This window comes from Tachyglossus aculeatus, chromosome 1 (assembly GCF_015852505.1).
Source record: "Tachyglossus aculeatus isolate mTacAcu1 chromosome 1, mTacAcu1.pri, whole genome shotgun sequence".
Lineage (NCBI taxonomy): Eukaryota > Metazoa > Chordata > Mammalia > Monotremata > Tachyglossidae > Tachyglossus > Tachyglossus aculeatus.
Window position 1 is genome coordinate 134,866,653 of NC_052066.1, and position 540,512 is coordinate 135,407,164.

The following is a 540,512-nucleotide window of genomic DNA, read 5'->3' on the forward strand; positions in this document are numbered from 1 at the left end:
ATATTCACCTTATCCTCCACCCCACAACACTTATTTGCATCTGTAATTTATTTATATTAATGTACTCTCCCAAGGGCTTAATTCAGTAGTCTTCACATAGTAAGCTTTCAAAAAGTCCATTAATTGTTCAATGTCTATCCACCCCTCTAAACTGTAAGCTCTTTGTGGGCAGAGGGCATGTCTACCACCTCTGTTGTACTGTACTTTCTCAAATCTTAGTTCAATGCTCTGCACACAGTGGGAGCTCAATAAATATCATTGACCAATTGTTCTCCCAATCCCCTGTGCTGTGGCTCCATTATTCTGAATCTCTCATTAGAGCTGACGTATATTTTCCATTGCTCCAACTTGGCTGGGTCACACTGGGAATCTTGTGACTGTTGCCACCACCACATCCCTACCCCAACCATTTCTGCACTATCTGGTGGGATAGAAGGGAAGCAAGTTTTTATTTTTTTATGGTATTTGTTAAGTGCTGACTCTGTCAGGTGCTATACTAAGTGCTGGCATAGATAAAAGTTGATAAGTTGGACACAGTCCCTGCCCCATATAGGGCTCACAGTCTTAATCCCCATTTTACAGATGAGGTAACTGAGGCACAGGGAAGTTAAGTGACTTGCCAAAGGTCTCAGAGCAGTGGACAAGTGGTGGAGCCAGGATTAGAACTCAGGTTCTTCTGACTCCCTGGCCTGTTCTTTATCTACTAGGCCATGCCACAGGTGTTAAAAATATAGAGGTGGGATCAAGTGGGATGAGCACACAGGGAGGTGAATATGGCATGTAGTAAGGAACAGCAAGAAAGTCAAAGCCATTGAAACTCCCCAAGGAAGGATGCTAGTAGGAGAACTTGGGGGACTAGGTGTCTGTATCTTGAGAGAGGTAAGTGGGACTTGCTCAATTGGACAGAGGTCATCATTTGGGATACATTTAAGATTCCCAGAACAGTGAAAATTGGGGAACAACAGATAACTGATGGCTTAGTGGAAAGAGCACGGGCTTGGGAGTCAGTGGTCATGGGTTCTAATCCTGCCTCTGCCACTTGTCTGCTGTATGACTTTGGACAAGTCACTTAACTTCTCTGTGCCTTAGGTACCTCATCTGTAAAATGGGGATTAAGACTGTGAGCCCCACGTGGGACAATCTGATAACCTTGTATCTTCCCCAGTGCTTACAACAGTGCTTGGCCCATAGAAAGCAATTAATAAATACCATCATTAATATCATTATTATTAAAGGGGAAGAAAAATAGAAGATGCAGGTCAGAGTCATCCTCCAAATGAATATGTACTAGGGCAGTTCTTATCTCATTGTCAAATACGATGTTCCTAAAGCCATCACATTAAATCCATTTATCTAAGAGGAAAATGAAATGTGCTTTATGAGTCTTCAGGATTTTAATAAGGACCTTCAATGAACTGTAAGGATCATGAACTATTAAACTCTGATTACCAAAAAAACAAATCCTCTGTGCTCAGCTCCCAAAGTGAATGTGTGAAAGTGCTATTTGTGGAATTTGCATCCAAAATGACAATCTTCATGTTAGAAGGATGGTTTTCCATCCATCCAAAATCAGAATTTTGCAGCCAGCTAGTTGCTCATACTCTTTTCTGCATCCATGCAACTCTGAGGCATTCCGCTTTCAGCTTCAATCCATTTATGGAAATCACGGACAACTTCCCAACAGATCAAGGAAAGGTCATGTAGCCGGAAATGTTGAGGATGATTCAATTGATAGGGCTTTGAAGAGCCTGTTATTCACTCTTTGTGAGCTCTGTTCTTTCAAATTTCAACCATGTCTGCTCTGCAGGCTACTGAATTATGTTAATTTTGAGCCCAATAATTACCCATTTCTTGTAAATTAGGCAATAGAGTGTTTTGGTTTGGTTTATGGGAGTCCAGGCATCAGGATGGTTGAACTCTCAAGTACTACAGCCATCCTTCACACAAAAAGGGGCAGTTGGGGGTAAAGCATGAATGGTATTGAAGTTTGAATTTGAAATGAAGGATCTAATGTTTGCTAAGTGAAGGAGGGAGAAAGCATTTCTCAGTGCTTCAGAAATGGAATAAATATCCTGAGTCTGGAGATGGAAGCTGGTTGCGCTCTTGAGATGACTTTCAGGTTAACCTTTTTGTTGTTCCTTCTCAATCTGCTTTAATCAATCAGTGGTATATACTGAGGTCCTACTGAGTACTAAGCACTGAACTAAGGACTTGGGAAAGTACAACAGTACACCACTTGCCTGCTATGTGACCTTGTGTGAGTCATTTAACTTCTCTGGACCTCAGTTACCTCATCTATAAAATGGGGATTTAGATCGTGAGCCCCATGTGGGATATAGACTTTGTCCAATATGATTGCCTTTTATCTACCCCAGTGCTTAGTACAGTGCCTGGTACATAAAAATCAAAAATCAGGAGGAAGAACAGGGATAAAGCAGGAAGCAATGTAAAAAAGCTATTAATATCACTAGACACCCAATTTTGGGTTTTTTAGCTCTTCTCCCTCCATGCTCACTCTTCTTGGAAGTCAGGGCTAGTTTAGGTGCAAGGACCTTGGGAACAGTGATTAAGTTGGCCAGTACTCATTCCACTTATTGTTTTTATGGTACTTAAGCATTTAAGTGGTGGCTAGGCACTGGACTAAGTGCCGGGGTAGATACAAAATAATCAGATTGGACCCAATCCCTATCCCACATGGAGCTCACAGAATAAATTCGAGGGAGGGAATATAAATTCATTATGGGTAGGGAATGTGTCTGTTATATTGTTACATTGTTATCTCCCAAGCGCTAAGTATAGTGCTCTGCACACAGTAAGTGCTCAATAAATGTGATTGACAATGACATGATTTAATTCCATTTTACAGAGGAAGTTAACAGGCACAGAGAAGGTCATGCATCAGACAAGCAACAGAACCAGGATTAGAATCCAGGTTCTCTGACTCCCAGGTCTGTGCTCTTTCCTCCAGGCTACAGTACTTCCCCAGTTTGGTTTGCAGCTGGCCTGTCCCCTATATGAGATTGATACAATACCAATTGTTACCTGTTCAGAATTTTCAGGCCAAACCACCCTTTGTCTAGTCTCCTACAGAGAATTTACATAGTAAAGATGATGAGAGTTCTGTGTTTTAAAATATTTACTAGTGGGGAGAATAAAAGGACAAGAAGGAGGAGATGATGTCACACACTAAGCATTTAACACCGCAATAATATTATTAATTTTATTGTTATTATTATTATTGTTATGGCATTGTTCCATGGGCACAGGCTGCACCACTAATCCCAAGTAGTAGCTCCTCCATAAATGCCCCTGAGTGATTAAGCACTTTGTACAGTGCTGTGCACACAGTAAGTGCTCAATAAATACAATTGAATGAATCAAAGTGAGAGCCCTGGAATGACTCATCATAAACCATCATCACCACTAAAAAAATAACCATCCAGTTGGTGGAGGGAAACCCTCACCCTTATACTATACATCTTCAGGATTAATAGTGCCATTAATGTCAGACTACGTGGCTTCCGGATATCTAGCCAATCCAGAACCTTTCCACAAGATTTTGAAACAACGCACACAAAAACTCAGGTTATAGATCAGACATTGTGGAAGGGAATGGCAAATTAAATTCGACTTGAATTCAATGCCAGATAAATTGAGCTCTGGAAGGGCCCTTTCTTGATTCACGATTGCAAAATAAACGTGTTTAAACTCTATCAACAGAAATAGATTAAAAGTTCCCAATAACTACAGCTTTCAAATACTTCATGTCCTCTGCTTCCTGCCAAGATTTGCACACTAAAGTGAATAAAATTTAAAGAGGAGCATCAGTTTCCCCATCTCTGTATACCACTGTATATCAAAGCTATTCACCACGGCCAGGTTGTCCAATTCAACAAGAGGACTAGATTTATTAAAAAATGATATGAGTGAAAGATGGGTTTTAAGAAACAAAAGCTGTCCAAAGAGAAACTGAAGACTTCTTTGCCATTGGCACAGAATACAGTGTATTTTAACGCTGTAAAATTAGTATACTAACTACAAAGAACACATTGTTTCTACATAAGAAAAGACAGACTGCGTACTTGTTTCCAAGAATTTTAAGTCCTAAATTTTTCCTGCTTGACTTCCTGGAAATTTTGACAGCCATCGGAGCAAATGTGTTTAGTTTATCTTATTAAGTCAGGTTAGGCCATAAGCATATGGCCAGGATCCTTTCCTGGTTACCTTCAAAACTGAAGCCTTCCACTGGAAATTGGAATGATAAGACTCTCATAGACCTCAAGATTTGATCTGAGGTGGGTGGTTAGAATTCCCTGAGTCCATCTGAACAAAAGCTACAGTTAGTTGATAATGATGCCAAGCCTACTTTATGGTCTACTAAGAAGAGCATAGTGTGGGGAGTCAGAAGACCTGGGTTCTAGTCCATTACTGAACTCCTTGTCTTCCCTCCCAAACCTTGCCCTCTCCCTGACTTTCCCATCTCTGTTGACAGCACTACCATCCTTCCCGTCTGACAAGCCCGCAACCTTGGTGTCATCCTCGACTACGCTCTCTCATTCACCCCTCACATCCAAGCCGTGACCAAAACCTGCCGGTCTCACCTCCACAACATTGCCAAGATCCGCCCTTTCCTCTCCATCCACACCGCTACCCTGCTCATTCAAGCTCTCATCCTATCCCGTCTGGACTACTGCATCAGCCTTCTCTCTGATCTCCCAACCTCGTGTCTCTCTCCACTCCAATCCATACTTCATGCTGCTGCCCGGATTATCTTCGTCCAGAAACGCTCTGGGCATATCACTCCCCTCCTCGAAAATCTCCAGTGGCTACCAATCAATCTGCACATCAGGCAGAAACTCCTCACCCTCGGCTTCAAGGCTCTCCATCACCTCGCCCCCTCCTACCTCACCTCTCTTCTCTCCTTCTACAGCCCAGTCCTCACCCTCCGCTCCTCCACCGCTGATCTCCTCACCGTACCTCGCTCTCGCCTGTCCCGCCATCGACCCCCGGCCCACGTCATCCCCCGGGCCTGGAATGCCCTCCCTCTGCCCATCCGCCAAGCTAGCTCTCTTCCTCCCTTCAAGGCCCTGCTGAGAGCTCACCTCCTCCAGGAGGCCTTCCCAGACTGAGCCCCTTCCTTCCTTTTCCCTCGTCCCCCTCTCCATCCCCCCATCTTACCTCCTTCCCTTCCCCACAGCACCTGTATATATGTATATATGTTTGTACATATTTTTTTTACTCTATTTATTTATTTATTTATTTTATTTGTACATATCTATTCTATTTATTTTATTTTGTTAGTATGTTTGGTTTTGTTCTCTGTCTCCCCCTTTTAGACTGTGAGCCCACTGTTGGGTAGGGACTGTCTCTATATGTTGCCAATTTGTACTTCCCAAGCGCTTAGTACAGTGCTCTGCACATAGTAAGCGCTCAATAAATATGATTGATGATGATGATGATTACTTAGCACATAGTAAGTGCTTAAGAAATACCATTATTATTATTCTAGTCTCAGTTCAGCCACTGGTTTCAGGTATGACCTTGGTCAAATCACTTTACCTCTATTGACCTTGGTGTCTCCATCTAGAAAATGGGGTTAATCCTGTGTCTTCACACTTTACAGAAATGTGGCAGGGATAAAATGTGGCGGGGAGAAGCAGCGTGGCTCAGTGAGAAGCAGCGTGGCTCAATGGAAAGAGCACGGGCTTTAGAGTCAGAGGTCAAGGGTTCAAATCCCAGCTCCGCCAACTGTCAGCTGTGTGATTTTGGGCAAGTCACTTAACTTCTCTGTGCCTCAGTTCTTCGTCTGTAAAATGGGGATGAAGTCTGTGAGCCCCCCGTGGGACAACCTGATCACCTTACAACCTCCCCAGCGTTTAGAACAGTGCTTTGCACATAGTAAGGGCTAAATAAATGCCATTATTATTATTATTATTATTGTTATTATAAAATGAGGGAATTGTTGTGAAAGGAGTTTGGAAAAATGCTTACATAAGATGTTATTGTAGTAGGGAGGTGAAGGAGGATGGATGAGTCAAGACATCGGAGTCTGGATAAGGTAGCCAGAGGGTGAAACTTGATCATTTTGTCTTCTGATTATTAATTATAGAATTCCCCCAGAGCACTTAATGCTCTTTGGAGAAATGTATTTTATAAAGTGCAGATGAAATAAAGGACTTCAAATTTAATCCATTGTAAACAATGTTGACGTAAATACTGATTTCCTTGGAATTGTTTTCTAGTATTTCTTAGCCACATTTCACATGGAATTTCCTTTTTTTCCTACTATGACATTCCAAAATGAACTCCTAGAGTGCTGTAAAGGTTGTAGTTGCCCTTCAAGTTCAGGGACTAATTTCAAAAATGTAGTAGAAGACTGGGTCTGCCCAAGACACTTTCATTTTCTCTTCTCCATATTTCTTTCTTCTGTTTTCTGCAGAGACCTAGGATCATTCATTCATTCAACCATATTTATTGAGTGTTTTAAAGCCAATGGTGAGGAGTTTTTGTTCAATGCGGAGGTGGGTGGGCAACCACTGGAGCTTTTTGAGGAGTGGGGAGACATGACCTGAATGTTTTCATAGAAAAATGATCCAGGCAGCAGAGTGAAGTATGGACTGGAGTGGAGAGAGACAGGAACCTGGGGGGTCAGCAAGGAGGCTGATACAGTAACCCAGGTGGAATAGGATGAGTGATTGTATTAACGTGGTAGCAGTTTGAATGGAGAGGTAAGGGCAGATTTTAGCTATGTTGTGAAAGTGGGACTGACAGGATTTCGTGATGGATTGAATGTGTGGGTTGAGTGAGAGAGAGGAGTCAAGGATAATGCCAAGTTTAGGGGCTTGTGAGACAGGAAGGATGGTGGTGCTGTCTACAGGACCAGTGCTCAAAGTTACCTGGAACAGGACTGAATTTGTCTCTGGTATAAGAAAATTGTAGAAACAGGTGATCCAGAGTAGGAGAGTAGCAGGGGAAGGAGGGAAAGAGGAAGAAGGGCTGGCAGAATGGGCAGCCCTGATGCCTATATGGGGATGAGGGGAGAAAGAGGAGGCGGGGAAGAGCTGCACTGCTTGCTCCTGTCCCCTGCCTCTTCTTTTTGCTATCTCGTTGGTGCTCAGAAACAGTCAGTAAACCAATAAGAAGTATATCAATGAGAAGCATCGTGGCCTAGTGGATAGAGCTGGGAGTCAGAAGGACCTGGACTCTGGTTCCGGCTCTGCCACTTGTCTGCTAGGTGACCTTGGGCAAGTCACTTCACTTCTCTGGGCCTCAGTTACCTCATCTGTAAAATGGAGATTAGGGTTGTGAGCCCCATGGGAGACATGAACTGTGTCCAACCTGATTAGCTTGTACCTACCCCAGTGTTTAGAACAGTGCTTGATATATGGAAAGTGCTTAACAAATACCATAAAAAAGACCAATGGTAGTCAACATGGTATAAAACACATAGTTAAAGGGGATTTTTATATTGCCTGCTACTGTTGAGCCTGAAGGTGATTTTTATGCAGGACTCCCTCACAATGTTTTTAAGGCCTTGGTAATGATTAAATACATCTTTGATTGGTGGAAGTGGGTTGATTTTTAAAGGCTTGTCATATAATTAATCTCATACCCCCTGCCTCTACCCCACCACACACAGACACAATTTAGTAGCTCTATAAACATGCATCTCCTAAGAATGGTTTCCTAAATTGCTTAGCTGAAGAGAAAGGCTTTAATACTGCATGAGTCATTCTCACCAAAATGAGTCACAACCTTCTCTCACGGACTCCTTCAAAAATCAGGATATACTAGGGGACTATAGAAGGGGAAAACCATGTCCGTGTGTTTACCTTCGATAAACAAAGGGCGAGAAGACAAATAGACTGGTGGAAGATCTGAGACCTGAAACTGGCCACCTGAATAAGACTAAGGGATCAAGAATTCATTAATTCATTCAGTTGTATTTATTGAGCGCTTACTGTGTGCAGAGCACTGTACTAAACAGTTGGAAAGTACAATTCAGCAACAAATAGAATAAAAACCTCCCTTTGTGTCCCAAGGAGCAGACCTGTCACCTGGGAATTTGTCACCATTAAAATGCGGGAGCAGTGAGATGACCACTGAGTGAGGGTCAGTTTGGGTCAACGAACACCACACACAGGCCTTCTTAGGACAGTACTGCCCTACTAGCCTCCCACCAAGGACTGGACAGGTTATTTTTTATTTAAAGGCTACTTCTAGATAATCTCTTTGACTAGCAGAAACCCAAATTCTTCACCCATTTTTCTATTTAATGTGTGTGTGTTGTGGGGGGGGGGGGGCGGGGGGGGCTCCTACCTCATCTTTGTACTTTCCCAAGCTCTCAGTACAGCGCTCTGCACACAGTAAGTGCTCAATAAATACAGTTGATGGAATGATCAAAGTATTTGCAGAAGGGGCTAGCAGAGGAAGGGAGAGTAGATGACCTGTGGGCCAGAGGGATTCTCCTTCACAGCTCTTTCTTCCTGCCTGCTGGCCTCTGCTTACCCCTTATGAATTTCATGTATTTACGCTGCTTTGATCTGAGAGGGAGCAGTTCTTTGAGGGTCTTGGGCTGATATAGGATGATGCTGAGAGCCAAGCTGGAGCCAGAGGTGGAGTTGGGATGAGGATAGGAGCACTTTAGAGTTCTGGTGCATTGTTTGCCACACTGCCCGCATGATGGCCCCTTGACAGATAAGGATCACAGAAGACACCAACCACATATGCATGGTTTCATTTAGTCCCATAGGAAACATGTTCAGGCATCCTTCTTTAGGAGAAGAATTACATATCACACGTTATATTAATGTCTCTCCTCCTCTAGAACCATTAGCCCAGGCCACGTACTCCACTCCTCTTCCACTAACTTGTTCTCGCCTGTCCCGCCATTGACCCCAACTTTGCCTCGTTCTAGCCTGTCCCACCATCAACCCCTGGCCCACGTCCTATCTCTGGCCTGGAATGCCCTCCCTCCTCACATCTGCTAAACTAGCTCTCTTCCCCCTTCAAAGCCCTACTGAGAGCTCACCTCCTTCAAGAGGCCTTCCCAGACTGAACGCCCCTTTTCCTCTGTTCCTCCTCCCCTCCCCATTGCCCCTACCCCCCCGCCCTACCCCCTTCCCTGCCCCACAGCACTTGTGTATATTTGTACATATTTATTATTCTATTTATTTTATTAATGATGTGTACATATCTATAATTTATTTATCTATTTTGATGCTATTGATGCCTATCTACTTGTTTTGTTTTGTTGTCTGTCTCCCCCTTCCAAACTGTGAGCCTGTTGTTGGGTAGGGATTGTCTCTATCTGTTGCTGAATTGTACTTTCCAAGTGCTTAGTACAGTGGTATGCATACAGTAAGCACTCAATAAATACAATTGAATGAATGAATGAAAAATCTCATTATGAGCAAGGAATGTGTCTGTTGTATTGTTATATTGTACTCTTCCAAGCTCTTAGTACAGTGCTCTGCACACAGTAAGCGCTCAATAAATATGATTAACTACTTCTCTGGCCTCTCATTCTCAGTATCTTTCTTGGGATCCTCCTCCCCCTACCATCTCCTAACTGTAAGGGTCCCTCAAGATTCAGTTCTTGGTCCCCTTGTATTCTCCATCTACACTCACTCCCTTGGAGAACTCATTTACTCCCATGGCTTCAACTACCATCTCTGTGAAGATGGCAGCCAAATCTACATCTCCTCCCCTGTTCTCTCTCTCTCTCTCTCCAGGCTCACATCTTCTTCTGTATTGAAGACATCTCTACTTGGATGTCCTTCCGCCACTTCAACATATCCAACATGTCCAAGACAGAGCTCTTTATCTGCCCTCCCAAACCCCGTCCTCTCCCAAACTTTACCATCACTGTAGATGGCACAGCCACCTTTCCCATCTCACAAGCCTGTAAATTTGGTGGCAACCTTGACTCTGCTCCCTCATTCAACCCACATGTTTAATCCTTCACTAAATCCTGTTGGTCTCACCTTCACAACATCACCAAGATCCGCCCTTTCCTCTCCATCCAAACTGCTTCCACATTAGTATAATCACTTATCCTCTCCCATCTGGATTACTGCATCAGCCTCTTTTCTGACCTCCCAACTTCCTGCCTCTCCCCACTTCAGTCCATACTTCACTCCACTGCCTGGATTATCTTTCTACAGAAACATTCAGGGCATGTCACCACACCCCCTCAAAAAATCTCCAGTGGTTGCCTATCTACCTTCATGTCAAATAAAAGCTCCTCATTATTGGCTTTAGAGCTCTCCATTACCTTGTCCTCTCCTACCTCACCTCCCTTCTCTCATATATCCATTGCTGGGAAGGGATTGTCTCTATCTGTTTCCGAATTGTACTTTCCAAGCGTTTGGTACAGTGCTCTGCACACAGAAAGCCCTCAATAAATACGATTGATTGAATGAATGAATGAATATATCCCAGCCAGCACACTTCGCTCCTCTAGTGCTAACTTTCTCACTGTGCCTTGATCTCGCCTGTCTCGCCATTATCTGTGGGCCCATGTCCTACCTCTGGCCTGGAATGCCCTCCCTCCTCAAATCCATGAGCCATTCATTCAGTCAGTCATTCAATCATATTTACTTGTGCTTACTATGTACATAATACTGTATTAAGCACCTGGAAAGTACAATTCAGAAATAAAGAGTGACAATCCCTGCCCACACCAGGTTTGCAGTCTAGAAATAATAATATTGGTATTTGTTAAGCACTTACTACTTGCCAAGCACTGGCTTAAGTGCTGGGGTAGATACAATGTAATCAGGTTGTCCCTTGTGTGACTCACAGTCTTAATCTCCATTAGCAGATGAGGTTACTGAGGCACAGAGAAGTTAAGTGGCTTGCCCAAGGTCATACAGCAGAGAAGTGGTGGACCGGGGATTAGAATCCATGTCCTCTGACTCTCAAGCCTGTCCTCTTATCATTAAGCCATGCTACTTCTCAATCATTCTTCCCCCTTCAAAACCTTACTGAAGGCACACCTCCTCCAAGAGGCCTTCCCAGTCTAAGCTTCACTTTTCCTTAGCTCCCACTTGCTTCCACAACACCACAATTTGCTCCCTTTGCTCATTCCCACCTCCCTATAGCACTTATGTATATATATATATATATATATATATATATATATATATATATATATGTAATTCTATTTATTTATACCGATGCCTGTTTACTAGTATTGATGTCTGCCTCTTCCCACTGCCCCCTGGCCAGACTGCAGTATTGTACTTTCCAAGTGCTTAGTACAGTGCTCTGCATATAGTAAATGCTCAGGAAATATGATTGAATGAATAAATGAATGAATGTCCCTTCCTCCACCCCCACCCCTCCTTTTCAGCGGCTGTGGTGGCTGGTCTACGGGAGCTGCCACCACCAGGACTAGAGTGGCCACTCCCAGTCTCATCACTATAGTCACTTCACTTTTCAGTGCCTCAGTTACCTCATCTGTAAAATGGGGATTGAGACTGTGAACCCCATGTGGGACAGGGACTTTGTCCAATCTGATTGCCTTGTATCTACCCCAGCACTTGACTTAGGATATAGTCAAGGTTTAAAAAATAGCATTATTATTAGTAGTAGTATTATTATAGTTTGGCAATGCTACAGTAAGAGCTGAGGGGACCACTTGGGCCAGGCCGGTCAGAGCCCCAGTGCAATGGACCAGAGCTGCTGGGCTGCCCATTTGCGCAGTGGAATTAGAGACGGAGCTCTTGGATAGCAGTAGTGACAAGTCCCCTGCCCCTCATTCCTCTTTCTCTCTCTTCTCTTCTGTCCCTTTCTTCATTTTCCCCTCTTCAATTTAGCTGGGTTGCAGTAGGAGAAGAAAGTGAGCCCACTGTTGGGTAGGGACTGTCTCTATATGTTGCCAACTTGTACTTCCCAAGCGCTTAGTACAGTGCTCTGCACACAGTAAGCGCTCAATAAATACGATTGATTGATTGAATGAAAGTGCATGAATTCACGGGAAAGCATCAGTTGAGTGCCTTAAAGTGTCAGGATTCCTGCAGACCTGGGAGGGAATGCAAGAGCTGAGGGGCAAGCTGGGGAGATAAGGAGAAATGCTCTATGCCCCGCCAAACATGCGGGTACTTCTGTAAAACAGCACAACAGCATCATGTTACCCGTGAGCCAGATGGAATGTGTCTGACATATTCTTCTCCATATTTTGAGAGGTCCATCAGCGGCCTCCCTACCAGGGGCCACTGTGAAATGATGGAAGGTGACTCCTGAAAGTACCAAAAAAGTCAGCCCAGGCACCAAACCAAGGAGCAGACCCAGCCTGCCACTCCTACCTCTACAAATTGGGTCGATATAACATGGCACTTCTCCAAGCTCTAGCTATTTTTAAATCACGCCCCTCAAGACATGGCTCTTTTTGCAACCTTGGCTCCTTTGTGGCTCTGACCTCTGCTGGGATTCTGTGGGGGCTATAAACATTGTGGCGAAGGGGAATTGAAATCTGAGGCAGGATCTGAGTACTCCAGGTAGAGAAGTTAGGAGAGAATTCTGGCTTCAGGGTTGCCCCTGGACATTGTCTTTCATGGACCCAGCAGATTATTAACTTAAACCCACTTCTACTTTAGCCCCTAGGAGTCAAGGGACCTGATTTCTAATTCTGGCTCCCCCAGTTGCCTTCTTTGTAACTTTGGACAAGTAGCAAAACTTCCCTGTACTTCAAATTATCATTTGTAAATGGGAATTAAATACCTGTTCTCTCTCTCCCTTAAACTATAAGCCCAATGAGAAACAGGGACTGTAACTGAATTAATTGTTTTGTATCTACCCCAGGGCTTAGTACAGAGTTTGGTTCATAGTACAAGTTCAGGGTTAAAGATACAGTGGATTAAATTCATTCATTCATTCAATCATATTTATTGAGTGCTTACTGTGTGCAGAGCACTGTACTAAGCGCTTAGCACTGGACTAAGCACTTAATGGATTAAGAAGTTCACCTACTGGGTTGTAGTGATAAGTTACAGTAGTAGTACAAGTAATAGTATATATTAAATTCTTAGTATGAGCCAAACACTGTTCAACAATGTTAGGAAAAAGTCCACAAATTAAAAATAGATATGTTTCCCTGTATTCCAAAGGCCTCACAATCTGGATGAGGGGAGGCTAGCAACAGACAGACACAGAAGAAACAAAATACCAAAAACAGAAGAAGTCAAAGACAAGAATACACCTTCTTGCGTGCTTTATACATAATTTATTTTAATGTCTCTCACCCCTGTAGAGTGTAAGCTCCTTGTGGGCAGGGGTCATGTCTACCAACTCAATTGGACTGAACTCTCCCAAGTGTTCAGTGCAGTGCTATGCACACCGTAAGTGCTCAATAAATGCCATTTATTGAAGAATAAATACAATTAAACTTGCCATTTCATGTTCCACTTGTCAACTGGAAGAGTCTTAGACTCTGGTCTCATAGATTCTTCATGCCTGTGCATGCATGTGTGTGTGTGCATGCGTGTGTGTGTGTGTGTGTGTGTGTGTGTGTGTGTGTGTGTGTGTACACAGACTGGGATCCATCTCTCTACAGATTACCTGCAATCATCCAATAACCCTTGCCTGGATAACCTTCATTCCTTGGCTTGCACTTTAAACTATACAGTCTGATTGGCCCTTGTTTCCTGAAGAAGTTTAGATTCCATCTAGCCGAACTAGGGGAAAGAGCTAGGGGAAAGAGCTAATGGATATATTTGGAAAAGTTGTTTGGCTTATCTTGTCCTGACTGGCAGAGGGAAGATTATTTTCTTGTCCACAGTGATTCTGTGTTCACCACCTGGATTTTGTGTCAATCTAATGCATAAAAAGATGAATTAATCCAGTAAACCCCTCAAAATTTGCTTTAGATTCACCTCTTCCTGACAGATTAGGACAGTTGCTAAGGCTGTTTAATTATGTAAATTGATAAAAGTCTTTATGATCTGAAAAGAATCTGTTTAGTTTCCACAAGACCTTTTGCTATTCCTTCAAAAAATATTACCAATCCTATTTCCAGCTTGCTTTTTTCTTCCCTATTCAATATTCAATACTCACCTATTCAATATTCGATCACTGGGCAACTTTCCCATCAGGTCCAGAATGAGCCCAGGCTTGGGAGTCAGAGCTCATAGGTTCTAATCTCAGCTCCACCACTTGTTTGCTTTGTGACTTTGGAAAAATGACTTCACTTCTCTCTGTGCCTCGGTTGCCTCATCTGTAAATTGGGAATTGAGACTGTGAGCCCCATGTGGGACAGTAACTGTGTCCAACCTGTTTACCTTGTATCTGCCCCAGGGCTTAGAACAGTGTTTGGCACATATTAAGCACTTAACAAATACCATAATTTTATTACACATTATTATTATTATTGTTAATAACTCAATATTGTAAAGCATCACTGCAGGATCTTACCTCTTAGAGCTCCACCCCTCTCACCCTCCCATTTGGTCTGGCAGAAAACTATTCCAGAATCAATCAATCAATCAATCAATCATTTAATCAATATTATTTATTGCAGAGCACTGAGCTAGGTGTTCGGGTGGCTATAATGAAGTAGAAATTATCCTCGCCATCAACGGACTTACAAACTAGCGAGGGAGGCAGCTATTAAAGTCAATTTCAGGTAGCGGAAGCAGGATATAAGGAGATATATTTATATATATCTCCTTATGTATAATAATAATAATAATGGCATTTATTAAGCACTTACTATGTGCAAAGCACTATTCTAAGCTCTGGGGAGGATACAAGGTGATCAGGTTGTCCCACAGGGGGCTCACAGTCCTCATCCCCATTTTACAGATGAGGTAACTGAGGCCCAGAGAAGTTAAGTGACTTGCCGAAAGTCACACAGCTGACAATTAGCGGAGCCAGAATTTTAACCCCTGACTTCTGACTCCAAAGCCCATGCTCTTTCCACTGAGCCATGCTGCTTCTCTCTCTCTGTATATATATATAAGGACACTCCTTCTCAGGATTGCACCTGGAGAGTACTCTATCAGTCTCGGCTATGGGAAGGAAAGTCAAGCAGAGACATACCCATTCCATCTGGAATGCCCTCCCTCCACACATCCGCCAAGCTAGCTCTCTTCCCTCCTTTCAAAGCCCTATCCCGGTTCTGCCAACTGTAAGCTGTGTGACTTTGGGCAAGTCACTTGACTTTTCTGTGCCTCAGTTACCTCATCTGTAAAATGGGGGTTAAAACTGTGAGCCCCCCCGGGACAACCCGACCACCTTGTGACCTCCCCAGCACTTAGAACAGTGCTTTGCACATAGTAAGCGCTTAACAAATACCATCATTATTATTATTATTATTACTGAGAGCTCACCTCCTCCAAGAGGCCTTCCCAGACTGAGCCCCCTTTCTCCTCTCCTCCTCCCGATCCCCCCCGCCCTACCTCATTCCCCTCCCCACAGCACCTTTATATACGTTTGTACAAATTTATTACTCTATTCATTTTACTTGTACATATTTACTATTCTATTTATTTTGTTAATGGTGTGCATTTAGCTTTAATTCTATTTGCTCTGACGACTTGACACCTGTCTACGTATTTTGTTTTGTTGTCTGTCTCCCCCTTCTAGACTGTGAGCCCATTGTTAGGTAGGGACCGTCTCTATATGTTGCCAACTTGTACTTCCCAAGCACTTAGTACAGTGCTATGCACACAGTAAGTGCTCAATAAATACAATTGAATGAATGAATGAATGAATGAATGAATCTGTAGTTTGGGCAGTGGCTAGCAAGTGGAAAGCAATGTGCTACAAGTCAAAACTCATCTGTGCTGGGCAGCAGTGGCATGGGAGAGAGTTGAGGGCAGAGACTCAAGTTTATTGTGCAGAAGGAGACAGTGATAAACCACTTTCATATTTTTACCAAGAAAACTTTATGGATGCACTACCAGAATGATTGCAGATAGAGGTGGGGTGTTCTGGGAGAGATGTGTCCATGGAGTCGCAATGGGCCAGAGATGACTCGACAGCATAAGACAAGACAACGTAAGGAAATGTATATAAGGCTATAAGGACATAAAGATATTCATTCAATCGTGTTTATTGATATGTACATATGTGCTCTGGAGTTTGGGGTGGGTGAGTATCAAAGTCCTTAGGTCATATGTCTCAAATGCATAGGTGATGCAGAAGAGAAAGAATGGGTGGGGAAGATGAAAGGTTAGATAATGTAGGCTTCCTGGAGGAGATGTTACCATAAAAAAATAGGAATGGGAGATTTGGGGAATAGGGGAACTCTAAAATATTTACATAAGTACTGTGGGACTGGGGTGAGTATCATAGTGCTTAAGAGGATGGGAAGGTCTCTTGAAAGAGATATGATTATAGGAGGGATTTGAAAGTGGGAGAGTAGAAGACTGTTGAATATGAGGGAGTTACAGGACTGAGAGAGAACATGGTCAAGGGGTTGATGTGGCAGAATAGATGAGACTGAGGTACAGAGAGTAGGTTGGTGTTAAAGGAACAAAGTGTGTGGGTTGGGTTATAGACTGTACACTCCTCTAGACCATAAGCTCATTGTAGACAGGGAATGTGTCCGCTATATTGTTGTGTTGTAACTCTCCCAAGTGCTTAGTACTGTGCTCTGCACAAAGTAAGTGCTCAATAAATGTGATAAATAGGAGATCAGAGAGTTAAATTAGGAGGGACAGAGCTGATTGAGTGCTTTAAAGCTGATGGTTAGGAGTTTCTGTTTAATGTGGAGGGATGGTAAGGAGTTTCTGTTTAATGTGGAGGTGAAGGGAACATAGACTGAATGAATACAAACAGACAGACTGAATACTACTTAAACCATCAATATTACCTGAGTTTTATTAGTCAGTCAGTCAATCATACTTATTGAGTGCTTATTGTGTGTAGAGCGCTGTACTAAGCACTTGAGAGAGTACAGTATAACAACAGACATATTCCTTGACCACAACTAGCTTATATTCTGGAGGGGGGAGACAGACATTAATATCATCATCATCATCAATCATATTTATTGAGCTCTTACTGTGTGCAGAGCACTGTACTTGGTTTTCTGAACCAAGAAAACTCATTCTGATGAGTCTCCCTACAGTTATTCAATAGTCATCTCTGGAAATGGAATCAAATGTTGCTACAATCAGTCAATCAATCGTATTTATTGAGCACTTACTGTGTGCAGAGCACTGTACTAAGCGCTTGGGAAGTACAAGTTGGCAACATATAGAGACAGTCCCTACCCAACAGTGGGCTTACAGTCTAGAAGGGGGAGACAGAGAACAAAACCAAACATACTAACAAAATAAAATAAATAGAATAGATATGTACAAGTAAAATAAATAAATAAATAAATAGAGTAATAAATATGTACAAACATATATACATATATACAGGTGCTGTGGGGAAGGGAAGGAGGTAAGATGGGGGGATGGAGAGGGGGACGAGGGGAAGAGGAAGGAAGGGGCTCAGTCTGGGAAGGCCTCCTGGAGGAGGTGAGCTCTCAGTAGGGCCTTGAAGGGAGGAAGAGAGCTAGCTTGGCGGGTGGGCAGAGGGAGGGCATTCCAGGCCCGGGGGATGGCGTGGGCTGGGGGTCGATGGCGGGACAGGCGAGAACGAGGTACGAATATGAATAAATAATGACCATTTTTATCCATTCATTTGTTCAGTCATATTTATTGAGCACTTACTGTTTGCAGAGCATGATACTAAGTGCTTGGGAGAGTATAATACAGCAAAAAACAGAGATAATCCCTGCCCACAGCAAGCTTACAGTCAACAGTGGGGGAGAAAGACATCAATACAAATAAATATAATTAAAGACATGTACGTAATCTTCTAGGGCAGGGAGATGGGGAATGGCAAAGGGAGCAAGTTAGGGCAATGCAGAAGGGAGTGGGAGATGAGGAAAAGTGGGGCTTAGTCTGGGAAGGCTTCTTGGAGGAGATGTCCCTTCAATAAGACTTTGAAGGTGGAGAGAATAATTGTTGGATTTGAGGAAGGAGGGTGTTACAAGCCAGAGGCAGGATGTGCGCTGGGGTCAGTGGTGAGACAGGCGAGATCAGTGCACAGTGAGGAGGTTAGCAGTAGAGGACCGAAGTGTGCAGGCTGGGTTTTAGAAGGAGAGAAGTGAGGCGAGGTAGGCAGGGGCAAGGTGGAGGAGTGCTTTAAAGCCATGTCCTCCCTGGCCCACTCCCATGAATACCTTGATGGCCGGAGCTTGAAAATTACCAAACATTTATTTTCCTATTGGCAATACCAAATTCTCAAACAAAGACCAAAAGGCAGCTCCTCCACATAAAGGTGACTATCTGTCTCCTAGGAAACCTCTATGAGTCATTATTTGACTTTTTGTGGGAAATATAGCCAGAGCTGAAAAATTCTATCATTCTTCCTGGATTTTTTTTAATAGCTTCTTGAAAATTCACTGCCCTGCCAACCCATCAACTATCTTCACGTTCCTAGGGATATGTATTAATGTGATTGCTTGGTTGTACTTATTAATGTAGTTATGCTCTTACTCTGAACTACTGTCTAGCAATTTAGGTCTTTGAGGACATGGACTGAGCCTGTTAATACTTGTACATTCCCAAGTGTTAGTACAATGTCTAAGCCCTTCTTGTGGTAGATTAAAAAAAAAAAACAGAGTGTCTACTGGGACTATGACATCAGTGGGAAACATTTCTGACTAAAGAACTAGTTAGACCCTCAGGAAATATATGTATATTTAAAAGTGATTTTGAATGTCCTTTTGTTAGTTATGGAATGGGGAGTGAGGTCCTTTGAGATGCAGCTAAATACAGGTGACAGTCCCCTTCCCCCAGCACTTACACACATATCTGCAAATTATCAATCAATCATATTTATTGAGTGCTTATTATGTGCCGAACACTGTACTAAGCACTTGGGAAGATACAGTATGAAACAAATAGCAGATACATTCACTATGTTAATGTCTATCTCCCCCTCTAGACTGTGAGCTTGTCATGAGATGCAGCGTGGCCTAGTGGATAGAGCACAGGTCTGGCAATTAGACAGAGCTGGGTTCTAATCCCAGCTCTGCCACTAGTCTGCTGTGTGACCTTGGGCAAGTCACTCAACTTCTCTGTGCTTTAGTTACCTCATCTGTAAAATGGGGATTAAGACTATGAGCCTCACATAGGACAGGGACTATATCCAACCTGATTAGCTTGTAGGTACCCCAATGCTTAGAACTGTGCCTGGCACATTGTAAATGCTTAACAAATAGCATAAAAAAGTGTCTACCAACACTGTTTTAGTTTCCTCTCCCAAGCATTTAGTACAGTGCCCATAGAATAGTTTGACTGATTGATTGATCTTCTGGGGATTTTTGGCATTTGTTAAGCACTTACTATGTGCAAAGCACTGTTCTAAGCGCTGGGGGGGATACAAGGTGATCAGGTTGTCCCATGTGGGACTCACAGTCTTAATCCCCATTTTACAGATTCATTCATTGATTCAATCATATTTATTGAGCACTTGCAGTGTGCAGAGCACTGTACTAAGCGCTTGGGAAGTACAAGTTGGCAACATACAGAGACGGTCCCTACCCAACACTGGGCTCACAGTCTAGAAGTCCTCCGAGATGCCTCCTCAGACTAACCACTCACTCATCTCCCCCTCCCTATTCACCCTCAATCCCATGTCCGCTCTGTGATCGGATCTGTCCCCTCTAATAATAATAATGATGATGGCATTTGTTAAGCGCTTACTATGTGCAAATCACTGTTCTAAGTGCTGGAGAGGTTACAAGGTGATCAGGTTGTCCCTGGGGGGCTCACAATTTTAATCCCCATTTTACAGATGAGGTAACTGAGGCTCAGAGAAGTCAAGTGACTTGCCCAAGGTCACATGTGGTGGAGCCAGGATTCAGACCCATGACATCTGACTCCAAAGCCCGTGCTCTTTCCACTGAACCACGCTTGGACGTGAATGCTCCTATGTATATGTGCTTGGGGGAGCAGACTGGCTTTTGTCCCAGGAGACATGCATTCATTCATTCATGCAATCATATTTATTGAGCGCTTACTGTGTGCAGAGCACTGTACTAAGCTCTTGGGAAGTACAAGTCAGCAACATATAGAGACAGCCCCTGCCCAACAATGGGCTCACAGTCTAGAAGGGGGAGACAGACAACAAAACAAAACATGTAGACAGGTGTCAAAACCATCAGAATAAATAGAATTATGCATGTTAAGATGTTTCATCTCAGCACAATGCCAACATCAGAGAAGCAAAGTTTCCGGAGCCAGGAAGGCGAAGAGAACCCAGTGAGTGTAAGGAGGCATCTGGTAGCTGATGGTCTGGGCTTTCTCTGAAGAGTCTACCAGAGGTGAAGATGACTTTGCAACAAGACCCAGCCCCAAAGAGAAAGGCCCAGAATGTCGACACTATATGGAGACAATGGGGGCAGAATACAGGGTGCTAGAGGGTGCTCTGAGACCCTTCAACCTGCAAGGAGCCTACCTGGGTTCAAGGAGTCATGTTGGATGCATGCAAGTGAGAAAGGGCTAGTATGTGGGTGTCCTCAAAAAACTCTAGTGGCAGCCCACCCACCTCCACATCAAACAAAAACTCCTTACCATTGAGTTTAAAGCACTCCATCACCTTGACCCCTCCTACCTCACCTCACTTCACTCCTTCTCCAACCCAGTCCTCACATTTTGCTTCTCTAGTGCTAACCTTCTAACTGTGCCTTGATCTCACCTGTCTCACCGCCAACCCCTAGTCCATTTCCTGCCTCTGGCCTGGATCACTCTCCCTCCTCAAATCTGACAAATAATTACTCTCCCCCTCATCAAAACCTTATTGAAGGCGCATCTCCTCCAAGAGGCCTGCTGAGACTAAGCCCCACTTTCCCTCATTTCCCACTCCCTTCTGTATTGCCCTGACTTGCTCCCTTTGATTGATTCATTCATGCATTCAGTCGTATTTATTGAGCGCTTGCTGTGTGCTGAGTGCTTTGATCTTCCCTGCTCCCAGCCCCACAGCACTTATGTACATATATGTAATTTTATTCATTTGTATTGAGGTCTACCCCCCCCCTCCACCACTCCTAAACTGTGAGCTCGTTGTGGGCAGAGAATGTCACTGTTTATTGTTTCATTGTACTTTCCCAAGCACCTAGTACAGTGCTTTGCACACAATAAGTGCTCAATAAATACGATTGGATGTGCAAATGAGAGGGCTGTTTGGAGAGATGCCCCACCTGGAAAGCATGCTTTTTCCTAACCATGAGGTTCACTAGATGGCAAATAAGCTTAATTGAGGAAACTGGAGCACAGAAGTTAAATGACTTACCAAATACCACACAGCAGGCAAGGGGCAGGACAGGGATTATAACCCAAGACACTTCCTTCTGAGACTCCTGTTCTTTACACTCAGATTGAGGCTATCTATCCCCTACCTGATATCCCATCAACCTCAGGTTTCATTCTTTAGATGTAGTAGTGACTTGTGAGCAAAAATTGCACAGAAACCAAAAAAAGTGTGTCTTGCAATTAAATATTTACAGCTACATGCTGTCCAACTACATATGGATCAACATCATGGGGGATATGTTACAATGACGAGAAGTAGCATGCCTGGGAGTCAGAAGGAACTGAGTTGTAATCCTGGCTCCACCACTTGTCTGCTGTGTGACCTTGGGCAGTCACTTCATTTCTCTGTGCCTCAGGTATCTCATCTGTAAAACAGGGATTAAGACTGTGAGCCCCATGTGGGACAACCTGATTGGAGATGGTTGAGAGTGGGGGCCGGGGGTTGGGGGGGAGAGGATGGAGAAGGGGGAGGGGTGACTTCGGGGAGCTCAGACCTGATGGTGTTAATTTTACTAATGAAGTAATTCAACATACCAATCAATCAATGGTACTCATCAAATACTTACTGTGAGCAAAGCATTGTACTTAGTGCTGACTTTAAAAAACAATGTACAGTGTAGTCCTAACTGACAACAATCTTGAAAAAATGATCCAAATCTTAATTGGCATCAAAGTACCTCAGCAGTTGAATTTTGTCTACTTCTAGATGTTAGAGCTGGAGGTGCCCTGAATATTTAACAAAGCTTTTGATAAAGCTCTGGATATTAACATTTGTAATAGAAAGTGATTGCACTGCATTTTGGAATTCCTGGAACAATGTAAAATATTCCATTTGCAACCATGCAAAGCAAAGCTATTCAGCAATCAGCAGACCCTCAAATCCCCAAGGCAACATGACTCTGAAAGCAAAAATAACTTCATATAGAAAACTCTCCCTATTAATGATTGACTATGCAAAGCAATCAAAATACAGGCTGGAAGTGGCATTCCTTTCTTTTACTCCCTCACACATAAAATTGTTTCTAGCTTTGAGCACTTCATCACATACCATAAAAACATTAGATGACCTAGCATTCACATCAAGGAAACTCACTGGTGAGAGAAGGAGAATTAAATCAGATATACTACAGTTGGAAGACCTTACAGCTACAGAACATGGAAGATGGATAGATCACCATCAGCGAATAACATAATAGAGTATAGAGGAATAAAAGATAAAGCAAGTTGAAACAGATATAGTACCTATCATCATAAGTCTTTCGATTGTCATTGTATCATAAAATTGATCTCATCTACAGTATTTCAGTTTCACAGCAGTGGTCATTTCATTCCTTATATATGTTACCTCTTCATTACTATGCTTCCTGCATATTTCCCTCAGTCTTTCACATCTACAACTACAACAGAATGCACTCATGCACAAAATAGTCTGTATACATTCAGTTCAAAATAGTTTGCCATTGTTATATCAAATGTTCTCCAGCTAACAGAAATATTGATTGACAAAAACAATAGGAGGTGCGTAATGTCTTATTAAAAGAAGAACAGTTGTTCAGGGAAGGATCTGGGGAAGTTGCAGAAAGCAGTTACTATCTGAATGTCATTTGTTGATTCCATAAAAAAAAGATGCTGCAATTAGCCAACCACAAAACCACTGGAAAGTGGGAGGTATATATCTGCTTAAGCAGTGTAAATGTAAAAATTGATTTTTTTTTCAATTGTAAGAGGAAATATGCCTGTATACCCTATCTGCAATAGTCCTCCCTGTCTGCCTCTCCTTCTAGACTGTGAGCTCTTTTAAGGCAAGGATTATTTCTATTTTAGTCTCCCTAGTTGTTAGTGCAGTGCTCCCAATAGTATAAGTGCGCAATAAATACTATTGATTGATTGCGTGTATTTAGGAAATAGACTAAGTTCTGAATTTCTTGTGTCTCTCACTGTGTGCCTCTTTTTACAGGTGAAAAAGCACTAAATCCATAGGAGTGAGAAGTACCATCACCCCCATGGGACTGGCACTGAAGAAGCTTGGCCTAGTGGAAAAAGTATTGGCCTGGGAGTCAGAAGACCTGAGTTCTAATCACGGCTCCACTATTGGTCTGCTGTATGACCTAGGACAAGTTACTTATCTGTTCTGTGCAACAAGTACAGGTTTGGGAGTCAGAAGACCTGAGTTCTAATTCCGTCTCCACTATTTGTCTGCTATATGACCTTGGACAAGTTACTTAACTGTTTTGTGCCGCAGTTATCTCATCTGTAAAATAGGGATTAGGACTGAGAGCCGAACATGGGACTTGAATTTCGTCCAAGCCGATTATCTTGTATCTACCTCAGAGCTTAGTACAGTGCCCGGAACATAGTAAGCTCTTCAATAACATTAAGGAAAAAAAAGGGGGATGAAGTCATTTGCTGTTTGGCTCCCTTCAAGTTTTTTTGTCATTCATTTTCCTTTCACATCTCTCCCTGCAATGTGTGTTACCATGAACATTGTCTTGATGTTGATTGACTAAATGCTAATTGCTAACTAGGACCTCTGTGCTGCTGATTTTATTTTGCCAACTGATTTTGAATAGAGCTCAAGGGTGTGCTGATGAAATAGCTCAGAATAGGGCAAATAGGCCTTCTCAGCTAAATTCAGGTCTCACAGACGATGATCCGATTACCCAACAACTCATCTGACTACAGTAATCCATACAGCTTTGAAGTCCTGTGTTAAATAGTGATCTCATCATTACTTGACATTGCTTAGATCTTATCCATGGTATCTTTCATATAATTAGAAGCCAGAAGAGAATATGAAAATTATGGTTTGTTATTGGCATCTAATCCTAGTGGTCTGATTATGCTTTTTCGGAATTTCATCATTGCCATCTGCCCCTGCCACCCATATGAAAATCAACTTGTTGCAATTTGGTTCTTCTATCATGAGTCTGTGGAAAGACCATGGGCTTGGGAGTCAGACATCGTGGGTTCTAATCCTGCCTCCATCACTTGTCAGCTGTGTGACTTTGGGCAAGTCACTTAACTTCTCTGTGACTCAGTTACCTCATCTATAAAATGCGGATCAAGACTGTGAGCCCCAAGTGGGACAACCTGATTATCTTGTATTCCCTGCAGCCCCCCGCCACCCACGCGAGTGCTTAGAACAGTGTTTGGCACATAGTAAGTGCTTAACAAATACTATTATTATTATTATTATTATTATTATTATTATTATTATTATTATTATTATTATTATTACGCTTCCAGAATGTTTCTTTCAGTTCATCCACATTCATCAGATTAGGGCATATATATTACATGAATAGAACATTGATGGCAAATCTCTGATTCTCGCTATTTATACTCACCTGCTCCTAAAAAAGAAAAAGGTGATTATGGAATTTTAACCAGAAGTTTCACATTCAAAGAGTGAGAAATCCATCTGAGTAAACTGAGAACTAGCCAAGGTCAAAAAACATTTTTTTAAATGGTACTTAATAACTGCTTACTTTGTGCCAAGTATTGAGTGTTGGGGTAAATACAAGATAATCAAATTGGACGTAGTACCTGTCCCACATCAATCAATCAATCAAATGTATTTATAGAGATCTTACTGTGTGCAAAACACTGTAGTAAACGCTTGGGTGAGTACAAACAACAGTATAACAGACACATTCCCTGCCCACAACAGTTTAGTCTAGAGGGAGTTCACAGTCTAAGTAGGAGGAGTAGGATTTAATCTCCATTTTACAGATGAGGTAACCAAGGCACAGAGAAGTTAAGAAATTTGCCCAAGGACACACAGCAGACAAATGGCAGAGCCAGAATAAGAACCCAGGTTTTCTAACTCTCTCTCTCTCTCACCACTAGGCCATGCTGCTTCTCTTTAGGTTTTATGTAGCCAGTTTATTCCTAAAGCAGCATTTTAGAATATGGTATCCATGTGTCCTTCAAGAATTAATGGACTTCTACAAGCACCCAATATGCCTGAACAGTATTTCTTGTTTAATAATAATAACAATAATATTAATAATTTACGGTATTTGTTAAGTGCTTATTCTGTGCCAAACACTATTCTAAGCACTGGGGTAGATACAAGGCTGTTGGGTTGGACATGGTCCTTGTCCCTCATGGGGCTCACAATCTTGGTCCCCATTTTATAGATGATGTAACTGAGGCACAGAGAAGTTAAGTGAGTTGCCCAAGGTCACACAGCAGTCATATGGCAGAGTCAGAATTAGAACTCACAACCTCTGACTCTCCAGCATGTGCTCTTTCCTTTAGGTCATGCTGGTAGTAAAACAAGAGTTATCCCTTGCATTTATACATAAGGTAAAATCCTATATTCATTCATTCAGTCGTATTCATTGAGCACTTACTGTGTGCAAAGCACTGTCCTAAGCACTTGGGAGAGTATAATATAACAATAAATAGGCAAATTCCTTGCCCACAATGAGTTCACGGTCTAGAGTCTGTATAAGGAACATAATTACCTCTCTATAAAGTAATGAGGAAACAAATATACTAATTAATTTGCATCTCTAAGCATATATTTAAGCACCTTCAATGGTAGTATGCAATCTGTCCATTTTTAAACCCTATAAACTTTTACTTGGATGCAATCAGTGTTTTCATCAGTAGCTAGAAATGAACAAGAGTATTCATGTGACATACTCTAGAATAACCCTGAATTTAAAGAAAAACTCTGCCTCTGGAAGGTATAACAAACATTTGTGTAATGTAATCCTGAAAGTTCATTAAAAAAAGCAGGGTTTATTGCAAGTGTTCGTACTGATTGGATATGACTGAAGGCTCTACTGCGTAAGTTATTACAGGAAGTTACAGTTCGAGCCCTGGATGATGATGGGAAGGAGATAAAAGGCAAAAGTAATATTGGAAATGACATATCTACATCCTTACCCAGGATGACCCATATTTCCAGGCCAAATCGCTTCTACATAGGAAAATAGGATTTGTCAAGCCAGATTAGAGCATTACTCCATTAAGTGTATAATGCTGATTCCAGCAGCAGCCAAACAACTGGTGCTTTGATGGAAAGCAAAGCTTCTTTAAACAGGCTTGCTAGAATGCTGGGCTCTGAATGTACAGACACTTTATCAGTAAGTCCCCATTTTAGATGGAGTTCTTGAATCAAATACATTCACCAAAATCCCATATTATTTTTTGAAAGAGGCTTTGGACAAAGGTCACCCTTAGTACTTCTTGGAATCTCACAGTGCCTAAATTAATCCTTGGGCTCAAAGCCTAGCAACCCAATTAGACTTGAATATTGTAGACTTCAACTTCCCAAATCATCACACACTCCCACAAAAATCTTGGTGACATAAATTTCATTTGGCTACTGGATTCACTTTTCAAATTTCATTATTGGGGAGGCCAGGAATTTTGTCTCGTCCAGTGGCATATTCAGTTTGGTTTACATCATGTGCTGGAAGGTCAGATTCTTTCAGCCAATCCAAAGATGTAGTTGTCATCTGCTCTCTCCTTTCTAAAACTCAATGTTCTCATTTCCTCTCTGAAAAAGTCTCTGCCTTATACTGACATCCCTTCTCTCAGAGCCAGGTTCAGGATGGTGCACCGTAGTAGAAGGGGACTAGACTGTAAAGTCCTTGATAGTAGGGATTATAGCTACTAAATCTATTGCAGTGTACTCTCCCAAATGCTTAGTAGAATGCTCTGCAAAACCAAGTGCTCAACATTTTTGAATGGTGTGTATTAAGCACTTACTCTGTAACAGGTACTGTACTAAGCACTGGGAGAGATACCAGCTAATCAGGTTGGACACAGTCACTGTCTCTCATGGGACTCCCAGTCTTAATCCCCATTTTACAGATGAGGTATATGAGAAGGTAACTGATTTTCCCAGAGTCACACAGCAGAAGACAAGTGGTGGAGCCAAAACCCAATTCTTCTGACTCCCTGCCCTGTGCTCTATCCATTAAACCACACTACTTTTCAATATCTTGATAGAAAGGTGAGGTCATTTATACAGAGATGGCCCTTGGCCAGCTCTCTGTCTTCTCCCAAGATTATCTCTGGATCAAACGACTATCTCCTTGGCATTTCTCATTCAATTGCCCCTCTCTATTCTCCCCAGTTACATTACATAATTGCTGATTAGCTAGCAACTCTAAGGTTGAAACTAAGTTTCCAATTTCCTATACTGCTTCCAAAGAGAGAAAATGACGAATTAAAGACAAGAAAACTAAAATCCATTGCACCAACCTTGCAAGATTTCTATGTTATCAACAGCAACAACATTTATTGAGCATATCCTGATGCAGGGCACAATATTAGGCCTGAGCACATGCAATATACATAAAAGAGAACATCCTTGCTTCAAGGAGTTTGCATTCTAATTTCATATCTTTAATGCCAAATCATTTTCATTAGTATCAGCAGTATTTAAACAAGCTCCCACTACGGGCAGAGTACTGTAATAGATGCTTGGGGAACATATAGAAGTAGTAGAAGTCCTGATCTCTATCCCTGTTTCACCTAAACAAAAATCGCAACCATCCAGTAAAGGCAAAGATGTGTGAATCATGTCCTAGCCAAGGTGGAGAGAGAAAACACTGACCCTGAGTTATACAGGGTGTTACATTGTGAACACAGAAAATATTCATCCATTACGTGGCATTTCTCCCAAGAGCATTAACCAACAAAAAGCCAGGAAGTCCGCAGCATTGAATCTACTGAACTATCATTTGGTAGTATTCATTGAGCAGCTAATGCTAGCAGATCTAGGTACTAAGAACTTGGGAAAGGAAAATGGAGTAAACACACAATCCCATTCCTCAAGTAGCTTACAGTGTAGGAAATAAAGTTGTCCATTGAAATAGGCACCTAAAGCAACTCAACAAAGAGTAACTTCCATTTGATACACTCCAAAAATACCATATAAACTCTCTGCCTCTTTCATGAAGCAAGAAGATTGACGAAACTGTTTGGGTTTGAAAAAATCACTCCTGGCATTCAAATGTGTGACATGACTGAAAAGACCCATGAAACATACTTCACTGTCCTTTTCACAGTGTGAGCAAATACTCTCTTCCTGAATTAGCTATTTGTAGCATCTGGCTCTGTTTTCAATTTTGACTCACACCAAACCATCCTTCTGAAGCCTCTGCCCTTATAGAGTCAACCAAGAAGTCTTCAAAATCAGATAAAGATGAAATTCTTGAGAGGTTAATTTACAGGGAGAGAAGGAGTTCATATCAACTTTCCCACATAATAATAATAATAATAATAATGGTATTTGTTAAGCACTTACTGTGTGAAAAGCACTGTTCTAAGAGCTGGTGAGGTTACAAGGTGATCAAGTTGTCCCATGGGGGGCTCACAATTTTAATCCCCATTTTACAGACGAGGTAACTGAGGCACAGAGAAGTTAAGTGACTTGCCCAAAGTCACACAGCTGACAGTTGGTGGAGCCAGAATTTGAACCCATGACCTCTGACTCCAAAGCCCGTGCTCTTTCCACTGAGCCACCATGCTTCTCATGTCCCTACAAGGTTCACAGAAACCAAATTGGGTAGAGTGACTTTATTTGGTAAACTTACTGGAATTGGCTGGTACCTAGTTCCTTTCTACCAGACTGAATTTCACAAGAGCTAGGGTTTTATTAGAGAAGGGAGTTGTGTTGCCATTTTATCTCAAGGATTTTCTTTTGTTCATTCTGCCTTAACCCCTCTCCCCTTTGAACAAATTGACCCTACTCTAGCAGTGGAGATATCTTTCCTTCAGGTGGCTTGTGAGGAAAACTAATTTCCATATATTATTTCCCTACTAGTTGTAATGTAAATACAATTATGACTTTGACTAGAGCTTTTTTTCCACTTAATAAACTCAATATGATAAGAAGGGGGGGGTGAGAAACTTTAGTTGGCCTAAAATTTTAATTGGATGGGAAAATTCTTGGCTTATTATCCAGAGTAGGAAGACTAGGACATTCATAAAATTCATATAAAATACCAACATAAGAAAACTGATCTCTATAATGAGGGGGTAATAAATAATAAAAGGAATAAAAATGAAAATGATAAAAAATAAAATTAACCTAATTAAGCATCCAGTTCACTTAACAATTGAGCCATCCATGGGGACATTTATAAACCCCACATGAAATATCAACGTAAGAAAATTGTTAACTATCATGAGGGGAGAAAAAATTCATATAAATAATAAGACAGATCTATAATTTCCAGTAAAAAATACAGGTGCCTATGTCATTAGTTTCTTAGGTAATCTAGAAAATGTCTGCCTGCAATACTCTCAAAGTTTCAAAATATGATTATAGACATAGCTTATTATCCATACCTATGCAAAGTAAACACTAATTATGCTAAATATTAAAATATTCAAGTTATTCCACATATCCATGCATAGACAATGTATCTAATTACCAAATCCATTTGAAATCATCTAAAATACATCTGAAATCTGCTAAAATATGTCTATCATCCACTGTTAAAGTTGACCGGATTTTAACAACGAGAAGCAGGTCTGCCTTGCAGATACAGCACAGGCCTGGGAGTCAGAAAGGCCTGGATTCCAATCCTGACCCTGCCACTTGTCTGCTGTGTGACCTTGAGTAAGTCACTTAACTTCTCTGTGCTTCAGTTATCTCAACTGTAAAATGGAAATTAAGACTATGAGCCCTGTGTGGGACATAAACAGTATCTAAATTGATTAGCTTATATCTACCCCATTGCTTAAAAAGTGCCTGGCACTTAGTAAGCACTTAAAAAATTTAATAAAATGTGGGGAAAACCTGTTAATCTCCTACTCATTTGTATTGAGATAAAGACAAAATTAAATCCAGTTCAGCCAGGAATAAAATGCATTAGGATTTTCACAACAAACCTGTATCCCTTCTGACCAGCGCTGTCTTCAGAAACTGAGTAAAGGGCTCACTAACAGGGAAATATCTCGGTGGGAGGTTGGGCTGAGACTGGGGCAGTTTAAAATGTTATTGCACATTTAGCATAATTTAAGGATGATGGTAGGAAATAGGAGGGAAGGGCAAATATTTTTCTGCCTCAGGGAAGCAAATAATTAATTATAATAAATATTATTAATAATACTAACCACAGTACTTAATACCCCCTATCTTTTGTATTATCCCCCACCCCCCAAAAAAAACCCCATTAATGCCCCCAATTCCCTTCTACTATTCTTTTCCAAACTTCTTGAGCAAGTTCTTGACACTGCTGCCTTTACTTCCCCTCCTCCATTTCTGTCCTTTACCCCCTCTAGTATGGCTCCCTTCTTTCCACAGAAAATGCCTTCTCAAAGGTTACCAGTGTTTTCGTTCTTGTCAAATCCAATAGCCTCTACACCACCTTAATCTTCCTTGACCTCTCAGCTGCTTTCGACAGTGGACTATCCCCTTCTCCTGGAAACATTGTCTAATATTGACTTCATGGACACTGCCCTCTCCTGGTTCTCATCATCGACATTGATGACATCTATTGCTACTTTGTGCAGAGCAATCAATCAATCAATCAATCAATCGTATTTATTGAGCACTTACTATGTGCAGAGCACTGTACTAAGCGCTTGGGAAGTACAAATTGGCATCACATAGAGACAGTCCCTACCCAACAGTGGGCTCACAGTCTAAAAGGGGGAGACAGAGAACAGAACCAAACATACCAACAAAATAAAATAAGTAGGATAGAAATGTACAAGTAAAATAAATAAATAAATAGAGTAATAAATATGTACAACCATATATACATATATACAGGTGCTGTGGGGAAGGGAAGGAGGTCAGACAGGGGGATGGAGGGGGGACGAGGGGGAGAGGAAAGAAGGGGCTCAGTCTGGGAAGGCCTCCTGGAGGAGGTGAGCTCTCAGCAGGGCCTTGAAGGGAGGAAGAGAGCTAGCTTGGCGGATGGGCAGAGGGAGGGCATTCCAGGCCCGGGGGATGACGTGGGCCGGGGGTCGATGGTGGGACAGGCAAGAGCGAGGTACAGTGAGGAGATTAGTGGTGGAGGAGCGGAGGGTGCGGGCTGGGCAGTAGAAGGAGAGAAGGGAGGTGAGGTAGGAGAGGGCGAGGTGATGGAGAGCCTTGAAGCCCAGGGTGAGGAGTTTCTGCCTGATGCGCAGATTGATCGGTAGCCATTGGAGGTTTTTGAGGAGGGGAGTAATATGTCCAGAGTGTTTCTGGACAAAGATAATCCGGGCAGCAGCATGAAGTATGGATTGAAGTGGAGAGAGACACGAGGATGGGAGATCAGAGAGAAGGCTAGTGCAGTAGTCCAGACGGGATAGGATGAGAGCTTGAATTAGCAGGGTAGCCGTTTGGATGGAGAGGAAAGGGCGGATCTTGGCAATGTTGCGGAGCTGAGACCGGCAGGTTTTGGTGACGGCTTGGATGTGAGGGGTGAATGAGAGAGCGGAGTCGAGGATGACACCAAGGTTGCGGGCTTGTGAGACGGGAAGGATGGTAGTGCCGTCAACAGAGATGGGAAAGTCAGGGAGAGGACAAGGTTTGGGAGGGAAGACAAGGAGCTCAGTCTTCGACATGTTGAGCTTTAGGTGGCGGGCGGACATCCAGATGGAGATGTCCTGAAGGCAGGAGGAGATGCGAGCCTGGAGGGAGGGGGAGAGAGCAGGGGCAGAGATGTAGATCTGGGTGTCATCAGCGTAGAGATGATAGTTGAAGCCGTGGGAGCGAATGAGGTCACCAAGGGAGTGAGTGTATATTGAGCACCATACTATGGTCTTGATTTTCCTATCTCTCTTGTCAAGCATTCCAAGTCTTGTTCAGGCTCCTCTTCTGCCTCCCAATCCCTAAATGTGGGAGTCCCTCAAGGTTCAGTTCTGGGTCCACTACTTTGGAAAACTCATTCACTCCCATGGCTTCAACTACCACCTCTGGGAGAATGATACCCAAATCTACATTTCCAGCCTCGATTTTTCTCTTTCTTTGTAGTCTCACATTTCCTTCTGCCTTCAGGATATCTCTACTTGGATGTCCAGCTGACACCTCAAACTTAACATGTCCAAAACAGTACTCCTCTTTTTCCCACCCAAACCCTGGCCCTTCTCATGGCATACCCATCACTGTAAACAGCAACATCATTCATTCACTCCCATGGCTTCAACTACCACCTCTGGGAGAATGATACCCAAATCTACATTTCCAGCCTCGATTTTTCTCTTTCTTTGTAGTCTCACATTTCCTTCTGCCTTCAGGATATCTCTACTTGGATGTCCAGCTGACACCTCAAACTTAACATGTCCAAAACAGTACTCCTCTTTTTCCCACCCAAACCCTGGCCCTTCTCATGGCATACCCATCACTGTAAACAGCAACATCATCCATCCAGTTTCACAAACCTGTAACCTTGGCATTTCTTTTAATTTGTTATTTGTTAAACACTAATTATATGCTAGATACTGTACTAAGTGTTGGGGTAGGTACAAGAGAAGCAGCGTGGCTCAGTGGAAATAGCATGGGCTAGGTAGTCAGAAGTCATGGGTTCTAATCCTGACACAGCCACTTGTTGCTGTGTGACTTTGGGCAAAGCACTTAACTTTCCTGTGCATCAGTTCCCTCATCTGTAAAATGGGGATTAAGACTGTGAGCTCCACGTGGGACAACCTTGATTACCTTATATTCCCCCAGAGCTTAGAACAGTGTTTGCCACTTAATAAGTACCACCATTATTATTATTATTATTACAAGATAATCAAGTTGGACGCAGTCTGTGTTTCACTTGGGTTTCGCAGTCTTAATCCCCATTTAATAGATGAAGTAACTGAGGCACAGAGAAATTAAATGAGTTGCCTAAGGTCACAAAAAAGAAGAGTGGAGCCAGAATTAGAACCCAGATCCTCTGACTCCCAAGTCTGTGCTCTTTTCACTGGGCCACAATGTTTCTTGCTCATTATCCTCACCTCATGGCTCTGATTTAACCCACATATTCAATCTGTCACCAAATCCTACCAGTTCTATCTTCACAAGATCGCTAAAATCTGCCCATTCTTCCCCATCCAAACTATTACCATGTTGATCTAAGCACTTACTCTATCCTGCTTTGATTATTGCATCAGCCTCCTTGCTGAACTCCCTGCATATGTTTCCCTACCCTAGTCCATACTTCATTCCACTACCTGGATTATTTTTATAAAAAAAGTTCTTTCCAAATTTCTCCAGTCCTCAAGAACCTCCAGTAGTTCCCCCTCCACCTCTGCATCAAACAGAAACTCAGCATCAGCTCTAAAACACTCAACTACTTTGCCCCCTCCTACCTTACCCCTCCGATTTCAGCATGATCACTTTGCTTCTCTAATTCCAACCTACTCACTGTATCTAGATTTTATGTGTCTCAGATGCTGACCTGAAACACATCCTGCTTCTGACCTGGAATTCCCTCGCACTTTGTATCTGACAGGTCACCACTATCCCCACCTTCAAAGCCTTACTAAAATCATATGTTCTCCAAGAGGCCTTCGCTGAGTAAGCCCTCATTTCCCTACTCCCTTTTCCTTTTGTGTTTTATTCTGCATGTGGATTTGTATCCTTTATTCACCCCACCCTCAGGCTCATAGGACTTACATATATATGGACAGTTTATTTTAACCTTAGTCTTTCTCTCTAGATGGCTCATTGTGGGCAGGGAATGCATCCTCACAATCTGTTCTATTGTACTCTCCTTAGCTCTTAGTAAAGTGTTCTGTACACAGTAAGTGATCAATAAATAATATTGACTGATTAATAATAATAATTATGTTTGTTCAGTGCTTACTCTCTGCCAATCACTGTACTAAGCAAGGGGTAGGTACACTATATGTGAATGGGGCACAGTTCCTGTTCCACCTGGAGCTCATAGTCTAAGTAGGAGGCAGAACAGGTACTGAATGCCCATTGTACAGATGAGAAAACTGAGTCACAGTGACTTGACTAAAGTCATCCAGTAGGTATGTGGCAGAGCCAGTACTAGAATCCAGGTCCTCTGCACCAGCCCTTTCTTTTTCCAATGAGGACATGCTGCCCTGCTTAGAGGGGAGAGTCAGACTAAATATGACTACCCATTTTTAATGAACTTTTCCTGATTGTCATTCCTTAAATATTATTTGAAAGAAAATTTGATGAAACTAAAGGGTGAACATTTGGGAATCAAAGGGATTGAAATTAATGAACAATTTTCTTATTTTAGATTTACCAGAAAAAATAGATCATCAGGTACTAAATATAAACTGTTTTTAGAGAATAGGGTTACATAAAAGACCCAATAATTTTGAGAGAAAAAAATGCTGGGATTTTCAGTCATATAATTTTTGGACAGTTTCAAGGAAGAATAAATTCTATCAAAAAATGCTGTTTTTTTCTAGCATTAGAGTGCCAAGCACTGTACTAGTGCTTGAAAGAGTACAATAGAACTGAAACATGATCTCTGACCTCAAGGAATTTGCAATCTAAAGAAAAAGAAATCGCTGAACCTTAACATATGTGTTCACATCCAAATACCACATTAAACATTGTTGTCAATTTTCTCAGTGTAAAAATATTATTCTACTTTACATACGCTTATATAGTTGGGTTAGGAGGACTTTTTTAAAGTGACCACTTTCACCAAGTTACTCAGAAAATAAATAAAAGATGCATTTTCACAAAGATAATTTCATTTTTTCCAATTTCTATTGAATTATTGGTATGACAATAAATGCAGTGTTGATACAATCTCTATTATGGCGTCCCTACCTCTGATGTCTGTATCAAGGTCTTGGCTTGACATTGGGATTTTACAGTATGCCTTTTCATTGATACTGTTTTGCTTGGGTGATTGTAAATCTGTTTCCATCTTGCTTTTCCCAAAGTTAAAGTTTTTCCTTCCTTGCACTCATAAAAGTCTTGACAAATTCCAAATACCTCTCACATTTTCTTTGACCTTTTCAAAATGAAGTAGAAAACCTCTTTCTCTTCTCTCTCTCTCTCTCTCTCTCTCTCTCTCTCTCTCTCTCACACACACACACACACACACACACACACACACACACACACACACACACACACACACACACACACACACACACACACACACACACACACACACACACCCACCACCACCACCCCCCCAGCATGGCCTAGTAGAAAGAGACTGGAAGTCAGAGGACCTGGATTCTAATTTTGGCTCCACGGTTTACCTGCTGAGTGACCTTGCTCAAATCACTTAATTTCTCTGTGTGTCATTTCCTTTATATCAATCAATCAATCAATCAATCGTATTTATTGAGCGCTTACTATGTGCAGAGCACTGTACTAAGCGCTTGGGAAGTACAAATTGGCATCACATAGAGACAGTCCCTACCCAACAGTGGGCTCACAGTCTAAAAGGGGGAGACAGAGAACAGAACCAAACATACCAACAAAATAAAATAAGTAGGATAGAAATGTACAAGTAAAATAAATAAATAAATAAATAAATAGAGTAATAAATATGTACAACCATATATACATATATACAGGTGCTGTGGGGAAGGGAAGGAGGTAAGACGGGGGGATGGAGAGGGGGACGAGGGGGAGAGGAAAGAAGGGGCTCAGTCTGGGAAGGCCTCCTGGAGGAGGTGAGCTCTCAGCAGGGCCTTGAAGGGAGGAAGAGAGCTAGCTTGGCGGATGGGCAGAGGGAGGGCATTCCAGGCCCGGGGGATGACGTGGGCCGGGGGTCGACGGCGGGACAGGCGAGAACGAGGTACAGTGAGGAGATTAGCGGTGGAGGAGCGGAGGGTGCGGGCTGGGCAGTAGAAGGAGAGAAGGGAGGTGAGGTAGGAGGGGGCGAGGTGATGGACAGCCTTGAAGCCCAGGGTGAGGAGTTTCTGCCTGATGCGCAGATTGATTGGTAGCCACTGGAGGTTTTTGAGGAGGGGAGTAATATGTCCAGAGCGTTTCTGGACAAAGATAATCCGGGCAGCAGCATGAAGTATGGATTGAAGTGGAGAGAGACACGAGGATGGGAGATCAGAGAGAAGGCTAGTGCAGTAGTCCAGACGGGATAGGATGAGAGCTTGAATTAGCAGGGTAGCGGTTTGGATGGAGAGGAAAGGGCGGATCTTGGCAATGTTGCGGAGCTGAGACCGGCAGGTTTTGGTGACGGCTTGGATGTGAGGGGTGAATGAGAGAGCAGAGTCGAGGATGACACCAAGGTTGCGGGCTTGTGAGACGGGAAGGATGGTAGTGCCGTCAACAGAGATGGGAAAGTCAGGGAGAGGACAAGGTTTGGGAGGGAAGACAAGGAGCTCAGTCTTCGACATGTTGAGCTTTAGGTGGCGGGCGGACATCCAGATGGAGATGTCCTGAAGGCAGGAGGAGATGTGAGCCTGGAGGGAGGGGGAGAGAGCAGGGGCAGATATGCAAAATGCAAAATGGGGATTCAAAACTTGTTCTCTCTTCAATTTATACTCTGAGCTCCATGTTAGATCTGATTATTTTGTATCTACCCTAGCATTTAGTACAGTGTTTAGTATATAATAAGTGCTTAACAAATACCACAATTAAATTTGGGAGCCCAGGTGGGGAATGGTGTGCCAACTACCTCACTTGAAACATATCATTGAAAGTGTAAATATCAAACACTCACTGAAGAATGCCTAGTTGGAGTTCAGTCTTTCAGCAAGTGGCCAGAACCTGTCAATTCATTTTTCTACAAAAATGTTCAGGATATGTCACCCTAGTCCTTAAAAAACTCCAGTGGTTTTCCATCCACCTCTGAATCAAACAAAAGCTCCTCACCATTGTCTTTAAAACACTCCATCACCTTGCCCCAGCTTGGGCTTTGGAGTCAGAGGTCAGGGGTTCCAATCCCAGCTCTGGCAACTCTCAGCCATGTGACTTTGGACAAGTCACTTAACTTCTCTGTGCCTCAGTTACCTCATCTGTAAAATGGGGATTAAGACTGTGAGCCCCGTGTGGGACAACCTGATCACCTTGTAACCTCCACAGCATTTAGAACAGTGTTTTGCACACAGTAAGCACTTTATAACTCCCCCCTTCTAGACTGTGAGCCCACTGTTGGGTAGGGACAGTCTCTATGTGTTGCCAACTTGTACTTCCCAAGCGCTTAATACAGTGCTCTGCACACAGTAAGCACTCAATAAATATGATCGATTGATTGATAAATGCCATTATTATTATTACTTTCCTACTACAATCCAGCCAGCTGACATTTTTCCCCCAATGCTAACCTTCTCGCCATGCCTCAATCTCACCTATCTCAACACCAACCCCTTACCCACATCCTGCCTCTAGCATGGAACACCCTCCCTCCTCTGAAGGCACATCTTCTTCAGGAGGCCTTTCCTGACTAAGCCCTTCCACCCTTTTCTCTTCTACTACTTTCTTCTGCACCCCCCGACCTGCTCCCTTTGTTCTTTCCCACCTCCCAACCCCACAGGATTTATGTGCATATCTGTAATTTATTTATATTAATGTCTGTCATCCCTTCTAGACTGTATGCTTACTGTGGGCAGGGAATGTATGTGTTTATTGTTGTATAGTACTCTGCCAAGCACTTAGTAGAGTATAGTATAGCTCTGCACACAATAAGCACTCAATACAATTGAATGATTGAATGAAACTTGTCACCAGAGTCTCTCTTTCTCCAACTACACATACTTGTGCAGACATACTTATAAATCCAGTGGCTACCAATCAACCTACACATCAGGCAAAAACTCCTCACCCTAGGCTTCAAGGCTGTCCATCACCTCGCCCCGTCCTACCTCACCTCCCTTCTCTTTTTCTACGCCCAGCCCGCACACTCGCTCCTCTGCCACTAATCTCCTCACTGTGACTCGTTCTAGCCTGTCCCGCCGTCTACCCCCGGCCCACGTCATGCCCCTGGCCTGGAATGCCCTCCCTCTGCACATCCGCCAAGCTAGCTCTCTTCTTCCCTTCAAGGCCCTACTGTGGGCTCACCTCCTCCAGGAGGCCTTCCCAGACTGAGCCCCCTTCCTTCCTCTCCCCTTCCTCCCCATCCCCCTCACTTTACCTCCTTCCCCTCCCCACAGCACCTGTATATATGTATATATGTTTGTATGTATTTATTACTCTATTTATTTGTTTATTTTACTTGTACATATTTATTTTATTTTGTTAATATGTTTTGTTGTCTGTCTCCCCCTTCTAGACTGTGAGCCCGCTGTTGGGTAGGGACTGTCTCTCTATGTTGCCAGTTTGTATTTCCCAAGTGCTTAGTACAGTGCTCTGCACACAGTAAGCGCTCAATAAATACAATTAAATGAATAAATGTGTAAATGATACGAAGCAAGATTTCTGTCTTGGACTCAGGAATTTCAAGTCTATTCTGAGACTGTGGAAGGAATGTTCAAGGAGGACTAAGGCAAGCAAGCACTTCTATGTTGCTACTTGATGACCCATGGCGGGACAGAGGAGATAAAAGCATTACTAGACAAATATTCCTGCTCTCTTTGGGCAATGGAGATACTACTTAAGAATTTAATTGAATGGAAGCATTCTTCTAACATTTTATTATAGGTTTTATTTCTAAATTAATTTTATCCCATTGTTATCTTTGGGAAAACATAAAAAGCCTCCTATTGCTTCTTTATTACAGCTGCTGCACAGAGTTTTTTTAAAGCCAATTTTCTTGTGTTTTATGGTTATGAAGCTGGCAGTACATGTTGTTTTGTTGCCCTTTTTAATGAATTAAGAAATGTTCTTCCAATTAAATGAAGGTGGCCTTCCTAAAATGGAATACTGATACAAGCACATCTAGAATGTGCAGTGTTTATGAAAGGCTACCAGTTAATAGCTGGCATGATAAAATCTCCTTTATTTTTAGAAAAAAGAATTTTCTTTGAAATGCATTCTGCAAAACTGATATTGTTCCAGTTCTGAGGGGTTCTTCAGCAGTTATCGATTAAGCATACTCTAAAAGTCATTAATATTTAATGATTCTGTTGTAAATTTACACTAATCAAAAGTAAGAATCTGACCCCCTCCTACTTAGACTGTGAGCTCCATGTGGGTCACAGACTGCTTCCAACCTGATTACCTTGTATCTACCACAGAACTTAGAACAATGTTTGACACATAGTAAGTGCTTAACAAATATCTGAAATAACAACCCATCTCTCCAGCTCCTGTGAATTTTAACACTGGGTCAGTTATGATTACAATTGCAAAGTTATAACACAATATCAAGATTCTCTTTGCATCTTTTTCCACACCTATAAAATGAGGATTAAATATGTGTTCTCTTTCCCTTTTAGAGAGTTAGCCCTGTTTAGGACAGGGATTTATTCAATCTGATCATTTTGTATTTATCCCAGCACTTAGAACAGTACTTGCCGCATAATAAGCATTTCATAAATACCATCATTATTATGGTTTGATCATTAGTGAGGCTTTTGGAATGAGCAATCTAGATCATTTCCAGTCACTGCATTTCTACTTGAATAACATTCATGACACACACATGAAAACTTTCAAACTGTGAAATCCCCCAAATTCATTTTAAAAATACTCAAACTAAAGATTGTTCTTATAGAGGCCACAATTTCATTTATACAAAATAACTACAAAGTCTCATCACATTTCATCAAGCCAAAGTTTGCATGTCAGTGAGATGGAAATTATCTTCAAAACTAGCAAGAATTCCCTATAAGATAAACAAAAAGTTATTGAGTCATTGTAACTGATACTTTTAATTGCATTCAGGTGCTCATCTAGGCAAATAAATGAATAGTGCACACTGCAGAGCACAATCAATCAATCAATCATATTTATTGAGCGCTTACTATATGCAGAGCACTGTACTAAGCCACAGCACAAGGAGTGATATAATCCACACAGCCAGGCTTTTAAATAATTAGGTTGCTACATTCTGCTCCAATGACGATATTCATGTCGGTGGTCTTCAGAGGTGAAGTACCATGATGCCAAGACACTTGATAATGTAAATATAAAATGTTGCAGAAACCAAATGTGTGGGTCTATGAAACCAAATGTGGATATATCCAGGACATAAGTTAGAGGTGGGACACCCCAAATCCAGTTTCAGCATTGTGTTGTCAAAGACTAAGATAATAAAAAGGTTGGATTCTGGAGCTAATTATTTCATTTTCCCTATTGTTTAGGCCCAGTCTTGCCAAGTTGGGAACTACAACTCAGGACATACAGCCTTCATTGAAGCCCAGAACTCTACTCTCCTGAAACCCCATTCTCAGCAGCGACAGAGACTAAGATCCACCTGGCCTGGAGCCCTTTTAAAGCTGGGAACTTAGGGGTCACAGACCTCCAAATGCCAGACGACTTAGAACAATGAAGAAAATAGGGTGGTGTCTGCAATAAGTAACTGTTTGCCTGGGGAAGTGAGGATGTCTCCTTTCTCCTTCCAAAATGAGTCATCTTAAAATTATCTTTGTTGACGGTTATTTATTGTTGTTCATAATCATTGTTCTTTGCTTTTATTCTTGGCTTTAGCTATTCTAACTTAGATTGTGAAGGTCAGGATCATGTCATCTAATTAAGCTCCTTTTGGGCAGAGAATGTGTCTGTTTATTGTCATATTGTACTCTCCCAAATGCTTAGTACCGTGCTCCGCACGTACTAAGTTCTCAATAAATACAATTGAATGAATCAATTACTGGATACCTGCACCAGCCCTACCTCAGCACTTCCTCCATAAGTGGTTCCAAGGGGTTTTCCCTGACTAAGCCCTACTTTCCTCTGCTCCATCTCCCTTCTGCATTGCCCTGATTTGCTCCCTTCAGTCACTCCCCCCATTAAAGTCTGTATCTCCTCTCTAGATGGTAAGCTCATTGTGGACAGGGAATGTGTCTGTTCATTGTTCTAGTGTACTCTCCCAAGTGCTTAGTACATTGCTCTTCACACGATACATGCTCAATAAATACAATTGAAATATGAATGAATGGTTGGTCCAGTCTCAGAGACACTTTTCTTCCTTTCTAACTTCCTTTCCCCATTTCCCACCCCATCAACTTATTTCCCCCCACCCCCAGTGGTTCTCTGTAATAATAATAATTATTATAATAATGGCATTTATTAAGTGCTTACTACGTGCAAACATTGTTCTAAGTGCTGGGGGGATAAAAGGTGATCAGGCTGTCCCACAGGGGGCTCACAGTCAATCCACTGACACCAAAGCCCGTCCTCTTTCCATTGAGCCATGCTGCTTCTCTAATAATAATGATATTTATTAAGCGCTTACTATGTGCAAAGCACTGTTCTAAGCTCTGGGGAGGTCACAAGGTGATCAGGTTGTCCCACGAGCAGGCTCACAGTCTTAATCCCCATTTTACAGATGAGGTAATGGGCACAGAGAAGTTAAGTGACTTGCCCAAAGTCACACATCTGACAATTTGTAGAACTGGGATTTGAACTCATGACCTCTGACTCCCAAGCCCGTGCTCTTTCCACAGAGCCATGCTGCTTATCCTTCATTCCACTTTAGTTCTTTTCCAGTGCCTAGGTTTGAAAGAAAATCACTTCTGCTCCTCTGTAACTGTTACCATCTTTATAATAATAATGATGGCATTTGTTAAGTGCTTACTATATGCAAAACACTGTTCTAGGCATTGGGGAGGATACAAGGTAATCAGGTTGTGACACGTGGGGCTCACTTTCTTAATCCCCATTTTACAGATGAGGTAATGGAGGCACAGAGAAGTTAAGTGACTTTCCTAAAGTCACACAGCTGACAGTTGGTGGAGCTGGGATTTGAACCCACTACCTCTGACTCCCAAGCCAGTGCTCTTTCCATTGAGCCATGCTGCTTCTTACCTCTATCTCTTGTGCTATCGTCTTCTTCAAAAAAATGGATAGGGCCACTGCCCTAAGGATTTCTCTTGACACTTAATGTCACAAGAGGTAACCAATCAATGGCATTTATTGACTGCTTACTGCATGCAGAGCATTGTACTAAGCACTTGGGAGAGTACAATACAACAAAATCAATGGTCAATCAATGATATTTAGTGAATGTTCACTGTGTGCGGCACAATGTACTAAGCACCTGGGAGAGTACAATATAACAGAGTTGGTAGACAGGTTCCCTGCCAACAGTGAGCTTTCAGAAAATTACTTACTCCTACTTGGTGCTCTTATTACCAAACCATCTTTCATTACTTAGTTCCATTTGGACCTCCTAACAGCCTTGCAAAGTAGGGTCCATGTATTATTACAGTGATGAGCCATACCTCTCACAAACATAAAATTGCTTATAGCCTCTCAAAAGGATCACCAACTTGTCTAACACACATCTCTACCCAGAAAACATAATTGTTGTTACCTTTTAAGTCAGGTAAGGTCGGTTAGGACAGCAGAATCTTCAAAAGGCAATGCTAGCTTGGATCTGGTACCTCCTCACCATGTGATGGGCACTGCAAGTTTAAAGACATGTCACTGGAGAATAGTCCAAGGTAAATTTTTAGCTGACCCCTTTTACAGAAATTATGCCCAAGAGGGCTGCTTGTCCTTGGCCCTTACTCCTAGCCAATACTAGTTTACTAATGGTGACCTCCTTTTTTTTTGTCCATTACTGAGATCCCGTTAGTCCTTTTTTTTCCTAGGATCGTGCCTTGGAGCAGGGGTTTCACCTTTTTTGGTCCCCCAAGAGGTTCAAGAGGGCAACAAGGATGAGTTTCGTTACCCAGAAATCTCAGCTAGAAGGTAGTAGCAGTAATTCAGTGGAGATATATTTAAATTTACCCCAAAGCTCATCCCACACTTTGCCACGTTTGGGTGAAGGAGCCTTAGGGAAACTGAGAGAAGGGGATCATCTACAGAGATGGTGCCCTTGATAGTAAAGGTTTCGGCTGAAAAACCACACAGAGCATCCCACATGATCAACAGGAATCCTAGCAATAGCTGGCTAATGTGTGTGGCAAAGATTGCAGTGGCTACTGAGGAGGTTACCCTGGCAATTGACATGCTGACCTCTGGTTCTATGACCAGAAAAAGTACTATGATGCTGTCACTTTGTCCCTAAGTATGTTTTGTACATACAATTCTTGCACATGCTTTGCCCTGTGGTACACTCCTGCATGTTCACTTGATGCATCCACTGGCCTAGGAGGAACTTGATTGGCTGGTATGAGAGAGTGCAAAAGGAACTGAGCCAGCTACTAGAATTACAATCCAATCCTTTGCAGAGTTCTTGATCCTGAGGTAATCTTGACTGCTGGTGGGCTTTTCACCTTTTATAGCAAAAGATGTAATCATCACACAAATGAAGTCAAGGAATGCCAGTCTAGGGCTATCCTAGGCAACCCCAGGTGGCAGTAAACCCCTAGGCAAGAAAGCCTATCACACTCTATTGGGTATTTGAGTAAGTCATAATTCAGGACTGCTTTTAGTTGGGCGAGGGCAAGTTCTTCCCCACTGCTGTCACTGAGTCACAGAGAAGCCCTGCCCCCCGAGGCTGTCTTAGTGTCTTGCCATGGAAAGAATCCCTCTGACAACAGAGTCTGTTTCAGCCCCATGATAACACTTAAATGGAAATTCAAAGGACTTCTGGGAAGACGTGGAAGTATAAGGAGAAGGAGGAGAAAAAGGAGAAGAAGGGAGAGAATAAGGGGGAGGAGAAGGAGGAGAAGGAGGAGGAGAAGAAGAAGGGAAGGAGGTATTAAGTTTGATAGATATAAGATAATCAGGTCCCACATGGACTCACAGCATACGTAGGAGGGAGAAAAGGTACTGAATCTCAACTTCGCAGAGAAGTGAGGCACAGAGAATTGAAATGACTTGAACAAGGTCATACAGAAGGTAAAGACTGGAGCTGGGATTAAAACCCAAGCACTCTGACTCTCAAGCCCATGCTCTTTATAGTAGGCCACACTGCTTTTCACATGCCCCAAATAGGAAGTAGCCTAATGACATCTTGCAATGTGTGGTACAATATCAGCCAAACATATGTTTTTCTATATTTGTACGCTCTGTGACATCCTATTATGCCATTTCCCCTTAAGACAAAATGGCAATTTTCAGACTTAGTCAGGCCCCTAACTAATGATACTCCCAATCTGGGCTAGAGAACCATACTCAGCCCTGCCTCAGGTGGGAAGTAAGTGGCTATCATGGTTTGTCTGCCAGGTCCTTCATGAAGGAACAGCTCCCGCCCCTAATATGTCATTCCCAGTTATGTCCTTTCCTCATTTCCCACTCTACTCTCCTCTACGCATCTGTCACAGCAGCCCACAGCCCACTCCTCCAGGCCTCTTCCCACTCCACTCACCTCTGAGCATTTCCCACTGCAGCTCACAGTCTGCTTCTCCCCACTCTCCCCTTCATGCTCAGCCCCCAAAGGGCAGGATCTCAGGATTTAAAATGGCCAGCCTCCCTCTGGCTCTTGATAAATCAATTGGTGGTATTTATTGAACACAATAATATTAATAATAATAATGGTATTTTTCAAGTGCTTACTATGTGCCATGCACTGTTCTAAGCACTGGGGGAGATAAAAGGTAATCAGGTTGTCCCACATGGGACTCACAGTCTTAATCCCCATTTTACAGATGAGGGAACTGAGGCACAGAGAAGTGAAGTGACTTGTCCAAAATCACACAGCTGATAAGTGGCAGAGCCAGGATTAGAACCTATGACCTCTGACTCCCAAGCCCATGCTCTTTCCACTAAGCCATGCTGTTTCTCTACTCTCTTACTATGTGATGTATTGTACTAAACACTTGGGAGAGAAAAATAGAGTTGGTGGACATGATTCCTGCCCACAAGGAGCTTAGAGTCCAAAACTTACAGTCTCCTTGGCTGCCCCTGTGCTGGCAGGTAGCAGGCTGGGTTGGTTGATCTCTGGTTCCATTGCCCAGTGTGCCCCAGTGACTACCGGGAGCTACAGCTGAGCCCAGGAGGGGACAGAGACTCCAAGCGGCCTCACCATCTTCCCCAAGAGTGGAGAGCCATCCCTCCCCGCACAGACAGCCACACTGTCTCCCAAGCCTCAGTATCCCCAGCCCAAGTTGGGAAAAACACCCTCACAGCCAGCTGTCCTTGCCTCTCCAACCTTACCCTCTCCCGGCCCCTGTCTCCAGCTTGGAAAAGCTTATCTGTCCTCTGGTTTGTCCAGGGGGAATCTGTGACAGGGAAAGCAAAGCCCAAGTATCCCCTCCTCCCCAGACCTTCCTATACTCTCTAGCTTCCTGAAGGCCCAGCCCCAGATCAAGAAAAGATATAGATCCCAAAATCAAGTATCTTAGAGAAGTAGTGTGACCTAGTGGATAGGCACAGTTGTAGGAGTCAGAAGGACTTGAGTTCTTGTCTGAGCTTCCACCACTTGCCTGCTGTGTAATCTTGGGCAAATCACTTAACTTTTCTGTGCCTCAGTAACCTCATCTGTAAAATGGGGATTTAGACTGTGAGCCCCATATGGGACATGAGCTATGTTCAAACTGACTACCTTGTATCTACTCCAGTTCTTAGTATGGTGCCTGGCATATTGCAAGCACTTAAGAAATGTCATTTAAAAAAAAATCTTCAAGCCATGCCTGAGTGTACAAAGAAGGGTATCAAACCTTTAAAAAGACTCCTTTACATACTTTGCTCCTTTAAGTGTGGAGAATTGAAAGATCCATGCAAAAATGAAACAAGATGGATACATAAAGGGAGGGTGGGATAGTGGTGCCCAGGAGCTTGGTGACCATCTTGATAAGTAGGCCTGAATGTCCCAATCAGTAGCCATCTTGGGAAGGATGGAAGAATTATGCCACCTTCTCTGCATGGTGTCCTGAGGTGACCATGTATCTTCCTTACTGTCTGAAGCCAGCCCTGCCTATCAAATTCCTCTAGCCACTATCTCCAGGTCTTCACACTCTCACTGCTTCCTTAGGTCTCAACCTGGCAGAACTCATACTCAAGAGTGGGAGGAGAGAGTAGTTTTTGGGAGAACCCATCTGACTACCAGTTTATGTCAGGATCAAATCTTGATTCCCCACAAAGAAGTCTCCAAAATTCAGGTGACTGGAGAAGATAGGAACATTGCTAGTGTAGAATGGATAGTGTTTAGGTTAAGTGATTTCACATTCCTCCCCAGGAAGGATATGGAATGCTAATAAGGAGAGGAATGGAAAGGTCATAGAACCCCTTCCCTCACCAATGCTTTCTTTTTCTATCTCATTCTAATTCTCCTAGACCTCTCAACTGTTTTTGACTCTGTGGACTAGTTCCTTCTCCTGGAAACACTTTCTAGCCTTGTTTTTTTTCTGACACCATTTTCTCCTGGTTCTCCTCCCACCTACCACTCCACTTCTTAGCCTCTTTCATGGACATCTTCTTCAACCACTGACCCCTTAACTGTGTGTCTCTTCTATTCTTACCTGATGCTCACTCCTTGGGGAGCTCATCTCCTCCGATAGCTTTAACTATTTTTTAATAATAATGATGGCATTGTTAAACACTTACTATGTGGCAAGACACTGTTCTAAGCACTGTGGAGGACATAAAATGATTAAGTTGTCCCACGTGGGGCTCATAGTCTTAATCCCCATTTTACAGATAAGGTAACTGAGGCACAGAGAAGTGAAGTGAGTTGCCCAAAGTCACCCAGCTGACGAGAAGTGGAGCCGATCTTTTCTAGGAGGATGACTCTTCAATCTATCTTGCTAGCCCTGACCTCTCATCTCCTCTGCAATCTCTATTTCCTCTTTGGTTCTGGAAATATCCAGATGGATGCCGTGCCAAACATTCAGTTGGTTATGTCAAAGGACTCCTTATCTTCCCACCTATATTCTTTTCTCCACCTAACATTTCTCATTCAGTAGATGACAGAACCGTCCTCCCCATCTCAGAAGCCTGATGAAGAAATATGAAAACAATCCCCAAGTTTTAACAATTCAGTTTGAATTTGAACAGACCCAAACCTTCTGGTCTATTTGGAGGGTAATGGTTGTCAGAGCTGCAAAGATTTATCAGCTATGGACCTGCTTTTTGCCTTCATGGTCTGTAGGGTGCTTTCTGCCTCTGTTCTCCACTGCTTTGTGCTGAATGCATTATCAACTGATGTTCTGTAAATCCTGAGCCTTGAGGAAAAATATAACTTCATCAAAGGGCAAACCCAGATATCATGCTGCTATCACTTCTCAAATTTATGGGTAATCAATATCCATTTACTTGTACTCTCCTGTGCATGCTGCCTGAGCAGTTATTTAAAATGAAGAATATTTGATATGTTAATGGCTTTTATTGAACAGTTTCTTGTTTTCTTACTAAAAGGGAAACCAAATTTAACCACAGAGAAATGTTCTAAACATAACCATGAAATATTTTCCTTATAAGTGACCGAGGTGGAAGACCTGGGATTTTCTAGATGAATCCAAGTGTGAGGGGGTCAAATACTCTGTGATGCCTTTACTTTTGAGGTTAAGTTATTGGGAATGTGAAAGAGGGGAAATTGCATTTGAAAGGCACATAAAATTCATAACAGTAATAGTGGTGGACTGCCAATGCCAAGAGAGGCATTCTGTGCAATGGGAAATTGTAAGCTGTAGATGGGACTTTTAAACTGTCCTCTTTCCCAGTCCCTGTACTGAGCCTGTGGCCCTGACAATGGTGGTTGAATGGCATAGGGAGAGTGGGAGAGAGGGAAAAACTGAAGCTAAGAATAAGAAAAAAAGACAGAGGTATGTTAAAATGTAACAAGCCCAGTGTTCTCCCTTTCCCAGCTGTGTAAGTTGCAGAAGAGCCAAGAGCACCAAACTCAGTGGTTTCATTCATTTTGTTTTCCCACTTCCTGGCTAATATCTACATTTTGGGTCACTTAAACCTCATTTCTTTAAGGGATGTGAATCAAGAGTCCAAAGACTCAAGGAAGAAACCACAAAAGGGGGAAAGTGAAAGAGAGTTGAATGATGGAAAGAATGGAAATTTCTGCTCTTCAATTTCAAGTCTGTCCAGGATCGAGAGGAAAGAAATGAGTTCCTCCAGCCTGCAATTCGTGTTTTCCAAGAAACCTTTTCAGATTTGGCTTGAGGCATGTCAGCTGGACTTTTAGCCTTTCATTTTGCATTACAATTTTTCTTCTTCAGTACTTAACCTTGCATTCATTTTTAGTCATGTGTTAAGGAGGCAATAGTTTCAGGAAATGGTCTGTATGTGGAAGAGGTCCCATTTTGAGAACTACAGACTGCAATGTAGGGAGATAGTGTGGCAATGAGGTGGAATGCTAGGAAAAACCATGTGAGATGGGCAAACCTTAGGTAGCAGAGATAGGGTGGCTCTTTTCTAGCAAATCCAGAGATGATGACTCTAAAGACAGAATCTAAAACCATGCCAAATGCAGCAAATAATCAGTGCACTAGAACTACAAGATTATCTTCCCCTGATTCAGGATATAAGGGACTGTTGATCACATTGGGATCTTCAGCCTCATCCTGGCTGGCACCAGGCAAACACTTTCAAACATGAAGTTAAAGCTGTATATAGCTGTATCTCTACCAGGGCAAATAACCCCTATTTATTCACCCTTGGAAATGCCACATGTCGGCTGTGTAACCTTGAGCAAATCATTTAAGCTCTCTGTGCCTCAAATGCCTCATCTGTGAAATTGGGATTGAGACTGAGCCCCACATGGGACAAGGGACTGTGTCCAATACGATTTGTTTGTATCCACCCCAAGCACTTAGTACAGTGCCTCGCACATAGTAAGTGCTTAACAAATACCATATTTATTAATTTTATTATTTTGATGACATTTTCCGGGCATTCACATTAACGTGACCTTCTGGTGTGTGCTTTATGTTAATCATCCTCTAGACCGTGGACTACAGTCCCCTAGACTGTAAGCTCATTGTGGACAGAGAAAGTATCTGTTAACTATACTCTCCCAAGTGCTCAGTACAGTGCTCCGCACATTGATTGAACTACAGCCTTCTGCACACTGAACATTTGACAGGGGCTCCAGAAAGAGCCCCCAACCAAACGAGGAAAGCTGAGACTTAAAACAGACCTGAGCATGAGGGATCTGATCCATTCTTTCCACCAGTCAACTCTGCTTCATTTCCCTCTCTATGTGTTCTCCTCCCCGAGTCTACACAACTGGTATCACTGACTGATTGTTAACCAGTTTTAAAATGAGACACCTTTTTACAATCCTATCCTGACTGGATTACTGCATCAGCCTCCTTTCTGACCTCCCATCCTCCTGTCTCTCCCCGCTTCAGTCTATATTTCACTCTGCTGCCTGGATTATCTTTCTACAGAAACGCTCTGGGCATGTCACTCCGCTCCTCAAAAATCTCCAGTGCTTGCCTATCAACCTTCAAATCAAGCAAAAGCTCCTCACTACTGGCTTCAAAGCTCTCCATCACCTTGCCCCTTCCTACCACACTTCCCTTCTCTCCTTCTACAGCCCAGCCCGCACACTCTGCTCGTCTGCCACTAACCTCCTCACTGTGCCTTGTTCTTGTCTGTCTCTCCATCAGCCCCTGGCCCACATCCTATCTCTGACCTGTAATGCCCTCCCTCCACACATCTGCTAAACTAGCTCTCTTCCTCCCTTCAAAGCCCTACTGAGAGCTCACCTCCCCCAAGAGGCCTTCCCAGATTTATCCCCCTTATCCTCTGCTCCTCCTCCCCTCCCTATCACTCCCACTCCCGCCCCTGCCCAACCTCCTTCCCCTCCCCACAGCACTTGTGTATATTTGTACATATTTATTACTCTATTTTATTAATGATGTGTATATATCTATAATTCTATTTATTTTGATGGTACTGACACCTGTCTACTTGTTTTGTTTTCCTGTCTGTCTCCCCCTTCTAGACTGTGGGCCCATTGTTGGGTAGGGACTGTCTCTATATATTGCTGAATTGTACTTTCCAAGTGCTTAGTACAGTACTCTGCATATAGTAAACACTTAAAAAATATGATTGAATGAATGAATGAATGAACTGTAGCAATAGTAAGAATAATATTACCACCAAATTCACTTTTCCTCCACTGATCTCAAAGGCTTTGCTATCCATCTCATTTATTGTCACCTTACCTTGGAAGGGGAGGGAGAGAGAGAGAGGGAGAGAAGGAAGAAAGGAGGGTGGAGGAAGAGAGGAAGGCCTCTTACAGCTTAGCTTGCATATGTTTTCCTTGAAGAATGTCCAGTGCTTTTACTCACTTATTCGCTCATCATATCTCAACAGCCTTTTCACATCAGCATCTTTTCTGACCTCCCAACCTCCTGTCTCTCCCTGCTTCAGTCTTTACTTCACTCTGCTGCCTAGATTATCTTTCTACAGAAACACTCTGGGCATCACTCCCCTCCTCAAAAATCTCCAGTGGTTGCCTATCAACCTTCACATGAAGCAAAAACTGCTCACTATTGGCTTCAAAGCTCTCCAACCCCTTGCACCCTCCTTCTACACCTCCCTTCTATCCTTCTCCATCCCAGTATGCACACTACGCTCCTCTGGTGCTGCTAACCTTCTCACTGTGCCTCATTCTCGCCTGTCTTGCCGTCAGCCCCTGGCCCACGCCCCACCCACCTTTGACCTGGAATGCTCTCCCTCCTCAAATGTGCCAAACTAGAGCACATCCCCCCTTCAAAGCTCTACTGAAAACTCACCTCCACCAGGAGGCCTTCCTGGACTAAGCTCCACTTTTCCTCTGCTCGCCCTCCCCCTCCCCATCATCCCCACTTGCTCCCTCTGCTCTACCCCCCTCTGCTCTATGCCCCACGGCACTTCTGTGTTTATATGTACATATTTATATTTCCATTTATTGTATTAATAATACATCTATATCTATAATTATATTTATTTATATTGATGCTATTGATGCTTGTTTACTTGTTTTGATGTCTGTCTCCCATTTCTAGACTGTGAGTCCATTGTGGGCAGGTATTGTCTTTGTTGCTGAATTGTACTTTCCAAGCACTTAGTACAGTGCTCTGCACACAGTAAGCACTCAATAAATACAGTTGAATGAATTAATTCTGTTATTGCCTACATTAGGTCACTTAGAGTTAGTTCTTAGATCTTTCCAGGGCTCTGATAGGTGTCAGTAGATCTACAGGAACCTAGAGAAAACCAGCTTGACTTGGGACTGTGATTTGAGGGGCTTCAGAAGTTTCAAGTCTTTCTTACCACATGGTGTATCCTGTTGTAGGATACACACCCTTATCAGGTCAGATCCTTCTGGAGCAGCTGAGACTTAGAGCACATCCCCTTCAGGTTGTCACAAACCCCATAGTGTTCCAGATATCCCACCACATACTGTTAATTCCAGCTGGGTACTGGTGATTCATTGATTCTGCATAATAGCTGCCTGACCCTGTCCTTTCCCCTTTCTCTCTCCCACCCCAAAATGGGGCTCTGAGTCTTTGGGGACACACTGTGTATAGGGAGAATCCTTAGTCTCTCAATGCACAGATCAGAGCTAAAAACCATCTCCCCCTTTCCCTCAGTTTCCTCAAAGGACATCTCCATGGACAAGTACCCGTTGTTTCCCATCTTCAGGAGTGGAAGTGGAGAATCCACTGACTGTGTCATTCTACATATCTATTCTATTTATTTTATTTTGTTAATATGTTTGGTTTTGTTCTCTATCTTCCCCTTCTAGACTGTGAGCCCTCTGTTGGGTAGGGACTGTCTCTATATGTTGCAAACTTGTACTTCCCAAGCGCTTAGTACAGTGCTCTGCACACAGTAAGCACTCAATAAATACGATTGATTGATTGATTGATTGATTGATTCTAGAGCACTCACACTGCTCAGAGACCCATGAAATGGAGAATAGAAAGCCCCAAATTAAACTGAAGCCATGAATCCTCAAAGCCAATAATGAGGAGTTGTGATATGGAGAGACACAGAGAGTGAGAGGAGGGTTTTGAGAAGTGGAGGGCTGTGTGCCAAGCATCGCTTTAGGAAGATGGTTCCAGCTGCAGTGTGTAATGTAAATTGGAGAGTAGGAGGTAGCCTGGAGGTAGGAAGATCTACAAGGATTCTATTATATACCAGAGGTGGTATCACAGGGGGAGCTGTTTGAGTTGAGAGGAAGGGACGGATCTGGAAAATATAGTGTAGAATAACTGAAAGGATTTGGCCTAACATTGAATATGAGTGCTGAAGGAGAAATAGTACAGTGCTCTGCACATAGTAATCGCTCAATAAATACAATTGAATGAATGAATGAATGAATGGCTCAAGGATGACAGAGAGCTCTTGGCGGAGTTATGTGAGGGCAAGTTCAACCCTATGGATCAAATCCACATCATCTCTGAATCTTGAGTTGTTCCAGACAAGTTTCCAGGGAACAATGGGGCAGAGAGGGTAACAGAGAGGTACAGAGAAATATATGAGTTCTGATAATCCCACCAAGTAATTAATGTGGTTAGTAATCCTGTGTTTCTTGAGCTGCAAATTTCCTCATCATCTAAATCTTTTTATCGCTTATTGCACCCCCATTTCTAAGCATCTTTTTTGTTAACACTTCATTGAAAAGTCTTTCATTTCTCATTAATGCTTAAAGTCTGAAGCTGGTTCTGGTGCTGATTGAATTTTTCTCAAATTTAAATGAGACACTATAAAATCATAAAGCAAAACTTGTACTATCCCACTGTGCTACCCAGTGTTTAGTCTATCAAAGAAGTTTGGAAGTTTCTACACAATTTATGCAGTTGAATCAATGTTTTCCTACCTATAAAGCTGTTAATGTTAAGGACATAAGATATTACCAAACGAAGTCATGTCAATGGTCCAGTCACCCGAGAATTTGGTCCCTGTGGTGGTACAAAAGGATACTTGGAAGTGCAATTGTTCCTCTTCCTGGCTTCCATCTTCACGATTATGGATGCATGTATCAGTTCCCACCTTGACTACTGTATCAACCTCCTCACTGAGCTCCTGTCTTCTGTCTCTCCCCTTTCCAGTCCATATTTCCCTCTGCTGCCCTGATCTTTTTTCTTAGAAACAAATCAGTCCATATCTCCCATCTCCTAAAGAACCTCTAGTGTTTCCCTATCCACCTCCGCATCAAACGGAAATTCCTTCCCTTAGATTTTAAGTCATTCAATCAGCTTACTTCCTCCTTCCTTACCTTGCTGATGTCCTACTACAGACGAGCTGGCACATTTCACTCCTCTAATGCCAAACTATTCTCTGTACCTCAATTTCACCTGCCACTGACCCCTTGTCCACATCTTCCTCCAGTTCTGAATCTCCCTCCTCCTTCATATCTGTGTGTGGATAGAGCATAGGCTTGAGAGTCTGAAGGATCTGGGTTCTAATCCTAGCTCCACCACTTGTCTGTTATGTGATCTTGAACAAGTCACTTAACTTCTCTGTGCCTCAGTTGCCTCATCCATAAAATAGGGACTAAGATTGTGAGACCTATGCAGAACATGGACTGTGTCCAACCTGATTACCTTGTATCTACCTCAGATGCTAGAATGGTGCCTGACACATAGTAAGCACTTAAAAAATGCATATAAAAAAAATCTGACCCAACTTCAAGTCCCTCCTAAAATCACATCTCCTCCAAGAGGCCTTCCTTGACCAAGTCCTCATTTCTCCTTCAGCCCTGCCCTTGATGTTGCCTATAAACATGACTGTATGCCCCTTAAACACTTCAGCACTTTGATACTTAACCCAGGCACACAGCATATATGTATATATCTTTATACTCCACTATTTCCTCTCCCTTTATTTTATTTTAATGTCTGTCTCCTCCTCTAGACTGTAAGCTTCTTGTGGACAGGGGGACTGTCTACCAACTTTGTTACATTGTACTCTCTCAAGGCTTAAAAAGTACAGTACTCCACTTACTGTAAGAGCTTAATAAATGCCGTTGATGGTTGGTTGATTTTTAACATACATCAATCAGTCAATGAATCAATTAAGCTGCGGCATTTATTGAGCATTTACTCTGAGCAGAACACTATACAGAGGGTTTGGTGAATACAATTTGAAAGAGTTGGTAGGCACACTCCCTGCTCCCCAGGAGCTCACAGCCCAAAGGGGAACCAGACTTTCAAATTAATTACTGTTACATAAATAAGTCCTGTGGGACTGAAGGTAGGATAAATATAAAGTGCTTAAAGGTTGCAGGTTTAAGTGCATAGGTGATGCAGAAAGGAGAGGGAGTCAGGGAAATGAGGGCTTAGTTGGGGTAGAACTTCTTAAATTCTTAATCTCCTCCTTTTGGAGGACATATGCTTTCAAAGAAGTAGCGTGGCTTAGTGCATAGAGTGTGGGCCCGGGAGTCAGAAGGACTTGAGTTCTAATTCCAGTTCTGCTATTTGTCTGCTATGAGACCCTGGGCAGGTCATATAGACTGTGAGCCCATTTCTAGACTGTGAGCCCATTGTTGGGTAGGGACCGTTTCTATATGTTGCCAACTTGTACTTCCCAAGTGCTTAGTACAGTGCTCTGCACACAGTAAGCGCTCAATAAATATGATTGAATGAATATAACTCCTCTATGCCTCAGTTACCGCAACTGTAAAATGGGGATTAAGACTGTGCCCCATTTGGGGCAGTCACTGTGCCCTACCCGATTTGCTTGTGTCTACTCCAGCACTTAGAACTGTGTTTGGTTCATAGCAAGTACTTAGCAAATACTTTGATTATTAGCAAGGTTTTGAAGATGGGGAGAGTAGGGGTCTGCCATATAAGAAAGGAGAGGGAGTTTGAGGTCTGAGGGAGAATGTTGTCAGTGAGATGGATGAGATTGAGGTACAATGAGTAGATTGGTGTTAGAGGAGCAAAGTGTGCAGGCTGGGTTGTAGTAGGACATCAGCGAGGTAAGGAAGAAAGGAGAGATTGAGAGCCTTAAAGAAATAGTAAGAGTTTCTGTTTGAAACCAAGGTGGGTGGGCAGCCATTGGAGGTTCTTGAGGAGTGGGGAGACATGGACTGAATGTCTTGAAGCAGAGTCAAGTAAATGCTTGTTGGAGAGAGACAGGAAGTCAGACGAGGCTGATGAAGCCATCAGGTGGGATGTGAGAAGTGCTTGGATCAGCATAGTAGCAGTTTGGATGTAGTAGAGAGGGTAGATTTTAGAGATGTTGAGAAGGTAAAACTGTCAGGATTTGGTGACAGATTGGCTATGTGTGTTTGCTTTGAAAGGAGAGTCAAGGATAATGCCAAGGTTATGCCAGGAAACATAGTGATGTTGTCTAAAGTGATGATAAAGACTGGGAAGACCGAGTTTGTGTGGAAAGATGAGGAGTTCTGTTTTGGACATGTTAAGCTTGAGGTGTCATTGGGACATCCAAGTAGAGATGTCCTGAAGGCAAAGCATCAGAGAAGGAGAAAGGTCAAGGCTGGAGAAATAGATTAGTGAATTATCAGCATAGAGATGGCAGTTGTTATTCAAGCTCTATGAATTCTCTTCTTAATACCAAAGTGTAATTGCAGATGTTTAAAGAAGAAAGTATGCTTGAAGTCCAAATTATTATTTTATTTTTATTAAGATGTCAACTAGACTCTAGCAATCTCGTATTAATGATGCATTGCATTTAGTCAAAATTTGATTATCTAGACCTCAATTATATGGCATTCAATTATCTGAGAGAAATTTCAATTATCTAAAATTGGCTTATGTGTCCTCTGCTAAAATCACTGATAATTAAATCTCCACTTATTCAGATCTGAGTTAGCTAAAATAATTCAAGGGCTTGCTTCCATATCATTTGTACCATCAGGATTTGAAAGGGTCAGGCTAAGGGTAGCATTAGTGGGAGCAGTAGTAGGAGTTCTAGAGGAGGTAGTAATTTGTAGTAGTAGTAGTAGTAGTAGTAGTAGTAGTAGTAGTAGTAGTAAGTAGTAAAGACAGCATTCAATGAGTGCTCACTCAGTGCAGTGCACTGTATTAAGCTCTTGGGAAGTAAAATACAAGTGAAGGATACAATCCCTTCCCACAAGGAATTTCACCTAAATGGGGGAGTCTGACAAAGTATGCAAAACAGAGAAATCCAAATAAATAATTGAATTGCAATTGAACAAATGTATACACATAAAAGTTGAGGGTGGGTTTAAGTTAGTGTGCTAAGGCTAGAGTTGACTGATAGCTTTATATGACTTGGGATTAATCATGGAAGGCTTCTTGGAGGAGGTGGTTTTTCAGGAGTGTTCTGAGTATGGTGGGGACAGCCTTCTGTACCATTTAAGGAGAAAGGGAGTTCCAATCTGGGGAGCAGCATAAGCAAGGGAATTGGGGTGGGAGCGGTGTGGGGAGTGGCAGGTAAAGGAACCATATATATATAAGGTGAAGTGAGTTGGTAGAGAGCCTTGAAGCCTATTCTGAGGTATCGTTGCTCAATGTGAAGGGATATGGAGACCAAGTAGAGGGTTTTGAACAGTATATATGTATGTGCTGAGCTACGCTCACCCAAATGCTTAGTACAGTGCTCTGCACACAGTAAGCTCTCAGTAAATACAATTGAATGGATGAATAACTGAATGAGTAAATACAGGAAAGAATAAATAATAATAATAATAATAAATGAATAAATAAATACAGGAAGATAATCCATGCAACAAGAGGTGGCATAGATTGGAGAGGGAAAATGGGAAAAACTGGAGGTAGGGAAATCAGCCAGTAGGTTGATAACAATGATCTAGCCATAACATCATCATCATAATAACAATTGAGGTGTTTGTTAAATGCTTACAATGCACCTCAAAACTGAGTCTCCCTTCTCCTAATTCATATGGGATTGTTTAGGTATACACCCTTCTCTCCACAGAAGGCTGTTAGTAGTATTAATGCAGTATAAAGGAGTTAAAAGGAGTATTAATGTAGTATAAAGGAATTTCCCCATTTTAGACTGTTAGCTTGTTGAGGGTAGGCAATGTGTTTGTTTCTTGTTGTATTACACTCTTCCAAGCACTTAGTGCAGTCCTCCGTACACAACAAGTGCTCAATAAATACAACTGATTGATTGAATGAATGAGTTCCCCAACTCCACAGTTTTCTGAGCCTAGATACTCAAGTTCCCTCTTACTCATCACTGCCACCACTTCAGACCTTGTATAACGGTAATAAGGAATGTATCTTGAGCTTTAGCTGTATTTCATAAGATTAAATATAATGTACTGCACTTAATAATAATAATAATTCATAATAATTATCATAGTTTCTAAGCATTTACTATGTACCAAGCTTTGTTCTAAGTGCTGAGGTAGGTACTAGTTAATCAGGTTGGACATAGTCCCTATCCTATATGGGGCACACAGTATAAGTAGGAGGGGGTAGGATTTAATCTCCATTTTATAGATGGGGTAATTGAGACACAGAGAAGTTAAATGACTAGCCAAGATCACACAGTCAACATGTGGCAGAGCTGGGATTCGAAACCTACCTTGTATGTAAAATGAGGATTTAGACTGTGAGTCCATGTGGGACAACCTGGTTACCTTGCATCTACCCCACTGCTTAGAAGAGTGCTTCGCATATAGTAAGCACTTAGCAAATACCATCATTATTATTAATATTATCATTATTCTCTGACTCACAGACCCATGCTCTTTCTGCTCTTTCTGCTTGTTTACCACTCTGGCAGTCATGGTAGTAATGGTAATTTTTTCAAGGGTCTGTTGAGTGTGATAACGGGTACTAAGTGCTAGGGAAAGAACAATTGAAGCACATGACAAGTTTCCTGCCCACAAAATACTTTGACTCTAATGGAAAAGCTTACACTCAAATGTGCCACTAAGAATAAAATTACTATATCTCAGGCACCTGTGAGGTTTTTTTTTTGTTTTGCTTTTATGGTATTTGTTAAGCACTTACTAAATGCCAGCCATGCTCTAACCATTGGGGTAGATACAAGCTGATCAGGTTGGACACAGTCCCTATCCCCCAGAAGGCTCACAATCTTAATCCCCATTTTATAGATGAGGTAACTGAGGCCCAGAGAGGTTAAGTGATTCACCCAAGGTCTCATGATCAACAAGTGGCAGAGTTGCAATTAGAACCCAGGTCCTTCTAACTCCCAGGCCTGTGCTCTATCCACTAGGCTATGCTGTGTCCCATGTTTTCCTTCTCACCCTTCTCCCATCTTTCATTGAACTTCAGGTTTTCCCTTGTCTAATTCTCTCTAAAATGATGCCTTGGGTCATTTTCATTGAATGATCTAACTTGATTCCTAGATTTGTCTTTGTGACATTGATCCACTTATACTCAGCTTACTTTTCCACCTGCAAGAATAGAATAACATTTACTTCCTCGCAGGCATTCTCCAAAGTGTATTAAACCTGAAAATGACACCATCCCCATTTCCTTCCCCTACTCTTCATAGGGGTCTCTACATCAAGAATCACAATCAAGAAGATTCTGTTTCTGCTCTAGGGGGCTTTCTGAATCTCAAACCAGGTTAAATTCATTCATCAGCATTAGCAAAGTGTTTCAAGATAGGAAGTGGAAATTAATTTAATTAATTCAATATTAGCTTCCTCAATCAAATCTACGCCCCCCCCCCCCCCCCCGCCCCCCACGGCCAATGGAAACTTGGTGGAAGATTTGACCTAACAGTCTACGTAATGTGCTACACAGTCTAATAATCTAAAACATTTTTTTAATACAAAGATTTTTACAATTAAGTCTCAACTGGCTTTGGAGCTTCATTATCATTTGTCTCTGAGGGAATTATGGAGAGAACACAGGAGTGATCGGCCACTTGCAACACTTCAAAGGGTAAAGGCTGTCACCTGAAAGATAATGAACTACCACTTAGTACCTTGAGCACAAATTCTGGCAAATGAATTATGTGTCGCCTGACTACACTTGCCCAAGGCACAGCCAACACTGATCTCGCCTATTCAAAACACACTGAAGAGAGATGAGAATCTAAACAGGCAACTGAGCCAAGACTGGTATCTTAGCTCTGCTAAATGTTGGATCACACTACTTACATAATCCTTAATCAAACTAGTTTCCAGTCTTGTATGAGGCTTCTGTGACCCAGTAAGATGGATGATGATAGACAAACCAAGATCAATGGGAAGATTTTTTAAAAATGGTACTTATTAAACACTTACTATATGCCAGGCCTGTATTAAGTGCTGGGGTACACGCAAGCTCGTCAGGTTGACCATACTTCACGTACCACATGAGTCTCACAGTCTTAATCACCATTTTACAGATGAGGTAAATGAGGCAAAGAGAATTTACGACTTACCCAGGATCACAGAGCAGACAAATGACAGAGCTGGGTTCAGGACCCAGGTCCAGCTGCTCTTTGGATTGGCCTGAAAATACAATCTTTCCCTAGGAAAGCCAACATGTTGCTTCCTAGTTCTTAGAAATATTTCTCACTATAACTAAATGCAGTTAGACAGGTGTATCTAACTGATATCCATGGTAGGTCTCAGTCTTTCCATAATTTCAAGACACTGGTAACCTCAGAGATGGAAGATTCTATATCAGTCAATCAGTGATATTTATTGAACCCTTACTGTGTGTAGAGCACTGTACTAAGCAAATGGAAGAATAGAGTGAAACAAAGTTGGTAAGCATAGTTCCTGCTCTCTCCTAGACCCCCTCCAATCTGGTTTCTGTCCCCTCCACTCCACCAAAACTGCCCTCTCAAAGGTCACCAATGACCTCCTTCTTTCCAAATCCAATGGTTCCTACTCTATCCTAATCCTCCTCGACGTCTCAGCTGCCTTTGACACTGTGGACCATTCCCTTCTCCTCAACACATTATCCAAACTTGGCTTCACGGACTCCATTCTCTCCTGGTTCTCCTCTTATCTCTCTGCCCATGCATTCTCAGTCTCCTTCGTGGGGTCTTCCTCTTCCACCCATCCCCTTACTATAGGGGTTCCTCAAGGGTCAGTTCTTGGCCCCCTTCTGTTATCCATCTATACTCACTCGGTGAACTCATTCGCTACCAAGGCTTCAGCTACCATCTCTATGAAGATGACACCCAAATCTACACCTTCTCCCCTGTTCTCTCTCCCTCCCTCCAGGCTCGTATTCATTCATTCATTCATTCATTCAATTGTATTTATCGAGCGCTTACTGTGTGCAGAAAACTGTACTAAGCGCTTGGGAAGTACAAGTTGGCAACATATAGAGATGGTCCTACCCAACAGCGGGCTCACAGTCTAGAAGGGGGAGACAGACAACAAAACAAAACATATTAACAAAATAGAATAAATATAATAGTAAATCTATACAAGTAAAATAGAGTAATAAATATGTACAAATATATGTACAGGTGCTGTGGGGAGGGGAAGGAGGTAAAGTGGGGGAATGGGGAGGGGGAGGAAGGGGAGGAGGGGGAGACGAAGGAGGGGGCTCAGTCTGGGAAGGCCTTCTGGAGGAGGTGAGCTCTCAGTAGGGCTTTGAAGGGAGGAAGAGAGCTACCTTGGTGGATGTGCGGAGGGAGGGCATTCCAGGCCAGGGGGAGGACTTGGACCAGGGGTCGACGGCGGGACAGGTGAGAAAGAGGCACAGTGAGGAGGTTAGCGACAAAGGAGCGGAGGGTGCAGGCTGGACTGTAGAAGGAAAGAAGGGAGGTGAGGTAGGAGGGTGTGAGGTGATGGAGAGCCTTGAAGCCCAGAGTGAGGAGTTTTTGCCTGATGTGTAGGTTGATTGGTAGCCACTGGAGATTTTTGAGGAGGGGAGTAGCATGTCCAGAGTGTTTCTGCACAAAGATGATCCGGGCAGCAGCGTGAAGTATAGATTGAAGTGGGGAGAGACAGGAGGATGGGAGATCAGAGAGGAGGCTGATGCAGTAATCCAATCGGGATAGGATGAGCCTTCAGGACATCTAAACCTGGATGTCCACCTGCCACCTAAAACTCAACATGTTCAAAACTGAGCTCCTTACCTTCCCTCCCAAACCCTGTCCTCCCCCTGACTTTCCCGTCACTGTGTACAGCACTACCATCCTTCCCGTCTCACAAGCCCTCAACCTTGGTGTCATTCTTGACTCCACTCTCTCATTCACCCCACACATCCAAACCGTCACCAAAACCTGACATTCTCACTGCAACAACATCGCCAAGATCTGCCTTTTCCTCTCCATCCAAACCACCACTTGTTGGTTCAGTCTCTCATCCTATCCCAACTGGATTACTGCATCAGCCTCCTTTCTTACCTCCCATTGTCCTGTCTCTCCCCCATCAGTCTATACTTCACTCTGCTGCCCGGACTATCTTTCTACAGGAACGCTCTGGACATGTCACTCCCGTCCTCAAAAATCTCCAGTGGTTGCTTATCAACCTTCACATGAAGCAAAAACTCCTCACTATTGACTTCAAAGATCTCCATCACCTTGTCCCTTCCTATCTCACCTCCCTACTCTCCTTCTACAGCCCAGCCCACACACTCCACTCCTCTGCTGCCAACTTCCTCACTGTGTATCGTTCTCGCCTGTCCCGCCCCTCGACCCCCGGCCCACGTCCTACCTCTGGCCTGGAATGCCCTCACTCCACACATCTGCCAAACTATCTCTCTTCCTCCCTTCAAAGTCCTACTGACAGCTCACCTCTTTCCCAGACTGGGAGGCCTTCCCAGACTGAACCCCCACTTTTCCCTCTGCTCCTCCTCCCCTCCTCACCACCCCACTCCCTCCTTCTGCCCTTTTCCCTTCCCCTCCCCACAGCACATGTGCATATTTGTACATATTTATTACTCTATTCATTTTATTAATGATGTGTATATATCTATAATTCTATTTATCTATTTAATGGTATTGACACCTGTCTACTTGTTTTGTTTTGTTTTCTGTCTCCCCCTTCTAGACTGTGAGCCCGTTGTTGGGTAGGGACTGTCTCTATCTGTTTCTAAATTGTACTTTCAAACTGCTTAGTACAGTGCTCTGCACACAGTAAGTGCTCAATAAATATGACAATGAATTAGTGAACAAGCTTTCAGTGTATACAGTGATATTGCACTGGATTTTCCATACACTGAATTGCAACCTTTCATAGAAGTGGAAGAATAGCAATTGGGGGCTTTAGAAATACAGGCACTTGATTAAGGCAAGCACAAGCTCTTTTCTTTCTCTTTTGCTAACGCAGTAAGTCTGAACTTGTCTGATCTGGCCTGTGTATAATTGTCTTAATTTAATTTTGGTGAGTTTTTGAAATGTGCTATTTAGATTTTGTGAAAGGTACTTCTCCCAAAACTGGTATGTGTGAGGACTCACCCGTTAAGTAGAACATAGGCTTCAAGAGAAAATCTTAAATGGAATCCCATTTCTGTCCTCTGGGTGTCCTCTGCCATGTAGACTAATATTATCTATGCCAAACTTTTTAAAATATAGTAAGTATACTCATTATTGTATTTGTTAAGTGCTTACTACATCCCAGGCACTGTACTAAGCATTGGAATAGATACAAGTTAATCAGGTTGGATACAGTCCATGTTCCACATGAGGCTCACAATTTTAATCGCCATTTTTCAGATGAAATAACTGAGCCCCAGAGAAGTTAAGTGACTTGCCCATGGTCACCAAACAGACATGTGGCAGAACAGGATAAGAACCCACATCCTCTGACTCCCAGGCCTGTGCTCTTTCCACTAAGTCATATTGTTTCCCATCCATATATGTTCAAACTCCATTCCCACTTTTCCATTCAGTTTTTTTTAAACCTCAGGGTGGGTGGGCAATTTGAAAGTTAAGTTTCCAACTCCGCATGACCCATTTCCCCTCTGGAGTTTGGGATGGCAGAGTATACCTGCATACTGTCTCTGATCCTTTAGGAAACTTAAAGAGACCCACTCAGATATTAATTTAATTTTTAAAAATATGAATTACAATTGTGATTTTTCTACATTAAATGCCAAAAAAGGGTATATTTCATGCATGAAGATCTTGGATGTATACAGTATTTGGTAGTCTTCTTGGTTTCTGAGGTAATTGTAGTGATTTACTTGGTACCTAGTTACTCTCTAGAATTATTTCTTCTTCCATAGAAAAAAAGAAGTATTCAAAAGTGAGAAACCAAATAAATCCAGAGACCAAATCCATGTGTATTTCACTCTTTCATTTTCTGCAATAATCTAACCCATATGGGGAGAACCTTTTCATTTGCATATTGTTCAGGACTCTGAATCGTTTCAATTTTGGGAAACACCATTTTTTTAAGGGAGAGAGAGGAGGGAAATGTTATTTCTGGTCTGCGTAAGGCTTACTGGGTCTGACCTGAGATTCCTCTTATACAGAATCCCATAGAAATAATTTTATCTAGCAAAGAGAAACTAATGAGATCGTAAACATTTCAATCAGAACTAGGATCAAAATGAAATATGGGGCCACTTTTTTTCCTTTTTCATTCAATCCTCCTATGCAATCAGTAGTGGATAAATTGTTCTTCAATTGACTTCTCTGGATAAAGTATCAGAGCTCCTCTTTCCAATTCTATACATATTGACATTTATGGCTTCTTTCATCTTGGACCATTTTGTAGAGAGGAATTTTCCACCTATCTTTCTTTTTCCTTTAATCTTTTCTTTGAACCATCCCCTTCCTAGAGAAAGATACATGTCCTGAGCTCTGATCAAAGCCTCATCTCAACACAGGAAATAGCACTTGTTTTCGGCAATATCCTGTTAATGAGGTCTGGACTTTCAAGAAAATTTTCCTTCCCCTACACACTTGCAGTCTGTCTTCTCAAGCAGTTTAGAGCTCAAACAATAAGTATTTAGTGGCAGTGTTGTTTAATGGATCCATCTTTTGCCAACTAATCTTGAGTTCTAGGTTCAAATTCAGAAGCAGCGTGGCTTAATGAATAGAGCACAGGCTTGGGAGTCAGAAGGTTCTAATTCCAGCTCTGCCACACATGTCTGCTGTGTGACCTTGGGCAAGTCACTGAACTTCCCTGGGCCCCAGTTACTTCATCTGTAAAGTGGGGATTAAGAGTGTGAGCCTACTGACTGATGGAATGATTGGTCTGTGGAAGAGCTACATCCCATAGTCCATTCACTTGTCCTTTAAAGGACAAATTGTACTTTCTGATTTAGAAGTCTACTTCAATCAATCAATCAATATTATTTATTGAGGGCTTATTCTGCATGCATATCTGTAATTTATAAATGTTAATGTCTGTCTCCTTCTCTAGACTGTAAAATCATTATGGGCAGGGATTATCTCTCCCAACTCTGTTGTACTGTATTCTCCCAAGAATTTAGTACGGTACTCTGCACACAGTAAGCGCTCAATAAAACCATTGATTGATTGGTTGATTGATCACAGAGCACTGTCTTAAAAGCTAATGATGATGGCATTTGCTAAATTCTTACTCTGCAGCAAGCCCTGAACTAAATCTTGGGAAACATACAGGATAATCAGTTCAGACCCAATCTCTGTCCCTTACCATGCTTAAAGTCTGAAGGGGGGAAGAGAACAAGTATTGGATTACCATTGTACACATGAACAAACTGAGATGGAGAGAAGCAAAATGATTTGTCCAAGGTCACACAGCCAGCAACTGGCAGAGAGGGGATTAGAACTCAGGTCTATTCTCAGGCCAGGAATTTTTCCACTAAGCCATGTTGCTTCCCAAAGTATCACTGATCTTTGCCTCTCAGAGCACTACTGATCCATACGCTGCATGGAACTGGAGGTCAGCAACAGCTTACAGCTCTGTGTGTGAGAAGAAAATCTTTGTATGCAAGGATTTCTGGCTTCAGGATGCCAGGTCATCTCTATGTTCTTCAATGTTCATTGTTGTTGCATGTGCTCTTGTGAATGCAGGGATTTAGTGAATGTAGTCGTCAAAGTTTAGTAGCTTCTGTATTGCCCTTGATGATCTTTCAATCCTGTTAGCTTGGAAGAGTTTCCTAGAGACTACAGATGTATTCCTTTCTGATCTCCCATCCTCCTGTCTCTCTCTGCTTCAGCCTATACTTCACTCTGCTGCCAGATTATCTTTGTGCAGAAACATTCTGGGCATGTGACTCCCCTCCTCAAAAATCTCCAGTGGTTGCCTATCAACCTTCAAGTCAAACAAAAACATCTCACTCTCTGCTTCAAGGCTCACCATCACCTCACCTCCTCCTACCTCTCCTCCCTTCTCTCCTTCTACAGCCCAGCCCACACACTCCACTCCTCTGCCAGTAACCTCCTCACTGTGCCTTGTTTTCACCTGCCCCCCCCCCGTCGACCCCTGGCACACATCCTACCTCTGGTCTGGAATGCCCTCCCTCCACACATCCGTCAAACTAGCTCTCTTCCTCCCTTCAAAGACCTACTGAGAGCTCACCTCCTCCAGGAGGCCTTCCCAGACTGAGCCCCCCTTTTTCTTCTTCTCCTCCTTCTTCCCTCCCCACCATCCCCCTTCCCCTCCCCACAGCACTTGTCGATATTTGTACATATTTATTACTCTATTTTATTAATGATGTGCATATAGCTATAATTCTATTTATTCTAACGGTTTTGACACCTGTCTACATGTTTTGTTTTGTTGTCTGTCTCCCCCTTCTAGACTGTGAGCCCACTGTTGGGTAGGGACCATCTCTATATGTTGCCAACTTGTACTTCCCAAGCGCTTAGTACAGTGCTCTGCACGCAGTAAGTGCTCAATAAATACGATTGAATGAATGAATGAAATAAATGAATGAATGAATGAATATTCTAACACCAACTTTCAGATCCACTTTTGAATCCTCAAGCTATTCAATTTATCCAGCCAGGACAGAAGGGAAATTGTCAAAAGATGTAGTAATAGTACTTGTTAAGCATCTCTTGTGTGCAAAGCATTGTATTAAACACTGGAACAATACACGGGAATTAATTATGTCTCAAGAAAGCGTCAGACAAGGCATCTTCAAATGATAACCTGCCTAGACTTATGATGCTTCCTCTTTGGGATCTTTTTTATGGTATTTTTTTATTGCTATGTGCCAAGCACTGTACTAAGTGCTGGGGTAGATACAAGATAATCAGATCGGACATAGTCCCTGTCTCATATGGGGCTCACAGGAGAGAACAGGTATTGAATCCCCATTTTACAATAGCGGAAATTGAGGCACAAAGAAACTAAGTAGGTTGCCCAAGGTGACACAGCTGACAAGTGGTGAAGCTAGGATTAGAACCCAAGTCCTCTAACTCCCATGTCCATACTCTTTGACTAGGCCTCACTACTTCCTTAGTGACTTCCTAGGATATTAGGACTTTCTCAAGGCAAAAAAATGTGTTTCGTAGTCGCCAGATCCCAGATCTGCTACTACTCTATTTTATTAATGATGCGCTTATAGCTATAACTCTATTTATTCTAAAGGTTTTGACACCTGTCTACATGTTTTGTTTTGTTATCTCTCTCCCCCTTCTAGACCGTGAGCCAGTTGTTGGGTAGAGACTGTCTCTATAGGGTGCTGACTTGTACTTCCCAAGCACTTATTGCAGTGCTCTGCACTCAGTAAGCACTCAATAAATGTGATTGAATGAATGAACTAATTAATTAACCCAGTACCATAAGCTTGATGTCCCCTGAACTCCTCCTTTATCCTACATGTCATGAAGTTCATCCTTTCCTGCCACTAGAAGCAGTGTGGCCTAGTCATCATCAATCATATTTATTGAGCGCTTACTATGTGCAGAGCACTGTACTAAGCGCTTGGGAAGTACAAATTGGCAACATATAGAGACAGTCCCTACCCAACAACGGCTCACAGTCTCCCCGGGCCTGGGAGTCAGAGCATCTGGGTTCTAGTCCCAACTCTGCCACTTGTCTGCTGTGTGACCTTGGGAAAATAACTTAACTTCTCTGTGTATTGGCTTCCTCATCTGCAACATGGGGATTAAGATTGTGAGCCCCTTGTGGGACAGAGATTGTGTCCAACCCAATCCTCCTCTAGAGTGTGATCTCACTGTGGGCAGGGAATGTGTCTGTTTGTTGTGTTACACTCTCCCAGGTGCTTAATACAGTGATTTGCACACAGTAAGAGCTCAATAAATATGATTGAATGAATGAATCTTGTATCTACCCCAATGCTTATACAGTGCCTGGCACATAGTAAGTGCTTAACAAATACCAATTGAAAAAAACAGTGAATTCCATGTGGGACATGGGCTGTGTCCAACCTGATTATCTTATATCTATCCCAGCACTTAATACAGAGCCTGGCACACAGTAAGTGCCTAACAAATTCCACAATTATTACATAAGATCTAAGCCACATTGTGAGTCAGGAAGTGGTATCAAGAAATCATCGTATTTTTCATGAGCTGATCCAGCCAGTGTTTTGTTTGGATATTACTGACAATGGAAAGCAGAGCAACAACATGCAGAGATAGTGAAGCCCGTCAGTGTCTTCACCTTTTTCTTAAAAATGGCAATCGTGGTGGCATTTGTCACCCTTTTTTCCCTTAAGCTTCTTCAATTGTCTTTTAGTTCCTGGACATACATATGAATTCCCAACTTAATTCCCAATGATACTAGCATGGCCTAGTGGAAAGAGCACAGGCCCGGGAGTCAGCGGCCCTGAATTCTAATCCTAGCTCTGCCATGTGCCTGCTGCGTGAACTTGGGCAAGTTATTTAACCTCTCTTGGCCTCAGTTTCCTCATTTGTAAAATAGGGATTCAATGCCTGTTCTCCTACTTAGGTTGTGTGTCTCATGTGGGACAGGGTATGTCCAACCTGGTAATCTTTTATTTAACCCAGTACTTAGTACAGTGATGGGCATGTAGTAAGCACTTAACAAACATCATTATATTTATTATTATTACTATAATAATAATAATTATTATTTCACCAAGAATTGTAGGAAGGCATCAAAAGGCACTTTCTCTAAGGAACCTAGAAACTTCATGTTTCAGCAGATTGTAATTCTAAGATTTTATGTAATATGGAAGGCCCCATAATGGAAAGTCAGGATATAACCCAAAGATCTAAGCTTGGAAACTTAAAGCAAGAAGGTTTATTGCATTCTTGTCCAGGGAGCTGTTTTATTTGGGTGGTCAAGGACTGCATAGAGGATGATTTAGATTGGAATTTACTTGAAGCTGGGCTAAAGGTTGGAGGATATTATTGCTTCAAAGGCCTTTGATTCCCAGAGGAAAGGATAGGAATTGGAGGTGGCATATTTCTTCCAATTATTCCCAAGGTGAATGGATGCCAGAGAGGACAGCCAACCATCTTCTCGGCAATGTCAGAGACAGGGTAGATGGACCATAACTATGAATTATATTCACCTACTTTAGACCCAAAAAAGTGATATTTTATTGAATTATTCTTGTAACAAATGCTCAGATAGGGCTAATCCCCGACCAAGAACAACTGTTTGTATCTTGTCATGAAAATGTAAATCCATGAGGAAAAATATTTGGGATTGTCTTGAGAGGAATTATTGTCTAGGGAACATAGAATTGGATTGTGAGAAATTAATTTCCTAGCTGGGAGTTGGCCATGATGCTTACCTATCTGTGTGTTTGTTTCCTCAGCTTTCAATTAAAAATAACATGGTTGATCTACTTCATCAGGGGCCAACCAGATTATATTAATAGAATGATTGACAAACGTAAAATGTTATGTAATAAAGCCAAGTGTCCTGCATCACAACCAAGGAAACACTATTCTCCCTTAACTTGTTCACAACCATATACTGTGATGGTGCTATTCAACAATGAGCACTGTTCCTTCATATATTAGTTTTACCATGGACGATGTTAGCAAATTATTTAAAAATTAACTTAGTCCAGTCATTGTGAGGGTGCTATTTTTGGAATCTATGGTGGTTACAAACTGAAATGTAAATTAGAACCAACTGAGCTTACTTTTAAAACTTCAAGCAGTGAGTTTAAAATGATTGGGATGAAGGGATAAGTGTTCTGACTCATGGCCTCATGGTATTGTGTTCAGAGGAAGAAAATGTCATCTTTACAAATGCAATTTATGTAGCTGATTTAGACCCATTTTCTTGTACTTTAAGAAAAAGGTTCAGAGCTGGCTTGATTTATTCTCTTCTCCGTAGTTTTACATTATATGGAACCCTCTGCCCACAAGAAGCTATGTGGTATTAAAAAAAAAAATTGGGTTGTTTTTATTTCCTAAGCAGGTTTTTACTCACAGTAACCAACTCGTGATCATGTGGGATAAACTGAAGAAGGAAGATTCCTGTTCTGCTCAAGAAACGGGAAATAAACTCTAAGGCATTGAACAACTCTTTGTAGTCTAATCCTGTTGTTTTCAGAGATTTGCTATCAGGAACAACACTATGAGATAAGTGATATTTTGGTGAAGATGAAAAGACATGGAGTGTGAGGAACCTCCCTTGGTTGGACTGTTGAACGATGCAAATGTGGAAAAAATAAACAACAATTTCTTCAAAAGAGGGCTTTGATCATTTGCAGCAAATGATGCTTTGAGAAATAGTTTTAGCACAAATGGGCAACTATTAAGGACATGGATGTCATTAAAATCAAAGCAAAGGAAAGACAAGAGATGGGGAATTTGAAAACACATGTTTGGGTGCAATGATTCGGCCAGTTTTCATGTTCATAGTGAAATAAAGCCAGCAGAAATTGAGTTAGGTAGAACAGAAACACAGGTTTAAGGTAATGATATGTAAGATTCATTCCACTATTATAGAAAGCCATAAATTATGAAAACTCCCATTGTTGTTCAAAGCATGGCCTCACACAAGCTTAATGGTAGGTTATGGTTTATCAAAATTTGTCAATTGGCCCCAGACAGCAATAATCAACTTTTCAATGTCAGACTCATTTTCTCCACGTAGAATCCTGAAATAGCCATTCTCTCCCCATGAATTTCCCCAGGAATTGGCAGCAACCTGATGAAAAACAAGAAGACAAAAAAAATCAGCTAAAGCCTATTTCTGCCATTCTAATTCCATATTGAAAAATAGTGTAAATTAATTGGAAAATGCTCCTACCCTACTATATCTTTTTTCCCCTCCCACCTGATGAGATAGCAGCACTTTTAAGAACCAGAAACTACAAGTCAATCCAGATAGAATGCATGTTAAACCATTGCCTCTTCAAGTAGAAGGTATAGAGGGAGGATGAAAAAAAAATAAAAAAAACCTTCCCCGCTAAAAGAAGAGGTATTACTAGTGGAATAAGTTTGAATCCCATAGGGATTCTAAATGGTAGTCCAAAGATGGAATGAATAGACCCCGTTCTTGGGAAAGATAAATCAATCAATAATATGCATTTATTGAGCACCTACTGGTTTGAGCACTATATTAAGCTCTTAGAAAAGAACAACAGAATCAATGGACATGATCCATGCCTTTAAGGAGTTAACAGTGAAACAGGGGAGACAGACTAAATCGAATTACAGATTGGAAGAAATAATAAAAGTATGTATGATATGTTCATATATGTGGATCAGAATGTGTGGGTGCTTAGAGCTTAGGTAGCACAAGTGTGCTGAAGTGATTATTAGGAAAATATAATGGCATAGCGGATAGAGCATGCCCCTGGGAGTTAAAAGGTCATGGGTTCTAATCCCAGCACTGCCACTGGTCTGCTGTGTGACCTTGGGCAAGTCACTGAAGTTCTCTGTGCCTCAGTTACCTCTTCTGTAAAATGGGGATTAAGATGTGAGCCCCACATGGCACAACCTGATTACCTTGTGTCTACCCTAGCACATAGAACAGTGTTTGACACATAGTAAGTACTTAGCAAATGTTATTATTATTATTATTATTATTATTATTATTATTATCATTATTATTATTATGTGAGGAGGTTGAAATTAATTGGGGCCAACCTCCTGGAGGAGATGTGATTTACCTAGTGGATAGAGTACCTGCCTGGGAGTCAGAAGGACCTGGGTTCTAATCCCAGATCTGCCACTTATCTACCTTGTGACCTTGCACAAGTCACTTAGCTTCTCTGGGCCTCAGTTCCCTCATCATCTGTAAAATGGGGATTAAAACTGTGAGCCCATGTGGGACAGAGACTGTGTCCAACCTGATTATATAGCATCTATGCCAGTGCTTAGAACAGTGTCTGGCACATAGTAAGCACTTGATGAATATTATAAAAAAGAAAGGTTTTGAAGATGGTGAGGGCTGCGGCCTATAGGAGGGCAACCTCTAAGGGGGAGGGCAACCCAGGCAGAGTGGTAGTGTGAACAGAGAAAGTCAGCAGCAGAAGAGATGAGAACCAGGTAAACTAAGTAGGTTAGTTTGAGAGGATTGAAAAGTATAAACTGGGGTGTCATAAGAGAAGAGAGTGGATTAATAGAAGGGAGATAACTGATTGAGTGCTTTAAAGCCAATGGTCAGGAGTTGGTGCTTGATGCAGAGAGGAATGGGCAGTGATTTGAGATTTTTAGGAGTCAGGAGACCTGTGCAGAATGAAATTTTAGAAAATGAATGTGCAGCAGAGTGAAATATCAACTTTAAAAAGGAGAGACTGGAGTAAGGAAGATGAGTGAAGGGTCTGATGCAGTAGCCACGCTGGTGTATTTACAGCTGCCTGGACAGGATAGTGGCACTTGGATGGAGCAGAAAAGGAGAATCCTGGAAATGTTATGGAGAAAGAAACAAAAGGATTTGATGACAGGCTGAATGTGGCAGATGACACAGAAGGAAGAGTTGGGAAATGACAAAGTTATGAGCTAGAGAGATGAGAAGGATGGCTGTGTTGTCATGTTCAAAACAGAGCTCATGTCCAAAATCGAGCTCCTTATCTTCCCACACAAACCCTGTTCTCCGCTTGACTTTTCCATCACTGCAGACGTCAACACCATCCTTCCTGTCTCACAAGCTTTCAACTTTTGTGTTATCCTAGACTCCACTCTATCATTAAATCACGTAGTCAATCTGTTACCAAATCCTGTCTGTCCTACCTTCACAGCATTGTTAAGATCAGTCCTTTCCTCTCCATACAAACTGCTACCATGTTAATAGAATCACTCATCTTATCCCACCTGGATAATTGCATCGGCCTCCTTTTTGACCTCCCAAATTCCTGTCTCTCCCCACTTCAGTCCATACTTCACTCCGCTGCCCAGATCATCTTTCTACAAAAACGTAAAGGACATGTCACCCTCTTCCTCAAAAATCTCCAGTGGTTGCCCATCCATTTCCATATCAGAAAAAAACTCCTCAACATTGGCTTTAAAGCACTCCATAACCTTGCCCCCTCCTATCTCACCTCTCTTCTCTCCTTCTACAACCCATCCCACATACTTCACTCCTCTAATGCTTACCTTCTAAATGTGCCTCGACCTCACCAGTCAGTCTGCTGACTCCTGGCCCACGTCCTGCCTGTGATCTGGAATGCCCTCCCTCCTCAAATCTGACAGACAATTACTCTCCCTTTCTTCAGATCCTTAATGAAGGCATATCTTTTTCAAGAAGCCTTCCCAGACTAAGCCCCACTTTTCCTCATCTCCCACTTCCTTCTGTGTCACTTTGACTTTCTCCCAGGATCCAGCAAAAGGGACTGAGGGGTTCAGTATAGGTTAGGGCAGAGTAGACTAGAGAAGCAGCGTGGCTCAGTGGAAAGAGCATGGGCTTTGGAGTCAGAGGTCATGGGTTCAAATCCAGGCTCCACCAATTGTCAGCTGTGTGACTTTGGGCAAGTCACTTGACTTCTCTGGGCCTCAGTAACTTCATCTGTAAAATGGGGATTAAGACTGTGAGCCCCTGTGGGACAACCTGATCACCTTGTAACCTCCCCAGCACTTAGAACAGTGCTTTGCACATAGGAAGCACTTAATAAGTGTTATTATTATTATTATTATTATTATTATTATCATTACCAGGGAAGGTCCATTGGGTTGATTTTTGGTTGGCTTTTTGATGTATTATGGGCAAACACTACTTTGTGTGGCCCAGTGAATCAGAGAATACTTGGCTTAACCAAGGATCACCCTTGCCTGAGGAAACAGTAGGGCTGATTCCCCAAAAACCAGTTTGGGCACTTAAGGTCCACATTACCTGATGATGAATTCTAATAGCATTGCCCTAGTACTACATCCAAGAGTTCTTGAAGTATTGATCTAGTGTCATTTGGAGGAGCTCCTATGTTGGCGAGCCATGGGCTAGTACCACTCCAAGGAAAATTTCTCTAGCTGCAAGACTGATGGAGCAGACATTCAGTTAGGGATATCCAAGGATAATTTAGATGGTTATCACATTGAAATTTTTCCAAAGGTATCAAAGGGGATAGGTGTTCCTGAGAAATCTGGTTAAGACTCAGTACATATCCTGATCTCATACTGGTGACTTTTTGGGTCTACTGATGACACTCAGCACCAATACCCCTGGATTCTGGATGGAGCTCAAGGAAACCCTTCCAGGGAAGTGAATCAGGTCCACCTACTGAATGGATGATGGAATAAGGGATCTGCAAATCAGAAGCTTACTTCTGAAGAAAACTATTTCAGATATTCATCTGATATTACCCTCTAGACTATCAGCTCATTTAGGGCAGGGAACATGTCTACCAACTCTGTTATGTTGTACTATCTCAAGTAGAGCTCAATAAATATGATTGTTTGATCGATTCATCTAGCCCAATAAACTCAGGTCTAGAGAACATGCTCAAAATATGATTTCATTTTAAATATAAGAATTGATCCATTTCAACATCTTATAGATTCAAGTACCCAGGGTGACTTGGAACTTAATCTTCATTCAATTAGCAATGTTTACATACCCAAAATTTTTCTTTTTTTCCATATGCATTCCGTAGGGTACCCCATCTATAAGAAACAATAAAAAACTAAAGTGAACATCATGAAACTAAATTCATGGCTTGAACAAAAATAAAAAAAATTACATTAGTTGTCTTTTCTTATTGAGAGCCTTATTTAATTTTGTATTGGTTGTGCATGTATATTTAACACAATCCTTCCCTTCCCAGAAAAGACTCTACATGGAGGATTTTTTTAGGGATGGGTAAAGATATTGCAGGGGATCTAATGTACCTTTATGAGGAGAGGGTCTTTATCAACACTTTCCTCCAATCCTCAAAAGTCTCCGTGACCTTACTTGGAAAAATACCCTACAGCCACAAGCCCCCAGGACAGATTGGTATCACACATGCCACAGATGGTGGAGGACCCAGTACCTATCAGGATGGGAGTAAAACCTTCTTGACCAGTTGTTAAACTTCCATGCCCTGTGAAATTGGAAGGAAAATATCTGCCTAGATCCAATTGGATCTAATTGCTACTTCTGCACACCAAGTGTTCAATAAATATGATTGACTAATGATATTAATCAATCTGTCAATCAATCATTTGTATTTATTTATTTCTTTATTTTGTTTGTTAACTGCTAACTTTGTGACAGACACTGTATTAAGTACCCAGGAGGCACAAGCTAATCGAGAAGCAGCATGGTGTAGTGGATAGAGCACGGGCTTGGGAGTCAGAAGGTTCTAATCCTGGCTCCACCAAGGTCTGCTGTGTGACCTTGGGCAAGTCACTTCACTTCTCTGTACCTCAGTTACCTCACTTGGAAAATGGGGATTGAGACTGTGAGCCACACATGGGACAAGGACTATGTCCAACACAATTTGCTTGTATCCATTCCAGCACTCAGAACAAAGCCTGGCACATAGTAAGCACTTAACAGATACCATAATTATTATTATTAGTATGAGGTTGAATACACTCCTGTTCCACAGAGGGCTCATGGTCTCAATCCTAATTTTACAGATGAGGTAACTGAGGTAGAGAGAGAAGTTAAGTGACTTGCCCAAGGTCACTCAGCAAGTAAGTGGAGGAGCTAGGAATAGAATCCAGGTTCTTCTGATTCTCAGGCCCATGCTCTATCCACAAGGCACTGTCCTAAGCTCATGGGAGAATATAGTATAATAGAGTTGGTAGACATGTTCCCTGCCCATAATTTGAGAAGCACCGTGGCTCAGTGGAAAGAGCATGGGCTTTGGAGTCAGAGGTTATGGGTTCAAATCCCAGCTCTGCCAACTATCAGCTGTGTGACTTTGGGCAAGTCACTTAACTTGTCCGTGCCTCAGTTACCTCATCTGCAAAATGGGGATTAAAACTGTGAGCCCCCTGTGGGACAACCTGATCACCTTGTAATCTCCCCAGCACTTAGAATAGTGCTCTGCATATAGTAAGCATTTAAAAAATACCATCATTATTATTATTACAGCCTAGAGAGGAAACAGACATTAATATCCATCAATCAATAATTCAATATGTAAATGATAAAATATATATGGCTAGTGTTCAATATTAAAGATGACACTTCAGAGAACAAGATCCTGTCCATGTTTACATGACACTGCAAATGATTCTTGCCTGATCAACCCTCGTCTGTTAAGTTCACAGTTTTCTACAAACAAGTCCTTTTTCAAGTCTGTCTCTTGGACTCCTGATCTTTCCCCAGTCTTTGTTGAAGGAGAGTAGCTCCTCTCTTAATTCCTGCACACCACCCCCGAAGAGACATGCTATCTCCCTCTCTTCCTTTCCATTCAGAAATCTCCACCCCCAGCATTTGTGCATCTGGGGGAGATTGTTCAATGGGGCTAAAGAGAGGTTGTCCTCTCCCCTGTCTTTCATCTCTCCAGCATTCAGAAGGGACTTGGGTTTCAGACAGAAGCCTAGGCACACTATGTGGCCATCTCCATTTACTCTACCAGAGCTGAGGCAGACAGTTTTAATTTTTATGGTATTTGTTAAGTGTTTACTATATGCCAAGCACTGAACCAAGTGCTGGGGTAGGTAGCACATAGGTTGTACACAGTTCCTATCCCACATTAGGCTCAATCTTTATCCCCATTTTACAGATGAGGTAATTGAAGCCCAGAGAAGTGAGGCAAGTTGCCCAAGGTCACACAGCAAACATGTGGTGAAGCCAGAATTAGAACCCAGGTCTTCAGATTCCCAGAGCTGTGCTCTATCTGCAAGGCCATGCTGCTTCTTCCAGACATTCTCTGGAAGAAAGAAAATCCCAGAAACCATTACAAATCCCAGGAAGAAAGTGGGGACAGGCTATTGAGCTGTTGATGTCACTGTTGTGATGTCAAGGAATCCTCCTCATACTTATTCCTGTTCCTCTTTCCTGCCTGGCCACCCCAACACCACTGCCCTGCTCAGCACAGTGCCTGCCATTTAACAAATATTAAAATTCACTCAACATAGTTCTTGGAGGGAGGAGGCTTCTTGGAGGGAGGAGGCCTGGACAATATTTGACTGCAGCCTACACCAGCCTTAAATCACACCTGAAACTTAATGCAGGGCAAATGGGACTCCAAGCCTGTGTTAGTCTTATGGGGAGGCAGCAATAATAAAACATTATGAATTTAAATAATTATATGTGAGCACATATACACATAAAAATTGTCCTCACCAAAACCTTTGAGTCCATTGATTTGCCACTCACCTGTGTTCAGCACTTCCACACATGTTAGGTAGGGACCATCTCTATATGTTGCCAATTTTTACTTCTCAAGTGCTTCGCACAGTGCTCTGCACACAGTAAGCACTCAATAAATATGACTGAATGAATGAAAGGAGAACAGGTACTGAATCTCCATTTCAGAGATGAATTAACCGATGCACAGAGAAGTTATCTGTCTTGCCATAGGTCACACAGAAGGAAAGTGGCAGTCCCAGGATCAGAACCCAGGTCATCTTTATACTAGGCCACACTGCCCCAGAACTCCTAGCTATGACAGACCTCTCTCATCATCAACAGCAACATCCTCAGAAGAAACAGCAAGAAACTCCAATGGTTGCCCATCCAATTCCACTTCAGACAAAAACTCCTCACCATTGACTTTAAAGCACTAAATCACCTTGCCCACTTCTAAATCACCTTGCTACTCTCCTCCTACAATGCAGCTCACATGTTTTGTTCCTTTAATGCTAACTTTTTCACTGTACCTCAATCTCATCTATCTCGCTGCCGACCTCTCGCCCACATCCTACCTCTCACCTGGAACGCCCTCCCTCCTGAAATCCAACAGATAATTACTCTCTCCCTTTTCAAAACCTTATTGAAGGCACACCTACTCTAAGAGGCTTTCCCTGAACAAACCCTCCTTTCCTAGTCTCCCTCTCCCTTCTGCATCACCCTGACTTAATAATTAAGAATAATAATTATGGTATTTATTAAGCACATACTCTGTGCCAGGCACTGTAATAAGATCTAGGGTGGATATAAGGAAATTGGGTTGGACACAGTCCCTATCCTGTGTGGGGCTCATAGTCTCAATTCCCATTTTACAGATGAGGTAGCTGAGGCCCAGAGAAGTGAAGTGACCTGACCAAGGTCACACAGCAGACAAGCGGTGGAGTTGGGATTACAATTCATGACCTCCTGACTCTCAGACTCATGTTCTATTCACTACACCTTGCTGCTATCTCAACCCCAGAGCACTTATGTACACATTTGTAATTTTTTTTATATTAATGTTGGTCTCCCCCTTCAGACTGTAAGCTCTTTGTGGGCAGGGAATGTGTTCCGTTTATTGCTATATTGTAGTCTCCCAAGCATTTAATACAGTGCTCTGCACTCAGTAAGCACTCAATAAATAGAGAAGCAGCATGGCTAGAGAAGCAGTGTGGCTCAGTGGAAACAGCATGGGCTTTGGAGTCAGAGGTCATGGGTTCAAATACCGGCTCTGTCAGTTGTCAGCTGTGTGACTTTGGGCAAGTGACTTAACTTCTCTGTGCCTCAGTTACCTCATCTGTAAAATGGGGATTAAGACTGTGAGCCCCTGTGGGACAATCCGATCACCTTGTAACCTTCCAAACACTTAGAACAGTGCTTTGCACATAGTAAGTGCTTAATATATGCCATTATTATTATTAATAAATTTGACTGAATGAGTGAATGAAAGAATGAACATCATCAACAGCGTTTATCGAACGTCTACCACGTGCAGAGCCCTGTACAAAAGTTATGGTAGAAATAGTATTTAATCAGCATTTAGTATGTGCAGAGTACTGTACGAAGCATTGGAATAGAATTTTCAGGAGAGAATTAATCCAGGTCATTGTCCTCCAGACATTTAATGAGTGCTGAGTTTTGCATTGAATGCCTATAGGGTGCAAAAACGTACAGTAAAACACAGTGCCAATAAAAGACCTGCTTCCTGCCCTTGAAGAATTTGCAGTCTCTACTAGTTCCTGGACTCTTCTTAGGACAACACAGATGATCAGAAGAAATCCATCTTTTTCTTGATTTATTTGCAGGATTTCAGTGCATTGACAACATGGAAATTTAAAAAGGGTCAAAGATCAAATATATAAATTGAGAAAGAACTTGGTTGTAACACGTTTTTATTGTTCTCTGTGTCAGCTCTACCCTAATAAGGTTGGAAGCCCCTTGTGAGACAGAGCCTAGATCTGAACCATTTATTTTATAGATATATACACTGGTGCTTAGTACAGTTATCTGCTCAGAGTAAATGCTTAATGATTTTTGTTATATTACCACATAGTATTTCTTTTTCCCTTAATTAAGTAGGCATTGATTCCTCAATTGGCAAGAACTGATAATGCAATTATGTTCTGAACACTAAACTAACCATTGGAAAATTCACATTATGAAAATTGATCCTGGGGGTACATTAAAAAGTGCACTTTTCATTTATGGATAATAATAATGGCATTTATTAAGTGCTCATTGTTTGCCATACAATGGACTCCACACTGGGGCAGGTGTAGGGAGAATGATAATAATAATAATAATAATAATGGCATTTATTAAGCACTTACTCTGTGCAAAGCTCTGTTCTAAGTGCTGAGATGGTTACAAGATGATCAGATTGTCCCGCTGGGGGCTCACAGTCTTAATCTCCATTTTACAGATGAGGTAACTGAGGCACAGAGAAGTTAAGTGACTTGCCCTAAGTCATACAGCTGACAATTGGCAGAGCTGAGATTTGAACTCATGACTTCTGACTCCAAAACCTGTGCTCTTTCCACTGAGACATGCTGATACTGGATCTCCTCAAAATATGGCAAGTGCCTGGATCACTTGACTGACTGATTGGGGTCGTGACTGTTCAGATGGAGAGGAAGAGCAGATTCAGGAAATGTTGTAAAACAAAAATCAGCAGGAATAAGTGACAGACTGAATGTAAGAGTTGAATAACAACAAGGAAGTGAGGACAATTGAGGATGTTTCTCCGATTCCTCAAACTTAATATGTCCAAAACAGAATTCCTAACCTTCCCACCTAAACCCTGTCAGTCCTCTTACTTTTACTTTTCCATCACTCTAAACAGCACCACCATTCTCCCTGTCTCATAAGCCTGTAAACCTGGCGATATCCTTAACTTATCTGTCATTCAACACACATATTCAATCTGTCACCAAATCCTGCTGATTTCACGTTCAGAACATCACTAAAATTTGCCTTTTCCTCTCCATTCAAACTGCTACCATGTTAATCCACAAATTTATCTTATCCCACCTTGATTACTGCATCAGTCTCCTTGCTGACCACCCTGCCACCTGTCGCTTCCCATTTCAGTCCATACTTCTCTCTGCTACTCCAATCATTTTTCTAGAAAGCCATTCAGTCCATGTTGCTCCACTCCTCAAGAATTTCCAGTGGCTGCCCAAACATCTCCACATTAAAGAGAAACTCCTTACCATCATCTTTAAAAGACTCAATCACCTTGCCCCCTCCTATCTTTCCTTACTTATTTCCTACTACCACCCAGCCCACACACTTCACTTTCTAATGACAATCTACTCATTGTAACTTGATCTCATCTATCTCACCAATGACAGCTCATCCACGTCCTGCCTCTTGCCTGGAATGACCTCCCTCTTCATTTCAGATGGATGATCATTCTTCCTAAGTTCAAAAACTTAATAAAATCACATCTTCTCCAGGAGACCTTCCCCTACTAAGCCCTCATTTTCTCTTCTCCCACACCCTTCTGCATTGCCCTTGCACTTGGATTTGCACTCTTTATTCAACTGTCCCTCAGCTACACAGCACTTATGTATATAGAGCTGATGAGTACCCATTGAGCTGGTGGATGGGATTAGAGAAGAACAATTCCATGTTCTCCCTGTCCACACCTTTCATGATTCTGAAAACTCCAGTCCTGCCCCCACCCAGCCTACATCTCTCCAGACTACAGGGTCCTCACTCTTTCCGTCTGTCCTCAAATGGAGTTGCTTTGTCCCCAATTCATCCCAGCTGCCTTAGTCTAGATCTCTTCCACCTCTATGTGTTTTCTCTGTGATGCAGCAGCTATGCATCATCCCACAATGTCCCAAGCCTGGCCAAATCTGAAAGCTCCTTTCTCCATGTCTGAGGTGGGGCTGGTTGGCTCAGTGATTTCCTTCTTTACATCCCTTGAGTCCCCAGCCACAGCCCTTCTGGACCACCCTGGCTCTCCAGCCTCCTCTAAAATTGCTCATAGGTTTGCTCCAGGTGATTTTTCCTGAGGTGCCGGAGCTTCCATTTCCAAATTGGATCCTATTCGAGATCTCTTGTTTGACATGATTCTACCCAACACCCACCCCAGGCCCCTTGTAAGGTGTCACTGCCCTTGCAGTGAAACCCCGACCACCTAAAGAGGAGCAGAGGAGCAGCTTGGCTTAGTGGAAAGAGTCCAGGCTTTGGAGTCAGAGGTCATGGGTTCAAATCCCAACTCCGCCACTTGTCAGCTGTGTGACTTTGGGCAAGTCACTTCACTTCTCTGTGCTTCAGTTACCTCATCTGTAAAACGGGGATTGACTGTGAGCCCCACGTGGGACAACCTGATCACCTTGTAACCTCCCCAGTGCTTAGAACAGTGCTTTGCACATAGTAAGCGCTTAATAAATGCCATTATTGTTATTATTATTATTATCAAAAGAGAGGTTCACCCCCTCTTTAGATCTCATTTGAAGATGTGACATAAAACCCACTTTTTAATCAGTTGCTACATCTGCTTGAAACTGGGGGAGGTGCGTGTGGTACCATGATTGGATGCTGCGACCTTTTGTACTTCCCCTCCCTACCTCAGCAGTGCTGCTGCTACTACTACCACTACTACTACTACTAATAGTGATGGCATTTGTTAAGCGCTTACTATGTGCAAAGCACAGTTCTAACTACTACTACTACAACTGTTACAATAGTGAATGAGCAAGTGATTGTTTCCAAGGCCCAGTGGACTCTTTTCTTGTCAAACCCAGGGCTTTATCCTTGGAGAAGAGTTCTTGCCCTCCGTAGGGTCTGGGAAGAGGGTGCAGGGAAGAGGACTGAGTTAGCCCCATTCCTTCATATCCCCAAGCCTCACCAGACTTCGGGCTCTGGCTGTGCGGCCCTGGGCATGAGGCTCTGATCTGGCTTCCAGGCTACGAGTCCATTCCCAAGAGTTACTCAGGAGAGCCGGGCACCACTTCTCCCAGCTGAGGGAATCCAGCTGGCCCAGGCTCTCTATCAGCTGTGGCCAAGGCTGGGGCAGGTTTGGCCTGGGAGCCATCAGAACTTCGACCCTGCCAACCTCTCCCTCCACTGGCAGATTCCCACTCTCGAGCAACGGGCCACACTGGGCATAGGAGAAGCAGCATAGCCTAGTGGATAGAACACGGGCCTGGGAGCCACTTTTCTGCTGTGTGACCATGGGCAAGTCTTGTAACTTTTTTGTGCCTTAGTTCCCTCATTTGTAAAATGGAAATTAAGACTGTGAAACCCATGTGGGACAGGATCACATTAACCTGACTTTGTTGTAATAATAATAATAATGATAATAGTTATGGTATTTGTTAAGCACTTACTACGTGCCAGGCACTGTACTAAGCATTGGGGTGGACACAAGTAAATCGGGTTGGACACAGTCCCTGTCCCACATGGGCTCACATTCTCGATCCCCATTTTACAGATGAGGTATTTGAAGCCTAGAGAAGTGAAATGACTTGCCCAGGCTCACATGGCAGACAAACGGTGGAGCTGGGATTAGTATCTATGATCTTCTGATTCCCAGGTCCCTGCTCTACCCACTATGCCATAGTGCCCTCTGTTGTATCTACACCAGTGCTTAGTACAGTGCCTGGCACATAGTACATACTTAATAAATACCACAATTATTATTATATCCATAATTTATTCATATTAATGTCTTTCTCTATGCTTTAAGCTCACTGAAGGCAGAGAATGCACTTATCAACTTTGTTATATTGTACTCTCCCAGAGTACGGTGCTCTGCACACAGTAAGTGCTTAATAAATACAATTCACTGATTGACAATTCCAGGTTCCAAGCTTCTGGGATAGGAAGGGTGGTGATGAAGAACTTAGAATGTGAGCCCAATGTGGGACACAGACGGTGTCCAACCTGAGTATCTTGTGCCTACCCCCATCCTTAGTACGGTATCTAGCACTCAGTAAGCACTTAACATGTTACACACACACACACACACACACACACACACACACACACACACACACACACACACACAAAACCCCCCCGGCCCCCCAACCCCTCACCCTCCCCAGTAGGGAGAGGAGATTTTATAAGTCTCCAGCCACCACCGAAGAATGGTTCAAATCCCTCAGTCCTAGGCTCTGGAACCAATTCCATTATGGAATATTACTGCTTCCTTTACCAACTCCCTGTCTTCATAGTGAGGCCTAGGCTTGGAAGTTTTCCAATCCTTGATCACTCTTTCTCTGAATCACTAGAAGAGCTTTAGTTGCTGTGGTCTAAGGAGTTTTCAGGTCTTATGCCTATCAATCAATCAATCAATGGTATTTATTAAATGCTTACTGTGTGCAGAGCACTGTACTAAGCATTTTGGCGAGTCCAGTTTAACAAAGTTGGTAGACATTATCCCTGCTCATAAGAAACTTACGAACTGTAGGGGCAGGCAGACACTGCACATAAGTGTTATGGGGCTGAAAGTGCAGTGAAGAGTCAGCTCTTCAATTCATGGCCAGGCCAAACCTCCAGACACTTTCAGATCTGATTTGGCTTGGGTTCACTTGAACCTCAGGAAAAATCAAAGAAAGGAAGAGATCCTTGAGCCCTGTAACTTGGTTTTTATCTCTCTGACATTTATCAGGCCTAGAGACTCTCAACATGGCCCAAAAAATAAGCACCATTTCTCCACATATATAGAAAGAAATATGCTATGGAACTTGATAGACATTATTTCTGACATTGTGAAATCCTTACCCTTGGCCAAGCCCTGTATTAAGACACAGCATATTGTTTTATTGCTTCAGGAAATGAAAACGAGGTAAGAAGTGAGTCTAAAGAAATGACTGTAATGAGTAGATGCTCATCCTGTGGCAATAACAACAAAATAACTACTGGATAAATATTTTTGCAACCACAAGTGCACTCAAATATCAGTGCTTTCATCATCCCTTTTGTGATTGAAACTTTTTCAGTCATATTTTTTTTCCAGTAAGGAGCTGTTCATGAATCAGGATATTGCAGTGCTCAGGAGATTGCAAGATGAAGTGTATTCTATACTACCCTGATGGAAAATTCTTCTCAGAGAAGTTTCAGGTCTTCAGTCTCTTTATAAAGCCCAACTTGAAATTCATGCTACTGCAGTCAAACATCAGTCCTTCGCCATGTCCCCTCAGCCAAAGCTTTCCAAAGACCCATTTGTGCCCCATTGAAATGACTTTCTGCATGTGGGTACACTCTTTTGATTGCTAGACCCTTTAAGGATGGGGACTGAATTTTCAGATTGATTTTCTGCAGCAATTAGCATGGTCATGCTCATGCAGGTCTGTAATGAATAGTATTCAATTATGATGTTGTCCATTTTATTTTGAAAATCAATTTGAAAACTGTGACTGTTCCAATGGATGTGGAAAGCAGAAATCTGCTGCAAAATTGTTTCTCACAGCTCCTGTGGCAATGTTAAACTTATCTCACCCCCACCTCAATTCTTACTTATGTGGCTGGTCATTTTCTACCTGCTATTGACTAATCAGAACCAACAGTATCCTTAGAATTCAAATTGCTGCTGGGATATGATTTGTTCAATGAATACGACTGAATGAATGAAACTCTCCATCACTGCACAATCATAACTGTAGTATTTGTTAGGTGCTTAACATGATCTAAATACTATTCTAAGTCCTGGGGTATGTGCAAAATAATCCAGATAGACACAGCTCTTGTCTCACATGGGGATTCCAATCTAAATTGGAAAGAGAACATGATAACCCCATTTTACAGATGAGGAAACTGAGGTACAGAGAAGCTAAGTGACTAGCCCAAGGTCAAAGAGCAGGTAACCCCTAACATTAAGGTCAGTGCTTTTTTCCACTAGGCAACCACTGTTTCTCAACACTCACATTATGGAATTTAATAAATGACACAGGTGGCAGAGCAGCAAGGTTAAGAGTTTTTTCCCTTCCTTTCTCTTCCCTCTTTTACCTATTTGCATTTCCCCCTCCATCTTCTCATTCTACCCCTCACTCCCCTCCCCCTAAATCTCCTTGCTTTGCCCTCTCTTTCCTCTTGTCCCCGAAAATGCCACTGTCACAGCCACACAGGTGTCTCTCCCACAAACTGACTTTTTTATTCATCTTGACTTTGTAAATACTTTTGTGTGTCTTCCCCATTAGAGCGTAAACTTCTTATTGGTATTGAATCTATCATTTCTTTGATACCTCTCAAGCGCTCAGTTTAGGGCCAGGGCTCTATCTCAAAGCTCACTGTGGGTAGGGAATGTATCTGTTATATTGTTATATTTCACTCTCCCAAGTGCTTAGTACAGTGCTCTGTACACAGTGAATGGTCTATAAATATGATTGACTGACTCACTGACTGATCCCCAGCTTCAGAGCCCTATAGAACAAGCTGCAGCCCAGCTAGCTCCTGGCCCACTCAGACAAGCTGATGATCTTATGGAGATGAGGCAAGGTGGGGGTTTTAGAGCACCATATTAAATCCCATGCCCCTGGGTCATTTATTAAATTCCCCAAAGTGACTGTTATGATGGAAATCAAATGCTACAACAGATCCTTCATCTCCCCTTGTTATAAAGAGGCACTGATTGTACATGAAACTTGCTACTTGATGGATTTATCTTTGTGATCTTTGCCTCCCTAAAGGTCACCTGGAACTTCCCAGTTTTTCCCTGACTTTCCACCAATTAATAATGAGTGTGCCAAACCCTGCCTCTTTCACCCAATCCAAGAAAGCTGCAACTCTGGTGACTGGTGAAATTCAACCAGAATTCTGATATTGATTGCTGTGGGATGTTCATTATCAATATGTGACTGCGTGGGTCATGTTCATTTCTCCACTTTTTTCATCATTGTTATCATCGTTATTATCATCATCATTAACATTATTTACTCAACACCTTCTTGGTCAGAACACTGCACTAAGCATCCAGAGAATTTAAACAAATAATCAACATGGACCCTGTCCTCAAAGAGAAGATCTTCTTTCTCATTCCCTTATGGTTCTAGCCTTATTCTTCTTTTCAAATAAACTAAAGAAATAGGTGTCTTAAGCTCCCCTTGATTTCTTAATAAATGATGGTGATGATGAGAGTATTTCCCCAGCTGCCTATGATGAGTCAGTCAATCAATTAATTGATAATACTAATTGAGTGCTGAACTTGCAAGAGTACAATAGAGGTAGAAGACATGATCCCTAGCAGGAGAGAGAGACAATAAAACAGAGAGGAGGAAGAGTGAAAATGGTTTATGTACCATATAGCATTTGAGTGCTAAAGTGGTGCAGCATGTTGAAGTGACAGTTGGGGTCGGGTGATATTTGCAGGAGAGAAATAGATATTATTTGGCAAAGGCCTCCTCAAAGAGATGCAATTGAAAAAGGGATTTAAAAATGGGGAGAGCAGTGGCCTCATGAATTTGAATAGTGAGGGAATCCCAGGCAGGGCAGAGGACATCGGCATGGAAAGAGCAGGCTGAGGAAACAGAGGACCTGGTTTCTAATCCTGGTTCCACTACTGATCTTCTGTGTGACCTTGGGGAAATTCCTTAACTTCTCAGTGTTCAGTTTCACCACTGTAAAATGGAGAATAAATCCTGCTCTCTCCTACTTGAACTATGAACCCCATGTGGTTTAGAGACCGTGTCCAACCTGATTATTTTATATTTGCCCCAGTTGCTTAGAACAGTGCTGGACATGTAGTAAGTACTTAACAAGTATCAACATTATTATTTTAGTTGGTAGGAGGGATAATAATGCAGTGTGACAATTAGGTTAGTTCAAAAGGAATGTGTGAGCTGAGGTGTTCTGGGAGAAGAGAGCTGATAAATAGGAAGGAGAGAGTTAATTGAATGTTTTAAAGCCAGAAAGTTTCTACTTGATGTAGAGAGAAAAGGGGTACCATTTAAGGATTTTTTGAGGAGTGGGAAGATGTGTACACCATGATATTTTAGTAAATACACCAGGCAGCAAAGTGAGAGGTAAGAATGGAGGCAAGTGGCTAATGAGGCAGCTGAAGCAGTATTCAAGCCAGGACGTGACAAGTACAGTAGGTCACCCTGGTTTGGAAAGAAGACTCCAGATGTCCTGGCATTTTGGGTGGCTGGAGGAGTGGCATTTTGGGGTTAATAACAATGGCATTTCTTAAGCACTTACTATGTGCCAAGCACTGTTCTAAGTGCTGGGGAGGTTACAGTGTGACCAGGTAGTCCCACGGGGGCTCACAGTCTTCATCCCCATTTTACAGATGAGGTAACAGGCACAGGGAAGTTAAGTGACTTGCCCAAAGTCACACAGCTGACAAGAGGCGGAGTCGGAACTTGAACCCACGATCTCTGACTCCAAAGCCCATGCTCTTTCCACTGAGCCACACTGGGTTATTTGCAGATTTGGTTTTGTTACTTTTGTGAACATAACCTGTCTACCAGTGTTATATTACACTCTCACAAGAGTTTACAGCAGCGCTCTGCACACAGCAAGTGCTCGATAAATAAGTGCTCTAGAAGTAATGTGTTGCAGTAGATAGAGCATGGGCCTGGGAGTCAGAAGGTCATGGATTCTAATCCCGACTCTGCCACTTGTCTGCTCTGTGACCTTGGGCAAGTCACTTCATTTCTCTGGGCTTCAGTTACCTCATCTGTAAAATGGGGATTGGGACTATGTCCAACCCAATTTGCTTGTATTCACCCCAGTGCTTAGAACAGTGCCTGGCACATAGTAAGCACTTAACAAATTCCATTATTATTATTATTATTATTATTATTATATCCCATTGATTAATTGATTGATTAGTGTGTAGATTTAAGTTCACTGTGTACAGTTATATTGTACTCTCCCAAGCTCTTAGTACAGCATTCTGCACAATAAGTGCTCAATTCATTCATTCATTCAATCGTATTTATTGAGCGCTTACTGTGTGCAGAGCACTTTACTAAGCACTTGGGAAGTACAAGTTGGCAACATATTCATTCATTCAGTCGTATTTATTGAGCGCTTACTGTGTGCAGAGCACCGTACTAAGTGCCTGGGAAGTACAAGTTTGCAACATATAGAGATGGTCCCTACCCAACAGCGGGATCACAGTCTAGAAGGGGGAGACAGACAACAAAACAAAACATATTAATAAAATAAAATAAATAGAATAGTAAATATGTACAAGTAAAATAAATGGAGTAATAAATCTGTACAAACATATACACAGGTGCTGTGGGGAGGGGAAGGAGGTAGGGCGGGGGAAATAGGGAGGGGGAGAGGAAGGAGGAGGCTCAGTCTGGGAATAAATCAATCAATCAATCAATAAATGCTCAATAAACACCATTGATTGATTAATTAGCATGTGGCTTTCTGGATGTGAGCTTGTTCATTCATTCATTCATTCAATCGTATTTATTGAGCACTTACTGTGTGCAGAGCACTGTACTAAGTGCTTGGGAAGTACGTTAGCAACATATAGAGACAGTCCCTACCCAACAGTGGGCTCACAGTCTAGAAGGGGGAGACAGAGAACAAAACAAAACATATTAACAAAACAAAATAAATAGAATAAACATGTACAAATAAATAAATAAATGAATGAATAAATAGAGTAATAAATACGTACAAACATATATACATATATACAGGTGCTGTGGGGAGGGGAAGGAGGTAAGGTCGGGGGGATGGGGAGGGGGAGGAGGGGGAGAGGGAGGAGGGGGCTTAGTCTGGGAAGGCCTCCTGGAGGAGGTGAACTCTCAGTAGGGCCTTGAAGGGAGGAAGAGAGCTAGCTTGGCGGATGTGCGGAGGGAGGGCATTCCAGGCCAGGGGGATGATGTGGGCTGGGGGTCAATGGCAGGACAGGCGAGAATAAGGCACGGTGAGGAGATTAGCGGCAGAGGAGCAGAGGGTGCGGGCTGGGCGAAGAAGAGCGTTGTGCACAGGGAAAGTGTCTACCAACCCTGTTATATTGTACTCTCCCAAACTCTTAGTACAGTTCTCTGCTCACAGTAAGTGCTCAATAAATACTGTTGATGGACTGATTGGATGGAGAGGAAGGTGCGGATCCTGGTTGGGTCAACCACCATAAAGCAAAAATCTTTTCAGACCACTGGGGAGCTATAAAATTCATTCTTGCTCCATTGGGTGAAAACATTGATGGATTAATCAATCAATCAGCGATATTTATTGAGCACTTATATGTGCAGAGTACTTTACCAAGCTCCTGAGAGAGTACAATACAACAGAATTAGCAGACATGTTCCCTACCCATAACGAGTTCACAGTCTAGAGGGAGAGGTAGACATTAATATGAATAAATAATTTATAATATATGATTTAGAGATACGTACATAAATACTGTGGGGTTGGGTGAATATTAAATGTACAAAGGTCCAGATCCAAGTGCATAAATGATGCAGAAGGGACAGTGAGCAGGGAAAAAGAGAGAATAATCAGGAAAGGCTGCTGGGAGAAGATATGACTTTGATAATGCTTTGAAGGTGGAAAGAGTGACTATAGATGGATAGAGAAGGGGAGGGAGTTCCAGGTTAGGGGGAAGACATGGGAAAGAGGTCAGCAGTGAGATAGACGAGATCTGAGCACAGTGAGTAAGCTGGCGCTAGAAGAGCGGAGTGTGCAGGCCCGGCAATAGTAGGAGAATAGTGAGGTGAGTAGGATGGGACAAACTGATTGAGTGGTTTAAAACCTAAGGTAAGGAGTTTCTCTTTGATGTGGAGGTGGATGGGCAGCCTTTGGAGATTCTAGAGGAGTGGGAAGACATGGACTGAATATATTTGTTGATAAATGATCTATGCAGCAGAGTGAAGTATGGATAGGAGTGGGGAGAGACAGGAGGCCAGGAGGTCAGAGGGGAGGCAGATGCAGTTGTCAAGGCAGGATAGGATAGGTGCTTGAATCAGCGTGGTAGCAGTTTGGATGGAGAAGAAAGGCCAAATTTTGGCAATGTTGTGAAGGTAGGATTTAGTGACAGACTGAATATGTGAGTGGAATGTGAGAGATGAGACAAGGACAAGGCTAAAGTTATGGACTTGTGAGATAGGGAGAATAGTGGCATTATCTATAGCAATGGGAAAGAAATGGAACGGCAGGGTTTGGGTAGGAAGATAAGGGGTTCAGTTTTTGGACGTGTTTAATTTGAGGTGATGACAGAACATGCAAGTAGATATGTCTTGAAGACAAGAAGGAAATGTAAGATTGCAGGGAAGGAGAGAAGTCAGGGCTGGAGATGTAGATTTGGGAATCATTTGCACAGACATGGTAACTGAAGCCATGGGAGTTCTTCCAGGGAGTGGGTTTAGAGAGAGACTAGAAGGGAACATAGAACTGAGCTTTGAGTAACCTCTACCATCACAGGATGGGAGGCAGAGGAGGAGCTAGCAAAAGAGACTGAGAAGGAGTGATCAGAGAGATAGGAGGTGACCAAGAGAGGACACTGATACCAGGCACTCACAGTCCCCACTGGTCTGGAAGCATTTACACTTCCTCTCAAACCTAAATCACTACTAGGAGTAGCTTTAGGCACTGGGAGATTTGGACTTTTTATTGTTGTCTTCCATTCCAATGATTTAGTACCCTCCACAAAACTAATTTTGTGGCAGGTGCAAAGTCTGGCAGCTGGAAAGGAGATAAAGAAATTATAATGAAGATCAATTTGGTACTGTTCAGAACCAAGACTTTTTCCTTGGATATTTGTCAAAAAACCCCATAGATCTGGGTGTACCCTCTCCCCATGACATTATCTTTCATGAAGACAAAAAGAGAAAAATTTTTGAGCACAAAAGAGAAGGTCGAAATCACCAGTTCGTATAAATAAAAATAAAGGCCATTCTGAAATAAGGCCGACAAACATGTTGGTGAGCAGAAAGGAACTAGCTGTAGTTCGAGATAGCTAAGAGATGAGTATATGGACTGAAAACAAATAAGGAGAAAACGATATTATCAACTCAGGCCAATGCTGACAGACAAGGAGACCAGAATTCAAATAGTGTCAAAAACAATGATAAAACCCAAAGCAATCAGTCAAGTGTTTTATCATCCTTCCTCTTCCATACAAATTTAGAACCAGGATGAGAGAGGAGTGAGCAATTTAGTTTTGCAGGCAGTCCAGGGAGACATACACTTTCCTGAAACACCTTTGGAATCTCTGACAGAATCTATTTGATTTTACATGCTTTAATAAGTATTATTATGGTATTTACTAAGCACTTACTAAGCACTGGGCTAGATATAAGATAATTAGAGAAGCAGCACAGTTTAGTGGAAAGAGCACGGGCTTGGGAGTCAGAGGTCATGGGTTCTAATCCCTGCTCCTCCACTTGTCAGATGTGTGGCTTTGGGCAAGTCACTTCACTTCTCTGTGCCTGTTTCCTCATCTGTAAAATGGGGATCAATCAATCAATCAATCGTATTTATTGAGCGCTTACTATGTGCAGAGCACTGTACTAAGCACTTGGGAAGTACAAATTGGCATCACATAGAGACAGTCCCTACCCAACAGTGGGCTCACAGTCTAAAAGGGGGAGACAGGGAACAGAACCAAACATACCAACAAAATAAAATAAGTAGGATAGAAATGTACAAGTAAAATAAATAAATAAATAAATAAATAAATAGAGTAATAAATATGTACAACCATATATACATATATACAGGTGCTGTGGGGAAAGGAAGGAGGTAAGACGGGGGGATGGAGAGGGGGACGAGGGGGAGAGGAAAGAAGGGGCTCAGTCTGGGAAGGCCTCCTGGAGGAGGTGAGCTCTCAGCAGGGCCTTGAAGGGAGGAAGAGAGCTAGCTTGGCGGATGGGCAGAGGGAGGGCATTCCAGGCCCGGGGGATGACGTGGGCCGGGGGTCGACGGCGGGACAGGCGAGAGCGAGGTACAGTGAGGAGATTAGTGGTGGAGGAGCGGAGGGTGCGGGCTGGGCAGTAGAAGGAGAGAAGGGAGGTGAGGTAGGAGGGGGCGAGGTGATGGAGAGCCTTGAAGCCCAGGGTGAGGAGTTTCTGCCTGATGCGCAGATTGATCGGTAGCCATTGGAGGTTTTTGAGGAGGGGAGTAATATGTCCAGAGCGTTTCTGGACAAACATAATCCGGGCAGCAGCATGAAGTATGGATTGAAGTGGAGAGAGACACGAGGATGGGAGATCAGAGAGAAGGCTAGTGCAGTAGTCCAGACGGGATAGGATGAGAGCTTGAATTAGCAGGGTAGCGGTTTGGATGGAGAGGAAAGGGCGGATCTTGGCAATGTTGCGGAGCTGAGACCGGCAGGTTTTGGTGACGGCTTGGATGTGAGGGGTGAATGAGAGAGCGGAGTCGAGGATGACACCAAGGTTGCGGGCTTGTGAGATGGGAAGGATGGTAGTGCCGTCAACAGAGATGGGAAAGTCAGGGAGAGGACAAGGTTTGGGAGGGAAGACAAGGAGCTCAGTCTTCGACATGTTGAGCTTTAGGTGGCGGGCGGACATCCAGATGGAGATGTCCTGAAGGCAGGAGGAGATGCGAGCCTGGAGGGAGGGGGAGAGAGCAGGGGCAGAGATGTAGATCTGGGTGTCATCAGCGTACAGATGATAGTTGAAGCCGTGGGAGCGAATGAGGTCACCAAGGGAGTGAGTGTATATTGAGAACAGAAGGGGACCAAGCACTGAACCTTGGGGAACCCCCACAGTAAGAGGATGGGAGGGGGAGGAGGAGCCTGCAAAAGAGACTGAGAAAGAACGACCGGAGAGATAAGAGGAGAACCAGGAGAGGACGGAGTCTGTGAAGCCAAGGTCAGATAACGTGTTGAGGAGAAGGGGGTGGTCCACAGTGTCAAAGGCAGCTGAGAGGTCGAGGAGGATTAGGACAGAGTATGAGCTGTTGGATTTGGCAAGCATGAGCCGTTGGATTTGGCAAGCAGCCATTGGATTTGGCAAGCAAGCCGTAATATGGGGATTAAAACTATGAAATACGATTGAATAAATGAGCCCCCCATGAGACAATCTGATCACCTTGTAACCTCCCCAGTGCTTAGAACAGTGCTTTGCACAAAGTAAGTGCTTAATAAATGCCATCATTATTATTATTGTTATACAGCCAGTGGTCTTGGAACCTGAAGTAGGCAGGTCTGACTAGAAAGATAGTCATCAGTAAACTGTGGAAATAATCTTTATCATCCTAGATCACTTAGATAAAACCGCTTATGGGGAAGGCATGAAGCCTTGGATACCTATGTCTGAGTGATTTTCTAGTTATCAGTTAGGCTCCATATACATCTTTTACAGAATCAGGAAATAGAAAATCACTTTGCTTGAGATTGTTACCTGAGGTGAGGAAAACTCCCTCACATTTCAGTTGCTTCAGTTTTTCAATCTGCTACTTTCTCCCTCAAAATATTGTGGGAATTGGATTCATAGATCTTAAAAAGAGTTTGACACCATCAATGCATTAAGGCATGGTCAATGCCTAAGCAAAGCTGGCTGGCCTAAGAATTTCAAAAAAATTCAGTAGGCTGCTGCACAATGGCATGGTCAGTCAACTCAGACTTAAATATACCACTGCCTGACTTTTCAAGTGTCAGCTTAAATGAGAGCTGTTAGGTCCAGTTCTATTCAAACTACTCTATGCTTGAAAATGCAGCAGAGGTGGGAAATGGTGTCAGAATATGCTTCCAATCCATCAGGAAATTATTTTAACTTGACAGGCTGTGAGCATCGTCAAAGGTCTGAGCGAGTCTTCCAGGACCTGCTTAATACTGATGATTCTGCTCTTGAGGCATATTCACAAGAAGATGGGCAACGATTATGAATCACTGGGCAGAGTCAATAAGGATTCACAATAAGTTTGAAGAAAATTGAGGTTATATTTTAACAACTATGCTAGAAAACCAAGGGTGTTCATCACCAATGGAGACAAAATTACGTTACTAAATTTTGCTACTTAATAATAATGGAGATCTTTCTTAAACACTTACATGTACCAAATTCTATGCTAAGTACTAGGGCAAATACACTATAATCAGATTGGAAACAGTCTCTGTCCTACTTGGGCCTCATAGTTGACGGAAGAGGGAGAACATGTATTTAATCCCCATTTTTACAGATGAGAAAATTGAGGCATGAGGCAAGATCAATTAATCCAACAGTGATATTTATTGAGTGCTTCCTGTGTGCAGAATACTGAACTAAATGCTCGGGCGAGTACAATACAATAGAGTTAGTAGATGTGATCCCTTCCCACAAGGAGCTTACAATCTAGAAGAAGAGACAGATAGACAAATTACAGATAGGGGAAATAGGAGAGAATAAGGGTATGTATATAAGTACCATGGGGGTGGGAGTTGGGTGAATATAAAATGTCAAAAGGATACTGATCCAAGTACAGAGGCATCACTGAAGGGAGAGCAAAAAGTGGAAATGAGGAGTTACACAGACCTTTTGGAGGAGATGTGAATTTAGATGGCTATGATAGCTTAACTTCCAAATAAGGTATATGTAGGTCCTTGCGCAGTGGATGCTGTCAATAAATCAATGGTATTTTTGAGTGATTATTATGTGCAGAGCACTGTACTAAGCCCTTGGGAGAGTACAATACAATGTTGAGTCAGCAGCATTTAGTCAACTGCTGTGTGGGTCATAGAGGAGGATGGACTAGAGCAGGATTCCCACGCAGCTGCTTTAGGGTGAACTGAAAGGGGATAACTGCACCAAGGGAAAGCAAGGCATGCTATATGAAGACTTAACAAAACCTAGTTTTGAACCAAGTGATATAGGAGTAGGTTGTTTGGAGGCAACATTCCTTGAAAAGGAGCTGGAAGATAGGGAGAACAAAGAACAAGCTCCCAAACAGCCATTCGTCCTGAATGTGGCAAATGCTGAAACACAAATGAGCAGGGAGTATGTTTCCATGCCAACAGTCAGGGATGGACAGAGATGAAAATGAGGGGGGACATTTAAGAATGTTCCACCTGTAAAATAACAAGTGTCAGTGTGCCTGTTTGTATTTCTCGAGCATTTACTGTGTCCAGATCACTGTACTAACCACTTGAGAAAGTTGGTAAGTTTTCTAGACTGTGAGCCCATTGTTGGGAAGGGATTGTCTCTAGCCGTTGCCGAATTGTACTTTCCAAGAGCTTTGTGCAGTGCTCTGCATACAGTAAGCACTCAATAAATACGACAATGTGTGAATGAATGGTAGACATGTTCCCTGCCCACAGTAAGCTTACAGTCTAGAGGGAGAGACAGACATTAATATAAATAAATAAATTACAAATATGTACATAAGTGCTGTGGGGCTGAGGGAGGGGTGAATAAAGGGAACCAATCCAAGTTACAAGCAAGATTCCAAAAGACTTGGGAGAAGAGAAAATGAGGGCTTAGTCAGTAATGGCTCTTGGAGGAGTTGTGCCTTCAATAAGGTTTTGAAGGTGGAAAAAGTAACTGTCAGTCATACATGAAGAAGGATTGCCTACCAGAGGCAGGACTTTGGTGAGAGGTCAGTGGTGAGAGATGAGATCGAGGTACAGTGAGTAGGTTGGCATTAGAGGAGCGAAGTGTGTGGGCTGGGTTGTAGTAGAGAAGCAGCATTGCGTAGTGGATAGAGCAAGGGCCTGGGAGTCGGAAGGTCAAGGTTTCTAATCGTGACTCTGTGACTTGTCTGCTGTGTGACCTTGGGCAAGTCACTTCACTTCTCTGCCTCATTTACCTCATTTGTAAAATGGGGATTGAAACTGTGAGCCCTACCTGGGACAGGCACTGTGTCCAATCCAATTTGCTTGTATCCACCTCCAAGCATAGTACAATACCTGGCACATAGTAAGCATTTAATAAATACCACAATTATTAATTCTTATTATTAGGAGAGCAGCGAGGTAAAGTAAGAAGGGGCAAGGTAATTGAGTACTTTAAAGGAATTTCTGCTTGGTTCAGTGGTAGATGGGTGACCACTAGAGGTTCTGGGAGAGTGGGGAAATATGTAGAAAAAGGATCTGGGCAGCAGAGTGAAGTATGGATTGAACTGGGTAAAGACAGGAGGGAAGGAGGTCAGTAAGGAGGCTGATACAGTAATTAAATAATTTAGCCATGATAGGATAAATGCTTGGATTAACATGGTAGTAGTTTGAATGGAGAGAAAAGGGTGGATTCTAGTGATGTTGTGAATGATCATCATCATCATCAATCGTATTTATTGAGCGCTTACTGTGTGCAGAGCACTGTACTAAGCGCTTGGGAAGTAGAAGTTGGCAACATATAGAGGTAGTCCCTACCCAACAGTGGGCTCACAGTCTAAAAGGGGGAGACAGAGAACAAAACCAAACATACTAACAAAATAAAATAAATAGAATAGATATGTACAAGTAACCTACAGGATTTAGTGATGGATTGAATATGTGGGTTGAATAAGAGAGAGGAGTCAAGAATAACACCTAGGTTGAAGGCTAGCAAGACAGGATGGTTATGATACTATCTACAGTGTCATGAAAATCAGGTGGAAGATAAGGAGTTCTGCTTTGGATATGTTAAGTTTGTGGTGTTGGTTGGACATCCAGGTAGAGGTGTCTTGAAGGCAGGAGAAAATAGACTACAGAGATGGAGAGGGATCAGGACTGGAGGTGTAGATTTGGGAATCATCATCATCATCAATCATATTTATTGAGCGCTTACTGTGTGCAGAGCATTGTACTAAGCGCTTGGGAAGTACAAGTTTGCAACATATAGAGACAGTACCTACCCAACAGTGGGCTCACAGTCTAAAAGGGATAATCATCTGCATAGACTTGGTGGTTCAAGAGGTAGTCATAAATATTGTTACTGTTACTACTGCTAAATGACAATGATATCCATTTATAGCCCTTTTTTTTTCAAAAGCCACTGAAATTTGTTTGTGAATTTTAGGAAGTATTGAGAAATATACTAACTTTAAGGAAAAGAAATCGAAGTTTTATTACCACATAAAAGGACATTACTCCTGATCGTAGTACAATGTCGGTTAACCTTGTCATTTTCTTCATTCATTCATTCAATTGTATTCATTGAGTGTTTACTGTGTGCAGAGTACTGTACTAAGTGCTTGGGAGAGTACAATATAACAATACACAGACACATTCCTGCCCACAATGAGCTTACAGTCAAGAGAGGGAGACAGATACTAAGATGAATAAATTTACAGATATGTATGTAAGTGCTGTAGAACTTGATTTCTTGATTTTAAAAGCCAACTGGTGGCTTCATTAAGAAAGGTCATTTCACAAAGAAAGCAGATCACTTGAGGCTGGGGGAAAGGGGCCTCATGGAAAGGAAGTATGAAAACTAGATAAAAAGAGTGGCAGTAGGTAATTTAGCTTAGGCAGATTAAACAGGTAGTCTGATGGAACTCTTTTCAGTCATGTGCTGATAGAGCTTGGGTGGTGGCTATGTTCAGAATCCTATTAAAGTTGGAATTAAAATCCAGGGATTGAAATCCAGGAAAGTTATTCTTGTAGCACCTTATTCCTGGGAACTGTCCTAGAAGCCAGGGGACTGTTTTTCCCAGTGGTCATCTGAAAATGAGAGTCAATTACCATGCTGTTGGGGCCTTTTAAATTCAGAAGAGGGACACCTGACTCTTGATCTCACTCTCTTCCTCCATGCTGAGATGCTTAGGAGGTTTTCCTGAAGGACCTGCCCAGGTGTTTATCTTGTCAGTAAACACATGCAGAACTTTATCTGGACATCTAAAGAAATTTGAAGTTTGTGGAGCTAGGGTTGGGTAGGCAATTATATATGGGTTAGCTTTCTTCTCTCCATTTTCCATCCCTTTCTCTCTTTCACTCTCTCTACCTCTTTCTTCCTTACTCTGTCCAGCCCACCCTTCCTATGCATGAACCTCTTTGTATAAGTTCTGAATGTTTGTAAAATGTCTAAAAGTACTTCAAATTTTCTCAGATTTCTCCCTGAAAATCCCTGACTAATCAGCTGTCACTAAATGCCCCATGGATGCTTACTGCAGTCTTGGGACATGGATTAATGATTAATGGCCTTCAAAGAATTCTTGAAAGAATCTTAAAATAATTCAAGGTCCATTCCTAAACAATTTTGCTTCCAAGCACTATGGTGTAGTAGGAGAAGCAGCATGGCTAGTGAGAAGACCACAGGCCTAGGATTCAGAGGATCTTAGTTCTAAATACAGCTCTGCCAGTTGCTTGATTTGTGAACTAGAGCTAATCACTTAACTTCCCTGTGCTTTAGTTCACCGGTTCTTGCTCCTACTTAGATGTGAGCTCCATGCAGGACAGGGACTGTGTCAAACTCAATTGACTTGTATCTCCCTGTGCTTAGAACTGTGTTTGACGCAGTAAGCATTTAACAAGTACTATTAAAAATCATAATTCCATAAGAAGTTGCCATACAGTAATTACAATTTGATAGAAAGGTCCAATGCCTATATATAAATATAAATATGATTCTACCTAGACTCCTCACCAACTATCCTGTGAAAGTTGACATGCATAACAAAACTCCTGCAGAAATCATGAGTCTTCTGGGACTTTTTCTGCCAATGAGAAAAATTCCATGAAGAGAGAATCTTTTTCTGCATTTGATACTCAAATGGCGTGTTATTTCATTATCTAGTCTAGGGATTAAAGATCCTCTCTACATGCATTTCTTTTTCCATCACATATACAATAGAGATACCCATGTCAGTTGTTTAGGGTTTTTCCATGCGTATAAAAACTATAATTAAACTATCTGTTTGGGATTTTTTCAATTTACCTTGGGTTAAACATAATATCAGTAAACTGTCTACTTAGCATTCATTTACTATTCATTAAATTTAAACAGGGAAAAAGATCATAGAAAAACCATATGGTGATCACAATGTGACTATATAGGAGAAATTCATAATTCCAGGTGGAACTCTGTAAATGCTCCATTGAATAGAGTATTTTATTATCATATTTTTTTAGTGCTACTTGTTAGGTACTTACTAAGTGCCTTGGCACATAGGACTAAACACTGGGTAAGATACAAGAAAATCAGGTTGGACACGGTCCCTGTCCCACCTGAGGCCCACAGTCTAAGGAGGAAGGAAACTGGTTTCTTTTAATCATAACAGAAACCAAGTAAGCTCCTTGTGGCTAGGGAACATGTCCATCAAGTCCATTGCATTTTACTCTCACAAGTGCTTAGTATAGTACTCTGCACACATAAGCACTATATAAATACCACTGATTGATTATAACCCAAGTCTCCCAACTGCCAGCCTTCTGCTCTGTCTTCTGGAAAATATGGGTGAGAGTAGATATAAATAGCACTGGTTAGTAGATATAAATAGCAATGTTAAAGAATTATCTGTCTTAATCTGCCTGGCTAAGTCCAATTTGTGGAGAAGTGAAAATCTGAGGACTGACTTACCTTAAAATATTACTACTAAAGAAAGCCTAGTGAACTTTCATATACCTTGAATCCATCTTGGTGTAATATTTTGAGATATTTTGAGTGTAAGCAAGTTGTAAAGTCAACAAAATTAGCTGTTAGTAAACATTTCAGAACCCCTACAGGACCAAATTCCTGCTCTTTAAGCCATTCCGCATGCAGAACCACCTTACTACTGGGTACTGCCAATGGTCCCACTCTCCAATCCAATCCACGCAATTGATTGGTTGATTGAGCTAATCCCATTAGACTGTAAAGTCCTCATTGTCAGGGATCATATACCAACTACCACCTAACTCTACTGTACTGTACACACAGTAAGCACTCAATAAATACCATTGATTGATTGATGATACAGGAATAATGTACTGTGAAGTACTGTTTTCTTCTCACAGAGGAGAAGCTAGAGTACCCACAATGTGTAATAAGAATCATCAATTTATAACCTGGACTACTGAGTTTCATTTTCTAAGACTTACACTACAGTATCATGACAGGGAAAAATACTGTAGCTACAGCAAAAAAGGAAATTGTAATCATTTAACTTACCCAGTGAGTTTGACAGAATGAGTTCGCAACTGTTTATAGTTTTCTGATTCATCGCTTATGTTGGTAATGTGCCTGTAGATCCCAGTTTTGTAGTGGAAAAAATCATCATGCACCTGCATTATTGCTAAAGAAATAAACAGGTATATTAGCCTGGAAAAAAACAATTTGAGCTTCAGAAATCTTTTATCTTCCCAGAGGTGAATATCCTGGTCATTTTGGATTCAATTCAGAAAGGACTGAGAAATGAAGATTATGTGATTTCCGTTTGCTAATATAATTTGCTTTCATATTGTAAATTTTCCTACTGGTGTTTCTACTACTTTTTCATATAAGTCTATATTTTACTTTTCAAAGTGTATCTACTCTAAATAAAGGAAAGAAATAAATGGTTCTTCAGTTACACTTCCCAAGAACTTACCACTGGTGCTACTTCACAAACACCATTACTACTATGGCTTAACATTCTCACATATGGCAAAAGATTGCCCTTTCTCCCTCAGCCTTGTTCCTCACCACAAACCTATTAACAGCTCCACTTGAGGTAGCAGGGAAGGAATGAGTCTAGCAAAAGGGATTTACAGTAATTGCCTTTAATCCTGTAATTAATGTAAACCTTTTCCTGGCACGTATAAATGAATGTTTAGGCTTTGGAGTGAATACACTTATTGTGCCAAGATTTCATTCTTAGAAATACATGTTGGCTGAGCTGATGGCAAATTCTTGCAAGAACAGTTTCAGATTTAGATTGAGAAAGGATCCATCATTTCTGCTTTCTTGGTATAGTAGAAGAGTCCGCTGAATTGTGTGGATGATTCCAGGTGAGCCACAGATAATTAATTTTAAAATTGCCCAACAGAGGGTAAGAGCTCTTTACATTTCAGCTACACCGGGCAATACTGAGTGTAGCCTGGATTCCTTTAAAAAATGCTTATTTGGCATAAGAGAGGAAGGAGAATAGAATGATCCCTATTCTTCCTGCATTGTAGCAGAATAACTGGGATTAAATTGAGAAGTAACATGGCTTAGGGAAAGAACATGCTCCAGAAGACCTGGAATCTAGTCCTAGATCTGCCACTTGCCTTCTGAATGACCTTGGGCAAGTCACAAAACTCTGGGCCTCACTTTCCTCATCAATATAAAGGGATGCAATCCTTGTTCTCCCTCCTACTTACACCGTGAGCCTAAAATGAAGATGTGTCTAATCTAATTATCTTGTATCTACCCCTGTGTTTAGTAAAGTTCACGGTATATAGTAAGTACTTCCTAAATACCAGAACTATCATTAGAGTTATTGGTCTACGCATACTAGGCATAAGGACCTGGGTTCTAATCCCAGATTCTCCATTTGTCTGCTGTGGATGTTGGGCAAGTCATTGAGACACCCAAAGTCTCCTGGGGCAGCGTAGGGTAGGGAACTTGTCATGCATTGCTGACAGAGCCTCAATCGCTAACCTTCCCTCCAAAGCCTTCTCTGGTGGCTCAAAAAGAGAGCAGCTGTTGGAAGCCAACCACCTCAAAGGAACTATCCTTGAGAGCCTGTCATGTAAGGTTGGTTAAGATCGAAGTCAAGCTGATTCAGCCTCATCTGTCCAAAATCATATCAATCAATTGAACAACAGTATTTCTCTTCTTCAAATGCTGTTGAATCATTTCCAATCCATAGTGACTTCAAGGACACACCCTCTCCAGGATGCCCTGTCTTCTGCCATAAAGTCATTCTGGTATCCATAGGGTTTTTTTAGTAAAGATACATAAGTGGTTTACCGTTGCCTTCTTATACACAGTAAAATACTGGAGTCTCTGTCGTTGCCTTTGATCAAAGTTTTGATCACTTGATTTTGATTTTGATTTTTTATTTTGATTTGCCTTTGATTTTTTCCTATGCCGCTGCTGCCCAGCATAAGTGAATCAACTTTTTCTGATGCTTCATCTTAGTCCTTTACATTATGGGTAACTCTAAGCTTCATCAGCATATGCAAACTCTCCTGCCAACATAAGGCATTGATTCATAGGACAGTACAATAACTGATCAGTAGAGAAGCAGCTCGGTGTTGTGGATAGAGCACAGGCCTGGGAGTCAGAAGGTCATGGGTTCTAATCCCGGCTCTACCATCTGTTTGCTGTGTGACCTTGGTCAACTCTAGGCTTCTGTTGCCTCACCTGAAAATGAGCCCCATGTGGGACAGGGACTGTGTCCAACCCAATTTGATTGTATCCACTCTAATGCTTAGTACAGTGCCTGGTACATAGTATGTGCTTAATAAATACCATAATTATCTTTATTAGTAGTAGTAGTAGTAGTAGTATTTACTGAGTGTTTACTATGTGTAGAGCACATAAAATGGTGTGTGGAGAACCATATTAAGCACTTGGGAGAGTATGATAGAATGGAATTATTTGTTTTGTTGTCTGTCTCCCCCTTCTAGACTTTGAGCCCGTTGTTGGGTAGGGACTGGCTCTTTATGTTGCTGATTTGTACTTTTCAAGCGCCTAGTACAGAGCTTTGCACACAGTAAACACTTAATAAATATGATTGAATGACTGAATGAATGAATTAGCGGACACATTCCTTGCCCATATGAATTTGACATAAACCCTAATCCCAGACTGCAAACTGTGTTCTTCTGGTTGGCCAGAAAGGCAGGGTCCCACCAGATAGATATCTGAATGGCCTGAGAAGGGCAAATTTTCTGCAGGGTCAGAGAGCAGTACCAAATGGTAACGTGGCTCAGTGGAAAGAACCCGGGCTTTGGAGTCAGAGGTCAGGGGTTCGAATCCTGGCTCCGCCACATGTCTGCTATGTGACCTTGGGCAAGTCACTTAACTTCTCTGGGCCTCAGTTACCTCATCTGTAAAATGGGGATTAAGACTGGGAGCCCCCCCGTGGGACAACTTGATCCCCTTGTAACCTCCCCAGCGCATAGAACAGTGCTTTGCACATAGTAAGTGCTTAATAAATGCCATCATTATTATTATAAACCACCAATTTCTCCCTAGACTGCCTCCTCTAGACTGTAAGCTCTGTGTAAGCTGAGATCACATCCTGTGGCTTGGAATCATCATCTGAAACATTTTATATAACTGTGAGCCTGACACTGATGTCCCATACTAATAATAATATTGAATTGTATTCTCTTAAGTGCATAGTGCTGTGCTCTGCACAAAGTAAGTACTCAGTAAATATCATCAATTGATTAATCGATTGATTCTCACTGTATGTAGGCCAAAGTCTCTGGCAGCTTTCCTCTAATCACACAAACAGTCCCTGACTCTGCCCAGAACTCCTGGGTAGGTCAGCCAGATTTTAAATGACTTAACTACTCCACAGACATGGAAGACTCTAACCCTTGGTGAGAGTGGTCTGTCTCCCTCTAGGTCTCTCATGTGACCAGTCCCTCCGCCATCCTCCTCTTCCGGCTTTCATCTCTCTCCCCACTCTATTCCATCCTCTTTCTTTTCCCCTCTCCTTTTCTCTCTTTCTTCCTTGAACATTCTCTGATAATATTGGTGATTTTCTAATACACATGTACAGAACTTCTGATGTAAGAAATGTTGTTTGCTTATTGTAATATTTGGTGTGGGGCTGAAATGCACAAACATACATGAATACAAAGAGAGAGAGAGAGACAGAGAGAGAGAGAGAGACAGAGAGAGAGAGAGAGAGAGAGAGAGAGAGAGAGGCAAACAGAAGAACTTTAATTCTACACCAAATTGGCCATGTATATAAATGTATATGAATGTGTGGGGTCGGGTGAGTGGGGCGGGTGAGTGGGGCGGGGGGGATTGGGATACCGCTGAGTTTTCCTTAACCTCTCCCTGAGCTAAACTTGGATTTCTACATTCTGGATAGTGGTGATAATGGTAATAGTAGTAGTAGTAGTAGTAGTAGTAGTAGTAGTAGTAGTAGTAGTAGTAGTAGTAGTAGTAGCAGCAGCAGCAGCAGTAGTAGTAGTAGTAGTAGTAGTAGTAGTAGTAGTAGTAGTAGTAGTAAGAGTGGCAGTAGGTGTAACAACATTTATTGAGCACTTGGTGTCATGCACCACACTAGGCACTTGGGAAATACAGAATAATAAAGTTTTGCATTCTCTGTCTACAAGAAGCTCATACTCTAATGAGGAAGACAAACATAAAAGTATTGTGAACTTGTCTCATTTCCTCCTCCAATAGCCCTGACAGACCAGTTGTCTGCCAGTAAATGCCACATGGATAGGAACTGCAGACTCATGGCCTGGAATCGTATCTGAAACATTTTATATAACTCTGAACCTGACACTGAGATCCCATAGTAATAATCCCTAATCAAATGCAATGCTTTTCACAACAGCAGTAATCCCCCTTATGGAGAATATACAAGAGGGTGGAGGAAGATTACTATCCTTTTTGGAACTTTAGAAGAGAGAGTTGGGTTCAAATTACTGAACCCAATTCCTTTCATTTGAGGCCAGATGCTTCGCTTTTTTTCATATGTTTGTTTTTCTACTATGGAAAAGCACCACATGGCCTCGTGGAAAGAACACAGGCCTGGGAATCAGAGGAACTGGGCTCTAACCCTGCTCCACCAAGTGCCTGTGGTGTGACTTTGGGCAAGCCATTTAACTTCCTTGTGCCTCAGTTTCCTCTTCAGTTTACTGAGGATTCAATACCTGTTATTCCTCCTATTTAGACCTTGAGCCCTATATGAGACACAGATTGTGTTCGACCTGATATACTTGTATCTACCCCAATACTTAGAATAGTGGTTGACAAATAGTAAATTAGCTTAGCAAATAGTATATTATTATAATAATTATTATAAAAGCTAAAAAGCAGTTAGCTGCGAGAGCAAGACTGATTCTTATATCCCTTTATCCCTTCAAAATAGCCCCTGCTATAAGTCCCCTTGATTCCTAAAGTTTATAGTATTTTGTAGCAGATTTTGTTTTCTCTCACCAATGCATATTTTGAACTGTATAAAGAAGGTAGGCTGTTGTTTATACAGAAGTCTCTAAATTCCTATCCTTTTGTTCCTCTGAAGAGGAAGAGAGAGCTGTATATTAGCCCAAGCGATAATAAAAAGACAATCAGTGTGCTTTTCCACCAAAATGACTCAACCAGCCTCTTATCATTTATAAAAATATGCACTTATTGCCAGAGGCTTTTCAGTTCTATGGAACTAGTTGCTCCCTGAGCTCTTATGATTCACTTTTATTCCTGAATCCCCAGCATGCAACATGTTCTTCTATTTCCATAAAGTACAGCATTTAACTCCAGAAATCCAAGGGACAAGGTAGAGGACTCATCCCTCACCACTGCAGTTTGTTCTCTAATATAGTGAGGGCCATCAGGGAAATACTTGGAGTAATGAGATGAGCCCATTGTTGGATAGGGACCATCTATATGTTGCCGACTTGAACTTCCCAAGCACTTATCACAGTGCTCTGCACACAGTAAGCGCTCAATAAATACGATGGAATGAATGAATGGATTTTGTTTATAGCACTAATGTAGGATGTGCACCTAAAGCACTCTCACATTTTACCAAAGTGGAAGTCGTTCATTAGAACATAAATAAAATCATATGTTTTCAGTTGTGTCTGAAATGCCTAAGGTTTTATAGAGATTAAATAATCCTTTAGAGGAGGTTAATTCCTAAATTCTAAGCCATTAGAACTTTCATGAGGTTCACACGACTAAAGTGTACTAGAAATAATTATCTGAATCTCTACATCTTGGAGGGCCTGTGGTAACCACTGCACAAATCAGATTTAAGATTTGATGTACCCAGAATAAAGTGCCAAGTTCACCTCAGCTGTGTCTTCTGGTAAAGCAGAGAAATGCCTATTCTACAGTTAGTGTGACCCTGATCACTAGGAAGGAGAAACCTAATTTACTTCTATGCCATTTTTCTAAAAGGTGCCAAAGATTTCAACATCTGTTGACAAGTAAAGAGGTTTCCTGAGGTGAGATCACCTCCCAGCTCCACGAATAATGAAAGCACTAACGTTTCTTCATCATTCCCTGTGTTGAGGCAACCGGCTTATCTACCTGCTTTCTGTCAATTCCATCAACTCATCTACAGTCATCATGAAACCTTCCCTGGTAAAGCAGGAGCAAAACTGAAACGTGGATTCCCTGCTTTATTTTACGAAACAGATGCAACTCCATCAAAATGAAAGGCATCATTTCTTCATGTTAGCTATGGTAGAAGTGAAGAAACAGTGTGGTCGAGTGGATGGAGTACAGGAATAAGAGCTAGAGGATTTCCTTATCAAATCACTAACCCACAGTCCTGTATCACCTCCACAGTTCACTTTCTTCACTCCTATGGACAAGCACAGAGTACTGTTAGGAGAAATCTAAACGTCAGGCCAACCTCGTCCTTATGTGCTTCAACTCTGCCTCTCCTCTGCCTGGAAATATTATTTCTCCATCCTTATTGACACCCATGCCCATTGCCCTCCTGAATTGACCTCACCATTGCTCTTGCCAATTGTATTTCTCCAATTACCCTCACCAGAGAATCAGGGTGGCCTAAGGGATAGAGAACTGGTCCTGGAGTCAGAAAGACCTGGCTTGTAATCTCAGCTTTTTCACTTGACCGCTGTGTGATTTTGGGCAAGTCACTGAATCTCCTTGTGCCTCAGTTACCACATCTGTAGAATAGAGACTAAGACCGAGCCCCATGTGGGACACAGATTGTGTCCAACCTGATTACCTTGCATCTACCTCAGAATTTAGAAGAGTGCCTATCATATAGTAAGTGCTTAACAAATGCCTTAAAAAGTTCCAGATGCATAACTCTCTCTTCAAACCCCCTGTACCCTCATCTTCTCAATTCCTTGCCCCTAGTGACCTGGCCAGTTTTATTGAGAAAATTGAAAGTATCAGGCCTGATCTCCCTAAAATTTGCCCTTCTCTTCTCCAGCTCCTCCCGCCTTCTGCTCCTTCTTCAACGCTCCCATCTTTCCCAGCAGTATCTCAAGAGGAGCTCTCCTGCCTTCTCTCAAAATCCACCCCCTCCACCTGCACATCTAACCTCACCCCTTCATACTTTATCAAAGTACTTGCCCCCTTCCTTCTCTCTCTGACCACCATTTTCAACTGTTTGCTCTCCAGTGGATTCTTCCCCACTGCTTCCAAACATACCCATGGCTCCCTCCAGTTATCACCCCATCTCCCTCCTACCATTCCTCTCCAAACTCCTGGAGCAAGGTGTCTACACCCACTATCTCAAGTTCCTCTCTTCCAATTCCCTCCTTGGCCCCCTCCAATCTGCCTTAAGTCCCATTCACTCCACAGAAACTGTCCTCTTAGAGGTCACAAATGACCTCCTTCTTGCCAAATTCAATGGCCTCTACTCCATCCTAATCTTCCTATACCTCTCAGCTGCCTCCAACACTGTCGACCACCTCCTTCTCCTAGAAACATTATCCAACTTTGGCTTCACTGACACTGTCCTCTCCAGGTTCTCCTTCTCAATCTCTTTAGCAGGCTCCTTCTCTGCCTCCCATCCTCTAACTGTGGGAGTCTCTCAGGGCTTAGGTCTGGGTCTCTTTCTATTATTCTCCACCTACACCCACTTCCTTGGAGAACTCATTTGTGCCCATGGCTTCAACTACCATCTTTTTGCAAATGATTCCCAAAGCAACATCACTGGTTTTTCCATCTCTGCAGTCTTGCATTTCCTCCCGCCTTCAAGACATTTCTACTTGGATGTCTAACTGACACCCTAAACTTAACATGTCCATACAGAAGTCTTTATTTTCCCAGAACTCTTTATTTTCCCACCAAAACCCTGTCCTCCCAATGATTTTCCCATCACTGTAGATGGCGCCACCAGCCTTCCTGCCTCACAAGTCCTTCATTCATTCAATTGTATTTATTGAGCACTTACTGTGTGCAGGGTGCTGTATTAAGCACTTAGGGAAGTACAATACAAAAATAAACAGACACATTCCCTGCCCACAATGAGCTTACAGTCTTGTCTTGTCAAAATAATAATAATGATAATAATAATGATGACATTTATTAAGCGCTTACTATGTGCAAAGCACTGTTTTAAGTGCTGGGGAGGTTACAAGGTGATCAGGTTGTCCCACGGGGGACTCACAGTCTTAATCCCTATTTTACAGATGAGGAAACTGAGGCAATGAGGAAACTGAGGCACAGAGAAGTAAAGTGACTTGCCTTCTTGTGTCACACAGCTGACAATTGGCAGAGCAGGGATTTGAACCCATGACCTCTGACTCCAAAGCCCATGCTCTTTCCATTGAGCCATGCTGCTCCTCGAGCCATGCTGTCGAGTCATCTCTGAACCATAGTGACACCATGGACACGTCTCTCCCAGAAAGCACACCTCCACCTGCAATTGTTCTGGTAGAATACCTACAGAGGTTTCTTGGTAAAAATACAGAAGTGGTTTATTATTGCCTCCTTCTGAGCAGTAAACCTGAGTCTCTGCCCTAAACTCTCATTCATGCCACTGCTGCCCAGCACAGGGGAATCTTGACTTGTAGCAGGTTGCTGTCTGCTCACTAGCCATTGGTCAAGCTAGGAATCAAATGGGAATGACTCTGCTGGACTCTCCTTCCCAAGGTCAAGACTGGTAGAGTACTGGAAACTCTCCAGGTGCCATCCTGGTACCCTCCAGATAGCTTACAGTCTAGATGGGAAAAACTGACATGAATATAAATAAATAAATAAATAACAGATACGTACATAAGTGCTATGGGTCTGGGAAGGGGTCGAACAAAGGGAACATGTCAGGGGGACACGGAGGGAGTGGGAGATTAGGAAAGGGGGACTTAGTCAGGGAGGAGATGTGCCCTCAATAAGGCTTTGAAGTCTGTAACCTTGGGGCTATTCCTGACATATCTCTCTCATTCAACCCATGTATTTAATCTATCACTAAATCCTGTTGGTTCAACCTTCACAACATTGCTAAAAATCCACCCTTTTCCCTCCACCCAAACTGCAACCATGTTAATCCAAGCATTTATTCCATCCCACCTTGCTTACTGCACCAGCCTCCTTGTTGACATTGCTGCCTTCTGTCTCTCCCCACTCCAGTCCATAATTCACTCTGCTGCCTGGATCATTTTTTAACACAAACGTTCAGTCCATGTTTCAACACTCCTCAAGAACTTCCAGTGGTCACCTATCCACTTCCAAGTAAAACAAAAACTCTTTACCATCAGCTTTAAAGCACTTGATCATCTTGACCCTTCCCACCTCATCTCGCTGCTCTCCTTTTGCAGCTCAGACTGCACAATTTGCTCCTCTAATGCTAACCTACTCACTATACCTTGATCCTGTCTATCTCACCGCCATCCTCTCATCGTCTCCTGCCTCTGTCCTGGAATGCCCTCCCTTCTCATTTCTGACAGACAATTACTCTCTCCACCTTCAAAGCATTAATGAAGGCATATCTCCCCTAAAAGGCTTACCCTGACTACGTCCTCATTTCCTCTTTCCCCACTCCCTTCTGCATCCCTCTGACTTGCTCTCTTTATTCACTCCTCTTCAGCCCCTCACCACTTAGGCACCTATCTGTAATTTATTTATATTAATGTCCATCTACCACACCAGACTGTGAACTCACTGTGGGTAGGGAATGTGTCTACCAACTCCTTTGCATTGTACTCTCCCAAGCACTTATTATGGCCATCTGCACATCATAAGCACTCAATAAATATGATTGATAGAATAATTAAGTACTGGTTCTGTTATTATATACATATATATGTATACTGCACATCATACGCACTCAATAAATATGATCAATAGAATGATTAAATACTGGTTTTGTTTATATATGTGTGTATATGTATACTGCACATCATAAGCACTCAATAAATATGATTGGTGGAATGACTAAATACTGGTTATTTATATATATGTGTATATGTATACTATATATGTATACATATGTGTGTAGTACAGGAAATTCCAAGTATCCTAAGGTTATATATATATGTATGATTGTAACTGGCTTCCAACAGGCTCCTGCCCAAAGTTGAAATTCACTCCAATAGCAATCAGGTCAGCATTTAGAAAAAGGACCATGTAGACTCCTGAAGGATATAGCAGATTTTTTTTTTAATTTGTAGGTTATTTTCTGTTCCACTGCATAGATAGTAGCTGAGTGCCTTGTTGAGTCCATGACATGCATTTCCATTTAATGCATGAATGCTTGTACCACGCTGTTTTGCTGAAGGCAATGTATAATACTCAACATTTGTGTAAGTCAGAAAAAGTATCAGGTGCTTGAGGAAGGTTATCTTAGAATGGCATGGCAAAGGTGAAAAATAAAATGTATTTTCCATATGAAGTAGGGACCTGGGATTGTAGCACACAATCTGCAGTTTCATTTCAGGAAACCAACAATGTACTCCTTATTTCTTCATGTTTAGTCCCCAACACCATATTCATTAAAATTGACTTGGCTATTTGAGTACTATGGCAACAACAACAGTAGACTAAAGACAAGAGGTAATCACAAACAGACAATGTTGCTTCTATTCTACATTAACCCCATAATAATAATAATATTAATGGTATTTGTTAAGAATTTACTATGAGCCAGGCACTCTACTAAGCCTTCAGGTGGATACAAGCAAATCTGGTTGGACATAGTCCCTGCCCTGTATTGGGCTCACAGTCTCGTTCCCCATTTTAAAGATGAGTTAACTGAGGCACAGAGAAGTGAAGTGACTTGCCTAAGGTCACACATGAGACAAGTGGCAGAGCCAGGATTAGAATCCATGACCTTGTGACTCTCAGGCCCGTGCTCTATCCACCATGCCATGTTGCTTCCCTACACTTTTAACCCTCTCCATTCCATTCTCACTGGAAAGAGCACGGGCTTTGGAGTCAGAGTTCATGGGTTCAAATCCCGGCTCTGCCAATTGTCAGCTGTGTGACTTTGGGCAAATCACTTCACTTCTCTGGGCCTCAGTTCCCTCATCTGTAAATTGGGGATTAAGACTGTGAGCCCCCCATGGGACAACCTGATCACCTTGTAACTTCCCCAGCGCTTAGAACAGTGCTTTGCACATAGTAACCGCTTAACAAATGTCATCATCATCATCATCATCATCATCATCATTTCCAGCATGCAAAGCTAACTGATGGATGGAAGATTCAGATAGCTAAAATGTTTTGATTTATAGATATGTTTTAAAGAGAATTGAGACCATTAGTCTTAAAAAGTCCCAAAGGGGAACTAGGAATGTGACTTGACAATGCTGGCTCATCTAAAAAGATTGCTCTGTTATGTAGAATGTGTTACATAATGGCAGAGTATGTCTGTCAGAGCCCACTCAGGGTCACACCTGGAGAGTTTTCAGTACTCTACCAGTCTTGGCTACATGAGGGAGAGTCAAGCAGAGGCCTACCCATTCCATTCCTAGCTTGGCCAGTGGCTAGCGAGTGGAAAGCAAACTGCTACAAGTCAAAACTCACTCGTGCTGGGCAGCAGCGGCATGGGAGAGAGTCGAGGGCGAAGACTCGAGTTTACTGCATGAAAGGAGGCAATGTAAACCACTTCTGTATTTTTACCACTAAAACTCTATGGATTCACCACCAGAATGATTGCAGATAGTAATGATAATAATAGTAATAATAATAATAATAATAATAATAATAATAATAATGGCATTTTTAAGCGCTTACTATGTTCCAAGCACTGTTCTAAGCACTGGGGTAAATACAAGATAATCAGGTTGTCCCACGTGGAGCTCACAGTCTCAATCCTCATTTTACAGGTGAGGTAACTGAGGCACAGAAAAGTTAGGTGACTTGCCTAAGGCCACACAGCAGACAAGTAGCAGAGCTGGGATTAGAACACATAACCTCTGACTCCTAAACCTGTGCTCTTGCCACAAAGCTATGCAGTTGGAGAGCATGTTCTGGGAGAGATGTGTCCATGGCGTCGCTATGGGTGGAAACGACTTGACGGCATAAGACAAGATAAATGTCTGTCAGGGAGCCCTTTAAAATAAAGGTGTGTTCCTCCAGAAGTTGTCATCGTGAATAAAAATGTTTACTAGTAAAAGAGAGTGAATCATAATGGTGATTTTCATTTCTTCTAACCATACCTTGCACTGGTCCGTTTTGCATGATTTCTTTCATGATTTCAGTTTCCTAGGAAAAAACATCAAACAACAAAGATACTGGTTAGGGGTCTAATACGTGTCTTAATTCTGAGTCTAAAAGCCAATACAGTAAAAGCTTGGACATTTGCATTTTTTCTTAGTAATAGGAATGACAAATAGGTTAGTAAATGTTGGAATGAGGGCAGGGGCAACCCCCCATCTTCCCTCCCTATCTGTTTGTGGTCACAGAAGATATCCTGTCAGCACTCTGAGGATGCCAAAGAATGTCAATCTTCAGTGCTAGAAGGAGGTTTGAAAACACTGAGCAGTGAAGGAACTAGTTACCCAGAAGGTCACTGAATCTCACTGATACTCCCCTCAGAAGTATGCAGCCCCTGCTGAGACTGAGAGTACTGAATTCATGTTTTACAGAATGGAGAAACTAGATTCCTAGGCCACAGCCCTTTCCCATCTGGACAAGGACTCATCACTTGGGAGAATAGAATAGAACACCCTGCCCTTGTCCTCAAATAACTATCTAACGACATAGCTCCCTTCCACTTATAGAATTCTATAACTAGCAAATTGTTCGGGGGACAGTGAGCTCTCTAAATGTTATTGGTTGAGTCTTACAATAAAATGTTTCAAATATTGCTTCATTTCTTGTGGCAACTTACATTGGAAGAGATTCTGTATGGAGGAGTGCATTGGTAGATGTGATTGGATTTCTCTATATTGTTCGGACATGGTTTTGTGGCATGTCTTTTCCCACGGCCATCAGTCCGGCTTGATATTTCACAGCCACTGTGGTTGGACTTTTGATCCTTGGAGAGTGGATAGCACATATGAGAGACTAACCTATGGAGATGAAAAAAGATAAGTTGTAGTATTTTGCAGTGTATCTCTGATTCTCTAAAGCTTTCAGAAAAGAGGGGTAAGGCTTGGGCACGGCAAATCCAAGGTTAACCAAGTTATTTTGACATGTACCTTCCATGATTTTTCAAATTAACTTCACACAGTACAGTTCACAGTGATCAATGGCCCCAAGCCATTTTGATTAATGAGCCTATCACTAGCAAAGAGTTTTTTATCCCTATGTATGAAAAGAGAGAGTCAATGAAGTCTGCATTGATTTGAATCTGGTATGGATTCCTTTATAGCAGATCTGTGTGTCGAATATAGAAGAGGGTAATTTAAAGTGACACAGGCTACAGATTAGATAACTCTCAGAAAGGAATATTAAAATAAGTTAGTTCTGAAAATTCCCCAATTAATTGTAACACATCATGGTACTCTCTAAGAGGAATTCAAGTACATGTGGTTCTCTCAAAAATCTCCAGTAGCTACCAATCAATCTGCGCATCAGGCAGAAACTCCTCACCCTCAGCTTCAAGGCTCTCCAGCACCTCGCCCCCTCCTACCTCACCTCCCTTCTCTCCTTCTACAGCCCAGCCAGCACCCTCCACTCCTCTGCCACTAATCTCCTCACTGTGTTTCATTCTCGCCTGTCCCGCCGTCGACCCCCGGCCCACGTCATCCCCTTGGCCTGGAATGCCCTCCCTCCCAACATCCGCCAAGCTAGCTCTCTTCCTCCCTTCAAGGCCCTACTGAGATCTCACCTCCTCCAGGAGGCCTTCCCAGATTGAGCTCCCTCCTTCCTCTCCCCCTCATCCCCCCTCCACCCCCCCTTCTTACCTCCTTCCCTTCCCCACAGCACCTGTATATATGTATATATGTTTGTACATATTTATTACTCTATTTATTTATTTTACTTGTACATATCTATTCTATTTATTTTATTTTGTTAATTTGTTTGGTTTTGTTCTCTGTCTCCCCCTTCTAGACTGTGAGCCCACTGTTGGGTAGGGACTGTCTCTATATGTTGCCAACTTGTACTTCCCAAGCATTTAGAACAGTGCTCTGCACACAGTAAGTGCTCAATAAATACAATTGATTGATTGATTGATTTATACTGTGCTTATAGTATCACATTTCTAATATCAATCTGAAAGTTCATAAGTAAAAATGAAACTATTGTTTACTGAATTTCAAAATCAAAATGACAAACTCAATTTGATCTATGATGGGAATGGCTTTGGTATGACTACTGAGTCTAAACATGGGATAACTGAAGATATAGTTGGAAAACAAAGGCATTGATTTGGGTAGACATTCAACACTGCAGTTGAACAAAGCTAACATTTCAGAAACTTTTGATCAATAAAAGATGAGCTTGTCCATTTAACTGAAAGCACTGCTACTTAAAATAGATGAAGTGATACTATTAAACTCCTCAAAAAAGCTTGGAACAAGAATACTATATATAGTCGCTTTCCAGAACCATCTTAACAAAGACATCACTTCCAACATGGGCAAAGAATAGGAGGGTGACTGCATTTGAGGGAAACTCCATGTTGATTAATATTTTCAAACTTTACATAGTTTCATCTCTTCAGTGACTGGTGGTGTACTCGATATGGATCAGCTCATATTTCAAGGCATGGGCTTAGCATCAACTTGGTGGACATGACAGATTCCTACTAAACTACTCTAGTAGTTAGAAGCCTAGGATTGAGTAGCAGAACAGCAGCAAGGAGGGTAAGTCCCCTCTCTGCTTCCTTTATTTTCATTTGACCCCTGTGATCCTTTACTGTCTTAGCCCAGAGAAGGGAAGGGGATTTTTTTTAATGGTACTTGTTAAGAACTTACTATGAGTCAATCAGTCGATCATTCATTCATATTTTTTGAGCATTTACTATGTGCAGAACACTGTAGTAAGCCCTCGGGAGAGACAATACAACATAATTATTAGAAATGTTCCCTATCCACAATGAGTTTACAGTTTAGAGGTGGAGGCAGACATTAATATGATTAAGCAATTTATAATATATAACTTTAGGATATTTACATAAGTACTGTGGGGTAGGGAGTGGAGAGAATATCAATTGTCCAAAGGTCACAGATCAAAGTGAATAGAACATACAGAAGGGAAAGCAAGCCAGGGAAAAGAGAGCTTAATCAGGGAAGGCCTCTTGAAGGAGATGTGATTTTAGTGACCTTTGAAGGTTAGGAGAGTGGTGGTCTGGTATATAAGGAGGGGGAGGAAGTTCCAGGTTAGGGGTAGGATGTGGGAAAAGGGTTAGTGGTCAGATAGATAAGAACAGCAGCATGGCTTAGTGGAAAGAGCACGGGCTTGAGAGTCAGAGGTTGTGGATTCTAATCCCAGCTCTGACACTTGTCATTCATTCATTTAATTGTATTTATTGAGTGCTTACTGTGTTCAGAGCAGCTATGTGATTTTGGGCAAGTCATTTAACTTCTCTGTGCCTCAGTTACCTCATCTGTAAAGTGGGGATTAAGACTGTGAACTCCATGTGGGACAACCTAATTACCTTGTATCTATTCCAGTGCTTAGAACAGTGTTGGGGACATAGTAAGCGCTTAACAAATACCATCATCATCATTATCATCATCACTAACAGGGAACAGTGACTAAGCCAGCATTGAAATAGATACAAGATAATCAGATTAGACCCAGACCCTGTCCCATATGGGGTTTCCAGTCTAATTAGGAGGGGGGAGTATTTAATCCCTATTTTACAGATGAGGTTAACTTAGGCTCAGAGAAATTAATTTGCCAAGGACATACAACAGACAAGTGGTAGGGCTGGGATTCAAACCCAGGTCTTTTGACTCCCAGGACTGTGCTCCTTCCACTGGGCCATGCTACTTCCCTACCTGACTGAAGCACATATGGGCTCCACTCCACAAATCTGAAATTACTGTTTTTCCTTTCTCCCATGCTTTAGCAATCTGTTACTGGCACCTCTATTATGAGCCCCTTGTGGCTGCTGATCTTTTATATGCTATAGTCCCCTTTAGATGTAAACTCCTTGTGGGCAGGGAATGTGTCTACTTATTCTGTTGCATTGTACTCTCCCAATAACTTAGTACAGTGTTCTTCTCACAGTAAACACTCAAAAATTACCATCATCATCATCATCATCATCAATCGTATTTATTGAGCGCTTACTATGTGCAGAGCACTGTACTAAGCGCTTGGGAAGTACAAATTGTCAACATATAGAGACAGTCCCTACCCAACGGTGGGCTCACAGTCTAAAAGGGGGAGACAGGGAACAAAACCAAACATACTAACAAAATAAAATAAATAGAATAGATATGTACAAATAAAATAAATAAATAAATAAATAGAGTAATAAATATGTACAAACATATATACATATATACAGGTGCTGTGGTGAAGGGAAGGAGGTAAGATGGGGGGATGGAGAGGGGGACGAGGGGGAGAGGAAGGAAGGGGCCCAGTCTGGGAAGGCCTCCTGGAGGAGGTGAGCTCTCAGCAGGGCCTTGAAGGGAGGAAGAGAGCTAGCTTGGCGGATGGGCAGAGGGAGGGCATTCCAGGCCCGGGGGATGACGTGGGCCGGGGGTCGATGGCGGGACAGGGGAGAGCGAGGTACAGTGAGGAGATTAGCGGCGGAGGAGCGGAGGGTGCGGGCTGGGCTGTAGAAGGAGAGAAGGGAGGTGAGGTAGGAGGGGGCGAGGTGCTGGAAAGCCTTGAAGCCCAGGGTGAGGAGTTTCTGCCTGATGTGCAGATTGATTGGTAGCCACTGGAGATTTTTGAGGAGGGGAGTAATATGCCCAGAGCGTTTCTGGACAAAGATAATCCAGGCAGCAGCATGAAGTATGGATTGAAGTGGAGAGAGACACGAGGATGGGAGATCAGAGAGAAGGCTGATGCAGTAGTCCAGACAGGATAGGATGAGAGCTTGAATGAGCAGGGTAGCGATTGGGATGGAGAGGAAAGGGCGGATCTTGGCAATGTTGTGGAGCTGAGACCGGCACGTTTTGGTCACGGAAACTGATTGATTGGAAGAGAGTATCTCAGTAATAGTGTACCAACTGGATTCATGTAGCAGAAAATCAGTAAACCACCTCTCTTTTTATGTTTTCTTCCCTGGCCTGACCCCAGAAAATGGAAGCAGCATAGTCTAGTGAAAATAGCCTGGGCCTGAGAGTCAGAGGACCTGGGTTCTAATCCCAGGCCACTGCTTATCTACTGTGTGACCATGGGCAAGTCAATTTTATTCATTCATTCATTCATTAGTATATATTGAGCACCTACTGTGTGTGAAGCACTGTACTAAGCTCTTGGTAGAGTACAATGCAACAGTAAGCAGACATATTCCCTGCCCACAACAAGCTTATAGTCTAGAAGGAGAGACAGACATGTATATAAATAAATTAATTACATATAAAATAATAATTATGGTATTTCTTAAGCACTTACTATGTGCCAGGCACTGTGTCTACTCTGGGGTAGACACAGCAAATGGGGTTGGATACAGTCCCTGTCCCACATGGGGCTCAGTCTCAATCCCCACTTTACAGATGAGGTACCTGAGGGACAGAGAAGTAGAGTGACCTTCTCAAGGTCACACAGACAACAAGTGGTGGAGCTGGCATTAGAACCCATGATCTTCTGACTCCCAGGCCCATTCTCTTTCCCCTAGGCCATGGTGCTTCTGTACAGATATGTACATAAGTGCTCTGGGCTGTGAGGAGGGATGAATAAAAGGAGCAAGTCAGAGAGATGCAGAAGGGAGTGGGAGAAGAGGAAAGTATGGATTAGTCAGGAGAAAATGTTCCTTCAATAAGGCATTGAAGATAGAGAGAGTAATTGTAAAATATGAGGAGGGAGGGTGTTCCAAGCCAGAGGCAGAGGCCAGAGTTAGGATGTGGGCAAGAGGTTGGCGGTGAGATAGATGAGACTGAGGTACAGTTAGCAGGTTACCATTAGAGAAGCGAAGTGCGTGGACTGGGATGTAGTAGGACAGTAGTGAGGTGAGGAAGGAGAGGGTAAGATGATTGAGTACTTTAAAGTCAATACTGAGAAGTGTTTGATGTAGAGGTGATTGGCCAATCACTGGAGGTTCTTGAGCAGTGGGGAAATGTGGCCAGAACATTTCTGTAGAGAAATGATCCAGGCAGCAGGGTGAAGTATGGACTGAAGTGGGGAGAGACTGGAGGCAGGGAGGTCAGCAAGGAGGCTGGTACAATAATTGAGTTGGGGTAAAATAAGTGATTGGAGTAACATGGTAAAATTTTGGATGGAGAGGAAAGGGTGGATTTTGGCAGTATTGTGAAGGTGGAACCGACAGGATTTAGTAATGGCTTGAATATTTGGGTTGAATGAGAGAGTAGCATCAAGGTTAATACCTAGATTGCAGGCTGGTGAGATATGAAGAAAGGGGTGCCATCTACAGCATGATGGGAAAGTCAGGGGGAGGACAGGGTTTGGGTAGGAAGAAAAGAAGTTCTGTTTTAGCTTCTCTGTGCCTCAGTTACCTCATCTGTAATATGAAGATTAAATCCTATTCCCTACAACTTGTACTGTGATCCCCATGTCATACAGGTATTGTGTCTAACCTTGCATTAACCCAGGGCTTAATACAGTGCCTAACATAGAGTAAGCATTTAACAAATATCATCATTTGCTAAGGACATCTACACCCACGTCCTCCCCCAGTCCTGGAATGCCCTCCCTCTGCCCATCTGCCAAGCTAGCTCTCTTCCTCCCTTCAAGGCCCTATTGAGAGCTCACCTCCTCCAGGAGGCCTTCCCAGACTGAGCCCCTTCCTTCCTCTCCCCCTCATCCCCCCTCCACCCTCCCATCTTACCTCCTTCCCTTCCCCACAGCACCTGTATATATGTATATATGTTTGTACATACTTATTACTCTATGTATTTATTTTACTTGTACATATCTATTCTATTTATTTTATTTTGTTAGTATGTTTGGTTTTGTTCTCTGTCTCCCCCTTTTAGACTGTGAGCCCACTGTTGGGTAGGGACTGTCTCTATATGTTGCCAATTTGTACTTCCCAAGCACTTAGTACAGTGCTCTGCACACAGTAAGCGCTCAATAAATATGATTGATGATGATAATGATTAGAAAAAGGGAGAACATCTGAGGAGTCAGGGTTCCCCAACTCCTAGATTCCTGGTTGGTGTGAGGAAGAGTGTGGAATCTTCACTTTTTCCAGCCTACTCCTTCACTGTTGCATATTATCATTTTATTTATGGTATTATTTATGGTAATGTGTTAATTTTTGGTATTTGGTATTATTTTTGGTATTTGTTTACTATGTGTCAAACACAGAGTAAAAAGTGTTTGACACTTTTCCAAGCACAGAATAGCTACAAGTTAATTTTATCAGATGGAGTTCCTGTCCCACAAAAAGCCCACAGTCTAAGAAGGAGGGAGAACGATTCTTTAATCTCCATTTTACAGTTGAGGAAACTGAGGTACAGAGAAATTAAGTGACTTGTCCAAGGCCACACAGCAGACAAGTGGAAGAGCTGGGATTAGAACCCAGGTCCTCTGAATAACAGAGGTGTCTAAGTGATGTTCACCCAAATAGCAAGGGACGGGAAAACTTGCCCAACTGTATTGCAACAAAGTGTGAAACACTCAAAACCACTTATACTTTTGGATGCACCCTTGCTTTCATTTAGTCATTTTCCAGATGAAGGGTAACTCCCAATCCAGCAAACTTCCCATCTGTGCCCTCCCTGTCGCCACTCCCTCTTTCACATCATCTTAATAGTAAATATCTAAGCCACACAAATTAGTAAAAGGGAAAAAGAAGACTGTTCCCTTTCTATTCAGACAGCAATCCACCAGATAGTCAACCATTCTGCAGATTCACTACTGATTTGGAGAGAGCCAATATTCTCCTACACCTAACTCATTTATCACATCTGATAACATTACCAACTCTCCCTCCCCCTGTTTCAATCCCCATATTCATGAAGTCCAACACCATAACCTAGTCGTTTTTCTTCCATTATATTTCCAGGAATCATCACCTTCCTCTCCTTCCAAAAATCACTTAACTTCTCTGTGCCTCTGTTACCTCATCTGTAAAATGGGGATTAAGACTGTGAGCCGATTTGCTTGTATCTACCCCAGGGCTTAGAACAGTACTTGCCATATAATAAGTGCTTAACAAATGCCACCATCATCATCATCATCATCATCATCACCAAAGCTCTCCCTTCCTTCTTCATATCCATCAGATTATAGCTCTCCCCATCTCTAAACCCCTTCTGAAGCCACATCTCCAGGATGCCTTGCTTGATTAATTTCTATTCCCACTACCATCTAAGTTATGCTGTATCAATTGAGTATTCATATACTTGCAAATCTCCTGTAGCACTTATAAACACATACTATATATACACCTGTACTTATGCATTAACGCATGCATACATCTCCTTTTCCCTCTTCCTTTTATCTGTAAACTATTTTTAAGTGACTGTCTCCTTGCTATTTTGTGAGATCCTTGAGACCTATCATGTCTACTACCTCTATTGTTGCTTCCCAAACACTTAGAACCATGTTTTGCACACAGACGGCACTCAAAACAGAAGCAGCATGGCTCATTGGAAAGAGCCCGGACTTTGGAGTCAGAGGTCATGGGTTCAAATCCCGCTCTGCCAATTGTCAGCTGTATGACTTTGGACAAGTCACTTAACTTCTCTGTGTCTCAGTTCCCTCATCTGTAAAATGGGGATTAAGACTGTGAGCCCCACATGGGACAACCTGATCACCTTGTAACCTCCCCAATGCTTAGAACAGTGCTTTGCATGTAGTAAGCACTTAATAAATACCATTATTATTATTATTTCTCCATTTCTTCTCACTCCCATTTGTTGGCATTTTATCTGTCCCTTACTCTAAAACTGTGAGTGCCTCACAAGGCTTTTGTGAATCCTCTACTCTTGTCACCCTACACTCATTTTTCTCATGGAGCTCATCTCTTCAAAATTTTTCAGAGAGCATTTCTATGCAAACAGCTCCCAAGTCTCTATCTCTAGCACCAGACTCTCTCCTCTTTAACAATCACCTATCTCCTATCTTCAGAACATCTTCATATGGATGGCCTGCTATATTTAAATGCAGTATGACAAAACTAAGATTCCCTCCTAAACCTCTTCTTTCTCTTAACCTCCCCATACTATTGACAACACCACTATTATTCTTTTCCAAGAATCTTCCAATCTATTATCTATGGCTCCTTTCTACTTTAAACATTTCATATTCACATTTACTCTGGACAGTTCTTCCTTTACAATACTGTTGAGGTCTGCCTCCACTCATATGGCTACCAGCTTAGTTCAAGTCCTCATCACTTTAGGACTAAATTATGCAACAGCCTCATAAATAGTTTCCCTCTTCTAGGCTCTCGTCTCTGTATAATGTCCTATATATAACTTTTCAGGTCATTGTCTTAAGACATCATTCAGATCACAACACCCCCATCTTCAGCAACCTCTGACTGCTATATGTTTTTCTTTGTATTACATAAACCCCTCCCCACTGACTTTAAGACTCTGCCCAAGTTGTCTCTTTCTTCCTAATGCAGATACTTCTCCTACTACACCTTAGTTTGCACTATTTCCTCTTTCCAACTAACTTTCTAACTGTACCTTGCTGCTGTGACTCTCACGCTTCAAATCCATGGCTCATGTCCTTTTCCTTCCTTCTCACACTTGCCTAACCACATCCCTCTCTACATCAAAGCCCTCCCTGAAGGAAAAAGCCACTTCCTCCACGTATTCCCCAACTACCTTCCCACCCCCCAGCACACACTTGTGCATGTGCGCGCGCACACACACACACACACACACACACACACACACACACACACATCCTGATCATGTTGCTTCATTTGATGAAGTAGTGTGATCTAGTGGATTGACCATGGGCCTGTAAGTCAGAAGGACAAGGGTTTTAATCCTGGCTCCGTCACTTGTCTGTTGTGCTACCTCAGGCAAGTCATCCCCTTCTCCTCAACACGCTATCCAACCTTGGCTTCACAGACTCCGTCCTCTCCTGGTTCTCCTCATGTCTCTCTGGCCATTCATTCTCAGTCTCTTTTGCGGGCTCCTCCTCCCCCTCCCATCCCCTTACTGTAGGGGTTCCTCAAAAGTCAGTTATTGGTCCCCTTCTGTTCTCCATCTATACTCACTCCCTTGGTGAACTCATTCGCTCCCATGGCTTCAACTATATCTGCGCTGATGACACCAAAATCTACATCTCTACCCCTGTTCTCTCTCCCTCCCTCCGGGCTTGCATCTCCTCTTGCCTTCAGGACATCTCCATCTGGATGTCTGACCGCCATCTACAGTACAACATGTCCAAGACTGAGCTCCTTCTCTTCCCTCCCAAACCTTGTCCTCTCCCTGACTTTCCCGTCACTATTGACAGCACTACCTGCACACTCCACTCCTCTGTTGCTAACATGCTCACTGTGTCTCGTTCTCACCTGTCCCGTTGTCGACCCCTGGCCCACATCCTACCTCTGGCCTGGAATGCCCTCCCTCCACACATCCGCCAAACTAGCTCTCTTCCTCCCTTCAAAGTCCCACTGAGAACTCACCTCCTCCAGGAGGCCTTCCCAGACTGAGCCACCCCTTCTTCCTCTCCTCCTCCTCCTCCCCATCGCCCCCCGCCCTACCCTCTTCCTCTCCCACAGCACGTGTGCATATTTGTACATATTTATTACTCTATTTTATTAATGATGTGTATATAGCTGTAATTCGATTTATTCTGATGGTATTGACACCTGTCTACTTTTTTTGAGCTGTTGTCTGTCTCCCCCTTCTAGACTTTGAGCCCTTTGCTGGGTAGGGACCGTCTCTACATGTTGCTGATTTGTACTTCCCATGCACTTAGTACACTGCTCTGCACACAGTAAGTGCTAAATAAATACGATTGAATAAGTGAACGAATGAATGAAAGTCACTTCATTCTCTGTGCCTCAGTTACTTTATCTGTAAAAATGAGGATTAAGACTGTGAGCCCCATGTGGGACAGGGACTGTATCCAACCCAATTTTCATGCACATCCTTGCTCTCATTATTTGCCTAGTGTGTGCATGGAAATTTATGTCTTTCCCAAAAGAAGGGTAATATGTCTGTCATTTCTCTTTTCCAGGCACCTCAACAATCTTCTGTGGACTACCAAAAAATGATAGTTTTGTTCTATCTTTGACTGAGAATGTGTGTAGCCTTGAAGTAATATTCATGGTACTGATGTCAAAATGCAGTAAGAAATATCATGCTGTATTTACCAAAGTATACAACCTTCTATTCTCTGGATTTCAATTTCTACTTCCTCGTCATTTCACTCCATTGAACATATTTCTCCATCAGTCAGTCAGTCAATCATATTTATTCAGTGCTTGCTGTGTGCAGAGCATTGTAATAAGCATTTGGGAGAGTACAATACAACAATAAATAAATATATTCCCTGCCCATGACAAGCTTAAAGTCTAGAGGGGGAGACAAACATTAATATAAATAAATAAATTAAAGGTTTGTACAGAAGTCCTGTGGGGCTGGAAAAGGGGGGGATGAATAAAGGAAGCCAGTCAGGATGATGCAGAAGGGAGTGGGAGAAGAGAAAAGGGGGCCTTAGTTGGGGAAGGCTTCTTGGAGGAGGTGTGCCTTCAATAAGGCTTTAAAGGTGGGGAGAGTTATTGTCTGTTGGATATGAGGAGGGAGGGACTGGGTAGTAATAGGAGAGTAGCGAGGTGAGTTAGGAAAGGGCAAGGCAATTGAGTGCTTCCAAGCCAATGGTGAGGAGTTTCTGTTTAATGCAGAAGTGGATGGGCAACACTTGGAGTTTCTTGAGGAGAGAGGAAACTTGGCCGGTATGTTTTTGTAGAAAGATGATCTGGGCAGCAGAGTGAAGTATGGACTGGAGTGGGGAGAGACAGGATACAGGGAGATAAGCAAGGAAGCTGATAGAGTAGTCAAGGCAGGATAGAATAAGTGATTGGATTAACATGGTAGCAGTTTGGATGGAGAGGAAAGGGCAGATTGTAGTGATGTTGTCAAAGTCAAGCTGACAGGATTTAGTGATGGGACTAAGAAGCCTGGAAAAACATCTCAGGAAGCTATTTACCCACGTTTTCTCAGGTACCACCAAGCCTTGTCAATGTTTCCTCCATTGCATCCATGATGATGCTTGAAACAACAGGAGATCAAATTCTGAGGTGATAGATTAGCCGTGTAGTAACCATTGGACTGAATTGCTATTCGATCAGCTGCCACACCTGTTTTCAAAAACAATTAATGAATATTTTCAGAGTTCAAGTCACAGAAAATATCCACAAACTTTTGTTTTCATAATGTAGAGCCCCTTATTATTAATCCATTCTAACCAATTTTGCTAGACGTGCACATGCCTTCTCTCAGCCTTTATGTTAATCTCTTCCATCTATCCTTTTAATTGAAGCCACTTCTTCTCCTTGATGGTCTTAGGAGACATTTCTGATTGCCCTTCCCTTCCCTTATCCTTTTCTTTTCTTACAGATCTCCCACCAACTGAATATATTTTGTGCTTTTTCAAAAGGTTTTCTTGGTCTTGTTTTTGCCAGAAGGATAAGATGACAATAAAATAATAACTTTACAAAATGTGCTATTTTAACAATGTTAATAGCTAAACTTCTCTCTCATCTCCCATCAATCCATTCTAATCTTTTCTAATTATGAGGGAGCTATTGACTTATTTTCTAAAAACTATGTTGAATAAATTAAATTAATCCTTCCATATTTAATTGTCCTGACAATTATGAGGCCCCAATATCATGTTTGCAAAGCAAAAAACACAATTTCACCCAATATTACTTTCCCTTTTTGGATAATCTACAAACATTGTTTTGCCTTTTGGTGAAACTTTGAATCGGTTTATAGAATTTCAACTCCCAACCCTGTTCACACAGGAGTTGATATAGACATACCCTATGTAAATAAGCATGCAGGAACAAAGTGTTATTTCATTTCTGCAAATTCTGGGAGAAGACAGTCATGTTCTTATCTATAATTCTGACTCATCGCCTGTCTTTAATCTTTCACTTTCTCGCAAACTACCCAATCATAGGAGGAAATGAGATAAATCTCTTAAGGCCTTATAAAGCTATAGTGATAGTTATCCAAAGCCCTGTTCTCTTCTGGATATTAACTGATTTATTTGGGGATTAATTAATTTCTCATTCTCATCTGTAGACATTTCACTCATTGCCTAGAAACACTTCAATTTGGCCCTGGAATTTTGTTTTTTAGGCCATATTCCTCAATACACATCAGTATATTTTTGTCTCTGATGATTATACTAAAATTCTGTTACTTTTCCTTTTCTAATAATAATAATAATAATGGCATTTTTTAAGCACTTACTATGTGCCAAGCACTGTTCTATGTGCTGGGGGAGGGAGGAATAAAAGGTAATCATGTTGTCCCACACGGGGCTCACAGACTTGATCCCCATTTTACAGATGAGGGAACTGAGGCACAGAGAAGTTAAGTGACTTGCCCAAAGTCACACAGTTGACAAGTGGCAGAGTAGGGATTAGAACCCATCACCTCTGATTCCCAAGCTCGTGCCCTTTCCACTGAGCCAAGCTGTTCCTCACTGAGAGAAGCATGCTAGTTCTGTGATGTTTCATGAAATTCAGCCCTTAAGTAAACATCTATGTTATACTTTATAAATTATTTATTCATATTAATGTCTGTCTCCCCCTCTAGACCATAACCTCATTGTGGGCAGGAAACATGTCCACCAACTCTACTGTACTGCGCTCTCACAAGTGCTTAGTAGCATGCTGTGCACACCGTAAGCTCTTAATAAATACCACTGATAATGCTGAAATCCAGTAGGGGGTATCAAGTGTAAAACTGGCAACATATTTGGAACATGAAAACACTGTAATATGAAAGAAAGGTGGGGATAACAGGGGTAGGAAAAGGGATTCTTGAGCACTGAAATTTTGGGGGAGGGGGTCATAAATCCCTTTAGGGCAGGTTTTGTTGGGATGTTCCTGCAATAAACTAGTGGTTTGCATCTTAATTAATTAATCATATTTATTGATTGCTTGCAATGTTCAGAGCACTGTGTTAAGCACTTGGGAGAGTACAATAAGGCAGAGTTGGTAGACACATTCCCTTCCCACAATGTGCTCATAGTCTAGAGGGGGAGACAAACATTATTATGAATAAATAAATTACAGATATGTATATAAGTGCTGTGAGGCTGAGGGAGGGGTGACTAAAGGGAGCAAATCAGGGCAAAACAGAAGGAAATGGGAAAAGAGGAACTGAGGGCTTAGTCAGGGAAGGCTTCTTGGAGGAGATGTGCCTCCATTAAGGCTTTGAACAGGGGGAGAGTAACTGTCTGTCAGATATGAAGAGGGAGGGCATTCTAGGCCAGAAGTGAGATACATGAGATTGAGGTACAGTGAGTAGGTTGACATCTATACCTTCTAAGGTAGTGATTGCCAGAGACAATCTGCTGTGGCCACATAAGAGTCCAGGCACTTCTTACAAATCAGGATAATGAAAAACAAGTGGTAACATATGAAACATTCCATCTCAATTCCTTTTGATGTTGATACTGATGTTCCTATGTCTTCCTTCCTCGGTGGCTATCAGTAGCTAAAAATAAATCTTTAGGGAAGCTATAGCCTACTCAGTTCTGCCCTCTGTTTGGATTCATCTGTGTTATTTGCCTCAGTTATATTTTCTCACTATTGCTTAAGACCATAATTTACTCAGTAATATTAATGTCTCTCTCTCATTCTAAACTATAAGTTCTTTGTCAGCAGAGAATGTGACTACCAACTCTGTTCCACTGTACTCTTCCAAGTACTCAGTACAGAGTTCTGCACACAATAACTGGTCTCTAAGTGCTCCACTTTCTCCATATACTCCAGACCATCACTCTCTTCACCTTCAAAGTATTGTTAGGGTCACATCTCCTCCAAGAGGCCTTCCCTGAGTAAACCCTTTTTCCCCTGGCATGCTTTCCCTTCTGAATCATTGATGCCCTTGGATCTGGGACCTTTGGACATTTGATATTTGCCCCACCCCCAACCCAACAACACTTTTGTACATATCTTTAAATTATATATTACACATTCTTTTTATTAATGTCTTTCTCCCCCTCTAGACTTGTAAGCTTATTATAGTCAGGGAAGATGTCCACAGATTTTGTTATAGTGTACTCTCCCAGGTGCTTAGTTCAGTGCTCTGCACTTAGTAAGCACTCAATAAATACCATTGATTGATGGATAAAATATCACTGATTGACTCAAACCCCTTGTTCAACCAACATTCACTTCAACTCCTTACTCCCACTTCATAATCTTCCTTTTTTCCCAACTTCTCCCAGTGGTTCTAAACTTTTATCCAAGTGCATTGTCTGTAGACAATACCTCTCAGAAATGCTGAGATTGAAAAATTCATTTTATTTCTACTTGGTCATGGTTTTTGTTCTTCCTTTCCCTGTAACTTCTTAAAGTTGTAGAATGACAAGATGACATGAACTTACGCCAGTCATACCCTTTCCCATTTAAAAGCTAACTTAAAATCTCAGAAATATTAAAAACAAACAAACAAAAAAGATATGGGAACCCACAGAGTCCTGGAACAAGAGTTTGGATCAGTTAAGCTGCTTCTCTCAATACCCTCTTCTTTTTACTCAGCCATTTTGCCCTAGGCCAAAAGCGGATCAGAGTAATTACCGTATTTCTACACAACACAAAGCAGCATTTGACAAAACACCTCAGGATCTTGGAGCAGGTTTAATTCCAATTCAATTCAATTTGTACTTCCCAAGTGCTTAGTACAGTGCTCTGCACACAGTAAGCGCTCAATAAATATGATTGAATGAATGAACTATCAAAAAGGGCTAAATATATAATAAGTCATTACATGTTGTTTTCCTCTCTTTTTAAAAATATTTGTTGGCAGATAATTTATAACAATTGGGGCAGTCTCCTTTTTTTTTCTCTGATTGCACTGTGTTTGATTCACTTCTCTGTGAATTCTCTGCATTTGCTTTAAAAGATCATCATTGTACTTTCCCAAGCTTTCAGTACACTGCTCTGCTTAAGGTAAGTGCTCAACAAATACTATTGACTGATTTACTGGTTGATTAATCATCTTTGTGGTTCCTGCTATCTCTTGCAAATTCCATTTTACTTCTGTTGCTGCCTTTTTAAAAAATTATGTTAAAAAAGCTTATTGTTTGTGGCCTCTCCCACTCTCACTTTCAATTTTTAATTTGTTCATCATTATTATAATTCTGTCTATATTAATCACTCTGCATGAAAAAAGATTCTTGAAAAATAAAATTGAATAATTTGACAAACAAAAAATTCTCATGCTATTTTGAGGGACTGCAAAACAAATTGATTTTAAGATGTATTTCCTTGATAAAGATATTTTCTTGTTCAAACATTTTCAAAATCTCACATCAAACCAATACTCCAGAGAAAACAATACATTTAAAATGTCTCTATTCATATTTAAGGCTGATTTGGAAACAACTTAATTTAGCAATTGAGCAGAGCAAAATCTGAAAAAAAAAAAATGACCACCCTCCAGGAATAGCAGGTGGGGTTTCTTTTTAACATTTGTACTTTAGACACAAAATTTTGGTAAGGTTTTTAGTTCGATGTTCACTTATTTTGCTTTCTAGAAAAATTAGCCTTAGCAAGCAAGGAGAAATTTTCAAAAAATAAATGGTTTTATTAAAAATTCTGGGACTTTCCTTGTTAATACATAAGCTTTGAAAAAAATGACTGTTCTTCAACTAAACAAAAAAAAAACTAACAACATCTTTCCAACTTTAAACTTGGTCAGCTTCTACCATAGATAGGACATTTCAGGTATAAGGAATAAAATTAAAGTATTTGTTATTACTTGCAGTAGAAAAAGCCCAGGATGCTGCACAGTCTTTTTGATTCAAGGGTTGATGGATCCATCCAGGCCATTTGTAGGCAGCTTGGAAAAATTCTGGCAAATGAATGTCTGAAGGTAAGTTGACCTAAAGCAAAACAGAAATATATATCTTATTGTTTTGCAAAAGGATTAATTATGCTGAGTCTTCTTTATCACTCTTTCTGGATCCAAGATTTCTGTGTTGTCTCTATGAGAAATATCAGCAGCTTAATTTCACTTAGGTTTCACAATGCTAAGAACAATATTTATTTAGCATGTAATAAGTGTCAAACACTCTGCTTAGAGCTGGAGTAGATGCAAGATAATCAGGTTGGACAGAGTACCTGTCCCACATGGGGCTTACAGTCTCAGAGAAATGGAGAACAGGTTGATTATACAGATTATAATCATTATAATCATTATCTCATTATACAGGTAAGGAAACCAAGGTCTAGAGAAATTAAATTACTTGCCCAAGGTCACATAAGTGGTAAGTGGGACCTCTGAATTCCAGCCCTGACATCCTCCTGAGACAGAGCTGGGGCTAGGAAAGTCCTGTAGAAGACTTGGTTTGCATCAAGAACCGAGAATAGTTGGAAAATCATTGAGGGCAGGGATTTTGTCCACCATTTCCATTTTAGTGTATGTTCCCAAGGGCTCAAAAACTGATTGATTGATTGGCACACTGAATTCAGGCTGATGAGAAAGCTATGTCCTTTCTCTTGCATCTCCTTCTAGAAATTTCCAGGGGGGAAACCACTTTTCATTGGAAGGCCTAGAGTGCAGCCCTACATCCACTGAGCTGGGACAACAGCTCCCAGCTGCAGTGTGGAAATAAGCTCAGGTGGATGCATCATGTGGACATGACCCCACACCCTCTTAAAAGTTAGTTCACTGTCTAGGGATGTCAACTCCACCCTTCTTAGACTCAGGACCTGAGGGCTGACTCCAGATTAATATCCATAGGTAAGATGATGATGGCATTTATTAAGTGGTTACTATGTACCAAGCACTGTTATAAGTGCTGCGGTAGGTACAAGGTAAGCAGCTTGTCCCAGGTGGGGCTCACAGTCTTAATCCCCATTTTACAGATGAGGTAACTGAGTTACAGAGAAGTTCAGTGACTTGCTCCAAGTTACACAGCTGACAAGTGGTGGAGTCAGGATTAGAACCCACACCCTCTGATTCCCAAGCCCGTGCTCTTTCCGCTAAGCCATGCTGCTTCTCTGCTTCATGCAGCATATCCCGCTGCTGTGCAGTATCCTTCTGCCTCCAGTGTCTTTCCCTTCCAGGTTGGGCTAGCCACAGAACTTATAAACATATGTGCAATTTATTCATTCACATTAAAGTCTGTCTCTCCTTCTAGACTGTAAGCTCATTGTAGGTAGGAAATGTGCCTGTTATACTATCCCAAGTGCTTAGTTAAATGCTCAGCACACGGTAAGTGCTCATAAATTTGATTGACTGACTGACTGTCCCTGTTGTGGCCTAAGTTGGAGCTGATATCCTTAGAGCATAAGATGACCCAATATGGTTTCATTCATCTGTGAGGACAGGTGATTTCTTTGGGCTCCAGCATTTATTTTACTGCTTCCAGGATGAAATAAGAATTGTTCTTCTTTCCTAATAATAATAATAATGATGATGGTATTTGTTAAGCGCTTACTATGTGCAAAGCACTGTTCTAAGCACTGGGGAGATACAGGGTGATCAGGTTGTCCCACGTGGGGATCACAGCCTTATTCCCCATTTTACAGATGAGGGAACTGAGGCACAGAGAAGTTAAGTGACTTGCCCAAAGTCACACAGCTGACAATTGGAGGAGTAGGAATTCAAACCAATGACCTCTGACTCCAAAGCCTGTGCTCCTTCTACTGAGCCATGCTGCTTCTCTTCTTCCTACACCCCTCAACTGACAGAATGATAGCCCTAGGCAAGATATCAATTTGACACACCTAGAGACTGACAATATGAGTATTTTGATGATCCAACTCCCTCTTCTGGAACTCTACAAACCCCTCACCCGTCCTACAGGCCTCATAAAAGCAGAGTAAGGATGCATTAGTTAATACTTGTTAAAGCCTTGTAGATGAAAAGAATTCCATGAGGTGAGCAGCATTGTGTCTGTAATATCCAGATTCCTTAGTATGTTCAAATTCTGACTGTCAATTTGCACTGTCACCTCACTAAGGAAGGGAAATTAAGTTCAGTGAACTTAGCTTTAGGGATAAATCCCTTGGGAAAAATGCAAAGTTATGAATTCTCAAAATTTATCTGAAAATGAAAGGCCTACACTCTCCTTTTCTCTACATTTGCAAAAGTGATTAGAAAATTCATGGCAAAGGAGAACTTATCTACAGAGATCGAAGTTGTGCAAAATATAAGTAAAAGCTAACTTGCTGTAGGTAAAAGCTATCTTATTCATTCATTCATGCATTCAATCATATTTATTGAGCACTTACTGTGTGCAGAGCACTGTACTAAGCACTTGGGAAGTACAAGTTGGCAACATATAGAGATGGTCCCTACCCAACAGTGGACTCACAGTCCAGAAGGGAGAGACTTACCTTAGACTTGCATGCATTGTAATATATTTATTTGCTATGTATTTAATCATTTAGCTGCTTACTTTTTTCTTATTGTATCTATTCTCTTACTCTTTTAAATATTACATGCTTGCCAATTTATGTCAGTTAATCTCATACACTAGATTGTGAAATCACTGGGAGCAGGGACCACGTCTTTCACTTCAGTTGCATATTCCCAAGTGTCAAATACTTCCATCCTCTGCTTTATGATCTTCTTTGACCATTCATTTTTTAAGTAGTACTATTGAGTTTTATTGCTGACTTTTTCCTAGGTGTCCTATCACTTTGTGATAATTCTGAAAACTTTTCTTGGGCTTAAATCCTACCCTTAATCTCAAGCTTTGAAGTGTTTCAACCAGGTGAACAAGATTAAAGACCACTTTTAATTTAGCCATAGATAATGACAGAGCTGTTCATCTTGGGTTTGGAATGTTGGTATCTAATGCTAAGGAAAAGGTACCTTTCTACTGAGTAGGATGTGAAAGATGACACTTTGAAATGTAAATATTTTTAATGGCGTTTGTTAAACAGTATGTGTAAAACACTGTTCTAAATGCTGTACTACTTACATGTGTACACTTATAAAAATCTAATTCAAAAGATTTTGTTATTGGTTTACTTGCATGCTATTTGATTGTAGAACTATGTTATAGTTTTGTTTTGTTTTTTTAATGAGTTGCTTCTGGCTTTTTGTTTTGGATCTTGAGAGTGCATTAATGCACTTTGAATTATTTCCAAGGGGAAACTATACTTGTTCTAGAGCTCTTTAACCTAACACTTTTCTGTGAAGTGGTACAGTATGCTATATTCAATAAATGCTCCAGAAATGTTGCTGATGACTGTCTTTCTAGTAGCCAACATGTTTTTTTGTTTCAAAAAAGATCTCTGACAGATATCCAGTGCTTAGAACAGTGCCTAGCACATAGAACAGTGCTTGGCACATAGTAAGCACTTAACAAATACCATAATTATTATTATTATTATGTTGGGCCTCTAAGGACTAACATGGAGAAGACATAGAATTTATCCTGCCAACCTGGAAATGTGGAGCTATAAGCTATTCAAGTGATGGAACTGGAGCAAGAGACATTCAGCGTAGATTTAAAAAAGAATTTCCTGACTGACTTCATAACTTCATTGTTATGAAGGTTATTAATAACCATCTCATTGAAGAAAACCATTAGGATCTTCTTGCCAGAAAATCTCTAACTGTGTAGCTACCTCTCTGCTTGGGATGCTTAGTTGGAGGATTCCTAAATTGTAGAATGTCTTTGAGAATCTCTAAAAATGAATTCCAATATCATGTTATTCTATGATTGTATCATAACAATCCTGCTCATTTTGTTCTTTCTAAATAGACATAAGATCATCCTGCATTTACCCCAGCACTTGGTACAGTGTTGAGTTCATTACAGGAGCTGAATAAACCATTACTGGGGAGTGTGTGTGTAAATATGTTTATAGATGTATCTCAATTATTGGTATGCATATATCAATAATGTATGCACATGCAATATGCTGTCACCTGCATTTTACACACATTTTTGAAAAACAAATATTTATTTTCATAATCATCCGGTTTATTGCCCTTATTATGCACATCAAGTCCCCTAGACTGTGAGCTCCTTCTCTAGTCTATGAGCTCCTTGCAAGCAGGGAACATGTTTGCCAACTCTGTAGTATTGTACTCTCTCAAGTGCTTACTAGAGTGCTGTGCACACAGTAGGCACTCAATAAATATGATTGATTGATTAGAAGCAGAAAGATAGGGGAAAGCAGGGTGTGTCCTGAAAGCAAAAACCTGGGTTAGTTGAACGTGAAACCGAAGAGGTCAATAAACACTATTGTGTTCAAAGACAATGCTCTACATTTGCATAGATAAGACAGAAGAGACTGTCAACAAATCTCTGCAAGTAGTACCTATATTTATTTTGAACTTGCTCTCTACTTATCTTCACTCTTCTTAATATGGTCCAGTTTGCACACTTGGTTCTTCCCAAGACAAACTAGGCATTGTGCCTCAATTTCCTCTCTCTAACTCCCGTCTTCCCTTCTTCCCGGAAATCCTTCCAAATTCACATCGGGCAGACAATTGCTCTCTGTGTCTGTAAAGCCTTTCTGAAATCACATCTTCTCCAGCCTGGTTTAATCTCTCATTTCCCCACCCTATATAATCCAAAACTGTTACCTCAGCAGTTCATTCATTCAATCGTATTTATTGAGTGCTTACTGTGTGCAGAACACTGTACTAAGCAGTTCTTTTTCACTTTAACTTTTGGGAACTCAAAATTTCTTCCCCACATCCTTTTTCACACATATCTATCTTTATATTATATTGCTTCCTACTACATTATAATTGATTTTAGTGACTGTCTGTACTAATAGATGGTAACCTCTTTGAGATCAGGGATCAATCAATCAATCAATCAATTGTATTTATTAAGCACTTCCTGTGTGCAGAGCACTGTACTAAGTGCTTGGGAAGTACAAGTTGGCAACGTATAGAGACAGTCCCTACCCAACAGTGGGCTCACAGTCTAGAAGGGGGAGACAGAGAAGAAAACCAAACATACTAACAAAATAAAATAAATAGAATAGATATGTACAAGTAAAATAAATAAATAAATAGAGTAATAAATATGTACAAACATATACATATGTACAGGTCCTGTGGGGAAGGGAAGGAGGTAAGATGCGGGGATGGAGAGGGGGATGAGGGGGAGAGGAAGGAAGGGGCTCAATCTGGGAAGGCCTCCTGGAGGAGGTGAGCTTTCAGTAAGGCCTTGAAGGGAGGAAGAGAGCTAGATTGGCGGATGGGCAGAAGGAGGGCATTCCAGGCCCGGGGGATGACGTGGGCCGGGGGTCGATGGCGGGACAGGTGAGAACGAGGCACGGTGAGGAGATTAGCAGCAGAGGAGCGGAGGGTGTGGGGTGTGCTGTAGAAGGAGAGAAGGGAGGTGAGGTAGAAGGGGCGAGGTGATGGAGAACCTTGAAGCCGAGGGTGAGGAGTTTCTGCCTGATGCGCAGATTGGTTGATTGATTGGATTGGATTGGATTGGATTGATCCAATTGATTGATTGGATCATTGTCTACTAATGTAATGTCACCAGTGCTCAGTGTAGTGCTCTGCATAAAATAAGCTTTCAATACTACTATTGATTAATCTATTGATCTAGAATCTATCTAAAGTTTTACCTAATAAAGGGCTAGAATATGAACATGGTGATGCGTTCAGCCCTTAGTGAGAAGGTGTGAATTCCTACAGTGCAAATCATTAATAAAGCATTCAGACTTTCATAGTTACAGAAGTCTTTCTTGAGGTTAGAAAATTGACTTTTTTTAGAACATAGGCTCTTTAAGGAAAGAGACACTGCTATTACTAAACCTATTGTCTTGCTGTTTTACAGTGCCCAAATGGTAAAGGTACTTACCTCTATTTCTGCTTTCCTAATCAAACTTGATGGTAATGCCAATTCCTTTTTGTTCTTAACACTAATCCGAATTGAGTTGGGAATATTTCAGGGTTTCAATGTACCCATTAATAAAGGGGAGATTAAAGTGGAGAATGATCAAGGGGAGAAATAAATTAAAAATGAAGATTTCATCTGGCAAAACAGGAAATTGCACAAGCACTCAAATGCACAGTGACACCCTGTCTTGGGAAGAGGAAAAGAACGTAATTAACCTGACTTGTTGGAATGTCCCAAGTGCTTAGTAAATTGCTCTGCAAACAGAGAGCACTCAATAAGTGGGACTGAATGAATGTTCTGTACCATAGATCTGAGAAATTTTGATGAGAGAAATCCTGAACTTTCCTGGGGTATTTTCTGAGCTCAACATTTTCATGCATATTGTTCTTTCCTCATCATCAAGAAAGCTAGGCAAAATTCTTTCCCTCTTGAAATATCACTGTCAATCTTTGACATCTGCCTAGCTTTCACTTATGAATTCATTTATTCTAAAAATAGACTAATTAATTCAATTAGCTGCTCTTATTAAATACTAATGACTTTAAGACAAGTTAATAGCACACACTAGCTTAGCTATTAGAGAAGCAGCATGGCTCAGTGGAAAGAGAGCGGGCTTGGGAGTCAGAGGTCATGGGTCCTAATCCCAGCTCTGCCACTTATCAGCTGTATGACTTTAGATAAGTCACTTAACTTCTCTGTGCCCCAATTACCTCATTGGAAAATGAGGATTAAGACTCTGAGCTCCATGTGGGTAGGGACCGTCTCTATATGTTGCCAACTTGTACTTCCCAAGCGCTTAGTACAGTGCTCTGCACTCAGTAAGTGCTCAATTAATATGATTGAATGAATGAATGAATGAATGTGGGACAACCTGATTACCTTGTATCTACCCCAGTGCTTAGAACAGTGCTTGGCACATGGTAAGCACTTAATAAATACCAAAATTATTATTATTATTATTACAACTCCAGTATATGAGGACACTACTGGATTCTATAGAGGGAAATGGTGTGGGAGCAATCAATCAATTAGTGGCATTTATTGTGTGCTTACTGTGTGTGGAGCATTTTACTAAGGGCTTGGGAGGCAGATACTACCTCTGCTGTGTGACCTTGGACAAATCTCTTAACTGCTCTGTGCCTAAATTACTTCATCTGCAAAAATGGGGATGAAAACTGTGAGTTGGAGTGTATCCAACCAGATTAGCTTGTATCAGCCCCATGCTTAGTACAGTGCCTGGAACACTGTAAGCACTTAATACCATAAAAGGGGTTCTCTGTGTCAGCTTTCAATACCCACACAATACTGTCAGAATGGCTGATTCTTCAGACTCTCAAGGTGGTCTCATCATACACACACAAGACAGACACATAGTCACAGCAGCAAATAATGTGATATAGTACCAACCTGAAAGCTAAGCCCCTGGCAATGATCTTCCACAATAAAATGTTTATTTAGATCATTTTAAGTATGCTCATTATGCTTACTTTCTCTAAGAAAGTGCAAATTAAGCCAGCTGGACCCTTGTAATAGTACAGGAGCACAGCATAACTTTCCATTTCTTTTAACACTATCTTGTTTTCCTGGAGAATGTTAAAGCCACACCTTAGAAATATAGCTCAACTCCTGCTGAGTTATAAAGCGCAGAAATTGTAGTGCTTAGGTGAGGCACCCAAATCAAGGGCCAGAGTGGATGCTTAGGAGCGGGCAGGGCATGCCACCCTAAAACACTATGGTTGCTATGGAGATGCTAGGTGGCAGGGGTAATGGGGAGGAGAGCAAAAAAACTGTCAGTAAAAAGTTTAGTGAAAAAGATGGTGGGTGGCTATTGCTGCTGCTGTCCATCAATCAATCATACTTATTGAGCACTTACTGTGTGCAGAGCACTGTACTAAGTGTTTAGGAAAGTACAATTGACAGAGTGGGTAGACACGTTCCCTGCTATCAAAAAGCCCATATTAGGATAATCAATCAAATAATGGAATCTACTGAGTGTTTACTGTGTGTAGAGAACTGTGCTAAGTGCTTGGAAAAGTGTTGTGCTTTTTTATGGTATTTGTTAAGCTCTTAACTATGTACCAGGCACATCACCTCAGAGAAGTGACTTGCCCAAGGTCACACAACAGACAAGTGGTGGAGTCAGGATTGGAATTCAGGTCCTTCTGACTCTCAGGGCCATTCCCTATCCAGTAGATTAGGCTTCATCTGAAGTACATTTCCATGCATTAATTCAATCATAGCTATAGAGAGCTTACTGTGTGTGGAGTGCTGTACTAAGTGCTTGGGAGAGTACAGTTCAACAATAAACAGACATATTCCCTGTCCACAGTCTACAGGGGGATACAGACATTAATATAAATAAATAAATTACAGATATGGACATAAATACATCAGAATTGGTAGATATGATCCCTGTCCAGAAGGTGTTTTTGAGGAGACAGACTAGTCTATGTCCTTGGATATTTACATAAGTACTGTAGGGCTGAGGTACATATTCTGCATTTTATGGGTTTTGTACTGCACAATTTATCTTTAAAATCCCCTGTATATCACTGACAACAGGAACTTTTGGAGATGGTAAATTCCTCACTAGATCATAAGGTTTTTGAGGGCAGGGAACATGTCTACTTAACTCCATTGTACTCTTACTGTTTAATGTGGTGCTCTGTACATAGTGGCATGGCTTAGTAGGCTGGTCAAGTCACTTCACTTCTCTGTGCTTCATTTACCTCATCTGTAAAATGGGGATTAAGGCTGCGAGCCCTATATAGACAGGGACTGTGTCCAACCTGGTAACCTTGGATCTACCCCAGTGCTTAATGTAAGGCCTGACACATAGTAAGCACTTAACAAATACCATAAAAAATAGTAAGTGCTCAATAAATACCATTTATTGATACATAGGAATTGATGAAATGTAACTACCTATCTAAGAGGGAAGCTGGAGAAGGCTTTGGAAGATCAAAGAATTGCCTCCAGAATAATTTGAACTGCATATTGTGCCCTAGAGACCAAACTTCATTTTATATCTATATTGCATGTTCTCAACTTTTCGCTCACCATCCCACCCCCTCAGAATAGTAATGAAATCAACGGTTAATTCTTGGGTATGATACCAAGCACCAAAATGTTTAATCAGTAGCAGAGATGACATTTTGTAACTAAAAGCAATTTTCTGAAATACCTGTTTCCCACTTGTCTTAGCCTGATGCAAAACACTGAGATGTAATTTAACATGACATAACCAACACAGCAGGACTGAATTTATCACCTTAGGCCATGTTGGCCAAAGAAAATATGAAAAGATTTCTTCAAGTTTAAGTCTTTGGACTTCTTTAACCCCCAAAATTGACATTTCCATGGTTAAAAGTTCTGAATCCTATGGCACTGATGGTGCCCAAATGTTTCTGGGCTTGGAAACTTAAAAGCATCTGAACCTTCTGACCCCTGGCTTTATTTATCTTTCCTGTTTAATTTACTTGTCTTTTGTTTTTATGGCATTTGACAAGTGTCTATCACATACCAGGCACTGTACTAACCACTGATGGGGATAAAAGTTAATCAGGTCAGACACAGTCCATGTCCCACATGGGGCTCACAGTCTCTATCCCCATTTTACAGATGAGTTAACTGAGGCACAGAGAAGTTAACTAACTTGCCAAGATCACCCAGCAGACAAGTGGTTGAGCTGGGATCAGAACTCAGGTCATTCTTGCTCCCAGTCCTGTGCTCTACCCACTAGGTAATGCTGCTTCTTCATGTTTGAGGAGGTTCCTATAACAGGAAGCAACAGCATTGCCTATGTTAGTGGACTGACTTTGGACAGTCATTCTCCAGTGCTTTTATCCCTCTACCCCATCATCACAGCAAAGGGAAAAGAATGATAATAATAATTAATCATTGTGGTATTTGGTAAGCACTTACTCTGTGCCAAAGTGCTAAGTACTGGAGTGAATATAGCATAATCAGATTGGACACAGTCCCTGTCCCAGATGGGCCTCAGGAAGGGATGGGGTATTTTTCCTCATTTTACAGTTGAGGTAACTGAGGTACCTAAACCTTAAATGACTTTCCCCCAGGCTACCCAGGAGGAAAGTGGGGGAGGTAAGATTTGAACCCAGGTCTCCTGATGATGAAGAGTGAGCATTTCTTGATTCTCCAGGAGAGAAACTATCAGAGAGAGAGGTGTCATGAGAGAAAGGTTGATCTGCAAGTACATAGGAAAGCCAGGAAAAGCTGTAATAGCTGGAAGAGAAGCATTTTCTAAGGAGATGATCCACTGCCACGAGTAAAAATTGGTTCTGTTCAGAATTCATTCATTCATTCAATGGTATTTATTGAGTGCTTACTGTGCGCAGAGCACTGTACTAAGCACTTAGGAAGTACAAGTTGGCAACATAGAGTTGGTCCCTATCCAACAATGGGCTTACAGTCTAGAACGTGGTGACAGACAACAAAACAAAACATGTGGTCAGGTGTCAAGTCCTCAGAACAAATAGAAGTAAAGCTAGATGCACATCATTGACAAAATAAATAGAATAATAAATATGTACAAGTAAAATAGAGTAATTAATCTGTACAAACATATATACAGGTGCTGTGCGGGGAAGGAGGTAGGGCAGGGGTGATGAGGAGGGGGAGAGGAAAAAGGGGGCTCAGTCTGGGAAGGCCTCCTGGAGGAGCTGAGCTCTCAGTAGGGCTTTGAAGGGAGGAAGAGAGCTAGCTTGGCGGATGTGCAGAGGGAGGGCATTCCAGGCCAGGGGGAGGACGTGGGCAGGGGGTCAACGGTGGGACAGGCGAGAACGAGGCATAGTGAGGAGGTTAGCAGCAGAGGAGCGGAGGGTGCGGATTGGGCTGTAGAAGGAGAGAAGGGAGGTGAGGTAGGAGGGGGCGATGTGATGGAGAGCCTTGAAGCTGAGAGTGAGTTGTTTTTGCTTGATGCGTAGGTTTACTGGTAGCCACTGGAGATTTTTGAGGAGGGGAGTAACATGCCCAGAGCATTTCTGCACGAAGATGATCCGGGTAACAGCGTGAAATATAGACTGAAGTGGGGAGAGACAGGAGGATGAGAGATCAGAGAGGAGACTGATGCAGTAATCCAGTCAGGATAGGATGAGAGATTGAACCAGCAAGGTAGCGGTTTGGATGGAGAGGAAAGGGCGGATCTTGGCAATATTGCAGAGGTGAGACAGGCAGGTTTTGGTTCAAAATGCCTCAGTTCACATGCCCCAGTGACTGTCTTTCATGAAATTACTACCGCTACCTTGCTGGTTCAATCTCCCATCCTATCCCAACTGGATTACTGCATCAACCTCCTCTCTGATCTCCCATCCTCCTGTCTCTCCTCGCTTCAGTCTATACTTCACTCTGCTGCCCAGATTATCTTTCTACAGAAATGCTCTGGGCATATTACTCCCCTCCTCAAAAATCTCTAGTGGCTACCTGTCAACCTACAAATCAAGCAAAAACTCTTCACTCTCAGCTTCAAGGCTCTCCATATCCTTGCCCCCTCTTACCTCACGTCCCTTCTCTCCTTGTACAGCCCAGCCCGCACCCTCCGCTCCTTTGCCTCATTCTCGCCCATCCCATTGTTGACCCTTGGCCCACATCCTCCCCCTGGCCTGGAATGCCCTCCCTCTGCACATCCGCCAAGCTAGCTCTCAGCTCTCTTCCTCCCTTCAAAGCCCTACTGAGAGCTCACCTCCTCCAGGAGGCCTTCCCAGACTGAGCCCCCTTTTTCTTCTCCTCCTCCCCATCGCCCCCAGCCCTACCTCCTTCCCCTCCCCCAGCACTTGTATATGTTTGTACAGATTTATTATTCTATTTATTTAACTTTTATATATTTACTATTCTATTCATTTTGTTAATGATTTGCAAATAGCTATAATTCTATTTGTTCTGATGATTTTAACACCTGTCTACATGTTTTGTTTTGTTGTCTGCCTCCCCCTTCAAGACTGTGAGCCCGTTGTTGGGTAGGGACCGTCTCTTTACATTGCCAACTTGTACTTCCCTAGTGCTTAGTACAGTGCTCTGCACACAGTAAGCACTCAATAAATATGACTGACTGAATGAATGAATACTACAGTAGTACATGCTATTCTATTCCATTCCCAATCCTGGTAGAATTGGAAAATAGATACAGGGAGTGAAAGAAGACTCTATGGTCTTAAAGCCCTGGTTTGGAAGTGGAATGGAGCTCATTTGTCTGAAAAGGGCTGATCACTCCCGAAATACAAGAAGAAAGGAAATGACTTCCCAAATTTTTTGTCCTGGTTTATAGAGAGCATGTTCAGCATCTCTTTCTTGATTATTTTTCTCAGATTATCTGTTGCTTTGTGATACATAATTGTTCATTACATTCTGAGAAGTGGCCCCATTTATTTAAAACATGTCAATTTGGTACCATATCAGCTGAAAGTCTTTAAATATAATAATAATAATTATGGTATTTGATAAGTGCTTACTATGCACCAGGCACTGTACAGAGCACTGGGGTGGATACAAGCAAATCAGGATGGACACAATCCCTGCCCCATATGGGGCTCATAGTCTTAATCTGCATTTTACAAATGAGACAACTGAGGCACAGAGAAGTGAAGTGACTTGCCCAAGGTCACACAACAGGCAAGTGGCAGAACTGGGATTAGAACCCATGACTTTCAAACTCCCAGGCCTGAGCTTTATCTGCTATGCCATGCTGAATCAATGTTATACTTAACTGGATTCACACAGCTCTGATCTTTGGGACACTTTATTATACTCCTCAAACATAAAAAAGCCCATTTCACTTTTGAAAGAAATCTTGACCAGAGTTAGTACAGAAATGAGAAACAGTGTGGCTTAGTGCTAAGAGCATAGGCCTGGGAGTTGGAGGAATTGGGTTCTAATCCCAGTTCTGCTACTTGCCTGCTGTGTGACCATGAGCAAGTCATTTAGCTTCTCTAAATTGGGAATTACAGCCTACTCCTTCCTACTTAGACTGTGAGCCCCATGTGGATCAGGTATTGTGTCCTACCTGATTATTTTGTATCTACTCCAGTGCTTACTACAATGTTTTGCATATAGTAAGCACTTCACAAATGCTATAAAATATGATTTCCTAATTTCCTCTTTTCCATTCAAAAAGGTAATTATCCCCATACATTTTCTTAATAAGAAGGGTTATGCATTTTAGTCAGGTGAAACTTGGTTAAAATTTCTTTAAATGGTAAAGACTAAAGCCAATATTTGTTTCTGCAAATATGGAGATTTTTTGTCTTTCACCCACTGAACCAAAGGAAAGCAATGGTCTACTTGGAAGGTTCAAATAGCGGTCAGGGAATCAGGTGTTCAAGTGTAAAAATCAGCAGCAAAAATTGTAACCATCAAGACACAATCTTGACAGAATTTTTGGAGATTTTTTTTTGTCCGCAAGCACTTATTCCACACCATGGAAACACAAGCCTCGGAACACCCAAACACTGGATAGGGTGATATTTTCTCCTTTCTCCAGGCAGCTTTGATGATTGATCATGTCAAGCATGAGCCAATTTTAATCTAACCATGAATTTACATTATCAGAGAGGATATTACCATCTTGCAAACTTTAAAGTGGTAAAGTTGACATTTAAACCAAGAATTCAAATCAGGAAGCTCAGCAGCCTACTGGCTCTAATTTCTCCCAATTTTCTATTTCTGCACACTGCACACTGCCTTTACTGATGAAGACCATTCTGACCACTCTGGTGTGTTAAAGTCAGTTACTTGGCTTCTAGACTGTGAGCCCACTGTTGGGTAGGGACCGTCTCTATATGTTGCCAACTTGTACTTCCCAAGCACTTAGTACAGTGCTCTGCACACAGTAAGCACTCAATAAATATGATTGAATGAATGAATGAATGTTCTGACTCCCAATTCCTCAGTCTTCCTGAGCAAGGAGGATGTGTATAGGAGCCTTACCTCTGGAGAAAGTAAAAGTCTGGAAGGATGAATCAAACATTCAATGATGTTTCCCTCCTTTTGCACTTCACTCCTTCCTCTCTCCTCTGATTTTTCTCTTCTTCAGGCTTGATTTCCTTTTTTCTGAACTTTATATGCTCTGACTTGAAGCTCTTAGTATGGTGCATATCGTCACCTGACCTATATTCATTTCAAGGTCAATTTTGTTTCAGTCTTTAATCTGCTTTCTGACTACGATTCTATAACCAGTCCATCACTAATATTTATTGCAGGTGCATTGTGTGCAGAGTGTTGTATTGTGTGCTTGGAAGAATTTAGTAGGATTAAAAAACATAATCCCTGAAAGGATTTTATAATCTAAAAGAGAGAAAGACACAAAATTATTGACATTTAAGATGAAAAAGAGATTGGAAAGGTGGATAACTGAATAAATCCTTATATAGTAGAGTGCACAAATTGCTATGCACTTTAGTGCTATGAATGTCTGGGAGTGCATAAGTGCTGAGGTGGTAGTTGGTATGATATGACCTGTGAAGAAAATTAATTTGATGGATTTGCAGGGAGGAGCAGGAGGAAGGAAGGAGAGGTGAGAGCAAGGGTTGCTGAGTAGATTCACCTGGGAGGAGAAGAAAAAGCAAGTTGGGGAGTAGTGGATGAAGAGGGCAGATAAATAAGAAGAAAACTGGAGAGGAGCCATTCTTCACTGCAGAGCACTCATCTGGTTTCCTCCTACAGTTGCTAATGAATTGCAAACCCACATTCATATTCACAGTCTCACTGCTTGGCTATTAGCTCAGTGATTGAATTTGCTAAGCCTAGTGGAAAGAGCACAGGAACCAGAGGTCAGGAGGCCTGAGTTGGAGTCCCAGCTCCTTCCATTAACTGCTATGTGACATTGAAGAAGTCCCTTAACCTCTCAGAGCCTCAGTTTCCCCATTTGTAAAATGTTGATTCCCATGCGAGACAAGGACTGGGTATGATCTCATAAACTTGTATCCACTCCAGTGCTTAGTAGAAAACAAGTATTTAATAAATACCATTTAAGCAAAACCTTTAAAATGAGACAGAGCCAGAAGATAGGTAAATAATCTTTCATTTCTAGCTCTTCTCTCGCAAGACCTTCATACAGCACTCTGCACAGAGTAGATGCTTGGTAAAATATCACCACTCAATCCACAAGTTCCTTAATGTCATGAATGATTAAAGCATTGTTTTCAACTGAACCAAAGGAAGATTTTCTGGGGAAAGTGAGCAATAAATGTTGTGGGGCATCAGGTGGAGAATTTTGGTCATAAGACTATACACTGCTTGTGCCTTCTGGGTGGAGGGATTGAAATGGGGTGATCCTGGCCTGCCTATAGCACGGCATTCTGCCTGACCTATTCAGAGAGATGCTGCAGCATAATAACAATAATAATTGTGGTATTTATCAAGCACTTACTATGTGCCAGGCATTCTACTGAGCCTGGGGAGGTTACAAGCAAATAGGGTCGATCACAGTCCCTGCCCCATATGGGGCTCACAGTCCCAATTTAGAGGTGAGGTAACTGAGGCCCAGAGGAGAAGCAGTGTGGCCTAGTGGAAAGAATCAGAGGACCTGGGCTATAATCTTGACTCCTCCACATGTCTGCTTTGTGACCTTGGGCAAGTCAATGTACTTCACTGTGCCTCATACTTCTTCCCCCCTCTAGAGTATTAGTTCGTTGTGGGCAGGAAATCTATCAGCCAACTCTTTTGTGTTGAACTCTCCTAAGCACTTAGTACAGTGCTTTGCACATAGTAAGTGCTCAATAAATATGATTGAATGAAAGTTTTTAGCACAGTGCTCTGCACTTAGTAAATATTCAATAAATATTATTGGTGATGATGAGAGTGATGTAGTGGATAACTGCAGAAGCACCAGACCATGTGGCCACCCCCTGTCAGCATCTCACTCTGCTTCAAAGCCAGACTCTTCACAGGGCAGACAGCTACCAGCTGGCCAGGGTTTCCTAAACAGTTAGGGTGGCATTCTTGGCTTCAGTACCCCAGACTGCCCTTATCTCACCATCCTCAGGGCTGACTCTGAGAATGGTCATAAGAGGATCCCATGGTAGCTGCCATGGCAAACTGAAGCACCATGGCTCATGGGAGAGAAATAAAACATGATCCCCACACTACTGTCAAGTTATCTCAGAGTGGGAGTATTGAAACTGTATTGACACTGACAAAGCCCAAGATGCTATTTACAAATCACTCAATTTGGGTGGGGGGTGGCTGGGGAGCAGGGTCTACAAACACAGAATCAATAATAGTTATTGAGCACCTGATACATGCAGGACACTGTTCTAAATGCCTGGTAGAGTACAATAGGTTTAGTAGCCATGATTCCTTCCTTCAAAAACCTATACTCTAGCAGGGGATACAGGCAATAAAATAAATCACCGATAGAAGGAAGAAGGAAGATAGGATAAATGTATTAGTTAGTGCTTAGGTAATAGGAGATAGAGAATGTGTATGTAAATATTCAGAACCTTTTGGAGCTTGAAAATGCTAAGATGAAACAGAATTGCCAAACGGGCAGTAGAGGGAGAAATTGAAATTAGTTGAGGAAAGACTCCTAGAGGAGATGTCATTTCAGATGGGCACTGGAGATGGGAAGAGCTAAGGTCTGTCAGATTTGAAGGGTAGGCAGTTCTCAGCCAGGAGGGAGAGTGAAAGCAAAAGATCTGGCTGGGAGAAACAAGAAAGAAGCTGAGAATAGGTTGGCTTGAGAAGAATGAAGGGTGTTAGTTGGGCTATAGTGGGGATAGAGAATGGATAGATAGGAAGAAAATAACTGAATAAATGCCTTAACACAGTGGTGAGGCGTTTCTCCTCGAGGCAGAGCATAATAGGCTTTTTGAGAGTTGAGGAGACTGGATTCCAAATGTCTAAGGTGGGACATCCCCCTCCAGAGAAGGGTGGAATCCCAGAACACAGTGTGGAGGTGGTGAAAGTCAGCTTTTTCTCAGAGCCATTTTTCCTCTGGAAAAACCTTTTCCCAAAATAGCTACCTCTTGCCAACCTGGGCATATTACTCACTCAGAAAGGCTTGGCATGTTTATGTGCATCCCTGAGTTGAATGAATCAGCTTTCTCTCTTCCAGGGAAAGCTGGCAAACAAACTGCTGTCAAAAAGCACAGTGGGCCAGGTAAACATCTATATATGAACAGAGTATTCCTTTAGGATCATCATCATCAGTGGTCCCCAAAACAGCAGGATGGTCTCCCTAAGATAATTCTATTTCTTCATCTCTCTTGCCATCAATGTAATTACTGTGAAAGAATTTGGGTATGCTGCTCATTAGATGCAATTAAGCCAGCAGACAGCAAAGAATGGATGATGTCTTTGTCCTATGAGGATGGGAATTCACCTATTCTACAGCTCTTCATTCAGTGACAGGTTCAACTCAGTTCATATTGATCTCATGCTCTTCCTAGAAGTGCTGGTACAGCTCTGATTCATTACCACATTATTGACTATTTTAGCCAACCCAGAACTTTAAAACTTTTTCAAAAGCTCTTGACCCTCAAGGCATTGTGCACTGCAGAAAAAAAGCAGTTTGGATGATTATATTAGAAAAAGGATAATTACTAGTTTATTTCTACTTGGTGCTTTAGGACTATATAACTGCATTACTGTAACACATAGCACTTGATCATTTACATTCTCAGAAATAATTGACAGCAAGTTTTGGCATTTAAATATCACTATAGTGGCTTAAACAGAGATAAATCATCATCAATCGTATTTATTGAGTGCTGCTACATATTATATAATATTAAGGCAGCCTGGTACACTATATATAGCATTCATTCATTCATCAGTCAGTCATATTTATTGAGCGTTTAGAGAAGCGGTAGAGCAGTAGAGAAGACGGAGGGGAGGGGAAGAGGGTGATGGGGAGGGGAAGAGAATTAGAGGAAAAGGTGGCCTAGTCTGGGAAGGCCTCCTGGAGGAGGTGAGGTCTCGGAAGGGCTCTTCGAGGGGGGAAGAGAGCTCATTTGGAAGATGTGAGGAGGGAGGGCATTACAGGCCAGAGGTAGGATGTGGGCCAGGGGTCAGCGGCAGAACAGGTGAGAATGAGGCACAGTGAGGAGATTAGCAGCAGAGAGTGGAGTGTGCGGGCTGGGCTGTAGAAGGAGACAGGGGAGGGGAGGTAGGAGGGGTCAAGGGATTGGAGAGCTTTGAAGCCAATAGTGAGGGGTTTTTGCTTGATTTGAAGGATGATAGGCAACCACTGGAGATTTTTGATGAGGGGGGTGACATGCCCAGAGTGTTTCTGTAGAAAACTAATCCGGGCAGCAGAGTGAAGTATAGTCTGAAGTGGGGAGAGACAGGAGGATGGGAGATCAGAAAGAATGCTGATGCACTAATCCAGTTGGGATATGATGAGAAATTGTACCAACAAGGTGGAGGTTTGATGGAGAGGAAAGGGCGGGTCTTGGCGATGTTGTTGAGATGAGAGCGGCAGATTTTGGTGATGGATTAGATGTGTGGGGTGAATGAGAGAGCGGAGTCAAGGATGACACCAAGGTTGCGGGTTTGTGAGACAGGAAGGATGATAGTGCCGTCCATAGTGACAGGAAAGTTGAGGAGAGGACAGGGTTTGGGAGGGAAGATAAGGAGCTCGGCCTTAGACATGTTGAGGTTTAGGTGGCAGGCAGACATCCAGGTGAGGATGTCCTGAAGGCAGGAGGAGATACGAGATTAGAGAAGCAGCATGGCTCAGTGGAAAGAGCCCGGGCTTTGGAGCCGGAGGTCATGGGTTCAAATCCCAGCTCGGCCACTTGTCAGCTGAGTGACTTTGGGCAAGTCACTTCACTTCTCTGGGCCTCAGTTCCCTCATCTGTAAAATGGGGATTAAGACTGTGAGCCCCCTGTGGGACAACCTCATCACCATGTAACCTCCCCAGCACTTAGAACAGTGCTTTGCACATAGTAAGCGCTTAATAAATGCCATCATTATTATTATTATTATACAAGCCTGTAGGGAGGGAGAGAGAACAGAGGAGGAGATATAGATTTGGGTGTCATCTGCATAGAGACAATAGTTGAATCCATGGGAGCAAATGAGTTCACCAAGGGAGTGAGTATAGATGGAAAACATAAGAGGACCAAGAACTGATCCTTGAGGAACCTCTACTGTTAGGGGATGGGAGGAGGAGCTCGCGAAAGAGACTGAGAATGAACGGCCAGAGAGATTTGAGAAGAACCAGTATAGGACGGAGTCTGTGAAACCAAGGTTGGAGAATGTGTTGAGGAGAAGCTTTTTTCAATACAGCCTCCAGACCGTAAACTCATTATGGGCAGGGAATTTGTCTGCTAATCCCTTTGCACTGTACTCTCCCAAACACATAGTACAGGGCTCTGCACAGAGTAAACACTCAATAAACACCATTGATTGATTATTTAGCACAATATCCTGGAAAGAGCTTGGGTTCTGGAGTCTGAGGATATGAGTTACAGACTCAGTTCTGCTACTACATGCTGGGTAATATCAGACAAGTCACTTAGCCTCCATGTGCCTCAGTTTCCTCATCCTTATATAAGGTAAGGCTAAAACCTGCCTCATTTTACCCTCACAAGGATATTTTGAGGACAAAAATGAGATAATTGATATGAAAATGCTTTGAAAAAATAAAAAGCATTCTACATAGTGGATGTTATTATCTTATTTTCTCCCATAGAATAAAGTGATCTAAGTATATCAATAAATGTCTTAGACTTGTGGATATGCTTTACCTTAAAAGGCACTTTATTTACTGGGGAAAATGAAACATTTTTGCACCATAATTGCAGCCTTAAATTGAACACACACACACACATCTACATACAATATATGCATGTATATATACATATATAATAATAATGATAATAATAATGATATTTGTTAATATTTGTTAACATGTCTAAGACTGAACTCCTTGTCTTCCCTCCCAAACCCTTCCTTCTCCCTGACTTTCCCATCTCTGTTGATGGCACTACCATCCTTCCCATCTCACAAGCCTGCAACCTTGGTGTCATCCCCAACTCCGCTCTCTCATTCACCCCCCACATCCAAGCCGTCACCAAAACCTGCCGGTCTCAGCTCCACAACATTGCCAAGATCCGCCCTTTCCTCTCCATCCATATGGCTATCCTGCTCGTTCAAGCTCTCATCCTATCCCGTCTGGACTACTGCATCAACCTTCTCTCTGATCTCCCATCCTCGTGTCTCTCCCCACTTCAATCCATACTTCATGCTGCTGCCCGTATTGTCTTTGTCCAGAAACACTCTGGGCATGTTACTCCCCTCCTCAAAAATCTCCAGTGGCTACCAATCAATCTGCACATCAGGCAGAAACTCCTCACCCTGGGCTTCAAGGCTCTCCATCACCTCGCCCCCTCCTACCTCACCTCCCTTCTCTCCTTCTACAGCCCACCCCGTACCCTCCGCTCCTCTGCCACTAATCTCCTCACCGTGCCTCGTTCTCACCTGTCCCGCCATCGACCCCCGGCCCACGTCATCCCCCAGGCCTGGAATGCCCTCCCTCTGCCCATCCGCCAAGCTAGCTCTTTTCCTTCCTTCAAGGCCCTACTGAGAGCTCACCTCCTCCAGGAGGCCTTCCCAGACTGAGCCCCTTCCTTCCTCTCCCCCTCGTCCCCCTCTCCATCCCCCCATCTTACCTCCTTCCCTTCCCCACAGCACCTGTATATATGTATATATGTTTGTACATATTTATTATTCTATTTATTTATTTTACTTGTACATACCTATTCTATTTATTTTATTTTGTTTTATTTTGTTAGCGTGTTTGGTTTTGTTCTCTGTCTCCCCCTTTTAGACTGTGAGCCCACTCTTGGGTAGGGACTGTCTCTATATGTTGCCAACTTGTAATTCCCAAGCGCTTAGTACAGTGCTCTGCACACAGTAAGCGCTCAATAAATACAGTTGATTGATTGATTGATTGATTGATTAAGCGCTTACTATGTGCCAAGCACTGTTCTAAGATACAAGGTTATCAGGTTGTCCCAAGTGGGGCTCACAGTCTTAATTCCCATTTTACCGATGAGGTAACTGAGGACCAGAGAAGTTAAGTGACTTGCCTAAAGTCTTACAGCTGACAAATGGCAGAGGGAGGATTAGAACTCACAACCTCTGACTCCCAAGCCCATGCTCTTACCACTAAGCCACAATGCAATCCTAGTGAAGAGACAGAGTTCTCGTCATTTCTGGACTGGAAAATGTAATTCTTGTATTTACCCCTCGAAGTAGAAGTAATGTAACTGTTTTAAATATCATAAAGAGAGCTAATTCAACTGACACAGTAAGGAGAATTGACTAGCCTCCAAAGTAAAAATCCTCAAGTTTAGTCACATCTCAATTCAAACTGGTAGGAACCATTCATCTCGATGAACATAACAAATCTGATATAAGAAACTCTATTTTGAAGGTTTGGATCAATAATCTGAGTTCCATTTCAGTCTGGATGGGCACAATAGTCTCAGTTATTGTCCATCCTCTCCTTTCCTAAGAGTTAGTTAATTTTAATAGTGCAAATTTATAAGCTCGTTGAGATCAGGGAATGTGTCTGTCATGTTGCTATACTGTACCCTCGCAAGAGCTTAGTACACTGCTCTGTACACAGTAAAAGCTCAATAAATGAGCATAATAATAATAATATTAATCTGATTATTTCATGTCTTGTGGTCATACTGTTCCAATAACTCAGAACCTGATTTCTGTGGCTCTTCCAAAAATTAGCAGCTCTGGGAAAACTCCAACACCTGGAGGCATGCTGAGACATGACGCATTCATTGTAATGGACTGACGCAGAGCAAGGAGTGTCACCTGCTTGTAACAAGCACAGTTTCCTGCCGTAGGTGTTAGGTAGTGACCAGATCTGAACCTACTTAGCTAGTGACAACTACTGAGCTCTCTGCTGGGGTTGGACTGGTTGCAAGACACTACTGATTGACTAGCAAAATTCCAACTGTGTTGAGTTCAGTATCTGCTATAGTCACATCAGTAGGAATCTTGTGATGCAATTTATCTATTGTCAAATCATAACACCTTCAGAAATGAAACCATCACAGACAGTGAAGTTCTGGAGAATGTTAGACAACTTTGGATGAGAGTTTGGGGGCCTTTGATCAAAAGTTACAGCTCAAATTTAATCCATGTCTATTTTTAGAGTGTTCAATTTTGAGACTCACGCTTTACCATCTCTTTTTAAATCAGCGGGTAGTGTAGACTAAATCAGGATATCTAGGCTTGAAGAAATGATGATACATTGCAAGAAATGGCAAATATCATTAATGACTCCATTGAATAATTGAGTTACATATATCTCTTTAAAAAATGAATTGGAATAATAGTATGTCTGATATATAACCCTCATGCCCTTAAAGCATAAGTGTTTCCTTTGAATCAACACTAGCTTGTCCCAAGTGTGCAACATTTCACCAAAGAACATATAATATTTTCAAAATGAAAGCTTTATTTGATTACTTGGATCAATCCCAGGCCTCAGGGAGTCACTTGGGAAGCATAATGCTCATTGGTCAAAGCTCTTTATAACACTGACTTATAACTCTGAAAACTCAAACTCAACATTTTCATTCTTTGATGCTATTCTAAAAAGCCACAACAGATATCAAACTTACGGTCAGTTCATTCATCCTCAGGAGGGAGGGAGATGGAGGAAATGTGCCAAGGTGATGTTTGAGTCCGTCTTCTAAGGTCTTACCCCAGAACTGGCTATAATTGTGAGCTCTCCACCTACCCCACAAAAAGGTGAGACAAATAAATATGAGAGAATTATTTTTATCAGTTTATAACATTTCCCAAAGAGATGAAATAGTGAATCACAGGGAAAGGGGAAGATATTGTAAGCAAGATGCTCTTTACAAAATTTCACATTTTTGTTTTCCCAAAAGCAATTGTAAAATGCCAAACTCCTTGTGTGCAGGGAACATGTTTCCCAACTCTGTAGAATTGTACTCTCCCAAGTGCTTAGAACAGTGCTCTATACACAGTACATGCTCAATAAACATGATATATTGATTGTTATATGCTGTGTGATGTGTATGGAAGAACAAATTAATGATGTCATTTTTATAAATATGAAAGCATTTTGTGGGAAGGAAACTTTACCTTTTTTGTTGTATCTTCCTAAGTGCTTAGTACAGTGTGCTGCAGAGGAAATGCTCAATAAATACCACTGATTAAATACCATTGATTGATTATAAGAATTAATAGGATATTGTAATTTCAGAAGGGAGGAGTGAACAGAAAATTCCCACCAATAGATAGAAATACATATTCTTTTCTTTAAAGTGCAAATTAGTGCTCAAAACATTTCCTCTCAGGAATTTGTATGAAAATAGTAATACCAATAGACACAAGAAGCAAGCCTGTATTAATTATGGAATACGATATACATTCTTCAATCTCTAGCAAGCCATGGTGCCCATAGAACAGTGTGGTTAGTTTGCATTTGGCAGAGTAACAGTACTGCTCAGTGTTTAAAACTTGAGTGTTTTCAGATTTCTAGCCAAGTGCCACTTTTCCTGCTGTAATATGACCCTTTAGTACCAGATTTGGATCTACCTGATGGTCGACAAGGAGAACATAGTGCTGGGCTGTAGGAACTGGTGCTAATGCAGCATGACTCTGCAAACAAATGCCTTCAAGTAAGATTGCATTTCATTATCACTAGGTAAGGAACAAATTTTACAGTTCTCAAAGTTCATAGTTACCATATATTTACTGGTAATAGTGAATCATAAGCACTTATAAATCAATGTCTTGTAAAGTGTCAATAAACTTGATAACTGAAGCACAGACTGGAACCGGGACCCTGGTGGTTAACCACTGGCACTATTTTAATTGTTTTCTAATCATCTTTCCACCAGACCCTTGTTTTCTATTGGAACAATGGCTCATACAACCTCTGATTTAAGTGACTTAGTGGGATTTCAAGAACACAAGAACACAGTTATAGTGTTGGAGCAGGGATGACTATCCCTTAAGGAAAATAACACTTCTGAGAAGATATTCACTGAGTAAATCAAATCCTAAAGCATGAATACATAAAAGCAAAGAGACGGATACAAGTTCAAATTTGATGTGACTTCATGGTGAGTCTTCCACATCTTATTCACTACTTTTTCCCCCAGTAGTTAATAATCAATTTGCCTTCTGCCAAAAATATGAATTTCAGTAATATCAGTGATAAGCATATGATTTTCTAAAGATCTGAGAGTTCATTTTTTAATGGTGTTTGTTACGTGCTTACTATGTGCCAGGCACTGTGTTAAGAACTGGGTTAGATACAAGACAATCAGGTTGGACACAGTCTATGTCCCATGTGGGGCTCACAGTCTTAATCCCCATTTTACTGATGAAGTAACTGAAGTACAGAGAATTTAAATGACTGGATCAAGGTCACACGCAGATTGGAACCTAGATTCTTCTGACTTCCAGGCCCATGTTCTACTGTCTAGGGCATTCTGCTTCTTGTTCAGATTCAGTTTTGAAAGGATTTCAACCAATAAAGGAAGCACATTAAAACTTTGTAAATCTTTGACAAAACTGAACCATGGGAAAGCTTGAGATGGATAAACAAATTTAGTTAAGGCAGCAGACTGCATTATATTGCCATGCAAATTGCATGAATTCTGCTATCTCCCTTGCTGACAGCATCTTCTTTTCCTCTGTCCATAGTTCTATAAGATCTTTCTATTAACAGTTCATACCTAAAACCTTCCAACTATAAAGATTCTCCTAAACATTATGTGTCAAGCACTCTACTAAGCACTGAGTTAGATACAAGATAATTAAGTTGTACACAGTCCCTGTCTCCTACGGGGCTTACTAAGTGGGAGGGGGAACAGGTATTGAATCCCCATTTTGCAGATGAGGAAATGAAGGTAGGGAGAAGGTAAGTGACTTGCCCAAGGTCACACAGCAGGCAAGTAGCAGAGGCAGGATTAAAACCCAGATCTTCTGACTCCCAGGAACAGGCTCTTTCTGCTAGGCTGTGCTGTTTCCCAGTAGAGCTTAAAGAAAATGTCTTCAAATCAGACCCAAGGAAACAGTTCAAAAGGGGTTGAAAAGGTAGCTGGCTAAATTTGTGGCTGAGAAGTTCATAACAAGGTAATAGAAAGAAAACTAGAGATTTGGAGAAACATGGAGATATTAGGAGAACTACCCCTCTCCTTTAGGATGGATAAACCATTTTATCTATAGTATTTATGAAGTGCTTACTGTGAAGAGCACTATAACAAGAGCTCGGGAATGTACAGTTGAGATGGTAGACAATCCCTGTCTACAGTGAGCTTACAGTTTAGCAGGGGAGACAGATATTAAAATAAATTACAGGTAGGGCGAATAATAGAGGATAAGGAGATGAATATAAGTTTTGTTGGGGTGGAAATGAGGTGAATATAAAAGTGCTTAGGAGTAACAGTTCGTGTATATGTGGCATAGAAGGGAATAAGAAGAGGGTAATTAGAGGAGAGCTTATTCAGGGTAACCTGGAAGAGATATGATTTAGTAGGACTTTGGAAATGCAGAGAATGATGGTCTGTTGGGTATGAATGGGAGGGAGTTCCAAGCAAGAGGGAAGCATGAACAAGGGGTTGGTGTGAAAGAGATGAGATCAAGGCAAAGTAAGTCTTTTGGGATGCAGGAGCAAAGTGACAGGCTGAATTGTAGTAGGAGAAGAGCAACGATATGTAGAAGGATGTTCAAGTGTCTTAAGGCTGATGGTGAGGCGTTTCTGTTTGATGCAAGGATGGATGGGCAACCAGTGAAGGTTTTTGATGTTTGAGGAGAACTGTACAGATTGATTTTCTAGAAAATGATCCAGAAAGGAGAGTGAGGTATGGACTGGAGAAGGAAGAGGCTGGAGGCTGATGGAATAGGTGTCAGCTCCTGGATATCCAGGTGGCAGCCATCACACTGCTGCTTTAAGAATCCTGTAGCCTTTGTCTGAGGCAGAACGCTAGTATGGAGAATATTCCCTGCATTCTGTTATTCTTAACACTAAAATGGAAATTTCTTTCCTGTATTCCATCTTTCAAGTTCTGGGATTTTGCTGCATGTCTGCTACTTCAATGTAGTTGGGTCAAACTATTTCCTCTCTAACTTCCAATCCTGTTTTTATCCTCCCACTTCTCTCATTAAGGTATCCTGTGACTTTTCCCTGACAAAACCTGTATATTGGTTTCCTTGAACCCTCCTTGCCCATTGTTTGGGCCTTGAAGCAGTATGGGCTAATGAAAAGAGCATGGGCCTGGGAGCTGGGGGACCAGGATTCATTCATTCATTCAATCGTATTTATTGAGCGCTTACTGTGTGCAGAGCACTGTACTAAGCACTTGGGAAGTGCAAGTTGGCTCTAATGCAGCTCCACCACTTACCTGCTGTGTGACTTTGGACAAGCCACTTACCATCTCAGGGACTCAGGTCCCTCATCCACAAAATGGGTATTCAGTATCTATTCTCCCTGCTACTTAGACTCTGAGCCCCAGTGCTTAGTATAGTGCTTGACACATTGTAAATGCTTAACAACTACCATGATAATTATTATTGGTAGTAGTGGTAGTAGTAGTAAATGAACATTTCCCCTTCCTAGATTTTTGAGATTTCATTCTCTACTTAAATAAATGTTAAATAAAAATAAGCATAATGTTCTTTGTTACACCAAATTTTCTATTTTAATTATTTCCCTAGAAAATGATGAGTGTGTGTGAGAGGATCAATAGATGATACTAGGGAAGCAGCATGGCCTGGCAGATAGAATACGGACCTGGGAATCAGAAGGACCTGGGTAAGCTTGACCAAGTCACTTGGGCAAGTCATTTAACTTTTCTGTGCCTCAGTTACCTCATCTGTAAAATAGGGATTAAGACTGTGATTCCCACTGGGACACAGACTGTGTACAACTTGAGTACCTTTATCTACTTCAGCGCATAGAACAGTGCCATAAAAAATTAATATAGTAAAGCATGAGTGATAGAGTAAGATATTTCATGATTTTATTTCTCATGTGATACTTTCCTACTGCTGCTGTTGCCTCTGTCACCTTCATTATTTACTTTCTCCTATTTTCTGCCAAAATAATCTCCATTTCTGTTTAAATTGTTATAGATTCAATTACTGTTTTCACTGAGATCTTGCCAAATTTTTACTCTTCTATAAACCTCTTCTCTTTAAGACTTCCAATGTCTCTCCAATATTTTTTCATGATGCCTAAAGTCTAGCATCCATTCTTTTCAAAGACTGGAAAGCTAGTCATAAAATTGTTCTTATGTGTAACCAAAACTCTCATTAACAATAAAAGCAATTGGATATCAAACTAACCAGGCAGGTAAATCAATTAATCAATCGTATTTGTTGGGTGCTTACCGTGTGCAGAACTCTGTAATAATAATGATGATGGTATTTGTTAAGTGCTTACTATGTGTCAAGCATTGTTTTAAGTGCCGGGGTAGATACAAGGTTATCAGGTTGTCCCACGTGGAGCTCAAAGTCTGAATCCCCATTTAACAGAGGAGGTAACTGAGGCACAGAGAAGTTATGTGACTTGCCCAAAGTCACACCATCACACAGCTGACAAGTGGTTGAGCTGTGATTAGAACCCATGACCTTTGTCTCCCAAGCCCTTGCTCTTTCCACTAACCCATGTTACTCCTCTGTACTAAGCATTTGGGAGAATGCAGTACAACGGAGTTGGTAAGCACATTCCCTCCCCACAGAGAGCTTACAAGCTAGCGGAAACTGAATATCCAACACAGCTTAGTGGAAAAGCACAGGACTGGGTGTCAGGGAACCTGAGTTCTAATCCAGTTTCTGTCACTTGCCTCCTGAGTGACCTCGGACAAGTCATTTAACTTCTCTGTGCCTCAATTTCTTCTTCATAAAATGGGTCTTCCATACCTATTCTCCCTCCCCCTAAGACTATACGCCCAGGCAGCACAGAAACTGGATCTGACCTGAGTAACTTGTATTTACCCCACTGCCCAGTTTGGTGTTTGGCAGCTAGAAAGCATTTAACTAATACCACAATCATTATTATTAGCAAATCAATCAGTGGTAATTATTGAGAGCTTACTGTGTGCAGAGCACTGTACTAAGTGCTTAGGAGAGTACAGAACAACACAGTAGACACATTCCCTGCCCACAACAAGCTTACGGTCTAGAGGGGGGAGACAGACATTAATATGAATAAATAATTTACAGAATATATAAGTGTTGAGGGTAGGGTGAATACCAAATGCCCAAAGGATATAGATCCAAATACATAAATAACATAAAAGCTAGAAAGAGTCAGGGAAAAGAGTGTTTAATCATGGAAGGTCTTTTAGAGATGTGGCCTTAGCAAGGCTTATCTAAGCAATTCTGTGATGCTGAGACTGCCTTTTTAGGAGAAGTAACATCTGCCCTCCATGTGAAAGAGATTAGCTGTCTCCAGGGATACTCTCTGCCAAGCAGTTTCAGATCATGGTTGCCTTCAGTAGAAAACACCAGGACTGACTTAAAGATAATAATAGCTCAGAGAAGCAGCGTGGCTCAGTGGAAAGAGCCCGGGCTTTGGAGTCAGAGGTCATGGGTTCAAATCCAGGCTCTGCCAATTGTCAGCTGTGTGACTTTGGGCAAGTCACTTAACTTTTCTGGGCCTCAGTGACCTCATCTGTAAAATGGGGCTGAAGACTGTGAGCCCCACGTGGGACAACCTGATCACCTTGTATCCTCCCCAGTGCTTAGAACAGTGCTTTGCACATAGTAAGTGCTTAACAAATGCCAGCATTATTATTATTATATTATTATTACTGGCAGCCAAACAACAATACACCATCATCAACACACTGCAGATCTTCTGACAAAAGCATGCTAATTAGAGCTAGTCATGAAACACAAAACAAACTCAGATTCATGCAGAGCTTCTATACACAGGTAACAACAGTACCTAGAACTACACAGAAGAAGACATGTTTAAGATTATGAATCACCTTTTAGAAACAATCAAGTGTTATCGACAGTGTGGACCATTGCCTTCTCCCAGAAACAGTACCCAACGTTGGCTTCACTGACACGGTCCTCCTCTGGTTCTCCTCCTATCTCTCTTGCCAATCATTTTTAATCTCTTCTGTGAGCCATTCCTCTGCCTCTCACCTTTCAACATTGTGAGTCCCTCAAAGCTCAGTTCAGAGTCCCTTTCTTCTCTCCATCTATCTATGCCAACTTTTGAGAATTCATTTGCTCTCACAGCTTCAAATATCATCTCCACACAGATGATTTCCCATGATACATCTCCAACTCTGAACTCTCTCTTTCTCTGAAGCATCGAATTACCTGTTTTATTTGTTTTAAATGGCCTTTCTTAAACGCATACTATGTGCCAGGCACTGTACTAAACACTGGGGTAGATACAAGCTAATCAGGTTGGATATAGTCAATAACCCACATGGGGTTCACAATCTTAATCCTCATTTTACAGAGGAGGTAAGTGAGACACAGAGAAGGCTGTACTAAGCGCTTAGTACAGTGCTCTGCACATAGTAAGCGCTCAATAAATACGATTGATTGATTGAAGGCGAGTGACTTCAGAACATCTCTACCTGAATGTACCAATAACACCTCTAACTTAACATGTCCAAAACATAACCCCTCATCTCCCCACTCCAACTCTGTCCCCCCTTGACTTTCCCATCACTGTAGACAATACCAACAACCTCCCTATCTCAAAAGCCCCTAACTTAGGCATTATCCTGGACTCATCTCTTTCATTCAACCCACATATTTACTCAGTCACCAAATCCTGTCTATTCTCCACAACATCCTAATATCCACTATTTCCCCTCCATCTAAACCGCAATCATGCTGATCCAAGCCCTTATCAGAATCAACATAGCCAAGTGGCAAGAGCACAGGCTTGGGAGTCAGAGGTCATGGGTTCTAATCCTGGCTTTGCCACTTATCTGCTGTGTGACCTTGGGCAAGCCACTTAACTTCTCTGTGCCTCAGTTACCTCATCTGTAAAAATGGGGATTAAGACTGTGAGCCCCACGTGGGACAACCTGATTACCTTGTATCTACCCTAGCACTTAGTATAGTGCTTGGCACATAATAAGTGCTTAACAAATACCGTAATTTTCATATACTGCCTTGGCTACTGCATCAGTCTTCTTGTTGACTTTCCTGCCTTCTATCTCTCGCCAATCCAGTCCATACTTCTTTCAGCTGCCTGGGACACTTAGAAAAAGAAATCCTTCAGTCTATGTTTCTCCACAATTGAAGATCCTCCAATGATTGCCCATCCACCTTCTCATCAAACAGAAATTCCTTACCACTGACTTAAAAATACTCAATCAGCTTGGCCCCTGCTATCTTTACCTTGCTGATTTTCTTCTTCAAGCCAGCCTGCATACTATGTTCCTCTAACACCAACCAATCTACTCACTGTACCTCATTCTTGTCTATCTTGTCACCAACCACCTGCCTACATCCTCCCTCTTGCCTGAAAAGCCTTTCCCCTTCATTTAGGTCACAGCACCACTCTCCCCACATTCAAAGCCTTATTAAAATTACATCTCCTCCAAGAGACCTTCCCTAAGCCATTATTTCCCCTACTCTCTCCCCCTTCTGCATCACCCTTGCAATTTGATCTGTACATTTTAAGAACTTGATATTCATCATCTTCCTCAACCCCACGCAGCCCCACAGTACTTATGTACACAGCTGTAATTTTAATGTCTGTCTCCACCCCTGGACTGTAAACTTCCTTTAGGACAGGAAACAAGTCACTACCTCTTATACTCTCCCAAGGATTTGTTACAGTATTTTGCCCATAGTAAGTGCTTCATAAATAACAATGATTGATTGAGTGATTGACTATAGATGATAACTAGCATTCCTACCTGCATCTAGCAAACCATACACACAGAACTAAATATTTTCATGAGCAACACAGACTTAAATACTGTCCCTGAATCCTATTACTGAGGTAACACAAAGGTAAATGATACAAGGTTTGTCAGAGAGATAGAACACTAAATCAAGGAGGCTACTTTGTCCACACAGAGAGTGTGGCTCCAAACTGATATCAAGATTCAGAACAGGGCAAAGGTATAACAGGGTAATTGTAATGTTCAAGTTCCCTTAAGGTTTTGAGACTTAGGCACATATAACTACAATACTTCCACCCATGCTATCTCTGTACAGTTCTTAACATCAAGGGGCAGACAGGATCTCAAACAATGAGGTATTAAAATTAAAGGCAATGCAAAACTAATGGAACAAAGAATACGATGAAGCCAAACTTCAAATGATATGGCATAACAGTGGACAATGTAGAGACAGGCATATCAGCCTTGCATTCGTACTCTGAAATGGTATTATTGTTTTAATAATAATGATGATAATAATTATGTTACTCATTAAGTGTTAAGTATGTGCCAAGCACTGTTCTAAGCACTGGGGTAGTACAAGTTAATCAGCCCTATCCCACATTGGGTTCATACTCTTAATCCCCATTTTTTGCAAATGAAGTAACTGAGGCACAAAGAAGTTAAGTGACTTGCCCAAGGTCATACAGCAGACATGTGGCAGAGTCGGGATTAGAACCCATGACATTCTGACTCCGAGGCCAGTGCTCTATCCACTACGCCATGGTGTTTCCCTTCTTGTAGTGGAGACGTTAAGAAGATTGGGACATCAAGATACAGAAATGAAAATAGAGGCAAGTGTTTCAGGTACCAGATCCAACAATGCAGCAAGAGGCAACTTCCAGACAAGGGCTGGTCTTACCCACCAGAGCAACACATATTCATAAAATTTCTCTATCAGTAGGGCATCTCTAAACCCAAAGGGTAAATACACACACACTCATATTCAGATTCAGTACAAGAATAGAGGGGGTAATCTTGCTCCTTTCCTCAAGCCTTCCTAAATCTTTATTAGAATTTTGTTGACCACATTTCAGTAAGGTTTCAGAGAATCTGGAGAGCATCCAGCATGGCTTAGGGGAAAGAGCATGGGCTTGGGAGTCAGAGGTCATGAGTTCTAATACCTGCTCCACCACTTATCAGCTCTGTGACTTTGGGCAAATCACTTAACTTCTCTGTGCCTCAGTTATCTCATCTGTAAAATGGGGATTAAGACTGCGAGACCCACGTGGGACAACCTGATAACCTTGTATCTACCCAAGTGCTTAAAACACTGCCTAACATATAGTAAGCGCTTAACAAATACCATTATTATTATCATTATTATCATTATCCAGAGGAGAGTAGTAGAATTTCATAGTCTGGAGAAAAGAAGATCAAGGGGAGACTTAATTACTATCTTCTTTGGAACATATAGAAATTCAATAGTTCTAATATTTGCCTGCTATTTGACCTTGGTCAAACAGTTGCCCCCCAGTTTCCTCAGTTGTCCCTGAGTTTCCTCATCTGTAAAATGGGGATTCAAATAGCCTATTCTCCCTCCTACCTAGACTGTGAGCCCCATGTGAGATGGGGATTGTGTCCACCATGATTACCCCAAATCGATCCCAGTGCTTAGAATAGTGCTTGAAACATAGTAGTACTTAACAAATACCATAATAATAATAATACAGAACAAATAAAAAGATGAGCAAAAAAGACAGAGGTTGATATGCATAATCTAAAGGTGAAAACAAGTGTAAAGTCTAGTTGGAGTCACCAAATTAGAGTGTTCAAAGTCAGTGTGCTCAATCTGGGAAAAGGTCTTGTTGGTACTGGATGCTTAGCATGGTTTATTTTCATTTTCTTAATGGTATTTGTTAAGCACTTAATATGCACCAGCATGGTACTACACTCTGGGGTAGATACAGGATAATCAGTTTGGATACAGTTTCTGTCCAAAATAAGACTCACAGTCTTAATCTCCATTTTACAGATTAGGTAACTGAGGAACTGAGAAATTAGGTGACTTGCCCAAGATTACATAGCAGACAAGTGGAAGAGCTAGAATTAGAACCCAGGTCCTCCGACTCCCCAGGACCATGATCTTTCTTCTAGGCTATGCTGCCTCTCTGGAAGTTGGGTTGGATTGGAGAAGTGTCATTCAGTGGAACATTATTTTTTACTGAGATAAATTATCTAAGGAGGTTGTGGATTCTTTATTCCTTATCTGTAATTGGGGATTCAATTGATCAATCAGTGGTATTTGTTGGGTGATTTATGTGTGCAGTGCAATGTACTAAGCACCTGGGAGAGTGCAGTACAACAGAGCTGCTAGACATGTTCCCTGCCCACAAAGAGCTTACAGTCCAGATTCATTCAATACCCATTCTTCTATTTACCTTGATTGTGAGCCCTTGTGGGACAGGAACTGCATCAGACCTGATTACCTTATTGTTATTAAACTTAGAATAATAATACTAATAGACAGTTATCTTCCCTAGATTAACCTTCCTGGAATCATAGGACCATTTATCGTCTTAAGTGTTGTTCCAGCAAAAGGATTCAACGATTCTTCTAGATTGCTGCTTGGATATCCTTGAGCAATTTCTTATATCTCTTTCCTACTCTTTTATATGCTATATTATTTTTATTTCAGTATTTTTATATCTGCCAGCCATGAATTCCATTTGTTAAATATTCTTCTCAAAGATTGCCTAGCCACCTTTTTCCCCATTCCTGTTTAATGTTTCAATAATAAAATGTTTTAAAGATAAAGCTAGAAGAATACATCATTTGGAACTTTAAAAATTAACATTACATAAATAAAATTATATTACAGGAAGATATTTCTCTCACCCATAATTTCTTTTATTGACCTGTTGAATTAATTCAGGACGAACAAGGCAAATATGCACTGAACATTCCCATTGTTCTTCAGAGCAGGTGCTGAAATGATAAATACAAAAGGGGATCGATTCAGAGAGAAAACATTCCAATCTAGGCAAAAGTCAACATAGTACTAGAACCAAAGTACATATTCTTGATTTATGTTACCCTAATCTCTTGCTGGCTCCTTGACTAAGCTAAACTTTAATATCTGTAGCAGGACCCAACTCAAAACTCTAGGTAGGAATTTTAATGGAAATAAATCACCATGCTAATATCCTTTGAAAAATGTATTTTTACTTCATCTCAACATGATAAGACAATTGATTTCCTACAGGATTCCTACTGAAAAAGAACGATATGTTGTTCAGAAAACTGGAAAAACAGACCCATGTTTTGAAGGTGTTGAACAGGCACTGCACATGATACACCCAGTACCCAAAGTGACTTTCTGCTAAAAAAGGGGGCACTTTGAAAGGGGCTGTGACTCTTAGAAGCATATAGAAGTAGTTTAATGCATTACTATAGAACGGCTACTATATCCTAATCCTCCTCGACCTCCCAGCTGCCTTCGACACTGTGGACCACCCCCTTCTCCTCAACACACTTTCCAACCTTGGCTTCACAGACTCTGTCCTTTCCTGGTTCTCCTCTTACCTCTCTGGCCATTCATTCTCAGTCTCTTTTGCGGGCTCCTCCTCCCCCTCACATCCCCTTACTGTAGGGGTTCCTCAAGGGTCAGTTCTTGGTCCCCTTCTGTTCTCTATCTACACTCACTCCCTTGGTGAACTCATTCATTCCCATGGCTTCAACTATCATCTCTACACTGATGACATCTGAATCTACATCTCTGCCCCTGCTCTCTCTCCCTCCCTTCAGGCTCGGGTCTCCTCCTGCCTTCAAGACATCTCCATCTGGATGTCTGCCCACCATCTAAAACTCAATATGTCCAAGACTGAACTTCTTATCTTCTCTCCCAAACCCTGTCCTCTCCCTGACTTTCCCATCACTGTTGACAGCACCACCATCCTTCCTGTCTCACAGGTCCGCAACATTGGTGTCGTCCTCGACTGCTCTCTCATTCACCCCTCACATCCAATCCGTCACCAAAAACTGCCGCTCTCACCTCTGCAACATCACCAAGATCCGCCTTTTCCACTACATCCAAACTGCTACCCTACTGGTTCAGTCTCTCATCCTATCCCGACTAGATTACTGCATCAGCCTCTTCTCTGATCTCCCATCCTCCTGTCTCTCCCCACTTCAATCTATACTTCATGCTGCTGCCAGGATGATCTTTGTGCAGAAACACTCTGGGAATGTTACTCCCCTCCTCAAAAATCTCCAATGACTACCAATCAACCTACGCATCAGGTAAAAACTCCTCACTCTCAGCTTCAAGGTTCTCCATCACCTCGCCCCCTCCTACCTCTCCTCCCTTCTTTCCTTCTGCAGCCCAGCCTGCACCCTCCACTCCTCTGCTGCTAACCTCCTCACTGTGCCTCGTTCTCGCCTGTCCCGCCATCAACCCCGGGCCCACTTCCTCCCCCTGGCCTGGAATGCCCTCCCTCCGCACATCCACCAAGCTAGCTCTCTTCTTCCCTTCAAAGCCCTACTGAGAGCTCACCTCCTCCAGGAGGCCTTCCAAGACTGAGCCTCCCATTCCTCTCCCCCTCCCCATCCCCTTGCCCTACCTCTTTCCCCTCCCCACAGCACCTGTATATATGTTTGAACAGATTTATTACGCTATTTATTTTACTTGTACATATTAACTATTCTATTTATTTTATTTTGTTAATATGTTTTGTTTCATTGTCTGTCTCCCCCTTCTAGACTGTGAGCCAGCTGTTGGGTAGGGACCGTCTCTATATGTTGCCAACTTGTACTTCCCAGGCACTTAGTACAGTGTTCTGCAAACAGTAAGCACTCAATAAATACGATTGAATGAATGTTCAATTGTATTTATTGAGTGCTTACTGTGTGCAGAGCACTGTACTAAGCGCTTGGGAAGTACAAATTGGGAACAGATAGAGACAGTCCTGACCGAAAAATGGGCTCAAAGTCTAGAGGGGGAGACAGAAAACCAAACAAAACAAGTAAACAGATGTCAATACCATCAGAATGAATGGAATTACAGCTACTTACACATCATTAATAAAGTGAATAGAGTAATAACTATGTACAAATATACACAAGTGTTGTGGGGAGAGGAAGGGGGCAGGGCAGACGGAGGAGAGATGGGGAGGGGAGGAGGAGGAGAAGTAAAAGGGGGGCTCAGTCTGGGAAGGCCTCCCGGAGGAGGTGAGTTCTCAGTAGGGCTTTGAAGGGAGGAAGAGAGCTAGTTTGGCGGTTGTGTGGAGGGAGGGTATTCCAAGCCAGAAGTAAGATGTGGGCCAGGGGTCAACACTGGGACAGGTGAGAACAAGGCACAGTGAGGAGGTTAGCGGCAGAGGAGTGGAGTATGTCAGCTGGGCTGCAGAAGGAGAGAAGGGAGGTGAGGTAGGAGGGGGCGAGGTGATGGAGAGCTTTGTAGCCCATAGTGAAGAGTTTTTGCTTGATTCGAAGGTTTATAGGCCACCACTGGAGATTTTTAAGGAGGGAAGTGACATGCCCAGAGCGTTTCTGTAGAAAGATAATCCGGGCAACAGAGTGCAGTATAAACTGAAGCAGGGAGAGACAGGAGGATGGGAGATCAGAAAGGAGGCAGATGCAGTTATCCAGTTGGGCTAGGATGAGAGATTGAACCAGCAAGGTAGCGGTTTGGATGGAGAGGAAAGGGCGGATCTTGGTGATGTTGTGGAGGTGAGACCGGCAGGTTTCGGTGAAGGATTGGATGTGCGGGGCGAATGAGAGAGCAGAGTCAAGGATGACACCAAGGTTGCAGGCTTGGGAGGCGGGAAGGATGGTAGTGCCGTCTAAAGTGACGGGAAAGTCAGGGAGAGGACAGGGTTTGGGAGGGAAGATAAGGCGCTCAGTCTTGGACATGTTCAGTTTTAGATGGTGGGCAGATATCCAGATGGAGAGGTCCTGAAGGCAGGAGGAGATACAAGCCTGGAGGGAGGGAGAGAGAGCAGTGGCAGAGATGTAGATTTGGGTGTCATCAGCATAGAGATGATAGTTGAAGCTATGGGAGTGAATCAATCAATCAATCGTATTTATTGAACACTTACTGTGTGCAGAGCACTGTACTAAGCGCTTGGGAAGTACAAGTTGGCAACATATAGAGATGGTCCCTACCCAACAGTGGGCTCACAGTCTAGAAAGGGGAGACAGAGAACAAAACAAAACATATTAACAAAATAAAATAAATAGAATAGATATGTACAAGTAAAATAAATAGAGTAATAAATACATACAAACATATATACATACATACAGGTGCTGTAGGGAAGGGAAGGAGGTAAGGGGGGTTGGTGGAGAGGGGGAAGAGGGCGAGAGGAAGGAGGGGGCTCAGTCTGGGAAGGCCTCCTGGAGGAGGTGAGCTCTCAGTAGGGCCTTGAAGGGAGGAAGAGAGCTAGCTTGGCGGATGTGGGGAGGGAGGGCATTCCAGGCCCGGGGGATGACGTGGGCCAGGGGTCGATGGTGGGACAGGCGAGAATGAGGCACGGTGAGGAGATTAGTGGCAGAGGAGTGGAGGGTGCAGGCTGGGCTGTAGAAGGAGAGAAGGGAGGTGATGTAGGAGGGGGCGAGGTGATGGAGAGCCTTGAAGCTGAGGGTGAGGAGTTTCTGCCTGATGCTCAGGTTGATTGGTAGCCACTGGAGATTTTTGAGGAGGGGAGTAACATGCCCAGAGCATTTCTGGACAAAGACAATCCAGGCAGCGGCGTGAAGTATGGATTGAAGTGGGGAGAGACAAGAGGATGGGAGATCAGAGAGGAGGCTGATACAGTAGTCCAGACGGGATAGGATGAGAGCTTGAACGAGCAGGGTAGCTGTTTGGATGGAGAGGAAAGGGCGGTTCTTGGCAATGTTGCGAAGCTGAGACCGGCAGGTTTTGGTGACGGTTTGGATGTGAGGGGTGAACGAGAGAGCGGAGTCAAGGATGACACCAAGGTTGCGGGCCTGTGAGACGGGATGGACCAAGAACTGACATTTGAGGAAACCCTACAGTAAGGGGATGGGAGGGGGAGGAGGAGCCTGCAAAAGAGACTGAGAATGAACAGTCGGAGAGATAAGAGGAGAACCAGGAGAGGATGGAGTCTGTGAAGCCAAGGTTGGATAGAGTGTTGAGGAGAAGGGGGCAGTCTCAAAGGCAGCTGAGAGGTCGAGGAGGATTAGGATAGAGTAGGACCCATTGGATTAGGCAACAGGGAGGTCGTTGGTGACCTTTGAGAGGGCAGTTTCAGTGGAGTGTAGGGGACGGAAGCCAGATTGGAGGGGGTCTAGGAGAGAGTTGGAGTTGAGTAGTTCGAGGCAGCGAGTGTAGATGACTGGTTCTAGGAGTTTGGAAAGGAATAGCCTCCTTGCTGACCTCCCAACCTCCTGCTTCTTCCAACTCCAGTCCACACTTCATTCTGCTGTCCAGGTCATTTTTTTACAAAAATGTTCATGTCATATCACCCCAGTCCTCAAAAAACTCCAGTGGTTGCCCAGTCACCTCTGCATCAGACAAATTCCTCACCATTGGCTTTAAAGCACTCAATCACCTTGCCCCTCCTACCTCACCTCACTACTCTACTAATACAACCAGCCTACACACACTTTGCTCACCTGGTGCTAACCTTCTCACGGTGTCTCAATCTCGCCTATCTCACCTCCAACTCTTTGCTCTCATCCTGCCTCTGGCCTGGAATGTTCTCCCTCCTCAAATTAGACAATTATTCTCCACCCCTTCAAAGCCTTATTGAAGTAACAGCTCCTCCAAGAGGCCTTCCCTGACTAAGCTCCTCCTTTCCTCTTCTCCCATGCCCTCTGCGTTGCCCTGATTTGCTCCCTTTCTTCTTCCTCCCCTCAGACTCACAGTACTTATGTACATGTCTGTGGTTTATTTATTTATATTTATATAAAAGCAATTTATATTTTTTATTAATTTATATTGAAAGCTTATTGTGTGCAGGGAATGTGTCTATCATTGTATTTTACTCTCCCAATGCTTAGTACAGTGCTCTGCACATAGTAAGCATTCAATAAATGATTGAATGAATGAATGAATGAATGAATGAATGAATGAATGAATGATGCATTAATGGGGCCCCTAGTGGCTAACATACTGCCATGAAATCATTTTAGGCTCTAAAATTAATCAATCAATGGTGTTAACTGAGCACTTTTTGTGTGCAGAACACTGCACTAGGTGCTTGGGAGAGTACAGTACAAGAGATTTAGTAGACACATTCTCTATTGACAAGGAAAAGTAATTAAACTCTTCATATTTAACAATTTTGTCTCCTAGATTCAAGAGTGGCAAGTAATCTAGGGAAGGAAGCCTAATAAGAGTTTTTTTTTAAGATTTTAGAGATTGTACTGTTTTTCCCTGGGTTCAAATAGGTAAACATTTTCAAGTGAAAGGCAAATAAATTCAGTTCACTGTTCATAAAGCCATTACCAATAATTACAGTTTTCTTTAATTACCGCTCCTCCTTCATAGTGTTGACCATCTCTTAGGCAACCTGTCAATGAAAAATACAAGTAGATGAAGAAATGTTGAGTTCTTTTCAAGTGTGGTACCAGCATTTTAAACACCTCAAACGATTTAACTGGTTTTATGCAAAATGCATATATTACTTAGTGGCAACTTGATAAAAAATCTATTCCTAGCTTGGGTCAAGACCCAAATACTGAACTCCAATGTGTCTTTTTAATGAACTGTTATCTTTAGAAATGCATATTATGCACCTTCAGAGAAAATTTCATAATGCTGAAAGAAAAGATTATCCCACAAGTTAATCATAAACCACTCTTCTTCAAAGGGAATTAAATGAGTTTAAATTGAAAAGCAATAAAATAGAATGACTCAGGTTCTGGCAATTTTTGGTTTTTAAGGAGGCTAATAAATGTTCCTAACCAGATATAATGAATTTTTGTATGTATAGGGCAAACCAGTTTATAAACATACAAAATTATGTCCTCTAACTCATTTAAAAAGTAAAAATTTCATGTTTGCTCCAAGATTCTGATCAATAAAAAGGAAGCAAATGCAGAAGTTTGAAAACATAGGCAATCCTTCCCTAATTTCCTTTTTGCAGGATTTAATTAGTAAAACCCAACTTTCCCCAGCCAATGATTATCTTACATTAGTTGCCAAGCCCACCTGAAAGTATAAGGTATCCTCCTGAGACCAATAGTGACCTATTAATAGTCCCAAAGTATCTATACAAATGTTAGTGCATCATGTGTGATCAAACAGTAGTGTTCCATTTAGTTAGATCTATGGTTTTAAGGAGGCTTATACAAATGAGAGTGAAATACCATGCTAATACAGGCTCCACTTTGAAGAGACTAGATGCTCACTTTTAAATATAGCAATGAACCTCCCTAGGAGAGAGGTGCTTGTGTCTGACTGAAGAAAGTTTTTTTTCTCTAGAGAAGGTAAATCAGCTTCTTATTCAACTACAACCATCCTAGCCATCTTAGAAATAAGAACATAAAAAATTCCATAGTTATTATAAATTGCCCAAGGAAAAAAGATGTCAGGAAAGGTTTTCAAAGACATCCAACCCCCCTGCCCCTTATTAAAGGGGCATTGAAATGATTTTACTTCATACTCGGGGGATTGATTAATTTATGATTAAAAATGGAATGAGGAAGAGTTCCAAACTTCTCTTGCTCAAATATTAAGACATTAGGTTCTTCAAACTTTGGCACAAAATCCTATAAGTATCTGAGGCCATTTGCCCTCACAGTAACTTTGCAGATAACCATAAGTTTTTATTCATAAATTTCCTTCAAATTGTCAGTTTCTGGCTTTGGACAAGGCTGAATGGTGGCCAATCCTCATATTTATACCCATAAATCCTCCTTTTTATGACTATAGCTGTATCCTAACTTTTAATTCCACAGATGAACCCATTTCTTAGCTCCAAGATTTAATTCCCCCCCAATTTTCCCCATGGTTTGAGCATCTGAGGATACCAGTTCAGGCCCTAGTCAAAAGGCTCCTGACAGCAAATCCTGGAGGACTTTTTCTCCATTCCTACAATACTTCAGGAATGAGAGCAATCAATCAATCAATCAATTAATCAATCATATTTATTGAACATTTACTGTGTGCAGAGCACTGTACTAAATGCTCGGGAGAGTACAAAATAAGAGCTGGTAGACACATTTCCTGTCCACAGTGAGCTTACAGTTTAGAGGGGGCAGGAGACCAATCAATCTATCAATGGCATTTATTAAAAACTTATTTTGTGGATAACACTGTACCAAGTATTTGGGAGAGTACAATACATCAGAGTTGGTAGACACGCTCTCTGTCCACAGGGAGCCTACAGAACTATGGCTCTTGGAAGAAGATCTTCTTCTCTTAAAGCTAGGGGAAGTTTTTTTTTATGGTATTTATTAAACGCTTACTATGTGCAAAGCACTGTTCTAAGCACTGGCGAGGTTACAAGGTAATCAGGTTGTCCCACAGGGGGCTCACAGTCTTCATCCCCATTTTACAGATGAGGTAACTGAGGAACAGAGAAGTGAAGTGACTTGCCCAAAGTCACACAGATGACAATTGGCAGAGCCAGGATTTGAACACATGACCTCTGACTCCAAAGCCCGTGCTCTTCCCACTGAGCCACGCTGCTCAGTGGAAAACATCCCCCATAACCAAGCATCTACAAGCCTTCAAGATAGTCACAGCTGCCAAATTTTGCTATGTTCATTCTGCTTTGTTTGATTTGATGCCTGCACAGAGCTAACACCAGTATGGCATCAAACAGAAACTCCTCACCATTCGCTTTAAAACACTTAATCACCTGGCACCCTTCTATCTCGCCTCATTACTCTCCTACTGCAACCCAACCAACACACTTTGCTCCTCTAATGCTAACTTTCTCACCGTACCACAATCTTGCCTATCTCGCTGCCAACCTCTTGCTGACTGCCTGCCTCTGGCCTGGAACGCCCTCCCTCCTCCTATCCAAAAATGATTCCCCCCTCCTTCAAAGCTTTATTGCTTTTCCTAAGCCCTCCTCTCCTCTTCTCCCTCTGCCTTCTGAATCACCCTGACTAGCTCCCCTTAATCATCCCCCATCCGAGCTTCACAACACAGAAGTACATATCTGTAATTTATTTATATTAATGTCTGCCTCCCTCTCTAGACTATAAGGTCATTGTGGACAGGGAATATGTCTATTTACTGTCATATTGCACTCTCCTAAGTACTTAGTACAATGCTCTACACACTGTAAGCACTCAATAAACAAGATTGACTGGCTGACTATAGCATATTAGAAAGACCAAAGGCCTGGGAGTTAGGAGTCCTGGGTTCTAAACCCAGCTCTTCCACTAACCTGCTGGGTAACCTTGGACAAGTCCCTTCCTTCTTTGTGCCCCAGTTTCCTTATCTATTATATACCAGTGGAAAAACTGAGGGTAGTCAGTCAATCATCTTTATTGAGCACTTACTGTGTGCAGAGCACTGTACTAATCACGGGGAGTACAATGCAACAATAAATGGACATATTCCCCGCCCACAACAAGTTTACAGTCTAGAGGGGGAAACAGACATGAATACAAATAAAATACAGACATGTACATAAGAGCTACGGAGCTGGGAGGGAGGATAAATAAAGGGAGCATGTCAGGGCAATGCAGAAGCTGGTGGAAGAAGAGGAAAGAAGGGCTTAGTCAGGGAAGGTCTTTTGAAGGAGAGGTGCCTCCAATTAGGCTTTGAAGGTTGGGGAGGAGAGTATTTATTGTCTGTTGGATTTGAGGTGGGAGAGCATTCCAGACCAGAGGCAGAATGTGGACTAGGGGTCGGTGGCAAGATAGACAAGATTGAGTTACAGTGAGAGTAGCATTAGAGGAGCATAGTGCGCTGGCTGGGTTGTAGTAGAAGAGGAAATACTGACCGTCAGAGAGATCCTGCCCCAATCACCCCGGCCATTGACACTCCAGTCCTCCCCACCTCACTCAGGTGAACACAGGTCTCCCAACTCCCAATCTCATACTCTTTCCACTAGGTCATGCTGCCTCCCTATTTAAGAATGAGGAGAATAAACAAAATCACCGATAAGTAACTAGGAAATGAAGGCTAAACAAATGCTAATGTACTTCTTTGGAGTGCATTTTTATTAGGAATGCAGGAAGTGCCATGGCTTGACTTTTCCCATGAGCATGACTGGATAGGGCAAATCTCCAGTGGTTGCCTATCAACCTCCGTATCAAGCAAAAACTACTCACTATTACTTCAAAGCTCTCCATCACCTTGCCTCTTCTTACCTTACCTTCCTTCTCTCCCTCTGCAGCCCAGCCCATACACTCTGCTCCTCTGGTGCTAACCTTCTCACTGTGCCTCGTTCTCTCCTCTTCCACTGTCGACCCCTGGTCCACGTCCTACCTCTGGCCTGGAATGCCCTTCCTCCTCAAATCTGCCAAACTAGCACACTTCCCCCTTTCAAAGCCCTACTGAAAGCTTACCACTCCAGGAGGCCTTCCCAGACTAAACCCTCCTTTTTCTCTACTCCTCCTCTCCTCCCCATCTCCTCAACTTGCTCCCTTTGCTATACCCCACTCCTCATCCCACAGCATTTGTGTATATATGTACATATTTATCATTAAAATTCTATTTATTTTAGTTAATGATGTGTATATATCTATAATTATATTTATTTATAATAATGCTACTGAAGCCTGTTTACTTGTTTTAATATATGTCTGCTGCCTTCTAGACTGTGAGCCCATTGTGGGCAGGGATTGTCTCTGTTTGTTAATGTGTTGTATTTTCCAAGGGCTTAGTACAGTGCTCTGCACACTGTAAGCACTCAATAAATATGATCAAATGAATGAATGAATGGATAGGGTGAGTGTCAATATTCCTTGGCTCATACATGGGTATGAGGAAGGTTAAGCACAGTTGGGTGGGAGAGCTACAACCTTTGGGGAAGGGTCAAGATTCAGGCTGCTCTACCGGGTTTCCAGCTTACAGCATCCAGACCCACACAGGCCTCCAGCCTGAGGTAGGTGAATAATAATAACAATAGTTGTGGTATTTGTTAACAAGGAAATTGGGTTGGACACCATCCCTGTCCCATGTGGGGCTCACAGTCTCAATGCCCATTTTACAGATGAAATAACTGAGGCACAGAGAAGTGAAGTGACTTGCCCAAGGTCACACAGCAGACAAATGGCAGAATTAGAACCCATGACCTTTTGACTCCCTAGCCTGCTCTATACACTACACCATGCTGTTTCCAGTGGAGGAGGAGGTGAAGTAAGCTCAGAGGCTCTGACACTTCTCTGTAGCTTCACAACTTGCCTACACTCCTCCAAAGTCATTGCAGTTCTACCCAGGAAATTTGCTTAGGAGTGGTGTCTTCCAGGCAGCTAAATGATCAGTGAATAAATTGTATTTATTTAGTGCTTACTGTGTGCAGAGCACTGTACTAACCAACTGGAGAGTACAATATAACAGAATTGGTAAACAAGTTCCTTGCCCAGAATGAGCTTAAAGTCTAGAGAGGAATGCAGACATTAATATAAATAAATAAAATACAGAATGGTCATAAATATAAGTGATGTTTGGCTGAGGGAAGGGTGAAAAAAGGGAGTAAATCCAAACAGTTCCTGTCTGGGAGACTGGGCTCCTTCTTTAACCTGAAGAAGATGTAAAAAATTGTACATGAAAAAGGTATGGTTATTGTCTGAAGTTCCAAGCACTGGGGAGGGGCTGCATAAGGCATTCCATACAATTGTTGCTGTGGAAATTCCAGAATAATAATAATAGTAATTTTTGTTAAATGTTTACTATATGCCAACCATTATACTAAATGCAGGGGTAGATACAGGATAATCAGGCCCCACCTGGGACTCACAAAGTAAGAAGGAGAGCAGGGATTGAATTCCCATTTTGCATATGAGAGAATTGAGGCACAGAATCTGGGCACAGAGTCTTTGCCCAAGGTCACCCAGCACACAACTGGTGGAGCTGGGGTTAGAACCCAGGTCCTCTGACTCCATGGTGCTTTCCAGAAGGAAGCAGATAAAGACTTGGCTGCTGATGTAATGGGAATAGTTAACCAATCAATCAATCAATTGCATTGACCTGTGCTTCTGACCCCATTCCCTCTTATCTTATGAAATCTCTCGCTCCATCCCTTCTCCCCTCCTTAACTCCATCTTCAACCGCTCACTCTCCACTGGTTCCTTCCCCTCTGCCTTCAAACATGCCCATGTCTCTCCCATCCTAAAAAAACCCTCTCTTGACCCCACCTCACCTTCTAGTTATCATCCCATATCCCTCCTACCATTCCTTTCCAAACTCCTTGAACGAGTTGTCTACTCTCGCTGCCTAGAATTCCTCAACAACAACTCTCTCCTCGACCCCCTCCAGTCTGGCTTCCGTCCCCTTCATTCCACGGAAACTGCCCTCTCAAAGGTCACCAATGACCTCCTGCTTGCCAAATCCAACAGCTCATATTCTGTCCTAATCCTCCTCGACCTCTCAGCTGCCTTTGACACTGTGGACCACCCCCTTCTCCTCAACACGCTATCTGACCTTGGCTTCACAGACTCCGTCCTCTCCTGGTTCTCCTCTTATCTCTCCGGTCGTTCTTTCTCAGTCTCTTTTGCAGGCTCCTCCTCCCCCTCCCATCCTCTTACTGTGGGGGTTCCCCAAGGTTCAGTGCTTGGTCCCCTTCTGTTCTCAATCTACACCCACTCCCTTGGTGACCTCATTCGCTCCCACGGCTTCAACTATCATCTCTACGCTGATGACACCCAGATCTACATCTCTGCCCCTGCTCTCTCCCCCTCCCTCCGGGCTCGCATCTCCTCCTGCCTTCAGGACATCTCCATCTGGATGTCCGCCCGCCACCTAAAGCTCAACATGTCGAAGACTGAGCTCCTTGTCTTCCCTCCCAAACCTTGTCCTCTCCCTGACTTTCCCATCTCTGTTGACGGCACTACCATCCTTCCCGTCTCACAAGCCCACAACCTTGGTGTCATCCTCGACTCCGCTCTCTCATTCACCCCTCACATCCAAGCCGTCACCAAAACCTGCCGGTCTCAGCTCCGCAACATTGCCAAGATCCGCCCTTTCCTCTCCATCCAAACTGCTACCCTGCTCATTCAAGCTCTCATCCTATCCCGTCTGGACTACTGCACCAGCCTTCTCTCTGATCTCCCATCCTCGTGTCTCTCTCCACTTCAATCCATACTTCATGCTGCTGCCCGGATTATCTTTGTCCAGAAACGCTCTGGGCATATTACTCCCCTCCTCAAAAATCTCCAGTGGTTACCAATCAATCTGTGCATCAGGCAGAAACTCCTCACCCTGGGCTTCAAGGCTCTCCATCACCTCGCCCCCTCCTACCTCACCTCCCTTCTCTCCTTCTACTGCCCAGCCCGCAACCTCCGCTCCTCCACCGCTAATCTCCTCACTGTACCTCGTTCTCGCCTGTCCCGCCGTCGACCCCCGGCCCACGTCATCCCCCGGGCCTGGAATGCCCTCCCTCTGCCCCTCCGCCAAGCTAGCTCTCTTCCTCCCTTCAAGGCCCTGCTGAGAACTCACCTTCTCCAGGAGGCCTTCCCAGACTGAGCCCCTTCCTTCTTCTCCCTCTCGTCCCCCTCTCCATCCCCCCATCTTACCTCCTTCCCTTCCCCACAGCACCTGTATATATGTATATATGGTTGTACATATTTATTACTCTATTTATTTATTTATTTATTTATTTTACTTGTACATTTCTATCCTATTTATTTTATTTTGTTGGTATGTTTGGTTCTGTTCTCTGTCTCCCCCTTTTAGACTGTGAGCCCACTGTTGGGTAGGGACTGTCTCTATGTGTTGCCAATTTGTACTTCCCAAGTGCTTAGTACAGTGCTCTGCACATAGCAAGCACTCAATAAATACGATTGATTGATTGATTGATTGATTGAGTGCTTACTGTGGGCAGAGCACTGTACTAAGCACTTGGTAGTGTGCAGTACAACAGAGTTGGTAGACACAATACCTGCTCAAATTGAGTTTACAGTCTAGCAGGGGGAGAATAGTCTAGAAGGGGAGAATAGCTGAGCTCATTTGTGCATAGCACATCCTCTCCTCTCTCAGCTTCTACTGGCAACCAACTTAAAATGTATATTATTCTCTAAAGTGGCACTACTTTCCTTTTAATCAATTATCTTCTCTATCTCTGTAGAAGTGAGTCCCATATGGATCAAGAATTGTGTCTCATCTGTTACATTTGTATCAACCCCTGGCACTTACCGCAGTGCTTGCCACTAATGAGTGTTTAATAAATACCAAAACCATAACTAAATGGAAAAACAGATTAGTCTCACTGATGGGAATTAATCCAACAAGATTTTTTGGTGATAATCAAATGATTAATTGCATGCCCTTCATCAATAAACACAGTGTACTATTTTGGGGAAAAGTTAGGAACTCTAAGTGGAATTTTTTTAAGTAGCAACTACTTCACCACTAAATTGCTGGATTGCCGGAATGTCTTATAGAAAAGAATTTGTATTCCAGCCTAACTATAATCCTTCAGTTTACAGTGATTTGGAGGATAAATATAAAATCAAATGGAAAATAAAACTCTAATCAAAACACTGACAGCAAGCGATCAATAACTTTCTCTATGGCAGTTCTGCATTCTTGGTTTGGAGAAGAATAGCTGTTCAATTTGCTTTAGGCCCACTTCAGTTTCTTATCTGGGATTGTCCAATGGCATTACAGTAGCTTATAAGGGTCTTTTTTCAATAGTATTTATATGATATTATTATAGACTATGAGCCCATTGTTGGGTAGGGACTGTCTCTATATGTTGTCGACTTGTACTTCCCAAGTGCTTAGTACAGTGCCCTGCACACAGTAAGTGCTCAATAAATACAATTGAATTAATGAATTATTATTACTATTATTATGTTCCAGGCACCATCTAAGTGCGTGCTGTAGTAGTTGCAAGCTATTCAGCCTGGACACTGTCCATGTCCCACATGGGCTCCCAGTATTAATCTCATTTTACAGATGAGGGAACTGAAGCAGAGAGAAGTTAAATGATTTGATCAAGGTCACACAGAGGTCATGTAGAGATGCTGGTACTAGAACCCAGATCCTTCTGATTCCCAGGCCCCTGCTCTATCCACTAGGTCATGCTCCTTCTTAAAACAAGCAAAACATCTAAAACAAGCAAAAGCATAACCAAATATAGCTGTGATTAAACTATAATGTTTTCTTCCCACCACGTAAATGATATGATGATGGTATTTGTTAAGCGCTTACTTTGTGCAAAGCACTGTTCTAACCGCTGGGGGGATACAAGCTGATCAGGTTGTCCCACGTGGGGCTCACAGTCTCAATCCCCATTTTACAGATGAGGGAACTGAGGCACAGAGAAATTAAGTGACTTGCCCAAAGTCACACAACTGACAGTTGGCGGAGCCGGGATTTGAACCCATGACCTCTGACTCCAAAGCCCGTGCTCTTTCCACTGAGCCATGCTGCTTCTCATAAATCTAACCAAGGCCAGAGATTTTCAGTGCTTATGTGCTTGATAACACATGTGCTTATGTGCTTGATTTAGCTGGTGCATTTCATCTAAAGATCTCTAACCTTTTATAAATACCCTATGACAAGGATTACCATTCCAGCTTTTAAATGGGAAAGTAAATAGAACAATGAAGCAGCGTGGCTTGGTGGACAAAGCATGGGCCTGCTGGCCAGAGATTGTGAGTTCTAATCCCAGCTCTGCTACATCATAATCATCATCATCATCATCATAATAATGGCATTTGTTAAGCACTTACTATGTGCAAAGCACTGTTCTAAGTGCTGGGGAGAATACAAGGTGATCAGGTTGTCCCACGTGGGGCTCACAGTATTAATCCCCATTTTACAGATGAGGGAACTGAGGCACAGAGAAGTTAAGTGACTTGCCCAAAGTCACACAGCTGACAAATGGCGGATCTGGGATTTGAACCCGTGACCTCTGACTCCAAAGCCCGTGCGCTTTCCACTGAGCCAAGCCGCTTCAAGCTGCTACATGTCTGCTGGGTGACCTTGGGCAAGGCACTTCACATTTCTGTTCCTCAATTACATCATCTGGAAAATGGGGATTAAGACTGTGATTCCCATGTGGGAAAGGGACTGTGTCCAACGTGATTACTTTGTATTTACCCCAGTGCTTAGAACAGTGCATAACACATAGTAAGCGCTTAAAAAAATCCTTTTTTAAAAAAATTCCTTGTCCACAGAATACAATTTCAAAGGGTATCCTTCACCATTAGGCCACTTGGGAATCTGTGACTACTTCAAAATAGACAGTTAAGATAAACAGCTCCACTCCTGTGTGCCTTCATGCACCTTTTCTACCATGACGTTCACTAGCCCTTTACCAAACCCATCTTTTAGTGAGATAAGTGAACCCCGGAGCTGATCAGTAGATTCAAGAGCAAACAATTTTTCCATAATGTGAATACATTCTTCCAATGGTGCCTTCACTGTAGCCCAAACCCACTCACAATACCTCAATCTTTATCACATCACTGACCCTTACCCACATCCTGCCTCTGGTCTGTAACTTGCTCCCCGTTCATATCCAACAAATGATCACTCTCCCCACCATCAAACGCTTATTAAAAATATATGTCCTCCAAGAGGTCTTCCCCAATTTAAGCCCTTATTTCTTCATGAGAAGAAATTCACAAGAAGCAGCATGGTTTAGTGGATAGAGCATGGGCCTGGGAGTCAGAAGATCATGGGTTCTAATTCTGGCTTCACCACATGTCTGCTGTGCGACCTTGGGCAAGTCACTTCACTTCTCTGGGCTTCAGTTGCCGCAACTGTAAAATGGGAACAAGAGTTTGAGCCCTGGGTGGGTCCCTAGACTGTGTCTGACCTGATTAACTTGCATCTAATCAATGATTACCATTATTATTCTACATCACCTTTAAACTTGGATTTGTACCCTTTATTCACCCCAACCTCTGTCCCACTGCACTTATATACATATTCATTATTTATTTTAATGTCTGCCTCCCCTCTAGACTGCAAGATCTGTCCCACTGCACTTATATACATATCCGTTATTTATTTTAACGTCTGCCTCCCCTCTAGACTGCAAGATCCTTGAGGGCAGGGAATGCGTCCATTAACTCAGTTATATGGTGCTCTACTAAGTGCTTAGCACAGTGCTCTACACACAGTTAGTGCTCAATAAATATAACTAGTTGCTTGATTTATCTAGCAGGATGGAATATGAAGCCATGTTAGAAGAACAAGACTCATATACTCTATTGATTTTACCTGTAATTTCCTTTATTTCCTAGAATTTCCTGTAGTGAGAATATTATCCCCTTGTTACAGGAGACATGAATGTAGTCCATCTCTGTAGCACAAGGGGCTAAATTTGGCAGCAGATTCAATAGCCACAAATTGAAAGTTTCTAAAAAGCTTTGGAGATTTCTTCTAAGGGGAGACGTCCATTGATTGGATAACAGAAACCACCCAGTGAGGAAAGATATCCTGGAAACTTCATTAATGAGGCATTAAAAGAAAGTTCTTTCAACTTTGTGACTCCAAAAATGTTTGTAATGAAGCTTAAGCCCATGGATCCATTAGCTCTATGTGTAAGGCATTTTGTTTCATAATGATTTTCTTCAAGGATACCTTCTAGGAACAAAGCACATAGGCTAGTTGTATTGATTATTTTGCTCATTTCTCATCCTACCACGAAGAAGATGGTTTAAAATGTTCACAAACACTCTGAAATTGGGCTTCTTCATTAGTTTCTCACTGTGGGCAGGGATTGTCACTCTATATTACTGTACTGTACTTTCCCAAGAGCTTAGTACAGTGTTCTGCATACAGTAGGTGTTTGATAATACTATTGACTGAATGAATAGTTTCTGGACCAATAAATGAGAGCTCTTTTGGCAGGAATTGGAATGATCGGGCTCTAGTCTGAGAACCTACAAATCTACCAGGAAAATACCAAACAAATTCTTGGAAATTTAAGCTAGAGGCCAAATTTTCTCCTGCCCATGTTCATGTATTTGTACTCATAAATTCCTGGCTGATTACATAAGAAGAAAAAAAATGCTAATTATCTTGGAAAGTGGAAGGTAATCCAAACAAATACTCCCTCACCTCAACCAGTGCTTTCAGAACATTTTGAAGGAATATAGAGGAGGTTAGGATCTTGAATCTGTATGAAACATGATTTAGAAAAGATCAAGGGGTTCTCAGCAAAAATGTAACACCTATGTGTACCTTTTTAAGGTGTCAGTGAGGTCCCTTTACTTCTAAAAACTCTTATCTAGTTGCCAATATTTTTATATTTTTCTCCCTAACTAGAGTCACTTCTTTATTCTATATATTCCCAAGAATAACCTTCACAGCAAATAGGCACTCAGGAAATACTAACACTAATACTATTACCACTACTACTCTATGTAATAATAATTCAGTTTAAATACTTTCACAATACCTACCTTTTAGAGGCCATGGAGTAACGTGAATGGGATCCCGTGGGTTCAAGCCAGGCTTCCCACTGCAAAAGGAATGGTAATCGGGACAGCAGTCGGAATGCTCCCTCTCACAGAACTGATCACAGTAACATATTGTATTCATCTCAGAGAAGTGGGTTGAACAAGCATCATCTCTTTCTGCACAACAGCCATGATCCCGACAGAAATGTTCTTGAAAAGGATTTCTTCTAAACCGGGTTCTCTCTGATTCACTGCCATTCGTAGCCCAGAACATTTTGAGGGACCGGTCCCTATCTGTGACCTGTTGTTCCTCAGTCCAAATTTTTGCTGTAAAACAAGAAAAGACTAATATCTGGTACCTGATCCACATCCTGTAGACTCTGGCGCACCTTCCTAGTTTTCCCGTGAGATAGCAGAAGTCAGCGATTCAAAGAGGTACAAAGTGGCCCTTTTGCAGCCTACAAAGAAACTGAAACTCACCTGCTGCTATTCAGCAGAAATCTCTTAGCAGGGAACCTGCCAATTGCTTTTTACTTGAACTGAATAAACCTCAGCTAGTTAACCATTAAACAGAGATAGCCAAGGTTTCAATGCTTAGCCAAGGTAAACCTAAGTTCTTGAACCAAGCCATTGCCATTCTTTTAAAGTGAAATTTCATAATTCTAAATATTGAACTGTCTAATGTTTCTCTCTCTTCACTGTCAAGGAAATAAGAAACCTGTTTCTGGAGAGCTGTCTGAGTTATTAGTTGGTCCAAATTCTTGAGATGGGGTTGCTGGAAAAATTTAGGAAATTAAAAAAAATTAATAAAACTCAATCATGTATTTCCCCTACAGGACTTGTAGCTAAAATCCAGGCTCTGATGAATGTGTCCATTATGTTTTGTGAAGTTAATAAATCCAGGAGTGCTCTATACTTTGAATTCATTTCTCATCTGCATCCAGGTGTCAGCATCATTTGCTTGTAGCTAAGTGTCTGTCAGCCAGAAACCCAGTTGGGTCCTTCTACCTAAAGGCTGTGAGAGCTCCTCTTCCCTCTTTGTTCCTGTGTGAAGAAATCAGGAAGCCACAATATCATCCCTACCATCTCCAGTACTTTACCGTCCTTTATAGTAATAATAATAATGATAGCATTTGTCAAGTGCTTACTATGTGACGATCACTGTACACAGTGCTGAGGTGGATAAAATACAGTCAGGTCTGACACAGTCCTTGTCCCACATGGGGCTCATCATCTAATCAATCAGTCAATCAATCAGTCAGTCACATTTATCGAGTACTTACTCTGTGTATTACGGGCTTGGGAGAGTAGAATATAACAAGAGTTAGTAAACAAGTTCCCTGCACACAAGGAGCTTACAGTCTAGCATGGGAGACAGGCATTAGTATACATAGATAAATTATGAATATGTACATAAGTGCTGTGGGGCTGAGAAAGGGATGAATAAAGGGTGTAAATGCAAGGGCTATGAAGAAGGAAGAGGGAGAAGAGGAAATGAGGGCTTAGTTCAGAAGGCTTATATTGAGGAGATAAGCTTTTAATAAGGCTTTGAAGGTGGGGAGACTGATTGTCAGACAAGGAGATGAAGGGTGTTCCAGGCCAAAGTCAGGATGTGGAGAAGATGTTGATGGTGAGATACATGAGATGGAGGTGTACTGAGTAGGTTGACATTAGAGGGGAGACATTTGCAGCCTGGCTTATAGTGGGAAATCAGGAAGATAAGGTAATGATTTAAAGCCAATGGCAAGGAATTTCCGTTTGATATGGGTGTGGATGGGCAACCACGGGAGGTTTTTGAAGAGTGGGGAAACATGAACTGAATGGTTTGGTAGAAAAATGATCCAGGCAGCACATTGTGTGAGAATGGGAATATGAGGTGCTCTGTTTTGTACATATTAAGTTTTGAAGAGTAGAACAACCATGTAGAATGTCCTGAAATCAGGAGGAAATATGAGCCTGCACAGGAGAGAAATCATAGCTGAAGATGTAGATCTGGAAATCACCCGCATATAGATGGTATTTGAAGCTATGGGAGTGTATGAGTTTTTCAAAGGAGTGGATGACCCAGAACTGAGCATTGAGGGACTCCTACAGTTAGGGGGTGGGTGGCAGTGGAGGAGCCCACAAAAGAGACAGAGAATGAACAGCCAGAGAGATAAGAAAAGAGCCTAAAATGGACAGTGTCTGTAAAGCCAAGGTTGGATAACGTTTCCAAGAGAAGGGAATGGTCGACATTGTTGAAAATGTTGAATTTCCATTTTGCAGATGAGAAAACTGAGGCACAGGGAAGTTAAGTGACTTGCCTAAGGTCACAGAGCAGGCAAGGTTAGAACCCAAGTCCTCTGACTCTCCAATCTGTGATGTGTACTTCCCAAGTGCTTATTGCAGTGCTCTGCACCCAGTAAGAGCTCTGCACCCAGTAAGAGCTCAATAAATATGATTGAATGAATGAATTAATGCATGCTCTTCCTATTAGGCCACGCTGTGTTATGAAATTAGTTATGTAAGCACAAGGACATTCTTGTTAAGCTGGATATGTTTTCACATTCTTTACTACAGAGATCATCAACTAGCACATCATCCAACAGGGCAGCGGCTCTACTGAGCGGAAAGAATTCCTGATGTCCAGCTCTGCACATAGCCCATCAGGTGAGCCAGTGCACTAATCTAACCAGAAATATTTGTGGTGGTCTCTCTCTCTAATATTAAATGCCAGCTCAGTTTGGGATTCCCACCCTAATCAACTGCCTGCATTGCCAAATACAGGGATAAAATTCCACACACGCGCAGTGGGTTAACCAGTAATATTCATTTGGTCTGTCATTATGCAATATTTTTAACATCAGATATATGAAGTGGAAAGTCTGCTCCTGCAGCAGCTCTCTAATCAACAGAAATTTCATCCCCTTGGCTCATAGCTTGTTTTCCAGCAATTAGACCCAGCTGAAGCCTAGAATATGATAAAAAGGAAGATTTCTGTTCTGACTTGGCTGCATTGCGCTCACCTTTTTTTGTTGATGTTCAACACTATTCTATATTCTGAATAACAGTGTGGTGTTACCGTGGTGTATGTAGCACATACATCTAGGGTACTTTTTCTGGGGCCACAGAAATCAGGGAGTGAAGCTTAACTGGAGTTAGAAGTAGTGGAATAGTTGAGTATTACATCATGGGCTGTATTTGGAGTGAATGATTGAGCAAACTGGACAATGAACCAACGGAAATAAAAATTATTGAATGAGGAATCTAGCACTGTAGTACGAAGGTTAGGAACTGCTGCAGAGAGTGGGCAAACATATGTAGAGACAAAAATGGGCAATTGATAGATGCCTTAAAGGAATTTTTTTAATTCTTGCTTATGTGACATCGTTAAGCCAAATTCCGTGATTCAGTGTCTATGAAATCTTTCTTACTTCTAGAGTTCCTGAAAGGATAAACTGGGTGTAGAATTAATACAATGTCTAGTCAATGCAGAAAAAAATCTGGCTCTCAAGCAATGCTTTGTACATATCTATAGATTTTAAAAATCCTACGATTGTTAACTTATGAGTTCAGCAGGACAATGTTAAAGGATAGAGATAAAAATACAATTTTCTGAACAAGGAGGTTCAGATGACATCCTTAAACCCTCCCATTTCCACCATCATTTCCTTTTCTGTGTGGCTAATCTTCTGGATGGACTGTATGCTAACAAAATGTGTGCCTTTCAACTCTCCCATGAACGAAATACAGTTCCAGTGTATATCTACAGTCATAAGTCCCTGTAAAGAAGACCAAAAAAAAAAAAATCCACGGAAAACAGAAGTGTTGAAAATTGACAAAGGACACAACTGTGAATCACATTATCCCACAAAATTATACCTCACTCTTTCAACTTACAAATTAACATACTTATATTCAAGTTACATGAGAGAAGAAAGAGCTCATCCAGACATATTTGATGACCATTGACCAAGGAAACAAGATCACATAATGAAGCCTTAGTTAACCTGGTTGATTAATTAATTTGACCTTTGAAACTATGAACCCAATTTCCTGGAAGGCCGAGTCTTGTAGGCCATGGTTAATAGCTTCTTTGATGATGGAAAATCTTGGCTTTGTAGTCACAGAGAAAATCATATCCTAATCTCAAGCCTCACAAGGTTCTAATGTAGGAGTGAGGATGCTAATTATGTCTTCAGTCTTGCCTTTGACTTGAGTGACCTTTGGCATTCATTGATTCATTCATTCATTCATATATATTAAGTGCTTACTGTGTGCAGAACACTGTACTAAGCGCTTAAATTTTGAAGCCAGTCTTTTCACCAAAGATGGTGATACAGTGTAATTTCTGCCACGAGCATCTCTAAACTGTTCTGGGATTCAGGAAAGGCACTATTGTGTTGGCTGTGAGCACACATGTTTAGTTTAATTGTCTTCCTGTTAAGAAGGGGAGTATGCTTTGGTAGGATGTGACCAAGAATGCTTGAGGCAGTTGGTATTGCCCTCATGTTGGGGAAATGAGTACTGTGTCCCCTGCATATAATAATAATAATAATAATGATGGCATTTATTAAGTGCTTACTATGTGCAAAGCACTGTTCTAATTGCTGAGCACTGCTCTAAGACACAGGGGCTATTTGGTCCCTATACATCTGGGCCAGATAATCCATATACTTGTTGTATTGTACTCTCCCAAGTACTTAGTACAGTGCTCTGAACATATTAAGTGATCAATAAAGAATAATCATCATCATCATCATCATCGGGGGAGTGACTGCAGTGGTTGGAGCCAGAAAAGGTTGGGGATGCCTAGAGGCAGCAAAAGTGATTCAGCTGCACCATTAAACAATCCTCAGAAGAGGAAATGTGTGCTCTCCTTCCCACTCCTTTTATTTCTCTTGATTCACTCTCTTAATTATGGTTTTTTAAATTTTTTTACTATGTGCTAAGCACTGGGTTAAGCATTTGAATAGACTTTAGAGAATCAGATAGGACACAGGGGCTCACAATCTAAGAGAGAAGGTGTGTGGGGAACTTTTTCTCCATTTTGCAGATGTTTTAACTGAGGCCCAAAGAGTCTAAGTGACTTTCCCAAGGTCATATCACAGGCCACTGACAGAACCAACCTGTACTTCCCAAGCGCTTCGTACAGTGCTCTGCACACAGTAAGCGCTCAATAAATGCGATTGAATAAATGAATGAATGAACGGGGATTAGAACTCATCTCCTACCTCCCAGTCCTGAACTCTCTCCACGAAGCCACACTGCCCTCTTGCGGTGGCAATTATAATCATAATTTTGCCATTTGTCAAACCTGTGCTATGCGCCAAGAACTATACTAATCATCAATCGATCAACCTCATCTATTAAGCACTTACTCTATGCAAAGCACTGTGCTAAGAGCTTGGGAGAGTACAATACAACAGAGTTGGTAGACATGTTCCCTGCCCACGACAAGCTTAAAGACTGTCTAGTGGGTGAAATAGGCCTTAATATGATAAAAAATAACAGCAGTAATTCCTAAGTGCTGGAGTAGATACAAGGCAATTACCCTATCCCACTTCAAAGTCTTATTGAAGGCACATCTCCTCCGGGAGGCCTTCCCTGACTAAGCCCTTCCTTTTCCTCCTCTCCCACTCCCTTCTGCATCACCCTGACTTGCTTCCTTTGTTCTTCCCTGCTCCAGCCCCACAGCACTTATGTACAAATCTGTAATTTACTTATTTATTTTAATGTCTGTCTCCCCCACTCTAGACTGCAAACTCATTATGGGCAGGGAATAAGTGTGTTGATTGTTGTAGTGTACTCTGCTAAGTGTTTAGTACAGTGCTAGGCACACAGTAATTGCTCAATAAATACAACTGAATGAATGAATGAATTCAAGTTTAATCAAGTCAAATACAAAGTAGGAGAGCGAATGGGCACTGAATTCCCATTTTACAGATGAGGAAACTGAGGCACAGATATATCAAGTAACTCACCTAAGATGATGCAGCGGATAAGTAACAGAGCTGGGATTACAACGAGGTCCTCTGATTCCTGGGCCTGTGTACTTTCCACAAGGCTACAGTGCTGACAAGCAAGATATTTGCTCTGAAATAAAGAGCCTCACAATTCACAATCCAGCAGCTCCCAAAGTGACCATAAAATCTACCCTGAGGCTTTCTGCAGTCTGTGCCCTGGTAATAGCAATGGGGAAATTTCTCAACAGGAAAATCCCAGGAAATTCCCCACCTGGGAAAGGCTGAAGGTGTGACACAGAAACCCTCAATGGACTGGTGAGTACAGACATCATTTCTTCAAGACAGGCTTTCGCTTGGAAACTTGAGGGAAGTGTGATGAGTTGAAAACCTAGATTTCTGTGAAATTCATGTTGTGTTTATTCATTTTCATTCCAAATTGTGTGAAGTCTGCACCTACGAGGTGACGTCTTGCTCATTTTTATAAATCTTGAAGGCAGTCTTTGGATTCAAGAATGGTCCATTACCATTGAGAAAGACGTGCCACTGTCAGTGATTTGGGACATTACCTCTAAATATTCTGCAGCATTTAAGCCATTGAGAATAAATATCCAAACTACTCACACCCATCAATCAAGGCAAAGAAGGTCCTTAAATCATATTTTTCAAGTTCTTCCCCAGAAAGCCAGATAGCTTTTATTTCACCAAGGACCTTCCCTTCAATGTTTGTTACGGCATGGACATCTGATTCCATCTTCCCATTTTTCCCCAGGAGGCAGATCTCTGAAAACTGGGGCTAGGTTTTTGCTTTAACAATCATTTTATACAATTTAATTGGTATATTCGAGCCACAGCAAACAGGGTGAGGTGGCACTGAGTCAGTGAATAATCCACTTTAGATCCTTCCTACTTCATGGCATTCATTAGGAAACCTTGCAACAAAAAGAAGTTTTGGGCAGTGTCAAATTGGAGCAGGCTTAGTCACTATTTCTGAGAAACTCACCCAAATGTCCTTCCCCTGTGAACTGCTGTGGATTGGGAAAATGGCTGATGGGTACTTTGGGAGATCACTCTATGAGGTGGTGTGGCCCCACTAGGCTCCCATACATAGCTATCAAAGCTCCATTATTCCTCATCCATCATGCCTAAGGCCACAGCTACACACCAATAATGTTGTGCTCATCAGCTGTCACTGTGTATTCTAATTCATTCATTCATTCATTCAGTCGTATTTATTGAGCACTTACTGTGTGCACAGCACTGTGCTAACTAAGCACTTGGAAAGTACAATTCAGAAACAAATAGAGACAATCCCTGTGCAACAACGGGTTTACAGTCTAGTCCCGGCTGTGCCACTTGTCTGCTGTGTGATAACGGGTAAGTCACTTACCTTCCCTGTACCTCAGTTTCCTCCTCTGCAAAATGGAGATTCAAATCCTGCCCTCCTTCCTACTTAGACTGTGTGCCCCATGTGGCTCAGAGGCTGAGTCTGTACATATTTATTACTCCATTAATTTTATTAATGATATGTATATAGCTATAATTCTATTTATTCTGTTGGTACTGACATCTACTTATTTAGTTTTGTTGTCTGTCTACCTCTTTTAGACTGTGAGCCTGTTTTTGGGTAGGGGCCGTCTCTATATGTTGCCAATTTGTACTTCCCAAGCACTTAGTACAGTTCTCTGCACACAGTAAGCACTCAATAAATACGACTGAATGAATGAATTAATCTTGTATCTGCCCCAGCCCTTAATATTGTGCTTGGCACATGATAAGCACTTAGTAAATACCACAAGTACTATTATCATATAGTCATAATAATGTATGTAGCCTGCAATTGCAGAAAAGTAGAAGCTTACCTGATTAGGAGATAGAAAATTAACAAGTTAATGAGAAGAGGACAAGTTCATACTTGCACACCTGGATATAAAACTGAGAAATCCCAGAGCACCATTGAACTTCTCCGTGGACCACGAGACTGCCTCCGGTGCCCAGAAACTTGGTCACTTCTTGTCCTCCATGGACTGGAGTCTCATCAGCCAAAAGGATGCAGTGATGGCAGTATCCCCAAGAATGGCTCAATTATGGACAGTTGTTGCTTGTTGGATATGATTATGGGCACTGGACCCAATCCAGTAGAGAAGAGCTGTTAATCCCTGAAATAAACTCTGCCAATCCACACCGAGTTTCTTGCTTCCTTCTTTTTAGGTGACCAGTAAATTCCCTGAAATAGTTCAGAACATGCCCATATCCTCTAGACTGAAAGCTCTCTGTGGGCAGGGAATGTGTCTACTAGCTCAAGAGCTTACTCTCCCAAGAGCTTAGTACAATGCAATGCACACAGTAAGTGCTCAATTCATTCATTCATTCATTCAATCATCAATCAATCAATCAATCAATCAATCATATTTATTGAGCACTTACTATGTGCAGAGCACTGTACTAAGCGCTTGGGAAGTACAAATTGGTAACATATAGAGACAGTCCCTACCCAACATTGGGCTCACAGTCTAAAAGGGGGAGACAGAGAAAAAAAAAACCAAACATACTAACAAAATAAAATAAATAGAATAGATATGTACAAGTAAAATAAATAAATAAATAGAGTAATAAATATGTACAAACATATATACATATATACAGGTGCTGTGGGGAAAGGAAGGAGGTAAGATGAGGGGGATGGAGAGGGGGACGAGGGGGAGAGGAAGGAAGGGGCTCAGTCTGGGAAGGCCTCCTGGAAGAGGTGAGCTCTCAGCAGGGCCTTGAAGGGAGGAAGAGAGCTAGCTTGGCGGATGGGCAGAGGGAGGGCATTCCAGGCCCGGGGGATGACGTGGGCCGGGGTTCGATGGCGGGACAGGCGAGAACGAGGTACGGTGAGGAGATTAGCGGTGGAGGAGTGGAGGGTGCGGGCTGGGCTGTAGAAGGAGAGAAGGGAGGTGAGGTAGGAGGGGGCGAGGTGATGGAGAGCCTTGAAGCCCAGGGTGAGGAGTTTCTGCCTGATGCGCAGATTGATTGGTAGCCACTGGAGATTTTTGAGGAGGGGAGTAATATGCCCAGAGCGTTTCTGGACAAAGATAATCCGGGCAGCAGCATGAAGTATGGATTGAAGTGGGGAGAGACACGAGGATGGGAGATCAGAGAGAAGGCTGATGCAGTAGTCCAGACGGGATAGGATGAGAGCTTGAACGAGCAGGGTAGCGGTATGGATGGAGAGGAAAGGGCGGATCTTGGCAATGTTGTGGAGCTGAGACCGGCAGGTTTTGGTCACGGCTTGGATGTGAGGGGTGAATGAGAGAGCGGAGTCGAGGATGACACCAATGTTGCGGGCTTGTGAGATGGTAAGGATGGTAGTGCCGTCAATAGAGATGGGAAAGTCAGGGAGAGGGCAAGGTTTGGGAGGGAAGACAAGGAGTTCAGTCTTCGACAAGTTGAGCTTTAGGTGGCGGGCAGACATCCAGATGGAGATGTCCTGAAGGCAGGAGGAGATGTGAGCCTGGAGGGAGGGGGAGAGAGCAGGGGCAGAGATGTAGATCTGGGTGTCATCAGCGTAGAGATGATAGTGGAAGCCATGGGAGTGAATGAGGTCACCAAGGGAGTGCCATCACCATCACCATCATATTTATTTAGTGCTTACTGTGTGCAAAACACTGTACTAGAGTATAATCTAACAATGAATGGACACATTCCTTGCCTACAACGAGCTCACAGTCTAGAGGGGGAATATATACTCAGTGTATGTGACGGATTGATACACAGTTAGAAATTCCCTAATCCTATCTTCACTTTGTCCAGTTCGAAGAGGACTCAGTTGTAAACACTAAACTGATGCCCATGTTTCCTTTCCTGTGGGATTTAGATCCTCTGCACCATATAACTTTATCAATCAATATATCTATGGCATGTATTGAGGATTTGCTGTGTGCAGAATGCTATAAAAACTTGAAGGAGAACAGTAGAGTTGGTAAACTAAGAGAAGAGAAGCAGCATGGCTCAGTGGAAAGAGCACGGGCTTTGGAGTCAGAGGTCATGGGTTCAAATCCAGGCTCCGCCAATTGTCAGCTGTGTGACCGTGGGCAAGTCACGTAACTTCTCTGGGCCTCAGTTACCTCATCTGTAAAATGGGGATGAAGACTGTGAGCCCCCCGTGGGACAACCTGATCACCTTGTATCCTCCCCAGCATTTAGAACAGTGCTTTGCACATAGTAAGCACTTAACAAATGCCATCAGTTTTATTATTATTATTGAACATGATCCCTGCCCTCAAAGAGCTTACAGAGTTAGTTCCTTTTAGACAGAAATATGTTGAGCATAAAAGCATGCTTTCTAGGAGCTGGCTGGGGGAGTGTGATCATTGATAAAGGAGAATTTGGGGGCTTGAATGACTCTTCAAAAAGATTTGTCCAAAATTGCATAGTTGGATCATGCAGAATACTCCAAATAAAAGTTATTTCCTATGTCTGGATAAGAAGGACAAAGAAACAATTGCAAATCATAGTAGCTTCCCTCCCATCATTCAACCCTTTCATTTTCTTTAGAGAGTAAATATGCATAGAGTGTACTTACTCCATATTTAAACAAACAGCTGTGGTATTCTTAGTAATTAAATACTCATGTTTGAATTTCTGACTAAATATGCATACCAAATGCATATCATGGAGGGCTAAATAAATCTTTCAGGATTCAGAATCGTATAGTATGCAGGATAAAAGGATCCAATATTTGATTGTCTAACTCATAAATGTGAATGGGACATGATCCCAATTTTTCCCTCCTCTGTATTTCAGTTTGTGCTCTCTTCTTCTTTCTTTGATTTAAGAGGTCAGGATGACGGTGTAAAACATCTTTTCCCCTTCACCTGCTCTTTAAGTTCTGTTGCCCGGAGACACAAAACTGATCCCAAATCAATTTGTCTAGCCAGTAGTATGTGGAATTTTTTCTCAAATTTCAAATATATCCCTACTAGGGTAATATCATCCTTCTTGCCAATGATCTCATCTTTTCCCCCTAATTTCTCTTGGAAAAAATCAGGGAGAGTCACTGATTTTCACTGAGCAGGAGGGAGTTGAAAAATGGGTTCCAAAATCTAGTCATCTACATTACAGCATTGCCAGCTTCTGCAGTTGGATTGAAAGATGCCATCAAGTTCAATTACAAGCATTATTATTTGCCCAAATACATAGTGATACTGTAAAAATATATTCTGATCTTAATCCTGGCAAAAACAAAATGTTTGGCATGTATGATAATGGATATTTCCTGTGAGAACAAAATCAGTTATTTTTTTTTTAGAAACATGAAATATCTTTTAGCTCCTAGCTCTTAAACTTTCAGATTTTGGTCAGTGAACACAATCAGTAGGGTTTGTGGATTCTGATGCTTTAATAATCAGAAAGTTCAAGTAACTGGAACAGCACTCTACATCCATATGACCTCACCTATGAACTTTCCCTGGGGAGAGCAGGCAGACCAGAGACAGAGGGAGTCTTGGGCAGGGGAAAATTATCCAGCAAGGAGCTATTTTGCTAATCTGATCAGCAACAGAGTTTCAGACCTGAGGGATTTTCAGGGGCTGCAATTCCACCTAACACCTGACTTCTTAAACATGGCCAAGGTTCAGTTAGCAGGCTCCTGTATCAACTTTATTACCAATTTTCCAGCTCTCCCTGGCTCTCTTTTTGACCAATACAAAGTCAAAGTCTGACTCTTTGACACTGACTCTTAGTAAACCAGATTTTGAGAACATCCATCCTCTCAACTATCCCCAACAGGCAGGATAACAATTTGGTTTTTTTTTAATACATATTTCTCTTTAAAGATTTTCTTCTTACCTGTGAGTACATTCTATCATGAACATTAAGGCTTGAAGCATATATACCAAAAAGGGATTTATAGTAACTCAGGTTTGGCCCTAAGATGGCTTCACTGACTTCATGCAAAGCATACAAATGGATTTTTTACTATAATAGCAAAGTTGAGAACTAGAAAACACACAAAGTGCTTGCTTTCAAAGCAGGTTGCTTTTCTAAATTGCCATGGATCAACCTGTTCATGCATTATGGAAAATAGATGTAAAACTAGGCCGCCTTGACTGTCTCAAGTTTATTCTTCAGCTTATCTTCAGTGTCTGTTCATGTCTTTAATCTTAACTAAGTCACATGGTATTCCTCAGAAGACTACAAATATCAGATACAAATATTGTTAAACATTTGTCACTCTCCCTAGCTTTATGGTTTTGTTGTCCTATCTGTTAGTTTTCATCAGAAATGTGCCTTGATGAAAGAGACAAGTGGGATCACAATCAAAAACAAAGGCCTATCCATAAAAAAGACCCTGCAAAGTCATTGAAAATTCTAGCAGATATATAATTTTTTGGCTCTAAACTGAAAATCCTTCTTATCAGAGGGAGGGATTTTTCAGGTTCTGTTTCAGTTCAGAAATAGGGCTTTACCTCTCCACTAATATGCCATGAGGTATGATTTTTCTTCCGTCCTCGGTACCCACACCTACTGTCTTCGCCCATGCTGCGGATCTTCCATTGTTTACGAAGCATCTTCTCTCCACGGCATTGAGCCAGATTTTGATCTAGTGAGTTTGTCTTCAAAGTTTTCCTGAATGGGAGTCTGGACCCAGGTGACTGAGTGCCCCAGAATAATGCAAAATAAATCCAACATAAAATCCTTAATATAGAAAATGGACACTCTCGTTTTTAAGTAGAAAAACACAAAGAAACAGAAAATTGAGTTTTGGTAGAAAGCTTGAGAGAAATAAAGACATTCAGACCACAGGAGGAAAGTGCTTTAAAAGTACTGTAAAATCACATCAAAAACCATATAAAGTAACCAAATGGTGAAGTGAATACTTAAGGAGCATTTCCTGTACAGCCTTCAGTTATTCCAAAGTCTATTTTGTGTGCTAGTGCTATGAAGAGCTTCTGTTAATAAGCCTTCCCTGCCTCCTTTTAGAACACAGTTCTTCATCATAATCATAATTATGTTATTTGTTAAGCACTTACTATGTACCATGCACTGTACTGAATGCTGGGATAGATACAAGATAATCATGTTGGACTTAGTTCTTGTCCTACTTGGGGCTCATGATATAGGGAGAACAGATACCAAATCCACATTTTAATACTGTACCATTTTAATAGCTGAAAGTAATTTCAAAAGCAGCCTGGGAAGTAGCATGGCTTAATAGAAAGTTCACAGTCCTGGAAGTAAGTGAATCTGGGTTGTAATCCCGGCTCTGCCACTTACCTACTGTTTGACCTTGTGCAGGTCACTTGACTTCTCTATACATCAGTTCCTTCATCTGCAAAATGGGGATTCATATCCGTTCTCCCTACTACTCAGATTGTGAGCCCCATGTGGGACCTGATCATTTTGTATCCATCCCACAACTTAGTACAGAGCACAACGCATATTAAGCATTAATACCACAATCATCACTATCATTCAAAAGACAGGAATCTACTAAATCTAGCAAGCAATTCATTTTATTCAGTGGAGTTTTTCCTGCCTACAGTCATTTCTTTTCATCCAGGAAAAAAATAAAATGAAGATACGAGTTTCAGCCCTTAACCATCATTTTATCATCAATCTTCTCCATTCCACAGGCTGAAAGACGACTGAAGCTTAGTCCAGTGCTCTGCACAAAGCACTCAATAAATATCATTAATTGATTGATTGAAGTTACGTACCCCCTCCATTCCAAAGAAACTAATAATGATAATAATAATAATATTTGTTAAGCACTTACTATGTGTCAAGCACTGTACTAAGCACTGGGATAGATACAAGACAGTCAGGTCCCACATGGGGCTCACAGTCTAAATAGGAGGGAGAAAAGTTATTGAATCCCTATTTTGCAAATGAGGGAACTGATTCATAGAGAAGTTAAGTGACTTGCCCAAGGTCACACAGCAGACAAGTGATGGAGCTGTTATTAGAATCCAGGTTCCTTGACTCCTAGGCCCATGTTCTTTCCACTAGGCCACACCAATTGTAACAACCCAAGGTTCTTAGAGGAGTAGAAGGGGAATGGAAGAATCTAACATGCTGTTAAGACCAGTCTGGCATTACAGAACCATTGGCTATGATTACAGAGGTGAGTAGGGGAGAAATTTTGAGGTACAGATGGCAGACAGAGGAAATTTAAAATTCCTTGAATGGTAGAAGAGATACATATGAATTTTTATTGCCTATTAGATTGTAAAATTAAAATCATTTTTTTTATTTCCCTTTCACTCACTAAGCAAAGTCATGGGGCTTTGATCATAGTATTTTGTTCAAACAAACTAAAGAGTTAAATGAATCTGTGAGTCTTCCATTCGGTAATGTGCAGTTTCAGAGTGGGAAAGTGACTGACTAGAATAATTTCTCCAAGTGGACAGGACCTGATACTATCAGAAATCTGATTTCATTCTAAAAAACCACAAGAAATGGGACAAAACAAGATATTATTCTATTATTCTGTCATCATGCCAAGAGTTACAATCTTGGGAATTCATAATGTATGAATTAAATAAGATTGGTGTAAAAGGAAGTTATTAAATCCATCTTTCAAGTTACATGTGAAGCTATTTTATTTCATTCATAATATGGTTTTGTCATTATTTATGTCAGTTGTCAGTAGGCATAAAAGCTGTAACAACACTGCAGGAAGCAGTAGGTAAATCTATTCTATGTTTGGCCCAAGTATGGTACTTTGGAGGCTATATGAGTGTTGCTGCATTGCAGTTAATAAAGGGAGAAGTCAATCCAAATAGCAAAATGTAAATCCGGCGTGGCTAGCCTCCGTCTTCCAAAGGACACTGTGTTTTTAGCTTCTGCTCCCAGTTCATTGCTGCAAAACACAAGAAAATAACTTCCATGTGAAAGAAAAGTGCACACAAAGTGATTCATATAAAAAGGTTTGTTTTCATATCTTTGTGGTTTCCCCAACATTCCTGCAAAGTGTCACCATTACCCTTTTCACGCTGCATCTCCTCAGAATGATAATTTAGACTCAACAGCTTAACCAATTTTGCTGGGAAGGCACCGTTATGCATTTATATAGTCAATATTGACAACTGAGTGTTCAAGTGGTGGTACGGGCACCTGAATTGTCACGCAGGAACCTCTCTGTGATGAAGCCCAGAAGGACAGCTGTGAGACAGCCCCAGTGCAAGGGAGGGGGATCACTGTTCCCTCCCCACACTCCACCCCCATGTCCCACTTCTGCTCTGCTCCTGCACCTCACTTCTTCTACCCAGATTCTACTCTGTTGCCCAGGCAGATGGAGGGATGTGGAGATGCTACAAACAGTGATCGTACACAACACAAGGACAAGGGATATATAATGACCAAACATACAGTTTCTCAAATTTTGGTTTGGATTGACTGAGTACCATGGAATGTGTTGTTGACAGGAGATGGTTTGGTCTTAAGGAAAGAGCAAAGGCAACGTGGCCTAGTGGATAAGAGCATGGGCCTGGAAGTCAGAAGGACCTGAGTTCTAATCCCAGCTCTGCCAGATGTCTATCTGACCTTGGGCAAGTCATTAGAAGAAGCACGGCTCAACGGAAAGAGCCTGAGCTTGGGAGTCAGAGGTCATGGGTTCAAATCCCAGCTCTGCCAATTGTCAGCTGTGTGACTTTGGGCAAGTTACTTAACTTTTCTGTGCCTCAGTTACTCCATCTGTAAAATGGGGTTGAAGACTGTGAGCCCCACGTGGGACAATCTGATCACCTTGTATTCTCCCCAGCGCTTAGAACAGTGCTTTGCACATAGTAAGCACTTAACAAATGCCATCAGTATTATTATTATTATTCCCTGAGCCTCAGGTACCTCACCTGTAAAATGGGAATAAGTGTTTGAGCCCGATGGGGTCAGGGATTGTGTCCCACCTGATTAACTTGCACCTACTCCAGCGCTTAGAACAGTGCTGGGCACATAGTAAGTGCTTAACAAGTACCGTCATTAATTAATTAATTAAGGTTCTGGTCCCCAGTTCTGTCACTTGCCTGTGAAGTAATTCAGGCAAGTCACTTAACTTCTTGGACCTCAGTTTCCTCATCTATAAAATGATGATTCATTCATTCATTCAATTGTATTTATTGAGTGCCTACTGTGTGCAGAGCACTGTACTAAGTGCTTGGGAAGTACAAGTTGGCAACATCTAGAGACAGTCCCTACCCAATAATGGGCTCACAGTCTAGAAGGGTGATAATAATGTCTGCCTCTCCCTACCTCATAAAAATGCTGAAAGACTAAGGTGAGATCATTATATGAAGTGCCTTGTAAAGTTGAAAGAACTATATAAATGTGGGTAATATTTTACATTGTACTTGCACTATGGCTAGGTTTCAGAGAATGCAGTTGGGCAATATAAGGTCATTTGAGGTAAGTAGACTATCAGAGAAGGCAGTAAGGATTGTGGTTTAGCTTATGAATAAAAATAATAATTGTGGTATTTGTTAAACTCTCACTAAGTGCCGGGCTCTGTACTAAAAGCTGGGGTAGATATATGATAATAGATACATGAAGGCCTCCTCTAGGAGGCATTCCCAGACTGACCCTCATTTTTCCTCTCCTCCTCCCCATCCCCCCCGCCCTACCTCCTTCCCCTCCCCACAGCACTTGTATATATTTCTACAGATTTATTACTCTATTTATTTTACTTGCACATATTTGCTATTCTATTTATTTTGTTAATGATATGCATAGAGCTTTAATTCTATTTGTTCTGATGATTTTGACAACTGTCTACATGTTTTGTTTTGTTGTCTGTCTCCCCCTTCTAGACTGTAAGCCCGTTTTTGGGTAGGGACCATCTCTATATGTTGCTGACTTGTACTTCCCAAGTACTCAGTACAGTGCTCTGCACACAGTAAGCACTCAATAAATATGATTGAATGAATGAATGAATGAATGATAATCTGGTTGGATACAGTCCCCTTCCCTCATGGGGCTCACAGTCTTAATCCCCATTTTACAGATGAGGTAACTGAGGCACAGAGCAGTTGAGTGAGTTTCCCAAAATCACACGGCATTATTATTTAGTCATTATTCCAGAGCCAGCAGAGAGGCTGATTGGACTTGGAAAGTGTGTGGGACTGGGAATCAGGACACCTGGGTTCTAGTCCCAGTTCTGATACTAGCATGCTGTGTGATCTTGGGCAACACTCTTAACCTCTAAGCTTCAGTCACCTCAATCAATCAATCATATTTTTGAGTACTTACTGTGTGTGCAGAGCACTGTACTAAGCACTTGGAAGAGCATAATATAACAGAGTCGGTAGACACGTTCCCTGTCTGCAATGATCTTATAATCTAGACCTACAGTCTACACCTATTAAAATAAGAATGACACTCGCTTTCACTACCTCTTTGATTGTAAAGCTTATTGGGGTAGGGACTTTTTATGATCTGATTATCTAATATCTAGTCAACAGATCAATCCATGGTATTTACTGAGTGCTTACTGTGTGCAGAGCATCGTACAGTGCAAAAGAGTTGGTAGACACATTCACTGTCCACAGCGTGGCTTAGTGGAAAGAGCACGGGCTTGGGAGTCAGAGGACATGGGTTCTAATCCTGGCTCCACCACTTGTCTGCTGTGTGACCTTGGTCAAGCCACTTAACTTCTCTGTGCTTCAGTTACCTCATCTGTAAAATGGGGATTAAGACTGTGAGCCCCACGTGGGGCAACCTTATAACCTTGTATCTACCCCAGCACTTAGAACTGTGCTTGGCACAAAGTATGTGCATAACAAATATCATCGTTATTAAAGAGTTTACAGTCTAGAGGTGGAGACAGAGATTAGTATAAATAAGTTAGGGATATGTACACAAGTGCTGTGGGGCTGAAAGTAGGGTGAATATCAAGTGCCCAAAGGGTACAAATCCAAGTACATATATAATGTAGAATTGGGGAAATGGGAAGTGGGGAAAAGAGAGCTTAATTGGGGCAGACCTCTTGGAGGAGCTGTGACCTTATTAAAGCTTTGAAGGTGGGGAGAGTGGTGGTCTGGTACATATAGATGGGGAGGGAGTTCCAGACCAGACGGAAGATGTGGGAAAGGGGTGAGTGGTGAGACAGAGGAGATCAGAGCACAGTGAGCAAGCACAGACTGAGTACTTGATAAATGCTAGGCGCGTTCCATGTCTTCACTGTGTCAACTACAAAGTGGACATTGTTTCTCCCTTAGGGATGTGGGAAAGTTTGCTGAGATTATTCATACAATCTACTTTGTGACACTGGAATAAGAAGCACACCTAGATGTAAAATGCCATTACTTAAACTAATAATAATAACCACCTCTAATCTGCAATCTCACTGTGGGCAGGGACTGAGTCTGTTTATTGTTTTCTTGTATTCTCCAAAGCACTTAAAACAGTGCTCTGCACACAGTAAGTGCTCTAAAAACACAGTTGTCTAACAACCAAAATGGTCAAACTGCTTCTTTTTAAGTGGCCAAATTTTTGAAAACAAAATGATATAATTCAGTTTTCAGAATGCAAAAATGTTCAGGACGATTAACATTAACATTTCAGAGACTAAGGAGAAAGGGACTTTTTAGTATGTTAATTTATTGTAAATGAATTCTTTATATAGAGCAGAGTCCCTTTAACAGCGATGAATTTTTACTAGTTCAAGAAGGATCAATTTTAACTCCATAATATCGTTTTTTGTATTTGAGTAGCATCGATTATATGCCCAACGCAAGGCTCCTCTGGAAGGGAACTCAGTACATTTATCGATTTAAAAATTTTGTGGAGTTAAGGTTAGGAAACACCCCTGTTAGCACCAAGTTAAGAGAAAATGTTTGGGAGGTTCCCACACACTTAGCTATAACAGAAACAGGACAAGATGCAAGACACATCATCCATACGTTCTCAGCCCCTGGTCCTGCTTGGCACCGTAATCAGAGTCTGACAGACACTGTCAGCTTCTCAACAGCAGGCACTGCCTTTCTTAAGAAATAGGGCCACCTGGTTCTTCTTGCCTCAGGACTCCAGTGACAAATTTGTGACAAGACCTAATTTTCTTTACCTCTCTGCTACCTGCAAGATCACTGCAACAGACATCAGTCTAGCTTAATCCTCTAGTGATCAATCGGCTCTCCTCATCCTACTTAACTTTGCTGATCTAGAACCACCCAGCCCTCACAATTTGCCCCTCATACACAAACCTACTCACTGAACCTAAATCTCGTGTCTTGCCACCAACCCCAAGCTGACATCCTACCTCTGCCTCAGAACTCCCTCCACCTTCATATCTGACAGACCACCACTCTCCCGATCTTCAAAGCTGTTCTAAAATTGTATCTGTTCCAAGAAACCTTACCTAACTAACCTTCCTTTTCCCCACCCTATTAGCTGTCCCTTCTGTGTCACCTATGCACTTTGGCATGTACCCCCTAAGCACTTTGATATTCATCCCACCCTCAGACCCACATCACTTATGTATGTATCATTATACTCAGCCGCTTCCCCTATCTGCAATTTATTTTAATGTCTGTCTCCCCCACAAGATTGTAAGGTCCTTGTGGACAGGGATCATGTCTACCAGCTCTCTTGTTTTGTGCTCTCCCAAGCACTTAGTACAGTGCTCAGCACAACGTAAGTGCTCCGTAAATACCATTGAGTGGCTGATTGGTAATCTTTCCTCTGATTGATTCTAGCAAAAGTGGTCATCTTGAGGGACTTAGAATCAATCGCTTCATAACATGGTGGATCACATCTGGATCCAGTCCTTCACCTTCTTCAGTTGGTCCTTGGGTTACAGGGTCTAGCCTCAGACTTCTGGGAATGGTTATTCAGGCAAATCATACTTCCTGGTATAATTATGTCACCCTAAACTCTACTCAGGGCTTGATGTGATCCTCAGAGTGCTTCTGACCCTGTACTCACTGCCCTGGACCCCAAAAACAGAAGTGACCATGGTAACCACCCTGATCTATTTTCACTCTGGAGTAATTGCCTCCCAAGGCAGAGGATATCCAAGCTGCTATTGTATGAATCCAGGCACTTATCCTATCTCACCTTCATTACTTCATCAGCCTCCTCACTGATTTTTGTTTCTTATCTCTCCCCACTTCATTCCATACTTCACTCTGATGCCTGGATCATTTTCTAAATAAAACATTGTCAATATTTCCCCACTTCTCAAGAATCTTCAGTGGTTGCCCATCCACTTTTGTATCAAACAGAAATTCCTTAACATTGGCTTTAAAGCACTCAATCACCTTGCCCCCTCCTCCTACCTTACCTCCCTGACTTCCCGCTACAACCCAGTCAGCATACTTTGCTTCTCTAATGCCAACCTACCCACTGTATCTTGACTCATCTATCTCACCGCTGACCCCTAGACCACATCCTGCCTCTGGCCTGGAGTGACCTCACTTTTCATATCTGACAATTACTCTCCCTACCTTCAAAGCCTTTTAAAAGCACATCTCCTCCAAGAGGCCTTCCCTGACTAAGCCGTCATTTCTTCTTCTCCCACTCTCTTCTGGGTTGCCTTTGCACTAGGATTTACACCCTTTATTCACCCCTCCCACAGGACTTCTGCACTTATGTATGTATCCATAATGTATTTATTTATACTAATGCACGTCTCCCCATCTAGACTGTAAGGTCGTTGTCGGCAGGAAATGGGTCTACCAACTCTGTTAAACTGTACATGCTCAAGTGCTTATTACAGTGCTCCACACATGGTAAGCACTTAATAAAAACACTCCTTTTCCCCTGGGTCACAAGGAGCACTGCTCCACCCCATAATGCTCCGAGCACACCTAAAGAAAAACCTGCTGTGTACAGGTTTCCAGTTCTCCTTGCCTAGTGAGACAAGGGCCTCTCTCTGCCACTGCTCTTACCCTGTTTGTCAGAGGGTATATGGAGCTAAGGAACACTCTGTTAATAATTTGTATCAATGCACAAAGAGCCAGAAGTACGCCCTTGGTTGAGGTGCTCAATTTATCAATGGATTAGTTTGAGTTCTGTAGATCCTAGCAAGTATAAGGTCATTCCATCATTTCAATCGTTATATCCATAGACTGTTAGATATCAAATGTTTAGTCTTAACAGTTTTCTGTTTCTGGTTCCCCTCCCACATCCTCCTACTATAAATATTGGATGTGGCGATTTCGACCAAGAATTTTGCAAGCATGTCTTGTCCGCCACTGCTATCCATACTGGGTAAAGAGTTTGGGTTCCAGTGTTCTGACTGGAATGGACCCATCCCAACCACTGAGTTCTGCTATATGGTATGTTTTCACCCCATGATTTGGCTAGAATTTTCAGGAAATTAGGAAATGTTCAACTTGCAATGCAATACTTTTTGGATTTGGTGTGCTCCAGTCTCAGAAGATATGTACAGCTTGGAAATGGGTAATTACTACAGCAGAGATTTTCCTTAATAAACACAATTGAATAAATGAATGAATGACTGAATGTGGCTCCTGCTCTCAAAGAGCTTGCATTCTAGAAGCGGAGATCAACTCCAAAATAATTTACAGATAGGAGGGGGAGGAAAGAGACTACCCGTAAATGAGCTAGTGTTTAAAGTAATAGGGTACATAAAAAATGTACATAGGTGCTACAGGAAGTTCTGAGGTCACAAGTACTTGCTGGCATACCTGTGTTTAGTTCGTAGTTGTGGGGAATTTAATTTTTAGGGAAAATACATTATAATTAGTGAAAGCCTTCTGGAGAAGAAGTGATTTCAAAAGGACTTTGAAGAAAATATAAGTGCAGCCTGTTGAATACAAAAGTAGGCGGGGGTTCCAGGCTGTGGGAAAGGCATGAGAAGGACATCTGTGGTAGGAGAGATGAGAACAAGGCTCAGTGAATAGATTATTTTGAGAAGTTGAAGACTGTGAGCTGGGGAAGAGTGGGAGAAGAGAGTGGATAATAATAATAATAATAATAATAATAATAATAATAATAATTGTGGCATTTGTTAAGCACTTACTATGTGCCAGACACTGTCTAAGTGCTGGGGTAGATGCAAGATAATCGATGACAGTCCCTTTCCCACATAAGGCTCACAGATTTAATCCCCATTTTACAGATGAGGTAACTGAGGCACAGAGAAATGAAGTGACCTGCCCAAGGTCACACAGCAGACAAGTGGTGGAGCTGGGATTAGAATCCAGGTCCTCTGACTCCCTAGCCTGTGCTCTTTCTACTAGTTCACACTGCTTCTGGATAAAAAGGGAGGAGATAGCTAATTGAGTGTCTTGGAGCCAGTGACGAGGAAGTTTTGCTTGGTGCATAGAGGAATGGTTAAGGCTGGTGCTCATGCTTGGCTCATTGGAAAAAGCCTGTGCTTTGGAGTCAGAGGTCATGGGTTCAAATCCTGGCTCCACCAATTGTCAGCTGTGTGACTTTGGGCAAGTGCCTCAGTTACCTCATCTGTAAAATGGGGATTAAGACTGTAAGCCCCACATGGGACAACCTGATCACCTTGTATCCCCCCAGTGCTTAGAACAGTGCTTTGCACATAGTAAGCATTTAACAAATACCATCATTATTATTATGCTTACTTCACCACAGTGTACTCCTTAAGGAATATAGTAAGTCATTTTCCACATTGGCAAAAGTAGGATGGATTATCCTACCCTCCTGGAAATTGCTTCTAATGAAACGTGGTAGTTGAAGGCAGGCCCTCACCAGTAAGCTCAGACATGCCCCCAGGCCAGACTTTTGTCCACAGTTTCTATGCCAGCATAAAGAAGAGTAAAACTATGTGTGAGATGTAGGACCAGATGTCAAAGTTCTTCTTTCTCAGGCCAATGATTAAGGGTTACAGACCCCTAGCCCTGCCACAAAGCAAGTTAACCCATCACCTAAAAAACATAATTTATGTGCAAAATAACACAAAACACTTAGTGAGCCATAGTTAACTTTTGCTAATGAGTAACATCATAAGGTCAAACATTATACTGCTCTTGGTAAAGCTGAAAGAATGTCACAACGAAACTCACCATCCAGCACTCTCTCCTGGAAGGGGCTAAGGCAATTTCACAACTGCTGAGTAGAGGTTTGAAACCCAACTTGGTGTTCATTAAAAAAACAACTTATTCAAGAAATAGCAGAACTTGTATTAAAATGATCTTAATGCCTATGAGGGGTATTGAAGATTTCGGACTGAAAGTATGAACATGAGTATGTATGACTATGAATGGCATTTTTATGGCAAATAAACAACAGAGCTGAGTCTCAATGGCAAGGAAGTGGGGATTTAAGGCAGGAGATCAATCAATTGTATTTATTGAGAACTTACTGTGGGCAAAGCACTGTACTAATTCATTCATTAATTCAACAAATTTATTGAGTGTTTACTGTGTGTAAAACACTGTACTAAGTGCTTGGGAGAGTACAATATAACAATAAACAGATACATCCCTGCCCATGAGTTTACAGTCCAAAGGGGGAGACAGGCATTAACATTAATAAATACATAAATAAATGGATAAATGAATAAATTTATTACTAATCACTTGGCAGAGTTGATGGACATGATCTCTACCCACAATAAGGGAAAAGCCTAGCGAATGTGACAGAGACCATATATAATGTATTATATATATAAAATAAAATGTAATTATAAAAATACATCTACTGCTCCTTTCACTGTTCCAGTTACTGACATACTGGCAGGTTCTAGTCTCCTGTGTCATGCTGTGATCTGAATCCACTCTCCTATCCTAAAAAAACCCTCCCTTGACCCCACGGCTCCTGCCAGTTATCGCCTCATCTCCCTTCTACCAATCCTCTCCAAACTCCTTGAGCAAGTTGTCTGCACCCACTGTCTTAAATTCCTCTCCTCTAATTCTCTCCTGACCCCCTCCAATTTCTTTCACTTCACATAAACTGCCCTCTCAAAGGTCACCAATGATCTTCTCCTTGCCTAATCCAGTAGCCTCTACTCCATCCTAATTCTCCTCAACCCCTCAGCTGCCTTCAACACTGTGAACCACCCCCTTCTCTTGGGAACAATAACCAATCTTGGTTTCACTGACACTGTCCTCTCTTGGTTCTCCTCTTATCTCTCTAGTCGTTCATTCTCAGTCTCTGCGGGATCCTCCTCTGCCTCCCACCCCCTAACTTTGGGGTTCCTCAAGGTTCATTTCTGCATCCCATTTATTATCCATCTACATCTGCTCCCCTGGAGAATTCATTTGCTCCCACGGCTTCAACTACCACCTCCATGATAATACCCAAATCTACATCTCCAGCCCTGTTCTCTCACCCTCTCTGCAGCTCTCATTTCCTCTTCCCTTCAAGACATCTCTGCTTGAATATTCTCCCGTCACCTCAAGTTTAACATGTCCAAAACAGAACTCCTTATCTTCCCCCTCAAACCCTGTTCTCCCCTTGACTTTCCCATCACTGTAGATGGCACCACCATCCTTCCTTTCTCAAAAGCCCATAACCTTGGCATTATCCTTGATTGCTCTCTCTCATTCAACCCACATATTCAAAACATCACTAAATCCTGTCGGTCCCACATTCCCATCACTAAAACCTACCCCTCTATCTCCGCCCAAATTGCTACCACATTAATACAATCACTCACCCTATACAAACCTGGATTACTGCATCAGCCTCCTTGCTGACCTCCCAGCCTCCTGTCTCTCCCCATTCCAGTCATTCATTCAATTGTATTTATTGAGCACCTACGGTGCACAGAGAACTGTACTAAGTGCTTGGGAGAGTACAATGTAACAATAATCAGACACATTCCCTGCACCCACCAAGCTTACAGTCTAGAGGAAGGGATACAGACACCCATACAAATAACTTACAGATATGTGCAAAAGTGTTGTGAGGCTGGGACGGGGGAAGAACAAAGGGAGAAAGTCAGAGCAACAAAGAAGGGAGTGCGAGAAGAGGGAAAGGGGGCTTAGTCTGGAAAGTTCTCTTGAAGGAGATGTGCCTTCAATAAGGCTTTGAAGATGGGGAGAGTAATTGTCTGCCAGATTTGAGGAGGGAGGGTGTTGCAGGCCAGAGGCAGGACGTGGGCTAGATGTCTATGGTGAGATTGGCAAGATTGAAGCACAATGAGAAGGTTAGCATTAGTGGAGTGAAGTGTGCGGGCTGGATTGTAGAAGGAGAGTAGCTAGGTGAGGTAGGAGGGGGCAAGGTGGTGGAGTGCTTTAAAGCCAATGGTGAGGAGTTTTTGTTTGATGTGGAGGTGAATGGGAAACCACAGGGTTTTTTTGAGGAGTGGGGTGACATGTCCTGAACAGTTTTGTAGAAAAATGTCCTGGGCAATCAATCAATCAATCAATCAATCGTATTTATTGAGCGCTTACTATGTGCAGAGCACTGTACTAAGCGCTTGGGAAGTACAAATTGGCAACACATAGAGACAGTCCCTACCCAACAGTGGGCTCACAGTCTAAAAGGGGGAGACAGAGAACAGAACCAAACATACTAACAAAATAAAATAAATAGGATAGAAATGTACAAGTAAAATAAATAAATAAATAAACAAATAGAGTAATAAATATGTACAACCATATATACATATATACAGGTGCTGTGGGGAAGGGAAGGAGGTAAGATGGGGGGATGGAGAGGGGGACGAGGGGAGAGGAAGGAAGGGGCTCAGTCTGGGAAGGCCTCCTGGAGGAGGTGAGCTCTCAGCAGGGCCTTGAAGGGAGGAAGAGAGCTAGCTTGGCGGAGGGGCAGAGGGAGGGCATTCCAGGCCCGGGGGATGACGTGGGCCGGGGGTCGACAGCGGGACAGGCGAGAACGAGGTACAGTGAGGAGATTAGCGGTGGAGGAGCGGAGGTTGCGGGCTGGGCAGTAGAAGGAGAGAAGGGAGGTGAGGTAGGAGGGGGCGAGGTGATGGAGAGCCTTGAAGCCCCCTGGGCAGCATAGTGAACTATGGACTGGAGTGGGGAGAGATAGGAGGCTGGGAGGTCAGCAAGGAGGCAGATGCAGTAATCCAGGTGGGATAGGATGAGTGATTGTATTTATGTGGTAGCAGTTTGGATGAAGAGGACGGGGTGGATTTGTGATGTTGTGAAGAAAAGGGAGGATTCCATACTTCACTCTGCTGCTTGGATCATTTTTCTTCAAAATCATTCAGGGTTTGTCATGAGTTCTAAACCTGGCTACTCTACTTGTCTGTTGGTTTACCTTGGGCAAGTCACTTTACTTCCCTGTGCCTCAGTTATTTCATTTGTAAAATGGGGATTGAGACTGTGAGCCCTACGTGGCACAGGGACTGGGTCTTACCTAATTTGTTTATAACCACCCCAACACTTAGTACAGGGCCTAGCACATAGTAGGTGCTTAACAAATACCATAATTATTATTATTACTAATAACAATATTAAATAGCATCAACACAATTATTAAATAGCATCAACGCAAATAAAAGAAGTGGAGGCGGCTATACATCTGCCCAGATAGTGCCTGGTTCAAAGCCTGTTACAGATACTGTCATCATCCCTGATCTGCCAAGGGCCTCAGAATTGTTGTTTAGGGTGGGTCCCCAGAGGAAATCAATTGGCGGGAACAATTACTCTTGTGGTCCCCCCTGATGTAAAGGAATAGAACTTTAAATCAAGTGCCAGAACCCTATAAAATCTGAGATCAGAGGTTTGCCACATCACTTTTGCATTTCTTTATCACCCATTTCCCTTCTGGAGCAGTTTCAAGGGTCATGCCTTATAATCTCGAGACCTCCATGAACTACACTCTGCTTTCGTGACATTATACATACCAAGGCCAAATTTAATTTGGTGAAACAGGGAAGAAATTTTCCACCTGAAGGATCCTGAACTAAAAATTCAGAGCTAAAAAATAAGAGGTACAGGATCTGTTTTTTTTTTTTTCCCCCGGTTTATAGTCTGCCTTAGTCAATCACCTGGATCTCTGTTGGAATGAATTTTTAAGCCCTTCGTGGGAGCTGGCATGCCTGGTAGAGACAATCATTTCCCCACCTTCAAAGTCCAATGTGTTCTCTTTCTACCTTTTGGAAAGTAGTGGTGGAGCTTGTGACCCCCTTTTGTGACCCCTCTTTTCCTTTTTTTCAACTCCCATCTACATGCCCTGACTTGCTCCCTTTTTTCATCTCCCCTCCCAGTTCCACAGCACTTAGATACATATCTGTAATTTATTTATATTAATGTCTGTCTCCCCCTCTAGACTATAAGCTCATTGTGGGCAGGGAATGTCTGTTATATTGTTCTCTCCCAAGAGCTTAGTATAATGCCCTGCACACCATAAGCTCTCAATAGATATGACTGACTGACTGAATGACTGGTTCTGTTTTCATCGGTCACTCAATAAATGGTATTTATTGAGCTTACTATGAGTAGAGCACTGCCCTAAGTGCTCTAAGAGGGAGAGTACAATATAACAGAATTAGCTGATATGTACCCTGCCTATAATGAGTTTACAATCTAGAAGAAAGTAGTTTGAAGAACCAGCAGTGTGGCTCAGTGGAAAGAGCCTGGGCTTTGGAGCAGAGTTCATGGGTTCAAATCCTGGCTTCGCCAATTGTCAGCTGTGTGACTTTGGGCAAGTCACTTAACTTCTCTGTGCCTCAGTTACCTTATCTGTAAAATGGGGGTTAAGACTGTGAGCACCACGTAGGACAACCTGATCACCTTGTAACCTCTCCAGAGCTTAGAACAGTGCTTTGCACATAGTAAGCACTTAATAAATGTCATTATTATTATTGTTATTATGATTATTATTACTATTATTTGGAGATCTAGTTTGGGGTTCCCTGCAGGATTTTGTCTACGTGAGTAAACAGTCCCATGTGAGATGCTAGAAGAAGAGTCAAAACCCCATCAGCTCCCGCTGAGCTGGCCTACGGCCCGGGACCTGAGGTCAGTGACTTTATTCCCTGTATGAAAGAACTGTAATGCCATTGTGAATTCCTGCACTCTTTATCCAGCTCTTTCACCTGCTAATGCACTTTGGAAACATTCATGGTCACCAAATGTAGTTTCAAAAGGCATCACACCTATAGGAAACAAAATTGGTTTGCAGAAGATTTGATCGTTCAGAAAGTCTGTTCTCAGACAGATGACTTCCAAAGCAGGTTTCCCTGCTTAGAGAATTGAAATAAAATAAATCCTCAGCCTCTCTGGTCATTACCCTAGTCTGCCAGAGTCACTCTGCAGAGGAAGTTGCTGTCTGCTAGTCTTTGAATGTTTATCTAGAGCTTGTGCAGGAAAGGAATCTGAGAACAAAGCACATTTGAGGAATGTGCTTACTTCAGGATTCGTCTAGTGCTGACTCCCAAGTGCATTATTAGAATGCCAGTTCTGTTAAATAATAATGGTGATGTGGGAATGAGATAGGGAATCAGAAGTATCTAGCAATATAGCCTGGGAGATCAGTGATGAGTAACCCGTCAGCTACGTGGGCTGAACGAAATCTTCCATACCCAGATCACGTCTACCCGTGGCACTTAGCAGGGCCAACTCCCATCTGCATGTGGCTGAGAAACAGTTGACAGTACCCCAACTAGCACTTGGAGGAGTGGCTGAGAAGGGGTCAGTCCTGAGACCATAGGAGATAGGCTATCTGTTCACCACTGAGGTGATAAGCCCTTACAAAAGAATCCTTGGGAATTGGAGAAATGGACATTGAAATCATTTTCTTGCCTTTTTCTAGAGGAAAAATCAGTCTATATCTAGGCACTAGAGCTGGTTCTAGACATTGGGTGGCACTGGGCTGGTCTGACACACACATTATACAAGCTCGTGGAGCTCTGGAACAGGTGTAGGTTGTGGGAGGCAATGGGAAGTACGGGAGAGAGAGAAAGGGGGAATGGTTTAAGGGGTGAAACTACTTAGCAGAACAGTAGTTTTTAGATCTCTTAGACATAAATGTGGCTTTCTAATATGGCCTGGCTGCTCCCTAAAACAGAAGTGGTTGCCCTGCCCTGACCTAATGTCCTGCCCTGCTTAAATATTTTCTGGCTCCGTTCTGGCTAGCTGTGAAAACAGCAATTGGATATTGTTGCTGTTATTACTGTTGTTTCTGGGATTTTTTTGTTTCATTTTCATTTCTTATACTTTTCCCCTTTATTTTTTTTTAATGTAGAAAAATCCCCCCAACTCTAATATGTGTTGAGTGCCAAACTCTACAATGGCTTTCATCTATGGCATTTGTCTGCAAATTACAATAATGGCAGTGCTATCACTGCTAATGAGGTCTCAGGGATATCCTGTTCAACAGCCATTAACCCTGCTAATCATCTCACAGTTGGTGCTGCTGAGCTCAGTGTATTGAAGCAGCATGGCATAGTGGATAGAGCACTGGTCTGGGAATCAGAAGGGCATGGGTTTTAATCCCAGCTCCACCACTTGTCCCAGACTGAGCCCCCTCCTTCCTCTCCCCCTCCTCCCCCTCCCCATCCCTCCCACTTTACCTCTTCCCCCCCCACAGCACCTGTATATATGTATATATGTTTGTACGTATTTATTACTCTATTTATTTTATTTGTACATAGTTATTCTATTTATTTTATTTTGTTAATATGTTTTGTTTTGTTGTCTGTCTCCCCATTCTAGACTGTGAGCCTGCTGTTGGGTAGGGACCGTCTCTATATGTTGCCAACTTGTACTTCCCAAGCACTTAGTACAGTGCTCTGCACACAGTAAGCACTCAATAAATACGATTGAGTGAATGAATGAATGAATGAATGAATGCTGTACGACCTTGGGTAAATCACTCCACTTCTCTGTGTGTCAGTTTCTTCATCTGTAAAATAGGGATTGAGACTGTGAGCCCCACGTGGCACAGGGACTGTGTCCAACCTGATTTGTTTGTAACTACCCAGACATTCAGTACAGTGCTTGGCATATAGTGGACACTTAACTAATACCACAGTTGTTATTATTATTATTAGTTGAGGGAGCTTGTGGAGGGCATCACTGCAAAAAACAACTCAAGGCATACATCTCATGGCAGTAGGGCAGACTGTTCCCCTATTAACCACTGGGGTCCGAGCAATGCTTAGCCTGAAAGGCAAAATATTTTCTCTCCACGGCACTTGCACTCATTGACACAGTGATGTCTTATGAACTAAAGGAAAGCTCTACAATAGTTTTGTTCCTTAAACCACTTAGGTCTAAAAGCATTGCCTTTGGGAGGATTGCATCATCTGAGTAGTTCTCAAACAATCAGTCATATTTATTGAGCGCTTAGAGCTTGGGAATGTGCAATACAACAGAGTTGGTAGGTGTGTTCCCTGTCTAAAGGGGGATCAGTTAATCCATCAATCAATGGTATTTATTGAGCACTTATTATGAGCAGAGCACCATACTAGTACAGTGCTCTGCACACAGTAAGTGCTCAATAAATATTATTGAATGAATAATGTTCAACATGGGAGAGAACATGTGATCACTAGACTCTAATACCAGCTCTGTCTGGAGCTGGCCAAGAAGTGTGTGTAAATAGCAAGTATCTTTTGTTGCTTGGTAACTGAATGCCATCCATTAAGGACACTAAACTCTGGGAAGCTATCCACAGATTTAAATTGAAAAATTGTTTAACTTAATTGCCCAGGGACCAATAGACTTGCCAATTGTTTCTGTCCACCCCACTAACATGTGCAGGAGAAGTAAAAAATATATACTCTGTCATCATTACCCATCAAGGTTATTGGCTTGCCTACGGATTTTAAATGTGAGTGGAAATAATATGGAAGACTGTTTACTCAACAGATTGTTTTATAATTATATTGTTTTGGCTTTCCCATTGCTCCTGTCAACAAACACTTCCACACCTTATTTTTAGATTGTGAACACTTGGAGGGCTAAGCCCCATGTCTATCTCTTACTTCTGTATTTTCCCACAGCCCTGGTGCACTATACATAAATAAACACTTAATAAACATTGTTACCAGGACATAGCATTTTTAATTATAAGTATTGTGTACACCAAACATTTTATGTGTTTGGTCTTCAGTAGCCTACTAAAACTCATTCAGTGGCCCTTCAGTCCAAATAACTGCCAACCCTCTAATAGTCACTCACATCCAAGCCGTCACCAAAACCTGCCGGTCTCAGCTCCACAACATTGCCAAGATCCTCCCTTTCCTCTCCATCCAAACCACTACCGTGCTCGTTCAAGCTCTCATCCTATCCCATCTGGACTACTGTATCATCCTCCTCTCCGATCTCCCATCCTCGTGTCTCTCCCCACTTCAATCCATACTTCACGCCGCTGCCTGGATTGTCTTTGTCCAGAAATGCTCTGGGCATGTTACTCCCCTCCTCAAAAATCTCCAGTGGCTACCAATCAATCTGCGCATCAGGCAGAAACTTCTCAACCTCGGCTTCAAGGCTCTCCATCACCTCGCCCCCTCCTACCTCATCTCTCTTCTCTCCTTCTACAGCCCAGCCCGCACCCTCCACTCCTCTGCCACTAATCTCCTCACTGTGCCTCGTTCTCACCTGGCCCGCCATCAACCCCCGGCCCACATCATCCCCCTGGCCTGGAGTGCCCTCCCTCCCAACATCCGCCAAGCTAGCTCTCTTCCTCCCTTCAAGGCCCTACTGAGAGCTCACCTCCTCCAGGAGGCCTTCCCAGACTGAGCCCCCTCCTTCCTCTCCCCCTGGTCCCCCTCTCCAATCCCCCGTCTTACCTCCTTCCCTTCCCCACAGCACCTGTATATATGTATATATGTTTGTACATATTTATTACTCTATTTATTTATTTTACTTGTACATATCTATTCTACTTATTTTATTTTGTTAATATGTCTGGGTTTGTTCTCTGTCTCCCCCTTCTAGACTGTGAGCCCACTGTTGGGTAGGGACCGTCTCTATATGATGCCAACTTGTACTTCCCAAGTGCTTAGTACAGTGCTCTGCACACAGTAAGCACTCAATAAATATGATTGATTGATTGATTGACCAACAATCCATTTCCCTTCTGACTTGTATAAGGCTTCACCAATAATGTAGCATTTTGTTAAGTGCTCAAGGAATCTATAAATAAGAAAATCCATTACAGTGAGCATCACGACCCAGGTCCCTGAACACTTTTGCCCAAAATGTTTTAGAATTTACAGGGCAAATATAACACCCCACAATACCAACCATTAAAGAAATGATTATGCTGTGAATACCTTTGATTTAACTACCTCGTCTACATCATTCATTTGCTAACTGAAAGTATTTTCAAATGTTACTAGGTTTGACAGAAGCACATCATAATACTTCATTAAACAAAAGACCTTCTCTGCACCTGGAAGCACTTCCAATTATATAGAGGTTTTCTTTGGCAATTTTTCAATTTCTGGTGAATGATAACTCTAGAGCCACATGCAAAAATTACAAGCATTATACTGAGCTGGATATCGTGACCCTTAAGGAAGACTTGAACAATTAGCCAATCAATCAGTGGTGTTATTTTACTGCTTACTGTAGGTACAACACCATACTGAGTGCTTTGACTAGTGCATTAGAAAGTAGTAAACATGCTCCTTGCCCTCAAAGAGTTTCCAATATAATGCAGGATTCAGATAAATAAATAGATAGGAAGCAGTAATGATCCTCTAGGCTGTAAGCTCATTGTAGGCAGGGAGTGTGTCTATAATGTATTCTCCCAAGTGTTTAGTACAGTGTTCTGCACATAGTAAGCACTCAATAAATACAATTGATTAATAGATTTTATATGAATTGTGCATGGGTGCTACAGGAGACTATGAATACAAATGTGATTTGGAGGCACAGAAGGGCTGAAGTGGCAGCTGACAGAAATAAAGTAGGAGAATAAAAATTAACTGGGGAATGTATTTCAAAAGGGCACAAAGCAGGGACGAGGGCCAGGAGGTGGCAAGGCTGTGAGCTAGAGGTTGGCAGTGGAAGAAACAAGAATGAAACAGCACTAAGTAGGTTAGCTTGAGAGGAAAGATTGTGACCTGGGATGGAGTGGAGGAAAAGGAGAAGAATAAGGGAAATGATCAAGTTTCTTAAATCAAATGGTCTGGACTTTCTTCAGGAGATTTTGAGAAGTAAGGTGACATACAGAAAAGAGTTTTAGAATAATGACCCAGGCAGTAGAATAAAGTACAGACTGCAGAGAGGAGAGGCTAAAGGCAGGGAGATCAGAGAGGAAACAGTAAGCAGAAGAATGTCTTGACTAGCACAAAATAAAACACTGGAAAAGGCTTGCAAGGGCAGGTATCCAACTGTCTCACATAGATTACTCATTCACATGCTCAGAGGTTGGGCCAGGAGACTTTTTGAGATACTGTCCAGTTTTACAAATAATGTTTTGCTGACTACTAGGGACAGAAATCAGGTGAGTTAAGCCAATTTTGAAGGGAATTATTGTTATTATGACATTTGTTAAACACTTTCTATCTGTCAAGCAAGTTAATTAGGTCAGATACAGTCCATGTCTCACATGGGGCTCAAAGTCTAAGTAGGAAGGAGAACAGGAACTAAATTCCCATTTCACAGATCAGGGAACTGAGGCATAGAGAAGTTAAGTAACTTTTTAAAAAATAGTATTTTTTAAGCCCTTACTATGTTTCAGGCACTGCATTAAGCACTAAGGTAGATACGCTGAGAAGCAGCGTGGCTTAGTGAAAAGAGTATGGGCTTGGAAGTCAGAGGTCGTGGGTTCTAATCCCAACTCTGCCACTTGTCTGATATGTGACCTTGGGCAAGTCACTTAACTTCTCTGTGCCTCAGTTACCTCCTCTGTAAAATGGGGATTGACTGTGAGCCCCACGTGGGACACATGATTACCTTGTATCAACCCAGTGCTTAGAACAGTGCTTGGCACATAGAAAGTGCTTAACAAATACCATCATCATTATTATTATTATTACAAGGTTGGACACTGTCGCTGTCTTACATGAGGCTCGTAGTCTTAATCCTCATTACACAGATGAGGCAGCTGAGGCACAGAGAAGTTAAGTAACTTGTCCAAGTTCACACTGCAAGTAAGTGACAGACCAGGGAGCAGAACTCAGGTCCTTTGACTCCCAAGGCCCGTGCTCTTTCCTCTAGGATATGCTGTTAGCATAGATATGGCACCTAACCATCCTAAATAGACATACACATTTCAATATAACATTTATGTTTATTTCCATCTTTTTGAAGCATGACTCCTGTTGGGGGAAGACAAACTGACTAAGCAGTTGAACCCTCTGGTATCTTTTAATAGTAGGAATAAAGGTTGGTCCAAATCCTCACGTCAAATTAGGGCCAGATTAAAAGCATTCATTTTTCAAAGACTGGTTTCATGAATAACTGAATTCTGGATCCATCCAGTCATTAGAGTATACTTTCATTATAGAACAGATGTTTCACCTCAGTTGAGTTTTGCTTGGTAAATAAATAACAAGGATTAGGTTTAAGGAGAATTAAATGTCAATATTACAATCTGGTTCAATACAATGAATAGTTGTGCAAGGCTGTTATAATGCTCCAGAATGGACACAGATACTTGAGAAATACCACAAAGAAAAAAATGAAACCCTGTTTGAGCATATTCCTCAATAATCTTTATGTAATTATTAGGTCCTGAATTTCACTGAATCTCAAATATTTCAAAGTCCAGAATACAAAAAGGCTGATGATAGTCTTCATTTGTCCTAAACTAAGACTTAAATTAAAATAAGCTAAAATATGAATCTATATAAATAATAATAATATTTGTTAAGCACTTACTCTGTGCCGGCCACAGTTTTAAGCACTGGGGTAGATACAAGGCAATCAGGTTGGACACAGTCCCTATCCCACATGGGACTCATAGTCTAAGGAGAATGGTGAACAGGTACTGAATTCCCATTTTACAGATCAGGAATCTGAAGCCCAGAGAAGTTAAGAAACTTGCCAGAGATCACACGGCAGGCAAGTGGCAGAATGGGGATTAGAATCCAGGTCTCCTAATTCACAGGCCTGGGCACTTTGCACTAGATCATACTGCTTCCCAAGTTACAAAACCAAATTAAGAACTGCATAATTTAAGATGAATACAACTGAAGCTATTTATCTTTTCTATAGGAAAAAATACAACAGGAACAAATACAATATATATGAACAAATACAATTTGTTCCCATAAAAACAAATTTTATGAGATTCTCACTTATTGTCATGGAATATAATGGATTTATACATTCAGTCAATCATATTTATTGAGTGCTTTATACATATATATATGTGTATATATATGCACATCCATGGAGTAATTTATTTAGTAATATATCAACACAGTTTAATATTAATGGTATTTACTGAGTTCTTCCTAGGTGCCAAGCACTGTACTAAGTACAATGAGAAGCAGCGTGGCTCAATGGAAAGAGCACAGGCTTGGCAGTCAGAGGTCATGGGTTCTAATCCTGACTCTGCCACTTACAAGCTGTGTGACTTTGGGCAAGTCACTTCACTTCTCTTGGCCTCAGCTACCTCATCTGGAAAATGGGGATTAAGGACTGTGAGCCCCACGTGGGACAACCTGATCACCTTGTATCTCCCCCTGCACTTAGGACAGTGCTTGCTTAACACATAGTAAGCGCTTAACAAATAACAAAATTATTATTATTATTACAAGATAATCAGACTGGATGAAGTCAGATCAGATTAGGCTACATACAGTTATTATTAAGTTAAGCATTTTCCATGGGCAAATCATTGAATTAAAATGTAAAGATATTGATCCAAATTAGGTCTCTGGCCCACAAGGGCCTTTTGACCTAAAAGGTGTGGGGAGGACAGGGACATATAGGAAAAGAAATAAAGGGGTAAAATCTCTACAAACTCTGGAGTCCTAGGAAGGCTGATTTACATAAACATATGATCAGAATCAATTAATCAGCCAATCAGTGGCCATTTATTGAGCACTTACTGTACGCAGAGTACCGTATTAAGCTATTGGGAGTGTTCAGTGCAATACAGTAGTTGGTAGACATGATCCCTGACCATAAGAAGCTTATACTCTAGGAGAAGAAGAAGATTCCACAGAGAGTGAAATTCACCTTTGGGCACACATGACAGTGAAAAAGTCAATGGGGAACCCATGTTCTTAACCACACCGCATAAACAAAGACTATCCCTTCCTGTACTGTCATGTTTGTTTACAACATCTAGCACTCTTTTTGCTTTTTCCCCCTTTTCCTATGACTCATACAGAGCTACATAATATAAATAACTTATTTATATTAACGTCTGTCTCTCCCTCTAGACTGCAAGCTCTTTGTGGGCAGGGAATGTGCCTATCAACTCTCCCAAGCACTTAATACAGTACTCTACACACAACAGGTGCTCAATAAATGCCATTGATAATTAATGGAAGAGACCCTCCTCTCTTGATTGCAGTGTGTCATGCTGGTCTATTCATGGCAACTAACTCCCAATCTGTTGTCATCTGAGATGTGGTACTGTACCGGGCTTTGGCTAATTAACGTATCCTTAAAATGTTACCTCTATCCCTTTATTTTCATTTTTTTTTAATCCTACCTCACCTTCAGCAGCTAGTTCTGTATCCTACTGTCATTCGTTCTCCTCATATGATCTGCCCTGTGCAATTGTGTTGCACTTAGAAAAGCTTTGATACTAGGAGACCACCTATTTTCCAAAACTTGGGTTTATATGATCTTATCTTGCCATTTGATGTTGCGTGTAGCTGATAAGTGATACTTGATTAAACTCTCAAGGGTATAGATTTGAGAAGCAGTGTGGCTCAATGGAAAGAGCCTGGGCTTGGGAGCCAGAGGTCATGGGTTCTAATCCCAGCTCTGCCATTTGTTAGCTGTGTGACTTTGGGCAAGTCACTTAACTTCTCTGGGCCTCAGTTACCTCATGGGGATTAAGACTGTGAGCCCCACGTGGGACAACCTGATCACCTTGTATCCCCCCCAGCACTTACAACAGTGCTTCGCACATAGTAAACACTTAACAAATGCCATCATTATTATCATTATTATTATTATTATAGATGTGGTTCTGTGAAGAGTCCAGGTCTCTGGGAAGGTTGAACAGCACTAGAGTTCTGTTGTCCTTTAGTTTGGTCTGTAATTGGATAATCTACCACCTCATCTGTAAAATGGGGATTAAGAGTGTGAGTTCCATGTAGGACAGGGACTGTGTCCGACCTGAGTGACCAGTATCTACCCAAACACCTAGAACAGTGCTTGGCATATAGTAAGTGCTTAACAAGTACCATACTTATTATTATCATTATTATTCACATTTTAACAGTTCCCCAAAGCACATGCTGGCCTTCTTGATTGGATTTTCTACTACCTTGTCTATTGCTGCATCACTGTTCAGTGTGCTGCCTGTGAAACAGAATTTTGTGTTGGTCTTAAATTCTATGTGGTCAATACAGATATTTCTTCATGTGTAATAATACTAATTGTGGTATATGTTAAGTGCTGACTATAGTCCAAGCACTGTACTAAGCCCTGGGGCAAATATAAGACTAATTATGTTGGACAACTAATTAGGTTGAGAAGCAGTATGGTGTAGTGGATAGAGCACGGCCTGGGAGTCAGAAGATCACGGGTTCTAATCCCAGCTCCACCGCTTGTCTGCTGTGCGACCTCGGACAAGTCACTTCACTTCTCTGGACCTCAGTGACCTCATCTGTAAAATGGGGAATGAGACTGTGAGCCCCACATGGGATAGGGACTGTGTCCAACCCAATTGCTTGTTTCCATCCTAGGGCTTAGTACAGTGCCTGGCACATAGTAAGTGCCAATAAATACCATTGACTGATTGACACAGTCCCTGTCCCACATGTGGCTCATAGTCTAAGGAGGAGGGAGAACAGGTATAGAATCTCCATTTTACAGATGAAGTCACTGAGGCCAGAGAGGATAACTGAATTGTCCTAGATCACACACCAGGTCACAGACAGAACCGGGATTAGAACCCAGATTTTGACTCCCAGGCCCATGCTCTTTCCATTAGATCACACTGCCCCTCATCCAGCTCCCATGTTGTTGTTTTTCTAGTACTTATCATCAATCTATAACACCTGACTGATCAATCTATAACACCTGACTGATTTCTGCATCCAGGTCAGAGTCATCTGTGTACAGCAATTCTTGAATTACTATCTCTAGGACTTTGGATGATGCACGAGGGATGACAACAGTTATCTGAACTGAACAACAAACAGTCTTTGTTGAACTCAGCCCTTCCATAAATTCCTAGAACTCCCAGCTAGGACTTTGCTGAATAAGTTAACTAAATGTTAGCAGTCACTTCACTTCTCAGTTACTTCGTCTGTAAAAAGGGGAATTAAGACTGTGAGTCCCATGTGCGACAGACACTGCATCCAACCTGAATACATTGTATCTACGCCAGCACTTAGAACAATGCTTGGTCTAGCACAAGTAAAGGCTTAACAAATACAATAATCATCATCAGTGGGTTCTATATTCAGGGGGCTCCTTATTGTGAGTTCACAAGCCCACGGTTGGCACTTCCCTAAACTGACCAGCAAATTTTCTTCAGAAGTCTCAAGCAAGTGTGCAAAAGACTATGCTTAGCTGGAGCCCAGTCAACTAAGAGCAAATGGTTTGAGGAAACAGTCTGCTGACTGTAAGAAAAACTCCTTGCGTATCTTCCTTCTAGACCGTGAGCCCACTGTTGGGTAGGGACTGTCTCTAGATGTTGCCAACTTGTACTTCCCAAGCACTTAGTACAGTGCTCTGCACACAGTAAGCGCTCAATAAATACGATTGATTGACTGATTGATTCCCAAACTTTCCAATCTGCATGTTTGTATAGCATAAAAACTCACTAATATTTTCAAGGGCCACAAACACAAGCATACATACACTCACACATACCACCTGGACATGGACTATAGGCAATGTCATATCACATCACATCTTCACTGGGTGGACCAAGTGAGAAGGATGGATGTCAGCAGAACACCCAAGTGGGTGGCAAGCTGAAGAGGAGAGCAAAAAGAGGGAAGAAGAAATGTTTTAAGTGAGGAATCACAATCTCAGGCAATTTGGCATAGCTACAAACTAAAGGGAGAGGTAACCTTGAGGTAGCATTCTGAAATGGGGAGATTCTTTTGGAGTAAAGACCTTTGGAAAATGGTGATGTCAAGGCAGAATCAAAACCTGCATTATTCACAGCAGGAAAACATGAGGTAGCCCAGCAGGGGAAAATCTTTATATATGAAAAGGCTTGTCAATCATGTGTCAATCTCCCCCTTCCCCTCCCACCCCATTCGCACACACTCACACACAGATAGCCCACCTTATCGCTGAAAATGCCACTTTTAAACTGGAGAGTGGCTATATACACACATAAATGTAGGAAACCACATTAGGATGCTTTGGTCCATTTGAAATAAGTTCCTTGTTCAGGTGTAGTAAAATAGAAGCACTGATAATTTCTCCTCACTAGACTGCAAGTGCTTTGCACATAGTAAGTGCTTAATAAATGCTATTATTATTATTATTATTATTATGAAAGCTTACATAGCTCATCATAACTGCCTCTAGATGAATGGATGTCCTCTGTTAGATATTGTAGGTCAAATCAACTAAGCAAAGGTTGCTTTATTAGTCTTTCTGCTTTTCTCTCCCTGCAAAATACAGTGCATATACAGAGTGTACAGTACTTTCTATAGGCATCTCTTATTCACAAAGAACTGCTTTCCAATCAGAGCTTCATAAGTTGTGGTTCATTAGTGATGGTCCATTTCCATAACATTATGATAAAAGAAAATATTTCACTGGCTATAACGCAAATATGCCGCACAATTACCTCTTTAGAGCTGAGAGCTTCATTTTCTGGAATAGTCACTATTGGATGACTCAGCTTCAGAAGAGAGATGTCCAGGAATGAGAGACAGAGAGAGACAGAGAGAGACAGAGAGAGACAGAGAGAGAAAGAGAGAGTGCTCAAGTTGGGGAAACATATTAGAACAAAATTTAGGAGCCAGTTCATTTAGAAAAATACTTATTTTCAACATTAGTAGCAGAACAAACTCACTGTAGCAAGGGAGTTTCAATTTCCACTGTAGACCCCAGCCTATGGAAAGATATGTCTCCAGTTAAAGTTGTTTGTCAAAATAGACTGCCATATTTCACAAAAATTGAGGGTAATTTCATGTTTCCACCCCCTCACACTGTCATCCAATTGAAAAGCCCTTATCAAGTGAAAGAAGGCAGTTAACAATCAGGATCCCAGCAAGTACAGACATGTCTTCAAAGAAATTAATTGTTTACTGTACGAGAATGAACAAAAATATTATCACTCAAAATAGTGCCACCATGAAATCTGCTTGTGGAGAATCTTTAAACATTAAAATTTAGTGGGCATTATGGCATGGTGTCCCAACTGTCTTTAGGCTAGTGTGGAGATTTCTATGCTCCAGGATTTTGGACTAGGAAAGGAGAAAAATCTATGAATAAACAAGAAAGGCAGGATCACTGAAATCCAGTCTGGGTAACTGGGTTACATTTGATTGTAAAATGTCTTGATTAAGGCTGTGTTTCAAATTTCTAGGAGAAAAAAACTTTAAAAAGCTTTAGAAAAACCATAGAAATCATTATCATTCCTTGTGTGTCCTCAGTTTCCCCACAGTTTGATTGAAGCCATGGAGTGCAGCCCTTCTTCCTCCATAACTTGTGTCCTGCTGTGAAAGGAAGTTTCTTTACATGCTGCATCAGCCTCCTCACTGGGCTCCTGCTTTTAGCCTTTATCTTCTCCATCCTATATTTCACTTTACCATACACTCTGCTCTTAAGTTCCCTCCCTCCTCAAAATCTTTCAGTTGTTACCTACTCTGAATCAAGTAGAGACAACTGAAGCTTGGTTTTAAGGCACTGAATCTGGTCTCTCTCCATCGCCTTTCCACATTCTTCCCACTACTCCCCAGCTCACACTCTTATTTCTTGTAAAACTTAATTCATTCATTCATTCAGTTGTATTTATTGAGTGCTTACTGTGTGCAGAGCACTGTACTAAGTGCTTGGGAAGTACAAGTTGGCAACACATAGAGATGGTCCCTACCCAACAACAGGCTCACAGTCTAGAAGGGGGAAACAGACAACAAAACAAAACATGTGGACAGGTGTCAAGTCGTCAGAACAAATAGAATTAAAGTTAAATGCACATCATTAACAAAATAAATAGTAAATATGTACAAGATATGTAACAAATATGTAACAAGTAAATATGTTAATCTACTCACTATGGTTCACTCTCATCTCTTCAGCTGCCAACCCCTTGCCCATGCCCTTTCTCCTGCCTGGAACTCCCTCACCATTCTTTCACACTTCAAAGGACTTCAGAAATCACATTTCCTCCAGGTAGCTTTCTCCCATTTATTTCTCTTTCAATCAATCAATCAATCATATTTATTGAGTGCTTACTGTGTGCAGAGCACTGTACTAAGCGCTTGGGAAGTACAAGTTGGCAACATATAGAGACAGTCCCTACCCAACAGTGGGCTCACAGTCTAGAAGGGGGAGACAGAGAACAAAATCAAACATATTAACAAAATAAAATAAATAGAATAGATATGTACAAGTAATATAAATAAATAAATAGAGTAATAAATATGTACAGACATATATACATATATACAGGTGTTGTGGGGAAGGGAAGGAGGCAAGACGGGGGGATGGAGAGGGGGCAAGGGGGAGAGGAAGGAGGGGGTTCAGTGTGGGAAGGCCTCCTGGAGGAGGTGAGCTCTCAGTAGGGCCTTGAAGGGAGGAAGAGAGCTAGCTTGGTGGATGGGCAGAGGGAGGACATTCCAGGCCCGTTGGATGACGTGGGCCAGGGGTCGACAGCGGGACAGGCAAGAATGAGGCATGGTGAGGAGATTAGCAGCTGAGGAGTGGAGTGTGCAGGCTCGGCTGTAGAAGGAGAGAAGGGAGGTGAGGTAGGAGGGGGCGAGGTGATGGAGAGCCTTGAAGCCCAGGGTGAGGAGTTTCTGCCTGATGCACAGATTGATTGGTAGCCACTGGAGATTTTTGAGGAGGGGAGTAACATGCCCAGAGTGTTTCTGGACAAAGACAATCCAGGCCGCAGCATGAAGTATGGATTGAAGTGGGGAGAGACACGAGGATGGGAGATCAGAGAGAAGGCTGATGCAGTAGTCCATACGAGATAGGATGAGAGCTTGAACGAGCAGGGTAGTGGTTTGGATGGAGAGGAAAGGGCGGATCTTGGCAATGTTGCGGAGCTGAGACCGGCAGGTTTTGGTGACGGCTTGGATGTGAGGGGTGAATGAGAGAGTGGAGGGAAGGATGACACCAAGTTTGCGGGCTTGTGAGACGGGAAGGATGGTAGTGCCGTCAACTGTGATGGGAAAGTCAAGGAGAGGGCAGGGTTTGGGAGGGAAGACAAGGAGTTTAGTCTTGGACATGTTGAGTTTTAGGTGGTGGGCAGACATCCAGATGGAGATGTCCTGAAGGCAGGAGGAGATGCGAGCCTGGAGGGAGGGGGAGAGAGCAGGGGCAGAGATATAGATTTGGGTGTCATCAGCGTAGAGATGATAGTTGAAGCCGTGCAAGCGAATGAGGTCACCAAGGGAGTGAGTGTAGATCGAGAACAGAAGGGGACCAAGAACTGAACCTTGGGGAACCCCCACAGTAAGGGGATGGAAGGGGGAGGAGGAGCCTGCAATAGAGAGTGAGAATGAGAGACCGGAGAGATAAGAGGAGAACCAGGAGAGGACGGAGTCTGTGAAGCCAAGGTCGGATAGCGTGTTGAGGAGAAGGGGGTGATCCATAGTGTCGAAGGCAGCTGAGAGGTCGAGGAGGATTAGGATAGAGTATGAGCCATTGGATTTGGCAAGCAGGAGGTCATTGGTGACCTTTGAGAGGGCAGTTTCCATGGAATATAGGGGACGGAAGCCAGACTGGAGGGGGTCGAGGAGAGAGTTGGTGTTGAGTAATTCGAGGCAGCATGTGTAGACAACTCGTTCAAGGAGTTTGGAAAGGAATGGTAGGAGGGAGATGGGGCGATAACTAGAAGATGAGGTGGGGTCAAGAGAGGGTTTTTTTTAGGATGGGAGAGACATGGGCATGTTTGAAGGCAGAGGGGAAGGAACCAGTGGAGAGTGAGTGGTTGAAGATGGAAGTTAAGGAGGGGAGAAGGGATGGAGCGAGAGATTTCATGAGATGAGAGGGAATGGGGTCAGAAGCACAGGTGGCCAGAGTAGCACTTGAGAGGAGGGAGGAGAGCTCCTCTGAGGATACTGCTGGGAAGGATGGGAGAGTAGCAGAGAGTGTTGAGAGCGGGGTGTTGGAGAAGCGGGGGGGGGAGTGACTTTGGGGAGTTCGGACCTGATGGATTTAATTTTGTTAATGGAGTAGGAGGCCAGATTGTTGGGGGTGAGGGAAGGAGGAGGGGGAGGAACCGGGGGCCTTTCCTCTAGCTTATATCCCCACAACTATCACCTCAGCACAACTGTACTGACTATGTACTACTATACTCACAGGCAACTATAGCACTTCAGTACATATTGATTTACATACCCAATTACCTAAACACCAGCTCATCTTCATATTCACTTTTCCCTCTTCCCCTTATCTGTATATTATTGTAATGTCTGTCTTCCCCAGTAGATTGTAAGCTCAGGAAGGTAGCATCTTTTCTATTAACCTTATAGTGACAATAATAATAATAATTCATATTAAGTGCTTACTTATGTGTCAAGCACTGTTCTAAGAACTGGAGTAGATATAAGTTAAGCAGGTTGGACACAGTCCATGTCCCACATGGGGATCACACTGTTAATCCCCATTTTACAGATGAGGTGACTGAAGCCCAGAGAAGTTATGGGACTTGCATAAGGTCACACTGCAGACATGTGGCAGAGTTGGGATTAGAACCCAGATCCTTGTGACTCCCAGACCCATGCTCTATCCACTAAGCCATGCTGCTTCTCAAATACCTTCCAAGTGCTTAGGGCATACTCTACAGCAGTAAGGCATTCAATAAATGCTACAAATTCACTAAATAGAAGTGTGTGCTAAATTTCATTTTGGGGAATAGGTCAGTGGCCTATGGCATCTCCCTGGTGTATCTCTCCAGGGTTATAGGAAAGTCACTTAGCAGACTTTCCCTCAGCAGACTTTCTTTGGACATCTAGACTGTGAGCCCGTTGTTGGGTAGGGACTGTCTCTGTATGTTGCCAACGTGTACTTCCCAAGCTCTTAGTACAGTGCTCTGCACACAGTAAGTGCTCAATAAATATGATTGAATGAATGAATCAAACTCCTCACAAAGTCATAGTGTATGCAAATATTAAGGGAGTCAGTGGGTTCTGCTATAGTTCACTTCCTAACTACCACCTTCTCCACCAGTCTGCCAGAATGGATTAAAGGAAAGTTTCTCTGAATTTTGTGAATACCAGTGATTTTTAAAGTGGAAACAAACCAATCAATCAATCAAAAGTATTTACTGAGAAGACTGTTAACTATATTAACAATGTAGTCAATACGTATGATCCCAGTTTTAAGAAGCTTACAATCTAGTGGAGGAGTAGACACTAAAATAAATTCCAGGTATGGGGAAGCAACAGAGTTTTATTTTTAAGGTATTTGTTAAGGACTTACTATGTACCTGGTACTTTATGATACAGGTTCCTCTGGTTAAACTTAGTTCATGCCCCACATGGGGCTCCCAATCTTAATACCCATTTTACAGATGAGGTAACTGAGGCACAGAGAAGTGAAGTGACTGGCCCAAGGTCACACAGAAGACAAGTGGTGGAGTCAGAACTAGAACCCAAGTCCTTCCGACTCCCAAGCTCATGCTTTATCCACTAGGCCATGCTGTACATATGTGATACCTGGGAATATGGTGAGTACCTAAGTACTTAGGTGACAAGGAACTGCTGGAAGCAGTAGAGAGTAAGGGTGGGGGAAATAGGATGGGAAGATGAGAGATTAATCAGAGAAAGCCTCCTGGAGGACTTATGATCTCAGAAGGGCTTTGAAGATGTGAGAGCAGTGGTGTGCCAGATCTGAAGGGGGAGGGATATCCGGAAAGGATGAAGGATGTGAACAAGAGTTCCAAAGCGAGAGAGATGAGGATGAGGCATAAGAATAGAGAAAGCATACAGTATGAGGTAAATGGCACTTAGTACTTCATTACATGATTCTATATGAATTATTTTACTTATTTGTAAATTTCCATTTCCTGTAATACATCTATTAAGATATAACTCATTACCTGCCTTATTTCAAATTAAAGAAGGGCTTAGAAAACCCTGGTTTTCTGAGTTATCAATCAATCATATTTATTGAGCACTTAATGTGTGCAGGGGACTGTACTAAGCTCTTGGGAGAGTAGTTCTGACATCCTTTGAGAGTAAGTCTAAAAATAAAGGAGACTTTCAATCTCTACTCCTGGGCATCTAGGATTGGAATACAATAATTAATATTGGACTGATTTTATGCAAGCTAGTTTTTCTCTAGTTCATTCATTCATTCATTCAATCGTATTTATTGAGCACTTACTGTGTGCAGAGCACTACTAAGCGCTTGGGAAGTACAAGTTGGCAACATATAGAGACGGTCCCTACCCAACAACAGGCTCACAGTCTAGCGGGTTATGTCCAGACAGAGATTACTGCCTTTGGACAAAAGCAAACATTTCAATCTTCATGAGAATATTGCTAATGAGAAGATTGCTGCTTTATTAGAAGCAGCATGGTACAGTGGATAGAGCATTCACAGGCCTGAGTGTCAAAAGGTCGTTGATTCTAATCCTGGCTCCACCGCTTGTCTGCTGTGTGATCTTGAGCAAGTCACTTCACTTCTCTGTGCCTCAATTACCACATCAGTAAAATGGGGATTGAGTTTGTGAGCCCCTTGTGGGACAGAGACTGTGTCCAACTTGATTTGCTTGTATCCATCCCAGTGCTTAGTTCAGTGTCTGGCACATAGTAAGTGTTAAAACAAGTACTATTTTATTAATATAGAACTGTTGGACATGAAATATTTCTAGCCTACAGAGGTAGTTATGAAGGGAAGTGGGATGTATAATGAACGTGGTAATTGTATCAATCTTTCAGGGTGCCCAAACAATATAAAAAGGCTCTTTCAAAAATGATCAAAAAAACCCAAAGAAGAATATCTGCAGATTTTCTAATGCTTTTTTCCCTTGTGAAGACTCGGTATGCATTGGCCCAATTGACCCAGACTGCACAGACCTTGAGCTTCTAGGAGTCCATGCTTTCTTTTTTAAGCTCAAACAGAATTCTGTCTAGAATTTTGCCTCTTCCACTATGCTACTTACAAAAAGGGCCTCTCTATCCTCTCCCTGGAGTTCAGAACCACACCAGTAATGTGTATGGAAGACAAGGGAAAGTAAGGAGTGAGAAATAATTTTAGTTCAAAGACAGCAGTGGGAAGCACACATAGGTTTAGTCAAAAAGCCCATAGAAGAGATGATCAGAATGATCACTTGTTTTCTTCAATCAAGCAAACCATGAGTGGTATTTACTGAGCACTTACCGTGGGCAGAGCACTGTATTAAGCTCTAGGAAGAATGCCATAGACTTGATAGACATGATACCTGCCTATAAGGAGTTGACATTCTGTTGAGGGGTACTAACAACAAAGTAAATTACAAATAGAGGGACAAGAGGAGACAGGTGCTCTTCAGTGGAAGAACAAAAGGTATAGGTGGAAAGAGTGAAACAGGATTGGAGTGAGGACAGAAAGGAAGGAAATGAGTAAAAACCATGAAAGGACAATAGGAAAGCAGACCACAGAAGAACTTGGTAAAAGAATGTCTCCAATTGAAAGCCCCATTGGTGGAGTGTGTGAAGTTCAAGGGAAAGACGCAGGATAACACAATAGCTTGGAGGTCATAAAACTGTTGCATAGGACAACTGAAAATTGGAGAGAAAATATATAAAATGAAACAATAGAGGTAAATCTTATGTAGATGAATGGCTTATTTACTATCCAGGCAGTAAGGGAATTTTTAAAGGGAGAGTGAGTCATCAAGTGCACTATTTATTTAAAAAGAAAAAAAAACTGGCATAGGGGTGCAGCAGAGAGCATAAAACCACTGATGGCTCAGGAAATAATAGGCAAGATACCGCTTTTATAATCAGAACCATATTTTAACATTAAAGGGTCAATTAAAGGCAAAGCTTGCAGAGAAGGGCATTAAAACTCCCTTTATCCTTGACGGAAATCCAGCTCAGTATCTTGAATAACCAATTAATTAGACCTTTGTTCACTTAGCTTTGGAGGGCAATCAACAATTGGTGTTTCTATAAACACCAAAATACTATAAGCCTCTGTGAGGTGACTGTTGCCAGTAAGAAGCTTTTCATAAATGTTATTGATTCTCCAGAGGAGATATAGATTTCAATAACCAAGGTCATTATATACAGTTCACGGAAACCGATGGGAAAATGAATCTGTTACAGCTCTTGAAAAGGAACAATGCAAAACTTGGTTAAATGATTTCATTGAGGCATTAATCTATATATCTATATTTCAACTGAAATTTGACATAGAGTTATCTTTTCTGAGTGTAAAACTAAAGGTGCACTGATAGGTCTATCAGTGATTCAAAATCTTTAAGTTTATAAGGATTTTGGAAGGAAGAACTGATAAATGCAAAACCAAAATGACAAAAAACAAGTTCCCTAATTGTTGAATCCCTCAAGGCTTTGTTCTGGGTACCCTTTTTCTCTCTATTTTCAGTCACTCCCTTGAGGAGCTCATCTGCTTCCACAGCTGAAACTACTATCTCTTTGTGAATGCATTTCCAAATTGACCTCATCTTCCCGGAGTTCTTTTCTTCTCAGTGATCTCACATGTCTTGCTGGCCCCTCAATACTTGGCTTAATGAGCTTTTCCCAATGGCTATTTCAGTCTTTCTGCACCACAAAAGTACTTCATTTTTGTAGTTTTCTAGACTGTAAACTCCTCGTGGGCAGGAAACATGTCAACCAATTCTGTATTATCGTACTCTTCCAAGCATCTAGTACAGTATTCTGCACACAGTAAGTCTTCAATAGATACCATTGATTGATGCTTTTTTTTAAGGTATTCACTAAGCACTATGATCCAGGCATTGTATTAAGTACTGAGGTAGATGTTGGACATAGTCTTAATCCCCACTGTACTGTTGAAGAAACTGAGGCACAGAGATATCAAGTGACTTGCCCGAGGCCACACAGCAGGCAAGTGACAGAGGTAGCATAAGACCATAGATCCTCTGATTCCCAGGCCCATGTTCTTTCCACTAAGCCATACTGTCTCCCCAAATACTAAAGTACCTGTAAATCCCACAGCACTTAAGTGCATATCTTTACATTCTATTGCTTTCCCCTTCCTCTAATTTGTTCTAATGCTTTGTCTTCCCCACTCCCTGAGAACAAAAATAGAAGAAGCTGATTTAGTCGTACTTTCCCAAGTAAGGAAAGCACACAGTAGGCACCCAATAAGTGCTACTGACTGATTGATTGATAAAACCCTAACGTGCTATTTTGTTTTAATTTATTTGGCTCAAGTTATTTCTCTTGGAAAATGGACTTCACCATTTAATCCCATGTTCTCTTTCATATTCAACTCCTCAAATTAGCTTTCCTCTCTTCCAGTTTCACTCTCTAGCCCTCCTCAGCACTTCACTATGTTCTTTTGTCCATTTCTCTGAAAGCTGGAGTACTTGTGGAGAAAGAAAATCACCATTTTAATTTTTCCCGGGCCAGGTCTCACTCATCTCTCCTATTTAGGAATAAAACTACTCCTAGAGAATGACTACTGAGCAGTATCCATTAATTGGGAGATTGGCAAGTAAGGATAGACATAGTCTTTGGGGCACTTCAGATCATCATAGGGATGGTGTATATGGTGACCCATTTCCTGATGGGGCAGGACGGAACCGCCAGAGGAGAGAGAAGGTAGCACACAAAGAGGAGACAAGATCAGAAAGGAAAAATATGGAAAAGGGGAGTAGAGATGGGAATGGAGATGGGGGAGAGACAATGGGGGAAAGAAGATGGAGCAAAGGAAACAAGATATAGGGTAAAGGAGTAGAAGAAAGGGAAAGAGGGGAAGGACATTGGTAGAAAGGAAGGTGAGGGAAGGATGGGGTAGTCTTCCTTTCTTTGGCCTCCAACTTCTACCATTGCCACTCTCCAGACAGACGTAATGGTGGCAGCCAGGCCCAGGATGGACCAGTTCTGCTGAGGAGGCTACTGGGCTCACTGATATGCCCCCCACTAAGTGGGAAGCAGGGGCTTCCTGGATAAATCTGTCCTCTTCTGGGCTAAGCTACCCCAGCTTAGGTTGTGTAGTGTTCCCAGAAGCCAACCTAGGTAAATTGCTCTTCACAGGAGCCATGGATAAATGGGAGTGTAGGCACAGGTTGCAGAAGAGTTGAAGTGATGAGGCTTAGAATGTATGTGGTGCTCCCACTGAGCCCCTTTAATGACAGGTCATAAAAGGTCCCAGTTCCTGTGAGGAAGTGGGGAGGAGAGAGGGGCATCCTGTCCCAGGGTATATATCTGTCCTGCAAGGGTTTAAGAGAATAAAGGGTGCATTTGTAGTGCACCAGAACCCTCTCCCTATAACAATATCCAGTATCACCCCCTTATCAATATTTGTATAAGGACCTACTATCTCCTAGTACATTGACTGATCCCTGTCTTTGTATTCCAACTTCACCCCGTCATACTGTGGTGGATCATACTGTTGTATCAATTTCTATTTAACTGGGCCCCATACTTGGTCTGTTGATACATTTCGATGACTGATAACTGATGTGGGCCTGTTGTGCCCGCTGTGGTCCTCCTGTGTAGTTGTGTCAGCATCTCTGCACCAACTGGGGTGTGAGTATGCTTCCCTATTAAATCTACTTATTAAACATTGTCTTTGCATGCCTTGCATCATTGGTATCTTTACAAACCGTATTATGTGCACTTCAGTGTGAACTGTGTCTTGTGTGCTTTCAGGGAGTTAACTACATCAGGGGTCAGAAAATTGAGGAAATCCTATAAAAATCGGTTTTTAAAGCCAATGCAGTGCTCTGCACACAACAAGCACTTATTAAGTACTATTACTGCTACTACTACTTAGGATCTTAGATTCATTTCATAAAATCATTGGCACTGAGGTGGTGGTCTGGAAATGGAATTCTGGTTTAAACTTTTTTTGTAGATCTAGTGCTAGGATTCCATAATGCTTTGGCTTCAGGAATACATAGATCAGAAAATTTATCAGTATTCTTAAGCTTCAAAGCATTCCAATTAAACAAGTGTTATTATAGTCGTGGCTGGAATCTGGTCTCCCTTAATTGTTTTATAGACATTTAAAATACAGAGATTTCTAAGTCTAAATTCCAAACACACTGGTAATAAAACTCAAAATGAAATGTATAATTCATTTCTTCTCATCCCCATAAAAATAGAGTATATTTTCAACATGGTGGTTGAGATACCTACATTACATCTTTTTTCTTCCTCTTTTCTTTGCCTCTACCCAGAGAAACCACAATGTGGCTCAGTGGAAAAAAGCCTGGGCTTGGGAGTCAGAGGTCATGGGTTCTAATCCTGCTCTGCCACTTGTCAGCTGTGTGACTTTGGGCAAGTCACTTAACTTCTCTGTGCCTCAGTTCCCTCATCTGTAAAATGGTGATTAAGACTGTGAGCCCCATGTGGGATAACTTGATTACCTTCTATCCCCCCAGCACTTAGAACAGTGCTCAGCATATAGTAAGCTCTTAACAAATGCCATTATTATCATTATTATTAATATTTAACATATTATGCCATTGCTAAAGACCATTGTCATTGTTATTGTTTTCATCTTTTCTTCCCCTAATAATCTATTCAAAATATTTGGGCCAACAAGTACATAGTGCCTTATTCAGTATGAAACTCTCCAAATATAGTTCATCCCTTCTCAACTAGACTTCCATTTTTCCTTTGATTAACTCCATATTCATATTTTTCAGGGCACAGCTTCCAGTTTTAAAGGAAGTGGAACTAGATTGTATCTTTATCTCTCAGAATGAATGCAGGAAATACACACTGGGATTTGCAAGGGATGACAGCTGTTATCATTCCTTCATTTTTTCCTTCTCGAGTACAAATCACTTTGGCTTGGAGGCAAAGCATTTAATAATGATGATGATGGTGATATCTGTTAGCCTCTTACTATGTGCTAAGCATTTTTCTAAGCACTGGAGAATATACAAGATAATCAGGTCAGACATAGTCCCTGTCCCACTCAGGGCTCACAGTCTAAGTAGGAGGGAGAACAGGAATTGAATTCCCATTTTACAGATGAAGTACTTGAGACACAGAGAAGTTAAGTAAGTTGCCCAAGGTCACACATCAGACACAAGGCAGAGCTGGGATTAGAACCCAGGTCCTCTGACTCCCAGGTCTGTGGTCCTTCCACTAGACCATGCTGCTTCTCAAAAGGACTTCGCTGAAGTCCTTTTTTCAAGACCATATTTCTTTCAGGAGTATCATTAATTAAACAAATTCATTCAATCATATTTATTGAGCGCTTACTGTGTGCAGGGCACTGCACCAAATGCTTGACAAATAAGAAAATAGTTTTGGTAGTTTTGTGATTTTGTTTGGGAAGGGAGAGGAAAAAACATTTCTTTGAATGTTAATTAATTTTTTAGGCTATTTGTTATGATTTTACTATGTGCCAGGCACTGTGCTAAGCACTGGAGTAGATACAAATTCATGTCCCACGTGGGGCTCACAGTCTTAATTCCCATTTTACAGTTGAGTAAACTAAGCCACAGAGAAGTTAACTAACTTATTCAAAGTCATACAGCAGACAAGTGGCAGAGCCAGGATTAAAATTCAGATTCTTCCAACTCCCAGGCCCGTGATCTACCCACTTGGCCACTCTACTTTTACTGTTAATGGAATCTTTGAGGTTTTCAGCAATATCAAGCTGACATACTCTAGAGCTAAAATATAGGCAGCGCTACTATAATGTCAGGGTTGTGACCTTAAAGAACCTTGCATTACAGGAAATTATGTTACAGCATCCTTGTTTCATTGGAAATCAAGGGGTTGGGAAGTAAGATACCACCTCAGCTGCCATTTTTCTAAACAAATTCCTATTTCATTGTTATGAACAATGGTGGCTTTGGGGGGGACAAATGGGAAAATGTGTTTATTTATACTTACATGGAATGTACCTAGGAAAGAGAACAGAGATGTCCACCAAACTAAAAGAGACTAAAAAATAAGAGAAAGGAAAACAAAGAAGTAAAAATATTTGGGGGAAAACTATTTGGAATTTTTTTAAGTACAGGAGAGTAAATGTACTCAGAATCAATCAATCAATGATATTTACTGAGCATTTAAATACCTAAGCAGCATGGATGAGTGGAAAGAACATTGTCTCTGGCATCAGAGGACCTGGAGTCTAATCTTGGCTCTCCCAATTGCTTGCTGTGTAAACTTGGGCAAGCCTTAACTTCTCTCTGCTTCAGTTTCCTCAACTGTAAAATGGGGATTCCATGCCTATTCCCACTCGTACTTAGTCTGGAAGCCCATGTGGGGCAGGGATTATGTCAGATCTGATTAACTAGTATCTATCCCAATGATTAGAACAGTGAATAAAGGGCTTAACAATTGTCATAATAATAATAAATACCAGAATAATTTGTAGGCACAGTCTTTGTCCTCAAGTAGCTTTCATTGTACTGGGAAAAACAGGCACTAAAATACTTTACAGATTGGAAGAAAAAGGAAAAGATGATATGTACATGAGTTAGAGCTTAAGGAATGAGGTGAGATATGTCTGTGACTTCTACAGGAGGTTGAGAACATTTGAATGCTTACATTGCAAAGAAGTGTTGAAGTGGCATTTTGGGGTGCTATAAGGTGAGGAGATTAGTCATTAATTGGGGAAGGCATCCTGAAGAAGATATCACTTCCGAAGAGCTAAGAAGATGATTTGAGCTTTGGACTGTCAGATATGAAGGGATAAGGAGTTCCAGGATGGGGATGTGAACAAAAGGTCACTGGGGTAAAAAAACAAGCATAAAGGAATAGCAGGAGTTGAGCTTGAAGAGAATAAAGAATGTGAACTGGGGTGTGGTGGGAGCAGAGAGTAGATATTTATTCATTCATTCATTCAATCATTTATTGAGCACTTACTGTATGCGGAGCACTGTACAAGCACTCAGGTGAGTACAATATGATAATAAATAGACACTCCCATAAGCACAACGAGTTTAAAGTTCAGAGGGGGAGAGAGGAATAAGAGGGACAGAGCTAATGGAGTGCCTTAAAACCTACGGTTACAACTTTCTGTTTGATGGTGGAGAGGAATAGGAAACTATTTGGGGTTTCTGAAGAGTGGGAAGACATTTGGAGAAGGATGGTGTAGAATAATTACCAGACAACACAGAATGCTATATGGACAGCATAAAAGAGAGACTGGAGGCAGGGACATCAGTGAGGCGGTTCATGCAGCAGTCAATCCAGTATATGACATGTGTCTGGGACAAATGTTTCTACCAAATTATTGTGGATTTTCCCACCACAAACACAGATAAGCATATAGGTATGTTTTCTGTCACAAACATTAAACTGAAAAAAAAATAAAGAACTGACTGTTTTGAATTTCCTGGCAGAAATTTAAAAAGCAATATTTTTTAAGACACATTTTTGAATTTTGTCTGACAAATTCAATTTCCTAAAATATTCTATACATTTTCTGTTGTATTCTCCATATGCAGCACATAAAAACATTGATTTTAATATAAGATTAAGAAAAGGAATTTTATATTATTGAAATGTTCTTCTTGCCCTCTAGTGGACAGTTTAATAAAGTGTAAAAAACATTTCTATCCACGTAATAGCTTCTCAATTCATCCACCTTCTCCCTGGCATTCATATAGATGCATTATTTGTTTTATACAGAATTACCTTGATGATGAGCTTTTATAAATGATTTTATATTGATATCAAAATGGAATTAGGCAATGGAGCCTGAGGTGAATTTCATACACCTCAAAATACTTCAAATAATTTACCTTCGACAAGCTAAAACCTCTATTTCCAATCATTGTTCTTGTAAACCCATTTTAAAGGAATTTTCTAGACTGTGAGCCCATTGTTGGGTAGGGACCATCTTTATATGTTGTCGATTTGTACTTCCCAAGTGCTTAGTACAATGCTCTGCACACTGTAAGTGCTCAATAAATACGACTGAATGAATGAATATGTATTTTTGAAGATATTAATCCCACAGCACTGGACACCGAAAGTAGTTAGGGTGTTTCCAAACCAAGAAGGCTACCACTTAAAAGCTCTTTTGTAATGCTGGATCTATTGCCTCAGAATATTTATATGTAAATTGAAGCCTCCATTAAAAATAACCTAAAAACACCAGAAAATATGAGCAGAGAGGTCTCCCAAATCCCAAACTATCTTCCTTTAGGATTATTTCTATCAACCTAGTTCTGTCTTTGTAAAATCATTGGAATTATTCTTTCTATGTGACTTGTCCTGGAAAAATCACAGCCATGAACACAAAGTTGAAAAGACGGGGAAGTAAACATTATTCAACTTCTTCTGGGGAAAGTGATGTAAGTCACTGGTTCAAGCAAGAGTGTTTTTACCAAAGACTCTTCTAAGTTTTCAATCCAATCTTCACAAACCTATTCAACTTATTTCCTTAGAATGCCACGTGTTTCTAGAAGTGCCTCTCTGGTACTACCCAGGCCCTAGTTCAGGAAAAACTCCAAACTCAGGCTGACCTTGATTCTGGGATCAATTATCATCCACCTCTCCTAGTCTACTGGGGGAACCTCCCTGGGCCCCCACTGCCATGATGGAAAAGCTGATCAATTACAAACGAATGCTGCTCTTTTGCCTTATGAGCAAACAACCTCAGTCTAATGGTTATACCAGGTACTGCCGAGTTCCTGTGTGACCTAAGACAAATCACTTTACTTTTTAGAACTCAGCTTCCCTCTCTGAAAGGGAGATGCCTATATTTGTTCTCCCAAATTCCTTTTGTGACCTGACAAATCACTTTACTTTTTAGAACTCAGTTTCTCTCTCTGGAAAAGATGTCTACATTTGTCATTACCTCACAGAGGAGTAGCTTTGTTTTTGAGATGTTGTTGAAGATCCTTAGGACTCTTAGATCTATCCTTGTGCACCTTTTAAGTAGCTGAATGATTTATTACTTCAAAACACCTTATTATTTGAAGAAGTTGATGAAATGCAGATATATTTTAGATTTTCCATTGACACCTAGATTAGGTGGTTTTAGCGTCTGTTAATTGATCTTTCCGAATTTTCACAGTTCCATAGAGATAAACCTCATTTTAAACGGCTGTCCTGAATTTTTTAACTCTTGTTTGGATGATCTCTCCCTATAATGAAATGCACTTTAGAATATATTAATCTTTCTTTTAAATTTCTCTAATCATATTCCAAAGAATGCAAAATATTGTAAAAAATCATTCAAATCATGTTTACTAGGGACATACACAAAATACCTTTTTGAAATTAGGAGGCGGGAACAAGACAAAACAAGAGCTTCTCCTTTCAATCTCCCATTAGACTGTAAACTCCTCCAGAGGAGGGATGATCTCTTCTTTTTTTTTTGTATGCTTCTAGGTATCCTGTACAGTATTCTATATACAGGAGGATGCTGACAATGATGATAACCATGATATATTACCATTAGAGTATAATCATGCAAGGCAGAGGCTGGATTCTTTCACCAGTGAAACTGGGCTCTACTCTTCCAAGTGCTTAAAAATAGGTGCTCAATAAATACTATTGTCTGAGTGAATCAAAAGACAAAATTATGCCAAAGGCCCAGTAATCCTAAAATATCAGACCAGGTGGCCACAATAGCATATCTGGATTACACTACCGCTGGCCCTGACCCAGATATCTTCTCCAGTTTCTCCCCACCACTTTCTTGCCTATCTGGATAACTGCCACTGCAGGGAGTATTGACAGTGGGTTGGGGTTGCCTTAATTCACCAAATATTGAAGCAGTCTTATTTAAAGTGCATGGGCAAGAAGTAGAAAGCTCTCAAAAATAGTGTTTGGATCTATGAAATTTCCATTAGGTCTTAATCAATCCTGCTGGGTGCAATGCACCACTTAGGAGAGTACAAACGAAAGAAAACACATGTTACTTGTCCTTAAGGAGTATACCATCTAAGGGACAGACAGGCAAAAGTTATTCATAAATCATGGAAGCAGACCAAGATGAGAATCAAATAGGGAGAAGACCAAATAGATTAGTAACCTTCTGAGCCTTATTAAGCTCCCGTCGCCTCCAAAAGGCCTTCCCAGATTATGCCCTCTTTACCCCTACTCCTTCTGCATCATCTTTGCCTTTGGATCTATGCCCTGTGAGCAGTTGTTATTCTCCCCACCTTAGTCCCACAGCACCTATGTATGGTGCTACATAAGGTCTGTCTCCCTTTCCAGACTGTAAGCTCATGTTTCCCAACTCTGCTGTTTTGTGTGCTCCCAAGCACTTAGTAAGCACTCAATAAAATACCCGTGAATGATTGATTCTGGAGAAGTCTGCAGGATAGGAAGAGTAGATTGTGAGAAATTTAGGAGGAGGGATAATGAGAAGAAAGAGAATTCAGAGGTAACAAAGAAGCCAGAGAGATCATGGAAAAGATGTTTCTCACACCCAACGAAGCCGCTGGTCAGTGCACATGAGGAGATGACCACATAACACCCCAGATAATAATAATAATAATAACAATTGTGGTATTTATTAAGTGCTTACTATGTCCAGATACTAAGCCCTGGGGTGGATACAAGCAAATTAGGTTGGACTCAGTCCTTGTCCCATGTGGGGCTCACAGTCTCAATCACATTTTACAAATGAGATAACTGAGGCAGAGAAGTGCAGTGACCAAGGTCACATGGCAGACATGTGCTCGTGGCCGGATTAGAACCCATGATATTCTTCCTACTATGTCATGCTGCTTCTCCAGTTTCTCCATGCTGCTTCTCCAAATTGTGAGATTGAGGAAGATGTAAAATCAGCCCTGGCCACTGCCAATAGGAGCTGTGGCTATGGAGCAGAGACTTTTCTGGACATATACTCTCAACTGCAAAACTGATCTCTTTGTCCTGCCCACCCATGGAAGGAAATTTCAGACAACAGTGTCATTCTCTAACACAAAGGACAGCTATGTTTCCAGCAAGAAGAAATGTAAGGCTGTACCAGGTTGGCTGGATCTGACAACCTTGTCACAAGCTGCCTACATTTGCTTCCCGTTTAGTAAACATTGTCCTTCCTTTTGGAAAGCCATTAAATCTAAAATAACCTTACCCAGTAAAGGGAGTACCCCCCTTTCCCCTTTTGGAATTTTTCTAAAGGTACTCAATGGCAGAAGTCACCCTCTGCTCCTTACCCTCTCCCAAGGAAGTAGTTCCAAAACAGACTATTTTAAAATCTGTTACAAAGCTGGGAAGTAGAGGGAAAGGATAAAAGAAAGGAGATAGAAAATGAGAGTCTAAATAAGCGTATATATGTGTGTTGAGGGGATGGGGAGAGAGATATTGGTGCAGGTTTGAAGAATGGAGAAGCCTGGTGGATATAAAGGAAATTCAGCAAGCAGCTCAGTCCAATGAGGCCCACAATATTACCTTTCTGGGCCATTCAAGATTGAAAGGGTTGAGGCGGTGAGAGAGAAAGAGTGTATGCATATGTGTGCAGGAGTGTGTGAGTGAGTTTGGGTATAGAAACAGGTAAGACAGAACATTAAAATAAAGGAATAGCAGCCTGTGATACAAGAAGGTAGACTTGGTGGCCATAAGGGATCGATCAATCAATCAATCAATCGTATTTATTGAGTGCTTACTGTGGGCAGAGCACTGTACTAAGCGCTTGGGAAGTACAAGATGGCAACATATAGAGATGGTCCCTACCCAACAGTGGGCTCACAGTCTAGAAGGGGGAGACAGAGAACAAAAAAAAACATATTAACAAAATAAAATAGAATAGATATGTACAAGTAAAATAAATAAATAGAGTAATAAATAGACCTCCTAGATTGTTATGAAGAGGGTTGGAAATGAAGGAAAAGAGGTAGGATGGAAGATGAAGGAAGGAAAACGGATTAAAAGAATAAAAGAGTGGTTTCCTTTCTGTTTCATTTTCTGTTTTCCACCCCCTTGTTCCCCTGCCAAGAGGTGGAAAGTAGAGTGGGGCACCTGCATGAGACCCTTCCTCTCGCTTAACAAATGACTAGAATTCCCATGAAACTTTAAAAGAAAAGCCCCTTTGAGCATTCTCCTTTCACTTTACAAAAGTCCCACTCCAACTAACACAGTTACTTTCTTATTTTGATTCTTGTCTTATGCTGTTGAGTCGTCTCCGACCCATTACGACACCATGGACGCATCTCTCCCAGAACATCCCACCTCCATCCGCAATCATTTTTGATTCTACCAGCAGACAAAAGGAATCCCCCAAAAGGGGAAACCACCCATACTGATTTCCCCCATCCAAGCCCACCAATGCAAAGTGGCTCTTGAAGGTCTGGTTAGGATCTGAAAGCCTCTCAGAATAGTTGAATTGGATCATTTTAGGTTCCTCTTAACATAATAATTTCCCCTAAATGGGCTACCCTCCAGCAGGTTCTGTTAATAAGCAAATAATCCAAAATCTATAAGAAACACCTTTTAAAATCATGAAGATTGAGTATCATTCTGTCAAGGGCAGGTTTAGAAGTGAATTTTTTTTACTTTTGGAGTTTAAAACTTCTTCATTTCATTAGCAGAAAGCATTATGGGGGAAAAATAAAAGCAATAGGTCTTTGGTTGGAACTTTTGTCTCATTCACTGATGAGGCAGCGCTTCGAGAAGCAGCATGCATAGTGGGTAGAGCACGAGCCTGGGAGGCAGAAGGTCATTGGTTCTAATCCTTACTCTGCCACTTATCTGCTGCGTGACCTTGGGCAAGTCACTTCACTTCTCTGGGCCTCAGTTATCTCATCTGTAAAATGGGGATTGAGAGTGTGAGCCCCTGGTGGTACAGAGACTATGTCCACCCTGATTTACTTGTATCCACCCCAGCGCTTAATACAGTGCCTGGCACATAGTAAGCACTTAACAAATACCACAGTTATTATTAAAACAGTGCCTGGCACATAGTAAGTCCTTCAAAAATACCAACACTGCATAACTTAGCTCATGTTCTGTGGAGGCAAAGAGCCACATTTGCAAATAGTAGCACTCTCTATTCCATCTCATTCCGATACAAGGAGTTGGGAAATAATGAAGAATGTGTTGACTGAGGACAGTCTTTTGATGGCATTTTTATTAAGCACTTAGTATGTGCAAAGCACTGTTCTAAGCACTGGGGAGGTTACAAGGTGATCAGGTTGTCCTTCGGGGGGCTCACAGTCTTAATCCCCATTTTACAGATGATGTAACTGAGGCACAGAGAAGTTAAGTAACGTGCCCAAGTCACACAGCTGACAATTGGCAGAGCCGGGGGATTTGAACCCATGACCTCTGACTCCAAAGCCCGTGCTCTTTCCACTGAGCCATGCTGCTTCTACAGTCTTTTGATACCCAAATAACTCCCACCTAATTGTTCGGACAAACTAGCAGAGCAATGCAGAAAAAAAAAAAATGAATAGGAAGCAGCCAGCTTCTTTTCTGAACAGTCCCTACTTAAATTTCAACACAATGCACTATGGCAGCACAAAGTGAAAGCAATCAAGGCTTAGGAAACATTTGTAACTAGTGAGCCAAAATGGCATTTATGGGAACTTTTCTTTCTACCATTGTACTCTCCCAAGCAATTCAATTGCAATGCTTTGCACCAAGTGCTCAGTAAATACAGATTGATTGTTTGAATAATCTGATGATTATTGGAAAATGGTCCATCAGGAAGGGTTAAAAGTAGGCTTTATTTAATACACTGAAATGTAGCCCTTTTTTGGAGAATGTTTGGAGCCAGAAAGCCCTGTGGAGATTGTCCAGGGTTTCTTTGTGGGCAGAAAAGGGACATTTACTGAGTTATATTTAATTCTAGAAAGACAACTGATACAATCAATACAGTGATCACAGTTTAGAGGAAAGATCCTTTGTTCCTCTACCACTTTCCGGCTGTTGTAACCTTGGGCAAACATATGCTTCCTTTTTCTCATCTGTAAAGTGGGGTTTAATACCTGTTCTCTCACCCACTTAGACAATGAGCCTTAAGTAGAACAGGAACTGTATATTAACCTGATGATTTTATATCTATCCCAGAGCTTAAGTGTTTGGCACATAGAAGTGCTGAATAATTCTACAATTGTGTCCAAGTCTCCTCTTGGACACTGATTTCCTGGAAGTTTGGTTTACTCTCCAGATAAAGATGTGAGCCAATGGAGAAAAACAAACATTCTCTACGTTTCTTCTGGGTAGTTTTAAAAATAAAAATGCACTGATTAGTGTTGAAGTAAGATAGACTAATCTCCAAGAAATCAATCAATCAATCAATCAGTGGTATTTATTGAGCACTTTCTGTGTGCACAGCACTGAACTAAGCACTTAGGTGAGTAAAATAGTGCAAAGAGTTTGATAATTTTAATGGTCAGGGATTGTGTCAATTATATTTATTTTGTGTTCCCAATTTCCACAAACAAGTGCTCTGCTTAGAATAGGTACTCATTAAGCACAAATGAATGAATCCATTCAAATATTCTGGACCTATCCCTCTGTTCAGCCACCTGGAAATTCCTAGAATTAGTAGGGCCCAGAATATTCTTCCCACCCCTTAGAGCAGGTCATGCTCACCTTATTGTACAGAGCTTTGAGACTGAAAGAAGAATGCGAATTTTCATGCTTGTCACTCAGGGAGACGGCTGTCAGGTGGCTGAAGGGTCCAGGGCTAACACAGTGAGGACCAATGATGGTCTGAGAAGGCAACAGCAATTTAGTAGGTGGAAACAGTTTAGTCTGATATAAAGGATGAAGAGAAACAGCCTCCTAAAGAGAAGAAAGGCATAGAAGTTTCTGTTAGTCAATAAAAGAAGAACAGAATCAGAATTTGAACTTGATATTTCAAAAGAAGCAGCATGGCCTAGTGGAAAGGGCACAAAGCCTGGGAGTCAGACTATCTGAGATCCAATCTCAGCTCTGTCACTTTTTTGCTGTGTGTCCTTGGGCAAATCACTTAACTTCTCTGTGCCACAGTTACCACATCTGTAAAATGGGGATTAAAGCTGTGAGCCCCATGTGGGGACATGGACTGTGACCAACCTGATTATCTTGTGTCTACCCCAGAGCTTAGAACAGTCGTTCTTAATAAATACCATAAAAAAGAGAAGTACTTTAGATGATATTATTCTTTAAAGAACTGCAAATAGAAATGGTCCAGTAAACACCTGGAGAAATAAAGATGTTTTAGAGAGAAAATGGCACTTTTCTTCCACTGTTTGATTTTGGCCAAATGTCTTCTCTTCTTTTTATTTTCAAGTAAAACTGGAGTAGTAGATTGGTAGGTTGCACTGCTACTGGTCATTTGGAATGGCAAGAAAAGTGACTTCAAAATCTCACCTGTCATATTTTTTAAAATATCAAGTTAAGTAAGTTTTCACTGAAATTTATAGGTGAAAATTTTCCTCTCCATCCAAAATGTTACTATGCTGATCCAAGCACCTTATTAGAAACTCCAGCATGTAATTCAGAACAAGTTATACTTGACATGTATCGGAGATGCTACCTCTGAAGTGTCACACTGACCTTCCCCAGGACACCAGGGCTCGCATCAACTCCTGCTTCATCTTAGGGAAGGACTCTATCTTCAGCAGTCTGAGACCTTCTCAACTTTTATAATGTGGAAAGGGTCACCATCGTGTCCACAGCTGTGACTTCTGGGGCTGTTGGTCTGAACTCTGAGGAGCCTGCATCTTCATGTTCATAGTCATCTTTATCTTTTGTATAACATGTTGTTCACTTTTCTTCATGTGTCTGTCCCTAACCCCTGCCCTTTCCTTCTTCATTCTGAGACTGTGATCCCCTTGGATGTCAGGGGCCATGTCTGTATTGCATATATGCCTTTCTTTTAATGATCTTCAAGCCATCTTCACTCCTCCTTGATGTCTCAGCTGCCTTCCCAACTGTGATCCACACCCTTCTCCTTGAAACATTATCTAAACTTGGCTTCACCAACACTATCCTCTCCTGGTTCTCCTCCCATCTACCTGGCCTCTCCTATTCAGTCTGTTTCGTGGGCTCCTCCTCTGTTTCACACACTCTAACTGTGGGAGTTCCTCAAGACTCAGGTCTGAGTTTTTCTAGTCTCCATCTAAACCCACTCCCTTGGAGAACTCATACATTCCCAGCTTCAACTTTCTTCTCTATGTGAATGATTTCTGAATTTACCTTGCCATACCTGAACTCTCTCCTCTGCAGCCTCACATTTCTTCCTGCCTTTAAGACATCTCTACTCGAATGTCTCAAAAACAAATCATAGTTAGCATGTCCAAAACAGAACTCCTCATTTTCCCACCCAAACACTGTCCTCTCCATCTTTCCCATAACTATAGACCACACCACCACCCTTCCTGTCTCACAAGCCTGCAACCTTGGCATTATCCTCAACTCATCACTCTCATTTACCCCACATGTTCAGTTTGTCACCAAATCCTGTTGGTTCTACCTTCACAACATCACTAAAATCCACTTATTCCACTCCATCCAAACTGCTACCATGTTCATTCATTCATTCAATCGTATTTATTGAGCACTTACTGTGTGCAGAGCACTGTACTAAGCGCTTGGGAAATACAAGTTGGCAACATATAGAGATGGTCCCTACCCAACAGTGGGCTCACATGATAATTGTTATGATGTTGATTCAATCATTGATGTTGATTCAATCATTTATCTTATCCCACCTTGACTACTACAACAGCCTCCTTGCTGACCTCCCTGACTCCTGTCTCTCCCCACTCCAAGATTTACATCATTCTACTGCCTGGATCATTTTTCTATATATGACATTCAGTCAACATCTCCTGACTTCTCAAGAACCTCAAGTGGTTGTCCAACCACTTCCATGTCAAACAGAAACTCCTTACTATCAGTTCAAAGCACTCAATCAGCTTGCCCCTTCCTAGCTTACCTCCCTGATTTTCTACTACAACCCACCCATATGTTTGTACATACTTATTACTCCATTTATTTATCTTCCTTGTACATATCTATTCTATTTATTTTATTTTGTTAATATGTTTGGTTTTGTTCTCTGTCTCCCCCTTCTAGGCTGTGAGCCCACTGTTGGGTAGGGACCGTCTGTATATGTTGCCAACTTGCACTTCCCAAGTGCTTAGTACAGTGCTCTGCACACAGTAAGCACTCAATAAATACTATCGATTGATTGATTGATTGATTCACTCCTCTAATGCCAACTTACTCACTGTACCTCAATCTCATCTATCTCACTGCCAACGACATACCCTCATTCTCCCTGTGGTCTGAAACTCCCTCCCCCTGCATATACAACTGATCACCACTCTCTCCACCTACAAAGGCCCATTAAAATCACAACTGCTCCCAGAGGCCTCCCCTGACCAAACCCTCATTTCCCCAACTCCCTCTCCCTTCTATATCACCCATTTACTTAGACATGTACCCTTTAAGCTCTTACTATTCACCCTGCCCTCAGTCAAACAACACTTATGTACCTACACACCATTTTTTTAATGTCCCTCTAGACTGTAAACTCCCTGTGAGAAGGGAACATGCCTATCAGCCCTGTTGTATTGTACTCTAGACTGTAAACTCATGATGGGCAGGGAACGCGCCTGCTAATTCTGTTGTACTCTCCCGAGCTCTAACTATAGTGCTTCACACACACTACATGTTTTGTTTTGTTGTCTGTCTCCCCCTTCTAGACTATGAGCCCGTTGTTGGGTAGGGACCATCGCTATATGTTTCCAACTTGTACTTCCCAAGTGCTTAGTACAGTGCTCTGCACACAGTAAGCACTCAATAAATACGATTAAATGAATGTGCTGAAAAAATGCCACTGATAGAGTCTTTCCCGGATAAATAAATATTATTACTACAACTAAATAAGGTTTCACAGAGACTCCTAATTTCTACACAACCCAAAAAAGTATCTGTGGACAAACACAGCACCAGTGATGGTTGGAGACAAAGATTGAATCTTAAAGAGAAGACAATAACATTAAAGATATCTTTAGCACATCTTTCACTGTTGAGGATGATGTTCTCTGAGGAATATTTGCCTGCCAAGACAGCCTTTGCTCCAACAGTGGATGAAGTCACTACTAGAATAGATACCTTGAAGAATAGTGCAACTTCAGATCTAATGCTATACCTGCCAGGATCTACAAACTAGGAAAAAAGGTACATCTCAATCATCTACTCAGCTCTCCCTTTATTCATCTAATATGTTTCGGGTTTCAAAGAGCCACCATTATCATCGTCTTAAAGAAGGAAGGAAGAGCTCTGACTGTGGAAACTCTCTTGGAATTTTACTGCTTTCCAATGCTCGGAAACCCTCCTGAACTGGTAACTGAAGAACATTATTAACCATATATTTTAAGAATGGCAGTGTGCCATTAGACCAGAGCAAGCTGACCAACAATTACAGAAGTGAGGAACAATATCAAGCCCTCTACATGGTATTCATGAATCTTTTTTTAACATGACCAGCGACCTGGGCTCTAGTAATTACTTAAAATGTTTGGCTGCTGGGAGAAATTTGCCAAAATTCTAAGGTTACTACTATAAGGTGGTCTGTGTCAATCAATCAGAGAAGCAATGTGGCTCAGTGGAAAGAGCATAGCTTTGGAGTCAGGGGTCATGGATTCAAACCTTGGCTCTGCCAATTGTCAGCTGTGTGACTTTGGGGAAGGCACTTAACTTCTCCGTGCCTCAGTTCCCTCATCTGTAAAATGGGGATTAAGACTGTGAGCGCCCCATGGGACAACCTGATCACCTTGTAACCTCCCCAGCACTTAGAACAGTGCTTTGCACATAGTAAGTGCTTAACAAATGCCATTATTATTATTATTATTAACTAATAGTATTTATTGAATGCTTATTTTGTGCACTGACCTGTCAGAAACGGAGGAATCTAATCAGACCTTCAGCATGGCCTAGTGGAAAGAACTTGAAAAATGAGAAAAGGGACCTAGGTTCTACTCCCTTTTTTACCACTTACCTGCTGTCTGACCTTGGGCAAATGATTTAACTTCTCTGTGCCTCGGTTTCCTCACCTGTAAAAGGGTGATTCAACACCTATTCTCCCTCCATCTTAGACTGTGAGCCAATGAGAGACAGGGATTGAGTCCAATAGTTGATCTTGTATCTGCCCCAGGTCTTTGTACAGTGCTTGTAACGTAGTAAGCACTTAACCAATACTATTAGTACATAACGTATAATATGCATGCTTTGCTTATCTTCATCTAGGTGACATTTTGTTTCAAAATAGCTGAACATATTACCTGTCATTGAAGATGACATTTCTGGCCACAAGTTTTTCTGGTGTGTGTAAGTGTGGAAACACTTGCATGTGACTGATATTTCCTTTTGTCTTGTGATTTCTTTAGATTAATTATCAATGCATAGAGCTTTGCCAATTCTGCGGAGTGTTTTTTATCATTCATGTGTCCTCTAGGCTGTGTACTTCCAGAATACAGTCATCAACATACATTATATATATATATATATATATATATATATATATATATATATATATATATCTCTATAATAATAATAATAATAATAATAATAATAATAATGATCAAGGTATTTGTTAAGCGCTTACTATATGCCAGGCACTGTACTAAGTGCTGGGGTGGAAAAAAGCAAATCAGATTGGATACAGTCCCTGTCCACATGGGGCTCATAATTTCAATCCTTATTTTACAGACGAGGTAACTGATACACAGAGAAGAGCAGTAACTTGCCCAAGGTCAGACAAGTGGTATTGCCGGGATTAGAACCCATGACCTTCTGTCTCCCAGGCCCGTGCTCTATCCACTACGCCATGCTGCTTCTCATATCTGTTATTTATTTATGCATTCATTTATATTAATGTCTATCGACTCCTCCAGACTTAAGCTAGGACTGTAACCTTGTAGTGGACAAAGAACATGTCTTCCAATACTGTTTTACTGTATTCCCCCGAGAGCTTGTACAGTGCTCTGTTCACAGTAAGTGCTCAATAAATACCATTGATTGATTTTGTAATATTATTATTATTCTTAATTTCCAAAGGAGTAAAGCAGAGCCAGATACTAATATAGTCATCTTTAACTTACTCTAAAGTGCCATGCTTGAAGACACAATATTAAATTGGAGTCAAATATAATTCTGATTAGTCAGGGAAACTCAATTTAACAGGTTTAGAGAATCATCAAAAATCACTGAATCATCCATACAGAAGCACCTATACGCTGACGACTGTATTGTGGAAGTACACAACCAAGACGACACATGAATGATTAAAAAACACTTCTCAGAATTGGTAAAGCTCTATGCATTGAAAATTAATCTCAAGAAATCACAAGACAAAAGGAATCATCAGTGACACGTAAGCGTTCTCACACACAATCCAGAAAAACTTGTGGTCAGAAACATCATCTTCAATGACAGGTAATATGTGGCAGATATTTTGAAACTAAATGTCACCTAGATGAAGATATGCAAAGTTGAAGATATGCAAAGCATGGAAGCATTAAAACTCCCTACTCTGAGCATGCACACACAAAATATCTTAAGGAGTCATACCCTGAGAAAACCTTACATAATTAAATCATCGCATTAGTCTTTTAATTGTAACTTTTGAAATGAAGCTGAAAGGCCTTTGGGCCTCACTTAAATAAATAACTGACTTCTTTGTAACTAAGGCATCAAGGCTTTGGGAAATGCCTCTCACCAGGCCCTAATACGTTTTCTGGACCTTGAAAGCTGAAAATAAAACTGAACTGCTTATTGAGAAGCAGCCTGGCATGGTGGATAGAGCATGGGCCTGGGAGTCAGAAGGTCACAAGTTCTAATCCAGGCTCTGCCACTTGTCTGCTGTGACCTTGGGCAAGTCACTTCATTTCTCTGTGCCTCAGTACCTCATCTGTAAAATGAGGATGAGATTGTGAGCCCCACCAGGGACAAGGACTGTGCCCAACTCGACTTGCTAGTATCCGCCCCAGCGCTTATTACATGCCTAGCACACAGTAAGCATTTAACAAATACCATTATTATTATTATTATTATTTATGGAAAGAGAGGGACCATGGAGTGTTTGATTTAGGGGAAGAGTTAAGGCCAGAGTTGGGAGAGTTTGAGGCAGTAGAGTGATTAACCACTGACCTCAGTTTACACTAAATATAGTTCAATTTTAAAATCCTACTGACTACTGTTATTGGGTAGATGTGGTCTAAAATAACACTGCTCCTTCTGAGGTTGCTGTATATTTACTTCGACTGTGAACCTCTTAAGAGAAAGAGATCCGTCCTATCCAATTGTAGTGTATTTTAGCACAGCACTTCATTCATTCATTCAATCGTATTTATCGAGCGCTTACTGTGTGTAGAACATTGCACTAAGCACATGCAAAGTACAATTCAGCAACAAAAAGAGACATTCCCTACCCACAACGGGCTCACAGTCTAGAAGGGAGGTGATGGACATCAAAACAAGCAAACAGGCATCAATAACATCAATATAAATAGATTGAATTATAGATATATACACATCAAAACAAGTAAACAGGTATTAATATAAATAAATAGAATTATAGATATGTATATATATACACACAAATGATGTGGGGAGGGGAGGGGGTAGAACAAAAGGAGCAAGTCAGGGTGATGTGCAAGAGACGGGGAGCCGAGGAAAAGTGGGGCTTAGTCTGGGAGGACCTCCTGGAGGAGGTGAGTCTTCAGTAGGACTTTGAAGGGGGGAAGTGTGATTGTTTGGTGATTGACACATAATAAGTGCTCAATAAATACAATTATTATTATCATTATTATTATCTGTACCATACAAATAAATGACTAAAGAATAACATAAAATTATTGCCCATTCTTGTATTCATTATTGTTTCCTTTCTATGCATACACCTTAACTTCTACTCAAGAGAAAATTCTGGTAAAGGATATACCACTAAAACTACTAAAACCACTGAAACTAAAATATGCAATAAGGTATTCACTCTTCCCCTAAGTTGCACTTATAATTCCTCTAAATATCCATTTGGTGACCATACTTCCAACACATTATGGAAAAAATCAAAGCCATAAAGCTTGCACCTCTATGGTTCCATTAGAGGTGGTTGAGGAACTTCTGGTAAACTGCAGTTTATTTGAGGCTCAGAAAATTGAGTTTGCTACCTACACTATCTGAGTCCAGAAATTTTCTTCCTTAATTAAAAAAAATGCACGAGGGAAATACTTTCAGTGAAAACTTTCAAGTTTTTTTTAAAAAAACTTTAAAACTAGGAAAAAAGGAATGAATTATTTTGGTTAACATAGTATTACATCCCGTAAGAGTTCAAGAAGCTTTGAACTTCCCAAAGCTGATAATTTCCTTTTTCATTAGAGAAAAGTTAGCAGACAGAAACATGAGCTGAATAAATTATCCTAGCTCTGTTTATTAGCGTAAGTATCAATGCCTCAGAGCTTAATTTTGACAAAGACATTGGAAACTGACAGCACTCTTCAGATTTTAGAAGTCAGATTACTTCAAAATTGTACCTGCAATGACTAAAACCAGTTTAGACCCTTGAGCCCCTTGTGAACATCTGAACCTCTTTGTTTCCATCCTACCCTACTGAAGTGGTTTGAATGCCAAAGCAGAAAAAAAATCATTTCCATATGTACCAACTAAACCTTTATGAAGCCATTGCATTAAAATAATTCTTACTTTTTATTTCCTCTGTAATGTGATGGAATTCCTCAAGCAGCGAAAAAGCTGAAATCAGTCTCTTCCTCTCTTCTCACAGTGTCCTATTCCCAGCCACTCTGCCATCCCAAGTCAATCAATCAACTAATGGTATTTATTGAGCATGTGCAGAGCACTGTACAGAGAGCTTGGGATAGTCCAATACAATAGAGCTGGTAGACCCAATCCCTAACCACAAGGAGTTTAAAGACTAACATGGTGAGAAAAAAGTTGTCATTTGAAATGTCTCTTTTCAATCTTTCCTTTTTAATTTGCATTAAGATGATCATACCAGAATTGATTTAATCAATCAATCAATCAATCAATCGTATTTATTGAGCGCTTACTATGTGCAGAGCACTGTACTAAGCGCTTGGGAAGTACAAATTGGCATCACATAGAGACAGTCCCTACCCGATAGTGGGCTCACAGTCTAAAAGGGGGAGACAGAGAACAGAACCAAACATACCAACAAAATAAAATAAGTAGGATAGAAATGTACAAGTAAAATAAATAAATAAATAAATAAACAGAGTAATAAATATGTACAACCATATATACATATATACAGGTGCTGTGGGGAGGGGAAGGCGGTAAGGCGGGGGGATGGAGAGGGGGACGAGGGGGAGAGGAAAGAAGGGGCTCAATCTGGGAAGGCCTCCTGGAGGAGGTGAGCTCTCAGGAGGGCCTTGAAGGGAGGAAGAGAGCTAGCTTGGCGGATGGGCAGAGGGAGGGCATTCCAGGCCCGGGGGATGACGTGGGCCGGGGGTCGATGGCGGGACAGGCGAGAGCGAGGTACAGTGAGGAGATTAGTGGTGGAGGAGCGGAGGGTGCGGGCTGGGCAGTAGAAGGAGAGAAGGGAGGTGAGGTAGGAGGGGGCGAGGTGATGGAGAGCCTTGAAGCCCAGGGTGAGGAGTTTCTGCCTGATGCGCAGATTGATCGGTAGCCATTGGAGGTTTTTGAGGAGGGGAGTGATATGTCCAGAGCGTTTCTGGACAAAGATAATCCGGGCAGCAGCATGAAGTATGGATTGAAGTGGAGAGAGACACGAGGATGGGAGATCAGAGAGAAGGCTAGTGCAGTAGTCCAGACGGGATAGGATGAGAGCTTGAATTAGCAGGGTAGCGGTTTGGATGGAGAGGAAAGGGCGGATCTTGGCAATGTTGCGGAGCTGAGACCGGCAGGTTTTGGTGACGGCTTGGATGTGAGGGGTGAATGAGAGAGCGGAGTCGAGGATGACACCAAGGTTGCGGGCTTGTGAGACGGGAAGGATGGTAGTGCCGTCAACAGAGATGGGAAAGTCAGGGAGAGGACAAGGTTTGGGAGGGAAGACAAGGAGCTCAGTCTTCGACATGTTGAGCTTTAGGTGGCGGGCGGACATCCAGATGGAGATGTCCTGAAGGCAGGAGGAGATGCGAGCCTGGAGGGAGGGGGAGAGAGCAGGGGCAGAGATGTAGATCTGGGTGTCATCAGCGTAGAGGTGATAGTTGAAGCCGTGGGAGCGAATGAGGTCACCAAGGGAGTGAGTGTAGATTGAGAACAGAAGGGGACCAAGCACTGAACCTTGGGGAACTCCCACAGTAAGAGGATGGGAGGGGGAGGAGGAGCCTGCAAAAGAGACTGAGAAAGAACGACCGGAGAGATAAGAGGAGAACCAGGAGAGGACGGAGTCTGTGAAGCCAAGGTCAGATAACGTGTTGAGGAGAAGGGGGTGGTCCACAGTGTCAAAGGCAGCTGAGAGGTCGAGGAGGATTAGGACAGAGTATGAGCCGTTGGATTTGGCAAGCAGGAGGTCATTGGTGACCTTTGAGAGCGCAGTTTCCGTGGAATGAAGGGGACGGAAGCCAGACTGGAGGGGGTCGAGGAGAGAGTTGTTGTTGAGGAATTCTAGGCAGCGCGTGTAGACAACTCGTTCAAGGAGTTTGGAAAGGAATGGTAGGAGGGATATGGGACGATAACTAGAAGGTGAGGTGGGGTCAAGAGAGGGTTTTTTTAGGATGGGAGAGACATGGGCATGTTTGAAGGCAGAGGGGAAGGAACCAGTGGAGAGTGAGCGGTTGAAGATGGAAGTTAAGGAGGGGAGAAGGGATGGAGCGAGAGATTTCATAAGAAATCATAAGAGAGATTTAAGGCATTGTTCCTTCTCATTACATTAATTTAAAAAAATTCCTTTCTCAGAGACAGAGAATGGGTACTATTTCACTTCTAGAAAAATAAACAAAACATTTTTTCTGATGACATCTCTTCAGTCATTATCAATATGTGAATTTAGACTCATGTGCTATTTTAAAGTCCTGTGTTACTATATGGATTCCTTCAACAACAAAGTTATTATCAGAGCAAACATTTTATACAGGACCACTACATCCTTCTTATCTGTCCACTTTACTCTCATAACTATGCTTGCCTTCACCTAACATCTTCTGGGAATTATGAGACATGACAATAAGTAATAATAAAAGTAATGAAATGCAATAGCAAGAACAAAAATTTCTCCTTCCCAGCTTAACTTTAATATTCTTATTCCATCTTGGAATGAATTGCAACCCAAATCTAAAGGAATTCAACATCTGCTTAGCTATTTCAAGTTTTCCCAAAAAAGAATTATATGTATTTTAAGTAATTCAAACACATTTTTCCAGGAGGCCTTAGATACACTGGATGATTTTGATTTAAAAGCTATTATGTAGCAATGTTCGCAGAGCAAGATGATACCTTACAAAAGGGAAAATAATGTGATTGGTGTAGCAAATAAAGGAACTTAATATAATGCACATTTGTGTCATTTGTATCACACAAGGTATGCAATTTTAGTCTCATGCTAACCCAACCTTGTGTTGACATCAGAGACACCACCCTAGATGTGTAGCTGACAGCACTAAGTCTCAGTCTTAACTTCCTGGGAAACTCCCACTGCCCCACATGTGTGGCTGTGGTTTCCCTCTTAACATGAGAAATTATTCTCATGTTAAGAGGTAAAATTCTCTACAGTGCAGCCAGGGTCAGATTGAAGCAGGCTAGGCAAATTTTCATTAAGCCTGGCTTGAACTGGGGGCTGCGGGGTTGGGGGGAGGAACATTGGAATAATACCAAAACCAAAATATAATAAAGATTGAGAAGCAGCGTGACCTAGTGGATACACCACAGGCATGAGAGTCAGAGGACCTGGGTTCTAATCCCCACCCCACCACTTGTCTGCTGTGTGAATTTGGGCAAGTAGATTAATTTCTCCATGTCTCAGTTACCTCACCTGTAAAATGGAGATTAAGACCATGACTCCATATGTGACTATGGACCGGGTCCAACCTGATTAACTTGTATCTACTCCAGTGCTTATTATAGTGCTTGGCACATAGTAATTGCTTAACAAGTAATTGCTGAATGATGCTAAAATTTTGAAACACCAGCTCATTTCTTTTTCTCCCAAACCAACCCTCACTTTCTCCTCCCCATTCCCAAATTCCCACATTTATGCTCTTATGCCAACCTACTCATTTCCTCGATCTCATCCATCTTAGTGTTTGTGAGGTATTTCTTAAGCTCTTACTATTTGCCAGACACCATTCTAAGCACTGAGGTAGATCCAAGCTAATCAGTTTCAACACACTCCATGCCCCACATGGGGCTCACAGTCTTAATTCCCATTATACAGATGAGGTAACTGAGGCATAGAGAAGTTAAATGTCTTGCCCAGGGTCACACAGTGGACAAGTGGAGAAGCTGTGATTAGAACTCAGGTCCTTCTGACTTCCAGGCCCATGCTCTACTTACTGGGCCCTTCTGCTTCTCATCATTGACCACCTGCCCACATCCTCCCTCTGGCCTGGAATTCCCTCCACCACCCTATACAACAGACCAACACCCTCCCTACCTTCATAGCCTTTTAAAATCACAACTCCACCAAGAGACCTTTCCTGATTAAGCCCTTTTTTCCCCTACTCCCTCCTACAGCATGGCTCAATGGAAAGACCCCGGGCTTTGGAGTCAGAGGTCATGGGTTCAAACCCCTGCTCTGCCAATTGTCAGCTGTGTGACTTCGGGCAAGTCACTTAACTTCTCTGTGCCTCAGTTACCTCATCTGTAAAATGGGGATTAAGACTGTGAGCCCCCCATGGGACAACCTTATCACCTTGTAACCTCCCCAGTGCTTTGAACAGTGCTTTGCACATAGTAAGTGCTTAATAAATTCCATCATTATTATTGTTATTATTATTATAAGCATGTGATAGTCCCCCCACCCTCAGCCCACAGCACTTATGTACATATTCATAATTTACTTATTTATATTAATGCCTGTCTCCCCCTCTAGACTCTAAGCTCCTTGTGGGCAGGGAATGTCTAAAACTATCCCAAGTGCTAAGTACAGTGCTTTGCATGCAGTAAGTGCTCAAAAAATACCATTGATTGATACATTAATTCACTGATTAATACAATGGTGGGTGCTGAGGTCTTTAGCCACCTTCTCACATTTTCTACTTTCCACCTCCCTCAGATAGCTTCCTGGTCCTAGGGGAGAGATACTTAGCCTAAAAACCACATGGGATCAATAAACCCAATATATGTATTGAGCACATAATGTGTGCAGAACACTGTACTAAGTTCTTGGAAGAGTACAATAGATACAGAAGGCTCAATCCTGACACTCAAGCCGCTTGCAATCTACTGGGAAAGGCAGACATAAAATATTTACAAATAGCTGTGGCTGCCCACACAAACCCTCTCCCCTCCCCCTGTCAACCTCCCCCCCACAAAAAGCTAGGCCAAATGGGTAATTAAGGCAACAAGTCCTAAAACAGAAGACAGACCAAGTGAACGGAAGTCTCTGAGTTGGACAATTCAGACCCAGGGCCCGCCTTTCCTAGGTAAAAACTCCCCGCATGAGAGATTGTGTGTGAGCACTTCTCTCATATGGCCCAAGGACTTGTGATACCCTCATGGACAATCACCTGGAGAAAACATGTCCTAACAGAAGCTGCCACCCTGGGCACACTTGGAGCCCAATCGAAAGCAACCAACCAATTTCAAGTGGGCTGAGGCACACATATCTAAATGACATGTAACACTTCTGCAGTCAGTGATGGGATAAGAGGGGTAGCCCGCTGGAGACTTGGGGCAGTTGTTTTGGTGACTTTCCAGCCAGCCAGGACCCATATGTCTTCCCATTGTGAAGACACGAGGGTGCCTGTATCAAGAACTCAAGGTGAGCCACCAGGATTGACACCCACAAGTATAAGATGCACAACCCCTCGTTACGAGAGTAACTAACTGCTAGCTAGCAATGGGGAGCTAAATCAAAGCCTTGGTTTAGAAATTTACTGGCTTGAGTTTCTGTCTGTCTCCCTCTGACTGCTTTTGGCCCCTCGGATTTCAAAGTAACCCACTAGTCTCGGCTCCATCCCACATGGACGGTGACAATAAGAAAAAAACACTGAAATAGTAAAGTACATAAATCAGTATATACAAAAGTACAAAAGAAGTTGAGACCAAAAATGGTAAGGGTGATGATAAAGTGCTGAGATGATAGTAGAGAGGATGTGACGGGGAAGAAGAAAATTACTCAGGGAAAACCTGGAGAAGATGAAAATTCAGAAGGCCTCTGGAGATGAGGAGTGTTGTGGGCTGGCTGACATTCATTCATTCTTTCAGTCAATTGTATTTATTGAGTGCTTACTGGGTGCAGAGCCCTATAAGAAGTGCATGGAAAATACAATTCAGCAATAAAGAGAGAGGCAATCCCTTCCACAGTTGGCTTACAGTCTAGAAGGGGTAGGGAGAAAAGACATCAAAATAAGTAAAGAGGCATCAATATAAATAAATAGAATTATAGCTATATACATTTATACATAAGTGCTATGAGGTGGGGGGGTGAAGAATAAAGGGAGTGAGTCGAGGTGACATGGAAGGGAGGGGGAGCTGAGAAAAAGGACTTAGTCTGGGAAGGCATCTTGGAAGAGGTGTGCCTTCAGTAGGGTTTTGAAGGGGGGAAGAGTGATCGTTTGGCAGATGTGAGGAGGGAGGGCATTCCAGGCCAGAGGTAGGACATGGGCCATGGGTCAGCAGTGAGACAGACGATATCGAGGCACAATGAGGAGGTTAGTGCAAGAGGAGTGGAACGTGAGGGCTGGGACATAGAAGGAGAGAAGGGAGGTGAGGTAAGAATGTGCAACGTGATGAAGAGGTTGAAAGCCAATAGTGAGGAGTAGTTTTGTTTGATATGCAGTTTGATAGGTAGCCACTGGAGATTTTTGAGGATGGGTGTGGCATGCCCTGAACGTTTCTGTAAAACGATAATCCTGGCAGCCAAGTAAAGTACGGACTGAAGTGGGGAGAGGCAAGAGGTTGGGAGGTCAGAAAGGAGGCTGGTGCAGTAATCCAGATGGAATAGGATGAATAATTGTACTAATGTATGGATGGAGAGGAACAGGCAGATGAAGGTGAAGGACTTCCAATCAGGAAGTAGGGAGTGACAAGGCATCAAAGTGGGACAGGTGAAAGGGGGTGAATGGGGGAGTGGATAGAAGGAATAGGGATGCCTTGTGTGTAAGGCCCACCCTGGTGCTATCCCTGCTATCCCACACCTAATCCCATCGCACAGCAACCATGGGTGATTGTGGGCTTTGGCCCAACTGATATTTTCAGAAGTACATGGAATATGGCAATAGCCAATGTCTACTGGGATCTAATGTAATAATCATAATTATCATTATAATAAAAATGGCATATATTAAGCACTTACCATATGCTAAGCACTGGGGTAGATACAAGAGATCAGACACAGTCCTTATTCCTCATAGCCTCCCGTTCTTTCTTATCCCCACTTCTAGATGGGGAAACAGACTCAGAAATGTTAAATGACTTGCCCACGGTCACACAATAAGCCAAAGGCGGAACTGAGGCTCAAAGCCAAGTCCCTTGACTATTAATCTCATGTTCTTTCCATTAGGTCTCATTGTCTCAAGTGGTATCTGGGAGTCAGGAGCCCCTCCCACAGCAAAAATACAGTGATCGTCCCACTCTCAGACTCCAGCCACCCAGGAGATTCAGAGGATACTCTCCTCTCCTCCTGAACATATGGCAAGGCCACCTCACCTCACCTCACATCCTGGAGATTGCTACACTTTCTGGGAAATGATCCTGTAGGTCAGGGCTCTGATTGCAGGGGCCAGGGTTAGTGGAGCACTAGGAACAAATTGGATGTACGTCTATTGTGCCCTCCCAACACACCTTCAGAAAGTCCCTATTTCCACTTTGATCTGGGAGTGGACACCTGCAACAGAGGATGCAGGGCATCTCCTGCCTACCTCAGTTGACAAAGGGCAGATTGCCCTTGGTCCAGCTGACATTAGCCTGAACCTCTCCAGTGCCTCCAAAAGGGCAGAACATGGAAATTAAATTGCTTTGAAGACCAAGGCAGTTTGGTCTCTGTGGGCAGGTAACACGTCTACCAACTGTGTTGTATTAAACTCTCCCAAGCACTTAGTACAGTGCTCTAAGCACAGTAAACAATCAATAAATACGATTGATTGATTAACTGATTGATGAACTGATTTGTCCATTAGTAATATTGTTCCAGCAGAAACATCAAGTTGCTTGGAAATTATGCATAATGCCACCAGAAGTTCTGTATTCTGGAATGAGGGAAGGACAATGAGGTGAGAAGAAAAGAAGAAAGGAAAGGATATATGGGCTGATTCACCCCAGGGACTGAATCAGAAGGGGCAGAGTGCATAGCAGGGATTTTTTTTCCTAATCCTTTCCCCTGGCTCCTTACCCTTTTATCTGCCCTGGGTTTTTTCAGGCTCAATCCATCTTCTGGTGCCCATTCCCCCCAGTTCCCTCTTCTAGCCCAAAGAAAGTGTCCATCAAACGTTTTGGTTTTAAGGAGAAACTGTCACAGTTCCCGAATTGCAGTGATTATAGGATAGCTAAGGAAAGTTTTTGCCCGTAGACCACAACTCCCCGTGACTGAAGAGGATGATCCCTACTAGCTAATGCACAAATCCAGTCACCCTCACCTCTGCCCACTCCCCACAGAAATGGAACCCTGATGCCACAAAACCCACAGCTTTGATTTTTTGGCAAGCTACAGTCCCAGATACATCTGTTGTTTTAAAACCTGCTCAGCAGGTATATCTTTTCCTTTAAATAATGAGGCAACTATTTCAAAGTACTCATCTAACAGAAGCTCCTTTTACAGTCCTCAAAAGTTATTCCCTCTGGGGTCATGTATCTGTGACCATTCCAACCTGTGACTTTTAGCAGGATTTCAAGTAGTCTTCAAATGCCATTAAACCTAGACTAGTTGCCTCTGACTTTGTATCCCCACTTAATGGCTAGACACCATTAGTGCAAGTGATTTCTGCTCAGCTCTTCAACTGGGAGCAAAATCAAGGGAATGGGAAAGAGCAGTAAAAGTGAGTGAAAAAAAGGAGCAAATTTGTGGCATGATAAAATTATGGGGTAGCCCGTACTGACCTCAACATCCAAAGAAACAGGAGGCCTGAACGATTATTTTTTCCAAGTGCACAGCATAAAGCAAGCATTCAATAAATGCTATTATCAGTGATAAATCCTGTGTTGAAATTAATGGTCGGTGACATTATTCAGCCAGACACTAGATAGAAACCAGCTCTTATTAGATTGTAAAATACTAAAAGGCAGGGGCCTTGTCTCTTACTTTTATTGTACTTTGACCTCCCTGCCCCAGTCAATACTTCACTCTGCTGCTGGGACAATTTTCCTCAAGAACTATTCAGTCCATGCCTCCCCACTGTTCACAAACCTCCAGTGGTTTCCCATCCATCTCCACATCAAACAGAAACTTCTTACCATCGGCTTTAAGGAACTCAGTCAGCTCTCTCCCTCCTACTTCACCTCAGTGACCTCCTACTACAACTCAACCTGCACATTTTGCTCCTCTAACCCCAACTGTTTTTTTTATTCTATTTATTTATTATCTATTCATTCTTATGGTTTTGATACCTGTCTACATGTTTTTTTTTGTTGTCTGTCTCCCCCTTCTAGATTGTGAGCCCGTTGTTGGGTAGGGACCGTCTCTATACATTGCAGACTTGTACTTCCCAAGTGCTTAGTACAGTGCTTTGCAAACAGTAAGTGCTCATAAATATGATTGAATGAATGAATGAACTTACTCATTGTACTTCAATCTCATCTGACTCATATAATGACCCCTCAACCAAAGTCCCTCCTCTTGCCTGAAACTCTCTCTCCCTTCTAATCCAAACACTCTCCCCATCTTCAAAACCCTGGTAAAATCTCATCTCCTCCAAGAGGCCTTCCCTGACTAAACCCTTGTTTCCCTATTTGCCCTCCCCTTCTCTATCAACTATGCATTTGGGTCTGTAACCCTTAAGCACTTTGTTACTGTCCCACGCTCAGCCTCACAGAGAAGCAGCATGACTTAGTGGCTAGAGCACGGGTCTGTGAGTCAGAAGGACCTGGGTTTGAATCCCGGCTCTGCCACTTGTCTGTTGTGTGACCTTGGGCAAGTCACTTAACTTTTCTGTCCTTCAGATACTTCATCTGGAAAATCTCATCTGTGAGCCGCAAGTGGGATATGGACTGAGTCCAACCCAATTACCTTGCATCTCCCCAGCGCTTAGTATAGTGCCTTGCACATAGTAAGTGCTTAACAAATACCACAATTATTACATTCTTATACTCCACTATTTCCTCAACTGTAATTTATTTTAATGTCTGTCTCCCTATCTCTACTGTAAGCTTCTTGTGGACTAGGATCATATCTACCAATTCTATTGTATTGGATTCTCTCAAGTACTCTGCAAAGTGCTCAATAAATCTTACTGATTGACTGACTGATTGATTTCAGCCCACAGTGGGCATTCAGCATATACCACATTTGATGATGTGTACTAGACTGAAACTCATGGCCTTGAACATACATCAGTCAGACATTGGGTTCAAAAACAGCCTTCCTTAGATTATCAACTTCTTGATAAAAATAAGCTATTTGTTTATGACCACTCCAGTGATTGGGGATGCTTTGAACACAGTACGTGCTTAACAAATACTACAAAAAACCTAAACAAACAAACAAGCAATAAAACTAAGATTTTCTTGGCATGAATCCATAGATCTGGGATGTTTTGGTGAAGTCATCCACAACCATCTGCAAGCCTCCTTACATTACTGTGAGCAGGGAATGTGTCTTTTTTTTACTGTATTGTACTCTCCCTAGTGCTTAGTATAGTGCTCTGCACCCAGTAAGCACTCAATAAATATGACTGAATGAATTTGTGCCTCTAGATTTCAGTGCTACTCACAGTCAGTTGTGTTGGAAACATCTCCCAGGAATCAGATTGACTTGTTGGTATCATCCCAGTGAGCTTCCTTCCTTGTATATGATGATTAGACAAATATCAAGAAGACACTAAAAAGTTGCAAGACCATTACCACTGACATTTACTGAGCACTTGATGTGTGCAGAGCATGTATTGTGTGCAGAGCACTATACTAATTGCCTGACATAATGCTGAGTCTGACTCTTTCAACTGAGGGCCCAGAAGTTCAGTAGTACCTGCTCAAGGGTCCTATAAGAAGAACAACTACCTCCATTTGCCTTCATTCCTTACTGTTTTAAATGAGCATGTGTTTTGGAATCTCAACAAAGAACACCACCTGGTTTTGCTGCTATCTACTTCCACCCAAAACAATTTAATAGTCCATAGTGAGAAGCAGCATGAACTAGTTAATGGAAAGATCTTGGGCCTGGGAGTCAAAGGGCCTGGGTTTTAATCCCACCTCTGCCATTTACCTGCTGCATGACCTTGGGTAATTCACTCAACTCCCCTGCGCCTCAGTTTCCTCATCTGTAAAACCGTGATTAAGACTTGGAGCCCTATATAATAATAATAATTATAATAATAATGTTGGTACTTGTTAAGCACTTACTATAAGAATAATAATTGCATTTATTAAGCACTTATTATGTGCAAAGCACTGTTCTAAGCGCTATGGAGGTTACAAGGTGATCAGGTTGTCCCATGTGGGGCTCACAGTCTTAATCCCCATTTTATAGATGAGGGAACTGAGGCCCAGAGAAGTTAAGTGACTTGCCCAAAGTCACAGAGCTGAGACTGTGAGCCCATTTCTAGACTGTGAGCCCATTGTTGGGTAGGGACTGTCTCTATATGTTGCCAATTTGTACTTCCCAAGTGCTTAGTACAGTGCTCTGCACACAGTAAGCACTCAATAGATACGATTGAATGAATGAATGAATGACAAGTGGCAGAAGCAGCATTTGAACCCATGACCTCTGACTCCAAAGCCCATGCTTTTTCCCCTGAGCCATGCTGCTTCTCACTGTTCTAAGCTCTGGGGAGAATACAAAGTAATCAAGGTTGCCCCAAGTGGGGCTCACAGTCTTATTCCCCATTTTACAGATGAGGAAACTGAGGCACAGAGAAGTGAAGTGACTTGCCCAAAATCACACAGCTGACAAATGGCAGAGCCGGGACTAGAATCCATGACCTCTGACTCACAAGCCCGGGCTCTTTCCACTGGCCACGCTGCTTCAGATAGGGTCCGTATCCATCCCAATTATTTTGTATCTACCCCAGCTCTTAATAGAATGACTGGAACATAGCAAGTGCTTAACAAATACCATACAAAAATTTGTTTAAAAAGGAGAATGAAACAGCAACCACTATGCTCTTCTGTCACTTCCCCAGCTCAGCCTACCCAGGCATGTGTCTGGAGGTTACCATATACTCTCAAGGGCTCATCCACTTCAAGGATGTGACAAAGTCCCTACCCAATCCCTTCCCCCACTGTTGTCAATTCATAGCCGTTTACAATTGGTTTAAGTGATTCAAAGAACGAAGCACTGACCCACTCCTGGCTTTCCTGAAAGCAGGGGAATAATCAAACAATGTTGACTGAAGATGTGAAAGATGACCTTACTACGATTTGTACTTTGCCTCTGCTCTTTGGCTTATCTGCCTTAAAACAACAAAGAGTGTTTAACAACAGACAGACATTTATATGTGCTGGAGGGGTTTTTTTTTTTTGTTTCATTTTGCTTTTCTTTCCAGGCTCCTTTCCCTGATTCTGCAAAATGAGTGAACTTCCTCAGAAATGAAATAAATCTTTTTATTGCCTTGAATATTTGAGAAAAATGAGCAAACATTTGATTTGTATTGCATTACACCATCAAAAAGTGCATCAAGTAGCAAAATCCACATCTTGCAAGCAATTGAACTGAATACTTTATGATGAATAATTATTTTAGCCAACATGCATCATTTTGGAAAAATATTTTGCAGTAGTGAATATAACAAGGAAAGCAGTCTTATGAAGGAATGAATCAGTTAAACTGTTGTCCAGTTCACAACTCCATAGTGTGTGATTTTTCTTTTTTTTTCCCTGTGGCTAGTCAACCATATATCAACTCCCACAGAAATATGAGAGTGAAGGTTATTAAAAAAATCCAGGGCTGGAATTATGCCAGCATCATGTAGTCAAGAAGCAAAGTCATGTTATTTTCTGCAACTTTACCAATTACAAGGAGGAAGCACCTGATGGAAAAAGCTTGAAACTGGGAGTCTGAAAACCCAAGGACTAATCTCAGCTGTTTTCTGGGTGACCTTGGAAAAATTATTTATCCTCTTTGTGCTGGTTTCATCATTTGTAAAATGAAAATGAGATACTTAGTCCCCTATCTCTTTGACTTAGAGCCCATGTTGGACAGAGACTTTGTCTGATCTAATTATCTCATTTCTACTTTAGTGTTTATTACAGTGCTTGGCACACAATAAGTATTTAATAAAAGCCATTATTATTATCATTTTTATTATTGTCACCATTTACTAGAGATCTTGAGAGAATTATCAGAAGGAAACAACCAAAAGAAATGCAAGAGCATTTAAAAATAAAATTTGTATCTGATTTTCCCCTTCCCTTATGAAATTTTATGTTTAGAACAAAAAAATTTATAATCAGCCAAATCTCAAAACCTGCAGAAAACCTTTGAGGATTTCATGGATTCTCAAGATAATAATTCTGTTTGCACCCCAAAGCTTGATCTTTCTTAATAGCAAACCCAACTTTCATGCCATTTGTTGTAGCTTAAAATGATTAAAATTACAATTTCTAAAGGGAGCAGTGATAGAATATCTTTAAAAAGAGTGATGCTTAACTGAGCACAATGTTTTACCCAAGAAAAAAGAAATAACAAAAGAAAAGAAGAGTAACTTCCCTGTTCCAATGAGCTAACAATCTAAAGATAAAAATATCCAAACAATGAAGCATTTTGATGACTGAATTTAAATGGATTAAATTTCTTCTGGGATACCCGTCTTTAAAAATCAAAGAGAAGAGATTTGCAAAATCTTGAAGTGGTTAGGTGAACCCAAGACAGTTAAAAGAACAGTTTGAAAATGGAGCACTTAGCTCCAAACTTAGTTTTTTTTTAACATGCTGGAGTAGAAATTAACACTTCTGAAAGACAAGGATTGGCGGGGGGGGGGACGGGACGGGACGGGACGGGACTCTTTCATCTTGCCTCAAGGATTGCTTTCCCTATCTCCCCATATTCTTCTTCCAACGATGAGGGCCCCTTAGGATGTATCCCATTTTTTCACAGTTTATTCTATGGAGTCCATGAACAAAAAATTATGAGCCTCTTGAGACCGAAGACCATGATTTTCATCTCCATTGTACTCTCCCAAGCACTCAGGACACTGCTCAGAACACAGTAAGCACTCAGCAAATGCTATTTATTGATTGCTTGAAGAACAGCAAGCACATTCTCAAGGGATCCATCCAACTAAGTGTTATTCCTCCAAGTGTGATGATTGGGTGCTTAGAGTTACCACAGTATTCTCCCTCTTAGACCTCCATTCTTATGGATACAAATGACTGATCTAAAACCTAATTTTCACTCTAGTATCTCTTTATGGACATTTCATTCTTGAATGAAACCAAATTTTCTTGGTCATATTGATATTTTTGAATGTGCAACTTCATGTACTAACAAATTCCATATGCTTTCCAACGTTATGTAGTTCCTTTTCTGAAAGCATCTCTCATTCTTTCTCTCTCTCTTCCCTTGTTATCAATCTAAGCTAAGCCCTCTGATGAATTTTTTCATATAACTTTCTTTTTCTTTTCCCCTCAGCATTCATTGCTTACTCAGTCTCATAGTGGATAGAACATGGGCCTGGGAGTCAGAAGGTCATGAGCTCTAATCCCGCTCTGCCACACATCTGCTGTGTGACCTTGGGCAAGTCAGCTTACTTTTCTGTGACTCAGTTATCTAATCTGTAAAATGTAAGCCCCAAATGGGATAGGGACTGTGTCCAACCCAATTTGTTTGTATCCACCCCAGCACTTAGTACATTGCTCAGCACATAGTAAGTGCCTAACAAATACAGAAAAACAAATTCCTCCCTCTAGGCTTTTTGGAACGTCTCACAACGTTCTTTATTTAGTGACCCAATTTTTCTTGCTGAAATTCCCATGATAAGCATTGAATTTCTCCTCTCTCTCTCTCCAATATTGGTCCAATATCCCAACACATTTAAACGTGCAGCATCCTCGTGGCCATCCAGAATGTATGGAAAGCCAATTATGGTTCTTGATCTATGATGATGGAGTCACAACTTCATGTCCTCGCCATAAGTCCATTTTCATATGCTTAGACATGCAAAACCAAATCTCTAGACAATAATTTTTTTATATAAATGAATAGATTTTAGAATCAGAGTAACCATTCCCAAAACTCAATTCATGAAATTTGTCTTGAAGGTGTTTGGAGGGTTGTTCTACCCATGCTTTAGGGCACTGGCTCAAAGATCACCTTAGGATCAGTTCTGGTTGACTTCAAGAAAACTTTTCATCCTGGAAAAGGCAATTAATTCTTCTTCCTATCAGTGGGCCCTTTTTAATTTCCATGTTCTGAAGAAAGAAAACTGGTTTTATCTTCCATCCGTTCAACTTTACTCAAGTGTTCACTTCAATAGCGAACTTTCACTTTAGGCTAGGTCTCTTGGAATAAGAAGTGACAGGAGGAGGGATTTTTACATTTATAGTAATAACAAGAATACTTGTTAAGTGCTTACTGTGTGCCAAGCACTGTGTTAAGCACAGAGGCAGATAAAGACAATCAGATCAGGCACAGTTCCAGTCCCTCATGGGGATCACAGTAGTTTCATGATTGGGAATTGGATTATTCATTCACTACAAATCTGCACAATATTATAAAACTTGGGTGGCCTTCAAGCCATCTTGGTGTGAGAAAAATAAAGAGAGATGCAGATTGGTCATAATCTACCACAAGATCACCTGCCTAGAACAGTGCTTTGCACACAGTTAAGTGCTTAATAAATGCCATTATTATTATTATTACTACAAATGGGAAATGGCCCAGGTTGAGTGCTGAGAAGCATTCCTAACTGCCATGCTCCATCTCTTGGCCATTCACTGCCAATAGGAATCAGTTTACATCAGCTACCCAAGTGGACAGAGACTGCTGACCCAAATCCATCATGGTAGTAAATTCAGTGGATTCTGTGAGATGAAAGGGAAATCTCATGATGTTTTACACCTACAGAAAGTTCCTAACAGAGCCTCTCCCTCAGCCCCACACCATGTGTTGCTGACTTGTACTTCCCAAGCGCTTAGTACAGTGCTCTGCACACAGTAAGTGCTCAATAAATACAACTGAATGAATGAATGAATAAAAAAACACAAAAAAGGTTCGGTTAGGTTAGGTTAGGTTAGGAATATTGCAGCACCAGACAACTCCATGTTTGAAGACCCCCAACCTGTATGACCAGGTGGACACTAACCTCCAAAGGGAAGACATAAGACCCAAGATTGTTTTAAGTAAACCTAATTACATAGTAGAGTGAGTGTCTCCATCCAGTGAGTGTCTCCATCCATCTTGAGGTCAAGGTAAGGTGAAAGTAAGGCAGAGGTTCTGAGATATATTTCTGAGATATATGTTGGAAATTGTAACAGTAACACTAGTATCCAAGGATGAGGAAATTTGATATCTATTAAAAACCTTGAAATAGCCCTGTTCATTAATCATAAAACACTGCAACACAGAGAAATATTGACAATACCAAATCACTAGGTGTATTCTAGCCAAAAGAGGTATGACACATTAAGGAACTCAGCTTCCATCAGCTTTAAAAAATAAACCATCAACCAGCTTCATCATAATCAGATTCAAAAGAGAAATGTAAACCTACAAAAATTTTTCACTCTTAAGCTAGCCCATACAAAGTTAGTGAGGAGAAACACACATTTGGAGCAAGAGTAAATGAAACATCGAAATGCAAACGGAGAGACAAAGGTGTGCTGGACAAAAGGAACCATTTTGCATGGAAAACAGTTTGGGCTATTTCATCGTAAGAGAAAAAATGGTTGTTTGCCCTATTAAAAAGTCATGTGGGTGACACAGGGAAGAGGCTCTGAAGGTCACAGTTGAAATACAGCTTGGAACAGCATTGGGTCACAATCTTAGTGGCACCCACATTATCATCAGTGTGGAGTGTCAAACAGGGAGAACTTGGCAGGGAAAGGAGGTAGTTCAGGTCTAAAAAAATCAGAAGACACGTATAAATGAAGAGGACATGAAGAACAAAATCACTACAGAATTATGTCAATATCCTTGTAGAAAAAAAGGGGTGATATTAGAGAGTCCCTACATGGGAATTTTCACCCAAAGGATCGGGAGAAAAAGTTGAACTTGAAAGGAAGGATCAATACACAAAAGTTATCTAGAAAGGAAAACAAACTAGACAGGATATTCATTAGTGTTACATTGTGCCAAGCACTATACGAAGCACCAGGATCCATACAAGTATCAAATTGGATACAATTACTGTGACACATGGGTCTCACAGTCCAAGTAAAAGGATAGGTATTTTATCCCCAGTATCTGAGTCTCAGAGAAGATAACTGACTTGCTTGAGGTCACAAAACAGTCAAATGGTTGAGCCAGGGCTAGAAGTTAGGTTTCCTAACTCTCAGATTCTTTCCTCGAGACCTCACTGCCTCCTTTGAATTCCATCAACTACTATTTTTGCACAGTTTATCTTTTGCCAGGGTCCTGAGGGCTGAGTGAATAGGGGTACCAGAGACAATGGTTGAGTATTTATTCATTTTTTAAATTATAAAACCTGCCCAAAAAGGAAGCAACCATGACTGCCTCACTGCCTTTTCATTCAAGGAATCTTCCCTGATTATCTGGGAAGTAAACAAGACCTTTTCCAGGGGAAATTAGGAGATGGTCAGAAGATGAAAGCCTGGAGCAAGTAAGGAGGGAGATGGCTGAGGGAATAAGGGCGGTTTCTAGAATCTAAGCATTTCTGGGATGTTTAGATGGCAAGTTGCAGAAGTGCATGGGACATTTCTGAAGCTACCACTATGGAACTCCATGCCAATAACCCAAACCTACCATGGAAGGTAAGTTTGCAAACACTTCCAGCAAACTCAAAGCTAAGTTTTAATCCTCTGGACTTCCTTTTGAAGGCACTGGGTGGAAATGACTGATAAGGGTAGAGTCAGTATGGTAGACAGATGATAGTCATTCATCAGAGGATGCAAGAAGAAAAGAGTTCTTATGTTTTCATGTGACTTAATTTTCTAAAAAATTGATTCCAGTTCTGTGAATCACCTCTACCATTAAAAAAAATCAAAAAAAAATTTGGAGGGGGGTATATGAACAGTTGACTTTTTATCTTCGTGTTTTGTATTTCAAGGTAACAGATTCTTTGAACTAGAAAAGATCCTTAAATTCAACATTGCTAGTCTAAATATATAAAAGAAAATAATGATATATTTTGAGAAGATGAAAGGAAACACAAATAAAAAAGTGCAGTTACAATTCTTTCAAAGGGAGTTCTCAGATGAGCATAATCTCACTGAATTATTTTGATTGAAAACTCTGTCATGTGTAAAATCGTCCCAAATGATTTGGATATTCGATGTAAAGTTAGTGGTTATTTAATTGTTGCTTGATTATAGACTTCATTTTTAATTTTTCTCTGTGACACACATCCTGTTTCCAGGTTGGTATTAAGTTCATCATGAGTTCAAAATGCTAAGCAATTGTATCTTAAATCTCCTTTTCAACCATGAGCAAAATACTTTCTGTCCGAATTCAATAGCTTTAAAATCTACCATTTTGTACCTGTGAGAGTAGTGAAATTCAGTCAATCAATCAATCAATTCATTGAGCATTTTCTGTGTGCCAAGCACTATTTTAAGTGCCTGAGTGTGTATGGAGTATAGAGTTGCAGTGTGGCTCAGTGGAAAAAGTACGGGCTTTGGAGTCAGAGGTCATGGGTTCCAATGCCGACTCTGCCAGTTGTCAGCTGTGTGACTTTGGGCAAGTCACTTGACTTCTCTGTGCCTTAGTTACCACATCTGTGAAATGGGGATGAAGACTGTGAGCCCCACGTGGGACAACCAGATCACCTTATAACCTCCCCAGCGCTAAGAACAGTGCTTTGAACATTCATTCATTCATTCAATCGCATTTATTGAGCGCTTACTGTGTGCAGAGCACTGTACTAAGCGCTTGGGAAGTACAAGTTGGCAACATATAGAGATGGTCCCTACCCAACAGTGGGCTCACAGTCTAGAAAACATTTAGAGAAGATCCCTACCCAATAACGGGCTCACAGTCTAGGAAGGGGAGGAAGACAACAAAAAACAAGTAGAGAGGTGACAATACCACCAGAATAAATAGAATTATAGCAATATACACTTAATTAATAAAAGATACAGAGTAATAAATATGTAAAAACATATACAAGTGGTGTGGGGAGCAGATGGGGATTGGGCAGGGCTGGGGGGCGATGGGGAAATGGGGAGGGGAGGAGGAGGAGAGAAAATGGGAGAAGATCTATTTCCAAGGGCTGGAACCGACCAAGGGCTGGTTGGTGAAGAGGGAAGAGAAACACGGAGGAGAACACCGGTTAAAAGCCTTGAAGCTAGTGGTAAGGAGTTGATTGGAGTCAACCAGACTTCAGTCTGTTTCATTTTCCTCTGAGAACCACAATCAGATTTGTTGTGTCGGTGGCTGTGTGTGTATCCAAGGTGGGGCAGGGGAGACACTGAACAAACATTGGCTGGAAGAGGGCTGGAGGGGAGGAGGAGGAAGGAATCTTTTCCCATCATAGTAAGTGCTTAATAAAAATGCCATCATTATTATTATTATAGAGTATAGAGTTGGTAGACAGGATCCAGGATCTGTGCCCACAAGAGTTTATGGCTGTGGGAAGATAGAGAAAACAGTTCCTTCCTAATATCTCCCATCAAACTGGGCTCCTTGGCTGTGGTCAAGAAGACTTTTTCTTACCAAAGAACTAATAGTAATAATAGTACTTTATCAATCAATCAATCAATCAATCGTATTTATTGAGCACTTACTATGTGCAGAGCACTGTACTAAGCGCTTGGGAAGTACAAATTGGCAACACATAGAGACAGTCCCTACCCAACAGTGGGCTCACAGTCTAAAAGGGGGAGACAGAGAACAGAACCAAACATACCAACAAAATAAAATAGGATAGAAATGTACAAGTAAAGTAAATAAATAAATAAACAAATAGAGTAATAAATATGTACAACCATATATACATATATACAGGTGCTATGGGGAAGGGAAGGAGGTAAGATGGGGGGATGGAGAGGGGGACGAGGGGGAGAGGAAGGAAGGGGCTCAGTCTGGGAAGGCCTCCTGGAGGAGGTGAGCTCTCAGCAGGGCCTTGAAGGGAGGAAGAGAGCTAGCTTGGCGGAGGGGCAGAGGGAGGGCATTCCAGGCCCGGGGGATGATGTGGGCCGGGGGTTGACGGCGGGACAGGCGAGAACGAGGTACAGTGAGGAGATTAGCGGTGGAGGAGCGGAGGTTGCGGGCTGGGCAGTAGAAGGAGAGAAGGGAGGTGAGGTAGGAGGGGGCGAGGTGATGGAGAGCCTTGAAGCCCAGGGTGAGGAGTTTCTGCCTGATGCGCAGATTGATTGGTAGCCACTGGAGATTTTTGAGGAGGGGAGTAATATGCCCAGAGCGTTTCTGGACAAAGATAATCTGGGCAGCAGCATGAAGTATAGATTGAAGTGGAGAGAGACACGAGGATGGGAGATCAGAGAGAAGGCTGGTGCAGTAGTCCAGACGGGATAGGATGAGAGCTTGAACGAGCAGGGTAGCAGTTTGGATGGAGAGGAAAGGGCGGATCTTGGCAATGTTGCGGAGCTGAGACCGGCAGGTTTTGGTGACGGCTTGGATGTGAGGGGTGAATGAGAGAGCGGAGTCGAGGATGACACCACATTACTTTCTAATGTGCTTAGTGTGTAACAAGCACTGTTCTAAGCACTGGGGTAGAGAAAAGTTAATTGGGTTAGACACAGTCCCTGTCCCCCTTGGGGCTCACACTCTTTATCCCCATTTTATAGATAAGGGAACTGAAGCCCAGAAAAGTTAAGTGACTTGCCCAAGGTCATCCAGCAGATATCTTCTAGACTGTGAGCCCGCTGTTGGGTAGGGACCGTCTCTATATGTTGCCAACTTGTACTTCCCAAGCGCTTAGTACAGTGCTCTGCACTGAATGAATGAATGAATATGGCAGAGCTAGGATTAGAATCCATGTCCTTTTGATTCCCAGGCCCATGTTCTATCCACAAAGCCACATTTCCTGTCACACTGATGGTTAAGACCAATAACTACACAGCTGCTCAACCTGCTATGACAGAATCATCACTAAGGGAACATGGTAAAAATGCTACTAAGCTATTGTTAAACTCACCAAGGGCAAGTACCATGTCTTCTGTTATACTTTCCTAAGCACTTAATACAGTGCTCTGTATGCAATAGTCACTCAATAAATACTACTGATTAAAAGAATTACTCAAAGTGATGTCTTTAAAACCCATAAAAAATTTACACCAAAGGTTAAAAAGAAGCCTTGTTTTGACTTAAATGTACAATATATTATTATACTTCTTAAATGTATACTCTGTGTCAACCACTTGTCAAGCACTATGGCAGATACAAGTTCATAAGATTGGACACAGTCCCTGTTCCGCATGGGATTCACAGCCTAAGTAGAAGGAAGAATAGGTACTTAATCCCCATTTTGCAATTGAGGAAACAGAAGCACAGAGAATAAAGTGACTTGCCCAAGGTCACATGGCAAACATTTGGCAAACTAGAACCCAGATACTCTGATTTCCCAGCCTGAGCCTATTAATTTTTCAGTAATTAAAATTTCTCTGCAAAGGAAATCCAGTTCATACAGAGAACAGTATCCCACCAGATGTGTTTTAATTAACATCCCATTCAGCTACTTACTTGCCCAGCATAAGGACCACTGCTATCTTCCAAGTATTTACTGAAGGGGTTCGGTTCATAGGGCTCCTCCTCTTCCTCTTTTCGCAGAATAATTTTGGATTTTACTGGCGCTGGACGAATAACCCCAGGTTTTGTCTTGATTGAACCCATAAAACAAAAAGAGATAAAAATGACTAACACAAACATTACAATGCAGAACAGATATTAGACATTTTGTAGATTCACATTATACCCACAAGAGTTTTCTATTTTCCCACATTTTAAAAACTTTACCAAGAAAAAAAGCATTCAATTAATTTGACTGTTTAGAAGTACAATGTAAGTGATTTCAGAAGTTCTAATGTTCATCATCCTTGAAACTAAGTGATCAAGATCTATCTGCCCCAATGTAAAACATGACTGCCCTCATCAAAACAATTCCTATTTCTTTCCACATACTGCGACCCAAAGTGACTCTGATCGTTCTGACTGAGAAAACCAGCTTTTCCAAGGGAATTGGAACTATTTCCCCAAAGTAGATGTAGGGTGAAATAGCCCAAGAATGACTGACACATTTGCAAAACCATTTAAAATTCCTCAAAATTCACTAGACATCAGGGTGACATTTTTGGTGTTTAAACATTTTAGCTGTAATGATTCTACTCTGCTCCAGCACCTTAGGAAAATAATAAATGTGCTTAATGCAGCAGCCACCATTTGTACCCAATTTAAGCCTCTGGGGAATACATCCATCTCCCTGTTCTAGAAAATACACTGTACATTTTGGATGGCTGAGACTATTGTCTATTCTCAGCCATAGACAGGGATAAGGAGCCTTCTCATCTTCCATCTTCCATCTGGACAAATTTGGATCAAGGAGGTGCTCAGTTTAGGGTAGAGCACCTTCTGTAGGCAAAGGAAGATTTCCTCAGGGGAACAGCTATTTTATGGGTAGACTAGATGATTTTATATATATGTATATATATATATTATATTTAACTGCTTACTATGTGCCAAAGACTTTTCTAAGTTCTATCCTAGATATGGCGTAGTGGATAGAGCATGGGTCTGAGAGTCAGAAGGTCTTGGAGTCTAATCCCGGCTCTGCCACTTTGCTGTGTGGCCTTGGGCAAGTCACTTCACTTCTCTGGGCCTTAGTTACGTCTCATTTGTAAAATGGAGATTAAGACTGTGAACCCCATGCTGGACAAGGACTGTATCCAACCCAATTTGCTTGTATCCACCCCAGCGCTTAGTACAATGCCTGGGACATAATAAGTGCTTAACAAATACCACAATTACTATCATCATCATCATTATTGTTATCATTAAGTTAGTCAACTTGGACACAGTCCCTATCCCACAAGGCACTCAAAATCAAGGTAGAAGGGAGAACAGGCATTTGATCCCTATTTTACAGTTGAGGAAACAGACATAGAGAAGTCAAGTGACTTGCCTAAGATCTCAAAGCAAGCAATTGGCAGAGCCAAGAATAGAACCCTGATACTATGACTTCCAGGCCTGTGCTCTTTCCACTAGGCCATGCTGCTTGGATGCAAAACAAGCCAAGTTCTTAAGGAAAGCACCCCTATTTTGGAGGGAACCAAACCCTCCTAGCCTACAGACAGACTCGGAAAATAGTGCTGCCAATCTCTCACCCAAATCCAGTCTCTTGCCTGGAATGCCCTCCCCCTTGATATCTGACAGACAATCACTCTCCCCACCTTAAAAGCCTTATTAAAATCACATCTCCTCCAAAGGGCCTTCCCCAACAAGGCCCCATTTCCTCTTCCCCCCCCGCTTCTGCATCATCTTTGGATTTAAATTTCCATCTTTTATCCACCCCACCCTCATCTCCACAGTGCTTACGTACATATCCACAGTTTATTTATGTTTATTAATGTCTGTCTCCCCCTCTAGACTGTAAATTCCTTGTGGGAAGGGTATATGTCTACCAACTCTGTTATACTGTATTCTCCCAAGTGCTTAGTACAATGCTATGCACACAGTAAATGCTCAATAAATACAATTGATTGATTGATTGATGCACCTCTGGGAGGGGGCTGGCAAAACTAGCAAGTCAATAGGTTAGGCAGGTGCTGTACTCTGCTCTCAGGTACTGAAGCTTTTCCTCTACTCTGGCTTCTGCCCTCTTCACTTCCCTGAGACTGCCTACTCCATAAGCTCCCTTTTCCTCATCTCCCCCTCCCTTCCACATCACCTGACTTGCTCCCTTTGCTCTTCATACCCTCCCGACCCCACAGCACTTATGTTTATACGTGTACACCTATAATTCTATTTATTTATATTGATGACTGTTTACCTGTTTTGATGTCTCTCTCCTTCCCTCTAGACTGTAAACCCATTGTAGGCAGGGATTGTCTCTCTTTATTGCTTAATTTTATTTTCCAAGCACTTAGAACAGTGCTCTGCACAAAGTAAGTACTCAATAAATATGATTGAATGAATGAATTAATCATTTCCTCCTAGCCAAATCCATTGGACTTCACTGTATCTCAATCCCCTTCAACTTCTCATCAACTTTGGACATTGTGAATCACTCCCTTCTCCTGGAAACTCTAGCTAACCTTAGTTTTACCGACACAGTTCTCTCCTGGTTCTAATTTTATCTCTCTAGCTCTCCCCACAGAACTGTCCTGTCCCCAAATAGAGACCTCTTATCTCTTGACCCCACCCCATTATCCCAAACCATCATATCCTATCTGGTCTCCTTTCCCACATACCTACTCTTGATGAACAAATTCCCACCCTCAACTCCACCCTCTTCACTGAACTCAACTTCCTTACACCACTATCCCTCCATCAATCATTTACCTCCAACCTACAACACTGGATCATCCCAACATTACACTCCATGTTGATGTGCTTTTGCTTCAGATTACTGCTGGCAGAATTTCAGACAACAGACTGGCCTCATCTATCTCAAACTCATCCTCACCTGCTATAACCCTGACCATTCATCCACTCAGCAACAGTGTTTTTCTATCCTTATTGGCCCCCATGCCCATTGACCTTGCCAGCTGTTTCAGACTTTTAACTCTCTCTTCAAACCTCCTGTTTTCCCATCTCCCTCATCTCTTGCGCCTAATGACCTCCCCATGTACTTCATCAATAAAATTAAAATAATCAGGTGAGGTCACCTTAAAATCTCCCCTGTACTGCTCCAGTCTTACCCTCTTCCAGTTCTCTCTTCCAGTCTCTCATCCTCCCCAAGAGTATCTCAAGAGGAGATCCTTGACCTCCTGTTAAATCTACCCCCTCCATCTGTGACTCTGGCCTCACCCTTTACATCTTATTAAAATGCTTAAAAAGCAAAGTAGGAGGAAGAACGGGTATGAAATCCTCATTTTGCAGAAGAGGAAACTGAGGCAAAGAGATGTTAAGTAACTTGCCTATGGACACAGAGCTGTATTTAATTCTTCCATGCAGGTTATCAGATCTGAAGTATCAAACAGTCAATCAATAGAATTTATTGCTATCTCAGGACAAACTCATTTGTTATACCCAGAGGGAGGCACCCTCCACTTAGCACACATATATCTCTACCAGAATGGGAGTTGCAGGAGGAAAGAGGCAAAAAAAAAGGCTTCAATAAGGAGGTCATGGGAGCTCCAGAACTGCTCCAGGATACAAGCTGGTTAGGGAAGAAGATTTCACAGTCAATCTTTCTAGCCCACAAAGCAGGTCAGTCAGATCAAGGGATTCCCTTGGCTCAGGCCAATTCTAGGTCCCAGGAGTGGACTCAGGGCAAGGTAAAGGAAGTGAGGAATGTAGTGCTGACTAGCCAATTCTAATCACCTGAAAATGAGTGGCCAAAGGAAAGGCTTCAAGAGCCCACTGCAAGTCATCCTAAAGCTGGGCAATCCAGCAGCCTATCAGCTCACCTGCACTTTTATTGTGGACATGACTCTTGGGGTGTTCTTGAAGCTTAGCCCCAATCACTCAGTCCATCACTGGTGCTTACTGTGTGCAGAGCAGCATACAAAGCACGTGGGAGAGTAAAATACAGCAGAGTTGGTAGATGTAATCCCTGTCCACAAGGAGCTTACACTATAGTGATTCTTGGGAGGAGGAGAGGGATGTGACTGAGGAAGGGGTATTATGATTTGAAGAGGACCAAAAGCAGAGGTCCAAGCAGAGTCTGGCTATGGCTCTAAAGCCTCCTTCAACTTGCCCTTGCTCTCATGATTCCCTTGTATGGACTGCCTCCCCCAAAAAATCCACTAAAACCCAACCTTCCCCACCTTCAAAGCCTCCTGAAAAGCCACCTTCTACAGCAAGCACTGATCAACTAATCCCCATGTCCCCATTCATGTCTTCCTAACAGTTACCTTAGTACTCATGTGTATATTGATTTGTTTTTATCCATTCAGTTATCCATTTGTCCATTTATTCAGGTTTTACTTTTGTTTATATCAATTGCAACTATGAATTTACTTATTTCTAATTTACACTCCTAAGCACTCAGTATAGTGCTCTGAACAGAATAAGCACAAAATAAATGCTTTTGAATGACTGATTATTACTATAAAATGGTGATTAAGAATGTAGCCCAAATGGGTCACAAGAAAACTAAAATATACACATAGATGATAAATCCTTTGTGGATAATTAGAGAAAAAGTTTACTGACAGCAGCTCCAAATCATGAAAATGAATTTTAAGTAGTGTAACATGTTTCCCAAAGCTTTTTTTTTCATTACTATTGAAGGCAGAGTACTAGTCTGGGTGGACTTTTGGTTTGAACCTACATGGCATTTCTTAATGTTGCCATAATGAAGCACAGCCCCAAACAGGGACTGCAGAGTGTTATATGATAGGTTTAGCAGGAAGAAATCCAGAGGTGTCTTAATCTTATTAAACAGTTGTTTCAGGAAGATTGAACTGCCAAAAGGCAGACTCACAGTGACAGATGAAGCAAGTAGCAGACACAGCAAAATGGCAAAGTAGCACTGGTACTTATTAATAAGGTATTCATTCATTCATTCATTCAATCGTATTCATGGCTCCGTGGAAAGAGCACGGGCTTTGGAGTCAGAGGTCATGGGTTCAAATCTTGATCTGTCAATTGTCAGCTGTGTGACTCTGGGCAAGTCACTTAACTTCTCTGTCCCTCAGTTATCTCACCTGTAAAATGGGGATTAAGACTGTGAGCCGCCCGTGGGACAACCTGATCATCTTGTAACCTCCCCAGCGCTTAGAACGGTACTTTGCACATAGTAAGTGTTTAATAAATGCCATTATTATTAATATTATTATTATTTATTGAGCGCTTATTGTGTGCAGAGCACTGTACTAAACACTTGGGAAGTACATCGGCAACATATAGAGACGGTCCCTATCCAACAACGGGCTCACAGTCTAGAAGGGGGAGACAGACAACAAAACAAAACATGTTCTTTCCATGCACACATTCTGGAATGGTTCGGTAAAGTGATATATTGATATAGCATCTTTAGAGTCATGCCAACATTCATGGAGAGGATCTTTCCATTCATTCATTCACTTGTATTTATTAAGCACTTACTGTGTGCACAGCACTGTACTAAGCACTTGGAAGAGTACAATAAAATATCATCAATAGCATCATTTTTGAATACAAAGAATATTATGTATGAGAATAAACACTGTGGTTTTTCCTTTCCTTAAGAGAAGTAGGTTTCCCCCATCTAGACCCTAAGCTCACTGTGGGCAGGGAATGTGTCAGTTATATTGTTGTGTTACACAGATATATTATATACCCTTTCTGTCCTCAGAAAATGTTTAAAGAAACAAAGCTATAACTGCACAAATTGCATTGTCCAGAATACTTATACTTTAAAATCTTCTAGACTGTGAGCCCATTGTTGGGCAGGGATTGTCTCTATTTGTTGCCAAATTGTACTTTCCAAGTGCTTAGTACAGTGCTCTGCACACAGTAAGTGCTCAATAAATATGACTGACTGAATGAATGAAAATCTGTCCTGTTTACAATATTTCATGAGTCAAGAAGAGGAATGGTGCAAAAAACGTAAGAAGGAAAATACAAAAAATGCTTTTAATACAGAGTGTTCTGTGCTATATAAAATTGTCAAGGATAAACACCTTTCAACCATGATCTTAGTGGTACATTTTTCTAAACAACAGTGACATCAAGTACTCTCAGTCAGATGAGTCATATGACACGAAGTGTGACACATTTGATGGCAATCAGCATTGGAAACAAAATGATACGCTAAATTAAGAACTTCTAAGTTCACTCATTTTTAACTGAACAGAGCAGTCAGAGAGAAATGGACATTGTTCTTTAACGTCAACCCTGAATATTGAGTCAGTGGACAACAAAAGGTTTGCAGTGACATGCTCTTTAATGATTGCAAAATGACAAACTGGAAAAGATATCAAGGGGTCATCTAGATCAGCCTCTGCATCCAAACACATCTAACCACCCAAGAAAGAAAATTAATTTTATTGCATTCCTTAATATCTCCAAATTCCCTATCCACCATCATCAGTAGTTCCAGGATGCATAATCCTCACTGTCACAAATTTATTTCCTTTTGCTTCACATGCAATATAAAACAATACCCAGAGTAATCACAATCATATTGACCATACTGTACCATTTTATAAGCCATTCATTCATTCAATCATATTTATTGAGTGCTTACTGTGTGCAGAGCCCTGTACTAAGTGCTTCCCTTCTCAAAGGACTGTTCTTCAGGGCACATAAACACTAGCACTCTGGCCTTTTCTGACAATGCTAGTTTCCCAACTCTTTAAATATTTTTGTTTCTCCCTTCTGTACTTCAACAAGTCACTCCAAATGCTTCATATGTATGTGATATCTTTCTGGGAAGCGCTTGGCACAAACTCCACAGAGCACTTAAACTCAACAAATGATATTACCTTGAGGAAGGCGGCAGAGACACTATTTCTATCCTATAAATGAACAGTGGCAGGATTGGGTTATCATCATCATCATCAATCGTATTTATTGAGCGCTTACTGTGTGCAGAGCACTGTACTAAGCGCTTGGGAAGTACAAGTTTGCAACACATAGAGACAGTCCCTACCCAACAGTGGGCTCACAGTCTAAAAGGGGGAGACAGAGAACAAAACCAAACATACTAACAAAATAAAATAAATAGAATAGATATGTACAAGTAAAATAAATAAATAAATAAATAAATAAATAACCCAGTGGGATATTAAACTGTTGGCCCAGAAATGTCCAGGGCACAAAGTATGATGAGCAGCAATGACCAGCAAGTAGAGTAGCCATAAGTCCAGTTTCATACCAGATTTCCATTAGTTTGTCCCCTGTCCAATGCAGACATGGCAGAGGATGCTTTTATGCATTTTTATTTTAAGCACCCAGTCTTTCTCTGCTTCAGTTCCTGCCACAGAGTCCTGCAGCTTAGAAGCATCACCTGTGTTCCCAGAGAACTGGCAGTGAAATGTAAAATCTCTGAAGTAAATTGGAGATGATGTGGGAAAAGAGGGTGTCCCCTGAAAAATGCTCTAGGTTCAGTATAGAGTTCCACAAAATGTGCATTAGCTGTCATTGCATTTCCCTGAGGACCTGATGCAATGCATGTGGCATCATGCATGTCCATGTCCAGTAACTGTGAGGTCCATTAGTGGCCACTGCTCCAGTGAAGGCAAAAACCAAACACCAGCCACATTTAGGACTTACCTCCCTACTTAGTGGTGCCGGAGATTAGAAGAAATGTTTATTTGTTCAGCTTATTTTCTTGGTTTTTTTATACTAAAACTGTAAAATGTTATTTTGCCCACAGCAGCTGATGTGGTGCATTGAAATGAAACTGGGACTATGCTTCACATAAAGTTCATGATTGTAGATGGTGTAGTGGAAAAACCATGGGCCCGGGAATCAGAAGGTCATGGGTTCTAGTCCCAGCTCTGCTGCTTATCTGCTGTGTGACCTTGGGCAAGTCACTTCACTTCTCTGAGCTTCAGTTACCTCATATGTAAAATGGGGATTGGACTGTGAGCCCCACGAGGGAGAGGGACTGTGTCCAACCCGATTTGCTTGCATCCACCCCAGCACTTAGTACAGTGCCTGGCACCTAGTAAATGCTTAACAAATGCCATAATTATTAGTAGTAGTTGTAGTAGCTTGATTGAATTAAATTGGTAAAAGCTATCATGAGGTCTGGACTACATAATCTGTGAAGCAAACAAATAATTTTCTCAAATAATGAACTAGAAAAGACAATTATCACTTCATTTATCACACTTATGACAGCTTCCAGTTAGGTTAGCCTCCCTTTCCTCCAATGTAAACCTGTAAAAGATTTAATTCTGTGAAAAGGAAATTAAAATGACCATAAAGGGAATAACTGCACTGAAGATGAAATCAAAAGATATCTTCGTATCTGGAATAAATTTTCTTGGTGATAATTCTTTCATAAACTAACATACCCTTCTAGGGGTTTGTGTGCCTTAGAACTTAATTTTGAGCTTCGTAAAGGTGGGTCTTGAACGCCTTAAAAGAAAGATCCAATATGAGTGCAAAGTAAGAAATCCAGAGTGCAAAGAAATTATTCATTCAAGACTGCCCCTGAAAACACACAAGCCTTACTGAAAAAATGGAGTAAATATAGCCCCCTTGATACTTCATATTATTCTCTTTCACTTTATCTAGTGATTATGTTGTTGCTTCTGGAAAACCAAATCCAATGGAGCTAAACATAATTCATATTTGACAACTATTAAAAACTTGATTATACCGGTATCTAGATTCCAAAATAATATTTTTCCCTTTTAATATTCACAGAAAAGTGCTCTCCAGACTTTTCAATTCATTCTTGAATATAACCCATTTATTTCCTAAATAATCTCACCATTTCAAATATATTAATATTTCCTTATCAAAGGGAGTCAATTTTTATTTAAAAGTTTTCCCTCATTTTTCCATAAAACCATTCAACTTCATTAAGATATTTCAGGGCTTGCTTGTTTCCATAGTAACCCCCTTGATAACTGGCTACGTGCCCACTGTTACAAACAATTTACTTTAACTACCTTATACTCATAATAAAAACACACAAGAGTTCTGAGAGACTTGCAAGTTTTTCCACTAGTGATAGTAATACATTACATAAATATCTACCTGTTTGGGATGCACTAACCACCTCAAAAATATCATCAATAATAAATGGAAAATGGATGTATTCATATTCAATAATAATGGTGATAACTCTTGAGAAAAACATTCCAAAGAATTTATAACTTACTCACTGTTTTCACCAAGATCCCTCTCCCTCTGTGAAAGCTATCTATACCAATTACTATTTTTATTTGAAGAATTGCTGATTTAGAAATTTGATACTCACCAGTTGACTCTCACCCACAGTAGACATTGGTAGAGAAAGATTAGCCTGCAAAATGTCAACATGTATATGCAATATTAGATAAACACTCATTATAAAATGATCCTATAATGGCCACAAAAAGCAAGATGTGAAAATTTTAAATGGTTGTGGAGCCATTTCCCTGATAAAAAAAAAACAACCCAAATTCCCCACACAATTCTTACTAAATTAAAAAAATTAAAATTTTGAGAATTTTAAGTTATTTAAAAAACAATCTAAATTTTAAATGTTGTGGTTCTTTCTATTGTTCAGTAATTCCTGGAAACTAAAATGACAAAATCCATTTATAAGGATCTGAAACTCCTGACTGGACCTATGTGAAGGTTGTAAGCTCGTTGAGGGCAGGAAATGTGTCTGCTAATTCTGTTGTATTTTATTCTCCCAAGCATTTAGTACAGTGCTAGGCACACAGTAAATGATCAGTAAATACCATTGATTTATCGATTGATTGATTAGTGGGACAAAATTTTCCATTGGTAAGTATTGTTTTGCTCATGATAGTAGTAGTCAGAGAAGTAATTTCAGCCCAGTGAAAGTCTTCTACCCATTTTGACATTATTATCTAAAGTCTTTTTCACACTACAGCAGGAAACTTGGGTGTAGACTTGAACAAACCTCCTCTTCTGACCCAAGATAAAGATTTTCTCCAATGAGAAGAAAGGAAGAATGAAAGAGTGATGAAAAGCAATATAAAATCAAAGGGAAAGGAATCAATGAAAAGGTGAATGAAAACAACAAAAGGTTTCATGGCTGGTATGGAAAACTGAGGGAGAACTAGGCCCCGATAGTGCAGGGCAACTAGCAAATAACGTCAATTCAATTCAATTCAATCATATTTATTGAGCACTTACTCTGTGTAAAGCACCATACTAAATGCTTAAAATAATGGAGGACACGTTTGTTCCTGAGACTTCAGGACTGAGAACTTGTATAGATGAATTCATTCATTCATTTATTCAATTGTATTTATTGAGTACATACTGTGTGCAGAGCACTGTACTAAGCACTTGGACAGTACAATTCAGCAATAGAGACAATCCCTGCCCACACCGGGCTTACAGTCTAGAAGGGGGAGACAGACATCAAAACAAGTAAACAGGAATCAATATCAATAGAATTATAGATATATACACATCAAAACAAGTAGTGGTTTGTGCAACACCACTGCCTCATCCATCATCCATGTAGTTTTTTCCAGGTTTCTTTTTTTTTTTTTGATGGTATTTGTTAAGTGCTTATCATGTACCAGGTACTGTACTAAGTGCTGACACAGATAAAAGATAATCAGGTTGGACGCAGTCCCTGCCCCATATAGGGCTCACAATCTTAATCCTCATTTTAGAGAAGCAGCGTGGCTCAATGGAAAGAGCCCGGGCTTTGGAGTCAGAGGTTTTGGGTTCAAACCCTGGCTCTGCCAGTTGTCAGCTGTGTGACTGTGGGCAAGCCACTAAACTTCTCTGGTCCTCAGTTTCCTCATCTGTAAAATGGGAATTAAGACTGTGAGCCCCCCGTGGGACAACCTGAGCACCTTGGAACCTCCCCAGTGCTTAGAACAGTGCTTTACACATAGTAAGTGCTTAACAAATGCAATTCTTATTATTATTATTTTACAGTTGAGATAACTGAGGCACAAAGAAGTGAAATGACTTGCCCAAAGTCACACAGCATAAGGAAGTCCTTCTGACTCCTAGGCCTGTGCTCTCTCCGCTAGGCCTTGCTGTTTCTCAGGGATTAGTATTGTGCAGGTGCTTAGTAAATACTATTACTACTAGTATTACTAATATAATACTGGTGCTGTTCCAAAGTGCCCTGACCTGGCTGGTGGTAGCTTGGTAACATTTGTAGTCTTTGCCACCCACACTGTCCAGCTATTTTAAAGCATCCTTGCTGGAGCTGTGTATCTCATAGGATGCTCTTGTTCATTCTTTAGGTAAAACCCTCCAGCACAATAGCCTAAGCAGGAAGAACAGGGACTAGAACCCAGGTCTTGTGATTCCCAGAGAAGCACCCTTTTAACTGGACCAATAGAAGAGCACATCAAAGCTAGTTAAGTGTAAAGGGTAGACAAAGTAGCAGCTGCTTGAAAAAAAACAAAAATGGCAACAGAGTCTAGATAATTAGAATAAATAGATGAGGATATATCTCAGGGAATGTGTCTGTTTACAGTTGCATGGTACTCTCTTAAAGTGCTTTGTACAGTGCTCTGCAAATGGTAAGCATTCAAAAAATATGACTGAATAAACGTGATTGAATGAAAGGAGAGGGTGATAATAGAAGATGAAAAGAGAAGAATTTTTGTGAGAAACTAAATCTCACAAAGTACTTCTACAGCCACTGACATTCATCCACCCACCACTGTAAATTCTGTGTGGGCAGAGATCTTGTCAACTTACTCTACTGAAGTCTCCCAGGCACACAATACAATATTCTGCACCCAATCAGTGTTCAATAAATAGTATTTACTGATTGTAGAAAACATAAGTAGAGAGGAAAATTTGGAAGGAGGAAAAGAGAGCATTTAACTCCATTTTTATCAAGCTTCTTTGAGTGCATGAATCATGTCCATTGTACTCTCCCAGTTGCTTAGGACAATGCTTTGCACACAATAAATACTTAATAAATATTATTGATTGATTGACCAAAGAAGAATGAAGATAAGGAGAATGAGAAAGTCTAAAAATGTTTTTGTAAGTGGGATATATAAAAAGATGAAGACTTATAAGTTACAGAATTGGGAAGCAGTGAGGCTTAATGGAAAGACTACACGCCTGGGATCAGAGATCTTTGTTCGAATACCAGCTCCTCTGGTTGCCTGCTGTTTGACCTTGGGAAAGTCTTAACTTCTCAGTGTCTCAAGTTTCCTCATCTGTAAAATGGGGACTCAATACCTGTCCTTCCTCCTATGTAGGCAGTAATACAAGAACTGTTTCTGACCAGATTAATTTGTATCTACCCCAGTACTTAGAACAGTGCTTGACATACAGTAAGTGTCTAACAAATACCATATTTTTTGTTATTATTATTATTGATAACAGTAATTTATAAGGGGTTAGGTGACATTTCAGGACCCATTGAAAAATAAAAAGCTCTGCAGAAGTAGTCAGTTTGGGAAGAACATCTTTTTACTGTCTACAATGTTAGCATTAACTAAGAAGATTGCTGAGCTTTCTTAGAGGGGCTACATAGCTGCTTCTTTCTGGCATCCAGAGCCCGACCTCTATTGCAGAAGGGACTCTCTGAAGAACCTAATTCAATGCATAATCTGTCACACATGCAGGGGCCATATCTTAAAATATCAATTTCCTAGCAGCTAGGTCAGTGCTTTAAGTGCAGAAGGTGGTCAGTAAATGCTGAGGATGGTCATGGTGGCATGAGCAGCACTTCCAACAATGCTACCCACTGCAAGTCACCCTACCTTCTGTTCTCCGAGTTTATACAGCATCAAAATATTAAGAAGGGGAAGAAGATACATCTAGAATTGTTTTCATTTCTACCTGGTCTCTTTGCCTTATGTATTTCTGTATCAATTTTCTTTTCTTAGGAGAAACCCCACAGTTTGGTTGACCTACAGCCGACCTACACCCTCCAATAGGAACTTAGACCATGAGCTACTACTGGATCAGGTTAATGGTTCATCCAGCCCAATATTCCGTCTCCAACAACAGTTTGCTTGAAGAGACCACAAGATGATTGTCCTTTGTGACCATCTAGCCTCTTTAACTTTACCTTCTTCATCCTCAACATGTCTACTAATTAACTGTGGACCATTTGATAATTTTGCTCTAGCAAATAGTAAAATATCAGGCTCTTTCACACTACAACTTCAAATATTTCACTAGCAAACACTTTTTTAAAATCTAGAAATGGGTCAGAGGGATCCATTTATTTTAAGAGAGCCAGTTGAAAAATTGGGATTTTTTTAAAGTTCATATCGACAAGAAAGTGAAATTACAACTGTTAGGAGAGCAGAGATGTCATTGGAAGATTTTCCTTAAAAAGACAAAAAAGTCTAAATTCTTTCTGGGCTGGTTAGACCTTGTGCTTGGGTCAAGGGCCATTTGAAAAGCATACAGCAGCAATGCCAGGAACACTGCTGTTCTACCAGATCTGGGCCCAGTTTCTTCTGTCTTTCTCTCCTCGGTTGGGAACTTACACACCCTGAATCAACTCTTCACTGATTAGGATAGACTGAGTTTCATTTTCCTGGAAAGGAGAGCAAACAAAATAGAACAAAGTCTTTCATTGTTGCCTTTGGTGTTTGCATAGCATGAACTACAATTAAGTTTGAAGAACTATTTGATATTGAATTTCATTTTAATGCTCACGGGTTGAAATTAAAGGAAAAAGTGTTTAACAAAACTGGAAAAGTGGTTTCCCAAAATGAAATTCTGATAGTAAAGTTTGAAGGGTTTCCAGAAACTCATTATGACCTAAACTTTCTGATTCCTTTAGTTATTTGAACAAACTCATTGACTACCCAACATGTAAAGATGAATCTGCCCTTTTCTCCCCAATTTTGATCCATTATAAACAATCTTGCCTACCTTATTTCTGAAGCATGTTCTAAAATAAGAAAATTACACTGGTGAAATAACTGCTTTGTCAGCAGGTTATGAGATCATATATATATATATATATATATATTTAAGAAATTAATTTGAAGTGCATCAAATGAATAAAACAAAGCTGTAGATAATAATAATAATAATAATAATAATAATAATAATAAAATGGTATTTGTTAAGTGCTTGCTATTTGCCTGACACTGTATTAAGCACTGGGGTGGATACAAGCAAATCAAGTTTGACGCAGTCCCTGTCCCAAGTAGAGCTAACAGCCTCAATCCCCAGAAATCATTATATCCAGTCTCCTTCTTTCTGGCAAGTCAGTGCCTAAGAAATCCTATATTCCATGCAATTTTGAAAATTACAGAAATAAAGATTCCACATAATCCCTTCAGAATGCATTCGAATGTCTAATTCCCTCAATAACCTTTGGGCAAGTCATTTAACTTCTCTGTGCCTCAGTTACCTCATCTGTAAAATAGAGATTAAGACTGTGAGCCTCCCATGGGACAACCTGATCACCTTGTAACCTCTCCAGCGCTTAGACCAGTGTTTTGCACATAGTAAGTGCTTAATAAATGCCGTCATTATTATTATTATTATTATTATTATTATTATTAATCCAGAAGTTGACCAAGTTGGACGTCAGGATTTGGTGTGACATCAGAATCTAAATATATTAAGGGTAAATGGTTGCCTGCAGGAGATAACCAATTTTCTTTTTAAAGGGAGAGGAAGGAAAATAATCTACTAGTGTCGAGTTTCATATTCTCATGGAATTAGAAGAGGTAGACTGTTCTTTAGCTGGACTCACAGCAATAACTTACAACAGCCACAGGTGCCCACCACCAGTCTGATCATAAAAGGTGAAAGTTTAACACCAAGGGAGGTAATTAATGCAATGGGCAACACATCATTGCAATTACAGATGCTCATATGAAGCATGAAATCTAAGTATTAAACTGACATTCAAAGGGAACTCATGGCTCCATTCTGTACCCAGGTGATAATTACTCCAGCTGCTCTATGTAATAATACTTCTTGAAAAAGTCTATCGAGCCATCGTTTCAGATTAATTTAGTGGCTATATAATCATTGCCTTGCAAAGATGTTGAATAATGCAAAATGTCCAGGAGGTGAAACTATGTGAACTTGGTTTTTTTTTTACATTTCAATGAGAAATTCTCCATTGTAGTCAATTCCAAATCATGCAGAAACATTTGACATAGCCGAGAGAAATTCAAATAGGCTGCTAGAGGAAAAATAAAACAGAGTTTTTCATTCAAGAAATGGAATTTCATTCAGATCAAAGTAAAGTAGCATAACTGAACCGCAAGCTTTTTTTATTTTTCCTGTGCACATCTTACCACGTTTGTGATTCAGCGTCAGTGTAGAATGACTCACCTGGTTCCACCAAACTTTATACTGAAAATGTGCTACTTATTTTCACCAATTTAGAGAACCGATGTTCAAAGGGAACTTGTTTTCCCTCTCGGGCCTCAGGAAGGTGCATTTTCATTTGCCCAGAGAAAAAAACTGGGCAGTGGCCGACCACCACATTGCGCTGCTGGGAGCCAGGACCTAACTAAACCTAGCTCTGGCGACAGCATCTTTTGATTTAGTAATATGATTCCCTGACTTGGCCACTTTTATCTTCATAATTCACTTTGGGTTATTCAAAACTGAAAATAATGCAAAATAATACCTAATGATAGTTCCTAGGATGTGGAAGAAAATCCACTGGATTAGGGAATATTACATCCGAGACACAAGTACAGCGCTCTACATCCAGCACGTATACTTTCTTCTTTTTTTTTTTTGATGGTATTTGTTAAGTGATTACTATGTGCCAGGCACTGTACCAAGCACTGGGAAAGACACAAAATAATTAGATTGGACAAAGTCCATTTCCCACATGGGGTTCACAGTTTTAATCTCCATTTTACAGATAAGGTAACTGAGGCACAGAGAAGTTAAATGTCTTGCTCAAGGTCACACAGCAAAGTGGCAGAGCCAATATTAGAACCCAGGTCCTTCTTGACTCCCAGGCCCATGCTCTATCCATGAGGCCACCTTGCTTCTCAGTAAATACTATTTGTTTAGTATTTACACTCAATAAATATTATTGACAGACTGGTTGATTTATTATGCTGAAGAAGCTCAATTAACAACTTCTTTCCCATGCACAATAGACAAACTATTGGATAGCAACATTTTTCAATTAGAATTAGTTCAAATGGAATTTGACACACTTCCAGATGTATCCTTGCCCCATTTCCTAACCTGTGAGCCAGAAAAGAGAATTCATGGTCTTGACTAGGATAGACAAATTTTATTAAAATAGAAATGAGCTGCAAGAAAATCATCGATAAAAATGAGTAATCGCATGAGACTTACGTATTTGGTTTCTCGCCCAGCTGATCTCTGAAGAGTTGAAGGAATCTGTACATAAATTAAATGGGCATGATCATGTTGATGAACCCTATATTTTTCATCTTAATTATTTCATATTATATTTTTCATGTTAAACATTTCTTATCCTTTGCCTAAGTAATATTTGCATGTATTTTCCTTTCTGTGGTGGTTGAGAACAGATTTGGGGATTTAAGCAAAGGACAAACTCTGAGTCATAAAGGGTAAGAAAAGAGAATAAAAACATCTGATTAAGACCCCTGGAGAGATCTGGTTTGGACAATTGGGCTGAGGAATTACTCACCCCTGAAACTGGGAAAACATAGGGAAAGAGGTCAACTTTGATGAGCGGTGTAAGATCCATTTTTTCACATCAGGAAGCAGAACCTTTGACAGGCAGAGTGTCATGTTAATCAAAGGGGCCTGGATATTTGAACTGTAAAGGAGGTTTTCTTAGGAGGGGTATTCTAAATAAGTTGGAGAATGTTTGCCTCCTGCCTATAGAGGGAAACAGGTAGATTGGAACTAGGACCTGTCCAGCAAAGGGCAGGGAAGATGGGATGAGTAGATGCCAAGGTTGATCAGAAAGGGGGAAAATGTGAATTTTCCTGTCATTGTTCTGGTATTTGTTAAGCTTTTACAACGTCAAGCACTGTTCTAAGCAAAGGGGTAGATACAAGTCAATCAGGTTGGACATAGTCCCTGTCCCATATGGGGCTCACAATCTAAGTAGGAGGGAAAACAGGTATTGAATCCCCATTTTATAGCCCCCACAAATATCCTTATCTCTAAAGACAACCAGGTTTCTGCAACAATTGAGGACCCATTTGGCTTGAACCCCATTTAATACTATTGAATGTGGAATCCTGTGAGTTTATTTGAAGTATTCTTTGTGGTGGAGAAGGGCTTATCCTAACTGTAGCTGAGGACACCTGACCAAGAGACATTCTAGGAGCTGCCAAAAAGATGTTCCCCAGAAGCTAAACATATCAGCCACAGATGTTGGGACCAAGGGTCTCCAAGATACCAAAGATATCCCTTAGATCGGCTGAATCCCCGGGGATGTTATGAGTCATCTGTGACTACCAAGCTGTCTCTCTTCAGGGCTTCAGCTGTTCAGAGGTGAGCCACCACCACTTCTTCTGGGGCTATGAATAGCGACTACTGAGCTGGCCTTGCCGGTGACTCCTCTGGAATAAAAGATCAATAGACTCGCCTCTCCGCTCCTCCTTCCTCAGCACTCAAGGAGTCACCGAACCAGTTCCAGCTTTAAGCCAGTCTCTTTTCCAAGGCTGATTCTGCCCTGTCTGCCTCTGACCTTCTGAAAGAGTCCCTTTTCTGGTAGAGGATTCTCACTTCCAATCTTTATAAAGGTGAATTTTCCTCAGAAATCTAAAGCTCTAAGGAAAACACTTTATTTTCCTTTAATTAGATCTTTAAAACCTTATTTTTTTGCCTTTTTAAAGATAGTGTGCTCAGAATTTAAACATTGAGTCCAACCTAAACTTCTAATATTATACATAGATTGGTCTTTGCTGTAAATTTAAATGCAGGAACACTTTATAAGGAGCAGTGTGATCTAGTGGATAGAGCATGGGCCTGGGAGTAAGAGGGACCTGGATTCTAATCCCAGCTCTGCCACTTTGCCTTATGACCTTGGGTAAGTCACTTTACTTCTCTGTGGCTCAGTTCCCTCATCTGTAAAATGGGGATTAAGACTGTAAATTCCATGAGGGACATGCTTCCAACTCAATTTGCTTGTATTCCTCCTATCCCCTCTCCTTATCCCCATCCCCCACCACTTAGCACAGTGCCTGGAACATAGTGTTTATAAAATACCATAATGGTCATTATTATTATTATTTACTATCTTTTTTTGTTAGTGAAGGTCAAACTGACATTTTAGAAACAGTAAGCACTTAATAAATACCACTGATTGATTGATTGATTGATTGAAACTCATCCTCTCCAATTTGCTCTCCAATGGCTTCTGCTCTTCATTGGCTTCTTCCCCACTGCTTTCAAACACACCGATGTCTCCCATATCCTAAAAAAACTTCCTTGATCCCAGTTATCACCCCATCTTCCTCCTACCATTTCTCTCCAACTCCTTGAGCGAGTTGTCTTCACGTGCTGTCTCTAGTTCCTCTCCTATAGTTCTCTCCTTGACCCCCTCCAATCTGGCTTCCATCCCCTTCACTCCACAGAAATTGTCCATTCCAAGGGCACAAATGATCTCCTTCTCCTAAATCCAGTGGCTTCTATTCCATCCTAATCCTTCTTGAGTTCGCAGCTGCCTTTGACACTGTCATCTATTCCTTCTCTGGAAACACTATCCAACCTTGGCTTTACTGACACTGTCCTCTCTTAGTTCTCCTCCTATTTCTCTGGCTACTCATTCTCAGACTCTTTTGAGGGCTCCTCCTCTACCTCCCACCCCTTAACTGTGGGGTCCCTCAAGGTTTTGTACTGGATCCCCTTATAATCTCCATCTACACCTATTCCTTTGGGGAACTCATTTGCTCCGTTGGCCTCAAATACCATTGGCTTTAAAGCACTCAATCACCTTGCCCCTTACTACCTCACCTTGCTACTCTCCTACTACAATCAGCCCACAAACTTCTTTCCTCTAATATTAACCTTCTCACTGTACCTCAATCTTGTCTATCTCTCCATTGATCTCTCAACCACATTCCTATCTCTGGCCTGGAACACCCTCCCCACTCTTATAAGAGAAAATTGCTTTCCCCCACTTTAAAGCCTATTGAAGGCACTTCTCCTCCATGTAGTCTTCCCTGACTACACTCTCCTCTCCTCTTCTCACTCCCTTTTAAATCGCCTTGATTTGCTCTTTTCATTCAACCTCCCTCCCATCTCCACAGCACATATGAATAAATGGGTTATTTATTTATTTATTTATTTATTTAGATTAATATCTGTATCACTGCCTAGCCTTTGAGCTCATTGTGCGCAGGGAAGGTGTCTGCTTGTTGTTGCATTTTACTCTTCCAAGTGCTGAGGACAGTGCTTTGCACAGAGTAAGCACTAAATAAATACGAAAGAAAGAAAGAAAGAAAGAAAGAAGGAAAGAAAGAAAGAAATAATGAATGAATGAAAGAAATAATGAATGAATGAATGAAATAATGAATGAATGAATGAATGAATAGGCAGATGGTTCCTAAATCTACATCTCCAGCCCTGATCTCTCTCCCTCTCTGCAGTTTCACATCTCCTACTGCCTTGATGACATCTTTACTTGCATGTCAAGTCATTTCCTTGAAATTAACGTCATAAACCGAACTCCTTATCTTCCCACCTAAACCCTGCCCTTCCCCTCACTGTCCCATCACTGTAGATGGCACCACTGTCATTCCTGTCCACAAGTCCATAAACTTTGTATTATCCTTGACTCCTCTTTCTCTCATTCAAACCACATATTCAATCTACCACTAAATCCTGCAGGTTCAACCTTCACAACATTTCTAAAGTCTGTCTTTTCCTTTCCATCCAAACTGCTACCATGTTGATCCAAGTATTTATCCTTTCCCATCTTAATTACCATATTAACCTCCTTGCTGATCTCGCCTTCTGTCTCTCCCCACTCGCCTATACCTCACTTGGCTGCAAGGATCACTTTTCTACAAAAACATTCAGTCTATGTTTCTCCATTCTTCCAGAACTTCCAATGGTTACCCATCTGCCTCTGCATCAAACAGAAACAGCTTACCATTGGTTTTAAAGCACTCAATCATCTTGTCCTCCCCTACCTCATCACTCTATTACAAGCCATCCCATACACTTTGTTCGCCTAATGCCAACCTACTCACTGTACCTCAAGCTTATCTATCTCATCATCAACCTCTTGCCTATGTCCTGCCTCTGGATGGGAATGCCCTCCCTCTTCATATATGACAGACAATTACTCACCACTCTTCAAAGTCTTACTGAAGTCACATCTCCTCCAAGAGGCGAAGGCCACTGATTAAGCCCTCTTTTCCTTTTCTTCCACTCCCTTCTGCATCACCCTGAATGGATCCTATTATTCACCATGCCTGAACCCTGCATCACAGCACTTATGTACATATCTGTAATTTATTTATTTATATTGATGTCTGTCTCCCCCTCTAGTCTGTAAGCTCATTTTGGGCAGGGAATGTGTTTGTCATATTGTTATATTGTACTTTCTCAAGAGTTTAGTCCAGTGTTCTATATACAGTTGGTGCTCAATAAATACTATTGCTTGATTGATTGATCCCCTCTACAGTGTATGCTCCCTCTAGACTATAAACTTCCTATAGACTGAAAGCTCCCACTAGACTTGTGGGCAGGAAATGGGTCTACAAGCTCTGTTATATTATACTTTCCCAAGTGTTTAATATAGTGCACTGCACAGTAATTGCTCAATAAATACCACTGATTGACTGATTGATTAAGAATATGAATCCCAAGTGGGGCAAGGACAAGAGCTAAGGTTCATTTTGCTGATTCTCTGTTGGCATTTTGAGATAACATTAGTCTACAAGCCCTGGTGTACTGTACTCTCCCAACTACTTAGTAAAGTACACTTGACAAAGTAAGTGCTCAATAAATACCACTGATTAATTGATTGTACAATCTGATTTGTGCAAAACAGCTGCCTCCATGCCTCCTCCTTTTGAAACCTTTCTTAACCTTTCTCATTCAGAAGGTCTCCCTAATTAACTTCTAATTTCCTCACCTCATCCTCTTGTACCACCTCACTACTTGGGTACTCAAACTCCTTTGTAGCATTTATGAGCACATCTTTATATTCTATTGTTTCAGTGTCTGCTGTCCCACTCTATTGTAAGGTCTTAGAGGTTAGGTACTATTTCTACTAATTATATTGTACTTTCCCAAACACTGAACATATTATTATTGTACGTGTTAGGCATTTATTATATTCCAAGCACTGTTCTAATCACTGGGGTAGATACGAGGTAATCAGTTTGGACACAGCCCCTGTCTCTCATGGGACTCAAAGTAGGTGCTCAGTAAAGTTGATTGATTTATTGAAATAAGAAGGGCAAGTTCAAAGGAAGCTAACTACTGTGGAAACAGCTAACTGTGGAACAGCTAACTACTGCGGGGATGTCTCTCCCAACCTAAAAAAACCCTCTCTTGACCCCACCTCACCTTCTAGTTATCACCCCATCTCCCTCCTACCATTCCTTTCCAAACTCCTTGAACGAGTTCTCTACACGCGCTGCCTCGAATTCCTCAACACCAACTCTCTCCTCGACCCCCTCCAGTCTGGCTTCCGTTCCCTACATTCCACAGAAAGTGCCCTCTCGAAGGTAACCAATGACCTCCTGCTTGCCAAATCCAATGGCTCATACTGTATCCTAATCCTCCTCAACCTCTCAGCTGCCTTCGACACTGTGGACCACACCCTTCTCCTCAACACGCTATCCAACCTTGGCTTCACAGACTCTGTCCTCTCCTGGTTCTCCTCTTATCTCTCCGGTCGTTCATTCTCGGTCTCTTTTGCAGGCTCCTCCTCCTGCTCCCATCCTCTTACTGTGGGGGTTCCCCAAGGTTCAGTTCTCGGTCCCCTTCTGTTCTTGATCTACACTCACTCCCTTGGTGACCTCATTCGCTCCCACGGCTTTAACTATCATCTCTACACTGACGACACCCAAATCTACATCTCTGCCGCTGCTCTCTCCCCCTCCCTCCAGGCTCGCATCTCCTCCTGCCTTCAGGACATCTCCATCTGGATGTCCGCCCGCCACCTAAAACTCAACATGTCCAAGACTGAACTCCTTGTCTTCCCTCCCAAACCCTGCCCTCTCCCTGACTTTCCCATCACAGTTGACGGCACTACCATCCTTCCCGTCTCACAAGCCCGCAAACTTGGTGTCATCCTCGACTCCACTCTCTCATTCACCCCTCACATCCAAGCCGTCACCAGAACCTGCCAGTCTCAGCTCCACAGCATTGCCAAGATCCGCCCTTTCCTCTCCATCCAAACCGCTACCCTGCTTGTTCAAGCTCTCATCCTATCCCGTCTGGACTACTGCATCAGCCTCCTCTTCGATCTCCCATCCTCGTGTCTCTCCCCACTTCAATCCATACTTCACGCCGCTGTCTGGATTGTCTTCGTCCAGAAATGCTCTGGGCATATTACTCCCCTCCTCAAAAATCTCCAGTGGCTACCAATCAATCTGCGCATCAGGCAGAAACTCCTCACCCTCAGCTTCAAGGCTCTCCATCACCTCGCCCCCTCCTACCTCACCTCCCTTCTCTCCTTCTAAATCCCAGCCCGCACCCTCTGCACCGCTGCCGCTATTCTCCTCACCGTGCCTCATTCTCACCTGTCCCACCGTCGACCTCCGGCCCACGTCTTCCCTCTGGCCTGGAATACCCTCCCTCTGCCCATCTGCCAAGCTAGCTCTCTTCCTCCCTTCAAGGCCCTACTGAGAGCTCACCTCCTCCAGGAGGCCTTCCCAGACTGAGCCCCCTCCTTCCTCTCCCCCTCGTCCCCCTCTCCATCCCCCGTCTTACCTCCTTCCCTTCCCACAGCACCTGTATATATGTATATATGCACATATTTATTATTCTATTTATTTATTTTACTTGTAAATATCTATTCTATTTATTTTATTTTGTTAATATGTTTGGTTTTGTTCTCTGTCTCCCCCTTCTAGACTGTGATCCCACTGTTGGGTAGGGACTGTCTCTATATGTTACCAACTTGTACTTCCCAAGTGCTTAGTACAGTGCTCTGCACACAGTAAGCACTCAATAAATACGATTGATTGATTGAAACTGTCAGAAAAGCAAATCTGAAATAGATAAATCCTTTCTCATTCATACTGGAAATCTAAAAAGGAAAATGGGCATCCTGGATGGCTTGGCCAATTGAACGGTCAACCCAGTGTTCCCTAGGACCAACCCTGCCCATCACACTGTCCTTGTTTCTCTTTTCACTAATAAATCCAACTTCCCTAGATATATTAGGTGGTATAGAAGCCAACAGCAATGCTAATAATACTCTATCTCCAAAGAACTCAAGCCACTTGGCAGATATATTTAGTTTATCCTTAAAATATCCATCTAAAGGTTTGTAGGGACCTAATTTATCAATCTTTCACACTATTGTGTGTGCACATCCAGTATAATTTGTGCTCAACAGTGAAAATTCCCATTTGCCCTCTTCATCTTACATTATTCTTTTCAACTGCTACTCCCCTCATTAGAATCATTTCTTCTCAGTGACTTTCCTGAGGAAGGTCTCAATCCTGCATATATTTTGTTTCTTTTGTACTTTTCTGTGGTTTTAAGCCCCAGACTGTAAGCTCTTTGGAGACAGGAAATTTGTCTACCAACTTCGTTACATTTTACTCTCCCAAGAACTTAATATACTGCTCTACACACAGTAACTGCTCAACAACTGTGAATGACTGATGTTCAAATGAAATCCAGCATCTTCATAAAGTATTCATAATCCCCACATTTGTGACATTTGTGATTCTATTCCAAAAAGCACTAACTCTATGGCCTGAGAGTATGTTAAACATCAACCCTGTCTTGCCCAGGAGACAAATGAGAAAATGATTTGGAAATTCAGAAGAAAAAGAAAAAAAGATTAAAATGAAAATGAATAATGGGGAAGAACAATAAGCTCTTAGAAGATGCCCACATCTCTAACCATCATATCACTAATTCATGCCATGAGCAAAAAATGATTTCAACACTGTGCTGCTCCTCAATCTGAACCAATCACTCTCTAGCATGCAGAAATTTACATTTTGTGACATATTTATTGATATTCAAATAGTCTCTTTCCTCAAGAATCCCCATAGCTCTTTCAGTTACCTCATTCCTACTCCCTAAAGGTAGTGGCTAATGCTAATGCACACGTTTACAGAGGAGCAACCTGACTCATAGGCCAGCAGAGAGGCAAAAATAGTTCTGCAGTGAGTTTGGGGAAGGAAAAACAGCTTGGAATTGCCATATGAGTAGAGCACAGCAAAAGCTAATTACCAGACCAAACTACTCAGGTGTTTCCCAAAGCAGATAAGATAAATGTTTGAAGCCACTCCACAAGTTAGACGCCTCCCAGGGAGGTGAATACAGCAACCTGCCTGAGGAGCTTAATTTGGGTCTTGACATCCCTCAAACAAACAATCAATGGTATTTATTGAGGGTTTATTGTGTTCAGAGCACCGTAATAAGCACTTGGGAGAGTACAATACATTGCTAAAACATTAATACAATCACTCATCCTATTCCTCCTGGATTACTGCATCAGCCTCCTTGTTGACGTCCCAGACTCCTGTCTCTCCCCACTCTAGTCCATACTTCACTCTGCTGCCCAGATCATTTTTCTACAAAAACACTCAGGACCTGTTTCTGCACTCCTCAAGAAACTCCAGTGGTTGCCCATCCACCTCCGCACCATACAAAAAGTCCTCACCATTGGCTTTAAAGCACTCAATCACCTTGCCCCCTCCTCCCTCTCCTCACTACTCCCCCACTACAACCCAGCCCACATTCTTCACTCCTCTAATGCTAAACTTCTCACTGTGCCTCGATCTCATCTATCTTCCAGCTGACCCCTCACCCACATCCTGCCTCTGGCCTGGAGTGCCCTGCCTCCTCAAATCCAAGAGACTATTATTCTCCCCTCTTTCAAAGCCTTATTGAAGGCATATCTCCTCCAAGAGGCCTTCCCTGATTAAGCCCCCTTCTCCTCTTCTCCTCCATTCTGCATTGCCCTGTCTTGCTCCCTTTATTCATCCCCCTTCCCAGCCCCACAGCAGTTACACACCTAACAGTAATTTATTTATGTTGTCTCTCTTCCCCACCCTAGACTGTGAGCTCTTTGTGGGCAGGGAATGTCACTGTCTATTGAGAAGCAGCATGGCCTATTGGCAAGAGCACAGGCTTGGCAGTCAGAGGATGTGGGTTCTAATCCTGGCTCTGCCACTTGCTGCTGTGTGACCTTGGGCAAGTCACTTCACCTGTCTGTGCCTCAGTAACCTCATCTGTAAAATGGGTATTAAGACTGTGAGCCCCATGTGGGACAACCTCATTGCCTTGTATCTACCCCTGTGCTTAGAACAGTGCTTGCCATGCATTAAGTGCTTAACAAATATCATAATTATTATTATTATTATTGTTGTATTGTACTTTCCCAAGTGTTTAGTAATAATAATAATTATGGTATTTGTTAAGTGCTTATTATGTACCAAGCACTGTTCTAAGCGCTGGGGTAGATACAAGATAATCAGGTTGGGCACAGTCTCTGTTCCACATAGAGCTCATAGTTCTAAACCCCATTTTACAGATGAGGAAACTGAGGCACAAAGAATTGAAGTGACTTGTCCAAGGTCACACAGCAAACGAGTGGTGGAGTCAGGATTAGAACCCATGACCTTCTGACTCCCAGGCCCACACTCTATTCATTAGGTCATGCTCCTTCCCTAGATTGCTCTGCTCACAGTAAGTGCTTCAATAAATATGATTGAATGAATGGATCCATTCCTGGCCCACAATGAGCCTCCAACTGCCCTGACCTCCCAGTCACCAGCCCTGCACTGAGTGATCTCAGTCTACTCTCCAAGTCCAGACAGTCTGCCTGGGCACAGTGTAGGAAGGAGAAGAGGGTAGCTGGACGTCTCTCCTTTCCACCACCACCTTACCTCAGGGCCACTGGCAACTAGTCAGGAGACAGGTTGGGGACTTAAGTACCTTCTCTCCAAGAGTTCTATCTATTGTTTAGACAAAAATCTACTAGTATTAAATCCCCACTAATATTAACTAACAAGTCAGATCCATGTGAGTCTACAGGAGCCTCCAGGAATGTCGATCAATTGTATTCAATCACTTGCATCTGTGTTTTTTGATGGCATTTATTAAGTGCTTACTATGTGCAAATCACTGTTCTAAGTGCTGGGGAGGTTACAAGGTGATCAGGTTGTCCCACGGGGGGCTCACGGTCTTAATCCCCATTTTACAGATGAGGTAACTGAGGCACAGAGAAGTTAAGTGACTTGCCCAAAGTCACACAGCTGACAATTCAGAGCTGGGATTTGAACCCATGACCTCTGACTCCAAAGCCCATGCTCTTTCCACTGAGCCATGCTGCTGAAGGCTTACTAGTACCAAGCACAATACTAAGAGCTTGGGAGAGTATAGTGTAACAGAGTTGGTAGACATGCTCCCTTCCCTTAACAAGCTTACAGTCTAGAGGGAGAGACATAAATTTATATAAATAAATAAATTACAAATATGTACTTAAGTGCTGTGGGACTGAGGAAGGTGAATAAAGAACACAAATTCAAGTGCTAGGCTGAAGCAAAAGGGAATGGGAGAAATGGAAAGGGGGGCTTTCTTAGTTGGGGAAAGCCTCTTAGAGGAGATGTGCTTTTAATAAGGCTCTGAAAGTTGGGGAGAGTGATCACTTATTGGATATGAAGAAGGAGGGCTTTCTAAGCCAGAGGCAAGATGTGGTCAAGAGGTGGATGATGAGATAGACAAGATCGAGGAACTGTCAGTAAATTGACATTAGAGGAGCAAAGAGTGGGTTATGTTGTACTTGGAAATCAAGGAAAGTAAAGTGAATAAGACCATCACTAGTTGGGGCACACCAATAACCATACTTGTCTTGTTTTTTGCTGTTGAGTCATCTCTGACCAACAGCGATGCCATGGACACATCTCTCCCAGAATACCCCAACTCCATCTGCAATTGTTCTGGTAGTGGATCCATAGACTTCTCCTGGTAAACATACGGAAGTGATTTACCATTGTCTCCTTCCTTGCAGAAAATTTGAGTATCCACCCTTGACTCTTTCCCATGCTGCTGCTGCCCAGCACAGTTAGTTTTGACCTGTAGCAGATTGCCTTCCATTCAATAGCCACTGCTCAAGCTAGGATTGGAATGGGTAGGCCTCTGCTTGACTCTCTGTCCCATAGCTGAGACTGGTAGAGTACTGGAAACTCTTCAGGTGTGAGGGGAGTAACCATGTACCTGTTAATTATTCATTTATTGGCTTGGATCTAAATTTTTAAATTTACCTCCATGCTTATTGTTTTTGCTTTCTCTCTCCCACTTAGCTATGGCATCAACGTATACCACCTATAAGATGCTTTAGGGGAGGGATTGCACCTTTGGAGTTTCCCAAGATCCTAGTACAGAGAAGCAGAGTGGCTTAGTGGCAAGGGCCCAGGCTTGGGAGTCAGAGGTCATGGGTTCTAATCCTGGCTCTGCCATTTGTCAGCTGTGTGACTTTGGGCAAGTCACTTAACTTCTCTGTGCCTCAGTTACCTCATCTGGAAAATGGGGATTAAGACGTGAGCCCCATGTGGGACAACCTGATAGCCTTGTATCTATCCCAGCTCTTAGAACAGTGCTCGGCGCATAGTAGCACTTAACAAATATCATTATCATTATTATTATTACTGTGCTGTGAATATGGTAAGGACTCAATAAATTCCATCGATACTAACTCTGAGGATAGAAAGTTCGACAAAATACTCACGTACTTTGTTCACATCTGAATCCATTAATGTCTGCAGGGAACTTGAAGGCGACTCTAAATGATGCTGTAAAAAAAGAAAAGGAAGATTCATGAGATTAACTGCCAAGTGGGAGAGAGCGGAAGAGAAACGAAGGAAATGTTTGAATTGGACATTCTACTCTAAGGTATTACCAAGGAATCCTGTAAGACCTTATCAATGGTAGCACAGAGCTCTTCAGTTTGTTGCCTGAGCTGTGCAGGGGAACACAACTGGAAAAATCGAAACCGGTTTCCGGGTTAGTACTGTGCCTTGTGGTACTGAATCTGCCACAGAGGAGATGTGTTGACATTACCTCCTGATGTGGGTCTAATATGTCATCCTTCGGGACACTTTCTTTCTTCACTGGTTCATCCAAAGCCTGTAGATGAATAAAAGAGTTTTGAGATGAGGTAACTAGTCCAATGTGAATCTGACAACAGAAAGAATCCTTATATAGCACTTCAGAGGAAGTCCAACTATCAGGGAGGAAAGCAAAGAAAATGACATGTACTTAGTCTGTTTATTGTTGTTCTGTTTTGAGACTCAGAGCCACCATATCATGCTCCTGGAAGTTCTCCTTCCCTCTCAGCAATTGGGAGAGAGGAGAGAATGTGTAGTTGAGTTCCTTGATGTTCTAGGATTTCTGCATGGCAGGCCCTAGAAATGTGGTAGATTTATTCATAAACTGAAAAGGCTCCAGTCTGGATGTAGCAATATAACCAAAGTGAGCAAGAAGAACTGAAGGTGTCAGTATAAACTGTACTGGACAGTAAAACCAGTATGACCCAATTTGGACACATGCAATTTTTTTTTAATTGTCCAGCACAGTCTGTAAAAATCTGCTCTGGTTCTAACTAAGGTCTGCTGTGTGATCTTGGACAAATCCCTTAACTCATCTATGCCTAGATACAAGTTTATCAGATTGGGAACAGTCCCTATCCCACCTGGGGCTCACAGTCTAAGTAGGAGGTACTAGGATTTAATTCCCATTTTAAAGTTGAAGAAACTGAGGTACAGAGAAGTTAAGTGACTTGTCCAAGGTCACACAGCAAGAAATTGGCAGAGTCGGGATTAGAACACAGGTCCTCTGACTCCCAGGCCCATGTTCTTTCCATTAGGCCAGCTGTTTCTCTGAGGAAATTTGGCAGTAGACAAGCTTGGAGAGCAAAGTTACCCCCATAAAATTCCATAGGGTTTACAAGGGTAGAATAATCTCTACCAGCAATTGGTCTTTGTATCCTTTATTACCTTCACTCTCAGTCCCACAGCACTCCTGTACATATCCATAATTTATTTTCTGCCTGTCTCTCCCTCTAAACTGTAAACTCCTTATGGGAAGTCAACATGTCTACCAACTCTGATATATTGCACACTCCCAAGCGCTTAGTACAGTGCACATAGCAAGTGCTCACTAGATATGACTGATTGATTGATTCCACTCTATTGGAGGCCTGTTCTTCTGTGTCTGGCAATTATTCCGAGTGATAATGCCTCAAACAGAAAGAAGGCTGACCATGAGATCCAAGCCAACCTTGTTTGTTTTCCTTCCTCTGCCAAATCAATCCTAAATTCCCAACAGCTCTTCAAGACACAGTTAACCTCCACTTGCAACCCAGGGTGTGAGGCCCTAGTAAGTTCAAGGTCTCAACGTAATAGTTGTCCTGCTGAGAACTATCTTATGCAGAGACAGAGAAATTAAATTAAATGATATATTTCTCTCCGGGCACATTAAAGTATAGTTCCCTTACGGGCATGGACATGTGTGTCTTTTCTTGTTGACCTTTCCCAAGTGCTTAGTACAGTGGTTTACACTCAGTAGGTGTTGAATAAATACCATTATTACTGATGATGATTAACTGAACTACTGAGATGTCAGGGCTAAGAATCCTGATAGAGAATTCATTATAATGGCTTGCATAGAGCCACTGGCATTCTCTAATTTCTATCATGCTCCCTCTGGGGCATAAAGTACAATGTGAAAAGAAAGCTGCCTAATGGATAGAACATGGGCCTAGGAGTCAGAATGAGCTAGGTTCTAGTCCCTGGCTCCCCAACTTATCTACTGTGTGACCTTGGGAAAATCGCTTAACTTCTCTGTGCCTCAGTTACTTCATCTGTAACATCAGAATTAAGACTGTGAACCCCATGTGGGACATGGACTGTGTCCAACCGGATTAGTTTATATCTACCCCAGTGCTTAGTACACTGCTTGGCACAGAGAAAGCACTTAACAAGGCAGGGAACATGCACACTAATTCTGTTGTATTGTACTCTCCTTAAGTGTTTAGTACAGTGCTCTGCATGCATTGCATGCTCAATAAATACCATTGATAGATTGATTTGATTGACAAAAACCACAAAATAAAAAACAAGGGAGAAGGCAGGCAGGGGTGTCACACATTGCAAAGTGCACATGTGATCTTTGTCCAAGGTTAATGTAGAAATGAAACTAGAACTCAGGTCTCCTGAGTCCTAGAGTTATGGTCCTTCCACTAGATCCATAACAAGGGTACCATTAATTACAGTATTACTATCACTACTACTAGCATAGCAGTGGGATTAAGACTGTGGGCACTTTGTAGGACAGGGACTGTGTCCAACACAATTATCTTGAATCTACCCCGGTGCTTAGTACTATGCCTGGCACATAAACACTTAACAAATACAAGAAAAAAATGCCAACTTTTTTGGTAACAAAAGAAGACCAGGTACCCAACCTCAGCACAGAATCAACACTTTTAATCACTCCTAATGCATAAAATCTCTCTCATTCATCTCTTTTTTAGCTGGCAATTCATAAAGAATGCTACTTGGATCAAGAGAAAGGCTCAGTTATAACTGAGGCTCAAAAAGCCATTTCTGACTGGGCTGATTATTATTACTGGGGGCTTTATGTGTAACAAATCTTAGCATTTCTCTTAACACCATTTGCAAAATTAGCTTGGGCTGTTTGGTCATAAATCACACTCACATCTGCTACCCTGAACGTATTTCATAAAGGACTGAGTGGATATACATTTTTGCTTAGGTTTAGGGAATCTTAAAAATCATCACAACTAATATTTATTGAATGTGATTCACCTTTCAGTAACTAGCAATTATTTAGTGTTTACAACTTGAAAATAAATTACCTTAAAATGATTCAGGCAGATAATGCCTTTTTAGTATTTTGTATTTTCTAGTATTCCCCCCCCGCCCCAAGTGCTTTCATGTCAGTTAACTCATTTTAGCTTTACAACATCCCTACAAGTTGTGGAGAGGCAGCTGCTTTTAGCCCCATTTTACAGATTAGGAAACTGAGGCTCTGATAGATTAAGTGATTTGCTCTAGATCTCCCTCAAAGAGGCAGAAATGTCTGAAAAGTTTCATTCATTTTGAGTAAAGGACATGTATTTTTTTGGATATATACAGGTTTTTTGATAAAGGACTTAACAAACTACCCAAGTACCAAACAGGCTAAATAGAATTTAAAAATTTGAAATGAATATGTGAGTCTTGAAACTAAAGAATAGTGGCTTTATTAGAACATTAATTTTCTGAATTGTAATGTATTGATCCATCTTTTTAAGCAACTACTAAAAAGTTGTAATAAATTGCCAGTTACTAGAGAAGATACCAGAGACCACTGGAATTGTGCAGACAATTTAGAACCCAGCTCTAGTAATAAAAACTAAGTCAAATTTTTTGAGCTAAGAATATCCTCCTATCCTATAACACAGGGCATAGAGATTCACTCTTTTTAATTAGGCCATTAAATTCAATATAACCAACGCGAACCTCATCATTTTGTGGTTGCCCATGTCAGATTGATTGAATTAAACTTATTTTCACTGTCATATGCCTGTTAAATTGACCTCTATAAAATCTGCAGGTACAGTGAAGTAGCTGAGCTATAGATAGGTTTTGGAAATAAGTTGTTCTCTGCAGAAAGAGTAATATGAGGATGTGGTTGTAGACTCCAGATTTCCATTCTTTTCTCTCTGGCTGTTTTCTCAATCCACAATTTACCAAGAGCATTCGTTTTTAAGGATAAGCCGTCAATGGCTTTCAAAGTCAAACTACAGAATTAATCAAAATCTTAAGAAGGAGATACACTTTTTTGAGCTGACCAAGTTGTTGTATGCTGGAACTAATTCCTGAGGATTACAAGAGGCTTTGCTTGATTTCAGTCATAAATGCCCCACCAAGAATAGAACAAAAGGTTCTCCCAGTGGAATGAGTCTTGTTTAGATGATGGGGCCAGAATTCAGGAACAACAACAGAATGTAATAGGAAGCAGTGTGGCCTAGGAGTCCAAGGACCTGAGTTTTAATCCCAACTCTGCCAAGTGTCTGCTGTGTGAACTTGGACAAATTATTTAACTTCTCTGTGCTTCAGTTTCCTCATGTGTAAAATGAAGATTAAATTCTACTCCCTCCTACTTAGACTGTGAGCCCCAAGTGGGACAGGGACTGTATCCAAACTGATTAACTTGTAGATACCCCAGCTCTCAGAACACTGCTTGGTACATTGAAAGTGCTTAACAAATACTATTTAAAATGAAATGTCTTTGCGTGAGTCAGTGAGGGAAGAAAGAAAAGCCACTACCAGGGAATGAAAGTTCCAAGGTCTCCACCCTTCAGAGACATTCAGTCCAGGTCATCCCAGAATAGCGCGTGCGCGAGCACACACGCACACACACACACACACACACACACACACGTGCATGCACACACACACACACACACGTGCATGCACACACACACACACACACACACACCACCACCCCGCCTTGCTCTGAGCTTCGAAACCATTCTGACTGGGGTAGATCCAAAATTCTAGAATAAAAGAGAGGATTGTATCCAGAGAACTATCCAGGCCCTTGATCTATTTGGTTGCCAAGTTCCTTCACATAGTTGGTGGCCATCTCTGTTTCTCAAGGTGAAACAGTGCTCTGCACCACTCAGAAACCTCAACATTCAAATTGGTTTTTAGATCGGGTTCTTATTTTCATTCTACTATTTCATTTGCTGCCTCACTGTTTTCCCCCACACAGCTGTCTGGGAAATGCTAACCTAGGCTCGAAAGCTTTCATGTGGATGTCTCTGATAGAATTTAAATTGAAAGCCAAGATTTAATTTGAGTGCCGAATGATTCAATTTCTAAGCAAAATTACATGTGCATACTTGATGTTTGCCAACACCTCATCTCTGAAACACGTATTCAGATCTTCAGCAACGAAGCATGGAAGTGCTGTGTTTTTTATTTATTCTTTCCTTAAAAAACTGTTTCTGAATTCTCTTAGATGTAATACATCATAACTGTGAACTCTGTAGCTATCTCACTTACCTAAAAGAGGTTGATTCCATGTTGCTTGAATGGAACTTATGACACATACAAAAATCTCCAGTCCCCATGCCTCCCCATTTCTGGGGATTATGTTATGTTATGGGGATTATGGGTATTATGTTGCCTATAATACTCTACATTCCCTCTCTTGGTCATGTGGAAAAGTACCACTAGGCTGACAGACTTCTCTCCAAAAGCACCACAGACCTCCTACATCAACCACTACTGTTTATATAGAAGGACCGTTTTTCAGCTTTTACACATTGCCGTCTTACAGGCCTTTACCAAAGCCTCCTCGAGGTCATCCCTATTTGTGTTAATAAAGTGACTTCTTCACACTCTTCATCACCAACAGTATCATCAGAGAGAGGTATGAAGGTGGTAAGCAAGCTCTCTTCCTCTGCCCATCTTGATGAACAAGTCACTACTACAATTCACAGTGGTAGCCATAAAGGTTGGCTGGCCACACCTCCTTGCACAGTTGGTAGAGGCTGGACTTCTTAAAATGACAAATACATATGTTCAGGTGAATGACTTTTATTTTTAAATTTAATGGCCCAAAATATAAAATGGGCACTGTAAACAAACCAGGTGAAAAGGGAGGAGGCACAGTTCTTCTAACCAAAATGTCATTCTTTGTATCTTCGAATGTCTCTTTTCTCTCACCAAATGAATACCTGCTAGCCCCCTTCCTACTTTTTAGAGTTTCCAATGAATGCTACAATCTCCAGCATATAAATCTGAATAAACCCAGGATTTATTTACATATCCATACACACACACACACACACACACACACACACACACACACGGTGCAAGGGTGTGCATGCATAATAACTGACTTCACAAACTTCTAGCATCAAACAGGAATATGTTATTAATGAAAATATTTTTGATATATTATTTTCAATATTTTTGAAAATAACATTCCATTTTTGTTTTTATAGGCACAAATTTTAGACTGTCTATTCCTATGCAATACTGAAGGAATAGAAGACATATGTCCCTCAGCATTTACTCTCAAGAATAAAAGCATGTATATACCAAGTTTAAAAGTTAACACATTTTTTGTTTATTTCCCCCAAAGAGTTCAATCTTGCCATTAGGAAATCAACCTAGTGTGCCTTCAATAGTAATAATGCATTCTGTGGACATTTAATAAATATTTATTGACTGGCATTTATCACTAGGTCCAAGTTCAACAGCTAGGCCAAATACTAAGGAGGGCAAACATTACTCTGTCCCTTCAAGCAATCTGTTGCCTCTGTTGAATCACTAATGGTAATTCTTATGCTCTTAAACGTGCAAACCTCCCAAAAGATGTTTCATTTTGCTTCATGTCAATGATTGAGGCAGCTTGGCAATAATAGAGAATGAAGGCTTAATAGCAAAAATAAAGCTAAGGCCAACCTCTTGCTTCAAAACATTATTTAAAGCAAATAAGTTACTTGACATTAGTGTTAATAATCCTCAATTAAATGTTCATTATGTAAAACGTAAAATAGGTCATGTGTTCAAATACAGAGAAATTCTACAGTAGACAATAAATTGCAAAACAAATATAGGGAAATCTTAAATCACCAGCCAAAAAATCAGGCTCAAATTCACACATGAGAAAATTGTGGATTCTAGCCAGGGTGAATGAAGTACCACTCCTTTCAGGAGCACAATCTTTTCTGAAATTGCCAGTGTGGCTATGATCATGCATTCGTTTATACAACAGGATTAAATCGCCTCAATTGAAGATGAAAGAGTTATTTTTAAATAGATGGAAAATTGAGACTAATCTTCAAAGGCTCATTCTGGGAAGAAGAATCAACATTGTAGTGGGTATACTTATTGCCAACCTATACTTACAGAGTGTAATTAGTGCAATTGTCAAATGCAATCAGAATTTGAGAAAAGCAGATTTTTCAAAATCACAGAACTGGGAATTACAGAGATCAAAGAATAGCCTAAGCCCCAAAAAGACAATTTCATCTGATCAAGCAGGTGAATTCACCAAAACTTACATGAAAACCACATTTTCCACAAAAATGCCATATTTCTAAAGTACTCCAAATATTTAATCTAGCAAAAGTAATAAATAATACTGTTTCTGTAATCACCATTTTTCTTTCAACAAGTTAAGGATTCCTCACTTCCATACTAGGAATTCCTAGGATACCAGGATACTAGAATTCCTTACTTCCATACTCACTTCCATACTAGGAAATAAGGCAAAGAATAAGCATGAATCAGAATCTCTATTGCAATTAGCATCACCCAGGTGTCTTGCTGAATGAACAGAGCTAATATACCGAACAATCAATCAGTCAAACAATTCATTCATTCGTTCATTTGATCGTATTTATTGAGTGCTTACTGTGTGCAGAGCACTGTACTAAGTGCTTGAGAAGTACAAGTTGGCAACATATAGAGATGGTCCCTACCCAGCAACGGGCTGACAGTCTAGAAGGGGGAGACAGACAACAAAACGAAACATGTAGACGGGGGATAAAGTCATCAGAATAGAATTAAAGCTATATACACAAGCTGGATGTGCATATATCATATTTCTTTCAAGCTGGATGTGAAAGATTGTTTCTGGGGAGCAGATGGCAGAGTCAGGTTGGCTCAGTTCTTTGTTTATCCCTGAGGCCCAGACTGCCATCTTTCTTGCCACAGGAAATTGTGCCCTGGAAGGCACCACTCTAGATAAGGGCCCAACCCCTTAAAGACGGGTGATGTCACAGCGCCATTGTGTTCCACAACAGAACAGGTTTGGGGGGCCACCACCGGGCAATGGCGTGCCCTCACCTGAGCCTCGTTGAGGTTTCCCAGGTGGAAGATGTGGAATCGATGGGGTCTCGCTTTCACCGGAAAATGCTCTGCAGACAGAGCAGCGTTAGCTCAGATCTTCTTCATTCTCTCCCAGCTGTACAGCTCGGGGGAGACAAGGCCTCTTCAACGGTCCCACCATCCAGGTAGGATGGGAATTGAGGGGAAGGGGATGGGCACTGAGAAGTTGTTATCAACTCCTTCAGACCTTCTGTGCAGGAGGGACAGAGATACCGATATTCATTCAATCGTATTTTTAGGTGCTTACTGTGTGCAGAGCACTGAACTAAGCACTTGGGAAGTACAAGTCGGCAACATATAGAGACGATCCCTACCCGACAACGGGCTCACAGTCTAGAAGACTCCCTTTGTGTCATACTGGTGAGCCATGGAGCTGGTGGAGGAGAGGTGAGAAGGTGAGAGGGACAGGGGTGAGGCGTTTCGGCTCTCTCACATTAGAGGCAGGAGAGAAGGTAGGTCCTCCATTATGAACTGGCCATGGGATTTGAATTTGCAGGGTTAACAATCATTAAGCTTGTCTCTAGACTGTAAGCTCATTGTGGATGGGGAACATGTCTAACAACTGTGTTATATTGTACTCTTAATACAGTGCTGTGCATACAGAAAGTACTCAATAAATACCACTGATTTACCAAGCACTTATTGAGTTCAGAGCATTGTAATAAGTGCTTGGAAGAGTACAATATGACAGGGTTAGTAGATGAGTTCACCTGACCATACTGAGTTTACAGAGGGGGAGAGATTATAACTTTCACCCCTGTAACAGTAGATGGGCTCTGGTTGGGGCACTACTGCCACAACAGAAGTGCTCTGATTGGCACAGCCCCTTCTGCTTGAAGGGAAAAACCCAGCCCTCTATTTGCAAATTAACCACTAGCATGAACAGTAATTAGATTGACTACAATGTAACATTAGTCCAGTTGATAAGTCGATACTTGGCCATTTACTACTTAATTTTAAGTGATTCATCCTAGTGACTGGTGGAATTAAAAATGAAACTAACGAGTTCTAATTCTTACCATCCATCATTAAATGCAAGACTACAGTCTCTCTTTACAGAAATGTTGCTTAGAGTATTTTCTAGTGGATTGGGAGTGTCTCTGAACAGAGTTCCACACCCCATTCTGATCCTTGTTCCATCAGTAAAACTCAGATACTGGAGTCTGCTGAGTGTTGTACACTTTAATGCTCTAAAGTATTTTGAGGAAAATCCACGTTGTATTCCCTGTAACACTTAACTATAGTGCACAGAAAAGTTTAGTGGCATGGACTGCCTGGAGCTAGTTCATCACACAAAGTGAATTGTCATACTAATTTTACTTAGAACATTTTCTGAAAGTGCTAAGGCACATATGGCATCGTGGATAGAGCCTGGGCCTGTGAGTCAGAAGGTCATGGGTTCTAGTCCTGGGTCCACCACTTGTCTGCTGTGTGACATTGGGCAGGTCACTTCCCTTCTCTGGGCCTCAGTTACCTCATCTGTAAAATGGGAATTGAGGCTGTGAGCCCCATGTGGGACAGGGACTGTGTCCAATCTGATAAACCTGAACCTACCCCTGTGTTTAGTACAGTGCCTGGCACATAGTAGGCATTTAACATATTCCACAATTACTATTATTATATGTGTACTTGCTAGGGTGTTTGTAAATTTCAAAACAACACCAGGTAGAAAATTTTTAATGGTCAAAATTGAAATACTGATTCCATAATGGGGGAAATTGGCTTCTTATTTTTAAAACCTTTATTACCTAAATACATTGTTGTGATGTTCCATTACCTATGAAATTGACAATTTTGCTAACAAGAAAGTTGATTCACCAGCATTTTGTCATTCAGCAGTTATTGAACAAAATGTTTAACAAGGGCAGTTTTGTGGAAATTCACTTAGGAAGAATCTCAAATGTTATCTGTCATCAAAATTGATCTTAAATTCCTTATTTCTAATCATTCATCCATTCATTCATTCATATTTATTGAGTGCTTACTGCGTGCAGAGCACTGTACTAAGCGCTTGGGAAGTACAAGACGGCAACATGTAGAAACGGTCACTATCCAACAACGGGCTCACAGTCTACAAGAGGGAGACAGACCACAGAACAAAACATGTAGACAGGTGTCAAAATCGTCAGAACAAGTAGAATTAAAGCTACATGCACATCAGTAACAAAATAAATAGTAAATATGTACAAGTAAAATAAATAGAGTAATAAATCTGTACAAATATACATACAAGTGCTGTGGGGAGGGGAAGGAGGTAGGGCGGCGGGGTTGGGGAGGAGGAGAGGATAAAGGGGCTCAGTCTGGGAAGGCCTTCTGGAGGAGGTGAGCTCTCAGTAGGGCTTTGAAGGGAAGAAGAGAGCTAGCTAGGCAAATGTGTGGAAGGAGGGCATTCCAGGCCAGGGGAAGGACTTAGGCCGGGGGTCGACAGCAGGACAGGTGAGAATGAGTTACAGTGAGGAGGTTAGCGGCAGAGGAGTGGAGGGCGCAGACTGGGCTGTAGAAGGAGAGAAGGGAGGTGAGGTAGGAGGGGACAAGGTGATGGAGAGCCTTGAAGCCGAGAGTGAGGAGTTTTTGCTTGATGCATACGTTGACAGCAGCCATTGGAGGTTTTTGAAGAGGGGAGTAACATGCCCAGAGCATTTCTGCACAAAGATAATCTGGGCAGCAGAGTGAAGTATAGACTGAAGTGGGGAGAGACAGGAGGATGGGAGATAAGAAAGGAGGCTGTTGCAGTAATCCAGTGAGGATAGGATGAGAGATTGAACCAGCAAGGTAGCGGTTTGGATGGAGAGGAAAGGGCGGATTTGGCAATGTTGCAGAGGTGAGACCATCAGGTTAGGGTGATGGATTGGATGTGTGGGGTGAACGAGAGACTGAAGTTGAGGATGACGCCAAGATTGCGAGCTTGTGAGACGGGAAGGATGGTAGTGCTATCTGCAGTGATGGAAAAGACAGGGAGAGGGCAGGGTTTGGGAGGGAAGATAAGGAGTTCAGTCTTGGACATATTGAGTTTTAGATGGTGGGCAGACATCCAGATGGAGGTGTCCTGAAGGCAGGAGGAGACACGAGCCTGGAGGGAGGGGGAGAGAGCAGGGGCAGAGATGTAGATTTGGGTGATATCAGCATAGAGATGATAGTTGAAGTTGTGGGAGTGAATGAGTTCACCAAGGGAGTGAGTGTAGATAGAGAACAGAAGGGGACCAAGAACTGACCCTTGAGGAACCCCTACAGAAAGGGGATGGGAGGGGGAGGAGGAGCCCACAAAGGAGACTGAGAATGAATGGCCGGAGAGATAAGAGGAGAACCAGGAGATGACGGAGTCTGTGAAGCCAAGTTTGGATAGCGCGTTGAGGAGGAGGGGGTGGTCCACAGTGTCAAAGGCAGCTGAGAGGTCGAGGAGGATTAGGATTAGCTTAATCATTTCTGAGTTCTTTCCCCCAGGGTCATTCAGAAATGTAATCATTACGGCGGAGCTGCAACTTATGAGTGATGGTAAAAATGGTATTCATTAAGTGCTTACTAATAATAATAATCGTGGTATTTGTTAAGCCCTTACTATGTGCCACGCAAGCAAATCGGGTTGGACACAGTCCCTGTCCCACCTGGGGCTCACAATTTCAATCCCCATTTTACAGATGAGGCAACTGAGGCACAGAGAAGTGAAGTGACTTACCCAAGGCTGCACAACAGGCAAGTGGTGGAGTCAGAATTAGAACCCATGACCTTCTGACTTCCAGGCCAGTGCTCTATCCACTATGCCATGCTGTGCTCTTTCTTAAGGGAAGTAAAACAATTTTTTTTTTCCTGGAACCCCCTGTTTGGTGGGAACCCTGCCAGAAGACCTGCTTGAAGACCCTCTAAACCTTCCTGGATCATCTGTGCATGAGTGCCTGAAAGTAAGGGAGAAGACTCTAACAGCTTAACAGCTCTCTGGTCCCCATATTAAGCACAAAGTATGAAGTGTAAGGGGAGCATCCAAGAATTAACCAGAAAGAAGCAGCACTAACAAAGGCAGGCAATACCAAGTGAAAGCAGCAATGTGAGCATCATCACACTCAAGTAGGACCAGACGCTCCCTCATTTCCCATCCAGGTCACAGCAGAGGCCATGTCAGAGAGACTCCAGGATCCAGGTTCATAATGAGACCTGGCCAAAGAGAATTCTTGAGGTCAGAATGGCCCTGAAATCTCCAGGGTGGCTCTGCATCAGGTCTGACCTCACTGGGCCTTCTCATCAAGACCAGGCCCATGCAAAATTGAGCCTTCCAAGGACTCTCCAGCTTGGGTCTCTTGGTCACCATCTTGGTCCAGGCCCAGAAAGAAGTCAGCCTTCAGGGGTGGTGAAGGTGGTGAATCCTGCAGTCACATCCACCCAACTCCTTTGGTACCCTGAGTGAAAAATCTGTTGCCACTTCCCTTCATCATGATGAAAATTTTACACCTAAAATCTCCCCGTATAGAAATTACAATTGCAAATGGAAAACAGAGTTCACAATGAAAGAACAACTAATTTGCATGCTTTTAAGCCAACACTAACCTTCTGCTCCATAAGCAGTGTGTTGGTGGGGATTGCTGCAAAAGCCTTGTAGCTTGACTTGATCTTGTATTGCTAGAATGAATAACCAGAAAGCAAGAGTGGAGGTGAAAATTAGAAGGGGTAGTACGTAATGAAGGCTATCTTTACCAGATTCATTAACCAGCTATTAAAGGATAGAAAGCTATTATGCTAGAACAACTTGGTTTTGACAGAAAAGTTAAGAATCTCAAATTCATACTATGTCAATATAGGATATATCAAGATAGACAATTGTAAAACATCCATTTAGTATTTGTAGCCAATAAGATGCTAGTAGCCATTACTCCAGAAATATGCCCACAGAATGGAATTCCAAATCCTCTGGTAATTGAGCACTATCATGAAAGAAAAATTCTAGGTTAGAAAATGATAGGGAGGTTTGCTGATCTGTCTTACCCAATACCAAACAGCTAAGGACCACCAAAAGCAGATATTAATGAAAATCTTACCTCACACCACCATTCCCCATTCCCTCCTTCTTTTGCTTTCCCCACCCTACTCACAGTCAGACACATACTTGGAAATCAATAGTTTCATTATTTTTTTGAAGAAAAACTTCCTTTCATATTTGTACTGCAGATCGTCCACTTAATCAAAGCACAAGTAAAATAAAATCACAGTTGGTACTGATAAAATTGACTGGAACTATTCCAATTAGTTTAATGTAAACAATATCCATAATTTAACTCTGGTACTGATGGAAACTCAAAGTCCTGTCAGAACTTTTCAAGGCTATACCCTCATGCTATCTTGGCTCTCTTTATCTTGCAGTTTTCCCTCATTGTTCTATGATGACAAATCAAAGACTGAGCTCCCTGGATTTGGTAAATATAAATCAGATTCTGATTTAATTACAATGCTAAGAAATTTTTATTTATCTTCGAGAAAAAACTATTTTCTGCTTGGCATCCATTTAAACTATTATCCAGCGACCTTCAAGAATATGGGAATAGTTTAGTCAAGAACCAAACTAAAGGATCATCAGTTTCAGGTGATCCGGTCTCAGAAATCAGAACTGAAGAGATTTCAGTGAAACCGATTTTCCGACCTTGTAGCCTTCTGGTGCGTGAGGGAGAAGCTAGATCCACTTGTTTTACTGGTGATGGAATTGAGATAAGGAAAGAGTAAAGTGATTATCCTTGATCCATATGGTAAATATGTGCTATCAACTAGAGCATTCTTTCTTGTAATGATGAAATCAGGATGGATTTCCTTAAATCCTATTTGCCTTAAACGAGTTCATATTGTGTAGAAAAAAAGCCTATTAAACAATCCAGCATTACTATTATGTAAAGCTGCAAACCTTGTGCAAATCTGTGTGCTCAAGGTCACACAGTTACTATGTCACAAAATGAACCTCTTCTGCAGCATGGTCTAGTGGATAGAGAATGGGTATGGGATCCAGAAGGACCTGGGCTCTAATCCTAGCTCTGCTACATGTCTGCTGTGTGACCTTAGTCAAGTCACTTCACTTCTCTGTGCCTCAGTTAACCTCATTTGTAAAATGGGGATTAAGACTGTGAGTCCCATGTGGGACAGGGACTGTGTCCAATCCAATTACTTTGTATCTATCCAGTGTTTAGTACAAAGCCTGGCACAAAGTAAGCACTAAACAAATACCACTCTTCATTTTTCTTCCTTAATCCTCTCTTCTTCCTAGCTTTCCCAACAGAGGTGACAATGCTATCATTCTTCCTATCCTTGAGCCTGCAATCTAGACAATATCCTTCACTCCTCTTTCTCTCTCTCTCTCAGTCTTCATAGTGAGTCCGTTGCTACATCCAGCTAATTTTTCCTCCACAATATCTTCAGGATCTGCCCTTTCCTCTCCATCCAAAAGACCACCATGCTAGTCTAGGCACTTGTCATATCACAAATGATCTCCCTACTTCCAGTCTCGCCCCTCCCCAGCCCATACTTCACCCAGATCATTTTTTCAATTGGGCCATTCTGCACATCTCCCTATTCTTTAAAATCCTCCAGTGGTTACCTATTACTCTACACACTTAGCAGAAATTCTTGAACGTTAGTTTTAAGACAATCAATCAACTATCCTTCCGTCTTTTATCCAAAATCCTTTTTTTCATGGTATTTATTAAGCACTTACTACATGCCAGGCACTGTTCTAAGTGCTGGAGTGGATACAAACTAATCAGGTCAGACATAGTCCACGTCCCACATGGGGTTCACAGTCTTAATCCCAATTTTACAGATGAGGTAACTGAGGCACAGAGAAATGAAGTGATTTGCCCATGGTCACACAGCAGACAAGTGGCGGAGCTGGGACTAGAACCCAGGTTCTTCTGACTACCAGGCACATGCGCTATCCATTAGGACATGCTGCTTCCCACACTCATCTTCCAAGTTGCAATGTGGCCTAGCGTAAGAGCCCGGGCCTTGGAAGTCATAGGTCATCAGTTCTAATCCCAGCTCCACCACATGTCTGCTGTGTGACCTTGGGTAAGTCACTTAACTTCTCTGTGTTTCAGTTACATCATCTATTAAATGGGATTAAGGCTGTGAACTCCTTGTGGGCCAGGGTCTGTGCCCAACTGAATTACCTTGTATCTACCCCAGCACTTAGAACAGTGTTTGGTATGTAGTAAGCACTTAACAAATGCCACAATTATTATTATTATTACTATAGGCCAGCTCATACTTTTCACTGCTCCCAAGATAACCTACTTGCTGTGCCTCATTCTTATCTCTTCCACCACCCTTGCCAATTCCCTCCATCTTGCCTGGATCTTCTCCCCTGATCCTGTCCAACAGACCAGAGACATCGTCATCTTAAAGGTCCTCCTGAAATCATATTTCCTGCAACAGGCCAACGCTGGTTAATTTCTACTCATTTCCCAACTGCCACCTCATCACTTCTGAGGCTCCAAAGAGTTATGGACTCACAAACTCCTACTGAATTTATGTACATACCTTACATAGCTCATTACTATTAACACATAAACGTATTCTTTTTTCTCTTTTGGTATATCTGAAAAGTACTTCAGTGCCTGTCTCCCCTCCTAGACTGTGAGCTTCTAGAGGTCAGGAATCCTGTCTACTAACTCAATTTTAATGCTCCAAGTACTTAGTATATAGTCCTCTGCACATGGCAGATGTTCAATAAATACCATGGATTAATTGCACAACTCCTCATGTATCTGACCATACTTACTTACAGTTTCCATGATACAATAATACTCATCTTCAATGTTTCCTTTGATTATCCTCCAGACCCTAACCCAAACTGATGGGTATTTTCAAAGGACTACCCTGCTGTAAGAACACTACATAAAGAATGGATGTGGAGCCCATGATCTTTCTATGATATTTGTTAAGTACTTACTATGTGACTAGTACTGTACTAAGCATTGGGGAAGAAAAAGAATCATCAGGTTGTACCATAAATCCTCCACATGTGGGTCACAATCTAATCTCCACTTTAAAGATGAGGTAGCTGAGGTACAGAGAAGTTAAGTGACTTGTCCAAGATCGGCAGTAGACAAGTGACTGACCTGGGATTAGGACCCAAGTTATTTGACTCCCAGGCCCGTGAATGGAATGAAACCAATTTAAAAGTGGGTCCACACTTATGCCATTGAAAAGCACTTGCCAATCAGCTGTAAATTTACTAGCAAAACAACAGTATCTGTTAATGAAATGTCTACATTTCACCAACCCACAGTATCATGCTAAACTTTACTACTCTAGTGCCCAGTGTTAGGCCTTGCAAAGATTTTTCAATGTAGGACTATCTACAATTATCAGCTGAAAACTCCTCAGCTTAACTTTTTTCTTCTGATACAGTTTCAACCAAATTTTGTGCTCCAAAATGGTAATAAAAAATTGCAAATTGTCTCTGTCCCAAAAAGAGAAATCATTATCAGAGCACTGTTTTAGCCTACCTACCCCTAACCACTTAATCAGTGGTGTTTAGTCCTCAGCTCAACATTGACTGGAATGTTCTACCTAAGGTCAGATTGGATTGATTTTGGGACGACAGGAGGAGGTGGCATGCTATTGAAATTGGCCCCAATGGAGTCGGTGACGATGAGAGGCTAAACAATATCCAATATCAAATTCAAAGAATCTGACATCAGCCCACACACAAAATAATCTTCCAACTTTGTTCTGTACTAATATCATATATGAGGGCAGGGATCATGTCTAATAGTAATAGTGATAATAATAATAACAATTGTGGTATTTGTTAAGTGCTTACTATCTGTCAAGCACCTATCACATACAAGATAATGGTAGAAATATGTACCAGCAAGATGACGATTATGAAATCATGCAGTTTGCCATTCAGCAGAGCCTGTTGGAGTCCAATAGGAGACAACCCAACCCGCACCCTCCGCTCCTCTGCTGCTAACTTCCTCACTGTGCCTCGTTCTCACCTGTCCCGCCACTGACCCCCAGCCCACGTCCTCCCCCTGGCCTGGAATGCCCTCCCTTCTCACATCCGCCAAGCTAGCTCTCTTCCTCCCTTCAAAGCCCTACTGAGAGCTCACCTCCTCCAGGAGGCCTTCTCAGACTGAGCCTCCTTCTTCCTCTCCTGCTCCCCATCCCCCCCACCCTACCTACTTCCCCTCCCCACAGCACATGTATATATGTTTGTACAGATTTATTACTCTATTTATTTTACTTGTACATATTTACTATTCTATTTATTTTATTTTGTTAATATGTTTTGTTTTGTTATATGTCTCCCCCTTCTGGACTGTGAGCCCATTGTTGGGTAGGGACCGTCTCTATATGTTGCCAACTTGTACTTCCCAAGCACTTGGTACAGTGTTCTGCACACAGTAAGCGCTCAATAAATACGATTGAATGAATGAATGAATGAATGGGGTAGATACAAGACAATATGGTCCAACGTGGGGCTCACATACTAAGTAAGAGGGAGTGTTAGATATTGAATCCCATTTTGCAGATGAGGGAACTTGGGCACAGAAAAGTCACATGACTTGCCCAAGGTCACAAGGCACGTAAGTGGTGGAGCTGGAATTAGAACCCATGTCTCCTGACTCCCAATCCCGTGCTCTTTCCACCAAGACACACTGGATTCCAGTCCACTCATTTTATTATACTTTCCCAAGCATTTGATACAATGCTCTGAAAACAGAGGGTGCTTATTAAATGTTATTGATTGATTGGCTGATCTGGAATGATAAGAGAGTAACAATTTGATTGAAACCAGAGCTGAGTTTCGAACAAGTGAAGACACACCCATCATTTCAGATTTTATGCTCCTTTCAAATTGGTTCTCTGGAACTATCATTAAGAGTTGAGCTGAGTTTGATTGGAAAATGGCAGAAATGTTGATATATTGGAGAAATATAAGAAAAAAGTAGGAGAAAGAAAGGTGGGAGAAAACTTTTAGTTCAGTATTTATGTAAGCCAAATGTCATGAATTATTGTTCAGACTAAAAGACTCAAACGTTTAACCAAATTTTAAATTTCCAAGCACCCCAGCAGTTCACTTTTTATCATTTGATATTCAAAATACAATTTAAAAACCCAATAATGGATTTTGTTCATGTTAACCTCCCTAGTTGACCATCTATTGAAAAACTATCCATTAAATGACTTCCTTCATCAATACAACTCTTCACAGCAAAGTTTTGGATGTGCATGCTTTGGCTAAGGAATTTCAATTTAGTAGCAAAAGGTCCATACTTTGAATTACCCGTGAAACGTTCATGCTTTGGCTAAGGAATTTCAATTTAGTAGCAAAAGGTCCATACTTTGAATTACCCGTGAAACGTTCATGTCTTAATTTGATGGCTGTCTGGGCTCTAAGTCCTATTTCTTATCCTGATCTCTATACCCTGGTGGAACTGATTCCAGTCTAAAACCTTTATTGACTCCAAAGAAAGCTTTATAATAAGATCTACTCCACAGTATAAGGAGCAAAGCAAGGAACAGACCATAAAAGCACAAAAACACATTGATACCACAAAGGTTTTGCCCATTTTTTTCTATAATTCTTTAAAATAACCTTGGTAATTGAAACTAAATTTGTCAAAAGGTAATACACCTTAGGCAAAGATTTCTATATCCCCAGTTATCCCCTTGACTGAAGTTGTTTTGTAAAGTTACAATCTGTAGAATAGAAAACTTTGTACAGTAATAGAATACCTGACAGAATTGCAGAAAGCTCTGAGGAGAAAGCAGGAGCAAGAGAGAAAAAGACATTTAAATGCCAGGTGTGATTAAATATTCCTACCCTGCAGAATATCTGGAGACCTTCTAACAGATTATTATATCTTCTCCCTGACATTTTGCCAGTATTTAAATACTTCTCCCCAAAATTGGGTCTAATATCTCCATTTGCAATTTCAATTTCAATCATTTACTAATTTCTTGTTCACTGACCTTGTTAAGAGATTCCTGGTTTGGAAATTAGGCAAATAAAACAAAAAGAGATTTCTCCAAAATATTTATAAATAAAACTACCTTTCGTCAGGAGAATGAAAATTTAGATTCTAATTAATATTTTGAGTATACTTTGAAAGAGAAATCTGACACCTGAAAAGGATGAGAAAATCAGAAAGATAGAAATTACAAGTGAATAAGCAGTATATAATGTTCATGCACTGCATGGTTACAAGAAGTCTATTGTGTCACAGTAATTTATGTTTATCATAGTGATCCCAATACAATAAATGGATAAGTACAAATGTCCTATGAATAAGAATGGTATCTCCAGGTAATTAAATAAATCTTAAATTTAATGACAAACATTTGAGGGGGTTATGCATATTTTGCAATGCCTTTTTTATTACTGAATCTGTCTTTGTTCTCATTTATACACACAATGTATTACATATGCATGCATTGACTTTTTCAGTGCGGAGCAGGTAGGACAACTGTCCTGGCATAGCGGAGAAAGGGGTGCAGAAGATTCCCTGAATGATCATACCTCCACCTCTTCCCTGCCCCACAGCTGTCTCCTACTCCTGGAAATGTCCCACCTGCTCTGAAGAAGTTGCTGCTCTGTACCTCATCCTGTTGCTGAGATTTGTGTAGAAACATCAGAGGGTGGGGAAGAGGGTCTTCTAGCTAATAGCCCAATCCCCACACTCTAGGCTTAGGAACCCCTACTCCATTCCAGGGTATAGACCTCTGGGTCAGGGCAGTCAAGTCCTTCCTCCTGGCCTCAACATGACTGCTTACATCATGGGGCAGTTCACTGGAGAAGCGTCATAGCCTAGTGGATAGAGCGCAGGCATGGGAGTCAGAAGGACCTGGGTTCTAATCCCAGCTCTGCCACTTGTCCGCTGTATGTCTATGGGCAAGTCGTGTGCCTCAGTTCTCTTGTCTGTATAATGAGGATTATGACTGTGAGCCCCATGTGGGACAGAGACTGTGACCAGCCTGATTTGCTTGTACCCACCCCAGTGCATAGTACAGTGCCTAGCACATAGTAAGTGCCTAACAAATACTACAATTATTATTAGTATTATTGTTATTATTATTATTATGAAATTCATCAAGTGCTTACTGTGTGTCAAGCACTGTTCTTAGCACTGGGGTAGATACAAGATAATCGGGTTGTCCTGATTATCAGGTTGTGGGACTCACAGTTTTCATTCTCATTGTACTGATGAAGTAACAGGCGCAGAGAAGTTAAGTGACTTGGCCAAAGTCATTCAGCTGATAAGTGGCAGAGGTGGGATTAGAACCCATGACCTCTGACTTCCAAGCCCGTGCTCTTTCCACTAAGCCATGCTGTCGACTTGTACTTCCCAAGCACTTAGTACAGTGCTCTGCACACAGTAAGCGCTCAATAAATACAATTGAATGAATGCTGCTTCTCTATTATTATGGACAACACCACAGAAACAAAAGCATTGCTGGACAGCTTGTAGGAGGGTCCAGAGTCAAAATGGAGCCCATTATGGGGACTCCCCACCCAAGCTTCTGTTAACTTAACCCCCTACTCTCTTGGACCACATAGGTCATCCCCTCCCTACTCTCTCCTTTCCTCGACCCTTCTAACTTGGGGTAGGAAACATCGAGGAGGAGATAGCACAGGAGCTCCAGCAGATCAAGCCCTGGAACTCAGGACCATCTCCTTCCCTGTAGAGAAATTGCTGGGAAATGGGGACAGATTCACACTTGAAGGGGCACAAAATTATTCTGGGCATCAGCACCCCACTGTATAAATGTTCAATCTTTTGAACATTCAGGTCTATCCAGACTCCAAAAAACAGCATTCTGATAGATGTATCATTTGAATTTGATTGTTTTCTATACAGTAAAAATTTAATTGATCTAATAGGCTCTCTCTGGTTTAGATTTCCTTTGAATTAAATGGGTGCGAAATTAATACTTTCCCCATGAAATAATAGTCACAGTTGCAGTGTTGAATGGAGAGTTTTTATTTCCTGTAAAATCACGTTACTGATAATAATAATAATGGTATTTGTTAAGTGCTTACTATGTGCAAAGCACTGTTCTAAGCTCTGGGGTTGATACTACATAATCAGGTTGTCCCACATGGGGCTCACAGTCTTAATCCCCATTTTACAGATGAGGTAACTGAGGCCCAGAGAAGTGAAGTGACTTGCCCAAAATCACACAGGTGGTAAGTGGTGGAGCTGGGATTAGAACCCATGACTTCTGATGCCCAAGCCTGGACTCTTTCCACTGTGCCATGCTGCTTCTCCAATGCTCCATGCTGCTTTGGCTGATGTCAAAGCCTAATGTAACTTTGATTATTATAAATATCATATGCATTAAATAAAAATAAGGATGAGACCTCCTGGATGGAATGATCCTTGAAGAGATGTCCAAAGGAAAGAATCATCCATCTCTGCCCATCACATACACAAAGGTCTCCTCCCCTGGCTGCCCTAGGATGACATTTTGAGGGATGCTGCACTATAGATGATGATCTGTTAAATGTCCACCTGAATAACCAGCCTCCACAAAAAAATCAGTGAGGGCAAAGTGAAATCCGACCACCAGATTAAAGACAACTGGGAACGGGGTCCAATAGAAATATACTGTGCCCCTTCTTTCTTTGTCCTTATTTAGTTTATGTGGGAAACTGTGGGAGACCCCAAGGGAATTTACTCCTGAAAGATCCTTAACCTCAATTACCCCAGTTATAAAGAGAAGAGAAAGGAATAAAGACAGCTTGTACTTGGATTGTTGCCCTTGCACTTGGATTCTGCATCACCCTTGCATTTGGATTTATAGCCTTTATTCACCTGACCCTCAGCCCCAGGGCACTTATGTAAATATCCATATTTAATTTTAATATATGTCACCCCCTCCAGACTGTAATGACCTATGGGCAGGGAAGGTGACTACCAACTCTACTTTATTGTACTCTCCCAAATGCTCAGCACAGTGCTCTGCAAACAGTAATTTCTCAATAAATATGATTGAATGATAATGATCAAAGATGGAAAAGAGCCGCCCAGGTAACTGATGAGTCAATGCAAAGTATGCAGAGTGGAATAAAAATGTTCAATTACAAAAAGTCTATTCTATATTTTGGAATGAACTCCTTACTGTTCATACTCTATTAATAATCTTTCTTTATGTCTTTCTGCCTCCCTTTCTCCATCATCCGCTCCAAGAGCTAGAGAAAAAGGCAGGAAACTGCTATTTTACTTTGGAAACAAAAGTGATTTTACAGAATTAATGCAAAAGCATGCAACATGCAAAACAAATACCTTGGGTTTCTTATTTTCGTGGTCAGAATGCAGGGACAAGAATTTCAGTGAGGTCAGCTCCTGGGGTCTTGTTAGCGGTTTGTGAGGTGCAGTGCTTGAAACAGGAGTGCTCCCGGGGAATAATGAGGATGTGTGGGATTTCCCAGAGACCAAGTAATCCTCTGTATAATTTTGATGCCACGATAATGAATTAAGCTCTGGGGAGCTGAAGTGAACTCTAGCAGGTGATGAAGCATTAGAGTGTGAGGAAGACTTAGAGGTTGAGAGATCTGAAGAAGCAGAAGATAAAAGATTTAGCTCCTGAGTAAGGAGCTGGGAAGGACCTGCCTTTGATCTAGATACAAGATCAAAGGGAGTTGATGAAGCAAGGGAACACTTTTCTGGGGAGGACAGTGTGGGTCCTCTGCTAAGAGAAGGGTTAGAATGTAATACAGGAGAGGATGTAGTAGGGGAATATTTATGCAGTCTCTTGGGTTTTTCAGGTGCTGAACCTCTGTGATCCTCTTCCTGTTTTCCCTTGGCAAGGGAGAGTGTGGGGTTGAGAGAAGTGGTACTTGGTGAGACAGGAGGAAGGGTTGAGGAACTAGATAATCTTGTTCTTAACTGTGGTGGTGAAACTGTTTTCCTCTTAGGGGAAGCAGGAGTTGAACTTGCCAAACTAGGAGTGTGCGGCCCAGGACTAAGGTGCTTCTTTAAGGAAAAGAGAGGTTCGTAAGAGTCAGGACTGGCTTTCAAGAACTGAGGCAAGTGTGAGGATAGGTGGGGAAATTCAGGTGGCTGAGGTTCTTCCTGGTATGGAGACTCTGCACTAAGGGAGAAACTTGAGAAGGATTTTTTAGGAGTAGGAGGGGTTATGTTTGCCTTTTGATCTAATGCCAGTGTGGATGAGACCAGGGAAGAGGGAGAGAAAGGAGGACATGACGCAGGAGAGAATGGTCTTCGGTGTGAGGGATTTGACTTAAGAATGGCAGTCAGGAGTGAGAGCCGAGTTGGTAAGGGGGATCTAATCCCAGCCTTTGAAAGATTTCCACTAGAAGACATTTGGCTACTAGGGTTATTTATGCTACATAGAGTGGAAGAAGACCCATAGAATGGTGAATTCAGGGGTTTGGGACTAGGAGACAGTGAATGCATGAGGATTCTGACAGGTATGTAGGATGATGTATTAAATTTCAGAGAAGCACTTGAGGAAAGGGGGTTAGAGGTGGTGATTAGAGTCTCACTTGAACAGGTGAAATGTGAGGATGGAGTTGGAGTCTTGTTTATGATTTCTGTCTCTGAGCCGGGCTTTTTGGAAACAGAGGGCTCAAATGGTTTAGAACCACATTGTTGTGCACTAAGAGGGCTTGCTAACTCAGACGTGGCTTCCTTTGAGGGAAAACAGGGTGAAGAGTGAGCAGTGGTTTGATAATACGTGGCAGTTTCATGAACAGAGGACCCAGCGACTGACAGCCTCTTGGCAAGAAATTCTTCCAGAATAGAGGACTGGTTCAGGTTATCCAGGTCAGATCGCACTTTTGAATTAGTTGAAGAAACAGAGGGAGCAGGTGGTTTACAGGAAAGATGATCAGAAGGAGAGACAGAAGTATTTAACTGGAGGAGAGAGAAAAAGAGCATGTTAAAATAGCACAGAGGTGGTGAAATGTTAACGCTGGATATTAAGAACAATTCTTCCAGCACCTAAGTTTTCTTTCTGGAAGTAAGGAAACCCTTTAAGAGGAGGCTTACATTTTTTCAGATCACTAGGAAGCTATTTTAGTGCATTTTTCTTTGGCATTGTACATCTACTGCTGCAATGCACAAACCAGTCACCTAATAGTCTGAGTGAATTGCTACTTCTCCCAGAGCATCTTGTTTATTATCAGAGAGTACATTTATGCACTTGGAGGATTGGGCTTGTCTGACTTCCTAATACACAATCAAAGGAATGGCATTTAGACAAGGAAAATTAAACAGAGTGAGGCTATAATGCCTTGTATTGTGATATGTGAAATAAATTGATACAAAGAGATTTTTAAATATGTATTAAAATGCCATCAGTATAAAAAAATCCTAACAGAATTGAAGTATCAGTTACGGTGTTATGAATTCTATACAATGGGCTCAGAAATAATGATCAGTCCTCACAGAATATTACCTATTTTTCTGGTTTCTACAACTGCAAAATTCCATAAAAAATATGCAAAATGCATTATCTCACACACTCAGATTTTCCTATACAGATTTTCCTACATTATTTATTTACCACATATTATTTCCAAATTATTTCCAAATTATAAAACATTCATCCAAAATTTATATAGCAGTACAAAACCTGAGAATTGTTTAGTTAAAATAATTTGGTAATTACAACTTTCTAGTTATGTCCAATTCAGTCTTCAATATAACATGCTAATAACTGGAAACAATAGAAAAGAAAACCTTAACCCCAACATTATCCACTGAAGCTTCAACAGCACTTACATCAAATCTATATACTTATTTGTGTGCGAATTTGCATGTATATATTGTTCCTATTATGTATACTCTTGTACTTTATTGATTTGTACTTTTTTTTTTTAATTGGTAGCACCTTTACTTCAGGAATCACATCTAGCTTTCACCCACAATGCGTAGTAGAGTGTCCTGCAAAATATTAGATATACACAAGCTCACTGTTAACAATGATGATTGAAGAGGAAGCACTGAATTGAAAAAACTGATTATCCTGATGTTCCCACTTGGTTGTCTAATAATTCATTCAGTCATATTTATTGAGTGCTTACTGCATGCAGAGCACCATACTAGGAGCTTGTAATCATAAGAATGATGGTATTTCATCACCCCCACCTTACCTCCTTCCCCTCCCCACAGCACCTGTTTATATGTATATATGTTTGTACATATTTATTACTCTATTTCTTTAACTTGTACATATTTATTCTATTTATTTTATTTGGTTTATATGTTTTGTTGTGTTGTCTGTCTCCCCCTTCTAGACTGTGAGCCCACTGTTGGGTAGGGACCATCTCTATATGTTGCTAACTTGTACTTCCCAAGCACTTAGTACAGTGCTCTGCACACAGTAAGCGCTCAATAAATACAATTGAATAAATGAATGAATGAACTTCCCTAAAAGAGTTTTAAAATTCTTCTGAAAATAATGTAGGTCATCTACCTATTTTCATTCCAAAGGAGTCCAGAACATGCCACACTTTCAAAATTTGAAGTACTTCACCCCTCCAGGAATCTTATGCCGAAATGGTGCATCGGGTTAGGAGAGACCAAAAAGAGTAATTGAAACTACTTGGCGCTTGCTCAACAGCAGAAGAAAACTTGTCCAAAATAAGTCCAGAATGCTGTATAAGCATCTTAGCAATTCTGGAAAATGTATATGGCTATGAGGAATTGTTTTTTGGTCTTTTCTCCAAAAGAAAAGAGTTTTTTTCCATCTTGATCAGAATAAATTAAGACAATTTGAGGTTGACTCTCAGTGATAGTGATTGAGGATACAAGAAATGTCCTGGTTTCTCTTTATAGCAAAAACAGATATCTTTCCATCTGAGGTAGTTCCCACATTTTAAATTTAAATCACACTCATATTTAAGACATGATTAAAACTGATCTTTTAAAATAAATTTCTTCCTATGTCTCAAGATTTTCTGGATTAAAAGTTATAAGGAATGCTAGATTTAAAAAATGAAGATATGAATTGTGTTTATATAACAACATTAATCAATCAATCGTATTTATTGAGCGCTTACTATGTGCAGAGCACTGTACTAAGCACTTGGGAAGTACAAATTGGCATCACATAGAGACAGTCCCTACCCAACAGTGGGCTCACAGTCTAAAAGGGCTCACAGTCTAAAAGAGTAAAGTCTGTAAACATTAACTCTCTCAATGAATAAATAAAATTTTATATTTCAATATTATGCAGAATATACTGTATATGGCCAGTTAGCATGACAAATCAACCTCAATTATGGCATTAAATATTGATGATTATTTTACCCCAAACGCTTCTCTGGGAACTGCATTCTGTGAATCTTCCAATAACCGATCAGTATGTTCTGAAAATGTGTTACTGGGCTAATTCTTAGCTCAGCTCCCAAATGTGTCTGCCCAAGGGAATGGTACTCTCTCTATCCACTGTATTAATTTATCATCTTACATTTATGAAACACCAATTAAAAAAAACCTTCAAAATATAGTCATAGTGCACCCTTTAGTGTTAATATAGTACCATGTAAATTGATTTTTTTTGCCTAAATGAAAGTATATTTGTTAAAATTTGAAAACTGAGAAGTAACTGAAAGTAACTCTTCCTTTCCCAAAAAAATTATTTGTTCCTTTATTGATGGAGGAGAGATTCATAATGTCTTATTATAGAGGAAAATCAAGGATGTTAGACATGAGAAGGGTTTAAATATTAATTCATGGACACTAGATGTTTGATGAATTACTAATACAAATGATAAGGATGCTGGATGGTACCTTCCTAAACCATTCAAATTGCTGCCCAGAAGGGCAACAACCATCACACTGTCCTTCCAAGCATCCTGTTGCTATTGTCAAAGACAGAACCCTGGACTAGAATGGATGAACCTCCGATCCATGGAACTAATTTTTTTCCCTAAACTCATAGATTTCTTTTTAAGATGTATTTCCCTTTACAAGGTGAAATTGAACTACTTGAAACAGAGACATTCTTCTAAGAAGACCATGGAGTCATCTATATAGACAAGATGAACTTTGAGGGCAAGTTACTTAATTTCTCTGTGCCTCACTTACCTCATCTGTAAAATGGGGATTAAGATTGTGAGCCCCATATGGGACAACTTGATAACCTTGTATCTATGAGAAGCAGTGTGGCTTAGTGGATAGAGCCCGGGCTTGGAAGTTAGAGGTCAGGTTCTAATTCCAGCTCTGCCACTTGTCAGCTGTGTGACTTTGGACAAGTCACTTCACTTCTCTGGGCCTCAGTTACCTCATCTGTAAAATGGGGATTAAGATTGTGAGCCCCACGTGGGACAACCAGATTACCTTGTATCTACCCCAGAACTTAGAACAGTGCTTGGCACATAGTAAGCACTTAACAAATACCAGCATTATTATTATTATTATTATTATTACTCAAATAACCTAGTTTCCAAAAATAATTCATGTGTAGAAAGCAACCTATACTCTCAAACTTTGATGAAAAATATAATTCATCATGTCCCTGGATAAGTGCTTAGGGTTTGATACCAAATAATGGTAGTGGTTTTAATAGTCAATACATAGAGTTGTTGCCTTTTTAAAAGAAAAAAGGGATGTGGCTTCAGTGAGAAAAAGCAATGACATTTTGGGGATAAAAGTCAACTTTACAGATCACCACACTGCAAATCACTTCACTACATTATGTACACTAATTCATTCTACTTTCCAACAGCAATATCATAACCTAAGCAACAGTGTACTCATGTCATCTGCTTCATTGCTTTCTCAATGAGAGAAATGACAGTGATGTATAGCAATTTGTAGCAATGGATGACTGTTATTATGTCATCTTCCTGTTAGCCTGCAGAGTGAAATATGACTGGAATGTGAGAGAACCCCATCAAATGTTAAGATGTTTTTCTGACTTAAAAGGGAACTGGAAAGAACGAGATGCATTCTTTCTTTCCCCATAATGTTGTAATTAGGTTTTTTTTAGTTATTTTCTTGAAAGCAACTTAAATTAGCAAAATTCCATAATTTTTCCATGCAGAGTATGAACAGAACTTCTGAGTTGGAATAATAACAAATCTGTGGCTGAAGTAGATCGAAAAGCTTTTAGGCAATCGTCCCACAGTCTAGGAGGAGAGCTGCATATTTCACACTTTTCCAGAAAAGGGGTGCATCCACAACTCTGTCCTGCCCTGCACCCCATTCTCTAACAAGCTGGCAAGCTTCTTGAAGGCAGGAATTGTGTCCACTTATTTTTTTATGGTATTTGTTAAGTGCTTACTATATGCCAAGTACTGTTCTAAGCGCTAGCATAGATACAAGGTAAGGTTGTCCCATGTAGATACAAGGTAATCAGGTTGTTCCACGTGGGGCTCACAGTCTTCATCCCCATTTTACAGATGAGGTAAATGAGGCACAGAGGAGTTAAATGACTTGTCCAAGGTCACACAGCAGACAAGTGGTAGAGCTAGGACTAGAACCCACGTCCTCCGTCTTCGAAGCCCATGCTCTTGCCATTAGGCCATGCTGCTTCTAGTACTCTATAGTATTCTCCCAAATTCTTAGTATGGTGCTCTCCATAAAGTAAGTGTTCAGTAGGTACCATTAGTCAATTGTTTGTTTGATATCACAGATGGTATCCCAGTTCTCAATAGTTCTTCCCTAGAAGCTCTACTTAGCCATCCGGAATTTCAGGAACTTTCATAGTCTTCTGGATTGAGGTAATCCAACAAATCTAGCATACCAGGGGGTTCCAAGACCAACAAAAAGGACACTTGCAAGGAACATGGTTTGCCTATCAAGTTCAGCTAATGCCAGCTATTTGTCATGTGGGAAAGCAGATTAGCAAGAGTCAGCTCGCATATGGGAACCAGGAGAACTGGCTTTTTCCTTCCTCCATTAAAATCAGCTAGATCCTCCTGGGATCTCCATTATACTCCTGGGAGGCAGGAGATGGCTAAAGAGGATCATCATGAAGGACAAAGAGTTATTTGGAAATTAAGCATAAGTAGTCTCATATAGACCACTCTGAAATGTGAAAACAGTGGGAAAAAAAATCACACTGAAAATCCTAAATTCTGGTACTCTACTGCAAAGTCAAGATTGTGAATGACTTTTCTACTCTTTATTCTTTTACAAGGGAAGTAAAAACCTTATTTCTAATCTTCCTCATTCCTCTCTTTTTCTACTTTGCCCATGTTTTCAAGGAGAGAGCAGATTAGATTGTAAGCTCCTCTGGAGCATAGATCAGGTCTTCTACTTCTCCTCTGTTCCCCACACACTTAATACAGAGCTCTGCACACAGTAGACACCCAGTAAATATGATCAATTTTGAAAGGAGTTGTCCTGTAGAAAATTCACATTTTTATCCAAATCTGCATGAAACAAATCTGATTAGGATGCCAACCTAATATTAGTAGAGATTGAGGTATGCAGGGAGGATTAGTACATTGGAGCTGGGCACTACTGGTCCTACCTTTAGTGGATATTCTGTGCCAAAATGCCTACTTAACAGAGAGCTTTTCCAGATCCCAGCCTGTGCCCTCACTCTGCTGCCATTTGAGGTTCTTGGAGCCATCACCATTGGCCAGTTTCAGCTGATATAGAGAAAACAAGGCAGCTCAGAGACTGCAGCATCCCTAGGAAGCAGCTGTCAATCAGGTGAACCCCTGGGCCAATAAGGAGATGCATCAAGGACACAATCTCCCAGCAACAATAATGCCCTGTCAAACAAGTTCAAGTTAATGCGATTTAGTCATATTCCAAAGAATCGAGACAAAATTTAGTAGTATCAAATCCTCTTAAGCTGCATAACACATGAGATATCTTGAGGGCTGTTAAGAACTGTATATTCTATCAAACCTTTTCAATCTGCCCCAGAGAGAGTCATAGCCAGTGTTTCATATTCTCCCAGTCAATTCATCATTCCCCTAATGCCCATGGTTCTCCAGTCTCAGGCAGTCTGCAAGGAAGACAACTATTTGTGAGTGGCATGTCTGTCAGTCTTCCCCAAAAGATTGTAAACTGCTTGAGGACAGTGACAATATATCTTACTTTGTCATACTCTCCCGAGCACAAAATACATTGCTCTGACCAGAGGAGGTGGTCAAAAAATACTACTGACTGCTTGATTAACTTGGGTCCCACTCCACAAGAATTCAGCAGAGCTTCTGGTAAGAGGAAACAGTAAGGCAAAAGCAACTAGGAACTGGGATCTAGTAGTATCATCTCACTAATACAGCTGAAATGATAATGCCTCAAAATGCCTCATTTTGTTCAGTGCCTTTGCCCAGTGACCAAAATAGAAGGAAAATATACCTGTGCTGTTTTTTGTTGATTTGCTATGCCAGGAGGAAGTTCAGGTCTGGATGGAGAGTGGATGTCAATAGCAGGCTTTTTGGGTACCTCTGCCCCCCACACAGGAGACTTGGGAAGATCCAGTGACTGGGGTCTCAGGGATCTGTGGTTGTCCCCATGGCTGGATATTTTGTTATCATTTCTAGAAGTGGCTTCTTCTTCCCCCTCAGAGTCCACAATAAAGACATACTCTGCTTTGAAGAGGTCACCCTGCTCCATCGCTTCTGGCTTTGATTTAAATCTTCGCCCCTGGAAAATCTTTTGACTGGTATCAGTGTAATGGGCAGTTGTCTGTATGCTGCTGCCTTGTCCAATTCCACTTGTTGAGGTTGAGTCAGAGAATGCTTTGGACTGCAAAAGATATGAAGAAATAATCTAATTGAGCCAAATGTTCTTCACTTCCCCATTCACTGAGAAGCCTGGTGAGCAAACTGCTGACAACAGTTCCTGTTGTAATTCAAAATCTGTAGAACAGGCCAGAAAGCCAATTACCTGGCCCTATAATTGTTCATTAGCTGAGCTCTTCTAACCCAATTGTCATAGAACACACTGGTCAACAGAGTAAATCTATAGCTAAAGGGGACACATGTCTGCTCTAATGGTTAAGATAAAATAAGCAAGTCAGGTAGGCCCAGAAAACATGGATTGATGCTGTGAATACCCTTGGGTCAAATGAATGCAGACAAACAGTCAAGTTATGGATTCAGTTCCAAATTTTGAGTCCTAAAAGGTAATCCCCAACAATCTGATGTCAAGATAAAACCGTGGAGCGGGACTCAAATCTGACCAAAATAATCATTTCAGTGGATAATATCCCCTATGAAATACCCAACTTCCTCAAGCACAAGTGGCTGTTTAGATTCTAAGTGGATTCTTGAGTTTTTGTAGGTCAGCTTCACTGTCAATAGGGTCATCTTCAAATATGAAGAACAACTACACATTTGGATATATACTTTATATATTTACACACATATAGTCCATAAGTATTTGCACAATGGACATTCAATGTCTTAGAAAACATTCCATATTTTGGTAGATTCCATGAGGAAATAAAATTAAAGGGAAGGACAGAGAAATTCAAATCAGTAAGTATTTGAAGTAAAATGAACAGAATGAATCAGGGAATGGAAAAATTGTGCTAAGGCATTTTATTGGGTAAATTTTCACCAGACAGTATGAACCTGGGGTTGTTTTCTGAAATGAAAAGGAAACACTTTCAAATGTATAATAGGAAATGTTCTTTGGCAAATGAAATCTGCCTATATAACTTATCATAGACTCAAATCTCTTGTTGGGGGTTACAGAATTCTCAGACAGATTTGAGTTTAACACACGTTAAGAACAGCTTTCACAGATCCACTGAGTACCTATAAATGTGAACAGTTTTGAGTCTGAAATGGGAATTCTATAATGAAGAACACTGCTTTGACTATGCACTGGCCATTTACCCCTTAAGGAGTTTGAACGCCCCCATCCCCACAGCACTTATGTGAATAACCTTAAAAGCTATTATTTCCCCATCCTTAATCTACTTTCATATGTCTCCCCCTATAGACTGTAAGGTCCTTGAGGGTAGGGATCATACCTACAAACTCTGTTGCATTGTACATTCCCAAGTACTTAGTACAGTGTTCTGCACACAGTAAGTACTCAATAAATATCAGGTTAGGTAGCCTATTGATTCTTGCTACTTAAGTTGGGATACAGGTCACTAAATGAAGGTTGCAGATGTTAAGGAAAAATAAAACAAAAAAATGGAAGAAAATAAAGGGATACAGAATTTAGGCATACATAGATGTATTAACGAACTGAATTTATTTTTACTGTCAGCTTTAGCATTAACAACTGACAAAAAGAAGGAAGGAAAAGGAAAAGGCACAATATTTTTGAGCTCAGGTTAAGAATAGCTTAATGTAAACTTTTCAAGCATCTAAATAAGCTTCAAAAACGTCCTACCCTATTTATAGTTTCTCGGATGTTTTCATCTCTTGGCTCCTCCTCAATTTTAGCAAGAAATTTAGAGGCATCAACAATCTGAGAGTGAGCTGGTAGTCTTCTGACAGTTGGGACAAATGTGAAGATCAAAGGTTTGGTTCCAGAATCACCAGAAGGGACCTATGAGATATGCAATAAATTCAGATTTTAGATTCTCTCATGATGGGATTTGGACTTCATTATTCAACTGTACCAAGATCAGTTTAATTGAATTAGGAAATGCCTATTACCCTTTGATCAATTACAGTGTCTAACTCCCACATATGTATTCTCTCCCAGTGCTTAGTAGAGTGTTGTACTAAATAAATACTAAATAAATACTACTACTATTACTGCAGATGCTACTACTGTAACATTAAAGGGGACTTCAGAAGAAAAGGTTTACCTAAATGCCCTAGAAGTGGTAGCGCTATTGCTGAGAAGAGCATTTTCTCTGAAGAATATATGCAGCATGTTTTAATTTCAATTGCCCAAGTGATTGTACTTGTATAATTTAAAGCTTCAGAGCATTCTTCTTTGTGTTTCCAAGAGCTCTCTTGATCATTAATGTATCACAAATTATAGTAATTGTTTGTTTACATCCATAATTTTAGTCAATGAAACTGTTACTTGAAATTGTGCCCTATAATCTTGCAAGATATTTGCTCTGGCTTTCTCATTCCAAAATAAAACTGTATACTTAAAAAGAACAAATGTCATTTGACTCATTGAATGAGGATGAGGACTAAAGGGTTGCTTTATATTCCTCCAGAATACCTCCCCCCCCCACACACACACACACCAGGCACACACACCTTTTTCATGGTATATGATAAATGCTTAATTTGAGCCAGGCACTCTTCTAAGCAATGAGGTAGATACAAACTAATTAGGTTAGACACAGTCCATGTCCCACATGGGGCTCAAAATCTTAATCCTTATTTTACAGATGAGGTAACTGAGACACAGAGAAGTTAAATGACTGAAAAACAGCATGGCCTAGCATAGCTCTTTCCAAGTGGAAAGAGCAAAGACCTGGGAATCAGAAGACCAGGGTTCTAATCCCCCTACAACATTGTCTGCTGTGTGACCTTGGTCAAGCCTCTGTGCCTCAGTTACCTCATCTGGAAATAAGAATTAAATCCTCCTCCCTCCAACTTGGGCTGTGAGTCCCCTTTGGGACAGGAACTGTGTCCAACCTGATTATCTTGTATCTACCCCAGAATTTATTAAGTGCATGCATTTAACAACGAGTACCACTGAATAAAAAAATTCTAATCATGAGTCCCAGGACCACATATCAGCCTGAACCTATGCCATCCTCCCTCCCCAAAAGCCTACATGATATTTCCACCCACTAGATTGTAAGCATTTGGGGACTGGGATCATATCTTTGAGGAAAGGGATCATTTCTAGTTAGTGAATTGTACTCTCTCAATTGCTTAGTGCTTGTTCTGCACTAAGTGCTAAGTAAATACCATCAACTGGTTGAAATCATGAACATAAATATTAGTAGCTAAAAGGTAACTGAATGCACCAGGTGATCCTGGAATCTGAGGTCATCAGGTCTTACAGTGTGTGTGCTTCAGAACTACCCACCCTCCCAAAGTGGCAGTTCTGAGCTGATAAGCCCACACATTTGGGTGATTCAATGTGGGCTCCTTAATTCAGGATGAGCCTTTGGACAGAAAATTTTCCCCAGGGTGATGACCTCCATTAACCCAAGAATATTTCATTCATTCGATCATATTTATTGAACACTTACTGTGTGCAGAGCACTGCACTAAGTGCTTGGGAAGTACAAGTCAGCAACATATTGAGACGGTCTCTACCCAATAATGGGCTTCTTGGCAGTACATATGGTTCATTCACCAAGGCCAGAGTTCAGAATTCTGATTTTTAACTCTATCCAAATCTATCCAAAGACTACAAAAGGGTTAAAGAGGCGGAAAAAATACAAAATAAAATAAATTAATCTTGATTTTCTGGGGAATGTGAAGAAAAGAAAAATGAGAGAGAAAGAGAGAGAGAGGGAGAGAGAGAGAGGGAGGGAGAGAGAGAGACAGAGAGAGACAGAGAGAGAGAGACAGAGAGAGAGAGAGAAGGCAAAGAGACGTATAGGAGGGAGGAAAAAAGAAAGTAAGAAGATGGGAACAGAAGGACCCAGAGAGAGGGAGAAAGATCTAGTACACTTTCAAGGTCCCAAGATATGTGAAAAAATAATCCTTTTCACTCTGCATCTGCCTGGCTTTCTGTTACCTTGCCAAATATCTGATGTTCTCCTGCACAAAATTTGAATTTTACTGGCAAATTAATTCTGAAATTTGGACAAGATGTTAACAACTTCTGCACTGTTTCCTGCTTGCTAAACAAAAAAAGTGTTGCTGTTTCACTGCACATCCCAGCCAAGTTACAATGGAAGCTGAGAAACAGATTGCTATGGTGATGACAAATTATTTTCACTACCAAAGCCGAAATAGATGCACTTTAATAACATTGCCTATGTTAAACACCAATTAACACTTCCAGTTATCAATGCTGTCAGGCCTTCCTGCTACTTATAACCATTAAAGTATATTATTAATGTCAAAGATATTAGTAGTGTGGCCAAGAATCTTTAAGACCCTCCTGAGCAGAGAAAGGTGTCCATATTTCTCCATGTAATAGTTAGGTTTTAAATGTTATAAAAACTAAGCTGACCACCATTTGTTTCTCTTTGAAAGTACTCTACAAAATAATGAGTTGGGAAGTTCTTTTTTTCCTAATTACTCATGCTCATTGCTCCTGATATTATTGAAACCCTTTTTATTTTTGTGTTTTGACCTAAATCTTTCCTATCCCTTCCTAAGATTTATTCCATTCAGAAACCTGGAGATAGCTATTTTTCCTGCCCCTTCATTCCAGAACGTAATATCATCCTCACTGGCCTTCAAAGATCAATGGGCATTGCTCTTTTAATAGCACAATCAGAACAGTGCCTACATTCTCCAAATTAGTCACAGGGAGAGCCACAATTTCAGTTCGGTACACAGTTGATTCAAACTCTGCATCTGTCTCTCTGTTTCTCTCTATTTCTATCTAGCTTTCCCTTTCAAGCCTCCCCCAGTGAATAACCCTACCCCAGAGCAATTACCTTAAGAGTTATTGAAAACACAAAGGAATGACTTCTTCTTTACCTGGGATGTAATCCGTAAGTTCCCCGTAAGGCAGCTCTGGCTCATGTGGAAGCTGTGGTCTCTGTCAGTCACTCAAAAGCCACAGCTTTGGAACATTGATTCATCGCATATGGGAGAGGAGCAATGATTAAGGTGGGGAGGAAGTCCTTCCCATTAAACAATACACAAATAGTCAAAAAGAAGTAAAGTAGCAGTTGGTGCAAATGCTGAAGCTATTCCATCAGCTCAGAGTAAATTTATATTTAGTCACTTGTTTGGAGATTCGGGACTGAAAAGACAGTCATTATGGGTGTCGGTTTGCTGAAAATGGATCATCGGGGCATTACTTTACCTTTCTCTGTTTTTTTACCTACTTGTATGAAACCATTTGAACTATTCTTCTGTGTGTCAAAGCCTGGACATGAAAGATTCAGGAAGGGAGACTAGATACCTGCTAAGAGAGGTAGAACTGTGGATTTAAGGATAAGTTGGTTCAATTCAAGGAAAGCAACTAGGTGGAGATTAGCAGTGCTTCTTCTTGCAAGAGCTGTTTATAGACTCAATATATAAAACTCACCCATTTCTGGGCAGCAGTGGCATAGGAGAGAGTCGAGGGCGGAGACTCGAGTTTAATGCAAGGAAGGCGGCAGTGGTAAACCACTTCTGTATTTTTACCAAGAAAACTCTATGGATCAGAAAGATTGCAGGTGGAGAGCGAGGTGTTCTGGGAGATATATGTCCATGGTGTCGCCATGGGTCAGAAACAACTCGGCAGCATAAGACAAGACAATATGGAATTGTTGTAAAAGAAGCCAATAAAATGTCCTTAGCTCTGCTATAGTCAGTAACATGATGCTAGAATGAGGGTTCATGGAATGATTTCAAGACCTAACAAAAATTAACTCCAAGAAACAAACTTTAATTTCAATAAAAGTCCTTTCCAATACTCCAGGAAAGCAGTAGATACCTTGATTGTTGCCTAACAAAACTTCAAAAATGAAATTGATTAGAGCTGTCTTGCTTTCAAAATTCATATTTTCTCCACATTGATTTTCTCTGCTCTGTGATAGGCATATTTGTGCTTTAGCAAAAAGAGGTGTTGTATTCCAAGGACAGTGGTTACCTGAAAGTAGGTGAGGGGATTGGGGCAGCTTACACATAGAAGCCTGCATTTCTCTTCCCCAGCTTTATGGCATATGCCTTTTTGGACAGAAAATTCAATATTAATCAGGTGCGCTACCTCCCCAAATACTGGCTTTTTAGCTTAGCCATTTAACCTTAAAGAACTGCAAAAATAATGCACTATATGAAACGTTTCTCCAGATTTCATGGTAACATTCACCAAATTCCCCATTTTCTAATGTAAGAGCCTAACTATTACTCTGGATATTGATCAAACAATAATGATGGTAAGAGTGAAACAGAGAAACATTGCATAATTGGATACGATAATCAATTATTTAATTATTTTTCCCTTGTAAGAAACTAGAAAATTCTGTACATAACCAGAATCCATCCAATCTGTTCCCACACTCGCCTGTACTATAAAGACATCATGCTTTTTCTAACCCTATCATTTCCTTTTTATTCATAACTATTTATCATCATCATTATTATTATTATTTTTAACTAGGGCCCAAAAATTGAGGGGGTGGAAATGTAAATGTTATTGTTATTGTAATGGGGCTCTATTGAAAGGATATTTTGGTTATTCTTTACCCAGATACATTTTGGGGGGGTACATCTATATGCTATAATTAATTCTGTGATGTTACAGTGGCCTAAAGAGGAGAGAAAATGGTTGACAACACATCTTCCATGGGTGATCTGAATTTATCCTCCCAATCAACAGATGGAAAATTATTCCTAATAATGCACTGAACTTGCATTCAAATCACAAAGGAGTGTGGGAAAAACACCCCGTTAGACAAATATTCATTCAATCATATTTATTGAGTGTTTACTGTGTACAGGACAGTTCGAGAAACAGTGTGGCTCAGTGGAAAGAACATGGGCTCTGGAGTCAGAGGTCATGGGTTCAAATCCCAGCTCCACCAATTGTCAGCCATGTGACTTTGGGCAAGTCACTTCACTTCTCTGGGCCTCAGTTACCTCATCTGGAAAATGGGGGTGAAGATTGTGATCCCCCCATAGGAAAACCTGATCATCTTGTAACCTCCCCTGTGCTTAGAACATTGCTTGGCACATAGTAAGCACTTAATAAATGCCAGCATCATCATCATTATTATTATTATTATTACTAAGTATTTAAATATATAACAGAGCATCTGCTCAAAACTTATATAGGCCACTGGCAATTAAACAACTGGCAGAAATTCATTCAATCGTATTTATTGAGTGCTTTCTGTGTGCAAAGCACTTGCAAGTAAATGTGGTCAATCAATGAAGTTTGAGTTATTATTCTTGATATTACAAAATTGTTATTGAAACTAGCATGATACCTATTGGCCTCCACAACATTTAGAATCTTGAGAAGGCTGCTGCTGTAGATATAGCAGTGACTGTTGGACACTGAGCCATGAAGAGCCTGAAACTTTGCTCCTTTAGCCGTTGTACCCATCTGCTATTTTTTGTTTTATTCCACGTATTCATTATTGTCCTTGTTTTTCATGTTGCTTTGTGTTTTCATTGTTTCATCTTTCCTGGGACTACATGTCTCAGAAATGTCTGGGTGTTAGTAGCTGCCCTAACCCCTCACCCCACTCTCAAGAATGCCAAAGAGGATGTCAGAACAGAAATGCACCTTGTTTTTCCCTCCAGATTTTTCTTGCCCTAAGATTTCTACCTCCTAGTTTCTGATCAACGTAGGCACAATTGGCAGATGGCAGTGCCCTGCCACATCAACAGCAGCTGTATGAGGTGGCAAACACAGAAACCTGTCCTCTGGTCCAGGATTTAAAATGGCTCTGAGTGGTTCTCTCAGCAAGGATGATGAGATTTTTTTCTCAGTTACACTTTTTATGCTCTCTTTCTGTGACCAGAGGGAAAGACCAAAAGTCCATCTGCTTCCTTTTAATAAATAATGATAATAATGACGGTATTAAAAGTGCTTACTATGTGCAAAGCACTGTTCTAAGCGCTGGGGAGGTTACAAGGTGATCAGGTTGTTCAACGGGGGCCTCACAGTCTTAATCCCCATTTTACAGATGAGATAACTGAGGCACAGAGAAGTTAAGTGACTAGCCCAAAGTCACACAGCTGACAACTGTTGGAGCTGGGATTTGAACCCATGACCTCTGACTCCCAAGCCCGGGCTCTTTCCAATGAGCCATGCTGCTTCTCTAATAGCATCTGTCCTCTCATTTCCTTTTCTAATTACTTGTCCTCTTTTTAATTTTACCAGTGGGTCCATAACTCTTGACTATTACTGAATTTCTCTGTCTGGTTCTTGTAGTAAGCTCCTTCCTTTGTCGCTCCCCCTCTTCCACTGTGGATAGATCCCCACAGCTGGTCCATGTAGTAGATGCTATTCCATTTGGCTGGCTTTGAATTTTTCTGGGCATCCTATCACTTTTACTAATCCTGAAGAGGAGGGATTGAACTACAATCCAACATGGAGCCGCATCCCTAGCAGCGTGGTTTAGTGGAAAGAGCACAGGCTTGGGAGTGAGAGGATGTAGGTTCTATTCCCGGCTCCACCACTTGTCTGCCATGTGATCTTGGGCAAGCCACTTAACTTCTCTGTACCTCAGTTACCTCACCTGTAAAATGGGGATTAAGACTGTGAGCCCCACATGGTGCTTAGAACAGTTCTTGTAACACAGTAAGTGCTTAACAAATACCATAATTATTATTATTATTACATGCCACAATCTGATGCCGGCCTGGTGCCCACCCCTTGTGCATGGCCCCACTGGGCCTTGACAGTGGCCACAAGCACTCCCCATCTGGGGGTCACCATTACTTCAGACCACTGCTCCTGGAGGATTAATTTTTTTGTCATTTTTTTTAGACTTCTCTCCAATGGGGAAACAGACCTCAGGCAGCACAAATGCTCCCAAGGAGCCGGGATAGGGCCACTTTGAGGGGAGGGAAAAGGGCTGACAGACCTCCTCTGCCCCTGCCACAGCAGCCTCTATATCCCCTGATCTGGTGGGAGAAATTATGTGTGTGAGCATATGGCTCCCTTCAGTCACACAGACCAGTAGCGACAGCAGTGGCAATAGCATCAGTAGCTCTCTATGTCCCTCCAGGAAAGTAGAACCTTTCTCCATCCCCTCTCACACACAGCGCTAAGTGTGGCAGTGGTGGTGGTGTCACCAGTGGAAGCTTTCAAACTGGCAAGAAGAACCCCAGCTGTGGAAGCCAATATCGGGGTCCCCTCTGCCACTGCTGCAGGTTTCAGCTCCTGGTTCATTCATTCATTCATTCATTCAGTCGTATTTATTGAGCACTTACTGTGTGCAGAGCACTGTATTCATTCAATTGTATTTATTGAGCACTTACTGTGTGCACAGCACTGTACTAAGTGCTTGGGAAGTACAAGTTGGCAACATATAGAGACGGTCCCTACCCAACAGCGGGCTCACTACTACTACTAATAATAATGGTATTTATTAAGCGCTTACTATGTGCAATGCACTGTTCTAAGTGCTGGGGAGGTTACAAGGAGATTAGGTTGTCCCACAGGGGCCTCACAGTTTTCACCCCCATTTTGCAGATGAGGTAACTGAGGTACAGCAGACAGTTGGCGGAGCCAGGATTATTTACCCATGACCTCTGATGCAAAAGCCCGTGCTCTTTCCACTGAGCCACACTGCTTCAGCACTTGGAAAGTACAATATAACAATAAAGAGAGACAATCCCTACCCACAATGGGCTCACAGTCTAGAAGGGGGGAGACAGGCATCAATACAAGTAAACAGACATCAATATAAATAAATAGAACTACATATATATACATATATACATAAGTGCTGTGGGGAGGGGAGAGAGGGAAATACTAAAGGGAGCGAGTCGTGGTGACACAGAAGGAAGTGGGAGCTGAAGAAAAGTGTGGCTTAATCTGGGAAGGCCTCTTTGAGGAGGTGCAGCTTCAGTAGGATTTTGAAGGGGGGAAGAGTAATTGCCTGGCAGATTTGAGGAGGGGGGGCTTTCCAGGCTAGAGGTAGGATGTGGGCTAGGGGTCAGCAGCAAGAAAGGTGAGATTGAAGGTGAGAAGGTTAGCACCAGGGGAACAGAGTGTATGGCCTGAGATGTAGGAGAAAAGGGAGGTGAGGTAGGAGGGGACAAGGTGATGGAGAACTTTAAAGCCAATAGTGAGGAGTTTTTGTTTGATATGGAGGTGGAGAATTTTGAGGAGAGGGGTGACATGCCCTGAACACTTCTGTAGAAAGATAATCTGGGCAGCAGAGTGAAGTATGGACTGAAGTGGGGAGAGGCAGGAGGAGGTTGGGAGGTCAGAAAGGAGGCTGATACAGCAATCCAGGAGGGATAGGATGAGTGATTGTACTAACATGGTAATGGTTTGGATGGAGAGGAAAGAACAGATGTTGGTAATGTTGTGAAGGTGAGAATGACAGGATTTGGTGATGGATTGGATGTGTGGGTTGAATGAGAGAGCCGAATCAAGGATGACACCAAGGTTACAGGCTTGTGAGACAGGAAGGATTGGTTGTGCTCTCTACAGTGATGGGAAAGTTCGGTAGAGAACAGCATTTGGGAAGGAAGATAAGGAGCTCTGTTTTGGACATGCTGAGTTAGAGGTGGCGGTAGGACTTCCAAGTAGAGATGTCCTGAAGTGTATACATACACCTTTGGTTTCAGAGGAAACTGCCCATAGTCACATTCCCTTTCCATTCCCCACTCATGGACTGGGTTCCTTCCTTCTACAGAGCTTCAGGGAAAGTCCCGCCTCCCTCTTCTCCAGGACCAACCCCTCCTCGAAAGATCAAACTATGAGGCAGATTGATTAGTAGCCATTAAAAAAAATGTCTGCTTCTCAGCATAACCTATTGAAAAAAGCATAGGCTTGGAAGTCAGAGGACCTGGATTCTAATGCCAGCTCTGCCACTTACCTGCTATATGACCTTGGACAAATCATTTTCCTTCTCTTTATCTCAGTTTTCTCAACTGTAAAATGGGGATTCAATACCTGTTCTCTCCTGTGAACCCCAAGTGGGACGGGGATGCTGTCCAATCTGATTAATTTATATCTACTCCAGATCTTAGAACTGTGCTTGATGCACAGTAAGTGCTTAACAAATGCCACAATTTTAATTAATTACTTTCTTATGCTATTTGTTAAGTGCTTACTATGTGTCAAACACTGTTTGAGATGTCACAATAGATAGAAGCTTATCAGGTATGATACAGTTCCTGTACTACATGAGGCTCACATTCTAAGTAGGAGAGAGAACAAATATTGAATCCCCATGTTGCAGTTGAGGAAATTGAGGCACAGAGAAGTGACTTACTCTAGGTTACATAATAGACAAGTGGTGAAGCCAAGATTAGAACCTAGGTCCTCTGGCTCCCAGGCCAATGCTTTATACACTAGGCCATACTGCTTTCCATGCTGTTTCTTGAAGGGTCTTGCCTGAATAATGTTTTGAATTATTCACCAAATAATCAATAAAAATAATCATAATCATCACCAAATAATAATAATTGTCACCAAAACCTGCTGGTCTCGGCTCCACAACATTGCCAATATCCGCCCTTTCCTCTCCATCCAAACCGCTACCCTGTTCATTCAAGCTCTCATCCTATCCCATCTGGACTACTGTATCAGCCTCCTCTCCGATCTCCCATCCTCTTGTCTCTCCCCACTTCAATCCATACTTCACGCCGCTGCCCAGATTGTCTTTGTCCAGAAACGCTCTGGGCATGTTACTCCCCTCCTCAAAAATCTCCAGTGGCTACCAATCATCCTACACATCAGGCAGAAACTCCTCACCCATGGCTTCAAGGCTCTCCATCACCTCGCCCCCTCCTACCTCACCACCCAGCCCGCACCCTCCGCTCCTCTGCCACTAATCTCCTCACCGTGCCTCGTCCTCGCCTGTCCCGCCATCGACCCCCAGCCCACATCATCCCCCTGGCCTGGAATGCCCTCCCTCCGCACATCCGCCAAGCCAGCTCTCATCCTCCCTTCAAAGCCCTACTGAGAGCTCACCTCCTCCAGGAGGCCTTCCCAGACTGAGCCTCCTCCTTCCTCTCCCCCTCCTCCCTCTCTCCATCCCCCCTACCTTACCTCCTTCCCTTCCCCACAGCACCTGTATATATGTATATATGTTTGTACATATGTATTACTCTATTTATTTATTTTACATGTACATATCTATTCTATTCATTTTATTTTGTTAATATGTTTTGTTCTCTGTCTCCCCCTTCTAGACTGTGAGCCCACTGTTGGGTAGGGACCGTCTCTATATGTTCCAAACTTGTATTTCCCAAGCGCTTAGTACAGTGCTCTGCACACAGTAAGTGCTCAATAAATATGATTGATTGATTGATTGATTGATTTGTAGAGAAGCAGTGTGGCTCAGTGGAAAGAGCACGGGCTTGGGAGTCAGAGGCCATGGGTTTGAATCCTGGTTCCACCACTTGTCAGCTGTGTGACTTTGGGCAAGCCACTTATCTTCTCTGTGCCTCAGTTACCTCATCTATAAAATGGGCCTTAAGACTGTAAGCCCCACGTGAGACAACCTGATCACTTTGTATCCCCCCAGCGCTTAGAACAGTGCTTCGCACATAGTAAGTGCTTAACAAATACCATCACCATTATTATTATTATTAGAGCATAATGTACCAACCTGATGTGGAACCCTCAAACCATCACACAGTCTGGATTTGTATCTCCATCATGCTTTCAGGATTTTGCCTTTTCTGCAGCTATCGGATGAGGTGACTAAGCTACTCTGCTCTGTTTCTATAGCAATACAGCTATAGCATTCCACCTCGTCCTTGGAATGCCCTACTGTTCTCTTCAGTCTCTCTATATGGTCAGATTCATAAGAATTATCTATTGTTATTGACAGACTCATTCTCTATCTCTCCTCACCACTCCTCTTCCTTCCCCCTTCTCCTTTCTCCTCCATTTCCTGCTGATGAGTGTATTCCCCCTCTTGACCTATTTTTTTTAATTCAAAACTTATTCTTTCTCTTATCCTTTGCCTTTCTACTTTCCCCTCTTTTCTTCCTGCTTTTTTTCTCTACATTTTAATCCCCGCCACTGTATCTGGGAATTTGTCTCCTACTGCTCTTCACCTTCTATATCCTAAGCTCTCTGTTATCTCAGTTTTCCCACATTGCTTTCTCCCTCTCCTCTCTGCTAACTTTTCAGACTCTGGTCATCTGCTGTATTGTACTTAATTCTGCAACATTATACTCTCCCAAATGCTTAGTACAGTGCTCTGCACATAGTAAGCTCTCAATAAATACCATTGATCGACTGATTGATTTGTTTCCCTCTGCCTGACTCCCAAATACTCTTTCCCTTCTCTATTCACTTTCACTCACTCTGGCCAAAAGCTTTATGTACATTTTGAAATTGTACTTGTTAAGCAATTGTAAATGCTTAATTATTAATATTATTTTTGTCAACGCATAGAAACAATAGAGAAGTACTGTGGCCTCGTGGAAAGAGCACTGGCCTTGGAATCAGACCACCTGGGTTCTGATCTTGAAACCACCACCTGTCTGCTGTGCAGGCTTGGGCAAATCAGTTAACTTCTCTGAGCCTTAGTTAAGCCCCACTTTTCCTCATCTCCCACTCCCTTCTGCATCGCCCTGTCTTGCTCCCTTTGCTCTTCCCCCTCCCGACTACCAGCCCCACGGAACTTATGTATAGATCTGCAATTTTATATATTTGTATTGATATCTGTCTCCCTACGTCTAGACTGTGAGCTCGTTATGGGCAGGGAATGTCACTGTTTATTGTGGTACTGTACTTTCCTAAGTGCTTAGTGCAGTGCTCTGCTCACAGTAAGCACTTAAAAAATACCATTGAATGAATGAATGAGTCTGTAAACAGGGGATTAAATAACTGTTTTCCCACCTTAGACTCTGTGCCCCTTGTAGACAGGGACTGTGTCCAACCTACTTAACTTGTATCTACTTCAGCGGTTAGTACAGTACTTGGCACATAGTACGCAGTTAACAAATGCCATTATTATTAGTAATAATAATTAGCAGCGGTCAGTATATTTATACTGCCTCAGTGAATCATGCACTATGACCTTATCTCTGGTCTCTGGAGTCTTTGATAAAACCCACCTACTGACAGCAGCAATTTGAAGGTGCTGCAGTTCAAAAGAGTTGATGTTAAGTAGCTCTGGGCTGCAATTCCTATGTACTGACTGCCTCCCTGAATTCCACAGCAACTAAACCACTACCCACCTGTCAGACCCCTTAATGGACCGATTCCCTTCTGGCCAGTGGCAGAGAGAGGGCAGTAGAGTCTTAGTTATGGGACCTCTCAGTAGGCACACCTTCCTCGGCAGACATGGCTCTTCTATTTGATCTCATTCATTCCATCATGTTTATTGAGTGCTTACTGTGTGCAGAGCACTGTACTAAGTGCTAGGAAAATACAAAACAACAATAAACTGACACATTCCCTGACGACAGTGCGCTTACAGTCTAGAGGAAGAGCTTACCAAATGCTTCTCCTTAGCGACAACCCTCCAGAAAACATTTGGGAACAACTGCTGGAGTAGTAATGGTGATGATGATAATAACATTAATAGTTGTGTTTTTTGTTAAGCACTTAGTATGTGCCAAGCATTGTACTATGCACTGGGGTAGATACAGAAAATCAGTTACCACATGAGGCTCACAGTCTATGTCCAGAGCTTAGAACAGGGTTGGTACATAGTAAGCACTTAACAAATATCATTATTATTAAGTAGTAGGGAAAACAGGTATTGTTGGAGAAGCAGCATGACTTGGTGGAAAGAGCATGGGCTTGGGAGTCAGAGGTCGTAGGTTCTAATGTCGGCTCTGCCACTTGTCTGCTGTGTGACTTTGGGCAAGTCATTTACCTTCTCTGTGTCTCAGTTACCTCATCTGTAAAATGGGGATTAAGACTGTGAGCCCCACATGGGACAACCTGCTAACCTTGTATCTACCCCAGCACTTAAACAGTTCTTGGCATATAGTGTGTGCTTAAGAAATACTATTATTATTATTATTATTATTATTGAATTCCCATTTTTCAGCTAAGGGAACTGAGCCACAGAGAAGTTAAATGACTTGCCCAAGGTCACTCTTCTGGTACATGGTAGAGCTGGGATTAGAACCCAGGTCTTATGACTCCCAGGCCCATGGTCTTTCCAGTGGAGATTGAAATAAAACACACATCTCGGTGGATGTTTTGGAAACAATTCTAGTAGGGGAAGTAATAGCAGCCAGTCCCGTGGTTCTATGCAGCTGTGCTAGCAGGCCGGATCAGTAAAACCAGTCAGAGAATAACACTGGAAGTCTATAATGTGGAAACTAAGAGAAAAGAGAAGGGAGGCCTGAGGAATCTGAAGCACATCCTCAGCAGAGCCGAGGATTATTATTAACCACAAAATCAGACAGTCCTTTGGGAGAGAATGAACGCTTCCAACCTCAGAAAATGTCAGCTACAGACTGTAGTGGAAATAGTTGGGGTAGGAAGTGTGGAACATGAAGAAAGAGGCTTTAACCCTGAGGCAGCCAGGGCTCCCTCATAAATACTATCGGTGGGTGGCTAAAATATGACATGATACTGCATAAAGAGAAAATGCCAGGGCCTATAGAGTTAACTTCATAATTTGATAACAGCATGGCCTAGCAGAAAGAACATGGATCCAGGAATCTGGGTCCTGGCTCCACTATTTGCCCACTCTGTGACCTTGGAGAAGTCATTTAACTTTAATCTGCCTTAGTTTCCTCAGCTGTAAATTGGGGATTCAATACCTGTTAGCCATCCTATTTAGTTGGAAACTCCCAAGTGGAACAAGAGCCTTGTTCAAACTAATGATCTCATATCTAACTTAGGATTTAATACACTGCTTGGAATATAGAAAATGCTTAACAAATACTGTGCCATAAAGGATAAAATGAAAGAAAATTAATTTTAGAATAAAGCAAGTAGAAATATTTTGTGTAAGACACATACTTATTTACAAGTGGAATAAGTAGGAGAGATACCATGACAATCAGATTCCTGGGTCATTTGCATCTGAAAGCAGCCATTTTAGAAAATACAGCATTTATAACATTCTTCAAAGAAAGATTATCGCTGTGCTCCTCAGAGGTTGAAAATGATAAAATCTTAAAAAAGAAAAAACACACTTAAGTAGTTACTGCTTCCAATGTTTGAAAATTGTTATGAAAATGGTCTCTCTGAAGCAGGGTATGATTATTAACAAAAGCCATTTAAATTGAAGCCGTCCTCATCAAGACAAAGTCGAGTGCATATACCACATGGCTACCTACCGATATAGAATGGAACTACAATCAACTTTTTGGCGGTAGACTCATGTCTTGAATTTCAATGAAAATTAGGTTTTCAATTGGCCTCCCTAACTTGGGCAGCTGGTTAACTCTCACTAAAACATACACCAAAAAGCAGAAGCAGTGAGATGCTTGATTTTGTCTTTAAGCCAACAAAGAACCAACCACTCATTTTTGGACAAAACCTCTAGTCCAAAAGTTCCATTGGCAGAGATGCAATAGGAACAAAAATTTCTGTTGGGGAGAGAAGTGTCCTCCTAGAAGTGGGTTTGAAGATAATCCGATTGGATGCAGTCCCTGTCTCACATAGGGCTCCCAGTGTCAATCCCCATTATCTAGATGAGCAGTGTTGCTCAGTGGAAAGAGCCCAGGCTTGGGAGTCAGAGGTAATGAGTTCTAATCCCAGCTCTGCCACATGTCTGCTGTGCAACCTTGGATAAGTCACTTGACTTCTCTGAGCCTCAGTTCCCTCATCTGTAAATTGGGGATTAAGACCGTGAGCCCCATGTGGGACAACCTGATCACCTTGTATCCCCCCAGTGCTTAGAACAGTGCTTTGCACATAGTAGGCGCTTAACAAATGCCATCATCATCATGATCATTATTATAACTGAGACCCAGAGAAGTGAAATCACTTTCCCAAGGTCACACAGCCAACAAGTGGTGGAGCTAGGATTAGAACCCAGGTCCTCCCAACTCCCAGGCCCATGCTCTATCCACCAGGTCACATTGCTTCTCAGTGCTTCTCAGTAGTGCTCTATCCATTATGCCACCCTTGGGACTGTTCTTAGAAATGATGATACTAAAGAAATCCTTCCAAGTGGATGGGTCCTTAGTAGCTCAGAATAGAAAGAGGATATGTGTGAACTATCCTAGGAGCAAGGAATTCAGTTAAGCCATAGCATAGCTACAGGAACAGAAACAGTCCAAGGCTACCACCAAGATTTCTCCATCATCTGTACAGCGTTCATTGTGACATTTGATCCACACATTGATTAGTCCCATTCTCACAGGGAAGAAGAGCATGATGGTCTTCTGACTCCCCTTTCTGACATATACAGTGCCAAAATACAACTTGTCAGCACAACGTCTTCAGGGTCTAAGTAGTTCTTGAACCCTGCAGTCACCTAGGCATACCCAGAGACACCAAAGATGTGGTAGGTCTCAAAGGATGTCCTCTCCCAGAAACCGTATTTCAAAGATTACCATTCCCTGCCTGCAAAAAGTTTAATTAGAAATGTGTAATGTGGCCCATCGTATTTGCATAAGACACCACTACTTGTGGGCAACGCTAATAAGAGTAATCATGGTATTTGTTAAACGCTTACTATGTGCCAAGCACTGTACTAAGCACTGGGGTAGATACAAGCTAATTGGGTTGGACACAGTCTCTGTCCCACATAGTGCTCAGTCTGAATCCCCATTTTCCATGTGAGGATACGGAGGCATACGGAAGTGAAGTGACTTGCACAAGGTCACACAGCAGACAAGTGGCGGAGCCGGGATTAGAACCCAGGTCCTTCTGACTCCCCGGGCTGGGCTCTATCCACTAGGAAACTGTTGTATTGTACTTTCCCAAGTGCTTAGTAAAGTGTTCTGCAAACAGTAATTGCTCAGTAACTACTCTAAAATGTAAGCTCGCTGTGGCTAGACAACATTTCCGCCAAATCTGTTGTATTGTACTACATCCCAAGCTCTTTGTACAGAGCTTTGCACATAGTAAGCATTCAATGAATAGCAATGTTTGAATGATTGATTGGGAGGAAAGTTCACCTATGAGTGTGGCTGAGGCTTTGTTTTACATTGTCTACTGTTCTCCTGGTTTTTGGTTTCCCAATTTATATAGGACTGATATATAAATATATACACAGGATCTATATGTATGTATATGAACTTACACATGTATGCATACATACACATATTCATTCATTCATTCAATTGTATTTATTGAGCACTTATTGTGTGCAGAGCACTGTACTAAGTGCTTGGGAAATACAAGTTGGCAACATATAGAGATGGTCCCTACCCAACAGCGGGCTCACAGCCTAGAAGGGGGAGACAGACAACAAAACAAAACATATTAACAAAATAAAATAAATAAATGCATGCATACACATATAGAGGTAAATATTTTAATGTTTGCCTCCTCCATTATAGTGTGAGATCCTTGTAGGCAAGCAACGTGTCACTCATTTGTTTTGCACTTTCCAAACATTTAAGTGCATTGCTCAATAAATGCTATTGCTATTATCATTGCTATTGCTATTATTGTTGTTATGCATGTATACATGTACATATAGGTCAGATATAATATAACATATACACAAACACAAAACATTCTAATAGGAAGGACAAGATGGATGAATGCAAACACAATGAAAATGGCACAATGAAAAATAAATGTCCTCTATATTGCAAATAAAAAAATAAAATCACATTTTGGGTGTCTCATACTAATCAAAACTTGAAACAGTTTCCTTAAATATAATAAAGGTGCAGGCTACTAAAAGGCAACAGAGTACCTGGAAAAAAAAAAACTATTGGGAATCTCCTCCCTGAGCAATTAAAATTTTACTACAAAATTAAATAGAAGAGAAATTTCTTGAAGTGTACAAAGCAGAAAACCAGTCTTCTGCCTCTCAATTGTGGAGTTAGAGGTCTCAGATCACCTGTATAAAATTTTCCACATTTCTAAAGCCCCAAGTACAAACTTCAACATAGTATCATGCTTTTCACAAAGTAAGAGCTTAATATATTGAGGGCTTACTATGTCCAAAGCACTGTAGTAAATGTTTGGAAAGTATTTCTTAAGTACTTACTGTGTTTGGGTAGATACCAAATACTCAGATTAGACTAAGTCCCTGTCACATTTGAGATTTATAACCTAAGAATATACCTAAAGGTCTGGGACTGACATATTCCAGAAAGGAATTCCATTAAAAAGAGATTTTTTGTAAAAAACTTTACCAAAATTCAACAGTTTTAATTCATTCTGGGGGAATGCATTCTATGATTTGGGCCATTTCTCCATTACAAGTCTCACAGTCTGCAAATGTATCAAACTGGCTTGATAAATCCAGAATTCAGAGAAAAATCTTACTCCTATAGGCTTACCTACTGTTCAGTAAGCACTCTCTTACAAATTCTGGTGAAACTCCTTCAGTGTTATTCAAATCACTTGGATTAATTTAAGCCAAACTATTTTATTCCCAGTGGAAAAAGCCTGAGGGAAAGTCTAATAGAAATCTTTCAAAACTGGCTAATTCTTCATCATTTTCAAATATAACCCCATACGAGAACTTTCAATACCTGTCCTGAGTTAAGGAAACTCAGTGAGCTGGTCACGCCTAGGTCCTTGGATCCAATTTGCTGTCCATGTTGTAGCGGGTGCAGCTAAAAAGCAAGAGAGTCAGTAGATGAATATGAAAGGAAGGGAGGCGGAGGGAAAAAATGACACTTTAAAACTTGCAAGAATGTGTTCTAGAGGTTCTAATAATATTCACTGAGAATCCATGTGGGCCTTAAAGAATTTCAGACACAAAGATTCATTGTCCCATGGCACAGTTACTGAACTATAGCACTTCTAAAATTAAATGGGCTCTTGTTTTGGGGAGACATTTACAAAGGCTAAAAATGTATGATTTCTATTTCTTGTTCAATCTCCTTGGTAATAAAATTGCAAGGGGATATCACATTAGAAATTCAAATTTCACTTCAATCATTAAAGGAAAAAATAAGTCATTTGGTCCAATAAAAACTGTCATGTTTATTTTTTGAAAATTATGTGTGATCAATGAAGAATGAGTTTTCAATCAATGGAATTTCTTGAATGAAACCAACAAACTTTAGCACTTCGCCATTTTCAAAAGCAGAAGTTTGTCCTGTACTTTAGACTTTGATCTCCTAAAAACTAGGCTCCTTCGACCTGATCTGGATTTCTGATTACAGCTATGTGACATGCCACTGGCTTGAGAATCCCCCTTCTTCTTCCTACTTCCTTCCCCTTCATTTATAATAGGAAAAGAGATGGCATATCATATAAGGTCCTTCCTACCCAAAATAAGTCAAAAAAATGTGTTGGCTATAAGATGGTTGACTCTCAAACAAATCTTCATTTCCCTGCCTATAGATTCTTGTTCTTTCTCCCTTCCCCCATATGCCTTCTCCACCCACCAGGGCTTCCCTAAGTCTTCAGATCCTTCCAATCAAGTTCTACAGCAGAACTTGTCATATTCCGCTTTTACTACTGCCTCCTATCTCTTCCTGCTGCAGTCCATACTTCACTCTGTTGCACAGATCACTTTCCTAAAAATAGTTCAGTACATATCTCCCCAGTCCTTAAAACCTTTCAAAAGTTGCCCATCCATCACTGCATCAAACTGGAACTCCTTAACATCAGCTTTAAGGCAATCAATCAGCTCTCCCATTCCCAACTTATCTGACTAATCTCCTACAACAACCGGCCAGCACACTTCACTCCTCTATCCTAATCTACTCACTGTTTCTCAGTCTGGTCTCTCTCACCCCTGGCCCCTTGCCCATGTCCTCCCTCAAGCCAGAAATTTCCTCTACCTTAATGTCTAACAGACCACCAGTCTATCCACCCTCATAACCCTCCTAAAATCACATCTCAAGAGGCCTTCCCTGAACTAAGCCCTCATTTACCCTACTTGCCCTCCCTTCTGTGTTATCTATGCACTTGGGCCTATACAACTTAAGCACTTGAGATTCCCCCCACCCTCAGTCCCACAGCATAGAGAAGCAGCGTAGCTCAGTGGAAAGAGCCCAGGCTTTGGAGTCAGAGGTCACAGGTTTAAATCCTGGCTCCGCCAATTGTCAGCTGTGTGACTTTGGAAAAGTCACTTACTTCTCTGTGCCTCAGTTCCCTCATCTGTAAAAGGGGGATTAAGACTGTGAGCCCCATGTGGGACAACCTGATCACCTTGTATCCCCCCAGTGCTTAGAACAGTGCTTTGCAGATAGTAAGCGCTTAACAAATACCATCATTATTATTATTATTATTTGTGAGCATATACTTAAACTCTACCACTTCCATTATCTGTAATTCATTTTAATGTCCATCTCCCTCTCTAGATTGTAAACACTTTGAGGGCAGGGATTTTGTCTACCAAGTCTACTCAGTTAAACTCTCTCAAACACTTAGTACAATATTCTGCACACAGTCAGTGCATAATCAATACTATGGATTGATTGATTGAATTGTGGTCATGACCTATATGTTACATTTTGAGTCCAAAATCCATGGCCTAGTGCATATACAATGAGTGTCTAGGAACCTGGGTTCTAGTCCAGGCTCCAATATATTTCCCTTTTCTATGGTATTTGTTAAGCACTTAGTATGTGCCAGGCACTGTGAGGTAGATACAAGCTAATCAGGTTGAACAAAGTCCAAATCCCAAATAGGGCTCACAGTCTTATTCTCCAATTTACAGATGAGGTAACTGAGGCACAGAGAAGTTAAGTGATTTGCTCAAGGTCACACTGAAGACAAGTGGTGAAGCTAGGATTAGAACCCAGGTTTTTCTGACTCTCAGACCTGTGCTCTATCCACTATCCACACTGTTTCTCCCCCTTACCCTATGTGAGCCCCATGTGGGACAGGGACAGAATTTGACTTGATTATCTTGTCAACCTTGGTGCTTCGAACAGTACTTGGCACATAGCACATAACAAATATCATTATTATTCACTGAGAACTAATACACAAACCTTATCTCCTGCATGCTACCCTTCTTTGTGAGCCCCCTCCAAGAAAATAGTTATGAGCAAATTAGCCCCTCTAAGAATAATCCCCATCTGTTTCCTTTCACAGAGGTGCCAGCTTTAGGACTTCATTCATTCATTCAATTGTATTTATTGAGTGCTTACTGTGTTCAGAGCACTGTACTAAGCACTTGAGAAATACAAGTCGGCAACATATAGAGATGGTCCTTACCCAACAATGGGCTCACAGTCTAGAAAACAGACAACAAAACAAAACGTATAGATAGGTGTCAAAACTGTCAGAATAAATAGAATTACAGCTATATGCAAATCATTAACAAGATAAATAGAGTAGTAAATATGTACAAGCAGCCTGCTTCTCAGCACCTTCAAAAAGCAACCTTCATTGGAGATTTCACATATCTCCTAGGCTGTAAGCTTGTGGGCAGGGAATGCGACTGTTATATTGTTATACTGTACTCTCCCAAGCTCTGAGTACAGTGCTCTGCGCACAGTAAGGGCTCAGTAAATACGACTGAATGAACATCATTCATTTTCTGTCTATCTTCACTAATTCTTTTGTGTGTATGTTGTCTTCATCCTATTCGGTCTGATGGCCTGCTCAGAAAATCAAACTTCAGAAAAAAACAAGGCACTCTGACTGTGTTTGGGTGATTCAGTTGCTATGGGAACTGCCTCTAAAAAGAGAAACAAATCCTAGTTGTAATATTGTACCTAAAAGAAGAAGCATAAGCTTGATGTCTGGGTGAACTGAATTTCACTTGGGACCTCCTGAAGGGTATTAGTTGATAGGAGTGGTTTTCATTTCCAGCCCTGAATGTGGCTAAAATTTCCTATTGTGCAAGTTACAGGAAACTCACTTTATCCATGGCTATAGCAGAGGAACAATCAATCCAAGGCCAGAACCTTTTTTCTAACCAATTTCATGATCATGCAAATCAGTAACAAAAATAGAGCAGATGATGAAAACAGCAATTCCTCCAGTCCCATGACATCCCGGAAACTTCTTCTCTGTACAGTGTCTGCTATCATGGTTAATACATGAGGATGTTCAGATACTACCTGATCATGATTTATTGCTTAAGTGAGAAGCAGCATGGCCTAGTGGATAGATCATAGGCCTAGGAGTCAGAAGGAACTGGCTTCTAATCCTGGCTCTGCAATTTACCTGCTGTGTGACTTTGGGCAAGTCAGTTAGCTTCACTGTGCCTCAGTTACCTCATCTGTAAAATAGGGATTAAGACTTTGATTCCCATGTGGGACAGGGACTGTGTCCAACCTGATTAGTTTGTATCTACTCAGCACTAAGTGCACTGTTTGCTACATAGAAAGCACTTAAATACCCTAAAAAAAGTTTCTTCCTTCCTTGTCAGGTAGGATGTTAGAGTCTCAAAGGAATAACCATATGGAGGTTCTTCGGACTATAAAACTGATGTAGGGCTGACAATCCTTTCTGCATCCTAGGTGTGTGAAGGCTGCTCCTTGCTGAACTGTCACATTGGCTACTCACTATGACTGGAATGCTATCTATTACTTTGTTTTTGTATAGGGATCTTCCTCTTAGAGATCCATCCTATAGTCTGTTCAGTGCTGCTGTTCCCCATCAGTCCACAGCTAGACAGCATTATTGGAAGCCGTTCTTCATTTTGAGAAGCAGCATGGCTCAGTGGAAAGTGCCCAGGCTTGGGAGTCAGAGGTCATGGGTTCTAATCCTGTTCTGCCACTTGTCAGCTGTGTAATTTGGGCAAGTCACTTAACTTCTCTGTGCTTCAGTTACCTCATCTGTAAAATGGGGATTGAGACTGTGAGTCCCACGTGGGACAACCTGATCACCTTGTATCCTCCCCAGCACTTAGAACAGTGTTTTGCACATAGTAAATGCCTAACAAATGCCATCATCATCATTTTGTCTTTAGAGCACCTCTTTAAAAAAAATACCTGTTAAGCACTTACTCTGTGCCAGACACTGTACTCAACACTAGGGTAGATGCAAACTAATGAGGTTTCACACGGTCCAAGTACCATGTGGGGACTCACAGTCTTAATCTCCATTTTACGAATGAGGTAAGTGAAGCTCAGAGAAATTACGTGACAGACTTATTAAAGGTCACATCTCATCCAGGAGACCTCTCCCTCTTTTCCCCAGCTCAGTCTCCCTTCTAAGTTACCTGAGCACTTGGATCTGTGACCTTTGGGCATTTGATAGTTACCCTAACCTAACCCCACAGCACTTATATACCTATCTATAAGTTACATATTATAAATCATTTACAATAATGTCTGTCTCCCCCTCTAGACTATAAGCTCATCATGGGCAGGGAGTGAATCTACCAACTCCATTGTATTGTACTCTCCCAAACGCTTAAAACAGTAAGTACTCAATAAATAACATTGACTTATTAAAACAGTCCCCTGCACATAGTAAGTGCTCAATGAATACCACTGATGGATTGAAGATGGATGATAGAGGGGATAGGAGACTAAAGAGATAACCATCTGAAAGAAGGTTCTTTAGTTGCATAGGAAGAATCCGCAAACTTCACAAAGCAAAGTACCTTTTTTGCAAAATGGGTCATCTGAATTTGGGGCATTCAGAGGTTAGAGACCATTCCTCTTCAATTATGAATGAACTAGAGGAGTGTTGCTGAGTGGATAGAGCATGAGCCTGGGAATCAGAACCCAGCTCCACTGCTTGTCTTCTGTGTGACCTTGGTCAAGTCACTTAAATTCTCTGTGCCTCAGTTCTCTCATTTGTTAAATTAGGATTAAGATTGTGAGCTCCATGTGGGACATAGACTGAATCCAAACTGATTACCTTGTATCTACACCGGCACTTAGAACACTGCCTGGCACATAGTAAGCGCTCAACAAACACCATTTTTCTTTTTAAAAAAAAGATCCCTCCCTTAGGTTCAGGCTCTCCCCATTATCATTCATTCATTCAATCGTATATATTGAGTGCTTACTGTGTGCAGACCACTATACTAAGCACTTGGGAAGTATAAATTGGCAACATATAGAGACAGTCCCTACCCAACAACGAGCTCACAGTCTAGAAGGGGGAGACAGACAACAAAACAAAACTTATGGACACATATCAAGCATCAGAATAAATAGAAATACAGCCATTAGGCTCTTGAACTGCAATAACACATTCAGAACCTGAAGAAACTATCTATGGCCTGACTGAAGCAGCCCCACAAGTAGGATTTTGGACTTTGGAGAGAGTAAAAATGCCCCAAGGATCAACTAACTTACTAACAAGGAGGGACTCTGACACTGGTGAGAACGGAGTTCACAAAATAGCCAGTCCAACTCTTTTGTCTTTTGAATGACTTGCTAGTAGTGTAAGGCAAAATGGCCAGAGCAGGGACCACCACATCTAGGTTCGGTCTAGGGGAGAGAGGAAGAGCGCGTAAAGTCCCCCATCTAGATGGTGTCCAAATGTTGCCCTCCTATGCAGCAATAGTCTAGTGGATAGAGCGTGGGCCTGAAAGGTGGAAGGACCTGGGTTCTAATCCCGGCTCTGCCACTTATCTGCCATATGGCCTGGGACAAGTCACTTCACTCTCTGGGCCTCAGTTGTCTCATCTATAAGGGATTAAAGCTGTGAGCCTTATGTGGGACCTGGGCTGTGTCCAACCCATACCTTGTAATTACCCTAGTGTTTAGTATAGTGCCTAGCACATAATAAGTGCTTAACATATACCACTGTTATTATTATTGTCATTATTATTATTAATAGTAAACTGACCCCTCTCTCTATCATGTGAAGGAGGAGATGGGGAATGGAAAGGGCAGCAGAAAGGAGGGGTGGAAGGGAAGAGAAAGGCAGAAGTTCTCAACATCTGCCTTAAGGCAGACCCCAATGCCCTGAGCTACATGTACACTAGAGAAGCAGATGGCCTCTGAGAGCCTGTCACTGCCGCCTCCACCCGTTCCATGGAAGTGGAGTCTGTGTCACATGGACTGTGGTGAAGGCTGATGGGTTCCTGGGTATGCCAGTTCTCCAGCCCCAGTTCCTGTTCCAGGCCCAGTCATTCATTCATTCATTCAATCACATTTACTGAGCACTTACTAGGTGCAAACCACTGTACTAAGCCCTTGGGAGAATATGTTATAACAAGTATGTTGTGGCAGGGAATGTGTCTTTTTATTGTTATATTGTACTCTCCCAAGCGCTTAGGACAGTGTTCTGAACACAGTAAAGACTCAATAAATATGTTTGACTGACTGACACCTGCCTAAACATGGCTCTTGCAAGGTACAAGTTTCAAATAAATTCAGACCCCTCCCCCGCCCAACCCTCATCCCCATCTCCATCTTCCTCCTACTCCTTATTCCCTCTCAATATAATCCCTTGCTTCAACTGTCCATATTTCTTTCCTTGGGGTATTAAAGGACCACAGAAATGTCCCAAAGTACCAAAAGACAAAGAGAGACAGATTGGGAAATTTCTTATTGTTCTAGCCAAACTGGGTTTCTGGGTCACCTTACTCTGGTTCCATTCACTTGGGTTGCTGTTTTAGACTAAAGCTAGTGCAGGCAGTGTCAAGAAAGAAGGTGTGCAGTGTACTCCCCAGGAAGCACACATGGTGGTGAAATCACCCAGAGTTGGAGGTGTCCCCTGGATTCCTCTGTCCAACCCCAGCAGAATCCCTGTACTCCATGAAGAAAAGCCGGAGGTAAATCACACCCGCTCTTTGATATGGAAATTAGGGGAAAAATTAAAAGAGGTGTCACTATGTGCCAAAAATGGAAGAGTATTTGACTGACTGAATGAAAAGGGTGAGGAAGAATTCAGGAATCCACTTTCTGTAACTGATACCCGTTCTATTTTTAATCACCTCTCTTGGGCACTTACTGCCAGATTCCAGTCAAGTCATGTTCCAAAATGTAGCCAGGTTGACAAATTATCAATGCTTCATTTAACTGCAATTTCCCAGGTGAATACCACTTCACCTGGTTCAGTATTCCATTGCAGAAGACAATTCAGTGTCAATTTGGGAAAGCTTGCTGAATAAAAAAACTCTCAAGGAAAAACAGAACTAGGGAAGGATAAGAATGGGAAGGGGGAAGGGAATTAGTTAGGGAAGAGGTCTTGTAATCAAAGAAGAATGCCTTAAAGCAGAAAAATCAAGATATAAGTCAGAATGATTTAAATATGTAAAATCATTGTCGCTTCAACTTAGTAATAATAGTAATAATAATTGGGATACTGTTAAGCGATTACTATGTGTCAGGCACTGTACTAAGTGCCAGGGTAGATACAAGGTAATTGGGTTGGACACAGTCCCTGTCCCACATATGGCTCACAGTCTTTAATCCCCATTTTACAGATGAGGGAATTGAGTCCCAAAGAAGTAAAGTGACTTGCCCAAGGTCACACAGCAGATGGGCAATGCCTGCATTAGAACCCAGGTCCTCCTTGCTCCCAAGCCAGTGATCTCTCCACTAAGCCAAGATGCAAATTAATTCTAGGGATTAGTGCCATTAGTGCCTGGTAGGGTGGAGTGGGAAGGTGGGAAATCAACAATTAGGGCCCCGAGGCTAGTATGGTTGGCAAAATTGCCCACTGGAGGCCATTGGTGGTCCTCTCAGATGCTGGAGCATGGCACAGGACAGAAACCCGAAACAACAGGGCTACACTCCAGTTAGCTCCAGTCTGGTGCCAGCTCTCTAAACCTGCTCCTAAGCACCATATGCATAGAGAAGCATAGATGCAGATATATAAATGTATAAAAAATGTAGACACCCAATTACACACATACATTCTTGAACCTAATGCTACTGACAATAAGATCCTTTCCACGTGTGCAAACATAGCTGTTTGCAAGACTGGATGGGAAGGCAATATACTTTTCCTCAATAATGATGGTCCCAGAAAATGGAACTGGTAGGACTTTGTCAGGACCAGAGCTCCTCTTTAAATCAATCAATCATATTTATTCAGAACTTGCTGTATGCAGAGCACTGGACCACTACTACTACTAATAACGATAATGATGGTATTCATTAAACCCTTACTATGTGTCCTACACTGTTCTAACTGCTGGGGAAGGTACAAGCTTATCAGCTTGGACACAGTCCCTTTCCTACTTGGGGCTCAGTCTCATTCCCATTTTAAAGATGAGGTAACTGAGGCCCAGAGAAGTGAAGTGACTTGCCCAAGGTCATACAGCAGATAAGTGCGGGAGCCAGGACTAGAACTCATGACCCCCGACTCCCAGGCCCATGTTGTATCCACTACACCATGCTGCTTCTCTAAGACCTTGGGAGAGTACACACGCTTCCTGCCCACAAGAAGCTTACAGTCTAGTATCTTACAGCCTTAGAGCTTACAATCTTTTTAAAGTCTCCTTCCTCCACTTCTCCACTTAGAGCATTGTAGCACTGTGCTTTAATGATTTGGGTCTGCCTGTTTCCCCCTATTAGATTGTAAACTCCCTTAGGGCAGGCCTTAAGACAGGGATCCTGTCTTCTGCCTTCACTGCACTCTCCCAAGGGCTTAGACTGGTGGCCTGAACACAGTGCTCTGTACACAGCTGGCACTCTAATAGTGCTGGTTGATTTTCCTGTTACTGAGAAGGTGAAAATGCAGGGAAGATGCTCAGTTCACATCGCCATAAGCACAGCAGGAAGTGTCTATGGGAAGACAAATAGAATAAAGGAAGTTTCTCAAGAGCCTCTGCAGCCACTAAACAGTTGTTCAGAGACAAGTGTCCCATCTCCAGCCAAAAATTATTAAATAATTTTTCTTATCACCACACCCCTGAATGAAATCAATCAATCAATGGCATTAATTGAGTTCTTACTGTACGCAGAGCACTGTAATATGTGTTTGGGACAATATGATGCGATAGAGTTCAGAGCCATGATCCCTGACCTTAAAGAGCTTACGGTTTAGTGTAGGAGCCACCCCCACCATTCACCATGTGCCAGGACCAGTAAATTCAGGCCTAGACCCTGGAAGAGGGGAGAAGAGAAGGGAGGGATGGTTTGATGAGCAAAACCTCCTGTATTTCTGTTTTCTGATGTCCTGTATCCAGGCAGCTCCTCATTTCCTCAGAACTCTGCTCAATCAATCAATCAATCAATGGCATTTACGGAGTGCTTACTATGTGCAGAGCACTGCACTAAATGTTTGGGAGAGTATAGTATAACAGAGTGAGCAGACCCATTTCCTGCCCATAATGAACTTTTAGTGTAGAGAGACAAACTTCATCATAAATAAATAAATACTGTATATGTAATTTAAAGATATGCACGTAAGTGCTGTGGGGTTGAGGGAGGGGTGAATATCACATGCTCAATCCAAGTACAGGACACAGATCCAAGCGCAAGCAAGGGCCTGCTCAGAGCAACATTTGACCTACACTTGAGTAGCCTAGATCCACTTTCACAGGCCGTAGCTCACCAGGATTTCCTGGTATCTCAGTGGGACCAGTCTATGTCTGCCCTGCTCTCATATACCAGCTCAGGCCCAGGGATTTGTTCAGGAAAAAATAACAGGCATGTGAAAATGCACATGAACATGTGAGTTTGTGGATATGCATATGTGTGTGTGTGTGTGTGTGTGTGTGTGTGTGTGTGTGAGTGTGTATGTGTGCAATTTCACCCAAATGTGAAGATTGCAGACATGGGAAATTTTATTGTTGAGAGATCAAATTGAGTTGTGAACTTCAAATCCTTCAGGGAGTAATAGCAGTAGTATTTATTTAGTAGTTACTGTGTGCAGAACAGTGTACTAAGTGCTGGAACTGAATGCACAGGTGGGAATTAGACATGGTCCCTGCCCCTTGGGGGTGTATGGGCGTTATCATAATATGTTTTTAAAGCACAAGATAATCCCCATTCGTTTTAGGGGTTCAGAATCCAAATTAGCCTGTGAGAAGAGTAATGCAAATTAAAATTAAAATATTAAAATACAAATATGTTAGTATTCACCCCAGTTTCTGATCATCAGGAATCACTGATGATTCCTGGCACCCTAATGACAAAATTTCACAACTTTCCCTGAAGACCTGTCAACCTGTCAGTCACGCATCAGTTTATGGCTCATTCAACATCTGCTGTCTGCGCTGCTTCAGAAGCCAATCTGACCTAAATGCCTAACTGCTGCACAGGAAACTGATGCAAACAGAGCCCAGTTAATATTAAATCCAAGTGATGAAGCATGTTGGGGTTAACACAAGCATGGCACTAGAAAGCATCAGAACTCACAGGTCACCAAATAGTGCCCAGTGCTACAGGTTTGACAAGCGTGTCAAAAAGCAATCTTTCTCATGAAAAGGTCAGTATCAACCATCAGCGTCAACTTCATCTGTGTCTGCTCTTGATACTGCTGAGTTTTAGAGATGAAAATGCACTATTCAAAATACCTATCATCCTGTTCAGACTCAACTGAATGCAACAATGTATCGGTAATTTCAGTCTCATCTGAATGTAATAACCTTGTGCAATAAGCTAATAGAAACTCAGGGAAATTGAAGGGAAACCCTCATTTATACCTTAAACAGGTGACAGGCAAGGCTCATTTGTTTCACCCTATTAGACTACCAGAAGCACCAATTCCTCCAGTATAGGAACTTGAGATGCAATATGAATGAATAGGACAGATGCTGAAAGATTGTACATCTTGGATTAAATTCTCAGGCATGTAATAATATTGGATTTTGATAGTATCAATATGAGAGTTCTTTTTTTCAATCTATCTGAGCACTGCCCATTTTAAAAGTATAGAAAATAAATTAAAATCTTAAAATGGATGCTTCTGTATTGCATAAAATAAATGTTCATAAAGAAACTGTGGAGAGAAAAGTAAAGAACCTTAAAATGTTCTAACAGAAGTATCCTGTTGTGCATAACCCTTACTGTGTCTTTGATAATTTGCATATTATTATGTCATTTGCAAATCAAAACTGCCAAACCACTGTTTGACACATTTTTAAATACAGTATTTAGCAGAACAGCATTGAAAATGTAATTAAAAGTAGGAATACTCCTTTAGCAGTAGAATATGATCTATAAATGATAAAGCACTGTGGCCAACTAGAAAGAGCATGGGCCTAGGAGTCAGAACATCTGGGTTCTAATTCTGCTCCTTCACTTACCTGCTGTGTGACCTTGGGCAAATCACTTCACTTCTCTGTGCCACAGACACCTCATTTGTAAAATGGGGATTAAGACTATGAGCCCCATGTGGTACAGGGATCGTGTCCAACCCAATTATCTTGTATCTACCCAACACTTAGTAGAGTGCCTGGCACATAGTAAGTGCTTAATGAATACCATTAAAAAATAGCCTTGACTACTGAAGATATTTAGTATATGATATTAATTTGGCTACAGCTTCTTAAAGAGCTTTCAAATTGCAAGAAAAAGAGAGAAAATAAATGAACAGGATTAGGAAATGATTTTTTAATCTTTTTAAACCAAGATTGGATTGCCAAAAGAAAAGTGTTATTGATTTCAAAGGTGGCAGCCTCAGTTTGACAAGAAGAAAAGGGTCAAAGACTCCACTGCTCCTACAACCTAATAAAAATGAAACCAATTGTAAATTATTTGTCAAAGTGACACTGTATCTTATGGCTTAGTCAACTGTCCAGCTCAAGTTCTGCCATTCCATGGAATTGCTCAGGGAAAATGAATTCCATCTGGAGTTGACCTTAGCAACACCCGTTCCACATACAGAAAGCTGTAAGGACCAGTTTGTTTGAATATGAAGCTATTTTCCTGTCCATAGTTAAAAACTCTCTGATCTTGAGTAATCACTTTAATTCAACCACCACTCTTTGTCAAGAAGAGATGACTTTGAACCACATGCTAATAACTTTGTGCTAAGCCTCGCGGAGCACCCTGAGTTGATTATCTAAGTACTTTTAACTGAGGAGTGATGTACTGCTACCTTTTCCTTGCCAAGTTGACTCCCAAATGTGGATGTGTTGATCATAATCACTAATACACTTGGATCTGTACCCTTTAAGCACTTGCTATTCACCCCACCCTCTGCCCCACAGCACTTATGAGCATATCCTTATACTCTGCCATTTCCCCTATCTGTAATTTATTTCATTACCTGTCTCTCCCTGTGGACTTTGAGCTCCATGTGGGCAGAGATCCTGTCTGTCTACCAACTCTATTGTACTACCCCAAGAGCTGAGTATAGTGCTCTACACTCAGTAAGCACTCAATAAATACCATTGATTAATTAGAAAAGCCTTAGCAGGAAACTAGTTTTATTGGAATGTGTCACTGAAGACAAGAGCACATTTAATATTTTGAATGAGTGGTAGGCAGAATCTTGAGAAACTCTCTATTCAACTGGCTTATATTCGGCCAGGTTGATGAATAATTTGGCCTGCTATGTTTTAAAGAAATGTTGCAGGCCTGAGGTAAATTAGTTTAAATTAGTCTTCTCAAATGTGTTCCCATGAAAGCCCAAATAATAAAAATACTCGTGGTATTTGTTAAGCATTTATGAAGTGCTGAGCAGCAGCGCGGCCAGGGGATACAGCATGGGCCTGGAAGTTAGAAGGACATGGGTCCTAATCCTGGCTCCATCACTTGTCTGCTATGTGACCTTGGGCAAGTCACTTCACTTATCTGTGCCTCAGTTTCTTCATCTGTAAAGTGGGGATTCAGACTGTGAGCCCCATGTGGGGTATGGACCATGTCCTACCTAATTAGCTTGTCTCTACCCCAGAGCTTAGTACAGTACCTGGCACATAGTAAGCACTTAACAAATACCACACACACACATACACACGCATACTGGAGCAGTTTATATACAAAGAGATTAAATGCAATATCTGTCTCACCTGGAACTCACAATCAAAGGGGGAGAATGGTACTTAATACCCATTTTACAGATGAGAAAACTGAACCACAGAGAAGTCAAGTGGCTTGCCCAAGATCATCCAGCAGTTATGTGGCAGAGCCAGCCTTAGAAACCACATCTCTTTGGCTTCCAGTACTATGTTCTTTTCACTGGGCCCTCATCTCCTCCCCAAGGCTTGTCTCACCCACACCACCATACATCTAAACCATGCCACTGGAGAATCTGCATGACAGAGTGGATAGAACACAGGCCTGGGAATCAGAAGGTCATGAGTTCTAATCCCGGTTCCTCCATTTGTCTGCTGTGGGACCTTGGGCAATTCACATCATTTCCCTGTGCTTCAGTTACCTCATCTGTGGGACAGGGACTGTGTTGAATCTGATTTGCTTATATCCACCCCAACACTCACTACAGTCCCTGACACATAGTAAGCACTTAACAAATACCATAATTATTGTTATTATTATCACTGTCTACACTCCCTTCTTCCCCCAGCATCATCATCCTTGGGGTCTGCACCTGCCTTGCCAGAGCTGGGCCAGGATAGACCAAAACAGGGTCAGCAGCACATGCCCTCAGCCACTACCCAGAACTGTGCTGCCCTTCTACACCACCAGACAGTCAATACATGCCACCTGAGGACCATCCTGCCTCCCTGCCCCACAGCACTTATGCATATAACTATAACTTTATTCATTTATGTAAATGTTTGTCTCCCCCTCTACACTGTAAGCTCCTTATGGACAGGGAATGTGTCTGTTATACTGTTATATTGTACTCTCCCAAACAGTACAGTGGGAAAGGAATGTGTCTGTTTATTGTTGTACAAGCACTTAGTACAGTGCTCTGCACACAGTAGGAACTCAATAAATGGAATTGCCTGACTGACAATCAGCGCTCAATAAATACAATCGACTGACTGACTCCAGCCCAGTAGTAGTAAAGGTATTTCCTGAGCATCGACTAGATGGAATTCACTACACTAAGCACTTGGAAAATACAATAGAAACATGGGACACTTGCCCAGATCAAAGGGAGCTCACACTATAATGAGGGTACAGATATCAAAACATTTACAAGCTGAACAATCAAAATAAAGATATTGACTATACAGTTAGTCATAAAGAAGTTCTGGATGCAAATAAACAGGAGAGACTGAAGCATCAGTAGCAGCAGCAAACAGCCCTGGCCCTCCACTATTCTCTGCCTGTGTCACTCTGCATTTTTTTTAATTAATGGGATTTGTTGAGCACTTACTATGCATTAAACACTGTTTTAAGCACTGGGGTAGGTAGAGATCAATTAGGTCAGACAGTCTCTGTCCCACATGGGGCTCACAGTCTAAGTAGGAGGGAGAACAGGTATTACAGTCCTCTAGACTGTATGCTCATTGTGGGCAGGGAATGTGGCTGTTTATGGTTATACTGTACTCTCCCAAGTGCTTAGTAAAGGGCTCTGCACATAGTAAGTGCTTAATAAATACTACTGAATGAATGAGTATTGAACCCCCATTTTGCAGGTGAGGTAACTGAGGCACAGAGAAGTCAAGTGATTTGCCCAAGGTTACACAACAAGCAATTGCAGAGCCAGGATTAGAAACAAAGTCCTCTGACTCCAAGGCCCAAACTCTTTCCATTAGGCCACACCACTTCTCTTCTCAGAGGCATCAACCTTCCTTGCCTTAGCAGAAGCAGGGCATGATCTCACACCCCAGGGTAGCTCTAAGAGAGGTGAGGGGACTCATCTGGTGGCAGAGCTGTTTCCACACATTTTAGAACATTTGGAAATCCAGGCAGTCATCCCTAAGCTCCAAGGAGTTTGGGAACAACTCCCTGAACTGCTGTCAATGTTCTGGAACTATTACTGTGTTTACCACAGTCTTTGTGTCTTTATTTGGGGTTTTTTTTTTTTGGCCTTTGTGTATTTAATTCTAGAGAAGCAGCTTGGCACAGTGGATAGAGCATGGGCCTGGAAGTCAGAACTGCGTTCTAATCCCTGCTCAACTACCTGTTGCTGTGTGATCTTGGGCAAGTCTATTGACTTCTCTGTGCCTCATTTACCTTATTTGTAAAATGGGGACTGAGACTGTGAGCCCCTGTGTGGGTCAGGGACTGTGTCCAACCCAATCTGCTTGTATCCACCCCATCACTTAGTTCAGTGCCTGGCACATAGTAAGCACTTTAATAAATACAATTATTATTATTTCTATTAATCTTTCCTCATGTACTCATTGCCAAACCTCCAGTGCCCCTTTGGGGATTGTGAGACCCCAAGAGCCAGTATGTGGGTCCTCTTTACCCTTTATTGTATTGTTTCCCAGCACTTAGTACAGTGCTTTGCATCCAGTATGTGCTCAGTAAATTCAGTTGAATGAGTTGAAGTACAGAAGTGAAAGGTACTTCTGTAATGTAGGGAGGGTGCCTCACGGTATGAAGATACTGGTGTCAGTGAGTATGAGAATAAGAACAGGGACATAAGGAGAGCGTATGGAAAAGGACAGCTATTAAAGGAGATAGAGTCTTGAACACCTTATAAAAAAAGATACTGTGTCTTATCTGTTTGAATTATATGCTTATCACAATACTTGGCACTTAAAAAGCACTTAACAAATACCCTAATTATTAGAGAAGTAGTGTTGCCTAATGGAAAGAGCATAAGCCCGGGAGTCAGAAAACCTGGGTTCAATACTCACTCTGCCACTTGTCTGCAGTATGACCTTGAGCAAGATGCTTCACTTCTCTGTTACTCAGTTTCTTCATCTGTAAAATGGGGGTGCAAAGCATGTTCCCCCTCTTATTTAGACTTTGAAGCTCATGAGGGATAGGGACTGTGTCCAACCTGATTATCTCGTATCTACCCCAGGGCTCAACACAGTCCTTGCATATAGTAAGGATTTACTATATCACATTTGTTATTATTAGTATTATTATTATTAAGACAGTCTCAGACCAATACTGGACCCAAACCAGACAAAAGTCATTGCTCATGGACATTGCTTCACTGTAAGTGCTCAGGAAATACTATAGAAGGACTGATAGATTATAAGGTTTCACAAGCTTGGTTTTAAAACACATTGCCCAGGTACTGCTTTCCCGTCTGGTCCATTAGGCAGGGGCCTCTAATGGAACATTATTAGAAGGCCATGAATGGCTGCCATTATTCAGCACTGGAATGTATTGGATGCAACCAGAAGATCCTTCAAAGTGCTGTAGACCTTCACCAGGGTATCTAAATCCCTTTGCCAAAGTAATATCACTTTAGTAATTCTTAAAATTAAGGCTTTTGAAAACTACAACATTGTGTCTCTTCTTGCTCAAAATACAAGCACAACATTTATGTTCAAATGTAGCTTGGTAACCCAATGGACTTTACACACTTATTTTATTCATTCAAAGCTTCTTTGGACACAAGAACTATCAACACAAATATATTAAATCTCCATTTTTAGCTCCCTTTTGAATTAGTTAAAATGCCCACCAAGACTATAACAAGGCTTTTGTTATAAAAAAATAAAATATAAATATATTAAATATATTATATTAAATATAAAAACCCTTTGTTATTGACCAGGGAGAGGGTCAGTCTTAGCCACCCCAGTAAAGAAACAGTGACTAAAAACAGTGTGATTCAAGAGCCAGTGTGGTTTAGCAGGAAGAGCATGAGATGGGGAATCAAGAGGTCTGGGTTCTGTACCCAGCTCTGCCACTGTCCGTGTGGGTAAACCTGGGCAAGTCCCTATCCTCTCTGGGCCTTGGTTTCTTAATTCCTGCCTTTCCCTACTTCACAAGGGTGTGAAGAGGACAAAATGAAATCATTAGTATGAATTTTTGTTTTGCAAATATAAGAACTCTACAACCAGTGCAAGAGACATCTATGGACACTGGAGAAGGAAGACCCATGATTAACCAGAATTTTTATGGGTTAGACCATAAAGTTAAAGCTTTTTTTAGGAGGACCAGATGCCTCTGCTCTGCCAGCCCTCCATCTTAGTCTCCCACTCCAACGTCTGCCACTGTTCTGGAACACTCCAGGGAAACTCTGTATGGCTGATTAGAGTGTTGGCAAAGAATCAGGCAGTGTTTCTGGGGCCCTGGTTATCCTACCGACATCCAGGGTCCTACCTAGTCTCAGTGCAGCTCACACTCCCTGTAGCTGAATCATACCAACGGTCTCTAGGCCTCATCATTCCTTACTGAGAAATGGGGAGAGAAGACTTGGCCCTTCCTCAGGGAGGAAGGAAAGATTCATCCTACCATGAAAAAGGATGAGAAAACAGGTACAGGAGGGCATTCAATAAATGAGGGAAGCAGTGTGGCCTGCTTGAAAGAGCACAGGCTTGGGAGTCAGAGGACCTGGGTTCTAATCCCTGCTCTGCCACGTACCTGCTGTGTGACCCTGGGCAAATCACTTAACTTTTCTGTTCCTCAGTTTCCTCAAATGTAACATGGAGATTCAATACCTGTTCTCCCTCATATTTAGAGTGTAAACCGCAGTTGGGCAGGGACTGTATCTAACTGGATTGATTTGCATCTACCTCAGTGCTTAGAACAATGTGTAATACATGCGCTTAACAGATACTATTTAAAAAAAATTAGGTGACAGGTTTGGGTCCAGCATTTCATTTACTTTCTAGTCATTAGAAAATTAACACCTAGTGTTTTGTATAGCATCCTTATTTTCTTATACATTGCATGTCTCATTTTATAATCACAATATTCCTTTGAGGTAGCGAGAGGAAGGAATTATTATCACCACTTTAGAGAGGAAGAAACTAAAATGCGGAGAGGTTAAGGGACTTACCCAAGATCCCACGGCAGGCCACTAACAGAGCCAGGACTAGAACCCAGGTCCCCTGGCTCTTAACGTCCTGGTCTTTCCACTAACCCATACTCCCTTATTAAGACCATTTTCTTCATAATACTAATAATATTTATGGCATTTGTTCAGTGCTTACTATGTGCCAACCACTGTTCTAAGCGCTGGGAGGGATAAAAGGTAATCAGGTTGTCCCACATGGGGCTTACAGTCTTAATGAGAAGCAGCGTGGCTCAGTGGAAAGAACATGGGCTTGGGAGTCAGAGGTCATAGGTTCGAATCCCAGATCTGCCACTTGTCAGCTGTGTGACCTTGGGCAAGTCTCTTAACTTCTCTGTGCCTCAGTTCCCTCATCTGTAAAATGGGGATTAAGACTGTGAGCCCCACGTGGGACAACCTGATCACATTGTATCCCCCCAGTGCTTAGAACAGTGCTTTGCACATAGTAAGCACTTAACAAATACCATCATTATTATTATTATTATTATTATTATTATTATTGTTAATCCCCATTTTACAGATGAGGTAACTGAGGCACAGAGAAGTTTTTCAGATCATTCCCTTTATTCTAGAAAGCCTGGACATTAGCTGAGTCTCCTTTAGCAAACTATTGAAATATCACAGTCCTTAAGAGTCTAGCTTGGCTGCACTATCAAGGTACTGGAGGAAAAAATTAATTTTGGGTTATCAATATAAATGGGAAATTCAAGTCAAAATGCATTCTTAGTATCAAAATAGAAGCAATGTGGCCTAGAAGAAAGATCATGGGCCTAGTAGAAAGGACAAGTGAGATTAGTGGCCTAGTAGAGTAATAATTATAATTATGGCATTTGTTAAGCACTTACTATGTGCCAAGCACTGTTCTAAGTGCTAGGGTAGGTACAAGGTAATCAGGTTGTCCCATGTGGGGCTCACAGTCTTAATCCCCATTTTACAGATGAGGTAACTGAGGCACAGAGAAGTTAAGTGGCTTGCCCAAGGTCTCACAGGAGACCAGTGGCAGAGCTGGGATCACCCTCCTAACTCTATAATTCTTTATAAAGAGATGGTTTAGTTCATGCCAAAAATGAGCTGTTCAACCCCATCACACCAGTGGAGATATTAGGCTGAGTGTGAATTTCAAGAGTCATTTCTCCTAACCCTATTTTAAGATCATGTTACACTAACACTAGGTCCAACAAATGGTGGTGATCTTGTTTTCAAATATCTTGGAATAAGAGACCAATCAATCTATCAGGGGTAATTACTGAGCAATTACTGTGTGCCGAGCACTTTATAAAAGAGTTGGTAGACCATTTCTTACCCACGGTGAGAAATTCCTCAGTCTCCCATGACTTCCCACTGCCCTAAAGTTCTTCTGAATATCTAACATAAATCCTTCATCCCACTACCTATTTCTCAAGCACTTCCCCAACATAAGAAAGCTCTGTGAATGTGAAATAGTTGTATTTATTTAAATGGCATCACACATGGTATTACACATAGAAAGCCAATTTTGAAATCATTTAGAAGTAGGTGTGGACGATAGTTTCTCAGAACATAATATGCAGAGTTCCAGTAAAACCAATGAATATCAAAAATGCTTGAGAGTTCATATGAGGATTATGAGAAAGTCTTCCTCCTTGAAGCAGCATAGCACATAGGTTTAAAAGAGGAAGGACAGGCTCCTTTCTGATACATTCATTCATTCAATCGCATTTATTGAGTGCTTATTGTGTGCAGAGCACTGTACTAAGTGTTGGGAAGTACAAGTTGGCAACATATAGAGACGGTCCCTACCCAACAATGGGCTCACAGTATAGAAGGGGGAGACAGCTACCTCAACAGGGATTGGGAGGAAAGGGATGTAACCCAAGATCTATCAATCAATCAAAAAAAATTTGAGACCTGATTGTATGCAGAGCATTGTACTCAGCACTTGGGAAAGTATAGCGGAGTTGGTAGGCATGTTCCCTCCCCACAAGTGGCTTACAGTGAACACTCTGGTACTTCAGCCATGCCAGGAAGCCAGACATTCTGCCATTCACTCACAGAATTTTGCCGGGTGGGACCGAGCTACCACAAGAGAGTTGGAACTATGCTTTCCTCCAGACAGCCTCATAAATTAAAGTTTAGCCTCAGCTGCAACCATCTATCTATCCATCTATATTCCCCAACCTAGGAAATGTTCATCTTATTAAACGAATTATTCTGGGCTGTAGTGCCAATGCAGAAATCAAGGGTTGTTTGTTTTAGATGAGGGCTACAAGAATCAACTAAAAACAAATCACAAGAGTGTCTGGATGCTTTTTTTTTCAAGAAGGAGAAGTCATCCTATGTTCAATCACCACTCAAACCGAGTTCCAAGATGGTAGTGATTAGTGCAAAATCATCCCATTCTGATTCAATTCGCACTCTGCAGTGAGGCACAGCCCCCGTACAGAGAGTTCTGCTCTACCGTAAAATCAATTATATTTCTCCACCTATTACAGCAGGCACATATCAGGGACTATTTATCAATTTGAGCTCCAAAACCACCAACTTCCTAACTGCAAAGATATCAAACTTGTTTGAATTATTATTTCTTAAAAGTTGTACCAAACCATACCCCCAGAAAAGTATTTTCTCCAAAGGGGGGAAATATCATGCATTGAATCTGGGAGGAGAAAAATGAACTCAGGTGACAAGAGTATTGATTAATTCCCCAAATGGACACAAAAGGTAAAAATCTAACTTGGCCTGATTAGCCTCTAAAGCCCTTGACTTTTAAGCATTTGAAGCCTTGAATTACAGAACAAATCACCTGACCGTTAAAGCCACCCTGCTTAAAAATCTCCAAAAGAGAAAGCAATCCCTTTAACCCATCCCTTGGTGCTGAGAATCCAGAACTCACCTCATTAGGAAGTTTCTGAGTCAGAAATATGCTAGCAATGTCATTGGAGGATTATCCCAATTGGTGGGATGAGATGTCAGTTGTGATTCCCGGACCAATAAGGAATCACAAGAGAAAAAGCAAGGAAGTAAAGGCAAACGAAGTCCCTTATCTCCCCAAACTCAAATTTTGGCCCATGAATCAGATTAAACTTAAAGTGAATATAACCAGTAGCAATTTGGACTGCAAACAATGGCCATTAAGAGGCAGATGGGATCTTTTTGGTTGCTTTGTGTTTTGAACCACTCTGCTAAAAACATTCAGTTCCTAAAAGTGCATCAGAGAGTGTGATCTAGTGGATAAAGAATGGGCTCCAGAGCCAGAGGACCTGGATTCCAGCTCTGCCACTTGCCTGCTGTGTGACCTTGGGTAAGTCAGTCAACATCTCAGTGCCTCAGTTTCCTCAACTGAAAAATATGGATTCAATACCTGTCCTCCTTCCTACTTAGACTGCGAACCCCAAGTGGAACAGGGACTGAATCTGGCCTACTTAATTTTTATCTATCCCAGCGTTTGGAACAGTGTGTGACATATAGTAAGTGTTAACAAATACTGTTAAAAAAAAAGATGTGAAGGGCATTTCCAGAAAACATCTGCACTTCTAAAGAGGACAGGATGCTATCAGAAATTATGCCAATTCGAAAGTGCTGCTGACATGAACACTCTAAGCAGACAGAGTGAAGCAGGAATCACAGTTAGGGCTCAGTTGCAGCACAGGATCAAGCACACTGAAACCCCTGGGAGTTGAGGCAGATTCCACCAAATGCTGTTCGAAACCCCTGGAAATCATTAGCTTGCTGCCCAGCAGGACTCTCTTTGACCAGTCAATTATCTGTGAGTCCACACAGACAGTGTATCTATTTTGGTACTGTAAAATTCTCTGTGGCATCAGATGAGGGACGAATGAAAAATCTGACATGTTTCAAGCTGGTCAAGGCTCTGCATGATACTGGGTACACTGAAAAAATTTAACAACAAAAACAATCAATGCTCCAGTGTGGCTGACCCTCAAGAAGTAATGAAGGAAGCTGGATACTGACAGCTTAGTGAAGCAATAAAGCAGGCTGGCATAGGTAGGAAATGGGAATGGGAGTGGCATGGCCTTAGTGGAAAGAGCACTGGCCTGGGATTCAGAGGACCTAGTTCTTAACTTACTGTGTGACCTTGGGCAAGACTCTTAACTTCTTTTTGCCTCAGTTTCCTCATCTGTAAAATGAATGTTCAATGACTTTTCTCTCCCCTATTTAGATGATGTACCTCATGTGAGACAGGGAGTGTGTTTAAACTAACTCACAGTCTAAGAGAATAGGTGTTTTATACCCATTTTACAGATGAAGTAATTGACTCACAGGGAAATTAAGGGATTTGCCCAAGGTCACACAGCAGGACAAAGGAAGAACTGGGACTAACTAGAACATGGATCTTCTAATTCCCAGACCTATGCTCTTTCCACTGGGCAGTACCATACTATAGAACTGGCTTGGGAGTCAGAGGGCATGGGTTTTAATCCCAGCTCCACCACTTGTCAGCTGTGTGACTTCGGGCAAATAACTTAACTTTTCTGTGCTTCAGTTACCTCATCTATAAAATGGAGATTAAGATTGTGAGCCCCATGTGGGACAACTTGATTACCTTGTATCAACCCCAGTGCCAGCTCCGCCACTTGTCAGCTGTGTGACTTTGGGAAGTCACTTAACTGAGGAACAGAGAAGTTACCTCATCTGTAAAATGAGGATTAAGTCTGTGAGCCCCACGTGGGACAACCTGATTATCTTGTATCTGCCCCAGCACTTGGAACAGTGCTTGGCACATAGCGCTTAACAAATACCATCATCGTTATTATTATTATGGCTTAGACTGCAAATTAGAATTCTCAATATTAAGAAAAGATGAGGGTTAAGTTTGGTCAAGATGACAATTGATTATACACGGTAAATCTTTGCTATTCAATTCATCTTTTGTTCATTTACCTAGGATCAAGATTTCCTGCCAACTGAAGCCGCATGGCCTAGAGGACAAAGCATGATGCTGGGAGTCTGTGGACCTGGGTTCTAATCCTGATTCTTCCACTTGCTTGCAATAAGACCTTAAACGAGTCACTTAACTTCTCTGTGCCTCAGTTTCCTCGATTATAAACTGAGGATTCAATACCTGTTCTCCCTTTTACTTAGACTTTGAGCCCCATGTGGGATAGGGACTGGTTTGATTTGATTAACTTGTAACTACCCCAGCATTTACAACAGTGCTTAATTCATAGTAAGTTCTAAACAGATGCCATAATGTTTAAAAATAATTAAACTGAGCCTCACTTCTTTGTATTCTTTATTATTTTACAGTACAATAATGTACCAGTGAAAAAAACAATGTCTAATCACACTGCTCAATTTGAATACCACACATGTGACATTATTACATTTACTTATGCTGTAATTTGGCAATCTTTGTGTCATCGACCCCTTAGGTAGAAAGGTCAGAGGTGATTTTCTTTAACACTCCTCTCAACGAATGGATTGAGCCCCCACCGAAAAACCTGGAAAGCTAAACTCTTACTCTTTTGCTGCTCCTATGTACTTATGCCTGTGACCGAGGCACTTTGATATACACCCAAACTCAACAGCACTTATGTGCAGAGCTTTATACTCTGTTAAAAATAAGACTAAACTATGGAACTTGTTAAGCATTTACTATGTGCCAAGCACTGTACAGGGTGCTGGTGCAGATACAGAATAGTCAGGCTGAACACAGTCCCTATCCCAAGCAGCTGAGCCAAGCAGTGAAGCTCAGTGGAAAGAACACAGGCTTAGGAGTCAGAGGTCATGGGTTCTAATTCCGGCTCCACCACTTGTCAGATGTGTGACTTTGGGGAAGTCACTTAACTTCTCTGTGCCTCAGTTCCCTCATCTGTAAAATGGGGATTAAGATTATGAGCCCCACGTGGGACAACCTGATCACCTTGTATCCTCCCCAGCACTTTGAACAGCGCTTTGCACACAGTAAGCACTTAACAAATGTCTACACGCGCTGCCTTGAATTCCTCAACAACAACTCTCTCCTCGATCCCCTCCAGTCTGGCTTCCGTCCCCCACATTCCATGGAAACTGCCCTCTCAAAGGTCACCAATGACCTCCTGCTTGCCAAATCCAACGGCTCATACTCTGTCCTAATCCTCCTCGACCTCTCAGCTGCCTTCGACACTGTGGACCACCCCCTTCTCCTCAACACACTATCTGACCTTGGCTTCACAGACTCCGTCCTCTCCTGGTTCTCCTCTTATCTCTCCAGTCGTTCATTCTCAGTCTCTTTTGCAGGCTCCTCCTCCCCCTCCCATCCCCTTACTGTGGGGGTTCCCCAAGGTTCAGTGCTTGGTCCCCTTCTGTTCTCAATCTATACGCACTCCCTTGGTGACCTCATTCACTCCCATGGCTTCAACTATCATCTCTACGCTGATGACACCCAGATCTACATCTCTGCCCCGGCTCTCTCCCCCTCTCTCCAGGCTCGCATCTCCTCCTGCCTTCAGGACATCTCCATCTGGATGTCTGCCTGCCACCTAAAACTCAACATGTCCAAGACTGAACTCTTTGTCTTCCCTCCCAAACCCTGCCCTTTCCCTGACTTTCCCATCTCTGTTGATGGCACTACCATCCTTCCCTTCTCACAAACCCACAGCCTTGGTGTCATCTCGACTCCGCTCTCTCATTCACCCCTCACATCCAAGCTGTCACCAAAACCTGCTGGTTTCAGCTCCACAACACTGCCAAGATCCGCCCTTTCCTCTCCATCCGTACCGCTACCCTGCTCATTCAAGCTCTCATCCTATCCCATCTGGACTACTGCATCAGCCTTCTCTCTGATCTCCCATCCTCGTGTCTCTCCCCACTTCAATCCATACTTCATGCTGCTGCCCGGATTATCTTTGTCCAGAAACGCTCTGGGCATATTACTCCCCTCCTCAAAAATCTCCAGTGGCTACCAATCAATCTGCGCATCAGGCAGAAACTCCTCACCCTGGGCTTCAAGGCTGTCCATCACCTCGCCCCCTCCAACCTCACCTCCCTTCTCTCCTTCTACAGCCCACCTCACACCCTCTGCTCCTCTGCTGCTAATCTCCTCACCGTACCTCGTTCTCGCCTGTCCTGCCATCGACCCCTGGCCCACGTCATCCCCTGGGCCTGGAATGCCCTCCCTTTGCCCATACGCCAAGCTAGCTCTCTTCCTCCCTTCAAGGCCCTACTGAGAGCTCACCTCCTCCAGGAGGCCTTCCCAGACTGAGCCCCTTCCTTCCTCTCCCCCTCGTCCCCCTCTCCATCCCCCATCTTACCTCCTTCCCTTCCCCACAGCACCTGTATATATGTATATATGTTTGTACATATTTATTACTCTATTTATTTATTTATTTTACTTGTACATATCTATTCTATTTATTTTATTTTGTTAGTATGTTTGGTTTTGTTCTCTGTCTCCCCCTTTTAGACTGTGAGCCCACTGTTGGGTAGGGACTGTCTCTATATGTTGCCAACTTGTACTTCCCAAGTGCTTAGTACAGTGCTCTGCACACAGTAAGCGCTCAATAAATACGATTGATGATGATTGATGAAATGCCATAATTATTATTATTATTATTATTATTATTATCTCACAAGGGGTCACAGTCTAAGTACGAAAATTCCCTTCCTTATCTGAAATATATTTTAGTGTCTGTCTTCCCAACTACATTGTAAGCTCCTCAGAGGTAGAGATCATGCCTACTAACTACTATATTTTACTCTCTCAAGCATTTGGTATAGTGCTCTGGGTAGAGTAAGGGCTCTCTTGGACACTCCCCCATTAGATTGTAAACTCCATGAGGGCACGGAATATGTACCTTGCTTCTGTTGTACCCTCCACACACATTGTGTTATGTTTGGTGCTCAGAAGAGGCTTAATAAACATCATGGATGGATGGATCCATTCAGTGAAGGATAAGACTAGCCCCAAGGATGGGAGGAAGTGGGCCAAATCCAGAGGCAGATCTGTGAGTGAGAGAGAGCATAGAACACCACCATGGAAAAAAATATATATATTTTACCCTCAGGTGCCTGAAGGTCCTAATGGGTCCTCCACATCAAACAGAAACTCCTTTCAACCGGGTTTAAATTATTCAATCACCTTGCCCTGTTTTACTTCACCTGCTACTCTCCTACTACAACCCAGTCAACACCCTTGGCTCCTCTCATGCCAACCTACTCACTATACCTCGGTCTCATCTATCTCAATGCAGACCTATCACCCATGTTCTGCCTCTTGCCTGGAACACCCTAGCTCTTCATGTTCAACAGATGATCAGTCTCCCCACCTTCAAAGCCTTATTAAAAGCACATCTCCTCCAAGAGGCCTTCCCTGACTGCCTAGGCTCTCATTTCCTCTTCTCCCATTCCCTTCTGTGTCACCCTTGCACTTGGATTTGCATCCTTTAACAACCCCTCCCTCAGCCCCTCAGCACTTATATTCATATCTGTAATTGATTTATTGATGTTAATATCTATCTCCCCCTCTAGACCGTAAGCTCGTTTTGGGCAGCAAACATGTCTACCCCCTTAGTTATATTATATTCTCCCAAGCGCTTAGTTACAGTGTTCTGCACAGAGTAAGCACTCAACAAATGCAATTGATTGATTGGGAGAGGAGTGGAAGAGTAATAGCCTTTATCACTCCCATACTGTTGGGGAACCTAAGTCCCTCCCATGGCACAGTGGATAGACCATGGGCCTGGGAGTCAGAAGGTCATGTGTCCTAATCCTGGCTCCACCACTTGTCTGCTGTGTGACTTTTTTTTAATGGCATTTATTAAGTGCTTACTTTGTGCAAAGCACTGTTCTAAGCACTGGGGAGGTTACAAGGTGATCAGGTTGTCCCACGGGGGGCTCACAGTTTTAATCCCCATTTTACAGATGAGGGAACTGGGACACAGAGAAGTTAAAGCCCAAAGTTACACAGCTGACAAGTGGAGGAGCCGGGATTTGAACACATTCCTGTGACTCCAAAGCCCGGGCTCTTTCCATTGAGCCACACTGCTTCTCCTTACCTTGGGTAAGCCATATCACTTCTCTGTGCCTCGGTTACCTCATCTGCAAAATGGGGATTGAGACTGTGAGCCCCATATGGGACAAGGACTGTGTCCAACCCAATTTGCTTGTATTCACCCCAGTGCTTAGTATAGTGCCTGGCACATATTAAGCACTTAATAAATACCACAATTATTATTATGTGGAAAATTGAACACAGAGTACACACCTCAGGGCCACATACAAGCACTCAATAAACATCACTGATCAGCTGATCCCCAGGAGTCTGTGTTCTAGACCCAAGTAGAGAAACTTCACCGCCTCTGTAATGAACCTGGCTGAGAGCATGTCTCCTGCATTCCATTCATCTTTCCAAAATGAGGAATAACACTGCCTTCGATTTCTCTGGCACTTTTCTAATGAAGACTGCAAGGTAGTTTAACATCTGTCATCTCATTTGCCCCCACATCCTCCCTGAGAATTCTGGTGAGATGGGTGCCATTATTGCCACTATGATTTCTGTCACCCACAGATGTGGCACATTAACACCAAGAAGATAGAAGCAGACAATCACTACACTGTTCTCACAGATCTCTGGAATAAAGTAAACTATTAGCTATTCTTTTTAAAAGAGAATTGGTTTTCTCTACCAATCTACCAAGATTTCAGGATTATATTCTATATCAAAGTTTACAGGTATGGGCTAGAGGGGAGTCATCGTGCTTTAATCTGACAAGTCTTCTAGTTTAATCAATTACTCTTCAGTCTCATGTACTTTCTCCTGGCTATGGAGATGAGAGTATTAGAATGTGTCCCTTTGCTCTTCATCATCAAGAGAAATGAGAGACAATAATACATGTAAAGATAATAATAACAATAATGATGGTAATTGTTAAGCGATTAATATGTGCCAGGCACTGTATTAATCACTGGGATGGATAGAAGCAAATCAGGTTGGACTCAGTCCCTGTCCCATGTGGGGTTCACCGTTTCAATCCCCATTTTACAGATGAGGTAACTAAAGCCCAGAAAAGCAACCTGACTTGCCCAGGGTCACACAGGAGACAAGTGGGGGAGCCTGGATTAGAAACCATGACCTTCTGGCTCTCAGGTCAGTGATCTATCCACTATGCCATGGAAGGGATGGCTTAAATTTTATTGAAACCCCCGGGGTGGAACAAGCTATTTTCATTCATTCTATAGTATTTACTGAGTGCTTACTGTGTGCAGAGCACTGTACTAAGCACTAGTGAAGTACAATTCAGGAATAGAGACAATCTCCCAAACATGAAGAAAAACTGGGGTGTGCTGGCAGCAGCAGCATGGGAAAGATTCAAAGGCGGATGATCAATTGATCAAAACATTGATCAACAGCTCGAGTTTTTACTGCGCAGAAGGCGGCAATAGTAAACCACTTCCATATCTTTACCAAGAAAACTCTACGGATACAAATACCAGGGGGTATTTATGACAGAACTTTATGACAGAAGATGGGATGTTCTGAAGAGGGTGTGTTCATGGAGTCGCTGTGGGTCGGAAACAACTCGATGGCAGTTGAAGAAGTGGCTCCCTGCCTCCAAGTGGGTCACCTGATGGACCATTCCAGTAAATTGTTTGGCTCTGTGGAGATCCCCCGAGTTGGATATTCTATAACTTTGTTTACCTTGTAATGGCCCCAGAGCTTAGCAAGATGCTTATAATACCCTTAATAAAACATCAGAACTAACTACAGTGGAATTAACCAGAGAGATGAATCCTTCTCCTAAAGTGTGATAAGACTTTCTTCTTCCCTTTTCTCCCCTGTGGGGGCTCCCAGCATATAAATTCTAGTTTTGGGCCCTATCAAGGCACACAGCAGTAGAGTAGAACAGATGAACCTTTTTTATGGTGTTGTTAAGAACATACTATGTACCAGGCATTGTTCTAAACACTGGGGTAGAAACAAGGTAATCAGGTTGGATCTAGTCAATTTCCCACATGGGGCTCAAAGTCTTAATCCTCATTTTACAGATAAGGTAACTGAGACACAGAAAAGTGAAGGGACCTACTCAAGATCACAGAGCAGACAAGTGGCAGAGCCTGGACTAGAATCCAGTCCTTCTGATTACGAGGCCTGTGCTCTATCCACAAGGCCATGATGCTTCTCAAAGACTCCCTTGTTCAAACCTTATTCAAAGAATCCCCCTTCTCATCTCTAGCTCCTCCCACCCCACCTATTATTAATTTAAATAGAAAAAAATACATTCTAACTTTCACCAGGGCAGTGACTACACCACTGAGCTTGGGACTGTACCCTAGAGCAACTCTGGTGAGTCAGCGCCTGGTGCAGGCTGAGGCTGAACAGGCAGGCATCTTGCCCAGTACCTGCCCACCTGCCCACTGTTGCAAAGCATTCTCTCCCCCCATGTTGCTGGTTAGTTAGTAATTGGCAACTGCTGGAATGTCGATTCCACCTAACTGGCACAGGAGAGAAGTAAATTGGTTGGGAATTTAGGAAGGTTTGATGGTGCATTGTTAGGAAGCCCAAAGAAATTGTCACTGCCAACACCTCCTCTTGAAAATTTAATCCAATTATCCTTTAAACTTCGTGACGTCAGGTTAAACAAGCACAGTTCTTTTCATCCATCCATCCATCAAGAGATATTTATCGAGGGCATACTGAGTGTAAAGAATTGTATTAAGCACTTGGGAGAGAAAAACACATGGAGTTGGTAGGCATTTACAGTTTAGGGGGAGAGAGAGACAAAATAAATTGTTTTATTTATTGAGGAAATGGAAGAGTGTTTATGTTTACATGTTTACATCTTTCTTTTGAGGTCCTCATCCCTATCTACTACTCATCTACTACTCTTCTTCAGGACCTTTTTCTACATCCTTATTTCAATCAATCAGTCGTGTTTATTGAGCACTTACTAGGTGCAGAGCACTGTACTAAACCCTTAGGCGAGTACGGTATAACACTCTAACAGAGTTGGTAGACACAGGAGTGGAGACCAGAAGAGATTGTCTTGCCTTATGCTGTCAAGTCGTCTCCAACTCATAGTGATGCCATGGACACATCTCTCCCAGAATGCCCCACCTCCATCTGAAATCATTCTGGTAGTGGATCCATAGAGTTTTCTCGGTTAAAATATGGAAGTGGTTTACCATCACCTCCTCTGCCCTCGACTGTCTCCCGTGCCTCTGCTGCCCAGCATAGGTGAGTTTTGACTTGTAGCAGATTGCCTTCCCCTCGCTAACCACTGCCCAAGCTAGGAATGGAATGGATATGCCCTGCTTGGCTCTTCCTCCAGTAACTGAAACTTGTAGAGTACTGGAAACTCTCCAGGGGCCACCTTGAGAGGGCCCAAAAGAGATTACAGGTTTCTAATTAGGATCTGATCAACACCAAATACGGTGGAAATTTTTCTTCCCGGTTCTTGCAAATCACACTTCAGCAGAGTATGATAGATGAGCCACCTGTTTTGAAAAAAAAAAATCATGGCACTGAATGTCCACTAGGACATGCATTGGAAGATCTCCTGGTGCTTTCTGAATCCCTAACATTCCCCTAGGGCATTGGATTACTATTTTACTTTCAGATAAACTAAGCAAGTGGAGAGTAAGTGACTTCATGATGGCATTTATTAAGCGCTTACTATGTGCAAAGCACTGTTCTAAGCACTGGCGAGGATACAAGGTGATCAAGTTGTCCCATGGGGGGCTCACAGTCTTTATCCCCATTTTACAAATGAGGGAACTGAGGCACAGAGAAGTTAAATGACTTGCCCAAAGTCACACAGCTGATAACTGGCAGAGGTGGGATTTGAACCCATGACTTCTGACTCCAAAGCCCATGCTCTTTCCATTGAGCCCTAAGCAAATTAGAAACAAACAAAGAATAGACTTCCCAAGCACAGAGAAGTTAAGTGACTTGCCAAAGTCACACAGCTGATAACTGGCAGAGGTGGGATTTGAACCCATGACTTCTGACTCCAAAGCCCATGCTCTTTCCATTGAGCCCTAAGCAAATTAGAAACAAACAAAGAATAGACTTCCCAAGTCTGACCTCCCACCCTATTCTACAATCATACAGCTGACAACAATTCTCAACCAGTTAGAAAGCATTAATTAGCAGCCTGTCTGTGGGGACTGGTGGGAAGAGCTAGAATTTGGGTGTTGGTCTGATTGCCCCAAACGTTTCAGTTGAATAAGGTAGGTAGAAAGGAGGGAGAGCCTACTGCAACCCATTGTAGTGTGCAAATGCCTCATTTTGAGGGAGGACCTTACTCATTTCTATGAATGAAAAGGGCTTTAAATACATTTAAATACATATAAATGATGTGAGAAATCATTATTGTCACTTCAGGAATGGAAAGTAATCAACTATTACAGGGAGTTGTTCTGGTATCTGTCAAATCTGGGACATTGTCTAAAAATCAATCAACGGTATTTGTTTATTGTACTTGTACTAAAGCCTTCGGTAGGATAAATAGGGGTATGAGATGTGATACCTCAAAAATCTCCAGTGTCTACCAATCAACCTACGCATCAGGCAAAAACTCCACATCCTCGGCTTCAAGGCTCTCCATTGCCTCGCCCCCTCCTACCTCACCTACCTTCTCTCCTTCTACAGCCCAGCCCACACCCTCCACCTCTCTGCCGCCAATCTCCTCACCGTGCCTCGTTCTCGCCTGTTCTGCTGTCGACCCCCGGCCCACCTCATCCCCCTGGCCTGGAATGCCCTCCCTCCACACATCCGCCAAAGTAGCTCTCTTCCTCCCTTCAAGGCCCTATTTGAGAACTCACCTCCTCCACGAGGCTTTCCCAGACTGAGCACCCTCTTTCCTCTCCCCCTCCTCCCCCTCCCCATCCCACCTGCCTTACCTCCTTCCCCTTCCCAGAGCACCTGTATATATGTATATATGTTTGTATGTATTTATTACTCTATCTTATTTGTACATGTTTATTCTATTTATTTTATTTTGTTAATATGTTTTGTTCTCTGTCTCCCCCTTCTAGACTGTGAGCCCACTGTTGGGTAGGGACCATCTCTATATGTTGCCAACTTGTACTCCCCAAGCGCTTAGTACAGTGCTCTGCACACAGTAAGCACTCAATAAATATGATTGAATGAATGAATGAATGATCCCTGACACAGCCAAAAGTGGGGATAGACACACACATTAGGAGGAAAGAGAATGGAAAGATGGCTAGGTGAATAACTAATTTCTTATTATAAATCACAGAACATGCAAAGTACCATATACAAATGTGCTATGGGTATCTAAGTGCAAAGGTGCCCAGGTGGCAGTCAGGAGAAAATGACCTGAGGAGAAGAAAATTTATTTGGGAAAATTAAAAGTTTACAAGACCTGTCCAGTGGATTAGAACCCAAGCCCTCTGACTCCCAGGCCTGTGCTCCTTCTGCTAGTCCATGATGTTTCTCTGCACCACTATGTTAAGCCCCCACCTTTTCCTCAGCTCCCCCTCCCTTCCATGTCACCTCTGCTTTTTCCCTTCCCCCCGCCTCCCCACCCCACCCCACTTAGGTATATTTGTATATACCTATAATTCTATATAATTTATTGATGACTGTTTACTTGTTTTAATGTCTGTCTCCCCTCTTCTAGACTGTGAGCCCGCTGTGGGCGGGGATTTTCTCTATTCATTCATTCAATCATATTTATTGAGCGCTTACTGTGTGCAGAGCACTGTACTAAGCGCTTGGGAAGTACAAGTCAGCAACATATAGAGATGGTCCCTACTCTATTGCTGAATTATACTTTCCAAATGCTTAGTACAGTGCTCTGCACACAGTAAGCACTCAATAAATATGATTGAATGAATGATTGAACGAACTACTGCACTGTTTGTGCAAATATTCATTTAGTTTGTAGAGTGAAAATGGAAATTAAAAAACAAAAACTATAAGCAGGCAACTCGGACGAGGGTTCTAATCCTTGCACTGCCACTTGTCTGCTGAGTGACCTTGGGCAAGTCGCTTAACTTCTCTGTGACTCAGTTACTTCATCTGTAAAATGGGGATAAAAACTGTGAACCCCTCGTGGGACGATCTGATTACCTTGTATCTACTTCAATGCTTAGAACAGCGTTCGGCACATAGTAAGTGCTTAACAAATACCATAATTATTACTAAGGCAGAAGTTGTTAGTTTAATTTTTCCTGAAAATGTACCACTCTAGGCCAAGGTCAATAAATAGTATCCACTGGAAAATCTGATCCTGAACACAAGGGGCTGGGCCTGGTGAGAGGCAACACAGCCTAGTGGATAAAGCTCGGGCCTGGGAGTCAGAAGGTCAATGGTTCTAATCCCAGCTCTTCCACTTGTTTGCTGTGTGACCTTGGGCAAATCATGTCACTTCCCTGGGCCTCAGTTACCTCATTTGTAAAATGGGGGTGAGACATGGGACTGGGTCTGTGGGACTGTGTCTAACTCAATATGCTTATACCCACCCCCAGCACTTAGTACAGTGCCTGGCCATAATAAGCATTCAACAAATACCATACTTATCACACACACACACACACACACACACACACACACACACACACACACACGATCAGGCAGACACACACAAAGATAGGCACCCTGGGAGAAAGGTTAGGGCTTGAGGGAATAAGACTGGGTGGGCAAGGCAAAAAATTCTGGCTTTGCCCCAACAGCTCTAATAATGTGGAAAAATAGCCCCCATTATCTTCCCCCCTCAACCACCATTTCCCTCCTCAACCCTCCAGAGATGGTGCCTCCAGCAGGTGAAGGTGGGAAACAAGGGAATTTGGGAAACTAGTAGGGCCTAGGAATCCTTTAAGCAGAAGTTTCACCAGTTTATTTAAATAACTGCATTTTACCTCCTCTGCAGGTAAATTTTCCTTTTGTGAAAAATATCTCATCTAATGGATGTCATGGGTATTCAGTTCATGGTCAGGTGGGGTTCCAAAAGAAAGATATTGACTTTATGGATAGAAATACCTACCCCAGCAGGCTGATCAAGTGGCTTCATTTCTGTCAGCCCCACCCTGGAATTACCACTTAAGTGTACTTGCCTTTCCCTGAATCCATTCCAAAAAGCATCTTGTCCTTAGCCAATAACATGTTAAGTGCCTTCCTCACCAACTGTATAGACATTTTGTTTTCCAGCTGCTCCTGTTTGTAATGAATTCCCCCTCCACTTTAGAAAAGTGCTCTATTTCAGAGAGAGAACAAATACCATTGGCTACTGAGCTCTGCCAGATCCGTAGGTTCTGATTCACTGATCTGGAGGGAACTCCACTTGCTCCCTTCGCCCTTTCTTCTCTCTACCCGCCCCATAACACTTAAGTATATGCGTATATAGATATAATTCTATTTATATTGATGCTTGTTTACTTGTTTTGATGTGTGACTCCCCCATTCTAGACTGTGAGCCCATAATGAACTGCTCCAGCCTCACTCCCCTTGTTCCATCTCTTTTCCTGGAGCTATCAAGGAGGCCTGATTCTCTGCCTTCCTACCTGAACTTAGGATCTCTCAGTTAAATAGCAAAACAGCAGCAAAGACCCTACTGGCAGCCTGACAGAGCTGATGTTGGGGTCTTTTTTTAATGGTATTTGTTAAGTACTTACTATGTGCCAGGCACTGTACTAAGCACTTGGGTAGATGCAAGATATCAGTTGGACACCATCCAGGCTCCACATGGAGCTCGCAGTATTAATCTCCATTTTCACGGATGAGATAACTGTTCCCCAGAGAAGTGAAGTGAATTGCCCAATCACACAGCAGACAAGTGGCAGAACCAGAATTAGAACTCAGGTCTTTTTGACTCCCAGGCCTGTGCTCTATCCACTAGACCTGCTGTAGGGGAAATTAGGCTTTGATTGAAGAAAATCATCCCAAAAGTCAGGAGAATGTTACCCCTCGCTTTCCAAACTGATGCTGGGAATCTCCTGTAGGCAGAAAGAACAGCCTCTGTCGCTCCAGCAGAAATTCCCCCCACCCCTTGAACTCCTCCCCTGCCCAGCTCCAAAATGTGTGAGGGGCAACAGAAATGACCATCACCAATGGGTGACCAGAGACCAAAGGAAGGAGATAAGTATTTGTGGGGAGGTGGGGAAACACATGAGGAAAGAAAGCCAGACAGAAAGTCCATTGATCCAAAAGGTCTGTCTGACCTTTTCTTAATAACTTGAGCAGTTATGCTGACTGCCCTGTTTTGGCTCTTTATTAAACCTCGACATCGAACAGCTGGCTGTCTTAGGAAAATGCACCAATCCAAAGGCAAATTGACAGTAGCTTCACTCAAGGAGTGGCGGGGAGGGTAACCTCCCTTGCACCCCTTCCCCCTCCACCCCCCAAAAAAGATGGTTTCATACTGTTCATCCTCTGCCATATAAGATGGCAGAGATGGGGTAAGATGGGGTAAGAGGATTGAAGTTTGTATAAAATAGGGAATCAAGGGGAGAGTGCATGCCTTAAAAAAAGTTCCTATAAAATGCAAAATAACAAATCAACAGCTTCAGGAATAGCCTACAGCACTCTAACAGAAGAGACAGCCTGGAAGCTTATATTGAAATGTTGGTAAGGATCATAAAGCATTTCTCCAGGAATAAACGTAACTCCTCTGGCAACTGACTATTCCAGCCTGAGAAACACCAACAATGAAACAGTTTGGGAGCAGCTGTGACAGCACAGTTTTCTGTCCTCCCCCAATTCAGTGTTAAATTGCCTGCAACCTCCAAGTCCGGGCTTTTTAAACTCTTCTTGCATTATTTTAAAAATCTCCTAGGGGCCCTGCCGAGATTCAGTGACACAACTTGACAAACAAGCCCCTGTGTTTGTCATCAATCCGAAGCATGCTCATCCCATCTCAGCCTCATCCCATCTCCTCCGTTCCTTAGGACATGGGGTGTGGAGCTGCTATGAATAGAAACAGAACTTGACTCCGGACTGCTTGCTGGGAAACACTAAACTCTTCTGGCCTGACTCATCGGAGCAGATTGAATTCATGCCAGCATACTGATAAGGAAGAAGCCCTTTAGCCAGAGACCAGGAAGCCTTTTAAAGGTTTACTCTGACAGCTAACCACTATCCCTCTCTTTTCCAGAGCTACAGAGAATTTTTAGATAGGTGACACTATCAGCTGTGATAGGAGGCACACAGTTACATCTCTCTGCATGTAGCTAAGATAATGGGGGGAGATATTTTTCTCCTTCTAAGAAAATTTAAGCTCTGAAGTGAGTTTGGGGCCCAGGGCAGCAAAACAGACTCAGATGGTGCCCTGCTGGGAAGCCTTGGAATGGATCTACCTCCTCATTCTGCTCAACTCTTTAGTATTCACACAGTTTGCCACAGAACAAGCTAATTCATCCCTATTCTATGATAATGCAGTAAAGCCTTTTAAAAGGACACATATCCTGTCCATAAGAAAGTATTCTACTGAATGCAGGGAAATAGAAATGTGTCTGAGACCTGGCAAGTCACTTACTGACCTCCCAGCCTCCTGTCTCTCCCCACTCCAGACACCCTGCTGCCCAGATCATTCTTCTACAAAACCTTTCAGGACATGTCACCCCACTCCTCGAAAAACTCCAGTGGTTGCCCATTCACCTCCGCATCAAACAAAAACTCCTCACCATTGGCTTTAAAGCACTGCACCACCTTGTCCCCTCCTACCTCATCTCGCTACTCTCCTACAACCCAACCAGCCCACTTTGACCCCCTAATGCTAACCTTCTCACTGTGCCTTGATCTCATCTATCTCACCACCTGAACCCTAGCCTACATCCAGTCTCAGGCCTGGGATGCCCTCCCTCCTCAAATCTAACATACAGTGCTCTCCCCTACTTCAGAGACTTACTGAAGTAGGCCTTATCTCTTCCAAGAGGCCTTCCCAGACTAAGCTCCCTCTCCTCTTCTCCCTTTCTGCAGTCATCCAAACTTGCTCCCTTTGTTCTTCCCCACTCCCAGACCCACAGCATTTATGTATATATGTGTAATTTGTTCATGTCTATTGATGTCTGTTTCACCACCTCTTCACTGTAAGCTCGTTGTGGGCAGGGAATTTGTCTGTTTATTGTTGTATTGTACTCTCTGAAGCATTTAGTACAGTGCTCTGCACAGTGTAAATGCTCAGTAAATGATTGAATGAATAAATTAACGGTCTCCATGATCCACAGTCTTCCTGCCAAGCAGGTAGGCCACGTTTTAGCACTCTGACATTCCTTGAACTAGTTCAAGAATTCAGGAGGCTTTGGTTTGCAAATTTGTAATGAGGCTCCAACTTGAAAATGAAAGCATGCAGGTAAGATAGAGCAAAGGATATGAGTGGAATAAAGGGATGAGGATGGCAAGAATCTCTCTCTCCTTCCTACCCAGAAGGGCAAATAACTTTGCAGGTCCAGTTGGGAAGGAACAGTATGGAGTACCCAAACCAAGCATGTCTGGTGGGGGGAAAGCATATGATCCTTTAAAGTTTGCTATCTACGTCCATCTCTGAAAGAAAGAGTTTAGGTAATGGAGAAGAGAAATCTAACCCCTTGTGTATCTATTAACTTGTGTTTCATTTTGACAGAAAAAAGCACAGCAAAGCAAATCACCCCAGGATAGATTTTCCTGAGCTATATCTGAGTACTGAAGCTGTGCTTCTTCCCATTTATAAACTCTGTAGAGTCTGCCATGACCCAAAGCAAAAGGTGTCACCAGTGTGGCCCTGATAGGGTACTGAATGGAGAAGACGGCTGGGCCTATGCGCTTGGGCAATCTGAGAACTTTTGTGGCATTGAAAGAAGCAGAAATGGGAACTCCAGGAGGGTTAGGAGATGACTGTCTCCCTGAAACTGGGACTGTGGCTTCTCTTTTCAATTATATCTTTTTGAGCAGAGTGGATAAACTTCCTCTTGGAGTGGGGTGAACTGGAAATGAAATTGGAAAATGGCAGCTCCTCCTCTTCTCTGCTGCTACAAGCCTGCCAATGTATGTGTTGGTCCCCTCGTATCCCCCCAACATGAAACATGACCTCTTTGGGGGTCCTGCCAGAGGTTTTTAGGTATCAGGTGGAACACCCAAATTTGTGACCAGTTAGCCTAGAAAAAGACATCTGATTAGCCTCCCAAGTACCACTTTATAATCTTGTCTGTTCTTATGCCATCAAGTCATCTCCAATCCCTAGTGATACTATGGAAACATCTCTTCCAGAATGCCCCACCTCCATCTGCAAATGTCTGGTAGTGTTTCCATAGAATTTTCTTGGTAAAAATACAGAAGTGGTTTACCACTGCCTCCTTTCAATCAATCAATCAATCAATCAATTGTATTTATTGAGCACTTACTGTGTGCAGAGCACTGTACTAAGCACTTGGGAAGTACAAGTTGGCAACATATAGAGACAGTTCCTACCCAACAATGGGCTCACAGTCTAGAAGGGGGAGACAGAGAACAAGTAAACTTGAGTCTCCACCCTCGACTATTTCCCATGCCACTGCTGCCCAACACAGGTGAGTTTTGACTGGTAGTAGATTGCCTTCCATTAGCTAGCCACTGTCTAAGCTAGGAATGGAATAGGTACGCCTCTGCTTGACTCTCCTTCCCATAGTCGAGACAGGTAGAGTATTGTAAACTCTCTAGGTGTGACCCTGATGGTGGGGTCCATTTTATAAATAATTCACTAAACCTATTCCAAAGTATTTTAGGGGGTAGCAAAATCTCCACATGGTTGACCTGCCTGTACTACAAACTTAACATGTTTAAAGCCTAACTTCTCCATCTCCACTGTCATCTTCCCTGGTAGTAGGGTCTTGAAGTGATTCTCATCTCCTTATTTTCATTTGGTCTTCACAACCAATCTAATCCTAAAACTGCTGACTTTTCCTGAAAAACATTATGTGGGTCTGCCTCTTTCTATCCATACCAAAAAGCCACTTTCCTGGTTCAAGCATTCATTGTATCATGACTGGACTCTTGTATTGACCTCCTTGCTGGTCTCCTTGCCTCCAGTCAGTCTCCGTCTCTCTCCTTCAGTCCATAGTCCATGCTGCTACTCAGATCACTGATGAATCAATCAATCAGTGGTATTTATTGAGCACTAACAGTGAGCAGAGCACTTGGGAGAGTACAATCCAAAAGAGTTGGTAGACATGATCCCTGCCCTCTGGGAGCATTTAAGCCATTGGATGAGAAAGACATTAAAATAAATTACCGATAGGGGAAGGAGTATAAGTATATGCTTCAGGGCATCAAGGAGTGAGGGTGTATCAAAGTGCTTAAGGGAAACAGACCCAAGTGTCTAGATAACACAAACAGAAAGGCAAATAGTATGAGAAAATGAGAGATAATACAGGAAACCTGTCTATCCACTCTGTTATACTGTCCCAAATGCATAGTACAAGGCTCTGCACACAGTAATTGCTTAACAAATGTGATTGATTGATGGATTGATATGATTTTAGTAGAACTTTGAAGAAGAGGAAAGTGGTGAACTTTCAGATAATAATAATAACAACAATAATAATGATAATGGCATTTATTAAGAGCTTAATATGTGCAAAGCACTGTTCTAAGTGCCGGGGGGGGTGGGATATAAGGTCATCAGGTTGTCCCACGTGGGGCTCACAGTCTTAATCCCCATTTTGCAGATGAGGTAACTGAGACTCAGAGAAGTTAAGTTATTGAGGCTCAGAGAAGTTAAGTGACTTGCCCAAGGTCACACAGCAGACATGTGGCAGAGCCAGCATTAGAACCCATGACCTCTGACTCCCAAGCCCAGGCTTTTTCCACTAAGCCACACTGCTTCTCTAATAATGATAGCATTTATTAAGCACTTACTAAGTGCAAAGCTCTGTTCTAAGTGCTGGGGAGGTTATAAGCTGATCAGGTTGTCCCACGGGGGGCTCACACTCTTAATCCCCATTTTCCAGGTGAGGTAACTGAGGCACTGAGAAGTTAAATGACTTGCCCAAAGTCACACAGCTGACAATTGGTGGAGTCAGGATTAGAACCCAGGACCTCTGACTCCAAAACCCATGCTCTTTCCACTGAGCCATGCTGCTTCTCTGTGGGGAGGGAGTTCCAGGCCAGGTGGAGGATACGAGAGCGAAACTTGTTGCCAACTTGTACTTCCCAAGTGCTTAGTACAGTGCTCCTCACGCAGTAAGTGCTCAATAAATATGATTGATTGATTGATTGATTGACTGAGACTACATTTTGGCAAGGATAATCAGGGATGAACTGCAGCCACATTTTCTTCTCATATAAGTGGTGGTGGTCTTGACTGTTTTGTTGTGTGGAGTTGCTTACAGGAATAGAGCAATTCAGCACTAAGATAGAGTGATTGAATGGAAGTTTTTATAACTGAGTGAACTGTAGCACACAAGACAACATCTTAACAGTGATTCGGGTAACACAGAGTTTTGTTGAAGCTGCTCAAAGGAAAAATGTTTTGAAAATGTCAGTTTGACAACAAGTGTGCTTTCCCAGTGGATTAGAAGTGTGAATTTTTCAGTTTACTGGTGTTGGTAAACCTGTACACTGAGGAGAGCACTGTATTAAATGCTTGAAAGAGTACAGAAAATTTTAGTACACGTGATTCCTGTCCTCAAGGAGTTTATAGTGTAGCAGGGGAGACAGGCACTGAAATAAGCTCCCCCCTATAGATTATAAATTCCTTGGGGACAGGATTCACATCTACATAACATTTTAAAAAATGGTATTTGAGCACTCTATTATATTTTACTTTCCCAAGCTGCGTGCTCTGCACACAGTAAGTGCTTAAATACCATTAATTTTTTTAATGGTGTATAAGTGCTTACTATGTGCCAGGTACTGTACTAAGCATTGGGCTAGATACAAGCTAATCAGGTTCATTCATTCATTCATTCAATTGTATTTATTGAGCGCATACTGTGTGTAAAGCACTGTACTAAGTGCTTGGGAAAGTACCATACAACAACAAACAGTGACATTCCCTGCTCACAATGATCTCACAATTTAGAGGGGGAGAGACAGACATCAATACAAATAAGTAAAATTACAGATATATACATAAGTGCTGTGGGGCGGGGAGTGAGGGGAAGAGCAAAAGGAACAGGTCAGGGCGATGCAGGGGGAGTGGGAGATGAGGAAAAGTGGGGCTTACTCTGGGAAAGCCTCTTGGAGGAGATATGCCTTCAATAAGCCATTGAAAGGGGGAGAGTAATTGTTGGATTTGAGGTGGAAGGGTGTCTCAGGCCAGAGGCAGGATGTGGGCCAGGTGTTGGTGGTGAGACAGGCGAGGTCGGTGGGGAGGCAGATGAGATTGAGGCACAGTGAAAAGGTTAGCAATAGAGGAGTGAAGTATGCGGGCTGGGTTGTAGGAGAGAAGTGAGGTGAGGTGGGGGGTGGGGCAAGATGGTGGAGTGCTTTAAAGCCAAATGTGCTTTAAGCCTTTAAAGCTGAAGGTTGTACCCAATCCATGTCCCACATGAAGCTCACAGTCATAATCCCCATTTTGCAGATGAGGGAACTGAGACCCAAAGAAGTAAAATGACTTGCCCAAAGTCACACAGCAGACAAGTGAAGGAGCTGGGGTAAGAATCCAGTTCTTTCTGACTCCCACTAAGCCTGTGTTCTATCCATTAGGCCATGCTGCTTCCCATTGATAGGTACGTTATAGGTAGGAGGTATGTATATATGAGAAATAGTATGGCCTAGTGGAAAGAGCATAGGCCTGGTGAGATTCAGGAGGACCTGGGTTCTGTTCCCATTTCACCACTTTTCTGCTGTGTGATTGTGGGCAAGTCACTTCACTTCTCTGTGCGCAGTTACCTTATCAATCAATCAATCAATCGTATTTATTGAGCGCTTACTATGTGCAGAGCACTGTACTAAGCGCTTGGGAAGTACAAATTGGCATCACATAGAGACAGTTCCTACCCGATAGTGGGCTCACAGTCTAAAAGGGGGAGAGAGAGAACAGAACCAAACATACCAACAAAATAAAATAAGTAGGATAGAAATGTACAAGTAAAATAAATAAATAAATAAATAAACAGAGTAATAAATATGTACAACCATATATACATATATACAGGTGCTGTGGGGAGGGGAAGGCGGTAAGGCGGGGGGATGGAGAGGGGGACGAGGGGGAGAGGAAAGAAGGGGCTCAATCTGGGAAGGCCTCCTGGAGGAGGTGAGCTCTCAGCAGGGCCTTGAAGGGAGGAAGAGAGCTAGCTTGGCGGATGGGCAGAGGGAGGGCATTCCAGGCCCGGGGGATGACGTGGGCCGGGGGTCGATGGCGGGACAGGCGAGAGCGAGGTACAGTGAGGAGATTAGTGGTGGAGGAGCGGAGGGTGCGGGCTGGGCAGTAGAAGGAGAGAAGGGAGGTGAGGTAGGAGGGGGCGAGGTGATGGAGAGCCTTGAAGCCCAGGGTGAGGAGTTTCTGCCTGATGCGCAGATTGATCGGTAGCCATTGGAGGTTTTTGAGGAGGGGAGTGATATGTCCAGAGCGTTTCTGGACAAAGATAATCCGGGCAGCAGCATGAAGTATGGATTGAAGTGGAGAGAGACACGAGGATGGGAGATCAGAGAGAAGGCTAGTGCAGTAGTCCAGACGGGATAGGATGAGAGCTTGAATTAGCAGGGTAGCGGTTTGGATGGAGAGGAAAGGGCGGATCTTGGCAATGTTGCGGAGCTGAGACCGGCAGGTTTTGGTGACGGCTTGGATGTGAGGGGTGAATGAGAGAGCGGAGTCGAGGATGACACCAAGGTTGCGGGCTTGTGAGACGGGAAGGATGGTAGTGCCGTCAACAGAGATGGGAAAGTCAGGGAGAGGACAAGGTTTGGGAGGGAAGACAAGGAGCTCAGTCTTCGACATGTTGAGCTTTAGGTGGCGGGCGGACATCCAGATGGAGATGTCCTGAAGGCAGGAGGAGATGCGAGCCTGGAGGGAGGGGGAGAGAGCAGGGGCAGAGATGTAGATCTGGGTGTCATCAGCGTAGAGGTGATAGTTGAAGCCGTGGGAGCGAATGAGGTCACCAAGGGAGTGAGTGTAGATTGAGAACAGAAGGGGACCAAGCACTGAACCTTGGGGAACTCCCACAGTAAGAGGATGGGAGGGGGAGGAGGAGCCTGCAAAAGAGACTGAGAAAGAACGACCGGAGAGATAAGAGGAGAACCAGGAGAGGACGGAGTCTGTGAAGCCAAGGTCAGATAACGTGTTGAGGAGAAGGGGGTGGTCCACGGTGTCAAAGGCAGCTGAGAGGTCGAGGAGGATTAGGACAGAGTATGAGCCGTTGGATTTGGCAAGCAGGAGGTCATTGGTGACCTTTGAGAGTGCAGTTTCCGTGGAATGAAGGGGACGGAAGCCAGACTGGAGGGGGTCGAGGAGAGAGTTGTTGTTGAGGAATTCTAGGCAGCGCGTGTAGACAACTCGTTCAAGGAGTTTGGAAAGGAATGGTAGGAGGGATATGGGACGATAACTAGAAGGTGAGGTGGGGTCAAGAGAGGGTTTTTTTAGGATGGGAGAGACATGGGCATGTTTGAAGGCAGAGGGGAAGGAACCAGTGGAGAGTGAGCGGTTGAAGATGGAAGTTAAGGAGGGGAGAAGGGATGGAGCGAGAGATTTCATAAGATGAGAGGGAATGGGGTCAGAAGCACAGGTGGCCGGAGTAGCACTTGAGAGGAGGGAGGAGAGTTCCTCTGAGGATACCACTGGGAAGGATGGGAGAGTAGCAGAGAATGTTGAGAGCCGGGGGGTTGGAGAAAGGGGGGAAGAGACTTTGGGGAGGTCGGACCTGATGGATTTAATTTTGTTAATGAAGTAGGAGGCCAGATCGTTGGGGGTGAGGGAAGGAGGAGGGGGAGGAACCGGGGGCCTGAGAAGGGAGTTGAATGTACGGAAGAGCTGGCGGGGGTGATGGGCACCTTATCTGTAAAAGGGGGATTAAGACTGTGAGCCCCATGTGGAACAGGGACTATGATCAAACCAATTTGCCTGTCTCTACCCCAGTGCTTAGTACAGTGCCTGGTATATAGGAAGCGCTTAACAAACGCTACAATTCTTGTTGTTAGTATTATGGCTATTATTATTATTACTGTTATTATTATGAACTGTATCCAACCTGATTAATGTGTATCTACCACTATCCTTGGAATTGTGCCTGGCACATAGTAAGCACTTAGCAAATATCATATTTTTAAAAAAAGTATGAGTAAGGGCCTGGGAGTCGCAGGACCTGGGTTCTAATTCCGGCTCGGCCAATTGTCTGTAGTATGAATATAAGCAAGTCATTTAACTTCTCTGTGCCTTAGTTTTCCCAGTTATCAAATGGGGATTCAAAACATATTCTCCCTCCTACTTAGACTTTGGGTCCCACCTGATTAATGTGTATCTACCCCAGCACTTAGAACAATGCTTGACATATTGTAAGTTCTTAACAACAGCCAAAAACTAAAATAAATAAAATGTACATATGTGTTATGGGGGATTGTGAGTATCTGAGTGGCTTGGAAGGGCTGACATGAAAGTTGGAGGAATAAAAGGTGGGGTAATTTTAGATTAATTGGGAAAGCCCTCTTAGAGATGTGATTTCATAAGAGTTTTGGAGAGCTGTGGCATGTCAGACATGAAGGGGAAGGGAGCTGCAGGTCGGGAGTGGTAGATGTGAAGCCTTTTGTTGAGTAGGGACCGTCTCTATATGCTGTCGATTTGTACTTCCCAAGCGCTTAGTACAGTGCTCTGCACACAGTAAGCACTCAATAAATGCAATTGAATGAATGAATAAGTGAGAGAAATGAGATTGAGGTAGAATGAGTAAAATGATATTAGAGGAGTGAAGTGTGTCGATTGGGTTGTAGTAGAAGATTAACAAATTCAGATAGGAGGGCTAAGCTGATTGGTTGCCTTAAACTGATGGTAAGAAGCTACTGTTTGATTAGAGAGGGATTGACAACCCTTGGAGATTTTTGAGAAGTGGGGACATATTCTAGGAAAGTGATCCAGGCAGCAGAAAGAAGGATGAACTTAACTGGGGAGAGATTGGAAGCAAGAAAGTCAGCAAGGAGGCTGATGCAGTATTTGAGGGGGTGATATGGTAAGTTCTTTGATCAGTATGGTAGCAGTTTGAATGGAGAGGAAGGAATAGATTCTAGAGAATTTGTGAATGATGAATCAACAGAATTTGGTGACAAAGACAATAAGTAGGTTCAATGAGAGATAAGATCAAGAAAATAAATTAATCAAATACAGATAAGGGAAGGAATGTAAGAGTGCTTCCTGAGTGCAGCACACTATACTAAGCACTTGGGAGAGTATAGTATAACAAAGTTGGTAGACACTTCCCCTCCCTGTAAAGGTAAAGGTAAAGGTGTTGTCTACAGTAATGGGAAAGACAAGGGGAAGATTAGTTTTGTTTGAGACATAAAAAATTTGAGGTAACAGCAGCACATCCAGGTAGAGATGATCTGAAGAGAGGAGGAAATGTGACTGCAGAAAAGGAGAGAGATCAGTTTTGTAGAGGTAGATTAGAGAAACATCAGCGTAGTGATGGTAGTTGAAGCCGTTGGGAACAAATGAGATATCCAAGGGAATGGGTTTAGGCAGAGAATAGCGAGGAGACCATAATCAAGCCATATTTATCTCATTTTCAATGTATTTTGAGAGTACAATAATTGCTCAGTATTACTGTAAATTAGTAACAAAAGGCCAGTTTATTGTGCTTTTAATTACATATGGAAATTCTCAAATGATAACTAGAAATCCCAAGTTCCATAGGGAATTAACAATATTTCTCTCTACCTACAATTTTGGTTTCCTCTAAAAGTAATATGAGAACTAGTGGTCCTTTTTAGGATGTTCCTGTCATATTCATATATATTGTATGTTGTAAGTGGATGTCATTTCTAATATGCATTCTTTGGAAATGGTTAATTCTTTTGTGTAGGACTAGATACTTCAGTTAGTACAGGCACTCAGGACTTCAGTCTAGTATGTTTTTACCTTTTTAAAATGGTGCTGAATCCTTCTCTAAGGAGATAGTGGATTGCTCATTTACCAAACCGTGCCCACCAATAAGCAGTCAAAATATTCACAAAATTTTAGATGTTGCCTGACAAGCACAATGCCCAGTCTGCTAGGAGAGTTTCAATGGCTCTTTGTTTCAAAGTGTCTATACAATCTATTTATAGCTAATATACATAGATACACAAGTGCTGAGGATATCCATAAATAAATACATTGATATGTAATTGTAAGAGCTGACAGATGGGTTGATAAAATCTTAATACTGATAATTACACATGTAAGGATTGTTGAGGCATGTGGAAGTTTAGGAGAGCTTTGAAGGCAGGGTTAGCTGAGGGCTGACATATTAGGAGGGAAGGGAGTCCTGGGAACAATGTGAGAAGCGGTTGGAGGCTGACAGACCAAGAGAGGGGCACAGTCAGAAGGTGGACTAGGAAGAAACGAAGAGCATGAGAAGGTGAATAGTAGATGAGGATGAGGTATAGAGCCTTTGTTTTGTATGGATTCAACCGAAATCTGTTCATGAATGATTCCCAAATTTACCTCTTCAGGTCTGATCTTTCTTCTTCTCTGCATTCTCACATTTCCTCCTGCCTTCAGGACATCTCTAAGTGGGTGCCCTGTTGACACCTCAAATTTCACATATCAAAACAGAACTCCTCATCTTCCCGCCCAAATCCTGTACTCCTCTTAACTTCCCCAGAAAGCACCACTATCCTCCCTATCTCACCAAATCTTGTAGCTTCTACCTTTACAACATCTGTAAAATTCACCCTTTCCTCTTCATCAAGACTGCTACCACACTATTCCTAGCACTTAAAATATTCTCTCTTGACTACTGCATCAGCTTCCTTGCTGACCTCCCTGTCTCCTGTTTCATTCAGTCATATTTATTAAGTGCTTACTGTAGCAAAACACTGTACTAAGAGCTTGGGAGAGTAAAATACAACAAGAAACAGACACATTTCCTGCCCCCAATAAGTTTACAGTATGGAGGGGAAGACAGACATTAATATAAATAAATAAATTACAGATATGTACACAAGTGCTGCGGGACTAGGAGAGGGGGATGAACAAATGGAGCAAGTCAGGGAGATGCAGAAGGGAGTGGGAGAAGAGGAAAGGGGGGCTTAGTCAAGGAAGGCCTCTTGGAGTAGATGCACCTTCAATAAGGCTTTGCAAGAGGGGAGAGTAATTGTCTGTCAGATTTGAAGAGGGAGGGTGTTCCAGGCTAGATCAGGGACATGAGCGAGGGGTCAGTGGTGAGATAGATGAGTTTGAAGCACAGTGAGAAGGTTAGCATTAGAGGAGTGAGGAGTGTGGGCTGGGTTGCTGTAAGAGGGTAGTGAGGTGAGGCAGGAGGGGGCAAGGTGATTGCATGCTTTAAAGTCAATGATGAGTTTTTGTTTGATATGGAGTAAGCGCTCAATAAATAGGATTGACTGATTGATATGGAGGTGGATGGGCAAAGGCAGGAATTTTTTGAGGAGCTGGGAGACATTCATTCATTCATTCATTCAACTGTATAACTGTATTGACTGAGGGCTTACTGTGCACAGAGCTCTGTACTAAGCACTTGGAAAGTACAATTCAGCAATAGAGACAATCCCTGCCCACACCGGGCTTGCAATCTAGAAAGGGGGACATGGACATCAAAAAAGTAAACAGGCACCAATATAGATAAATAGAATTACAGATATATATTAGAATGAGATGGTTAAACTGCATCTCATGATTTACTCTCACTAAAGTACTACAAGGCATCTGCACACACCTTGGTTTCCTTTGTACCACTTGTGTACACTCTTCAATAGTTTCAAACCAGAAACGCATATGTAAACTTCAAAATATAATGTCATTTTAAAAAGCATAATTTTTTCCAACACCCCCACCCTCCCAGAAAAAAACTCCATCTAAACAGCTACCACGTTAATCCATGCACTTATCCTTTCCTGCCTGGATTACTTGTATCAGCCTCCTTGACAATCTCTCAGCCTCCTGTCTCTCCCCACTCCAGTCCATACTTCACTCTGCTGCCCGGATCATTTTTCAACAAAAACGCTCATGTTCTCCCTCACTTCAGTTTCTGAACGTTTCTGTAGAAAAATGATCCAGGCATCAGAGTGAAGTATGGACTGCAGTGGGGAGAAACAGGAGGCTGGGAGATCAGCAAGAAGGCTAATGCAGTAATCCAGGCAGGATAAGACAAGCGACTGTATTAAAATGGTAGCAGTTTGGTTGGAGAAGAAAGGGTGGATTTTAGCAATGTTGTGAAAGTGGGGCTGATAGGATTTAGTGATGATTTGAATATGTAGGTTGAAAGAGATAGAGGAGTCAAGGATAATGCCGAGATTATGGGCCTGTGAGACTGGAAGGATGATGGTGCTGTATACGGTGATGAAAAAGTCAGGAGGAGGACAGGGTTTGGGTGGGAAGATAAGGCCTTACTCTAGTGTGCTGCTCAGATCATTTAAAAAAAAGGTATTGAGTCTATGGCTCACCACTCCTCAAGAACCTTCATAGTTATTCATCTACCTACGCATCAAAGAGAAATTCCATTACATCGGCTTTAAAGCACTCCACCTACCTTACCTCTCTGATTTCCTACTACAACCCAGCCCACCCATTTCACTCCTCTAACACCAACTTACTTTCTAGGCTTCAATCTCCTCTATTTCACTTCCAACCCCTTGTCTATATCCTTCCTCCCCCTTATAGACCATCACTCTCTGCACTTTTAATAACTTACTATAAAATTACATCTTCAAGAAGATTTCCTTAAGTCCTCATTTAATAATGATAATTAATCATTGGGGTATTTATTAAGCACTTACTATGTGCCAGGCACATAGTTAAGCACTGGGGTGGACACAAGTAAATCAAGTGGGACACAGTCCCTGACCCAGCTGGGGCTCACAGTCTCAATCCCCATTTTACAAATGAGGCAATAATAATAATGGTATTTGTCAAGCACTTACTATGTGCCAAGCATTGTTCTAAGTGCTAGGCACTGTTTGAGGCACAGAGAAGTGAAGTGACTTGCCCAAAGTAACACAGCAGACAAGTGGCAGAGCTAGAATTCTCCTACTCCCTCCCACTTCAGCATTGCTTATGCACTTGGATTTGTGCCTTAAGGCACTTGATAACAACTGTAATTTATTTTAATGGCTCTCTCCCCCTCGAGGCTGTAAGCTACTTATGGGCAGGGAATGTATCTACCAACTCCATTGTATTGTACTCTCCCGAGCACTTAGTACAATTCATTCCACACAGTAAGCATTCAATGAACACCACTGATTGATGACTGACAAGAGATGTGGTCAGAAATGATGGAGAGGAACTGGGAGAGAGAATACAAGAGGAATAGGGAGAGAGAAATTGAGAAGCTGATGTTGCAGGAGCTGTGGGAGAAGTGGCTGGAGAGGATGGAAAACAGAGTGATGGGAGCTGTGACCATGGCAACAGTGACAACTACAGGCTGAACTGTGGCAGGAGCAGCCTGAAAGAGTCGGCTCCCACGCTGAACCAGGAAAAAACCAACTGTGGGATTATGCAGATTTTCCCTGCAGCTGTATCTCTTCCCACCCACCAACCATTAAGTAATTCCATTCCTCCTTGAAGCTTCCTGGTCCAACTCTCTCTCCTTGGCAGGGTGCTCACTGATTTAGAGTTATGGCCTAAACATAGGAGTCTCTTACCATTCAGACTTGGGTGCCCCCTTATCTAATAATAAATAATTATGGTATTTGTTAAGTGCTTACTCTGTGCCAAGCACTGTTCTAAGCCCTGGAGTAGTTACAAGCCAATCAGGTCAGACACAGTCCATGTCCCACATTGGATGCACAATCTTAATCCCCATTTTAAGATGAGAAAACTGAGGCCCAGGGAAATGAAGTGACTTGCCAAGGGTCACACAGCAGACCGTGGTGGAGTTGGGATTAGAACCCAGGCCCTTCTGATTCTCAGGCCTGTGCTGTAATCATTAAGCCATGCTGCTTCTGTTGTTTGCAGTTTTCTTTTGCTGGTTGGAAGCAAGGTTTCTCTCTTCCACCTTCTTTTCTTTCCCCTGATCCTAACTCCGCCCCCATCCTGAACCTCACTCCTGCCCTAGACCAACTCTAGGGTAGGTCAAATCCCAGCAATTGCCTCAGTGTCCAACTAATACGTCATCCAGTTCTCCCACAGAGTAGCCACCACAAGTGTGGGGAAACACAGCACATGTGAGGCCAATTTACCTGAGCCCCCTTGGTTCCTCATCCCCAAACCCTGTCCCATCCTGGCTCGTACCAGGCTTACTATAGGAGATAGCCTTGTAAGGTCTGGGAACGAGGACTGCAGGATGCCCATGGAGAACAGTTAGAAGGATGCAATGGTGAGACGGTCCAGTGATGTCAAAAGGAAGGAGGGAGGGAGATTTTAGGAAGATCTTCAACTCTTTAACTCTCCCTCCACCTCCTGGCCCCCAGGGCCACGTGTCCACTCCCATATCTTCAGCTCGGCAAGTGGATCTCAGGCAGCAGCAGTGTTCCAACTACACACCATCACCCCCAACCAATATGTCTCTAGCCCTCAGCAACTACTGGCTTTAAGGCAATGAAACAGCTCCCTCTCCCCCCACCACCCACTATACTCTCTCTTCTCCTACCACACCTCAGAGCTTCATTCCTTTATTCTCTCTGTCTTACTTATACCTTCAATCCTGCCTGGAGCAACAAAAGAGATTAAAACTGAGTAAATAAAGTGGACATATAAATGAGGGCAAAGGAAAGTAAATAAGTCCGTAAGTGCTAAAGGTGGCTTAAGAGATTTGTTTGTTTTGTTGTCTGTCTCCCCCTTCTAGACTATGAACCCGTTGTTGGTCAGGGACCATCTCTATATGTTGCCAACTTGTACTTCCCAAGCACTTAGTACACTGCTCTGCACACAGTAAGTGCTCAATAATTACGAATGAATGAATGAAAAGAGATGTCATCATCAATTGTATTTATTGAGCGCTTACTGTGTGCAGAGCACTGTACTAAGCGCTTGGGGGCTGGGAAATGAATTAAGGAAACTTGTTGGAAGAGCAGGGATTTGGGGAAGTCTTTGAATATGTGGGGAGTGCTGAGCTCTTCCTCATGTGAGGAGGAAGTTCCAAGCTGGGGAATGGTATGAGTAAGGGAATGGAGAAAGGACAGTTGAGAGGGAGGTACAGCTAGAAATTTGACTTGGGTAGAATATAGACAGTGATTTGGAGACGAGTAAGAGAAGAAAGCGAATAGGAAAGGTGGGGATAGACACTGGAGTACCTTGAATTTGTTGAGGAGAGTTTGTTCGATGCACACAAACACAAGAAGGAGGTTGAAGGTTTAAGGAATAGAAGAGTTGTGGGCCAAGTGACATCTTTATACTCTAGTATGTCCTATGTGTAATTTTATTTTATTGTCTATCTTCCTCACTAAATTTTAAGTAACCTAAAGGTACGGGTCACATCTACTAACTCAGTCAGTTGATCAGTCATATTTATTGAGCACTTGAGCCACCCACTCTCAGCCTCTTTTGTGGACTTCTCCTCTGCCTCCTACCCCCTATTGGATATCACTCAAGGTTCAGTTCTGGGTCCCCTTCTATTCTCCATCTACACCCACTCCCTTGGAGAACTCACTAGCTCACGTGGCTTCAACTACCACCTATATGCAGGTAATTCCCAAATCTACATCTCCAGCCCTGATCTCTCGCCCTCTCTGCAATCTTGCATTTCCTACTGCCATCAAGACATCTGTACTTGGATGTCCTCCCGTCACCTCCAACTAAATGTCCAAAACAGAATTCCTTATATTCCCACCCAAACCCTGTCTAACCCCTTGATATTCCCCTCACTACAGCTAGCACCACTGTCCTTCTTGTTTCACAAGTCTGTAAATTTGACATTATCCTAGACTCATCTCTCTCATTCAACCCACATATTCAATCTATCACAAAATCCTGTCAGTTCAACATTCCCAACATCACTAAAATCCATCCTTTCCTCTCCATCCAAACTGCTTCGATCTTGTCTGTTTTGGCATCAATCTCTCGCTCATGTTCTGCCTCTGGTCTGGAACACCCTCCCTCCTCATGTATCACAGACAATTACTCTCCCCACCTTTCAAAGCCTTACTGAAGGGACATGTCCTCCAAGAGACCTTCCCTGACTAAGCCCCTCTCTCCTCTTCTCCCCTTCCCTTCTGTGTCACCCTGACCTGCTCCTTTTATTCTTACTCCCTTCCAACACTGCAGCACTTATGCACATATCTGTAATTCATTTATTTATTTTAATGCCTGTCTCCCCCTGTAGACTGTAAGCTCGTTGTGGTCAGGGAATGTGTCTGTTTATTGTTGCATTGTACTCTCCCAATTGTTTACTACAGTGCTGTGCACAGAGGAAATGCTCAATAAATACAATTGAATAATTTTGCCAGGCAGAGTTAAAGTACTGAACTTGAGGTAGATGAGATGGGACTGATATCTAGATTTCTGCCAGCAATACACTCTGCAGCTCATGCACTAGAGCACAAAGCAGCATGGCCTACCAGAAAGAGAAAGTTGCTTAACTCCTCATGGTCTCAGTTACCTCATCTGTAAAATGGAGATTAAGACTATGAGACCCACATGGAACAACCTGATTACATTGTATCTATACCACTGCTTAGAACATTAGAACAGTCCTTGACACATAGTAAGCGCTTTACAAATACCATCATTATTATAATTAGTGAATAAAGCATGGTCCAGAGTCAGAAGGTCATGGGTTCTAATCCTGCTTCTACCACTTGTCTACTCTGTGATCTTGGGCAAGTCACTTCACTTCTCTGTGCCTCATTTCCCTCATCTGTAAAATGGGGCTAAAGTCTGTGAGCCCTGTGTCAGGCAGGGACTGTGTCCAACCCAATTATCTTGTGCATGCCTCAGACACATTCCTGGCTTTGGCTCTGCTCCTGGCCTTCCTGCGGCTTAATCTTCTCAGTCATTCATTTTCTGGGAGTTATCTCTGGGCCAAGCAGAACAGTCCATGATGACAAAGGTGGAGTCAGTTTCTTGATTACACACACACACACACACACACACACACACACACACACACACCCCACACACAAACACACACACACGTGATCAATGATTTACAATCAACCTTAAGGTCTTCTCCTGATAAAATTCTGTCACAGCTGCTCTCACAACTCCAAGTATTAGCTAAAATATTGAGTAATAATCCTCAAGGAGGAGCACACCCAATAAATTACCTTCAAGTATTGACCTTATTCATAGGGGCAAAAGTATTTCTGAACTATCCCTTGAGGCCTAAGTCGTGTATTCGGAGGATGTGTGCCAATTTTGAAATAGTTGCCCAAACAGATTTACCCTGAAAAGGTGGAATATTTCTCCATCTCACAAGAAAGTCAGATCCACCAAAGCCTAGACCAGACTGAGCTGTTCAGGTGCACTCCTAGTGCCCTGTGTCAGAGGGATGCTTTGCAATCAGTCCCCTTTCACTCTGGGAGCCCCATGAAAGCTTTTAAATTGATTGTGTCTTTTAATTCTCCAAACATAGCCAAAGACTTGGGTAACTGGCACATTTGAAAAACCTAAAAGATAAAATTCATAAAATGACCAAGCAGTTTCTGTTCCCTGTGAACTCCTGGCTCCATACTTGGCTGAAGAAGCTCTCAGTTGAAAATCTCAGAAATTGTTTAACTCTTCAGATCTGAGATTGACAGAAATCATCAAGAGAGTCAGCCATTCTCATTTGATCAAATCAGAATGGCTTTGCTGCAAAGGATGTACAGCAAGGCAGGCAAGCCCTTCCGGAAGACTGCACGGATCCCCTCCATTGCTACCTTCCACAGACCTCTTGTGTCTCTTTAGTCTGTTCTGCAATCATTGCCTGTGCTGTTGACTCACGTTTCAGCCCAAGCAAAACTCTCAGAGACAGCTATGGTTCTTAGCTGCTTATTGAGAAATTCCCCAGCAAACAGTATGATGCAGAATTGCACATTATTTGGTTTGGGCTTAAAGATAATGAACATTTGGGTAGAGCTCAACTAAACAGAGCGGGAAGCAATGCACTGGAATCGGCAGCACATGACACAAAAGGTGCAGGTGTTTAAACACATTTAGCACCATGCACTCTAATTTCAGAATTAATCCTCTCAACCACAAAGACTTGATCATTTTCCTTTTACGAATGAATGAAATGAAATTCGGAGAGATTAGATGATGGATGGAGGCTTAAGGTACGAAGCCCTTCATTTGCATCTACTGCTTAGCCCACTCTACCATAGCCTGATCGCCGATCCTCACCAATGCTTTGTTGCTGTCAACATCATTTGGTCCTGTAAGGCTTAGATTCTACTGGCTCACTTGAAACCAAGGTCATTGCTGGAGGAAAATTGCTTTGGCTTCCAAGCCAACTTTTATGTCCGTTGAATTTTCCTTTCCCACAAGTCAACCTGACCAGCCTGTGACTTCAAAAATTGGCCTAAGGGACAATTTACCCTGGCACAACACACCCTGAGCTTTTCACTGTGGAAGCTCACAACACTTGAGCCATTATCACATTTTGGTATATTTTTAAATTCATACTGTCTGGCCAGCTTCCAGCATGACATTCAGAGTAGTATGTTTCAGCGTTCATAAAATGTCATGTATTCAGTATCGACTCCTATAAGAAATTTCCCCTGAGGAAAATTTACTGCTTTAAAATTAAATCACCTGAACCTCCATCATAAGAAGAGGCATGTAGCTCAATTTTGTAAATTTACTTCCCTTTTCAAAGGGGCCACTGCAAACCATCTTAGGCTATGGATTCACTCATTCAAGAGAGTGATGTGGGCAAAGAGTGTTGTGGGGAGACGGCTAACTACTTGTTCTAGGAGAAAGTGGGGAGGAGAAAAGGCCAGGAGACACTAGTGGGGTGTTCAGAAATTCAGTACTGCTGATAACTTCATGTGCCTAAATCTCACCAGAAACAAAATTACATATTATTTTTCTACCTTATCAGGGTTGTAAGCTTACAGCTGTAAAACTGTAAACTCATTCTAGACTGTAAGCTCATTCTAGACTGTAAGCACACTGTGGACAAGGAAAGTGCCTACCAACTCTGTTAAATTGTATGCTCCCAAGTGCTTAGTACAGTGTTCTGCATTCAGTAAGCACTCAGTAAATATGACTGATAAAGTGATTGATCAAATTTTGCCATCTGGAAGCCTATTTGATATATTTTTGGTGGGCTGGAAAGTTCCAAGGGGTTTTTTTGTTGTTGTTTGAAAAAAAATAATCAAATTCATTTAAGCCTGAAGTAGCCTTAAGAAACAAGCTGTTTTATTTCAAAAAGTGAATGGACCTGAAGTCTGAAAGAAAAACTGAACAACTTTCATTTAACATTTGTGAAACGATGCTTTTGAAAGGTATCTAACAAAAAAACTACTCAACTCAATATTGAGTGATTTATCATGATGTAAACATTTCCTGTAAAGGATAAAGCAAGTCTATACTGTACAGGAATATTGCTATTAGAAAAGAAATGGATGGGTTAGCAAGGAAAAAATGCATTTCTTGAAATGTGTAGCTGGCATTAAATTATGTGCCCTCATGAAAATCTTGAGTTGTAGGCAGGTTTTACGGGTATAGGGTGTTCTGTTACTTTCTGGTAGCAGAATTTGGTGACAGAATGGGTTTTCAAAAAGACCAGTGTGGCTTTTGGCCAACTGCATGATGCTGTATGGCAACAGCAGGGCATCAGGTTCTATATGTAATTCATTTGTTATTTATTATGGTATTTGTTCACTAATTACTATATTTAGCAGTCTCAGCAGGCCTAGGGGAATCATCCCCCAGGCTATACTATATGTGAAACACTCTTCTAACCACTGGGGTAGATACAAGTTAATCATGTTGATCCCAGTCCATGTCCCACTCAGGGCTCACAGCTTAAGTAGGAGGGAGAACAGGTATTAAGGCCCCAGTTTACAGATGAGGAAACTGAGGCATGGAGAAGTTAAATGACTTGCCCAAAGTCACATAGTGACAACTGGCAGAGCCAGGCTTAGAACTCAGGTCCTCTGATACCCAGGACCATGCTCTTTCCAATAGGCCATGCTGCTTCCCTAGACCCTAGCTGAGGGTCTATAAGATGAGATGTCCAGTTTTGTATATGAAAATGAGAACTGACCAGTCCTACTACAGGAGACATATCCAATTTCTTTTGTAATTTCATCAGAGCCATATTTAACATCAAAAGGCAGGCTAAGATAGCCATTAATGAGGCCCTGGAAATGCAGTCAGTTCAGCATCACTGAAGCAATGCTCACAGCCACACAGCTACAGCTTCAATAGGCAGGACATGTGAGGAGAATGGATGAAAGAGGAACACACAAGCTGATACTTCAGAGGGCTACATGAAAGCATGGAGGGCAGAATTAGAGAGTTAGAGCCACAGTGAAGGGCCGCAGCAGACAGAACAATCCGGCACTCGGCAATCAGAACCAACCAAGTAGAGGCTTCACATAGATCAGTATACCAAGAGACAAGCTAGAAAACAGAAACAAGCGTGGCTCGGTGGAAAAGAGCCCGGGCTTTGGAGTCAGAGGTCATGGGTTCAAATCCTGGCTCCGCCACTTGTCAGCTGTGTGACTTTGGGCAAGTCACTTCAGTTCTCTGTGCCTCATTCCCTCATCTGTAAAATGGGGATGAAGACTGTGAGCCCCATGTGGGACAACCTGATCACCTTGTATCCCCCCCAGCGCTTAGAACAGTGCTTTGCACATAGTAAGCGCTTAATAAATGCTATTATTATTATTACTATTATTATTATTATTATGGGGCAAATTCATTAGTACCGTAAGGAACTATTGGTGTGTGCTCATAGAGTGGAAGGGTAATGTTGACCACAGACTGACTTTCGCAGCCTAACTTGAAGGCATGGCTCTCACCCATTAGTAATGGAATCTTCCACAGCAATGGTTAGCTGTATACTTTCAGAAACTAAGAATTCATTTTTAGTTTGAAGCCCAATCTTCAAAGAGTTGGGAATGTACAACAAAAAGGTCATTCTAGAGCCCTGAATGTTAGTCCCTCAGATTTGATAAACCTGATTTGTCTTGTCTTATGCCGTTGAGTCATCTCTGACCCATGGCAATGCCATGGACACATTTCTTCCAGAATGCCCCACTTCCATCTGCAGTCATTCTGGAAGTGTATCCATAGAGTGTTCTTGGTAAAATTATGGAAGTGGTTTACCATTGCTTCTTTCCACATGGTAAACTTGAGTCGCCAACACAGGTGAGTTTTGACTTTGCCTGCCACTCACTAGCCAATGCCAAAGCTAGGAATGGAATGGATATTATTATTATTATTATTATTATTATTATATTATTATGGTATTTGTTAAATACTTACTATGTGTCAAGCACTGTTCTAAGTGCTAGGAGGCCTTCCCAGACTGAGCCCCCTCCTTTCTCGCCCCCTCCTCCCCCTCCCCATACCCCCGCCTTACCTCCTTCCCCTCCTCACAGCACCTGTATATATGTATATATGTTTGTACATATTTATTACTCTATTTATTTATTTATTTTTGTACATATTTATTCTATTTATTTTATTTTGTTAAAATGTTTTGTTTTGTTGTCTGTCTCCCCCTTCTAGACTGTGAGCCCGCTGTTGGGTAGGGACCATCTCTATATGTTGCCAACTTGTACTTTCCAAGCACTTAGTACAGTGCTTTGCACACAGTAAGCGCTCAATAAATACTATTGAATGAATGAATGAATGAGTAGATACCAGGTAATCAGGTTATCCCACGTAGGGCTCACAGTCTGAGGAGGAAGAAAGGTATTGAATCCCCATTTTACAGATGAGGGAACTGAGGCACAGAAAAGTGAAGTGACTTGCCCAAGATTACACAGCAGACAAACAGTGGAGTGAATATTAATAATAATTATAATAATGGCATTTGTTAAGTGCTTACTATATGCCAAGCACTAAGCTGTAAGCTTAGTACAGTGCTCTGCACACAGTAAGTGCTCAATAAATATGATTGAATAAATGAATGAATGAACCACCCATTCATTCTGGGAGGGGGCCGGACCCAGCACAAATCCTGAAAAATAGCTGGCCAACATAGGCAGCAAAGACTGCAGTGGCTGCCCAGTTCACCTTCTTCCATAACACAGGACTACCTTACAGCAACAGATCTGTGCAGCAGTCACTTTGGCAAGAAATGTGCCCTGTACGTAATAAAATCTTCATGTGCCCTTCACACTGTCCTGCATCCCTGACTGTCTACCAGTTCATCACATCCAACAGGAATGTAACAGTCAAGAAAGAAACCACCAGACAAACCACTAGCACTGTAATCACAACTTTGTGTAGACTCTCAAAACTAAAGGATCCTTGGTACTCAACTGAAGCATGGGACTACACTATGGAGAAAGGATGCCAACCCTCCCCACATTTACCCCCTCCCCCAGAAAAACACACACACACACACACCGCACACAAACACACAAACACATAAACACAAACACACAAAGACACCCAGCATCACTCTGGAAAATGGAAGCCTGAGGCCATGCCAAGAAGAAGGGGTGCTAACTTCCCAGCCTCTCTCAGCACAGAAGGAATTTCTAACCCTGCCAAGGGGAAGGGATGCCAGCCCCCAACCCCATACCACTCAGCAGGAGAGTGAGACCCTGCCAGCCTTGCTTCCCACACTGGGAGTCTGCAGTGAAGACTGTGGCAAACCCTCCTCAAACCCCTGTCCCCTCTTCTCCCCCATCTCTTATCCCTTAAGACTTGTCACCTATTTCACTGATAAAAGTGAAACTATCGAGTGTGATTCCCCCCTTCCACTATCCTTAGTTATCCCACCTCTTCCTGATCCCTTTTCGACTCTCCCATCCTTCCCAGAGGTGATCCCCTGCCTCCCTCTTCAAATCTACCCTTTCCACCCCAATCCCTTCGGACATAATAGAACACTTGTCTCTTTCCTTCTTTCCTCCCTGACAGCCATCTTCGACCTCTCAGTTTCCAGTGGCTTTTTCCCCACTACTTTCAAACATGCCCATATATCCTCTATTCTCAAAAAAAAACAACACCCCACAGCTCCCTCTGGTTATGACCCCATCTCCCACCTTTCATTCCTCTACAAACACCACCAGCAAGTTATTTACCCCCACTAACTCCATTTCTTCTCCTCCAATCCCCCCTTGATTCCTTTCACGGAACTGGCCCTCTTTAAGGTCACCAATGATCTCCTTCTTGCTAAGTCTGATGGCCACTAATCCATTCTAACCCTCCTTGACCTTTCTGCTACCTGTGACACTGTGGATCACCCCATTCTTCTGGAAACATGACAAGTTTGGCTTCACTGACACTGTCCTCTCCTAGGTCTCCTCCTATCTCTCAGGCAGTCTTCTTTGCCAGCTCCTTCTCTGCCTCCTGCCCTCTACCTGTGGCGGTGTCCTAAGGTTCAGTTCTGAGTCTCTTTCTATTATCCACCTACACCCACCCCCTGGAGAAGTCATTCATTCTCATGGCTTCTACTATCATCTTTATATCATCATCTTTGTATGGATGATTCTCATATCCACTTCTCCAACCCTGACCTCTCTCCTTCTCTGCAGTCTTGCACTTCCTCTTGCCTCCAGCACATCTCTATTTGGATGCCCCAGTGATAACTCAAACTTAACATGTCCAAAAAAGGACTCCCCGTCTTTTCACTCAAACCCTATCCTCTCCCTAAAATTTCCCCATCACTGTTGACAATACTATGATCCTCCCTGCTTCATATGTCCATAACATGGCATTATCCTTGACTCATCTCTCCATTATCCTCGACTCATCTCTCTCACTTAACTTAAATATTCAAATCCTTTCAGTTCTGCCTTCACATCTCTAGAATTCATCCCTTCCTCTCCAGCCAAACTGCTATTATGCTGATTCATTGACTACTTCATCAGCCTCATCACTGACCTACCTGACACCTCTTTCTCCCCACCCCAGTCCATACTTCACTCGGCCACATGAATCATTTTCATAAAATAGTTCAGTCCACATCAACCCACTCCTCAAAATGCCTGCCCATCCACCTCTGCAGCAAACAGAAACTACTTACCATTAGCTTTAAGACATTTAATTAGCTCTCTCCCTCCTACCTTACCTTACTGATCTCCTACTACAATCCAACCTGCACACTTTGCTCTGCTAACAACCTATTCACTGTACCTCAATTTCTTCCGTCTCACTGTAGACTCTTTACTTTGCCCAAGACCTTTCTATGACCTGGAACTCACTCCCCACACAAATCAATGGATCATCTCTCCCATCATCTTCAAAACCCTCCTAAAATCACATCTCCTCCAAAAGGCTTTCCCTGATTAAGCCCTCATTTCTCTTACTCATCCTCCCTTCTAGGTTGTCTATGCACATTTATACGACAACTGATAAGAGGTATCAACCTCTCAAGCAGTTGATACTCATCCCACCTCCAACCCTTATATACATATCCTTATATTCTTCCATTCCCCTATAAGTAATTAATTTTAATGTCAGTTTCCCCATTTAAACTGTAAGCCACTTGAGGGCAGGAAATGGGTCTACCAACTCTTTGTATTACACTCCTCTGGGTGTTTAGTATAATGCTTTGCACAAGTAAGCATTCATTAAATACTGATTGACTGCCTGAGTGCCAATCTCCCCTTTCTGAAAATGGATGCACAATCTCCAGCCTTGTCATCTACCTTTCTTATATGACTTTTGAAAAAAAAAAATTATTTGGAATAATTTTTCAGATAAAGAAGCAGCATGACCTAGTGGAAAGAACACTGGTCTGGGAGTCAGAGGACCTGGGTTCTAATCCCAGCTCCACCATTTCAATTAATCAATCAATCAATCATATTTATTGAGCACTTACTGTGTGCAGGGCACTGTACTAAGCACTTGGGAAGTACAAGTTGGCAACATAACTTTTTGTCTGCTGTGTGATCATGGGCAGGTCACTTAACTTCTCTGGGCCTTTGTTATCTCATCTGTACAATGGGGATTAAGACTGTGAGCCCAAGTGGGACATGGATTGTGTCTAACCTCATTATCTTGTATTCATTCAATTGTGTTTATTCTACCTAAGAGCTTAATACAGTCCATGTCACGTAGTAAGCACTTAACATATACCATAAAAAATACCCTTGCAAATACTCCTTAAAACCCCTGCATTTCCTCCTACCTTGAGGACATCTCTACTTGGAAGTCCTGCCAGCACCTCAAAATTAACATGTCCAAAACTGAACTCCTCATCTCATAGAAACCCTTTCCTCCCTCAGATTAACCCATAACTGTGGATAATGTCAGCCCCCTCACTGTCTTACAAACCTATAACTTCAGTATTATTCTTGACTCACCTCTCTCATTCATTCATTAATTCACTCAACCCTCACATTCAGTCGGTCACCAAATCCTGTCGGTTCTTCCTTCAAGGCATCTCTAGAATACACCCCTTCTGCAGTGGCCCCAAAATGTGTCATTTCTCATGTCGACTAATGAATCAGGCTCTTCATTGACCTCCCTGCCTCCTTTCTCTCCACCCTCTATTCCATACTTTATTCTGCTGCTCAGGTCACTTTTCAAAAGTATCAATCTGTGCACATCTCCCCATTCCTCAAAAACCTCAAATGGTTGCCCATCCAACTCAATCAATCATATTTATTGAGTGCTTACTGTGTGCAGTGCACTGAACTAAGTGGTTGGTAAAGTACAATATAACTGAGCTGGAGGACACATTCCCTGCCCACAACAAGCTTATAGTCTAGAAGTCTAGACAGTCATTAATATAAATCAATTACTAATATGTACATAAGTGCTGTGGGGATGAGCGAGGGGTGAGTAAAGGGTGCAAATCCACATACAAGGACAAGGCAGATCACATCAAACAGAAACTTCTTACCATTGGTTTTAAGGCACTCAATCAGCTCTCTCCTTCCTGCCTAGCCTCGCTTTACTTCCACTACAACGCAGCCCACACACTTCACCCTTCTAACACCAACCCACTTAATGTACCTCAATCTCTTCTCCTTTTCTGTTGACCACTTACCCCATCCTCCATCCAGCAACTCCCTTCCCCTGCATATCTGACAGGCCACCATTCTCCCTATCTTCAGAGCCCTACTCAAATTACATCTTCTCAAGTGGTCCTTCTCGACTAAGTCCTCCTCACTTCCCCTAGTCACTGTCTTTTCTGTCACCTATGCATTTGGATCTGTACTACTTAAGCACTTTGATACTCACCTACCCCCCAGTCTCACAGCATTATGTACATATCCTTATACTCTGCTGCTTCTCCAACTTGTAATGTATTTTAATTTCTGTCTCTTTCAGTGTAAGATCCCTGAGGGCAGGGATCATAGCTACCACCTCTCTTGTACTCTCCCAGGACCTTAGAAGCACTTTGTAACCAATCAATTAATACCATTGCTTGATTGATAGATCTTGTGTAAATACCACAATGCCCATCCTTACTTTAGTTTCAATAACTTATTTACTAGAAAAGCAGCATGGCTTAGTGGAAACAGTCCATGCTTGGGAGTCAGAGGCCATGGGTTCTAATTCATTCATTCATTCCTTCAATCATATTTATTGAGCGATTACTGTGTGCAGAACACTGTACTAAGCATTTGGAAAGTACAATTCAGCAACAGAGACAATCCCTGTCCAACAATGGGATCATAATCTAGAATCCCAGCTCTGCCACTTGTCTGCTGTGTGACTTTGGGCAAATCACTTATGGCAGCGTGGCTTAGTGGAAAGAGCCCAGGCTTGGGAGTCAGAGGATGTGGTTTCTAAGCCCTGCTCCACCACTTGTCTGCTGTGTGACCATGGGCAAGCCACTTCACTTCCCTGTGCCTCAATTACCTCATCTGTAAAATGGGGATTGAGACTGTGAGCCCCATGTGGGACAACCTGATTACCTTGTATTTACCTCAGTGCCTAGAGCAGTGCTTGGCACACAGTAAGCACTTAATAAGCACCATTATTATCCCTTCTAGACTGTGAGCCCATTGTTGGGTAGGGATTGTCTCTATATGTTGCCAATTTGTACTTCCCAAGCACTTAGTACAGTGCTCTGCACAGTGTAAGCGCTCAATGAATACAATTGAATGAATGAATGAATGAATGAACAATGCTTGGCACATAGTAAGTGCTTAACAAATACTGTAATTATTATTATTACCATGTAAAAGCTCAATAAATATGATTGAATGAATGAATGTCCTTGTGTAAAAGGCAATGTACTTGCTTAAATGTAGTTTACCAGGGATGATTCAACAAACTACTTCCTAGACTTTTAGAAACAACCACAGTGAAACATATTCTGTATTAAAGACTTCCCAAGGTGATCTATTTAACATTTCATGCTGACATACTTTATGGAAATCTGAATACATGCATTCAGACTTGAGTGAAATTTAATGACTCATTCTTTATGGCCTTGTTTTGTGTCTAAACCATGAAATTGCATAGGACAAAAGATAAAAATAATGATGATCTTGATGTTGACTCATAAAATACAAGTTTATCATCTGGATATATATATTTTGCACCTAAATGACAATACTGTATAACATGATCAGAATGGATGGTACTATTTAAAGAAAAGCTATTTTCTAAATAGGCCACATGGATTTGAAAATCTAAACAATTACTTACGGAATATTGATGTTGTCATTTGAGTCAATGCAGTAAACTTGCATTGCAGTGAGGTCATACTTTTTGATTAGAAGGTAGTGATTAAAAACCCTGGAGCACAAACCTCATTTTTCTAAATAATTGAACAATATGCCAAAACGAGTTGTTTTACCAAATTAGAGGCTGCTATTTATTTTAACTCTTAGATTTGTTTCATAGCTCCCTTTCCACATCTCATCCCCAAAATGTGCATATACCGCAAGGCTCTATTCCAGTTCCCACACCCATCCTGTGGTGCACTCTGTCTCTCAAGGAGCTTATCCACTCACATCTTAGCAGATGTCTCTCTAATATACTTCACTAGCCCTAACCTCTCTCCATCTGCTCAATCTCACATTTCAATGTCCAGCCAACACCTCAAACTCAACATGCCTAAAGCTGAACTCCTTATCTTTTATCCTTAGCCCACTCCTCCCCATAACTCTCCCATGTCTTTCAACATCACCCCTATCCTCCTTGTTCCAGAAGCCAACAAACTTCTTATCACTCCTTACTCTTCCCTCTTTTTTACTTCTGCCAACTATTCCCCATAAAATAATTTCATACACTTACCTCCCCACTTCTCAAGAACCACCCAGTGTTGCCCATGCACCTCCACAAAAAACTGAAATTATTTTTCATCGGCTTTAAAATACTCAATCTCCTTGCCCCTCCTACCTTACCTAGCTGCTTTTCTACTACATCTCAGCTCAAACACTTTGCTTCTCTAATGCTAACCTACACACTGTACCTCGATCTCATCTATCTTGCCACTAGTCAGCTATGTGACTTTGGGCAAGTCACTTAACTTCTCTGGGCCTCAGTTTCCTCATCTGTAAAATGGGGATGAAGACTGTGAGCCCCCCCGTGGGACAACCTGATCACCTTGTAATTTCCCCAGCGCTTAGAACAGTGCTTTTCATGTAATAAGTGCTTAATAAATGCTATCATTATTATTATTATATTGCCTCTGACCTCTTGCCCATGTCCTCCTTCTGGCCTGGAATGCCCTCCCTCTTCATATCCAATAGATAATAGACAATAGACAATCCAATAGACAATCCAATAGACAGTAGTTCACCCCACCTTCAAAGCCTTAACAAAGGCACATCTCCAAGAAGCCTTCCCCAAATAGACCCTCATTTCCTCTTCCCCCACTCCTTTTTGTGTCACCCTTGCACTTTCATTCATTCATTCATTCATTCATTCAATCATTTTTATTGAGCACTTACTGTGTGCAGAGCACTGTACTAAGCTCTTGGGAAGTAACAAATTGGCAACATAGAGATGTGGTCCCTACACAACAATGGGCTCACAGTCTAGAAAGGGGAGACAGACAACAAAACAAAACAAGTGGACAGGTGTAAATACCATCAGAATAAATAGAATTATAGCTATATACACATCATTAATAATATAGAGTAATTAGAATGTACAAACATAAACAAGTGCTGTGGGGGAGGGGAAGGGGGGAGGGCAGAGGGAGGGAGGGGGTGATGGGGAGGGGAGTAAGAGGAGAGGAAAAGGGGGACTCAGTCTGGGAAGGCCTCCTGGAGGAGGTGAGCTCTCAGTAGGGCTTCGAAGGGAGAAAGAGAGCTAGTTTGGTGGATGTGTGGAGGGAGGGCATTCCAGACCAGAGGTAGGATGTAGTCCAGGGGTTGACGGTGGGACAGGCAAGAACAAGGCACAGTGAGGAGGTTCACAGCAGAGGAGTGGAGTGTGTGGTCTGGGCTGTAGAAGGAGAGAAGGAAGGTGAGGTAGGAAGGGACAAGGTGATGGAAAGCTTTGAAGCTGAGAGTGAGGAGTTTTTGCTTGATTTGTAGGTTGACAGGCATCCACTGGAGATTATAAAGAGGGGAGTGCCATGACCAGAGCGTTTCTGTACAAAGATAATCCAGGCATCAGAGTGAGGTATAGACTGAAGCGGGGAGAGACAGAATCATGGGAGGTCAGAAAGGAGGTTGATGCAGTAACCCAGTCGGGATAGGATGAGAGATTGAACCAGCAAGGTAGTGGTTTGGATGGAGAGGAAAGGGTGGATCTTGGCGATGTTGTGGAGGTGAGACCGGCAGGTTTTGGTTATGGAAAGGAGAAGGGGAGGGAAGGGGTTGGAAGGGAGGGGTTGAGGGTTGGTGATGGTACAGAGGGATTCTGGGGAGGGAGTGGGGAGGAGGGATGGGGGCTGGGGAAAGGGAGGGAGAGAGCTGGCTGGGAGAGGGGAAGGGGGAGGTGAGGACTGGGAAAAGCAGATGGGAACAGGGGAATTGATAGTTTATGGTGAGGTTAGCGAGGTAAATGACAGCATAGCGAGCAGTTAACAATTAACATGCAATAGCAACAATAAAATAAGCAGATGATGACATCACAGAGAGCATTTAATAATTAACATGTAATAGCAACAATAAAATAAGCGGATGATGCCCAGAGTAGAAGGTTGAATTGTCCATGGGTCAGTCAAATCAAAAAGGCTAATGGCAGGGAGAGTCTTGGCAGAATTGTCTCTGAGGTGGTGGAGGATGGAGTCCTCTGGATGGCAGTTCTGGAGAAGGGTGGAATTTGCCCCCTTAATTCACCCCCCCCCCCCGCAGCCCCACAGCACTTATGTACATATCTTTAATTTGTATATCTGTATTATTGTCTGTCTCCCCCTCTAGACTGTAAGCTCACTGTGGACAGGGAACATGTCTACCAACTTTATTGCATTGTACTCTCCTCAGCTCTTAGTACAGTGCTCTGGACACAATTAACTCTCAATCAATACGATTGATGGATTGATTAGTTGACAAGATTTAAAGCACTGTCAGTTCTCTCCCTCTTTCCTAATCTCACTGATCTCCTACTACAACCCTACTCATGGACTCTGCTCCTCTAATGCCAACCTACTTACTCACTCTACCTTGATCTTGTCTATCTCTCCACCAACCACTTGTCTTCATCTTCCCTCTGACCCGGAACTCCCTTCCCCTTCATATCTAACAATCCAACTCTCTTCCCACCTTCTCAACCCTCCTAAAATCAAGACGTCTTCCCTGACTAAGTCTTCATTTCCCCTACCTGCCCTTCCTGCTGCCTTGTCTACTAACTTGACTGTGTATCCCTTAAACACTTCAATGTGCTAAACTCCAGTCCTACAGCACTTATGTACATATCCTTATACTTTATTATTTACCCTATTTGCAATTTATTTTAATCTCTGTAGACTGTAATCTTTAGAGCAGAGATCATCACTACCTACAACACTGTATTGTGCTTTTCCACCTGCTTAGTACAGTGCTTGGCACTCAATAGGAATCATTGATTGATTGATCTAGAACATTTCTGGGATCTATCTTTTCTTCTCCACCCAAATGAACAACACCTTGGTTCATCTCTAGTCACATTATGATTCAACTGCCTTATCAACCTCCACACTGATCTACCAGACTAACCAATATACAATGCTGCCCAGATTATCTGGACAAAATGCCCCTTGGCACCTATCTCAAAAACCTCCAATGAATATCCATTTACCTCCATATCTAGCAAAAAATCATTATCACTGGGTTCAAAGCTCTCCCCCAATTTTCCCCATATTTATTTCCAGCTCTCTTTACTTGCTACCACCTGGCTCCCTCTTTTTGTTCCTCCCAAACTAACCTCACTCTTCACTCCCACCTCTGACTCTTGCTCTCAGCCTGGAACTCTCCCTTCAATTTGTTCTGACGATTTTGACACTTGGCTACATGTTTTGTTTTGTTGTCTGTCTCCCCTTCTAGACTGTGAGCCCGTTATTGGGTAGGGACCGTCTCTATATGTTGCCAACTTGTACTTCCCAAGTGCTTAGTACAGTGCTCTGCACACAGTAAGCACTCAATAAATATGATTGAATGAATGAAATCCACCAGGCCAAGGTTCTCCTCCTTATCAAAACCCTCCTAAAATTGGACTTTCTCCAAGAAACCTTCTCCAATTAATTCTCCACAACCCAAGTAGGGACAACTGAAGAGCCACCCTAAGCACTTACAATTGTGATAGTTTGTTAACTGCTTACTAGGTGACAAGCACTTTACTGAGCTCTGGGTTAGCTATCACATGCTCAGATCAGAGTCACTGCCCCACAAGGGGCTCACACTGAGGCACAGAGAAGTTAGGTGATTTGTCCAAAGTCATACAGTAGGCAAGTGGCAGAGGTGGGACTAGAACCCAGACCTCCACTCATGTATTTCTAACCATCCTCAGCATTTATGTATTTGTATATTCAATTGTCTTTTCAATTATTTACTTATATGTAAATAATTTATGTTTTCCTGTCTCCCCCTCTAGATCTTTTGAGTACAGGGAATGTTTTTTTGCTCCTGGTGTTCGTATGATGCTCAGCACTAAGTAGTTACTCAATAAATATTATTGATTAGTTGGGATAGACATGATTAAAAATTAAAAATAATAAATGAATTGCAATTCTAGCCAAGTTATTCAACGGCCCAGTAAAAAAAAAACCACAATTTAAAGTGAAAAGAAAGGCTAAACTTGGAAGTGTAGTTGTACATTGATTGGACATAACTGGTTGGTCTAACAACATGAGAAATCAGCGCGCTCCTGAAGAAAAAGAAATGGCTATCCCATGTGGTCAGTCTCTTACAGGTGGACACTGAATTTCCAGTTACAGAGTTCTAAGTGTTAACATCCAATTTTAATGAATAAGTTGGACATGGACAAGTGTGAGTTGAATTAGGCCAGAGGATTTTAATTCAAAAATAAAGATAGCCTAGTCATTAAAGCAAAGCACGCACAAAGTTTAATCAAAAAGCCCACTTATTTTCATGAAGTCAATGAAGCAATGGAAAAACAAATACATTATGAAGTAATCCCCTTAGTAGTAATAAGACAATTGAACAGCCAACCCATCTGGGGAATATTGTAAGACTAGATAATCATAATTCCTGTAATATGAATCTGAAATATATTTTTACTGCAAATCCAGTGTGTGACAAATGCCATTTAGGACGCACAGTGCAGTTAAAGATTACAATCCATCACCCCGCCTGTTGTTTGCCATCACAAAAGGCTCTTGCGAAATAATCAATTCAACAAAGTGCAGCTTTGACGTACATGATCAGCAGCAGCAGCTGCTTAATTCGGTCTCTGGTTGTTGAAAGACAGGATGTTTTCAACAAGAGGATTTGTACCTGATCAGAGAAATTTGGCAAAAAATTTACCTACCTCTCCCTCCTACCTCAATGCATAGAGGCCTCATTGGAAAAGTGAGCACTCAATAAATACCACTGTTCAATTGATTGATAGGGGTGAGTTTAACTGTTGATGATCAGAACAATAAAAATTAATCATATCACTGTCACCTATCACACAGGTAAGACTTTTTGGTTTGTTTTTCTTTACTCATCCTGCCCACCTTCAAAATTCTGTTCCATTCCTACTTTACCTGTCTCCCCCTCCTATCTTACCTCTCTGATTTCCTACTACAACCTAGCCCACACATTTTGCTCTTTTAATGCCAACGTACTCACTGTACCTTGATCTCATCTGCCTCAGCCAATCCTTTGCCTGCCTGCCTCTGGTCTGAAATGCTCTCCCCCTTCATATCCATTAGACCATCACTCTTCCCACCTTCAAAGTTTTACTGAAGGCACATCTCCTCCAAGAGGCTTTCCCCAGCTAAGCCCTCATTTCTTCTTCTCCCATCCCTTCTATATCATCCTTGTAGTTGGATTTGTACCCTCTATTCACCCGACACTCAGTTCAACAACACATGTAAAAATCCATAATTTATTTATATTAATGTCTGCCTCTTCCTCTAGACTATAAGCTCCTTGTAAGCAGGAAATCTGTCCACCAATTCTGTTGCACTGTACTCTCACAAGTGCTTGGTACAGTGCTCTGCACACAGTAAGCGCACAGTAATTGCCTCAGTTACCATCGGACAGCTGGACTGTGTCCATCCAGCTCCTGCCCACAGAACTATTATTATTACTCACCTCATTTCACTTTTTGCTTCTCTCCTTCTCTTCTTCCTCAACTCTCACAACTAGGTTTGGACTGAAAGTTGACCTAACTAGGATGTTCTTTTGTAGGAAAATAACATAACTGGTTAATCATCTCTCAGTTACAGTCTATCCACGTGGAAAGAAATTGAACCAATGTTTCTTCAAGATTCATTAAGTACTTGAAAGGTGTAAAGCACTGTCCTAAACACTGAGAGAATGTATGGAAAGTGATTCACATCCAGTTCCTAACCCACAGTATCCAGCCTCATAGGGAAGTATTTCCTCCCAAATGTTCCCTACTAACCAAAAGTAAGTCAGAATGCTTTTAAACTCTCTAAAACCCTTTACTTTCCCATATAAAATTCCTATTTCATCCCTAAAAATCAATTAAGGCCCTCTCCTGTATTACTTTCTCCTAATGCTTCTTGAACATAATTAATCAATAGTATTTATTGAGTGTTTACTCCATGCAGAGCACTGTACTCAGAGTTTGGGGAAGTACAATAGAGTTAATAGACTGAGCCCTGTCTTTTATAAAGTAGGAGGAATAGATGCTAAAATAAATGATAGGTAGAGGGAAACAACAGAGTTTAAAGAATTTAGACACAAGTGCCTGTGATGATCAGTTCCATTGACTCCAACATTTGTGAGAGGGAGGAGGAAGCCATAGTGCCCCTTCCTGAGGGAAGTTTGAGGAAGCCGATCAGAGGAAAGAATTTGGGAGGAAGTAGGGAGGCTAGCAGTGAGAAAGGAAGACCTTCAGCCATCCTGGAGGCATGCTATGTGCCCAGAAGAGCAAGACGTGGGCAAAGCTCATGCCATGGGCCTGGATTGACACAAGGCACAGGGAAGGATTGGAGAGGATCCCTGGAGGTTTGAAGGCCAGCAGCTAGGATTCTGAAGGAGCGAGGATCCTCCTTGGGTCACCTTTAGGGAAGTACAGAGGGTCCTGGAGGGGAAAGTAATAGATCCAGAGAAAGGTGGTTTGAACTGGATTTTCTTAAATTAAAAGCTGCATGGTCCACTGGGAGGAGCTCGGCCCTGGGAGTCAGAGGAACTGGGTTCTAAGTCCAGCTCTACCCCTAGTCTGCTGTGTGACCTTGGGTAAGTCACTGAACTTCTCTGTGCTTCAGTTCCCTAGTCTGCAAAATGGGGATTCAATACCTGTTCTCTCTCCAACTTAGATTTTTTGCCTTATGTGGGATGTGATTATTATGTATCTACCCCAGTGCTTAGTATGGTGTTTGGCACATAGTAAGCACCCAATCCTATTACTTAAGCACTAACTCAGGCATATATCCCCTTTCCCTTCTCCCTTCTGTCTATAATTATTTGTGTCAATCTTCCCTAGAAGATTTTTCATTCCTTGTGGGCAGGGTTTATGTCTATTCATTTTATTGTATTTTCCAAAGTACTTAGTACATTGTATTGGACACATTTGGCACTCAATAAATACTACTGATTAATTGAATTATTTATCTGGGAGATATCTGAAAGAACAAGTTAGCATTCATCTCCTCAAAATCTCACACTACAACAGTAAATAAAATACATTACAAAAGTGTTGAAATTAGGTATACAGAATGCTAGTGATGGAAAAAAATACTTATTAAAAAGGAAAAAGGAAAGAAATAAACAGTGCATGGGGTTAAAAGTTGTTACATGCCTCATTCTAATTTCAGGCTTTAATTTATTTTCCTCCCTTCCTTCTCCACCTAACAACTCTGGAACCATCAAAGTTTAGTTGCTGAGAAGAGCATAATCTTGCCACTGCTATAGTGTAGCCAGAAAACTACTTTTGTACAACTCGACACAAATTTCCACCCATGGTCTAATACTAGACTCTTTGTTTGCTTGGAATGTAAAATATGAAAGGAATGCCATTTTGATTTTCAACTGTTAAGAGAAGAGTCCTAAGAGCTAGAAATCTTGCTTTGACTAGAATTCCAAAGACATTTTATGTTCATTCACCAGTGAAACAAAGCTGTGAAACCATAATCAAAGGACTTCGGCTGAATCCAAAAAGGAGCATATGGTAACTGAGGCACAGAGAAGTTAAATGACTTGCCCATGGTCACAGAGCAGACAAGTGGCAGAGTCAGGATTAGAACCCATGACCTTCCATGGGACAACCTGATCACCTTGTAACCTCCCCAGTGCTTAGAACAGTGCTTTGCATATAGTAAGCGCTTAACAAATACCATCATTATTATTATTATTCTGACTCCCAGGCCCATGCTGCATCCATTTTCACATGTTAGACATCTAACATTTGACATTTTGACATCTATTAAATTATCACATGAAGTAGGCAACTATCTAGTCTGTGTCAGTAATCCAGCCCCACCAATTCACTACAGAAAACAAACATAGGAAAGATAAATGAGCATGCAAGGAAATATGTTGCCTTCAGTAGCTGTTAATAGTTTTTGGGCCTCTCTTACTGTAGCCATTTCCAAACTCAGGTAATTTTCATGTGGTCCACTGAGAAATTTCTGTTTCAAACTTTGATCCAAATTGAGGATCCCCTTTGGCTCAGTTAACGCATTTGGAGTGGATGGAGAGAAGTTTGAAATAGTTGACAATTTTTCTCTCCTGGGATCGATACTCCATAATAAAGCAACTAGTAGTCAAGAGATACTCCACAGATTAATGTTAGGAAGACTTGCTATGAAGAGCCTGGAAAAAGTCATGAAATGTGCTGATGTAACAATTGCCACAAAAACACAAATTGTCAATTCTACGGTGCTTCCTGTGACAATATATGGATCCAAAAACTGGACAGTGAATAAAAACAGGACAGAAATAATATTGATTCTTTTGAAATGTGGCATTGGAGAAGGATTTTGTGAATATCATGGACTGCCCAAAAAACAAACAAATGTATTTTGGAGCATATTAAGCCAAAGAGGTCTTTGGAAGGCCAAATGACTCCATTTAGATTAGCATATTTTAGACACATCATCAGGAGGACTAATTCTCTGGAGAAGACACTAATGCTAGGAAAAGTCCAGGGAAAACGTGGAAGAGGCAGACCAGCAGCTAGATGGATAGAGACCATAACAATGATAACAGAAGAATCATTAGAAAAGTTGTGGATTAAGGCAGAGGACAGGACATTCTGGAGAAAGTAAATCCATGGAGTCACTATGAATCAGAAACGACTTGATGGCACTTAATAAGGGCTAAGTAGAGTTCTCTTCCCAGAGTAAGCACTCAGTAAAAACTACTAATTTACGTTTGGTTTTAGACTTTTGAATTCCAATGAATATTTGACAAAATCCACAGTGGAAAGTGAAAGAAGCTGCACCCTAAAGCCTGTAGCTGGGGTGTTCTGTAGAAAATATACCCATAGAGTAGCTATGAATCGGAAATGACTCAACCACACTTAATAATAGTAATAATAATTTGCCTCAGTGAGTAATGGAAAACTTTTCCCTGCTTTCCTCAGGAATAGTGCTGCTGCAGGGCCCTGAGCTTTCCTTTACTGCTATAGGAAGCTGAACAAATGTTTCATCTTTCACTGAAACATTTCCTCTTTTGCCTACTGGGGCTCCTTCATGCCTTATCAATGGCATCTTCATAGCTTGCCTTTTGTGACTCTCCCATCCCTGGCAACAGAAAATGAACACTTCCCCTGGAACTGGCATGGGTCTTCATTTAATCACCAATAATGACAAGGGAGAAATTCACTTCCTCTCAGGACTTGTTCTTCCTTAACTCATTTTCACCCCAAAATGAGCATTATTCATTCGTCATGCCCCTCCCAGTACCCTTATTTCCATTACCCTCCCCCAACTAGCTGAACAGTACCTTCTTCCAAAGAAAGCAGAGCTTTTTATAAATATAAAATCCATGACTGTGCACACCTCGATTTTCAAACAGATGGAGGTGATAAAGCAGATTTTTAGATGTGAACACAAATTCCTCACCTGAAGACAGGCAGATTTGATCTTCAGACTATTAGATGAAATGGAATCCAAGTCTGGCCTTCCTCTAGAATGCCCCATCCCCAGCTTTATGTGGAGTCTGTGCATTTTTAGGAAGATCATTTGGTTTTATGGACACTGTCCCTGGGGGCATGAAGTAGGTAAATAATGTCTGAGGGAGTCAGAGGCGGAGCTAAAATCAGCTTCTCAAATGGCAGCTGGAGAGAAATTATTCACACTCAGATGTCCCGGAGGAAGACAAGTGGGAGATAAGAAAAACCCAGGTCACTCCAGCATGTCACTGAAGGCCAGTCCATGCCCTGCAAATCTCAAGCAAGTAGCATGATGCATTGTTGACCTCCCAACTCACCGTATGACTGAGCTGCTACTCTGGTAACTCGCACAGCCTGCCTATCCCCTTGCACCTTGTCATCCTGGGACCTTGCTTACTACCTTCTTTCAAAGATTTCTGTGTATTGTGGTATTATGGCATTTGTTAAGCGCTTACTTTGTGCCAGACACCATACTAAGCACTGGGGTGGATACAAGCAAATCCAGTTGCACACAGTCCCTGTCCTACATGGGGCTCACGGTCTCATTTTACAGAGTACCCTATTTTACAGATGAGGTCACTGAGGCACAGAGAAGTGAAGCAACTTGCCAAAGGTCACAGAGCAAACAAGTGGAGAAGCTGGGATTAGAACCCATGACCTTTTGATTTCCAGACCCCTGCTCTATCCACTATATCATGCTGCTACTCTCCACAGGCTTGGTGCTGTTAATTCATGACCACAGTCTACTGGGCAAGAAGGGTAGATTAATAATGATAATGATAGCATGTATTAAGTGCTTACTATGTACAAAGCACTGTTCTAAGTGCTGGGGAGGTTACAAGGTGATCAGGTTGTCCCACGGGGGGCTCACAGTCTTAATCCCCATTTTACAGATGAGGTAACTGAGGCCCAGAGAAGTTAAGTGACTTGCCCAAAGTCACACAGCTGGCAATTGGCGGAGTCGGGATTTGAACCCATGACCTCTGACTCCAAAGCTCGTGCTCTTTCCACTGATCCATGCTGATTAGATTGTAAGCTCCTTGTGGGCCGGAAATGTGTCTACTCACTCTGCTATATTGTACTCTCCCAAATGCTTAGCACAGTGCTCTGCACACAGTAAGAGCTCAGTAAATACCAATGATTGATTGATTGAAGGGTAGCCTAACTAGGCAGCTCCACCACTCCTTGTCTTGTGTTAGGTGGGGTGAGACACTTCCCAGGTAGTGCGAGGGCTGAGCTGAGGTGGGGCTATAGTGGGGCCATGGCTAGAGGATTTTCAACTCTCCTGTTGTGGAGTCTCTGGGGCTCAAATAGGACCTGGGCAGGGACTGCAGGCTTTACAGCACATTTATGACCCCAACGTTTAGAATAGTGTCTGGCACATAGTAAGTGCTTAAGAAATACCACCGTTAGTAGCATTATTATTCATGAGCATGGGTCCTCACATTGCAAACTGGCCCTTGGTGTCTCCTCAGCCTGAGTGAGCACTGGAGGCATGTTGAGGTCTCAGTATCGTGAGTGGGAGCTGGGGACTCAGGTCTTCTCCTCCCCATCGCCCCCCCCCCCCCCCCCAGGCCCTACCTCCTTCCCCTCCCCACAGCACCTGTATATATGTTTGTACAGATTTATTGCTCTATTTATTTTACTTGTACATATTTATTATTCTATTTATTTTGTTAATGATGTACATTTAGCTTTATTTCTATTTATTCTGACGACTTGACATCTGTCCACATGTTTTGTTTTGTTGTCCGTCTCCCCCTTCTAGACTATGAGCCCGTTGTGGGTAGAGACCATCTCTATATGTTGCCAACTTGTACTTCCCAAGCGCTTAGTACAGTGCTCTGCACACAGTAAGTGGTCAATAAATACAATTGAATGAATGAATGACTGAAAAGGGGGCTTAGGGTGGGATGTGGTCCTCAAGACATAAGCAGATTACAGGTGCAAGCCAAGATTGAAACTCAGAAGTCACGTCTGCCCTTTGTCTACTGAGGTGACAAGATTAGTATAGTCCCAGGGAATGTGGGGAGGAACACAATCAGGCAAGGGTGAGACGAGCAGGTGTATGGCTCTGGGGCAGGAGAGAAGGGAACACGTTGTGCCCAGCCTTGGGCCCTGTGAAGACCAGAGGTGAGGCAGCTGAGAAGTAGATGCCCCTCTTTCTGTACCTTTAACTATCCCTTCCTTCCCCTCTTTTTCTCATTCCCTTCCTTCTCTCCCTTCCTCTCCACTTTTCCTCCCTGTCCCTTCAAACCCCCACCCCAGGTGCCCCAGCCCCTCCAACGTGGGCCCCCTTTCTTTCCCCCATGATGAAAATGAAAAGTTATTAGCATAGCTGGTCATCACGGACACTGAATGTTAGGAGGACTTTAACTATGGCTGTGACAATAACTGTTTGACTCTAAGCTATGAGGAGCCAGAAACCCTAGGCCTTTCTGAAGTTTTTTTGGTTTTACTTTCTATATTTGTCCTGGCCTCTTTCTTTTATGTTGCTTTTGCATTTTTACTGTTTCATCATATATTTGTCACCCGTCCCCTTTCCCCCTTATTCTTACATTGTGAACCACTAGGAAGCCAGGGACTGTGTCTTTAGCTTTGAGACGCAGGTTGGCTTAGTGGAAAGAGCATGGGCTTGAGAGTCAGAGGATGTGGGTCCTAATTCCAATTCTGCCACTCATCTGATTGTGACCTTGGGAAAGCCACTTAACTTCTCTGTGCATCAGTTACCTCATCTGTAAAATGGGGATTAAGACTGTGAGCCCCACGTGAAACAACCTGATTACCTTGTATCTACCTTAATGCTTAGAACAGTGCTTGACACATTGTACTTCCCAGGTGCTTAGTACAGTGCTCTGCACACAGTAAGTGCTCAATAAATGTGATTGAATGAATAGTAAGCATTTAACAAATACCATAATTATTATTATTGTTATTTAGCTCATCCCTTTCCACTTTCATTAATTCCACTTTCCCCTTTCAATCATATTTATTGAGCACTTACTGTGTGCAAAACTCTGTACTAAGTGCTTGGGAGAGTACAGTATAACAGTAAACAGACCTATTCTCTGCCCACAGTGAGCTTCCCAGCAGTTAGTTCAGCACTTTTCACATAGTAAATTTAATAAATACTAATAGAATTATGATGACTACTATTTCCAAAGGAATAAAAAAAAAAAGCCAGGGACATGATTTTAGTTGATTTGTAATGTATTCACCCTAGAGTTTAGACCAGAGATTTGCCCATTGTAAGCAGCTAATATCAATAAGCACCTCATAAGTCTCCTGGCCTGAAATAACATTTCCATGAAAACAGTCAACTATTAGTATTCCAGTCTCATACTCAAAAATGCCTGAGCTCTGCAAAAACTGCAACTAATACTTCGTGACTTTGCCTCCCCAATGTTAGATTTTAAGCTTCTTGAGGAAAGGGACTGTGACTTATACTTTTATTGAAACCTGCCAAGCATTTGGCTCAGTCTCTGAACACAGTAGGAGCTCAATAAATGCCATTGTTCATTAAGGTGATTGATCAATAAGAGAAACTACAATAATTATCTATTTTATTTTCTCCTACTTGGTCAGCACCTTTCAAGATAGATAAAATATCAGCTGTGGTACTTGTAAGTAACACAACAGCTTATATAAGCAATGCGTTCTTCAAAAGAATAACGAGGTGTTAACACTTGGAAAATAGCAATAATTTACTGTTTCCAAAAGGTAAAACAATCTATGGACTAAGAGATTATAACCAACAGATAATATGGATTAGAATTTTAGATGTAGGAAAATTTTGAGAATACTACTTTTTATACCAATATTCATTCATTCATTCAATCATATTAAGTGCTTACTGTGTGCAAAGCACTGTACTAAACACTTGGGAGAGTACAATATAACAACAGTATAGTCCATATTTTAAAAATATAAAAACTGAACATGAAAATAGCTATAACTTTTTAACAATTTCTGAAAAATGCCTCCAACGGTAACATTTCTGATGAAGAGTAGGTTGGCATCTCTGACTCTGCTGTTACCAAAGTAACTTAGCATATTATAAATCCACATGCCTAGTTAGTATTTTTTTATTAGATAACACAAACAAATTAATTTAGAACAACTGATTTTATTAAAATGAACAATGCTGCAGATGATGATGATGATGGCATTTATTAAGCGCTTACTATGTGCAAAGCACTGTTCTAAGCTCTGGGGAGGTTACAAGGTGAATTTAAGGAACACTTTTAAAGAAGCTCTGGCAATCTTAAAGAACAAAGAGCATTTCTGGGTTTATTTGATAATTTCATATTCAGCAAAACATTAAGGATAATTCTGCCCTGTTTCCTTACATTTTTCATCAACTCTGATGGTATCCAAAGAAAGTGGAACTTACTGTTCCAGAAACAGGCTCACTGTATTTGGCTGGAGCAGAGTGTAAGGGCTGGGCTGAGCCAGATGATAAGGGCAGGAAGTTAAAAGAAGACAGATTGGAAGAGATTCGAAGTTTTGATTTAATCCAAGGCGCAATCAAGAAACACAGCAGAAAGAATTTGATTATGGATTTTCCTCCAGGAGCAAAATTTACCTTCCTAAATTTAAAAAATGTCAACTTTCTGGTGAGATATCTTTATCCTATTCAATCATCAATTGATTGAAACCATGTTTCAGGGTAAAAATATGTTAGATCAAGTCTCCTCAGTAATATTTTCCTCAAAGAAAAATGCATTGCTATCAGCATTATTTAAAATTCATTGAACATACACTGGGCACCTGCCATTATGCTGGAAATATTAGGAATAATGTTATTAGATTTTCTCAGGAGATTTGTTTGTTCTTACCCTCTTGTAACTTCACGTCACTCACTCTGGCAGTCAGCCCAACCGAACAGGACAACCTTTGCAATCTTCATGTATGAACTGTCCCTTTCCATTAAGAAATAAAAATACAGAAAATGAGAACAGGAAAAATGATTTTGAGTGCTTCACTGATTTTTTTTTATTATTCCTTAGCAGAAGGAGAATTGCTCTGGAGGAGAAATCGGAGTTTGTGGCCTTCATTTTAGTAGTACATTAGAAAGCTCAGGAGGAAGAGGTTAGAAAGCTAGTTGTAGCAGAGATATTTCTTTTCTTAAAATAAACTACATTATCATTATTAATAAATCCATACTACAAGGAACTCAATTCAGGATATTTGTACAATTAAGTAAAATTATTTATTTATATTAATATCTGTATCCCCTAATAGACTGTAAGCTCTTTGTAGGCAGGGAACATGTATGACAACTCTGTTGCATTGTACTCTCCCAGGATCTTGGTATGGTGCTCTGCACACAGTAAGTGCTCAATACCAGTGATTGATCTCCCATTTACTGGTCAGAACCTGATTGAATGAATGAATGAATGAACCCTGAGCATTCTCTGTTCATACTCCAAACACCCTCCAAATTAGGTCTTGTACATTCTGTGCTACGAACATATTTCCCTCTTCTCTCCCATAACCCTTTCATCGTATAGCCGTCAATTCTCAAACAGTTCCATTCCCTTTCTTTCACATATCATAGGGTGGAGGCAGTCCACCCTATTTCCCATCTCTGTTGACGGCACTACCATCCTTCCCGTCTCACAAGCCCGCAACCTTGGTGTCATCCTCGACTCCGCTCTCTCATTCACCCCTCACATCCAAGCCGTCACCAAAACCTGCCGGTCTCAGCTCCGCAACATTGCCAAGATCCGCCCTTTCCTCTCCATCCAAACTGCTACCCTGCTCATTCAAGCTCTCATCCTATCCCGTCTGGACTACTGCACCAGCCTTCTCTCTGATCTCCCATCCTCGTGTCTCTCTCCACTTCAATCCATACTTCATGCTGCTGCCCGGATTATCTTTGTCCAGAAACGCTCTGGGCATATTACTCCCCTCCTCAAAAATCTCCAGTGGCTACCAATCAATCTGCACATCAGGCAGAAACTCCTCACCCTGGGCTTCAAGGCTCTCCATCACCTCGCCCCCTCCTACCTCACCTCCCTTCTCTCCTTCTACTGCCCAGCCCGCAACCTCCGCTCCTCCACCGCTAATCTCCTCACTGTACCTCGTTCTCGCCTGTCCCGCCGTCGACCCCCGGCCCACCTCATCCCCCGGGCCTGGAATGCCCTCCCTCTGCCCCTCCGCCAAGCTAGCTCTCTTCCTCCCTTCAAAGCCCTGCTGAGAGCTCACCTCCTCCAGGAGGCCTTCCCAGACTGAGCCCCTTCCTTCCTCTCCCCCTCGTCCCCCTCTCCATCCCCCCATCTCACCTCCTTCCCTTCCCCATAGCACCTGTATATATGTATATATGGTTGTACATATTTATTACTCTATTTATTTATTTATTTATTTATTTTACTTGTACATTTCTATCCTATTTTATTTTGTTGGTATGTTTGGTTCTGTTCTCTGTCTCCCCCTTTTAGACTGTGAGCCCACTGTTGGGTAGGGACTGTCTCTATGTGTTGCCAATCTGTACTTCCCAAGCGCTTAGTACAGTGCTCTGCACATAGTAAGCGCTCAATAAATACGATTGATTGATTGATTGGAGGCCCATACAAAACTTGTCCTAGTTCACAAGTCAAACTGAAAATAACCCTGTCAGAAGGTCTCTGTTTTTTACCTGCGGATGCCACCTTTTGTTTATCTTTCTGTGTTTTGTTTAATATCATAACAACACCTCTCCGACTCTCTGGTGTGTTAGCGAAAGGCACATGGAAATACTTCATTCATTCATTCAATCATATTTATTGAGCACTTACTGTATGTAGAGCACTGTACTAAGTGTTGGGGAGAGTACAATGAAAAGACAGACACATTCCCTGCCCACTATGAGCTTACAGTCTAGAGGGGTGGAGGCAGACATTAATATAAATAAATAAATCACAGATATGTACATAAGTGCTGTGGGGCTGAAAGCGGTGAAGAACAAAGGGAGCAAGTCAGGGTGATGCAAAAGGGAGTGGGAGAAGAGAAAGAGGAGCTTAATCAGAGAAGGCTTCTTGGTGGATATGTGCCTTCAGTAAAGCTTTGAATAATAATGATGGTATTTGTTAAATGCTTACTATTTGCCAGGCACTGTACTGAGCACTGGGGTGGGTGCAGGAAAATCCAACAGTCCCTATCCCTTGTGGGGCTTACAGTTTCAATCCTCATTTTACAAATGAGAGAACTTAGGCCCCGAGAAGTGAAGTCACTTGCCCAAGTCACACAGCAGATGAGTGGTGGAGCCAGGATTAGAACCCATGACCTTCTGACTCCCAGGCCTGTGGTCTATCCAGTATGCCCTGACTTGATTATGGACCTGGATTCTTCAGGCAACTGACAAGCAGACAAGAGTGTCCACTGAGTTCTCTATATAGTTTGCTCTTGTAAACTCACATTTCCATCTGCATCTTATTGGTTGATTGCATTAAAAGTGACAAACTTCCATTGCCCTCTCTGACATTATCAGAGATGCTCAGTCCCAGTTTCCAGCCAAAAATAACCCCTGGGGTCACTTTAGAAACATCCTGCCCTTTGTCAGTCTCCACTGGGTTCTAAAGTCCTACATTTATTCCCCTTTCAGGACTGGCAGGTTGGAAAATTCTGCTTAATGAACCCCAAATCCCACCCTACACCTTGTCTGAAACCCAGGCAGCTTCCCAAAGGCAGAGGGGTGGTTGGAGACGAGTCTACCAATCCCATCTTCAGGTTAGTTACAGGAAGACTGTGGAGAAAATGCTCCCTTGCCTTTCCAGAGGCTTTTCAAACCTGCATACGTTCTTGGCAGCTGGAGCGCTTCCACCGACCCCTACTTCAGACAGACACCAACATCAGCGAGCTCCCTAACATTAGTCATATTTTTGTAAGTATTCTTCATCAGATAGCAATCAAACAGAATTATGGTTCAAACTGTCTTTTCCTAGCTCTAACGCTTCCCCCTATCAACCTGGGAACCTTCAGTGCTTTCCTGTAAGCATCCAGCGTGAGAAGCAGCATGGATTAATGGAAAGAGCACAGGTTTGGGAGTCAGAGGTCATGGGTTCTAATCCCAGCTCTGCCACTTGTCAGCTGTGTGACTTTGGGCAAGTCACTTAACTTCTCTGTGCCTCAGTTATCTCATCCGTGCAATGGGAATTAAGACTGTGAGTCCCATGTGAGACAACCTGATTACCTTGTATCTCCCCCAGTGCTTAGAACAGTGCTTGACATATAGTAAGTGCTTATCAAATACTATCATGATTACTATTATAATTATTATTATTATTATCATCCAGGGGCTCACATTCTTGATACTATGGCACCATCCTTCCTGTCTCTCAAGCCCAAAACCTTGGCGTTATTCTTGGCTTCTCTCTCTCATTCAACCCACATATTCATATTCGTGTGGGCTCGACCTTCAGAACACTGCTAAAATCTGCCCTTTCCTCTCCAAACTGCTACCACATTAATCCAATCATTTATCCTATCCCGGCTTGATTGCTGTATGTCATTCCTTGCTAACCTCCCAGCAATCCTGTGTCTCCCTACTCCAGTCCATACTTCACTCTGCTGCCTGGATCTTTTTTCTACAAAAACATTCTGGCCACATTTCCCCTCTCCTCAAGAGCCTCCAGTGGTTGCTCATCCACATCTACATCAAACAGAAACTCCTCACTATTGGCTTTAAAAAACTCAGTCACCTTGTCCCCTCCTACCTCACCTCACCACTCTCCTACTCTGCTCTCCTACTACAACCCAGCCCACACACTTCTCTTCTCTAATGCTAACCTTCTTACTATACTATGATCTCTTCTATCTTGCCACCAACCTCTCACCCACATCCTTCCTCTAGCCTGGAATGACCTCCCTCTTCCTATCTGACAGACAATTACTCTCCCCATCTTCAAAGTCTTCTTGAAGTTACATCTCCTCCAAGAGGCCTTCCCTTTTTTCCTCTTCTCCCATTCCCTTCTACATCACCATGACTTGCCTTTATTGAGAAGCAGCATGGTATAGTAGATAGAGCATGGGCCTGAGAGTGATAAGGTCGTGGATTCTAATCCCAGCTCTGCCACTTCTCTGCTGTGTGACTTTGGACAAGTCACTTCACTTCTCTGGGCCTCAGTTACCTCATCTGTAAAATGGGGATTGAGCCCTTGAGCCCCACATGGGACAGGGACTGTGTCCAACCTGATTTGGTAGTATCCACTCCAGCACTTACTATAATGCCTTGCACATAATAAGCACTTAAATACCTTTCTTTCTTTATTCATTTCCCCCCTACCCACCAGCCCCAGAGCACTTATGTGCATCTCTGTAATTCATTTATTTATATTAATATCTTTTGTTCCCTCCAGACAGGGAAGGGAATGTGTCTGTGATATAGTTATACTATAATAATAACAATTAATAATTAACAATTAATAACAAGTATTTTTTAAGTGCTTACTGTGTGCCAGGCCCTGTACAAAGCACTGGGGTGGATTCAAGGATACAGTGTACTCTCCCAAGTGCTTAGTAAAGTGCTCTGCACACAGTGTGCACTCAATAAATAAGACTTGCTGACTGACTTTCCCCTTTTCATTCAGGGCATCCAAGATTCCAATCTCATCCTTTCAGAGTCTTCAGAAACAGAGTACCTTCACATCCTCTCTCTTTTTCAGGGGCAGGAACTCGCTCCTCCAAGGTCCTAGCTGCTGGATACCGAGCCTCCAGGAATCCTCTCCAATTTCTCCCTGTGCCCTGTGTCCTGCCTGGATTACAGTTCCTCACCTTCCCTGAGTCCTACTCTTGCTTCAAAAAATGACTGAAGTTATTCTCCACCAACTACATGCCCCATCCCCAGATCCTTTCCAATTCTTCTCTCTAATTGGCTTGGTTAGAAATACCGCTTTGTAAGACATTAATTAAATGATCCTCTTCCTGTCCTGAGAGACAGGCTAGTTGGAGTGACTGATATACCTTCATGCATTCAACCATTAAAGGCACCTCAAATCTTGCCTTAGAATGTCCTTTATGTGTGGTCATTCCAAATTTGAAGTTTCCATTACTAACAATTGTCCATTTCACAAACATGGTATTACATCTTTAAATTTCACTGTTAGTCTACTCTCATTAAATGTTGATGCTGTCTCATTTTACTTCATCTTTGCATACTTCATATTTTACTTTATAGTCATATTTTAACTATAGCATTTACCTAGCTTTTATTTCTAAATAGCCTTCTCTACCCTCCAGTTTCTCCTGCCTTTTGATGGGTTCTTTTCTATCCCTAACCACTGCTCTTTGTTGTCAGCTCTCCAGAGGGGGAAACAATCTGTGCACCGAGTATCCGGTAAAGGAGGGTTAGATCTGAAGCTTTGACCTATTTCTCTCCTCTCTCTCTTTGCATTGCCACATTAAAAATAAAGAGATAACAAACGATAAAACAAATCAGCATGTTTCATTCCCTATTCCCCTTCAACTAGACACAAAGACGTCAATTCCCTTTTCGTGACATTTACCTTATGTCTCCAAAGCATCAAGAAAAAAGTGAACCAGGCAACCATCTGAGGAAACCACACATCTAAGGAGCAGTAGGGAACAGGAATCATTTTAATAACTTCCTTTTCTTCTCCAAAGAAAGCTTCCAATAGCTCTCCCCACTCCACTCTAATGCTCTGCTTCCTCCTTTTCACTTTCCAGATTTCCTGGAATCATCTTCTCTTCCAAGTTATAGCCCCAAAATGTGATGATTTATTTTTTCCCTTTTCCCTTGGCCAAATCTTGTCCTTTACTCCTCCCTCTTTAATATTTTATTTTGCTTTTTCATTTTATCCCCATCATTTCTGCATATCCTTCAAATACATAGAACCCATGCCTCTTCGTCCTTGCTAGAATATTCTGGCAGTAACCCTATTCAGTTCCTGGGTAAACTGTCCCTGGAAAAAAAGATTAACCTATTCTTTCCCAACAACAATGTAAACATATATATAGTGCCTTTAACCTGTACTGCCTAAAATGAAAAATAATTTGATCAGCATTTCTCTGCTTTTTTGTCCTTCCTCCTGATCCAAAAACAACCAATAAGTCAAGTTAATCCAGTATTGTTGAGTGTGTAGAGTAGTATACTAGATGGAAGGGAAGTTACTCTGCAATTATATAAAATATATGTTCTCTGCCCTTCCGGCACTTATAATCAAAGTCTAGAAAATACCACATGTACAAATTCAATTCAGAAGAATGAAACCATGAAAAAACTAAAGCAGATGCCAGTCCCTTTTAGACTGTGAGCCCACTGTTGGGTAGGGACTGTCTCTATGTGATGCCAATTTGTACTTCCCAAGCGCTTAGTACAGTGCTCTGCACATAGTAAGCGCTCAATAAATACGATTGATTGATTGATTGATTGATTGATGTACTCCCCAAAGTACTTATTACAATGTTCTGCATACAGTAAGAACTCAATAAATGCCATGGATCGACTGACTGAGGAAAACCTAACCATCCAAATAATTCAACTGATCGATTAATGAATCAGTGGTATTTATTGAGTGTTTACTGCATGCACAGCATTGTACTAAGTGCTTGGGAGGGTACACTACAACAGAGTTGGGAGGCACGATCCCTGTCCACAAGAAACTTACAAACTAGTGAGGAAGACAGGTATTAAAGAAATAAATTACAGATACACACATAGGTCCTTGGGGCTGAGGGTAGGGTGACTATCAAGTGCTTAAAGGGTAGAGAGCTACATGTATAGGCAACACAGAAGGGAGTGAAAGTAGGAGGAAATAGGGCTTAGTTGGGGAAAACCTCATGAAGGATATTTGATTTTCACAAAATTTTGAGCAGGAGAAGAATGGTGGTCTATCATATATGGAGAGCATGGAGTTCCAAGTCAGAAGTAAGACATGGGGAAGAGGTCAGTGATAGATGAGATTGGGGTACTGAGTTCTAGTCCTGATTCTGCCACTTGTCTGCTGGACAAGTCACTTAACTTCTCTGTGACTCAGGTTCCTCATGTGAAAATGGAGATTTAAATTGAGCCTTACGTGGGACAGGGACTGTGTCCAACCCAATTGTCCTGTAACCACCCCAAGGCCTGGTACATAACGCTTAAAAAATACCACAATTATTATTACTACTATTATTTTGATTATTACAGTTGAAGTGAGAGGGGTGTAGTGTGCTACCACCTCATCCCCAGAGTTCACCCTCTGCCAGGAGCACAGCAAGAGGCAGGCTCACAAGTCCCGGGGTATATCTCCAGAGAGAGCAATAGGGACAGTCTTTGCTCACAGACTCCCACAGCTCCAGGTCCAAGGACTACTCTCCCATGTGTATGTGAGGAAGAAGTTCCAGTGAAAGCTGGAGACAATAGGGATAATCATTCACACTCCCCCTCCTTTGTCTTTCACCATTTGGAAAACAGGATGCGCAATAGTATCTCCCACCAGGTTGTTGAGATGAGTGGGATTTAAGCTGAGGAAGATCTCAAAGGACCTTCATTCACTACCTCTTTCTTGAATATGAATGCTTTTGGAGAAGCAGGGTGGAAAGTTTTAGGAAAAGTGCCTTATTAAAGCTCTGGTGAGTGGGAAAGAGACATTCTGCTGTGTCAAAAGCCATTTGCCCTGTCTCCTAGGGTCAGCATCTATTCATTCAACATTATTTGAATGGAGAATCACTGTCTGGAAGCTAATGGCTTTCTCAGGTCCTGCCCTCAGCTCCTCATATCCCCTCTCCCACTCCAGCCTTTCACCCACCTCAGCAAGACCCATGTCACTGTGGCTCAGTGGAAAGAGCTCGGGCTTGGGAGTCAGAGGTCATGGGTTCTAACCCTGCCTCTGCCACTTCATTCATTCATTCATTCAATCATATTTATTGAGCACTTACTGTGTGCAGAGCACTGTACTAAGCGCTTGGGAAGTACAAGTTGGCAACATATAGAGACAGTCCCTACCCAAAGGACTCACAGTCTAGAAGATAATAATAATGGCATTTATTAAGCGCTTACTATGTGCAAAGCACTGTTCTAAGCCCTGGAGAGGTTACAAGGTGATCAGGTTGTCCCACGGGGGGCTCACAGCCTTAATCCCCATTTTACAGATGAGGGAACTGAGGCACAGAGAAGTTAAGTGACTTGCCCAAAGTCACACAGCTGACAAGTGGCGGAGCCAGGATTTGAACCCATGACCTCTGACTCCAAAGCCCGTGCTCTTTCCACCGAGCCATGCTCCTTCCCTAGTTGTCTGCTGTATGACTTTGGGCAAGTCACTTAACTTCTCTGGGCCTCAATTACCTCATCTGTAAAATGGGGATTAAGACATGGGACAACCTGATCACCTTGTATCCCCCTCAGTGCTTAGAACAGTGCTTTGCACATAGTAAGCGCTTAACAAATGCCATCATTATGACTGTCTCCATTGGGACAGCAGGACTTTGGTTGCATCTGGCCACCTGACAGAACCCCCAGGAATACTTGCTAATAGCCTCATCTCCAAAGGTGTCTACCAAAGACACATTACAGTTGCACTCTCTGCCTTCAGTGCCTGTAGAGAAGACGTTCTCTTATCTTTGAGTAATACCACAGAAGGATTCATCCCTTTACAGACTTCAAACAGTGTCTTCTTTTCGATCAATCAGTTTGTGGTACTTACTGAGCACTTACTGTGTGTAGAACACTGTAATATACAATTGACTTGGGAGATTCATTCATTCATTCAATAGTATTTATTGGGCACTTACTGTGTGCAGAGCACTGTACTAAGTGCTTGGGAAGTGCAAGTTGGCAAAATATAGAGAAGGTCCCTACCCAACAACAGGCTCACCGTCTAGAAGGGGGAGATAGACAACAAAACAAAACATGTAGACAGGTGTCAAAACTGTCAGAATAAATAGAATTATAGCTATATGCACATCATTAACAAAATAAATAGAATACTAAATATATACAAGTAAAATAAATAGAGTAATGAATATATACAAGTGCTATGGGGAGGGGAAGGAGGTAGGGAGGGGGCATGGGGAGGAGGAGAGGAAAAAGGGGGCTCAGTCTGGGAAGGCCTCCTGGAGGAGGTGAGCTCTCTGTAGGGCTTTGAAGGGAGGAAGAGAGCTATGAAATCCCTGCCAACAAAGAATTTACAGTCTAAGGGAGGAATCAAGCATTGAAATGCATTGTGGATAGGGGAAAATGTGGAGCAAAAGGATATGTACAAAGAGCTTAAGGAGTACATAGTCAAGTTTCAAGCCAGAAGCAGGATGTGGATAAGGGATCAGAGCAGGGTATAATAGATCAAGGCATAGAGAGCTGTTTGGCATTATGGAGTGTGTAGATTGGGTTGTAGTGGGACATCAGTGAGGTAAGGTAAGTGGGAGAGAGCAGATTGAGTGCCTTAAAAACATATGGTAAGGAGTTTCTCTTTGATGCTAAGGTGGACTGGTTAACACTGGAGGTTCTTGAGGAGTGGGAGAATATGGACTGAATGTTTTTTCAGGAAAATGATCCAGGCAGCACACTGAGATAATCAGGTTGGATACAGCCCCTGTCCCACATGGGGCTCACAGTCTAAATGATTCTGTCTGAATGCATCTTTTAGTTAAAATGTAACCATAGAAATAGGGAACTTTCCCACAATGATAAATTCCTTTCTGGATACAGAGTAGAGTCAGGAGAAACAGCTGTGTACATGTATTCAGTGACAAACATGGGAGAGAACAGGAACGAGAGATTTCCTTAATGTCAGGCTCTGCTAAAGCACAATTCCCTACTTCTAGGAAAACTGAGTGTGTCTTTTCACAAAGCCCAGAATAGTATCTCTGACAAAGTAAGCACTCAGCAAATACAATAATTAAAAACAATAGTAATTCTTCACCTCCACAAGGGACAAAACCAAGCAGTTGATTGAGAGGACTCTCCAATATAAGAATGTCTCATAAATACTTGTCAGGAATAATATGTTCAACTACGATATGCTCCATAGAGAAGCTGCTTGTATGTGAAATAGACTTGTCACTAATCAAAAAGTGATTTTATTACTGCATTTGGATTTTATTTTCAAGACAGAAATAAAGATGTGCCAGTTATTTAAACATGTGCTGTAAAAAAATAAACAGGGCCTATTTCAGTCCATAATCATTAACAATTCAAAAAGACATCTAAATGTTATATCAGCATTATTTGGGTTGATATCTAGACAGTTAAGTATACAACTAGAGGTTAAACCATTTCTCTCTTCATTCACAGTAATTCCCCCTCTCGCTAGACTCATTGTGTGAAATTCTGAATACAATTCCTTTCTCAGAAACAGGTTTTACTGTGAGCCCGTGGGAAGGGACCATCTCTATATGTTGCCAACTTGTACTTCCCAAGCACTTAGTACAGTGCTCTGCACACAGTAAGTGCTCAATAAATATGATTGAATGAATGAATAAGTACAGCAACATCAACAACACTTATTTAACTTTCATTGGTTACTCCAATCTCCACAAATGGAAACACCAGGGTCAGAGAAAATTTTATGAATATTTGTTTAGGTGCCATGCTCAGTGGAAAGAGCCCGGGCTTTGGAGTCAGAGGTCATGGGTTCAAACCCCCAGCTCCGCCAATTGTCAGCTGTGTGACTTTGGGCAAGTCACTTCACTTCTCTGGGCCTCAGTTACCTCATCTGGAAAATGGGAATTAAGACTGTGAGCCCCATGTGGGACAACCTGATCACCTTGTAACCTCCTCGGCGTTTAGAGCAGTGCTTTACACATAGTAAGCGCTTAATAAATGCCATCATTATTATTATTTCCCCATCCAAAGTTAAAACTGATTAAAGCCATTACCATCATTAAGATTCCTAGTAGAATTCATGCAGATCAGTTCATCAGTATGCTTCAGAAACTCCTAACTCCTAACCCTATTCCACCTCTAGACACTAAAACTTGAAAAAGCTAACAGTTCAATAACAGTAATTATAGCGGACTGTTGTGTAATAGTGGTTGTCTATTACTATTCAAGGTCATAGTCTACTGTAAATTTGTTTTAGCACAAGTGATTGTCACCAGTCCTAGCAAGTTGGCTACTCCATATTTAGAAGCAAAATCAATTAGGACATAGCCCATGCCACCATGACCAGGAAAGAAACGCACTTTTACTCTAGCAAAGCTTGCTATTTATCCTAGAATTCCTTTGATGTTTTCCCTGAAAAAGGAACCTAGAGTTGATTAAAATCACCTATTTCCTTTAAATTGTTTCAATCTTTCTAGGCAGTTAGATTTTGTTACTCCTAATCTCTCTTAATGGTACTATCATCATCATCAACATCATCATTATTAATAAAATAAAATTTCAAGACCTGAAAGCAATTCCATTTTACAAACAAAAAGATCTGAATAAAATCAAGGAAGTTGGAGTACAATTACACATTACATGGTAAAAATTGTGCACATTCTACTTAAGGAAATTATTTTAGTAACTATTGTGATGACTGATTACTTTCACCAACACCCATCAATCTTAAAACTTCCAGGTGACTGACTAGCAGAAACACGGAAAAACAAATGCACTAACAGGAATTTGCTAAAGCTGCAACTGCTTTCATGCCACCTTATCAGTTATATTACATGTGGTTAATGTAACCTTTCCATACCTTACCGTCAATTTCTCCTTTAAATTCTTGTTTAATGAGCTTTGCTTTTCATGCTTTCCTAGTTCCATGTCAGAGAGATGTCTGTGTGTGTGTGTGTGTGTGTGTGTGTGTGACAGAGAGAGAGAAAGGGAGTGAGAGAGAGGTGGGGAAAAAGTGTGTGTGTGTGTGTGTGTGTGAGAGAGAGAGAGAGAGAGAGAGAGAGAGATCATGTGTAGAAATGATTTAAGGTGTCTACATGTTAGTGGTTGTAGGACAGTTTGAGTTGTGAGGCAGAACGCTATCAGACAGCCCCGGAGATAATTCCTGGTTAGCTAGCGTTTCCATTTATAGATGTACAAAACTCACAAACAGAACCCTGAAGAACTCAGGCAGCTGGCCCCAGATGACAATATGTGTTAGGCTAATATCAAAGCAACTCTTCAACAGAAGCAAGTTTCTAACAGGTTAGGTTACCTGGCAGAAGAAAAGGTGTTTGTAAGTTCAAATGAAGAGAAAGTGAAAAAATCAATATATCATATGCACCTGATAAACAGCAGAGAGGCCTGAGATAAATTTTCTCATATCAACAAAACTGATAAAGTAAATAAAAATGGATGATTGAAACAGTAGTGAGCAACTATTTAATTACCAAATCACTAGACAAAGACAGCCTTTTGCAAATATTTTCATATCTCTCAGAGCACTGCCCCCTTCGTTGAGTTTTTCTAATTCCACTTAACATTCATACACATTCACAAATCCCAAGACCTCCTGTTAGCCAATTTTAGACTATTTGTAAAACATTAAATTTGTTGGGGTGGGGTTCAAAAAAATCACAAACTCTTCATTTCATAAAAACACATCAATGTTTTGTAGAAAGCAGCTGTGATTAATCATTTGGCTAGAACCATTCCCCCCTTCTAGACTGTTCCTCCCTTCTAGACTGTGAGCCCGTTGTTGGGTAGGGATTGTCTATTTATTGCTGAATTGTACTTTCCAAGTGCTTAGCATAGTACTATGCACACAGTGCAGAATGAATGAAAGAATTTAATATGTAGACTGCAACCTAGGTGGCAAATGTCCTCATTACATGGGAATTGGTAACCTGTGTTGTAATGATGTAGCTTATAAAGGTTTGTATCAAACTCTAGGCTAAATTGCATTCAGGTATATAAAAAACTGAAAGAAGCTGGATTTCAGGACCTAGAAAGTATATGGATTTGTAGCCATAGTATATGGAGTTTCTTCAACATACTATTAAAATTTACCAAATGATGATAACAAATGTCCATAGCATCTCTAGCAATCTAATGATCAGTGATATTTATTGAGCACGTACTGTGTAGGAAGCACTGTACTAAGCAGTTGGGAAAATACAAAAAACAGAATTTGTAGACAAGATCCCAGGGGGAGGCAAATGTTGAAATAAATTACAGCTAGGGAAAATAGAGTAGAAGGATATTTACATAAGTATCATGCAGCTGGGGTAAGTATTAAAGTGCTTAAAGGTTCAAACTGTCAAGTGTATAGTCCGGGGGTGGGGGGGGGGGGGCGGGAGGGTAAGGGAAATGAGGGCTTAGTCAGGGAAAGTCTCTTGGAGATTTGCATTTTTGTAGATGGGAACACTGGTGGACTGTCAGATATAAAGGGGGAGAGAGTGCTGGCCAATTATTTTTTCCTTTCACTGTATTTCCCTGGGCACCAGTTGAGAATCAGATTGACATAGTAGACAAATATCACTTTTTTGATATTTTCAGTGTTCTAATAAATTTTAGGTGCCCTTCAGTTTGGCAAGAATTCATTGGGAGGCCGGCGGGGGGATGAGGCACATAATCCAGGCAAAGTGACTGGCATAATGAGACATTACAAAATCAAAAATGGGGAGAGGTCTTCAGAAAGGAGTGGAGGACTTTCAAGGGTTCTCAGATAAGTGTTATTCCCCTAGTGGGTTTAGCAGATGCTAAACATTACAGTGTAATGCTGTGCCTTTTCCCCTTCATTTTTCAATTTGTTCATTGTCAATTTTCCCTATATTTAGACAACCAACCATTTGGGAGAAGGGAGGGTAGGACCAAAGGAATGAAGTTTTAAAGAGTAAGATAAAAGTGATTTCTCCCACAACTTGGATAAGGGAAGCAATTCTGATCCTCAGACTGTTTTCAAATCAGCTTTCCCCTTCACCTTTAAGCTAACATTTTAAGAAATACATTGTGATGCATTACCCTTTGTAGTGACTACAGATCCTTCTTCCTTTTCAGGCAGTTTTCCTTTAGAGCTTATTCCATATCATGATGGAGAGGCTAAGGACTTTAAAAGTTAAGCAGTTCGAAGGAAATAAACCTGGCTCTGTTTCATGGTGATAAATTCAGGAGCCTTATATTAGACCCTGTGGCAGAAGGGGATTCTCTTTGGCTTGGCTCTAAATTCCAGGGCACACAACACTCCCATGCGTTGCTACACCAGCTAGAATGAAGTTTAATTCTAGCCATGTATTAAAGGATAAGATAGATACACTTTTTCCTGTGACAAGCAAAGCCAAAGGAAAAAAAATAGAAAATGAAACAGTAATCAACTTCTCTCACATGGTAACTGGAAAGGAAACTTCACTTTTTACTTGACCCACTGGTTTGTGCCCTAAGTATGCTAAGGCAAAGCTAGGACTCAATCAATGATATTTATTGAAGAGCACTGTACTAAGTGCTTGAAGGATTACAATACAGTAATAGATAGATACAATCCCTACCCACGCGAAGCTCCCAGCTCATTCATTTGTCTGCTGTGTGACCTTGTGGGTTACTTAACTTCTCTGCACTTCAGTTACCTCATCTGTAAAGTGAGGATTAGAACTGTGAGCCCCAAGTGGGACATTGACTGTGTCCAACATGATTTGCTTTGTATCTACCCCTGGGCTCAGTGTAGTGCCTGGCACACAGTAAGTGCTTAACAAAGACCGTTAAAAAAAAGGAACTTAAAGACTAGAGAGGAAGACAGAAGTTAAAATAAAATACAGACAGTGGAAATGACAGAGAATAGAATACGTACATAAGTGTTGTAGGGCTGGTGATAGGGTGAATATCAAAGTGCTTAAAGAGTACAGACCTAAGTACATAGGTGATACAGATAGGAGAGCAAATAGGGGAAGTGAGGCTGTGGTCAGGGAAGAATTTGAAGATGTGGAGAGAGGTGGGCTGTCTGAAGGAGGAGGGAGTTCCGGGACAGAGGGAAGTTATGGAGAAGGGGTCAGCAACGAGACAGAAACTGAGGTGCAGTGAGAAGGTTGGATCAAGAGGAGTAAAGTGTGCAGGCTGAATTGTAGTAGGAGATCAGTGAGGTAAGGTAAGAGAGGGGCAATATATCAGGGAAGCCCTCCTGGAGGAAATTAAGCAATCAAGTTTTGGCAAAAAAATTTGCTGGCTCTAAGATTATTCTATACCTACCAGAAAGGTGGAAAAAAAGTGTCAAAAAATAAAGTGCTCTATTTAGAAATTGAATTTTTACACTTTGGGGCCCAAGAGGACTTAATTAGATATTACTTCTTAATTCTCACTCTACAGCTGCAGTGGCGGAAATAAGGCAATTTTTTTGGAGCAGGCAGTAAGGATGTATAGACATAACAAATTATGCTGGATTGAGAAAGAATCAGAGTGCAGCTATTGTTGAAATCGATTCTTCTATTTAAGGTTGAAGAAATGATCCTTGCAGAGGGAACAAAGAAGACTCAGTGTAACAGCTGGAAGTTGTTCTATCATTTCTACAAATCATGAAACTCTCATATTCATACAAAGTCCTGGGCAAGTCACCTAACTTCTCTGTGCCTCAGTTCCTTATCTATAAAATGGGGATTCAACATTTGTTCTTTTCCTATTTAGACTGTGAGCCCCATGTGAGACATGGATTGGGTCCATCTTAATAAACTCTGTATCTGTCCTAGCACTAAGAACAGCGCTTGGCACATAGTAAGTGCTTCACAAATGCAATAGTAATAATAATGAAGTTCTTGTGGGAAGGGCAAAGTAATAATTATTATTATTAAAATAATTGTTGTTGTTGTTATGGTATTAAGTGTTTACTATGGGCCAAGTATGCCGTCACCTTTCAGCATTCCTCCCAGCATCCTGTGAGATGGCTAGGTACCACACTCTTATTTTAAAAAGTGAAGTTGAGACCCTGAAAATTGAAGTGACTTGACCAAGGTCACACCACACTGAGCCCCCTCCTTCCTCTCCCCCCCCAACCCCTGCCTTACCTCCTCCCCCCCCCCCACAGCACCTGTATATATGTTTGTACATATTTATTACTCTATTTTACTTGTACATATTTACTATTCTATTCATTTTATTTTGTTATGTTTTGTTTTGTTGTCTGTCTCCCCTTTCTAGACTGTAAGCACACTGTTGGGTAGGGACCGTCTCTATATGTTGCCAACTTGTACTTCCCAAGTGCTTAGTACAGTGCTCTGCTCACAGTAAGTGCTCAATAAATACGATTGAATGAATGAATGAATGGTGGAGTCAAGAGTCAGAGGAAGGAATTGTGAGTTTTAACTGTATATTCTATCAACTCCTAAACCATTGTCTTGCTACAGAAACAGTAGTTTCATCCATTAAATATTTTTGTCGCTGAGAGATGAAAGAAAGTACTGGGTCCTGTATTTTAATGAAACTGATTTGTGAAACATACTATAGAAATAATCTCCTTTTCCCAACTATCATTTCTACTCCCAAAGAGCAAATCAAATGAACTTTTCCTCCACTGATACCTTCTGAGAATACAGATTAAAAAACTTGAATTTTAAATGACATGTCTTCAAGGCAATGAGACCTCACAGACTGATTCTATATGTTTGTGGGAGAGTGTTTATGCTGAGCTTTACAACTCATATCTAGACCATAATTAAATGCTAACTTGCTTACCTAGAATATGTAAAATATGCTCATCTTCTTCAAGATATCCCCTTGGTTACAGTTCATAAACAATGGCTGAGAAAATAGGAATCCTAGAAGAACTGCATAAAATCAATAGATCAGTGGTATTTATTGAGCACTTTCTGTGTGTAGAGCACTGTGCTAAGAGCTTGGAAGAGTAATAATAATAATAATGATGGCACTTGTTAAGCACATACTATGTGAAGCACTGGTCTAAGTGCTGGGGAGGATACAAGATGATCAGGTTTCCCATATGGGACTCACAGTCTTAATCCCCATTTTACAGATGAGGTAAGGCACAGAGAAGTTAAGTGACTTGCCCAAAGTCACACAGATGACAATTGGCGGAGCCTGGATTTAAACCCATGACCTCTGACTCCCAAGCCCATGCTCTTTCCACTGAGCCACGCTGATTCTCTATACGATACAACAGAGTACAATACAACAGAGTTGGTAAACATGTTCTTTGCCCTCAACAAGCTTACAGTTTAGAGGTGGAGACAGGCCTGAATATAAATAATTTATAATATGAAATAAATACTTTATAATACATCATCATAGAAAATAGGACATTGTTCCCTAGTGATATGCACTTATTTTCAATATGATACTGAATGGGCCCTAAAAGGAATCCTTAAATAATCATAAAATCCTGCCAACAAATTCCCACTACTGAATGATGGAGCCATTTATTTTCCTGGGTTCTTGATAGCCTTCAACTACATTCAGTTCCCTTTTGTTATGAAAAGCCTGATTTTTTTAGGATCCATGGATTTTTCTAAATTGATCCTGTACCAGATCCTGAATAACCACTACTTCAAATATGAAAAGGTGCGCAAAAGAGTTTTTAAAGTAGCACTCAAGAAAGGATATTTTTCATTAACACATTTTTTAATGATGTTTGGTCCCTTCACTTCATACTGCACTGTGAACATCTTCACTGTCCCAGTCCCTGAGAGCTGTTTCTCCCTGAATTTGACTTTCTTATCACACTCAGAAATTGGCACAATCCTTTTCCTTTTTTTCACCTAATTTTTAATGAACTGTGAAGTTCAGAATCATACCACATCTTCTACCTATAGAAGTAGAGGTTACTGCCTAAATAATAGGGATTCCGAGATGAAAGGAAAATCCAAATTCCAAAATCTTTACTCCCAAGAAATTAAATTAAAATCCAAACAAACCCCACAGCTCTAAACGTGCTCAGTTTCTGTGTAACAGGATTTTTTTTATTGGTATTCATTAAGCATTTACTCTGTGGTAGGCACTGTACTATGCACTGAGGTAGATACAACCTACTCAGGTTGGACACAGTCCATGTCCCCCATGGGGCTTCTAGACCCATGTTTTCTCATATATGTTCTAAACTTTGCCACCACACTTTTCTAGCTTATTTGCAACTAGTGTAGGATAATTTCTTGTGATCCCAGCAAATTTCATCAAAGTAATGGACACGGTTCCCATTTCTTGCACTTGTGTTTATAGCAACATGGGCCCTCACTGGCTTCCAATGTGGGATTCAGCAGCCAAGTCAGGTAACTTAACTGACCCACAAGTCCTGAAGAGGAGATGGTGCATGGAAGAGGATCTTTAGGGATGCTAGAGCTCTAGAAGCTTATATTTCTGATCCCGGACTCACATCAACAAAAACATCCTGGCTTTTTAATATTTCACGTCTCTGTCTGATGGTCAAAATACCCAAATCCACTAGAGCTACACCCCTTCCCTCTGTCCTCCGCCACTCCCCAAACTTCTATTTAATTGCTGTTGTGGTGATAAGTCAAATCATCCCTGTACTTATCAGTGTCATGCTCAGGGGAGACAGAGAACCCTTATTCCAGGATGCATTTTCTGTTCTATCAGTTGAAATTGAAACATGTTCCAAAGCAGCCCGCGGTTATATAGAAAGAACGCTTACCTTTCAACTGACTTGGAACCTGAGTGTGGGACACTAATCCTCTGGGGAGGTCACAGTCCGCTTTCTCACCGCAGCTGATGCTGTCAGTCTTTGGCCAACACTGTTTACTCCGTAACTACTGTTGATGGCAGACGTGGGAGAAGTAAAATACATTATGAGAGAGATAGGCATAAAGTTTATGCCCACTGAGATTGGTTCATGAAAGCAATATATGCAAACTTTTCTTAAAATAATTTTGTCAGAAGACTCCTCTTGGAATTGAGGGGATTCAGAGTAAAGGACTGATAAAGTTTGGCTATATATTCAACTAGCTGCTTCAAGTTCACAGCTGAAAACTCTTCAAGCTTCTCTGAGTGGCAGAGGAGGTAATGCTATAAAAGAAAATGAATTTCTCTTCTGCCTGGACTGACCATGTGGTCTAATAAGGAAATGGAACATTTTACTGAAATGGGGACAGTTAACCCTAGTAGGGAGGATGACAAGGAAAATTGTGGACTTACAACTGGAGTCCCAGAAGAGCTCTGCAGTGGCTGCATTTTCAAAGTTGCTCAGCAGACAGTTCAATCACTTATCTGCTGTATGACCTTGGGCAAGTCACTTCATTTCTTTGTCCCTCAGTTATTTCATCTATAAAATAGGGATTTAGACTGTGAGCCCCATGTGGAACAGGACTATCTCCAACATGACTTGTTTGTACCCACTCCATTCATTCATTCAATCATATTTATTGAGCGCTTACTGTGTGCAGAGCACTGTACGAAGTGCTTGGGAAGTACAAGTTGGCAACGTATAGAGATGGTCCCTACCCAACAGTGGGCTGACAGTCTAGAAGGGGGAGACAGAGAACAGAACGGGGAGACAGAGAACATTCTAGTGCATAGTACAGTGCCTGGCATATAGTAAGTACTTAGGAAATACATGTATTTTTATTAGATAGGAAGGGAGAAGTGTTTAAAGAGGCTCCCTTATCGACCAGCAACTTCCCTCTCTCAGTTTGGTGATTTGCAAATTGTAACTGTTTAACAGATATCATAAGTAAACAGCAGTCAACAGTCTTTCATATGCTCAGCGATCTAGGACCTGAAAGAGACCAATAGAGAATAGTTGGGCAAGTTAGGTGAAAAATAATATCATAGAAGATGAATATCTAGTACAACTTCCAAAGCAGAAGAGGAAGGTTGAGTCTCTTTTGATGATCCTACTAAAGTGACTTCAGATTAGTACTTGACGGGGATGATGGGATTTTACTACGGGGAAAGCAGTGAGGCCTAGCGGAAAAAGCACAGGCTTGGGAGTCAGAGACCTGGGTTCATTCAATCATATTTATTGAGCGCTTACTGTGTGCAGAGCACTGTACTAAGCGCTTGGGAAGTACAAGTCGGCAACACATAGAGATGGTCCCTACCCAACAGCGGGCTCACAGTCTAGAAGACTGTGTTCTAATGTTAGGTTTGCCACATACCTGCTGTGTGACTTGGGGCCAGTCACTTAACTTCTCTGTGCCTCAATTCCCTCATCTGCACAACTGGGATTCAATACCTGTTCTCTCTCCTACTTAGACTGTGAGACTCAGTATGATCTGATTATCTTGTATCTTCCCCAGCGATTAGCACAGTGCTTACACCAAGTAAGCAGACTGTGAGCCCATTGTTGGGTAGGAACTGTCTCTATATATTGCTGATTTGTACTTCCCAAGTGCTTAGTACAGTGCTATGTGCATGGTAAGCACTCAGTAAATACGATTAAATGAATGAACTTAATGAATACCACTATTGTTACTATTATTATTATTATAGTCATTGTTATTTCTCACATATCTGAGGAAAGAACAATTCAGCACATCCCTGATCTCCAAACATGATTTTGATCTCCTTCTGGGTTTTGGAAGTCACAAGATAGGTGCCCTTTTCAATTTGATCCTGTTAACAAGGATAATTTAGGGTCTGATCTAAATGTGGACAGAACCTTGACAGAAACATTAACAAGGTGATCATGTTCAGAGAAAGACAGGAAAGAAGTTAACAAGATTAATAAAATAAACTTTATGAAACAAAATTTCACAGGCCTCGTAATAGTAATCACAGTTTTTGTCTTGGATAGTCAATGACATCACCACCGAAGTGAAATTTACCCTTGGAGTGGAGGTAGCTTAAAAGGTTAACCAGTCAGTCAGTCAATGATATTTATTGAGCACTTACTATGTGCAGAGCAGTGTATTAAGCGCTTGAGAGAGTACAATACAGCAGAGTTGGTACTGTAGGCAGAGTAGGCACTTTCCCTGCCCGCAAGGAGCTTCCAGTCTAGAACATTACCATGGCAGAGATAGGATTCTGAGGAGGCTGATAAGCATGTATTTGCCTTCCACATTTTCTACAGCACTGAGGTGAAGCCATTTTGACTGTCAAGCTGCCTGATGCCACTTATCTTTTCCTTCCACCACATCAGATTCTAAGAATAATCCTAACTCTCCATGAATTAACCTCCCCTAGAGCTTCAAATTAGCCTCCTCCCTTAAAAAGATAGGATTGGAAGGACTGGACTTTTAGTCAAGAGGACTAAAACCTTGCACTTGGATTTGCTCCATTTCCATTTGCTCCATTTCCTCCCTCAGCCCCACAGCACTTAGGTAGATATCCGCAAATTGAGCTGTAAGTCCCGATCACAACATGAATATACAAAGACTCTTTATTGCTGGGCAGACATGTTTGCTATTGGAAAAGTCTCATGCCTTTTTACTTCACTTTTCTAGAAAGCATGTAAGCATGCTCATCTTTCTCCAAATCTCATTGACAAATCACCAAAAGCCTGAGTCTTCAGGTATGGGCAGGGAATGTGTCTGTTTATTGTTATAAGCCCTTAGTAAAGTGCTCTGCACACAGTAAGGGCTCAAGAAATATTAGAAAAAAATAAAGAAATACTATAACGATAATTCTATTTATTCTAACAGTTTTGACACCTGTCTGCATGTTTTGTTTTGTTGTCTGTCTCCCCCTTCTAGACTATGAGCTCGATGTTGGGTAGGGACTGTCTCTATATGTTGCCAACTTGTACTTCCCAAGTGCTTAGTACAGTGCTCTGCACACAATAAGTGCTCAATAAATGCAATTGAATGAATGAATGAAAAGAAATACAATTGAATGTTATAAAACAGTTAAGGAGAGCATACTATGAAGATAAACCCTCCTTTTCCATATTTCCATTTATCCTTTCAGGCCACTCTGCCCACCTTCAAAGCCCTATTAAAATTTCATCTCCTCCAAGAGGCCTTCCCTGATAAATTCTCTTCTTCCCTCTTCCCTCTCACTTCTACATCATCTATAAGCACTTAATATTCATACCACCCTCAGCCCCACGGTACTTAGGTATGGATCCATAATTTATTTATTTAATTTCTGTCTTCCCCTCTAGATTGTAAGCTCCTTGTGGGCAGGGAACCATGTCTACCAACTCTATTATATTGTACTCTCCCAAGAGCTTGGCTTAGTGGATAGAGCATGGGCCTGAGTTTTAATCCCTGTTCCACCACTTGCCTACTGTGCGACCCTGGGCAAATCACTTCACTTCTTTGTGTCTCATCTGTAAAATGGAGATTGACTGTGAGCCCCATATTCATTCATTCATTCAATCATATTTATTGAGTGCTTACTGTGTGCAGAGCACTGTACTAAGTGCTTGGGAAGTACAAGTTGGCAACATATAAAGACGGTTCCTACTCATCAACGGGCTCACAGTCTAGAAGGGGGAGACAGACAACAAAACAAAACATGTGGTCAGGTGTCAAGTCATCAGAATAAATAAAAGTAAAGCTAGAAGCACATCAGTTACAAAATAAGTAGTAAATATAAAACATGGGCTGTGTCCAAACTATCTTGTAACTACCCCAGCACCTAGTACAGTGTCTGGCACATAGTAAGCACTTAAAAAAATACTATTAAAAAAAGTGCTTCATTCTTGAACATAGAAAATGCTCAGTAAACACCACTGTTTGACTGAGTGATTGCATAAGCACTCTGAGTTGGAAGGATAAAATAAGAAATATGGTCCCATCCTTCAAGAAGCATATATCTAGTTAGAGTGAGACTCATTTAACACTGAAAAATAAGACAGCCAGTGAATAAGCAATTCAATACACACTGGCAGTGTGCTGATGCACTGTACAAATATCTGAAAGACATCTTAAATGCATAAGAAACATGACTAGTCATAAACCCAACAGCCAAAGCATAGCCAAACAAAGATAGAGCAGATTTAGTCTTCATTGGCTCCATTGTAATATTCTTCCTTCTTAGGCTGAAATATATTAATCACGGTGTAGTTTGCTGGTTTTAGCAATCTCTTGAGACTGAATTCAGAGCCATCGTATAACTTCAAAGTTAAGAAACTGCTAGACAGGGTGATAATGTTCCTACTGAAAGCAAACCATTTCTGATTCATTCAATCACAGGTATTGAGCACTTACTGTATGCAGAGCACTGTACTAAGCTGCTTAATATGTGCCAAGCACTGTTCTAAGCACTTGGATAGATACAAGGAAACCAGGTTGTCCCACATGGGGTCACTGTCTTCATCCTCATTTTACAGTTGAGGTTACTGAAGCACAGAGAAGTTAAGTGACTTGTCCAAAGTCACACAGCTGACAAGTGGTGGAGACAGAATTAGAATTCATAACCTCTGATTCCCAAGCCCGTACTCTTTCCACTAAGCCACTCTGCTTCTCTCATTTTGGTACCTGCCATGCACCATTCAGGAACACAAAATAAAAATATGTTGATGACCATATTTCCTAGAAAAATAATCAGTCACTTTGGAGAGAGATTGAGAACACCAGAACTGCTTCGACTTTCATTCCAACTAAGGATGTTGATAAATGTTCATCATGAGAGCATTTTTGAAGACTACAATCTCATTAGCACAGTGTTAGCAGATTGTGTGCTGTTTCCGTTTGTCAACTGATAAAAATGGACTCAATAGGCACATGGCCACTGATACATCATTTTCATTTCCAAAGAGGATCTGTAAAATAATGAGTCAAGTGTGGTTAGAAACATTCTGAGAGAGAAAAAAACAATCAGCTATTGCTTCATTTCACCATGCTTCATAGTCTCATTTTTTCTTGATTGATTCCCTGCAGACATATTATCGGCATACCATCACTTTGACACCCTTTAGGTGACTTAAAAGGTCATCAATAAACAGGAACGCTGGTACCACCGAAGTGTCCATTCAATCACAGGATGGACAGAATCCGACAGCTCCACCACCTCCACAGACAGAGGCACATATTCTGAGAATGTGCTGAAACAAATATTAATGCAGTATCAATTCCGTCAGCAAAATGATGTTCCTACCACAGGTTCTTCTAGGAAGTGCAACTGGCAGTGTCTGGTGCTGCTTTTGACATGTGCTCTGACTAAAGTTTTTTACTTAACAGTCACCTCATTCTTGTCTTCTGTTTGCCAGTTCAATCTGCTTGGCTCTATCATTCCCCAGCGATTCATTCATTCATTCGTTCGTTCAATCATATTTATTGAGCACTAACTGTGTGCAAATTGCTTGGGAGAGCACAATATAACAACAAACACATTCCTGCCCACAGTCTAGAGGGAGAGACAGAGATTAATATGAATAAATAGCTATTGTCATCCAATCCATATCGAGATAATCTATGAGATTTTTGTAGGCATGGATTGTGTTTACCAACTCTACTGAATTATACTCTCCCAAGTGCTCAATCAATCAATCAATGGTATTTATTGAACAATGACTGTATGCAGAGCACTCTGTTAAGTGCTTGGAAGCATTCAATACAAAGCTTAGTATAGTGCTTTCTGTGCACAGTATGTGCTGAAGAAATACCAGTGTTTGACTGAGGTTGAGTTTTCAGCCATCTTTAAATTGCTTCTTCTGCCCATGTTATTTGCAGTCCCCACTCTTCAGTTTTCCAAAATTAGAATATCCTGCTGACAACCATTCTCCAAATCATGTTTGGCCCAGACTAGTTGTACATTTGTAATGAACATCATTTCGTCTAGTCCCACTACTCATCCAGTGGAGAGGGCATTCCCCTGAGAATCAGGAGACCTGGAACCTAGTCCTATTTCTGCCTGCTGGGGCACTGCAATCTATGATCAAGTTTTCTGGCTCAAGAACCACCTAGGACATTCTGTCAACTGGACAAGCCCAGTAAGTATCCAGAAGAGAAAGTAGCTGGCTACTATGAGCAGTGGCTACCAAGGCAACAGCCTTCTCAGCCCCAGAGTTCCAGCATACCATTGGCACTTTAGCCGTAAATGGGTTCCATGAATTAAAACTGTCACATAACATTAATAATAATAACAATAATAATGGTATTTTTAAGCACTTACTATGCGCCAAGCACTGTTCTAAGTGCTGGAGTAGATACAAGGTAATCAGATTGACCCACGTGGGGAATCTTCTGCTTCTTTTAGACTGTGAGCCCACTGTTGGGTAGGGACTGTCTCTATATGTTGCCAACTTGTACTTCCCAAGCGCTTAGTACAGTGCTCTGCACACAGTAAGCGCTCAATACGATTGATGATGATGATGATGAATCACTGTCTTAATCCCCATTTTACAGATGAGCTAACTGAGGCACAGAGAAGTTAAGTGACTTGCCCAAAGTCTCACAGTTGATAAGTGGTGGAGCCGGTATTAGAACCCACGACGTCTGATTCCTAATCCTGGGCTCTTTTCACTGAGCCACCCTGCACATTATAGTGTTCTGCATTCTCTTGCCACTCACTTCTGGCACTCTGTCCCCCAGGGGAAACATGACTGGTAGGGACGAGAGAATGTGAATGTCACAGGGCAAATCACTACCACTTCTATCAGCAAGATAAAAAATTATATGCTTCCTGGGCATTGATAAAATAGTCTACTACAGTACTGAGCATTTGGATGCTCAGTAAATACTTGCTTGACTCCCCTCTAGACTGTAAGCCCATTATGGGCAGGGATTGTCTCTCTTTATAGCTGAATTGTGCTTTCCAAGTGCTTCGTACATGCTTTGCACCGAATAAGCACTCAAAAAATACAATTGAATGAATTCCTTCACACAGATTCCCCAAACTGAGCTGTCAAAATCAAGACTCCATCACCAGCATCGTCATTCCATAATTGAGGGGTTTTATCCAAAGACATCATTGTTTATCTCCTTGCGTTGACATTTGGCAAGGTACAGGTTCTCATTGCTGGTATTGATTCAATTAGCCAAAAGGCTTTGACATGCCATCTATGGTCCCAGTAGCCACAGTGATGCTTGATGCTAACATTGTTTGGTAGACGTTTTGGTTAGGATGGAACCTGAAACTACACATGTGAGGGACACCTTCTGCAAAATTCCCAGAGGATATTTCTTTATTTATTCATTCATTCAATCGTATTTATTTAGACCTTACTGCGTGCAGAGTATGGTACTTGGGAGAGTACAATATAACAATAAACAGACATATTTCCTGCCTACAACGACCTGATTTCATTGCCCACCTGATTATCTCCTATTTGTGCCAGTGCTTAGAACCATGTTTGGCACATAGTAAGTTTTTAACAAATACCACAGTGATTATTATCAATACTTCTTTGAGAGTTCAGGCATTAATAGATGATGTGTTGCCTATGGAGCAGTATTCAGGGAGAACCTTCAGGCGTGGATTGTGAATGGACATCTTTGGGTAGGGACCGTCTTTATATGTTGCCGACTTGTACTTCCCAAGTGCTTAGTACAGTGTTCTGCATATAATAAGCACTCAATAAATATGATTGAATGAATGAATGAGTGTAGGGTTTCTCTGAGTAGGCTGATCAATAACTTTGTCAAATTTCATTAAGCAAACAAACTTGCTTAGTTTAGCCTGCTAATGGTGTCAAATATTACTGGTTCCAAACAACAGGAGGTAAAGCATTTACTAACTATGGTAGAGAAATCAATTTCCTCCCCTCCTTGGCCACATTAAGAATGTTCTCTGCTTCAGCTGAGACTTAGGAGGAAGGAAGCAAAAATGGGGCAGGAATGAAAGGAGCAGAGGTTGAAGTTTAGGATTACCTAAACTACAACCTGATCCTGTGGCCAAAGAAAGAGAAACCCCAGTTCAGCCAGCCCTTCCTTCCCCATTTCCTGTTCATATAATGGCAGCCAAGCTATAGCTTTTTTTCTATCAATCATATTTATTGAGCACTTACTGTGTGCAGAGCACTGTACTAAGCACGTGGGAGAGTACAACATAACTGAGTTGATAGACACATTTCCTGCCCACAACAGCTTTTAGTCTAGAAGGGGAGACAGACATTAAATAAATCAGGGTCATAAGTGCTTTCTAACCAGTTTCTTTATTGCCTTTGGCCCAAGCAAGAGAAAATCCATCCCAGCTGCTTCCCTCTCCTCTGCTTCCCATTCTGCAGCAGGCTACCCTTTCTCTCCTGCCCCAATTCAGCTCTGCCTTCACTAGGGTAGGGGAGGTGGTCCCAGAGGCTTGGGAGTGACTCACTCTCCCTTCTTCATACAGCTCTCTTACTACTCAGACAATACCTGGAAATGTTCCAGGCTGAAGAGATGCCCAGTCTCCATGGAGACAGAATTAAGTCAGCTAGAGTTAAGGGACAGAGGTGTACACAGTAAGAACATTGGACTCAACAGAGTAGCAAGGAGAAACATGCCTGGATCCTTGGAATGTGAGGTAAGGAGATGGGACCAGGACTCAGGTGATTGAGTCCCCATATTATATTATTGCCCCACCCTTTTCCTCCTGGAAGCATGGCACATAGCTTGACCAGGGCCTGTGGGAGACCATAATTTATTTTTTTTAAATACTGGGCAGAGTGGAGGGGGCTGGGGATACAGGGGTAAAGGGGTTATGTTTGGGAGACATGGGGGGTGGACCAGAAATGACCGAGGAAAAGTGAAGGGGGAAGAATGGGAGAAGTGAAGGGGAGCAGGAAGTGCTCTACAGTACAACTTTTCGGTCATAATAATAATAATAAATAATTATAGCATTTTTAAGTGTTTATTATGTGACAAGCACTGTTCTAAGTGTTGGGATAGATACAAGGTAATCAGGTTGTCCCATGTGGGGCTCACAGTCTTAATCCCCATTTTACAGATGGGGTAACTGAGGCACAGAGACGTTAAGTGACTTGTCCAAGGTCACACAGCAGACAAGTGGCGGAGCCAGGATTAGAACCCACATCCTCTGACTCCCAACCCATGCTCTTGCCAGTAGGCCATGCTGCTTCTCAGGTCATCCTGTTGGTATTGGTGTACTGGAGTATATCCTAACTAATGGCATTTAAAACTATGGAAAAATCTTATCCCACAGTAAAATCATTCACAATTTATCCACATTTTCAAAGTTCATATCACAGACTTATCCTGGCTTAGGCCCTTGATGGTTTTGAGGTTGTTCCTCAAGTTTCACTCACTAATAGGTAGCGGAGATCATGCCTGCTGTGCTCCTTTGGGGCCTAAAGTCACACTGAGAGTGTGTGAGATTCTGAGTCATTCATAGGCAGTCAAGAATGGTCACATGGCACAGGCTGTCAATACTCACCAAGGCGCACACATCAGAAACCTCCTGGTTGATGAGAGGATTGACTGGGGGACCATAATCCTTACACAGGATGAGGAATCCAGAGGAATACTCAAAACCTCAAAGTTAAGTGCTGGCCCAATACCATACCCCTATAATTGGCCAGATTTGATGGAGTCCCACTTGGGAGAATATGATATGACAGAGAGAAGCAGCGTGGCTCAGTGGAAAAGAGCACGGACTTTGGAGTCAGAGGTCATGGGTTCAAATCTTGGCTCTGCCAATTGTCAGCTGTGTGACTTTGGGCAAGTTACTTAACTTCTCTGTGCCTCAGTTACCTCATCTGTAAAAAGTTGTCCCCGTGGGACAACTGATCATCTTGTAACTTCCCCAGTGCTTAGAACAGTGCTTTGCACATAGTAAGTGCTTAGTAAATGTCATTGTTATTATTATCATAACAGAAATATTCTTGCCCACATAGAAAAGTCCCAAGAAATTGCCCCAGAAGTAATAATATTTTTGATAAAACTAAAACATTCTTTGGAAACACCCATTCCAAAGAAGACATGCCAGAGAATAGAGAACTTATTCCCAAAAGCCACTTCCAAATCCTTAGTTCTTATTGTGAGCAGAGTAATCTACTGGATCCAGTTGAAGTATCTCCCCCCTGTGAACATTAGGCATCATTCACCACAACTCTGCTCAGAGCATGGCTTTTCATGTAAACTGCTTAGAGCCTGTTGTGGTCAGGGATTGTCTCTCTTTGTTGCTGAGTAGTACTTTCCAAGCTCTTAGTACAGTGCTCTGCACACAGTAAGCTCTCATAAAATATGATTGAATGAATGAATATCAGAGGAGGACTCCAACATGAACACATCAAGAAAGATTCAAAATTGAAATCAGTTTATTGAGAACTTACAGTGTGCTGAGATTCATACTAATCTTTTGGGAGATAATAGCATAACAGAGTTGGCAGACATGTGCCCTGCCCACAGTGAGAGTACTTTCTATATGGAGGCTGAGATTAAAATAAATTAGATTTGTACATAAGTCCTGTGGGGTTGAGGTGGGTCAATATCAAGCACATTAAGGGGTACCAGGTCAGTGCAAGGGCAACACAGAAGGGGGAAGGAGTAGGGGAAATGAGAAATAGTCAGGGAAGGCCTCTTGCAGTTGTGATTTTAATAAGGCATTGCAGTAGAGAATGATATAGTCTGTGGACTATGAAACGAGAAGGAGTTTCAAACCACAGGGAAGACAAGGATGAGGGGTTAAATGTGAGACAGACAAAACTGAGGTACAGTGAGTAGGTTTGTGTTAGAAGAGCAAAGAGAGCAGACTAGGTTCTAGTCAGTTATCAGAAAGGTAAAATAGGAGTGGAAGAGCCAACTGAGTGCTTTAAATCCAGTGGTAAGGTGTTTCTGTTTGAGGTGAAGATGGCTGGGCAACCACTAGAGAGAAGAACTATGGACCTGTCTATTTTTTTAAGAAAAAATGATTTGGACAACAGAGTGAAGCATGGAGTAGGGAGGTGAAGGAGGTGGGAGGTCAGTAAAGAGGCCGATGCAGTAGTCAAGGCAGGATAGTACAATAAGAAAATTATGGACCTAGAGATGGGGTATGGAATTTTGAACATATCATATGGGAAACATCGATGGAAATTTTTAAAGTGTTCACTGCAAATTTAGAGCCCAGGAAAGGGGAATGTCTAAAGGCAACCAGTAATAAGAAGAACAACTGGTGAATTCGTTCTCCATCTCTTTTAGATCTATTTATGATTACAAAGGCCCTATTGATGCGATCGTCAGAATATTGGTGGAAATTCAGATCTCTAATCAATTTTCAAGTTACTAATTTCAACCATCACGAATTAAAACTGAATAACAATGTGGAGATTTGGGTAAGTGCCCATAACTAACAGAACAGAAGCTTGATGATTTTAGCAATAATTAAGTCAAGCAGAGGACAAAAGAGCTCCTGCAGTTATTGTCATCTTTGGTCTAAATTTTTTGTGTTTCTATTGCTTCTTCTTTCTTTATGTGTTTGTTGTCAATTCCTTCTACATCCTTTATTCTTAGATTGTGAGCCCCTAGGAGACATTCTTATCTTCTGTATATTTTCTCCAAAGTTTAGTATAGTACTAGGCACATAGTAGGTGCTTCCTTACTACTATTTAGAGCACTCAATCACCTTGCACCCTCCCACCTCACCTCGTTACTCTCCTACTACAACCCAGCCCATACACTTTGCTAACCTTCTCACTGTATTTCAAACTCTCCTATCTCACCACTGACCACTCACTCACAACCCACCTCTGGCCTAGAATGCCCTCCCTTCCTCAAATCCAACAGACAATTACTCTCCCCGCCTTCAAAGCCTTACTGAAGGCACATCTCTTCCAAAAGGCCTTTCCTAAGTCCTCCTTTCCCCTTTCCCACTCCCTTCTGTGTCACCCTGATTTGCTCCCTTTATTCACTCCCTCCACAATTCAGCCCCACAGCACTTATATTCATATCCAGCATTTAGTACAGTGTTTGACACACAGTAAGAGCTTAACAAATACCATTATTATTATTGTTATCATCTGTAATTTATTTATTTGTATTGATGTCTGTCTCCCTCTCTAGATTGTAAGCCCATTGTGGGCAGGGAACGTGTCTGTTATAACAATACTCTCCCAAACTCTTTGTACAATGTTCTGCACACAGTAAACTCTCAATAAATATGACTGACTGATGATAAAAATTAGGCAAGTATTTGAGTTCTGCCTCTACCACTAACTGGGTTTGGTGAGTGAGTTTGGGTAAATACTCTAATTTCAGGGAAATCCACCCTCACTTCTTGGCCAGAGGATAGAGAGGCCCAAGAAGGATAGTGTTTGTCTGTGCAGAAATGAATGTGCAGTGAACCAACTAGCCTCTTGGAAAGTCCCTAGTGATAGAAATGGAAAAAAAGACTCACTGTTGCTCTCCAGCCTGGGAAATGGTGTAGAATTGTTGAGTTTTGAGATCGTTGATCAGAGCAGGGCACAGCTTCAGGATACAAGTATTTGGGTAATCGCCATATGCAGAAAGATTCATTCAATAAATACAAGGCTTTATAATATTTCATAAAATCACCTTGAAAGGCAACATCCATTGTTTTATACAAACAGGACTACCTTCCTTCCCTTAGCTCCTCTCCTGTCCTACATTTATTTTAGAAGACCCCATAGTCATTCCTTTTCTCCCACTGACATCTAATCTATGGCCACCAATGGAGCTCTGATTCCATTAGGGGGATGATCACTCTCCTTTTCAGGTCAAGGAGTTCTTCTTCATTCTGCTTCTCAGCCTCTGAACAAAGACTGTTTTGGAGGAAGACATCAGGTAGAAAGAGGAGGAACTGGAAAGCCCTATGTACTAGTGAAAATAAATGGAATATAATGAGTAAAGACTGGAAAACCTTGAAAGAAAGGTATTATTTCTCTTGCATATAATGAATGTCTTCTTGCCCATTTGTTCCCCCACAAAAAGTCATTCACTTGATAGAAGTGATACTTTATTCTAATGGAAAACAATCTAAAAGGATTCGGGAGATAAAGGCATTTATAAAACAGAATTGGTCACAGCAAGGAGCATGAAAGAATAAATAAAATCTAAACATTTATTTCCACCATTTTCCAAGGTACAACTAAATGAATAAAAATGCCCTCTAGTCTTTAATATAACATTGAATTACTTCACTTTTACAAAATGCACTTATAATTGAACATTGGGATAATTGAAGGATACCACCAATAGTATTGGTTTTCAACCACTGCATTCCCAAGGTACAAATTCCATTTGAAGTCAGTGTCTCTCTGTAAAGTGAAGTCATCTTAAAAAGTGATGTATTTTCTTTCTTCCAACTAAAATTCAACTCTGGGCCACCTGTCAGGCTAGGAATAAGGCATAGTGGCTTAATAACTATTTAGAGGAAATAGAACTAGGAAAAGAAAGCATGGTTTTCTGGTGATGTGCTTCATTAAGGAGGATCAAACACATTATTCAGGCAGTCAAAATAGAGAGGACTGTAACCACTGGCTAGATCATCTGTGTCCTCTAGATCTTGGGATACTTCATCAGTGTCTTCATCTGAAGTGGAAGGGCGAGTGAGGATGATCCCAGGAATCTTGGGGATAACATCAGATGTTGTCGATAAAGGAGATGAAGAAATTTCAGAAGGAAAAGAGTGAAAAGAAAAGGAATCAAAGTGAGTGTCAAGAGAAAACATCCAGCCTGTGGATAGTAGACTAATGCAGTCAAAAGGTGTGATGGAGAGGCAACACATTTTGCCCAAATACCTCTAATAAAGTTTTATATTATTCATATTTCTAAAAAAATTCAGTCCCCAACGCCCCACTCCTCAAGAACCTCCAGTGCAACAAACATCAAACAGAAACTTGCACCCACCTCTGCAGCAAACAGAAACTCCTGACTCTAGCTTTAAAGCACTCAATCAGCTTGCTCCATCCTACCTTACCTCACAGATCTTCTACTACAACCCACCCACCACAGTCTTTGCTCCTCTGGCACCAGTTTGCTCATTGTGATCTCATCTATCTCACCGCCAACCCCTTTCCCACAACTTCCCTCTGGCCTGGAACATCCTCCCCATTCAAATACGCCAGACCACCACTCTCCCTACCTTCACAGGCTTAAGTTCACATCTCTTTCAAGAGGTCTTCCCTGATTAAGCCCTCTTTTCCCCCAACTCCCTCCCACTTCTATGTCTCTGATGCACTTGGATCTCTACTCTTTGAGCATTTGGTATTCACCCCACCCTCAACCCCACAGCACTTATGAATATACCTATAAATTGTTTATTTATATTAATGTCTGTTTCCCCCTCTAGACTCTAACCTTGTGGGCAAGGAACATATCTACCAACTCAATCAATCAATCAATCAATCAATCGTATTTATTGAGCGCTTACTATGTGCAGAGCACTGTACTAAGCACTTGGGAAGTACAAATTGGCAACATATAGAGACAGTCCCTACCCAACAGTGGGCTCACAGTCTAAAAGGGGGAGACAGAGAACAAAGCCAAACATACTAATGAAGTAAAATAAATAGAATAGATATGTACAAGTAAAATAAATAAATAAATAGAGTAATAAATATGTACAAACATATATACATATATACAGGTGCTGTGGGGAAGGGAAGGAGGTAAGATGGGGGGGATGGAGAGGGGGACGAGGGGGAGAGGAAGGAAGGGGCTCAGTCTGGGAAGACCTCCTGGAGGAGGTGAGCTCTCAGCAGGGCCTTGAAGGGAGGAAGAGAGCTAGCTTGGCGGATGGGCAGAGGGAGAGCATTCCAGGCCCGGGGGATGACGTGGGCCGGGGGTCGATGGCGGGACAGGCGAGAACGAGGTACGGTGAGGAGATTAGCGGCGGAGGAGCGGAGGGTGCGGGCTGGGCTTTAGAAGGAGAGAAGGGAGGTGAGGTAGGAGGGGGCGAGGTGATGGACAGCCTTGAAGCCCAGGGTGAGGAGTTTCTGCCTGATGCGCAGATTGATTGGTAGCCACTGGAGATTTTTGAGGAGGGGAGTAATATGCCCAGAGCGTTTCTGGACAAAGATAATCCGGGCAGCAGCATGAAGTATGGATTGAAGTGGAGAGAGACACGAGGATGGGAGATCAGAGAGAAGGCTGATGCAACTCAGTTGCATTGTACGCTCCCAAGCACTTAGTGCAGTACCCTGAACACAATAAGTGCTCAATAAATACTATTGATTGATTCATTCCTTGTATTGTCCTACAAATTCATTACATTTTTATGACATTTATGATTACTTCTCAATCAATCAATCAATCAATCAAGGGTATGTCTTCAGTGTTTACAGCATGTAGAGAGTACAATTCAACAGAGTTGGTAGAAACAATTCATGCCTATAAGGAGCTTACAAATAAGAGGGAAAAATGCCCAATTATAATCCCAGAATCACAGTGCCCACAGCAATTTACAACCAGGGTGGGGACCATCCTGATGCTTCCCACTAGGCACGTTGAGATTGTCCCAGTGGTTTGTTTCCACTAGCCCAAGACTCTGAGATTTGGAACCTCCAGAAAGGCAAAGGGGAGTATTTGTAATTCAGCTAGCCAGTCCTGCACCTTAATGGCAGGCTGAATAAAAGTTTTCACTGTGTATCCCCCCTCTAGACTGTGAGCTTGTTGTGAGCAGAGAACCTATCTACCAACTCTGTTCTATTGTGCTCTCCCAAATGCTTAGTACGGTGCTTTGATGATGATAATTACGGTATTTGTTAAGCACTTACTATGTGCCAGGTACTGTACTAAATGCTGGGGAAGATAGAAGCAAATCAGGTTAGACACAGTCCCAATCCCAAGTGGGCTCACTCAGAATACAGTAAGTGCTTAATAATAATAATAATAATTGTGGTGTTTGTTAAGTGCTGATTGTGTACCAGGCACTGTACTAAGCACTGGTGTAGATACAAGCAAATCAGGTTGACACAGTCCCTGTCCCACATGGGGCTCACAGTCTCAATCCCCATTTTTAAAATGAGATAACTGAGGCCCAGAGAAGTGAAGTGATTTGTCCTAGGTCACACAGCAGAAGAGTGGTGGAGCTGGGATTACAACTCATAACCTTTTGACTCCCAGACCAGTGCTCTATCCATTACACCATGATTGACTGATTTGAGAAATGTCCAATAGCCTATTCCTTTCCTGTGACAGTGAGACCCTCAAGTTTGTCGGTCCCCCAGACACAATTCACACCTGTATACTCTTTGGTTATAAACCAATAGCCATTAAGCTTTCAGCAGAGAAGCAGAGTGGCTAAATGGAAAGAGCATGGTCTTGGGAGTCAGAGGTCATGGGTTCAAATCCCGGCTCCACCAGTTATCAGCTGTGTGACTTTGGGCAAGTCACTTAACTTCTCTGCACCTCAGTTACCTCATCTGTAAAATGGGGATTAAGGCTGTGAGCCCCACGTGATCATCTTGTATCCTCCCCAGCACTTAGAACAGTGCTTTGCACATAGTCATGCTTGACAAATGCCATTATTATTATTATAGGACAATCCTAAGTTCTGCAAAATGTGAGTATGGAACAATGCAGAATGTCAACACAAACAGAATCTTAAATAGCTCCACTAATAACCACCTGTCCTTGACATGGTCTTCGTTCCTAACTCTAACCCAGGGGCTACCGCCCACCCTGACTCCCTGTTACCCTCTCTGTGGCCACAGTCCCATCTGATCATTTCTAGTCATTCACTCTGCTGATCTTCAGCCTATTTGGCAGAAGAGGCAGCATGGCTTAGTGGAAAGAGCACAGACCTGGGAGTCAGAGGAACTGAGTTCTAAGCTCAGCTCTACCACATATCCATTGTGTGACCTTGGGCAAATCATTTAATCAGTCAATTGATCGTATTTATTGAGTGCTTACTGTGTGCAGAGCTCTGTAGTGTACTTCTCTGTGCCTCAGTTACATCATCTGTAAAATGAGTATCCTCTACTCAACTTAAACTGTAAACCCCATGTGAGGCACAGACTGTGATTATCTTGTATCCACCCCAGTGCTTAGTACAGTGTTTGGCACATGGTAAGCCCTTAACAAATACCATTAGAAAATACAAACTTCCCCTGTCCCATTTTTAAGGCTCTGGAACTTCTCAGCTCTTTCCTAGCCCTTTCCACCTTGCCTAATTCCAGCCCTGTGATTGACTACTGCCGCTGATGTCCCCATATGAGAGATGGACATCCCACACAAAACAGCTCTCTCTCTGGGAGGGGTCCTGAGAAGTGAGTTGTTTCAATGTCTAGAAATTCCTGGGACTTTCCTCCATATCTATGTGAGGTCTAACCTGTTTGGACTGTTAGAATGATATATGCTGTAGTTCACTAGGCCTCGCTTTAAAACAAGATCAGTTCCTATTGAGTACTATGTGCTGTTGTGCAAGTCATATGACCTTATAAAAACAAAGCAAAATGTATTATACCTGTAATGAATTTATACAAAAGGGGCATATTATTTACATTTCTATGTAAATAATCTTTCATCTCCCCACCTTATTCTCCATCCCTTCTTCATCACCTATGTATTTGGGTCTCTACTCCCCTAAGCATTTTGTTACTCACTCCCTCCTCCTCCACCACAACACTTATGTACAATTTGATGATGGCAAATTGTCTCCTAAGTCTTAACATACTGTTCCTTTCTTTGCAGAACTATGAAAGTGAAAGTACTTGCTAAGTGGTTTAAATCAAAATCCCAAATGCTAAATGATGAATGTGTTATTTTCAAACGTTGTTGAGTAAGCAGATTTCATTTAAGTGAAATAATTGTTAATTTTTGGTTGTGAAATAGAGAACCAGAGTAATCCAGAGAATGGCTCCTTAGATCCATACTGACAAGTTTCTCTGAGTCTAGCAGAGCTCTAGCCATCATACACTGCTACAGTTCACAAAGAGAAGAGGATGAAAATCCAGTTGACCCTTCTGGCCCCACCCTCTCTCCTTCTCTGCAGTCTCACATTTCCTCCTGCCTTCAAGACATCTCTACTTGGTTGTCCTACCAACACATCAAACAGAACATGTTCAAAACAGAATGTGTCCCACCAAGCTTAACGACTTCCCTGTCACTGTCGGAAACACCATCATTCCCCCTTATCACAAGCCCACAATAGTGACATTATCCTCTACTCAAATCTTTCATTCCACCTGCATATTCATTCATTCATTCAATCATATTTATTTAGCACTTACGATGTGCAGAGCACTGTACTAGGGCTTGGGATTGCAGTATAGCAGATTTGGTAGGCATGTCCCCTACCCACAAAGAGCTTGCAGTCTAGAGAGGGGTGACAAAATTCTGTGGTTCTACCTTCACAATAGCTCTAGAATTCACCCCTTCTCTATCCAAACTACTGCAACACTGGTCCAAACACTTATCGTATCCTGCTTCAACTACTGCATTAGCCTCCTCACTGACTTCCCTACCTCAAATCTCTCCAGGCAATACTTCATTCTGCTGCTTGGATAATTTTTCTAAAAAAAATGTCCTGCATCCAGCTCCCCAGTCCTCATTACCCTCCAATGATTGCCCATTCACCTTCACATCAAGCCAAAATCCCTCATCGTTGGCTCTAAGCCATTCAATCAGCATTCTCCCTCTGACGTAACCTTGCTCCTCTCCCACTACAACCCAACCTTCACCCTTCACTCCTCTAACACCACCCTACTCACTGTATTTGACCTCATTTCTCTCACCCTTAACCCCTTGTCCACATCCTCCTCCTTCCTGCAACCCCTTTCCCCTTCATATCCAACAGATCACCACTCTCCTCATCTTCAATGTCCTACTGAAATCCTATCTCCTCCAGGAAACCTTCCCTGACTAATATCTCATCTCCCCACCCTATTCTCCATCCCTTCTTCATCACCTATGCATTTGGGTCTCTACTCCCCTAAGCATTTTGACACTCACTCTCTCCTCCTCCACCACAACACTTATATACATAATCTTACACACAGTTTTTTCCCCTAGCTGATATTTATTTAATGTCAGTCTCTTTCCCACTAGACTATAAGATGCTTGACTGAAGGGATCATTTCTACCAACTCCATTGCATGTACTCTCCCAAGCGCTCACTACAATGCTCTATAGCCATGAATGCACAATAAATACCACTGATTGATTGCATCTCGATAGTAAAGTGGAAATACAGTAACATCATTTTGAGAAAGTAAACACACACAACAGGGTATTTTCCTATCAAATGAGTGCACATTATACAACCTGAGAGTCTTTGTGCTCATATAGTCCAAAATCCGTGTGTCAAATGCTAAAGGTATTTGGGGAAAACCACTTTATTGGAGAAGCGGGGAATATAGTATTATCATCTAGAGTTACCCTCTTCTCCTAATTCCAGAGACAGCTAGGAATTCAATGAAGGTCACCTGGTAAAGAACTATGCCGAGTGATAACAGGCCTCACTGGAAGGATTCAGTGTATGCAGGCAGAAAAAATTCACTCAAGCAGACTTTTCTTGTCCCTCCTAATTACAGTTTAGCCAAATCTGTCCACCAAACTGGAAATAAAAGTTGCACAATTATCTGATACATCTCCAAGTATTGAGGCAAAGGTTTAGGGTGTTGCCTCCACTACATGTCCTGACTGGCCACTGAGATTTTCATGGGTTGTGCTGGCCCAGCTAAAAGCAGGATACATCTTGCATGTCTCTCCAAGGGACATTCACTGTAACATTATCTAGCCCATCTCACTGCCGACCCTGTACTCATATTCTCTCCATGCATATCCACCAGATCAACACTTTCCATTTTCAAAAATCTGCTTAAATCACAACACCTCCAAGAAGTCATCCCTGATTAAGCCCTTATTTCCCCAACACACCCTCCTTTCTGCATCATCTATGTACTTGGATCTATAACTCATATGTACTTGATATTCAACCATCCTCATAGCATTTATGTTTATCCTTCAAGTTTATCCTTGCTTGTTTTAACTCTGCCCTCTCCTCTGCCTGGCAAAATTTCTGCATCACCCTAACTTGCTCCCTTCGCACTTCCTCCCAGCCTCCAACCCCACAGCACTTATGTATATATCTGTAATTTTATTTATTTGTATTAACGTCCATCTCCCCCTCTACATTGAGAGCTCACTGTGGGAAGGGTTTGTCGCTGTTTATTGTTGTATTGTTCTTTCTCAAGCACTTAGTACAGTTATTTGCACACAGTAAGCACTTAATAAATATGATTGAAAGAGTGAACGAATATCCCTATACTTCCCCATTTCCCCTATCTGTAATTTATTTTAAAGTCTATCTCTCCCTCTACACTGTAAACTCTGTATAGGCAGGGATCATGCCTACCAACTCTAGTGCACTGTACTCTTCCAAGTGTCTAATGCAGTGCTTTTCATGCAGTAATCACTCAATAAATACCATGGATTGATTGATATTTATTTGTGCATGAGACCAAAATTGAAATAAAATATTAATTAGGTGTGATGTAGTAAACATGGACCACAGATTAAATTGCAGCCTGCTCTACCTCAAGTTTTCAGAAAAGATCCTTTTTCTCCTCACATTAATTAATTGTGGTATTTGTTAAGTTCTTACTATGCGCCAAACATTGTTCTAAGTGCTGGAATAGATAAAAGTTAACTAGGTCAGACACAGTCGCTGTCCCACTTGGGGCTCACTGTCTAAGAAGAGAGAACAGGTATTGAATCCTCATTTTATAGATGAAGAAACTGAAACACACAAAAGCTAAGTTGCTTGCCCAAGGTCACACAGCAGGCTAGTGGCAGAACAGGGATTACATCCCAGGTCTTCTGACTCCCACACTCGTGCTTTTTTCCACTAGACCACACTACTTCTTAGCTACTTCCAAACTTTAGCGTAGTAATTGGCAGCAAAAAAAAATAGTTCCTCTCCTTAACCTTGAAGGGGAAGAGCCTGAAGGTCTTTCTAGATGTGTGATCCCATGCTCCAAACTCCAGTGACCTCTGCCATCTTCTCAACCCCGTCCTTGCCCCTCTAGCCCTCAGAGAAGTGGAAGAACTAGGAAGATAAAAGTGGGTGTCTGGGTCTCTAGAGAAAGTGCTCCAGGAAATGCCGCCATGGTTACAGAAGTAAAATCAGCAAACTAGGAGTGGATTTTTGTGTTTCTAGTGCAACCAGGAGATTGGCTTGCTACAGCATTTGTGTCCTAAACACAAAAAGGGGCCCTCTTCGATTTCAGCCCCTCCCTGCTCCTTCCCTGCCTGCTCCACACCTCTCTCTCCTGGATCAGCTAAATCCTTCAAGATTTCTTGATGCAGCTGGGTAAAATGACTCCAGACTAACCGCACCCCACCTTTATTTCTCCTCCATCAGATGAGCAGCTAACTGGCAACTTCCATATTGCAGAAAATACAAATTAAAATCACTGGAAGAGAGACATAAGTGTCAACTAAACTGCTCGCTGAGGTTGATAAGTCTTTCTAGTGTTTTCTCTTAATCTGGATGGTTAGGTGTGCATGACTGAACTGAAGGAAAAGATCAATCGCATCCATCCTGGAAAATAAAGTTCACACCTCCAGGGAGCTAGGAAACACTGTCAACGCATCCAGAATTTGGCTCCAGGGAAACCCGTGAAAGAATTGCGCCACTGACCTCTACAGGAAAATGAGAGGAAAGCAGGATTTGTCCTGCTGAACCAAAAGGGTGGGGAGGGTTTATTTCTAATGGCCATATGGAGAGGAGTTTTCAGAGCACTTCCCACTACTATTTTGTTATCAAACTGAAGTAAAATGAGCCTTCCTGACCCTATTATTCTCCTTCTAAGTCTGAATATTCATTGTGTTCCAGGAATGTGTGTTAAATCTATTATACTGTACTCTCCCAATTATAGTGCTCTGCATCCGGTGAGTGCTCGATAAATATGTTTGTTTGAGTATTGCTTTTGGCATTCTGAGGATGAACCTCTTCACCGTGGCAGGGTTACCACCAAGTGAGAGCCACAAACACCCAAGAAATGGCTTCTCAAGAGCCTCTCCATATCACATTACCCTCCTTCCACCACAAGTGCAGTGGAATCTACTTAAAAGGAGGAGTCTTTGAGGAATTTGAACATCCTGACTAGGAACCCTAGAGGAAGAACCTAATATGATTGGGGTCCAGCACCTCTTTGTTCATTAGGAAGACACTTGTCCAGAGGCCCTCCTCCACCAGCTTCCCCTCACCTTTTCATGGCTAATGGAGGTTCTCCATCCCTCTGCCTCCTTTCTCGCTCTCTCATCACCCTGTCTAGCCCCCACCATGCTCCCAGACCCTTAACACTAACCCAGCAGCACCTGAACAGGAATTCATAAGCAGTTGCTCTGGGGGAAGAGGGACTTGAGAAAGGACCATCTCTGGCCTGTGGAGCCCCTAGCTTCCACTATGTCCTTCCCCCCGAAACACACCCCACACCAGAGCCCTAAACAAGATCTGTGCCCAGCCTACATTTTGGCTTGGGAATGGATTTTTCCCTAAATGTATCACCTCAGAAATATAGTAGGGCCAGAAGAGTCAAACAAAAGCTGATTGAGGATCACTTATTTTTAAATCAATATGCTTAGTATATGTGACTCAGGCTGAATGAGTGGGGGAAATCTTCCACAGACTCCCTTCCCTCTTTGCCTTCGTTGGCTCCTTGAGCCCCAGTGGGGTTCCCCATTGGGAGGAAATGCCATCCTGGGGCTGAGGGAATACTTATTATGGTATCTGTTAAGTGTTGAGCACTCTACTAAGCACTGGGAAAGATAATGAGGTCTGATACAATCCCTACCCCACTTGGAACTCTCAGTCTAAATTGTGGGAGAACTGGTATTTAATCCCCATTTTACAGATAAGGGAACTGAGGCACAGAGAAGCTTAAGTGACTTGCCCAAGGTCACACAGCAGGCAAGGGACAGAACTGGATTACTCCCATGCCCCTGCTCTTTTCATTAGGCTACAGTGTTCTCCCTCACCCTCCCTCACTGGTTGGGGTTTTCCACCTTTCTGGTCTGCCTCACTTCGTTGGAGCCTAGGGAAACCGAGGGTGCTGGCCTTACTCCATTCTGAAGCAAGCACCCTTTATCAGAATGCCTTAATATCTCAGGTTCACCCCTGGACCCGCAGCCGAGCCCCCCAAGGGCCCAGGACCGTATCTAATTCCCACCTGTGTATTCTCTCCCAGCAGAGTCATACGTCATGGGTTCAAATCCCGGCCCCACCAACTGTCAGCTGTGTGACTTTGGGCAAGTCACTTAACTTCTCTGTGCCTCAGTTACCTCATCTGTAAAATGGGGATTGAAACTGTGAGACCCCCATGGGACAATCTGATCACCTTGTAACCACCCCAGTGCTTACAACAGTGCTTTGCACATAGCAAGTGCTTAACAAATACCATCATTATTATTATAATTACAGTGTTCTGTACTAAGCAAGCACTAGGGAAGAGAACTAGTACTAGTACTAGCACTAGGAAGTACCAAAAGAATAGAAATAGTGAAACAGCATAGCCTAGTGGAAAGAGCACAGGCCTGGGAGTCAGAGGACCAGTGTTCTTATCCCAACTGTGACAAATTCTTGCTGTGTGACCTTGGGCAAATCAATTAACTTCTCTGTGCCTCAGTTCCCCTGTTCTCCCTCCTACTTAGACTGTGAGCCCCGTGCAGGACAGGGACTGTGTCAAACCTAATTAACTTGTATCTACCCCAGCTCTTAGAACCGTGGTTAACTCATAATAATAATAATGATGGTATTTGTTAGGTGCTTACTATGTGCAAAGTACTGTTCTAAACTCATAGTAAGCACTTAACAAATACCTTAAAAAAAAAAAATCTTCTGCCGTGTACCAGGCACTGTACTATGTGCTAGGGTAGAAACAAGATAATCAGATTGAATCCAGTCCCTATCCCACAAAAAGCCCAGAGTTTTAATCCTCATTTTACAGATGAGGTAACTGAGGCACAGAAAAATTAAGTGACTTGCCCAAGGTGACACAGCAGGCAAGTGGCAGAGCCAGTATTAGAATTCAGGTTGTCTGACTCCCAGCCTCTTTCAACTAGGCCATGCTGCTTCCCTCTATCTATTCCCTAGTACTTCCTAGTGCTAGTACCAGTTCTATTCCCTAATACTTTCTAGTACTACTACTACTACAGCAGTTAATGCCTGCATGTGGCTGGAGGAAAACCCTGTTTTCCAACAAGAGAAAAGTTAAGTAGCCTAGACGCTTCCTCTTAGTCTTCCTCAGACTATAAAGCATTTGGCCTCAGGTTAATGGATCAGAAAATGCAATATGCTCTTTCACTCCCTCCCAGGTGATGGAAAACTTTATTTTATGATTATCACTGAGAAAATGAGTCCCTCTCTACCCAAGCTGCTTATTCTTTCCTAGTTTAAAAGGGTTTTTTCTTGATTTTTATCAAATGAGACAGAGGGAAGACTCTAGGGAAGGGAAGATGTATACCTTTGTATGCAAAACAGCTTCCAAACCTAATCCAGATCATTACAAACCTAATTACAGTGACAATGCTGCATTAACATATTATGTCTTCTGGGTCTTTTCTGGGCCTCACATACTTGGTTTCCCATCATTTTGCAATTCAGTACTTAAAACAGCTGCCTATTTTGGTCTTTTTTAATATAACCTGCTTTCTATGACATTCCCTCAGTAAGAATGGTTTATGAAATAAATTTAAGGGCAAGATGTTATCCAGATTTTGTAACAAATAAAAAAATTCCTTGCCCTGCGTCACTAGAGATATCACTACTCAGGGTGATATTGAAACTAGTTCTAATTTTGATCTTCGTCTGCATTGTTCCATTCTATCTTTGAATCTTTAAATTATAAACTTTCCTGGCTGAAGATCCACGTAGCCCGATTTTACTTATTGAAAGAAAAGTAATATAAAAAACTATACGAGTATATAAGCAGAGTTCAAAAAGTTCCTGGAAACTTAATTACTAGTGCCAAAAGTTATATTGTACTCTCCCAAGCACTTAGTACAGTGCTTTGTAAACATTAAGCTCAATAAATATGATTGAATGGAAAGTTAGACACCACCATCTGTTCCCTGGCTAGACTTAGTCCCCTGCTCTCCCCAGCTCTCCCTCTACATTTCAGCTTTTTCCAACGTTCCTAACTTCTGGCCCAAAATCACACTGCCTTGCTCACCCCCTGTGGCTTGACTGGTTTAGGGTGATCCCAGACCTGATAGTGTCAGAGTGTGTAAAGAGCAGATCGGTGGACTCCAAATGTATCCAAAAACAAGCTTCACTCCTGTTGGCCCCCAGGATGGAATAAGTCATAGATGCAAACGAACTCATCTTCTGAAAACAGACTCATTTCCCGTCATCTGAATGACCAAAACAATATTCCTGAAACCATTTTCTGCTCCTGTGTAGCCTCAGGTTTTTCCCACCCCTATGGCCTGTACAACATGTGATACTTCCTCATCTTTGATGTTACAGCGCGTCAGTAGTCCAAGCACTTTTTCAGTCTTATACTCCATGCACCCTGCTGATTGCTTGTGAAATATCACTGGCTTCCAAGGTACCAGAGTGGAGCCTAAAACATAATAATAATGGCATTTACTATGTGCTAAGTGTTGGAGTAGATACAAGATAATCACATCGGGCACAGGCTCTGACCAACATGAGGCTCACAGTCTGAGAGAGAGAAAGAGAAAGAGTGAGAGAGAGAGAGAGAGAGAGCAGAAATCTTAACCCCATTTTGTAGATGAGGAAACAGGCAGGGAGAGGTTAAGTAATTTACATAAAGTCACACAGCAGATGAGTGGTAGAGCAGGGAGTAGAACCTGAATCACTTGACTCCCAACACTGATGACGGCACTACCATCCTTCCCGTCTCACAAGCCCGCAACCTTGGTGTCATCCTCGACTCCGCTCTCTCGTTCACCCCTCACATCCAAGCCGTCACCAAAACCTGCCGGTCTCAGCTCCGCAACACTGCCAAGATCCGCCCTTTCCTCTCCATCCAAACCACTACTCTGCTCGTTCAAGCTCTTATCCTATCCCGTCTGGACTACTGTATCAGCCTCCTCTCCGATCTCCCATCCTCTTGTCTCTCCCCACTTCAATCCATACTTCACGCCGCTGCCTGGATTGTCTTTGTCCAGAAACGCTCTGGGCATGTTACTCCCCTCCTCAAAAATCTCCAGTGGCTACCAATCAACCTACGCATCAGGCAGAAACTCCTCACCCTCGGCTTCAAGGCTCTCCATCACCTCGCCCCTCCTACCTCACCATCCTTCTCTCCTTCTCCAGCCCAGCCCACACCCTCCGCTCCTCTGCCGCTAATCTCCTCACCGTGCCTCGTTCTCGCCTGTCCCTCCATCGACCCCCTGCCCACATCATCCCCCTGGCCTGGAGTGTCCTCCCTCCCCACATCTGCCAAGCTAGCTCTCTTCCTCCCTTCATGGCCCTACTGAGAGCTCACCTCTTCCAGGAGGCCTTCCCAAACTGAGCCCCCTCCTTCCTCTCCCCCTCCTCCCCCTCTCCATCCGCCCCCGCCTGACCTCCTTCCCTTCCCCACAGCACCTGTATATATGTATACATGCTTGTACATATTTATTACTCTATTTATTTTACTTGTGCATATCTATTCTATTTATTTTATTTTGTTAATATGTTTTGTTTTGTTCTCTGTCTCCCCCTTCTAGACTGTGAGCCACTGTTGCGTAGGGACCATCTCTATATGTTGCCAACTTGTACTTCCCAAGCGCTTAGTACAGTGCTCTGCACACAGTAAGCGCTCAATAAATACGATTGATTGATTGATTGATTGACTCATTCTTCCCACCAGACCACACTACCTCTCAGGATGCTCAAAAGAACAAAAGGTTTCTTTTCCTAAGGTTTCCTTTAGAAGTAAGGGAGAGAAGCAGCATGGCTTAGTGGAAAGAGCACAGGCTTTGGAGTCAGAGTCCTAGGTTCAAATTTCAGCTCTGCCACTTTTCAGCTGTGTGACTTTGGGCAAGTCACAACTTCTCTGTGCCTCAGTTCCCTCATCTGTCAAATGGGGATTAAGACTGTGATCCCTCCATGGGACAACCTGATCACCTTGTAACCTCCCCAGTGCTTAGAACAGTGCTTTGCACATAGTAAGTGCTTAATAAATGCCATCATTATTATTATTATTATTATCTGTGTCTCAGTTACCTCATCTGTAAAATGGGGATTAAGACTGAGAGCCTGATGTAGGACAGGGACTATGTCCAACTTAATTTGCTTGTATGCCCCCAGTGCTTAGTATCACACCTGGCACATAGTAAGTGCTTAACAAATACCATAATTATTATTATCTTCACTTACTGTAATTACACTTATACTTACACTTAACTTCACTATACTTCACTCTGCTGCCCAGATTATCTTTGTACAGAAACACTCTGGGCATGTCACTTCCCTCCTCAAAAATCTCCAGTTTGCCTGCCAACCTACGAATCAAGCAAAAACTCCTCACTCTCAGCTTCAAGGCTCTCCACCACCTCGCTCCCTCATACCTCACCTCCGTCCACTCCTTCTAAGCCCAGTCCACCCCCTCTGCTCTTCTGCCGCTAACCTCCTAACTGTACCTCATTCTCGCCTGTCCCGTCTCGACCCCTGGACTGTGCCTCATTCTCACCTGTCCTGCCATTGACCCCTGGCCCACATCCTTCCTGGCCCACAGGAGGCCTTCCCAGACTGAGCCCCCTCCTTCTTCTCCCCCTCCTCCCCATCCCTCCCCGCCTTACCTCCTTCCCCTCCCCACAGCACCTGCATATATGTATATGTTTGTACGTATTTATTACTCTGTTTATTTTATTTGTACATATTTATTCTACTTATTTTATTTTGTTAATATGTTTTGTTTTGTTTTCTGTCTCCCCCTTCTAGACTGTGAGCCCGCTGTTGGGTAGGGACCATCTCTATATGTTGCCAATTTGTACTTCCCAAGTGCTTAGTACAGTGCTCTGCACACAGTAAGCACTCAATAAATAAGACTGAATGAACGAATCCTTCCCCTGGCCTGGAATGCCCTCTCTCCACACATCCGCCAAACTAGCTCTCTTCCTCCCTTCAAAGCCCTACTGAGAGCTCACCTCCTCCAGGAGGTCTTCCCAGACTGACCCTTTTTCCTCTCCTCCTCCCCATCCCCCCCACCCTACCTCCTTCCCCTCCCCACAGCACTTGTATATATTTGTACAGATTTATTACTCCATTTATTTTACTTGTATACATTTACTACTCTATTAATGATGTGCATATGGGAAGCAGCATGGCTCAGTGGAGAGAGCACGGGCTCTGGAGTCAGAGGTCATCGGTTCAAATTCTGGCTCCGCCACTTATCAGCTGTGTGACTTTGGGCAAGTCACTTAACTTCTCTGGGCCTCAGTGACCTCATCTGTAAAATGGGGATTAAGACTGTGAGTCCCACATGGGACAACCTGATCACCTTGTAAACTCCCCAGTGCTTAGAACAGTGCTTTGCACATAGTAAGCACTTAATAAATGTCATCATCATCATTATTTTTATTATTATTATATAACTATAATTCTATTTATTCTGACAGTTTTGACACCGTCTACATGTTTTGTTTTGTTGTCTGTCTCCCCCTTCTAGACTGTGAGCCCACTGTTGTGCAGGGACCGTCTCTATATGTTGCTGACTTGTACTTCCCAAGCACTTAGTACAGTGCTCTGCACACAGTAAGTGCTCAATAAATATGATTGAATGAATCGTTATTATGATTTCCTTCCTAATGCATAAGCGGCTCTGCTTTAGGTTCTAATATCAATCCCACCTCTGGAAAATTGTGTGACCTTATTCAAGTCACGTTCTCTCTCTGGGCCCTTATAGAATGGGGAAGAAAGACCTTGCCATTGTAAGGCTGGTGGGCCTAATTCAAACTATTGCAAAGCACTTCAGCCACAACAACAGGCCAATCTACTGCCCATTAAAAAAAAAGACTTGCTTTAATCTTGCCTTTCTTGTTGCTAAACCGAGTTTCATCCATCCCGCTTGAAAACTGCCTTCTGTTCACTTCGCTGAAGCTGCCTGCACTTCAGTTGCTTTGCAATCTCTTCAAAGTAGATTTCACAACTAATTGCAGTCATACATTGTCTTTTATGGCCCCTCAGCAAAAATGGCAGTATAAGCAGAATGTGAGATAGATCCGGAGTGAGCTCACTAGTGTTGCCATGAAACTGCTTAAAGGGGCGTAACACCTATATGGGACAAGTTGACTCTTCTCTGCCTCTATCATCTCCCTTATTACTGAAAGGGACTCATTTGAATCCTGGTTTGCACCAGGAGAATGTGGCAGGGGGTGGGGGGCAAAGAAACCCCCTGGATAACATTTAGGTTTGGAGGGGAATGGGTGGCTGTCAACAGAATGTGACTGTGACAACATTGCAATGACCTCTGCACCCAGTGTAATCATAGTAATAATGGTATTTGCTAAGCGCTTATTTTGTGTCAGGCACCGTACTAAGGGCTGGGGTGGATACAAGCTGATCAGGTTGTACACAGTCCCTGTCCCACTTGGGACTCATAGTTTCAATCCCCATTTTACAGATGAGGAAACTGAGGCACAGAGAAGTCAATTGATTTGCCCAAGATCACACAGCAGACAAGTGGAGGAGCCGGGTTTAGAACCCAGGTCCTTCTGACTCCCGGGCCCATGCTCAATCCAGGGGGCCCCCCTACCAGGACTGGGTTAGCACAGGAACTCAGAGGGTTGAAACCCAGGGGCACTAACCTAACGGGGTCCCAACACCCGGCATTGTGATCCCCATTCATGCAAGCAGCATGGAGTAGTGGATAAAACACGGTCCTGGGAGTCAGAAGATCATGGGTTCTAATCCTGGCTCTGTCACTTGTCTGCTGTGGGACCTTGGGCAATTCACCTTACTTTTCTGTGCCTCAGTTACCTCATCTGTAAAATGGGGATAAAGACTGTGAGCCCCATGTGGGACAGGGACTATGTCCAACCCAATTTGCTTGTATCCACCCCAGGGCTTAGTATAGTGCCTGGCACATTGTAAGTGCTTAACAAATATAGCAATTATTATTATTAAGCTGCTTCTGCCGCTGCAACTGCCACTTGAGCAAAAGCCACCGTCAAGCACAGCTGGATGGAACACACTTCCCCAACTGCCCCCCCAACATACACACACTCCAGCAGAGGAACTCCCTCCCCTCCCTGCACCTCTGGCCTGTAGCTGAAGATGGCCCACACACACGATCACCAAGTTAATGGTCGCATATGGCGGGAGGACGTGAGGCTGGAATGTCCTTGGTCTTGCTATGACTGGGGTAGAAAGAAGGGATCTGACGGACATAGGTTCTAATCCAGCTCCTCCATTTATCTGCTGTGTGACCTTGGACAAGTCACTTCACTTCTCTGTGAAATGTGGATTATGCAGCGTGGCTCAGTGGAAAGAGCATGGGCTTTGGAGTCATGGGTTCAATTCCTACCTCCAGCAACTGTCAGCTGTGTGATTTTGGGCAAGTCACTTAACTTCTCTGAGTCTCAGTTCCCTCATCTGTAAAATGGGCATTAAAAAAACTGTGAGTCCCCTGTGGGACAACCTGATCACCTTGTAACCTCCCCAGCGCTTAGAACAGTGCTTTGCATATAGTAAGCACTTAACAAATACCATCATTATTATTATTATTAAGACCATGAGCCCTATTTGGGACAGGGACTATGTTCAACCCGATTGCTTGTATCTAACATAGTACTTTGTTCAGTGTCTTGCACATTGTAAGTACTTAATAAATACTATAATTATTTTTGTCATTATTATTACATGGTATTGACCTTGAGCAGGGAGCCTTGAGCCCAGCAGTAGGGAGGCAAATGAGTTGGGGAGAGGCTGCTTTGTCTCAGCAGAAACCACACTGATGCTGGCATGGCTGAATGTACCTCTCTCAGGACATTTCTGGAGGGTTTTTTTTGCTTTGCTTTTTGTTTTGTTTTGTTTTTCTCTCTTTCTCTCCATCTCCATCTCTTCCCCAGCTCTTTCTAAATCCTCTGCTGCCTTCATCCTTGAGCACAAACAAACTCTAAACACAGCCTTAAGTGTGTTTAAATCAAGCTGGGAAAGTCTCCCAAACTGAGGTGCAGAAAAGGTTCACCAATGAATAGGCTATTTGCTTGGCTCAGTAGAAAGAGCATGGGTTTGGGAATCAGAGGTCATGGGTACTAATCCCAACTCCGCCACTTGTCTGTTGTGTGACTTTGGGCAAGTCACTTAACTTTTCTTGGCTCAGTTACCTCATTTGTAAAATGGGGATTAAAACTGTGAGCCCCATGTGGTACAATCTGATTACCTTGTATCCCCCCCCCCGCCGCCCCCGCCCCCGCCCCCAGCGCTTAGAACAGTGCTTGGCAAATAGTAAGCGCTTAACATCATTGTCATTATTATATAGTCATAAACCACATTTGATATAGTCCTAGCACCACGCACACCAATACCCAGTGTGGTAAATGATGCTCAGCATCCGGTTTATGATGCCTTTAAATTAATGAAACACATTTCTCAGAACTTCCCAATGAAGGCCAGCCCAGCCCGCACCCTCCGCTCTTCTGCCGCTAATCTCCTCACTGTGCCTCATTCTCGCCTGTCCCGCCGTCGACCCCCCAGCCCACGTCCTCCCCCTGGCCTGGAATGCCCTCCCTCCGCACATCCGCCAAGCTAGCTCTCTTCCTCCCTTCAAAGCCCTACTGAGAGCTCACCTCTTCCAGGAGGCCTTCCCAGACTGAGCCCCCTCCTTCCTCTTCCCCTCCTCCCGCTCCCCATCCCCCCCGCCTTACCTCCTTCCCCTCCTCACAGCACCTGTATATATGTATATATGTTTGTACGTATTTATTACTCTATTTATTTTATTTGTACATATTCATTCTATTTATTTTATTTTGTTAATATGTTTTGTTTTGTTGTCTGTCTCCCCCTTCTAGACCGTGAGCCCGCTGTTGTGTAGGGACCGTCTCTATATGTTGCCAACTTGTACTTCCCAAGCGCTTAGTACAGTGCTCTGCACACAGTAAGCGCTCAATAAATACGATGGAATGAATGAATGAATGAAGGGAGCGTGGCAATAATGGAAAAGCAACAATGGGAAAGCAAATTTGACCAACGGCATGGGCAAAGGCAGTGGTTTTAACGTGAAGCCAGCCCTTTTTTTTCTGAAAATCAAAAATGGCAGGGCTTTGCTTGCTAAATAACCCATTCCTGCCAAGCCCCAAAATGACTTAAATGGAAAACCACAAGGAGTGTCCCGTCACCCTCTTACAACTTAGACAATACTGACACCTCCTGGCCAGCTCGCCCTCTGCCAAGTCCTTTGAAAAAAATCCGTTGGTTTCATTGAGGAAATTTTATTCCTACTTTATGAATCCAAGGAAATGTGTTCGATCTGGAACCGCAGCATAATGGAAAGGGAGGAGTGTTGGCACATGTCGGGAAGGCATCAGAGGGAAAGAAAAGCCCCAGGCAACGTGGGAGCAGAGTCTTTATGGATTGTTTTGAAAGGGATAGAATGCGCTGACAACATTGGTACTCCCACACACGTGCTCAGTCACTGTTTCAGACTTTCCACAGCATGTATGGCAAGCCTCATCTGCCAGTGATAGATGTGTGTGTGTGTGTGTGAACGAGTGAGACAGGGAGAGTCGCAGTGCAATGGAGACAGAAGTGTTGGATTAAAGGGGTAAAGATAAATCAAATACTCAGATAGGCTTTAATCAATCCATGAGAATTACTGAGTGGGCAAGGAATGTGTCTGTTACACTGTTGTATTGTACCCTCCCGAGCGCTCAGTACAGTGCTCTGTAGACAGTAAGTGCTTGATAAATACTATTGAATGACTGACTGCTGTGTGCAGAGCACTGTACTAAACCCTTGGGTGACTGCAATGGGCTTCTTTTTTTAATGGTATATGTTATATGCTTACTACATGCCAGGCACTGTACTATGTGCTGAGGTAGATACAAGTTAATCAGGTTGGATGCAGAGAAGTGAAATGACTTGTCCAAAGTCACACAGAAGACAAGTCGTGGAGCTGGAATTAGAACACTGGTCCTCTGATTCTCAGGCTCATGTTCTCTCCCCTAGGCCATGCTGCTTCTCTCAGTGTTTTGCCAGAGAGCATAGAGAAGCAGCGTGGCTCAGTGGAAAGAGCCCGGGCTTTGGAGTCAGAGGTCATGGGTTCAAATCCCAGCTCTGCCAACTGTCAGCTGTGTGACTTTGGGCAAGTCACTTAACTTCTCTGGGCCTCAGTTCCCTCATCTGTAAAATGGGGATGAAGACTGTGAGCCCCCCGTGGGACAACCTGATCACCTTGTAACCCCCCAGCGCCTAGAACAGTGCTTTGCACATAGTAAGCGCTTAATAAATGCTATCATTATTATTATAAACACACACTCCCCAAGGTGCTCCTGTCCCTCTCAAACTAAGACTTCATTAGCCTGAATCTTCTGTGCCTAACCTTCCTTTGCTACAGTATCTGCAGAGGAATGCTTTGTACTCTCCCAACAGCTTAGTACAGTGATCTGCCCATAGTAAGTACTCACAGAAGCACCATGGTATAATGGATAGTGTACTGGCTTGGGAGTCAAAAGGTCATGGGTTCTAATCCTAGCTCTGCCACTTCTCTGCTCTGTGACCTTGGGCAAGTCACTTTACTTCTCTGTGCCTTAGTTACCTTACCTGTCATTGTTTATAGTTGTATAGTGCTTTTCCAAGCGCTAGTACAGTGCTCTGTACATAGTAAGCACTAAATAAATACAATTGAGTGAATGAATAAAATGGGAATTGAGACTGTGAGCCCCACATGGGACAGGGACTGTGTCCAACCCAATTTGCTTGTATCCACCCCAGCACTTAGTAGAGTGCCTGGCACATAGTAAGTGCCTAACAAATACCATTATTATTACTACCAACATTATTATTAATAATGATAAATACCATTGATTGATTTAATGTTTTGGGCAACATTCAGGGAGAGAGGGAAGAAGAGTGTGAAATTGTACTTTCCAGAAATGGGAATGAAAGAACACACGTGTACACACACAATGTGCGCTGCCCCTTATTATTGCCCTCCCCCTGGCCTCCTATGCCCTTGGACCTGTCCCCTTTAAGCAGTTGATACTCACCCCAAAGCTCAGCCCCACAGCATTTATTACAGATTACATAATTACAGATCTGTAATTTGTTTTAATATCTGCCTCCCATGGAACATGTCTACCAATTCTGCTGCATTGTAGTCTCACAAGTGCTTAGTACAGTGCTCTGCACAAAGTGCTCCATAAATACAATTGATTGATAATTTCACTCAGCCTGCTGCTCTCATGAGCTAGCTATTTACTCTTGGATTGTTCAATGGAGGCTGCAGTTTTTCCACTAGCCCACTGCACTTGGGTCTTGTGGATCATTTGATCTGCCTGAATTCAAGCAACACCAAGACATCAAAGTTGCATTTGGAAGCAAAAACTCCTCCCTGTTGGCTTCAAAGCTCTCCATCACCTTGGCCCCTCCTACCTCACCTCCCTTCTTTCCTTCTACAGCTAAACCCGCACCCTCCGCTCCACTGCCGCTAACCTCGTCACTGTGCCTCGTTCTCGCCTGTCCCGCCGTCCACCCTTTGCCCAAGTTCTACCTCTGCCCTGAAATAAATAATGATGGCATTTGTTAAGCGCTTACTATGTGCAAAGCACTGTTCTAAGCGCTGGAAGGATACAAGGTGATCAAGTTGTCCCATGTGGGGCTCACAGTCTTAATCCCCATTTTTCAGATGAGGTAACAGGCTTAGAGAAGTTAAGTGACTTGCCCAAGGTCACACAGCAGACATGTGGCGGGGCCGGAATTAGAACCCATGACCTCTGACTCCCAAACCCGTGACTCCCTTTTTCCACTGAGCCACACTGAAATGCCCTCCCTCCACACATCCACCAAACTAGCTCTCTTCCTCCCTTCAAAGCCCTACTCAGAGCTCACCTCCTCCAGGAGGCCTTCCCAGACTGAGACCCCCTTTATCTTCTGTTCCTCCTCCCCTCCCCATCGCCCCCAGTCCCTCCCTCTGCCCTACCCCCTTCCCTTCCCCTTAGCACTTGTGTATATTTGTATAGATTTATTACTCTATTTTATTAATGATATGTATATATCTATAATTCTATTTATTTTGATGGTATTGTCACCTGTCTACTTGTTTTGTTTTGCTGTCTGTCTCCCCCTTCTAGTCTGTGAGCCCGTTGCTGGGTAGGGATTGTCTCTGTTGCCGAATTGTACTTTCTAAGTGCTTAGTACAGTGCTCTGCACACAGTAAGCACTCAATAAATGATTGATTGAATGAATGAATGAGTCTTTCCATAAGAATAGAAAAGAGAGTAGTGGCATTTGTTAAGTGTTTACTGTGTGCCAAACCAAGCACTGAAGTATTTAGACTATGAGCCCCCAGGTGGGACAGGGACTATGCCTGACCCAGTTATCTTTTATCTACTCCAACAATTAGCACAGTGTTTAACACTTAGTAAATGTTTAACAAAGGCCATACCCTGGGGAGTGTGTGTTTATGGCTAGTGCTTTCTGGCAAATCAATCAATCAATCGCATTTATTGAGCGCTTACTGTGTGCAGAGCACTGTACTAAGGTCTTGGGAAGTAAAAGTTGGCAACATATAGAGACAGTCCCTACCCAACAGTGGGCTCACAGTCTAGAAGGGGGAGACAGAGAACAAAACCAAACATATTAACAAAATAAAATAAATAGAATAGATATGTACAAGTAAAATAAATAAATAAGTAAATAGAGTAATAAATATGCACAAACATATATACATATATACAGGTGCTGTGGCAAAACACTGAGAGAAGCAGCATGGCCTAGGGGAAAGAGCATGAGCCTGAGAATCAGAGGACCAGTGTTCTAATCCCAGCTCCACGACTTGTCTGCTGTGTAATCTTGGGCAAGTCATTTCACTTCTCTTTACCTCAGACTTTGAGTTCCATGTAGGGCATGGATTATGTCCAACCTGTTTAACTTGTATTTAACTTAGCATGTAGTACAGTGCCTGGCATGTAATAATAATAATAATAATAATAATAATAATAATAATAATGGCATTTATTAAGTGCTAACTATGTGCAAAGCACTGTTCTAAGCGCTGGGGAGGTTACAATGTGACCAGATTGTCCCACGGGGGGCTCGCAGTCTTAATCCCCATTTTACAGATGAGGTAACTGAGGCACAGAAAAGTTAAGTGACTTGCCCAGAGTCACACAGCTGACAACTGGCGGAGCTGGGATTTGAACCCATGGCCTCTAACTCCAAAGCCCATGCTCTTTCCACTGAGCCACACTGCTTCTCTAAGCATATAACAAATACCATTAAAAAAAGAAGCCATGGGATTCCCAAACTAAGAGGAAGAACGAACATTTAATCCCCTTTGTATAGTTGAAGAAACTGAGGCACAGGGAAGTCAAGTGACTTGGTAAAGTGACCCAGCAGACAAGCAGTGGAGCTGGCTGGCATAACAATCCAGGACCTGTGACTCCCAGGCCCAAGATCTTTCCACTAGGCCACGCTGCTTCCCTAGGAAGAAGAGCTGAAAAGTTCTGTGTTTCTAAAACCAGTTTTAGAGTGTGGAGGTCATCACCTCCTTGCCCTGTGACCTTCTGCAGAGAAGGCAGGGGACAAGGGAAGCCAATCATTTCATTATGAGATTAGCAGGCTCCACCTAAAGAGCCCGTGTAGCCCGGGTGGAGCTGGCTCAGATCACTTGTTGGGCTGCACGAAAAGCCTGGATTAAACAAGATGACAGATTTCAGTCGTTTTAGCAAACGAGTTTGGGATTGTCTCAGTATTGAGGTGGTGACCTGAAGACCTGCAATTCACAGAAACAAAATCATTTTATGTTGATCCTGATGCATGGGTCAGAAGAGCCTCTCTGGAGGGAGGGGGATATATCTGGCATTGAGCATCCTGGCAGAAGCAGGTGTCATTCAAAACCTTCTCCCTTAACACAGGATATCAAGGGAAGCACTGGGTTGCAGGACAACAAGGGTAGCCATAATAATAGTAATAAACTGTGACTTTGGTCAAGCACTTACTATGTTCCAAGCACTGTACGAAACACTGGGTAGATACAAGATAATCAGGTCTCACGTGGGGATCACAGTTTAAGCCAGGAGGGAGAACAGCATTGAATTGAATAGAGAAATAACATGGCCTAGTGGATAGAGTACGGGCCTGGAAGTCAGAAGGACCTGGGTTCGAATTCCGGCTCTACCACTTGTCTGCTGTGTGACCTTGGACAAGTCACTTCACTTCTCTGTGCCACAGCTCCCTCATCTATAAAATGGGTATTAAGACTGTGAGCCCTATGTGGGACAGAGACTGTGTCCAACATTCATTCAATCGTATTTATTGAGCACTTACTGTACTAAGCGCTTGGGAAGTACAAGTCTGCAACACATAGAGACGGTTCCTACCCAACAACAGGCTCACAGTCTAGAAGGGGGAGACAGACATCAAAACAAAACACGTAGACAGGTGTCAAAATCATCAGTACAAATAGAATTATAGCTATATGCACATCATTAACAAAATAAATAGAATAGTAAATATGTACAAGGAAAATAAATAGAGTAATAAAACTGTACAAATATATACAAGTGCCTTCGGGAGGGGAAGGAGGTAGGCCGAGGTGGGGGGCTGGGTAGGAGGAGAGGAAAAAGGGGGCTCAGTCTGGGAAGGCCTCCTGGAGGAGGTGAGCTCTCAGTTGGGCTTTGAAGGGAGGAAGAGAGCTAGTTTGGTGGATGTGTGGAGGGAGGGCATTCCAGGCTAAGGGAAGGATGTGGGCTGGGGGTCGATGGTGAGAACGAGGCCCAGTGAGGAGGTTAGTGGCAGAGGAGTGGAGGGCGTGGGCTGGGCTGTAGAAGGAGAGAAGGGAGGTGAGGTAGGAGGGGGCAAGGTGATGGACAGCCTTGAAGCCTAGAGTGAGGAGTTTTTGCTTGATTCATAGGTTGACACTCAGCCACTGGAGATTTTTAAGGAGGGGAGTACCATGCCCAGAGCATTTCTGCACAAAGATAATCTGGGCAGCAGAGTGAAGTATAGACTGAAATGGGGCACGATTAACTTGTATCAACCCCAGCACTTACTACAGTGCCCAGCACATAATAAGCACTACACAAAGACCATAAAAATAAAAAAATCCCCATTATGCAGATGAGGGAACTGAGGCAAAGAGAAGTAAAGTGACTTGCTCAAGGTCACGCAACAGGTAAATGCGTGATTAAAAGCTGGGATTAAAACACAGCTGCTCTGATTCCTAAACCTGTGTTCTTTCCACTAGGCCACACTGCATGACAGGTTTACCATTTCCTTCCCTAGTGGGTGGGGAAAGAGGTACCCCTACCACCCTTCTCTTTGATCTCTCTGGTACCCACTCCCTAGGGAAACCCACCACATGAAGAAAATGTCAAAGACATCCTCTGCTTTTGTTTGCTCAGCTCTCTGGAGGAAATTCCCTTCACTTCCTCCTCATTGTTTCTTTTCTCTATTTAGAAGTAAGCTCCATGTGGGCAACAGTCATGCTTACTAACTCTAAAGAATTGTACTCTCCCAATAATTTAGTACAGTGCTCTGCACACAGTAAGTGTTCAGTTAATACCACTGACTGATTGATTGGCCTTTCAGCAGGACACCCTGCAGAACACTGTTTGTTCTGAGCTTAAGCATTGCTAGATTATAAAAGATCATGTCAGTTAGCTCTATTGTACTCCCCATGTGCTTCATGCAGGGCTCTAACCAGAGGAAGCTCTCAATAAATACTACTGATTGGTTCCTGGCTTTCAAATCATTGTCTTCTGAGAGGGTCTGAAGAGACTGTCTGGGGAAAATGAATCTCAAAGTGACGTCATCCACAAGGAATTTTTCAAACTTTTCAATAAGGGGACACCATTGGTGAGAACCTGCAATAAACCAGGCTCTGAAATACTGCTACTTATAACCCTATCTGAAGGCAGGGGGCTGAGTAGCTGACCTCCAAATGGATCTTTCCAGAGTGTTCTTTAAAATTTATGAAAGTGAAATCCAAGTGGAAACTACTGAGCCTATTTAATAAGCCTTGGATAGGGCCTAGTAAGTGCTAGTAGGGGCCTCACTAATTAGTGCTCATCCCAAAGAGACTAAATTCTCAAAGGGAAGGGGAGGGGAGGGGAGAACAGAGTGACCAATAAAACCCAAGCAAGGGTGGCCCTGTGGGAAATTAGGAACTTCACTTGACCTTTAATCTCCAAGAAAGAATTTAAATCATTTGGGAGGGATCGAGACCCTGGATGGAATTTCCGAAGGAGAGAGGAGAAAGAAAACATGTTTCTGAGATGCTTCTGCAAGTCATGACATTAGGCAGTGTGTCTATTCTTTTGCATCTTAAAAAATACATAATAACTCTGAGATCCATTCATACTATTTTATATCTAGATTTCCAGAGGAATGTTTACTAAAAAAGTGGTCTTGTTTCCTCTAGGCGATTTTCTCCTGATGGTCTCAAATAAGATTTAATAGAGAACCTTTGCACTGGACCTTTCCTTCAGCAAAATTACAGGGTCTTCCATAGCAGGAAATCCAGCTTTTTTATTTCAAGTACAGGGGCAAATGGGGTGAGCTCCCAGAGTGCCCAGGGCTAGGTAAAAAATGAAAGAAATCAATGCACCCAGAAACAGGGATGTGAAAATGGAGGCACACATGCACAGAAATAAGGTGACTACCAGACATATGAATACAAACATAAACATGCACACATACGTATGCATACATATATGCACACACACACACCACACCTGGGGTGAGAGATGTGATTGTGCACCCACACACATGCATGCGCACACACAACAGGGCAGTGGCTATAAGGCGTGTGTATGTGTGTGTGTGTGTGTGTGTGTGTGTGTGTGTGTGTTTTATATACAGACTTAGATCTATACATGTGTCTGTGTCTGGGTATATGTATATATATATATATATATATATATATATATGCATATGCTTATATAATAATGATGGTATTTGTTAAGCACTTACTATGTGCCAAGCACTGTTCTAAGCACTGGGGCAGGGGAGTGCAAGGTAATCACGTTATCCCATGTGAGGCTCACAATCTTAATCCCCATTTTACAGATGAGGTAACTGAGGGCCAGAGAAGTTAAGTGACTTGCCCGAAGTCACACAGCTGACAAGTGGCGGAGCCAGGATTAGAACCCATGACCTCTGACTCCCAAGCCCATGCTCTTTCCATTGAGCCACGCTGCTTCTCATATATTTGTGTGTGTGTGTGTGTGTGTGTGTGTGTGTGTGTGTATGCTTTGCAGATATAGATCTATGTATGTGCTTGTGGCTGTGTACATGTATATATACACATACAACTGGTTCTAGAGATGTGACCAAGCAAGCACGCATACACACACACACACACACACACACACACAGAGTTATGAAATATAAACACAGGATGGGGAGAGGCAATTGCAGATGCACATACATAAGGTGGAGGGATACATAAAGAAAGTGGTTGGAGTTTGAAGAGAGGTTCTGAGGCCTGGACTGAGTAGAGTCCATGAAGTCTATTCCTGGCTCAAGAGCGGCAGTGGGAAAGTGCCATGACCAGGAACGCTGGAGTGTTTCTAACTTCTCTGGCCAAACCCCTTCTTCCCAAGGATCAGAAAGGGCAAGGGCATTCCCAAAAGCTTTGGGGTAGTCGCTCCCTTCACCACCCCCAAAATTGATCTTTAGGCTCCACAATTGAGCCTATAAAGGGGCACCAGGAAGGCAGAAGTGGTAATAAAAAATAATGTAGTGGTATTTGTTAAGCACTTACTATGTGCCAAGCATGGTACTATGTGCTGGGGCAGACAAGGGGCTAACAGTCAATGAGGTAAGCTTGTTATGGGTAGGGAATATATATATATTTTAATGGCATTTATTAAGTGCTTACTATGTGCAAAGCACTGTTCTAAGCACTGGGGAGGTTACAAGGTGATAAGGTTGTCCTATGGGGGGTTCACAGTCTTAATCCCTATTTTACAGATGAGGTAATTGAGGCACAGAAAAGTTAAGTGACTTGCCCAAAGTCACACAGCTGACAAGTGGTGGAGGCAGGATTTGAACCCATGACCTCTGACTCCAAAGCCCGTGCTCTTTCCACTGAGCCACGCTGAATATATCTGCTAAATCTCTTACCTCACACATAGTAAGCACTTAACAGATGCCATTATTATTATTATTATACTCTCCCATGCTCTTAATACAGTACCCCACATATAGTAAGCACTAAATAAATAGAATTGATTGATTGATTTAGGGAGGGAGGCAGACCAGGCATTGCCTCCCCATTTTATTGATGAGGAAATTGAAGTACAGAGACTGTAAGCTCATTGTGGACAGGGAATGTGTCTACCAACTGTACCACTGTACTTAGTACAGTGTTCTTCACACAATATGCATGCAATAAATTCCATTGAATGATTAATTGAAGCGATTTGCCCAAGGTCACAAGGCAGACAAGTGGTGAAGCCGGAATTAGAACACAGGTCTTCTGGCACCTAGGCTCATGCTCTTTCTATTAGGCCACACTGCTTCTCCAGAAGCGTGCAAGGCTTCACCTGGAAATACTGCTCTTGGTATTTTTAGGATCAGTCAAGTGGGAAGTACTAAAAATAGTAATATTAGTAATGGTATTAAGTGCTTATTTAGTGCAGATCGCTGTACTAAATATTGAGAAAGAATACACAGGTAGGAATTAGACAGGGTTCCTTGCCCTTGGAGGACTCACAATCTAAGCCATAAGGAAGCTATTAGGATTAAAAAACCAAGGTTTTTAATCCATCAAACATTTATCAATATACAATAAAAGGTTTTCTCTCTTACTGCCTATTGCTAAGAGAGGCTTCTAACTCAACTTACTGTCATGACATCATCTGTGGTCAGTGAGGGGCCACTCCTGGATGGAGAGTTCATCCTGGAATCAGCTGAGTTGGGTTTGGAAATGGTGATTTCCTAGAAATAAAAAAGCAGTACTTAGCTAGTATTTTACGACATTTTAGTGGAAAACATTACCTCATTCTAATTTTTTTTTAAATCAAGAACATTTAATGCTCATCTTTTAACCTAATAGCAATGCTGACTTGATGCGGATGAGCAAATTTCTTAATGCCACAGTGTGACCTTAATAAGTGCCGTGAGGCGAAGAAAATCCATTTTGGAACTGATGAACATAGTCTTCCCTGATGTCAGGACATATTAGAGCTGCACTTCTTTATCATCCTCTAATAAATACGCAGACCAATATGAAATCCTTTTTGTCTTGAAAAAAACACATTGAGAAACCTCATATTAACCTGTTTGGATTCAGCATTGTTCCCTTACACCAAAATTTGCTTCAGAGATTCAAAATTTAAATCCCCCTAGCTGTTAATATTCCAAGCTGAACAATGATTTTCATTTTTCAATATTTTCCCAGTCCTGAATATGTACTAAAATTGTTATCATGATGTATTTTTGAGATTATTCAAAGTCATAATTTGAAATATTTAAGTTTTTTTAACAGAACTGTGAAACTGGAATATCTATTTATAAGGGGTTTTAGAGAGTCCTGCATCCTGCTCTATCAATTTATTAAGCACCAACTGAGTGCACAACACTGCATTAAGCACTACATTAGATACCCAAACTCTTGCTCCCGGCCCTGAAGGAGTTGAAATCTAATGGGCTCCTAAGAGAATTTTATCTTCCTATAATTTTACATCTCTACCAGTTTTGTAGGTCAGAATGCCACCTGGCAGTAGACAAGAAACAACAGGAAAAATATAAGGATTAATCAAGAATGAAAATATTAAAAATAATTGTAGCATTTGTTAAACACTTATGTACCAAGTACTGTACTAAGTGCTGGAGTAGATACAATTAGAGCAGATACTGTCTGTGTCACGTGGGCTTGCTAAGTAAGAGAGAAAACTGGTGTTTAATCCCCATTTTCAGATGAGATGTTACCAACTTGGACTTCCCAAGCGCTTAGTACAGTGCTCTGCACACAGTAAGCGCTCAATAAATACGATTGAATGAATGAATATATGTTTGTACATATTTATTACTCTATTGTATATATTCTGTTTATTTTATTTTGTGAATGTGTTTTGTTTTGCTGTCTGTCTCCCCCTTCTAGACTGTGAGCCCTCTGTTGGGTAGGGACCGGCTCTAGATGTTGCTAACTTGTACTTCCCAAGCGCTTAGTACAGTGCTCTGCACACAGTAAGCGCTCAATAAATACGATTAAATGAATGAATGAATGAACCAGTCACTTCACTGTGCTGGGCCTCAGTCACCGCACCTGGGAAATGGGGACGAAGCCTGGAAGCATATTTGCTATTACATTTAGTTTATTTTGTGAATATGTTTTGTTTTGTTCTCTGTCTCCCCTTTCTAGACTGGGAGCCTGCTGTTGATTAGGGACCGGCTCTAGATGTTGCCCACTTGGGCTTCCCAAGCGCTTAGTACAGTGCTCTACACAGTAAGCGCTCAATAAATACGATTGAGTGAATGAATGAATGAATGAGCCCGCTGTTGGATAGGGACTGGCTCTAGATGTTGCCCACTTGGGCTTCCCAAGCGTTTAGTACAGTGCTCTGCACACTGTAAGCGCTCAATAAATACCTGATCCCTTCTAGCCTGTGAGCCTGCTGTTGGGTAGGGACCGGCTCTATATGTTGCCAACTTGGACTTCCCAAGCGCTTAGTACAGTGCTTTGCACACAGTAAGCACTCAAGAAATACGATTGAATGAATGAAGGAATAAATACGATTGAATGAATGACTATCATTATAATAATGATGGCTTCTATTATAATAATAATGATAATAACATTTATTGAGCGCTTACTATGTGCCAAGCCCAAGCTTGGGAGTCCGAGTTCGTGGGTTCAAATCTTCAGCGTGGCTCCGTGGAAAGAGCACAGGCTTTGGAGTTCGGGTTCAAATCCCGGCCCTGCCGCTTGTCAGCTGGGTGACTTTAGGCAAGTCACTTCACTTGCCACTGAGGCCCTTAACTGGGCCTCAGTTACCTCATCTGTAAAAGGGGGACGAATAATAATAATAAAGATAGCATTTATTGAGCTCTTACTATGTGCAAAACACTGTTCTAACTGCTGGGGAGGTTACAGGATGATCACGTTGTCCCACGGGGGGCTCACACCCTTCATCCCCATGTTACAAATGAGGTAACTGAGGCACAGAGAAGTTAAGTGGCTTGCCCAGAGTCACACAGCTGACAATTAGCAGAGTAGGGATGGGCTTGTATCCCCCCTAGCGCTTAGGACAGGGCTTGGCACGTAGTAAGCGCTTGGCAAATGCCATCATTAGTATTATTCTAAGTGCTGGGACTGTACGCCTGTTGTTGGGTAGGGACCGTCTCTATATGTTGCCAGCTTGTACTTCCCAAGCGCTTAGTACAGTGCTCAGCACACAGTAAGCGCTCAATAAATATGATTGAATGAATGAGGAAACTGAGGCACAGAGAAACGAAGTAATTTACTCATGCTCAAAAAACAAGCAAATGGTGGAGTCAGGATTATGAAGTCAGGTTTCCTGACTCTCAGTCCTGTACTCTTTCCAAAAGACCACACTGCATCTCAGCCAATCAATCAATCAATGGTATTTACAGAGTGTTTACTCTCTGCAGGTCATTGTACTAAATGCTTGGGAAGATACCATAGAGTTAATAAAAAAACAATCCCTGTCCTTAAAGAATTTACAATCTACAGAAGATACAGACACTAAAATAAATTACAGGTCCCGGGAAGATGCAAGATAGTTTAGAGATATGTACCTAAGTGCTATGTTCAAGTGAATACTCAAGTGATCAATCTCTTTTCTGCCTCCCTATTTCCCTCGTCTTCTGTCATTTCAGCACTTGCACATCACCTATGCACTTATATACCGAACAAAGTAGCGTGGCTCAGTGGAATGAGCACGTGCTTGGGAGTCAGAGGTCATGGGTTCTAATTCCTGCTCCACCACATGTCTGCTGTGTGACCTTGGGCAAGTCACTTAGCTCCTCTGAGCCTCAGTTACCCCATCTGTAAAATGAGGATTAAGCATGTGAGCCCCACGTGGGACAACCAGATCACCTTGTACCCCCCACAGCACTTAGAACATTGCTTTGCACAAAGTAAGCACTTAACAAATGCTATTATTATTATTATTATTATTATTATTATTATTAAATCCCCTGTGTCTATAGCACTTTTCTGCATATGTGCATGTGTTTGAATTCTGCTGCTCATCTTATCTGAAATGTATTTTAGTGTCTGTTTCCCTTGGTAGGCTGTAAGCTCCTTGAAGGTAGGGATCATGACCACTCACTCTACTGTACTCTCCCAACCACATAATTCAGTGTGCTACACGTTTGTCTTATGCTGTTGAGTCATCTCCGACCCATAGCAATGCCATGGGCACATCTCTCCCAGAAACCCCACCTCCATCTGCAATCGTTCTGGTAGTGTATCCCTAGAGTTTACTTGGTAAAAATGTGGAAGAGGTTTCCATTACCTCCTTCCATGCAATAAACTCGAGTCTCTGCCCTCAACTCTTCCCATGCCATTGCTGCCCAACAAACGTAAGTTTTGACTTGTAGCAGATTGCCTTCCACTCTCTAGCCACTGCCCAAACTGGAGTCAAATGGGTATGCCTCTGCTTGACTGTCCTTCCTGTAGTGGAGACTGGTGGAATACTGGAAACTCTCCAGGCCCTGAGAGGTCTTTCCCACACATTACCAGATACTTGTTTGTAAGGTAGATAGCACTCAGTAAATACTACTGATTGATATTACCTTACAAATAAGGACCTGGTAACGGACCATTACCAAAAAGGATAAAGCAAGACAAAGACAACATCAGGTCATTTTTAAACCCAGGAAAATAAACTCAAAGTCCTGGGGCCAACTTCTGCCACATCTGAGACTTTTCAGTTACAGAAGTATTTGAGAGTTATGAATGAAATTCATCGGATTCCCCCTCCCAGCAGCATTCCTCGATAAAATCTCCCTTGAACGTGTGACCTTAAAAACCAGGCATTCTAATCTGCAGTTGCAATCTGCATGTTCCTTTTCCCTAGGCAGCTAGAGTCCAAGGGTGAAAAAAATAGGCAAAGGTCCTACAAGCCATAAATCTTACTCAGGTTGATAAGAAAAATAACTAATGTTGGGATCGAATCATCAAATGCAAAGGATCCTCTTTGAAAAATGTTGTACTGGAAATCAATCAGAATGTGCTTTTTCAACCTCATGCCATAGGGAGTCTGGGATCCACACACACCAAAACAAGTAAGCAGTTATCAAGGAATTGTCTATAAATAATGAAATGGGGCATGGAAGCTGTGTGGGGTATAATCTTGGAAAAACTAACTGGCAGCAATGGAGGGGACATCATAGCTTTGCTTCCTGGGTTTAAATATCTCTCTCTCTCTCTCTCTCTCTCTCTCTCTCTCTCTCTCTCTCTCTCTCTCTCTCTCTCTCTCTCTCTCTCTCTCTCTCTCTCTCTCTCTCTCTCTCTCTCTCTCTCTCTCTCTCTCTCTCTCTCTCTCTCTCTCTCTCTCTCCTCTCTCTCTCTCTCTCTCTCTCTCTCTCTCTCTCTCTCTCTCTCTCTCTCTCTCTCTCTCTCTCTCTCTCTCTCTCTCTCTCTCTCTCTCTCTCTCTCTCTCTCTCTCTCTCTCTCTCTCTCTCTCTCTCTCTCTCTCTCTCTCTCTCTCTCTCTCTCTCTCTCTCTCTCTCTCTCTCTCTCTCTCTCTCTCTCTCTCTCTCTCTCTCTCTCTCTCTCTCTCTCTCTCTCTCTCTCTCTCTCTCTCTCTCTCTCTCTCTCTCTCTCTCTCTCTCTCTCTCTCTCTCTCTCTCTCTCTCTCTCTCTCTCTCCTTTACCCCACCAGTTCTTTGGGTTTTTCCTGACATCCCAGTCATTTCTGTGATTCTCCCTTGGCCACAGAAGGATCCTGGCCACCCAAACAAGAAGCACTGGGATCTGGGGTAGCATAAGGCTTATCTCATGGAGACTCATTTTGATCTCCACCCTGGCCAGGAACCCCACCCCCACCCCTTTTCCTCTGCTCCCCCTCCCTTCCCCATCGTGCCCACTCCCTCCTCCTGCCCTACCCCCCACCCCTCCCCACAGCACTTGTGTATATTTGTACATATTTATTACTCTATTCATTTTATTAATATGTATATAGCTATAATTCTATTTATTCTGATGGTATTGACACCTGCCTACTTGTCTTTTTTGTTGTCTGTATCCCCCTTCTCGACTGTGAGCCCATTGTTGGGTAGGGACCATCTTCATATGCTGCCAATTTGTACTTCCCAAGCACTTAGTACAGTGCTCTGTACACAGTAAACATTCAATAAATATGAAAGGAAGGAAGGAAGGAAGGAAGGAAGGAAGGAAGGAGGGAAGGAAGGAGGGAAGGAAGGAAGGAAGGAAGGAAGGAAGGAAGGAAGGAAGGAAGGAAGGAAGGAAGGAAGGAAGGAAGGAAGGAAGGAAGAAAGAAAGGAAGGAAGGAAGGAAGGAAGGAAGGAAGGAAGGAAGGAAGGAAGGAAGGAAGGAAGGAAGGAAGGAAGGAAGGAAGAAAGGATGGGAGAAAGGGAGAAAGAGAGAAAGATGGAGAGAGAGAAAGAGAGAGGGAAAGAGAGAGAGAAAGAGAGAGAAAGAGAAAGAGAGAAAGAGAGAGAGAAAGAAAGAAAGAAAGAAAGAGAGAGAGAAAGAAAGAAAGAAAGAAAGAAAGAAAGAAAGAAAGAAAGAAAGAAAGAAAGAAAGAAAGAAAGAAAGAAAGAAAGAAAGAAAGAAAGAAAGAAAGAAAGAAAGAAAGAAAGAAAGAAAGAAAAACATTAAGGAAAAACTGGGTTTTCAAAGTGGTCATTAAGTGACCTCACTCATTACTAAATCGAGTTGTGGGCTAGCAGCTAAACCCCTAAAATATTTCTGCAGCTTCCAGGAGGGCTAAATCTTTAGCCCATGTAATGTTTACATGGTATGGGACAGCAATCTATCTAGACTGGAAGCACTTCTGATACAGGGTGGAGGTTTGGCCCTTTTGAAACTAGATGGCTGAAGTCCCTTCCCCTTAAATCCCCAGACCATACTTTTTCCCATCTTTAAAGTCCTCTTGAAATCCCACCACCCCCAAGAAGCTTTCCATGATTAATTCTCAAAACCCCAGACATATTCACACCAACACCACCCTTGCAACTCAAATATCTCACTCAGCACTTATGCTTAGAACTTATGTAGAGAAGCAGAGTGGCTCAGTGGAAAGAGCACAGGCTTGGGAGTAAGAGGTCATGGGTCCTAATCCTGGCTCTGCCACTTGTCAGCTGTGTGACTTTGGGTAAAGTCACTTCACTTCTTTGTGCCTCAGTTACCTGATCTGTAAACTGGGGATTAAGACTACGAGCCCCACGTGGGACAACCTGACTACCTTGTATCTACCCCCAGCACCTAGAACAGTGTTTGGCACATAGTAAGCACTTAACAAATACCATCATTATACTATGATTATGTACCATTTTTTTATTCTACAGCCATATATTTATGCAGATAGAATAAAAATATCCAGATGAAACTATTTCTTGTTCTTATCTTGTTCTTCCTACTACCTGCACTATTTGTAAATAATTGTAAGTTTTGTCTGTCTATCCACCCCATTAGATTAAAAGTTTCTGTAGGACCGGGATCATTCAATCGTATTTAGTTTTTAATAATAATAATAATAATAATAATAATGTCATTTATTAAGCGCTTACTATGTACAAAGCACTGTTCTAAGCACTGGGGTGGTTACAAGGTGATCAGGTTGTCCCACAGGGGGCTGACAGTATTAATCCCCATTTACAGTTGAGGTAACAGGCACAGAGAAGTTAAGTGACTTGCCCAAGGTCACACAGTTGACAATTGGCAGACCTGGGATTTGAACCCATGGCCTCTGACTCCAAACCCAGGGCTCTTTCCACTGAGCCACACTGCTTCTCATATGTTTAGTTAACGCTACTGCATACAAAGCACTGTACTAAGTGCTTGGGAGAGTACAATATAACATCAGACATATTCCCTGCCCACAGTGAGCTCACAGACTAGTGGGGATCATCTGTCTGTCTTGCTTCTGTTATTTCTCCCAAACATTTGGTAAAGTTTTTCGTGATCAATAGGTACTCAATAAATACCAGTGAAGATAATGATGATCAATGGCATTTGACTCTGTGCAGAGTACTGCACTAAGTGCTCGGGAGAGTACGATGTAACAGATTTGGTAGATGTGTTCCATGCCCACAAGGAGCTTTCTGATCGATATGGGAAGGTTGTAGCTGGGCAAACAGTAGTAGTCACTAGTAGGTGGTAATAGGCAGTAGGTGGTTGTTAGGCAAGTGGAACAGTCTGCGGCATTGGAGGTTAGAACACCTTATTTTTGCTCACATCTGCTTCTGATCGACTTGAAGAGGGAAAGAAATGACTGTACCTAAGCCATCCCTTACTGTGACCTGCAAAAGCCACTCACAAAGAACTACCTAGAGCGAAAAGACCCATCTCTCAGCATTGGCTTAGTGAAAAGAGCACAGGCCTGGGAGTCAGAGGACCTGGTTTTAATCCTGGCTCTGACACTCATCTGCTATGAGACCTTGGGCAAGTCACCTCACTTCACTTTACCCCAGTTTCCTTATCTATGAAATGGAGATTCAATATTTTTTATGATATTTGTTAATCAATCAATCAATCAATCAATCAATCGTATTTATTGAGCGCTTACTATGTGCAGAGCACTGTACTAAGCGCTTGGGAAGTACAAATTGGCATCACATAGAGACAGTCCCTACCCAACAGTGGGCTCACAGTCTAAAAGGGGGAGACAGAGAACAGAACCAAACATACCAACAAAATAAAATAAGTAGGATAGAAATGTACAAGTAAAATAAATAAATAGAGTAATAAATAAGTGCAACCATATATACATATATACAGGTGCTGTGGGGAAGGGAAGGAGGTAAGACGGGGGGATGGAGAGGGGGACGAGGGGGAGAGGAAAGAAGGGGCTCAGTCTGGGAAGGCCTCCTGGAGGAGGTGAGCTCTCAGCAGGGCCTCGAAGGGAGGAAGAGAGCTAGCTTGGCGGATGGGCAGAGGGAGGGCATTCCAGGCCCGGGGGATGACGTGGGCCGGGGGTCGATGGCGGGACAGGCGAGAGCGAGGTACAGTGAGGAGATTAGTGGTGGAGGAGCGGAGGGTGCGGGCTGGGCAGTAGAAGGAGAGTGTTAAGTGTTAAGCACTTACTATGCCTCAAACACTGTTCTAAGTGTGGGGTAGGTACAAGGTAATTAGGTAGGACAATGTCCCTGTCCTGCATGACACTCACAGTCTAAGTAGGAAGGGGGAACAGGTTATTTCTATTTATTCTGATGACTTGACACCTGTCCACATGTTTTGTTTTGTTGTCTGTCTCCCCCTTCTAGACTGTGAGCCCGTTGCTGGGTAGGGACCGTCTCTCTATGTTGCCAACTTGTACTTCCCAAGCGCTTAGTACAGTGCTCTGCACACAGTAAGCGCTCAATAAATATGATTGAATGAATGAATAAATGAATGAAAGGTATGAATCCCCATTTTAGAGTTGAGGAAACTGAGGCATAGAGAAGTTTAGTAACTTGCCCCAGATCACATAGCTAGCAACTGGAAGAACTGTTTTCCTCCTTACTTAGAATGTGACTCCCATGTGAGACAAGGATTATGTTTAACCTTATTAACTTGTTTATACCCCAGCACTTACTACAGTGCTTGGCACAGAGTAGCATGAAGCAACATAGCCTAGTTGATAGAGCCCAGGCCAAGAAGGACCAGCGTGGCTCTGTGGAAAGAGCACCGGCTTTGGAGTCAGAGGTCATGGGTTCAAATCCTGGCTCCGCCAACTGTCAGCTGTGTGACTTTGGGCAAGTCACTTAATTTATCTGTGCCTCAGTTACCTCATCTGTAAAATGGGGATTAAAACTGTGAGCCCACCATGGGACAACCTGATCACCTTGTAACCTCCCCAGTGCTTAGAACAGTGCTTTGCACATAGTACGTGCTTAACAAATACCATCATCATTATTATTATTATTCTAAACCAAGCTCTGTCACATTGTCTGTTATGTGACCTTGGGGAAGTCACTTCACTTTTCTATGCCTCAGTTACCTCATCTGTGAAATGGGAATTAATGACTCTGAACCCCTAGTGGGACTTGGTCTGTGTCCAACATGATTACCTTGCATTTATCCCAGAGTTCAGAACAGTGTCTTGCACATAGTAAGCACTTAACAAATACCATGAAAAAATAGTAAGCACTGCAAGTAATACTGTTGTTAGTAGTAGTAGTAGTAGTAGTCAGTCAGTCGGTCAACGGTATTTATTGAGAGTTTACTGTGTGCAGAGCACTGTACTAAGAACTTGGGAGAATACAATACAGCAATATAATAATAATAATGATGGTATTTGTCAAGTGCTTACTATGTACCAAGCACTGTTCTAAGCACTGGGGTAGATACAAGGTAATCAGGTTGTTCCACAAGGAGATCACGGTCTTATTCCTCATTTTACAGATGACGTAACAGGCACAGAGAATGTAAGTGATTTGCCCAAGGTCACAAAACAGACAAGTGGCAGAGTCAGGATTAGAACTCACAATCTCTGAGTTCTAATAATTCTTTAGAATATTTTTTGTCAGTTATGAAGAGGGTGGGGGTCTGAGGCTGAAGTAGTACTATTATTATCATTATCATCGTTATTATAAGGCCAAACATGAAAGCTTCACCTTCCTAATCTATGGGCCTCACAATGCCCACATGCCCAAGGACTCACTTCTCAGGAAAGATTGAAAAACAGACTATAGATGGGAGAGCGTTGTTAAAATGCAGTTTCCTTAAGGATCTCACTGCAGTGCACTGAGAAATGGTAGTCTGTGAAGAAAGGGGAACAGAAAAAGGTGGTTCCAATCAGATATTTCAAACGAGCCAGTAGACTGTTAGGGCTTCCTTTTGAAAGCTTCCCCAGGTTTAGCCATAAGGCAACAGAGGTCAGCTTCTCACGGTTGTCAAGATTATCAGTTCTTAGCTTTCAGTATATGCATCATTGCTCTTCAGAGATTGGGATATTGCACCATTTAATACATTACTACAATCTGGCTAGGGACACTGACTTATTCAGGAAACCTGATTTTTACTCTTTGTTTCTTAATGGACCAAATTTGATAGAGGATGCTTCTTTAATAAATTAAAATTACCAAGAGCAACACTCAAAATGAAAACCAATATTCCTTGACAGTCATAAAGACACTCCTGGAAAGGGAATCAAATGGCACCCAAGATAGGATCGAGGCAAAAGATTACAGGTTGTGTAGTTGTGTTCCCAGTACATGACAGGAAACCAGTAAGACCAAAGAGAAGCAGTATGGACTAGTGGTTAGAGCAGGGGCTTGGAAGTCAGAAGGACCTGGGTCCTAATCCCAGCTCCGCCACTTGTCTGTTATGTGTCCTTGGGAAAGTCACTTAACTTCTCTGTACCTCAGTTCCCTCACCTGTAAAATGAGGATAAAGACTGTGAGCCCCAAATGGGATGTGAACTCTTTCCAACCTGTTTACTTTGTATCTACTCCAGTGCTTAGAACAACGCCTGACACATAGTAAACATCTAATGCCATCAACCTCCACACCAAAAAACCCCAAAAAACACAAAGGAAGTTTTTAAAACAATGAAGATGGGTGGTGGATTTGGTTACTTTGGTCAGTTGTCTTCAAATAGATCAAGTTGACAAAGGCAAATCAAATATGGGACCATTTTGGAGGAATTTATCCTCAAATAAACTTCCCTCACCTCTGTCAGTATCTACCATTCCTCAAAAATGCCTCACAGCAGATCCTTCTGCCAATTTACTTTCCTGTTGGCAGGTGGTAACACTTTTTACTTAGTGAACTACAAGGACTAAGTTTGGGCTTATAGCCAAGTGCACAAACACACACACCCTAAAAAAAAAAAAAAAAAAGAAAAAACACTTTCAAAAGTTCGTCTCAAAGATTGGCTTTTTTTTTACTAATTAGGTAAGGGTTTGCATAAGTGCAGTTACCTCACCTTTTCTTTAGGAAGAAAACAGCCCTTTCCAACCCTGCTAAAAACATGTCTTCCCACCCACCCAGCTCCCCCCCTCACCCCACACACAGGATTTGACAGCACACAACAATGATTACTGGAAGAGAATTAAATTTGATTGTAATAGGTTTGATTAATTAAGCAGCACTCCCACATTATGATGCTTCACACTGTTAATACCCAATTGTCCTCCAATTTTATAGTCCTTTATATTTCTGAAATGTTTCACAACTTTAATAGTTAATTCACAGAATATCAGTTCCACTGTACTGTAGGAATTACTAAGTCAATGAGAATACACATTACCTGCACAACCAGGATTCAAATCTGAACAAGATAAAACATCTGATCCCCAAAACTCTCTGATTCAATAAGCTTGTACCTTCCTCAGGGCTTAGTGCAGCATTTAACACAAAGTTGGCACTCAGTAAATACTCTAACTAGCTAAGTAGAAAATTACTTACCATAAAGCCATATGACAAGAAGAGACTCACATAGGTCATTTAGTTCATTCCCCTGCCTCAAGGCAAGACTACACCTCAGAAATCCCAGGAAATTCCTTTCTTAAAGGATCTTTAGGGAGGAGATTCCCCACCCTTTTGGCAATCATCTCAATTCCTGTAATGTCAGGAATTGCTTCCTTTCTAAACCAAACCCCTCATTTTTCATTTACTACTCAGCAGAGTTGAGAAAAATAAACAAAACCAAGACAGAATATTTTCCGATTTTGATCAATAGCACCTGGTGGCAGGCTAGATAGAGGAAGGCAACCACTAGTTTAACCCTGACTTAAGTAAAGTCACACTAGCACGGTGCTGTTGGAAGAACTCAGAATTATCCTGGCCCCAGGCTGCCTCCCTTGGTTTCTGACTCTCAGAATCTCCCTAAAATCTCCCCTGGTCCTCTACAGTCCTTTCCTTCTCCAGGCCCCTCTTCAACTTTCTCATCCATTCCAACAGTATCTCAAGAGATCTCCCACTTACTCTCAAATTGCTCCTTTGCTTCTGAACCCATTCCTTCTCACCTCTAGACTGTAAGCTCATAGTGAGGAGGGAATGTGTCTATTTATTGCTATATTCATTCATTCAATCATATTTATTGAGTGCTTACTATGTGCAGAGCACTGTACTAAGCACTTGAGAAGTACAAATCAGCAACATATTCAGACAGTCCCTACCCAACAACGGGTTCACAGTCTAGAAGGGGGAGACAGACAACACAAAACAAGTAGACAGGCGTTCTGATATATTGTACTCTACCAAGGCTTAGTAAAGTGCTCTGCACACAGTAGGCACTCAGTAAATATGATTGAAGGAATGCATAAAAACCTCTTCAAAGCATTTGCCCCCTCTCTTCTTGGAGAAGCAGTGTGACTCAGTGGAAAGAGCCTGGGCTTCGGGGTCAGAGGTTCTAATCCCAGCTCCGCCACTTGTCACCTGGGTGACCTTGGGCAAGTCACTTCACTTCTCTGTGCCTCAGTGACCTCATCTGTAAAATGGGGATTAAGACTGTGAGCCCCATGTGGGACAACCTGACTACCTTGTATCTCCCCCAGCATTTAGAACAGTGCTTGGTACATAGTAAGCACTTAACAAATACCATCATTATTATTCTCTCCCTGACTGCCATCTTCAACCACTCACTTTCCAATGGCTTCCTCCCCATGCTTTCAAGCATGCTCATGTCCCCCCATCCTAAAATAAATCCTCCCTCAACTCCATGACTCCTTCCAGGTATCACCCTATCACCCTCCTACCATTTCTCTCCAAATTCCTTGAGTGAGGTGTCTAAACACTCTGACTCCACTTCCTCTCCTCCAACTCCTCAACCCCCTGCAATCTGACTTCCACCCTCTCCCCTCCATGGAAATGACCCTCTAAAGAGGTCACCAATAACCTTTGTCTTTTCAAAATCAAATGGGCTTTGCTCCAACCAAATCCTCCTTGGCCTTTCTGCTGCTTTTAACATTGTGGACCACTCCCTTCTCCTGGGAACATCACCTAATCTACCCTGTTCTCTTCTGATTCTCTTTTCTCTCTCTCTCTCTCTCTCTGACAGCTCCTTTTCAGTCTTTTTCACAGGCTCTTCCTCGGCCTCCCATGCTCTGATTGTGGGGGTGCTTCAGAGCTTAGTTCTGAGTTCTCAACTATTCTCCATCTATACCCACTCCCTTGGAGAATTTATTATCTCCAACAGCTTCAATTACCATCTCTATGCCAATGATTCCTAAATTTACCTCTCCAACTGTGACCTCTCTCCTTCTCTTCCGTTTCCTGCCTCCAGGGTGTCTCTACTTGGATGTCGCACTGACACCTCTAACTTAACGTGTTCAAAACATAACTCTTCATCTTTCCACCCAAACCCTGTTATTTCCCTGACTTTCCTATGTCTCTAGACAGTACCATCATCCTCCCCATCTCACAAGTTTATAACCTTGCCATTTTCCTTGACTCATCAAGCCACATGCTCAATCTGTCATGAAATCCTGTTGGTTCTACCTTCACAACAGCTCTAGAACCTACCCTTCCCTCTCCATCCAAACTGCTAAAGTGCTGATCCAAGCACTTATCATTTCCCACCTTGGCTACTGCATCAGCCTTCTCGCTGGCCTTCTTGCATCCTAACTTTCCAAACTCCAGGCCTCTAATCCCGGCTCCACCACTTGTCTGCTGTGTGACCTTGGACAAGCCACTTAACTTCTCTGTGCTGCAGTTAGCTCATCTGCAAAATGAGGTTTAAGACTGGGAGCCCCATGTGGGACAACCCGATTACCTTGTATCTACCCCAGTGCTTAGAACAGTGTTTGGCACATAGTAAGCACTTAATACCATTGTTGTTATTGTTATTATTATTATTACATCATTCTGCTGCCCAGATCACTTTTCAGGAAAACTGTTCAGTCTCTAGCTCCCTGTTTCTTAAAAGCTTCCAGTGGTAGCCTAGCCACCTCCTCATCGAACTCCTTACCATTGGCTTTAAGGTACTCAGTCAGCTCTTCCCCTCCTATCTAACCTTACTGATTTCCTACTACAACCCAACCCACATACACCGCTCCTCTAACACCAATCTATTCTCTGCACCTCAATCTCATCTACCTTGCCACTCTCCCTCAGGCCTCAATCTCCCTCCCTCTTGATAGCCAATAGTCCATCACTTTTTCTTCCTTCAAGACCCACTTAAAAATCACATCTCCTCCAAGAGACTTTCCCAGAGCAACCACTTTATTTCCTCTATCTGCCCTCCCCTTTGCATCATCTATACGACTGGCTGTGTAACCCTGCAGCACTTGGATACTCACCCCAGCCCCACAATACTTATATAAATATTTTTCTACTCCATTTCCCTTATTCCTAATGCATTTTAATGTTTGTCATCTCCCCCCATAGAACGTAAGCTCGTTTGTGCCTACCAACTCGTTGTGCTGTACTTTCCCAAGCACTTAGTACAGTGCTCTGTACATACCGATTGATCGATTACATTACATTGTAATCGATGAGGAGCAGCATTCATTCATTCATTCAATCGTATTTATTGAGTGCTTACTGTGTGCAGAGCACTGTACTAAGTGATTGGGAAGTACAAGTTGGCAACATATAGAAACGGTCCCTACCCAACAACGGACTCACAGTCTAGAAGGGGGATGGCATGGCTTAGTGGAAAGAGCATGGTCTTTGGAGTCAGAGGTCATGGGTTCAAATCCCAGCTCTGCCAATTGTCAGCTGTGTGACTTTGGGCAAGTCATTTAACTTCTCTGTCCCTCAGTTAGCACATCTATGAAATGGGAATTAAAAATGTGAGCCCCCCATGGGACAACCTGATCACCTTGTAACCTCCCCAGTGTTTAGAACAGTGCTTGGCACATAATAAGCTCTTAATAAATGCCATCATTATTTTTACAATCTGTGCCTGGAACACTGCATACAGTACATAGAGAAGCAGCGTGGCTCAGTGGAAAGAGCACAGGCTTTGGAGTCAGAGGTCATGGGCTCAAATCCCGGATCTGTCAATTGTCAGCTGTGTGACTTTGGGCAAGTCACTTAACTTCTCTGTGCCTCAGTTACCTCATCTGTAAAAAAATGGGGATTAAGACTGTGAACCCCCCGTGGGACAACCTGATTATCTTGTAACCGCCCCAGCACTTAGAACAGTGCTTTGCACATAATAAGTGCTTAATAAATGCCATAATTATTTATTATTATTATTTATCATGTGCCATCTTTGTTCACCATCAGAGGAGGTGGCCATTTTTTTCCTAAATTATATATTATAAATCATTTACATTAAAATCTTTCTCCCTCTCTAGATGGTAAGCTTACTATTGTTGTATTGTATTCCCCCATGCACTTGGCACAGGGCTCTGTATATAGAAAGTGCTCAATAAATACCACTGATGATGATGACTCAGGATGACCAATGTCTGAAACTAGGTGGTAGTAAACAAATGGAAGAAGGGGATTGCTTCCATGTAATGGGAAATAAAAACCCCTCCTGCCTCCGTGTGCAAGGGGACTTTGCAGATCACTTTGGGTGGGAAATATATTTATCCACTCCATTGTATTGTACTCTCCCAAGCGATTAATGCCTTGCTCTGCCTACATTAAGCACTCAATAAGTATTATTGATTGATTGGCATCTGGGAATGAGAGCAGGGATCCATGTGCTTCAGTATGGGACAACCACTCACCACGACTCTGCCAAGGACCCAGGTAGCCGAGACCCAGCCACCTCATGGGTCTCCAGACACTTGTCTGGCACATGCATTCAGTAGCTGGTGGACGAGTCACAGAGGCTGCAATTGTCCCCTAGAAACAGAAGCTAGCAAGGTTGAAATTGAGGTGACTGGGGGAGGGGAGCAGGGAGGGGTGGTGTTCCCTCCTGTTCCTGAAGATCAGTCATCTTGTTGGACTTCCTAAATCAGAAAAGTAAAATTTCTATTCCTGTCAAATTAAAGCCACATGACTTCACTCCATAGTACTACTCAGCTGCTTGTGAGAGTGTCTCTGTCCTGAGAAATCTACATTTTCTTGGGTAAACTGGAGTACAAGAAGTAACTGAGTTTGGGTGCATTCCAGAGAATTTGGGTTCCAGAACACAGATCAAATCAGAATCTCATGAAACGCGGTCCTGGGCCTGACTTCACTCATGGGGGCTGCAGTTCCATAGACCATGAGCTTCTTGTGGGCAGGGATCATATTTATCACTGTGCTGAATTTTACTTTTTCAAGCACTTAGTGCAGTGCTCTCCACATAGTAATCAGTCAATCAATCAATCAGTCGCATTTATTGAGCACTTACTGTGTGCAGAGCACTGTACTAAGCGCTTGGGAAGTACAAGCTGGCAACATATAGAGACAGTCCCTACCCAACAGTGGGCTCACAGTCTAGAAGGGGGAGACAGAGAACAAAACCAAACATACTAACAAAATAAAATAGAATAGATAGGTACAAGTAAAATAAATAAATAAAGTAATAAATATGTACAAACATATATACATATACACAGGTGCTGTGGGGAAGGGAAGGAGGTAAGATGCGGGGGATGGAGAGGGCGACGAGTGGGAGAGGAAGGAAGGGACTCAGTCTGGGAAGGCCTCCTGGAGGAGATGAGCTCTCCGTAGGGCCTTGAAGGGAGGAAGAGAGCTAGCTTGGCAGATGGGCAGAGGGAGGGCATTCCAGGCCCGGGGGAGGACGTGGGCCGGGGGTCGATGGTGGGACCGGAAGGCTGAGTAGGTGCGAATGAGGTTGTCGTTAATGTAACTTGGTGATAACAATGGCCTTTTTCCCGGGGAGGAGGGGGAAGTCTATGGCGGACCGGACCGGACCGGACCGGGAAGGGGGGTTGGGGAGTACTATAAGGAAGGTTGCCTAAGTGGGTGGGGTGGAAGCAGGGGGCGTCTACGGCGGCGCTCGGAGGAGAGCTCTCAATAAATACCATTGATTGATTGAAGCTGGTGGGTTGGGGAGAAGGCAGGGTGGAAAAACAGTAGTAAGAGCTCTGGACCACAGAATCCTGTGGATGGGAGTAGGCATTACAACCTGATGAAATTTAGAGGAGTAACTCAGCCTTCCTATTTCAGAGGATTTTCTGTTTTCTCTGCCAACAGTTGATTTTTCTCTCTGCTTCTAATGAAGTCTTCCCACAAATTGTCTACAGGTCTCCATTATATGTTCTTTGCAGACAAGACCATGGCTCACCCACCCACCCCAAAGCACCAATGTAGATCCATTACAAAAGGCCCTTAGAATAACTGCTGTCAAGAGTGGAATCCTCAACATTCCCAAGAAACAGCATGGCCTAGTGGATAAAATATGGGCCTGGGAGTCAGAAGGACTTGGGTTCTAGACCCGGTTCTGCCACTTGCCTGCTGTATGACCTTGGGCAAGTCACTTTTCTCTCTGCCTCAGTTCCCTTATCAGTAAAAAAATGGAGATTAAGACTGTGAGCCCCATGTGAGAAATGGATTATGTCCAATCTGATTACCTTACATTTACCCCAGAACTTAAAACACTTCCTGGCATATAGTAAGAACTTTTAGAAAAAAAAAGCCTTTCTTTGATTCATTCACCATAAGCTCCACATTGTCAATAGTACCAACTAGATTTCTTTTATACTTTAACAACCCTTCCCAACAGAGACAATATTCTGTTATGCTTCAACTGTTTTCTATATTTTGAAGCATTAACCTGGTATTCCCAAATGTTATTAGCAGTAAATAAGTAATTCCTGAAGAATGAGCTTTGGAAAAAGATTTTAATTTTCTTTCATTCCCAACAGGCTCCTTCAGAGGGCTACTGCCATTGGCATTTATCTATAAAGAGACTGCTGATTTACCATTGACGTTGCCTGCATTGCGCTGGAACCTTGGGAATAGTTCTGTTGGACACCCTGCTGTCCTCTGAAAAAAAGCCTGCCAGTTCGTGGGGTGGAAGGAAGAGTTCATTGCTTACTTTTAGTAAATTTTTTCCCTGGTTTGCAGCCACTTTGTGCATTACCTGAAGAACTGTCTTTGTGGTTCTTAGACGACTGGTACTCTTTTCAGTATCGAAGAAATTGCCAGAAAACCTCTATTCTGGGTCCTGCCATTTGTTCTTAATGACATTTGTTAAGTGCTTACTATGTACCTGCCAGGCACTGCACTAAACACTGGGGTAGATACAAGAGTTAGTCAATGGTATTTATTGAGTGCTTACTGTGTGCAGAGCACTGTACTAAGCATTTGGGATAGTACACTATAACAGACACATTCCCTGCCCATAATGAGTTTATAGTCTACAAGAGAATGAGGTGGGACTCTGTCCCGATCCCTCACAGGGCTCAGGGTCTTAATCCCCATTTTGCAGAAGGGAAAACTGCAGTACAGAGAAGTTAAGTGACTTAACCAAGGTTACACAGCAGATAAGTGGCAGAGCAGGGATCAGAACCTAGTTCTTCTGATTCCCAGGCCTGTATTGTTCCACTAGGCCATGCTTCTTTTCAGGAGCGAAGCAGAAAAATAAGTTAAAACAGGCATGCTCCTTCTGTTAAGATATGATGGAGGAGAAAGCACTTGGAGTACACCTTTGAGAGCATAAGGAACAGCAGTTACAGGTTTGAAATATCCTTTGTGGATTAGTTTTCCCTGTTTCCAACCTTTTTCTCAGGAAAGTTTCAAGTTCCCCAAACTGTAGTTCCTTATACCCCGCACCATACAGGCCAAGGGTTCTCTCAACGGTGCTTGGTTCGTTTCAGTCTCTTTCGCTGATCGATCCTTTTCTTTCTATTTATAATTCAAATAATCCTAGAGAAACAGCATGGCATAGTGGATAGAGCGTGGGCCTGGGAGTCGGAAGAGCCTGAGTTCTAATCCCAGCTTGGCCACTTGTCTGATGCATGACCTTGGGCAAGTCATTTAACTTCTGTGGGCCTCAGTAACTTCATCTGTAAAATGGGGATTGAGACTGTGAGCCCCACTTGGAATAGGGACTGTGCCCAGCCTGATTTACTTGTATCCACCCCAGTGCTTAGCACAGTGCCTGACACAGAGTAAGCGCTTAACAAACACCATAATTATTAGATGTTTAAAAAACATCTTGAGCATGATTTGAGACACATACTTAAATGATCTATTAACAAACCAAATAATGACTCCTTGGGAATTTTTTATTTCTCCACTTTCATTGAGCCAGGACAAATTTAGAAAGAAGCAAGTGTGGCCTAGTACAAAGACAATCATGCTGGAAGTCAGTGGAGATGGGCTTTAATCCTATTTTTGCCATTTGCCTACTGTTTGACCGTGGCCAAGCCATTTAACTTCTCTGGGCCACAGTTTCTTCATCTGTAAAATGGGGATTAAATATCTGTTCTCTCTCCATCTTAGACTATGAACGCTTTGTGGGACAAGGACTGTGTCTGAGCAGTTTATCCTGTATCTACCACGGTGGCATATAGTAATCACTTAGCAAATATCACAGTTATCATTATCATTATTACTAATCATACAATGAAGAAACCTCCATTTGACATAGAAAGTCCATCCCTTCCAGTTGTTTCAAAACTAACATCCATTCCTACCCAACCACACTATTCTCAGAATGAACATCAGCATTTCCAGTAATAAAATATGAGCCATCTTCAAAACATTCCTCACCCCCAGAAGATCCAGAAACACTTGTAGTGAATGATTCATGACAGGCCAGCTGAGCTCAAAGCCAGTGACCAGCCCACAGTCCCAGGCCATTTGTGGAAGAAAATTCCCTAAGATCACCTCCAATATTGGGTAAGCTAGGGAAAGTTCAACTCCTATTCATAAATCAGTATTTATTGAATGTTTACTGTGTGCAGAGCACTATACTAAGGACTTGGGAGGGTACAATACAACAGAGTTGGAAGACATGGTACCTGCCCACAAGGAGCTTACAGTCTAGAAGGGGAGGCAGGAATTACTATAAACAATTTATAGTATATAATAAGCATTGTATGGCTGAGGATGAGATGAAATGCCAAATGCCCAAAGGTCACAGATTCAGCAATCCAAACAAGCTGCTCTCAGACAAATGCTCCCAAGTCCCTTAACAAGCAGTTCTTTGGGGCTATTTACTTTCATTAATGTGGGAACTGTAAAACTTAATAAATTTCTGCTGCCTTATCCTCCCTTCTTCCTCCCCACCAGCCTGTGCCTTTCCTTACCCTCTGGTCCCTTTCAGAGACAGGACAACAAACATTCCACTAACAGAAGTCTCTCTGCATTAAGCTACAGGTCCATGGTGTCATGGTGATATGAACTGGAAGGAAAGTTCCAAATATGTTCCAACAATAAGTGTTTAATAAAAAGTAAATGAAGTCCCTGGCTTGATTGCAAATCAATAGGGCTTAAAAAATGAAAAAACTTATTATCCCTCCCTTGGTTAAAAGGCAAATAACTTTCTTACATCATCATCGGGATCCGCCAATTCCTCTGCTTCTTGTTCTGGGCTGACTCTTCCTTCCTTCCGTTTGTCAGCGGCTGAGCCGAGTTTGGGCCATAGACCTCCTTGGAAAGTTTCCTTTCCCCTTAATGAGCCCAAGCGGGAGCGCTGCATGTTCCAGCCTGGGCCCCCTCTATTCTCAGGAGATTTAAGAAGCCATTTAACTGAGTCCTGTGGGGTTCAGCAGGGCACAAAGAGAGAGAGACATCATCATTAATATCATTCTCAATAGGGATGCTGCAACCTGAGTCAACAGGATAATTGGAAAATAAAGTAATTTTTCTATAAACAAAATGATCAGACCCAAACTGAAAAATAATCTGGATCCTTACCTGTTATATTTCAAGAAACAGCTTCCTTCAGAGTTATGTTTTTTTTGTGGTTTTTTATGGTATTTGTTAAGTGCTTTTTATGTTCTATGAGCTGGGGTAGATACAAGACACAGTCTCTGTCCCACATGGGGCTTACAGTCTAAGTGGAAAGGAGGGAGAGTTCAATTTTCATTTTACAGATGAGCTAAATAAGGCACAGGGAAGTGTGACCCAAGATCACCCAGCAAGCAATTGGCAGAGCTGTGATTAGAATCCACTGCTAGAAAATCTCTGTGAAAAAAGCATGAATTCAGCCCCCTCCCTAAAAGTATGCAGCTTTAAATGGAATGGATGCTCTGAGAGATTGTTGTGGGGCTTGGGTTTTTGTTTTTTTTAGGGTGCTTGTTAAGCCCTTACTTTGTGCCAGGCACTGTACTGAGGGCTGGGATGGATACAAATTAGGTTGGACAAAGTCCCTGTCCCATGTGGGGCTCACAGTCTTAACCCCCATTTTACAGATGAGATAACTGAGGCACAGAGAAGTGAAGTGACTTCCCCAAGGTCACTCAGCAGACAAGAGGCAGAGCCTGAACTAGAACCAAGGTCCTTCCAGGCCCTTGCTCTATCCACTAGTCCAAGCTGCTCTAACTGGTCAAGCCAGTTTGTTCCAATACTTTGATTTTCCATCCGTAAGGTTACATTGGTATTGGTACTATTTCCTTTACCAACGTATAGTATTTAATGAGCTCTTACTGGGGGAAGAATACTGCACCAAGTAATTAACAACCTAACAAATTAACAATCTACAATCAATCAATCAATCGTATTTATTGAGCGCTTACTATGTGCAGAGCACTGTACTAAGCACTTGGGAAGTACAAATTGGCAACATATAGAGACAGTCCCTACCAACAGTGGGCTCACAGTCTAAAAGGGGGAGACAGAGAACAAAACCAAACATACTAACAAAATAAAATAAATAGAATAGATATGTAAAAATAAAATAAATAAATAAATAGAGTAATAAATATGTACAACCATATATACATATATACAGGTGCTGTGGGAAAGGGAAGGAGGTAAGATGGGGGGGATGGAGAGGGGGACGAGGGGGAGAGGAAGGAAGGGGCTCAGTCTGGGAAGGCCTCCTGGAGGAGGTGAGCTCTCAGCAGAGCCTTGAAGGGAGGAAGAGAGCTAGCTTGGCGGATGGGCAGAGGGAGGGCATTCCAGGCCCGGGGGATGACGTGAGCCGGGGGTCGAAGGCGGGACAGGCGAGAGCGAGGTACGGTGAGGAGATTAGCGGCGGAGGAGCGGAGGGTGCGGGCTGGGCAGTAGAAGGAGAGAAGGGAGGTGATGTAGGAGGGGGCGAGGTGATAGAGAGCCTTGAAGCCCAGGGTGAGGAGTTTCTGCCTGATGCGCAGATTGATTGGTAGCCATTGGAGGTTTTTGAGGAGGGGAGTGATATGCCCAGAGCGTTTCTGGACAAAGATAATCCGGGCAGCCGCATGAAGTATGGATCTACAAGTGATCTCCTCCTCTTTTCTCCCAAATCCAACTGACTCTTCCACCTAACTTTCCCTTCACAGTCAACACCACTACCATCCTCCCTTTCTCAGAAGCCTGCAACTTGGGCACTAATAATAATAATCATAACAATTGTGGTATTTAAGAGCTTGCTACTAATAATAATGTTGGTATTTGTTAAGCACTTACTATGTGCCAAGCACTGTTCTAAGTGCTAGGATAGATACAAGGTAATCAGGTTGTCCCACGTGGGGCTCACAGTCTTGATCCCTATTTTATAGATGAGGGACCTGAGGCCCAGAGAAATTAATTGACTCGCCCAAGGTCACACAGCAGACAAGTGGCAGAGTTGAGATTTGAACTCATGACCTCTGACTCCCAAGTCCGGGCTCTTGCCACTAAGCCATGCTGCTGCCAGGCACTGTACTAAGCACTAGGATGGACAAGCAAATTGGATTGGACACAGTCCCTGTCCCACGTGGGGCTCACAGTCTCAACCCCCATTTTCCAGATGAGGTAACTGAGGCACAAAGAAGTAAAATGAGTTGCCTAAGGTCACACAGCAGACAAGTGGAAGATCTGGGATTAGAGCCCCTGACCTTCTGAACCTCAGGCCCTTGCTCTATCCACTATACCATGCTGCTTCTCACTATCCTTGGGTCCTTGCTTTCTTCCCACTCTCACACTAATTTGGTTACTAAATTCTGCTATTTCTTTTCATCCCCAGCATTTCCAGGATCCAACCCCTCCTTTCCACCCAAACAGTCACCACCCCGTTGGTCCAGGATGCTTATCATGAAGCCAGGAAGGTATCAGCCTCCTTGCTGGTCTCCTGGGCTCCAGTCCCTCTCCTCTCCAGTCCATCTTTTTTTCTGCTCTTTGGTTCATTTTTCTACAACATCTTTCTGCACCAGCATGAAAGTAAAATGCATTTTTCCCCTGAACTCCCATAATGTCAAAAGCCATTACTACAGGCATGCAACGTATTATTATGACATAATAATTAATAATAATAATATTGTACTTGTTAAGCATTTCCTATGTGCCAAGCACTGTTCTATGTGCTGGGGTAGATACAAGTTAATCAGGTTAGACACAGTCCCTGTCTCACATGAGGCTCACACTCTTATCCCCATTTTATAGATGAAGTAACTGAGGCACAGAGAAGTGAAGTGACTTACTCAAGGTCACACGGCAGATGAGTGGTGGAGCTGGGATTAGAACCCAGGTCCTTCTGACTCCCAAGCCCATGCTCCACTCACTAAGCCACACTGTTTCTTGTGGTTTACAGGCTGAGCCAGACTAATGTATGGAGAAAAATTTAAATGGGAAAGGTTGGCACTGGTGGTGAGGGCCAAGCAACCCAGCCCCTCCCTAGCCAATCTGCCACCTGTCAGGCAGAGGACAGAGGCAGAGGAAGGGAGCTCAACTTCCCCTTTAGACCTGAAGTTGGACCCAAGCAAATGCCAGCCTGGTGGGTCTCACGGCTGTTCCCCACCCCCACAGGAAGCTCTCCCATCTCCTCCACTCTGGAACACCCCTCAAGATCTGGGGTGTTCAGTGAGGTGTTCAGTGTTCAGTGGTGTTCAGTGGTGTTCAGATCTCAAGATCTGCTCAAGCACCCCAGGGGCAGCCGTGAAGTGGGGGAGGGAGAGGGAGCTAGATAATGAGCAGAGCACATGAACACTGGGTTCTGGGTGGCACTGGACAGATTGTGGCAGAGGCAAGCTTGGCCCTTGAGCTGTTGGGTCAGAGAAGATGGTGGCCAAGGGCCGGGCTGAGCTAGATGGGGCTGGAGAACCATCACACGAGTGAAATTTTGCACTCCTTAAACAGTAAATTCCTCTGGCAATGCTCACTCTGCAAGTCCCCCTGCCCCAGCAGTGCAGACTCTACTTGGGAATGGTGACCCATGCCCAGAAGTATGCTGGCCCTTGCTGCAGGGGTCCCACAGCCCATACCCCACCCATGGTACCTCCCCATGCTTTGTGTCTCCCTCCAGGGGAACTGTGAAGTTTGGTGCAGCAGAGGCAAAGCAAGGCTCGGCACTTCCAAGTCATTCATACCAGTGAATAGCCATTTGGACTTTTATTTGTTTTCCTGGAACTATAAACTGCGAGTTCCAGTTTACCTTGCATTTGTGCGCACCTCCCCACTACTTAAAAAAACTCTACTGGTGACCCACTTCTCTCCGCATCCAGCAGAAACTCCCTACTCTTGGAGTGAGCTCTATCTTCTTGTTTATCAACTCTCTTCTCATATTATACCCCAGCTCACACTCCTCACATTTTTTTAAAATGGTATTTGTTAAGAATTTACTATGTGCCAGGCACTGTTGAAAGCACTGGGGTAGACACAAGCTAATCAGGTTGGACATGTTCCACATGGGGCTCACAGTCTTAATCCCCATTTACAGATTAGGTAGCTGAGGCATAGAGAAGTTAAGTGACATGTCCAAGGTCAAACAGCAGACAAGTGGTGGAGCTGCAACTAGAACCTAGACCCTTGTGACACACAGGCTCATGCTCTATCCACTAGGTTATGCTGTTGCTTCTTCATTCCTCCCAAGCTCCTCACTATATATATTTTTTTGATAGCATTTATTAAGTGCTTACTATGTGCAAGGCACTGTTCTAAGTGCTGGGGAGGTTACAAGGTGATCAGGATGTCCCTGTGGGGGCTCACAGTTTTAATCCCCATTTTACAGATGAGGTAACTGAGGCACAGAGAAGTTAAGTGACTTGCCCAAAGGCACACAGCTGACAATTGGCGGAGCCAGGGTTTGAACTCATGACCTCTGATTCCAAAGCCCACGCTCTTTCCATTGAGCCACGCTGCTTCTCTATATCTCACTATGTCATCCTCTCCTGCCTCCCACTTCTTGCTCACCCCCTTCCTCTTTCAAATCCACCAAATCTCGAAGGTTTTATAAGATTCCCACTTCCCTCATGAGGCCCTTCCTGAGTCATTTTCTTTTACCAAAGGACCATCCTCCCAATTATCCCCTCAGCAATTCTTCACTCACAGCCACCTGTAGCACTTATGTAACAATTTAAGCATTTACTTATTCACTGAATCATCTAGCCATTGTCCTTTTCTTCCTAGCAGTAAATTATTCCAAACCTTTCTCTCAAGTCAGATTGTCAGCACCCTGAAGGCACGGATGTTCTCAGAGAGTTTTACCTCTACTGTTCTCCCTCCAGGGTTTAGTACAGTGCTCTGTCTTCAGTAGGTGCTCAGTGAATGTTATTGATTGCAACAATCACCCTGTGAAATGGCTAGGCACTGTAAATATCAAATACAAAGAGGAAAAGGAAAATTTGAAATTTAGTAGTTAATTACACTCTCATTAATCCTAGATGGTTAAGTTAAAGAAACAGGTTTGGACTTGAATCTGGAACAATCAAAATTGAGTTCCTGTCCAAGTAAGTTTCCCACAAATAAGGATCTTATAAAGAAATCTTTCTCAAGCTCCATCCTTTGAAGACCCTTACAGATTCCATCATCAATCGTCATCATCAATCGTATTTATTGAGCGCTTACTGTGTGCAGAGCACTGTACTAAGCGCTTGGGAAGTACAAATTGGCAACATATAGAGACAGTCCCTACCCAACAGTGGGCTCACAGTCTAAAAGGGGGAGACAAAACCAAACATACTAACAAAATAAAATAAATAGAATAGATATGTACAAGTAAAATAAATAAATAATTCCAGACATGAATACACACATAATGTCACTTGCATTAGACTAGGCATGCCACAAAATGAAAGACATCATGCACACTAGTGTGTGGAAGTCCGCTGAAGTCCACCTGACTCTAGAGGATTTCTCCTGGGGAGATACATGCCACTCTTTTGCTCCATAGTCTTCACATTCCCCTCACGGTTCCCTGTTGACACAGGCACTGCTTCCGAGCTGCAGAACCTGGCAGCAGGAGCTGTGGTGGAGGGAGGTGGGTGATTACAGCCCCAGGAGTCAGAAGGACCTGGACTCTAGACCCAGCGCTGCCCCTTGTCTGCTGTGTGACCTTGGGCAAGTCACTTGTCTTCTCCGTGCCTCAGTTAACCTCATCTATAAAATGGGGATTGAGACTGGCAGCCCTATGTGGGACAGGAACTGTGTCCACCCCAATTATCTTCTATCTACTCCAGCGGGTAGTACAGTGCCTGGCACATTGTAAACAGTTAACAAATACCACAGTTAATTAAAATAGAAGCACCAGGCATAAGGAAATCCAGTAATGTCTCTGTACCAGAAAGGAACAGATCAGCTGGAAACCGGACTTGCCAATATAAAACCAGATGATTTCATACCTTAATTGCAGTTGGCAGCTGGCCAGAACTTTCTAGCCTGTCCCGCTTCTCTTAAATCGGTGGTCTGACTGCCAATTTACTGGTTCCATCTGAATCCTCCCCCAGCCACCACCTCCAGCTACCAGTGAAGACAGATTTATAAACTGTTCATTCAGTGAATTTTGAATGGGTCAGTTGATCTATCAATTACATTTATTGAGCACTTATTGATGCTGAGCACAAAACTGAGCACTTGGGAGAGTACAGTAGTATTATTATTAATAATAATAATTAATAATAATAATAATAATAATGGCATTTATTAAGTGCTATGTGCAAAACACTGTTCTAAGTGCTGGGGAGGTTACAAGGTGATCAGGTTGTCCCACATGGGGCTCACAGTCTTAATCCCCATTTTACGGATGAGGTAACTGAGGCACAGAGAAGTTAAGTGACTTGCCCAAAGTCACACAGCTGACAAGTGGCGGAGCTGGGATTTGAACCCATGACCTCCGACTCCAAATCCCGGGCTCTTTCCACTGAGGCACTCTGCTATTACAGAGTTGATAGACCCATTCCCTGCTCGCAATGAATTTACAATCCAATGTGCAGAGTGTAAACTCATTTTCCAAGTTGAAAGATCTATTTAGGAGCTGAGGAAGCTGTACCTTCTGTTCATACTGAGCAAAGAACTGAGCAAGGGTGAGCTACTGTGGAATGGGTAACGTTCATCATCTCTCCCTGCGTGCTTCAGATACAAGATGGGTGGGAATGTTAGTGATGGGGGCCCCCCATGCCCCATGGAAAGGTTGCAGATATTGTTTGAATGTACGTGGTCCTGTTGCCATATTTGGTGTGGGCCTTAGACCCTGCAACCCACTGGCTGGGTCCAGGAACCAAACCAAATAAGGAGACAGACTCCGCCCAGCTCTACACCAAATCTGTACCAAATCTGCACCAATCCAGTCCCCACTGTTTTCAAATCTACCAATCACTGTGATCAGCAACAGCAGTATATAAGCCTGTTGTATTGGGCACTCAGGGCCTTTTCCCTTAAGTAAATGAACCTCCTGGGTGCGTTACCCCCTGTTCAGTCTTTGGGGCCTTTTCCCTTAAGGAAATGAGCCCGCCGGGTGCATTACCCCCTATTCGGTCTTTGGGGCCTTTTCCCTTAAGGAAATGAGCCCTCCGGGTGCGTTACCCCCTATTCGGTCTTCGGCCTTACCAATAAAACTTTATTAAAACTTTCGGCAGTCACATGCTGTCTGACTAATTCTTTAGTTGCCCAGCGACTTGGTGGCCAACCAGAACAACTGCCACCATCATTTTGGTGGCCCGTATGGAGAGATCCAGTAGATGTGACTGCTGCCGTCCTGGTTGACCACAGCACAGCCTGAAGCCATTGGAGTGGTGAGTTCTTTTTTTGAATTGTTCTTGTCTGTTCTCGCAGAGGCACCCTCTAGTTCCCGGGTACACTAGTGGGGAAGGAAGGACCGACCGGGTCGGTCCGGTAAAAGGACCTCTCGTCAGGAGGTGGTCCGGGAGAAGGACCTCTCATCAGGAGGCGGTCTGGGAAAAGGACCTCTTGTCAGGAGGCAGCCCGGGGAAGGGACCTCTTATCAGGGGACGCCTTGAGGTGGAGGGACCATAGCTTGGGTAAGTGGGATGCCACACGGTGCTCGGGCATAACCCGAGAGAGACACAGAACAGGAATTGTTCTTGTCTGCTCTCGCGGAGGCACCCTCTAGTTCCCGGGTACACTAGGGGGGAAGGAAGGCCGGCCGGGTTGGTCTGGGAAAAGGACCTCTTGTCAGGAGACAGTCCGAGTATTTCAGTGCCAGTGGGACGCCACGCAGCGCCCGGACATAGCCCAAGACGGACACAGAACCGGAATTGTTCTTGTCTGCTCTCGCGGAGGCACCCTCTAGTTCCCAGGTTCACTGGGGGGAAGGAAGGCCGACCGGGTCGGTCATAACCTGAAACAGATGCAGAACCTCAAAAAAGGAACATTTTCCACCCATTATGGGAAGTTTTTTTTTTCAATCACCTCAAAAGAGGAACGTTTTAATAAGGACAAATTTGGTTTGGCCGATTTAAAATGCCAGTAACTGATTTTTTTTTGTGCACCACAAAATGGCCCCAGTATAAATTAGAGGATCAGGAGGTCTGGCCCGAATATGGGTCACTAAATTATAATACCATTCTCCAGTTGGACTTCTTATATTGCAGGTAGTTAGAGAAATGATCAGAAATCCCGTATGTCCAAGCTTTTATGGCTTTGTCCCAGAGCCCTGAGGGAAAGAACTGCCATGTGTTTTTTCTGGGCCACTCCCGGGGGTCCAGCTCTAATGCCCGATTCCCCAAATGTACTGGATGATCCTCTCCTTGGCCAGGGACCCCGGGAGGATGGCTTTCCATACCAGTCCACCTCGTGGGCCCTAAGCCCTTCCAGCACCCGGGGAGGCACACGCTATGCCCTTTCAGAGACAGAGGAAAGGATACTCCCCTTGAGGGAGGTCACAGGGGAAAGGGGACAGATAGTGTGGGTACAAGCACCCTTCTCTTTGAGCGAATTGGAAATGGCAAAATGGAAATTGGGACAATATTCTGTGGACCCCATGCACTTTCGGGAAGAATTCTGAAGTCTGACCCTGCAGTACAATCTGTCATGGGAAGATCTTAACCTGCTGCTTTATAGCTGTCCCTTGCTCCAAACCAGAGTGGAGTTATCAGGGGGAGAGTACTGATAGACAGCTTCAGGATCATATGATTACATGCCTACTGGCGGGCATGGAGAAAGGAATTAGGAAGCAAGTTAACTATGATCGGGTCTGAGCTGTGACCCAGGACTCTACCAAGAACCATGCCATGTTTAGACTCAAGCTGGCGGAGGCAATTTGAAAGTACACCCAGCTTGATCCTGACTCGGTAGAGGGAAGTGTAATTCTAAATCTGTACTTTATTAATTGGCTGAAGATATCTACCGAAAACTACAGAAGGAGCAGTTGGGGCCACAAACTCCCAGGAATCAGTTGATAGAGGCTGCCTTTGGAGTTTTTAACAACCATGACCAGGCAGCCTGAGATGAGAAGGACCACAGGGCCAAAGTGAAGGGCAGAGAGCAGGCCCAGTTACTTGTGGCGGCCCTGATGAAGGGTCCATCTCACCCTGGAAGGTCGCCCAATGCGGCTACGGTGCTTGCCCAGGGTCCAGGAAGCCCTGTTTTGTGTGCCACCAGTCTGGCCATTGGGCTCGGGAGTGCCCCCAGGTGCGGAGGCCTGGTCGCGGCCGCCAGCCACCTGGACCGTGCCCCCTCTGCCGAGGACATGGGCACTGGAAGTGGAACTGCCCACTACTGGAGGCGAGCACTGACCCTGAGGCTGGCCAGTTCCCAGCTGTTGGCGTGTCCTAGAGCCGGGACTGACAAAGCCCAGGGAATGGCCGGGCCCCCGCAGGAACCATCTCCATGGCTGAACCCAGGGTGAGCGTGGAAGTGTCCAGTAAGATTATAAAATTTTCTTATCGATACGGGGGCCACCTACTCTGTCCTTCCCAGTTTTCACAGTCCTACCCATCCATCTGGAGTAAGGGTGGTGGGGATCGATGGCATCTCAAAATCTTGTCGCCAAACTGCCCCCCTACCATGTTTATACTAGCAGGAACTGACCTAGCCAAACCTTTTGCCTTATATGTAGACGAGCAGCGACACCACTGTGCTGCAGTTCTAGGTCAATCCTTGGGAGTCAGACTTTCGGGCGGTAGCATATTTTTCCAAGTGGTTGGATGCTGTTGCCTCTGGTTGGCCAGAATGTCTCCATGCGGTAGTGGCCACCACCATAGCGGTACAGGAGAGCAGAAACCTGACTTTGGGCTAACCCCTTACCGTCTATACTCCACATTGAGTCCTAGCAGTACTAGGAAATAGGGGTGAGCATTGGCTCACGGGAGGCCGCTTGCTGCAAATACCAGGCCCTCCTTCTTGACACCCCTGAGGTTATCTTAAAGACCTGTAACTCTCTGAACCCAGCAACCCTTCTCCCTCTCCCAGAAGATGGGGAAGGGGACTGGCCAGCTCCAGTTCATGATTGCCTAAACAAAATTGACAAGAGTTACTCTAGCAGACCAGAAGTTAGGAACTTACCCCTTGAAAACGTGGATGCTAACTTGTTCATGGATGGGTCCAGTTACATGGACCAGGCAGTCCGATATGCAGGGTACGCAGTAGTGAGCCTCCATGAGGTCATCGAGGCACGGCCCCTCCCTCCAGGGACCTCTGCGCAGAAAGCAGAACTCGTAACCCTATCTCAAGCTATGGAATTGGGAAAGGGGATGCGTCTTATATTTACTGACTCCAAATATGGCTTCCATGTCTTACATGCTCATGGGACTATTTGGAAAGAGTGAGGTCTCCTTACTGCCCGAGGCACCCCTATCAAACATGCAGAGGAAATCCTCCAGCTACTCGCAGCAGTTTGGGAACCCCGGGAAGTGGCTGTAATTCACTGTCGGGGACACCAAAAGGGGAATACAGAAATAATCAAGGGAAATCATTTTGCGGACTCAGCTGCTCGACAGGCAGCCCGCACCAAAACCGAGGACACCTCTTGTCCCAGATTTTTCTGATTCTCCCCAGGAGGACACTCCCTCACAATGCACCTGTGACCGAATCGGTGACCTCCGCCTCCGGCTCCGCAGGGAAGAGCACCAACCCATGGGACAGAAGTCAACTGAGGAAACTGAGGGGGACGCTGCCCCCATCTTACAGGCCCTATGAGAAATCACCCCAACCATGACACCACCGCCATCTCGCCGTCGGGCTCACGGCCGGTATGCAGTACACCCAAACAACTCCGAACGCATCTAGTTATGAGTTCATTGCCCACTGTCAGCATGAAGCCGCTCCTGAAGATGGACCATCGACCCTCAGCAACCCCTTAGGAATAAGGTTTGTATGTCTCGGGGGGGGGGGTGATGGGGGGCCCCCCAGGCACCATGGAAAGGTTGCAGATATTGTTTGAATGTACGCGGTCCTGTTGCCATATTTGGTGTGGGCAGTACAGTGCTCTGCACACAGTAAGCACTCAATAAATATGATTGATTGATTGATTGTGGGCCTTAGACCCTCCAGCCAACTGGCTGGGTCCAGGAACCAAACCAAATAAGGAGATAGACTCCGCCCAGCTCTGTACCAAATCTGCACCTATCCGGTCTCCACTGTTTTCAAATCTACCAATCACTGAGATCAGCAACAGCAGTATATAAGCCACTGTATTGGGCACTTTCCCTTAAGGAAATGAGCCTGCCAGATGCGTTACCCCCTATTCGGCCTTTGGGGCCTTTTCCCTTAAGGAAATGAGCCTGTCGGGTGCGTTACCCCCTATTCAGTCTTCAACCTTACCAATAAAACTTTATTAAAACTTTTGGCAGTCACATGCTGTCTAATTCTTTAGTAGCCCGGCGACTTGGTGGCCATCCGGAACAACCGCCGCCAACGTTTGGACAGAGGAACAAGGGAAAATGAAGGCAACGGATTGTCCTATGCAATGAATACCTATGCAAGGCTTGGGAAAAAATGGAATTGTCTAGTTAAATCTGGGAATATATAATTGCCAGGACAACAAGTGCAACAGAACTTCTCATCTTCTCACCCAGACTGTAAACCACCACAATCAATCCTGTCTCACAAACCTTTAACCTTGGCATTATCCTCATTTCATTTCTCATTCAACCAACATATTCAGTATGTCATCAACTCCAGTCAGATCTACCTTCATGACATCTCCAGAATCCATCTTATTCTCTCCATCCAAACTGCTACCACACTAATCCAATCACTTAGCCTTTCCCACCTGGACTGCTGCATCAGGTTTCTCTCTGTCCTCCCTGCCTCCTGTCTCTCCCCACTCTAGTTCTTATTTCACTCTGCTGATTGGATCATTTATCTAAAAAAACACTCAGTCCATGTTTCCCAACTCCTCAAAAACCTCCAAAGGTTGCCCAATCACCTCTGCATCAAACAGAAACTCCTCACCCTTGACTTTAAGGCACTCAATCAACTCACCCCTCCAATCTTACCTTGCTGATCTCCTAGGTTCATACACTTTGCTCATCTAACACCATCCTGCTTACTGTACCTCAATCTCATCTGTCTTGCTGTCGACCCCTTGCTTACATCCTCCCTCTGGCCTGGAACTCTCTCCCTCTTCACTATTCTCACCTTCAAAGCCCTACTGACATCACATCTCCACGGAGAGGCCTTGCCTGACTAAACCCTCATCTCATTCAATCATTAAATTTTAATTAATTTATTATTCTATTAAGTTTATTAATGCTGTGTATATATCTATAATTTTATTTATCTATTTTGATGCTATTGATGCCTGTCTACTTGTTTTGTTTTGTTGTCTGTCTCCCTCTTCTAGACTGTGAGCCTGTTGTTGGGTAGGGATTGCCTCTATTGCTGAATTGTACTTTCCAAGCACTTAGTACAGTGCTGTGCATACAGTAAGTGCTCAATAAATAAGATTGAATGAATGAATGAATGAACTTTCCAAGCGCTTAGTACAGTGCTCTGCAAACAGTAAGTGCTCAATAAATACGATTGAATGAATGAATGTAGAAGGCAGGGAAAATAGGGGAGATGAGTCCCTGCCCACAAACAGGCACACAGTAAGCTCCCAATAATTGCGACTGATTGAACAAATCTAATGGAGGAGACAAGAAGATGTAACTTGCCAAATGTACACCAGGTAAAATTTCACCCTCTGAATCTTGCTCCCTGAAGCTCCCCTTTAGACCTTCACCTGATAGCCAGGGCATTGCATGAGCCACTCCTTTCCTCAAAGGAGGAATTTCTAGTGTAATCAAGAATAGGCCTGTTTTTGTTTTTTTTTTTTTCCTCAGCTGGAAAACAAGATCGGTGCTTCCCCAGAACAGGTTTGCCCCTGCTTTAAAGCTACAAAGTAGATCAAATGCATTGCCCCGGGGCACCTGGCTCAGGAAAGCCAGCATACAACTCTACTTCAAACAGGCTTCTCCTCTTTCCTGTTCCCGGGGTATCCTGAATCGAGTCTCTGCTGAACAGCGGCCACTGCCAACCCAAAGACTAGCCTGAATACTCCCTCCCTGAACGTCCCCTCTCTGAAGAATCCTCCCTCACAGCCCTGTCAGGCTGGGCTAGCTCCTCTATTTCAGAAAATAGACTTTTGTGGAGAGGGAAGAGGAACCCCAGAATTCTGAGATGTATAAGACACCCCTTCCAGCTCTCCAGGAAGCCCTGTTAAATTAAACCCCTGACTAATAACACAATAATTGTGGCATTTACTGTGTTCATACTACATGCCAGGCACTGTACTAAGCTCTGGAGTAGATACAAACTAATCAGGTTGGACACAGTCACAGCCACATAGGGTCACATTCTTAATCCCCATTCACCGTGAGGCACAGAGAAGTGAAGTGACTTGCCCAAGGTCACAAAGCAGATAAGTGGAAGAGCTGGATTTAGAACCCAGGTCCTTCTGACTCCCAGGCCCATGCTCTATCCATTAGGCCACACTGCTTCTCACAAACATACAAGCATGTGAATCTTGTCATAAACTACCTGTTTTTTCCCCATTGCATAGCCCTACCATTTAGAATTCAAACTCTCAGGGCACCTCTTATGTTTTTGTCCCCCCCAAACCTCTCCCCGCCACACACACACACACACACACACACACACACACCCCTATTTTCCTTTCCTTCTGGCAAGGATTTTTAGAAGGGGTGGCATCTTTATCTACTTACCCAAAGTGGCCCCCCAGAAGCATAGGCGACAATTACACAGATTTCAGTCATTGCTCCCGGCTTCCTTCTCCCCTCAACTTCCCAGCAAGAACTCAGTCCCCAGGAACCCATCTCCCACCAAGTTCCATGGAAGAAAATCCACCATTACAATAGCAAAACCCAAATCCTATCATCCGAATCTGGTCTTGGTGAAGTCATTGCCACCAGTGACTTCCTTCTCAGTCCCCAACCCCAACCCCTAAAGGCCCAGCTCCATCCAAAATCCTAAAAACCGAGACCATAAACTACCCACCAATCTTGAGAAACATACAATAGTAATGATAATAATAATAATTCTGGTATTTGTTAATTGCTTACTATGTGCCAGGCACTGTTCTATGCACTGGGATAGATACAAAATAATCTTGTCCTGTCCTATGAAGGGCTCACAGTCTTCATCCCCATTTTACAGAAGAGGGAACTGAGGCACAGAGAAGTGAAGTGACTTGTCCAAGGTCACTTAGCAGACATGTGGTGGAGCTACATGGGACTGGGGACTAGAATCCAGGTCCTTCTGACCCCCAAACACCACTGTTTTATTCACTAGACCATGCTGCAAGATATAAAAGAGACTCAACAACACACAAAAAATATAAAACCACAGAGTTAGAGTAGCTGTTGGACCAGGGTTAGATAGGAGCAACTCTCTCACTCTCTCTCTCTCTCTCTCTCTCTCTCTCTCTCCCACACACACACACACACACACACACACACACACACACACACACGTTGCCAAGAATATGGACACACTCAGGGATGCACACAAAGGGATATTGCCACAAACAGATATGCAGAGACACAAAGGGATACCAACATATGGATATGAATGCACATACAAAACACACACACACTGGGACTCAGAGGTGCACTTCCAAATATACAGGAACAAATTTAGAACATGCAGACCAGAAGGAAAAACCCACAAGAGCACAGAGAGTCAGAGACACAGATTTTGCAAAAAACAGACATAAACACTGAGAGATGGGGGCATCAAATCTAATCTGAAATTTAATCCTCATCCTCCAGACACTGGTGTCTAATCCAATTTGCAGACCCTAACCCTATCAGTCGATAAAACCAAAGTGCAGGAAGGAATGACAAGAGGGGGATGGCAAATGGGCTTCATGTCTTCTCCCTCCTCCCATTGGTACCTGGGACTCTCACAAGCCTTGTATATGTCTTCATTGTACCTCAGAACAAAAACGTCCATACTGGGTTCCACTCTGGGCCAGGGAATTTGTTGTCAGCAATGAACAATCTAGCAATTAAGGGTGGGACTGCTCACTATCTAGCAGTGTGATGTTACTATCACTAAGGTTGTGGGTAGCCAGAGGGAGGTGACTTAGAGCCCTAGCTATTCCTACCTAAAGCCACCCCCCTCTCAATCAATGGTATTTATTGAATGCTTACTCTGTGCAGAGCCCTACAGTAGGCACTTGGAAGAGTACAATACAACAGAATTACTGGACATGTTCCCTCCCATTACACACTTACAGTCTAGCTCTCCAAGCCCAAAACCTAGAAGTCCACGGTTTGCAAAGTCACCTAATTCTCAGGATCTCCAAAACTTTGAGACCTTTCACAAACCAGACCCCTGGGAACTGAAGAGGCTTTTGGGATCCATGAGTGCTAGTCATTTCTCTACAAACCTATAAGCACATTAGTTAGGAACAGCTGGGCCAAGCCACTTGCTAAAACAAACTTACTCTAATCGGCATAGTAGTAGTAGGAGTAATGGTATTTACTGAGCATATTAGAAGAGATATAGTGGCTATTGTATTAGTATTTAAGTTCCTACTCTGCGGAGCACTGGGAAAGAATATACACATGGGAATTAGACATGGACCCTGTTCTTTGGGAGATGAGGTGAGGGGAAGCTCACAGACCCACCCTTGGCTAATCTGTGGCCCCCTATTTATACCTTTATCAACAACTTGAAGAGGGAGTAGGACAGAGTCAACAAGGAAGAGGATAGGGTGACATTTTCGCTTGACATGGTATTCTGGGATGGTGGGACATAGGCATTTCTGAATTCTCAGAATCAAAGTAATGATTAAGAAGAAGAAAATAAGATTCAAAAAAGGCTTCCAAAAAGTGGGATAAAGGAACACAGGCAATGTATTTACTTGGTCAGACCTAGGATTCATCCAACCTACACAATTTCCAACTGTGCCTACAAGATATTTGGAAGAAATGACAGATAGATGTCCATGTTGTCACCCAGATGTGAGAACCTAATACACCTAATTTCCCCCTCTCCATGCCTAACTTCTCCTTCTAAGCCATAAAGGGGCAACAGTAAGCCCTTAATAATCAATGAATGGTATTTATTGAATGCTTACTCTGCGAAGAGCACTTTACTAAATATTGGGGAAAGTACAATAAAACAGGGTTAAATAGACACATTCCCTGTGCACAGTGAAGCTAAACACTATTTCTACTACCTATCCACTAATTAATCATGGTATCTGTTAAGCACTTACTATGTAACAAGCACAGTACAAACACTGAGATAAATACAGGCTAATCAGATTGGATGCAGTACTCCTCCCACTTGGGGCTCACAGTCTTAAGTAGGAGGGAGAGCAGATACTGAATCTCCATTTTACAGATGAGGACTCTAAGGCACAGAGAAGTTAAGTGACTTGCCCAAAGTCACACAGAAGGCAAGTGGCAGAGCTGGGGTTAGAATTCCAGGCCCTTTGACTCCTGGGCCTATGCTCTTTCCATTAGGCAATGCTGCTGCTCGGGTCATTTTTCTAAAAAAATGTTCAGTCCATGTCTCCCTACTTGTCAAAAAACTCTAATGGCTGCCAATTAGTCAATGGTATTTATTGAGCTCTTTACTGGGTGCAGAGCACTGTACTAAGCACTTGGGAAAAGTGCAATACAACAAAGTTAGTAGATATGATCCTTGCCCACAAGGAGCTCACAATATACAGGATCCATCTCTTCATAAAAGAGAAACTCTTTACAGTTGGCTTTGAAGCATTCCATCTGCTCTCCTCTTCTCTACCTAACCTCGTTAATCTCCTTCTACAACCTAGCCCACCCCTTCACACCTCGAATTAATGATGGCATTTGTTAAGTGCTTACTATGTGCGAAGCACCGTTCTAAGCACTGGGGGGATACAAGGTGATGAGGTTGTCCCACGTGGGGCTCACAGTCTTAATCCCCATTTTACAGATGAGGTAACAGGCTCAGAGAAGTCAAGTTACTTGCCCAAGGTCACGCAGCAGACATATGGCAGAGCTGAGATTAGAACCCATGACCTCTGACTCCCTAGCCAGGGCTGTTTCCACTGAGCCACGCTGCTTCTTGAATGCCCACTTACTTCACTCTACTTCAGTATTGTCTATCTCATAGCCAACCCCTTGTCCACACTCTGTCTCTGGGCTGGGACTCTCTCCCATCTCATATTTGACAGACCATAACTCTTCCCCCTTTTCAAAGACCTACTAAAATCATTCCTTCTCCAAGAGGCCTTCCCTGACTAACTGCTCATTTCCCCATCTATTCACTCTCCAGTCTGTGTTGCATATGCACTTTGGTCTGTAACCCTTAAGCACTTTGATTCTCTCCCCACCTCAGACCACTCTAAAGCACTTTGATACTTACTCCACCCCAGCCACACAACACTTTTGTTTTTTTATGGTATTTGTTTAGAATTTACTCTGTGTCAAACACCCCTCTCAGGATCACACCTGGGAAGTTTCCAATACTCTACAAGTCTTGGCTATGTGAGGGAAAGTCAAGCAGAGGCATACCAAGCAGTGTGGCTCAGTGGAAAGAGCACGGGCTTTGGAGTCAGAGGTCATGGGTTCGAATCCCACCTCCACCACAAGTCTGCTGTGTAACCTTGGGCAAGTCACTTAACTTCTCTGAGCCTCAGTTATGTCATCTCCAAAATGGGGATTAAGACTGTGAGCCCCATGTGGGACAACTTGATCACATTGTACCCCCCCAGCGCTTAGAACAGTGCTTTGCACATAGTAAGCGCTTAACAAATGCCATCATTATTATACCCATTCCATTCCTAGCTTGGCCAGTGGCTTGCGAGTTGAAGGCAATTGGACAAAAGTTGAAACTCACCTGTAATGGGTAGCAGTGGCACAGGAGAGAGTCGAGAGCAGAGACTCAAGTTTACCACACAGAAGAAGGCAACGGTAAATCACTTCCATATTTTTACCATGAAAACTCTACGGATTCACTACCAGAATGACTGCAGATGGAGAGTGGGACATTCTGGGAGTCATTATGGGTCACGAACCACTCGACAGCATAGGACAAGAACTGTCCAACATCACTCTAAGTGCTGGAGTAGATACAACATAATCAGGTTGGAAACAGTTCCTTTTGTTTTTCTTGTGGTATCTGTTCAGCACTGACAGGCACTGTACTAAGCACTGGGATAGATTCAAAATACAATTCAAATGGGCATTGGGGGACAGGTACCATGCCCGACCTGATCAACTTGTGCAGGGAGGTCAATGAGGAGGGTGTCAGGGTGGAATGTAAATTCTTGGGCTAGTGAAATTGCAGTTTGGTTGGAGAGGAAAGGGCAGATGCTAGTGATATTATGAAGGTAGAACTGACAGGATTTGGTGACAGTTGAATGAGAGAGATGAGTAGAGGATAATGCCAAGGTTACAGGATTGGGAGACGGGCAGGATAGTGGTGCTGTCTACAGTGATGGGGAGGAACCAGTTTGGGTGGGAAGATGAGTTCTGTTTTTTAAATGTCAAAATTGAGACATTGGTGGAACATACAAGAAAATATTCCTAAAGGGAGGAGGAAACACAGAACTGTAGAGAAGGAGAGAAGTCAGGGATGGAGAGGTTTGATTTATTTAGATCATCTGATCATCTGATAACGTATAGAGTCAGGAAATAGTGACTAGTGAAATGAGCATGGCCTAGTGGAAAGAACTCAAGCCTGGGAATCAGAGGACCTGGATTATAATCCTGACTTTGTCAATTGTTTGCTTTGTGACATTAGGCAGGCCACTTAATTTTCCTGTGCCTCAGTTTCCTCATTTATGAAAAATAAGCATTTGATACCTGTTGTCTCACCTAGTTAAAACTGTGAGCCCAATGTGAGTCAGGTACTGTGTCCAACCTGATTGTTGTTGTTGTTGTTTTATGCTGTCAAGTTGTGTCTGACCCATAGTGATGCCTTGGACATATCTCTCCCAGAATGCTCCAATTCCATCTGCAATCATTCTGGTAGCATATCCATAGTTTTCTTGGTAAAAATACAGAAGTGATTTACCATTCCCTCCTTCCATGCAGTAAATGAGTCTCTGCCCTCAACTCTCTCCCATGCCACTGCTGCCCAACACAGGTGAGTTTTGACTTGTAGTAGATTGCCTTCCACTCACTAGCCAATGCCCAAGCTAGGAATGGAATGGGTATGCATCTGCTTGACTCTCCCTCCCGTAGTCGTGACTGGTAGAGTACTGGAAACTCTCTAGATAGGACCCTGAGAGAGACCAACTTGATTAGCTTAATAATAATAATAGTAGTAATGATGGCATTTGTTAAACGCTTACTATGTGCAAAGCATTGTTCTAAGCGCTGGGGGGATACAGGGTGATCAGGTTGTCCCATGTGGGGCTCACAGTCTTCATCCCCATTTTACAGAGGAGGGAACTGAGGCACAGAGAAGGGAAGTGACTTGCCTAAGGTCACACAGCAGACAAGTTGCAGATCAGGATTAGAACCCATGACCTCTGACTCCCAAGCCCGGGCTTTTTCCACTGAGCCATGCTTGACACATAGTAAGCACTTTAATACCATCATCATTATTATTAGGGAAATTGGGCCTAACGGTTTTAATTACAGCTATGAAATAGGTGAGCAAGGTCACTAGGGGGAAGAGATTGGGAGGTGGGGAGTAGGGGAAAAATGTAGAATATGAGGGAGAATGTATGTCTCTGTTCAAAACTGCTGTAAGCAGTTGAAAGTACGTAAGTGTAGAGGTGATGCAAAAATGCTTATGTAGTAGTTAGGGGGATATTCATTCAATCATATTTATTGAGCGCTTACTGGGTGCAGAGCCCTGTACTAAATGCTTGGGAAGTACAAGTTGGCAACAAATAGAAATGGTCCCTACCCAACAACGGACTTGAGGAGAATCAATCACCTTTCAAAGAGTATTTATTGAGCACCTACTATGTGCAGATCACTGAACTAAGTGCTTGGGAAAATACAATAGATCCATCAATAAATCACCACTATGAGAAATAGTGTGGCCTAGTGGAAAGAGACAGCCCTGGATGTCAGAGGGCCTGGGTTCTCATGCCAGCTCTGCCAATTGCCTGCTGTGTGACCTTAGGAAAGTCAGTTGCCTCATCTGTAAAATAGGGATTGAATACTTGTTTGCCTCCTACTTGGACAGTGACCCTCATGTGGAACAGGAACTGTCTCCCACCTGATTGCCTTAGAACAGTGCTTAACACATAGGAAGTGCTTAATTACTGAATGCTTTCTACTGTGCAGAGTACTATACTAAGTATTTGGCAAAGTACAATATAATAGACTTGGTCAAGATAGAAAACACAATCCTTGCTCTTAAGGAGCTTACACTCCAGCTGGGGAGACACACAAAAGGAAGGAGATGAAAAATTAATCAGGAAGGAATGCTGGAGGAGGTGGAATTCCAGAAGGGCTTTGAAGATAGAAAGCGCTATACTCTGGCTGATTTGAACAGGAAGACTTTTTCAGGCAGGAAGAAAGGTATGAGCAAAGGGACAGAGGCAGGAGAGTGAGGTTCGCTACAGGAAGCTAGACAAAACCAAGCATCAAGCAAACAATACCCTGATCCATATTGAGAATTCTCTCTCTTGGCTGTTTCCCAGAGCCCTCTGGGAAGCAGACAAGCCACACACTCTGTTAACTATTTGTTCAGATTTCCCTTCCAACACACTCAAAGCTCCATGTAGAACTCCCCGTCTTCAGAGGAAATAATCCCATAACCATAAACGCTCTGTAAAATTGGTTAAAACCTGCTAGGGTGTGGGGTAGTGTCACCCAGACACCTAATTTCAGTGTCTGGGTAATTCTCTGCCCTCTGACACTTTGGCTCCATGACAATCTGGTCTGGCTGTTGGGCACCATACCTTGCCTATCACTGTGACAGACTCTAATCTGCCTTCCCCCTCTACTCCCCTTAACAAACAAATGGGACCACTGCTACCTCCAGAGTATGCACATGTACACACAAACATGTACACACAACTGACATTCTTTTCTCTGGCTTCCTGGCACTTGCCGTGACAGCTCATTAATGGCAAATGCTTTGTTATCCCCTTGAATCATGATGGAAATTTAACATGTGCAGGTGGCTAGCTGAGGCAATTTAGACTGTTGGGTGCTAAATCTTCTGTTAAAGGCTTATTACTGAGGGTTTCCAGTCCTAGACAGTGGGAAGGAAAAGAGGCATGAATGTAAGTATTTTGGGCTTCTGGCTGGGAACATATTTTGAGGTTTGTTAATCTGACGAACCAAGGTGTCATTTTATTGAGTAATGGCTTGGGAGTTGGTTTCATCTGATTGGCTATTGATGATATTGCCCATTGATCCCACCTCCCATACTATGAAGAGTGTTACATTGGAAATCAAAAGAGTTAGCTACCAGCTTAGTCTTTCTCCCCAATAAATATGAAAAACTGGGTTATTATTACAGGTTTCTAGTATGTTTTTCCATGTCGTTTTTTGTCAGACTAAATTAGAAAAACACTACTCTTTGCATGCAGTGAATAGCCATTGTTTAATTTACAGAGTAGTACACCTCCCCCGCTAATCTCCTCACTTTACCTAGTTCTCGCCTGTCCCGCCATCGACCCCCGGCCCATGTCATCCCCCGGGCCTGGAATGCCCTCCCTCTGCCCATCCGCCAAGCTAGCTCTCTTCCTCCCTTCAAGGCCCTGCTGAGAGCTCACCTCCTCCAGGAGGCCTTCCCAGACTGAGCCCCTTCCTTCCTCTCCCCCTCCTCCCTCTCTCCAACCCCCCCACCTTACCTCCTTCCCTTCCCCACAGCACCTGTATATATGTATATATGTTTGTACATATTTATTACTCTATTTATTTATTTTACTTGTACATATCTATTCTATTTATTTTATTTTGTTAGTATGTTTGGTTTTGTTCTCTGTCTCCCCCTTTTAGACTGTGAGCCCACTGTTGGGTAGGGACTGTCTCTATATGTTGCCAATTTGTACTTCCCAAGCGCTTAGTACAGTGCTCTGCACATAGTAAGCGCTCAATAAATACGATTGATTGATTGGTTGATTGATTGAAAACATAAAACCACCCACGGCAGTGTAGTCTAGTAGAAAGAGCATGGGAAGGGAATCAAATGACTTGGGTTCAAGTCCCAGCTCTGCCATTTATCAGTTGTGACACCTCGGGCAATTCACATAACATCTCAACTTCAGTCTCTCCATCTGCAGAATGAGGGTAACAATACCTCCCACTCCCTAATTCCTATGGATGTTGTGAGGACAAACGGAAGTAGCCTGAAAGCACCTTGGAAAAAAAATGGCTCACAAATCTAAGGACAGGGCCTGTGATCTGAATGGATGACATCTGCCACAATGCTCAGCATAGAGCTCGAGATAAGCTTTTAACAAATTCCACAATCATAATTAATAAACAGAAATGTTGACTAGTTGGGAGTGCTTCTTAAAAAAATAACTTGAAGCGGGTGGGATCAAAACTGGTCCCCCAACTTTGAAAAAGTTTTCAACATCTCACACCTCCCTTTTATCCAGGAACATTCATGGCAAATAGTGGTAACCTGACCCCTGAGATCATCACCCAAATCACACCATATAAAACAAAGTGTTTTCAAACCTTCACAGACTGGGAGGGAGGAGGCGGCCGCATCATCATATTTTACAGCAGAAGAGACTCGGCACAGAGAGGACATTAAGCAACATGTCTCTGTAGGGGAACACCTGTTCCAGCAATCAAAACAAAACCGTAAAGAACAAACAAAACCTGAGGAAATCCCTGCGTTTGAAATGGGGTCCATGAGAGAATGTGTCCTTGTAAAGACCCTTTGCATTAAGGCCATCTGTCTACTTTCACTGATTCCTCAGCCTTCCCTCACCTTTCCGCCACCCCCTTTGTAGGTGTGGGTTCTTGTTGATTTAAACCTCTCCTCCTCAGAGAAACAAAACCCCACACCTACCTGTCTGGGCAGTGGAGTTTCTTCCCAGGTTTCTGTTCTATCCGGCTTCCTAGAGACTTCGTGGGTGTGGTGAGTTTCAGGTTAGTTTGGGAGTTTCGGGAGAGGGCTGTGGGTTGGGTTGCTGCCGCTCAGGTTCATCTCAGTCTTAATTTTTATTATTTTTTTAATAGAGGTTGGTCAGTAAGCATTGTGCACCCTGGGTGGGTGGCTCCACTAATTACACTGTGCCTAGGCAAGGTGTATGAGTACTCAACAGATATTTAGCAATCCTCCTCAAATTTCTGCCTGCCTATTTGAAGTTCACAGTGTGGCTTTGAATAAGCGAAAGTGTCAGTTTTTAGACATTTCCCTCTGCTTGTCCAAGGTGGCTGGATTCTTGTTTCCCCAAAGTTTGATGTCGGCAGTGTTTTCTCTGGCAGGAGCAATGAGGTCCAGTGGACTACGTCTAGAAACTCAGTTTCTGCCACATCTGATTAAAGGACCATAGGTCTGGCCTTTTAGGATACCCCTGCCTCAGTTTTCTCATCTCTAGTATGAGGATAGAACACCTCAAAGTCAAGCTATTGTCCAAGGCATTTGAGGAAATGTTTAATAAAAGGGAGGGTGAAATTTGATTGAACTCTATCACCCTCAGGAACCAGAGATGGAAGTGGAGCCAAAGAGGGGCAGGCTGGTAATCATGCAATGACTAGTTCTTCCACACTTGGGGCAAGCAAGTTCTTGCTCTGTACCTAACCTGCTGAACTGACCTTCCCACCAAGTTAGGAGTTGGCAGAGTCATTCCCCAAAGCAATGACCCAGCGCGGTGCTCGGCAACACAACCCCTGCCCCGCACCATCCTAGACAGATTCCCAAACAAACCAGGTTCAAGAACTCCCACTGTCCCACCAGCTGTCCATTCTCTCAGCTCAAAGTGTTCCCATCCATCTTCCATGATGGCAGACGGAGAAGGAGAGCCCTGCTCCACAGCCAGGCATGTTTAATGACAGCTCCTACTTCTCAGGGCTGGTACCCAGTGGTCCGTTTTTTAGAATTAGCAGTAACTCAGTTTGCCTATATGATGCCTGTTTTGGTCAGAACTCATAGAACTGGACCATTCTCCTGACAACATTCATCTGTTTGGATGCAAGTACAGTGCTCTGCACACAGTAAGCTCTCAATAAGTACAACTGAATGAATGAATGCAAGGTGATGTTGTGACCGGCCTGGGATGAATATTTCAGTATGAGTTTTCCTTAATGTTGAATCTGGAAGAACGGAACCCCCATTGTAATAGAAGAACTGGGTGTAGTCTTGCTGTTGATGAGAGCAATTTGTTTGTATGACACTGCTACTCAGGGCTGCATTCCTCCTCCAGGACAGGATTTCCTCTTTGCTGACCAGAGCACAAACTCTACTCTCCTTGCAAATCAACTCTCTTTGCAGAAAGCTGGAGCCTCCTAAGAGATGGAAAATCTCTTTCTGTGGAGCAAGGAGAAATGGGGATGGGGCAGAAAAAGAACAAAAGCAAAATGCCAATTAAAGAAAAAGTCAGATAGCCAAAAAGATTCACTCCAGCTCCAAAATACTAAGAGGGTCACTGACCAAAATGAGGAGGTAGAATAAATATGGGCAAGGAAGAGAAGCAGCATGGCCTAATGGATAGAGCACGAGCCTGGAAGTCAGAAGGACCTGGTTTCTAATGCTAGCTCTGCCACTTGTCTACTGTGTGACTTTGGGCAAGTCACTTAATTTCTCTGTGTCTCAGTTCCCTCATCTGTAGAATGGGGATTAAGACTGTGAGCCCTATATGGGACATGGACTATTCCAACTTGATTAACTTGTACCTATCCTGGCACATAGTGCAGTACCTTGTACATAGTAAGCAGTTAAAAAATACCTTTAAAAAAAAGAGTGGACCAAAGGGGAAGGCAGAATGAAATTAACAACAATTTGGGTGTTTGTTAAGCACTTTGAGCATTAAGCACTGGGGTAGATGCAAGATAATCAGATCAGACAGTCCCTGTCCCATATGGTGCTCACAGTCTAAGGGTGAGGAAGAAAGGGTATTGAATCCCCATTTTAGAGATGAGGAGAATGAGGCAGCCAGAAGTGACTTATCCAAGGTCAGAGAGCAGGCAAATGGCATGTCTGCTGATTCCCTGGGTTCCTCTGGAAAAAAATTACCTATTAGTTTCATAATAGGAAACTTGCTCACTCTAGTGAGGCACCAGGACAGTGGGACTATGCCATCTACACCCAGTTCTCCTGTAATACACAGGCTGTGTTCTTGCAAAACCTAACATTATTAAAGACTCACACTGTTCAACCCATCATCCCAACAGTGCATGTACATGCACAGGCCGTTTCTTCTGAGACACACTCCACATCCAAACAGGTCCATGTTATTGGACAACACGTTCCAATTCATTAACAACGTTCTAGCCAAAATGTGGAGTTAAATCACCCATTACGGCAGAATATAGTGCACTCTCAATCATCCAGAAGTAGACTACCAATTTTATGTACTAACCATCTTTTTCAGCATTCACAACATCCACTCCAAAATAGGTCCGTGGCAGGGGGTGTTGTTTATTGAAACACTTGTTTACTGTATGACCTTTGGCAAGTCACTTAACTTCTCTGTGCCTCTGTCTCATCTTTAAAAGATGACTTTGAGCCCCATTTTCCTTGTACATATTTACTATTTTGTTAATGATGTGCACTTAGCTTTAATTCTATTTGTTCTGATGACTTGACACCTGTCCATGTTTTGTTTTGTTGTCTGTCTCCCCCTTCTAGACTGTGAGCCCATTGTGGGTAGGGACTGTCCCTATATGTTGCCGACCTGTACTTCCCAAGTGGTTAGTACAGTGCTCTGCACACAGTAAGCGCTCAATAAATACGACTGAATGAATGAATGAGTTTGTATCTACCCCAGTGCTAAGTACAGTATCCGGTACATAGTAAGCACTTTAGTACCATTAAAAAAAATCACTTGTTCAAATTAGCTTCCTATCAGCCACGGACTTTGTTGACAGTCTCCTCTATTTTCAGCAGTGTCTCCCCTTAAGGTGACAATCTCACAAAACATGGTTGATGTGATGCTATATAAGTCAATGAGTGAACACACATTGAGTTTCATTTTCAGGTGATTTTAGAAGCTTTGGATCCTTATCACTGAGCTCTCAACCATGAGCAAATTCATTCATTCATTCAATCGTATTTATTGAGCGCTTACTGTGTACAGAGCACTGTACTAAGCACTTGGGAAGTACAAGTTGGCAACATACAGAGATGGTCCCTACGCAACAACAGGCTCACAGTCTAGAAGGGGGCAAATCCCTGAACTTCTAAGTACCACATTGCCTTTCAGAGAAGTCTTGCTAAGCAGGCATTTCCCTTTTGTACACTCCTAAGGTGACGATTCAGTCATTGCTTTCCCACTTTTAAAATATTTAAGGATGCCTGGACTCTCGGTAACTCAGAACCTCAGTAACCCCTCAATCAATGATATTCATTGAACACTTCCCATGTGCAGGGCACTGTACTATGCATTTGGGAGAGTATGATAGAAGAGTTAGGAGATACTATGCCTGATATTTACTGAGCTGGGCACTGTACTAAGCACTTAGGAGTACATAGTATAAGTCCTCCCTAGAAAATTATAGCATGGGAAACTGGTCAGACAGATGTAAAGGGCAGAGAGGTTAGGTATGTCATCGTCTTCCTTGACAACACCTCATGCTTTCAAGTCTTGGAGGTTCACTGTGTCATATACTTTTTAGAGACAAGAAAAACTGAAGCTGAGGGACAACTTAGAATGTCCAGACTCTGTTCTGCTCAGTGGATGAGGCCCTAAGCAGGTCACAATATCCGCCCGCCCGAGTTCGCCTTGGGGGTCACTGAGGGTAATTACTGCAACCATCTTTCTATATGGGAATGCTGGGAGAATAAGTGAGGTGAGAAGCTCCTTGTGGGCAATGAACTTGTCTATTGATTCTGTTCCTTTGTACTCTCCCAAGTGCTCTGCACATAGTAAGGCTCAATACCACAATGAGGAACACATTGAAGAAAAGCTGCCAGTAAATCCAAAGTTGTGGCCAGAAAATGAAGCTGCTTGGAGGGACAATGAAGGCACCAACTTGAGCTCTAGACCCAGCTCTGCCACTGATCTGGGTGACCATGAGCAAGCCCCAACATCTCTGTGCCTCCACTCTGCCACCTGCATTATGGGATAACATCTGCCGCTTCCTACTGCCTAAGGTTGCTGTGAGGATAAAAAAAAGACAATGCACAATTGCTTCGGGAAAATAAAAGTGCCATACAAATTCAAATTAGCATCACCTCCCAAATCACAGAATATCACCCCTAAATGCACCACAGTTCCTTTTCTCAAATTGTTCAAGTTCTTGATGTCTGAGGCAGATGGAGCAGAACTATGAACTTTTGTGTTTGTTCCTCTATATAATAAACACACATACACACACACAAGACAAATACAACTCAGCAACGTGTTCAGGCAAACACACAGGCAGTCACACGAAGTAACTCATCAAAAGCAATGGGGAATCAGTCATGGCAGGAGCCATGTCCCAAGCCTCCTGATCCCCTGACTTTCTATCTAGTGTTCTATCTGGGATACTGGGCTGCCTTTTACACCTTAAGAGGGTGGCAAAAATTGTATATGAAAAAAGTATGACCCCTGTATAGAAGGCAATAAGAAAAATTTAGGGGAAGGCCCCTCATCCATCTGCACACCAAGGCAGTCATAATGGACTACACTTCCCCTCCCCCTAGCACTTGTGTATATTTGTATATATTACTATATTTTATTAATGATGTGGATATAGCTATAATTCTGTTTATTCTGATGGTATTGACACCCGACTACTTGTTTTGTTTTGTTGTCTGTCTCCCCCGTCTAGACTGTGAGCCCATTGTTGGGTAGGGACCAAACCATCTCTATATGTTCCTGACTTGTACTTCCCAAGCGCTTAGTACAGTGCTCTGCACACAGTAAGCACTCAATAAATACGATTGAATGAATGAATGAATGAATAAGTGGTCGCAGGTGAGGGATTTTACCGACTTTTCCCTGAAAATAGGGACGCTAAAAGGGCTGTTGATAGAGAATGTTGAGTAAATGCTTTGTCATCTCTGCTCCCTCCACTATAATGGGAATGAGCTTATGAGATCCATTCTCTTCCCAATGTAAATGCAACTTAGTCCTCATTTGATTAAGGATTCATTTTTAAAGTGCTGCACTGAGTGAGGATCAGGGAAATGCAGACATTTCAGTAAGTTCTAGGGTGTTAAATTGTGGAGCATGACATGTCTGCAGTGCTGTGTTTCTTCATTTCCCCCCAATAGGATGGACCCTGATGATGATGATGATGGCATTTGTTAAGTGCTTACTATGTGCAAAGCACTGTTCTAAGCGCTGGGGAGAGTACAAGGTGATCAGATTGTACCGGGGGTGCGGGGAAGGAGGGAAATATAAATCAGGCTGGGAATGCGGGAGACAGGAACCAGTCCCGGGGATGCGGGGAGGAAGGATTAAGGAGCCAGTCCTGGGGATGTGGGGAAGGAGGGAACAAGGAATCGGGCCTGGGAGTGCGGGAGACGGGAACCGGTCCCAGGGGTGCGGGGAAGGAGGGAAATAGGAATCAGGCCAGGAATGCGGGAGATGGGAATGAGTCCTGGGGTGTGAGGAGGAAGGATTAAGGAGCCAGTCCTGGGGGAGCGGGAAGGAGGGAAAGAGGAAATCAGGTTGGGAATGCGGGAGACGGGAACGAGTCCTGGGGATAAGGGGAGGAAGGACCAAGGAGACGTCCTGGGGATGCGGGGAAGGAGGGGAAAAGGAATCAGGCCCGGGAGTGTGGGAGACGGGAACCGGTTCTGGGGATGCGGGGAGGAAGGGCTAAGGAGCCAGTCCTGCGGGTGCAGGGGGGAAGCCGGCCCGGCGTGGTGGGGGGCTTCTGTTGTCCCGGTCCAGGCTGTGCCGCCCCCCGGCCCCGCTACCTGGAATTCAAAATGAATAGGTAAATGTCTTTTGCTTTTGCTATGACTACAGTACACTTACTAGGCACTCAATGAATACCATTATTACTAAACTCCATAGCCGGCTCTCACACATTGAAGATGAAGACGACGATGGAGTCTCCCTTCAAGAAAATGGATAGGTCTCAGTTCTGAAACTTCAGGAACAAGAACCTGCATGAAGGAATTGATTACAGTAATAGTGGTTTGCTTAGCACTGTTCACACTCTTTCATCTCTGCCAGACTTGTTCCCATATTTACTTCACTGACCCAACACAGCTCCAGCACAGAATTAGATTTTATGACAACTCTAGTCTAGCCCCATTAACGTGCCTACTGAAGAACTATGGCATTTGCTAAGAACTTACTCTGTGTCAAGGAATGTATTAAATGCTGGGGTGGAGACCACGCAAACAAGATCCGAAAGTCACTGTTCCACATGGGGCTCACAGTCTAAGGGTGGTTGGGTGTGGGGAAAAAGTAGTCAGTCAATCATATTTATTGAGCGTTTACTGTGTGCACAGAACTGTACTAAGCATTTGGGAGAGTACAATGTGAGCCTGTTGTTGGGTATATGTTAGAGTTACATACTCTATATGTTACCAACTTGTACTTCCCAAGCACTTAGTACAGTGCTCTGCACACAGTAAGCACTCAATAAATACAATTGAATGAATAATGTATGAGTAACAACAGACACATTCCTTGGCCACAACGAGTTTACAGTTTAGAGGGGGAGACAGACATTTCATCCCCATTTTACAGGTGAGAAAAGTGAGATAAAGAGACATAGTCAAACTCAGCTTGTCAGTATGTCTACCCTCCCTTCTATCTCTTCATTTCCCCAACACCCTACTCAACACTCTTACAACCCAACGAGGGTGCAAGATTGAAAGCTCTTGAGGGAAGGAACTGGGTCTTGACCTTTTACCATGTACTCCCAAGTGCTTAGTACACTGCTCAGTAAATACCATTTGTTGAAGACAGCAATTTAGAATTAACTTTGCTCTGGAGTCCAACTTTAGCATTCTCTTCTTGGGCCTTCAGCTTATAAGCAAAGATGCAGTAATTTACAGGTATGTGAATGAAGGTTCAGTTAGAGACCCTGAGAAGCATTTTCGATGAAGAAACCGAGGAACAGAAACTATCTTCCACCAAGGTTGTTTGTACCAAGTCAGGATCCAGGGTGAATGGCTCTAAGTTTCCTGTTTTGGACATTTGACTTAGCTTCTAATGGGATGACCGTGCCCGCTGGCATTCTTCAGCTAGGCTTTCAGGAGCCAGACGGCCCTAGCACAAGCCCACCGATTGCAGAAGCATAGCTCTCCTCCCTACTAGGTCTTGCTGAAAGGTGCCTTATTCTTTGGATACAGTTATGGCAACTTCCAATTGGGGAGTTGGGGCACAGGGAGAATAAGGCACAGGCACAGCTGGGGGACAGGGAGAATAAGGGTTCATGCTAAAGAGCAAGGGTGGCCAGATTAGCCTCTCAGGTCATGTTTTAAGCTCTCAGGCTATTGGAGGAGCAGTGTGGTCTAGTGGACAGAGCATGGGCCCTGGAGTCAGAGGACCTGGGTTCTAATCCTGGCTCTGCCACATGCATAACTCATAATAATAATAATAATAACATTTATTAAATGCTTACTATGTGCATAGCACTATTCTAAGCGCTGAACTTCTTTTTGTCTCAGTTATCTCAGCTATAAAATGGGGAGTCAATACCTGTTCTCCTTCCCATTTAGACTGTGGGCCCTTTGTGAGACAGGTACTGTGTCTGATCAGATTATCTTCTATCTTTTCCAGAACTTAGAACAGTGCTAGACACCTAGTAAGCACTGAAATACCACAATTATTAATTATTAGGCTGGTCTGGGCCAGTGACTTTGTCAGCACTTGGAGGGTGAACTGTCTGCACCATCTTCCTCTTCATCACCACCTTGTAGAGCAATCTTAAAAAGTACCTTGCTGGACTGTTGAGTCCTACATCGTCCCACTTCACCATACCCTCTAGCAGTTGCTCACCCACCTCCACAAAGAGAAGCTCTTTACCATTGGCTTTAAAACACTACCTCAGGTCTCCCCCTCCTACCTTACCTTGCTGACCTCCTAATACAGTCTGACCACCTAATACAGCCCAGTCCACACCTCTTCTCCAATAACACCAACCTACTTACTGTATCATTTATCTGGCTGCTGACCCCTTGCCCACATCCTTCCTCTGGCCTGGAACTCCCTCCCATTTCATATCCAACGGTCCACCACCTTCCTCACCTTTCCCACCTTCCAAGCCTTATTAACATCACCTCTCGTCCAAGAGGCCTTCCCTGAGTAAACCCTCAATTCCCTTTCTGCTTCTCCCTTCTGCGTCATCTATGTACTTGGATCTGTACCCTTTAACCACTTGATATTCACCCCACAACTCTTGTGTACACATCTGAAATTTATTTTAATGTCTGTCTCACCCTCTAAACTGTAAAGCTCTTAGTGGGCAGGGAATGGGAAGGGAACATGTCTACCAAACTCTGTTGTATTGTACTCTTCCAAGCATTAAGGACAGCACTTTGCCCACTCGAACACCACAGAATTAAAGCAGGGATTGTTTACCAGTTCTATTATACTCTCCCAAGCACTCAGTAGAATATTTTCTCAAAATAAGTGCTTAGAATGATTGACTGACTGATTCAGGTGAATGGCTCCAGTATGGAAAAAACTGCTCACCAATTTAGTCAATAGGGATGAGAACAAGATCACCACACCCAAGTTCAAGTTACCTATGTCCCTGGTTAAAAAAACAGGCCAGTGCTGCCCTAATCCACGTAAATTACTGGAAATCCTGGTCCCTCTTGGGCTCTTGACTCGAGAACTTCATGGAACAAAGGGTCCACATCTACCATTCAGCTGTCCTCTCTTGGGAGCTTAGTACAGAAGCAGTGTGGCACAGTGGAAAGAGCCCAGGCTTGGGAGTCAGAAGTCATGGGTTCTAATTCCGGCTCTGCCACTTATCAGCTGTGTGACTTTGGGCAAGTCACTTAACTTCTCTGTGCCTCAGTTACCTTATCTGGAAAATAGGATTAAGACTATGAGCCCCATGTGGGACAACCAGATACAACCTGGTACCTTGTATCTACCCCAGCGCTTAGACCAGTGCTTGGCACATAGTAAGCGCTTAACAAATACCAAAATTATTATTAATTATTATTATTACAGTGCTCGCTCACAAGAGGTGTTCAATAAATACTACAGATTTCTTAATTTAAATGAAAAACCACTGCATACTTTGAAGCAACATTTTGTCAATGTCAACGTCAACAAATTCCATTTC

General features: G+C 42.3%; 2 protein-coding genes and 2 non-coding genes across 6 annotated transcripts; 1 reads left to right on the plus strand and 3 right to left on the minus strand.

The window, feature by feature from the left end:
- Positions 1-69,249: 69,249 nt before the first annotated feature.
- TINAG (tubulointerstitial nephritis antigen) lies at positions 69,250-180,265 on the minus strand. 2 transcript variants are annotated; one of them, XM_038747095.1, is made up of 11 exons: positions 179,782-180,265; positions 167,741-167,804; positions 162,166-162,255; positions 151,039-151,153; positions 128,352-128,475; positions 123,553-123,703; positions 112,232-112,412; positions 111,558-111,603; positions 99,481-99,604; positions 73,848-73,893; positions 69,250-70,000 (listed from the first exon to the last, which is right to left on the minus strand). In XM_038747095.1, exons 1-11 carry the CDS (start codon positions 180,146-180,148, stop codon positions 69,866-69,868), a joined length of 1,443 nt encoding a protein of 480 aa, XP_038603023.1. In that variant the 5' UTR covers positions 180,149-180,265; the 3' UTR covers positions 69,250-69,865. The 2 variants fall into 2 exon arrangements, with proteins under 2 accessions (XP_038603023.1, XP_038603030.1); XM_038747102.1 differs by lacking the exon at positions 162,166-162,255.
- Positions 110,775-110,912, plus strand: LOC119937483. Its single transcript, XR_005454126.1, has one exon. It is a non-coding gene; the product is annotated as a small nucleolar RNA SNORA7 (small nucleolar RNA).
- Positions 180,266-194,283: 14,018 nt separating the features above from the next.
- LOC119928288 (muscular LMNA interacting protein) lies at positions 194,284-438,596 on the minus strand. Of its 2 annotated transcripts, XM_038746426.1 has the most exons (15): positions 438,483-438,596; positions 348,170-348,253; positions 330,240-330,398; positions 328,245-328,634; positions 320,238-321,830; positions 310,507-310,578; positions 298,115-298,180; positions 297,954-298,031; positions 297,787-297,846; positions 286,259-286,303; positions 279,258-279,302; positions 269,918-270,052; positions 240,451-240,642; positions 219,456-219,509; positions 194,284-194,568 (listed from the first exon to the last, which is right to left on the minus strand). In XM_038746426.1, the coding sequence occupies exons 1-15, from the start codon at positions 438,543-438,545 to the stop codon at positions 194,563-194,565; spliced, it is 3,042 nt and encodes a 1,013-aa protein (XP_038602354.1). In that variant the 5' UTR covers positions 438,546-438,596; the 3' UTR covers positions 194,284-194,562. The 2 variants fall into 2 exon arrangements, with proteins under 2 accessions (XP_038602354.1, XP_038602362.1); XM_038746434.1 differs by lacking the exon at positions 320,238-321,830.
- Positions 438,597-527,326: 88,730 nt separating this feature from the next.
- On the minus strand, positions 527,327-527,464 carry LOC119938566. The gene has a single exon (XR_005454459.1). It is a non-coding gene; the product is annotated as a small nucleolar RNA SNORA7 (small nucleolar RNA).
- Between the last annotated feature and the right edge of the window lie 13,048 nt (positions 527,465-540,512).

Bases quoted from the DNA above. Each gene is read 5' to 3' on its own strand.
- TINAG (XM_038747095.1), bottom strand. From the start codon at position 180,148: ATGTGGATCAGGTACCAGATATTAGTCTTTTCTTGTTTTACAGCAAAA. The intron at 162,256-167,740 runs GTAATGGCTTTA...TTATCATTTCAG, and splicing joins AAAGAAAACTGTAATTATTG to CACCTGCTCTGAAGAACAAT. The intron at 151,154-162,165 runs GTGAGAGAAATA...TTTGTGGGGTAG, and splicing joins GTCAATAAAAGAAATTATGG to GTGGAGAGCTCACAATTATA.
- LOC119928288 (XM_038746426.1), bottom strand. From the start codon at position 438,545: ATGGAACTAGGAAAGCATGAAAAGCAAAGCTCATTAAACAAGAATTTA. The intron at 330,399-348,169 runs GTATTGAAAGTT...CATATCTCATAG, and splicing joins GTTTCCTTAACTCAGGACAG to GTCCCTTCTGGTGATTCTGG. The intron at 328,635-330,239 runs GTAGGACGTTTT...TATCTTTTGCAG, and splicing joins TCCGAGAAACTATAAATAGG to TCCAAAGCATTCTCTGACTC.